The 542,747-nt window shown below is 45.6% G+C and overlaps 1 long non-coding RNA gene across 1 annotated transcript; it reads right to left on the bottom strand.

Moving 5' to 3' along the window:
- Nucleotides 1–94,509: 94,509 nt before the first annotated feature.
- On the bottom strand, nucleotides 94,510–397,710 carry LOC142072376 (uncharacterized). Its single transcript, XR_012668775.1, has 4 exons — nucleotides 397,368–397,710; nucleotides 389,989–390,435; nucleotides 344,446–344,524; nucleotides 94,510–95,573 (listed from the first exon to the last, which is right to left on the bottom strand). It is a non-coding gene; the product is annotated as an uncharacterized LOC142072376 (long non-coding RNA).
- Nucleotides 397,711–542,747: the final 145,037 nt, after the last annotated feature.

Raw genomic sequence — 542,747 nt, 5'->3', positions numbered from 1 at the left:
AAGCTGGATATGAGTCAGCAGTGTGCCCTTGTTGCCAAGAAGGCCAATGGCATTTTGGGATGTATAAGTAGGGGCATAGCGAGCAGATCGAGGGACGTGATCGTTCCCCTCTATTCGACATTGGTGAGGCCTCATCTGGAGTACTGTGTCCAGTTTTGGGCCCCACACTACAAGAAGGATGTGGATAAATTGGAGAGAGTCCAGCGAAGGGCAACAAAAATGATTAGGGGTCTAGAACACATGACTTATGAGGAGAGGCTGAGGGAGCTGGGATTGTTTAGCCTGCAGAAGAGAAGAATGAGGGGGGATTTGATAGCTGCTTTCAACTACCTGAAGGGGGGTTCCAAAGAGGATGGCTCTAGACTGTTCTCAATGGTAGCAGATGACAGAACGAGGAGTAATGGTCTCAAGTTGCAGTGGGGGAGGTTTAGATTGGATATTAGGAAAAACTTTTTCACTAAGAGGGTGGTGAAACACTGGAATGCGTTACCTAGGGAGGTGGTAGAATCTCCTTCCTTAGAGGTTTTTAAGGTCAGGCTTGACAAAGCCCTGGCTGGGATGATTTAACTGGGAATTGGTCCTGCTTCGAGCAGGGGGTTGGACTAGATGACCTTCAGGGGTCCCTTCCAACCCTGATATTCTATGATTCTATGATTCTAAACCCGCTCTGTCGGCGTCAAAACAGAAATCACACTCAGCAGCCTCCTAACGGCACTCGACTCAACAGACCGTTTCTTAGACGCCAGGATAATAAAGCTTGTATTCATCACATCCCAAAACCGCACTCAGACGCACATCGAGTCCTGTCAGGACTGAAGTGGGGGAAAACCAGCTCGATAATTCTCTTGGCAAATAGAGACACTATGGTATTGAGTTTCATTAGGAGACGTCCAAGCTGTATATGCTTTGGGGATACGAGCACAGGGCCGGATCCTCCCCTATAGCCACATGCACAGAACTCGCGACAGGAGCAGCCGGGCAAAGGCAGCCTCAGCCTCTCTTCCACACTGATTCTGGGGCTGAACAGGGCAGGGCCTCTGACTCCTTTCCCCTCCCTTTGCTGTAGGTTAGTGGTTGTGTCCGATATGGCAGCATCCGGCACTGTCTGTGGGAGACCTCCCCGTACTGAGTTGATGTATCATTGTGGGCCCGGGATCGTCTGTAATTCCATGGCGGGAGGGGGAGGGGAGATCACATCTCTTTAGGAACAGTGGGGGGTGATTAGGCCCCTTCTCCCGGGTGGTAACACCTCCAGAGAAGTACCGCTACCTGCAGAGGCTCAAACTGGAGGATCCACAGGCCAACAGCCAAAGAAAGGACTTTTGGATAACTAGCCCGAGTCGAAGCTGGCTCGGGGCAGATCTAGTGTGATGTCCCAGGCCTGCGAGTTCCTAGACAGCCACCACATCCTGGCCTCCCCCCAGTGTCCACTGAAACCTGGTGGGCTGAGAAGCTAGGAGGACTGTCGGCTCAGCCCAGGCACCGCCCACGGGAGCCCTGATTGGAGGATCACTCAGCTCTGCTGATTGGTCCAACCAGGCTATTTAAACCCAGGAGGAGGCACTGGAAGTTGTCTGAGCAACTAGGGGATTTCCTGTGGTACCTGTGGTGGACTCTGCTTGTGCCTGCCTCCTGCACCCCCCCCCCCGTTCCTGATTCCTGCTCCCCTCCTGCCTCACCCCTGCCTTTGCTCTTGTTCCCACCAGGCTTCTGCTCCAGGCCTGATCCTTCCTCGCCTCCACTTCCTGCTCTTCAAACTTCCTCGCCTTCAAACACCAGTTACCAGCCCTGGCTCCAACCCTGGCCTGTGACTTCTGACTCTGGCTTGACCCCTGGAACTGGCAGTTGACTCTGGTGTTGATGCTTGGCTCTGTTCTGCAAACGAGATGCCTGTTCCACCCACTCAACCTGACTCCTGCTCTGACTACTAGTCCAGACTGCTTATGTCCCAGGCCATGACATCCAGCAAACAGACAGGACCGTCTGTCCGAGGGGGCTTCCTATCCTTCCTGGGAAGGGTGGGAAAGACTTTAGCCTACTGAGACCCCAAAAGAACGATGAGTGACCTCTGGTAAGCTTTTAGCATGTGCATGGGAATTTTAATGGGTTTTAATATGTTTTCTTTGTAATGCTTTCTCTTTAAGAATCAACGTGCTTGCTCATGTACCCCACACACCTCCTGGGTGCGGTGGTCTGTCCCATCGAGTGGCACCAAGGCCACTTAGAGAAAAAGAGATTAATGAGTCTGCTCTACAGCCTGGGCTAACAGCCAGTTGGCTTTTAGCTCATGCGGTAGAGGCTCATGCCCTAAGCTCCAGAAGTCCCAGGCTCGATCCCGACGACTGGCATCTGTCGGTGTTACACTTAGGAAGAGGTGTGCAGTAACTTGTGCCTGCTAGTAAGTGCACTGTTCAGAGCCTTTGGTAGGAAGGCAGAGCGCAGATGCTGGCCTTGTTAGGCAATCTGGCTTGCTGGGGATATCACAGTGTAGACAGGGAACTGTGGAGCCTGGAAAAACCCCAGCCAGGAGGGAGAGAGATGCGGGTCTGGGCCCAAGGGAGGTGATGGCTGAGCAGCTGGGAGACTAGAGCGAGTGCCTTCAAGGGACGACGGCGGGGGAATGCAGGTGTAGTTGCCCGTGACAGTGGTACTGGAAAAAACCCTGACATTTCACTCTGCTGATATTAATAATAGAGCTGGGCTTGTTTTTTCTGTGAGTGCTGGTGTATTTAGTACAGTTCAATCCGAGAAGAAGCTGCAACGCTGCCCAGCTGTCGGAAACGGGGATGGGAAAGAGATTTTACAGTAGCACAGCTACTAATTTTACTCCCGGAATTAGGTAGCTTAAAATATAAGGAACTGTTGCGGCATGTAAAGCTACTGAAAGATACCAATTCCTCTCCCTGACCCTATTTCATTTTAGTTCATTGCATGCTTAACTGTGCGGAAATTAGCACATATTACTCCATTTTGTCCACTGCGTGTGATCCTGCCTGGCTCCTGCTCTCAGCCAAGCTACAAGGAGTCAGGGATTCGGAGCTGTATTCTACAAGCTGGATTCTTCTCAGCCAAAAGCTGAACAGCCGTGCATCACTTAAGCCACAAAACTTCCACAGCTGAAGTTAAATCAAAGGATGGGTTCACTTGAAATGTGTTGCCATTTCATAGCCTTGCAGTAGCAGATGCGTACATGAAAGCAAGTCCCGTGGAGTAGCTAGGTAATAAGCAAACAGGATACAGCGATAAAAGATGTGTTCAGGCATTAAGGCTCCTTGCAACCCAACAATGGAAACAGTTCCTCTCCTCATCTTCCATCTCTAACTTTTACTTCATTTGCCACTGTAACAAGAAACACAGTAGGACGTATTGAAAGCTGAAGACAATAGAAATGATGAGGGGTATGGAACAGCTTCTATATGAGGAGAGATTTAAAAGACTGGGGCTGTTTGGCTTAGAAAAGAGATGACTGAGGAGGGATGAGAGGTCTATAAAATCATGCATGGTGTGGAGAAAGTAAATAAGGAAGTGTTATTTACCCCTTCACATAACACACAATCCAGGGGTCACCCAATGAAATTAACAGGTAGCAGGTTTAAAACAAACATAAGGAAGTACTCACACAGCAACCTTCGGAACTCATTGCCAAAGGATATTGTGAAGGCCAAAAGTATAACTTGGTTCAAAAAAGAGCTAGATAAGTTAATGGAGGGTAGGTCCATCAATGGCTATTAGCCAAGATGGTCAGGGATGCAACCCTGTGCTCTGGGTGTCCCTAAACCTCTGAGTGCCAGAAGCTGGGACTGGACAACAGGGGATGGGTCACTTGATAAGTTGCCCACTTCTGCTCATTCCCTCTGAAGCATCTAGCACCACTGTTGGAAGACAGGATACTAAGCTTGCTGGACCATTGGTCTAACCCAGTCTGGCTGATCGTGTTATTAAGACAAGCAAACTGAAGTTTCTTTTCAAAAGTGGCTGCTCAGGTTCTGAAGAATTAGAAGTAAAACCTTGAGGCCTAGAATTTTTTCAGGTTTTGTTTTTAGCTAATGAGTCTCTCTAGTGGACTTTAATGCAGATAGGTCTTGAATGATTTAGTCAGAGCTTTTCACCTCCAGCTAAGTGGTAGTTGTCAGCCCACCAGCAAAGTACAGTACTTGTAAATATTTTCACACCTCGTGCAATGAATAAAATATATCTCCATTACGAAATAAGTCAATATTCAAACAGCTGGGAGTTGCCGTATCGCCCATCTGAACTATGAAAGAAGTTATTTCGAATCACACATCACCATTGTTTGGAAAATATATTAAAATCACATGGAAAACGATTTCTCACTCCCATCTCCCTGGTCACATAAGAGTTTATTTACGTAGAATATGCCGGAGTACAAGGAAGGATGGTTGAGTCATGTAGCCAAATGTAATGAAAAATTATGGTCAGAGGCCGATTACCGCATGGGTCAATATAGGGGCCACAGAAAAATCTCCCCCTCAGGGCCTTAGCGGGCGGGGGCTGGAAAGGAGTGAGGGGGGAGCAAGGCCACAGGGGAAGGGGTGGCATGGGGAGGGGCCGTCGGCACAACAGGGGCAGGGCCGCAGGGAAAGGGGCAGAATGGGGAGAGGCCATGGGTGGAATTGGAGCGGGGCGGCGGGGAAGGGATGGAATGGGATGGGGCTGTGGGCAGGGCCGCAGGCAGTAGGGGCAGAACAGAGGCAGGACCGCAGTTCTGGTGCCGGGGTCCCCCCATTTGCTCTGGCCGAGGACCCCTGGAGACCTTAATCCGGCTCTGATTACAGTAGCTTTGCTCTGAAAAGTGTAGTCTTCTTAAATGGGTAGTTTTGAAAACAGAATGAGTCTTGTCTCTGAGTAGCCTCATGACCAAGGATGTCAAGCAAGGGCCAGCACGTTGTTAAGTGCTAGAGCTGGATGAAGGAGTTGATATGAATATTACTTGGTACTAGCGCTGGTTGAGAAATCCTGAAAATCATTCATGGGAAATTATTATTATTATTTTATTATTTGTATGGGAGCCTTCGTCATGGACCAGGAGCCATTGTGTTATGTGCTGTACAGACAGAGAACAGAAGACAGCCCCTGCCCCAAATTGCTAATCATCTAAAACTAGAGACAGATACAGACAGGCCATCCGGGAGGCACAAGGAAACAATGGGACCACAGGGGGCAGCATGTCAGGCATGCACTCAGCACACAAGGAGACTTAACCATGTGTAGGCATCCTGGCAAAGGAGAGTTTTAAAGAGGGTTTTAAAGGAGGCAATGAATTAGTCTTGCAGAGGTTTACAGGGAGGTCCTCCCAAGCATGAGAGGCAGCAGCAGAGAAAGCTCAAAGGGGCTTGCTTAGAAATCTTGTGCTGTCCAAACAAAGGACACACAAGACCGTCCCTGCTCCAATGAGCACTGACAATCAAACTATAAGACAAGAGACAACAGCTAAATACAGAGAGATAGGGGGGAGTACAAGGAACCAATGAGACAACACTGGTCAGCATGACAGGTAGGGGGGGGTCAGCGCACCAAATATGTTCCTTCTTTCTTTCCTTTGCGTTTCTTTTCTTTAACAAACTATAGAATGAAAATATTATTGAGATGGGTTTTGAAAAAAAGGGTTTGCCAAAAATCCATTTTATAACCTCCCCTCCTCACCCCCCGCCAAAAAGCCAAAATGTTCAGCAAACAACTACTGAAAAAAGCTGGGGAAAACGCTGATTTCAATGCACTATATTTGTTTTTGGACTGATTGTGATACTTTTACCCATGTCGGGTAGTCATGTAATCCACTGGTGAGCATGTCACAGGCCTGCTCTGTGCTGACCTACAGAAGAGATGAGTTGTTGCAGCCCCTACTTACGGAGGTTTGCCCCTTTTAATTCAGATTGTGGGTCTGGAGGTCCCCAGTTCAATCCCCCAAGCGCTGGCAAAAAAGGCAGCTGTCACACTTGCTTTAAAAGTAGGGCCACTCCTAGAGAAAGTGCTATTCAGTATGAATGAGAATCACAGTCTAGTCCTCTGCATGCACCCCCCTTCTAAGGATAGTAAAGAATTCACTGACTGATCCTGATGCCCTTTGAATGAATTCATCATTTGAAAGCATTTGCCAAATAGTTTGGACGAATAATTTCCATCCCATGGGTTGTTCCCAGACTGTTCGCTTGATCTGTTCTCTACGCATTGTTTGTGATGTATAAGTGGCCACCAGCTCACATGGTTTTGTTTCTGCTCCTTGATTGTATCACTTGAACTTTTTAAACAGGAGAATAATGAATCTCAAATAGTGATTAGTGAACAATACAGAACAGTTTTAAAAAAATAATCTTTTATGTTAAAATGTAAGGATTCACGAGCATGAGTGTGAATCGCCGGCGACTGTCAGAACACCCACAAATAACAGATAATAATAGCAAACCTGAATGCAGGGTTTTTATTCATGAAAATATTTAATCCATCCATTTGTACATTATTCACACAGCTCTGCTAAGTACAATGGCAGCTTGAAGTAGTTGGTGCAATCCAACAATATTACACAAACTAAGACATTGAAGAACCAGCCCTTCTCTTTTCTCCTATTTCCTTGCTTTAAAATTTCACATGCTGCTGCAAGGCTAGCTGGGAGGTCCTGAGCCTCCTCCCCGCTGCATGAAATCAGTGGGAGGAGAGATCACTCAGCACCTTGCTGGATTGGGCCCAGAGCTGCGGGTGTGAACAGTAAATTGTCCTATTCGTTAGCCTTGATGAAAAAATATCTTAATAGCCCTTTCAGTTATAATTGGAGCATGGTTACAAGTGAATAGCTGTTAAGCCCATTTAAAAAGACTCTGAATTTTTATTGTGCATGAAGATAAATAATAATCCCTGTAGTTTAGCTCACTCAGGGCATGTCTACACTTAAAACATTACAATGGCACAGCTGCAGTGCTTCAATGTAGACTCTACCTAGGTTAATCCACCTCCCCAAGAGGCGGTAACTACATCTTCAGAATTTTTCTGTTGACCTAGCGCTATCTACACAAGGCTTAGCTGGACTTAACTACGCCACGCAAGGGTGTGGATTTTTCACACCCCTGAGCAATGTAGTTATGCTGATTTAATGTTCTAGTGTAGACCAGGCGTCAGACACCCCTCCCTTTCTTTTAGCCTTTTAGCCTTCCGTCTCTCTCTGTGCCTACAAACAATAGACTATTTTCCTTGGTGGCGGCTGTTCTGCCATTACCCTTGAGTGTCTATCTCCCTTAACTGGTAGGCAAGGTCCAAGCTTTTGTACCATCTAGGCCACCAGCAGGACATGGACCAGGGATCACCAGAGCAGAAACCATGAGCATCTTGAGCCAAAGAGCCAGCCTCTCAAGCTGGGAGCTGTAAACTTCAATCCATCGGTGATCTTCCTGATAACACCATCCTGGCCACTATGGATGTAGAAGCCCTCTACACCAACATTCCACACAAAGATGGACTACAAGCCGTCAAGAACACTATCCCCGATAATGTCACGGCTAACCTGGTGGCTGAACTTTGTGACTTTGTCCTTACCCATAACTATTTTACATTTGGGGACAATGTATACCTTCAGATCAGCGGCATTGCTATGGGTACCCGCATGGCCCCACAGTATGCCAACATTTTTATGGCTGACTTAGAACAACACTTCCTCAGCTCTCGTCCCCTAAAGCCCCTACTCTACTTGCGCTATATTGATGACATCTTCATCATCTGGACCCATGGAAAAGAAGCCCTTGAGGAATTCCACCATGATTTCAACAATTTCCATCCCACCATCAACCTCAGCCTGGTCCAGTCCACACAAGAGATCCACTTCCTGGACACTACAGTGCTAATAAACAATGGTCACATAAACACCACCCTATACCGGAAACCTACTGACCACTATTCCTACCTGCATGCCTCCAGCTTTCACCCTGACCACACCACACGATCCATCGTCTACAGCCAAGCTCTGCGATACAACCACATTTGCTCCAACCCCTCAGACAGAGACAAACACCTACAAGATCTCTGTCAAGCTTTCTTACAACTACAATACCCACCTGCGGAAGTAAAGAAACAGATTGATAGAGCCAGAAGAGTTCCCAGAAGTTACCTACTACAGGACAGGCCTAACAAAGAAAATAACAGAACACCACTAGCCGTCACCTTCAGCCCCCAACTAAAACCCCTCCAACGCATTATTAAGGATCTACAACCTATCCTGAAGGACGACCCAACACTCTCACAAATCTTGGGAGACAGGCCAGTCCTTGCCTACAGACAGCCCCCCAACCTGAAGCAAATACTCACCAACAACCACATACCACACAACAGAACCACTAACCCAGGAACTTATCCTTGCAACAAAGCCCGTTGCCAACTGTGCCCACATATCTATTCAGGGGACACCATCACAGGGCCTAATAACATCAGCCACACTATCAGAGGCTCGTTCACCTGCACATCCACCAATGTGATATATGCCATCATGTGCCAGCAATGCCCCTCTGCCATGTACATTGGTCAAACTGGACAGTCTCTATGTAAAAGAACAAATGGACACAAATCAGATGTCAAGAATTATAACATTCATAAACCAGTCGGAGAACACTTCAATCTCTCTGGTCACGCAATCACAGACATGAAGGTCGCTATCTTAAAACAAAAAAACTTCAAATCCAGACTCCAGCGAGAAACTGCTGAATTGGAATTCATTTGCAAATTGGATACTATTAATTTAGGCTTAAATAGAGACTGGGAGTGGCTAAGTCATTATGCAAGGTAGCCTATTTCCCCTTGTTTTTTCCTACCCCCCCCCCGGATGTTCTTGTTTAACTTGGATTTAAACTTTGAGAGTGGTCAGTTTGGATGAGCTATTGCCAGCAGGAAAGTGAGTTTGTGTGTGTATGGAGATGGGGGGGGGGTGAGAAGGCCTGGATTTGTGCTGGGGGTGGCCCACCTTGATTATCATGCGCATTGTGCGGAGAGTGGTCACTTTGGATGAGCTATTGCCAGTGGGATAGTGAGTTTGTGTGTGTGGTTTTTGGGAGGGGGGTGAGGGGGTGAGAGAACCTGGATCTGTGCAGGAAATGGCCCAACTTGATTATCATGCACATTGTGTAAAGAGTTGTCACTTTGGATGGGCTATCACCAGCAGGAGAGTGAATTTGTGTGGGGGGGTGGAGGGCGAGAAAACCTGGATTTGTGCTGGAAATGGCCCAACTTGATGATCACTTTAGATAAGCTATTACCAGCAGGACAGTGGGGTGGGAGGAGGTATTGTTTCATATTCTCTGTGTGTATATAAAGTCTGCTGCAGTTTCCATGGTATGCATCCGATGAAGTGAGCTGTAGCTCACGAAAGCTCATGCTCAAATAAATTGGTTAGTCTCTAAGGTGCCACAAGTACTCCTTTTCTTTTTGCGAATACAGACTAACACGGCTGTTACTCTGAAACCTCTCATATCCTCTGTGGCTCTGGCATGGGAAAGCATGACACACGCTGACCAGTGGGTTACACATTCCTTTCACATACAGACGGACATCCTTCGGCCATCTTCCCTGTTGAAGGAAAAGGCTTGGGCAGGGACCCTCAAATCATGGAAGTCAAATGCATGGGTCAGCAGGTGGTGTTGGCAAGAGGGCTTTGGCTTATTCGACAATGAGCTGATGTTCCAGGAAAGAGGATTAATGTGCTGGGATGGGCTCCCTTTATCAAATACTGGGGAAATCATCCTTGATCATTGTCTGGCTAACCTGCTAAGGACAGCTTTAAACTAGGTCCTGTGGGGGGAAGGTGACAAAAATCTGGCCAATGCACTTATAGGCTCAAGTAATGAAGACAAGTGGAAGGCCTTAATTTCTGGAGAAGAGATTAGAAATCACAAGTGCTTTCTTCTCCTTCATGTGGCTGATGTAAATGTAGAACAACAACTATAATTTCACACTGAGGTGGCTAAGCTAGATAATTGTGTATGAAGTAGCAAAGTGTATTGCTGTGATGCATCCTTCATATTTGTAGAATGGGCGTTGAGCTGTTGTATGGTATCCATGGTCTGTTCTGGGTGACCACAGTCACACACTGGAGAGTCTTCACTTTTCCATTTGCACAGCAAATATCTGCGTCTTCCATGGTTTGTGCAGGATGCGGTCTCGGGCTGCCCAGGAGCTTTGTGAGCGATCGAAGCCAGGGATCTTCTGTGTTGGGTCTTTCATTAAGTGTTTCTTTGTGACTTCTTGTGAACAAGTGCAAACAAAGAGCAACTATTAATGAAATGATGTCAGACTGGAGGGAGGTCTCAAGTGGGGTTCCACGGCGATCTGTTCTGGCTCCAGTGTTGTTTAACATTTTTATTAATGACATGGATGTAGGAATAGAGAGCATACCAATTTGCAGATTTCACAAAGCTATACTTGCAAACACTTTGGAGGGTAGAGTTAAAATTCAGACAAATCTTGATAAATTGAAGAACTGGGCTATAGGCAACAAAATGAAATTCAACAAAGACAAATGTGAGGTGCTACACTTAGGGAAGAAAAACCAAATGCACAAATACAGAATGGGGGATAGCTGGCTTGGCAGCAGCACTGCTCAGAAGGATCCGGGAGTTGTGGTGGATCATAACCGCAACACGAGTCAGCAGCGCGATGCTGTTGCAAAAAGAGCAAATGCAATTTTAGGTTGCATTAACAGAGGCATAGCGTGGCAGTCATGGGAGGTGACAGTAGCATTCTACTTGGAGCTGGTTAGGCTTCAGCTGGAGTCCTGTGTCCAGCTTTGGTCACCAATGTACTGAAAGGATGCAGAGAAACTGGAAAGGATCCAGAGACGAGTGACAAAGATGATGAAAGGGATGGAATGCAAGCCGTAGGAGCAAAGGCTGAAGGAACTGGGTATCTTAGTTAGGAAAAGGGGACATGATAGCAGTATCCATGTACTTGAAAGGCTGCCATAAAAAAGATGGAGAAAAGTTGTTCTCTCTTGCCGCAGAGTGCAGGAAAAGAGGCGATGGGGTCAAACTACAGCATAGCAGATTTAGATTAAATCTCAGGAAAATCTTTTCCTAACTGTAAGAACAGCAGGACAATGGCAGAGACACCTCGGGGGGTTGTAGAAGTTCCTGTATTGTAGGTTTTCAAGAGGAGGCTGGGTACCCACCAGTCTTGGATGGTTTAGACACAACAAATCCTGCCTCTTGGCAGGGGGTTAGACGAGCTGACCCTTGTGGTCCCTTCTAACCCTGTGGTTCTATGATTCTATACTTGCACCCAGATTGTGTCCCATCACATGTACCCACAGGTGAAAGCAGCAGGGGTATTGTAGATAGCATGAAACCTTTGCTACATCATGTCCCCTAGATCCCTGCACATACAGGCCTCACCGTGGGGATCCCAAACACTGCTCCCCACAGAAGAGATGTACCCCTGCTGCACTGTTCAACCCTTTACAGGTCCCCTGTACACAGCTCCCTGTAGCAGAAGGGGGCCAAAGAATGGCTGAGCCAAAGCCAGGGCAGTGGGCTGCATTGTTTCACGCGCTAACTCCAAGTGGACTACGTGGAAAAGGCCTAAGTTGGGAATGGAATAGCAGTTCACTCCTCCCCTACCCCACATGCACTGTGGGTAAGCTTCTAATACCCTTATCCACAGTAAATAGTACCTTACCCACATGGAAATGAACAGGGCTCCTCAAGGAGTAAGGCTCCATGGGTGTAAGGGTATCTGAATCGAGCCCGGACTATCTTGGATTTCCTTCTCCAATGGACCCTCTCCAGGAGATAGGAGCAGGTGGCCATTTCTCTGTCAGCCAGGTCCAGAGTCTGCCATTAAATCTACTGAACCCATCACCTCTCTCTGGTGAACTTTTCCAGCATGCCGGCTTAGAGATGGACTGTATTTTTCTTCAGTGAAAGTGACAGAAATTAATGTGCCTGCTGCGGAGGGTCAATAATTATAGCAATCTTGCAAGGCTGACTGTATACTAGGGAGTGAATGGCTGCTGCTCCTCGGACTTGATTGCAGGTTGGATTTGTTTATGTAAAAGCCTTTTGGCCTCCCCAGTCACGCATGACTGCAGCTTCAGTTGTTTAGGCCTCGATTTTTGTTGTTGTTGCTAAATGACACTCTGGATTGACAGTGGTTATTAGTTACAGCGTGAAGGCCAATGCATGACTGGCTCTTCCAAAGGGCTCTGCACCCCCAGCAGGGTCCAGCTTTTCTGAGGTGCACCACACCCACGAGCATCCATTGTTCTCGTTACTCCCACTGGAAGATGAAAATCAAGCTGCTTCCTTTGGGTGCCTAAACAGGATGTGTGGATGCTGTATATTTTGAAAATCCGGCAAATAAATTTCAGTGTTGCTTCATAAAGTGGGAAAGAATCTGGACATTTCTACATTGTTTTGTTGGGACAAGAGCCATTCCAGAAAGGGAAGTAAATAGCCAGCTTTTCCTGCCTTCTCTCCAAGAATCGTGGTTTTCAGACAATGTTGGTTTTGACGACTTGGCATTCTCCACCCAAAAAAAGTTTCATCGAAAAATTCCCAAGCAGCTCTAGCGGTAACCCAAAGATTGCTCCACTCCAGCTGATGAGATGGCATATGAGGGAATAATAATAAATGTTCTAAAATTGGAAATTCACTCATTATCATTTTTAGTCTACATACTTGACATTGGTAGCATGAACTGGCTAAGAAAATGAAAACAACACATAGTACTGACTCTTCTGGCTGCAGTGAAGAGAGATCTTTGTGATAAATGCTTTCTGACCCCCCAAATGAGCTTCCCCTAATGTAAACTAATGAACGGTTTTAGCCAACAAAGACACAAATCTGCTGCTTTCCTTTGATCTGAAATTCATTACTAAAAATGTAAGGAAATACATTCATCTCTTTGTAGTTCAATCCTTTGGGAGGCATAAAACTGTCATAAAGCCTGTGTGGGTTTTAAATGACACTTTAATGACTATAGGAGAAGATCAGAATTGGTCCACTTGAAAAGGCTTCCAACATTAAAAGAAAGATGGGACTGAATTATTCAGCCTGCCTGCAGTGTTATTGGATAACTGATTGCCAGTTATTGAGCTTAAAAATGCAGGTGTTGCAATAATCATAATATATTGTTGTATATAACTCTTCAGTTTCAGCTCCAAAGGGTATTAAATCAGCTTATTACAAGGCACGAATAATTTTTTTGTTTTGTTTGGCAGCTGTTTCTTTTTAAGCTAATATGAACACCATTGTCGATTTTAGCAGGCTGCCAAAAATGACTTGACTTTGCCTTTGCATGGTGGAGTATTTGGTAATGTGCTCCTGTATTTTCAACTCCTGTTGCTCCCACCAGACAAATAAATGAAAGTAAAGATGCTGTAACTAGTGTTTTAATCGTCAAAAGGGTGAGTTTCCTGGGAGCCTAACTAGAAAGCCAGTTTTATTTTGAAAAGCATTTACTGTTTAAGATAAAACCGTTATCAGGCAATGCAATGAAACGGAGGTACAAGTCTGTGGCGGGGGGCCTGCCAACACCCCTGCAACAAAGCCATGATGGGGTGACACAGCAAAGGCCTCCCCACACAGTGCTCACCATTGGTGGGGGAGCAGGACGGGGGATGGCTGGTGTGTTTCTCCTCATTCCGGCATGGAAAGCTGGTGTTTAACAACTATTGTTTTTATTTAAGCATTCTATAGCTCTGATGCATTGGCAACCAGTGTGTGGTGTGGGCTGCCCTCCCTGCCTTCCAGAATAAACCTTTGCTCTCTACAGCCATGCCCTTACACAACAATGACACCAGCTAGGGCTCTCAATTGCCCTAACCTTACCCCTGTGCCAGATCTCTAGATCCCTGCAAATCTGCCACCCAATAAGTGGGGACCTTTCCATTTTAATCTTTTGACCAGGCTGTGGCAAAGACAGTCCTGGCTTCAAAAGAAACAGCTCTGTTCTGCTAGTCAGCTGCTTGTGCACACATCCTGTTCAGGGGCTTTGCATTCCCTGATATCTTTTCGCTGGTCACATCTGGAGATGTCTGCAAGGTATCCACCTTTTCAGCTGTGGTTGCTCTATCCTGGGCAGCAATTGTTGGACAGGGGGAGAGAAAACCTTTTGTAGTGGTAAACACCCATTTTTTTCATGCTTTGTGTGTATAAAAAGATCTTCTATACTTTCCACAGTATGCATCCGATGAAGTGAGCTGTAGCTCACGAAAGCTCATGCTCAAATAAATTGGTTAGTCTCTAAGGTGCCACAAGTACTCCTTTTCTTTTTGCAAATACAGACTAACACGGCTGTTACTCTGACACCAGGGATGGTTTTTGAAGGCTGACTTTGGGCATCATCAGGGCATCAGCTTCTGTAACATGCGTCGTTATTCCCTGCTGTCCTTTAATCCAATTGGCAGGGGAGGAAGTGAAAGGGGAGATCATGTGAAACCTCACTGCTTTGCATTCTGAGACTGGTTTGTTATTGCACAAAACGCTTCTTTTGAACCTCTCGACAGGAAGATGTCAGGCCTTCAAATGGTGCAATTAATGCCAGTGTCTACTGCAGACAAAATACATTGGGTATAATTGACTTTCCAAGAGGAGAGATTACATTATTTTATATCCCACTTCACAGGCTTTGTTCTTAACAGTAAAAGAGGAGAGATGAATTTGCACAGATTGTTTGTGACTCTGTAGCTTGGTCTGGGTCCCTCAGCAAATCAGCGCTTAAATCTGGACTATTTATTTCAAATTTTTCAATCCACTCTCAAAAATGTTTTCCCTACAACTCCTAATTATTGACCTCCACGTTGTAAAAGCTTCTTCTTCCTTCCAGGACATCTCAGGCTGGCTCCTGGATAGGCTCTTCCACGGTGAACTCCAGAAAGAGTGCACCTTCATTTTTATCTGCTGCTCTGTGTCATGTGGGAGCAGTGCTGGGGACAGTCATTTTGAAGCCGTAGGTGTGGTGAAGGTGTAGCCCATTGGTGAGCATGTATTACAGATCCCCCTCACTGCTGGCCCACAGAGAATGAGTTGTCATAGCCCCCGGCTAGCCAGCCTTGGCTCCTCATGCTATTAGTTTGGGAGGTCCCTGGTTCAATCCCTCATGTGTTGGTCATCACAGAAGGGGATGTCTTTAAGGGGACAAAAAGTGATTCAGTCTGGGTAGAGTATAGGACAAGGATAAACTAGATTAAAACACTCCTAGGGCAAACTAATCTATAGTTTTGTATAGTGCCTACATTCTTCCATGTAGTGAGCTTGATTCTCAGCTGTTGTAAATTAATTGACTTCGAGGGAGCTTCCCCAAGTGACACAGGTTGAGGAGCAGAGCCCATTGGATGCTCCTACTCTATGGTGGGACTGTGCGGATCTCCAAATCAATTCCATTTAGATCAACTATTTTCCAACGCGAGATTGGCAAAATAAGATTTATTTAATGATTTGAGTCAAATGACATGGCTGGGTCTTTATTTAGCTTGTTCTGAGAGCTTTTATACTGAACATCCATGGAAGACGGTAGCTCTGGTTGCTGAAAATGTCAATCACCATGCTTAGTCACTTCAGTAGTGTGTTAGCTCGTCAGCCAGCTAAACAGTAGTGATGGCAGTAACTAAGAGGCTTAACGTGCTAGAACATGCTCTTTTATTACTGCTAGCTATTGTTGGTGAAAGTTAGTTGTGCTGGAAGAGTTACACTCAGGGTAACAATGCCGTTCGCATGCCATCATTCATGCTGCTACAGCTCTCTTTGATTTATCTTCGTATGGAGATAAATATTTCTAAAGCAAATTGACAGGCAGTTTACATGTGGGGTAAATTTTTCCTTCAGTTCTCAAGTCTCCAAGTTTTTCTGGGCAGAAATTGACCTAGTATTTACTGATGAAAAATTCTGTGGTCCGGATCCTCAGCTGGGGTGACTGGTGTAGCTCCATTAGTATCCAAGGAGCTGGGCTAGTTTACACCTGCTGAGTAACCCACCTAAGACACTAATAGCAGGCAGCAAAACTACCCCAGTTACCCACAGACACATCTGAATATCCCTGTGTTTGCCCTAACCCGTTACGGGCCTAGAATCTAACGTAGCAGGAAACTTCAGCTCTGTCTGTCTAGGCATCTGCCTGCCGGGGCCATCTCTAAAAACTGTTCCCTTGCTTTACCTCACTAATATTATCTCAGTGTTTGCAGTATTCCCCATATGCCAAATACTGAGACAGCATTAACCGGTAATCTGGAAAGGTTTTAAGGCGACTCTCTCTCCGTATATGTATATATACGGAGAGAGAGAGAGAATCTACTGAATTTAGGCTTAAGGATCAGGCATGAAATTCAGGCCTCATTGGACAAATTGGGAGTTTTCCCCTTGGCCTCAGCTGAGCCAGGATTTCACCCCAAGAAGTTGGTGGGTTTGCGTTCTTTTTGTTTTAAGCCCACCAAAATTGCAACTTCATATCTTTGGAGCGGGAGAATTTGTGAATTCCAGTTATAGGGCTCGAGTCTTTGCTTGCCCAGCCTGGTGTGACTTGATGAACTTGCTCCTGGTGTAATTCCATTGAGCAAGGGGGAAGAGTCGGGTCTAGAATGTAAAAGCTAGTCACACAGCTCGACTGAGCATGAATTACACAGTAATGTGAAACGCATTTTACATGTCTTTACAAAAGCAATAAGAGTTCCCATCACAGCAGGAGATCTCACATTTCTTCTCTCCAGCTAAGCATCTTCATAAAAATAGTAACAGCAAGGATTTCAGCAAATCTTCACTTCCTTTTCAGTGATGGCCCGTTTCTTTCCTTTTTCTCCTCTGGACTTTATGCTTTTAGCGCTTCGTATTCATTCTGTGACTTTCATCAGCATGGGCCAAACCTCCAAACAGCTTTCATTTTGGTGCATGTAAAGCTGCACTGGCATAGAACTATTTGCATCCAATCCATATGTGCAAGTGTGTTTTCTGCATGTTAATTCTACCAGGTTTTCATTCAAGCGAACAACGCAACACATGAAAATGACTTGCATGGTAACTTTCCATTGTCTGTGATAGGCATAGGTTGAGGGCCACAGAGAGGCCATCTTATTTGTTCCAGTCCAGTTGGAGATAAGCATAGGGATGCCCAGGTTCCAGGTATCAGCTTGCCATCAAAATATCTAAGCAAGTAACTCCTCTTAGTAAAAACCATATAGGAAGGGGCTAATATCACATCTATTGTGGAGGCATCGGCTGGGTGATGGTACGTGTATTGATATTAAGAATCCCACGGTTATCTACCACACTTATTCTGGATACATTCAGATAGTGAAATAATCATTGAAATGTTGGGTTTATGCATGTGGTGGAATCCATATTCAGTCTGACCCTGATACAGCAAAGCACATGCCTAACTTTAAGCAGGTGAGTTTTTGCTTGCTGGCTTGTTTTCAGTTTGCAAAGGCTATGTGGGAAGTCTTTTGTGAGAGGAGCATAGCCTTTGATCTCAGTGGAGCTCATATTAAGGGATGGGGCTTATAAAGGCAGCCAAGTGGCACAGAAGCAAGCAAATAGAGCTGAAAGCAGAGGAGTTTGAGTGGAAATTTGTAAGAGGAGTTTGGAGGAAGTAGTGGGTGGTGGTGTTGGTGTGTATGTGTGTGTGTTTCTTGACAGGAGCTTAGGAGGGAAGGCTATGATCGCTACAGAGACAGCAGTGGTAGTGACCCATGGAGACAATGAAGACCCAAGAAGAGACAATGAAGATGACAGGATGTGGAAGCTGCAGGATGTACATGATCCTGGAGCGGGCACCTGAAAGATGCTTCAGGTCTACATGACTGGGGGCATCCTACTAAGAACGGACAGGCCTGCCACCAGAGCTGATCTGGAAAACAGAAGGGTGTGCTGTCCTCTGGGAGCTAAGATATGGGATGTGGATCTGAGGCAGAAGAGGATCTAATGGGAGCAAGAAAGAAACCACTGAATATCCTTCATGTGGGAATAAATGACACTGCTAGATTCTCATTAGAATGCATCAAGGGGGAGACTATGCCAGGCTTGGGAAGATGCTTAAAGAAATGGAGGCTGTGATGTGATGTGGCTGTGAAAATGGCTAATGCAATCCTAGGATGCATCAGGCGAGTTTTTTCCAGTAGAGATAGAGAATTTTAGTACCATTACACAAGGCGCTGGTGAGACCTCATCTGGAATACTGTGTGCAATTCCGGTCTTCCATGTCTACGATGAATTCAAACTGAAGCAGGTGCAGAGTAGGACTTCTAAGATGAGTAGAGGAATGGGGAACCTATCTTATGTGAGGAGACTTAAGGAGCTTGGGTTGCTTAGCCTACCCAAACAAAGGCTGAGGGGGGATATGAATGCTCTCTATAAATACATCAGACAGATAAACACCAGAGAGGGAGAGAAATTATTTAAGTTAAGAGTCAGAGTTGGCTCAAGAACAAATGAATATAAACTGGCCATCAACAATCTTAGGCTTGAAATTAGAGAAAGGTTTCTAACCAGTAGAGGAGTGAAGTTCTGGAATAGCTCCCAAGAAGAGCAGTGGGGGCAAAAAACAGACCTGGTTTCAAGACTGAGCTTGATACATTTATGGAGGGGGTGTTATGATGAGATTGCCTCGAAGGCATGTGGCCCACCTGCAACTGCTAGTAGCAGATATCTCCAGCAGCCAAAGATGGAACACTAAATGGGGAGGGACTACAGAGAAATCTTTCCCAAGTGTCTGGCTGGTGGATCTTTCTGATGTTCTCAGGGTTGGGAAGGAATTTTCCCACAGGTCATATTGGCAGAGACCCTTGGAGGTTTTCACCTTCCTCTGCAGCATGGGGACGGGGTTACTTGCTAGTTTAAAGTAGAGTAAATGGTGGATTCTCCATAGCTTGAAGTCTTTAAATCATGATTTGAGGACTTCAGTAACTCAGCCAGAGGTTCTGGATCTATTACAGGAGTGGATGGGCAAGGTACTGTGGCCTGTGAAGTGCAGGAGGTCAGACTAGATGATCACAATGGTCCCTTCTGGCCTTAAAATCTGTGATTCTATGAGTAGTCCCATCAAAGTCATATGATTAAAGTTAGGAAAGTTAAAGGTATTTAAGCGCCCATATCTCATTTTCAAAAAGGGATTTAGGCACTTAGGAGTAACAGTCCCATTGACAGCTCATGGAAATTAGAATCCTAAGTGCCTAAATCACTGTTGAAAATGAGATCTAGGCTCCTGAATCAGTTAGGCACTGCATTGCTGATCATAGCAATGCCTACAGACCTACAAATGGAAATGCTTTTCTAGATCAGGGCTTATGCGTACAAGGCTCCAAGCCCCACACAGCTGATAATTCACCATACTGGCGTAGATCCTAATTCATTCGGGTGCTTAACCACAAAGGTTAACACATAGGCCTAACTTAAGTACAGGAGTAGTCCTTTTGGAATCGGGGCCTTAGGTGTTTTCTAACCATCACAATATCAAATTTTTTTTACCATAAAGTTTCAAATATTGTGGCTGTGTCATGGAATTAGATATAGTCCCCTGGAATCTTTTATGTGTATTTGTTTCTGTCTCTGCCTTTCCCGTAGCCAAGGAGACAGTGTGGTACCAACTGTGGGTTTAACAAATATAAAGGTGCTGATGTAAGGCAAACTGCAACGGGGCTCATTCTTTCTTCCCATCACCGGATGGATTAATACTTCCATCAGATTTTGACAGCGTTAGAAACAGCAAAGCCATCACTCTTTTGTGAATGCATCTCAGAGGCAGATCCTGAGAGGCCGCGAAAAGGCTGTACCTTTACTTTGGAACCAGGTGTTGTGGCTGAAATTAATGGCAGTGGAATCCAGGCAGTGTCTACGAGATGAAGTCATTAATCACCAATGGACAAGTCTTCTGGGATTTCATAGAATGGCACAACCGTGATTCATTCAGTTCTCTGACCCACGTGGGTCCAGAGTGAAAGAAATTTGAAGTCTTTAATAGTCCAATTTCCAGTGGAATTTCTCCCGAGTCTGAAGGTAAAGTCCCTTCTTTGACATGTGTCCTATTTTTTATGGGCATGAATAATGCTTGCTGACTCTGTTTCTCGTACTCTGAACAAGTTTAACAGTGCTGCTGAATGAGAAATAAAAGATGTATATGTTCAGAAAGCATTTTACCAAACGGTTTCTTTTATTGAGCAGTAAGGTGAGGGAACATGATTCTTTGGAGTGAAACAAGATACTAAAAACAGCGTGGGCAAGTGATGAGGTAACTGAGGCAAATTGGGGGCATTGCTTCCAGCAAATGTCCTGACGTTCCCACTCTGATCCAGGTCTTCTTCTGAGCCCCTTGGAAACTGGGCCCGAAGTCGTGTGAGATCTAACTTTCCCAAGAGATTTCCGGTGCTTCCAGGTCTCTGCCCAACTAGAAATAAGCCAAGAAGAGCCATGAAAGTGCCAGTTGAAGTCAAACCCAGGTTGTGCTGAAAATTAAACCTCGAATGGAGTCTGGGTTTGGTTCAAGTTCTGGGTGAAGATATAGGGTAGTGCTCCTTCTGGACTAGACTGCAGGTTAACACTTCCCCAGCAGGAGCATTGGAAGGTATTCCTTGGGACTACGGGTCGACCCATAGCATGTGGCTGCACCTTGCTGCATGTGCACGGGGGCTGTCGCAAATTAGAGCAGTGTTTGGCTTCTGCCATTTCCATCAGTGGCCCTTTGGCCCCAGGGCCCCCAGTCCCAGGAGTGGAAAGGGAGCTTGAGGTCCCCTTTGCCTACCCTCCTCCTGGAGGTCTCTACCAGGACATTTAAGAAAGCTAGTGCTTATATGAACATGTATGTGCTCTGAACCTCTGCAGAAGGCGCACCCCTGCTGTGCCACCCCATCAGAGGGCAGCGGGTCCATGGCACATCTACCTCTCTACCCTTCCCTGCCACCAGGGGGAAGTCCCAGTGCTTGGGGAAGTGCAGCCAGCTAAATGTGAGTAGCTTCTGTCGCAGCTAAATTCTGACCCTTCACTCAAACCATTTCATCTCTCCCTCATGTCAGAGCGGAGTCGTCCTTTTTATCACCGGGACCAGGGTGCAGTGCAGGGCCGTGCAGGCTGTTGGTCCCACAGGGTCAGGAATCGGGTTGTCATGCATTTGTACATCTCCTTGCTGGAGGCTTTAGGGATTGCGGCAAACAATGAATAACAATAACACCGTGAGAATGTCCATGGCCACCCAGGATGAACCCAGAATCCGCTTTGAGGAATAACCTGTAAAATACAGTTCAGGTCTCTCTTTCTCCCTCTTCCAAAGTAGCAGAGTTTATGAGCTTTCTGCAGTTCCCACTGTGGGGCAATCCTGGAACTCATTAGCAATTCTGGTTTGAGGTCTGGAACCCTCACGGGAATGGACTATGTTATGAGAGTCTGGAAAGACTGTGAGGATTACTTCCAGGAACTGTTTGTCTGGATGGGGACGCCAGCACGGACTAAGGAATCTCCTGCCTGAGATATGCAAATTAGTGAAATTACAAATGGATCCCAAAGTTCCCAAAAGAGAAGTACTCTGCTAAACCAGATTTAATGATTTCAGATAATGGCTCGTGTCATTCTGCCATCCTCACTACTGCCCAAAATAGTCACATGTGCCTAGCTGGTGTAGCCAGCATAGATCCATCGAAGTCAACAGAGCTAGGGTGATTTACACCAGCTGTGTACCTGGCTTGTGACATACTATAACTATATAACCCAATATAACTGTACTGTGCAGGACACTTCTGCCAAACTGTATTCCAGCTGCCTGCACAGAACGATAGAATACAAGTAGAGGTTCAAAGGGAGGGAGTGAAAGGAGATTGGAGTGCAGAGGTAGCATCAAGGGAGAAATGATGCATTTTCAGCTGAGATGTGAAATTTGCCATGGCAGAGACCCCCGGGCACTGTGTGCCAAGTGATGGGAGCTGTGAAGAAGACGCTGTGAAAGGATTATGGGACGGGGCAGTGGACAAGTCTGGGGAGGATGAGCAAACAGAGCAGGGAGGGGAGCAAAGGAAGACAAGGTCTGTGAGGTAGGCCAGAGCGAGTCTAAGGGGCAACATGTAGCAGAAGTTCCAGAGGTTGGCTGCTGAAACATTTCTTTTCCTAGCACTCTCTGAGGATAGCAGGGCTGCTCTGGGTCACTTCCAGCTGACAGAGAGGTGCCGTCTGTTGTGTATAAACTGGAGGACAGGAATAGAAGAATGCAGGGTCAGGCAACAGCATCCGATCTCTTTTCATAATGCAACTTGGGTCCTTTAGACAAAGACAAAGCAAGAGCAAGTTCTGTTCTAGTAACGTTATTGTCCTCCCTGAATTTAGACCTGTCACAGTCTTCAACACCTCAGCTGGGTAAGCCTGGGCACTTTTTTCCAAGGACTGTAGCCATCTCTCCTTCAGTCATTTGCTAAGCCCAAGGAGCCTGCAGTTAAATATGCCACTTGCGATTAGAGGACTAGATGGAGCTTTTTCCTGGTGACACTCCCGCAGCTCATTGTTTTTCTTTTCCTGTCAGTGAGTCGCTGGTTCCCCTCCAGAGGCAGAAGCAACAGAAACATGAATCCCTGAAATACCTTGTCTGGGGAGGCTGCCCTAACTAGGGCAGACTGAACATACGAAGCCTTTTGGCAAAGCGTGGGCCTGCTCCAACTGATTAGCTTTCCTAGCATGATGATCTGCATAATATGCCCCACAATGCTTTGCAGTAGCCTTTTGCTTCCAATGCCTTTTTTCCTCAAGTGAGTATGCTTCTGAATCTGACATTTCAAGCTTCTTTCATTTACAACATCTACCTTGCAGAAAGAATCCCCTCAGACTTGGCAGTGAAGTTGCTAGAAACTCACTAAATCTGTTTAGCTCGGAAGTACCAAGTGCTTAAGAATCCATTTCTCCTTGTGCCAGGAAAAACTAAGCAACACCAAGCATGTAATAGGTTCAAGAGGGCCCTGTGGACTTTCAGCGTGCTTTTGAAAGAGCTTTGGTTTTGTTGATTAATTATTTTTGCTTTATCACTGGGAAAAAACCCTCTATATTTTTAAAAGTTGTGCAAACCGTTCTTACAAAAGAAATACCCTAGTGGTTGAAGTCTTGATGACAGAGCAATAAAAATGCAGAACAGCTGCAGATATAGATTTCAACATTCAGGAGGAAAACATGCATCAACACAGCCTGCAGAGACTAATTGTACTGCTCCTGCTGGGTTCAAAGCCTGCACAGTGGCTACCTTCCCATCTTCCAGTGCTGACGACCTGCACAACCAGACTTGTAGCTATTTGTCTCAGTTCTTGTATGGCGTCCATCACCGTAGTATCGGAGCATCTCCTAAGAAATAGCAATGACACTCTCTCCATCTCTTCCTTCTGAGTCGGTAGGAGCGGTGGGGCACATGGGGCTGGATTGCCACGGCCCTTACTGGGCAGAGCAGGATGATAAGAGGGAGTAACCACCTTTCCTACACCATTTACTCCTCTGCTCATCCCTGGTCAGATTATGACTCTAGCTGAGGGGGGCGGGCAGGAGACATAGGACCATTACTCCCCACTGCAAGCAAGTGGTAGAGGTGAGTTGAGGGACAGGGAAGATCCCTCGCTTTGCCCCTTACTCACCAGCCTGAGTAGGTGGATGGGAACCCAACAGGGAGCCAGCTGCTGCATGAAAAGGGGATGGAGCGCAAGTAGGGAGCAGAGGACGAATCGCGACTGAGTCACTGTAGGATCTCCAGTCTGCGACAGCCGCTCCAGCTCCGGGCAGACTGTGGCATTACATTCTAGTTCCTCGTTACTGGCTGGGAGTTTTCCTTGGTTTTGTGGTCGGAGGATGCTTCTTCTGGAGCTGAAGAGATGAATGGGGCAAGGTTAGAGATCTTTCCAATCTCTTCTACCCATTTCGGCATATAAACTCCATAACAGCCTGGACATCTTGTGTATCTTGAGTGCTAGGGATCAGAAGACAGCATATGCCAACACTTAACACATTATAGTATCCAAAATATCCAATTTCCCCCCATACATACAGCAGGAAACATCTCAGATAGCTCATGTGCATAGACTGCAGCCTATCAAGGTAAGCTGACCAATGTTGTCTCATTCTTTCCTTGCAGTCCCCCTCAGTCTGTCTGTATGCATCTGTTGTCGCTCGTCTTTCACTTAGATTGTAAGATTCTTGGGGCATGGGCCATCTTTTAGTTCTGTTCGTACAGTGCCTAGCACAACGGGGTCATGGCCTGTGCCTGGGGCTCCTAGCTGCTGTGGAAATGCTACGACTAATGATTATTATTATCAGCATTAGAGTGGAGACCACCGTAAGCGATGCTGAATTTGTTTGCTGCCTTCTTTCCTATTGAGATATCTAACGTTAGGTGGGCTCTTTAATGGCTCAGTCCAGGAAAACCATTAAGCATGTGCGTAACTATAAGCGTGCAAGTAGTTGTGAAGATTTCTCAGGGTGTCCAGAATGGTAAGTCACCATGTTACCCACCTGCCTAGTGAGAGAGATTTGCTGGTGTTATATTGCATGATGGCTTCCTACCACCCCATCCATGGGGTCCTTGTTGTGTGGCTGCAGTCTCAGAGTCTAGAGTCCTCTAGCCAGCCCAGCAAATGCCACAGGACTCTGCCAGTCCAAACTTTGCCTTGCAGGTTAACCCTTGGTGCTCTTCAGATCCCAACCCGCCTGGAAGAGAGGTCCTATGCAGCAGCCAGCCCAACACTGGATGCCCACAGCAATACCAAGTCCGCTGGCTCCATATAGATGGAATCCACACCAGCCTGATGGCTTAGCTGAGGATGCCCACCTCCCTTTAGTATAACAGCACAGAGATGAATTTATAAGAAAACAAGACTGTTGATTAAGAAAGAACAGTGATTTAAGTGCTACTCGGCGGAAAGAATAGAAACAGAAAATGGTTACAAGGAAAACAAAAGAATATCATGCTTCTGAGAGTCTACATGCCACCTTTGCAGGCTCCGAGCTTTGTCTATGGCAGTTTTCACACCTACAGCTACTTTTCAATGTCACCTACCCACATACTTGGGGGTCCAGCATTCCTGGGTGCAAAGAGCGCTGGGTTCTCTCTTTCTTCAGTGATGTAAAATGCCCTTTTGCTTCTCTTTCAAATTCCCCAAAGTTCCTTGCCTTTGGCTGAAGAGTCAGGATGCCCCCCTGTGGGTCAGACTGTGGTGTCCTCCAGTGCACCGAAGCCAAGCTGTTTCATCAACTTCCTGATAACTTGTCTCTGGCATTCCCATGCCCTAATTCCCATTAGAAACACAGGAAGATCACTCCTTTGTCTAGGACAAACTTGTTTATCAAGTCTGCCCCCAAAACATATTTTGGGAACATATTTCCAGTGCACATACATAACTCTTTGCACACCATCCATCCATCATGCAGTGATATTCACTGGTGTGTCACCACAGTCCATTTGATACTACACAGGACTCTATTTACAGAATAATATGATGACTGTCATGTGTCAGATGTAGCGAGTGTGTCGGGCCCGGTAGGAGTTCAGAGAACAGTGGGCTATCTGCAAGTTGACACTGAGTGGCTTCTGTTGTCACATTGATTCCAAAGGCAACATTTATATGGTTAATGTTAGAATTATGCTTAAGTGCTTTGCTTGATGGGGTCAGAGTGTTCAGCACCTTGCGTGGCCATGCCCTAAGCCAGCAGACAAGGGCATAACCAGATCCAAAGGCTGGAAACTGAAGTTAGAAATATTTAAATTGGAAATAAAACATAACTTTTTTTAACAGAGAAGGTAATTTAACCACTGGAACAGCTCCCCAAGGGGAAGCATGAATCCATCATCGCTTGGACTCGATAAATCTAGAGCAGCTGCCTTTCTAAAAGAACACTCCAGTTCAACCACAAGTTACTGGAGTAGATGATGAATCACCAGGAGAAATTATCCAGCCTGTGTCACACAGGAGGCCACACTAGATTATCACAAGGGTCCCTTCTTACCTTGAAAGCCCTGACTCTATAGTAATAGCAATGTATTATTATTGTCAGCCGCGAACGCCTTGACACGGTTCTCTACACTGCAAATGTGATGGGGTGCTGGTTCCTGCCATGTTTTGCATCCTGGGGCACTTGACGTCCCATACACATTCCCCAACAGCTGCCATCTTAACCTTGCTCCTTAGCCAAAGGGCATGCTTCCCATATGGTCTGGAGGGGTTTAAAGCTTCCTTTGATTGCTGAAAATGTTCCCATAGAGGCTAGGAGGGAAAAACAGAAAAGAAAAAAGTGAATAATTAGAATAAAACACATTTGAAAAATCCCTGCATGAAAGTCCCAATAGAGGACCTTAAAGGAAACAAAAAAGTGGAAACTTACAGCCAAGTGAGCAAAGACGTTGAGATTATGATTAAGTAGGAGACTGGGAGTTTGGAAGACCTAGTTTTCTTCCCATTTTGGGTATGTACTTGTTTTGCAACTTCATGCAATTCACTTAGTTTCTTGGTTCCTCAATTTCCTCATCTGTACGTGAGATATAATCAAACCTAACCTCGCCGGAGTGTTGTGAGGCTGAATGTGTCTGAGATCCTGACGTGGAAGGTGTAGTTCTGAACAGCTACAAACTATCGTCATGGATTATAGTTTGCTAATAAAGACAACTATCTCTAAGCAGATTGTGCTAAAGAGGTCATCTCCCCTCCAGAGCTACTAAATTGAACTCTTTAGATCTATGTGTGCAATTGTAATGGGAAGACTTATGTGTTCCAATGACCCTGCAAGCTATGCTGGCAGGAGCTTCAGCTGCTCCAAGGGCTCATCAAAGGGTAGCGACCAGACCAGCAGTCCAGTGGGCTTCCAGGATGGGGGTTTAGCATTGAGTTACAGAACCACAAGGGAACCATGCAGGCAAACAGCCTGACAGATAGTGCTGGTGAAGCCTTATTCGAGTCTTCAGCAAAGTCTGATGATGTGGGAGGGATTCAGAGTAAATGAGTGAGTTGGTGAGAGGAGGAAAATACATATTCCAGGCCAGGGCTTTATGACCTCTGAAAACATCACCCATAGGGTGAAGTCTTGGCTGTAGTTGTACCATATCGCTATCGTGACTGTCGTGAATAGTGATTTCTGACTCTTCCATCGCATGGAAAGACATAGCACACGGCACATGCCCTGCAATGGTATTTGTGACTGCGTTTATTCCATTTCTGTGAATGTTCATAGGAGTGGATTTTTCTTTGCATTCATGTTCGCTGAGGGTTTGGTCCTGACCCCACTTGACTTGAATCGTGCAGAATCAAGCCCTGAAAGAGGAAATGTTGTCAACAGATGTGTAATTTTCAGTGAATAGAGTCCAGCTTGTAAGAGTATTTGCTCTTGTATCCGTGCCAGAAATACCCACATGGCTACTGTGGAAGCAGAAAAAGAGAAAAAGGAGGATCTGGAGGTAGATGTCTTAGTCAATTTAAGGACAGAGTGAAAGGAAACCCTAACCCTAACCCTAACAACGCAAGAGTTGTAAGAGATGCTGTTTTCCACTTGCTTTTAGTTTTTAAGGATGGAATGCTGACTTAAGCAGAAACCTTGAGATAAGGTAGCATCTGGAGGGAATTTGCATAAACAAAGGATGACCGTTAGCTGTTGATGTATGTAACAGGAAAGTATAAATACTTGTCTTACACTACTGTAGGGGGAAGCTCTGCCTCAGGTCAGGGGACCCACTGTCCAACCGCAGTCTTCCCTTGCAATTGCTCATAATAAACTGTCTCTGACTTGTTGCTAACAAACGCAGAGTGAGGACTTGTTTTCTTCCACACTACCTTGAAAGCTCTTTCTGGGTAGAGTCGTTCACACAGGGAGCAGAGACAAGTGCCATGTGTTTTAGCTGATCAATCACAACTAGAATTACAGATAGCAAGTACTTGAAGCGGTAGTGGCTGTGAACAATTTAAGACACAAAGAATCCTTAGGATGAAATCACTCACGGAGTAACTTTCAGCAACAAAATATTCTTACATGCTGGACTCTATTCATGGAAAATTTGCAAACAGAAAATGGAGAACTGTTGCAATATTTGTTCGACGCAGATAGTGCATTCTGTGCTAATTTACAATAAGGACATGTCATTCTTATACTCCGCTTTACTGCAATCTGTTGTAAATGCTGGGGAGGAAGGGGATTAATTAATCCCCAAGCATTGTCAGAATGATGAGTTACAAGTTAAACGGTTGTTGTGACTTGCCAAGTGTTCTGGTAGAGTTGTTCAGATGGCATGTGTGTGATGGGGTCTACAGGGCTGGGAGTGGAGCGATACTGGGCTAGAGACACCCCCCCACCACCCCCTTCCACAGCTGCAGGGTATGTTCCCAAGGGAGGAGGCGTTTCAAAGGACACTGGTAGCCCAGGAGATGGGGGAATGAGCGGCCCATGGTGCCTGGAAATAAGGCTGATGATGAGAACTGAGCAAGGAGTAGCAGCAGCTGTGTGAAGGCTGCTCGAGCTTTGTATCTCCACCCCCACTTTGGGAATTGAATCATTCTCTCATTCTTAGAGAGAATGATTCAACAGGACATTAAGAGACTGATATATATATAGAGAGAGAGCGTGCTAAGCCAATGACCAGGCCCCAAACTGAGGCGCTTCCAAACTGGTAAGAAGTGATCCAGGGAGAACATAATTTGAGGTGGCTCAGTAACTGGGCTGGACGCTTTGATAAGCCCCTAGGGCCCTGGGTCAGGAGCTGGTGGAGTAGGTGGGCCTGCGCCCCCTACCTTGCCCTTTCCCACTCTTCTGTAGTCACCGAACCTCTGGGGAAGCAATTGGAGCATGTGGGAACTCCAGGGCCAGGGCCTCCTCTGGATGACCCTCAGAAACCAAGTCTGCACCCTAACCATTAGAAAAGCTGGTCATTGGCCTTTCCTGCTGCAGTCAGCTAACAAGGAGCATCTGAGATCATCCTACGTAATGTGTATATTTTTATACCCACATCTAGGAGTACACATGGAGCCATATTTCTACCTTGTAGTGGACTAAGACAGAATCATTATTCACAGGACTATGAGGAAGCTTTTAAATATGTTTTTTTCTTTTAAATGTCACTAGATGCTGCTGTTTGTTCAAAGCATCCGGAGAATGCTGTGGAAAGGAGGCAATAACAACATCCAGCCACCTCATTCCTTACCATGAAACCAGTCCAGCACCTGTTGAAGTCAGTGCCAAAACTCCCCTTGACTTCAGTGCCTGGTGCACGACAAGATGTCACATTTCCCAGCGCGCTGGGACTCAGACCTGTCAACAGACACACCAAAAAAGTGTGAAAAAATTCCACCATAGACGCGTGTATTTGTCCTCCACAACGGCACGTTCCTTTTGAGCTGCGCTTCTTGGTGAGGATTTAGGCTGTTTTTCTTATCTGCGTCTCTCACGCTTGGTTCAAGATTCAATCCGTTTGAAATAGAAAGTATCATTTCCTGGGGGCTGGGGGAGACTTTTTTTTTTTTGCATGTTCTGGCCTCTCGATCAATGACACGTACAAACAGGAAAGAACAAGGGAAACACGCTACCAGGGTCTAATCTCTTTGCCCGGGTTATTAACATTCTCATTCACTTTCAAAGCCATAATAAAGCTGTACAAGAGCAGCCCATTTAGGAAAAAAAAAAGAAAGAAAGAAAGACTAATGTGACCGGATGGTTTTTCAGGAGCTTTTAAACATGAGTCAGGCTGCATATTGTGTAGGGACAAATAGAGCATTAGAGTTATGCCTACTAGAGCGTACATTTGTGCACGTAACTCAAAGACAGGCCCTTTGAAGCTGTTCGCATGGGAAATTCTCTGCAGAGTGACCCCTTCAGGCACTGATCAGGAGAGTACGCACAAATATATGAAAGGGATTGGGATTCAGGTGGGGCAACATGAGGTATCGTCAACGCCCTTCCTAATTCTGATCCAGCCTATCACCAGCTTCTGGCTCTCATAGCACAGTCTCCTCTGCTCTGCCAATGCTAACTGGCTTTGGTAGCTGTGCCTTGGCGCAGCCCAGTCCCTGCCTTTACCACCCACCTGGTTTTTGCCAGGCCGGGGGTGGGAGGAGGAAAGAAGCAGCCGCTATGCGGAGCCTGCTTCCCTTCCCACCCTGAGACCCATGGTATGGGTACTCCCCCCGCCCCCCCACCAGAGACCCCTTACTCCCTTGCAAGGCCAGTGACAGTCCGGGCCACTCTTTGTAAGTGATCTGGTTCAGAACCAGAACAAATGATCCATGGAGAAGAAACCTCTGACTGCAAGACCTTTCATGTCAGTTTGAGCATTAGCCTGCTAAACCCAGGGTTGTGAGTTCAATCCTTGAGGGGGCCATTTAGGGATCTGGGGGAAAAAATGGGGATTGGTCCTGCTTTGAGCAGGGCGTTGGACTAGATGACCTCCTGAGGTCCCTTCCAACCCTGATATTCTATGATTCTATGTCTTTGCAAACCAGCCTAATTACTCAGCACCGTCACCAATAATAGCGGTAATTAATAACGGCTCAGGATTAGGGATGGGAAAAAGAAAGGTTCTGCCCTTGAGCCTAGGAATTGTAGTATGAGTCTTGTGAAGAGACAGCGAGTAGTGAAATGAATTCTGATGCATCTAAGAGAAGACCACAGTAACTGAAAGCTACAACTCAAACAGACTCACCAGACTATGATTTCATTTCTGAAAATTCAGAAAATAATTCCTGTCAACACTGCTACTGCCTTGAATATATGCTGTCAACTGGTCTACAGGCACAGTGGTTCATTTGTGACACGCAGTGCTGGATTTCTGATGCAGTTTGATGCATGGAATACACACCATGCAGCAGTGTCAAGAAATAGATTTCTATCTGAAAAGGGAAGGAGGAAGACCCAATAACTTTGGGGAAAGCAGATAATTTGCTGCTTCCTGCAAGTTGGAATAAGAAAGAATCTTTCTTCCACTAGTCTTTACTAGTCCACTTTCAGTGCATCGCACTGATACGATACGTTGTTGATTGGTCTTGCTGTGGCATCTAGGAGCCCTAGTCCTAGATCAGGGCCCTATTGTGCTAGGTGCTGTATAAAAGATGGTCCCTTCCCCAGAGAGCTGCCAATCTTAGTATAGGATGGGAGATAACAGATGGGTACAGGCAGAGGCGGGGCCACAGGGAAACAGTATTGGTCAGCATGGTAGGCTGTGGTCTGAACACACCAGGAGCCTAAATGTGATTAAGCTTTCTGTAGGCTTCACCTTGCAGGGGAGTTCTAGGGAAGCAGCTTTGCAGATGTTCACAGGGAGCTCTTCCCCAGCACGAGGGGCATCCTGGGAGAAAAACACAAAGGTGCTTGTTTGAAAATGTAACAAATGGCTGATGGGGGTTGGAATCATGGGCCCCACAAAGGTGGGGGTCAACCTTGAAATAGTGTAAGGTGGGACCCAGTCCTGAAGGGCCTTGGAACATGAAGGCAAATAGCTTATGTTTGCTATTTATGTCCGTGTTGGCTTAACTTCACATTTCATAAGGATGTAACTAAAATATATATTTATGGTCAGATTTCCTGCTACTAACGTGTCATTGGCTGGATCGGCACAACGTTTACATGGTTATACAGCCCAATCTGGGTATACCATTATGCATTGGCAGCCAGAGAAGCAGATTTATAGGTATGGGGTAGTTTTGAAAATGTGGCCCTAAAAGTCCATATTTAAACAAATAACTTAATCTGTGCCCAAAGTAATCATACATTTCAAGCCTTTCATGAGACTCTTAAGCTGGTTCTTTAAGCAAAACACTCAAGCATGTGCTTCAGTGGGAATTAAAAATGTTCTTACAAAGCCCATGTTTAAGAGTTGTGCTGAATCTAGGCTTAATTCACGTTGAACCCCACCTACCCTACAGCATAAAGAAGAGAACCCACATAAGGAAATATCCTGGTGATTTTTAATTGCTGTACACAGCTATAAACACTGATTTGTGCATCTCCTCAGGACCACAGGCTACCGGGTACACATCAGACCTGTCCTCCGTTCTCTACACTGGTGTCTCGTAGAATGTTGAGTCAAGTTGACTTTATCTTCCAGGTGCTCAATGGCCTACACCCAGGATATGTAAAAGACTGTCTAAACCTCCAGGATGTAGCCCCTTAGGCCCAATGGAACTCTCAACAAGATGAGTAAAACTCATCTGTGTGGAAGACAGAGCTGTTTTGAGGGCCGATCTGAGCCCATGGAATGAACTTCTCCAGGAACTAAGAACCGCAACAGACCTCACCACTTCCCACTCCAAGTTCAAGGTGCATTTCTTTGTCCTTGTCTTGTCTAACAAAGGAACACGTGTATTTAAAAAACCCCACCACCACCTGGCAAAACAAGATACTCCACAGGCTGCTCCTCACTGGGAAGAGGATGAGAGAACATATGACAGATGTTAATCGCATTACTTAATGCACAACTGGAAGGTGCTTAGGTCCTGCAGTGATGAGTGTAATATAAGAAGGCTCTAGAATGGGATAGAAGGAGAAAAGTTTTCACAAGCCATTTGTCAACGTCTCCATTTCCAGCCAGCATTGCAGGGCTTTTGCATGGCATATTTTAAACTGAGCTGCTAAGTAATCATAATAAAAGCAAAGAAAAACCAGTCCTCCCCCATCCTTTCCAGCTGTAACCAGAGATTGCTCCTGTTCTTCTGTTTATTGCCAAGACAAAATTAGAAAAATATCTTCGCAGCTTTTTTTGAAAAATTGAATAGAGACCTCCCCAGTAATTAAGTCTAGCTGGTACACGCATTTTAAAGTGATTGATACAGGCCAGCCAGGAAAAAAACAACTAATCTCCAGTGATCCAAATCCTTAATTATAAATTGACAGTTTTTAAGTACAACCACTGTGTGTGAGAATCCCCTGACAGTGGCTCCGAAAAGAACTCCCCTCCATAAGATTTACCATTTTTTCACAGTCAATAATCTTGTAACTAAAGTGCCCAGATCTTTTTCTTGTGTCTAAGGAGAAGAAAGATGGGCTCCTACTTGAACCACTGGGCCTGGGATTGAAGAGATCTGGGTCCAGCTCCTGGCCATGTGTTTGTGTGCGCACGAGAAAGAGAGAGAGAGACTCAGTGTTGTGTGTTTGAGACTCGGTGTTGTGTGTTTGAGTCCCTCTCTGTGCCTGATCCAGAGAGACTAGGTGGCTGTTTCCATTCTCCAGCTAAGAGCCTGGCTCTTTGAGTTCAAGCTGTTCCCCAGTTCAGTCCCTGATTGTGGCTATCGCATAGATACAGTACCTAGCATCCTCTGGCCCTGATCTTCGCTGGGACCTGTTAGTGCTACTGTATTACAAATAATAATAATTCAGCCCCCTTAGCACAATCTCGTAGAATGGCTTAACAGACCCTTACCTGGGCTAGTATCAGTGTCCCTGAGAATGACACCCTGGCTGCTTGTATTATCTTTTCCATTACAAGATAACCTGTTCCCTAGCTGCTTGTTGGTTCCTAAGTGACTACGTTCGTCATGACTACCATAGCTGATTATACTTTGCCCAGAGCACTTAGCAGCCCCTTTGCAGGCTCTTCTGCTAAGTGCATATGTTGATGAGACAAGAAATAGTCACAAACTGTTCCTGGGCCTACTCACAACATGTGGCTGCCTGTTGCAACACGCCATCGCAAGACCCAGTCACAGCACGCAGCTGCACACCCCTCCTCCGATCAACACAGTCATCTCACCGCAACAGCAGCAGCCGCGGCTCAGCCATTCAAACACCGGGCCTCTCTTCAGTCACCAAGAAACGGGCCAGATCCTGCAAGTCCTTACTCAGGCTTCTTATGCATCCACTCGGAGGGCTGGAATAATGGCAGTCATTTCATTTAACAGCATGCCGCAAAGCCCAGAGGCATACGAGTCACTCGGCACCCAGGCAGGAGTGCGGAGGAGGTGAAACCAGGGCAAGCCGCAGAAGGGAGTAAACCCTGAAAGTCACAACAGCGCCCAGTGTAAGGACCGCAGGATCTGGCCCGTTTAATCAATGTACTGCTTTGAATGAATGTACTGATCAGGGGCCTGATCAGTCAATGGGAGATTCCTTGGACAGGCGTGCGGGGCTGGACATCAGTGTAAAGAAACATGTTCTTCCCCAACACTCGGAGGGAAGAGTATGTGCGTGTGCACACGCACACGCACACACACACACACACACACACAGCCTCTGCTTTTTATCTGAGGCCCAGATCTTGCCATCAGATCCACACAGGTTCGCCCATGCAAATCAAACTGCAGGATCCGGGGCCTTGAACACATGGCGAATTGTAGACGACTCAGAGGTCCCACTATAAAGTGCCTCGCAGCCTCAGCTGACAGTATATTAGAGCATGCATTCTTGCTTTGGCCGTGTATGGACAGGCAAAGTGACTCATATATAGCCTAGAGTCTCTCCCCTTTCTCAGGCATCATATAAGACAATATTTCTGGGAACTGTTGCAGAGCTGCCTCCCAAGTGCGTGATCTGAATCTCTTCTATGTGGGCACATGTTGGGATATGCCTTAGGAAACTGGCTGCTCCGTATGAAGTGGGTGATTTTAGTATCTGTGTGTGAGCCTGAGGTCCAGCCCAAGTTCTCCTCCCCCGTCTGCTGCCCAGAGACAAGGCTGGTTGGATTTAGTGTACAAGCAGCTGTGTTTGAGTTTGCTTTGGGTCAGGACAGCAGTGGAGACATGTTAGGGCATTTTCTTTTTGTTCCTGATACATTCATCCTCTTGTGAAAGCTCAGAGGAGCCTTGCAAAGCCGCAGTTAATGATTTTCATTTTAATCACAAAGGTTAACCAGAAAGGAGCTTTAATCATCACAAATAATCTCATACAGAGACTCCTACTTTGAAAGGCACTGCACCATTAGGCAATCGCATAAACACAAAGTATGGGCTTGCTTCTGCAACCCATATGCTTGGATACTACAGCAATTTATCTATGTATTTGAAGTCCACAGAAAGCTAGCCAGCACTGGAGGAAGAAGGCATTAGTTGGAATCATATGGCTAAGCAAGGGATGTAGCTACCAGCTGCAGAAAAAACAATCTAAGATTCTAAGACCAGAAGGAGCCATTATAACTAGACTGACTTCTTGCATAACACGCTGGCCATAGAGTTTCACCCAGCGATTCCTGCATCAAGCCCAATAACTGTGGTTATGAAACCCATGGTAAAATTACAAGCTATCACTTTAAATTATAAGGAGTTTCCTGGACCTACTGGAGGGCTCGGGGTGCTGAGGGAAGCTGCCATCTAGGTCTTGTTGGGCACCCTGCAAAACAGACAGTCTGGAGCCAGTTGGGTTGAGCACTGGTCTTTTGCCTTAGGGAGCAGCCTGCTTTTGTCTCCCTCTGAATTCGGCTGTTGTGTGTCAGATTTCTGGATTCTAAGATATAAGGTTCTGTTATGTGGCAACCTTCCAGGAAGAGTATTTCTGTATGGTTTGTTTCTAATTCTGTGTATGCCATGAGCATAGCAATAATGTGTGACTCAGCCTGGGCTCATCTTGTGGAAAGACAGCCAGCTCTGATTTCAGAACTCCAAGTGATGGCCAATGTACCACATCCCTGGGGAAGCTCTTCCATGGCAGGTTACCCACCATGTTAAATATTGGCATCATTTTCCAGCTTGAACATGGCTGACTTCAGCTGCCATCCCCTGGAACTTGTTAGGCCTTTGTTTGCAAGTTTAAAGAGCCCTCTAGTAGCAGATAGCTTTTCCTGTGTTGGTAATTGTAGACCAAGAGCAAATCATCTCTTTATCTTCTCTTCGATACATTGAATACATGTTGCATCTGATAAAGTGAGCTGTAGCTCACGAAAGCTTATGCTCAAATAAATGTGTTAGTCTCTAAGGTGCCGCAAGTCCTCCTTTTCTTTTTGCGAATACATGGAGTTCCTTTAATCTCTCTCTCACCGTAAGGCATGTTCACCAGATTGCATATCATTCTTCTAGCTCTTTTTTGAACCCCTACACATTTTTCGACATCCTTTTTGAAGCGTGGACCCCAGAACTGCACACGGCATTCCAGAAGTGCTCTCACGGATGTTGTATACAGAAGTAACATCACCTTCCTATTTCTGCCCAAATATTTCTCAGCTAATACATGCAAAGTTACAAAAAAAAAATACGTGTTAGCCCTTTTCGCCACAGCATCCCACTGGGAGCTCATATCCAATTGGTTAGCCAGCATAATGACGAGGTCCTTTGCAGCGACACTGCATTCCAGGATACAGTCCCCCATCTTGTAAATGTGACCTACAGTCTTTGGTCCCAGATGCACAACCTTACATTTGGCTGTATTAAAATACATGTTGTTTGAATGTGGTAGCTTATTAAAAGACCCAGATCCCTCTTTATCAGTGACCTGACCTTAGTGTTATTTACTACTTACCCCAACTTTGTGTCAGCTGCAGCATTTATCACTAAAGACACATTTTCTTCCAGGTCATTGATAATTTTTTCCAGTTGAAAAATGGGGTTTTGTCAAAAGTGAAACTTTTTCTGGAAAAAATGACATTTTGAATGAAATGTATTAATTGTTTTGTCAGGAGATGTAAAAACAAATGAAATTAAATCTTTTTGTTTCATTTCTCAGGGTATATTTTGTTTCAGTTGGAGTTGTTTCATTTATTTGATGTGTCCCCCTCCCACCATCACTCACTCTTTTCCCCCACTGGCAAAAAAGGGGGAAAGGTTTACAAAAATTAAGAAAAAATGAAGAGAAATCCACTTTTCCTCACTTGTTTCCCCCTGGAAAAACTTGAAGAAAATAAGGTTTAAAATGTGAAAAAATGGGATTAAAAAAATAAAACTTCTCACACTTTTAACCTTTTTCCCAAATGGAAAAATGTGGAAAAGTTGGAAAACGGAGAATCAGTTTGTCAGTAAAACCAACAAAGAGTCCGGCGGCACCTTAGAGACTAACAGATTTATTTGAGCATAAGCTTTCATGGGTAAAAACCCCACTTCTTCAGCTGCAACAGATGTTTTTGTAGATACAGACTAACACGGCTCTCCCCTGATTCTAGTTTGTCAGTGAATTTCCAAGCACGCACCTTTGGCTTCATCCCTCCGAGCTCCACCTTCCGGGGTGTATTATTCAGACACTGCCAAAAATCTAACCGTACAGCGCCCATACGGCTTTGTTTACCGTTCGGTATTCTGACTATATTCCTTCCCGAATCACTGTGTGCCATCATCCTGCATCACACCCGTAGTAGATCAATGGGAGTGCTTTTTCTGGGGTCAGCATTAGAGCCTATGACACTGGGCAGAGTGATGGAGGTCGTGATTGCACTGCCAGAGGGACAACCCTTAAACAGAGTTCTCCGGGGGAGACGTGATTGGCCTACACACCCCACTGCGTTCAGACCAGTACAACAAAACTCCAGAGCAACGTGAAATCTTAACCTCCAAAGCAGGGTCACACTGTGAGAACTCACTCGCCTGCTGGTAATAGCCCATCCAAAGTGACCACTCTCTTTAAAATGTGCATGATAATCAAGGTGGGCCATTTCCAGCACAAATCCAGGTTTTCTCACCCCCCCCCCCCACACACACACACAAACTCACTCTCCTGCTGGTAATGGCTCATCCAAAGCGAGATGGCAGGAGAGTGAGTTTGTGGGTGGGGGGGGGGGGGGTGAGAAAACCTGGATTTGTGCTGGAAATGGCCCACCTTGATTATCATGCACATTTTAAAGAGAGTGGTCGCTTTGGATGAGCCATTACCAGCAGGAGAGTGAGTTTGTGTGTGTGGTTTTTGGAGGGCGGTGGGTGGGTGAGAAAACCTGGATTTGTGCTGGAAATGGCCCACCTTGATTATCATACACATTTTAAAGAGAGTGGTCACTTTGGATGGGCTATTACCAGCAGGAGAGTGAGTTGGGGGGGGGGGGGGCGGAGGGTGAGAAAACCTGGATTTGTGCTGGAAATGGCCCAACTTGATGATCACTTTAGATAAGCTATTACCAGCAGGAGAGTGGGGTGGGAGGAGGTATTGTTTCATGGTCTCTGTGTATATATAATGTCTTCTGCAGTCTCCACGGTATGCATCCGATGAAGTGAGCTGTAGCTCACGAAAGCTCATGCTCAAATAAATTGGTTAGTCTCTAAAGTGCCACAAGTACTCCTTTTCTTTTTGCGAATACAGACTAACACGGCTGTTACTCTGAAAACTGTGAGAACTGGACAGGGAATTGCTGCAGTGAAATCACTTGACCAAAGGCTGATCCGGCTGCAGCTCACATGTAAAGAGTCCATCAGTGATATTGATCTACCAGTTTATATTCTTGTGCAATGGAACAACCCCAGTTCTTAATCCCTGCAAGGCTTTCGAGGCTTCATGATAGCTGGGTGAAACTCCAGGGCTCAGGGTGCTGTTGCAGAGCCACTGGCAAACATCGGCTGGGATGTCTATTTGCGCATCTCAGCCATTCTGATTTTCACTGTGGGTTTGGACTCAACTAAAATGCTCATCCCAGGACTCGGCTGCACCCATAAATCACTGGGGCACGCTCACAACTCGTCCGACTGTCACCCAAACCTGGGCCTGATTCTGGGTTTTTAACAACACCCTTAAACAAGTGAATTTGGCCTGGGTTTAAATTTCATTTTGAAAATTTTCCCCATGAAATATTGCATCGTAATGCTTGACAGGGGCTATGGGCAGCATTTAGATGTCTCATCGTTGGCTGAGATCCTTCGCTCTTGTCAGTCGGCACAGCTGCATTGGAATCAAGGGAACCACACCACTAGACACCATCACTGATTACTGCTGCCACTGTGATAATACCTACAGACCCCAAGCAGGAGTCAGAGCTCATCTTTGCGAGGCACAGTACAAATTGCACGGAGGCCCGCAGGTGATCTGTGGTTTCTGCAATGCACAACAGGTAACTAGACAGACAAAGGACAGGGTGTGAGGATGGAAGGACAAGGTAATAGTGGAAATAGATGAGCTGGCATTAGTAAGCAGGATTTGTGGACTCATGAGTTGCAGATGGTTCCAGATGTAGCCAATGGCAGGCAGTAACGGTTTGTAGGCATCATGGCAGAGGGAGACTTCAAGATGGGATATCAAAGAAGCTAAGGTTTTTGACAGAGAGCCTGGTTAGGCTGCACAGGGAGGAGTTTCTGAGCGTGGGGGCTGCCCCGGCCATACAGCCCCTGACCACCTAGCAGGAGAGAGCAGGTGCGTGGCTACCGCCCATGCCCGCAGGAAGTGGGGACCTAGGGCTAGCCCGCTGGCTCTGTAGGGGCGGCCAGGAGCTCCCCCCATGGGTTCGCCTGCCCTCACCCCCACTCGGCAGCCCAGGCCCGCCAGCTTGCAGCATTCGGATGCTGCTCTTCTGACCACAGGGCTCTGGGCGGTCACCCACATTGCCCACCTGTTAGGCCAGCCCTGTGCATTTGGGAAGACATGAGAGAAAGTGCAGAGTTGCCTGTGGGTAAAGCAGGCAATCAAGGCCAGCCTCCTTCATTTTCATACTAATTAATGAGTGATCACACGTCAAAGGGAGGGCGGGGCTAAATGATGGCTTGACAAAGCCCTGGCTGGGATGATTTAGTTGGGGATTGGTCCTGCTTTGAGCAGGGGGTTGGACTAGGTGACCTCCTGAGGTCCCTTCCAACCCTGATATTTTATGATTCTATGATGGCGTTTTCTTAAAGAAACTTGTGCCTGCCATTGTGCAGAAGAGGACGCCGATGGTGGGGACCAGAATGGCAGGCTGGTCAGATGAGCCGAGGGGCAGCCTTTGGAACTGATGTGAGGGGAACAAGGTTGGCGGGATTAGTCTATTTCTCTGGGGAGATATAATCAAAAGCTCCTCATCTGGGCATGCCCATAGACCAATACAGCTACATGAGTTAGGGCTGAAACTTATAAGCTACGGGTATAGCTAAGCTGGGTCTGGGCTGTTTGCACGCACCTCTCATCTGCTAGAAGTGTTTGCAAATCACGTCACCGGTTGTGCCCACAATGAACCTCTGCTGCAGTTATTTAGGGGTGAAAAATTGCCTCCACTGATTCAGAGGCCACTCTGGGAAATCAGGCATTTAATGTGCACCGCCATGGAGCAGCTACGGAACCGTCCACCTACCAACTTCTCCAAGGACTTGCTGCAGCCAGAAATCTCACTGAAGTGATGTGGGTGGAGTTCCTCCTGATTTTCACCAGTGGGAATCAGACCTAGGCTCGGGGTGTTGATAACTGAGCTCCACCCTCCTGAATGCATCTGTAAACTCAGCACTATTGATCAGTTCCTAAAAATAGCAGCTTCTTCAGCTCACCATGCCCTCCTGCTCGGGGTTATCGTCAGGATGCGGCTGGTACAATGTCTAGAGGTAGTCAACTACTTGAAAATGCCCTGGCTTCTTCTATGTCCTCATGATGGGGTGTCCACCCCACATAGGACTGGAAGGGGCTAAGGTGCTCAGGCTGGCCAATTAACTCCCCCGGCTGCACCTGGAGGAGAAGCCAGGGAGCAGAGAACTAATTGATTGCACGCAGGCTTACCTGTGCAGGAACAGGAGGGGCCTATAAAGCCAGGAAGCTGGCCCCAGATAGGGGGTTGCAGTCACTCTGTGAGTGGAGGGAGTTGGGGGGCTGGCAAACCCAGAGAGGGGGGATGCCGGATAAGTATGAAGAAAGTAGGAAGAAGCCCAGGGAAACCGCAACCAGGGGTAGGACTGTGCAGAGACCTTGGCTGCTTGTTATAGGGTCCCTGGGCTTGAACCCAGTGTACAGAGTGGGCCTGGGTTCCCCTACCAGCCCCTGGGTAGTAGTGCAGGGTGTTGGAGACACCAGCCAGACAGTTGGTTTGGAAGGACTTTGAATTCCCTGGAAGGGGAGGACTTTAGTGACCTGGCCGGAGTGCCAAGCCACGCAGAGGAGACTGCAGTCCCTGGAGTGAGAGGGGCCACCAGGCCAGACAGCACAGGGGAGAACGACACTGGAGGGAGAACGCAAAGCCTGGCAGAGCTCATTCCCAGGACGGCCATCAGGAGGCACTGCTAGCGGTGAGTGACAGTCCTGTTTTTGTGTTTATTACACCTCCGTCTTCTCGGCAGCAGTTCTGCAGAAAAGGACCTAGGGGTGACAGTGGACGAGAAGCTGGATATGAGTCAGCAGTGTGCCCTTGTTGCCAAGAAGGCCAATGGCATTTTGGGATGTATACGTAGGGGCATTGCCAGCAGATCGAGGGACGTGATCGTTCCCCTCTATTCGACATTGGTGAGGCCTCATCTGGAGTACTGTTTCCAGTTTTTGGCCCCACACTACAAGAAGGATGTGGATAAATTGGAGAGAGTCCAGCGAAGGGCAACAAAAACTATTAGGGGTCTGGAACACATGACTTATGAGGAGAGGCTGAGGGAGCTGGGATTGTTTAGTCTGCGGAAGAGAAGAATGAGGGGGGATTTGATAGCTGCTTTCAACTACCTGAAAGGGGGTTCCAAAGAGGCTGGATCTAGACTGTTCTCAGTGATAGCTGATGACAGAACAAGGAGTAATGGTCTCAAGTTGCAGTGGGGGAGGTTTAGGTTGGATATTAGGAAAAACTTTTTCACTAGGAGGGTGGTGAAACACTGGAATGCGTTACCTAGGGAGGTGGTGGAATCTCCTTCCTTAGATATTTTTAAGGTCCGGCTTGACAAAGTCCTGGCTGGGATGATTTAGTTGGGGATCGGTCCTGCTTTGAGCAGGGGGTTGGACTAGATGACCTCCTGAGGTCCCTTCCAACCCTATGATTCTCTTGCTGGCAGTTCCACAGTGGCATGCAGGGTCCGAATGTTAACAGTGTGCCACTTTCTCCGCCATCTGTGACTTACAGATCCAGCCAGCACTTTACTTCAGCTTTCACCTGCCCCTTGGCTGAGTGTGATGAGTGGCTCTGCTGGAGTTGCAACATGTCGACCCTGATTCTGTTAGCAGTTTGCATGCCAGCTCTGGGTGAATCATTTCATTTGCAAGGCTGATCGCAAATGAGTTCATCTTCGTTTAGCTCACACATTCGTAATATTCTCTCAGCTCCAGTAAGCTGTTGTCCAGAATTCCTGTTTTGCAGATATTATTTCACGTTGCATGCATGTCTGATGACAGCAGCATTCCTACGTCTGCACAACGTCGTCTGGCACAAAAGGATGTACACCAATCCAGCTCCCTGCTTTCCCCCTTTCTAGCTCGCTGCCCTCGCTAGTCAAAGCCAGAGATAATAATCGCCCCCCATGAGCACATGCAGGTCGTGTTGTGATTGCAGCCTTACCGGCCGCGCCGCTCAGACTGGGGAAATCTGTGAAATCTTCCTTTCTGACCTGCCGCAAGAATGGTTGATTAAAATCCATTGAAGATTCTCCATAGGGTTAAGTCCTGGCATGCTGCCTAAATTCAGTAATGTGCTCCAACCCAGAGACTTTTCTTCTTTCCTGACATATCATACCACTGAGCATAGACATCTCCCGGCTTGTTATTTCGGAAGGGCTGGGACTGAAACATCTATCCTGCTCGGTGCCCAGGAGTACCCAATAAATTAAATACCAGACGTGCCTGCTTGTACGCTGAACACTGGGGAACCATCCTCATTTTATATCGCTTCTTGAAATATTGCTTTTCTTCACTTGTTGAAGTAAGAGCACAGAGTCCAACGACTATATTAGAGGCAGTACGGTTACTTCAAAGAGAGACTGCAGCACGAGCAGATCACGGTGTGGAAGCAAACACATGTGATTGCAGGCGGGTAGGACCACAGGCTGAGGAATGCCCTGCGTGTGCCCACGGGACTGCACGTCTGAACGCCCTTACATTCTAGCCGTGCAATGTTATACCACTAGGGCTGGACAAATGGGGCATTCTGACCAGTTCCCAAAAGATCAGACACGTCATGTTTTCTGCTAGAAGCCGGAAAATGCAGATCCAAGCCCTCCGGCAGGCCCAACCAATATTCCCCTGAACAGTTTATTCTGCTGTGACTGGAGGGTGATTGTCTTTTACCAGCCTCGGGAGACCATGTTAGTCATGGTGCATGACAACAGCATATTGATGTCAAAGTACATCAGCACCTGCTCCCCATGAGCCTTCATAGATGGATTCCCACAAAACCCGTTCCTATCGCTTCCTCTCCTCCTCAGCCAGGACAGCGTGGGGGAGCTGCGAGACACTAGCGTTGCTACTGGCATGGGTGCAGACACCCAGCTCTACACCCCTGCCTTGGCAGACTCTGTCAAAACAATCACCAGGGTGCCCCATTGCCTGAGAGAGAGAAGCAGAAGGATGGAGAGTTGATGGTTTGAGCTTAATCTATCTAAGACAGAAGAGATGGTGGTTGGATGAGATAATTCTTCAAGAAGTAGGTAGAAAACACCCCTGGAGTGACGGAATCAGCCTTCTGATTGTCGCATAGCCTCAGGGTCTCTTCTCTCACACATTGCTGGTCCTGGTCAAACAGACAGCAAGAAAGGCCTTCTCCCTCTGGCCACCGTCCAGGAGATGGTCCCTGTTCCTTAGTACTGGGATCTATCACCTCAGGAACAGGTGATTGCAACCTACTGCATCTGGGTCTGAAAGCGAAGGCCATGCAGAAACTCCAACATGAGCAGCATGCAGTAGTTCACCTGTAAAGCACCGATGTTCTGCCCACTTTACTTGCTCCTCACTTCATTTCAGGTACAGCTCCAGGTCCTGCCCCTTGTGAACAAGATGCTTATTGGGTTAGGGTGTGTCTATCTTAGGGACTGCCTCTCCTTCCATGACCCTGCAAGACAGCTGAGCTGAGCAGGGATGCTCTGCTTGGCAGACCCCATGCCCAAAAGCTTTGGGTGCTGGGACCTGAGCATTCTCACTGGAGGACCTTTCTCTGTGGAACTCTCCACCACAGGAGATCGGAATGAATGCAACGGAGACAGTTATCAGCTTGCCGCGCAAACCCTATTCTTTCACCTACGCTTACAGAGGTCGACAACAGCCCAACTTTGCTCCGCAAAGGGGACAGGTGAGGTCATCATGAAAACAAAGAAAACCTTATGAGCTAAGGTACTGGTAATAATGTTGCTATCAAGTGCCGCTCGCTTCAGGTGTCCCACCCCGCAATGCCGCGCTGCTCCTGTTCTCTGCCTTGGAGCCCCTGGCCAGATGCTCCCGGGAGCCTCCTGCTTGCTGTGCAGAGTGTGTGTGGGGAGAGGCGCTGATGTCAGGCTGTCCTCCTCCCCCCACCCCTGTACCCCCTCTCCACAGAGCGGGGCTGGAGGGGACATGACAGGGCGACAGGGCTCAGGACAGGGCTCAGGACGGATGGAGCTTGCTGCCAGCTGGTGCTGTGTCTGAACAAACAGGCTTCAGACTGCTGAGTGCCGATCTACTTCAAAGGGCAGCGAACTTAAAGGGGCAGCGCATGTCTCTCTCTGTCACACACACACTGTGTGTCTGTCTCACACACACACTGTCTTTCACACTCACCTCCCAACACATACTTGTATTATTGTTGTTACTTGATACTTCTTTCAAAGTGTGTTGGTTTAGTGTTTCGACTGGTCTATGCATTTCATAATTTTTATTTCTCTCTGACACTTAAATTTAATCCTTTGAGTAGTGAGTTCTGAAATGCCTACCCTGTCCTGGCTGGAGTAATTATCCCTATGGTAACTTTTAAAAATATATATTATATCTAGGTTTTTGGTTTCTACTGGTGGCACAGTTCCACACATTACCTCGATATGGTGCACATAACAAAATTCATTCCATACATGGATGGAAAAAATTAGAGGGAACACTGTCCTGCACGTTTGTGGATCCATGGCTACCTACTCCCCACTTCCAGAGAGCTCAGGGAAACACCTTCGCCCCACCGCCCAGTGGGGCCCTTCGTGGTTTGGACTGGGTGGGCTAGGGAGCAGCATGCAGGACCTCAGTGGCTGTCCATGCCTGAGTTAATGCCTCTCTTGTCCAGGGTTTGCTCCTGCTCCTCCCAGTGGCTGGGCAGAGGAGTAGTAGAACCATAGAATCTCAGGGTTGGAAGGGACCTCAGGAGGTCACCTAGTCCAACCACCTGCTCAAAGCAGGACCAACCCCCAACTAAATCATCCCAGCCACGGCTTTGTCAAGCCGGGCCTTAAAAACCTCTAAGGAAGGAGATTCCAGCACCTCCCTAGGCTCCTAGTCAATGGAAGCATGGCTCCTAAATCAGCCGTGCTGCTAGGAGGAGGCAGAGGTCAGGTGACGTGATGGGGAAGCTGCTCCTCTGTGGAGATAGCAGCTGTGTTTTCTCAAGGAGCTGTGCTCCTGGCCTTCTCTGCAGTTGTATGGCCCTCCAGCCCTTCCTCTCTGCCAGAGCATGAGTAGTGACTCCTGCAAGCTGAACCTCACTGCGTTTCCTTGGCATCTGGGGCCATTCACTTGGCTTTGCTTCAGGCCCTCGACTGGCTCCTGGGTTAAAGGAGGGAGAGGAGCAAATATTCTGAAGTTTGGATCTGCTGTAAGACCTTTCGCAAAGAGAAGACGCAAAAAAGACCCTGGCACCCTGAGCAGGGCACAGTCCTGGGACTCAGACTTCTGCCACTGACCTGCTGTGTGACCTGGGGCAAGTCACATGCCTGCTCTGTGCCTCAGTTTCCCCTCCCATCCTTGTCTGTCTTGTCTGTCCACCTAGGGAGGTGGTGGAATCTCCTTCCTTAGAAGTTTTTAAGGTCAGGCTTGACAAAGCCCTGGCTGGGATGATTTAATTGGGGATCGGTCCTGCTTTGAGCAGGGGGTTGGACTAGATGACCTCCTGAGGTCCTTTCCAACCCTGATATTCTATGATTCTATGATTCTCTTGAGGCTGGAAGTTTTTGGGGGCAGGGATTGTCTTGTACTATGTGTCTGAGCAGCCTCCAGGACAAAGGGGCCCCAGTTTCAATTAGGGGCGCTAGACACAATAGACCTACAAATTATCTGAAGTAACCGTGGTGAGGTTGCTCCACAGAAGGGACCCTATTTTGACTCTTCCTTTACATTTTAAAGAACTCCCAAGAACGTGGCTCGTTTGGTCTATTGGAAATGTTATCCCTGTGCCTTTCAAATTATGTTAACAGCCCCTAGAGCTTTGCGTTCTTCTCTTTGTGTTATAAATCTATTTATTGAGATTATTTTTGATTATTTATCAATAATTTCATATATTGTGAATGCATACATATAAAAATAGACCATGTAACATGTGTGTGGCCAGTTTTGTTTATTTTGGAAAATTATTTGTTCGGTTTTGCATTTTTTCCATCAATCCCTTTCAATCGATAATTTCAATAATCTCATCCTTTGAAAGCTCACAGAGGCAGCAAGTCTCCCGCATTTCTTCATTAGAGACACATCAGAGCTCCCGGCAGGGTCAGTCATTTGGCCTCTGAAATTGGCTTTTCTATTCAGCCACCCTCAGCGGGATGTGGGAAACGTTTCCTGTGTCAATGGAAAGCGATTCCATTTAAAGCCCACATCCACGCCCTCCAGATTCATTATTGTTCTTGTTGTGATGAATAGCAAATGAATTAGTAATCACTGGCCTCTTGTTTTAAAGTCTTGCCCGTATTTCTTTCTTCTTCTTTGCTCCTCTGGAAAACTGCTTACAAGTAAAAAAAATATATATAGTATTTAATGAGGCTTCTTCTGTTGCAGCATCCATCACGGACAGTTATTAAAAGGGATTGGATAGCTCACAGGATTGCGAATGAAATACGGGAGGTGGCTCCAGTCGGCAGCCAATGAAACTCATTAGCATCCGAGGTCTGGCCAAAGCAAGAGAGGGTGGGGGGTGCGAATTGAAATCCATCTGTGGTGCAGGGCAGCACGTACAGCCAATGCCCACACATTACCTGATGAAATGCGAGACACGGGCAGCCATTGATGTCAGCCCGGACTCTTTCACAAGCACTAAAAAGCCACTTTATAAAACACAAATCACAGACAGAGTCCAGACTGAAATCAAGGTTGTATTTTTTGGAGGTGAAAAACAGTCAGCTTGGGAATGGAATAAAAACAGGGCTCTCAACCTTTCCAGACTACTGTACCCCTTTCAGGAGTCTGATTTGACTCGTGTACCTCCAAAATAAATCTGCAGCTAGGGTTTTTGATTTCAAAAGGGCTGACTCAAAAATTAAGGAAATTAGTTAGGGAAGTGGATTGGACTGAAGAATTTATGGATCTAAAGGTAGAGGAAGCCTGGGATTATTTTAAATCAAAGCTGCAGAAGCTATCGGAAGCCTGCATCCCAAGAAAGGGGAAAAAATTCATAGGCAGGAGTTGTAGACCAAGCTGGATGAGCAAACATCTTAGAGAGGTGATTAAGAAAAAGCAGAAAGCATATAGGGAGTGGAAGAAGGGAGGGATCAGCAAGGAAAGCTACCTTATTGAGGTCCGAACATGTAGGGATAAAGTGAGACAGGCTAAAAGTCAAGTAGAGTTGGACCTTGCAAAGGGAATTAAAACCAATAGTAAAAGGTTCTATAGTCATATAAATAAGAAGAAAACAAAGAAAGAAGAAGTGGGACCGCTAAACACTGAGGATGGAGTGGAGGTCAAGGATAATCTAGGCATGGCCCAATATCTAAACAAATACTTTGCCTCAGTCTTTAATAAGACTAAAGAGGATCTTAGGGATAATGGTAGCATGACAAATGGGAATGAGGATATGGAGGTAGACATTACCGTATTTGAGGTAGAAGCGAAACTCAAACAGCTTAATGGGACTAAATCGGGGGGCCCAGATAATCTTTATCCAAGAATATTAAAGGAATTGGCACAAGAAATAGCAAGTCCATTAGCAAGAATGTTTAAAGAATCTGTAAACTCAGGGGTTGTACCGTATGATTGGAGAATTGCTAACATAGTTCCTATTTTTAAGAAAGGAAAAAAAAGTAATCTGGGTAATTATAGGCCTGTTAGTTTGACATCTGTAGTATGCAAGATCTTGGAAAAAAATTTTGAAGGAGAAGGTAGTTAAGAACATTGAAGTCAATGGTAAATGGGACAAAATACAACATGGTTTTACAAAAGGTAGATCGTGCCAAACCAACCTGATCTCCTTCTTTGAGAAAGTAACAGATTTTTTAGACAAAGGAAACGCAGTGGATCTAATTTACCTAGATTTTAGTAAGGCATTTGATACCATGCCACATCGGGAATTATTAGTTAAATTGGATAAGATGGGGATCAATAGGAAAATTGAAAGGTGGATAAGGAATTGGTTAAAGGGGAGACTACAACGGGTCCTACTGAAAGGTGAACTGTCAGGCTGGAGGGAGGTTACCAGTGGAGTTCCTCAAGGATCGGTTTTGGGACCAATCTTATTTAATCTTTTTATTACTGACCTGGGCACAAAAAGTGGGAGTGTGCTAATAAAGTCTGCGGATGATACAAAGCTGGGAGGTATTGCTAATTTAGAGAAGGACAGGGATACCCTACAGGAGGATCTGGATGACCTTGTAAACTGGAGTAATAGTAATAGGATGAAATTTAATAGTGAGAAGTGTAAGGTCATGCATTTAGGGATTAATAACAAGAATTTTAGTTATAAGCTAGGGACGCATCAACTAGAAGTAACGGAGGAGGAAAAGGACCTTGGAGTATTGGTTGATCATAGGATGACTATGAGCTGCCAATGTGATATGGCTGTGAAAAAAGCTAATGTCATCTTGGGATGCATCAGGAGAGGTATTTCCAGTAGGGATAAGGAGGTTTTAGTACCGTTATACAAGTCACTGGTGAGACCTCACCTGGAATACTGTGTGCAGTTCTGGTTTCCCATGTTTAAGAAGGATGAATTCAAACTGGAACAGGTACAGAGAAGGGCTACTAGGAGATCCGAGGAATGGAAAACTTGTCTTATGAAAGGAGACTCAGGGAGCTTGGCTTGTTTAGCCTAACCAAAAGAAGGTTGAGGGGAGATATGATTGCTCTCTATAAATATATCAGAGGGATAAATACCAGAGAGGGAGAGGAATTATTTAAACTCAGTACCAATGTGGACACAAGAACAAATGGATATAAACTGGCCACTAGGAAATTTAGACTAGAAATTAGATGAAGGTTTTTAACCATCAGAGGAGTGAAGTTTTGGAATAGCCTTCCAAGGGAAGCGGGGGGGGGGGCAAAAGATCTATCTGGCTTTAAGATTAAACTCAATAAGTTTATGGAGGAGATGGTATTATGGGATAACATGGTTTTGGTAATTAAATATTCATGGTAAATAGGCCCAATGGCCTGTGATGGGCTATTAGATGGGGTAAGATCCGAGCTACCCGGGAAAGAATTTTCTGTAGTATCTGACTGATGAATCTTGCCCATATGCTCAGGGTTTAGCTGATCGCCATATTTGGGGTTGGGAAGGAATTTTCCTCCAGGGCAGATTGGTAGAGGCCCTGGAGGTTTTTCGCCTTCTTCTGTAGCATGGGGCACGGGTCACTTGCTGGAGGATTCTCTGCTCCTTGAAGTCTTTAAACTACGATTTGAGGACTTCAATAGCACAGATATAGGTGTGAGGGTTTTTTTTGTAGGAGTGGGTGGGTGAAATTCTGTGGCCTACGTTGTGCAGGAGGTCAGACTAGATGATCATAATGGTCCCTTCTGACCTAAATATCTATGAATCTAAGTTTCACCTCACTTTAAAACGACTTGCTTACAAAATGAGACGTAAGAATACAAAAGTGTCTCAGTCACGCTATTACTGAAAAATGGCAGACATTCTCTTTTCACCATATAATTATACAATAAATCAATTGGGATATAAATATTGTACCTACATGTCAGTGTATGGAATATAGAGCAGTATAAACAAGTAATTGTAGGATATTTTAGTTGTGCACTGACTTCTCTAGCACTTTTTATGTCACCTGCTGTAAAACTAGGCAAATCTCTAGATGAGTTGACGTACCCCTTAGAAGAAGTATCCCCAGGAGTCTGTGTGCCCCTGGTTGAGAACCACTGAATAAACCACCTTGCTGTGCAATGACCACACAATTTCCCACGGAGCAGAACTGGGATGTAATCACAATATGCTGATGCTCATTTTTAAAACGGCTTGGAATGCGGGGGCAATTCCCGAGGACCGGGTGAGTGTCAGTATTCAAGAAGGGGAAGCGGGATGACCCAGAGAAACATAGGATGAAAAGCCTGACATAAGCCCAGGCAAAAGAGTGGAAAAGCCAATATGAGCTTCAACCAACAAAGAATTAAGAGATGGGAATGTAGTTAACGCTAGGTAACACGGTTTTACTGAAAATAGATCTTATGAAACAAACCTGATTACAGTTTTTGAGTTCGTTAACCGGGTTTGGTTGATAAAGGCAACTGCGTAAGCCCTGTGGCCTGAAGCCCTGGAGAGTAGAGAGCTGGCTAGCGATACCTGTTGACGAACAGGGAGGTGTGATGGGTTGTACAAACCCCACACTGGGCAACAAGGGGTTAAGGAGTTATTTGCTGGAGGAATTAATAGGCAGGGAATTAGCTCGTTTGGGTGGCACAGCTGGAGGTGAGCAGACCTTCAGCCCACAGCTCCAGCAGCAGAAAGCCTAAAGGGGCCCTCCCTGAGGGAGGGAGGAAGGAAGGACCGACGCACCCCAGAGATAACCAGAGAGGGAAGTATCCTGTGGACCTTGGACGTTGGTAACCTTCTCTCTCTTATTGTGGTTTGGATTTCCCCACCAGGGGAAACTTTGGACTAAGCTGACCCTGGAGGTGAGGGGAGACAAGAGGAAGAGGCCCAGGGAGGAAAGCCTTAAGCAGCCTTGGTTGCCAGACCACTGGTAGCCCAAAGGGCCCTGAGTCAAAGCCTGGTGGAGTGGGAGGGCCCAGGCTCCCCTCCCCACAACCCCATTGGCAGTCAAGTGTTGGGGCCATGGCCACGTGCCCAACCAGACCCCAGGTGAGGACCATTACAGGAGGAGAGTGGCCTGGAGCAGCTTGAGAACTCCAGCTGGACAGACGCCCCATGGAGGAGGGAATTCTTTGCCACCATCTGTTGGTGAGCAAGGGGAAATGACTGAATGGACCAGGCCTCATTTGCATTTCTTTTTGGTGACCATTTTGGGTATTTTGGCCCAAATTCAATTAAGCTGTAATTCTGGGGGTAATAAAATGTCACTATCCCTGCTGGGTAATGGAAGGACAAGAGATGGGCTCCCATTATGCCAGGCCATCGCCCTCATCGAAACTACAGTTTGGCATGGTTGGGTAGTGGAGCCTGGCTGAGGCCTAATGGAGAAGGCAAAAGAGGTGCTTTTGGGACTTGGTGGGAGTGCAAAGTCAGAGTTCAGTACAACAGTGATTCCTCTCTGAGGATTTTGGGTAGATACAACAATAGTACAGAGGTGGCTTTTGCCTAAGCTGCGAAGGGTAGCAGCAGAGATGATGCTAACCAGAGTTCTTCCCCCTACCCAGCAACCAAATCAGTGGTGCAATTGCTAATCCTGGGTTAGAGGAGCAAGCCTGGCAGCTTCCCACAGGGCTAGAGATGGATCTGCCCAAGTTCTGAACTCCACCAACCCTGGACCACAAACCCTGAGTGGGGGCTGCAGTGGAGGAGGGGGATGAGAAAAGAAGCTATTGCAGGAATGCATTGATTGGTTGGGAACTCACACTGAGTGGAGGATAGTTTCAGACAATTGCCAAGACACCCAAGGGAGGGCAAGTCTTACTAGATACATACAGATATTATTTTGTTATTACTGGTTTTTTTCAAGTGTATTCTCTGTCTCCTTCCCTTTTCCCTCCCTTCCCTGCACCCCATAAAGTTTACTTTGTTTTGTAAAATGGATTCATTGCTTGCATGGGGGAAGTTGTACCTTTCAAGGAAACCCATAGGCTATATAGCTTTCCAATATTTCTGGGTGGGGTCATGTAGCAAGGCGAGACTCACCTCTGTGGCACCTCCCGCCAGTCATCCAGGGAATTAGATCACCAGCCTCTGGAGCACCCCCTGCCGGCCGGTGTCTTGCCTGTTCCTGGACACCGGCTGGTGCCTCCAGGACCCCGGTGCCCCTTTCCTGTGGGTTCCCCCAGGGAACCCACAAACCCTCAGCTTGCCTCAGCCTATGATTGCCAGTCACCATCTAGCTCCCTTTCACTGGGGCCAACTGCAGCCTGTATAAGCCAGTCATCATAGGGAAGGGGGGTAGGACCTACTGCCTCTACCCAGCCCCAGGCTGCCCCTTTGAAGCCCCAGAACTTGTTTAGGCCCCGCACAAGGCCCTGCAGCCTGCGGGGTTTCCAGCTGGGAGCTTCCCAGCTCCTCTTGCCTTCCCCCAGCGCTGCCCCACTTCAGGTTCCTGTTTAGCTCCCAGGCAGCCAGGTCCTTCCCTCTCTGCAGTCAGAAAGAGACTGCCTGCTCTTGGCCCACTGCCCTCTTATAAGGGCCAGCTGGGCCCTGATTGAGCTGGCCACAGCTGCAGCTGCTCCCTTAATCAGTCTGGGCTTTTCACCTAGCCCTCGCCCAGGGCTGGCTTTAACCCTGTCAGGGCTGGAGCAGGTGATCACAGGTCATTTGTTACCCTTTCATTCTGTTTACTTTTTCAAAAAGAAGACTAGAAAGTTATCAGGGTGGTTTGTAGCATCCGTACATGAGCCTGTCTGGGTTTTCCAGCATTTGAGTTTGGGGTTTGACAGTCATACATGCCAGAAGGGAGAAGAGAGCAGCACTCAAGTCCACCCTAACTGATGTGTTCCCCTTTACTCGAATGGACACTGAACAGCTTCCTGTTGTGCATTCTGAATGTTACGTTCTCTAACTCCGTATAGAAAGCATCAGGCCAGGGAGTGTGCTATATAGGTTTGATCCCATGCAGGGCCTACTTTCTTCAGAGCCGTATTTCCTCTATAAAAGCCTGGATTTTTTTTCATTCCACCAATGCTATTCAAATCTAACTCATGTTGTGCTGAAGGCCACAGGGTGCTCCAGTGATTGCCTCTTCTGAGACATTAAGGCCTCAATTGGAGGATTGTGTCCAGTTCTGGGCCCCACATTTCAGAAAAGATGGGGACACACTGGAGAAAGCCCAGAGGAGGGCAACAAAAATTATTCGGTCTAGAAAGCATGATCTTCAAGGAAAGGTTGAAAAAACTGGGTCTTTTTAGTCTGGAGAAAAGAAGACTGAGAGGAGACATAAAAGTTGTGACAAGGAGGAGGGTGAAAAATTGTTCTCCTTAACCTCTGAGTAGAGGACAAGAAGCAATGGACTTAAATTGCAGCAAGGGAGGTTTAGGTTGGACATTAGGAAAAACTTAACTATCAGGGTAGTTAAGCACTGGAACTAATTGCCTAGGGAGGTTGTGGAGTCTCTGTCCTTGGAAGTTTTTACGAACAGGTTAAATAAACACCTGTCAGGAATGGTCTAGTTATTACTTAGCCCTGCCTTGAGTGCAGGGGACAGGACTAGAGGACCTATTGAGGTCCCTTCCAATCCTACATGTCTATGATTCTGTGATTCTATGATTATGTAGCAAGGTGTGACCTGACACAATACGTCACAGAGCAATGTGTCTGCCAAAAGCACAATGTTCCAGTTGCAATAGTAACAACATTAAGATTTATATACTAAATGTGGTATGCCGTCCTCCGTTTTCACAACATTTTAGGAGGTGCCTCGCTGAATGTAAGATCCTTACCTTGAGTCTGGTTTACGGCTTATACCCCCATATACTGGCAATGGGGTGAGACAAAGAATAGATATATGGTGCAACATACCCCCCTCAGTTTAAATGAGAAGTCATTGCCATCTGGAGTAATTACTTGCTTTGGTGAGCTCGTCTAGATTTTGTACATCTTTTTAAATAGTAAATTCATAGGTCTGTTTTTGTATAACCATTGTGCAAAATCCACATCTCATTCCCAATCCAGCATTACTCCTTTCAAGTTAGTGGGGTCATTCTGGATTGACATTCTGGTGTAAATGTGGGCAGAATTCAGCTCCAACTCTTTGCGATGCAGTATTGATGCGATAGTGTGTTAGGGTACAATGCAGAGTAGTGGATTTGAATCCCACTTACGCTACTGTAAATCAGACATACCACCACTGAAGTCTGTGGAGTTACATTGCTGGAAAGCTGGTATGGGGAGAGGAGAATCCGTTCCAAGAAGAGGCAGGTGTGGAGAAGTGACAATGATACTGCAGTGTCTTTGTCTGTCAAGCATGCTGCTCTGTTAACAGCATGATGCATTCACTGATTGAAAGACAGCTTTCTGCTGACAGTACCAAGCAAAACTGGTTTATTTTCAGCAAGCAGCTGCTGCTTTTTCAGAGAGCAAATTTCCAGCTGAAATAATGCAGCAGGCTGACACTGCAATGAACAACCTCACGTCTGAAGTTTGTGGACTGGCTAACACAGACCTAGTCTGCTATTATTTTGCATCCCCAATAAACCAAATGGTCCATCTCCAGCTTTACGAGAATTGAAAATTATGTCGGCCTGGGAAAGAGTTGGAGAAATGGGTTTTTCTCCATTTTCTCACACTTTCATTTCAATGAAAGATCACCTGAAGATGTTAGATTGAACTATCAATCTAATCTAATCCAGTCCTTCAGTTCTAAGCTTTCTTTCAAAAGAGAGAGATGCATGGCTTGTCTGGAATCAATGTGAAGAACACTATATGAACCAACCTGCACTAGAAATGGAAACCAAAGATTGTAGACAATACTTAAGGCCAGATCCTTTGCTGGGACAAATTGACAAAGCTCCATTGAATTCTCCATCTGCCACATTTCATTTTAGGAGAGTATGATTTGTATTTTTTTTAATAATTTCAATGGACAATACTGATTGTTTTGAAGCACTTTTTCAATTGTCGATTTAAATTTTCACAGTTGTTGGAAATGATGCGGGGTCAGGTAATAATTATTTAATGACAGTAGATGTTGACATGCATAAAGTTAAAGCTTTAATGAGTGCTGCATAATTACCTGCAGCTCCAGTTGCGCGAACACCAGAGCTGGCTGCATTGGCAAAGCCGTAAATACAGACTTTATGGAACATTCATTACAACACATTTTATATACGTTAAGGTGAGACTCTAATACGTTCGGCAAGCAGCATTTTTCTTTCTTTGCCTACCTGTAAATTTTGATTATCATCAATGGAAATTGTGTGTGTGTGTACGGTGAAATTGACGTATACCAACAATTGCCGATTAAAAAGCTAATTATTCCAAGCCTACCCATATTGCATTGACTTCAATTTTAGTAAACCTTCTGAGGATTCTGGGATTTCGGCCCTCAGCTTACACTCAAGCAGGCCCATCACCACATGGTTTTTGTTCTTGTTGACGAGGTTAATCAAGAAGCACAAGAGATCCAATATCTAAGATGTCTGTAAAATCCAATTTGCTGTGCTTGATAAATACACCAATCTGCTCCATACCTCTCCAGAGAAACAAAATAACATGATAAAGACACATAAAAAACAATCTTCTCTAAATCCCAGATACAAGACACCAAATAAAGCATAGACTTAGCATTCTAGCAGACAAGAGAAAACAAAGAACAGAAAAACACACAGATAAGAGAGAAGTAGAGAAAGAACTGGAAATGCTGTTCTCAGTATTACCACATTTATGGATCCGAAACACTCATTAAATGTTTTCCCCCGAAAATGGGAATGTGGTGAACCTTCAGTTATACACGTCCCTCACGCACCATTGCAGGCTATATCATCTAAACCCATCATTACAGTATTTCCCAAATCCGATTGCTTCATGGTTTTTCATGGGCCCCTGTGGGTTTGTTTACAGCAGGTGGCAGATGGCAATCTCTATTAATGCATTCCCTGTGTGGCTGGCAAGACTTTCCTAACTCCCCCAGGCACCTTTTATAGAGGAAGTCTGAAATGTGGGAGTTATAATATTGTCCCCTAATGTGTCCTGAACCCAGATGCTGAAGGTTGGAAGGATCAAGCTCCCCTGCAGACCCAGGAGCCAGATAGCTGGTTCTTTGACAAAAACCCAGCTTATCCTGGAGCTTGTTGGACCATGAATGTTGGGGGGTGGAGGTGGTTGGTTTGTTTTTTTGTTTCTTTGTTTGTTTTTCTTCTTCTATGCGTTAAGGACCACTGGGGGAATGCCAGGAGGCTGGAAGAAAGTGAATGTTGTGCCAGTATTTTAAAAGAGTAATCAGGATGACCCAAGCAATTACAGACTTGTCAGCCTGACACTGATCCCAAGTAAAATAATGGAACGGCTGAAATGGATCTTGATTAATTACATTACCCTCCTTTCCTTCTTTTTAAGGCCAATGAACATGGGTTGATGGAAAATTGATCCTGTAAAACTAACTTGGTATAATTTTTTTTTTGATAACTTTAGAAGTTTGGTTGATGAAGTTAATAGTGTTGATGTGATGGACTTGGACTTCTGTAAGGCATTTTACTTGGTACTGTGATGCCTCTGAGCCTGAGCTTGTGTAAGCCTGATGGGTCCCCTCTGATCCAGAGAGTGTGATGACTATCAGAGGCAATTACCTACAGGTCTTGTGTTAGGCCCCACACCATTCAGTCAGGGTGCAGCCAATCCGCAGACATGCAATAGATTAGGAAATTGATTTGAGGGGAAGCTAGATGTGGTGTTCAGTGTCTATTTCTCTGTCCCAGGAATTTAGTTGCTAGAGTTTGAATCAAGCAAACAATTCATTGAAGGTCAATCATATGTCAAGCCTTGCATGACAAAATGCACCCAAGACTTTGGGGACTGGTTATCTTTGATACTATACTTTGATATCTGTCTTGATGCAACATATAATGCAACTTTATGGCTTGTTTTTAAGATGTATTTTGCTAAGCAGTTACCTGATAGGAATGCCATTACCTGAGATCATCACTGTAACCTTTTTTGGACAAATTGGACAAATGTTGAGACTATTTTGTTCTGCTTCTCAGTTTCTGATTAAGCAGCTCAGGAAATAATGGAAGACAATAGTATTTAATATTTTTTTATTTTAAAATTTACAAGTAATTAGTACATTTGGCCTGTATCTTTTAAAGACTTATGCATGTTACTAGTTGCATTGAATTCAGTAAGGCTACTCACGTGCATAAAGTTACTCATGTGCATAACTCTCTGCAACTCATTCTTCCTTCTCTATAACCTGGGAAATAATGAGAAAAACATCGGGCAAAGAATTTATTTGCAAAACATCATGAAATTTGTTGAATAAATTATCAGATGAATACTATTTAAGCCACTTTAAGAGTGATTTAATCCATTTATGTACCACACTTGAGGAGTTTACTGAAGAAATTAGCTGTAGACTCAGGAAAATTCAGATAGTACAAATCCATAAAGGCTTGTTCCAGAAAGGATTTCAAGTCTCTTTGCTGTTTTATGAAAAAATAAGAGTGTTGGGCTGGATTTATTTATTCTAAAAGATTCGGAAAGTTGTTTTAATACCTTACCAGGAACTAAGCATCAGAAATAAAAAAGACAAATGAAATACTATAGTAGGGTTGCTTGCTCCGGGTGCTATCTCAAATCAAGCATTTACCCTGAATGCTGCAGGTGATTTGCATGTAATTTAAGTTGAAATATTAGTGCTTCAAAATGAAACTAAGAAGATTTTAAACCTCACTGTCTTGCTATATGAAGTTTAAACCCAAACCTGCAAAGAAATGCCAAGAAGGAGACTTGGAACCCCGTTAACTTCAGCAAGGCTCTGGCAGAGCATTCATCTCTTTACCAGATCAGGACCTTAATGTTCACAGCAAATCATCAAAACCAATCCCAGCCCTCCTGCTCCAATGACCCAGAAAGAAGAATTGTTTGGGGATGGAGCCTACACAGATATGCTCTAGTGAAGTTACAAAGTGCTTTAATCTCTGGAAAAATAAACGAACATATTTTTAAAAATATTTGGATTAGGCCAAAGAGAATAAAAATGGTGAACTTTACCAGCCTGAACCAGTGTTCTCTAACAAGTCTCTTTCCAAGGAATCCTGGTATTTTCCGTCACATTTTGAGGCACACGAAGCAATTTCTGCCAAGAGTTCTCTGACGAGGAAATAGTGACCCCATACATCACAAATGAAATCCAAATGCTGTGATGCTAAAAATGCTATCACTCTCTGTGACATTCTATACCTTGGGGGAGTGTGCTGTAACCCACTCCCCATATTCCTCATTTTCAAATAATCATGATCTTACGTATAAAGCATGCCTTGTAAGGTATCAGGGGAAAGGTTATGATCTGCTGCAAGTCATATCTCTATCCATAGATGTGTATCATTAATGCATATGAAGTTATGAGAATTGTGTTGTATGGTTGTCACTAAAACCTGCTGTAAATTGAAGGAATCTGCCAGATATTCGCTCCCCAGAGGCAACAGCAAGGAAAGTAACCAACGCCCGGGCGGGGTGTCAATCAACCCATCAACAGCCACTGTCCAGCAAGGGAGCTATGATGCGATGACTCACCTGCATGAGGCCACACCAGGGGAACTGCTCAACCGTGCTTGGAGAGACTCAGTAATGTCCCCCAGACATGCCTGGACTTGTGCTCTCCAAGCACATGGACTGAGAGTATAAAACAGACCGAGCTGACACATACTGGGCCCTTCTTCTGCCCCCAACTTTCATGCTGCTAGCAACCAAGACACTGAGAAGAAGACAAGACTCCAACGTAGCAGATTGGCCCTGGTTTAAAGGGCAAACCTGTATATTAAGGACTGCAATATCCAGTAGGGTGAAAAACTGCTTAATCTATTTGCTGCCCTGTCTCCTAGGGTTGAGAGTTTAGACTGCATGCTTAGAATTTTATTTTATTTTGGTAACCACTCTGACTTGTTATGCTTTGACTTATCACTTAAAATCTATCTTTATAGTTAATAAATTTGTTTTGTTCTACCTGAAGCAGTGTGTTTGGTTTGAAGTGTGTCGGAGGCTCCCCTTGGGATAAAAAGCCTGGTACAATTCCATATCTTTGTTAAATAGATGAACTCCTATAAGCTTGCAGTGTCCAGCGGGCATAACTGGACACTGCAAGATGGAGGTTCCCAGGGTTATTTCTGGGACCGGAGATATTGGCTAGTGTCATTCGGCTGCAAGTAGCTGGGAGCAGCTTACATGCCAAAGGCTGTGCGTGAACAGCCCCGGAGTTGGGGTTCTCACAGCAGAGCAGGGTAAGGCTGGCTCCCAGAGTCAAGGGATTGGAGTGGCCTAGCAGATCACCGGTCCAGATAACACCAGAGGGGAACGTCACACTCTCCTGGTGGATCTCAATAGTGACAGGCATGAGTTCTCGATGTGGAAGCTACTAAGCCATAATAGAAGGCACAGATTCCATTCCACAAGATGGTAGCAGCAGAAGATATTGTAGTTGAGGTGAGATATCCAGTCTCCAATATGAATAAGTTTAGGGTGAATTAATGCAGAACATGCATCTCGTTCAAACCTGCAAGCTGTGGTGTGAACTAACAGGAAGAGGGTAAGATTTTACTGTGGGAGGAGAAATGGGAAGCTAAAATAACTAAATAACTAGAATCCCGTTTATTATGTGTATCACTGCCTTCTAGATCTAAGATCTCCTTTGGCCCCCATGCTCAGACAGAAATGGGTAAGAATAGGGCATGTCCAGTGTTTGGATGTTGGGAGGCCCTCGCACACTGTGTAGGAAATTATTTTTAAATAGAAGATGGAAAATATGGGAATTAAATGTCTTAACCAAGAGATTTTGATGGCCCCCTTCCTTCTGCTCTGTTGGCGGTGCTGCCCTGATACAACAGAACCACAATGAATTCATGTTAGATTGTGAATGGCACAAATACAGTTCTTTAAAATGCCATATGAAAATGACTACACTTGTAGGTTTTGACAGGTATAAATGGCTAGTCCAATCTGTTAGCCTTTCAGTGAAACATTAGGCCCTATGTTCCTTTGGCGCTTTACCCAATATCTCTATAGTTCTTTACGTGACCTGACACAGATTTAATTTGCTAATCATCTTGACATGCTCTGCAGTTAATACCAAACCGGCCAATATCTACCCTGAGCCTCTGGGTGGGCAGAGGGGAGTGCTACCCTAGCACAATAATGGCTACTAGAGCTCTCTGACAGCATTTCCCAGCATGCTTGGAGTCAGGAGTGGGAACAGAATGGACTAGAAACTCCTGCTGAGGCCAATACAGAGGGAGCTGGGGGCTGGGAAGAAAGTGTTTGGGGGTGAGGAATTTGTTGAGGTGTTAAGTGTTTGTTGGTTACCCTAACCCTTTCCTGCCCCAGATCCCATGTTCCTGCTCCCAGTAAAAGTCCCCCTTTGTTATACTGTTTTGGGTGGGTCATTTCCTTGCTGCGGTTTGTGCTGATGTCCTGTATGTTTCTTGTGTACCAGGGTTTATACTCCTGGCAGCATAAGCTACTTTCCCAAAGGATAGGACTCCATATGGCCCAGGGACAGTGAGGAGTCACCTGATGTGGAGGCTCCAGACGTCACAAAAAATAACCCAGGATCCAGTCCTCGTGAGGAATGGGGAGAAGCTGCTTCAAGTAGCAAGCTCGAGGGAGGGGCTTGGGCCACCCCTTGGAGGAGGGTCTACAGTTTCCTATAATATTCCATCTGTGAAAGACACCAGGAAATACGGGTTATGCAAGTGAAAGAAAGAAAACAAACTGTTACATAGTTATTTAAAATGGGTCCATTACTATTGTCCCTCAAACCCTAGAAAAAGGTCCAACTTCAGCTTAGTTTCAGGTCGGGGTGACGAGTCCAGATGATTCTTATCTTAACCGCATTTCCTGTCACCAGGACATCATCATTTTAATACAGGCAAGGGTTGTGCTACAAAAAATGCAGCTTCGCTCTGGATGGCTAGACGGCCTTACCTTAGCCCCCGCAGCACTTCTTCCACGACCTGATGTTTTGTACAAGGAATGCCTGTGGAATATGACAAGAGTGAGGCCACATTATTTAGTTATCAAAGGCAAGTGAGAACTTAAGAGCACTCTGTATTATGAGTGGTTAGACTTCATGCAATTCTAATGAAAATAGTAGCAACTCTTAGAAGGTGCACGTGGACGTCTTTCATAAAGTACAACACAGAAACCGTCAAACCCAGAAAGCTTTGTATCATGATTAGCATATCTGCGAATAGCACCAGAACAACTGCTTGACATACAAAAAGCGCCTTTGTTTTATGATTCCTCTTCTCATTCAAATGCATCATTTTAGACTGACTTAGAGTTGCCCCCCTCTCTGAGAGGCCAGCATGCAAACGTATCTACACAGCACCTCTCAGAGATACTTTAGCCGGAGCTGCAGTCTCACTCGTCGTTATACTGGAATTTAGCCCCCACCCCATATTAAGAATTACTTCTAAAATGGATACACTACAGCCAATTGCTTTTTCCCTTGGTCACCAGCGATTGCTTAAGTCATCCATCAATCTCTCTCTCCTCCCACCTCTCGCCCGCAGATTGAATGCATCACCTCTGCAATGCACCAGCACCCCACGAGCCCGAGCAGGAAGCAAGCACCATTTCCTTGGAAGCGAGCTCAGATCTGGGACATGCTAGCATACTGCCTCAGAACTCAGCTTCCAGTTTCCCAGCCAGTGATTTGCCTTGCAGATTTTGTGCCGGATTCAGAGCTGGTGAGAGTTATAGAGACCTCCAAATGAACGTTTGACTGCTCGTGAGCAGCTGATGCCTTGCATATATGTATAAGGCAATTATTTTACTTGCCTCAGCATTAGTGGCACCCAAAACAGCTTCTGAAGTAATGTCAGGAGTCTTTCCCCACCATAGCCACATTTCCACAAATGCCTTCCGACGCTGTGGGTTTGCAGATGGGCCATTTAAGGAGCTAGCCATTGGCAGAATACATTTTTCTACACCTAGTTAACAAGTTGGTGCCAAAATACTCCCTGCTAAGACTTAATCCTTTCTGGGTCAAATTGAAGGCAAGGATGCATGCAGAAAGGTACTACTTAACTCAGTAGTAACTAAATGGTTAATGCGTTAGGTGCCTCACTCCCAGTGGTGTTCAGTGAGAGTTGGACATCTAATTGCCCTTTGCGCCTTTTGAATATTTCTGAACAAGGGCAGAACATTGTGCGGCTGTACATTTTTTAAAAGCAATATATTTACAAGTATTTCTGCGTACATACCGCCCGCCAGAAACCAGGGTAACTACTAAGAAAAAACCAAGAGAAACAGAATTGTATTTTTATCTGAATTTTTGCTTTTGTTTATTAGGCATATCAGCCCATCATGACTGTTGGAGCGTTATGAACAATTAAGTTGCAGCTGCACAGTAAATAAATAAAATAGGAATGTTTTGGCTTGTCTACAACAGCTCATTCTTTCTCAACCTCATGATCACACCAAGAAACATCTTTTGTTCATTCGTTGTGCCGTCGACACATTTGCTTGTGATTGATTAATATCTAAGATTTTTTTAAAAAATCTATCAGACAATATTGGTGAGGACAATATTTAAAACAATATCAGGGCTTTATCAATATCATCAAATAGCTTTCTCACCATCTGTCTCCTCTACAAATATTTTTAGTCTTTTTTCTTTTTATTGTTAGGTGAATCCCTGATTGAATTCTACGATCTTGTGCATCTATTAGCATATTTTGAATATAAATGCAGGCTCTGTTATGGGATTCAATTTCTCCCTGAATTTTAATTCCAAAGCTGTTCCTTTCTGCATTGTTCATATAAGTAATCAGAATTTTAATCATTTTCATGCAACCATGGATGGATTGTGAGGTGGGAAGGCAGCAAGTAAAGCCAAAGGAAGTGAAATGCTATTAAAATCCAAGCCTTATTCTAGGACCATGTTAATTCCATAGTGCACATGTTGTACATATGTTTCTACTATAAAGCAAACTGATTTTCTAATGACTACAGGGCAGAATACAATGCAATGAGATTCATAAACAAACTTTGAATAATGCTGGTGATTAAGCCTGATTCTTCCCAGTTTACAAACAGTTATTCAGCATGAAATGTAACTAATTAACTCCCCCCCCCAAAAAAGTAAAACCCCATTAGCACTGGAAGCTGTAGCTCTTGACTTAAATGATCCATACTGTCATCAATGGACTGGTCAAAGTGTAGTTACTGAGGCAGAGAAGTGTCTCATCAGTTCAGTGGGGATAGAAATAACTCTGAGACACACAACAGGGATCCAGAGTGGAGATTAAAGCTGTCGACTCTGTACAGGCCAGGCAGTAAAGAAACTACCACCCACATTGCCTCCTGCCACCTTCTTCCATCGCCTCTGTGAAAGGAAGGATGATGGATGGGATCAGAAGAGGGTGACTGTGGCAGAAGGACAGGAGTCCAAATATGGATGACGTCAGTTGGGGGGAACGCGGTGTGGGGGCAAAAAGGAGTTAAGACAAAAGGAGGGGGCAAAAATGATTGGTGAGGACAAGGGAAGTCCAGGAGAGAATGAACATGGCACTGAGGAAGGAGAATAGGGATGGAAGGGGTTCTGAGGAGAGCGAGAGGGTAATGGGGCAGAGGAGAATTACTAAGTAATGGGTCAGGAGCAAATGGATGTTGTGGAAAATTGGTGCGGGGAGTGAAAGAGTAATTGTTGTTATGTTTAGGGTAGCAAGGCAGTCTGCCCCTTTAAGGCCCGGCAAAGCCAGGGAACAAGCAAGCCCTGGCCTAAAGAAATGCCCAGTAGGCAGGTGTTGGGAACCAGCTGATCCAGCTAAGCAGCAGCTGTTGATCGTCTTTACTTCTATCTTCCAGCTGGGAATAAAAGACCCAGTTCTGTAATGGTGGGGGAGACAATCATTTTCCTAAGCAGCAGTGGGCAGCTCCCGATGTCGCCCTGAGGTGAAGGGAGCCCCATGATCCTTGAGCCACTGGGGGGTCGAGGACCCTGAAGTACCAGGCCCGGTGGGGCCTATCACTTTTGTTCCTTTTTAGTATTCCTTGGGTTTGTGTGACGGAGCAATAGAAGAGCCTGCACTACAGGCTGGCACAGAGTTGGGTGTGGCTGACTGTTTGTTTGTCCCCAAGCTGGGGACAGGGCCTACCAGATCACACCTGCACAGAATCTGCGGGGTTGCTCTCCAAAAAGGACCTGATCCAAAGCCTATTCCATTGACTTCAGTAGGCGTTGGATGGGGCGCTATGTTCTCAGGCTGGTATTTCCAAAGGAGTAAGGTATTCCAATCCAGCTTGAAATCCATGAGAGTTGGGCAACTAACTTCTTCAGGTTCTTTTGGAAATCACAGCCTCTGTCTCTTGGAGGAGAAACAATTGCCTAGTGTGACCCTGCCATTTCTTAGCAGCAGCCAAACCCATTGTACCAGAGCGGAAAAAGAGAAGGACAAAGTCCTTTAGTTGTCCTCTGCTGGCTAGCATCTGCTGACTTGCCATGAGCCAGGCTTTCCATCTGGTTACACAGTATTTTGCCAAGAATAAAATGCTTTCTAAGGAAGGCCCTGGCGCTTCTCTGTCCTCACTGGAATTTGGCCACTTCAAAACCGTAATTTTCAACATCTCCACAGAAGCCTACTGACATATTAGACTTCAAGGACAGGGAACCCTTGTGTCCAATCTCTACCATTTTTTGCAACACTAAGGCCTCATCTACACGACAAAGTTTTGACGTCAAAAGCTGCTTTTTTTCCCCTACAAAACAGGGGAGGTGTCCACACAACAAAGCTACTTTTGGCGGCAAAACGCTGCTGTTTTGCCACCAATATAAAACCACCTCGCCGAGAGGCATAGAGATTATTGCGGGAAAGTTAAAGTGCTAAAAAGCATCAGTGTAGACGCTGGTCTTTGTTCTGTCGACAGACCTGGCTTCCGCCAGTATCCCACAATGCTTGCCGTGACCGCTCTGCTCTCGGTTTTCCACTCGGCTGCCCTGCAGGCACGCGCCCCCTCCCCTTTCAAAGCTCCAGGGAAGTAGCTGACAGCTAAGCGGGCCGCTCCCTTGGGGAACAAAGAGCAAATCCTTAGCAGGGAATGGTCCTGTTCTGCCCAGGCAGCCTGATCCTGCAGGGAATGGGGGGGACTGCAGTGCTGCACTGACGTTCCTCAGCACGGAGAGCTCACAGCGTGGCTCGGGCTGCTGCGGTTGTGGGAGAACTCGAAGGGAATCTCATAACCACAGGCAGGCAGGGCAGGCTGCTCCGGGAGAGCGCTGTGCAGAGCAGAGCTGGGGGCTGATGTGGGGGAGTGGTGACCCGCTCCCCCTACCTCAGGAGAAGTTAGTCAGCCTGTTGTCTCCCCTGTCCCACACACACCACTCTCTTCTCCCTCCCCCACACAGTTCAGTTGAAAAGCAGCTGACAATCTACTAGGATGCCCTTGGAACAATGGGATTGAGAAACCTGCATCACGTGACGCTGTCCCTGCCCCAGGAGGCATCGCAAACCTTTCCCAAAGCACCCTGCGGCCAGCTGCACAGAGAGCGATCTACCCCCAGTGCACTGCTCTCTGTGGCGATGCAAGAGCTGCTTGTGTGGATGCGCTCCGCCAACACAAGGAGCATCGTGTGGACACACAACTTTGGTTTAATTAAAGCGCTTTAATTAAAGCAGCGTAACTTTTGCTGACAAAACTTTGTGGTGTAGGCAAGGCCTTTGAAGGAGATGAAGATCCTTCCCAGGGCCTTTGCACATTCCGGAGGTCCCAGTGCAGCACCTGAGCAGGGTTTTAACTGCTGGGCACCTTAAGGTATTGGTTGGATCCGTGTCCAAGATCATTACACAGTTTGTGACAAGACTGCAAGATTTTAAGATATAAGAATCAACAGTTAAATTAAGTTTTGACCCTACCTGGATCTCATTCCCCAATTTGGAATGCTAAGCGGCCGTTTGCTCAGTGGTAAGGCTTAGGTGCTAGGCTGTACAGCTCAGGGGCGGGGGGCGCAAATCAGGTGCTGACAGGCCTTTACATCCCTCCCCTTTCAATCCTGAAACTGACCGTTCACAGGGCCATCCCTCAATATAAATTAGAGCAGCCCCAGGGCTGCTATACTTTGTGTTCATTGCCAACTGCATCTAAGGGAGACACCATACTTCCTTGTCATGCTACATATGCCTGTGAACTGGAGCTGTTCACATTGAAAGGATTCCCTATGCAGGAGGGGTCATCACATGGCTGGATCACAGCCAGAGAAGTGCACCACGGTGGGAGTGGGCGTAAGCCTAATTCAGCAAACTTATTATTACTGTCTTCTATTGCATTCACACCCAAGGACTCCCATGAGGGACCAGAGCGCTATTATAACAGACAGCAAAGGAGTAACCCAAAGACCATCCTGCTCCAGAGATCTCACAAACTAGGATTTAGATGAATAAACAGACAAAGAAGAGGCAGAAATGGGAGGCCATTACAAGGTAATAGGAAAGACAAGTGTATTTGCATAAGCACAAGAATGGAGAATGTCTGAACTAGTTTCAGAGTAACAGCCGTGTTAGTCTGTATTCGCAAAAAGAAAAGGAGTACTTGTGGCATCTTAGAGACTAACCAATTTATTTGAGCATGAGCTTTCGTGAGCTACAGCTCACTTCATCGGATGCATACTGTGGAAACTGCAGAAGACATTATATACACAGAGACCATGAAACAATACCTCCTCCCACCCCACTCTCCTGCTGGTAATAGCTTATCTAAAGTGATCATCAAGTTGGGCCATTTCCAGCACAAATCCAGGTTTTTGTGCTGGAAATGGCCCAACTTGATGATCACTTTTGATAAGCTATTACCAGCAGGAGAGTGAGTTTGTGTGTGTATGGGGGGGGGGGTGAGAAAACCGGGATTTGTGCTGGAAATGGCCCACCTTGATTATCATGCACATTGTAGGGAGAGTGGTCACTTTGGATAAGCTATTACCAGCAGGAGAGTGAGTTTGTGTGTGTGGTTTTTGGAGGGGGGTGAGGGAGTGAGAGAACCTGGATTTGTGCAGGAAATGGCCCACCTTGATTATCATACACATTGTGAAGAGAGTTGTCACTTTGGATGGGCTATTACCAGCAGGAGAGTGAGTTTGTGGGGGGAGGGGGGCAGAGGGTGAGAAAACCTGGATTTGTGCTGGAAATGGCCCAACTTGATGATCACTTTAGATAAGCTATTACCAGCAGGACAGTGGGGTGGGAGGAGGTATTGTTTCATGGTCTCTGTGTATATAATGTCTTCTGCAGTTTCCACAGTATGCATCCGATGAAGTGAGCTGTAGCTCACGAAAGCTCATGCTCAAATAAATTGGTTAGTCTCTAAGGTGCCACAAGTACTCCTTTTCTTTTTGTCTGAACTAGATGCAACATATGTGTGGCCATATAGATTACATGAAGTGCTGTCTGCCATGTGTGCATCCAACTTCCAAAAATGTAGACTCTGTTTTGGGAGGCCGTCCATGTCTGGCTCCACAGAGCGGCTTGAACAGGTGTCCGCATAAAAAGCGAATATTATTCACAGCTCCGTAACGTCTCACGGGGTGTTTGCACACAGCAGAAATGGATGGGATGGGAGCCCAGCATAAAAATCAAAAACAAACAGAGACAAAAAGTGTTACCAATTGGAGAACACCCGGCTCTGCTGAAACACAGCCTTGCCAGGATGAAGTGTTGGACCAACTTTTCTCTCCACCATCTGCCCCACCAATGTCATTTCATACGGGAGATCAATGGACGGAAATCCAAGAGAAGAAAAAAAATAATATCCTGAAGAGAAATTTCTCCGGGCTACAAGGTATCATGAGTATCAGATGCTGAGTAGTGCAGATGGATCTGGGTCTTATTTTTCTCTCCAGGAAACTGGCTAGGAACTGGAAATTGTTTTTGCTGGCACCGAATGGGCTCAAGGGAAGCAGTAATTGTCCGCACCTCAGACTGTTACAGCTGGTTCAAGTTCTTAAAATGTGTTAGCCTTAAAATTGCTTCTAGGCCTGGAATAGTTCAGTGAGAGAAGGAGGTGACTAGGGAAGCAGATGCTCGGTGGTGGTCAACACGCACTGCCTGGCAATCAGCATTGACTCTAAGCTGTACAGTGGGCCATAAGGGCTGCTCTTTTAAAACTAGCATCACCAGCAATGCAAGGTCCTAATTGGTCGTGGGCTGATATGATAGAAACGTATGGCCTATCAGAATGAAAGATGGCCCTAAACCAAAACCAGATCAGAACACGCCCGAACTTTGGATCCAGGTTTTGCAACCTGCATCCACTTCTAATAGGAATCAGATCTATAATACACTTACACTCTCTGGCTTTTATCAATTCCCTAATACTTGATGTGTGAGACTGAGTTTTGTTCTGCAGTAGTAGGTTACAGCGGGGAACTGGAAAGATGACACTTCAGTGTCATGTGTGGAGCTGGGCAAAGAATCGTGTGGGGTTTTTTTGGTTCATTGGTATTTCTGAAAAACAAAATCATTTGGGTCAAACTGAATCCGAATGTTCTGAAAAATCTTGACAAAGAGAAAACGTCCATTTTTGGGTTGAATGGAACATATAATTAGTGTTAGGATATAGATAGTCAGGTCTGTCTGCAAAGGCCTATGCTTTAAGAATTTAGGTGTATTCTTATCACTTAACTAGTGTGACAAAGTTCCTGCTCTACCTTGGTGGGTCTTGCGCTTATTGGCGGATTTGCTCGCCTTGGAGCTTCACGGCAGCCCTCAGCTTGGCCGTTTTTCTGAATTCACAGTCCAGGTCGACTCCTCCTGTGTCTGACCAGGAGTTGGGAGGATTTGGGAGGAACCCGGGCCCGCCCTCTGCTCCGGGTTCCTGCCCAGGGCCCTGTGGAATGCAGCTGTCTAGACTGCCTCCTGGAACAGCTGTGCGACAGCTAAACTCCCTGGACTACTTCCCCATGGCCTCCTCCCAGCACCTTCTTTATCCTCCCCATAAGACCTTCCTCCTGGTGTCTGATAATGCTTGTACTCCTCAGTCCGCGTTCTCACTCTCTGCTCCTAGTGCCTCTTGCTCCCAGCTCCTCACAGCACACTACAAACTGAAGTGAGCTCCTTTTTAAAACCCAGATGCCCTGATTAGCCTGCCTTAATTGATTCTAGCAGCTTCTTGATTGGCTGCAGGTGCTCTAATCAGCCTGCCTTAATTGTCTCCAGAAGGCTCCTGATTGTTCTGGAACCTTCCCTGTTACCTTACCCAGGGAAAAGGGACCTACTGAGCCTGGGGCTAATATATCTGCCTTCTATTACTCTCCTGTAGCCATCTGGCCTGACCCTGTCACACTAGTTATAGAGGTATAAAAGAAAGAATCAAAATCACTGTCTGCCTGTGTAAGGGCCTTCTCTTACTGTGACAGGCTCAGGCCCTGTTCTTAGGCTAAGGCCTTTGGCTAAGCAGCAGAGGCAGCCATAAGCTGGGAAGTGGCCGGTCACATCCTCACATCCCAAACCAGCCACATTGAAAGAAGGTGCTATTGGGCTGTTAGGATACAATCCTGTCCTGATAATGCCTGTCACCTCCAGAGACAGGGAAGAGCCTAGAAAAAGTGAAAGGAAACTTAGTTTGATAGCATCCTGTCTGGCAAGAACTCACTTATCAATAGCTGGGATGTGAAATCCTCACTTCTGTATTGTTCTATCACTGTGGTCCCCATTTCCCTATTGTTTGTTTGTATAATCTCTGTCTGGCTCTGTGATTGTTTCTGTCTGCTGTATAATTAATTTTGCTGGGTGTAAACTAATTAAGGTGGTGAGATATAATTGGTTAGATAATCATGTTACAATACGTTAGGATTGGTTAGTTAAATTTCAGTAAAATGATTGGTTAAGATATAGCTAAGCAGAACTCAAGTTTTACTATATAGTCTGCAGTCAATCAGGAAGTAAAGGGGTGGAATGGGAACAGGGAATGGGAACAGGGACACAAGCAAGGGTCTGTGGTGTCAGAACTGTGGAGGGGGACACTGAGGAAGGAAATTGAAATCATTGCTTGCTGGAAGTTCATCCCAATAAACAGCGAATTGTTTGCACCTTCGGACTTCGGGTATTGTTGCTCTCTGTTCATGCGAGAAGGACCAGGGAAGTAACCGGGTGAAGGAATAAGCCCCCTAACAATTAGTCCTGAAATGTTTTTGTTTCCAGGAGTTTTCAAAGAGCTAGTAACAAAACAGACAGTGGAAGAAGTGCTAACTCCCCCTCCTGTTCCCCTCAACCAACTTTTAACCCAGTGGTTTGGGCACATACCTGGGACGTGGGAGACCCGGGTTTGGATCCCCACCCTGCAGCAGGGAAGAACCTTCAGGGCTGCTGGAGGACAGGGAGGTGCAAGTTTCTTGTCTCTCAGATCTTTTGGCTGATACAACACAACTGCTGTGAATGATATGGAGCGGCAAGAAACATTACTGATGGCATGAGTCAGAAGCATCACATTGTTCCTTCCCACATGCCTATTAATGGCAAAAATAAGACTAAATAAAAGTATCCTCCTTTTCTATTGCACATAGCTAGCCACCCATTATGTGACTTTCAGAATTTGCTCCCTGCTGCTGCAGTATACTGCTCTGTCCTTCTGGCGTGGGATGGGCAGGTTTCATTGGTTGTTTCCCCTCCATGCCTTTGCTTTAACCTTGTCCCTGGTGCCTGAATGCCACGGTGGTGTGCAGAAGTAGTATACTTGAGGCCAAGAAATGTCTCCTGTCCTCAGCCATGAACCCACAATGGACCATCAGCTCAATACTTTTGAGTCTTCCTCTAGTCCAGGGGTGCTCAATTTTTATCTTTCTGAGCCCCCCGTCGCCCCCCACATATGCTATAAAAACTCCATGGCCCACCAGTGCGACAAGAACTGGTTTTCTGCATATAAAAGCCAGGGCCAGCAGTGGGGGGTAGCAAGCAGGGCAATTTCCTGCGGCCTCATGCCACAGGGAGCCCCCGTGAAGCTACATTGCTCAGGCTTCAGCTGCAGCCCCAGGGGTTTCAGCCCCATACAGTGGGGCTTCAGCGTTCTGCCCTGGACCCCAGTGAGTCTAACACTGGCCCTGCTTGGCGGCCCTCCTAAAACCTGCTCATGCCCCACTGACCCCTGGTTAAGAACCACTGCTCTAGTCTGTCTATCCATACAAGTAGCTTCTTGAGTCCTTTGCAGTTGACACCTCTTTCAGCTCCATGCCATGTAATCCTTCAGGAAGCAAGCCTGGCTCCCACAGCGCTGAAAGCAGTCTTCTCAGCTGGTAGACTGTGCATGCTAGGGCTCCTAGTCCTGATATTGCTAAAAGTGGGTTAGCTGAACCCATTTTACCATGTGTGGCCTATTTTGCCAAGATGTCCTGAGAGCATAGGAGAAGTCACCCAGCATCATGGTGCACCATAATTAAGGTTGTGTTAGATGGTTCAGTTTCATGAGGGGCTTTAAGCCTTTATTTTGTGTGTGTTTAAAAAATTATTGAATATTTTTGAATTGAATATAAATATTCATTGAATATCTTCACCATTGAATATAAACTCTGACCACTCTTTAAATGTTTCCTTTTTTATTTCTGTGTTTTTCAGGTTTGGGGAGGAGGATGGCGTGTGTCCTGCAGAAACCTTATCTGCCGCTAAACATAGTTTTTGTTTGCTAATAACAATTACACATCATGCATTTTCCTTTGTCCGTCATTAACAGGAGTTGGGGAGAGAGCAAATGGGCCACATGTGACTCATTTTGTATTTCAGAAACCCAGTTGTTTGATGGAACATTAGCCCTTCAAGTTCAACCAATCAGCCTTCTGCAGGGCTGCTCTGCCGACGCAAAAGCGTGCATATGGCAGCTAGACATCACCCGTTTGGAAAGGGGTCGATTCCAGTCTCAGCTGGGTCTGGCTGCAGTTTAATTCTGAGACATGGGGCAACACATGTGGTACCTCTGAAATTAGAATCTGAGACCATAACAGTTGCTAGAATATCAAAAAGAACTCAAGCAACAAAGGAAGTGGTTTTTTTAGCAAGCCAACTCATTTAGTGCAGAAGAGACTCCCACTTTGTGATATATCTTCCATGGCTGCTAGAGACTAATAACTAGGGTTATTGCACAATGCTGGAGTTCCAGGAGAGGCTTCAGGGTCACTTTCATTATAATTTGCTTGGAATCAGGTGTGCAGCTGCCCTTCATAATGCAGGAATCATGTGTTTAATTTCCTGCCGATTGAGTTAAAAGCTGTCTTCTGATTTTATAGGATGATATCTTAGAAGGCTTTATTTCGTTTAAACACATTCTCCTTCACTGCTATGTATTTTCACTGCAGTCGCTATTAATTTTCTCCAAACTTCTGCATTAACATCATGTTTGCCAGATGGAATTTAAGCAATAATTAAATCTGGCTTGGATTCCAGCAAGGATTTATGGTCTGTGGTTGGGGGTCTTCTGAGTCCTGAGAAATTGATTTCTTTGCTAGCAATAGGCATTAAACGCTCTAGATACGCCACTGAACAATTTTGCATAAGATATGAATGGCTCGTATCTCAGCAGGTGCAATCTGTCTGATAGAGCTGAACAGTATGGGCATTTGGACAGGAATCAACAAGTCAGGTGATTGATAGATTTTCCGAGCTAGGCCTGTGTAGCCTTAATGAATGGTCAGAATGCATTTCAATAGTTTTCTTGTATCCAGAGTGCAGAAAACACCCAGCCTATGGGATGAGTCTACCATATGGATGTTGCAGAATTGATGCCTTACCTGTCGGCATGCAGATCCCCAGTGTTTTAAAGGTACTCAGACTTTTCCAAATGGAGTTCAGGCCATCTTTAAAGTGGAGTTTGCCTTTGAATATTTTGACTGTAAATATATGAAGACAATTGTGTTTCATGGATTAATGTCCTGAGCTGCTAGATAAACTGACAGTAATGTTTACTGGGCTAAGCTTGAATGATGTTGTAACGATGCTGCCTTTGGTGGGACACTTCTGAGAGTATCAATTCAGGACAAATTGTTTAGAGCAGGACAGTTACAGCCCAAGGCTGGGGTTCCTTTGCACACCAAGGCAAACCAAACCAGCCAAACAGGGAAGACTTCGGTTTTACCCCACTGGCTATCCAGAAGTCATACAAGCAACTCCCTTAGGCACTCCAGTTTCCCAGTATCACCACCAGTGCCGCTCGTTATGGGGACAAGTGGTTAGGAAAACCAATACCCCAGTAAAAGAAAAAGGTTCTCCCGATCCCAAAGGACCAAGCCCCAGACCCAGGTCAATATACAAATCAGATCTTACCCACAAATCATGTTGTTACCAATCCTTTAGAATCTAAAATCTAAAGGTTTATTCATAAAAAGTAAGAAATATATATGAGAGCTAAAATTGATTAAATGGAATCAATAACATACAGTCATGGCAAAGTTCTTGGTTCAGGCTTGCAGCAGTGATGGAATAAACTGAAGGTTCAAATCAAGTCTCTGGAGAACATCCACAGCTGGGATGGGTCATTCAGTCCTTTGTTCAGAGCTTAACATGGCTGTTACTCTGAAACCAGTTTGTAGCAAGGTTCCTCCAGAGATAAGAAGCAGAACTGAAGACAAAATGGAGGAGATGCAGCAGCCTTTTATATCCTCTGTTGTGAGGAACACATCCCTCTGTTCTTTCTGTGGAAATTACAGCAGCAAGATGGAGCCTGGAGTCACATGGGCAAGTTTTTTACAAGCTGACACCATTGTTTACATGTTAGTTTGAACGTTCCTGGGAAAGCTCCATTGTCAGTTAAGTGTTTCTTGTTTGGGCACTTCCTGAGAATTGTCCTTTCTCAAAAAGCTGGCCAAATGCTTCACTGAGGCTACTTAGAATCAAAACACATGGAGATACAAGTACATAGCCAATAATCATAACTTCAACTACAAAATGATACACACATACAGACAGCATAATCTCACCCAGTAAATCAAAACCTTTCCATAGACATCTTACATGACAGCCTTTATACAATATTTGCTGCAAATATATAACAGTGATTGCAACAATGATCTATACGGTCGCAGGTTGTTAGTAACGTCACAGATGTATTAACCATTACCCTGGTCTTCAGAACATTAAAAATGTTCTTATTACAACAAAGCCAGTTTGTGCCACTAGGTCTGAGTTTGTGTCATTATTTCCAAGAGAAACCCATTTTAAGCAATTTATAAATCAGCTATAAACATTCACTCCAGACAACCATGGTGTTCAGGGTCTGAGCTTCAGAGATACTGTTAAATTTTGAACATGTAAAATCAAATTATCAGTTTACTCACCACATCTGAGACATCACAGAAAAGGCTTTGCCTTCACGAAATTAAGTTACTGCCAAGATCTACTAAATAACTATTGCTAGCAATAAACAAAATAATTGATAGTCCATCCCAATAGTTGGCAGTGGCTTAGGCACCTGTGTTTTTGTTAAAATACCCCTCTACAGTATGACTCTGAGAGGATCAGCAAGGACTACCGGACTCTGGGAGTGAGGGTGAAGGGGCTTGGGGTGTGAGTTGTGTTCTCGTCCGTCCTCCCAGTTGAGGGTAAGGGCCCAGGCAGGGACACATGCATCTTGGTGCTGAATGTATGACTACATATATGGTGTCAATGGGAGGGCTTTGGCTTCTTCGACCCAGGGATGCTGTTCCGGGAACACAGTCTGATGAGAAGAGATGGGGTCTGCCTGACCAAGAAGGGGAAGAGCAAATTCATTCACCAACTCATCAGCCTACTGAGGAGGGCTTAAAACTAGGTTTAAAAGGGGCAGGTGACAAAAGCCACAGGTAAGCATTAAAAAAGTTGAACTTAACAGAGAGCTAAATATTGGGAGGGACATGGAAAATTACAATAGGATCATCAGAGCAACATGAGAGAAATCAGTGAGGAAATCTGTTCAACATCTTAAATGTCTACACACAAAGCAAGGAATATGGTGAACAAACAAGAAGAAGAGTATTAGAACATGAGCTAAACTATGACTTAATTGGTATTACTGAGACTTGGTAAGATAAGTCTCATGACTGGAATATTAGTAGAGGGGTTTAGCTTGTTCAGGAAGTACAGGCAGAGGGAAAAGGGAGGAGGTGTTGCATTATACATCAAGGATATATATATTCTTGTTCTGAGGGTCAGAAGGAGGTGAAAGATAGACTAGTTGAAAGTCTCTGGATGAAGATACCAGGGGGGAAATCGAAGGTAGTGTCACGGTAGACCACCAGGTCAGGAGGAGGAGATGAATGAGGTATTTCTAGGACAAGTAACAGAAATATCCAAAACACAAGCTCTGGTAGTAATAGGGGACTTTAACTACCGAGACATCTGTTGGAAAAGTCATATGGCAGCACAGGGAATGTTCAATAAGTTCTTCGAATGTATTGGGGACAACTGTTTGTTTCACCACATGGAGGAAGTAGTCAGGGGGGAAGCCATTTTAAACTAGATTCTGACCAACAGGGACGAATTGGTTGAGAATCTGAACAAGAGAAAGATGAAGGAAACTGTAGGTTCTCTACTTAGTGGGGAAGGAGAGCTTTTTTACATGGCAGTTAGACAAACATTTCATAACCATATTAATGACCAGTGTGATCCTGGCTTTCATTTAAGAGCATACATGATGCGCTTTATGGATAAATACTATGAAAGCAGTGTGTTAGGTGTAGTGAGTTTGTCAGGCCCGCCAGGAGTTACTGTTACAAAATAGTGAATCCTTTGCCAGTTGAGTCACACCTGTTCTCTTGCAATGATGCAGTACGGTCAGCGACTGTATGATCCACAGGCACTGGGTCATAACTCTTATGCATAGACGGGGTGTCTCCTCCAATATTTGATCTTTCCTTAATATGCACAATTTCCATGGTCATATTCTTGGAGAGTGATACTCTAGTGTAGCAGTTTGGAACGCGTACCTTTGTTTCAATATACCCACATCAAAGGAGAATGGTCTGTCAGGACCCTAAATTGTCTGTTAAATAGATAGGGCCATAACTGTTTGACTGCATGTACAATTGCATAACATACTTTTTCTATAACAGAATAATTGTGTTCGGTGGGTGTCAGTTTCTTAAGAAAGCAATGGGGTGCTTTTTGTTACATTCCCCTGTTTGAATCAGAACTGCATCTAAACACATGCTTGAGGCATCAGTACCCAGGTCAAACATATTGTCCAAAACTTTAGCAGCTCCTATTTTACATTTTGACACCTTTATAGTAGACCTGCATCTCTGAGTTTTGTTAACACAATTCCCAAGTGTGTTTTACAATCTGACCAAGAACTGCTAAATATTGCAGTGTCATCAATATAAGCCCATGCAAAATCTTGTAGACCATGTAACACTTGATTAATGAGCCTCTGAAAGGTGGCTCCTGCATTAATTAACCCAAAAGGTAACACTGTAAACTCATAAACTCTCATATCCATATCAGCTCCCTCTTGTGGGGTGGCAGGGTTTTATCCCAAACAGCTGCTCTGTGCAAAGGAATGTTATTTATTCCTTCTCTCAATAACAAAAGTGATACCTAGTCTACCTCCTAACTGCGTGGACCCTGCATCTAAGACCACTGAAGGATGAATGAAAATGGCTGACAGAAATGTATAACCTATTCCTTTTGTTTAGGCTCAGTTGTAATCCAGCTTCTTGGATTTTCTGTTTTAAGCTAGTTTGCTTTGCTAGGGTGTATTATGATAATACTTTGTTGAATCTGTGAGAATAAATCTGAAATCAGCTAAAACCTTTTCACACAATCACATAGAATAATTTACTGCCACTGGTTTGTATCTCACAAGCCCAACCAGTGTGTAAATCAGGCACAGTATAGCGATCTCAAGATACTATTTACCTTTTCTATGTTAGGTGTCTTGTATCTGAGCACCTCCCGATCTTTAATGTAGTTATCTTCACAAACCTCCAGTGAGATATGGAAGTGTTGTCATTCCCAATTTACTGATAGGGAATAGAGTTAAAGAGAGGCGAAGTGACTTGCCTGATATCTCACTAAATCAGTAGCAATATCAGGAATTGAACATAGATCTCCTAATTTTCAGGTTAGCACCTAACCACTGGACAATCCCTATGTTGGAGCAGCACTCAACACATCTGGGGAGTGAAGGGTTTGTTCCACCTTTATGTTCTCCTTCACTGCCATGACCCTGGGGGCAATTCATTCTGCAAAGGAAATTAGAGCAGCCTTAAGGCTATTCTAAACTGTGCACAGGATATATCTCACGGCCCTTTCTCTGCCGGTATTTCCCTGATGCACTCTCTATGCTGCTGCTAGCATAGCGGGTGGTTTAGGGATGACTGTGTCATCAACATACCACTCAGGAATCTCCTTGCACTAGACAACTCCCTATATAGCTGGTTAAACTGGTTTGCAACTGGAGCAGTTGATGGGATCTGACCCCATGATATCTGGACATTACACTGTAATAAAAATCTTTAGCTCACCTAAAAAAAAAAAATTATTAACAAAGAAGAGGTTTCTTCGCAGAAGTTGACCAACATGGTCTTGAAGGTGATTTCTAAACATCTCAGTGGCACTGAGACTTGATCTCTTCTGGCCTACTGTGCTTATGTTGTTTAAAGACAAATGAGGGGCCCAGATAATCTTCATCCAAGAATATTAAAGGAACTGGCACATGAAATTGCAAGCCAATTAGCAAAAAAATCTAATGAATCTGTAAACTCAGGGGTTGTACCATATGACTGGAGAATTGCTAACATAGTTCCTATTTTTAAGAAAGGGGAAAAAAGTGATCCAGGTAACTACAAGCCTGTTAGTTTGACATCTATAGTATGCAAGGTCTTGGGAAAAATTTTGAAGGAGAAAGTAGTTAAGGACATCGAGGTCAATGGTAATTCGGACAAAATACAACATGGTTTTACAAAAGGTAGATCATGCCAAAGCAACCTGATCTCCTTCTGTGAGAAAGTAACAGAGTTTTTAGACAAAAGAAACACAGTGGATCTAATTTCCCTTGATTTCAGTAAGGCGTTTGATACGGTGCCACATGGGGAATTATTAGTTAAATTGTAAAAGCTGGGGATCAATATGAAAATTGAAAGGTGGATAAGGAACTGGTTAAAGGGGAGACTACAGCGGGTCCTAATGAAAGGTGAACTGTCAGGCTGGAGGGAGGTTACCAGTGGAGTTCCTCAGGGATTGGTTTTGGGACCAATCTTTTTATTACTGACCTCGGCACAAAAAGTGGGAGTGTGCGGATGACACAAATTCAGAGAAGGACCAGGATATCATACAGGAAGATCTGGATGACCTTGTAAACTGGAGTAATAATAATAGGATGAAATTTAATAGTGAGAAGTGTAAGGTCATGCATTTAGGGATTAATAACAAGAATTTTAGTTATAAGCTGGAAGTAACGGAGGAGGAGAAGGACCTTGGAGTATTGGTTGACCACAGTATGACTATGAGCCGCCAATGTGATGAGGCCATGAAAAAAGCTAATGTGGTCTTGGGATGCATCAGGCGAGGTATTTCCAGTAGAGATAAGGAGGTGTTAGTACCATTATACAAGGCACTGGTGAGACCTCACCTGGAATACTGTGTGCAGTTCTGGTCTCCCATGTTTAAGAAGGATGAATTCAAACTGGAACAGGTACAGAGAAGGGCTACTAGGATGATCCAAGGAATGGAAAACCTGTCTTATGAAAGGAGACTCAAGGAGCTTGGCTTGTTTAGCCTAACCAAAAGAAGGTTGAGGGGAGATATGATTGCTCTCTATAAATATATCAGAGGGATAAATACCAGGGAGTGAGAGGAATTATTTAAGCTCACTACCAATGTGGACACAAGAACAAATGGATATAAACTGGCCATCAGGAAGTTTAGACTTGAAATTAGACAAAGGTTTCTAACCATCGGAGGAGTGAAGTTCTGGAACAGCCTTCCAAGGGAAGCAGTGGAGGCAAAAGACCTATCTGGCTTCAAGATTAAACTAGATAAGTTTATGGAGGAGATGGTATGATGGAATAACATGATTTTGGCAATTAATTGATCTTTGACTATTAGTGGTAAATAGGCCCAATGGCCTGTGATGGGATGTTAGATGGGGTGGGATCTGAGTTACTACAGAGAATTCTTTCCTGGATATCTGGCTGGTGAGTCTTGCCCACATGCTCAGGGTTCAGCTGATCGCCATATTTGGGGTCAGGAAGGAATTTTCCTCCAGAGCAGATTGGCAGAGTCCCTGGGGGTTTTTTGCCTTCCTTTGCAGCGTGGGGCACGGATCACTTGCTGGAGGATTCTCTGCACCTTGAAGTCTTTAAACCATGATTTGAGGACTTCAATAGCTCAGACATAGGTGGGAGATTTATTGCAGGAGTGGGTGGGTGAGATTCTGTGGCCTGCATTGTGCAGGAGGTCAGACTAGATGATCATAATGGTCCCTTCTGACCTTAAAGTCTATGAGTCTATGAAGACATATGAACAAGTTTGAAGATTCAAAACATGAGCACATACCATATCTATAAGAAAGCTTTTAGCAGGTACTATAAGTTGATTGCACTTGCAATATTTTAAACTTATCTACATGCATTTTCATTTAAGAAACTAGCTCTCTCCTAAAGCAGAAGGGTGACCTGAAGCATTTCATATGAGCTGAGGTTCTGGAGACAACAGTTGCTAATACATTTTATTAAGGAAAAAAAAGCAGCAGCCATTTATATGTTTGTGACAGTTACACAGACATCTCCGTTAGCTTCTAAACCAACAACTGCAAAAGAGATTTGGACTGATGGATCAAACCTGATATGAATTTGAAAGTGCTTCATGGGGACTAGGCCAGAAAGGCAACCATGTGAAAGATTTAAATAACCTGCTTTGATTTCAGCTCCTTTTATGAAAGCAGGTTAGTGAGAGTTTCTCTCTCTAAAACACAGCTGACACATGGAATGATTTAACTTGCTAATGAAATTACTCCTGTGGATTGATTTTTTTTTATCATGTACATTTTTGGTTGCATAACTAATAACTAATTTAGATGTGCACAGACAAGATTTGCTTGAATGATGTGCACATGGACAATATTAAGAGCGAAGTCGTGCTTCACACTTGTGCAGGACATGTGCAGAATAAAGGATAAACTTTTACGGAGAATGATCCAGTATAAATAAACCTCCATGATGAGAAATGGACGAAATCCAGAGCCCCCTTGAGAGTCAGAGCTTCAGGTCATGTGAGACCTTACAGCACCAAAACTTGACTGATGAGGTTTGGCAAAATTAAAACCATTTCTTCTCTTGTACATTTCTACCCATATCCCACAATCACTGATACACACAACCAAAAACCTGTTCTCACTACATCCAGTTAGGCATTTTCAAATCCCGTATTATGGATAAACAATAAGCATTAGAAAATGAGGGGCACACTTTATATTACAAGACGATAAGGCTACATTTATGAATAGTCTATACAATATTAATATACAAAGAATAGATGTTTTAATCAATAGTTCAGCAGTTGTTATACATTGAGTGGTAATAGGTGTCACAGTCAGGGCAACTGCACCTGTATTCCCCATCTACAGTCCAACAAAGGTACCCACTCTGCCATCATGTCTCTCGGGCAGAGACCCGCTTCTCTCTCCCTCCTGAACAGCGTATTTCCAGGCTGCACAGCTCCCTACCTATACGGTGAATTCCCCAACAAGTCAGATGGCCAAAATAGGCCAGCATCTCTGCTTTGTTTTCCCTTCAAAGGCTATGAACAGGGTAATTGCCCATGGTTTTAAGTTATCACACACTTGTTTCTAAGCAAGCACCTTTATTCTTAAGGTAGAAGCATTACAGAGAAAGCATATTAAAACAATAAAAATACTACACGAACACTAATACGCTTACCATAAAGCAGCATCCCTTTCCCCCGCCCCCATCTCCACAATGACTCTGGTCAGACTCAGGCCTTCCAACCCTTCCCTAAGGGATTACAACCTGAGTGTATTTTCCAAATCATCCCCCACTGTTCTTAGTTCCTGTAGGAGCCGGAGTTACCTTCCCCCATGGAATTACATACCATCCCTGGACCACAATGATACATAGACTTAACATAGTGAGACCTCCCAGAGATATTGCAGGAAATTGCTGCAACATTATCTAATAAGTATTTTTTAAAATGTACAGACCCTATTGTGACAGATATGGCAATCTATCAATGACTAGACAGATTTCTGTGCTAATCTTCTTGCCAGTAAAACTCACTTATTCCCTTTGCAAGCTCCATAATATGCTTAGTCACAAACATTCAGATAAGAACATTTGCAGAAACCAAAAGCATTGCAAATACCAGCCTGAATCCATGCTTGGGAGAGTATCTGTGCTGGAAGCTCTACCCTGGCCACTTTTGAAAATCTATGTTTATTATTCACACTGTAGTTTTGTTGGGCAGTTATGTATGTTCACTGATAATTCACAATTAGTTAGTCCAGGGATCAGAAACTGTCCCATATGAACTATAAATGGACACAAATCTAACATCAGGAATCATAACATCAAAAGCCAGTAGGAGGACACTTCAAACTCTCTGGCCACTCAGTAACAGATTTAAAGGTGGCAATTTTGCAACAGAAAAGCTTCAAAAACAGACTCCAACGAGAAACTGCTGAGCTTGAATTAATATGCAAACTAGATACCATTAACTTGGGTTTGAATAGAGACTGGGCGTGGCTGGGTCATTACACATATTGAATCTATTTCCCCATGTTAAGTATCCTCACACCTTCTTGTCAACTGCCTAAATGGACCATCTTGATTATCATGACAAAAGTTTTTTTCTCCTGCTGGTATTAACTCATCTTAATTAATTAGTCTCTTACTCCACCTTTTCATGTTCTCTGTATGTATGTTGTGATGGAGCAAGGCCAGATGGCTATAGAAAAGTGGTGGGAGACAGATATATTAGCTCCAGGCTAAACAAATCCCTGGTACCAGGATAAGTGAAATGGCAGCTGCTCCAGGTCAGTTAAGACACTGGGGCCAATTAAGAACTTTCCAGAAGGCAGGGAGAAGGCTAGGTTGATTAGGACACCTGAAGCCAATCAGGGACTGGCTGAAACTAGTTAAAAGCCTCCCAGGTAGTCAGGTGGGGGGGCATGTCAGGAGCCATGGGAGGAAGTTGTGCTGTTGGAGAGGCTGAGTAGTACACACCATATCAGGCACAAGGAAGGAGGCCCTGAGGTAAGGGTGAAGTGGAGCTTGAGGAAGTGAGGGCTGCTGTAGGGGAAGTAGCCCAGGGAATTGTACATGTCATGTTTCTAAAAGGTCAGCTACCATAGCTGATACTATTAGGGTCCCTGGGCTGGAGCCCGGAGTAGAGAGTGGGCCTGGGTTCCCCCCACACACACACACACCTTTGCCCCCTGATTAATCACTGAAACTGGGAGACAACAGAGACTGTGCAAGGAAGGTAACTTCTCCCCACCTCCCTCGCTGGCTTATGATGAAAATGGCTCAGTAGACTGTGACCCTTGTCTCTAGAGAGAGAAGGGCTATGTGGAGGGTCACAGTGAGCCTCTGAGGCTAGCGAAATCTGCCAGGAAACGCGGGACCCACGGAGGCAAGGACAGAGCTTTGTCACAATGTGTATGTATATATCTTCTTACTATATGTTCCATTCTATGCATCCGATGAAGTGGGCTGTAGCCCACAAAAGCTTATGCTCAAATAAATTTGTTCCTCTATAAAGTGCCACAAGTCCTCCTGTTCTTTTTCCATATGAACTAGGTGAGCCATAAATAATGAATATTAACACTATCCATTTTGCAAGCAAACCATAGGTTAGACAGTGTTTACTCATTAAAAAATTGAAAATTCATAAAAACACCTGCCTGTTCCTGGATAATTCAAAACAGAAAAAAAAAAAAGCCAAATTCACTGAATAAATTGTTCAGTGCAAGCACACCGCTCAGGTTCAACCCAGTCTCAAAAAAGGCATCTTCAAACCCATGCAATGAGCTTTGACAGTTTATGTGACCCTACAGTATGTGTATGTAACACAAATAGATGTTCATGATTATTTTTTATTTGTGTACTGTAGCTCCCACCATGGGCTGGGCCCTTGAATGTATCAAAGTAGTCCCTGCCCAAGAGGGAACATCAAATGGGGACTTTTATACAAATCAGCATGATTCACTGGAGACAGCATAGCAGACGTGGGATTCATTTATGTTTATTTATTTATAGGCTGCTAAAAATTCACCCATCATTATTATCTCTGGGTCCATGCACAATGTGCCACCAAAATAACTCACTGTCAAGTGTAATTTCCAATTAACAGTTCAAATATTAATGTAAGTCCATAATGCATGCACATATCATTTGAAACTTGGAGAAAGAGGCATGTATAATTGAACATCATCTTAAGTAATTTTCCAAAGAATCCAATATCTGTACATTATGGGACCTCTCTTGTTGGGAAGTGCAACCAATCGGTTGAGTAAGTGGTAAGAACTATAACAGTTTAGTGGGTCATTTTTTGAAGTTGTAACGGACTTGCCTGAGGGTGCAAGAAATGCAGAGAATCAGAGGTTGGACCTTTGATCCTGAGCCAGTTGCAGAACAGAGAGCAGTGCTGCAGACTACGGGAAAGACCAAAGGGATAATTAAGTGATGGTGACATTCCTGCACAGCTCTTGAAGTTTAAAGCTGAGGCATGTACCTTTCCATTGCCCATCAGCAGGGAGGGGGGATCCTTTATTTTGGACCTGAATGTTATTCTTTCCCAAAGAGATTTGCTGTTAAACCATGTTTTTTCACTCTGACAAGTAATCCTAGCCCCTGGCTTCCCCATACAAGGCCCCAGATGCAAGGAACCTCAGCATAGTGAGGGGCAGGACAGGGGATTCTCAAAAGGTGTGGATACCTTCTGTATGCCCCACTGGGTATTACTGACATTCTCCTGAAGGATGGCTTGGGAAGATGACGGTGGCTCCCTTCCAATGCAGGTCCACCAGCCAGGCCTCTCTGCCAAGTGTGGGAGAAGGAGTGTGGATGCTACTGAAGCGTCAGTACCATGGTGGTAGCCGCACATCAAAATTGCCATTCAAAGTGCTGGGGGAACAATTCCTTCCTCTACCCACCATGCAGATTTGGACCCCCATCCAATGGCCACTGAAGTCAATGGAAGGACTCGTAATGAATTTCGTGAATGGCATTGAATCAGGGCCTTGAGGAAGTTTTTGCCTTTAGGTGAATAAATAGTAAGAAGATCCAGGTAATATTAGAGAAAAATGTAAAACACAATATTCTTGTAGTCCCAGAGGACCCAATCAGAAGCAGGCCCCATTGAGTGAGGTGCTGTACAAAGAAACAGTCTCAGATTAACAATCTAATTCCTAGTATTATTTATTTTGCCTCTTTATTCCCCATTTGAAACTATTCTGGGCTATTATTAATGCATCAGTCACTTTGCATCCTTCTTGCAAACACATTTAGGTCAGCGTTTCCTACCTAATTATTTTCACAGCTGGCAGGTTTCATGCAAACAGCCAGCTCTAGGCAAGAGTCAATAAGTGGCCAATATTAAAAGGAGAGTACCTGCAATTCTACCAAACTTTTTGGCACATCCTCACTGGAACACTTCATGCTGTCCATCCACAGCACCTAAGAAATCACCTCGGTTTCAATCATGCATCTTTAATTAGGAAAAAAATCTGTGACACTTTCAAGTTCGTAACAACTCTGGACACTGTCAAATTAACATCTGCCATTAGGAGCAGGCTAAGGGATCCTATAGCTTCAAACCCAAATTCTTTCTGCAAGACTAGTACAATTCACAATCTCTCCTTTTTAAATGTTATTGATTAGGCATTGGTATTTCCATGCTGATTTAAAGCAGATACAAAGAGGCCCGTGCCTGTTCCATCCTCAGGATATGGCGCACCTTGATTATCATACACATTGTAAGGAGAGTGATCACTTTAGATAAGCTATTACCAGCAGGAGAGTGGGGTGGGGGGAGAGAAAACCTTTTGTAGTGATAAACACCCATTTTTTCATGGTCTGTGTGTATAAAAACATCTTCTGTATTTTCCACAGTATGCATCCGATGAAGTGAGCTGTAGCTCACGAAAGCTTATGCTCAAATAAATTGGTTAGTCTCTAAGGTGCCACAAGTCCTCCTTTTCTTTTTGCGAATACAGACTAACACGGCTGCTCCTCTGAAACCATCCTCAGGATGACATTCTTCCATTTCAATTGAAATGGCTACTTTTAATGGATTAAACCATTTAAATGCATATTAAAACAGCTAGCCCTCAAAATGTGGCAGTTAATTACATTTTCGGTGCTGTCTTTTAATGCAATATGGACTAAACACTGCATTAAATTAAGCAAATAAAACAGTGATTAGGCTGTCCTCCCTTCATAGTGAACACAGATTTTTTTCTCCATCTTGACTAATTGGTCGTTACGAAGGCCATTTCTTACTTACAGACGCTTTTAAAGGTTGCAGGAGGGCTCCAGGTTTTATAGTCGCTGCAGTAATTTATTGCACTGGGAATTTGATCAGTTCCCTATGTAACCCTTCTGCCCGTCAGAGTTGTCAGCAACAAGGGCCAGGTTCAATATCTAGGGGATCCATTCCAATAACACAATGCAAACCGGCTCGAGCCCCCACCCAGTGACCTGGGACAAATATATACCACCCCCGCTGGGCGCCTCCAAGAGGCAATACTTCCCCTCTCGCAAGCACATAGTCTGAGTGTAGCAAAAGCCTTTTAATAACAGAGAGAAACAATGTGGCCTTATGTTGGGGAAACACCACCAACAGGATTCATAACACAACCCATGAGCAAAAAAAACCCACCCCAAGCAAATTGGGGCATGCCCTTTCCCTTTGGTTCTGGAGTCCAGCAACCCCAAATCACCCAAAGTCCCAAAAGTCCAATGCCCCAAAAGTCTCTGTCCCTGGTCAGGGCAGCCCCAGAGTTCGAAAGTTTATCTGAGGAGCTTTACCTCCCAACCTGGGTGGAAATGGGATGGGGGTAAGAGGCACCTTACATGATCTGAAGCTGACCACCCCACAAACTCCTTCACTCAGCTGCGCTCCGCTCCGCCAGCCGTCCCACCAACTCCTTCGCTCCGCTCCACTCCGTGGCCCACAAGCAGCTCCTGCCATCCACAAACTGCTCCGCATCGAACTGCTTCACCAGCCTGTCCACAAGGCACTCCAGCCATCCCGCAAACTGCTCCACAATATATCTTCAGGCTCCCCCACTACTTAACACAACACTCAGTGATTTCAGCTTGTAGTAGGGGAGCCCCAGTGCTGGTGCACTGTTAGCCCAAAGTGAGCTCAGCAGCCTATAACTAGACTTCTAATGAAATCAAAATTAGCTCTGATATTCTACAGTGGAGAGAGGAGGAAGTGCAATTAGTATGTAAGGCCCTCACCAAGAGGCCCATGCCACCAACTATTAATACTTGTCCCCAGCCTCTCTCCATTCACAGAGTTTTGGAACCCATGACCCTTGCCTAGCGAGTGCTACTTAGTTGATGGTGAATCCCTCCATCATAACAAAAGGCCACGTACAGTTCCAAGCACAGTTCCCATAATCAGGGTAATAACAATTTATTCTTCCTGCCCCAATAACAGAGACACTCGGGATCCCACAGCAGCCAAAGTGACCATTTGGGCAGCTATGGTCTCATTCTAGGCGGGGTGGGTGTGCCTATGCAAATGAGATCAGCCCCTGAAGTTCTTTTCCACAACTTGCCACACCTCACCACCAGATGTCAGGGTGGAGCTCATCCTGACACTGCTTACACCTAGAATTATCATTACAGTATAGCCATGGAAAGCTGAAGAGGAGGTAGCTGACAGAAGCTGACTGAAGGGGAAAACTGAAGAAATCTAGGAGGTCTTCAAAGAATTGAATATCACAGCCCTTTCTTGACTCCATAATAAAAACAAGAACAACAATAATGCGTGAAATTCCTCTCTCTACAGCTGAGTGCTTAAATATTGAAACTCGCCCTCTGCAGAGTGGTGGAGTCCTTTCTCATGTTCAAAATGCCATACACACATTGGGGGAAAAATTGACTCAAAGCAATGTAACGCCATTGCCCAGGATTAAACTAGCCCTCACAGCAACACTTGAAGTAGGTGTTTATCATCCTCAATTTAAAAAAAAAAAGGGAAGCCAGGGCCCTCATTTTCCAAGGCGCTGAGTATGATGGATGGGTCTTTGTCTGTTTGTCTATCAAATTGTGTCCTTCATTTGATAATGACTTTGTAACCACCATTTTGAAGACTGAGCTGATTTATGAGTATGTGACTATAACTGACCACAAATGAAGCTTACTGTAATGCTTGACACCTCCCTGAAGGGACTAACACGTTGTCATCAAAGGTGACTGTTTTCCAATCAAAGGATCCATCCTAGGACAACGGTTCTCCTACAGCAAGTGTGACAAGAGGGGCCTGGCAGTCAAGCTTAATGATCAGGGCCAATGCCAGAGTCCAAAGGCCTAGGATGAGGGTCAGAACCAGGATTAGAGTCTAAGAGTAGTAACCTAAGTTCGGGATGGGGGGGTCAGGGTCTTCATACCAATACCAGGAACAGAGTCGGGGTTCAAGGGGCAAACCCAGGATCTGTAGCCAGGGTCAGAGTGCAACCACCAAAGCCAAGGGTCAAAGTCAGACCCTCTGAAGCCAGGGGTCAGGACTGGAGTGAGAGATCAAAGGCAGAAGCCAAGGGTCCAAGCTGGGGTCAGGAGTCCAAGAGTGAGCCAGGAAGCAGGTCCATCTCTACAGTTGGTAAGAGAGTCCACCTCAATTCACAGACACTTCCTGGAATTCCTTCTGTGTTTAAATGGGGCTCCTGGACCAATCAGGGGCCACAAGGGAATCTGTCAGTTCAGTCTTTTGAGGTGGGACTGCCTGTGGTATTTACCTCCACAGAGTCTTTGTGGCCTGGCATGTGGCCCTACCATGGCTGCCAGGTAGTGGCCTGGAGGCACTGGGCACCCAGGAGAACCAAGTCCTAATCATGTTCCCACTGAACCTTCCTGGGTTGAAGGAAACTGGTCTTCCTAGTTTGGGGCTCCTGAGGTCTTCTGCACTAACCACCTTACTGGCTTTCTGCAGCTGGACAGTACTCACATGACAGAGGGGACGGAAACCTTCAGACTCCCCCTCTCACAGCAGCTGACAGAAGGCAGGAGGGGCTACCCACCTGACATATGGACTGGGCTCATGGATTCACAATAAGTGGTGAGCACACGGACTCAAGGGGGTCCTGGGAGTGGTTTTGCCTAAAGATCAGTAACTTACGTGAGCTTTGACAGTAAACGTTACTGTGGCTTTCAAAACCCCTGTGCAGAGCCTGTGGCCCAGACAACAAAGAGACTTTCAGGCCCCTTAAATTCACTGGAATTCACAAAGCTTAGGGTGCCTAGGTACCAAATTCTATAAATGGGGAGAGACAAGTGCCTCAGAACTAATAGTTATGGGCTGCTTCGGTACAAATGATCATGACCTGCTCACATTTATAATGTGCAGACAGAATAAAGTCCAGAGCAATGACATATGTGTTTGGTGCTTTAAAAAGGCCAAGTTTATAAGCTGAAAACTATTATGAGCCAAATCACCTGTGAGGAAGAATTTAATTAGAAAATATGAATTATGATTGGTAAGTGTTTAAGAACACTTTACTGGATGCCCAAAAGCCACTATTGCGGAAGAAGTCCATATTGGTCCAAAAAAAAAATGGTTTAGAGGGGAAGTGAAGGCATCTATAAAATCTATAAAATAAAAAATAGTATATAACAAATGGAAGCGAAGGGAAGTTGATATTAATTAATATAACTAGTTAGTCATTGTAGAAAATTGATAAGGGAAGCAAAGGGACACAAGGCGAAATCTGTGGCCCACAAAATTAAGGACAACAAGAAGCAATATTTTAATTATATTAGGAACAAAAAGAATCCTGAAAATGCTATTGGTCCATTACTAGTGATTTGACTTGATACCACACAATGTTTTGATTAATAACTAGAATGATATAACATTAACATGGCACACATTAAATGGATTAAAAACTGGCTAACTGATAGGTCTCAAAATGTAACTGTAAATGAGGAATCATCACTGATGGGGGTGTTTCTCGTAGGGTCTATCTTGGCGCTATGCTATTTACTATTTTTATCAATGACCTGGAAGAAATCATAAAATCATCACAGATAAAGTTTGTAGGAGAGGTAAATAACAAAGTGGACAGGTCACTGATACACAGCAATCTGGATAGCTTCAGGAACTAGGTGCAAGCAAAGTCGATGCTGTCATAAATATAAAGGGAAGGGTAAACCTCTTTAAAATCCCTCCTGGCCAGAGGAAAACTCCTCTCACCTGTAAAGGGTTAAGAAGCTAAAGGTAACCTCGCTGGCACCTGACCCAAATGACCAATGAGGAGACAAGATACTTTCAAAAGCTGGGAGGAGGGAGAGAAACAAAGGGTCTCTGTCTGTCTATATGCTGCTTTTGTCGGGGATAGAACAGGAATGGAGTCTTAGAACTTTTAGTAAGTAATCTAGCTAGGTATGCGTTAGATTATGATTTCTTTAAATGGCTGAGAAAAGAATTGTGCTGAATAGAATAACTATTTCTGTCTGTGTATCTTTTTTGTAACTTAAGGTTTTGCCTAGAGGGATTCTCTATGTTTTGAATCTAATTACCCTGTAAGGTATCTACCATCCTGATTTTACAGAGGGGATTTCTTTACTTCTATTTACTCCTATTTCTATTAAAAGTCTTCTTGTAAGAAAACTGAATGCTTTTTCATTGTTCTCAGATCCAAGGGTTTGGGTCTGTGGTCACCTATGCAAATTGGTGAGGCTTTTTACCAAACCTTGTCCAGGAAGTGGGGTGCAAGGTTTTGGGAAGTATTTGGGGGGAAAGATGTTTCCAAACAGCTCTTCCCCAGTAACCAGTATTTGTTTGGTGGTGGTAGCGGCCAATCCAAGGACAAAGGGTGGAATATTTTGTACCTTGGGGAAGTTTTGATCGAAGCTGGTAAAGATAAGCTTAGGAGGTTTTCATGCAGGTCCCCACATCTGTACCCTAGAGTTCAGAGTGGGGAAGGAACCTTGACAGATGCATTTTAATATGGCTAAATATAAAGCTATACATCTAGAAACAAAGAGTGTAGGCCATACATATGTCATGGGGGACCCCAGTCAGGGAAGCAGTGACTTTGAAAGCAATTTGGGGGTAGTGAGGGATAATCAGCTGAACATGAGCTCCCGGTAGCCAAAAGAGCTCATGTGATCCGTGGATTCATAAAAAGGGGAAACTTGAGTAGGTGTAGCGAGGTTATTTGACATCTGTATTTGGCACTGGTGTGACGACTGCTGGAATGCTGTGTCCAGGTCTGGTGTGCACAATTCAAGAAAATTGTTAAAAAATTGGAGAGGGTTCAGAGAAGAGCCATGAAAAGGAATAAAAGAGTAAAAAAACATGCCTGATAGTGATAGACTCAAGGAACCCAATCTATTTAGCTTAACAAAGAGACAGTTAAAGGATTACTTGATTACAGTCTATAAGTACCTACATGGGGAACAAATACTTAATAATGGGCTCTTCAAGCTAGCAGAGAAGGGTGGTGATCCTATGGCTGGAAGTTGAAGCTAGACAAATACAGACTGGAAATAAGGTATAAATGTTTAATGGTGAGATGAATTAACCATTGGAACAATTTACCAAGGATCATGGTGGGTTCTCCATCACCAACATTAACTAAATCCAGGTTGGATGCTTTTCTAAAAGATCTGCTTTAGGAAATTACTTCGGCGATGTTCTCTGGCCTGTATTAGCCAGGTGGTCAGTCTAGATGATCACAATGGTCCCTTCTGGCCTTGGAATATATGGGAATGGGATTCACAATAGCCTGTACACTAAGTGGGGAGCTGCATAAACTAGCCAACAGGAGATACCGAGAAGAGGGGTGTGTCCTAAGTCCCTTCGTCCCCCCCACCCCCCGATTTCAGCGCATCTGAAATCTTGTCCTCATCTGAGCGATGTGTTAAGTCACTTTGTGGATCTGGACCTGTGTTTCTTACTTTACTTGCCATATGTCCCCAAAGAGAGTGGGGGGAGTGTGCATAAGCAACTGGGAGAGGGGGCTGAGAACTGGTTCCTCAGTCTAAGGTGGCTGGAACGCATGGTCCCGCTGCCCAAGAAGGATGCAGCCAAGAGGTCAGCACCTGAGAGTGTGCCTTAGTGATCCAAAGCTAGGAACACTGTCCACACTAAGGGGGACACAGCAGCACATGGACCCAGGAGTTGGGTCCAAATCCAACAGACAGGTAACTGTTGTGATGGGCACTAAGCCAGATCTGTAACACTGAGCACATCTGCAAATCAGCACCTAAGGGCTTTGCCCAAGGTGACAGAGAGGATCCTTGTCAGTGCTTGGGAGCCAGGGGGCCCCCAGATTTTTTCTCCCCATGTCAGTCCCTGTGGAGCCGTCCCACTGGGGCCACTGGCTCCAGCACCTTGCCTGCCTACTCCATGCCATCTTCCAGCACAGCCCTCCCAGATGGAGTGTCAGACCCCATCCCTGAGAGGGGACGCAAGCTGCTGGAAGCCTAGTAGGCCAGGCGGGCCCCTTGTGGGGAGCCCTGGTGCAGGAGCCAACCCCCCATGGCAGCAGCAAAGGAGGAGCAGTACTGGCTGCCCCATCACCCACTCAGGTTTGGCGCTGTCCATGAGTGGCCCATGAGTCCTGCATGGGGGTGAGGGGATGCAACGCCAATCAGGAGGAGCCATGGGGGCCGAACCTGAGTGGGAAGTGGGATGGCCAGCAACGCTTCTCCTGTGTAACATGCCTAACCTGCATAGGGCTGTGCAAGCACCACTGCTCAGGGGTCCCAGAGTCCCGATTTCACACCATTAGACCATGGCCTCTCCCTTAAATAAAGTCTTTCCAAGTCTGAGGCCACCTTCTGCCTTCAGCTTGCCTAGTGCCTTACTGGACTAGCAGATCCATTGAAATCAATGGGTCTAATCTCAGAGTAAGGTACGTTGTAACAGGCACAAAGAGGCAGAATCCAGTAGTGTTATCGTGAGCTGGATTGAGTTAAAAGCCATTTCAAATTGGGTGTGAACACACATTTCAATGAACATACTTCTCAGGATGAGTTGAGTGGACGCCCGCCACCTGAGGGAAGCGGGGGTTGTGAACCCACCCAGGAGTTCGGATGGAGTAGGCAAAGGGGTTTTTCTGAGGAATGTGTGTGTCAGTGTGTTAGGGAAGGCAGAACACATGGAAACAGAACAGACAAGAAGAGAGAGAGAGGCAGAGGAAAAAAACAAGAAAGCCCAGGAGCACTCTCTGAGGAGCACAGTTTGACCCTGAAAACAGCTGCCGAGTGAGCTTTTGGGTCTGTTGCCTAACGAGGTTTGGGGCTGTACACTAACACACTGCTCTTTTGGTTTTGGTTTTGGTTTCTTCTGAGTTCAGAGAAGCAGGACTCTGTACATGCCTTGTAATAAACAAGATTGCATCAAAGAAAATACCAGAATCCATCAATTTCTACTTCCAACTGGAACTCTTCCAGGGCCCGAACTATGACTAGTTGGTCGGGTCAAAAGGGGGCAAGAGTATTATATTATTAATGGCCTGATCTATTCTAATTCCATCCTACGCTATCTTTAGTCTTAGTGATACTACAAGCCTATACATTTCCGCATTTATTGTGCCCTGTGAATTCCTTGAAATCTTTACATCGAGAGAAAACTGTGATAAATGGCCTAGAAGTCAAGAGATTCATTCTTGTCAATGCACCACTTTGCAGTAACACATCTGTTTCAACATAAATGTATCCAAGTCAGACAACAAACAGTGTCTTTTTGGAAATTTCTTACCTACCTTTTCCACGATAAGCCAATAAAAATATTTTTAAAAATATACCCAGTGGGATTAAACTCTGTCTTTACTATCACTTCATTTTCTCAATATAAAGAGACAACACAAGAAAAAGACTTTAATGCCTCATTTTGTTGATTTCAAACAAAATTATTTATGTTGAACTACCTTGGGGTTGATGGCATAATGTCCTTGATGCTTTTCACTGCTCTCCCCCAGCTTAATAGCACAGAATATCACCTCTGTCACAATGCAATTGTACCAACAGATGCGCTACTGTTATGCTTGAGAACAATCACTATCTGAAGAACCCATGCTTCCCAAGGAAATCAATATTTTTAATCTGAGTAAAGGAAGAATGGAAGAAAATTGTTTCATAGAAACAACATGGCACTTCCTAAAGCGAATGGTGTTGACAGAACAATAATCACCTCCTCTAAACCAGTTCCCAGAAGTGTATTAACTATCTAGCATATGACAGAGAATCCATTATGCCATGTTTCCTGCCTAGTGCTAAGAGAAATATGTGATAAATAGCTAGTCCATTCAAGTGTGCTAGGCAACAATTATTCTCTTGTGTATTTCTTTGTACCTATTTGTCTTTTGCTAAGGGGCCAGATGAGCACCTACAACGAAGACACTGGGCCTGAGCCTCTGGTATAACTCCTTTGTATCACACCAGAAGTGGATTGTGGATCAAAAACTGGCATAAGTCAGCCATGGGGAGACTACCCCAGGTAGCAGAATCTTCCCGTGTTACAAAGCTGGCACAGCAGCCTATAAAAGGGGTGTGACCCTGGATAGAGAGCATGGCCAGGGTGGATCTATGCCTTGCTGATCTCTGGCTGCCATATCGGCCTCATGGGGCTCTCTACAGCCACCTGCACTCACTGTGGAACTGGACCAACACAGAGCAAGCTCAGGATTTGGTGAGGAAAAGGCCAATTTTGCATGCAGAGTCCAGCTTATTTGGCTGTAATTAAAGATCTGGACCTCAGCTTAACAACTTGCGTAATGCTGCATACCGCTCCAATAAAACATACACTTCCCTTAGCTTTTCAGAACTTCAGCTGATAGCAGCAATGGCTTCTTCCTGGAGTGTTGAAAGAAGCTTATAGGAGCTGTAAAGGCTATTTCTAGCAAGCGGAGCGTTGGGGAACATGGCTATTGACATCAGTTCACTGGGCAGCCCACCAAATGAGTGACACTGTTCTCAAAACAGCTAGTTGTTGCTTCATTACTCAAGGTCTGAGGGGGCCTGAATACTTCTGCTAACGTTAGATCTCTTCACTTTTTTTCTCTTTAGCTTTCGTGTACCTCCACCTACTTTATAGCTGTGAGAAATAGCCAGGCACAGTGGTAAATCATGAAAGTTATGGGTCTATCAAAATCTGGTTGATGTTCGTGTAAAGATGGGAGCAGAGATGATTAAAACAAACATTCCCCAGGGAGGTTCAGCCAAGATGATGAAGTTTGCAGAAGACATTGGATCTCACTATCAATTCTCCAATCCAATACAGTAATAACACACTGATGCACAAACAAGCTGTCAGTTACAAATCATTATAGCCCAATGTTTTCTTGTGTGTAATGCTGATGACCAAACCCAGATTACACATCTCCTCTGTTACATATTGATATCCACCCCAGTTGCTTTGGAGACTTTGGGAGTCCATTTAGAAAACTGCATTTATTTTGTTGCTGTGAGTTCTAACCATCTATATTTAGAATTATTTAAATCTTTAGGGCTCACTTTGCTATCACAATAGAAAAAGCATTTTTCCAGATCTCCCACCTTTCATAATAATCCATGTTAGTTCCAATCAAGGGATACAGTTGTGAAACAGACATTTTCATTTGGTTTAGAAAAAAGGGTTATCATAATTTGAGTTTAAGGGTGACAGGTATATTGATAAGACATATTCTGATCATAGTGTACATTAATACAATATAATGGGAGGGATCTAAGCTATATTGCTTTGAAAAATATCCAATAATGAAGTGAAAAATGTTTTTTAGTTATAAAATTTGTATCTTTAGCAAAGTTTCTTTGGGAGAACCCATTTTGGTTTCCAGTGACTCTACGTTAATTTGCTTACATCAACCTTATTAATATGCTTATGAACTTCTTTATATGTTTGTTTGCTGTCAGCACAGCCACTTAAATGCCAGGCCTTTTGCTGAAATGGATTGAGTTGTAGATAAACAAAAGTCCACATTATGAGATTGGGGAAATAATGAAAAATGAGTTTTATGGGTTGGAAGCCATGTATACATCCTCAGATTCGTTTTATTCTTGAAATGCTGCAGGAAAGCGGGGATTGAAGCTGTTAACATAAATGCAATTTTTAATTTAAGGACTGTTTTATAGAGGCTCCTGTTACTCTTCTAAAGTGGTCTGCAGAGGGTAAAAATATGAACAGTACAGAGGAGTCTTTATAGTATCAGCGATAAAACATTCTTATGTGAGTTTTGCAGATACTGTTCCATTGGAATTTAGTATATCCTGGTTCTTATAATTAGAGTAAATGTGACTATTATGTAGTAAACTAGAAAATATTCAGTAGAACAAACAAAGCAGTCATTCCATCAATCGAAGCCCTGGGGAAAACCAATGTTTTCATCTTCACAGACAACACTAAAGTCCCTATTGACACCGTATGTCAAGTTTTCAAAAGTAGCTTCCTAAACTATCTGCATAGCCCTATGTTTGCACTTACGTGCAGTTCCTTGCGTATGTGTAAGCAGGCACTTCAGTGCAAAACATTTGCACCTGAAAAGGTACATGTATGCACTCGCATGCACAAATGTGGAATTTTCATTTGCAGTTTATAGAGCGGTGTTCGAATTTTGATCCTCCGTGTTCAATCCCATCATCCCTTTTCCATGAGTTCTTCACCCTGAAAGTGATAGCAATGAAAAGTCTGAAAAATCAGTGGCATAGGAATTTCAAAGCTGCAGGAGGCAAAATAGATACTTTTCTTTTTTATTTAAATACGTTTGCTTTGCTTGATCTTCCTTTATCCTGTTGTATATTAGCAATTACGAACTTGGCTTTGGAGTAGACTCACAACAAACAACTTCTGTGGTTATGTCTCAGCTTTCCCAGATGCTTAAGACCCCACAAAAGTCATTTATTGCATTGCATGAACATTCTCTCTTAAATAACTTCAGGGATCTGACTTAATCCACAAAACCAAGTAGATTCAGAGTAAAGGTGGAACTTCATCCTTACCTTATGCCATGGTCTTAACTGGTATTAGAGAGGTTTCAGAAAGATGAGGTGTTCCAATCATCTTCCATATCTTATTTTGAGGGCTACTGAGTGTAAAATCAAATTTCAGACTCTACTGTGAATTCTAATGCTTATGAGAGTGAAAGACACCGAAGGATATTAGCTGGACAAAAGAAAGACCAGGCCAAACAAAAAGGAAGGGAGGGCATCTTCCATCAATGTAGTACAAGGTTATAAATGCATTCCTCTAGTTCCAAGCTTCTATAAAGGCATGCTGCTTGCCTTTTACTTGGAAACACATTGAATAAGCACGAAGAAATTTCCTTCCCAGACTTCAATGATTTTTAGAATGTTCTTTTATGGGTATAATAGGCAATATAAAAGAAAACTTTAAAGTGCTTTCATCTTTTCTTTCCATCTACCAATGAATGCTTCTACACACCAAAGGTGGGAATAGTGGCTTTGACCGTAAAGTTTCTCTTTCCTGCCACCGTGAGCTAGCCCTGCTGCAAACTGTTCCTTGCTTTCACACCAGTGACACCCACTACTATTGACATCAACTGACTTCCGTTATGAAGGTGCTTCACAGCTATCTCACAGCCACCTGCAGGTACCAAATGAGAGAATGAAGAATTAAATGAGCACATGAGGGATCTTGCAGAGTAACCAAAGCCATCTATGGACTTAGACTCTACTCTGCACCTGAAGAAAGATTCTCCCACCTTCACTCACTCTGAGTAGTCCCTTGCTTCATGCATAGCACCATTGACTGATGGGACTGTTCAGGAAGTCAGATACGGAGAAAGTTTAATAGAATTTGGTCCCTTGCTATTTACACTTTACAAAGGGCCAGATTCTGCCACCATTCATGAGCTTGAGTAACATGTTACCGGGCCAGTGGTCCCGTTGGTTTCAATGGGAGTATTCATGGAGTCAGGACTCCATGAGAGTAAGGGTGGCAGAATCTGGACCATGGAGCTTGAGTCTGCCAGTCTTACTCTGGAGGGGCCAGATTCTCAGCTGCTACAAATCACGGTGGCTCCATTGACTTCAGTTGGGCTAGGCTGATTTACACCTGCTCGGAATCTGAGGCAGAGCTCACAGCCAGATTCTGATACCCTCACTCACACCTAGTCGTTCCTTGCGGAGTCTACGAGAGTGCCGTGGGTCGGCTGGAGGAGTAAGGCACTCACTCAATGTGAATGAGGGTGGCAGAATTGGCCCCCAAGCGAGCTCTGGGTTACACGGACAGCTTCGGAGGGAAAGTTTCAAGAGCTCCAGGGAATTCCTCAGAACCAATACTCCCGCTTCAGGGCTCATTCACCCTTGTCTTCTCTCTGGGGTGGGAAGGGGTGCCCTGTATTGGGTGAGGGTTGCTCATTAGTTTAACTCATTGCCTGTTGGGATGTATTATAGCACTGGGCACAAGGGTTAAGTTGGCTCTAAAGAGCCTGTAATACAGCCGTGATAGAAAGATATTGCAGGAGGATGGCTGCTGTGTGGGTTGGTTTGACCCAGGATTGTTCCACTATAGAATTGTAATGGGTGTGTGGCAATTAATTATTTTTATTATTATTAATTTGAGTGACGGTAGCACCTAGAGACCCCAGTTGAGCTCAGGGCCCATGGAGCTGAGCCTGTACATACACATAGTAGGAGACATAATCCCTGCCTCCAAAAACAATCTAAACAGACAAAGGGGTGGGTGGAGAAACAGAGGCACAGAGAAGGGGAAGTAACTTGGTCGTGTTCTCTCAAACAGAAGCCAGTGAAGCTATGTCAAATTATACCAGCTGAGGATATGACCCTACCTCTTTACACCTCTTCACAGCAAGGGGAGTAGTACCTCAGACATTCCTCTAAATGGCTGGGAAGTCAACAGAGACCTGCCTCTGATAATTCCCAGACATACAATGCTACAAATACAGGCCTATCTTTCCTCAGGCCTTGCCAAACCAAAAGGAGACAGGACGGAATAGCCAAAATGACTACACGCCCATCACAAGCATGTGTGCTTGATGTATCGCACTTATCCAGGGGGGAAATAAGGAAAGAGTTAATCTGACTCAAATGTGTAATTGAATTATGTACTATTATCCAGAGCTCTGTCAACTCTTCTCCTGAATCATCAGCATTCTGCCGCTGCTTGGAGAGAATCGGGAATTAGAACAATTTGTGAATCATAATTATGGGCACAGTCTCTGGAATGAAAAATCTCGGGAACTGTAACAACAGTGAGTCTTTCCACCAATTCAGTGGAAACAAAATGCAACAATGGAAGGAAATTTCAGAGACAAACATTTACGCTGTGTAGACAACACGCCACCTCTGAATCAAATCTTTCTGTCCGGCTCACTTTAAACAGCAACTCACTGGCAAACTGCCAAGACATAGTAATTCTTAAAGGTACAGCAGACAGTAGGGTTGCCATGAAACAGAAATAGCCTGTGTAGCTGTTAAATTAGTCACAGTCCAATTTCAGCCAGCAAACACTTTTCTCTCTGTTGAAAGCAGCAAATTAAAGCCGCAGTGAACACCTGTGGGTCTAAACCCAGGCTGTCGGTCTTTGAGTTCTGCGGGTACAGGAACCTCAGGCTTACGGCTGAAGAACTTGGCAAACAGAGACCAAGTTGGAGATGATTTTGTTGGCCGAACTAAAGTAAAAATGTATGGGACTCTGTTTGCAAACATTACATTACAGTGGCTGCATATCAAGCGTTTCTTCCATTTTGAAAGTTTCTATCTGCCGGAGGTATTCCCTGTACCTAAAGTAGGAGATGCCATTGGACCACTAATCTCTCTTAAAGGGATAGAAAGTTGGTAAATGCACCACCTGTAAGTGTAAATGCAGCATTGTGTATTGCGAATGGATCATCACACATACAGACATAGTAACTGAGTGCTGTTGTAATCTATGTATTGTTTTCACCAGGCCAAATTCTGCTCTTGAGGAGACCGATCTACCTCTAATCAACTCACGCGCAGTTATAACTGGTATAGAATTTGGTCTCTTTGCTAAATAAAAGTGTGTGTGAGTCCCTGCCACAGAGAGCTCACAATCAAAGTATACAACAGGAGACAACAGATGGATCCAGACAGAAAGGGGAGTGCAAGGCAACAAGAAGGGCAGATCTACACTTAAAATGCTATTTATGTGAAGACACTCCTGCGCCGACGGGAGAGTTCCTCCCATCGACATAGCTGATCCACCTCTGTGAGAGGATGTAGCTTTGTCAACGGAAGGCGGTCTACCACCGACATAGCGCTGTCTACACTGGGGGTTAGGTCAGTAAAGCTACGTAGCTCCAGGGCATGGATTTTTCACACCCTAGGTGATTACCAATATAAGTCTATAGCGTAGACCTGGCCTGAGACAATGTTGGTCAGCGCAACTGGTAGTGTTTGCAGCACACCAGCTCCCTAACTGCTGTCAAGTTTTCCTAGAAATCACAACAAAAGAGCTTTAAGGAAGGATTTGAAGGATGACAAGAGTTGTAGGAGGGGAAGTGGGAAGGGAAGGTGACCCGGGGAAAGTCATTTGTCGGTTTTCTCCTTGGAGAAATCAGCGAGATCCTGGGCAGGGAGTGAGGTGGAAGCTGGAGAGGGGGAAGGTTTGAGAAGGACGTCCAAGGTGATGCTTGCTGTCATGGTATGATGTGCTAGGGAGACTATGCTCTGATGAGGCAATGTGTTTAAAATGCATTTGTTTGGGCCAGCCCATTGTCAACTGGTGCCCTGGTGAAGAGTTTCTTGGTGGAGCAAGGAATTTTCTCTCCAGTTCATGCCGTTCAGTTAAGCTCTTATGAATTCAGTTGCTGGGTTTTTTTCTAACTCCCCTATGAACTCCTACCTACTATTATTCCAAGCACAACCCTGGTAAGATGGTAGCTATAGACCAATGGCCAGATACTCAGCTGATGTATATCAGTGAAGCACCAATGAATGCAGCATCTGGCCCTGATTACGGACCTAAGGGTCAGATGACTAGTTCAACTTCTTTGCAAAACATCTCTCTGTCTCAAACTTTAGCTGGCTAAACAGAAAAAAAGAGACTCTGGAAAGAATGAAGACGAGAAGATGGTTTAAGTGGAAGAAGGCTGTTTTGCTAATGTGTGCACTAAAAGCTCATGTTTTCTGTGGAAGGGAAGTCCCAGGCTGGACTTGCTCAGGAACATTCAGAAGCTAGTTAGCAAAAATAGGGGGGCTGCTAGAATTGCTTTGTATGGTTAGGTGTAGAGATGGGGCAAGATTCCCTGAGACATCAGTCCACTCTGTGATAGCTTCACAATTATATGCAGCCAAAAAACCTAAAAAGGAACCAGTGTGAAAGAAATGACCTGACCTGACCAGAAATGTCCTATCCTCCAGTCACACTAAACAAATCAAAAGTTGTGTCTCCTGAGCTGGAACCGTTACTTTCTAAGAGCAAGGCAGCCTCTCTTGAATTCCAGACAGTCCTTGGCAACCACCCAAAGCTGTTGAGTAAGATCGAGTAGCTATAGATGACACTGGAGTAAAAGAATGAGTGAGCTGCAAGGGGGATCTGAGGGCTGAGACAAGAAGAGAAAGAGATAACGGGAAATCATTTTCTCAGAGTCAGAGAAATCTGGGAACCCATACAAAAGAGGGATTTGAATCCAGAGACAGATTGATATGTTCACACAAGCAGCACAGAAGGAGTTAAAGAACAACTCTGAGGCTCTCAGGCACACCATTCGTTTTTTTAAGTTGAAATATTCCATGCAACAAATTCAGCCGTAAAATGTGACTGACTCTCAAAGGACATAAGTTAAATTTAAAAAGTGAAAAGCCTTTTTTACCTGCTGTTCCCAACCTTCTATCCAGGTTTAATGGATGTCATTGAAACTGCAGTGCAATTCAGCCAGTCTGCATCAAGTGAATAACTTTTACAAGTAGCAGAATTTCTGTTTTGTGCCGGGGCAGGAGATATCGCTCTGCAGATGTGTCACCCTTACATATTTGTATTGTTCCTATTTAAAGCAACAGACAGGATGATACTCTGTGAACCTGAGGGAAATGCTGTATTTGACTTAAGGATGCATTCCTCATGCTAGACCTTGTCCCTCTTCATGTTTAAGGCCATTGTAGATCTGGCCATTCCTTTCCTCGGTGGCTGTGCTGTTTGACTTTGGATGGCAATCTTGCAAGGAGTCAAAGTCTCTTTTAGTTTTACACAAATGCATAAACTATAGAAACACTATCAATCGTAACGTGAATCCTCTCCGGCATTTCTATTAGACGTTGAGGGCCAAATTTTCCAAAGGTCTTGAGAAAATACACTAACAATATTTATGGGGGCATGCATTTACCAGTGCAAGACTCCACCTAGAGCAGGGGTGGCCAACCTGTGTCTCCGGAGTCCCATGCAGCTCTTCAGAAGTTACTAGGCGGCTCCTTGTCTAGGCACCGACTCCGGGGCTGGAGCTACAGGCGCCAACTTTCCATTGTGCCGGGGGGCGCTCACGGCTCAACCCCTGGCTCTGCCACAGGCCCTGCCCCCACTCCACCCCTTCCCGCCCCCTCCCCTGAGCCTGCCGTGCTCTCCCTCTTCTCTCCCCTACCCCGAGCCTCCTGCACGCCATGAAACAGCTGGTTGGGAGGTGCGGGGAGGGAGGGGGAGGTGCTGATCGGCGGGGCTGCTGGTGGGCGGGAGGCGCTGGGAGTGGGGCGGGGGAGCTGATGGGGGGCTGCTGACTTATTACTGTGGCTCTTTGGCAATGTACATTGGTAAATTCTGGCTCCTTCTCAGGCTCAGGTTGGCCACCCCTGAGCTAGAGGGTGCAAATTCCTATTCTCATGTGCAGGTGTAGCTTTCTGCATCTGCATTTTCATTGACCTCCTTACAATGTGGCTCATAAATTTCCTTCTTATATAAATCCTATTGAGGCTGCTCTGTGGAATCCCAGCTGTGGTATTCTTACCCCAGCCATGCATACTCCCCATTCGAGGGTGCTAGCTACAATCAAGTGAGCCTTTGGGCACTTCGGAAGATGAGAGATGATCATATGCACATTGTAAAAGCAATCCATGCTCAGTGTTCTTTCTGCACTGAAATATTTTGAATTCAATTACTCCTTAGTCTTCATTTTTTACTTTAATTAAACATAACTAGGCCTTATTCTCACTTAATATCATTTCTAAAGAGAGAGGTTTTCTATAAAAGAAGCTATTAGCAATTGGAATCACCCAAATCCCCAATTATATTACTCTGCACCTGGGTAAATTTGAACTTGATTAAAGCCTGTAAACTCAGGATAATCATTTTCTTCCTGTGTTTACCTTTGGCTTCACGGGATTGGTGATATTTTTTTCTCCTGAACGCATCCTGAATTTCAGCAAGTAGAATTCTGAAACTAAAGAGCACTTTGAATTTCAATCTGGATTTTGCCTTTCAGTGTTTTTCAATCACACTAGTGTCTTGATGCTGTAATCATTTCAGCCAGCCCTGTACTTCCATTCCACTTACTGATGCAAAATTCTCCTTCAGTCATTTCACTGTGTAAAATGCCCTGTTAGCCAGAAGATTTTTTTAAATAAAAGCAAACCAGAGGCGCTGACTAGCAGGATTGAAGATGATGGCTTCAGAAAATCCTGGCATATGAAAGCATCTAAGAGGGCTAATTATCTATTATAAAATGAACTAGTGCACTGATCCCTGAAAATTAAACTAATCACTAATTTTTGACCCCTCACAACTGATACCGGTAATCAAGAAACAAATAGATGTCAGGCCAGGATCTTTCAGTACGTCAGTCTCTTCTTATTTTCTTTGGTATTAGCTCAGAGATTATTATTACAGTGGAACCCCACTTATCCAATCCAATTAGGTCCGGGGCCAGATTGGATAATCAAAAATTCACATTCAGGAGAATGGGCAAAGAGCTTTCTATCCATTATTTTAACATGCAAAGTTGCTTTTAAACTAGCTGTCCCGCTCCCGGAAAAGCATTAAAACATACCCCCCTTCTTATCTGCTCAACAAAATATACAAACCGTTTGTTCTCGCAAACCATATTTTGTTCATTGATTAACAGGAACACCCACATGAGTTTTTTTAAAGTTGGCTTGATCATTTTTACACTCTTTACTCTTTAACTGTGAACATTACAGGGACTGGTAGAGGGCTTTCCCTTCACCCCCATGCATGCAGTTCTTGTCATGCAGAGAGAAAGCAGAAGACCAGAAGTCCGAAGTGCAGACAATGCGATGTTTATTGGGGTTAGTTTCCAGCAAGCGTGCACATAACTCTGATGCCGCAGAGCCTTGTTTCCCAGTGTCCCATTCCCCCCTCCTTAGCAGGCATAATTATACCTGAAATGCACGCCCACAGTCCCTCCCCTTACAACTTTTGGTCATGTTCTGTTTTGGGGGGGTCATGAGTCTGGGGTCTTTGTCCCACCTCTTTTGTATCCCAGAGGAGGGGTAAGGAGCGAGGTTTTGCTACAGTCAGGGACAGGCATTTTTTTGCCATTTTAGCGTTTTATACTTTCCCCCCCCCCCATTCCTCCTTGCCCCTCTTGACTGGTTGCTTGACTTTGCCTTGAGATAGGAGTAGAGGCAGTCTTCAAGTGTGCGCCCATACTCCCACCATGCCCAATAACGCTAACTGCTCTTATCTGTTCCCATTATACTAACAAACCCATCTGGCTATGCAGAAGCAACATACACAGTGTCTTTGTCCTTTGTTCACACATATTAGTAAGACTATAAGTGTATCAAGAATCAAACGGGCAAACAAGACCTGAAATTCTATCTCAGGCAAAAAGAACAGACCTGAATCCTCCGCTGTGTCTAGCACTCCTAACAGGGACCTTCTACAAAGTCTGTTTAGTGTTACACAAGGCACCAGCTCTATTTAGCTGGTTTTCACATCACGTCACAAACAGAACAATTTCTACAAAAATGCAAAAATGATCATCATTACAAAGCACGAATGCTGGAATTCATGGTCATTTTACAAGGCTGAAAAGATGCAATGGTTACAGTATTGTTGCCATGGAGGTGATGTCAATTTCCCACATTCATGTGTGTGCGCTGGTTGTTTGGTTGATATGGAGAGCTGGATGGTGGAGGCTCAGATAAATGGGGTTCTACTGTATTTTCATTTGTTATTTGTATTTCAGTAGTGCCTACAGGTCATAGTCAAGATCAGGGATCTATTGTGCTAGACACCTGTCAGGGATGGTCTAGGTTTACATGGTCCTGCCGCAGTGCTGGGGGCTGGACTTCATGACTCTTCAAGGTCCATTCCAGCCCCACACTTCTACACTGAAGTACAGAGAATGAGACTATCCCGGACTCAAACCCATGGCACCCTGAATAGGCTAGACAGACACAGGAATGATTATCATCCCATTTTACAGATGTTCAAAGGTCCCATTAAGGCACACATAACATGCTGATTTGGTAGTTTAGGGCTTTGTGGAATTTCAGTACAGATCAGGTCCTCTTAGGTCTAGATTGTGCACCCATTATGTATGTTGGCCAGCACTCATTCCTATGAACAGTCCAAAGAAGGCAATATCACTCCTTTGCATAAGAATATAAGAATGCCCATACTGGGTAAGACCAAAGGTCCATCTAGCCCACTATCCTCTCTTCTGACAGTGGCCAGTGCCAGGTGCCCCAGAGGGAATGAACAGAACAGGTCATCATCAAGTGATCCCTCCCCTGTCGCCCATTCCCAGCTTCTGGCAAACAGGGGCTAGAGACACCATCCCTGCCCATCCTGGCTAATAGCCATTGATGGACCTATCCTCCATGAACTTACCTAGTTCTTTTTTGAACCCTGTTGTAGTCTTGGCCTTCACAACATCCTCTGGCAAAGAGTTCCACAGGTTGACTGTGTGTTGTGTGAAGAAATACTTCCTTTTGTTTGTATTAAACCTGCTGCCTATTAATTTCATTTGGTGACCCCTAGTTTTTGTGTTATGAGAAGGAGTAAATAACACTTCCCTATTTACTTTCTCCAGTCATGATTTTATAGACCTCTATCATATCCCCCTTAGACGTCTCTTTTCCAAGCTGAAAAGTCCCAGTCTTATTAATCTCTCCTCATACGGAAGCTGTTTTATACCCCTAATAGTTTTTGTTGTCCTTTTCTGAATACACATTCAAGCTGTGGGCGTACCATGGATTTATATAGAGGCAATATGATATTTTCTGTCGTTATTATCTGTCCCTTTCTTAATGTTTCTCAACATGAGTGGGGGCTCACCTACTGTCAGGGATCAGGCCCTGCAGCTGCGATTGCTCAGTCTCCCGACATCCTAAGGAGCCAGCAAGGCTGCCTGATGGACCACCCTGCCTGATCCCGTTCCAGCCTTGCTCCTGCTTCGGAACAAACCCTACTCCTGCCTTCTGGTAATCTGGTTCTGACCCTCAGCTCTGACCAGACAGCCGGCACAGCAGACCTCAAGCGAACCACACAGTGGGGAGGAGAGAATATTCTTTACAAAAACATCTTGTTCTCTTGATTGAAATTGTCCATGAAAATTCTGTGAGACTCAGAAAAATTCCACGAGCTGGTAGGTTTTAAAAATAGTACCGGGGTATCAGAAAGATGATTTGAAAGTACACTTTGATGTGGTGGGTTAATATTCCTTGTGGCTGAGGAGAGTTTCTGCATCCTGACTGCAGACACATTTTAATATCTGTCAAGCTTGCCTTCAAAGCTTGATGATCCAGAGGCCTGTGAAAGAAAATTGGAAGAAAGGAGATAGAAATGTCACTCTGAATTCAAAAGGTCTGATCCAGGGTTGAACACAGGGCGGGGAAGGGCAATCCTCTCACATCCTGGTAAAAGGTTTGAGAAGCTGGCTGAAAGCAGACTGGGCATGAAGACAACAAGAGCAGCACCAGAAAGGAAGGTTACCAGCAGACAGTGTTTGTCTGAGCATATTTAGCAATTAAAACTCAAAGGCTTAGAGGCCATTACAGCATTACTTTAAATTGCTTCTAACCACGTATTAGCATTTACATACTCATTTGAAATATCATCTGTGCCTTTTGTAAGGATTGAAGACATTATCAGCGTCAGCCTGGCTTGGCTCTGAAAGCCTCTTCAGCTTGTCTGACTCTTCAATTTTTTTCTTCTTTCTACCCTTTTTAATCTCCTCCTCCTATTTCTAGGGACCACTGCGACCACCAGCCGGAGTTCTCTGAGGACTCTGCATGCATACTGAGTACCAGGGCCTGAGATTCAAACCCCACTAAAGTCACGGGACGCACTCTCATTGACTTCAATGCATTTTGGATCAGGCCTCGGATGAGCTAGTGTTGACATGTACATACCAGGGGCCAGATTTTAAGAGGTACTTAAAAGACCTATCTGCATCAAGACTGATCTGTGCAGACAGTATGTCCGGCAATAGGTGGTCCTGTGTCTTTATCTTAACATTAAGTCATCTTGTTTTGGTATGATGTTATTTATTTAGTTGGGGAAGGTAGGAAGGATTTAAATTCTGCATGGATATGCTGGAGTTGTTACTTGGGAATGCACCAATAAATCCTTCTAAATTTCTAAAAGTGAGTATTACAATACAACTGAATTGGTTTTAGGAGAGAGCTTGACAAATTTATGAGTGGGATCGTATGCCAGGGTTACTTGTGGGTTAGCAGCCCAAAGGATCCCTTTTGTTTTCTCTTTCTAAAATATCATGCTTCAGGGCTTGAGCTGGTCACCAGCAGGGGTGAGGAATGGATTTTTTCCCCCAGTGTATTTCTCTGTAGCATTAGAGATGGCCACAGCTGGAAATGGGACACTGGACAGGAGGGGCCGATACTCTGAGCTGGTACAAAGAATTCTTGCTCTCAGATGCCTGACTGGCTGGTTCTTGCTTACACTCTCAGTGTCTACCTCATCGCCATACAGACTCATTGACTTTAAGGCCAGCAGGGACCATCGTGATCACCTAGTTTGACCTGCTGCACATTGCAGGCCAAAGAACCTCACCCACCCCCTCCTGAAATAAACCCTTAACCTCTGGCTGAGTTACTGAAATCCTCACATCATGGCTTAAAGACTTCAAGTTACAGAAAATGCACCATGTACTCCACTTTAAACCAGCAAGTTACCCGTCCTCCATGCAAAAAGGAAGACAAACAAACCAACCCAGGATCTCTGCCAATCTGACCCGGGTGAAAATGCCTTCCCAGATATGGTGATCAGTTAAACCCTAAGCATATGAGCAAGACCTTCCAGCCAGACACCTGGGAAAGAATTCTCTATAGTAACTCAGAGCCCTTCCCCATCTGATGGTCCCTTCTGGTCTTATGCCCCTAAGATTTTATGGATATTTTTGAAAACCTGGCCCAAAGACAATACCATGCTTTCCTAAAGGATGGAAGGTGGAAGACCCACCTGGAACTCTCTCAGCCCAGGCCGTCAAAGGTATTTGGGTGCCCAGCTTCCATTAAAATCAATGGGATTAGGTGTCTCACTAACTTGGAGACTCTGGGCCAAGATGTCTAGGCAAGACTCTCTGAAATGACCCTGAGTTAACCAAGAAAGTGGTCAATTTGATTTCCTTCACAGTAAAATATATGTGCTAGTTTCACAGGTCTCCCTGACATACAGCTACAGCCTGACTGTGCCTCCATAGGTGAAAGACTAAAATGTTCGTGATTTGAAATCAAAGTTTCTTGTGAATTCTGATGCCCATGCCAGCAGTGGGGGAGGCATCGTATACATTCATCCTCTTGTGCAGAGAGAGCCTATTCATCAGGCAGTCCATGCTTAATCAGATTTAGGCCTCTACCTTTTGATATTCTAAGAAATCAGGCCTAGGATATTTCCCCTGGGATATTCCAAACCTGTAATTACTTTCTTTTCCCTACTACTTGCAAACATAGCTGAAGGAGCTATTAGGTATTCCAAAAGGGGGGTTTGACAGAGCCAGAAGGATTATTACCATTTCCACAGGTTTATTACACGGTGCACGTGGATGGCATGTGCCACCAGGTTCTACTGCAGCAGAGGGCTCCTGGGGGGGCACTGCTGATGAGCAATGCTCCTGTTTATTGAGCCCTCAAGAACCCTCACCACAAAGAACAGCTCCTGACCAGCGTTGAGACATAGAGCCTCTTTTGCAGACCCCAAGCTCCCCCAAAGGGTATCTACTCTGGCCACATGATGCAATTGCTTTTAAAGAAGCATGCATCTCTCCACCTGCCCCCAACTCCACTGACAAAGAATCGGCAAACTCTCCCTTGCCTCCCTCCCCTTCCCCTAGCAAGGAATTAATTTGACATTAACTAGTTTACACATAAGGCAAAAGTATGCATTGTCTGTGAGTTCAAAAGCAATTTGGATTCTGTTTTCTGGTGACTCACTAAGGAAGAAATACCCTGCCTTTTGGCGCATTTCATTTTTGGGCTGGGGGGCTTATTTGTTTAGGTTTAAGGAAGGCAATATTCATAAGGAAGAAGAACGTCAAGAAAAAAGACAGTGTTCCATTTCCCAGGATGCAAATACTGAGCTTGTCACAATACAGCTCTTCCGCTATCACTCATCAAAGTCAGACTCCTCGCTCTCTTTGCTGGGCTTTGGATCAGGTCCACAGGGTAGGTCTAAAAATGAAACCATGGAGTTAAAATGTCCTCATAACAGTCCAGGCTGCCTCTGTCTAGAAGTTCTCAAAGCGCAGGCATGAGCAATCACAGGTCACGGAGCTCTGATTTGCTGGCTGCAGCTTTAAAAGGGGTTCTTGCTGTGCAGTAAAAAGTAGAAATCATCATATTCACTAGTTAGTGGAAGGAAGGAAATCTAACCCTTCGATCTAAGACCTGTAATGAGGTAAGGTGATCTAAGTTATGCTAGTTAAGTTATGTAAGATGCACAACTTACGTCGATGTAGCTTAGCTTGAGGTACAGCGGTGTCTACAGATGCGCTCCCATTCACGTCGCTTCCGTCTCTCGGGGAGGTGGCGTACAGAAGTCGACAGGAGAACGCTCTTCCATCGACTTATCGCATCTTCACCAGACCCACTAAATTGATGCCTGCTGCATCAATCGCAGCGTGCCAATTTAGCCCTTTCCTAACCTTTCAAACAGGGTTTTCGACACTGGCACCTTCATAGCTGCGAATGGTCATTTTTAAGTCCCATTGTACACTCAGAAAGAAACGTCTATTTTCAGCCACTGGTGATGATTTCCCCTGACTGCACTGTAATGACTCTATGGGAAGCCATCGCTGCAAGTCAGCAGCGGAGGATGGGACACAGAGCAAACTACTCTCAAAACCAACTGTTTTCCCCGAGTGTCATTGCTTGTCCAGTACAAATTATGTAGCTCTGGGGAAGTGTGACTGAAATTGTTGACTAAACTACAGAACAACATGCATGATGTCTCCATAAAAATTGGTACAGCCACTCCATTATCCTCCTTCAAATCCCTCTTTAGGATGCACTTCTGCCCTGATGCCCACAAAACACTTGGCAACTTGGTGTGCTGAAACTGAGACTTAACTTGATCGTTACAGTGGGTTGAAACTGTTCCTCTGAAGTGTGTTTTCAACCCAAAATGGCTTTTTTATGGGAAGCTTTCCATTTTTTCCAGAAATGTTCAGGTTTTCATGGTGAGCAGGACAACCAAAAAGTTTGGATTTTGGCTTTTTGACAAGCAAGCCAAGAAATTTGTGAAAAAATGAAAAAAAAAGAAAGAAAAAAGTTGTCACCAGACTTTTTTCACAGTAAATAAAGCCCTTTCCCAACACCATGGATCATCCCCACCTCCTGGGTCTCTGTTACAGCTACCTTGTCTCTTATCATATACTGAAACAATGAACCCTTTAAAGCAAGACACTGTCCATTTACTATGTGGCCATACAGCATATGGGCCTTTGATTCCCAGTTGGAGCCTTTGGGTGCTCCGATAATGTATATAAATAACGAAGAAAAAAAGGATTATAAGCTTCCTGGGGGAAGGACCACCTTTTTGTTCTGTGTTTGTACTGCGCCTAGCACAGTGGGGGCCTGATCTCTGACTGGGGCTCCTGGGCCTCAACACAAGTAATAAATAACAAGAGAGCACAATGCTTCCTCAAGACTGGTACAGCAGTCAGCACCTGATGCTTCAGAAGAAAGTATAAAACTGCAATGGAGTGTCTGGGATGTGGATTTAGAGGCATTTGGAGCTGCATTTAGACCCCCGACTCATTTCATACGAGCTGTCAAAGAGCTACCAAAGGATAATGATCTTTGGTTCCTGTCAACCTGGATGGGCTTCAGACTAGGAATCTGCATTCTCTGCTGTATTATCAAGGCGGTGAGCTATCAAGCCTACATCACTAGGAATAGCTACAGTTTTCAGGGGCAAGGAGCTCTTGTCTGGTCACCCCGGTTCCCCCCTTATGTCCTCCAGAGCTTAAAGATCTTTCCTCTTGCAAAAATGGCATCCTCCAGCACCACTCTTACTGCTCTTTAAGAGCCTGATCCAGCTTCAGTTTCAGTCAGTGGGAATCCTTCTGTTGGTTTAATGGGAATTGGAGGGGCCCTCAGCCCCAGTCAGCAGCAGGCATGGCCTTGCTGGAGAGTGACAAAAAGGGTTCCTCTCCTGCTCAGTGACAGAGCAGGCTGTCTTCTCCATCCCTCAGACCCTGCCAGCTAAAAGGATCAAAGCTCTGAACTTAGATTCAGACTTGTTATGTTCTGGGGCTGCTAAACCACTCAGCCATCCCCACCGACAGGGATGGTAAAGCAGCAGGGACACTGGGACTATCACAGGCTGCAGATCTGTGAGTTAATAACTCTGTAATAACTCCTCAGGCCGTGTGCGAACAATTGGTAGTGAAGCCAGTACAACCTGCCTGGCTCAGGCTTTCACAGCGAATCTCAAGCTCCCCTCCAGGAAGACTTCGGCTAGCAGTGCATTATGGGGCTGTTCACACCACACGGTGAGGAGAGCATAAATAGCAGCAGCAAAGTTTCTTGCCAAGCCCTTGCTGAAAGGAAGCCAGCAGACTGCCTTCCCCCTGGAATACCTCAGTGGGAAAGGGTAACCAACAGGACCTCCTTATGGTCCCCACAAAAAGGCTTTAGAAGAGCAGGAGGTGTTGAAGGTCAATGCAGAGAGCAAGGGTTCTCTGTGGAGGATCTTGTGTTGGCAAGAGAAACCAGAACCCTGTGGAGAGGAGGGGAGAAAGCCTGGAGGCTGGAGAGATGTGAAGCTTTAACTGGGATTTTCAAGTGTGTGGCAACTTGAAATGTCAAGTAAGCCCTTCCTAAGGGACAAAATCTGCTGTTAACTTTAATAGACAGGTTACAATATATTAAAAGATTTGCTACAACTGAAACAGACAGGTCATAGCATAATAGTCTCCCCTGACAGCTAGAGATGCAGTTATTCTGATCGTATCTAACAATGGTTAATCTGTAACAAAATTTTCTCAATATTTTACCTTCCATACATGTGTATAAATACATTTGTTTGAACTGTTTGTTATCTGGCTCTGCTCTGCAGGACAGAGTACTCCATAAGCAGTGCAGTAACTGCCCTACAAAACACATCCCGAACCTTGTTTGCTTAGATACTCGAGCAAATGCGTAATCACCTTTGATTTGAAGCACCTAAACCCCATCTCATCAGCTGTCAGTTTAACTAGTGATGTATGTGCTTGTTAAGAAAGGATTAAATATGTTCTTTGGCTGAGAATGGCCACTGCATATCAACAAGGGTTTGCAAAGGCAGCCTCTATCCTGGAATTAAAATAGTAAAATACTTTATGGGTGGAAAAAAAGCGAGCTAGTCTTTTGCTTCATCTTTTTCCTACCAAGCGGCTATCAAGTCTCTATTTAGTATTTTTCTTTTGGGGATTCAAAATAAGAATAATAGTTTTTAAAATGACAAAATAGCTTCTGGCTGGGTCTTGGCGGCAACATGACATACAAAAACCGGAAGCATTGTATAATATCGCTTCCCTTTCTGGAATACCAGAGAAGATTTTCCCATTCGCCTCACATTAGAGAGCTTCAGGCTATAGCTCTATGAAAGATTTCAGACATATACCATAGTGAAGTTAGCACAGTCTGCCCTTTTGCCCCCTGTCAATCCATTGCATGGAGTTGTTGCAGTGGTAATATATAATCTGGAATCATTATGATGAAACGTTGTAAGAATGTCACCATATATCAGCTAATTTCCTGTGGGTGTCCTGATTTATAAAGAAAACCTGCCTTAGGTTGCATCAGGACCCAAGCCTTGAAATAAGTTACGGGAAAAGTCTCATGCATTCCTTGATATATTCATATTGGCTCCAACACTCCTTAAGGCTTTCACTTCCATCACCAGCAGATACCAAAGGCCAGCAAGGACCCCTCCTCCCCCAACTTCATCAAGCTTACATTCTCATGCAAAACCTTAACAGTAAACTGAGCAAGGTTAGGGAAGAATAAATTCCCATATGCACATACTGTGTGACGTGCAGATGTGCTCGTTTCGATACAAATTCTTATGTAGTTGCCGTTAATGTTAAGGTTTTGTGTTAATTGAAAATTGGATGAAGTTAAGTTATCCATCGGTGTTTTGGAATATTTAGGAAATGGAAGTGAAAGTTGTCTGGAGTGTGGGCACCATAAAGGTGGCAGAAAATGGGGGTGACTTTTCACTTAATTTCTTATATCTAGAGCTAGCTGTGTGTGTGGGGGGAGAAGATAGTTGGGATAAAACAAAGTTTCTCATCCTTTTTCACTTCTTCCCACTTGAGGTTTAAAGAGAGAGTAGCACTTCCTTTTGCTTTTTAAAACTTTGTATTTATACTTTTGAAGTGGAAAGAAGTAAAGCGAGATGAAGCGGGGGACTTATTTTTTAAACTTTCTTCTGATTTTTGCACTGGAAACAGTGGAAAAACTAAAAATGGGAGAGAAAGCAGCAAACCGTAGTCCTTTTTTACTTTTTCCGTCTTTGGAAAAATCACTTGTTTTAGGGTCCCCCCTACCCCCAACCCACACACACACTTTCTTTTCCATTTGCCCTACCTTTCAGAAAAGTAAAAAAAAAAAGTGAGAGAAAGCAGGAACCCCACCCTCGCCCCCCTCAGTCCTGGTTTTCCCACTGGCTTTATTTTACTTTTTTCTCTCCCCTCCCCCCAACCCTTTTCCAGTGAAAAGGGGGCAGATGGGGAGTAAATAAGTGAGACAGGGAGGACGGTCCAGCAGTTAGGGCACTAGCCTAGGACTTTGGAAACTAGGGTTCAGTTCTTCCTCAAGCCATGTCCCTGCGGGTGCTCCACTTTAGGTGGTTATGTGCCCTGCACCTCTAATCGGAAAATTTTGACAGCAGTGCCCGGTCAGGCCCTGCCCGCGCTCTCCCCGTCTCACACCTGTGTCGGCAGCTGATTAGCACTGTGCAGCCACTTCCCCTCTCAATTCCTTCTCTCCCGCCCTTAGTCTGCGTCGGAGCTCCCGCAGCGTGTTCGCTCGCTTACCTCAGAATTAGTTTTGTTAGATTAGTCACATCGTTTAGAGTAGTTCGGTTAATTGATTAAGACCCCTTTACTTCTTTTTCTTTTTCTCCCCATTAAAAAAAAAATCCTCCTTTAGTTCATCCCCTGAAGGGATGGTTGTTTTTCCCTCAGAATGCCAGGGTTTCCTGGCTTAAAATGCTGCATTTCCTGCCGTGAGGCAATTCTGATTTCTGATGGACACTCGCAATGTGTCCAGTGCCTGGGGGGGAATGCATTAGCCCCAAAATGCACATATTTTTAGAGTCTTCCAGCCAGGACAAGGAAAGCGAGGGACTTTAGGCTGAAACTCATCTTAATGGAGAAGTCCCTCCGTCCCGCCTCAGACCCGGGCTCGCAAACTTCTCTGGCTACCCTATCACCACATGTGGCTTCTGATAGACCTGCCCCTTCCCCATCCTGCAGGGAAGGGACCTGTCTTCTAAAGGATGCAGAAAGAGGAGAGCTAACATTCCTCCTCCCAAGACCGGTCCAAAGAGGAAGCATTCCCTGACTCCATCTACCACTTTGGTACTGATTGTGCCATGGCGTAGTACCTTTGAGTTGGCAGGGACCTATAGTACCAACGGTGCCATGCAAGCCACAGCCCCAACGTGGGCAGGCTCTAAGGAGGAGGGCAGGGGGAAGACCACCTCCTCTACCTTGGCACCAACACCACAGAAAAAGACTCTGTACAACAGGCAACAATGCCACCTCCTGGCCTTGTGGTACATTGCACAGAGGCCGCACTGCAGATCTCCACGCCATCCTTGGCACGATCATAGAATCACAGAATCATAGAATATCAGGGTTGGAAGGGACTCAGGAGGTCATCTAGTCCAACCCCCTGCTCAAAGCAGGACCAACCCCAACTAAATCATCCCAGCCAGGGCTTTGTCAAGCCTGACCTTAAAAACATCTAAGGAAGGTGTCATAAATATAAAGGGAAGGGTAAACCCCTTTGAAATCCCTCCTGGCCAGGGGAAAGCTCCTCTCACCTGTAAAGGGTTAAGAAGCTAAAGGTAACCTCGCTGGCACCTGACCAAAATGACCAATGAGGAGACAAGATATTTTCAAAAGCTGGGAGGAGGGAGAGAAACAAAGGGTCTGTGTCTGTCTGTATGCTGGGTCTTTGCCGGGGATAGACCAGGAATGGAATCTTAGAACTTTTAATAAGTAATCTAGCTAGGTATGTGTTAGATTATGATTTCTTTAAATGGCTGAGAAAAGAATTGTGCTGAATAGAATAACTATTTATGTCTGTGTATCTTTTTTGTAACTTAAGGTTTTGCCTAGAGGGGTTCTCTATGTTTTTGAATCTAATTACCCTGTAAGATATCTACCATCCTGATTTTACAGGGGGGATTTCTTTATTTCTATTTACTTCTATTTTTTATTAAAAGTCTTCTTGTAAAAAACTGAATGCTTTTTCATTGTTCTCAGATCCAAGGGTTCGGGTCTGTGGTCACCTATGCAAATTGGTGAGGCTTTTTATCCAACATTTCCCAGGAAAGGGGGGGTGCAAGTGTTGGGAGGATTGTTCATTGTTCTTAAGATCCAAGGGGCTGGGTCTGTAGTCACCTAGGCAAATTGGTGAGGCTTTTTACCAAACCTTGTCCAGGAAGTGGGGTGCAAGGTTTTGGGAAGTATTTTGGGGGGAAGGACGCGTCCAAACAGCTCTTCCCCAGTAACCAGTATTAGTTTGGTGGTGGTAGCGGCCAGTCCAAGGACAACGGGTGGAATATTTTGTACCTTGGGGAAGTTTTGACCTAAGCTGGTAAAGATAAGCTTAGGAGGTTTTTCATGCAGGTCCCCACATCTGTACCCTAGAGTTCAGAGTGGGGGAGGAACCTTGACAGAAGGAGATTCCACCACCTCCCTAGGATATTTTCCTAATATCCAACCTAAACCTCCCCCACTGCAACTTGAGACCATTACTCCTTGTTCTGTCATCTGCTACCACTGAAAACAGTCTAGATCCATCCTCTTTGGAACCCCCTTTTAGGTGGTTGAAAGCAGCTATCAAATCCCCTCTCATTGATCGATGCTGGCTCCATTCCTACCAGCCCTGCAAGGTCCCACACGCCACAAGATCTGCAACCACATCAGTTGCCTTCTTGTACAACGTGCCTATTCCTGACATATGCAACGTGGCTATTTGGACATCGCCCCCACCATGGCCAATAAACATTGTATCCGACACGTCTGATAAAATACAGTAATGAAGTAGTGTGTATATGATGCCCAGAAAGCAGATCTTTCCATTAAATATGGCTGATTCCCTTAAATATATTGTTTTAAGAGATTTTTGCAATATTTGTATTGTTTTTTTAAGTCAGTAAGAAATACTACACGTTTTCACTGCGCTCTCAGAAAATAAATGGATTATTATTTTTAAATCTTTTAAATGAAACATAATTAAAAAGTTGTAATGTTCCTAGGCGACAAAAAAACATTTCAATTAAAACACAATCTACTTTATTAAATCAAAATTCAATTTCAAGTTTTCATTACATGCAGCTGCATTAAAGCACAGTGCCAATAAGTCACATCCGCTTTGAGATATTTGGGTGAGTATTTTGCTTTAAGACAGGTTTTAGAGTAGCAGCCGTGTTAGTCTGTATCTGCAAAGAGAAAAGGAGAACTTGTGGCACCTTAGAGATTAACAATTTTATTTGAGCATAAGCTTTCATGAGCTACATCCGTTGAAGTAAATTTGTTAGTCTCTAAGGTGCCACAAGTACTCCTATTCTATTTCGCTTTAGTAAATGTAAATTCCACAGTCTTCAGAGGAAAGGAAGGGTAGACTTTGACAATGCAATTTTATTACCTAATCCCCTCTGCATTGTAACCTCTTTCAGCAATTAATGACTTGAAACATAAAAGCAGACGGCTGAACATACAATCAATTATACTTTATAATGACACTTTCATTATGGTGAACATCACGTATATTTACGGCAGACTTTTATGTTGTCGCTAGATGGTATTTCATTAAATTAGATCTAAATTGTACACGGGGCGGTACAGTACATTTCCTTCTTTGTTTTAACTCATTACTTGTTTCTGTGTGCATCTACGGGACAAGTGCAGAATGTATTGTGATGTCTCTCATTCTAGCAGAGTGTGGAATCTAGATCACAAGTCATGTCTGTGAACAATGACATTCCAGGTGGAGATTTTTCTCCTAAAGAGACTGGGCCGCATAGAACTTGTTCTGTTGATGCTTGGGGGTAGATGCAAACTTAATTCTTTTAAGCTCGTGAGTTCATGTTTCCAGTATAAATCCAGTTAATGCCATCCCAGCGTTGAGAATTTGTATATCTAGTCTCTATCAGAAACCAGGAACATATTAAGCCAGATCCTCAGCAGGTGTAAATCACCATAATCCATTGAAGTCAGTAGAGCTACAGTGGTTTGCGCCAGTTGCAATCAGACCCATAGGGTATGTGTACAATAAAACATCTGTGGCTGTCCCATTTCAGCTGATGTGGGGCTCAGGCTGTGGGGCTATAAAATTGCACGGTAGAGACCGGATGTTCTTCTAAAAGATCTGCTCTAGGAATTATTTTGGGGCAGTTCTCTGGCCTGTGTCATGCACAAGGTCACACTAGATGAGCACAATGATCCCTTCTGGCCTTGGAATCTATGAATTTCTGAGAGCATTCAAGCATTGAGCTTTATATTAGCGTCGTAACAGCAAAGGAAGGCGAAGAACATTGCAAAGAAGCTAATTGAAGTTACTTCGCATTGGTCTAAACCCCAGAGGATGCTGGGAGACACCTGCCTTTTCTGGTAGTAAAGTTGAGGAATTGCCATGAACTGAGCAATAAAGACGGGTGGTGCTGTAACAAATTGACATATTAACCAGCAACATACAACCAGGGATAAATCCAGGAGAAGAGCTGGCCTAAAGAGGTGATAAATTTATAAATCCTTCAACTTCAAGGCCAAGGCAATTTCTAAATATTGGGAGTTACGCAGAAGCTTCCACAAGAGCAGATTATCCAAGATCTGTCTACTGCAGGGCTTTCCTTGCCTCTTCCTCTGAAGCATCCGGAGCCAGATATTGACATTATACTGGATGAGATGTGACTCTGGTCTGATCCAGTTTGGCAGTTCCTGTGTATGTAGGTTCCATTTCACAAATCCCGAAAACAGAACACCCAGTGGGGCCGCACAGGTGTAACTGAAGGCAGAGTCCGGACTTTGCTTTCTTTATTGACATTACTGCAGAGCCTGCAAAGAAAACTTTCTACCCAGGAGCTTCCCAAGAAATGGGGCTGCTTCTCTGAAGTTGCATATTTTTTCCTCATTCATTCAAAATGAGACCTTTACAGTCTGATTCAAGGCCCATTGCAGGCAGACCCCCCCCCCCCATTGATGTCAGTGGGCTTTAGATCCAGCCCTTACAGACCACAAGATACAAGTTGATTACAGCGAAGGTTACAGAATGCATGTGAGTCAGGGAGGAGGGTGTGCAGAGAATAGCTACGAAAGGGGCTGCAGGGATCAATCAGTGAGGAAAGAATTAATACGTTAAACATCTAGAGTTTGGCTCAGGAATCGCTAACGGTGGCTCTTGAGATTGAGAGGAGACCCAATAGCTGTCTACACATATTTCAAGGGTAGGCATTATTCTGAGTGACACAAGGAAGAACAGGTACTCCATGTGGTATGAAATGAAGCAATGGAGAGTTTAGGCTGAATATAAGAAAAAATCTTCTGGATAGTGAGATTTATCAGCTTAAGGAATAGGATCCCTAAGGAAGTGGTCGCAGCACCGTGGTTTGGGATATTTAAAGCTGTGCTGGGGAAATAAAAGCCCTAGAAAAATGCAAAGCTGATAAAAAAATATATGCAGGAAACAATCTCTTTCATTAATCCAGTCTCGCTTTCTGCAGCACGCTGTTTTCTCAGAATGATTCATTATTCCAATGCAGTCAGGGAACATACCTTTCAGATCCGTCGGCGTTCGGATTGATCATGAATATTCTAAATGGAAGCTGCAGTGGCCTGGATTCTCAGTCTGGTCCCTGCCATGACACAGAAAGGCTTCAGGGCTGCTTTATTTTGTGCTGCCCTTAGGGGCTGTCCCAGCAACTGGAGCAGAGAGATAGCCTAACCCAGACACTGGGGTGCTGGGGAACGTGTGCCATAGCAGCTGCTTGATGACTTCCCCCAAGCAATAGACCTCCCCAAAGGGGTGGAACCTCTGTGTTTCCAGCTGATTTATGCTGCTAGGGTGGCACAAAGCACCTGCAACAGGTTCAAGATCTAGCCTGTATTTTCTGTTCACTCCCTGGGTGAGTGTGCGAGAACTTCCTTGCACAAAACCTCAGCGTGCATCACAGCTTCTTGTGCAGGGCCCTTTGAGCCAATAAACTGGATTGCTTGAATGTCTATGCAAAGCAAGGACTGAAGGGGGCACTCATGGGATCAAAGTGACTTTATTTCAAAAGCCAATAAACTGGATTGCTTGAATGTCCATGCAAAGCAAGGACCGAAGGGGGCACTCATGGGATTAAAGTGACTTTATTTCAAAAGCTGAGTGAATATCTGTGGGAAATGTTGGGTACTATTCCATTTGTGAGCGAACATGCAGTCTGGATCAGTCCTGGTCCTCCCAAGGAAGTTGTAGATCGCGCCTGGGCCTCTCCCATCTTTAACTTCTGTTGTGGGAATGGCACCATTTGAACCATGTTCATTTACGGGTTTTGCCTTCCCTTCCTTTTAATAGGTCAGTGGAATCAGTGGATTTGAAAACGCACAAGAAATAGCTGCCCCGGAAAATGATCAAAATTGTCTTTCTAATTTTAACAAAAATGGAGGGGGGAAACGAAGACCCGATTTTCTTCATCAAGCTTGCTAACTGCATTCTCCGTCAGCCACTGGAAGACTTCACCAAACCAGAGTGATCCTCCCCACATGCCAGAAGTGGGCTTTGCTTTTCTGAGGTATGTTTTGGCATGTCTCTCTTTGTCAGGATTGTTAAAGGACAAATTTAGAAGAGAAGCATGTGGAGTAAGTTAGACCCTTCCTCTTTACCCTCACTTAGGGAACATCTACAGAGCAATGAGGGGGTGTGGCTGCAGCTCATGTAGACATGCCTGAGCTAGCTTTGATTGAGCTAGCCTGATAAAAATAGCATCGCAGCCATGGCAGCATGGGCAGCAGAATGGGTTGGGGCTTTGAGTACGTACCCTGGGTCCCCGGGGAGCTCAGTCTGAGTCCAGCTACCTGCCAGTCCTGCCACAGCTTTGCTATTTTTAGTGGTCTAGCATGATGACAGCTAGCGCAACTGTGTCTACACATGCTGCAGTCAGGCCTCCCGACTGCAGTGTAGACCCTCTTGACTGATGTGTAACAAAGTCTAGGAGCCAGAAGATGGTGCATTAAGGGATAGATTAAAACAAGGTGAGGGCTACTTTCAGTTAACAGGTTCTTGCCACTCTTAGTCCCTGATCCTGCAAACTGCTCTGCACCGCCAGACCCCACATTATACAGCCCCGCTGACTTAGATGGGGCTGCGCACAGAGGCAGGGGTCTGTCTCTGTGTACTGTGAGCAATTCCCAGCAAGCTAACCCATCCCTCGCTGGCCTCACCCCATGAACTGGGACTTGGAGGGGTACCTAACCCAAAGGAATTCTCCCCCAGATATTTGCAAATTGCTTACGGTCCCTGTCCACTGCTGTGGCGTATATGGTCTGGAGCGTGTGTGAGACTCTCACCCTGGAAATCGAACTTACACCACTTTATGAGAAGATGGCCCTGAATTCTGTACTGTGTTCTTGTGGGCTATTATGCATAATGCAGTTGAACCCTGATCTGGAAGAAACACCCATAGTAGGCTCTCTGCACTAGCTTCATCAGTTACCGGCAATGATCCCTAACTTTGTTTGGAGAGGGCTGTTTTCACTCAGGATGTAACTAACATCACTAGCTGCATTGCATTTCTGACACTGGCCGTATAAGGCATTCATTTGCATTTCTTTCTGTGCTCATTAGGGTGAGAGAATTCTGCTGTAAATTGAATTAAGGCGAGGTTAGCCTTTTAAATAGTAATCCCAAATAAATCATTTAGGTCACACAGGAGTGGGGAAAGATAATGATAAGAAATTGAATTCAGTTTTAATGTGTGTTATGCAAAGGGACGATGGCTTTAGCATCCCTAACTGGGAAAATGTTTTGTGGACTTAATTCCAAGGAAATTAAACCTTTGGTTCACAGTAAACGTTGTGCTAAAGATATAAAAGTTTTTTGCTGTTGATGCAATGTACCATTTAGCCTTCAGTAACAGCGCTGGGAAGACAGGAATATTGCTGTGCAGTGGACTGGAGAGAACTTGAATTAGTTCAGTCAATTAAGTCATGATTAATTTATGTTAGATCTTGTTCTCTTGAGTCTATAAAAACAAAAAGACTTTAGTTAACTGGCAGTGTTTGGTTTAATAAAAGGAAAGTCTTAAAAAGATGACTTAAGGAGGTAAAGAAAACCCACCACTGACAAAATCAATAGACAGCAAGATTCCTGTTTAATTTGTGTCAATGCAAGTTAAAATAACTTTAGAGCCTAACACAAAAGGGATGTTCCCTTCAGATGGATAACAGGATGCTCAAGATCTTGATTAGAACAGCTAATCTGGCAGCTCTACCTGTACGTGTGACAAATCTCAAATACAGAAACCTCCGCCACCTGCTTTCTTTTTTGACGTGAGGTGTTTTTCCCCTCTGTTGGATTGTCTGTGTCCTCATATAGGTGCACAAAGAAGTATCCCATTGCCAACAGAGTCACGTTAAAGCAGCATTACACCTGTGAACAGGTTTTGATTACCCAAATGATCCCTCTATGATAAATGTAAATGTGTACCGTGACTTTAAGTGCCTAGAACAAGAGAGAGAATTAGGTGAGCCAGATTACAGATACTCTCTGCTGCCTGATGGAATCATGCAGATACAGCCAAGGAACACCTGGAGTGTGCAGCCCTCCTCTAGCAAGGATTTGAAGTCAAACTGAGTTGTCAGGGAGAGCCACATCTCTATATGCCATGGACAAATGAATGGATTGTGTTTACATGGGGAGGTTTGCCTGGGTAAAACCACTAAACTTGTCATCTGCTCACTAAGGTGAGACATTGCGAGAGTTGCTTTCCTACACAATTTAGGCTGTGAACATGGCCAGAATTGAAACAGGCACCTTGAACTGACTTCCAAAAGTCTCTCCAAAACTCTACATGTCTCAGTGTGGCTCTGGCATTCACTGATTTCAAGGCCAGAAGGGACCACAGAATGGGACCCATTCCCATTGAAATCAATAGGAGTTAGGAGCCAGGGTACTTTTGAAAACCCTGTTAGGTGCCTATCTGCATCTTTAGGCACCTGAACACCTTTAAAAATTTGGCCCAGTGTGCTCACCTGGTCTGACCAACATAGCACAAGCTATATGACTCTACCCCGTGATTCCTGTCTCAAGTCCTTGGCCTCAGGCTGACCTAGAGCATAGCTTTTAGAATTGGAGGCCACTGCCATGAGACCTGGCATCATTCCCACCCATATAGCTACCCAGTGTGATACTTAGACGGTTTCGGTTTTGCGTCTTCAACACCACACTGCAGTATATGACCAAATAGATGGAAAGCGTAGGGCCATTACTTAATGGGGAAGGAGTGTAAATCACGGATGACACAGAGACGACTGACATGTTTAATGCTTTTTTTGCCTCAGTGTTCACTAAAAACATTAACTATCACCAGATGTTTAACATAAGGAATATTAACAAGCGGGAAGGAACACAGGCCAGAACAGGGTCAAGCATATTTAGGTAAGTTAATTGTGTTCAAGTTGGCAGGGCCTGATGAAATTCACCCTACAGTACTTAAGGAACTAGCTGAGATAATCTCAGAACCATTAGCAATTATCTTTGAGAGCTCATGGAGGATGGGTGAGGTTTCAGGGGACTGGAGAAGGGCAAACATAGTACCTAACTTTAAAAATAGGAATAAAGAATACCCAGGGAATTATAGATCAATCAGCCTAACTTCAATATCTGGAAAGATACTGGAACAAATTATTTAAAAGTCAACTTATAAGCACCTCAAGGATAACAGAGAAATAAATAATAGACAACGTGGATTCATCAAGAACAAATCTTGCCAAACCAAGTTAATCTTCTTTGACAGGGTAACCAAGTTAGTGAATAGAGGAGAAGCAGCAGATGTGATATATCTGATCTTTAGTAAGGCTTTTGACATAGGCCCACATCACATTCTCATCAGTAAATTAAGGCAATATGGTCTCAATGAAATCCCTATCAAGTGGTAACAAATGGTTGGAAGAATGCACTCAAAGAGTAGTTATCAATGTTTCGCTGTCAAGCTGGAAGGACATGTCAAGTGCAGTCCCTCAGAGGTCTGTCCTGGACCCAGTACTATTCAGCATTTTCATTAACAAATTGGATGGTGGAATGTTTATAACATTTGTGGATGACACCAAGCTGGGAGGGGTTGCAAGCACTTTGGAGGACAGGTGCTATTGTGAAAAAGGCCAGCGTCATTCTGGGATGTTTTAACAGGAGAGTCATATGTAAGTCTTAGGAGGTAATTGTTCCACTCCGCACTGGTGAGGCACCGGCTGGAGTATTGTGTCCAGGTTTGGGCACCATACTAAAGAAAGATGTGGACAAACTGGAGAGAACCCAGAGGAGAGCAACCTAAATATGAGGTTTAGAAAACATGAAAAGCTTGAAAGAACTGGACATATTTAGTCTTGGGAAGAGAAAACTGAGGAGGGACATGAAAGCAGTCTTCAAATATGTTAAGGGCTGTTATTAAGAGGATGGTGATCAATTGTTCTCCATGTCCAACAAGTATAGAAGAAGAAGGAATCAGTTTAAGCTGCAGCAAGGGAGATTTAGGTTAGATATGAGAAAAAATATTTCTAACTATAAGGACAGTTACGCACAAGAACAGGTTACCTAAGGAGGTTGAGGTATCCCTGTCATTGGAGGTTTTTAAGAACAGGTTAGACGAACACCAGTCAGGGATGGTCTAGGGATATTTAATCCTGCCTCCGTGCAGGGGAATAAACTAGCTGACTGCTTGAAGTCTCTTCCAGCCCTACCTTTCTATGATTCTGTTATGCTATAATTTCAGGTCATCACTTGCCCCTGAAGTAACCCAGAATTCAGGGGAATGCTAAGGCTGCTTTTTAAACCTAGTAGTGCTCTGTTCTGTGTAAGAGTTCAACATCCCTGCTGAGGGCAGCAGTTCCAGATACAAAGAGGTTGTTCAAAGGGTATTACAGCAAGAGCAACACATTCTCCGTGATTGTTAATGCTTAAGTGCTTGCATTATCCTGCACGCTTCCAGTGGCAGCTAAGCACTGTCATCCCGCGTACTCTCAGGCAAAGCAGCATGAAGAGAGTGGCGCTCCATCTTTGTGACACGTCTTGTTTCAGCTGCTGGCATGACAGATTTCCTTCCTGAGATTCAGCCAGCAGAAAATTATACCGCAGCTGAAAATATGTTATTTTTCAGCAGTAACTACTGTAGTTTCAGTTGGCAGGGCCTGATGAAATTCACCCTACAGTACTTAAGGGACTAGCTGAAGTAATCTCAGAACCATTAGCGATTGCACCTGAAGTAACCCAGGACTGCTCTTGTAATTCACACCCGTGTTTCATCTCCAGAACAGTCTTTGCCATCAGATTAGCACACGCTCTGTGTTTGGAGAGAGAGAGAGAGAGAGAGAACCTGGATTTTCACCGTGTGTCTCTGTTGTTTATGAACTCCATTGCGATCTCACTCTGCCATCAGGGCACTCTAATTTCCCCTTATCTTGTTGCTCCTTTCTTCCATCCCACCTGGACTTTCAGATTCTGCTTCAGAAATTCAACAACGCTTCTTCACAGTGCATTCAAGAGTTAGGCAAATTGTATAGGGACACTGAGCACGTTTTTTAATTGCACTAGAGCTGATGGGATGAGTTCTGTTCTTGGGGCAAATTTTAAGGTGGGGTCATACAGTGGGGCCTGAGGGACAGAGCTTCGTGAAAGCAGCTTTGACTGGGCCAGAAGAATCTGAAAGTCCAGGTACGATGGAAGAAAGGAGCAACAAGATAAGGGGAAATTAGACTGTCCTGATGGCAGAGTGAGATTGCAATGGAGTTCATAAACAACAGAGACACACGGTGAAAATCCAGGTACTCTCTCTCTCTCTCCAAACACAGAGCATGTGCTAATCTGATGGCAAAGACTGTTCTGGAAATGAAATGTGGGTGTAAATTAGAAGAACAGTCCTGCAGTTAAGGTGGTGATGAGCTCAGATTTTGGCTCTGCTGAGGAAAACCCTCTGAAGTGTCAGATTTTCTTGACTAACTCCTCTTCTCTCTCTGCACATTCAGGGTTAAACGTCGCCCTGTTCTGCAAAGGGGGCTTAAGGAACCTTTCCCCTTTATGCAACAAGTAGGACAGGAATTTGCTAGGTGGACCCACACACCAGGTCCCCAAGAAAGTGTGGCTGCAATTTGTTGGGGACGGGGGTGAGACCATTCACCCCCAAGTCTCTTAGTTGGCTCAGCAGCACAGATATTGTGTCAGCAGCCAGCTCCAGCTGGATTCTCACCCGGCTCCTTCTCAAAGGCATGGCAATAAGTCTGCTGCAGGGGACATTCCTTATGCCTGCCTTGAAAATCCCTGCCCTGCTTGTTGGAAATCCTGACGCGGAAGGTTGGAGCGCATCTCTGCTTCCCCTCCTTGTATCAGCGAAGGCAAGATTGGGCTGTTAGTAGTAACGATATTTGCAAATGGTGTCTCTAAGCAACCATCCATCTTTCACTGAAATTCTGCCCTTACCCTCTTCACCTAGGGCTTGCTCTAAAGGAACATTTTCCTGGGCAACAACAGACTCTTTCTGGGTTTCACTTAAATCCAGAATCACCTGTGGCACATTAAGAGAATTTTCACACAATTTCCCTTTATGCAAGCTGCTAGACTCCCGAGTCAAAAAGTTAGAGGCATTCTCCTTTCCTTTGCAACTTTCCTCACTGTTAGCGGGTAGCATAGTTAAATCAACCTTGTGCCCTGGTCATGATATCAACCTGGTCAAACAGAGTTGTTATATCTTTACTCAGCAACACACTAGCAACAGGCAAAATAGAAGCACCAGAATTGCCTGATCTCTGGGATCTAGTAGCATAAACTGAGAAGCACTATCTGTCTGCTCCACAGACAAAGAACTGGAGAAAAACTTTACCTCAGCAGGCACGCTGCTTTCCTCAACAGATAAACAACTGGAGACATCCTTTCTTTTGTCCCAGCATCCATGGTTGATTTCAGACACATACCTGGAAAGTGGGACAGCTTCCTTAACAAGCAAGTTGTCACTCCCAAGTTGTCCTTAACAAGCAAGTTGTCAGATAAACTGCCATTTTCCAGATTATACTGAGCTACTTTAAGCAAATCACTTCTACCCTGTTTAGACTCACTTTCACAAATTTCACTAGCCAACAGTCCATCACCCACAAAAAAATCTACCCTTTTCTTTCTCAGTTAGTGCTTCAACCTTAATCTGCTCTAGAGAAACCTTTTCCTGATCCATGAGTTCTCTCTGTGCTTTATCTAATTCCAGATTCACTTCTGAGATATTAGACAGACATTCAGAAATTTCATTCACATATAAACTGCTTTTTTGCTCAGACAGACAGCCGTCTTCCTGAGACAAACATTTGGAGAAATCCTCCATAGGCAAGTCTTTTCCCCTAATAGACACAGGCTCAGGATCATTTATTTCCTGTGACTGCTTTATGATATTAACTTGACTGCACAAAGCTTTGAAATCATTCCCTATTAAAAGAGCTGAAGGAATTGTGGTGTTTGCTCCCACAATCATGATAACATCAAATCCCTTCCATTTAAGGTGGATTTTAACCAAAGGCACTCTTATAGAATAATCAGATAAGGCTACAACAGTTACACTTTCACCTGGCAAATAATCTTCCTCCCTGACAAGACTTGCTTTAACCAAAGTAATATCTGCATGGTGTCTCTCCATGCCATACACCTTATTCTATTAACTTCTGCACTGCTAATAAACTCTGCATTATTGTTCCCATATTTACCTTTAATATGAGTTTTAAGGTCAAGTCCTTCAGAGACAACAGAAGGAGCATTTGCACACACGGCAGCAGCACTGGGCTCTATTTGGTTTGCCTGTGTGTTTAGAATAACTGGATTAGCATTTACTGGGTTTGATGGTTTTTTACATTGGGACACTCTGGTTTGACGTGTCCAGGTGTACCACACAAATGACATACCACTTGTCTTCCCTTAGAGTATGAGTTCTTCTGTTCTGCGCTTCCATGAGCTTCTTTATCAGAGTTGGGGTTAGGTTTATTTTTAAACCCTTCCTTCCTTTTAAACTGGGGTGAATAGTGATTATTCTTTCCATGGGGTTTACACCCTTCTCAAACCCTACTTTGGGTATACGCACCCGCAATTTCTGCAGCTCGAAGGACTGAATCAGGTTCTCTGTCACAGATAGCTGCTCTAATATTTTCAGGAACAGTGTCTAAAAACTGTTCCAAGGTAATTAAATCCAGCAATTTTTCAAAACTCCCATGCGCCTTTGCTCCCCCAACCCACTTTTTAACAAAACCCATCAGCTTATGAGCACATTCCGCAAAAATACAATCATTAGACATTTTAAACTTTCTAAACTTAACTCTGTAAGATTCAGGAGTGACCTTGAATCGCCTTAACACAGAATCTTTAAACAGCACATCATCTTAGGCTGCTTGTTCCCCTAATTCATTAAATACGTCCCTGGCTTTTCCAGTCAATCTGGTTAGCAGGACAGGCATTCGCTGCTCATCCGGGACCTCATGCAGGATGCATAGGTGTTCAAAGGTGGACAAAAATTCCTCTGTGTCTTCAGTATCTTTGAGAATGGGGTAAATCCTTTCCCAGTGTTTACTGTTGTAGAGGGGAAGTGGAGTTCCAGGCAGCGGTGACTTTCTCTGCTTTTCCAACACTTGGAGCTGAAGTCTAGCAGATTCCTGTTGCATCCGGTGAGCCCTCTCCTCAGCAGCGAACAGTTCCATGTCCCATGCATGGGCTCCTTTCTTTATTTCAGCCATTTTCCGTTCATTTTCAGCTTGCTGCTCGTTTGCTGCCTTCTAATTGCTTCTGCCATATCCGGTGAAGGCAGTGCCTCTGCCTTCTGATCACTGGCCATTAACAGATTTTTCCGTTCTTGCTCTGGGGCTTTTTTCTTAAAAGACAACCCCCTCTGCAAGCACAGCTCTTCAAGGGTTTTTCTGTCAAGATCTTCATTGCAACTGCTCTTTAACCACCAAAATGCTCAATATCAAAATTCAAATTTTGAATAGTGTGGGGATCTGATCCAAAGCCTAATTGACCTGGTTCTGTGGATCCTAGCCAGACTACACCACTGTAACCGTGCCTCTGTGGGTCACAACTTAGAATACCCAAATTCAGGACAAACTGCTGAGAAATAGGGTGGACACACCCCAAAACTGGAGGTTATTCTCCCATGAGATATACCAAACCAGCAACAAAAGTACACTTCTGTTTCACCACACTGGCTAACAAGAAGTCATAAAAGCAGTTTCCTTGGGCATTCCTGTCCTTGTATCACTGCCACAAACACGCACTGTGTTACCCCGTGGTTGAAGGCCCCGATCCTGCAGACACATACATACGTAAGTAACTTGTGCACTTGCATATGCAGTTACAAGATCAAGGGCTAAGCGTTTTTGTGTTACAGTGATGATAATCAATTGACAATTTCATCTCTGTTTATGACTTTGAGTTAGGCCCTAAGTGATGCGGCGCAAAGAATTACATCTGCAAATTCAACCCAAATGTCTAATACAATTCTTTGTTCTTCTGTTTCTGTTTCCTTTTTTTCACTTCAGATTCACAGGGCAATTAGAAAAACTGATCCTGGAACAGAGGAAGGTCATGTTATGATGACAGTTCAGCCCTTCAGTTACATGTTCAGATGAGTGGTGTCTTCATTTTGGAAATAGATTTTTAATTAGATTAATATGTCTCAAAAAGGCTAACGGGAGATCTGATGTGTTCACTGCTTTACTCTAATAAGAATGCAAAAGCCAAACATATATGTGTTTTGCTATGTACTTTAGAGTAATTTAACTCCTGCATCAAGACAAGATAATCTCATTGACCTGGGAAACTGATTAATGGAATAGGCATTATGCAAAACAGAAGTATGCAAGCATTTAAACAAAAGGATTCTTCTGAAATAGGATTATTTCAGCTTCAAAGTGCTGACTTGTTTTTTCTTTCATCCTTACTTAGTATCAAGGTCTTTAAGAGGCAAGGAGCTGTGCATTTTCTGGCACTAAATATCATTTGTGCCAGGGTTTATTTGTGAGTAAAATAATTGTACAGGTACTTTGATTATCTTTCTTCTAGAAATTATCCATCCAGGGGTATTAATGCAAAGTTGACTTCCTGACTTTAGCCACCAAATGGTTAAAAGCAGGAAGACGATTCCAAAAAAGGATGCAGACAGCCTAAAGGTACAAAAATATAGCATAAGACTAAACAAAGAGCCAAGCCTGGGCCCTCTGATATCAACTGGAATTTTATCATTGAGCATAGGAATTGCCAGACTTAATCAGACCCCTTGTCTATCTACTCCAGTATCCTGTCTGTGACAGTGGCCGGCACTGGATGCTTCAAAGGAAGGTATAAGGTCCCTGCAGCAGCAGATGTGGGCTATTCTTCCCTCTGCGTAGGTATCATCCTGGTCTCTTAAAAGTAGGAGCCTGCCTACAAGATATATAATAAACTAGGTAAAAATAAATTTATTCTGAGCTTTAAATTTTCACTGGGAACTCCTCGAAATGAATGTGTATTGCAAGGATGAAATCTAAGGCACATCCATGATACACTAACCTGGAAATAGCACTAAATAATAGGCTGCATGTGTTTGGGTTTTAAATAATTCTTAGGAAGCAAAAAAAGAAAAGTTACTATAAACTTTAACAATGGATTCAGTTGTTCCCATTCCTGATATTTTCCTACCTCCCTGTTATTTCTTAAATCAGCTAATAGACCCGATTTTCTGGGTACTTTGCAAAAATATTTGCTCGATATTAGTTGCAAAGCCCTGAAGTTCTCAGCGAAACCTTTCTATGGCTTAAGACTGTCTACGATATTGTTGATATAGAACATATCACCATCATTCTCTGTAACGATTAATGTTTTGTATCATTACAGTAAGTCACACTATAAACTACAAGGCTGCAAATGCCTGTAATTTATAATGATAGAACTGGTGCTTGCCTATAATAGAAATATTTGTGTTTTGACAGATGATATACAAGGGACCATGATAGAGTGCATCCAAGCATGCAGTTATGGCAATAGCCGTGATAAAGAAAACAAATCCTTCACAATACAGCACGTACTTACGCTGATGTCAGCTGCAGTTACATCACTGAAGGCAACGGTTCTGCTTCTCTCCTTCTGTTCCAGTTGCTTTGCACCACTCAGGCAGCAAAAAGTGGTGGAATCTGGCCCTAAATGGCCAGTTGAAAATTTCTCCGGCACAGAGCAGGGCTCTCAGCTGGCATAGTTGTCTCCTGTGCCTCCCCACACTCCACCACAAGAGGCAGGAAAGGGCATGAGATAAGGAGTCTGTGCTACTCCAATTCACAGCCAGCATGAGATTCCCTTAGGGACGTTAGCCAGTTGACATAAGTAAGAGCAGCCCCAAAGCTGCTCTAATTTATGACAATGAGCCAGGGCTGGCCAAATGCACCGTGAGAATCAGGAAGTGGATCTTGGTAGAGGAAAGAATCTGGGCCAATGGAATTACTTGGGCTTTACACTGGTGACAATGACAATAGAACTGGATCCATCTTACCGGCGTGTGACTGAGCCATTTCTTTGTGCATCTGAAATATGTAGAATGGGATAGAACATTGTCTTACTACTCTTCTATAACAAATAAATAAAACAATCCACACAGTAAGTGTTCTCATGGGGGAAAGCTATTTTATGAAAGGAATGGACTTCATAGATCTCGAAAATGACGCCTACACTCTTAAGTTCTAGAGTTAACCGACTGTAACTAGCAGTCTGAGATTGGTGTCCACTGCTGCAGTAACTGAGCACAGAGCATGTACAGCCCATCCTGCGGCTCATGGTGCAAAGTGTTCATGGCCCTGAAAGAGGCACACGATCCCTCCCTGAGCTCCCCAACGTGAAGGCTGCACCATCCTTCCAGCCGGCTCTGCAGACCGGGATGGAGGGAGGGTGAAGCAATAGCTCCATCTCCGCCCTGCTTATCAAACCCTTTGGGGAGGGTTGTACGTGGGAAGGACAATCCCTGAGCTTCTCCTAGAGCATCCAGTGCAGTGCAGTTCTCCTGTCCTGGGGGCACTGACCTCTCTCCCACCCTCATCCACATCAGAGACAGGGACAACTTGGGTCATTGTGCACCAGTGCTGAGAATTAGAAGGAAAAACAATAAGGGGAAATGGCAGAGATGAAAGACAAAAGGCTAGGAATGCCTAAGAGTGGAGAGCCTTCACTCCCTTGCTCCCAGCTAACCAAACCATCACCCTCTGTGACACTTTCTCAGAGTGCCCAGGACTGTGAGTCACTTTGTTCCCCACCACAACCTCCTCCAGAAAGGAAGATTTGCTTGTGTTTAACCAGCCTATTAGCCACCCAAACAATCTCCTCAGTGCTCTGCCAGCCCTCATTTTGTGTAGCAGCTTAACAACAGATGCACCCCAATCTCCTAGCCCCCTTGAAGCATTCCCCTGCAGTGTCCAGCCCTTAACTATGGGGCACTGTGATGCTCTGTACCTCAGGGGAACACCCTGCACCCCCATGTTCATCCTTATAATATTATTATATGGTATCCAACGCAAAGTCTGTCATGTCAGGTGCCTTCGGAAGGCTCATGATGCACTCAGCATTGTTGTTATAGTAATGTTATAGGTTGTAATTTCATCTATATAGTTATGATGCTGAAAATGTGTCCTCGTGACTTAAAACAAGCCCAGGCAAAACTCTCCAGGAGCAGAGGGGCAGTTCACACCTCATCAGGGCAGGTATGGGACAAACCCAGCCCAGCTTCACAGGAACAAAGGACACTGGCCTAGGCAGCAACAAAGGATCTGTTGGACTCTCGAGTGAGTCACCCCACTTCCCTTGGTCAGTCAGGGACTATGATGAGGTAATGCTCACCTGACTCTGAAGCAGGAGGACCAAAGCCAAGAGGGAAGAAAGAACATGATAAAAAGGGAGAGACGTTTGCCATGCTCTTCCTCTTTCGTCCACCTCCATCTATAGACATCACCACCAAGCAACTGAAGCGCTGATCAAAGGGGAGAGCCTGGCTGAAGGGCAACCAGCCAGCCTGTGGTGAAAAACATCTAAGTTTGTAAGGGCACTGAAAGTGTTAAGATCAGCTTAGAATGCGTTTTGCTTTTATTTCATTTGATTAAATCTGACTTGTTGTGCTTTGACTTATAATCACTTAAAATCTATATTTTGTAGTTAATAAATTTGTTTGTTTATTCTACCTGCAGCAGTGCGTTTGGTTTGAAGCATGTCAGAGACTCCCCTTGGGATAACAAGCCTGGTACATATCCATTTCTTTGTTAAATTGACAAACTCATAAAAGCTTGCAGCGTCCACCAGGCATAACTGGACACTGCAAGATGGAGGTTCCTAGGGTTGTGTCTGGGACCAGAGATATTGGCTAGTGTCATTCAGTTGCACAATCCAAGCAGCAGCTGTCCAAAAGGGCTACTCACATAGCTGGGAGCAGCTTACATGCCAGACGCTATGCATGAACAGCCTGGGAGTGGGGGTTCTCACAGCAGAGCAGGGTAAGGCTGCCTTCCAGAGTCGAGGATTGGAGTGACCAAGCAGATCACCGGTCCAGATAACACCAGGGGGACATCACAGACACTCACAGAAATTACCAGATAAGCTGTCCCCAAAGGAACAGTGCACACACCAGCTTGTTTGATTCAACCCAGGTTAAGCTCCAAAAAACATCACAACACTGAGATATCCTTATAGATATTGATGAAACCAGAAATGGTTACATATCAAACAAACATTCTCATATTGACATCATACGTGAACAGGCTTCCATTGGGCTAGCTTACAATGCTTGTTTGACATGTGAACCGAGGCAGACAGGTGAATATACATATTTTGTCTGGCAAAAACCTGTTTGTCAGCCCTGATTTGGACCCAGACTTTAGAACACATTTCCACCATATATGCACAGCTTCATAAATATCATTCGTACATGTATCGCAAAACGATTATGAAAATCAGATGACATAAGCTTTTATTGGAGACCTCATTTGACCTTCTTTGGATAAATATTATGAAAGTGATGTGTTGGGTGTAGTGAGTTTGTCGGGCCTGTCTGGCATTACTGTTATAGAACAGTGACCCCTTGGCCAGTTGGCATTGAAGGATTCTTAGGGTAACACCCTCCCCCACCCATCCACTGCCCACTTCACCAGGGCAGACATCCAGTTTTTCACTTTGCAAATCTGGTGAGCATGTGCACATGGACCATCTGCCTCATCAAGGCCAATGGCCCCCTGAAGGATTGGGACTTCAGTACAAGATGGCAAAGGAATTCAAGGTCATTCCCGCTCCCACTTCTTTTGTTACAATGGTTTGGCGCTTGCCCGTCCTCTAGTCAAATCATCTCAGCCTTGTTGTACAGATTATGATATGCACTGTCTAGTTCATAATAAAAAATCTCTGTGCTCAGGCACAAAGTAGTGAAAATTAGACTCAGAGCTGTATGTTCTAGTTTCCTTCTTGAGCAAAAAGACTCATTTCAAGGTTTCCATTAGAAATTATTGTTTTCGGTGGAGCTAGCCTCTCCTGTAAAGCTAATAAATCAACGCAATGATAATTTCCCAGCTATCTCGCATCTTTGTCAAGACTTCCTAGAAATTAAAATCTATTCAGCTGGAGGAGAAAATTAAGCTAGTGACCCTCACTCCAAAACGGGAGGGAGGATTTCAGATATTCATTCTTTTCTATACTTTCTAGTTTTCTTTTCGTTTCTTTTCCTATTGTTCCTCATTCACTTTCATTTACTCTTGAACCTCACTGTTAGGAGTTGACTTTTGTGTGTGTGCGAGCACGCGTGCGTAAAAGGGTGTACACATACATACATGTTTAACAACCATGGAAATTTGAGGGATTTTTTAAAATAACTCATTTTATAATTACTAGGAATAAGTAATATAAAAGTAAATATGAAATCTATGGAATTCAGGCAAAGCCTGGTGCCTAGAACATATCAAGATGCTGTGGAAAAACTCAATGCAAATCAGATCTAATGTACTGTATGGTTTTGCTTCTTCAATAAAAAGTTTAAAAGAAAACATGATTGTTTCTCCATTGGGGCTATGAACTGGGCTCCTACTATGGTGATTTGTTGCATGTGATAGTTGACTGTTTCCATGCAGACAAAACTAAGGGATGAATCCAGCTGAAAAGGATACAGGCTAAGAACAAGTAAAGGAGGACATTGGGAAAATTATCTGTCGGGGGGTCAGGACTGTGCCTGGGTGCTGAAACAACGGTCTTGAAAGGCACAGGAGGACGAGGAGGGAATCCGGTGCGAAAGAATGGACACCTCTGCAAAGTCATGAATGGCAAACTCTCCCAGGCTGAACCACAAGGTTTACAAGGTTCTTTTCCTCCGGTGTTCTGCCAAGACTCCAGAGCAAATGCTATTGGGTCTGCATAGTACCAGAACCTCCCACTCCGGGTTCCGCCACCTGTTTCTGTTCTGCAGTCATGAAAGGGGATAATCCATGCAGAGGAGATTAGGCAGCTCCTGCTCCCATCTCCCTAGCTTTGGCTAACATCTATCACCAAGTGATGTAAACAGAGAGAAGATATTTTAGAACTTCAGTATTATCCATGGTGGATTAAATAACAATGGGCTCTGCTCTTTGCCTCACCCAGGTTCCAGGGGCTCTTGTCTGTTACTGTAATGTTCTTTTCTAAGGCAGTTTCCTTGTCTTCTGCTAATATCTGGAAGGCTTTCATAGATTCCAAGGCCAGAAGGAACCATTGTGATTGTGACACATGGCCAGAAAGGGTTAAGCAAATAGAATGCTAACTGACCAAAATTCAACCTTTAGAGATATGTTAGAAAATATGCTGGTATCAAGTGGAGTGCCCCAAGGGTCGGTCCTGGGGTCGGTTTTGTTCAATATCTTCATAAATGATCTGGAGGATGGTGTGGATTGCACCCTCAGCAAGTTTGCAGATGACACTAAACTGGGAGGAGAGGTAGATATGCTGGAGCGTAGAGATAGGATACAGAGGGACCTAGACAAATTGGAGGATTGGGCCAAAAGAAATCTGATGAGGTTCAACAAGGACAAGTGCAGAGTCCTGTACTTAGGATGGAAGAATCCAATGCACTGCTACAGACTAGGGACTGAATAGCTTGGCAGCAGTTCTGCAGAAAAGGACCTAGGGGTTACAGTGAACGAGAAGCTGGATATGAGTCAACAGTGTGCCCTTGTTGCCAAGAAGGCCAATGGCATTTTGGGATGTATAAGTAGGGGCATTGCCAGCAGATCGAGGGACGTGATCATTCCCCTCTATTCGACACTGGTGAGGCCTCATCTGGAGTATTGTGTCCAGTTTTTGGCCCCACACTACAAGAAGGATGTGGAAAAATTGGAAAGAGTCCAGCGGAGGGCAACAAAAATGATTAGGGGACTGGAACACATGAGTTATGAGGAGAGGCTGAGGGAACTGGGGATGTTTAGTCTATGGAAGAGAAGAATGAGGGGGAATTTGATAGCTGCTTTCAACTACCTGAACGGGGGTTCCAAAGAGGATGGCTCTAGACTATTCTCAGTGGTAGAAGAGGACAGGACAAGGAATAATGGTCTCAAGTTGCAGTGGGGGAGGTTTAGGTTGGATATTAGGAAAAATATTTTTCCTAGGAGGGTGGTGAAACACTGGAATGCGTTCCCTAGGGAGGTGGTGGAATCTCCTTCCTTAGAAGTTTTTAAGGTCAGGCTTGACAAAGCCCTGGCTGGGATGATTTAGTTTGGGATCGGTCCTGCTTTGAGCAGGGGGTTGCACTAGATGACCTCCCGAGATCCCTTCCAACCCTGACATTCTATGATTCTATGCAAATGGCAATTAAGTATTCCTAAGGAATAGACCTAACACAGCCATGTTAAATAGGCTGGAACTTTGAAATGTAAACTGGTATTGTTAAAGAATAGGAAGAAGATAGTGTTTGTAGTAGTCTATGTTTACCTATATCTTGTAAGAGGTTAACCATGTAACCGAATGATTCCTGTCTATGCTGTATTCTGTTAATTCAGAGATCAAAAGGAGATCTTAATATTTAAATGAACTGTAAATATAGTAGTATCACTGTATTGATTTCTCTTTGAAGTATACAGCAGATCACCTGCATATGGTGGAAGATAGGCAATTGCTTTATGTTAATCCATGTAGCTAATTACCGGTGATGCTTAGGAAATAGGTCTACTTCAAAGCCGGGAGGATTGCCTATTGTTCAGCTGAGGACTCTGTGCTGGCAAGAGAAGGCCTAGAACTCTATAAAGGATTCTTGGGTACTGATCCTTTTCATCTCAGATCTGCTTATGTTTTACCAGGGAAGCATAAAGCTACAAGATTGAGGTCTCCAAATTTATTTGGATCACCCTGGTATGGACATTGGATTGAATTTATGGACTAATTCTAAGAACTCTTTGCAACTTCAAAACACACCATCTCTGCTATCAGAGTGGTAGCCATGTTAGACTCTACCAGCAAAAACAATAAGGAGTCCTTGTGGCACCTTAGAGACTAACCTCTGCTATGAAACTGATCTCAGAACTATACTCATGTTTGTATGTATAGCCATCTTTTAACCAATACTCTCTCTTTTCTTTTTTTAATAAATTTTAATTTAGTTAATAAGAATTTGCTGTAAGTGTGTATTTGGGTAAGATCTGAAATATTAACCTGGGATGTTAATCCTTTGGGATTGGTAGAACTTTCATATTTGACTTGGGTGTCTGGGAGGGAGCCCAAAGGCTGGGTTGCTTTGAGGGACCTGTGTTTTGGCTTCTGTGTAACCAGTAAGCTATTGTGGAAGCTGTTTTGTTGCTAGTTTGGTGGATCTAATTTTTGGAAAAAACACCAGCTTTGGGGTTTTTCTGCCTCATTCTTTGCAGTTTGCCCTGATTGAGTAACCTCAGTGTGGCCCCCCTGTGACTGCAGTCACAGTGATCATCTAGTCTGACCTTGTGTATAACACAGACCAAAGAACTTCCCCCAAATTTCCCGTATTTGTTTTAGAAGATCGGTGGGTCCTGTAAAATGTTGTGAATCTGACCACGCTTATGCTTAGTATCATCTTCTCTGGTAGCTCGTGTCAAAGTCAAGCACCCTTGACAGAGAAAATTATTTCTGTGGCTCTTTGTGCTAGGCCTTGTTAGCTGCACTGGCCTGGAAGAGCCCAACTGTGTCATAAGGTCATGGATGGAGAGGCAGTTAATCTTCCCTGCTAGCAGCATGGACCAGGAGGAACACGGGGAAAATGTTCTTCGTAATTACCTTGGTTTACAGCCGGTCTCTTTTGTGGAGGGATAGGGGAGCACTTCAACCGAATACACCTGAGCTTCAGCACTTGGTGTTACTGACTGTCTTACTGTGGTTAGTATATTTGGTTACTCACTACCCATCAAGAATCACTCGGTATGTGGGCACTATACAAAGGTTAAAAATAGCAATATTAAATTATAGCTGAGCCCAATGACTCAGAGCAAAGTAGCCACTCTGTCTTAGCAGGTCAATAGCCCGTCAGATTTGGTCCAGCATAGATAATGACAGCTCTGTTCTCTACTTTGTCTCTCGCTATCACCACTTCCAGTACATCTACCTGGGTATTTATAAGGCCTTGATCTCTGTAGCATCTGAGCACCGCACAATCATGAATGGATCTTTATTCTCAAATAGACAAACTCACCGCCTTTTCATGTAGAAATGTATTGCAATCCCCTAGAGTTGTACGTGTTCAGAGCCACAGATGTCTGTCAGATGAAAGCATGCTAGGATATTGCCATTTGTGACTAGTCTAAATTGGTCCATCTGAGTTCTGAAGGTTCACAGACTTACAGGGAAGGGACGGTTTCCAGCATGAACAGGATTCCCATCGTTAGGTTGAGGGCCAGATTTCCTAAAGCGTGCAGCACCAGAGATGATTGAAATTCAGACTTTCCATCCTGCAGGAAATACCGAGATTTCAAAATGTGGGTTTGTCCCAAATCAGGGCCTGAATTCAAAATCTCAGAACTTTTTGTGAAATGAAACATTCTGAAAATATTTCAAATATGACATTATGGTAAAGTTTCATTTCAATAATATTTAATTTTGATAAGATTGAAACACTTTGTTTTGGACTTTATTATTTTGACTTTGATAGGATGTAACATATAATAACAGAATAGAACATAAAACAAAATGTTTCAATAATCTCCCATGGAAATGTTGACAATATCAATACGCTCCCACACAGAGAGAGATTAGGGATTTGTGGCATCCTGGGCCAGAGCAAGTGGGGGGTCCCTCCCCACCCCTTCCACCTGCAGTCCCTCCCCCCAATGCTCCTGCTGGGGAAATGAGGTTGAGGCATGAGGGCTTTCCCCACCCCACCACCCACCTGGCACTCCTGCTGGGGAAATGGGGCAGGGCACAGAGACAACGGAGTGGGACAGGGTATGGGGGGTACCCACTTTTTGGGGCCCCCAATTGGCCAGGGGGCTTGGCCACAGGCCCCGTTGGCCCAGTGACTAATCCGCCAATGCTCCCTGTAACGGGGCTGGGACTCACTATCACAGCGCCTCCCGCTGACACATCTGGGAATTAGCTCTGTCCTCTGCAGGGCGCCCTCTTCCGGTTGTGTCCTATTCGTTGTCTGCTCCCCTGTTGGTATCCGGACCCGTGTTGCTCCCTGCTCAGCAACATCCACTTCTGGTCACTGCCCTCCAACAGTGCCCCTTAGTCCATCTCACCCCCTCCCAAGGGGGTGTTAAACAGCAGTCTTTGGGACTCACACCTGCCTCAGTGGCCAACCACAACCCAAAGTCTATCCCCTTAGCTCAGGGGCAAGCTTCAGTCTGTATTGGCCACCATCTTCCATAGCCAGGTGCAGTGTAAGAGGGAAAGGGTGGACCCAGGCCTGCCCACTGCTCTGGGTCCCCACCCAGGGACCCTCTAGTGGCAGCCTCTCCACCTTCCTTCTCTCTCCTCCTCTGGCCACCCTCCCTGGGTCACTTCCCCTCTGATCCCTTGCACCCTCTAGGCCCTTCTGATCAGGGCTCACAGTCTGACAGGTATTGGACTGGAGCTTTCCTTTGCTCCCCCAAACCTGCCCAGCACTGTGCTGTCCAAGATGCGGGTCTCCTTAGCTCAGGAGACAGACCTTCCCCCTCTGAAGGCATGAGAGAGACTCACTTCTCCTCGCCTGCGCAGCCTTTTTATAGGGCTGAGCCTGACCCTGATTGGTCGCCTCCTGCTCAGCCCTGATTGGCTCCTCACAGGCCCTTGGTGATTGGCTGCCAGCCTGCGCAGCCTTTCTAGCCTGTTCTAGCCTACTTTCACCTGGGGTGGGGCAGTCGCCCCACTACACTTCCACACAGTGTTTTAATTTGATCAAACCCATTCCATCAGACTACTTGCAACCAGCACTCCTCATTGAGCCAATGGAAACTGCTGTGTGCTGAGCCCTTCTGAATCCCTGGCCATTTCCCTGAGGTTCCTGAATGAACGCTGAGCTCTTTGAAAAACTGGCCTTAAACACACAACACTGAGCCACAACATAACAAGTACAAGTTATTTGTATGTCAGGCATGTCTAAACAAAAGCAATCAATTACTTCCTCTTGTACTTAGTGGCTGAGATGTCACAGAAGTACTAACAACCTCTTAGAACAGGAAAAAAATACACACAATTTTACTTCAGCAGTTCAAAATGCAGCCACAACCCAAGTTATGAATAATAATACCTTGGGCTTTTCATCAGTAGGCCTCAAGGCACTTTACTAAGCAGGTCAGTACCATTATCCCCATTTTACAGATGGGTAAACCAAGGCACAGAGAGGTGAAGTGTTTTGCATAAAGTAATTCCCAAAGCCAGGAGCTGAAGCCAGATCTCCGGAGTGTTGGGCCAGCACTCTATCCACTAAGCCCCATTGTCTCTCTGGCTAAAAAAGGGGATGCCTATAAACAAATATCAAAGAATTTATTAACAACGGAAGTGGATATCTTAAGAAAAATAAACAAACAATGAAATTAGAGAGCCGGTTTTGGCCATGGGCACAAGAACTACAGGGTCTGCACAATATTCAGCTTGCGTATTCCTATAACATACTATCAAAGATTACAAAAAACTCTGGATGAAGACAGTGATCAATGACTCCACTGCTCTGTCAGAAGGGAACTCTCTACAATAAGGGTAAAGCTCATTTGTGCAGGACACAGATTTTTGAGGGGCCAGGTCCCAGAATACGAAGCAAACTCGCATAGGAACTGAGAACCATCACACACCTCACCACCTTCTGCACCCAGGATCAGGTGCTTTTCTTCAAGCTGCCTTCTCTGACATAAACACAGAGCAGCACGGACAATATCTCCATTTGGCCTCTTCCGTGCTCAAACCTCTGGACTGTGGATTTACACTAATGGGAGCATTCTCACCAAGGGTCTGAGGTCCTTCCAATGATTTGGAAGCAAGCGGAGACTTAACAAGGCAGCAGTTTATTCCATCAATGTTACAAGCCTGATCCAAGAACCTTGTAATTATTGTATGTATTTGATTCCTTTAACCAATTTTTAATTCTCACCTTTCTTTCTTTCTCTTTCTTTCTTTCTTTCTTTCTTTCTTTCTTTCTTTCTTTCTTTCTTTCTATAAATAAACCTTTAGATTTTAGATACTAAATGATCGACAACAGCGTGATTTTTCAGTAAGACCTGAGCTGTATATTGACCAGGGTGTGTGGCTGGTCCTTTGGGATCAGAAGGACTTTTTATTTGATGAAATTGGTTTTAAATAACCACTCATCTGTAAGTCTAGTGTTTTTGGTGGTGATACAAGGACTAGAATGCCTAAGGAAACTGCTGATCTGACTTCTTGTTAGCCAGTGTGGTGAAACAGAAGTGTACTTTTGTTGCTGGTTTGGAATCTCTCATGGGAGAATAACCTCCAGTTTTGAGGTGTATCTGCCCTATTTCTCAGCAATTTGTCCTGAATTTGGTATTTTCAGTTGTGGCCCACAAAAGCACAGTTACAAAGTGTATTTTACAGACTGCACCCTGAATAAGCAGGGCATTTTTAATGCATTTTATTATTATTCAGTGAGCTCTAGAAGTGTAAAAGTGAGCTCCTCACATAGAATTAAGCAGAACATAACACATATTTGGGAATGAGCCAGGACTGTGGTGACAAGTGTGAGACTTTGATTTAGAACCAGGATTGAAATCAAAGCCTGAGGGCAGTTTAGGTCTGGTATAATGGGAAGGGACTGCAGCCTTTCGGACAGATATAGTGCCATTAATATCCATTCCACTGGCTGCCACTTCTCCAACCCTTTAGGTTCTATGCTAATGGGCACCAGTAAAATCAAGGGGAAGGAGATAAGTAAAAACAAGGATCTGTCAGAAACTGCCTGCAGGACTGAGAGGCATTTGCAAATTAAAAATGGCTTGACGTGCAAACAAGATTAAATTCCTGATGCAAGGAATCAAAAAATAGTTGAAACAAGATACGTAATGGACAGTTGGGATTATGTATAGCTGGGATTATGTTTTCCAATGTGCATTACTGTGCACTTATCAACATTGAATTTCATCGGCCATATCATTGCCCATTTGTGAGATCCCTTTGTAACTCTTTGCAGTCAGCTTTAGATTTAGTATCGTCTGCAAGTTTTGCCAGCTCACTATTTACCCTTTTCTCCAGATCAATTATGAATATATGAAATATCACTCGTCCCAGTACAGATCCTTGGGGGACACCACTATTTATCTCTTTCCATACCTCTGACCATTTATTCTTACCTTCATTTCCTGTCTTTTAACCAATTACTGATTTATGACAGGATCTTGGAACCTTGTCAAAGGCTTTCTGAAAATCCAAGTACTCTATATCAACTGGATCACCCTTGTTCACATGCTTGATGAGACCCTCACAAATTCTAGTAGATTGATGAGGCATGATTTCCTTTTACAAAAGCCCTGTTGACTCTTTCCCAACATATTGTGTTCATCTATGTATCTGCTAAGTCTGTCCTCTGTAGTTTCAGCCAATTTGCCTGGTACTGAAGTTAGTCTCATCAGCCTGTAATTGCCTCCGGATCCCTTTTAAAAATTCAGTGTCACATTAGCTATCCTCCAGGCATTTGGTTCAGAGGCTAATTTAAGCAATAGGTTACATACCACAGTTACAGGTTTCAGAGTAGCAGCCGTGTTAATCTGTATCCGCAAAAAGAACAGGAGTACTTGTGGCACCTTAGAGACTAGCAAATTTATTTGAGCATGAGCTTTCATGAGCTACAGCTCACTTCATCGGATGCATTCAGTGGAAAATATGTGTTAGTCTCTAAGGTGCCACAAGTCCTGCTTTTCTTTATAACACAGTTAGTAGCCCTGCAGTTTCATATTTGAGTCCTTCAGAGCTCTTGGGTGAATACCATCTGGTCCTGGTTACTAATTACTTTTTAATTTATCAATTTGTTCCAAAACCTTCTCTAATGACACCTCAATCTGGGACAGTTCCTCAGATTTGTCACCCTAAAAAGAATATGAGGTGTGGCAATCTCCCTCACATCCTCTGCAGTGAAACTCAATGCAAAGAATTCATTTAGTTTCTCCGCAATGGCCTTGCCTTCACTGAGTGCTACTTAAGTACCTCAGTCGTCCAGTGGCCCCACTGATTGTTTGGCATGCTTCCAGCTTCTGCTGTCCTTGGAATTTTTATTTTATTTTATTTTATTTTATTTTTGGTTGTTAGTTTTTGTGGCTTTTGTTAGTTGCTCTTCAAATTCTTTTTGGCCTGCATCATTATACTTTTACACTTGACTTCCCAGAGTTTATGTTCCTTTATGTTCTCTTCAGTGAGATATGACTTCCAATTATTAAAAGATGTCTTGTTGTCCCTAAGTGCCTCCTTTAGCCTCTTGTTTAGCCATGGTGGCATTTTTGTTATTTTGGGGGGTATTTTGGTCCTCTTACTGTTTTTGTTGGGTTTTTTTAAAAAAAATTTGGATTATACATTTAGTTTGAGCCTCTATTATGTAGTTCTTTAAAAGTTTCCATGAAGTTTGCAGGTATTTCACTCTTCTGACTGCTCCTTTTAATTTCCATTTAACAAGCGTCCTCATTTTTTAAGTTAAATGCTACTGTGGTGGGTTTCTTTGGTATTTTCCCCGCTACAAGGATGCTAGCTGTTACCAAGCAAGATTAGCTGTGACCACTCAAGAAAGAGATCTTGGAATCATCAAGGATAGTTCTCTGAAAGCATCTGCTCAACGTGCAGTGGCAGTCAAAAAATGAACACAATGTTAGAAACAATTAGGAAATTAGATAGCAAGACAGAAAATATCATAATGCCACTCTATACATCCCAGGTAAGCCCACACCTTGAATAGTGCCTGTAGTTCCGATCGCCCCATCTCAAAAAAGAGATATGAAAATTAGAAAAGGTACAGCGAAGGCCAGCAAAATAATTAGGGGCCTGGAACAGATTCCAGATGAGGGGAAATTAAAAACACTGGGACAGTGAGCATAGAAAAGAGACAACGAAGAGGGGATACGACAGAGGTCTACGAAATCATGACTGGTGTGGAGAAAATGCACAAGCACGTGTTATTTATCCCATCACATAACACAAGAACCAGGGGTCACACAATGAAATGAATAAGCAGTAAGTTTAAAAGAAGTACTTCACACAATGCAGTCAACCTGTGGAACTCGTTCCGAGGGGGTGTTGTGAAGGCCAAAACTATCACTGGGTTCAAAAAAGAATTAAACAAACTCATCGAGGACAGCTCCATCAGTGGCTATTAGCCAAAATGGCCAGGGAAGCAACCCCATGTTCTGGATGTCCCTAAATCTCCAACTGCCGGAAGCTGAGACTGGGCTACAGGGGATGGATCACTCGATAAATTGCCCTGTTCTGTTCATTCCCTCTGAAGCACTTGGCACTGGCCACTGTCAGAAGATAGGATACTGGGCTAGATGGACCCTTGGTCTGACCCAGTACAGCCACTCTTATGTTAAAGTGTAGAGAATTGGGACTTAACCTGTGAGGGGCTCAGCACCTCTGACAAGGTGTCCATTCCCATGAGGCAGTGCACTGCAGATTTTGGCAAATCCCATCAGAGTTTATCATCCTCTCCAGCATAAAAGCCTATGAAAGATGGCAAGTTCTTCCTTACACGAGAGCCAGGATGATAATGAGGTGCACTAAAGATCATCCGGCTGCCTAACGGTCTCCACAAGGTGCTGCAAAGAGTCTGCTGCATGCCTGCTTACACATTATCTATTTTTGTATGACTCGTTTAGCCCTAAAAATGTGACCAATCCAGTACAAAGCACTCAAAGATGGTGGGCCGAATTCTCTGTTGGTGTCTATGGCAGAACTCTATGGAAACAAATGGAGATGCACCTAGTTTTGTCACTAGAGAATTCGGGCCAGTCTCTGACCCAAAGTGTTTACAGCCGGGCTTTCAAAAAGTTCAGTGCCCACAACACGGGCCAGAGTTCAGCTCCTATTTAGGCACCCACATAAGGGCCAGATTTGCAAAAGACCTTAGTACGTCTGGCCCCAACTGTTGATGTTGAGTCCTTGGGAATCTGGCCTTTACCTTCTAAAACAACGAGAGGTCCGGTGGCACCTTGAAGACTAACAGATTTATTTGGGCATAAGCTTTTGTGGGTAAAAAACCCACTTCTTCCTGCCTCTATCCACCAAAACAATGAGGAGTCCGGTGGCACCTTAAAGACTAACAGATTTATTTGGGCATAAGCTTTTTACCCACAAAAGCTTATGCCCCAATAAATCTGTTAGTCTTTTCGGTGCCACCAGACTGCTCGTTGTTTTTGTGGATACAGACTAACATGGCTACCCCTCTGATACTTTACCTCCTAAAAGACACATTTTAGATGCCTTTCAATTTCCACTGAACATTTCTGCTTCCTTTGTCTGTGCTTTACGGTAAACAGCGTGAATATCTGAAACGCTATGGTGCCACAGGAGGAATGTTTAAAAAAATACATAATTGTGAATCTGATTTCCAACAGCTCTTTCTTTTGCTGGGCCATGTCCAGCCATTAGTCTTCATTACTCTTGATTTTGTGCTCAGAATGCCAAGAGTTTCCTCAGTGGAGCAAAATTAAGTAGCCAGTCTCCTTTCAGAATGAAGTTGGGACTGCATAAATTGGGGCATTCCATTATGCAAGTAGTATCAAAAGCACAACCCATTTATTGGCTTCAGACTTTGTTTTTAAAGGAGACCAAGCTATTTATTTCTGTCCTGTGGGCAAACTCTGGAGACAACAAACAAAATGTCAGAGCGAATGAAGAAAAATGGTGACATTCCCCAACAGAATAAATACATTTAAACAAAAAAGAAAAGTTATCGGTGACACTCTGGGCTTCACACTAGCAGGACTGTACGAACAGGAATGAGCTGAGAGAGACATGCAAACATACCTTCCATAAATGGGGAAAGACACAGAAACAAACAGCTTTTGGGAAGGAAAATCTTTCTGATGTGGCCTAATCTTGCAGGTCCACATTGTGATAGTCCCCATGCCTGGGAAGTGTGTGGGCAGTGGGGGGAGGAGAGGTATTTAAAAGAGCCTTCCCCCACCCCGTTAGCCCACCTGCTCTCAAGGAAATTGCAGCCTGGGCCACAAAATGTCCCAAAGCAGGCAGGGGAAGTTGGTAAGGGCAGGACTTTATCATAAAAACGTAGGGCTGGAGGGAACCTCGATATGTCATCAAGCCCAGTCCTGCTGAGACAGGATCAGGTATACTTAGACCCCCCAAAACAGATGCTTGTCCAACCTGTTCTTAATAACCAGTGATGGGGATTCCACAGCCTCGTGGGGAAGCCTGTTCCAGAGCTTGACCACCCTTATAGGAAGAATGTTTTTCCTAATATCTAACCTAATTCTTCCTTGCTGCAGATTGAGCCCATTACTACTTCTTCTGCCTTCAGTGGACAAGGAGAACAATTAATCACTGTCCAATTTATAACAACCCTTAACATATTTGAAGACTGTTATCAGGTCCCACTCAGTCTTCTTTTCTCAAGACTAAACATGCCAGGTTTTTTAACCTTTCCTTCTCGGTCAGGTTTTCTAAACCTTTGATTGTTTTTGTTGCTCTCCTCTGGACTCTCTCCAATTTGTCCACATCTTTCCTCAAGTGTGGCACCCAGAATTGGACACAGTGATCCAGCTGAGGCCTCACCAATGCCAAGGAGAGCAGGACAGACTCCTCCCATGTCTTACATGCAACGCTCCTGTTCACACACACCCAGAATGAGATTAGCCTCTTTCGCAGCTGCATCACATTAACTCATATTCCATTTGTGATCCACTACAACCCCTAGCTCCTTTTCAGCCATACAACCGCCTAGGCCCCTTATTCCTTATTTTGTAGTTGAGCATTTGACTTTTTTCTTCCTAAGGGAAGTACTTTTAATTGTCTTTATTGAATTTCATCTTGCTGAATTCAGACCAATTCTCCAAATTGTTAAGGTCATTTTGAATTCTAATCCTGCCCTCCCAAGTGCATGCAACACCTCCCAGCTTGGGGTCATCTGAAAATTTTATAAGCATGTTCTCCACTCCATCATCCAAGTCACTAATGAAAATGTTGAATAGTACAGGACCCTGGACAGATCCCTATGGGCCCCCACTAAACAAGTCCTCCTATTCTGACAGCAAACCATAACTACTCTTTGAGTCCAGTCTTCCAACCAGTTGGGCATCCACCTTACAGTAATTTCATCAAGACCGCATATCCCTAGTTTGCTTATGACATTGTTATGTGGGACTGTGCCAAAAGCCTTACTAAAATCAAGATATATCATGTCTACTGCTTCCCCACATCCATTAGGCCAGTAACCCTGTCAAAGAAGGAAATTAGGTTGGTCTGGCATTGTTTGTTCTTGACAAATCCATGCTGGATATTCCTCATAGCCTTAAAAACAACAAGTCCGGTGGCACCTTAAAGACTAACAGATTTATTTCAGCATAAGCTTTTGTGGGTAAAAAACCACTTCTTCAGATGCATGGAGTGAAAGTTCAGTAACAGTGACCATGAAATATATTTAGCAGAAGGAGACTCCCTTAAGTCTGTCTCTTGGTGTCAAAAAGACAGATTTTTAAGCTGTCAGGGAAATGGTTAGCAGCAGAAAGAAGAAACAAAACAAAGAATTCATGAACCACAAAACCAGTCAAGACTATTCAAGACTTTCATATTAGAGAGTTTGTGCACCTACTGTAGCTGCAAAACAATATCCCCTTGGACCTCTCAGATGAAGACACTCTATAAGAGCAAAATCCTCCTATTGTTTATTACTAGGAAGCCTGCACAGATTTGAAGCTCCACCCACTATCCCACTAGTTTACAGTGTCATATTTAATCACTCCATGCTGCATGTCTAGATTTTCATTCCCTTTGAAATTTTGTTCCATGTGTAAACCCTTCCACAACTTTTTGAAAATAGACTTGCGAGACAGACAGCTGATTTATAAACCCAAATTGACAATACTTTGAATCTTTATCGATGCTCTGTGACCATGTGCCAGAATTTGCACTTGAAGTTATTGCTGACCATTAGTATCTGAAACTGAAATTTGAAATTGATTCACTCCTTACCTGGCGGCATTGAAGAAAGTCCTCTAAAATGGAAATAGCTTAACCATTTACGTGTATTGGCCTCAGTAATCTTGTCCCTATCTTAACTGGACTTAACTATTTTTATTTCACAGATCATCTAATATTTTCATTAACATTGAGTTGCCCTTTGAAAATCGTCACAAAGAATCTTATTTTCCTCCTTTATGTCAAAAGTTAAACTTAAAAAAAGCAACAGATGTATGACAAAAAGATTCACTTCTTGCATGGCTATAAAGGCTAACTTGAAACCTCTACCTTTTAGTTCTGTGATGTACTAAGGATCATAATTCTGTGCAAGCGCATCTATAGATGAGGATTAAAAGGAGGATCGGGGTGCAAAAGGTTAATTAAAACACTCAGAGAAGAATAGGAAGGACAATTAGAATGCAACTCCAAACATCAGGGCAACCTTGAGCTTTATGGGATATTTTACAGCTGGTCTTTGCTAAATGAAAAACGATTTTTATGTCACCATAAACTACATTTGTCATTTTCGCTGCAGAAGTTAGTTCATTCTTTTCTTTACATGTCAAATTTTGCTCCACTTGTCCCAAATTTCTAGCCTATTCTGGACTTGTTTCCTCCTCTTCACAAGATTTTTTGGAGTCACATCACTACAGAGACCTACCCAGCGGCTCACTTTGTGTCTGTGGCTGTGTAGCCTCCTGCTAGGGACACTCAGCAACTTCGGAGCTCTTTCAGTCAAAGTCCTAAGCAGTGGTCATCTCTACATCTCATTTTCCCTGTTGTTTTCCTTCTCTCACTCCACACTGATGTGTTTTTCAGTCTGCAAGTTCTCTTGTTATAATACTGCTGGTAGCTCCCATCCCTAAGGTAACACAGAGCAGGGGTTTAAAGGCATCTTCTAGGAGGTGTTAATTAGTGTGGGTCTTATTTCATGCTCTCTTTTTCAGGGCCTGATCCTTGTCCCATTAAAGAGCCTAAATCAGAGGATTGCCTGTGGCTTCCATAGCAGTAGAATCGGCCCCTAGTGCCACAATCGCTGAGTAACGTTAGCAATAGCGGGCCATTGTTCTTATATGCAGAGAGCACATAATGAAATAACCTATGGGCTGGAAACGGTGCTCTGAATCAGAAAGGGCTTCATCACCTCCCACTCTTCACGGCCAGCAAGTGCTTCTTTTCTTTGGTGCTTCTTCTCATTCCTATTTAGTGTGTGGTTTTACTTTTGAACTTACGCACCCTGTAGATTACCCCATCAGAGACGACAGCTATGCATTTTGCCTAAAGGAAAGCGGAGTTCAAATCAAGAGGGATTTTTTAAGCCAAAGACAGCAAATCAGCTGCACTTCCCTCCCCGAGCGAGCACGGCAGAGCTCTGCAGCGGGGTGAAAAGAGGCACATTTGAAAGTGGTGGGTGACACATCAAAGGTCACGCAGCAAGTCTGTGGAAGAACCAGCCCTACAACCCTGTCCTGTGCCCTGACCAAAAGACCATTCTAACCACAGCAATAGACTCTTCCACAGGAGAACAGAGACCAGGAAAGGGTCTCTCAGCAAGAGCAGCAGCAACAAAAAGCAAGTAAAGGAGTGAGTGGCTCACTGGGTATGTTTAAAAGCTGGAGGTCCTCGTTATGGGCTTTGAAACCTCCACTTTTCCCCATGAGGCCATTGCATGCGAGGTCACTTGTTGTAGAATGCTCAAACTGGGACTTCCCCTGATTATTTGCCCTTTTTGGTAAAAAAGAGAGAGAGAGACAGAGAGAGAGAGAGAACTATACCCAGATTAAGAAGAAATTGAAAAATCTTAATATTAAGTCATTTTTGCTTTATCCAGCAAGGCGTAGAGTAAACTGGCCTGGTCAGAGAAAAAGTTTTGCTATTTCGGAGGAAGCAAATGTCTTTATAGATGGAGGGGAACCTTTGCGAGTGGCTAAAGACCAGGAGTGCAAACCGGTAGCCTTGGGTTCACTTTCTATCCTATCAGTGACTCAGGACTCAATCCAAATCCCATTGAAGTCAATGGAACGAATCTCATTGACTTCAGTGGACTTTGGCGCAGGCCCCCCTAACAGCATAGCTTGAGGCAAGTGACCGAAGCTAACATTTTCATAAGTGTCCATGAATTTCATGTGCCTCCACGTTCAGGTACTAAACTAGAGACAGGTTGGGTTTGATGTTCAGAGCTGCTGAGCAACCCCCTCTCCCAAATGACGTCACTGGCAGCTGCAGAGAACTTCTGGAAAAGCAAACCCCAAAGCTTGTAAGCTGGACACCCCAAAACCGGGGCGCCCAACGGGCCACCATTGAAAACTCTGTGCCTCAGTTTCCTTATCAGGATAATGGGACAGTAGTGTGTGTCTCACAAGGGATTTGCATCATTAGCATTTAGGAAGTATGTTAAGATCATCTGATGAAAGGTGCTGTATAAAGCACCATATATATATATAAAATGATGGGGTCTAAATTGGTTGTTACCGCTCAAGAAAGAGATCCTGGAGTCATTGTGGATACTTCCCTGAAAACATCCACTCAATGTGCAGCGGCAGTCAAAAAAGTGAACAGAATGTTGGGAATCATTAGGAAAGATAAGACCAAAAATATCATATTGCCTCTATATAAATCCATGGCATGCCCACTTATTGAATACTGTGTGCAGATGTGGTCGCCGCATCTCAAAAAAGATATATTGGAATTGAAAAAGGTTCTGAAAAGGGCAACAAAAATGATTAGGGGTATGGAACAGCTTCTGAATGAGGAGAGATTAATAAGACTGGGACTTTTCAGTTTGGAAAAGAGACGACAAAAGGGGGATATGAGAGAAGTCTATTAATTCATGACTGGTGGGGAGAAAGTAAATAACGAAGTGTTATTTACTCTTTCTCGTAACAGAAGAACTAGGGGTCACCAAATGAAATTAATAGGCAGCAGGTTTTAAACAAACAAAATGAAGTATTTCTTCACACAACTCACAATCAACCTGTGGAACTCCTTACCAGAGGATGTTGTGAAGGCCGAAACTATAAGAGGGTTCAAAAAGGAACTAGATAAGTCAATGGAGGATAGGTCCTGTGATGTGTTCCTCCTGAGGTGCCACCTGGAACTGGGGTACCACTGAGCCCTCTAACCTACCACCCTGGGTTCCCTCTCACACTGTTGAGAAAGAAAGTTGCAACACCCTCAAAGCTTTGTCTTTCACCAGCATTCACACAGGTAGGGACACACCCAGCTGCAGTTACATGCAGGCTGTCTAATCACCAGCCTCCCAGCCTAGGATCCCAGAGCAGTACCGTCCTGCCCTGGTCAAATCTGACTAGTATATGGGTTTAACACTCGGTCCACCTCTCCCTCAATGTGAAGAGGACCATGCACACTTGTGGTAACCAAGCTGATCTTTTCCCCAGACTCCTTAGTCAAACACACACTGTTTGGATTAAAACATAAAGTACGTTTAACAATTACAAAAGGATAGATTTTAAGTGATTATAAGTGATAGCAAACAGATCAAATCAGATTCCCTAGTAAATAAACAAAAACACAAAATGATCTTTACATACTAGATAGGTTGGATATGAATTAACAAATTCTCATCCTGAGTGATAAACAGACTGGCAGATTTTAAGGCACAAGCTGCCTTTGCTTTGTAGCTTGGGTTTCCCAGGTTTACATACACAGGCTAGAAATCCCTTTAGCCTGGGATCACCACATCTCCCAGTTCAGTCTCTGTTCCTCAGGTGTTTCCAGGTGTGGTGTTGTAGGGAGAGTGAGGTACCATCATGATGTCATTTCCCCCTTTTATATCATCTTCCCACTTGTTGGAAAGCTCTTTTGCTGTGACCTGGGTCAGACAGTTCCCATGGCGAAGTGCTGTCTTGGAGAGGTTTCTATTGCACACAGTTCCTGGGGTAATCCTGGTGCTTGTGGCATTTCCTCAAAAAGCCATTCACTGCGTTTGGCCTTTTTGCTGTTGTACCTGAAAGGCTGCGTGTGGGTGTTTCCAACCTCACAACATGTTTCAGTAACACACAGAGCCCAACTTCATAACTTCACATACGATGGTAGCACACACAATCCAACGAGATATTAATGTCTAGCAGATCAAGACTTTCAGGCATATTTTGTGCAAAACATATCCAAATTATATGACAGTGGTGAATAAGCCGTGCCAGGATGTCACAGGTCCATCTACGGCTATTAGCCAGGAGTGCCAGGGAGCGGGGCCTGGGGCTTGCCCCACTCCGGCACTCCAGATGGAGAGTGGGGACGGGGGCTTGCCCTGCTCCACATGTGCCATGGCTCCGTGTGGCTCCCAGAAGCAACAGCATATCCCCCCTCCAGCTCCTATGCATATGGGCAACCAAGGGGCTCCACACGCTGCCCCAGCCTCAAGTGTCGGCTCTGCAGCTCCCATTGGCTGGGAACTGCGGACAATCAGAGCTTCAGGGATGGCGCCTGGGGACAGGGCGGCGCACAGAGCCGCCTGGCTGGTGCCGCGCCTCCACATAAGAGCCAGAGGGAGGACATGCTGCTGCTTCCAGGAGCCGCTTGAGGTAAGCGCTGCCTGAAGCCTGCACCCCTGACCTCTTCCTGTGCCCCTGCCCCAGCCCTGATCCCCCTCCCACCCTCTGAACCCCTCTGCTTCGCCCCCAGCCCCCTCCTACACCCCAAACTCTTCATCCTGGTGCCAACCCCTTGCCCCAGCCTGGAGCCCCCTCCCGCAACCCAACCCCTTGCCCCAGCCTGGAGCCCCCTCCCACAACCTTAACTCCTCATTTCTGGTCCCACCCCAGACCCCGCTCCCCCAGCCAGAGCCCTCACCTGCTCCAGCACTCCAGCCCCCACATTTTGTGAGCATTCATGGCCCGCCATACAATTTCCTCAGGCCAAAAAAGTTGCCCACCCCTGCCCTAGCCTCTGTTTGCTAGAAGCTGGGAATGGGCCACAGGGGATGGATCACTTGACGATTCCCTGTTCTGTTCATTCCCTCTGAAGCACCTGGCATTGGCCATTGTCAGAAGACAGCCATACTGGGCTAGATGGACCTTTGGTCTGACCCACTATGGCCATTTCTATGTTCTTATCTATTATTACTGTTTAGTCATTAAATGAAGTGAGGTTCAAAAACAAAACAAAAGCCCATATACAAACAACTCAGAGAGCAGCAATGCATTTCCCTGAAACTGTTACCTCGATTCGATGTGAGTAATATAAAGAGATGTGGGAAAATACCTTGAAGGGTTCAGCACTATCAAGGTTGGGTCTCTGTGCAGCATACTTCCTACTTTTGCACTAGTGGGACATTTGCTACCTACGTGAGATTGTAAATGGTTTCACTTATTTAGAAATGGGCTGTACTCCAGACAGGTGTCCAACACCACATATGCCATTATTTCTTCCCTGTTGGAGTCTGACTCATGCAGGATTGTGATTATAGTAATGCTACTATGGTATCACATTCAGTGTTATTTGTCTTGACACAAGATAAATCTGACAGCCCAGCAGGTTGGCGTCTTTAGAACTGTCAAGGTTCCTCCCCCACTCTGAACTCTAGGGTACAGATGTGGGGACCTGCATGAAAAACCTCCTAAGCTTATCTTTACCAGCTTAGGTCAAAACTTCCCCAAGGTACAAAATATTCCACCCGTTCTCCTTGGACTGGCCGCTACCACCACCAAACTAATACTGGTTACTGGGGAAGAGCTGTTTGGACGCGTCCTTCCCCCCAAAATACTTCCCAAAACCTTGCACCCCACTTCCTGGACAAGGTTTGGTAAAAAGCCTCACCAATTTGCCTAGGTGACTACAGACCCAGACCCTTGGATCTTAAGAACAATGAACAATCCTCCCAACACTTGCACCCCCCCTTTCCTGGGAAATGTTGGATAAAAAGCCTCACCAATTTGCATAGGTGACCACAGACCTGAACCCTTGGATCTGAGAACAATGAAAAAGCATTCAGTTTTTTACAAGAAGACTTTTAATAAAAAATAGAAGTAAATAGAAATAAAGAAATCCCCCCTGTAAAATCAGGATAGTAGATATCTTACAGGGTAATTAGATTCAAAAACATAGAGAACCCCTCTAGGCAAAACCTTAAGTTACAAAAAAGATGCACAGACAGAAATAGTTATTCTATTCAGCACAATTCTTTTCTCAGCCATTTAAAGAAATCATAATCTAACACATACCTAGCTAGATTACTTATTAAAAGTTCTAAGACTCCATTCCTGGTCTATCCCCGGCAAAGACCCAGCATACAGACAGACACAGACCCTTTGTTTCTCTCCTTCCTCCCAGCTTTTGAAAGTATCTTGTCTCCTCATTGGTCATTTTGGTCAGGTGCCAGCGAGGTTACCTTTAGCTTCTTAACCCTTTACAGGTGAGAGGAGCTTTCCCCTGGCCAGGAGGGACTTCAAAGGGGTTTACCCTTCCCTTTATATTTATGACAAGAACACAATAGAACCAGTTTGATTTCTATTGCACCATTTTCTCCCATCCACGTTGCAGCAGAACTCCCCCCGTGAAATCAATGGAAAGGGAGGCTAAAAAATGGATTGTGCAACACAGTCCATTGGTTGGTGCGCCTGCATTTTCACACAGTGGGGCGAATTCATACCATACCTGGAAAGGGCTGCCTCTATGCCCAAGGAACTAGAATGGGAATTGAGGGCCAGAGCCTCAGAAGGTTTTTAAGGCCTGGCTTGACAAAGCCCTGGCTGGGATGATTTAGTTGGGGTTGGTCCTGCTTTGAGCAGGGGGTTGGACTAGATGACCTCCTGAGGTCCCTTCCAACCCTGATACTCTATGATTCTAAGGTGAAAATCAGTGTAGCTCCATTGACAGCAATGGAAACTGATTTACACCAGCTGAGGATTTGGCCCAGAAGGTAGATTTCTGTGAAGGAGACAAAAAACTCCCCTTCTTCCTTTCTCGGACCCTTCCATCCTGCCTTCAACTACCGTTAGTTTAAAAAGCATCCCTGCTCATGACAAACCTTGCCCAATGTCCATGCAGCACGTGAAATGACTGGCCCACCTACTGCTTTCTAGTCTCTAGTTTTCCATTACAAAAGCTAGCATAGATAGCAAGAGAACTAAAACCTTTTGGCTTTCGTTAATAAACAGTGCGCAGTAGAAGTGATGTGACACAAATGAAACACTAAAGAACAGAGGCAAAAGCCGAGGAGCATCAAAAAAAAGACCATGAAACATAAGCACATAGACATTTTACTGGCTTCAAGATACTGCAATGTCTTAAACTAGGAAGAGCTTGCCATGGAGCTATGCAGATAACACCTGCTGAAAATCTGGCTCAGCATGTACAGTGCTCATGCCACATCACAGAATCATCAGCAGGTCTTCACTTTAATTTAATCTTGCGATCTCTGCGTATTGAGGAACAGAACAATTTGCTTTTCTCTGCCTGTTGTTTTTGGTTGTGTTCCTGTACTTGGCAGTGACTTTAATTATTTTGTTTTCAGTTGTGGAGAATGTGTTCACAACTAGCTGCAAAAAAAGCACCTTCCCATCCCCAATCTTCTTTCTGATATTTTCTGATCAACGTCAAATCCTTCAATAGTTACTTCTTCATTTTCTGTGCCCCCTAGTTTCCAGGTGGGGAAACTACATATCAGAGAGATTAAGTAACTCATCTGAAATCATCTAGAAAACCCATGTAAAAACTGGCATTAGGACTCAGACGTCTTGACTCCAAGAGTAATCCACTAGTGGGTCTCAAACTGTCTGAGGTCCCCAGCACACTTGCTATGCTGGTGGTCAGTGAAGGGCTGGCTAATAAACACATGGTGCTGACCCTCCTCTTCAGATCTAGATGCTATTTTGCACTGAAGGCCAGTGAAGATACGCTTCATACTTAAGTTAATGTTTCTGATGTAAAAGTCACTGGAGTTGACACTAAGGTACGTCATGGTGATTGGAAAGAGAAGGGAAAATGCCCCCCTTGTCCATGGAGAGAATCGGAAAGGAGCTTGTCCCTGAGACTATCTTGTTTTATGGTGAGGTCCACACTATAGCAAGACCACAGTGCTCACCTCTCTAAATCACCTAAGCCAACATCTTCAGAAGTGCCTATCAATTGGTTTTTGGGTTTCCAATATGAGACACTCCGGGCCTGATTTCCAGAGGCGCTGAGCCCCTGCATCTTTCCCTAAGGTCAGCTGCAGTTGTTCTGAGCATCTACATTTAAGGAAATCAGGCCCTAGATGTCTTAAACTGGGCTTCCCAAAACTGGAGAACCCAACATCAATGGACACAGCCAACAACAGAAACCAGGTCTCCAAACTCAGTCCATTGCTTTAACCGAAAGAATATCCTTCAACTCAGAGAGAAGCTGGTGGTGGTTCTGCCTCAAAAGGAGAGTGTTTTGAAGGTTACTCTCCAGTGTAACTGGCAGTGGCTGGGTGGTATTGAGTAAACATGATGGTGTTGAATTCATTCCAATGTCAAGGATATAGAGCATACTAGTGAGAATGTGATATCACTGCCAAATACGGAGGCCCTCAGATGTTTTGTGCTTTTGCCCAAAATGTGCTAGGCACTTTCTAAATATATAGAAAGTCACAGTCCCTGCCCCAAAGAGCTTACAGTGGAATAGTGGACATAATGAAAGAAGTGAGAACAACAACAACAGGTGGGGGAAACAAGAGGTGAAGATGAAGGTCACACACATAAAATCAATAAACTCATACAGATACAGACAGACATCATCTTCCTTTCCAAATGCAAACAGATGGACATCGTACCAAAAGGACTGAAGGTAAAAAATCCATTACAATCTACATACCACACAGACTGTGCTGACAGCTTGTGCCACACGCTCTCAAAGAAACTATGGAACCACCTGATCAACATCCCCTACAGCAAACAGGGAAAGATTAAGAATGAGCTCTCAAAACTGGATACTCTCATAAAAAACCAACCCTCCACACAAACTTCCTCATGGGTGGACTTTACAAAAACTAGACAAGCCATTTACAACACACACTGCTTCTCTACAAAAGAAAAGGGACACTAAACTATCAAAACTACTACATGCCACAAGGGGCCACAACAGTGGTTCCCTTAACCCACCCAGCAATATTGTTAATCTATCCAGCTATACTCTTAGCCCAGCAGAAGAATCTGTCCTATCTTGGGGCCTCTCCTTCTGCTCCTCCACCCCCACGAACATGATACAGTTCTGTGGTGACCTAGAATCCTATTTTCGACGTCTCCGACTCAAGGAATATTTCCAACACACCTCTGAACAACATACTAATCCACAGAGACCTCCCTACCAACACTACAAAAAGAAGGGTTCTAGGTGGACTCCTCTTGAAGGTCGAAACAGCAGACTGGACTTCTACACAGAGTGCTTCTGCGGATGTGCATGGGCTGAAATCGTGGAAAAGCAGCATCACTTGCCCCATAACCTCAGCCGTGCAAAGCACAATGCCATCCACAGCCTCAGAAACAACTCTGACATCATAATCAAAAAGGCTGACAAAGGAGGTGCTGTTGTCATCATGAATAGGTCGGAATATGAACAAGAGGCTGCTTGGCAGCTCTCCAACAATCTACAAGTCACAGACACACCCCTGGAACCCCGAGCAGGGGTATTCTATCAGACAGAGACAAACACATACAAGATCTCTATCAAACATTCTTAAAACTACAATACCCACCTGCTGAAGTGAAGAAATAGACTGACAGAGCCAGAAGAGTACCCAGAAGTTACCTACTACAGGACAGGCCCAACAAAGAAAATAACAGAACACCAGTAGCCATCACCTTCAGCCCCCAACTAAAACCTCTCCAACACATCATCAGGGATCTACAACCTATCCTGCAGGACGACCCATCACTCTCACAGATCTTGGGAGACAGGCCAGTCCTTGCTTACAGACAGCCCCCCAACCTGAAGCAAATACTCACCAGCAACCACACACCACACAACAAAAACACTAACCCAGGAACCTATCCTTGCAACAAAGCCCGTTGCCAACTCTGTCCACATATCTATTCAAGGGACACCATCATAGGGCCTAATCACATCAGCCACACTATCAGAGGCTCGTTCACCTGCACATCTACCAATGTGATATATGCCATCATGTGCCAGCAATGCCCCTCTGCCGTGTACATTGGTCAAACCGGACAGTCTCTATGTAAAAGAATAAATGGACACAAATCAGACGTCAAGAACTATAACATTCAAAAACCAGTCGGAGAACACTTCAATCTCTTTGGTCACTCGATTACAGACCTAAAAGTGGCAATTCTTCAACAAAAAAACTTCAAAAACAGACTCCAACGAGAGACCACTGAATTGGAATTAATTTGCAAACTGGACACCATTACATTAGGCTTGAATAAAGACTGGGAGTGGATGTGTCATTACACAAAGTAAAAATATTTCCCCATGTTTATTCCCCTCGCCCCCCTCCCCCTCCCCCCCCCCCCCCGTTCCTCAGATGTTCTTGTCAACTGCTGGAAATGGCCCATCTTGATTATCACTACAAAAGGTTTTTTTTTCTTTCCTGCTGGTAATAGCTCACCTTACCTGATCACTCTCATTACAGTGTGTATGGTAACACCCATTGTTTCATGTTCTCTGTGTATATAAAATCTCCCCACTGTAATTTCCACTGAATGAATCCGATGAAGTGAGCTGTAGCTCACGAAAGCTTATGCTCAAATAAATTTGTTAGTCTCTAAGGTGCCACAAGTCCTCCTGTTCTTTTTATAAAATCAATTGGTTACTTAGCCAGTTACATATTTAACTCTGGCATAATGATGTCCATTTGCTCAGGAATATTATTTCCGTCTATCCATAGTGGCAAAATCCCTTTTCTCTGCATACCGAGCCCCATCCTACAAGATGCTGAGCACCTTCTGAGTGGTCCAACATGCTCTCAAATCTCACTGAGGTTAATGGGAACTGAAGCTTCTTACCAACTTGCAGGATCATATCACACTTCTACTTTACTATACTAATCTGATGTGCAGTGAGAAAGTATGGCCTTGTGCTTAATAATTATTATTTGTCTGACCATAGCACCTAGGAGCCCAGGACTAGGCACTGTACAAACACAGAACAAAAAGACAGTCCTTGTTCCAGGGGTTTATAGCGTAAGTGTCTGTCTAATGGACCATGACCATGCTGCAAGTCAGAGCGTGAATCTACAGTGCAGCAGCCTGCTTCTCAGTAAAATCCTGTGTGGACACTGGTAGAGCACACCAAGTGTGGTGTGGTTTACTACCCTTTCAAGTTAAGGCACTGGACTGAGATCCGGCTTCAATCCACTGCTCAACCACAGACTTCCTGTGTTACACAGGACAAGAGATGGAACTTCAACGTTCCTGAGTTTCCAACCCTAAAATGGACTCCTTTCTCCTATGCTTGGTTTGTCTTGTCTCTTGAAATTGTAATCTTGTCAGGGTAAATGCTGTCTCTTACTAAGAGTACGCTTAGTACCGTGGGGTCTGATCTTGACTGAGTTTTCTAGGCCCTACTATAATAATAAAAAAACCTTATAAACTTCATATTACTTTCATGTTTTTACTTTCTATTTCCCAGGTATTTTTCTCCTTCTTAAAAATGATGGTGGCATTTTTCAAACTAACCTCAGAGGTCATGAACAATACGACCACACCTGTGGAGTATCCAAACACACTCCTTACTACTTTGTCAGTTTAGTTTTGCTTGTTTCATTTGCACAAAAATGTTCATAATTAGCAACATTTCCATAAATTAGGTGGTACCATGCTAACAAAATGTTATGGCTCTAGCACAAATCAAAGGGTTTATGTCTACAAAGTCTCAATTCATCTTGAAATTTAATTATCAAAATTTATTGTTAACTTTCTATTTGTGATTATTTTTCTCTCTCAGTAGATGCCCCGAGACAAGAAATAATTGCCATAAAATGCAAACATGGCTCCCTAAGGTTACCAGCAACAGGGTTATTTATCGGCTAATAAGGTATCTCACTGTTTGATATCATTCAAATTCCTCATCATTATGGAGATTTAATTTATACCTTTCATTTCTTTTTTGCTTTCCTCAAACCTACTGCAGTTGCTGAGAGTTATCCTTTATCTCAATAATTGTAATTTTGATTTATCCCTTTTTGGACATGCAGCATTGCCTTGAAAATACCTGCCACTTAATGCTATGAAGGACCTAACGCTGTGCAAAGTCTTCCTGCCATTCAAAAGCAATATAAAGTAATTGAGTTTCAATAGCAGTTGTAATAATGTGCAAACACTATAGTTTGCTCCTCAGTGTGTGAGCCAGCTACAGGGATAAATGAGCACAAGTTCTGACACCCCATTCTAAGAGTCTGAAGATTGTTTTTTCCAGTGGATTGCTAACCTCCCATCCTGTGGAGAAGTTGTCCAATGAAGGGCCCCCTCTCACTGGTGGTATTAACGATCCTAAGCAAAATTTTCCCAACCGTAGGCTTGTTAGACTCGATATCCTAAGCAAATTCCATTGTGGATAACTACATTATAACTTAATGTCTCGGCTTTATTTACTGACTGAGGCCACAATCCTGAAAGCCATCACAGAAGTCAGCCCCCATCCCCTGGGGCCAATGAATGAATTATTCTATGTTTGTGCCAGCTGATGACATTTGCACTATTTGTTCCTGGTGAATAAGAATCAGATAAAGATACAGGATTGGATTTTCACTTTGAAAAGAAAGGGGGACTGTCTCCTAAGGCTTCGGTCTGCTGCTCCTGCAATCACTTGACTTGCATCTGTACAAATGATCCCCCAGGATGCAGTGGGATGACTCGTGTGAGTAGGCGCTGTTCATTGTGACTAAGGGTGAAGAATCGGAATCTGGGCCCTTCTGATTCAGGTTCTAATGTGTCTCAGTTTGGGATAATCTTAGTTCGTACAATCCAACTCACAGCTCATACTCTGGTTTAAAAGGTACCTGCTGGGAAGGGAATCTCACTGGGGAAATGAAGGGATCTCTGCCTTAGAATTTAGCTTTGTCTCAAGCCCTCTCCCAGATGTCCTCGCCCACACTACTATCCCCCCCCGGCTGGAATGTCCCTGGGCCTGATGCTGGCTGATATCTCAATACAGTATTGGCGGGTTCTATTAGACAAACATCTACAGGTATCACACACGGTGGAGAGCAATGGGCTGGGTGTTGCATTAATATTCTTTTAACATGAGGTATGTGGGAGGTAAGATATGTGGACCTGAGATAGTGGTTTGAAACCTGGGGACTCTGGGAGGATCCCTGGGATTGGTATGAGTCCCCTCCCAGGACTTCCCAGAATGTGTGTTGGAAAGTCAGAGGTGCACCATTAGGGGGTGGAGTGTGGAGATCAGCCGGCTGGAGGTGGTTTGGTCCGGGATTGCAGAAGTTGCTAAAAAAAGGTCTCTTCAGCCCCCAGAGACTGGTCCATCAGGGATGGCAGTGGGACAGGGTGGGGGTAAGACTAGACAGGGAGAACATCAGTCTCCATGGCTTATGAAAAGGAAGCTTGAATTGGGATATGAAATAAGACTTTCCAAGGCTTGTAGAGGCAAGGGGGCACTGCCAGATGATGCCAGTCTGGAGTAGAGCTGTGGTGAATGGGGATTTCTGCAGCAGCCTTCAAAGAACACCTACCCTACCTCTCAGGGTACCCCTGCTCCTGTGGGCAGGGTCACTGTAACAAGGGAGCAGAGGGAGGGCTAGCCCGAGGTAAAATTTCCATGGGAGAAACTTGGTGGCAACAGCAAGTAACCAAGACCGGATTGTAGATGACACACATCTAGGGAAGGGTCTGAGAGTTGCTGTTACCTGTTACCCCTTTCCACCGGTAAAAGCTGCCAGAGTGGTTTATAAAATTATTTCCAGACACGGACCAGAAGGAGCTGCTGACACAAACTGCACATGCCCGTCGTCAGCCATTTTCTAGCTGCTGCACAGATGCTCAGACCATATTGTTCCTGGTTCAGTTTGCCATTCTGATATTGTATCCTAATGAAGCATATAATGTGCCAATTTACAATGAAAGTGTGTTGACATCTTCATAAAGAGAGGTGCAGTGATTTCTGACACACACACAGTTGTGCGATTCTTGCGCCGACTCTCTTCAAAGAGACTAGTTTCTTTTCCAGCAACCAGTTGCGCCTGAGGTGACCCTTCTTCGGCACAAGAGGAAGGACAATGGCTGTGTTACCCACAGGATGAGAACGTATGTACTGTGCTCCAGTCATGCTGAAGGAGAAAGGCCCTCCGCGGTGATTCAGCTGAGCAAAACACATTCTCAGCAGGGCTTGGAGGGGCTGCCCTGTTTATCTCATGTGCTGGACTGTCCTCTCCTAAACCTCTATGGGCCTCATTCTTCTCTCATTTACACCAGCTGTACAGAGTGACTCCTAAGGGTGATTACACTGGGTTTGCTCCAGGGTATGTGGAGGTGAATCACACCTGAAGAGTTGTATCTGGTCCATTCCATTGATGGCACTTCAATGGTCTTTTTTAGCAAATTGTCCCAGTTATTAACAGAATTCATTATTTTTACAGTTTTCCTATGAACTAGATTAAGTTTGCCTTTCTTTGCCTGAAAGTCATTCTACTGCTGACAGTGAGAGAAAAATGGTCAATTTGTTCACATCAAGAACTGGAGGTCAGGACTCCTGGGTTCTATTTCCAGCTCTGGCAGAAATGTACCATGACTTGCCCTGAACAAGTCGTTTAGACCTGATGTTCTGAAAACCCACATCTCCCATGGATCTCAGAGGGAGTAGCAGGTGTTCAACACTTCTGATAAACATAATCTTGCTCTGTGACTCAATTAATCCATCTGAAAAAGGAGCCACCCCAACAAGAATCCTGGCTTTTTTATAACTTGTAAAGTTGCGATCTCCTTGCAAAAAAGGTGGCATAAAAGTGCAAAGCTTTGTTCAGAATTCTATTCTTACGTGTTATATAAGCTTTGTTATACAGCCTTGTTATGGGTCTTTCATTTACCTGACTATAACTAGCAGACCCTGGCATAGCCATTTACACACAATGGAAAGAGAGACCGCAGCTGAACTTCTCTCTCACACAGGTTAGTAAGTGTTTTCTAATTTTGATTGAATATTCATGTTCCTTGTGGGTGAATACATCAGATTCAGGTGTACAACTCCTCTGAGATGGCAAAGACAATGCAAGGATGATGATTCATTTTAACATGACTGTAAGTATTCTACAGGTCTCTCTCAAGCTTGGCTGTTTCCTAATGCAAAAATGATTCATACTTTTGACATTGCTACCAGATAGGGGAAAATAAACATGTGCTGTGTGAGAATAAACAGCACAAGTCCTCTTCTTTTTTCTTTTAGAGATATTTGTTCCATGCTTTTAACCTAATTGTACCTGTATTTCCACATGGAGAATTCAGAATCAAGTTGGAAGAGTTAGACTCTCTCAGGCCTTACAACGCTGCCTGCAACTCATCCTGTTGTGAACTGAAAATGGCACAAGAGTGAGACTCAAATATTAGATGTTTGTCCGGTTCCTGTGTGTCCGACCACTGTTCACTATTGCTGTCAGAATCTCAGTGATACTTGGAAACAGTTTCACAGACTGAGCATTACTTTTCTAGGGTGGTTGGCAAAGCTCTTCTGAAGTCACAGGGATTTCCATACCAGATACCACCTAATTATCTAGTCCAGTATCTTGTTTCCAGCAGTGGCCAATTCCAGTTGCTTCCAGAGGACGGTGAAAGAAAGACCATAATGGACAATTATAGAGTAATCTGGGCATAGAAGATGTTTCTTCCTAACTCCAGGCCATTGATGGTTTGTTGAAGCTCGAGGTCTCAAGAAAGTCCCCAAAGAGTGACCCTGAGCTATTATTTATGTGAAAAGCTAAAATGCATCTCAAGGAGCAGAATGATAAGAAATATTATGTGCATGGGAGATCCTTGGAGCTACCCTGCTCCATTTTACAGTTACCTAATGAATCTGCGCATTGCACAGTTGATTCAATGCCCACTGGAGTCAATGGAAGGATTCCCATTCATTCCAATAGACCTTTGACTGGGCCCTGAGGAAATATTCTGATGTGTATATACCATCTTGTTGTGGATATTTAAACCTAACTTCACCATTATTATTTCAAATTCCATAAGTGTTTATTCATAGGAACTAATCGCTTGCAAAGTTGATCTGACTGTTTGAGGCACAAAAAGTCTTCAATAAAGAAAGCTTTTTTTTTAATTTGAAAAATTCAAAACTAGCTCAATGATTTCTTTTAAAATAAAACGTTTTCTTAAGGTCTCAAATGTCCGTGAACCCAGCTAATATAAGTCTGTGCCAGCACTTCCATTAACAACGGTATCGTAAAAAAATTTCTGTTTGAGGAAGTTTTCTTTTCGACACTCAGAAGCCGAGCCCTTTAGTCAGCATTTTGTATAGTCACATCCTGCTCTCCACCTTCAAAGTACATTAATTCTCAGACTATCCCAGTGGTGCAAGTCATTAGAGCCTCGTTTTATCGATGAGGAAAAGGAGGCAGGGAGGTTAAGTGTCCTGGCCAAAGCCACAGATATATAGGGCTGGTCTACACTGAAAAGTTAGGTCAACTCAGCTACATCATTCAGGGGCGTGAAAAGTCCACACCCGACTGACAGGGAAGCTGACCTACCCAGTGTAGGACTGCTAGTTTGATGGAAGAATTCTTCCGTCGACCTAGCTACCACCTCCCGAGGAGACGGCTCAGCTCCAGCAATGAGAGAACCCTGCTCGTCTCTGTAGCGAGTGTCTACAGCGATACAGCAGAGCAGCTAACGCCCTGCATTTTAAGTGTAGACCTAGCCCTAGGTAGCTAACTCTGTCGAGATCTAGAGAGGGGTGTTTTCCATTTGTTAGTTTGAACATCTTCTCAGCCCTGCGTGGCTGGGCCAGGATCATTATGGTTTTAGGGGCAATGACATGCAAGATAGGGAAGCCAGACAATTTTAAAAACTGCTGCAAAACACTCCTAAAATCGTTTTCCTCTGACATTTGTCCTATGCACAGAATACAAGATGGGGCCCCGTCAGGACCACCCGTCTCCCCCAGAACCTCCTGGATCCAGCGCTGGGCAGGGTAGACTCCTGCATGCTAATCTGGGGGCATTAAGATAAAAGCTGCCCCCCCCACACACACAGGCCCTTCACCTCACACCTGCCCTCCTACCCTTTCCCTCTCCTTCCCACCCTCATTTCCTTTCCATTCCCCCTCCAGACCAAACCCACAAAAAAAGAACAGAAAACGTGTGAAACTAACACGACAATGGCTGACACCACATGTTCACTGTGCGTGTGCGTTCTACCCTTTCCATCAGCCTGCACCCGTCCTATCCATGTAGACAACATTGTCGCATTGTCTCCTTCTACTCTCCCATGCCCCATCCCTCTGTATCCGCCAGTCTTCTCTTGTCTGACAGTTTGATTGTAAGCTCTTTGAGGCAGGGAGGGCTAGATTCACAAAGAAAACAGCATCACTGCAGCTAGCTTTCGGTACCTAGGATTCACAAAGCCTGGGTTAGAGGCCTAGGTTCCTTGTACAATGAATGGGGAGAGAGAGATGCCTTAGAATGGGATTCACAAAGCGAGGATGCTATAAGGGGAACAGCGGACACTGGCCGATGGGAGAGAGGAGCATGCTAAGCCCTGCCCCTCAGGAGGTTCGCGCCTAAGGCCGGGCTACGGGGAGGCACCTCCCTCTGCTTGGGATTCTCACCTGCAAACCCTCTCTTGAGATTAGGTGCCTACGCGTTTTAGCAAGGGCAGGTGGAGGAGGAGGATGACCTCCCTCATAACTTTTAGCCCAGTGGCTAGGGTACTCACCTTGGAGACAGGAGAACGCCCAGTTCAAGCCCTCCCTCTGACTGAGGGGGAGAAGAGACTGGAAACAGGGATCTGCAACCTCCCGGGTGAGTACCCTAACCACTGGGCTAAAAGATATAAGGGAAGTCCTTCCCCCAGCCTACGCCTATAGGGGCCTGATCCATTGAGTGGACTGCAAGCTCACTTCCTCTGCCCATTCACCTGCAGGACCCGATCTGGGAACACCGATCTTCCCCTAGTTCATGCACCGCTTGGGGAGTCAGGTGTCCGGATGCCTGTCCTGGGGCTGCATGTGCAGAGGTAAAAACATGGGCCCAAGGGAACTCTTACTGCAAAAATTTAGGCATCGAGTGAATTTAGGCACCTACAGGGTTTGGTGGCAGTTGAGCAGGGGATTTTGTAAATCCTGATTCTGGGATTTAGGTGCCTACAGTGGCCGTTAGGTGCCAAGTCCTTTTGGGACTCTTGCCTGAATGGTCTTTTTGTGTGTGTCTGTACAGCACCTAACACAGTGGGGTCCTGCTCTGTGCGTAGGGCTCCTAGGCAGTATGGGAAGACAAAAAACCAAACCAACCAACCAACCAAACAAACAACTAGCCACACTCATTGGGAAACACCTGCATAGCACACCCTTGGCTTTGCCACTGGCAAGGAACGGCCCCAGAGATTCCAAAGCCAGAAGGGACCCACTGTGATCATCTAGTCTGACCTCCTGTATAGCTAGGGCCCTACCAAATTCACCTTCCATTTTGGTCAATTTCATGGTCATAGGATTTTAAAAATCCTCATTTTCATGATTTCAGCTATTGAAATCTGAAATTGCACGGTTGTGTAATTGTCGGGGTCCTGACCCACAAAGGAGTTGTTGGAGGGTCACAAGGTTATTGTGGGGGGGGTTGCAGTACCGCCATGCTTACTTCTGGGCTGCTGTTGATGGTGGTGCTGCCTTCAGAGCTGGGCAGCTGGAGAGCAGAGGCTGGCTGAGTGACCCGGCAGCCGGCCCCGGGGACCACCCGAGCGGCTGGCTGTGCGGTCACTCCAGCAGCCGTCTCATAAAATATCAGACAGCAATAGGGCGGCCCTGGGGTCAGCCACACTGACCACTGCAGAAGTGACAGAGGTCACGGAAGTCACAGAATCCCTGATTTCCGCCAGAGACACGCAGCCTCGCCCATTATTAAATGTTCATTCCTCATGGAGGTACTTAGAGATGGGGATCAAGTCACCCCTTAAACATCTCTTTCTTAAGCTAAATCGCCTCACGCTCTCGTGTCAATAAACCTTAGAGGAACGATTGGCTTGCAGTTAAGGCACTGGCCTAGGGCACAGGAGATCTGGATTCATGCCCTACAGCATCCCTGTGTAATGCTGGGGAAGTCACTTGGGCCTTGTCTACACTATGTCAGCTTTTGTCGACAAAACAGTGGAGGTGCGCACCCTGAAATGCTCCTCCCGCTGACGTAAGTCTCCTGCTATGCCGACATAATAAGACCACCTCGAGAGGCATCGGGCTTATGTCAGAGTAGTTAGTGTCCTTAAAGGGCCCTCAAGAGGGGAAAAACAGACGCAGGGTGCTGTAAGCATGACCTCGGGCAGTAGGGGGCACTCCAGAGGTGGCTGCCCATGTTACAAGTCCCTCCTTGAGGTGTACTGTTCGCCGCATGAACCTCGTTATGGCAAAATAAAGATTTTCCTTTATAATTTAGTATGCGTATGTGTAACCCGGGGGAAGTCCCGGATGACTGGAAAAAGGCTAATGTAGTGCCAATCTTTAAAAAAGGGAAGAAGGAGGATCCTGGGAACTACAGGCCAGTCAGCCTCACCTCAGTCCCTGGAAAAATCATGGAGCAGGTCCTCAAAGAATCAATCCTGAAGCACTTGCATGAGAGGAAAGTGATCAGGAACAGCCAGCATGGATTCACCAAGGGAAGGTCATGCCTGACTAATCTAATCGCCTTTTATGATGAGATTACTGGTTCTGTGGATGAAGGGAAAGCAGTGGATGTATTGTTTCTTGACTTTAGCAAAGCTTTTGACACGGTCTCCCACAGTATTCTTGTCAGCAAGTTAAGGAAGTATGGGCTGGAAGAATGCACTATAAGGTGGGTAGAAAGCTGGCTAGATTGTCGGGCTCAACGGGTAGTGATCAATGGCTCCATGTCTAGTTGGCAGCCGGTATCAAGTGGAGTGCCCCAGGGGTCGGTCCTGGGGCCGGTTTTGTTCAATATCTTCATAAATGATCTGGAGGATGGTGTGGATTGCACTCTCAGCAAATTTGCGGATGATACTAAACTGGGAGGAGTGGTAGATACGCTGGAGGGGAGTGATAGGATACAGAAGGACCTAGACAAATTGGAGGATTGGGCCAAAAGAAATCTGATGAGGTTCAATAAGGATAAGTGCAGGGTCCTGCACTTAGGACGGAAGAACCCAATGCACAGCTACAGACTAGGGACCGAATGGCTAGGCAGCAGTTCTGCGGAAAAGGACCTAGGGGTGACAGTGGACGAGAAGCTGGATATGAGTCAGCAGTGTGCCCTTGTTGCCAAGAAGGCCAATGGCATTTTGGGATGTATAAGTAGGGGCATAGCGAGCAGATCGAGGGACGTGATCGTTCCCCTCTATTCGACATTGGTGAGGCCTCATCTGGAGTACTGTGTCCAGTTTTGGGCCCCACACTTCAAGAAGGATGTGGATAAATTGGAGAGAGTCCAGCGAAGGGCAACAAAAATGATTAGGGGTCTGGAACACATGAGTTATGAGGAGAGGCTGAGGGAACTGGGATTGTTTAGTCTGCAGAAGAGAAGAATGAGGGGGGATTTGATAGCTGCTTTCAACTACCTGAAAGGGGGTTCCAAAGAGGATGGCTCTAGACTGTTCTCAATGGTAGCAGATGACAGAACGAGGAGTAATGGTCTCAAGTTGCAGTGGGGGAGGTTTAGATTGGATATTAGGAAAAACTTTTTCACTAAGAGGGTGGTGAAACACTGGAATGCGTTCCCTAGGGAGGTGGTAGAATCTCCTTCCTTAGAGGTTTTTAAGGTCAGGCTTGACAAAGCCCTGGCTGGGATGATTTAACTGGGAATTGGTCCTGCTTTGAGCAGGGGGTTGGACTAGATGACCTTCTGGGGTCCCTTCCAACCCTGATATTCTATGATTCTATGATTCTATGATTCTAACCCAGGCCTGCTTGGTGTGGCGCTCTGTCCCCCTCTTGTGGCACCAGCCCGGCTACAGATTGAGGGGTCTGCTATCGCCTTGGCGAAGAAGGCTGTGGCTTTTAGCTCAAGCAATAGAGGCGCAGACACTAAGCTTCAGTGGTCCCAGGTCCGATCCTACCCATCACCCACTGGGGTCTGTTGGCGTTACATATGCAGTACTCTGAACTGATGAGGGAAAAATAAAAACTTTCTGATTATCAGGCAATTATGAAGCGATTTCTGCCTTACTATCAAGAGAACCCGGTAGGCCTGTGGTAAACACAAAATGTCAAACAAAGTCAAGCTACTAATAAACTAAAATCAAGCTCCCTCTATGGTTAATTTTCTCCAGCTGCACCCATCTAAGTGAGATCTACCACAGGAAGATTACCCGTTCACTGATAATTCACAAAACAATCCATAAACTTCTAATTAGGCCTTTGAGATCCTTGTAATCTCTGGCAAGTAGTTGAGAAGCGTCTCATTAAATATCAGACAGTAATAGGGCATCATCAATCCAGGCCCTGAGTAGAAAGTCAGAGAATGCACTATGGAGTGACAGATGCTCTGCAGTGCCGTCTACACCCCAAGCTCTGCAAAGGGTGGTATGGCTCAACACCTTACCTCCTCTTACTCCCTTGCACCAGGAGACAGAAATGGCCAAGATCTGTCCCTTAGAACGCACTGAAACACTGAGAAGCAAATCTCTGGCTGGAATACAGTGAAATAAATAGCAAATCTGATTGTCCCATAGGCTGCACAGTGACAGCCAGCCGTCACCCAGAAACAACACGTGGGTGAAAAAAAAATAGACAATCAATATGAAGGAGGTGGAAATATGAGGAATTAAACTCTGGTCCCATAATCCTGTTGATTTTGGGTCCCTCAAAAAGGACATATTAAAATCTCAGGATCTAGCTTGAAAAGAACTCATCTGGATGGGAGCTTGGGGGAAACACAGACATCAAAACTTTTTGTTCATTTTGCTGAACTGTTTCAGTAGTGGGAAAAAATTCCGAAAACAATCACAATGAAATGATTTGACATGTTCTAAACAAAGTGTTTCAGCTTTTTGGTTCCAAAGGACTTATTAAAGAAAATTTTGAAATTATGAAAAAACCCTAAAGATTTAAAAACGGCTGAAAAATGAAACAAAATGTCCTGTTTGACCGACAGTGAGATTTTTTTTAAACCTCTTACATCATTTTAAAAATCTATTTTTCAGGTTGCCCCAAACTGCTTTTAAAAAAAAATGGAATTGCCTCCAAACCAAAAAAATACATTAGCCGCCCAGCTCTAAGAGAGGTGCTCTTGTGCCCTCCTATGATAGCTGGGAATGATCCAATTGTCACATCTAAGTTTAATCACCCACAAAAATCTTTCCTGAAGAGCTAAGGTTGCAAGTGTTGCTTAATGAGTCCAGCCAACAGCCCGACAAAAATGTATGCTTTCTTGACAAAATAACCAACCGGCTCCTGCCGTGCTTGCTTTGCAAACACACGTACTCTAGCTCAGGTTATTTCTCGAACCCTCTCTAGTTATTCCTGCATGAGCAGCATTTGTCAGTCTTGGGTAACCCTGCATAACAAGGATACAGGTTGGAAGTAGAACATCAAAGTATAAAGAGTAGATTTTTGGTTCTCTTTTGCACAGACCGTGGCATGGAATTAATTACTTCTGTCTAGTTAATAATGGATTGCTTGAACCTGATGGTGGCATTTATGCTGCCTCTCCAGGCCTTTTGTGATATTGCGAGCCAGATCAGCAGCTACTGCAAACCAGCGTAGCTCCATTCAAGTCCATCAAAAATCTGATCCTGTACCTGTAGCTGGCCTGCATGATGACATGCTAGTCCCAGGTTCGTAATGAGGTTAGAGAAGAGAGAAATGGAAGGGGAATGTTCTCCCTGGAGTGAAGGTACGCAAGGACATTTCTTGATTCGGTTCCTCTCTGCCATAGTTGCACTGTATAATCTTACCACAGCTAAAGGTTGATAGCTCCATAAAAATAGATTTTTTTTCCCTGTGCCAATGGGCTGTAAACGATACTCTTCTAATTACAGGGATTCTAATGCACTGTCACCTAACATACTGATGCAAGCTCCAAAATAAATTAATTGCATACTCCCTGACCTACAGTCTGTGCTCTGACCACCCCAAGGGCAGTGCTCCCCTGTATTTTGAAGATGTAGTTGTCATCTGATAAGGATGATGCTGTTTCTCCCACTAATTGTCCCTTGTAATGAACTTTCATCAGATTTAATTTCTTTAATGCATTTCTCTGATCCTGCTGATTTGGACAGTGACACTTGGCATCATGTCAGCATTTATTAGAAGGCCACCTCTGCGTAGCTATTGCTTTAAAAAGAAATCAAACACACGTTACAACAATGTACGAATGTAAAGAAACCAGTTTATAAATTATAAAAATTATAATTATAAAAAATTATATATATAAACAGTAGCACATAGGAAACTGTACAAGCTGGATTTCAGTACAAACTCAACACTCCCCTCCCATCACAGGAAAGCATGGAATATTGTAAGTATTTTACACTGTGCCATTCCTTGTTTGTTGCTTGTGCATGCTAATACAAATTTCAGTCAGAGTTTGATAGAGGCAAGGAGAATTCTAGCTGGAAATGAGCTGTAGATCTCCATACATGGCATCTCTCGTCACTGGGTAAATAACCATTGCGAGTTCTCTTTGGGAGGGCCTTTCTGACTTCAGATGTAACTACATGAGCTCTGAAACTCCAAGTTCACGTCTGAGGATAGGTATGTAGATGAGTAGGGAAGCTAATGTTACAAACTGCTTTACAGAATGCCATGAGAGAACAGAGTTAAGCCTGAAACCAATTTGCACTAGAGCTGGGTGAATTTTTTCTGCACAAAACTTTTTTTGGTTCAAAATGCAAATTTGGTGACATAGACATGCTCTGTGAATTTGTGCCAACTTTGCTGATTTGGTACAGTCAAAGAAAAGCTACAAAACTCTTTAAAATGTTCTGGTTTGACATTTTTTAAATCAAATGTCTCAGTTTTTCATTTGAAATATTTTTTGGTTCAAAATTCCCTTTAATTTTTTTTTAATGTTTAAAAAGGCTCAAAAATCAAACCCAGGTTTCATTCCACCTGAAACCATTTTTTTTCAATTCTCTGAAAATTATAAAAATACCCATTTTCACTTCAGCCCAAAACACACACATCTCTCTATATACACACACATATATATATTTAGAATTGCCAGCCACCCAAAAAACCCATGATGCACCCAGTTCTGATGACTAGTTGAGAAGATGGATAAGCAAGACGCACTGGGCTTTTGTTCAGTGCACCAGAGTGGAGAAACAACTGTGTATGTTTGACTACAATCTGCCAGCGCTGCAATGTTATTCAACAACATATTGTGGGTGAAATCGCTCTGCTGGCTGCATTCCGCTGAAGTCAATGGATATATGCCATTGGAGCAGTGACAAGAGGACTGTTTTGTGCCCAAGGAATTCTGAGCAGAAATGAGATAGCTGCCATCTTGGATCTTGTTCTTTCTAGGCAAGGAGAAAGTCCCTTGGGCTGCTGGCTGCTGCTATGACCCCTTCGCCCTCTCTGTTCGTTCCCTAATGCTGCTGCAACGGGCATTCCCACAGGCTATGGCTACACTTACAACCGTGTGTAGCCTACAGGGACGACATGCGCAGCTACACACCACAGTGAAAGGCTCCAGCAGGGGGAGGTAGTGGGGAAAGGCTCCAGAGGAGGGGGGGCAGGAGGACACTACATTGCTAAAGTAGCTGTGTAGACGTGGGGACCGCTGCTCGGGTGTGCAGAGCACCGTGTAGACCAGGGGTCGGCAACCTTTCAGACGCGGTGTGCTGAGTCGTCACTGATTCACTCTAATTCAAGGTTTCGCGTGCCAGTGATACATTTTAACGTTTTGAGAAGGTCTCTCTCTATAAGTCTGTATGATGTAACTAAACGATGGTTGTATGTAAAGTAAACAAGGTTTTTTAAATGTTTAAGAAGCTTCATTTAAAATTAAATTAAAATGCGGATCTTATCAGTTTAGTGCAGTGGTTCTTAAGCTGGGGTGCACGCACCCCCTGGGGGTGCAAGATGTCCTTTCTGGGGGTGCGAGACAGGCCAGATTTTTTTTAGAAGGTAAATCATCGAAAACACAAATTAAGCACAGGCACATAAGTACACTACTTTGTTTCATCAAACCTGTGTGTTTATTAACGTCATACATGTTTTAACGATTACTGTAATATACAAAGGTTTTAAGTTTTCAAGCTAATTGTAGTGTAATTTTTGATAAGGGGTGAGAGAACATATTTTGAGAACTCCAGACCATCAGTGGGGCCAGGTGTCGTGTATTAAATTACTCCCCATAGGAATGTACTACTTATGGTGTACTACTTACGGCTGCCCGTCCTGATGCTGTGAGTGGCACGGTAAGGGGACGGGGAATGGGGGGAGGGGGCTGGATAGGTGTGGGAGTCCCAGGGGGCCTGTCAGGGGTCGGGGGTGTGGATAGGGTCGGGGCAGTCAAGGGGGGCTTGGATGGGGGGAAACCCGGGGGGGGCGGATGGGGTGGGGAGTCCCGGGGGGGCGGTCAGGAGAAAAGGAGCAGGGGGGTTGGATGGGTGGAGGGTTCTGAGGGGGGCAGTCAGGGGGCAGGGGGTCCCGGGAGGTGGTAGTCAGGGGACAAGGAGTGGGAGGGGGGTTGGATGGGTCAGGGGTTATGAGGGGGGCAGTCAGGGGGCGGGAAGTGGGCCGGCTGTTTGGGGAGGCAGAGCCTTCCCTACCCGGTGTAGTGTATTCAATTTCTCTCCGTAGGAATGTGCTACTTACGATGTACTGCTTAGGGCTGCCAGTCCTGGCGCTCCACAAATAGCGGATTCCTGCGGGGAGAAATTGAATGCACTACACCCGTGGCCAGAACCCCAGGCCGGCGGCGGGCTAAGCGAGACCAGCGGCGGGCTGGCTGCCAGTCTGGCGTTCCGTCCCACCGGCTCCTGCCAGCCCGCCGGGGTCCCAGCCGCCGGCCCCGCTCAGACCGCGGCCGGCCCGGGGTTCCGTTCACCCAGGCCAGCAGCGGGCTGAGCGGGGCGGCAGCCGGGACCCCAGCTGGCAGCAGTGTGCCAGTAAAAATCGGCTCGCGCGCCGCAGGTTGCCGACCCCTGGTGTAGAATATGTCCCCTGGGGGTTCAGGTGTGCAGAGCGCTCTCCTCCACCCCCTAAGCCGTGCCCCACTGACTGCTCTGCTATATGTACCCATGCTAACTGGGCACGCGGTGTCTGTACCGTACACACACGCAGACCCACCCAGACTTGCTGTAGCTCATCTCACCACCAGTTCATACGTCCAAAGGTGACCTGCTTTACTCATGCAGCTCTCCAGTTAGCAAATGAGAATGGCAATACATCTATAAAGAGATTTAGGACAGGCTGGTAGGAACCAGGGATTAGCACTGATCGGCAGCAAACGCCCAGAGCAGCAGGATCGAAAGAGAAAGGAGAGTGGGGAAGAGAAAGAGGATGCACAAAACGGCATCTCCAGCAGCAGCTCTTTGGGGCAGGGATTGCCTTTTTTCTTCCGTGTTTGTACAGCACCTAGCACAACAGTCCATAACTGGGGATTCCTGGACACTGCAGCAATATAAATAATACTCAGACGATTGCTCACATTACGCATGGCCACCCAATGCATTCCTGAGAATTTTGACTAGTCAGCTGCACCCAGGTCAGCACTCGACTGACGATCTGTGAAAAGCACAAACTACTCAAGCAGGAGCACCAGCAAAGGTGTAGTGCTCATAACTTTGTCCCCAAGCAGGATCCCTTCCATTAGTGTAGATGCAGTCCTATTTGCGGGCACTGGGTCAGGTGGGTCTAGACCCACCCAAACTAGAGGCCCGCCCCCTCCACCAAGTGGGAGGAGCCATTGGGCCCAGGCCATGAATACCAGGGACAATAAATGAAAAAACAAGAATGGGAGTGAAGGTTAAAGGTTAACAATTAGGAATCCAGAGGGCGACACTGAGCAGAGAACCCCAGATAATGTCCATTGCTCCTCAAAGGTCTCTAAGGAGTCAGAGGACACCGCCCAGAGGAACACTGTCTGGATGGGTACTGGAAATAGGCCCCACTATCAGAGCACCCCCACATCCAGCTTCCTCCTCCTGGTATGACGGATGACCATCTTGGCCAGTGCCAGGAGGAGGTTGATGCGGGGCCCCGGCTGGGGTGTGCATGAATTTGGAGGTGCATCAAGTGAAGCCAGAACCTCAGTAGGAGTCTGAATAGGGGCTGCAACCTGAGGCACCCTACACAGATGTGTGACAGGGTCTCCCTCTGGCTGCAGAACGAACAGGTGTCAGGGGAGCCTGTGAGCCATGCCAGGCACACTCCCATGCTTACTGCGCCATTGTCAAGCAGCGTTGCCAACTCTCATGATTTGATTGTGCATCTCATGACATTTGGTGCTTTTCTTGAAGCCCCAGTTCCAGGAATCATTTCATGGTGGGACAGTCCCAGCTTGTCTTCTGGAAATGTACCATCCTAGTCCTCACGGCTGCTGAGAAACCCTTGGAAATGTGACCTAAGGGCACCCTGAGGTACCTTCAAAGACCAAAAGGAAATGATGGAGACATGATTATTGGTTTTAAATCTCATGATGTTGGGGGCCTGACTCGTGACTTTTGAACTCGGGGGTTGGCAAGGGGGTAAGTGTGCGGCCAAAGCCCTGCTGAATCTGACCTGTGCACGCTGCATGGCTTGAGACTGAAGGACACCTCCGCGGGGCGACCGCCGTGGGCTTTGGGGCCAGCCCTTAGAGAACGAAAAGATTACATGATCTGGGTCATGGAGGCAAAGGTCTGTGATGGGGGGTTGGTACCTGCTGATTTCAATCTTTACTAGTACACATGCAAGGTACGGTGTCTGATTATTCTTCTGACGATTCATACACCACCGCCGCCACTGAGCGGGATGTGTATGGAAATACCATAAGCAATGCACTGGCCCAGGCACAAAGGGCAGCGTTAACCCCTGTAGCGCTCAGTGAGAGAGCAGCCCCGGAGTATCCATGGTCAGACACTCCAAGCCCTGTTCTAATTCAAGGCCAACACTTCAAAGGAGACGTACTGGGTACAAAGGGCACCACTAGAGGTGCATTATGGCCCATATATGTCGCCCATTTGAGCCTAACCCAATCTATGCTTACCCATATGACCCATTGAAGTGAATGAGTCTATTAACCTCACAGCCATAAGGCTTTGCAGGATCAGCTGGGCATTACTTAAGCGCAGAATTTCCTGGTTAATTTTTAGTTCACAGAACCATAGAAGATCAGGGTTGGAAGGGACCTCAGGAGGTCATCTAGTGCAACCCCCTGCTCAAAGCAGGACCAACCCCAACTAAATCATCCCAGCCAGGGCTTTGTCAAGCATTCCATCCTAATATAAAGGAGAATAGGTCCTCTCCATTACAGCCAAAGCAAAGTATTTCTTATTAAATATTGTTAGCAATTATGGATGTTGGATTTATTCTGAGAGGTTTTTCAGCTCCCTAAGTAGGATGTATTGGGGATCCTTTTTATTTTTATTTTTAGGTATTCTTTATGGTGTCTATGATTTCTGCCACGGGATGACTTGGTCTATGTAAATTTTGGGGATTTAGGAATGTTAATTTTTACATTCACTGGAGTACAACAACAGAGAATTTGGCCAAAGGTTTGATTTAGACATTCATTGGGTGAGGACAGAAAAGCAAAAGAAATTTGAAAAGATAGAAAGGTGTTTTTCCAGCCGAAGGGTATTAACCACTGCGAGTCTCTTCAGAACAGGCCCTTTTCTTGCTGTATTCCATTACTCAGCCTGCATGCTGAGACATGTCACATTATATTAAAAACAACAAACCCTGCACTCTTCTTTCAGATCAGACATCAATAACAACAACCGTAACAATCAGCACGCTGGGTATCTGTGAGAAATTGGTAATTTAATACCTCCACGAGTTCTCTTTCCATTACACAGACACTGGAAAAAAATAAAACAAAAGACATCTCCAAGAGCAAAGGCGGCTGAAGTTTTCCCACAAAGAATGTGAACGATCCACATGAAAGAGGATTGGCAAAGAGAATAAAGACTTGATTACGATCTCTCTTTCCCTATGGCAACACCTATGTAAGTCAGTAATGAGGAAACTATTAGAGTTCTATAGATGTTCCTCTAAAACCTTTCTGAATTTGATGGAGAACAAGATCCCCGTTGAACCACCCTATAGAATTCTGTGGCATTCCCACACCCATACAGTCGACACGGGTGTAGATCAGGAGTAACTCCACTGAAATCAGTAGAAGTATATTGGGGTAAATGAAGAAGGAATCAGGTCCACTGAGCATTTTGCTCTACATTATCCATTTGAATTAGGCCATTTGCTGTGACAGAAAGCTGATCCCACACAATGGCTGTACAATGGCCCAGTTGCCAGTGCTCCAGTGTCCACATCACAAAAATCCACCATTACCAAAAGCCATCTCAGTGGGGAGGACAAGGACTGAACCATCTACATGCTATTCCTCCTTCAGCTCAAGCTTTGGGCACATTTGTAGAGCAATGTGGGCAAGCTGGCATTGTCATCCCGTGTGACCAGCGTGTCCATGGATAGAAGACTTTCATTGCCCAGATTTTGCGGTCAAGCCTATAGCCACGGGAAGCCCCTCAGCTCCTGGGGGTCTCCAAAATGGGATGAAATGGCAGTGAAACGTTTACCTCCAGTGCTGCAGTTCCCCCAGTGTGAGGCACAAGTTGCTTTAAACCGGCAGAGCTTAATAGTCTCATGGGTTCTGAACATATTCCCTGATGCCCCTCATCCTGTAGATCCTAAATCTCCCCTTTCTGAGGGGCAGGAGACCAGCCAGTGAATCTTGGGCCCTACACCACTTGTTTAGAAAAATCTGAATAGATGCTTTGTGGTGCCTCAATATGCAACAATGCTGGTTTTTAACAGGCAGCTTTGCAAAGCTTTCCATAAAATGGGTTATAGCTCCCCCCCCCATCACCCTTCATGCAACTTTCACCCCACCTCACTCGCTGGATGAGGCAATCACCAGATGCACTGGGGGGGACCAGACAGGAGCTGCAGATACTGCTCTGTGGAGCAATCCAATGGCTGGAGTCGGCTCCACAAGGCCTATGACAGCCCCCTGCAGAGCACAGGGCGGCAGGTTCCATGCAGCATCAGATCATCCAGTCCTGCTTTTCTCCCTCCCACCCACACACCACCCCGAGCCCTCCTGACCAGCGTAATGCAATGCAGGGAGCTCCTGGGGACCACAGACCCTGTAAGGCCTGCCCTGCATGGCCCCAGCCCTGCCAGACATAGGCGCCAACTTCTTCTGGCACTGGTGCGTGCCCGGCCCAGCCCCAACTCCACCCCTACCCCGCCCACACCCATTCCAACCCCTTCCCCAAAGTCCCCGCCCCAACTCCGCCCCCTTCCTGCCCCATTCGACTCCTTCCCCAAATCCCCGCCCCGGCCCCGCCTCTTCCCCGCCTCCTCCCCTGAGCGCGCCACGGTCCTGCTCCTCTCTCCTCCCTCCCAGAGCTTGCTACAGCTGTTCGGTGGCCGCAAACACTGGGCGGGAGGGAGGAGCGGAGACGCAGCGCACTGGGAGGAGGCGGTGAGAGCTTGGCTGCCGGTGGGTGCCCCACACAGGTTCCAATGCCGAACTGCCCTCTACACCTGTGGAAGTCTGAATTCACCCCTAAGGAGCCACTCCAGGTGCACATCAAGGTAAGCCGGCAGACATCAGCACACCAAAACCCACTCAGCTGTGCACGCTCCTCCATAAATAAAAGGGAGCTGTGGACAGGGCTGGCTGTTGCACCTCCCTTCATTTGGCTAATGTCCCACTCAGCCCTTTTTGGTCACTAATCCAGGCTGCGCTTGTTTAATAGCCCTAACCCCAGCCAGAGGGTTAATTTGTTTAATGATATATTTAGGGCTTCAGGGGCCTCTATAATGAATTTCATTACACAGAAAAAATATTCAAAGCGGTATTTTTTATGATTAATTAACTCTGCATAAAAATGGTAATTATAATTATGCTCCTAATTCCACTCTTCTGTCATTATCATAATAATTGATCAAAATATTGTACCCCACAAGCATTCAGAAAACTTCAGAGCAGGGGAGGGAGTAGAGACGCATTCCTAAATCAAAACCTACAGCTTTCCTGGTCAGTACTCAAGCACTGCACCCATACCCCAGAGCTTTCAACTCATCCTGCTCTAAATCAGCCAGGACATCTTTCCCAAAAATCTGTTCTTTGTAAAAAGAAAAAAATGACAGACCGTTTGTAAAGAAAAAGCTTATTGCTGATCAAATAGAGTCTTAGAACAGCTGGGACATTTGCTTTGAAACTGGCCAGCTGCCATACTCTTCAGCGTTCTGTGCCTGGCTTCTGATCCCAGGAAATGAAGGCTTCATCAAAAGCATCTCTCCCCCGTTTTGGAAGATATTAAAGGCTAGACTAGTGAGCTCAAATAGACTAGAGAGGCCTCCAGATAACTCTCATCCTACCTTTGCACTTCCAGAGCGTGTCCTCAGCGGGATCAGAAAGTGTTTGGGAAAAGGTGGCGGAGCATCATTGTCCTGATATGCTCAGGCACAGAGGTGTTAAGTAACTTGGCTAAGGTCAGACAGCGAGTCACTGGCAGAGTCAGAACGTTCAGCTCTAACCACCGTAATAAATAAGAGTTTTGTAAAGCTCTGCTCTCTCTCTGAAGCTCCCCTAGCCCTCCGCCTATTCTCCAGTGCTTCTTGACCAGCTAACTAACTAAAGGCCTCGGGTTCTTCCTCAGATCAGCTGGTTTCTTCACACACCCCTGCTCGCGTTTTGCTTTGACACGCATAAGGCTTTCCTCTCTGATGCTCTCTTACTTTTGCTCAGGACCACAGTGGAGATGGGTCAGCCTAAACTCTACCAAAGCTTTAGTTAGAGGAATATGGGTGAGACTTATTCCTGATACAGAAATTTGGATAATCTGAGGTGGCCAATAGGCCACTGTAGAATCCCACAGACAGCTAGCCAGCTCAGGTATTACACAAGAAAATAGGTATTTGATGGTTTATTTTGCCACACCCTATCTTGTGTATATTAGACACATATGTGTATGATTGGATTTAGCTATACAGGCCCTGAGCTGGCTGAATAGTTAGGTACATGCATAACTTGAAGCACGTGCATTGAAGCCAATGTCATCATTCCTGTACTTAAAGTCATACGTATCTTGCTGAATCAGGGCCAGATTGAAGTACGTGGGGTACTAGGCCTGAACAACATCTGAAAGACCACGTGTGCCAAAGAATGGCAGAGAATTAATCAGGAGAGGCCTAGGACAACGGAAGGAGGAGGTGGCAAGGTCTAAGAGATCAGAATGTCAGGATGTTGATGCCCTTTGAGTCTGAGAGCCCCTGGAGGGCAGAGACACAGCATACCAGACAGTGCTCCCGCTCTGCGTGTGAATTTGCCTTAGTGAGATTTGCCGGGCTTTCCCCCCATGCATTTGATTCTGGGGAGCTGCAGGGATCTTCCCTCCACGTTTTCATCTAGGGGTAGCAAGATGGGGGAGAGGGAAAATACAGTGTGATGGGGCAGGTTTTCTTCCTCTTCCTTCTCACTCTCTTCTTTTCTGGTGTTTGTCTCTCTTGTCCTTGGGTTTTGTACCTTCCCCCACTCCCACAGACTCCTCATCACACCCGCTAGTCTCGCTCTTCCTCCCACGTCTGTCTCGGTCTCTGTGCTCCCTTAGCGGGGACTCCTTCAGGATCACCCCAGCACCACCGTTAGATTCTGGAACCTCGATATTATTGGACAGCGGGCCACCCTCTGTCTAACATCACTGTTAACTAGACGCCAGAGCGTTTGCAGTCCCCATCTGCCCTACCCCAAATGCCCTGCCACACTTATTTCCTGTGCCAGAGGAGGAAAAAGCCTGAAGTCCCTCCCTTTGTATTTCTCAGCTAACTTCCCTCCGGCCTTATTTTACTGCCGCTGGATCTTTTAATCTCTTGTCAGACAAATGCAATTGATACCTGCCCCCCAACCACCACCAAAGTGCAGCATTCCCTTAACGAACAGCTTCTATCATCTTCTACACCCGGCTGAGTCTTTGGGTGGGTAAATGTACCCTGAAGGGCCTCCAGCTGCTGGATTCTCCGCTTGGAGTTCATTATTTAAATTGATAGCACTAGGCACGACATAGAAAAATATTTTTTCATCTCCCTAATCAATTACGCTGTCGCCCTCTCTTTTCCAACCAGGTTTTCGTTAAACCAATGGTCAGTGATGCATTTGTGCCACTCCTGCCGCGTAAAGTACGGCCGCCTGACTTCGCAACTGAAGAGGTCTCGTTTCCAGCATGAAAATGATTGATGAGCCCTCTTTATAGAGCCCCGCTCTGCATGGGTGAGGCCGAACTTATGTTTACCTTCCGCTCAGCTTTGGCAGGGAGATAGTAGCCCTGCCTCTGGGATATCGCGCCTCAGGCCCTGCCCACGCTCAGCGTGGCGGAGTCCGGACTGCATTCACCGGAACAGCTTTTCAAGCGTGAGCCCAAAGGCTCCGGGTAGCAGGTGACAAGAAGAGCACGTTTCGCAGCCCCAGGCCATGACGTCTCAAGGCTTCCCTAACCGCTGAGTAGTTCTGGGCTGGTCGCCTCTCTGCGTACCTCTGAGTTCCCCTCACCCCGGGAACTTCGGCCAACGTCTCAAACGGGGCTGCCTAGCGTTAGCCCTTCCCAGCCCCTCATTTGTATTTGGGCTCCTAACTTCAAGCGGCTTGGTTGTCAGAATCGCTGAGGCACTCTTCTCCCCCCCCCCAGCCAGTGAGTGCTTAGCTGCACTATTGAAAACGAAGTCGCCGACACTTAGGTGCCTAATTACAGATTTAGGAGCATCACTTTGGCTTGAAAATCTTGGTCTTAGACAGGAATACTTTCCAGCAGGCAGAGCACCCCTTCTCTTGCAGAGACAAGGGCAAAAGCCCTGACCTCACCCCACCAAGCAAGCCAAAGCTCCATGTCCCCCCTCCTTACCATACCCCGGCCTCTGCCCCACAGGGGTGCTGGTGGGGGGGGACTGAGGTCCCTTGGTGTTGCCCATCACTGTTGGCAGGCATGACACATCCTGCTCGGTCCTGGGCCTGCCACAGCATGAGCTCAGCCGGCAGGGCCCGGTTCTCCCACAGCAGGTGGGAGAGCGCCCCCTCCAGCTGGGGAGAGCGGGGGGCAGAGAAAGGAAACAGAACCTGTTACCCCAGTCAGAGCAGGGGTGCAGCCCCAGAGAGCCCCAGCCTGGCCCTAAGGGGTGAGGGTTGCCAACTTTCTAATCGCAGAAAACCAAACACCCTAGCCCCACCCCTTCCCCAAGGCCCCACCCCCCACTCACTCCATTCCCCCTCCCTCGCTGGCTCGCTCTCCCCCATCCTCACTCACTTTCACTGGGCTGGGGCGGGAATTGGGGTGTAGGAGGGGGTGAGGGCTCCGGCTGGCGGTGAGGGCTCTGGGGTACAGGAGGGGGTTCCAGACTGGGGGGGGGGTGGGGTTGAGGGATTCTGAATGTGGGAGGAGGCTGCGGGTTGAGGCAGGGGGTTGGGGTATGGGAGGGGGTGCGGGCTCTGAGCCGGGGCCGGGGATTGGGGCTGGGGCACGGGCTTACATCTGGGGGCTCCCGGTCAGGGCACTGCAGGGCTAAGGCAGGCTGCCTGCCCTGGCACCGTGCTGTGCCCTGGAAGTAGCCGACAGGTCCGGCTCCTAGATGAGGGGGCCAGGAGGCTCAGCGTGTTGCTCTTTCCTGCAGACACCACCACCCCGCCCAGCTCCTGTTGGCCGGTTCCCGGCCAATGGGAGCGTGGAGCCGGTGCTCAGAGCCGGGGCAGTGTGTGGAGCCCCGTGGTCCCCCCGCCGAGGAGCCGGACCTGCTGGTTGCTTCCAGGGCACAGGTAGGGCCTAGCCTGCCTTAGCCCCGGAGCACTGTCAACTGGACTTTTAACAGCCCGGTCAGCGGTGTGACCAGAGCCACCAGGATCCCTTTTCGACTGGGCATTCCAGTGAAAAACCAGATGCCTGGCAACCCTAGGTGAGGGGAGTGTCACCGAGACCAGTTTGGTCCAAGGTGGAGGGCGCTGATGACAGATGGCTCATGGGGAGGTGAGGTGTGCTGTGGTGTATGAAGAGTTAAGGGTGTCTCTGAAGGGGTGGAGCAGCGACATTGTGTGTGAGGGGAATGGAGCAGGGGAGCCCGCACTCGTCGAAACAGCTGAGCTAGCCCGGCTGCCGGGGACAGGCTGAAGATGCTCCCATTGGCAACTTTGTGCTCCACCCTGGCAAGGGGTGGCTGGCTGGGGACGGCACCATGTGCAGCCTGCAACGAAGGGGAGGGAGGGTGGCTCATGGCACAGACAGCAGAGTGGAAAGGGGACAGGTCATTGCCTCCTAGCCCTTCCCTCCTGCCCCACACACACACACACACACACAAAACAGCACACCCACACCCCATTGGCAGCAATTCAGATGGAGGGGATAGCTCAGTGCAAGAGGTGGGGGGGATCCTCTATACTCCTCACTGCAAAACAGAAACACCCTCCCCAGCCTGCTACCTGCAAGCCAGAAGCTGAGGAAGGGAGGAGGAAAACTTCCAGTTGTATGTCTGCTGCTCTCTTGACCCCAGGTTCTCCATCCTAAAAATCCCTTTCTTCCAGACCCTCCCCACACACTCCCCCCTACACATGCTCTCCACACAGGCTCTGTCAGGCAGGGCTGCGTGCCCTGGAGCTGCACTGAAGGGCCAAGCTCGGCCGGGGAGTGAAAAGATGCAGTTGGGGGGGCAACACTCCTACATGCACCCCCCAATCTCCCACCCCTGCACATACAGTACTGATGATTCTGTTAGATGGACCCCACATTATGGACATTCTTAGCTGAAATTATAGCTAACTGTGCATGGACCTGCATGGGAGAGCAAGGTCAGAAGGAGAGTATAAGCAGGTTGTGTGGGGCTAGTTCTAGGATAGGGCCATCAGCAGGCCTTCTCTGGTAGCACCATGATCAGTGTTGGCTTCCCCCCAGGAGAGGAGGAAAGAGGAGTTTGGGAGACAGTGGAGCTAGTGGGGTACAAGAGAGAACACGCTGGCTTATTGTGTGTGATTGTGACTCCTCTCCAATGGCCAGATAAAACAGAGGATAAGAGCCTGCTACTGCTACCAGCTAATGGAGATTCTCCTTTAGCTCAAGGGGGGGATCTCTGTAGCTTAGTGTTGGAGGTCCTGCCCTGTTGATGAGCCATGAGGAGGGCTGAGACAGTCAAAATTCCTCCTCTCATCCGCACTTATAACAATAATGTGGAGCTGGACACCTGTTAGTTCATTTCTCTTTAGGTGGTTGGGCCCCATGTTCCCCAAGGAGCGACATGAAGCCAACACCTGAGGTTTGCTGCATGAAATGAGGTACAAATTACACATTTGGGGGAGCTGGAATGTTTGTCAATTGGATTGTAAGTGAATAAAGCTTGTCAGATGGATCACTTGGTAAAGGGGATAGACACTGTAGCTGTGTTTTCTGAGTGCATCTGGCTATCATCATCCTACAGGAGCTGTCAGGTTTCGAGAAACACACTGCAAAAATTATTACAGCTGCCATTCAGTTACAGTCAGCAATTTGCTAATATTTCACAGGGCAAAGGCCCCTGCCCTGCACATTTATTGCCAATCTTGAAGAATGAGTCTGAAACACAGGGTGCATTGTACTGCCCTTCCCAAGCACACAGCCAGTGCTATTTAATCTGGGTGAGATGCAATGTGGTGACTTACAAGGGTGGAATGGTTTTGCTTAAGTGAAAAGTACTAAGCTCATTCTCTGTGGTACAGATGTGCAGCTCAACAGGAATGCAGCTCATGAAACAAGCAGAGAAAATGCCCCATCATGGTTTTGCAGATGCTGGTCCCTCCTAAATCCCCAATCCCATAAGCAATTACATACATGTAACTTTATACACGTGACTTGTCCCCTTCAACTATGATTGGGTCACATCCAGGTTTCATTTCAGCTACATCAACATTGAAGATGGTTCAGATCAAAGGCTCTGATGCGATAATAGACACTTCTGTGTTAAAAGGCTTCTCCCTCTATTTCATGCTGCCACAGAGTCTCAGCTTGCCACACGGCCCAGCACTAATGAGACACAGAAGGTCGGTGGACTGGCTGCCGGTTGGCTCCAGCACACCCAGTCTACGCAGTAATAGAGACCTTTTGTCCTCTTCTGATGCGCATGGCATTTGAACGAGTGATCTAATGGTGACGGCTCCCCAGGCCAGCCCCAGTTCCAAAAGCTGCTCCCCGCAAGGGAAATACACATTTTAGAGGTAAGTATCAAAGACACAAATGGCAGCTAGGGACTGATTTTTGTTATTATTTTAAAATGTAGATTTCCTCTCTGAGCTTAAACTTCACTCTCTCCGGCTGCTGCAGACCCTCTTGCTCAACACCCAGGATTCAACAGTGCAATACCTGGAGCTTAACTTCTACCTCTAATTAGAAACCTTCAACTGGAACAGAGCAAGACCAATATGAGGTTCTCCTGAAAATTCCATCTGGACAGCAGTGCAGAGCCGGGTGAACCAACAAGGTTTTCCCTTGGGTGAAGGCAGCAACATGTCCTTCCCCAGCTCTGGCTTACTGTTGATTCTCTCACTCCAGTTGGCTACTCTGATGTCTTTGGGGACGTTCAGGAAGACTTAACTGAAAATATGGATCCATGTAATGCGAGCTCAGAACATTGCAACAAACTAGTGTTTATTTCCCCTCCTGTGTTCCAGGCTTCAGTTTCCCAGTGTTATGAGTCTAAACAACTAAGTAGTTTTAAACCTTGCAGAAAGGCTGATTATTTACTGAGGACAGTTAATGATTCCATTCAATCAGCTGCACTTTATCTCCCCTTGTAACAAGGGTCACTCAGCTCTCATGAGTGCCTCATGTCGGCTGGGCGTGGTGCTGCAATCTTTTTTCCCCTGGCAACTTGTGTAGGTTGTTAACCTCCTTAAGCAGGTCTTCTCTGGCTCAGCCCTCCAGCCAAATCACACAGTCAATATGGATGAACCCCTTGCAGAGCATCCAAGTCCAGAACAAACCCAAACAAAAGTCTTCCAATCCCTGGCTCAAGCTGGACTCAGCCCCTCCTTCCTGAGGGGGCCTTCTCTCTTCCCAGCCCCTCTTGGGCTCCCAGCCCTCTGCTAGGGCTTCAAAAGGAAACTGATCCCCTTTTTGTGGTTTACAAAAGAGTCCTGCCAGAACTGTTTGTCTACCTCCCTGTAGACCTTTTAAATCTAGCCCCATTTCTTGGGGTTTTAAGCTAGCCATGTCCCCTTTCCAGGGCTTGGGCCACTCCAGCACTGGTTGGTGGGGAGACCTCAGTCCTCCCACTACTGCAGATCCCAACCCAGGGACCCTACACACAGCAGCCACCCGCTGCTTCCTTTACTTGGTTGTTGCTACATTCCTTGGGCCTCTTCACCTGTGTTCATTTCCTTAGGCCTAGAGCTCTCAGGTCCTTTAGCTCCCAGAGCTACCTAATGCAGCCCGCTGAGCTGAGCTGAGCTGAGCTGCCCCGCCCCTCAGACCCCAGCCAGGAACTGATCAGCTCAAGGCCTGCAGGTCCTTTTATCTCAGCCTGCTGGGCTCTGGTTGGCTGCTTTTATGCAGCCTCTCTAGGCAGGCATGGAGGACCCACCTTCACTGCTCCTTTCCTGGGACAGGGTGTGGTAGGACCAGCACGTCTCCAGCAGGAGGCCTTGAAGAGTCAGGCACACCCCATCACTCATACTCCTCCACCTGTTTTAAAATCACATCTGTAAATGGATGTGTCTCCACTGGCTGCAGCTCCCAACTTCTCTGCCGCTCTTTTAGGCTGGAATAGTCTAAGGCGCCTAAAATGCCCATCTCCGATGAAGATTTGGGAGATCCAGGTTCAATTCTCTGGTCTGCCACAGACATCCTGTGTGACTTTGGGCAAGTCACTTGGACCCAGATCCTCAAAGATATTTAGGCACCTAATTCCCATTGGAGCTGGGCTTTAGTATCCAGGTCTCAGCTGCGGGTAACAGCACTGTCCTACCTCACGGGAGAGTTGTTAGTAAGTAATTAAAGAAATTATATAACCTAGCGTGTAATGCAGAATCTTATATTTGGTCGGAAAACCTTATTAATTGTTATCATGTGACGAATCAGAGGAGGGGGTTGTTGCTAAAAGCAGGGTGTCATCTTGGCTACAGAAGAGTGTACTGAGACTTTAGCCTCTGCCTTTGTTTGCATACAGCCTTGTCTGTATATACTCAGCCAGATCATTGGCCGGTGACCCTCGACTGATCACTGGGGTGTGCCATTCTGTGCCTGTGCTGAAATAAACCTGTTCCTCGGCTCTGAACTCTGGAGTTAGCAGTGGGTTGTGTCTGCAACTGCAAGCGGTGGTTGTCTGCTTTGGTAGGTTCATAAGATAACCTGTGCACCTGAACACATCCCTGTACCCTCCTGTCAGGTTACATTTTGACCCACCGCTTCTGGAAGAAACAAAGAATCTAATAAACTAAACACAAACATACCTTTTCGCCCGTACCCAGGCTCACTGCTCCACAGACCCTGCACCCCGTCCCACGTCTGCAGGGTTGTTCTCCTGCTCTTGTGTGGAGCAACGCCTCCCAGGGCTTTCTCCCTGGAGGCCTGGTTCCAAATGCAATAGTCTTTCTCCTCCTTGTGTCAGGGTGTTTCTCCACCACCTTTTCCAGTGGCTGCTCAGGGAACCCAGGCTCTCCTCTGGGTTCCAGTCCAGTGGTGAGCAGGTAACCTCTGCTCCCTGAGCCTCCTCACTGCCTCCCTGGACTCCTTCCTACCTTGGCCTTCCTCCAGGCCCTTTCCCACAGCCATCCCTGGGCTGACTGCACATCTGCCCCCCACTAGGCCTTTCCTCCACTCTATAGCAACCAGAGAGGGACAACAGAGTTCTTCCCCTCTCCCTGCAGCCCCTTCTTCTCTAGGCTTCCTCCCTTTCTGCTCCCACCCAGCTCCTCCCTAGACTTCCTCTTTAACTGGACCTGGCCCACCCTCCAGATGCAGCCAGGTGCCCCAATTTATCTCAGTTTCCACATAACTCTTTCATCACTTGTGTAGGGTACCATCACAAACATAGATATTCCAGTGGTGGGGAAATATGAGTACCTTAGATACATAGATAGATCCCACTGAAAGTCAATAGACTCCTTTAGGCCCCTTTTGTTGCCGGCACAGAGTGCCTGAGGCAAGCAACAGCAAGGTTCGTTGCCCGGTGTGCGTCACCCAATAATCACAACGGGGTGGAGAAGCAGAAAAGTTTATTTGAAGCTTCAATATGGTACAGGGAGATATTCACCTCAAATCCTGTACACAGAGCAGGAAGTTACACAGACTTTTATACATCCTTTCTTCAGCATACTTATCCAAAAGCAAGGTGCCCTAAGTATCCATGTAGCCAGCCAATCCAGACACCAGCTAGTTCCCTTTTTCTTTGTACCATCTGTTAAACCATATATATAAAGCTGCTTTGTTCAGCAGTGTTTTACCATATCTGCCCTGTCTGGCCTTGTTTAGTTTCAGGCAGTCTGACTTTGCAACATATTGTTGCAGATCCTCAGCATAACTGCTGCGAGTGCCTCCAGGCAGGGAGGGCCAAGGTCACTTGGGCCTAGTGCGAGGGGGCTTCATCGACACTCGTGGTCTTCCATCCCCTCGAGTTACCTAGTGGCCATGCCCAATGTCCCCAACCCTTTGACACCTACATTTGTGTTTTGTAACGATTATGGTCCCTAGAAAGGATTCAGGGCCAAAAATTGTCCCTCCTGAAGTCAACGGTAGCTCTTTTGATCGTCTTCAGTGAGAATGGTATCAGCAGGTTGTAGCCAAAAATGCTCTGCAAGATGATTATGTATTGTATATAGTATCAATACTATTATACAATGAGACTCAAACCTTGTGTCATAATAATTCAAACGGCGAATGTTGCTGACTGCGTGACTATCGTTAAAATCTTTAAGACAGCGACGTGCTCCACTGTGAAGCAACTCCCAACACACAGCAAACATTCAGCAAGTGCCAATCACAGTCAGCTCGCAATAAATTCATACTGATATATTGGGAGCCACAAGGAACTCAGTTCTGAAAGCTTCAAAAGTTGCTTCAGCGAGATCAGAAAGCTTCCTTCTCTGAAGACGGTCCTCTCCAATTAAACAGTGACGCGTTGACCGGTAGAGGAGAGACAATGCGTAAAGCCAAAAAAGTGTGGTACTGCACAGCATACGAAATGTCAAGACACTGAAGAACTTGCACAGATAAGGCTGAATGGAACATACCATCATGTTCCATTTCTGCAGCAGGTGGAGAGACATCTAAGGACATGTACCTCCTTTCTGCAAATTGAGTTAGTTACGTTTGGTTTGTGTCCCAAAGAATTATCTCACTGACACCTCCCCAAACACACCCACACACAAGAACATAAGAACGGCCATTGTGGGTCAGCTCTATGGTCCATCTAGCCCAGTATCCTGTCTTCCAACAGTGGCCCAATGCCAAGTGCTTCAGAGGGAATGAACAGAACAGGGAATCATCAAGTGATCCATTGCCTCTCGCCCATTCCCATCTTCTGGCCAACAGAGGCTAGGGACACCGTCTCTGCTGGCTAATAGCCATTGATTTACCTATCCTCCACATAGCCACACTTACAGTATCCTTTGACTGTAATTGGTTGAGGGGGGGTTGCCTTGCTGTTTGGGGAGGCACAGACTCCCCTAACCGGCCCTTCATACAATTTCTGAAACCCGATGCAGCCCTCAGGCCAAAAAGTTTGCCCGCCCCTGCCCTAATAGGTCTAAATCTAATCTAAACTATGCCTTATTCAAAGTACAAAACCAAACCCAGCTCCCTCTTGCTCCCTCCCTCTATGCGGTGTTCTTGTGGGGCAAATATTTTGTTGGGTACGTTTGCGTGTGATGGCATTTGAGAGGCCTGGGATCCAAAGGGATTGATTTTTCTCAGGGAGCTTCAGATTAGTGACCTGTACAATGAAGGAACAGCGGAGTTGTGGGCCTTTCATTCTTGATGACAAAAGTTTGGCTTTTTCCACTTTCTCCTCTCGGAAAATGAACTCTCAGGAACTCCAGCCCCAAAGCTTGGCCTAGCTGGCAGGGTAGGGGCTTCTGCTCATTACCACTCACTGTGGAGCAACAGGGCACTGAATACACTTGAGATGGAGTAGTCTAGACAGTCTGAAAATTCTCCCCAGAGTGCTATGCAAACGAGAAAGGCCACAGCCACTCTGATATTCTAGATGAAATGTTTACTGTTGACAAAGCCCCACCATATACAAATTGGACGCAAATCTCCACCACCTCACCCTCCGATTCTGCAAAGCACATCAGTAATCCCAGCCATAAATAGCAAGGCATTTAAATCAAGCACTCAGGATCAAGCCACGTATTTAGCTGGCCAAATATAGATTTAAGTGCTGAATTTCAAACATCCATATTTGCAAATGTTGGCCACTTCACATCTCATCCCAGAGTCAAGCCATTATGGTTATGGGTGGTCTAGGTTCACTTCACCCTTTCTTAGTGCAGGGGGTGGGAAAGAGGTGGACCAGATAGCCTTTTGAGGTCCCTTTCAGCCCTACATTTCTGTGATTGCTAGTTGAAAAGCCAAGCACAGCACATGGTTAAAGTGAAGGTCCATGATCTGCCAGCCAGTCATTTAGAGCTCTTTCATTGGGACCTTATATGAATGTATTCCTGTCTTTAGAGTACAAAGGAGGTGTGTGTTTCCTGAAATCCTCTCAACTAACATTAGCTATATCTTCTCTCAGCCACTTATAGTCACCGGGATTGGTGCTGCCTTTTTGGCTCTTTTCCAGATTGGGAGGGTTTGCAGACGCCAACCTCCAGCAGAGACATTCGGGGCTGCCCAGGGAAAAGCCCTGAGAAGGGCACTCAAGAGTTTTTACAGGGGAGGACAAAGAATTTTCCCCAAATTATTCCATCGGGGCCCACTCTTCGCCCCTCTCCCCATGGGATGTGCAGCAGTTCAGCCCCAAGCCCTATGAAACCAGCAAGATGGGAGTGGATCCCGCCCACTATCTACCAAAGGCACAAAGGCCATCGGCAACAGGGCCCTCTATCTCTGCTCCAGCACTGGGGTCCCTTATTCCCCTCCACCCAGCACTCAAGCAGCCTGGCTCCAACAGCTTTCCACCCCACCAGCAAATCTCCCTAGGACCTCCCCTTCCATGGACAATTGACAGTCCACAGAAGACCCTGCACAAAAATCGAAGTATCCTCAGAGTACCTTAGCTTTCAGGTGAATTTACCGCTGGAGTCTAGTTTTGGTCCCATCCCAAATGTCTCACCAAGCACAAAATTCTGGACCCACAGGAGACCTCCACCCTGAGCCCCATGTTGCTTGCACCAACTCCTGCTCACCTCACCCATGCAACAGGCTCGGTGACGTCAAAGGGATCATTGCATGAGTGGGCATGGCAGGGTTTACCCTGTGTGTTTCTAGACCCTCTTTTACGAGCACAATGTTTAGCCAAAGTATATCGCTCCTACCATGGGGCTCTGAGCTCTTACTCAGCTAAGCACAAGGAAAGTTCCAGGCACTGGCTTCTAGGAATTTATATCAAGCCGTTATGTATATGGTTTTTATAGGAAGGCATCAAAGCCAGCCTAGCATATTAAAGCAAATGTGCTGTTCGACCACTCATAAAATATAAGCGGCTCATGCTCAGCCATTCTGAAGATCACACTGCCGGCCCCACTGAGTGCATCCATCGTGCGGGCACAGTCCTGAGACCTTCGCGATAGTGAGTGACGCGTCACACTCGGTGCACATGGCTGGGCAGGGCAGCTCGTGTGTGCGGGAGAAATATCCAGCTTTTACCTGAATTGTCCTAAAGTCTCCCTTCCTCCCAGCATGGCCAGGCATATTGCTTCCAACCCGCCCCACCTGTCTGTCATCAGCCCGCCCTTTTCGAGCAACAAATTCACGCAGGCCCCGCCATTGCTACTTCATTTTGGAGAAGCGGTGTTTGCTAGTGGATTCAGCACTGAATTGGGAGTCAGGAGACCCGTGTTCTATTCCTGGCTGTGCCATTGACCTTGGGCAAGTCTCTGTACCTCTATTTCCCCTCCCCCACTTTGTCTTCTCTACTTAGACTCTCTCTTACTCTGTACAGTGCCTAGCACAGTGGGAACACAATTGTAGCTGGGACCTCTGGTTCTACGGTAACAAATAAATACAGTTTTCCTCACCCCAGCTCCCCCTTCCTGTCCAATATGCATCCTGGGGCAGATCTGCTGAGACCCTACAATCTACCCTAGACAAGACAGGAGGCCTGTTAGGGTACATATATTTTGCACACTAAGGACCCAGACTTGTGGACTCATGTTTCCCAAGTCCCTGCTGGGGCTGGGGACCAGGGAGTGTTGTTCTTATCTGAATTTTGATTTAACTTAAAGCAAAGGTTTGGTTAAAGTTTGGACAGAGGTTTGGGCAGTCATTAGGCCTTCTTCTATTTACTGAACTGGTTCCTGGAGGAATTTCAGATGCTTTGGCCTATGGCACTGCATTTGATAATGAGTCTTTGCAACCTCTTAAAGTTGATGTTTGGGCTTGTGTTTCTCATGGCAGCACAGAGCCTTTAATCTTCATGTGCATTTAAAGCTGTTTAAAGTTTGATTTCATGACAGCATCTCTCTGCAGATACTCTGTTGTCCATTACGAGTTTGTCCTTGATACTTTTGTAACTCCAAACACCTTGTTAAAAGTCAAAATCCATGGATCTCATGAAGGATGCCAAATTGAATTCCTTAAGTATCTGCTTCATCTACCTCACTACAGTTTTGGTCATTAAGATGCAAGCTGATGTGTTGGTGTAAATTTGTCCAAGGACAGTGGACAATTTCAGTTGTAGTTAAAGTGGTGAAGGTTAAATTCCAGCAGCCATTGTCCTTGATGCTTCATGGGGGAGCCCAATGGGACTCCATTGAGGGTGGGGTTCACAAGCAGATCCCCATGCGGGATCAGAACCTAACATCGCTGGATGTTCCAGTTTTATAAACTTTTATGTGCAAAGTCAGTTCTGTTCACAAGTGCTGATTTTCAGTTACTCCATTGATGCACTTGGAGTCGTGACTGGGTGGGGAAGGTTAAGGTGCTTTAAGCTAACTGCAGTCCACCTATTCAGAGGCAACTTACTGAGTAAGCACAGCCCAAAGTCTATTCTATCTTACCCAACCCCTATAAAGAAGACACGTAGTACCGTGCTCTCCATCCTCCCTGACATCTCCCTCACTGAGGCCTGGTCTACACCACACGGTTAGGTCGATGTAAGCTGCCTTGCATCGACTTAGCTGCGGAAGTGTCTTCACTTAAATTTGGTTCCTGCTGACATACGTGCCCCTCTATGCAGATTTAGTAACACCACCTCCCCAAGAGGTGTAGATGTAATTAGGTCAATGTAGAGTCAGTGTAGACACAGCGTTGCTTACATCGATTGTTACTGGCCTTCAGAAACCATCCCACAATACCTCACACTGACAATACCATTGATACACGCACTCCTGGTGAGGACGTGCACTACCAACACTAGAAGCCAGGTGTGCACCCACACAAGCGATTTAATGGCTGTACACCGACGTACGACATACACATGCTAGCTTTGGTTGAGTTCAGTGACTGCAGCTCAAGTGGTGGGAGGGGCTAGGCACCCAAAGTCCATATCCATCCAAGATACTAGGCACTTGGAGCACTTAGCCAACCCGGCTGCTCACAGAACCACGGCTACACTTCTATTTTTTGCGCACTTGTTTGATGAGAGCTGGCACGGACATGTCTCCTTGAGCAGGAACGTACCCATCCAGCTTGAAATGTAGATGTCCTCCTGCAGGAGAGAGAAGTGTCGTCACAGCTCAGTTCTGGGAGAAAGTTCCATGCATAAGGCACGGCATGAAGGAAAGGATGGAGATGTTGGTGAGAGAAACAGACAAATAAGCAGTGAAGGTTGACATTACCTGTGGAGAGAAGGGGGAAAGGATGAGTGAGGGGCACCATGATAAGACACAAGACAAGGTAAGTAGAGAGGGCAAAGCTGTGAGGGGTCCAAAGGTAAGGGCAAGAAGCTTGAACATGTGGAGGAAAAAGGGAGCCAGTGGAGGGGTTTATTGTTATGGTCTGAGGGTTTGGCCCTTTGGGTGCAATGGGTCAGACACATCTCAGAGGAGGAGGCTACAGAAATCAAGGTGTGAAACAGTGAAGCCCTGAGTTAGACCCTTATCAGGGTGGACAGAGAGAAAAGGTCAGATTTTGAAAGAAGCAGAAGGCTTTGCGTGTGGTCTAGATGTGTGTGGCAATGATGAGTGAGGAGTCAAAAATGATCATCTCCAAGTTGTGGATGGTCAGCAGTGAGATAATGAGGGGAGGGGAGGGGAGGGGATTTATGAGGAAAATGAAGGAGTTCAGTTTGTACATCTTCAGGTGTACATTTCTGCTGATCCCTCTAAGAGAAACTGTCAGGGATGAAGCCTGTGATGCAGATGGGAGAGAGATGGATCACTTGTGAAAAGGCAGATCTGCGCGCCATCAGCATAAAGGTGATAGCTAAACCTGGGGAGCGGATGAAATCACCCCAAGGAGGGTGAAGAGGGAGAAAAGGAGCAGGACTCCCACAGAATGTGAGAGGGCAGGAAGAGAGCCCAGCGAGACAGATGCTAAAGGGATAGCCAGAGAGGTTCATAATACATATGCACCCAGTGCTCATTGCAAGATTCTAGGCCAAACCCTAGAAGTGAAATTCTGGCCCCATTAAAGTTAATTGGACTTTTGCCTTTGACTTCGGTGGCTCCAGAATTTCACCCTCAATATTCAAGAACCAAGTTCCCTCACTTGACTAAAGCATTATGTTGTTCATTCTTCAATGCTAGTACAGCAGAACCTCAGAGGTACAAACCCCAGAGTTACAAACTGACCAGTGAACCAGACAACTCATTATGAACCGGAAGTACGCAATCAAGCAGCAGAAGAGGCCAAAAAAACCACCAAATACAGCACAGTGCTGTGTTACACATGAACTACTAAAAAATAAAGGGAAAGCAGCATTTTTCCTCTGCATAGCAAAGTTTCAAAGCTGTATGAAGTCAATGTTCAGTTGCAAGCTTTTGAAAGAACAACCAGAACGTTTTGTTCAGAGTTACAAACATTTCAGAGTTACGAACAACCTCCATTCCCGAGGTGTTCGTAACTGAACTTCTACTGTACCGCTACCAGGGAACTACCATTTAATAGCACTTCTTCAAAAGCAAAAGCCCCAGCAAAAGCCACTCCCCAATTATCTTCAAAGCACAGCTTTGTCCTCAGAACATGTACACACAAACACACACATCTGCTAACCACTGTTCACAACATCACAGTTAGAACTAACCCTTCCTACTTAGCTATTGACTCATGGTTGATGATGGCTAGAGGCTTTCGAGCCATTCAGAGCTGGTTTATCGGTCCATACAATGCCCTTTGTAACTCTGATCACACTGTCTTCAAGGTCAGCACAGTCATGAGCTGCTATGATCTTCTTACACTTTATTAGCTCTCTAAATAACCTTGGACTTAAAAAATTCTTGTGCCCAATGTTACGTCTCTTGACGCACCATGAACACACCCTATGCCAGTGTCCATAAAGCACCATTGCCCGGGAGGAGGTGCCAGTGGCTTCTGTTTCTCCTGTGGTGCTCTTCATTTAATTTTATTAGCAATGCTGGTACCTGAGCACATTTTGCAATGCAGGTGTTCCCAGTCCAGAAACTCCTGTAGCTACAGATAAAGATCATGGAGCTTTCAGCAGTAATCAAGAGCAGCTACCAAGATGATGGCACTGCACATTTAGGGCAGGCTTGGTTTGTAAGATTGTGTTACAGAATCTGACCTCAGAAAGGGCACCAGGTCATCTCTTTTCAACTTTCTTGCAGGGAAGCGGTGACTTTGTGTGACATCCTTGGTACGAACTAATGCCATCAGCAACTGACTCATTCAGGGTAGCCAGTAGGTTTAGCAGTATTTATCACTAAGATCTATTGCCATTAGTTTGAACAACTGTGTTAGTATTTATCAATGCGTGAGACCCTTTAAGTAGATAGTAACATCTGAGAATAGATAATGGATGTCTGCTACAGTCTGGAAACCATACAACAGAGATTACTTTTCTTTACAGGAGTCATCCAGAACCTTCTGCTCTGCTCTGCTACTAAGAAAAGTTCCCAAGGTTTCTGTTTTAGCTTGTCATTGCTACCAGGACTAGAGAAACAGACGACCAGTGTCACGTGACTGGGACGTGGGTGGTTGTGCCTCGTGGTTGGGGTGGGAGTCATGCCTACTGGTTAGACAAGGAATCGGGCATGGGACCCTGGGGTGAGAACCAGAGTCAGCCGTCACATGCCAGAGCCAAAGGTCCAAGCTGAAGTCAGGAATCAGAGCTGAGGATCAAGTTTCAAAGTAGCAGCCGTGTTAGTCTGTATTCTCACAAAGAAGAGGAGTACTTGTGGCACCTTAGAGACTAACCAATTTATTTGAGATTAAGCTTTCGTGAGCCACAGCTCACTTCATCGGAGGCATAAAGTGGAAAATACAGTGAGGAGTTTTATATACACACAGACCATGAAAAAATGGGTGTTTAGCATACACATTGTAAGGAGAGTGATCACTTAAGATGAGCTGTTACCAGCAGGAGAGTGGGGTGGGGGGAGAGAAAACCTTTTGAAGTGATAATCAAGGTGGGCCATTTCCAGCACATTTCCAGGCGTTAACAAGAATGTCTGAGGAACAGTGGGGGGGGGGGTGAGGAATAAACAAGGGGAAATAGTTTTACTTTGTATAATGACTCAACCACTCCCAGTCTCTATTCAAGCCTAAATTAATTGTATCCAATTTGCAAATTAATTTGAGTTCAGCAGTCTCTCTTTGGAGTCTGTTTTTGAAGGTTTTTTGTTGAAGAATAGTTACTTTTAGGTCAGAAATCGAGTGACCAGAGAGATTGAAGTGTTCTCCGACTGGTTTATGAATGTTATAATTCTTCACATCTGATTTGTGTCCATTTATTCTTTTGCATAGAGACTGTCCAGTTTGACCAATGTACATGGCAGAGGGGCATTGCTGGCACATGATGGCATAGATCACATTGGTAGATGTGCAGGTGAACGAGCCTAGAGACTGGGAGTGGTTGAGTCATTATACAAAGTAAAACTATTTCCCCTTGTTTGTTCCTCCCCCCTTCCCCCCACTGTTCCTCAGACGTTCTTGTTAACTCCTGGAAATGTGCTGGAAATGGCCCACCTTGATTATCACTTCAAAAGGTTTTCTCTCCCCCCACTCCACTCTCCTGCTGGTATTAGCTCATCTTAAGTAATCGCTCTCCTTACAGTGTGTACGATAACACCCATTGTTTCATGGTCTGTGTGTATATAAATTTCCTCCCTGTATTTTCCACTTTATGCCTCCGATGAAGTGAGCTGTAGCTCACGAAAGCTCATGCTCAAATAAATTGGTTAGTCTCTAAGGTGCCACAAGTCCTCCTTTTCTTCTAGCTGAGGATCAGAATCAGTGGAGTGAGGCTAGATGGGGGCAAGACTGGGGCCAAAGCAGGAACAGGGCTGGGTCCTAGGCTGGAAACAAGCAGGCACAGGCGTTGTTACAGCTATAGGTGCCGACTCTGTGGGTGCTCCGGGGCTGGCGTATGTTCGGCAGCATAACAAGCTCCAGGAGGGAGCGGGGATGAGGAGGCGGGGAAGAGGCGAGGCCGGGGTGGGGATTTGGGGAAGGAGTCGGAATAGGGTCAGGGAGGGGGCAGAATGGGGGCAGGCTGGGGCAGGAGGGGGCGGGGCAGGGGTGGAGTCAGGGCAGGGCCGGGGCAGAGAGGGATCGAGCACCCACCGGCACAAGCAGAAGTAGGCGCCTATGATTGCAGCCATGGGCAAAGGCTTTGAGCAGCCGCTGCCGGCCTGGATTCCTGACAACCAGTCTTAGCACTTAAAAAACACCAGAGAACCATTCTGAATGTCAAAATGTCATTAACCGATCATTCAGGTCTCTTTTGTGGATTGATATTCTTAATAAGCCATGCCACTTGTCATCGTTTAATATAAAAGTTAAGTCTCCAAAGGGCATGCAAGCATGATACGATTAGGTAATATTTAAAAGCCAGGCTGGAAATTAATGCCCTCTTGTGGAAATTATACCCATCTGGATGTAACATAGTTCTCTGGGAGCTTTCCTGGCACCTGTAAGGGCATTCAAAAGCCAGATTGTGTTGGTATGTACGGTGTGTCACGCACAGTACTACACAAATAATAGCTCAGTATAGAAAACGTGTATTTAACACGAGTCAATGAATAAAGCTGTCAGCTCCTGGAGAGTCACTGTATTTTATTTGCATCGGGTGCCTTTGAATGATAATGTAACGTTATAATGTATGAAAACACTTGGCGACTTTATTCTTCCTTGAGGCTGTTTTGCACACTCGGTAAGTGATGGAATGAGAAGTCTGATGGTACCAGTGACACAGCTTAACAGTAACTGCATAAAATCTCCCATTGTAATTAACACTGATCGCCACTCTCAGCAGAGAGCGGCATCCCTTCTGGCGGTAGACTCCCAGCTTAGAGGAAAGAGACGCAGTTGGGGCAGTGCGGAGAAGGGCTTGCCCTGGTTACAGTGTATCTGCTCGGTTTTCTGTGCTATCAATCTGATACCTCCCACCAAGCTTTGCATTCACTGTGCAGCCTTTTAGGATAGAGGGAAACTGTTATGGCCCATCTGGATCCACCCAGTTGCCCAGTCCCCTGTAGTCTTTCCTCTCGCTGATAGTGCAGAATTTCCACTGAGGTCCAGGGGAGTTTTCCCAGTCATGCTGTTTGCATGCAGGCATCCGATTATTCCGAATAACAGCTGCTATTTCTGCCTCTTGTACTCCAGTCCAAAGATTACTCTCTGCACAAAGAACTTTCTCCAAACTTCTTACAGGCCCCGATTCGGCAAAGCACTTAAATCAGTGCTTGCCTGTAAGCATGTATTTAAGTCCTATTGACTTCAGTGCTTTGCTGAATTGGGAATTTAGGGTCCGATTCATTGCCCCTTGAAGCCAATGGAAATGTTCACATCTACTCCAATGGGCTTTGAATCAGGCCCCGGGGCCTAGTTTTATTTGAGCTATAATTTGAACCCTCTGGATTTTGAGCCTTTAACTGTCTTCACCTGGTTTGCATCATCTAATTTCTCGGTGCCTCTCACAGTCACATACCTCTAAGTCATGTCCCTTTTTAATCTCCTTTTTTCTAATGACAAACCCCTTATTTCCCAGGGACCCGGAGGCTAGTGATCATCCTCATTATCCCTTTCTGTACCTTTTCCAGTTGTACAGCATCTCACCTTTGACACTGCACAATACCTAGCCCTGCACTCACCAGCCTTTTGTGCAGACTGAAGGATGATCTTTTCTGATTTGGGCATCAGGTCTGTGCTGTTTGATTGCCTGACAATGACTAGATTCCACAAAATGACACAACGCACAAAAGGGGTCTTGTATTCTGATTCACTATGGGCCTGACCCACAGCTCCCTGAGATCAAAGGGAATCTTTCCACTCATATCAATGGGCTTTGGCTCTTGCCCTGTAATTGGCGCAAAGCACAGGGGTGACAGAGTATGAATCATTTCCCTGTCTCATCTGCTAAATTCCTAGTATACATAAACTCCCAGGATTATCCAGTGTTCACAACAGAGCGAAAACTCCTAGTTAAAGATAAAACAATAATAGCCCAATTTTTACATAATGTTGAAGTCACACCTGACACGGAGGCCTATCTGCCGCAGACAATTGACTTGCACCATCTCCCGACATTTCCCCCAAACTCATTAGAGTACAAACCTATATAGAGAAAGACATCTTGACAGAGCAAGTGTGATAACAGGCAGAGAAACTCACAGCACTCCATTTCAACTGCTGAATTTCAACTTTGCAAATATAGGAGAATGGAAAATAAGATTCCAAGGAGGTTGTCAACATTATCTCTTCATGTGCAGCAAATAATACATCATTTCATAGGATCGTAACATATTTAAATGTTTGACTTTAAACAGACATTAGTATTGTTTATATGAATAACAACTTTGCTTTGATTCCTAATGATCCTGTTTCTTTGGCCTTGTCCTTGACAGCTGCCAGCTGTTTCTTTTGAGCAGTTCAAGGAGGCCTCACTTTTCTCTACAGGCTCAGCTTAGTGAAGCATGAGTGAAGATATTTCCAAGCATTAAGCACCATCTTCACGCTTCTGCTGCTGCATATTTAGTCAAGCTTAGCCAGTGCTCTTCACTCTAAATTAAGAGCACAATAATTTCAATTAGAGACTTATTCTACTTTTCCTTCCACTGGAACAATGTGGTTGTCCTAATTTCTGGGATTTTTCATAAAAGGTGATGTCCTCCATGGCTGTATTTTACAGAAAACCGGCACTGCCCTATTTCACATCATTATTCTAAAGATCTTTGCACACAGAGGAGCTGGAGGGTCAGTTCTTAGCGGTCTGGAATCCTTAAAGGAACAAATCTGCATATATCGAACTTTATTGAAATGCAACAAGGATCCTTTCAAGAACACCTATCGCAAAAAAATCTTCCGACTCTCAGGATCTGCTGTTGATTCTTTGAACAAGATACAGTACATGGACTCATGAACACGAGCCCCAGTCCTAAATCCTGTGAAGATCCAAAAGTGTCCATTGCAATTGTAAGGGGACTGTTCCCCCTTACTAACAGTCAGTGGGGGTGTTTTGGTTGGCTAGCTCCCAGTACTAGAAGGGGAAGGGTCTATGGGAAATCAGGACCCTGAGACTGACAGTCCCCAGGAACAATGGGGAGAGGCCAATGCTCCAGGTCAGCCTCAATGACAGGGCAGGCAGGCTAATCAGAGAGTCAGGAGGCCAGGGAGGTTCTGTCCTCCATGTGAGCTGGATTTGCCTGGGTCAGACAGAGTGGGGGTGAGCTAAGGAGAAAGCGGGGGCCCAAACTGAGCTGGGGAGCCGAGCTGGGCCAGATCCAGAGGGACCAGAAAAGCAGCCCAGAGAGAGCAGACCCTGTCCTGGGAGCAGAGCTGCAGTCCCAAAGCCAGAGGCACAGCCCAGAGAGAGCAGACTTGCCCTGGGAGCAGAGCTGCAGCAACCAGAGCCAGAGGGGCCAGAGAAGCAGCCCAGGGCGCTGGAGGCAGAGCAGCAGAGACTGAGTGGTGGAGCTGGGACTGGAGCAGTCCGGAGCTGGGTGCGGTGAGCAGCTGGGGAGAGCGAGAGGGACCCTGGGCAGCGGGCCCAGCACAGGGAGACGCCTCAGCCAAGAGGCTCTGCAGGCCAGGCTTGGATCGTAACCCCAACAGGGCGGGGGCAACACTGGGAAGAAGGGTCCTACCACTTAGAGCCTGAGAGCGTGTGGCCACCACCAGAGCAAGTGTCCAACCCACCGCATCCCTACAGCACGGCCAGGGCCTGAGAAGGGGCCTGGGACTTACACGGAACAGACTGTGAACTGCCCGGACGTTCCAGAGACACTGTTTGTGGATCTAGACTGTTCTCAGTGGTAGCTGATGACAGGACAAGGAGTAATGGTCTCAAGTTGCAGTGGGGGAGGTTTAGGTTGGATATTAGGAAAAACTTTTTCACTAGGAGGGTGGTGAAACACTGGAATGCGTTACCTAGGCAGGTGGTGGAATCTCCTTCCTTAGAAGTTTTTAAGGTCAGGCTTGACAAAGCCCTGGCTGGGATGATTTAGTTGGGATTGGTCCTACTCTGGGCAGGGGGTAGGACTAGATGGCCTCCAGAGGTCCCTTCCAACCCTGATATTCTATGATTCTGTGTGATGTTCCCTGCCACAGAGTGGGGTGATGTGTTTCCTTTAACCTTTCCCATTATTCCTTATTCTTTTTAAAATTAATTGTTGATTAAATAACTTGCATTTGTTTTAAATTGAATGTAATGGTCAGTGGGTCAGAGAAGTGCCCAGTGCAGAGAGAGTACCCCGGAGTGGGGATATCCTAGCCCCTGTCCTAGGTGACCACAGCAGGGTTGGGGGTCGAGCCCCCCAGGAATCCTGGGCCCAGCCTTGCTGGGGTTACGAGGACTCTGCCAGGCAGGAGAGTGGAAGGGGAGTCCTCAAGGGCAGGGAGGCCACTGGGTAAAGGAAGTGGGAGCGAAAACTCGGATCCTTTCGCTAGCCCACTTCACCGGGGTAGTGCAGAAGCCAGGAAAGTTCCCCACAAGAGCGGGACTATTGCCCCGCTTACATAATGAGAAATTGACAATGCAAGAGTTCATCTTACTATCCTGTTCATATGGAGGACCTTATATGAAATTCCATACACAGAGCCAAATCTTCAGATGGTATAAATCAGCATAGGTCTTTTCAGGTAAGTGTAGCTACACTGGTTTACACCAGCCATGGGTCTGGCCTCCACTCTCTTTCTTTTGTTTTCAAATAGGGTGCTTTCCTTTTTGCAGTCCATACGTATGTAATTGTTTTGCATGCACATGTGCTTTGTTTTGCAATTTCTAGATACATTCAACTATTCCGGTTTTTATTTCTCAATCGGAATTTGCATGCTAGGGGGGAAAAACTTTTTTTATTAACCAAATTTTGATTTTCATATACTCAATGAATTGTTGAATTTAATGATTAATTCTGATGCTGATGCTGATGAATTGCTTGTGTGATGACAGCACCCAAAGACAACTGTTAGACTCAGGACCCCTTTGTGCTGCTCTGCTGTACACTGGTAGACACAGGCAGTGCCCCAAAGAACTTACAATCTAAAGCTCACATTCAGGAAAGCCTCCCTATTCAGGAGGGTGCTTAAGTGCTTTCCTGAGCAGGGCTGGACTTAAGTGTGTGCTTAAGTTCCTGATTCTGAAAACAGCTACACACTGTTTATTTAGGCCCCAAGTCTGCAAACATGTACCCACTTGCTTAACTTTAAGCACATACATAATCCCATTGAAGTCAATGGGGCTATTCATGGGCTTAAAGTTAAGCGGGTGAGTAAGTGTTTCCAGATTCAGACCCTAAATACACAAGACCCAAAAAGAGACCGTGACAATCGAAAGGAGAGAAGCAGGGAATAGAGGACGAAGGGAACTAATAACGATCTGAATATTAACTTAGAACTACCATAGGTAACGGGGATTTTAATAGACATATGTGTATACCCAACCCCTCCCCAGTCCTGCAGATGGCCCCATGGGGAGGCCCACTGAAATCAAAGAGATTCTATACAGATGCAAGGGATCACCTAGGCAAATCAGCTGCAGGATCCTGACCTTATGTCCTGCTTGCAAGAGCAACCATCGCTGGGGGGCTATTTTTCTAGATCTGTGCTGTGTGAACCCATGCTTAGCTTCAGGAGTTAAGCTGTAGTGTAGCCATAGCCTACGTCGACAGGTGTGAATTATCCACCTCGCCCCCCCCCCCCCGAAGTGTTGACACCCCCCCAACCTAAGCGCCGGCATGGACAGTGCTATGCTGGCGGAAGAGCTTCTCCCGCCAACAAAGCTACCACTGCTTATGGGCCTGCAGTAATTAAGCCAACGGGAGATCTCTCTCCCATCAGCTTCGGGCACCTACACAGGAAAGCTTCCAACCATGGCACAGCTGCACCTATGCAGCTGTGAGGCTCCAGTGTAGCCATCCTGTGGCTGAAGATGTCTTCTGTGAGCATGTTCTTGGTCTTGCACTTCTTTATCACGAAAAGCTGTGTGAGACTCAGGCACACAATTAGTCATGGTCACAACAAACTAGTCCTGAAGATATGGCAGGGTTTGGAACATATGTATATACAATTAATTAAAAAACAGCCACTATAATACATCCACCTCCCAGCTGGATGTCACCAATTATGGGGTTTTGGTAAATATCACTTGGTTTTAAGATATATTCCTTTCGTTAGTGATTTCATTGTGCGGTATATTTGCTACGTTGTTACTGACGAAAATGTGATGGTAGTTGCTCATTAATCTTCAAGAATGGGATACATTTTATACAGTCTGGCATAACTGGGAGCATTAATTAAAGAAAGCCCTGTTATGAATGTATTGTATGCTTCCTTTTCTGCTGCCTTCTCGAAAATTATTCACCTCTTAACTCTCTCTATGTTTATATGTTGATGCTAAAAACCTTGGGTCAGATCCTCAGCTGCTGCAAACTGGAGTAACTCTAATTTACACCAGCTGAGGACCTGACCTGCTACCTTTCCTCTGACAACCATCTGGGAGGAGATGGCGCTCATTCTTGGGGACAGAAGAGAGATCTTGTTCTGTATTCACAAGAGGAAGGAAGTATAACGAATCACAAGAATATCCATTCCAGCGGGTAAAAGTTCACGTCACACATGTATGCCTTGAAGGGTGACAAGCTAAAGGTTTCAATGTGTGCATTTTCAAATCTCATTGCAGCGGTCACCAAGAGCACAAACAACGGGTGCGACATACTCAGTATTAATATTTAAGGTGGTTACAAGAAAACATTATCTTCAGTAATGAGCTCGATTTTCATATCACTGCAACTATAATCTTATTTAAAAACACTTTCAAAATAAGAGAGATTAAACGATGCTGCCATTAAGACACATGGAATCATGGTTTTAAAAAACAATCACAGATAGAGCCAGATTGTCACCTGGTGTGAACTGACATTACTCTGTTATAAACTGATACTGACTCCTCTAACTCCAATGGAGCTAAACCAGTGTACACCAGCTGAGCATCCTGCCTGTGCGTGGCACAGTAAAACTCCTAGGTGCGCGCTCTTGTGGGTTTAGGTCTTTCCTCCATTTTGACTTGAGCAGCTGAGATACAATTGTTGTTTATTGTTCAGATTAAAGGAAGGCAGTACAATGCACTTCCAAATACAAGCTGTGTTCATGTCACCTTCCATTTACATTTCAGAAGCCTGCCCCTATCTCTGTGACTGCTCAAGAAAAGCAATTCACCTCACCACAGCTTTATAAGAACAGCCACACTGGGTCAGACCAATGGTCCATCTAGCCCAGTTTCCTGTTTTCTGACAGTGAACAATGCCAGGTGCCCCAGAGGGAATGAACAGAACAGGGCAATTCTCGAGTGATCCATCCCCTGTCATCCACTCCCAGTTTCTGGCAATCAGAGGCTAAGGACACTCGAAGCACGGGGTTGCATCCCTGACCATCTTGGCTAATAGCCATTGATTCCAGAAATATTTTGTGCTCCAACTCCAACTGCAGCAAATATTCCTTACATCTAAGAATCCTGGATAACAGCCCATCTCCAAAGAATTTTAGAAAGATCGCCTATCTGAATTCTTTCAAGAAGTCTCATTAATAATTTGTGGGGTATTATGTCCGCAACTTACAATGGCATCAAATGAGCAGTGAAAGCTGAATCTTCCAGAGATGATGATTGCATCATAAAAGTGTTCAGTGAAAATTAGCATTAGCCCATAAAAATTCCAGCTCAGAATGGTTCAGGTGTTTTAAGTTCTGTTTGGTTAACGGGTAGTATTTCATTGCTGTAAATGCATAACAGAAATGCATTTTCAATTGGCCCTTTTCACTGAGACTTTAAATCTTCACGACATTTAGGTGACATTGAGTCTGATAAGAAGCAGCAGGGTTACTGAAGCAGGTTCAGGGCTGTCCTGAGCTCCATTCCCAATCATTACCAATGACACAACACCTAGAAACATTGACATAGTATTTATGCAGCTTCCTTTTCAAATGCTGTATTTGTGTCAAATTTGTTTATTCCCAGGAGATTTTCTCTATTCACAATTTAGATGCGTCATTTTCTTGTCCATCAAGTCCACAGTGATTAAGACGTTTTATGTGTGACAGCTACTTTTGTAACTTACATTTTCTTGGAGCGGGAATGCATATCACAAGGAAGCACATCAAAACCACAAGCAAACATTAGTGCTTGTGCTATTAAATATTTTCTTTATGACCAAGTGTTCTTTTCAATTGTTAATTACTACTCTTACACTATCGAAAATCTACTTGTGTCTGCTTGGGATGTCATGACGATTGTAACACAAGGCAAATTTCTACACGGGATTTAAAGATCATTTTGCTGTTTATAATGAAACTTGAGATTTGATCTTTATAGGTGAAATCCACCCTTGTGCAGATGGCCAGCCCAAGGCCTACATACTTAAATCCTACTTAAGCTCTATTTTGAGCATTTAAATAGGACCTAAGTGGTGTAGAGGCCACTGCATGTAGGGTAAATTTCACATGAGGATTGTTGTTCTCCTCAGACACCTGGGAATAGAAGCAAAATTCTTCATCATCATTACCATGTTCACTTGGTGGCACAATGGGGTCACAATCCTGAATAGACCTTGTGGGAGCTACTGTAATAGAAATATTTAATCATCATCAACAACACAAACGACTCCAGGTGTACTCCACAATGCTCTCTCAACAGATGCAGTGCATTCTGGGGAAACATTTAAGAAACATTCCCCAGTGCGTTCTGGGGAAACATTTAAGAAGCAATCAAGAGGGACGAGATCAATCACTTCTCTAGCTCCCACTCAGCAGTGAAGGAGTGCATGCCTGGAATTCACTTACAACTTCATTCAGCTTCAAATCTTGCCTGGTTTTCAATCATGTTCCAAATGAGACCTGCAGAATCCAGTTGACATGGGGCTCACAAACTGAATTCATGGGGCTAAATGACAAACAAGCCCTTTGAAGGAAACACCAACCCAATATCACCTACCACCTTCACCCACCTTACTCCTCCAGACCACCATCACCACAACCTTACCTTAGAGGTCCTGTGCATGATGTGGTAGCCTGAAACCCTTCTCTGTTCACTCTTGAAGCCAGCTGGACCCTTTGCATTCTTTTTTTTTTTTTTTTTTGGGGGGGGTCCTCATTTATGGGTATTTTGTTGATTCGACCTATCACTGAATAATGGCTATCACAATCCTTGATGCTGTCATTTTCTGCAGTACTACCCAAAAAGTACTTCCCAAATTTACATGAGGATCAGCTGACACTGTGACATCATCTCCCGGATGGAATGTTCTGCTGCTTCTGTGAGAAGTATAATCACACAGAGGTCTCCACCTGTTTGGCAGGTATGTTGCTTAGTCACATTGCTGGAGGCTACTCCCAACTCCTGGGCATTGTGGTCCTTACTACTTTTTTCCCAGCTTTCCCGCGTTTTGTCAGGATCAATTCCAATGTATTCAATGCTCCTGTGATTGGCAGAAGCTCCTTGTCAACAGAGCTCAGCAGAGCACCCACACTGCAACCTGAAGTCACTACAGCCTGTTTTCATTTTACTTTGATGCGTCCTCAATCTGCCTTTAAGGATCAACCTGCCTTCTTCCCCTGAAAACATTACTGTAAGGCTACAGCTCTGCTATCAAGCAGGAACTGCTTCGGAATGGGCACTCCTAAGTTAGCAACCAACCTGTTATTTCTTATACAACTCATCAGGATCAGAGCAAATGGGGCTCAAGGAAGCCATCTGACTGGCTAGTTTACAGCCATTCCCCCAACCTTTGCCCACTCTAGTTTCAAGCTACCTATGTAATGGGCCTTCGTGCACTGCTGACCATTGTATATGACTGTTCTGTGTCATTTGCCATAGAACAAATAGTCCATTTGCCAGTACAAACTTCCCCCCTTCCGCCCCCCACGTTCTTCCAGCTCATCCCAGACTAGAGAGAGCTCAGTGGCGATAATCATGCACAGCTATCCACTGCCCATCCTGGGAGATGTGAGGAATGACAAATGAGAAATGCGATGGCTCCCAAACTAGGTTATTTACAGCATGCGATGGGAGGCAGGGCATGAACTCCCCAGAAATTCTGAAACATAGCTCTGACTCCAGGCATTGTGGTGCCTTACCAACAGAGCACTCAATCAGAATCAAATAAGAAAGATTTCACACTGCTGCTTCTGTTGCTCCTGCGTTACAGTGTATTTACTGCCTGGCTGGCTGCCTTCATACCCTGCCCCCACCCCCTGCTAGTTAGCTCCCATGTAGTGAATAGTTAAGCTAATGAACCCTAAAAAGAAAAGCTTCCCTGAAGATTTAAAGTGGTTGGGGGGAAATCCCTGTTTATGAGAGGTCTTTTTCCCCCCAGAGCTACTTTCCAAATGGAAATTCTGGGATGCGAGATGGCTGAATATGGGGAACCCTCATTCCAGTTTCAAAAACAAAAGAACCCAGACTGGCTCGAGGTATCAGTGTTCAATGGTCTGAACATACAAACGTTTTCAGTGGCCATGTCAGGTGACCAGACACTGTCAATTCCTCTGCTTCTTTGAATAGTGCAACTCCAACCAGATATAGTAAAACTGTACTCCAGTATATCCACATACCACATTCCTCATCCCATTGGGATGGAGCTATTACCGCCTACAGGTAGGTGTTAAATACTAAAAGAATTATCACCTTGTGTAGTCTGCAGAGGTGAAAGTAAGCCAGTACGCCCCAGTACGGAGTACCGGCAAGAGTACCAGCCCTGGGAGCCCCCAGCCCTTTAAATTGCCCCCAGAGCCCCGCTGCTGGAGCCCTGGGGTAGCGGCTGCAGGGCTCCGGTGGCTATTTAAAGGGCCGGGCAGTAGAAGAGGGGAGTCCCAGGCCCTTTAAATAGCCCCTGGAACCACGGGCTGCTGCTGCTACCCGGGGGGGGGGAGGGGGGCACTTACCTTACAGGGTGGGCTGGGGCTGTCTCTGACCCCCTCAATCCCACCCCTTCTGGGGGCCAGAGCTGGCCCCAGTGTACCAGTAAATCACTCGACTTACTTTCACCCCTGGTAGTCTGTAACATCTGAGCAGGTCACCCAGCACAACCCATACATCGTAAGAGCTAACTCTGGTTCATCCTATCTACCAAAACCTGAGGTGACTTGCCCAGAAGCCCAGGTGTGGTTTTGAATACGATGGTGAGAGGCACCATTCAAGAACCTGAACAGAATACAATAGGGCAGAATGATCCAGTTCTGACACATTTCCTCTCAAGACACTGACTGCACTATCCTTTACATCATCCACCAGTAATTGAGGGAGGTTTCCTGGATCCTCAGCAATGCATGTAACATCCTGGTCCGATGGCAGGATCTTAGCATCTCAGAATTGCAATTTGAGGGGAAATCCATCTCCTATTTTACCAAGACTAAGACTCCTAGAAACCACCAAGCACAGAACATTTCTAGATGCAGCCACCGTCCAGCGAGTAATCCATTTCTGGTGTCAGCATTCCTTTGATAGACACTCCTATTCAGTAACCGAAGGGGTGTGAGCTGACAGAAGGGCCTTCAAGCTTCGCTATAGGTGTCCCAAAATGCATCATTTGTTGACAACACTGAAACCAACAATTTTGTCCAACCAACTCTTGTCAGAGAATGACGCATGCTGGAAGATCTTTGGGGAATTGTTACTATTATTTAACATTGATATTCTGGTTGCACCAACATCCCCCATTGGGACCATGTCCCCATTTTGCTGGGAGCTGTAGAAACAAATGAAACATTTGCCGTAACCTCAGTGGCTTAAAATCAGGAACTATCAGTAGATTTTACACCGAGGAGAAACACTTTTAAACAATCAGCTGACAGTGAACGTTTGCACTGAACACCTGGCTAGAGGGGCATTCAGCACATAAATACAGGATTAACTGAGTTCTCTTTGCTGTTTTTCAGTCTACCTTTACGCCTCTCAACAAGTTTTATTCCCGTCTTCCTTATCCATCACCAGTCAACAAAATAGAATACAGGTGAAGCCATCATCTCATTTCAGTTGGCAAAGGCCCAAAAATCGCCTCTGGGGCAAGAAATAGTCTTATGTGCTTTGGAATCTTTGCTGTCACCGTTCGCCCCCTTCAACCACTGTAGGGAAATACAGTAACCCAGACTGCTGCTTCTGCCTTCAAACCATTTTCAGAAGTCCAGCATCTTTGCTCAACCTCATGAACTCTTGCCAAGCAGGGCTGGGTATGTTATTAAGTAATACATCATCAGAGGGATGCCCTTTTGATTAGAGTTTACACAAATACATCATCAAAGCTCCAGCGATCAGCAAGCTGCGTTTCGGATGATGCATTCATGTAATATATCAATGGGGTGTCATAGCGGGATGATGGATTAGTGAAGTATATCATCAGAATGCCATTGTCAGAGGGATGTATTGCTCCCCAGCAGGGGCTGGTGTGGCAGGAACACATCCTAAGCATTACAAATATTATTTTAAAAGATCTTCTTTAAAAAATCATTATAAGGTGGGAGGTAATAACAGCAAAGGATGGCTGCAGATGCTGACATGCCTGAAGGTCCTAACTGCATTCTTCTCTGTGTTAAATGCTGGCATGTTCCGATACTGGCATAATGCAAAGCTGACATGATTCTACAACAATCTGATCCACTGCTGTTATTCTACAGCCTGGCCTTGCTGCTGGAATGGTCTGCGCGCATTGGTCCAAAAATATCAGAATGCCACTTCGCCCCCCCCCCCTTGTTTCAAGAACGGAGCCAGCAACGAACCTCTCGGCTCGGTTAACATCTTTGTGTTATTGCTTATATTTATTTGCCTGTTTATGCCTTCCCTCCCCCAGTGCTACAGGGCAGGTCAGTGACAAAGACCACGAAAGAAGTCAACTGCCTCAGGTGGCAGCAGCCTCCTCTAATACATCAGCCCGTAGAAAAGAAGGCAACGCACATTCTGCCAGCATGTTACATCTGCACTGCCAGTCGCTGGCTCGGATTGAAACTGGAAAGGCTGAAACCGGAAAGAGCCTGGATGGATTTTGTCATATTTTTGCCCCAAGCTGAAGCAACAAGCATTGGCAAGTCTCTTCTTGCAAGAGCTCAAGGCCTAACTTCCAGGCTCAAGAGTCTTCACTAATCATCCAAACTTCTGCATGTTTATCTGGACTGACCCCCTAATTTGATAGTCACATATCACTAGCTGCTGTCAGACTGCGCAGCAGGAACTTATGCTGGAGCAGTCTTTCGGGGATAAAAGGCCAACATGATGTGATGTCAGGCTCAGTACAGAGCAGCTGTCTTGACTGATGGAATGATCCAGTGTGGACCGGAATCACATAGTGTTACACCACTGTGACACATCTGATGAAGTGAGCTGTGGCTCACGAAAGCTCATGCTCAAATAAATTGGTTAGTCTCTAAGGTGCCACAAGTCCTCCTTTTCTTTTTGCGAATACAGACTAACACGGCTGTTCCTCTGAAACCTGTTACACCACCGTCCATCTGTGACGGGCAGGCTGTCCCTTAGAAGAACACAAACTGTAATGAGCTTATGTTACCCAGCCATAAAATGACTTTTCTAGAAAAGGAAAACAAAGAATGAACACAAACCATATCTCCAAGGAACAGAAAGAAATCCTCTCTCTTGAATCCCCTCAAGCCCTCCCCTCATTTGCACTGAGGCTTTTTACACCACTCGGCAGTGTAAATGGGACAAAGGGTGGGTGTCAAGGTACTCCCACTTTAAGGGCCCGCTGCATTGCCAGAGGAGTGTAATGGGCCCTTACTGGCAATGAGAATCACACCTCCTATATTTAAAGGCACAGCACAGATAAAACAGGATCAGAGTGAGAAGCTCCACACCAAAGCAGCGAGGGCCAGATCCCCATCTGATGTAAATCAGCATAGATCTATAGATGTCAACAGAGTTACGGCAATTTGCAACAGTGGAGGAGCTGGCCCTTAAAGAGTTTCTGCTCAACCCGTTGCCAGTTTCCCCCAGTTCTCAGTTCCAGTGAATGCTTACGGACTTCAGAAACCTTCAAGGCACCAGTACCGCTCCAGCTGCTTCATGCCTGATTGAAACACACTTTTCAGAATTGCATGGGAACGGCTATGCCGGCTCCTGAAGAGTAATGAGTTCAGGCGAAACAATTTGTCCATTTTCAAAACACAGATCATTTTCATGGCATTTCTCTCTCAGTCCACGCCCAGCTCTGTTTCGTTGATTGCATACTTGGTCATTATTATTAGAGCCGATAATCACAATTCCATGTTAAATGAGTTAACAAAAGTGCAGATCATATTATGTATCTGCCAAGACTGAGCTGGTTTTTCGGAGTTTTTAGTCCTCCTTAGATGTGTGTGAAATTGAAGTTGATTCCCAAGCTCTGATTTTTATAATAGGTTAACGTTTATATTACTCAATGGCGTAATGCACGGACAGAGAATAGGGGAAGTGGCTTGCATCAGAGACATGGCAAAGTTGCTTCCCTAATAATCTCCTATTGTCATGTAGCAAGTGCTGGCACGAGTGAGCACAACGTTTGTGGCTCAGTAATTACATTCCTTCACCAACGGAACAAAGCGAAACACCCATTTGTACAGCTGCAGATGGCAATAGTTAGAGATTCTTGCCACAAGGCTAAGTGCAAAATACTGTCTGATGCTCCAGCCGTATTGCGTGGCGCATACAGGATCTATTCCATATATATATATATATAACAATTAGTGTGACAGTACATTTATTAGCAAGTAAAATGGCATAAGGAACTGGTTGAAACAATCCTCTCCCCGTAGCAAAGTAGCACACTATAGGGTGATCTTACAGAGCCAATTAAATGTGTAAAAGACACTTATGCCTTCAGTCCAAGTCAATATATCCTCATCCTAGTTCATGGAAAGTACATTGGTTTGAAATCAAGGAACTCAGCAGTCAGCATCACTATATTGCTATCAACTCCGATGAGAATTAGCAGCGGAATAGTGCATGACCACTGTGGCAGTATACTGCTATAATTTATCGGCTGCTCTTTTATCAGTGTGCGCCCTCTGCTGTCTGAAAAGTAGTTCAGGCTTCCTGTCTACCCCAGACAGGTTAGCCCGTGTACTAAATGGATTAAAAACTGCTGATGATTACATATCGTCAATACAATTGATTAGGCACTAATATATTCAGGGAGCATGATCCCTAATTATGTTGCCATCAAGTAATTTTTTTTTTCTTTTTGAAGCTTGCAGCCTGGATTGGGTGTTGCATAAAAGCAAGAAGTAACTCAAGAAGCTGTGTTTCTTTTGTTTGACCTTCGGAAGCTGAGGCCTGTGCCAAACCAAAGAATCTGTTTGCGAATCGCCAGGGACATTGTGCTGAGTGACCTTTCTCTTGGCAGTAACTAAATTCATCCATGACAGCATCTTCATTTTCCACTTCTTCACTGAAACTGACACAAATCAGCATTGCTCCATTGATCTCAGTTTACACCAGCTGAAGATTTAGCCCTTTGTATAACCGATACTTTATGCATCGTTAATGTCATTCTTAACCGAACAAATATTTTGGAATAAGTGAAGCTCAAACGAGACTTGTGATGGGCTATGGACTAGATTAAGCACAGTGAGGGATATCAATGTGTCTGGCTGCTCTTATTGTACAGTTACAGTACATCAGTACTGGAGAAGCCAAGTGATGGACTCCTAAGGCATGACTCCTAGGGCATTGGAGAAGCCAAGTGATGGACTCCAGCTCCCAGTGGAGTCAATGTGACCTTTGCCGTCAACGTCAATGTGAGAAAGATCAGATCCTTTAAAATCACAGTTCTATTGTGAAAGGCGACTTTGTGAAAACAGCATTGTGGGGCTCTGCATGTGTTCTCCAGCAATGATCTCAGATCAAGTCCACTCAGTTTGCAAGTGAAAAGATTCTTTTCCCTAGCCTCCATCCCCCAAATCCCTCCTGGGATCTGAATGCCAAGCTGGGATCTTCCTTTCTCACCCATCATCACCAGTAACAAAAATCCTGCAAGCCAAATCCTGCTATCAGTTACCTGTGTGAAAACGTTGTTTTTTAAAATTCTGCAGGTTGGAATCTTTACTTTTCCCCTTGTCCTCCCTTAAATCATGGTTCACTTCCTTAGCCCCCTAGTTGAATGTTCCGCTGTGAGATTACGTATAAGGAACCCAATTCTCCCTGCCTTAGGATATGATTTCATTTCTATTAAACCCCAGTAAGAGTTACCCACATTCAGTGGCAGGAAACCTGGGCCCATGGAGTCGATTGGCCTAAGAATGCTACTTTTGGTCAAGACTTTGTCTTTTTGGGAATATCAACATTTGAAAGGTGGTTGCTCCGGAAAACTGGAATAAACACAATTTGTAGAAGATGGCCTTGTGACGATACTGAGATATCTACATACTCCATAGTGCCTTTTAATTCATTAGTCATTTCCCCTGTTAATTCCTGTGTTGTGTTGATTTTAAGTGTTTCAGCATGTGACACAAACAGCTAAGAAGGTGTAGATGTGCAATGGCGGATTGAAGTGGAATATACTGGCCCTTTAAGAGCAGAAAGGGCAAGAGGACCCCCTCCCTCCCCCCCTTCCAGGAAACTGGAACAAACAAAGGCCCGGGAAGGCCTGCTAGCAGAAGAGAGGAAGCAGCTCTAGGGAATCTGTAGTTGGATGTGGGGAAAAACCCAGGACACTGTCCCTTTATGTGCCTGACACCCAGAGCCCAGTAGCGTAAGGTACAGTGGGGCAGGGCTCCCCTCTCTTCCAGCCAGTTGGGAGGAGCTCTCTGGAGAAGTTTCATACACAGACAGCCTTCTCCTGCAGACCAGGGGAGATGCTGGCAGGTGAAGGAAGCTAGAACCAGCTCCAGACAAAGCCCCAGACGCCAGCAGGAGAAGAGCTCCTGGGTGGGGGCAGAAGACCCACAGACAAGTGTGAACTCTTGGGTTGCGATGCTGAATAACTTTGTTCTGAGGCATCAAGGACTATTTGGAAACATTTGTGGTCCTTGAAATCAGCCCCACCTGGCAGGTGCATTATTCATAAGAGAAACTCCGCAGAGCTCATAAAGGGCCCTGAAGAGGTAGAACAGAGGGAATGTACTGCAGGGGGACCTCTGGCCACCAGGGAGCGCTCAGTACATGGCACCCCTGGTACCAGGCTAAATACAAAACCCTATGATCAGGGGTAAATTGTTATTACATGATTTATTTGCATTCAGTCATGGTTCTGGGCTCTACTGTGCGATGTGCTGCCTAGACAGCTGTTGGCTATCACTGATTTAAGACAAATATTGGTACAATAACTAGTAACTGCCATTTTCTGAAACTGACTCCTTTAAGTTGGTTAAACTGTGGACTTTCTACAGATTCTGTTCCATTATTATTATTTTCACATGTGAGAATTTTTTTATGTTCTTTCCATTTATGTATTTTATAATAGGAAGAGACTGTCCATAAAAAACATTAATATTTATCAGGAGTTATCACACTCGTATTTGGAACAGGAGATAATTCTGATATCTCAGATTTATAAAAATTAACCGCTCCAGCCTAATAAAACAAGCCCAGAATCCTCCCAGAGGTGCTGGCAACTGGAGGCACTGTTTGGCCATCATGTATTTAACAAGCTTGGAGATGGCCCTAATCAAAGTAACAAAAAGTTATATGCATTTTCTTATCCCAATCAATTGTTCAATAAAAAGGACACTTACCCAGAAATCTCACATTCTTCCTTTAAAATTGAATGTAGGCATTACGGTAACGTAGTGATTAGCTCAGTATAAATGCCTAGGTGGATTAGATTAGACAGAAAGATGTATAGAATATGTCAGCCACACTTTAAATTGGTCCAATAGGCCTTGCATGCTTATGAATAACAATTCCAAGACTGCAACGCCTTCGACAATATCCAATGCAGCCACTAGATACCAACCCGTCTCATGTGACAGGAGTATCTGTCTCCGGAATGTTGACCCAGATCATGGAACTCTGGCTGGGAAATTAAGTTTCAGTTTCTTGGCAATGCTTCTGGGCGTCAGACCTTCTTACAACGTCCACTCATTTTCAGTCGATTCAGCAACAACAGTGGCCCTCCTTGCCTGATTTGCACCATCTCTAATAATGCTTGTGAGGATTATTCGTTAATTAGTTGTTGTAAAAACAGCTGGTCTTTTCATGAATCATGAAAAAATTTCAAAAGGTTGAAGTTGTTTCCATTTCACAGGGTTGGAAAATAGATCCATGTGATCATAGAATCATAGAATATCAGGGTTGGAAGGGACCTCAGGAGTCCAACCCCTGCTCAAAGCAGGACCAATCCCCAACTAATGATGGGTTGGACTCCCTCTCCTCCCTCCCCCTGCCGTCCAGGATGCCACCTGATGGACTGGGATTTCACTGAGCCTGACTGCTCCACTAGCCTGGGCTCCCTCGCCCTATTTTGCTGAATCAGGCTCCCCAGCCTCTGGCAGCATACACACACACACACACACCAGGTGTCAAACCACACAGAGTCTGCAAACAGCTCTCTATGAGAAGATCAGCTAGGAAATTGCCCAGCACTCAAGAGTACACCTCCTTTGGATGTAAACCCAAAATAATATTGTCTTGCGCTGTAGAGAAATCTATACAACATAAGCTCATATATTCGCCCCTCCCTCAATGTGGAGGGAGATATGTGCAACTTCTTGCCCCTCCCCCAGTTATAAATTGCACAAAACTGGCTTATGTTACAAACAAGAAATAAGTTTATTAACTATAAAAGGTAAATTTTAAGTGATTATAAGGGATAGCAAACAGAACAAAGCAGATTACTAAGAAAATAAAACAAAACACGCAAACTAAGCTTAAGATCTTAAAGAGTGGTTTCAAGAAGTAATTTCTCACCCTAAATGTTGCTTTTGGGCAGGATGCTGAAATACTTGAAGGTTAGTTACCCTGCTTGCAGCTTAAATCTTCAGACACCATATTCACAGACCAGATCCCTTTTCCAGCCTGGACTCAACTCTTCTCCCACCCCCACCCCTACGGGTCTTTGTTTCTCAGATATTTCCAGCTGTCATTTAGGGTGGGGATTCAGTGAAAAGTGAACCAAGTTCAACTTAATCCCCAGCCTTAAATAAGATTTACATAAGGTGGGAATCTTTTGTTTCCCAGTCTTGACCTCCCCCTCCTTTTAGTGGAAAATCACAAGAAATCCAAGATGGTGTTTAGTACCAGGTGACAGGACCACCTGACCTAGCAGTGTCACAGCTACGTCCCAGGACACCTCTCAAGAAGGAGAGACATTCGTATCTTCAAAATCTTATTGTTTCTTCTGAGTGGCCCATCAAGACTGATGGCCTGTTGTCTGGTGGGTATCACTGAAATACATACACAGCTGTAATGGTTACACAGTCCATATTCATAACTTCAGATACAGAAATGATACACGCTTACAAATTGGATAATCACATTTAGTAAATTATAACCTTTCCAATGATACCTTACAAGTCCCATCTTGCATAAAATATATCTCAGGTATATCATATCCATATCTTAAGCATATTTCCATCTGTCATTTTTCCAAAAATTATTTTGTTTTAAAATCAGACCCAGTTTTGGTAAATGACACAGTTTGATAACATTTCTGATAAAAAGTTTCCATAAAATTTTTGCAAAAAAATTCACAAAAAATGAAAAAATTCCAAAAAGCCACAGTTTTGGCAACATTTTTCTTTCTTTTTTTCTTTTTTTTTTTAAAGAGGTTACTTTTTGACCTAAACCTTTCATTTTTTTCTCCATTTCAACCAGCTCTAGTCCCAAAGGGCTCTAAAACAGAAGCACCCGTTTCCATGGTGAAGGAAGTAATTTTTCGAAGCAAACTTTCACCACAAAGCTCATATTTATACGCTCACACTATTTTTACACCAGTGACACTTGATAATACGCAGTTAAGTAGCAACAGTTCCTTAAGAGGCTGCTCGGAGGAAGCGCTTGATCGAAGCATCCCCTGGCCATGGTGGGGATGCCTTCCTTTCCAGTAAATGCCACTTTCTGCACTTTGCTGGCTTTCTAGATGGAGAGGGAAGTTTTAGTCCCTTAGAGAAGGTGTAAGTGCTCTGTCCCAAAGCACTACTGAGGGCCGCTGCTGATCGTCCACATTTCCCTCAACCTCTTGATCATGTGGCCAGCGCCTGCCCTGCACAAACAGAATGTTTCAGTCCTAATCTCTGTTCAGCTGCTACATTTCGACCTCTTTCATAGCATACCTCAGACATGTGATGCCACAACCTCACCCTAGAAGTATATACTAACGTTTGCTCCTTCTAATCACATCCCCTCGAGTACAATTCATTACAGTTAAAGGTAATGAGATTTCTTTGAAGGAAGAAAATGACTTGTCATTGTGGACCTGACAATATCTGTTTAGCTCCAGAGTGAAAATAAGTCACTTCAGTCACATCAGCAAGAAAGTCATTTTCTGACAACGTACACTAAGAACAATCATTTCAATTACTGAAGGAAAGGCTGCTGCAATGGAAGAACAGATGTCAATCTACCAGGGTACAAATTGGCTTTTGTTGACACTATAATTATGATTGGCTCAATAATGTTTCAACATAGGCTGGCAAATGATGCTTACTATGCAGGGGAATGCTGGCTTTCTTTTGCATAATTTTGTTTAAAATGTCTGTAGTGATTTTGCAGTTCCATAAGACAGTTGGTAAGGAGCAGATGTAGATGGCCATTTGAAAGGACCATAGCCCCTGAGTAAGTAGCCATTAAAAGTAGATGAAGTAGAAAGGAGGTAGTAACAGTGGAATCGAAGTCTATATGGCGGTAGCATTTGATATATTCCATTGTGCTAGGAGCTGTACGCACACATAACACAAAGACTGGCCCTGTCCCGAAAGAGTGTACAATCTAAGTATAGATTTGTCTAAGGATCTGGCTGGACTGCAAATTCAGGATGTGGCTGCAGCTCAAACTGACATACCTATACTAGCTTTAATCTCTCAGGTACCGAATCAGTGAAGCCACTGCAGTGCAAGTGTAACCCAGGCCTGCTTGGTCTGGCGCTCCGTCCCCCTCTAGCGGTCCCTAGACCATCTAGAGATTGATGAGTCTGCTACAGCCCTGGCTAAGAGCCACATAGCTTTTAGCTCATGCATTTCGCTCCAGGTGTTCCAGGTTCGATCCTGCCCACCAACAACCATGGTCTGTCAGCGTTACACGAGCTTCAACAGGGGCTTGAAAAGCCTGACTGGAACTCAGGGGAATTACTCATTGAGCTAGTCCATGCTGAAACTTGCAACTTCCATGGCTTCTTCCAGGACCCAAGCTAGCTAGATTAAAGCACGCTCAGATCTGTCTCCTCAAGCTGCAATCATAGCCTATGATTGCAGTATAGATGTGCCTCTGGTCGTGTCTTTGTCACTTCCTCACCCAAACAATACTGAGCAAGACGCCCAGGGTCTTCTGTGGGCTTTGGCGCAGGCCCCAACAGAGTTACTGAACGCATTTTGTAAAGTTAGAGGTATAAGAATCCCGACTCACTTGTCCCTCACGTTTGACAACTGCATGGCTGGTTTCAGAGGAACAGCCGTGTTAGTCTGTATTCGCAAAAAGAAAAGGAGTACTTGTGGCACCTTAGAGACTAACCAATTTATTTGAGCATGAGCTTTCGTGAGCTACAGCTCACTTCATCAGATGTATACCGTGGAAACTGCAGCAGACTTTATATACACACAGAGAATATGAAACAATACCTCCTCCCACCCCACTGTCCTGCTGGTAATAGCTTATCTAAAGTGATCAACAGGTGGGCCATTTCCAGCACAAATCCAGGTTTTCTCACCCTCCACCCCCCCACACAAATTCACTCTCCTGCTGGTGCTAGCCCATCCAAAGTGACAACTCTTTACATAATCAAGTCGGGCTATTTCCTGCATAGATCCAGGTTTTCTCACATCCCCCCCACCCCCATACACACACAAACTCACTCTCCTGCTGGTAATAGCTCATCTAAACTGACCACTCTCCAAGTTTAAATCCAAGTTAAACCAGAACATCTGGGGGGGGGGGGGTAGGAAAAAACAAGAGGAAACAGGCTACCTTGCATAATGACTTAGCCACTCCCAGTCTCTATTTAAGCCTAAATTAATAGTATCCAATTTGCAAATGAATTCCAATTCAGCAGTTTCTCGCTGGAGTCTGGATTTGAAGTTTTTTTGTTTTAAGATAGCGACCTTCATGTCTGTGATTGCGTGACCAGAGAGATTGAAGTGTTCTCCGACTGGTTTATGAATGTTATAATTCTTGACATCTGATTTGTGTCCATTTATTCTTTTACGTAGAGACTGTCCAGTTTGACCAATGTACATGGCAGAGGGGCATTGCTGGCACATGATGGCATATATCACATTGGTGGATGTGCAGGTGAACGAGCCTCTGATAGTGTGGCTGATGTTATTAGGCCCTGTGATGGTGTCCCCTGAATAGATATGTGGGCACAATTGGCAACGGGCTTTGTTGCAAGGATAAGTTCCTGGGTTAGTGGTTCTGTTGTGTGGTATGTGGTTGTTGGTGAGTATTTGCTTCAGGTTGCGGGGCTGTCTGTAGGCAAGGACTGGCCTGTCTCCCAAGACTTGTGAGAGTGTTGGGTCATCCTTTAGGATAGGTTGTAGATCCTTAATAATGCGTTGGAGGGGTTTTAGTTGGGGGCTGAAGGTGACCGCTAGTGGCGTTCTGTTATTTTCTTTGTTAGGCCTGTCCTGTAGTAGGTAACTTCTGGGAACTATTCTGGCTCTATCAATCTGTTTCTTTACTTCTGCAGGTGGGTATTGTAGTTGTAAGAAAGCTTGACAGAGATCTTGTAGGTGTTTGTCTCTGTCTGAGGGGTTGGAGCAAATGCGGTTGTATCGCAGAGCTTGGCTGTAGACGATGGATCGTGTGGTGTGGTCAGGGTGAAAGCTGGAGGCATGCAGGTAGGAATAGCGGTCAGTAGGTTTCCGGTATAGGGTGGTGTTTATGTGGCCATTGTTTATTAGCACTGTAGTGTCCAGGAAGTGGATCTCTTGTGTGGACTGGACCAGGCTGAGGTTGGTGGTGGGATGGAAATTGTTGAAATCATGGTGGAATTCCTCAAGGGCTTCTTTTCCATGGGTCCAGATGATGAAGATGTCATCAATATAGCGCAAGTAGAGTAGGGGCTTTAGGGGACGAGAGCTGAGGAAGCGTTGTTCTAAATCAGCCATAAAAATGTTGGCATACTGTGGGGCCATGCGGGTACCCATAGCAGTGCCGCTGATCTGAAGGTATACATTGTCCCCAAATGTGAAATAGTTATGGGTAAGGACAAAGTCACAAAGTTCAGCCACCAGGTTAGCCGTGACATTATCGGGGATAGTGTTCTTGACGGCTTGTAGTCCATCTTTGTGTGGAATGTTGGTGTAGAGGGCTTCTACATCCATAGTAGCCAGGATGGTGTTATCAGGAAGAACCAACCTTCCACACAAACTTCCTCGTGGCTGGATTTTACTAAAACTAGACAAGCCATTTACAACGCACACTTTGCTTCTCTACAAAAGAAAAAGGACACTAAACTTTCTAAACTACTACATGCTACAAGGGGCCACAGCAATGGTTCCCTCACCCCACCTAGCAATATTGTTAACCTATCCAACTATACTCTCAGCCCAGCAGAAGCAGCTGTTCTGTCTCGGGGCCTCTCCTTCTGCCCCTCCACCCCCACGAACATGATACAGTTCTGTGGTGACCTAGAATCCTATTTTCGACGTCTCCGTCTCAAGGAATATTTTCAAAATACCTCTGAACAACATACTAATCCACAGAGGTCTCCCTGCCAACACTACAGAAAGAGGGATTCTAGATGGACTCCTCCTGAAGGTCGAAACAGCAGACTGGACTTCTACATAGAGTGCTTCCGCCGACGTGCACGGGCTGAAATTGTGGAAAAGCAGCATCACTTGCCCCATAACCTCAGCCATGCGGAACGCAATGCCATCCACAGCCTCAGAAACAACTCTGACATCATAATCAAAAAGGCTGACAAAGGAGGTGCTGTTGTCATCATGAATAGGTCGGAATATGAACAAGAGGCTGCTCGGCAGCTCTCCAACACGAGTTTCTACAAGCCATTACCCTATGATCCCACTGAGAGTTACCAAAAGCAACTACAGCATTTGCTCAAGAAACTTCCTGAAAAAGCACAAGATCAAATCCGCACAGACACACCCCTGGAACCCCGACCTGGGATATTCTATCTACTACCCAAGATCCATAAACCTGGAAATCCTGGGCGCCCCATCATCTCAGGTATTGGCACCCTGACAGCAGGATTGTCTGGCTATGTAGACTCCCTCCTCAGGCCCTACGCTACCAGCACTCCCAGCTACCTTCGAGACACCACTGACTTCCTGAGGAAACTTCAATCCATCGGTGATCTTCCTGATAACACCATCCTGGCTACTATGGATGTAGAAGCCCTCTACACCAACATTCCACACAAAGATGGACTACAAGCCGTCAAGAACACTATCCCCGATAATGTCACGGCTAACCTGGTGGCTGAACTTTGTGACTTTGTCCTTACCCATAACTATTTCACATTTGGGGACAATGTATACCTTCAGATCAGCGGCACTGCTATGGGTACCCGCATGGCCCCACAGTATGCCAACATTTTTATGGCTGATTTAGAACAACGCTTCCTCAGCTCTCGTCCCCTAAAGCCCCTACTCTACTTGCGCTATATTGATGACATCTTCATCATCTGGACCCATGGAAAAGAAGCCCTTGAGGAATTCCACCATGATTTCAACAATTTCCATCCCACCACCAACCTCAGCCTGGTCCAGTCCACACAAGAGATCCACTTCCTGGACACTACAGTGCTAATAAACAATGGCCACATAAACACCACCCTATACCGGAAACCTACTGACCGCTATTCCTACCTGCATGCCTCCAGCTTTCACCCTGACCACACCACACGATCCATCGTCTACAGCCAAGCTCTGCGATACAACCGCATTTGCTCCAACCCCTCAGACAGAGACAAACACCTACAAGATCTCTGTCAAGCTTTCTTACAACTACAATACCCACCTGCAGAAGTAAAGAAACAGATTGATAGAGCCAGAATAGTTCCCAGAAGTTACCTACTACAGGACAGGCCTAACAAAGAAAATAACAGAACGCCACTAGCGGTCACCTTCAGCCCCCAACTAAAACCCCTCCAACGCATTATTAAGGATCTACAACCTATCCTAAAGGATGACCCAACACTCTCACAAGTCTTGGGAGACAGGCCAGTCCTTGCCTACAGACAGCCCCGCAACCTGAAGCAAATACTCACCAACAACCACATACCACACAACAGAACCACTAACCCAGGAACTTATCCTTGCAACAAAGCCCGTTGCCAATTGTGCCCACATATCTATTCAGGGGACACCATCACAGGGCCTAATAACATCAGCCACACTATCAGAGGCTCGTTCACCTGCACATCCACCAATGTGATATATGCCATCATGTGCCAGCAATGCCCCTCTGCCATGTACATTGGTCAAACTGGACAGTCTCTACGTAAAAGAATAAATGGACACAAATCAGATGTCAAGAATTATAACATTCATAAACCAGTCGGAGAACACTTCAATCTCTCTGGTCACGCAATCACAGACATGAAGGTCGCTATCTTAAAACAAAAAAACTTCAAATCCAGACTCCAGCGAGAAACTGCTGAATTGGAATTCATTTGCAAATTGGATACTATTAATTTAGGCTTAAATAGAGACTGGGAGTGGCTAAGTCATTATGCAAGGTAGCCTGTTTCCTCTTGTTTTTTCCTACCCCCCCCCCCCAGATGTTCTGGTTTAACTTGGATTTAAACTTGGAGAGTGGTCAGTTTAGATGAGCTATTACCAGCAGGAGAGTGAGTTTGTGTGTGTATGGGGGTGGGGGGGATGTGAGAAAACCTGGATCTATGCAGGAAATAGCCCGACTTGATTATGTAAAGAGTTGTCACTTTGGATGGGCTAGCACCAGCAGGAGAGTGAATTTGTGTGGGGGGGTGGAGGGTGAGAAAACCTGGATTTGTGCTGGAAATGGCCCACCTGTTGATCACTTTAGATAAGCTATTACCAGCAGGACAGTGGGGTGGGAGGAGGTATTGTTTCATATTCTCTGTGTGTATATAAAGTCTGCTGCAGTTTCCACGGTATACATCTGATGAAGTGAGCTGTCGCTCACGAAAGCTCATGCTCAAATAAATTGGTTAGTCTCTAAGGTGCCACAAGTACTCCTTTTCTAACTGCATGGCTGTTATTCTCATGTGCACACAGTGAGATACTCACATGCACCTCAACTCCAAAATTTGAGCAGTTATTTCTGATTATCTACCAAAAAAAAACCCCAAACTCCACATACAACTATGAGGAAAGAGCCATAAATCATCACAAACTAAATATATCTGATGCTTAAATTTTCTGATCAACACCATGTACACTTTCATGAGTCAGAGTGTACTATGGAAAAGACCTCTGGCAGCAGGTAATAAGTCCTGTACTCCTAGTGACTGTAAATCCACATCAAATTTGTTGTAAAATAATAGAAAATTAGCCTTTTTAGGGCTAGCTTGTGACTGTAGGCCTTGCTCTGAACAAAGCATGGTGGACAAGCTGGACCACCCTTGAAGTACCTTCTAGGCACAATTGTCTCAGACATACCCCAGAGTCACAATTCATCCCATTTGCCCTTCTTGCTGCTGGGAAGTAGCAGCTGACTACTGGCCTGTAGCGTCTGTAAATTACAATTCCCCGGCCACGTCAGCTACTCTGCCTAGCAAGCAGAGGGGTGGAGTCAGGGCCAACCCTACTTCCCACCTGCCTATTCCAAGGAGGAAGTAGATAGGGAAGAGACCTACTTACTCCCGTGTATCTGGATGTACTTAGGGGCTCAAGGGAGAGTTCTTACCCCTCTGCAGGGGGTGCACGATTTGAATTATAATCTAGCCTACAATGGGGTTTAGAGTCCAGGTTTGGCTCATAACTGGATTTTTAAAGCACTTCTTGTTTTGATCAGCCCAGTTTGCAGTGCTTTAATATGCCTCCCTCAGCCCCCCATCACGGTTTTCTACTGTATCCATTCGTTACACCAAGACAAAGATATAAATCGCTGCTGTGGCATACCCAGCTTTCACAGTCAAATCTTTTTACATAAAGAAGTTTCCCTCTCCCAGATGGATTTGCTTTGAAGATATTATCCTGTTCCTCATGCAGCTCTTTATGGAAAGCCAGGAGATGAGGATCTTTGCAATACACTTTGAGAACCGGACTCATTATTTTTCAAAACAACACTCTTTTTTCGTGAAAGAACAATTTATTTGGATGACTAAAATTCCAATATGACTTGACAAAGGATTGACTCCTGGTGTCTCTAAAACCATGACAACCCTGACATTCTATAAGAGTTTTGCTCTAGGCATAAGATAATTCACATTCAAATTTTAATATTTTTGAGAAATGAAAGCCCTTGAGGCTTTCCCGTTCAGTTGTTTTGTTCAAAGGAGCCGGGGGGGGGGAAATCCTCAGTGGACCATGAGCACATTTCTTTCGGAAGATCTGGTTTTAACTGGTTTTAAAGAAATGAAGGGGAGATTTATTCTGGGTTCCCTGAGCAATTTCCTCCCCATGTAATGAATGGTGGATGCAGTTTGATATCCTACCCGTGTTTACCTGGCTCTGTATGTCGGAAGTTACACTGCTACAAAACTCCTTTGTTATCATAAAGTAGATCTTTATGGTTTCTGGTCTGAAGCTGCTGAGTTATTTCAATGGGTCTACTTGTGCTCAAAGTTAAGCACATGCATTAATGTTTTGCAGGATCGGGCCACCAATTGTAACTCTCCTGAGGCACTGGGATGTCCTCTACATGTGTACCTAGTACAATAGGGCCCCTGATCCTGATCGGGGTCTCTTGGCACCATAATGCATATAATAATAATTAACAATGAAGGTAGATTCTGATGACTCCATATGCACCCTGTACTATAACTTTCTTGTTTCCCTTTCTCCCTTGACATTAGCCAGGCGCTGATCTGTACAGTTGTAAAGCTATAGTGTATCTGGATGGTAGGATTCATTGCACTCTCAGCAAGTTTGCAGATGACACTAAGCTGGGGTGGGGGAGATACGCTGGAGGGTAGGTGAAGGACCAAAATGGACACCGTGTAGAATCAAGCATGTGGGTTTATTACGCACAGCATTGGCGGAGTGTCACCTTGCTTATTAGGCTCAGAGACACTGCCAAACAATTGGTTACAATGGATTATATGGATTTTCCATGGGCGGAGGGAAATGACAGGGTAGGCAGTCCCAAACCCCTGGATAGGTCTAGCAGCAAGACAAGATAAGCACAGTAGCCAATAGTCAAAGATTACCTAATGTCTCTGCCCATGGTTTCAGGTTAACACACGATACATAATTAGTACACAGGTGTTTTCCTTTAAACACTGTATAGAGTGTGTTAGTATAATATATAAGTTGAATTCCAATTTGGGGTCCACCGGAATGAAGTAGCTCCTCTGATTGTCCAACAGGTACATGCCTGGGGGTTAAAGCAAAGAAACACTGAAAAGTACCTGGCAATAGAAATTGTCTTTCAAGTTGCTCATTTGTGTTTCTAAAGGCAAATACTGGCATTGGGGAGGGGAGGAGGATGCCATATCTCATACTGACATGTTTGAACCTCTTCCATAAACTCAAGGTTGGTGTGTGGGAAGAGCATGGCTACCGCAGAGGAGTATACACACAGATCCAGGCATAGGGTCTCTTTCATTCCTTTTGTCTGTTTGCAGCTCTTAGATAAAGCCTCCAATTATGATTCCCACCTGGCATCTTGCTGACCAAGCTTATATTAGCAAAAAGCAAGATTGTCTTTTGTTTGTTCTGCTCTCTTAGCTAATATTGTCCACTATTTGCTAGGCCTCTGGCCTCTTGACCAAACTCTGGACTTTGGGCCTGTAAAAAGAACTGACATGGTCTGTATATCCGGTTGTTACATAAATAGCATATGGATTTTAGCCCTTCAGAAGGGATAGGGTCCAGAGTGACCTAGACAAATTGAAGGATTGGGCCAAAAGAAATCTGATGAAGTTCAACAAGGACAAGTGCAGAGTCCTGCACTTAGGATGGAAGAATCCCATGCACAAGAAGCTGGATATGAGTCAGCAGTGTGCCCTTGTTGCCAAGAAGACTAACAGCATATTGGGCTGCATTAGTAGGAGCATTGCCAGCAGATCGAGGGAAGTGATTATTCCCCTCTGTTCGGCACTGGTCAGGCCACATATGGAGTATTGCATCCAGTTTTGGGGTCCCCACTACAGAAAGGATGTGGACAAATTGGAGAGAGTCCAGCAGAGGGCAGTGAAAATGATCAGGGGGCTGGGGCACATGACTTATGAGGAGAGGCTGAGGGAACTGGGCTTGTTTAGTCTGCAGAAGAGAAGAGTGAGCGGGGATTTGATAGCAGCCTTCAACTACCTGAAGGGGGGTTCCAAAGGGGATGGAGCTCGGCTGTTCTCAGTGGTGGCAGATGACAGAACAAGGAGCAATGGTCTCAAGTTGCAGTGGGGGAGGTCTTGGCTGGATATTAGGAAACACTATTTCACTAGGAGCGTGGTGAAGCACTGGAATGGGTTTCCTAGGGAGGTGGTGGAATCTCCCTTCTTAGAGTTTTTTAAGGCCCAGATTGACAAAGCCCTGGCTGGGATGATTTAGTTGGGGATTGGTCCTGCTTTGAGCAGGGGGTTGGACTAGATACTTCCTGAGGTCTCTTCCAACCCTAATCTTCTGTGATTCTATGAACAAAAATGTGCTTGTTCCACTCTTATTCATTTGATAAAGTTGGAAGACGTTGCATAAATCGGATGCGTAATAAGAGGTGGGTTGCACTTCCTGGAGAGCTTCAGTCAAGGCACGAAAACTGGCTAGTGAGGTATGAGCTGTAGTGACTATTCCTGGACTGTACAAGTATTCACCCTGCACTGGCTAAACTCACAAAGTCCTGAACCAAAATGCACTGGGCTCACTGCAAATACTAGGATGGGCAAAGTCCCTGTAGTCCTGTAAACACTTAATTACATGAGTAACTTTATGCATGGGTGTAGTCCCATTGAGTTCAAAAGGCTATTTAGGTGCGTGTTTGCAGGGTTACAGCTTCTGGAACAATGAACGTCTGGGTCAGTACCGTGGAGAGGATTCCTGCATGATATCACACAGTATATTTTTAGTGTAAATCTAATATAAAAGGCCAATTTTAAATTTCATTCTTGTGAGTTACAGATCAGTGAACCAGTGCAGCTACAGTAACAATAGGCCTAAAACTCTGCCCACTCTGTTATAAACCCACAGGGGCTGTCCGTATTTTTGGGGTGGAGGGACATTATGTCCTTTTATTAAGGCGGAGGCCATGTCTACCCTTACTGGGGATCGATGCTGCGGCCATCAGTGCAGCAGAGGTCAATTTAGCGTGGCTAGTGAAGACCTGCTAAATCGACCACAGTGTGCTCTCTGGTCGACTCCAGTACTCCACCAGAATGAGAGGAGTTAGGTAAGTCAATGGGAGAGCATCTCCAATTGACGCAGCACGGTGTAGACACCACAGTAAATCGACCTAGGCTACGTCGACTCCAGTTACATTATTCACGTACAGGGCCGGATAATGGAGGGGCTTTCAGGGCTGCAGCCCAGGGCCCCAGGCCAAGGGGGATCCTGGCGCAGCAGGGCTCAGGCAGGCTGCCTGCATGCCATGGCCCCACACCACTCCCGGAAGCAGCTGGCTGCTGGCACGTCTCTGCGGCCCCTGGTGGGGGAGGGAGGTGGCTCCATGCACTGCCCCCACCCCCAGCACCATCCCCGCAACTCCCATTGGCTGGAGCTGCGGGGGCGGTGCTTGCGGGTGCAGGCAGGGCACGGAGACACACTGTCCCCCTCCCCCCAGGGACCGCAGAGATGTGCCAGCAGCCAGCCGCTTCTGGGAGCAGTGTGGGGCCACAGCCTGCAGGCAGCCTGCCTGAGCCCTGCTGCGCCCTCGGCCGAGAGCCACCTGTGGTAAACACCTCCCTGCTGAAGCCTGCACCTTGCACCCCCTTCTGCACCCCGACCCCCTGCTGCAGAGTAGAATACCCCTCCTGCACTCAAATTCCCTCCCAGAAAGAAACTAATAATAACAGCTATTCTAAGGTAAGAAGTAGGCTATTTTGAATTAATGTAACTATATTCTACAAGTTTTAAGACTGAAATGTAACCACAGAATGGCTTTATATTAATTAAAAGGCAAGTTCAGAAGAGGGTTAATAGCCTCGATGCCATAATTGTAATCATTTTGTTTTAAATTAGGAAAAAGACTTGTATACAGGGGCCCCACAAAATCTAATAGCCCCGGGCCCACAGGAGAGTTAATCCAGCCCTGTTCACGTAGCTGGCGTAGCGTAACTTTGGTCGACACCTGGGTAGCGTAGACAAGGCTGGAGAAGAGAATACACTGAACCATTTGGTTTGAAAATTAAACCCATATTGAAAAGTTCCATTGACTGTGTGAAAAGATGCAAGAAAATCAAGCTAGGTCAAATGTTAGCCCAGCCAACCTTTAGAGAATCCCATGAACTATATCTATTGAGTTACCTGTGACACAATCCCTGCAGAGCCTGTGGTCTTGTTGGTTGTTTATTAAGATGTGAAAGGAGACAGACCTGTACTGTACTGTTCCTCCCAGAAACATGAACTCCCACAGATCCATTTCACAGGCCCTACTGCAGTCAAAAGTCAGGGAAACTGACATCTCCCAAGAAAGGGATACCTTCAGTGTACATTTGAAAGCAATAATGATACAGCAGCTGACACAAAGCGGCAAACCCTTATCTGACATTTCCTAAAAGCCCACTTAGTGGAGAAGAGATTCCTACTGGAAAGTGGCCAATGTAATGCCATTATTTCAAAAGGGGCCTAGAGACACACTAGGAAGTTACAGATCACTTAGCTTATCTTCTGTTTAGGAAAAGTATAAAACACTCAGAAGGGATGGAGTGTGTGTGGCGGGAAGGAGGGCGATATATGTAAAGTACAACTCGATAGCTAGCCAACATGGATCAGAGAGAGAATCATAGAATATCAGGGTTGGAAGGGACCTCAGGAGGTCAACTAGTCCAATCCCTGCTCAAAGCAGGACCAACCCCAACTAAATCATCCCAGCCAGGGCTTTGTCAAGCCGGGCCTTAAAAACCTCTCAGGATGAAGATTCCACCACCTCCCTAGGGAACCCATTCCAGTGCTTCACCACCCTCCTCGTGAAATAGTGTTTCCTAATATCCAACCTAGACCTCCCCCACTGCAACTTGAGACCATTGATCCTTGTTCTGTCAAGAAGGGCCTGGCTTTTCACATGTGGACATGTTCTTAAACTGCGGGTTCAGATTTTGCAGGGGCGATGAATAAAGAGCGCAGATTAAGACCACACATGTAGGTCAGGTTCCAGGAGGAAAATGCAAGTTGTATCTCTAGCACAGGTTGTCGAAACAAGGGGGCAGATCCTGCAGCTGGATGCATGTGGGCAGGTCCTAGCACCCACGCCGGACAAGGGGATAGGTTCTGCAAGAGTCCGTCATGGGGCTCACTGTGGGCATAGTGGCTGGCCTGTGCAGATCCATTGCAGAATCTGGACGGAAGCCTGCGACAGTGTGTGGCTGGTCCTGCACAATACTGGTGTTGCACAAGGGAGTAGGAAAGCTGCTCCCTAAGGGTGAAGAAAAGACTCTGATTGCCTTTGGACAAGGCCCTGAGTGCTAGCACTTGGGACAGGCAGGCAGCTCAATCCTGAAGAAACGGGGTAGAAAGAGGAAGAGCATCCATTGCAACTGCTCTGACCACTACAGAAAGGAAACCATGCGAGAGTCACGCACAGTCTGACAGCACCATTGTTCGCTCTGCATGGAAGAAATATCCTATTACTCGGTTGAGAAAATAGATCTACTGGTGTCTGCATTGAAAATGTAGTTTCAAAGCTGGTAAAACTGGGACCTTTTAATTATATTAATATACAGAATGAACTAGAATTCTGCTGTCAGTTCAATCCATGCAACTCCAGTGAAGATGCTTATCAGCTCTTGTATGCAAAGGGAAAAGAAGAACTACTGACTGACCTGACGCTTAAAAGCTACTCCTGCAATTTTTGAAAATTTAAGAGATTCCGCAATCCACAATCAGATTATTATGGGATGTGACGATGCCAAGGTAACAGAGGCTGCTCAGAGACACAGAACTTATGCAACACAAAGCAATATGAATTCATCCAATGGCATGTGTATTTGTGCAACTGCAGCAAGTATCTGGAAGAGACTAATGTACATTGGCAATCAATGGAGTTGGCAAAAATAAAAGCCAGATTAGCAGAAAATAAAATAACCTGTTAAGGAAGGAAAAGGTAAAGCTGTAGAAAAGAGCAAGATTAGAAAGGAATGTCCCAGTTATGGCCAAATGTATTTAACAATGCAATAATGAAAATGACTTTGCAGACGTGTGCTGTGTGGGAAAGAAAGCAGGTGACTCCGATGCTACCAATGTCTAAAAGAGAAGAGATTGTGACACGCCAAAGAAAAGGGCAAAATGCACAAAACGTTAGAGTTTGATACAAAACACACGCAAGGTGCAGTGAATAGGAGATGGAGTCAGGACACCTGGGTTCAGTTCCCAAAAGTGCCTTTGACTGGCTGAGGGACCTCAGCCAACTATTCAACTGCTGTCAATCTCAGTTTCCCCATCTGTCAAAGTTGTATAGGGTTGGGAGAATTAATACATAACTACCTTAGTAAAGCACTTCGAATCTTTTGATCAAAAAGTGTTATCATAGAATCATAGAGTATCAGGGTTCGAAGGGACCTCAGAAGGTCATCTAGTCCAACCCCCTGCTCAAAGCAGGACCAATCCCCAACTAAATCATCCCACCCAGGGCTTTGTCAAGCCGGACCTTAAAAACCTCTAAGGAAGGAGATTCCACCACCTCCCTAGGTAATCCATTCCAGTGTTTCACCACCCTCCTAGTGAAAAAGTTTTTCCTAATATCCAACCTAAACCTCCCTCACTGCAACTTGAGACCATTACTCCTTGTTCTGTCATCAGCTACCACTGAGAACAATCTAGAGCCATCCTCTTTGGAACCCCCTTTCAGGTAGTTGAAAGCAGCTATCAAATCCCCCCTCATTCTTCTCTTCCGCAGACTAAACAATGCCAGTTCCCTCAGCCTCTCCTCATAAGCCATGTGTTCCAGTCCCCTAATCATTTTTGTTGCCCTCCGCTGGATGTTTTCCAATTTTTCCATATCCTTCTTGTAGTGTGGGGCCCAAAACTGGACACAGTACTCCAGATGAGGCCTCACCAATGTTGAATAGATGGGAACAATCACGTCCCTCCATCTGCTGGCAATGCCCCTACCTATACATCCCAAAATGCCATTGGCCTTCTTGGCAACAACGGCACACTGTTGACTCATATCCAGCTTCTCGTCCACTGTAATCCCGAGGTCCTTTTCTGCAGAACTGCTGCCAAGCCATTCGGTCCCTAGTCTGCAGCGGTGCATGGCATTCTTCCATCCTAAGTGCAGGACTCTGCACTTGTCCTTGTTGAACCTCATCAGATTTCATTTGGCCCAATCCTCTAATTTGTCTAGGGCCCTCTGTATCCTATCCCTACCCTCCAGCGTATCTACCTCTCCTCCCAGTTTAGTGTCATCTGCAAACTTGCTGAGGGTGCAATCCACACCATCCTCCAGATCATTTATGAAGATATTGAACAAAACCAGCCCGAGGACCGACCCTTGGGGCACTTCACTTCATACCGGCTGCCAACTAGACATGGAGCCGTTGATCACTACCCGTTGAGCCCAACAATCTAGCCAACTTTCTGTCCACCTTATAGTCCATTCATCCAGCCCATACTTCCTTAACTTGCTGGCAAGAATACTGTGGGAGACTGTGTCAAAAGCTTTGCTAAAGTCAAGGAACAATATGTCCACCACTTTCCCCTCATCCACAGAGCCAGTTATCTCATCATAGAAGGCAATTAGATTAGTCAGGCATGACTTGCCCTTGGTGAATCCATGCTGACTGTTCCTGATCACTTTCCTCTACTCTAAGTGCTTCAGAATTGATTCTTTGAGGACCTGCTCCATGATTTTTCCAGGGACTGAGGTGAGGCTGACTGGCCTATAGTTCCCCAGATCCTCCTTCTTGCTAACATACCTGAATAAACCCTTCTTGTTATTCTTAACATCTCTTGCTAGCTGCAACTCCAGCTGTGATTTGGCCTTCCTACACTCCTGCATCCCCGAGCAATTTTTTTATACTCTTCCCTGGTCATTTGTCCAATCTTCCACTTCTTGTAAGCTTCTTTTTTGTGTTCAAGATCAGCAAGGATTTCACTGTTAAGCCAAGCTGGTCGCCTGCCATATTTACTATTCTTTCTACACATCGGGATAGTTTGTCCCTGTAACCTCAATAAAGATTCTTTAAAATACAGCCAGCTCTCCTGGACTCCTTTCCCCCTCATGTTATTCTCCCAGGGGATCCTGCCCATCAGTTCCCTGAGGGAGTCAAAGTCTGCTTTTCTGAAGTCCAGGGTCCGTATTCTGCTGCTCTCCTTTCTTCCCTGTGTCAGGATCCTGAACTCAACCATCTCATGGTCACTGCCTCCCAGGTTCCCATCCACTTGAGCTTCCCCTACTAATTCTTATGTGTAGTTATTGTTACATGCAGACTGAAGACTGGACCTCAAGCTAAGGTGCATAAGAACAAAAGAATGTCTATACTGGATCAGAGCAATGGTCGATCTAGCCCAGTATCCTGTATTCAAATAGTAGCCAATGCCTGATGCTTCAGAAGGAATTTGTGCCTTGGTATTACCATTACCATTAATAATCATCATTCCACCAAGTTTCTGTGATGCCTGTTATATCAATATCCTGATTTAATACCAGGCATTCACGTTCACCCATCCTAGTATTTACACTATGCATTTGTAGTTTGTCAGCAACGAGCTTGCAAAATGATATTTGGAGAGTTTGAAAACAAAACAATTTATAATTTAAAAGACACTACACTACATAATTTAAAATGAAACTACACACTATCCAATGAGGAGACAAACAGGAAGTGGAGGTGAGACACTTTGCCAGCAAACACTCCTAATCTATGTCTGGAGCAACCTAACCGAGACCAAAGAGTTCGAGTGGAGCATCTCGGCCCCCTCTTACTGTCAGAGCTCAGAGCATACTGCCCACAAGCCTTGCTGGGCCTCCAGTCCCATACAGTGCATGTGTGCCTGATCCAGACGGGAATGGGTTTGTTGCCCCAGCACAGAGAGAGGCTGGTTCTTTAGTTCACGCTGTGGAGACTCCTGCTTTCAACTCTGGAGGTCCCTGGTTCACTCCCTCTGGCTGGCCAAGATGTGACAGGTGCTGGGGCGGGTGGGGGAAGGTGTTATCACAGGGAGCTGGGGCTGTGTGGAGAGGAGAAGCAGTGATAGCAGGATGGGGGCTGGAGCCACTCTTAGGCTGACCTGAGGAGATCCGTCCCTCTGGGAATTTCAGCTCTGCAATGTCCAGCCTGGGAAAGAGCAGATGCAGGGAGCTGATTGCTGCCTGAAAAGGGAGAAAGGGACCCTGCTGCAACCCCCCACTCCCTGCCTGGGACAGGGGGTAAACAGCTCCTGGTGGGGCAGAACTGATGGGTGAGCACATGTGGGGGTGAATACGTTTGGGAGCATTGGCCCACACACGCGGGATGGGCAGGGCAGACCAAACACACAACACAATCTTGTTTTTCTAAATTTCACGATTTCTTGGGGCCTAACCCACAACTGCTGAACCTTCGGAGGTGGCAATTCTGCCTGTCTGATCCCAGTTCTCAGGGAGCCTGAAACACGCCCCCGAGAGATAGAAATCGGGTCCCTTCTGAAGGAACCAGGAACCTGTGCTGCCCAGGGCTCCTGTGTCATTTGTAACATTATTGATGGAGCGAAGACAGTGCATCTCCCCCTCCTTTCACTGCAGTATATTGGCTCCTCATTCCTCCTCGCTTCTTTGCTGCTGCAGTTCCTGGTACCAGCTTGGCCCAAATACTTCTCTTAAAATGTTTGCCCCCTCGTGCTTTGCTTCAGCTCGTATTTATTGCTTCAATTTCACTAGGACTAAAAGACACCTAAATGTCAAGTAAAATTATTTCATTTGATGCCTTTTCTAGATGGCCTTTCACTGTAGCAGAACAACCCCTGCAGTGAGGAGGGAGCGGGAGCAGAACATGAAAACAGTTTGTCATTAAAAATAAAGAGACAGTTCATGCAAATGAGGCAATACATATTCATCATATGTGCAAATTAAGGCAATGCGTCATTTGCAAGATACCTCCTCATCTGAGGGCTTTCACCCTTACTCAGGTGTGCTGTTGGGAAGGAAACTCTATCCACCCAGCGCCACCCCATTGAGAGTCCAGCACTGGGAGAGAAGGTAAAAGCCAATTTTCTGCTAGTGGCAGGAGGTGGTCAAGGCAATTGCATCCAAAGCTCACCTCGTGGCCTTCCCTTTCCCAGCACAAGACTCTCCACCCACACCCCATAGAAGGAGAGTCCCCTGTGTCCTACTAACACTGGGTGAAATCCCCATTAAAGAGAAAGGGCTCACTAAACAAAACACCAACTACCAAAACTGAATAGAGCAGTAGCTCTTTGTATTTTGATTCAGCTCCTAGTCCGTCTGCTTCTGTAGCAACCCTCCTTTGTCTATAACAATCCTCCTCAGGCTGGTGCGGAAAGAGAGGTGTCAGGTTCACGGTTCCAAATAAACAGATGAGTCCTTCCATCATTGACAAGGGTCCAAGCAGCTCTGAAAACACCCAGGGCCTGCTTTTTCCTCCACCTTGTGCCATCAAGTTACATTAGTGCAAAGTGGTGACACTCACTGTGCACTCACTTGACAAAGGACATTACTGCTTTCCGCCTTGCAACCCACCGAGCATTCACCTTTAAGGGTCAGCAACCTATAATATACCCTGGCATGCCCGGTTTGTGTTGGCTGGCCAGGAGAGCATTATCCCACATGGCATCACATTGATCTGCAGCTTGGCTTCCCTCTCTTTGAGATTCAGGGATGGCTGCTTCCTCTGGCATCGAACCCTCTTCTGTCACCTTCAGGAGACCCAGATCTGGGACGCAATCCCAGAGCGAGTCTCAGGAGGGTCAACAAGACCATGAAAGCAGCCTATAATGCTGCTGGTCCTTTGATACAAGTTGAGGGAGGTTGTGACAAAGAGGATCTTTGTCATGACCAGATTCAGGCTAATCTCTGAGGGATGGGGGGGCTCATGTACTTCAGACTCAGCCATGGTTGTCAGAAGCACACTGGGGGACTCCCACAGTCTAATGGGAGGATCTCTCTTCTGTATCTCACAAGTGATTGACAGGCATTTGGCAACTTTGTTGATGGGAAACTGTGGGCACATTTCTGAGTCAGCTTCGTAACAGAAGGAGCATTCAGCAAAGTTCACGCAGCCAAAGTCTTTGGATCTGGGTTCTACAAACATACCGGGGTGCACACTGCTATGGCACGCTCACTGAGTTTGGGGGCCTGCTGTGTGTGCTCACTCTGGTAGACACTGCACAGAGGCATGTTAGACTGAGGAATCAACTCTGCACCCCCATTTCCCCAGGCAGGGAAAGCCCACTGCACTATACCTTGCCATGAGCAGTGTGCAACCCTCTCTGTGTCTTTCCAGCTGTTGTATAAAGACAGGTGACACCATCACCATGTCTGCTCCCCTCCCTACTCCTTTTGGGGTGGGCTTCCACCCTCAGGAACACTAGGGGGAGCAGGCCCTAAGCTCAGGGGAGCCATCACATCCCTCCTCTTCTGCAGGACAGGTGTGTTCCCTTCCTGCAGGACAGATGGGATGCTCAGACACTGATTCATTCAGATAATGTGTCCGTGGTTTCCTTGGACAATGGCCTCCATTCTCTTCTCACTTGGACTGACCTGACCAATGGTGAAATGGAGGAGAATTTGTTGTATTGTGTTTGGATCATCCCCCGCCCTAGGCGAGCACCATGGTACCCATCACACGTTTACAACCCTTCAAGTCAGGGTTAAAAAGAAAAGGGTAACTTCAGGAGGTGGCTGAGAAATTATCTGAGCTGTCGCATTGTAGAACTGCCGCCGCTGCTGAAAGTCTCATTGTTAACGGAGTTCCTCTGGGCTCTGTTCAAAGCCCCTTTTCATTTTCAATACAAATGAGCTAGGCCTACATTTCCAGAGTTCATTTGCATTTTTATGGGGATGAAGCCATTCTGTTTGCCAGTAGGCCTGCTGCAGATAGTGCACTGGTTACTTTTTAAAAAGCATTTACCATAATGAAGGCTAGATTGCTGGCTATTAAGCCACACAGCTAAGTGGGAAAATACCTGAAAATGTGTTTCATCTAGATCCATTAAACTGGGAAATATTGTCGCAGCCCGTTTCTCATCAACCAAAATATATGCAACTTATATTTCGGTTCTATAGCTGGGTGTGTCTCTTTAAGGCTTTGCAGCAATTGGGGCAGAAGCCTTCAGAAGGAGCAGTCTCTCTGCTGGATTTCATGTTTCAGCTCAGAAAGGAGCAGCAGTCTATTTGGATAAGAAGAAAACAAAACTAATGAGGACAAGGACACTTACAACATAAGACAGTGTGAGGACATGGCCCAATTCTGTGGCCACTCTAAGCAGTAGTTTTGTGGCTGAGGCTGACTTCAGTGGAAGTATGATAGCTCATCTACGCTTTCACCGACCTACTGTCCTCAAGCACAAATTACTACCCCTCAAAGGAAGCACCAACCTGTGGTGTACTAGGGACTATATAGGAATTTCAAGCTCTCACTTTAAGAGTGAGAGGGGCAGGAGGATTCTTGATCCTGCTTGCCGGCTAGGGAGCTCTGTAGCGAAGTGTGGATCTGGGAACAGCCAGTTTGGTAAAACAGCCTACAAAATGGTGGAGTGAATTGTGCCTTCCTGCCTTAGGGAGCAGCCTGTTTTATTTCTTTCTATTTGGGGATTCTTGTGCGTTATCGTTCTGAATTCTCAGAAATACAGCCAGGTTACTTCGCAACCTTCCACCGAGAGTGTTTACATTTTTGTCTAACATCTCTGGGTGTAGGCTGTGAACATAACAAAACCCTTCATCAACTCCTACAACCCTGTCCTTAGATATGACAGTCATCCATACACACAAATAGCAACCCTTCCTTATGCATCGCATTGGACCTGCTCACATGCCTAAGGGTTTACAGTGGCAGGTCTTGGGCTAATAACCCAGTTGCCCCCTTTTAAAGTAATTCTTAGCTTGAATATATTTCTTTCTATTTTCACTGCTCTACAATAAAAGACCCAATGCTCTGGGCATCCTTAAAAAACTTTTAGAAACTGTGACAAAGCTCTGTCCTTGCCTCCGTAGGTCCCGCGTTTCCTGGCGGATTTTGCTAGCCTCAGAGGCTCACTGTGACCCTCCATGTAACCCTTCTTTCTCTAGAGACAAGGGTCACAGTCTACTGAGCCATTTTCATCATAAGCCAGCGAGGGAGGTGAGGAGAACTTATCCTTCCTTGCACAGTCTCTGTTGTCTCCCAGTTTCAGTGATTAATCAGGGGGCAAAGGTGGGAGGCGGGGAGCCCGGGCCAACCCTCTACTCGGGCTCCAGCCCAGGGACACTAATAGTATCAGCTATGGTAGCTGACCTTTTAGAAACATGACATGTACAATTTCCTGGGCTACTTCCCCCACAGCAGCCCTCACTTCCTCAAGCTCCACTTCAACCTTACCTCAGGACCTCCTTCCTTGTGCCTGATATGGTGTGTACTACTCAGCCTCTCCAACAGCACAACTTCCTCCCACAGCTCCTGACATGCACACCCACCTGACTGACTGGGAGGCTTTTAACTAGTTTCAGCCAGCCCCTGATTGGCTTCAGGTGTCCCAATCAACTTAGCATTCTCCCTGCCTTCTGGAAAGTTCTTAATTGGCCCCCGGTGTCTTAACTGACCTGGAGCAGCTTCCATTTCACTTAATCTGGTACCAGGGATTTGTTTAGCCTGGAGCTAATACATCTATCTCCCACTACTTTTCTATAGCCATCTGGCCTTGCCCCATCACAAAACATACATACCCAGAAGTTATCCCATAGCAAAGCAGAAAACTCAGTGACAACAGAAATTTAACTACCCTCTCCACACAGGTTTCAGAGTAACAGCCGTGTTAGTCTGTATTCGCAAAAAGAAAAAGAGTACTTGTGGCACCTTAGAGACTAACCAATTTATTTGAGCATAAGCTTTCGTGAGCTACAGCTCACTTCATCCCAACGCCCTTCTCCTCATGGCCAAGGGAGAGAAGGTGAGCCACTCAGTGCATGCCATATTAAACTTGGGCTGTTATGGACCACTAGAGAAAACATGTTCCAAAGGGCCAGCACTACACCAAAGAATGCCCATTCACCCTAGTAACCACTCCCTCTTCCTTATACTAAAGAGACTGCAACTTAGACCCTCTGCTGGCCCCAACTGTGGCAGTATGTCCCCGGGTGGGAGGCGGTCTCTCAGGTTGGCCCCAGGCCATTTATGTACAATAATCTGACTATCAAAGTGGAGTCTAGTGTAGGGTTTTATACCCTAATATTCGTATGTACTCATATGCTTGAGTTCTCATTAATAACATAAGCATAATTTAACAAAGCCTCTTCAAAGCCTCCAAAGGAAAAGCAATACCCAAAATCCGCAAAGTCCCCTCAAATTCAAATCGGCGGGCAAACATCTTCTCAAGGGATAAATTTTCAGCAGTCTGGCCAGTCTGAAGCCTTTGCAGAGCATCTAAAATAAAGTTTCAACCTGGAGGGGCTAAACTAAAGAAATACTTCCCAGCGTGAAACACCTAGAAAGAGCCAGACAGCAATGAAAACCTGGAGGCAAAAAAGAGAGGAAAAGAATTCCACAGCAAAGAAAAAATAATCAGGCAAGTATCCATATAAATGCAAATATAATGATCCACCCTCCCCACAAGAGGTCAGCAGGATTTGAACCTGAGAACTTCAGCATGAACCTCAACCACTTGAGCTAAAGGAGTAACTCCATAAGCTGGTACTAGTAGTAGGCTATTATCCCCTACTGAACCAACCTCTAGAAAGGGACAAAACACCATTTTTGCCAATTGTGTTATACAAACATACTATATTCACACTTACTGGAGCTTGACTGAAATCTCTCTCCTTTATATCATCTAGCACACTAGCAGAAGGAAAAGGATAACTCCTTGCCCCACAAATAGCTCACAAGAGAAATGGAAAAGGAAAATGGAGGAGGGGGATACCTCAGCACAGACTTCTAGATATACACCAACATGTTGCAAATTCTCTATTACTTCCACACAGATAGCAATTTAGATGCTATAATGAAGTTCTGAATCCCTAACCTGCTTTCTGGTTGCATTGATGAGGCACTGTGCATCCAGAGCCGTTTGGAGGAGGCTGGGTATTTCGTATACTTGATGTGCATGGGTTATTTTCGATTGTCCTCCAAGAATCCCCCTTTGGTTGGATTTAAATTGGCTAAGTGCTGGTACCATAACCATGTTAGTATTGCCCAAGTGCCAAGGTACTGAAGGGAGTCCCGGGATATTAAAACAGCTTATGACTCTGAATCGTGACCAGATGTTCCGCTGCTTAACAATCACATATTGGTGGCTAAACCCATGGGCTCTTCGGCTGATAACGTTTATGTTTGTTGACTCTGGAATAAATTTTCTGGGCCCCTCAGCTCCACCGCTTTATCTGAATTACTCTTGTATTAAAGAGATTGTACAGGATTGTTTGCTGGGTTCTTCTTCAACGACTTAGTCTCCTCTCATTCACTCCAGTGTTACTCCGCTGAGTTACTCCTCATTTACACCAGTGAGAGTGAGATGTGCATCAGGCCTGTATTCCTCCATTCCTGCCGTGTAGCTCAGCAACATTTTTAATTCTGTGACTATAAATGGAGATTTTTTTTGTCCTGCTTTTTCCAGATAGTAATTTTAGTGCTGCCAGTCAAGGCCCACGAAGGCCCCCATCCTGAAATAGGGCAATGCAGGGCTCCAACGCCATGGATCCGACTGCAGGATGGGGTCCAAATGTTTTACTCAAATCAATATTTCACGTGTTCAGCAGTTCGTATAAGACTGTTGAACTTCAAACACACGAGCATTAAGGAGGGCGGTAAGCCTTTTAGCAGGGTAGGTTCCAAGTCAATGACAAGGAGTATGAAGAATTGAGAGACTGGCAAAAACTGGATAGCATTGTTAGCAAGTGTTACTGTCATATAAATATTGGTTAGATTTTGATTATTAGTGGCTCAGTTTTAGCCAGTAATAATAAATGGTGAGGCAGGAGTAGTCAAGCTTCATTGCCTTTATTATTAACGTTTCCTTTATTATTTAAGAATAGCGCATAACAATAGATATCTAATACCCAGGCTTATGGAACCAAAGCTGGCAGCCAATGAAAGCCTGATCCCAGTCCTGCCTGGTTTGACAAATAACTGAGCCTTGCCATCTTTTGTAGATAGGTTGTTGATATACCACGACCTCCTCTTTTCACACACAACAGTTACACATATCCCCTTTTTCTGTTCCATGTTGCAAATATTCCAAACACATACCGCAATGCCCAGACTTTCCATACTAATGCGACGAATGCATTTTGCAGTTAAAAAACACTTGTCCTGATAAACAGGCCACTATACTAAACGTTAAACTACTAAACTTGTCACTCTTACTAAAGCTCAAACAACTTTATATCATTATTGCAAGTTATTCCTTAAAGCTTGCTAGCGGTTTGGTTCACGCAACAATAAGCCCCTTTGCTTTAATGGTCAACACAAGAACATAGTCAAATTTAAACCGGCCGGCTGACTGCATAACACAGGAGTGTGGCACAACCCACTGGCAGAATCATGTAACAGATATATTGTTTTAATATGCACACTTACCTAATTTACTGTACAAGTGGATAGGTTTGTATGACCCTGGTCTGCTAAGTTACTAGGACTGTCTATTAAGTGGCATGGGTATTGTTAGACACTATGCTTTATAAGCAACAGGCCAGGTATTCTGAGTCTCTGGGAGTTAGCTGGTAGATGCAGCAGAGGTAATAAAAGGACAGATGGGAGAACTATTCATAGGTAATGCTGCAGAGTTCTAGTCACCCAGAGATGGAGAAGTTCAAATGCCCCCTAGAAAGATACATGTAAATAACTGTATAAAACAGCATTTAAATTAACATTGGAAATTATCTTGAGTGTAGCTATACTATGGAATGCCTGCTAAAAACAACAAATATTGAAGGAACAAATATTGTTGGTCTCCTGGGGTAAAATTCAATCTGTGCAGAGGGCCAGTCCAAGGTCTATGTACCCTGTGGGCTTAACTGGGATTTAAGCACTATTCAGACCTTCTGCTTGCTCATTGCACAGGGGTGAATTTCATCCTTTCAGCATGCAATTCTTACTGAATTCAGGCTCTTATAAAATATCAATGAATTTCTTCTGCGGTCTTATTTACCCTGTTATGTAAGAATCCCTTGATCTATTACTCAATTCCAAGTTTGAAGGGAAAAACACTAGATTCGATTTTGGAGTGAATTCCCCCAACTGTCTGAACTATAGCATCAGAGGTAACACACACCATGTGGCTCTTTACCATGCAGAGGTGAGATCTTGATATAGGGCCCCTACTTTGCACCTTTGCTCATGCCAGGAAGGTAGGCGTTGGGTGGCAGAACCAGGACCTTAAAGCACCCTGGGTGAACTGCACAGGAATGCTTTGAAGAGCAAATGAGTTGGTTTTCCTGCCCATTTTGTGTTCCAGGTTTTGGATTCAGTAGGGCGGCTCCAAGGCATTGCCAGCAAAGTGTGCAGACCTGGGAACTGCCATGCACTGCCATTTCCAGCTAAGTAGCAAATGCACTGAGGTTTGATAGTGAGGTGCAAATCAATGTTCTTGGACCTTTTGGAGGGGAAAAGCACACTCAGTAGAATCTGCTGTGTTCTGCACTGAGGTTTGGAGTCAACAGGGCAATCCTGTGATCAGATCTGTCAAAGCTGAGCCTAATGCCCCGGTCCTGCACCATAGACAGGACCTTTGCCACTGACTTCAATCAGCTCAGGCTCTCAGTTCTACTTGTACTGCTGTATCACTGACCGTGCTGGTTCAGAAAGCAGCCAAGACAGAGCAGATACAGCGCTTGCCTACGGAAGGGCGATTTCATCAGGGAGAGAGCAGTGTGCATTGATGGTCTCATGCAAAGCCCACTAATGGAAAAACTTTGGGTGATACCCCTCCACGCCGCTCGAGCACTGTGAAGGAAGGGAACACACAGAGAAAATTAAATTGCATCCCAATCTGATGGACAAAAACCCTCCAGGGCCAACTGTCAGGCTCTGGGTTCTAGACAGTCAGGCCTGGTGGTTGCAGCAGTGGTCAAAAACATGTTCCAAGGGTCAGAGCCGGACATAGAGTGGGGACCAGGATGAGGGCAGAACTGAAACCAGAGACCAGGGACAGGCCGCGGGTTGGAACCGGGGTCAGAATCCGTAGACAAGCCAAATCAGAATTAGTGTCTGAGTCCGGATGCAGACCAAAGGTCAAAGCTGGATCGAAGTCAATCCAAGGGCGTGGGGGTCGGGATGCAGGATGGAGCAGGACAGGAACAGGGCTGGAGAAAGGCTGCAACGAGGCTCAGGAAAGGCTGGGACAGGAACAGGGCCAGGACTGTGGACAGGCTGGAAGCCTTGGGAGTCTGTAACACCACGAGGCAGCAGGGGGAGAAAAGGGGGAGCTCCTGGCTGAGGGGTGCTGTTGCCCAGACTAAGCTGCGGCTCTGGTGGCGAGAGTGAAATACCTGTGCCCAGTGCCTGCCCAGGGATAGGGTGCTGCAGCATCCTGGAACGATGAGGCACCGCAGGCTCTGCTGGAGGGGTGGATCGGTGCAGATGAGTGAGCAGCCCTGGTCAGTTTGGCACACAACAAAAGTCTACAACATTGTGTGTGGACATTTGGACTATGGCATTAAAGTTTGCTCCCATGGGGGTTAAGTGAGGAGTTGGTGTCCAAGGTTAATAGGTAAGTTATAGGGCAGCAGGACCCAGAGCAGCAAAGAATGGGACATGTGGACATTATGTAAGGACTGGTAACAATGAGCTTACGCCGTTCAAAGCAGAGGGCCCAATTCTTCACTGTCTTTCCCCTTGCCTAGCTAGCTAGGACAGCACAGAATGGGTTGCATTTAACACCTGTGGTGTGATGCGCACGCGACAAGCCACCACACCCACATCCCAAGAAATTTATACTCAAAGGGGTGGGGAATTTCAAAGGCACCAAGGGGAGTTAGGCACTCAATGCCACTGACAACCACTGAGATTTGGCCATGCAACTGCCCTTTGTGCTTTTGAAAATCTCCCCGTGAACAGACAGGCAATGCAACAGACACATCCAACCAGTGCAAAAACTGAAGGGCTTTGCTCGATTTGTTTGTAAACCCTGTTCATTGGTGGGTGGGCATTGCTAAGCTTTGCAGAATGCTTTAAGGTGGGATGTGAAAGGAGAGAGGTCAGTCACTTGACATGCCAGGGGAAGGAGAGAGTTTGAGGAGTTCATAGTGGCATGAAGGATTAAGACTAGGGGTTGGAAACCCAAATACCATTGAAAGTTACTGGAAGTTGGATCCCTGCTTGGACCCCTTTGGAAAATTCCCACCCTAAGAGTGGAAGAAGGATACAAAAGGCACGTCTACAATTTCTCCCCTAAAAAGCCCTGCTGTTGTTGTCATTGGTGGTAACAACGGTAGGAGTACTATCGTAGACAAGGCAGAACTGGCATCATTAGCACCAGGCCATCAAACCCTGCTCAGAGCAGGGCTATGGGACAGGGTAGTAAAAATGCTGACAGCCACTGATGTCTCATCTGCATTAGAGGAGCTGAATCAGTGGTGGCAACAGTGGGACACATCTGAGGCAGATCTTCCGCGTGCGGAAACTGGCCTGGTAAACACCAGCAGAGCTGTGCGGAAGGGAAAGCTAAGGCAGGAGGCTTAAGGGAAGGGAGCAAGAGCACTACAAAGAAAATGAGAAGAGACGCAGAGAGGAACAGACTTATTTAGGACCAGAAGGTCAGGGGAAGCCAGCGAAATGGTCCAGAGAGGGTGTGACATCCTCCAAGCAGTGGGCAAGGGGAGTTGATTTTAGCCCCACTGTTTTTGGATAGAGGGGAGGGACATGAAATGTAAAACAGGGAGGCCAATGAGGAGGAGATTGCAGTAATCGAGGTCGCTGACATGTGGAGCCACAGATTAGAATATATTTCCAAGATTTTCCGGCTCCATAGGGCCACACAGAACCTATTGCTTACTCTTGGACTATACTGTTATAATGTATTTACAGCAGATGTGGTTATGACCAGATGTATCCCTGTTCTGTAGCTGTAATTACATGATAATCTGCCATTCCTTCTCCTCACCCTCACATAGGCAGATGCTCATTTGAATCCACACTCTGCACAAATTGTACACTGGTTCTGGGGTTTTGTTTACTGTAGAGCATTATGACTTAGGCACACATGTGCCGGATAGCTGGTGTAACAGGAACCGCGGAGTGGGATAAAGCCATCATGCCCAGCCCTACCTCATCCCTCCCAGCTGTCCACACAGGAGGCGTTCCAAGGACAGGAAGAGGCATGGCCAGAGTACAACTGGCTGGTTGACAACCCTTTGCAGCCAAAACATAGATTAGAGCAACCCAAAATCAGCTCCCAAAATTATGCCATGCACTGAACCAACCCATGGCTGATCCAGGGAGATGCTAGTGTCTCCCTTGCAGTGCACTTTTTGCTGTACCGAGGAGACTGGGCCCAGCAGAAGAATGAGTCAGCTATACTGGCATGAAGGCACGTAACATAGGGACCAGTGTGTCATCCCCGTTCTTGAAAAAGAAGTCACACATCTTGGCAGGGCTGGGTGGTTTATAACAAAGGATTCGTGCAGTTCCCCATATTAACATAAGTCAAGAAGCATTTTTAAAAAAAAACTTTTAAAGTGTTGATTTGTACAAAATGGGCAAACACCAGACTCGGGCCTTAGCTTATCCCACTGAACAGTAGAAGGAACAAGAACAAAACAGGAAGCTTCTAAGGGCCCAAAGCTTGTTTGTTTATCTTTCAACTTTGTGCCAAAACAACAAAACATAATTATCCTAATTTTGTACGCAATTTCCAGCATTGTAAATCCTTTATTTAAGGATACATCATAAACCTACGGGCTGCCAGTCCTCTCGGTTGCTTAGGAACAGGCAGTCGGAAACCCTGGGCTGAGAGCCTTGAAAGTCCTCATTAAAAGGCTTTTGTGCATCACTATCAGTGAAATGCTAATTTAGTGAGGCTGATTGATACCTTCGTGTTATCGAGTTCCGATGATGAGAATGCCGCTCTGGCAGGTCTGGCTCACCTTCACTCACTGTTATGAACTTAAAAAAAAAAAAAAGTCTGTATCTTAAGCAACTGGAGCCGTTCTAATCCTGAAAAATCCGGCAAGGCTCTCACGGTCTGCATACCTCATTCCTGTCTGACACACACAAGGCATTGGGAAATTATTTACATGCATTTTAAATTCACTTAGCAACTCAAGCTGCACCACTTAATTACAATATTTCCAGTTGTATAATCATAGGACATCCTTTTCCGTATCCTCCAAGCCTGATTAGATCTGAGTCAGAAAGCCGCTGGTGTGGACAGAAAGCATCCTGCTAATAGAGCGTTCCCCCCCGACCCTGGCATGGCTCTCTGAACCTCGATAGACATCTAGTGCTCTTGGTTTGTTATGATTCTCATTTCACTATTACATCTTGGTAGAGGCTTATGGAGCACAGCTCTGATCTTGCACACACAAGTATTACTTCACTGAGCTCAAGGGATCAATATTTTAGCCTTATTAAGAAACAAAGTTAAGCCTTAGTTGGCACCATGAACCTCAATCTCATCTACACCAGTGAAAGATCGGAGAAACTCCAGGCAGCTCAATGGCATTACACCGAGAAAAATCCATGTATGTGAGAGCAGGATCAAGCCTCTCATTTGTACCCGGGTTGAGGACATGACGTCTTGATACCAATCAGATCAAAGGGCTGTTGACTTCAATGGGAGCAGAATCAGATCCCATATTACTGCTGCACTTTAATGTTCTTCCTGTAAAGGGCTTCCTAAATGGACCATCCGCCTTAAAAAAAGAAAACCATTTTTGATGTGGGAACACAGGAAATGGTGGAGAAACCCAAGCGTATCCAGCTTGAAAGCAAGGAACTCGCTGCCCAAAGAGCATGCAGGAGCAGCCAATAGATCAGCCATTTTCTTTGATAAAGAACATGAATTGGGTGGAGAGAGAGTATTAAAGTTAAATTTGGCTGCCTAGCCTATTCCCATTCTTTGAGCTGAAGAGTAATATCCAAAGTCGCTTAGATCCATAGCACACAGACTGGACTCTGCTCAGGATTCAGGGTCGACACTCCAACTCTCAGAACTGCTTCGCAATGGCAGGGTTGTTGGTGTGGTTAGTTGGGAGGGATGGGTGATTTGGGGTTTTGTTTTGGTTCAGGCACTGGATGGGCATTCAGGAGACCTGGGGTCAGTTCCTAACTCTAACACAGACTCCCTGTGTGACTTTAGGCAAGTCCCTTCATCTCTCTGGGCCTCTGGGTCTTGTTTACTTAGACTATAAGCTCTTTGAGCCTGGTCTTGTCTCCTAATAGGTCCTGTCTCCTAATAGGAGTATATCCAGTGCCTACCATAGCGAGACCCTGATCTTGGAAGGGCACCATAAGCATTACTGCAATATTAATATAAAGTCGATGACTACCAATACCAGTGTCCCAAATACCACGGGGGCAGTGGCCATAACTATGGACTTGCATGAGGTAACTTAGCGGGGGACTAGAGAAACTGGCAGTAACCCATTCACTGTTTGGAGTTACATCGAGTTAGATTCTATTTCTTCCTCAATAAGAAACGCAGCTGAGTGTCCAATTTCTTTCGTGCAGGTCTGCCTTCTAGACATTGTCAAATAAAGAAGGTAAAGTTCTATGCATAAAAATTCAACAAATGCTTCCTAATTCACTTCCAAAGTGAACTAGGCTAAACTCAATTTCAGCCACTTTAAACATCATTAAATCCCTGTGTGGATGCCTTTAGTCAGAATTAAACAATGCACTTTATATTCACCCCTTTAGTTAATTCAGATTAATTTTTCTGAGTTTCCCATTTAGACAAGCCCGTAGGTTATTTGTAGAAGTAAGCAAAAGAAATAGGAACCAAAGAATGTTTTAAAAGATTGATCAAGTCTGTAAAATCTTTTGCACCCTCCCTCAGCTCCCTTTGAGAATTGAATTATTAACCTGTACCTCCTCCCAGGACACGATAGAACAAGAAAACGATGCTAAAATACACAAAGTCATTTTCCTTTGATCAAAATTAAGGGGACACAGCCATTTAATCAATGCTGAAATAACCAGACTAATGCATTTCAAGGCTAGAAATGACTGGCCCATAAATGAATTTCCAACAGAACGTGCAGTCACAGTTTCATATTAAGATGGAAAGTTTGGAAGAGGAGACCAAATGGGGACTGTTTAATAAGAGTTTGGAGCCATTCTTAAACTTTCTAGGTAGGGAAAATCACGGAAATGTAGCCAAACATAATCTACCATTCCATCATGCTTAGTGTAGGTTGGCCATAGGGGACAATCATGAGAGGAGTCATTTTTATCTTTGCCCTACAGTGAGATTGGAGAAAATGGAATTATTGGATTTGGATTTTAGCAAAACCATTGTGTTTTTACTTTACAAGGCCAACTTTTCCAACTGTCCACGCTTGTTCCATTTTGGAGTCATAAACCCAGGTCTCCCAGTATGTCCATGCTCACTCAGCTCAGACTGGAGGTGGCGGGGGCAATGGTGGATTTAACCCACCTTTGCACACGCCAATCCTGGGGCCTTGAAATTGCTTTAGTTTACAGCTGGCTACCTATGGTCCCAAGGGTCTATTCTGGCAGCCAAGGATCAATGAGCTATACAGACATGCCCCAAGGAGCAGTGAGGGTTTGGCATAACAGCTGAAATATAGTGGCCTTACACCACAGGATTCCTCCACGCAGGATTTAAGACAAGTTCTACCACCATTTTGCTTCAGAATAATTCAGGTCCTCACACTGCACCATCACTGTGGTATCTGAGCAAGTTCCAGTAGTGCAGTGACATCTATCTTGTGTTGTTCTTTCCCTCTCTCTCTCTTCGTTTCCAACAGGAATATTATGTGTGGATTGCTTTTTAAATTATATCTGCTGCGCTGTGCCTTTATGAATGAAGAAATGAACCTTGAACTAGGAACAGAAAGTGGCAGCATTGGAACTGGTTCTTAGATCCCGTGGGAGTTCATTCCCTAGCCTTGGACTGGCTTCTCCGGCTCCTGCAGAACTAACCTACAACCGTGCAATAGGCAGATACGTTGTACCAGAGAAGTGGAGTTGCCGACTACAATCCTCAACTCAGAGTTTTAGATGATCTTTTAAGCATCCCAAGCCCAAACCGTAGGAACATAGGACTAGAAGGGACCTCCTGGCTCATCAAGTCCAGTCCACTGCTCTCACCAGCAACCCCAACATATCATCCCATTCATAAACTTAACAAGCTCCATCTTAAAATGAATTAGGTTTCCTGCCCCCATCACTCCTATTGGGAGGCTGTTAAGAACCTCACTCCTCTGATGGTTAGAAACCTTCCTCATTTCGTTCACTGATGATAAGAATTGAAATTTTGCAGTATTCTATGGGCAGCCAGTGTAGTGAGGCGAGGACAGGTTTGACACATTTGCAGTAACGCTTTTCCTGAGAAGAAGCACTGCTCCATTTTGTAGTAGCTGCAGTATCCCAAGGGCTGACATTGTCGCACCCAGATAGATTTCATTACTACAGCCCACTCGGGTGGCAATGGAGGTGTGCATTACTGTAGCCAGCTGATAATCAGCTGGGATGGAATGGAGTCTCCTTGGCAGCCATATATAGTAGAAAACATTAGAGGGGTAGTCGTGTTAGTCTGTATCCACAAAAACAACGAGGAGTCTGGTGGCACCTTAAAGACCAACAGATTTATTCGGGCATAAGCTTTCGTGGGTAAAAAACCCACTTCTTCAGATGCATGAAGTGAAAATTACAGATGCAGGCATAAAATGTAATTTGTTTATGGATGATGCTATGCAAGAGCTTAGTACCAGTGAGGAATCCAAGAGCACTTCTAAACTGTTGACTGACCTGACCCAGTTGTGGGTGTCTGCTTTCAGCCAAAGGAGACCAAATCATGGCTGCAAACTGTAACGTGTTTCCCTCTGGAGGCATGACCTCCCTCTTGCTCAGGTTCGTCTTCTATCAGCCGGTCTTCATCCGTGAGCTGAACTTGGCCAAGCACCAGGTTAGCTTGGTGACAGGCACAGAGTGCGTTCTGCAGAACAGACAGAACTCTGCGCCATCTGCACACACGTCAGCCCATGATATCTTCCCAGCTCGTTCTCCCAGTGGTTGCATGTAAATCTTGAAAAAGACTAGAGGTCTTTGTGGGACTCTGCAAGTTAGAGGTCTGGCGGGGCAGTCACTTTTTTAGAAAAGTTGTTGCAATCTAGTCTGCCCAGTCACAGATGATGGGGCGATGAGCCTTTTAATTTACCTTTGCTTAGTTTTCACCACTTTGCCTCCAGAATTACTGAAGTAAATATGTAGCTCCCACTGGAGTATGAATAATTGTTGGACACACATCTGACTGCTTTCAGTTTTTTGCTTCATGCAGAGAGGAGTACAAAGTGAATTATGAGCCAAAGAATCATCATAGGGCAGGATTTGCTTTGTTATCATATGAAAGGCTTTTTGGAGATAACTCTCTGAGTTCTGTCATAGCATGACCAACGGATGGGATAAGATATCCCTTGGTAGATCATTATAGCCACCCATGTTTTTCCTGTGGGCCAATCTGAAAGCCATTTTAGGACAGTTATATACATTTTTAGTATGGACTGGTTTGTATTATGGTTATACAGGGAAATTTTATGATGTATTCACTGTTCCCTACAACATCTCTATGCAGCATTCTCTCTAGCTCCATGTGGAATAAAATAGCACCGTAATTAGACATTCGCCAAGAGGATATGACCTGGCAAACCAGTGATAGCAGAACTATGAGTGGTTGGGGCAGACTTTGGCAATGATCTATCCAACATTAGAACCAAACTGCATTGTGTCTATTTGTAACGCCACAGGCTGTTTGTGGGTGTAGCTGTCACTAAAACACCTTTGTTACCAGGACAATCCAATCTTTGTGGGCATTTCAGGTTGATGGTGTCTCTACTTTCCAGCCACTAAAGAAAAAGTGGGTAAAAGAGAAAGTCTTGCAGACTTGATAAGCTCCAGTGGCTTCGAGTCACCAGCAGAGCAGTAGACATCTGGCCCCAGAGCTAGTCAAATTATTAATTCAACTAACTGCACCTGTAAGCACACAGCTAATAGCTGGGTCCTCCATCCTGCAGTCAGAGTCACTAGTGTGGAGCAAAGTCAAATGGGCTCTGCCTACACAGGGGCCAGTGCGAGCAGATCAGATTGCAGGACGGAGGCCTTGATGCTCTACTTCTGATGCTGAATGCAAGAACTTTTAATTTAGAACCTGTGATCGCCGGCAAATGGGATCTCTGAGCGATATGAAACAGATGCAACATGTTCATTTAATCCTGAAGAAACAAACTCAGTTGAAAACGAGGAGGGGACAGACTCTGCTCTCAGTTACAGCAGTTTAAATCCAGAGTAACTCCACTGAAGTTAATGGCAGGACTCTAAATTCAGAGTAGTGTGAGAGCAGAAGTAGGCCCAGTATAGATGAGACTCTATTATTTGCAATGCTCCAGAACTGTAAAGGTATATTAATATTGATATTTACTCCAGGCTTTTACATCGCTACTTCATGCAAACAGATTAATATTTACCTTTCTGTAAAGCCTAGAAAGCTGTTTACACAGCACTTAATGCATGGCAATAGTTTCAGCTGGGGATTTCGATCTCAGACGCTGTCTATATATAGTAGAACCTCGGAGTTTACAAACACCGCGGGAATGGAGGCTGTTCATAACTCTGATATGTTCATAACTCTAAACAAAACGTTCTGGTGGTTCTTTCAAAAGTTTACAACTGAACATGACTTAATACAGCTCTGAAATTTTACTATGCAGAAGAAAAATGCTGCTTTTAACCATCTTAATTTAAATGAAACAAGCACAGAAACAGTTTCCTTACCTTGTCAAATCTTTTTTTGAAACTCCCTTTATTTTTTTACAGGTTTCAGAGTAGCAGTCATGTTAGTCTGTATTCGCAAAAAGAAAAGGAGGACTTGTGGCACCGTAGAGACTAACCAATTTATTTGAGCATAAGCTTTCATGAGCTACAGCTCACTTCATCGGATGCATTCAGTGGAAAATACAGTGAAGAGATTTATATACACACATACTCCTGAAGGTCAAAACAACAGACTGGACTTCTACATAGAGTGCTTCCGCCAACGTGCATGGACTGAAATTGTGGAAAAGCAGCTTCACTTACCCCATAACCTCAGCCGTCCAGAACACAATGCCATCCACAGCCTCAGAAACAACTCTGACATCATAATCAAAACGGCTGACAAAGGAGGTGCTGTCATCATCATGAATAGAAATCAGGAATATGAACAAGAGGCTGCTCGGCAGCTCTCCAACACCACTTTCTACAAGCCATTACCCGCTGATCCCACTGAGAGTTACCAAAAGCAACTACAGCATTTGCTCAAGAAACTCCCTGAAAAAGCATAAGAACAAATCCGCACAGACACACCCCTGGAACCCCGACCTGGGATATTCTATCTACTACCCAAGATCCATAAACCTGGAAATCCTGGGCGCCCCATCATCTCAGGCATTGGCACCCTGACAGCAGGATTGTCTGGCTATGTAGACTCCCTCCTCAGGCCCTACGCTACCAGCACTCCCAGCTATCTTCGAGACACAACTGACTTCCTGAGGAAACTACAATCCATCGGTGATCTTCCTGAAAACACCATCCTGGCCACTATGGATGTAGAAGCCCTCTACACCAACATTCCACATAAAGATGGACTACAAGCCGTCAGGAACAGTATCCCCGATAATGTCACGGCTAACCTGGTGGCTGAACTTTGTGACTTTGTCCTCACCCATAACTATTTCACATTTGGGTACAATGTATACCTTCAGACCAGCGGCACTGCTATGGGTACCCGCATGGCCCCACAGTATGCCAACATTTTTATGGCTGATTTAGAACGCTTCCTCAGCTCTCGTCCCCTAACGACCCTACTCTACTTGCGCTATATTGATGACATCTTCATCATCTGGACCCATGGAAAAGAAGCCCTTGAGGAATTCCACCACGATTTCAACAATTTCCATCCCACCATCAACCTCAACCTGGACCAGTCCACACAAGAGATCCACTTCCTGGACACTATGGTGCTAATAAGCGATGGTCACATAAACACCACCCTATACCGGAAACCTACTGACCGCTATTCCTACCTGCATGCCTCCAGCTTTCACCCTGACCACACCACACGATCCATCGTCTACAGCCAAGCTCTGCGATACAACCGCATTTGCTCCAACCCCTCAGACAGAGACAAACACCTACAAGATCTCTGTCACGCTTTCTTACAACTACAATACCCACCTGCTGAAGTGAAGAAACAGATTGACAGAGCCAAAAGAGTACCCATAAGTCACCTACTACAGGATATGCCCAACAAAGAAAGTAACAGAACGCCACTAGCCATCACCTTCAGCCCCCAACTAAAACCTCTCCAACGCATCATCAAGGATCTGCAACCTATCCTGAAGGACGACCCATCACTCTCACAAATCTTGGGAGACAGGCCAGTCCTTGCTTACAGACAGCCCCCCAACCTGAAGCAAATACTCACCAGCAACCACACACCACACAACAGAACCACTAACCCAGGAACCTATCCTTGCAACAAAGCCCGTTGCCAACTGTGCCCACATATCTATTCAGGGGACACCATCATAGGGCCTAATCACATCAGCCACACTATCAGAGGCTCATTCACCTGCACATCCACCAATGTGATCTATGCCATCATGTGCCAGCAATGCCCCTCTGCCATGTACATTGGTCAAACTAGACAGTCTCTATGTAAAAGAATAAATGGACACAAATCAAATATCAAGAATGATAACATTCATAAACCAGTTGGAGAACACTTTAATCTCTCTGGTCACTCGATCTCTGACCTAAAAGTCGCAATATTACAACAAAAAGACTTCAAAAACAGACTCCAATGAGAGACTGCTGAACTCGAATTAATTTGCAAACTGAATACAATTAACTCAGGCTTGAATAGAGACTGGGAATGGATGAGTCATTACACAAAGTAAAACTATTTCCCCATGTTTATCCCCCGCCCCCACACACACACACCTTTCCTCAGACGTTCTTGTTAACTGCTGGAAATGGCCCACCTTGATTAACACTAATAAAGGTTTTCCTTTCTCTCCCCCTACCCCCCGCTCTCCTGCTGGTAACAGTTCATCTTAAGTGATCACTCTCCTTACAGTGTGTATGATAACACCCATTTTTCATGTTCTGTTTGTATATAAATCTCCTCACTGTATTTTCCACTGAATGCATCTGATGAAGTGAGCTGTAGCTCACGAAAGCTCATGCTCAAATAAATTGGTTAGTCTCTAAGGTGCCACAAGTCCTCCTTTTCTTTTTATTTTTTTAGTAGTTTATGTTTAACACAGTACTGTACTGTATTTGTTTTCGGTTTCTTTGTCCCTACTGCTGCTTGATTGTGTAATTCTGGTTCCAAATGAGGTATGTGTGATTGACTGGTCAGTTCGTAACTCTGGTGGTCATAACTCTGAGGTTCTACTGTATCTATATCTGAGGCTCCCTCTATAAATAGTGACAGTAGTTTGAGAGGAACAATAATAAAAAAAACAAAACAAAAAACCACGTATTTCTAGCCAACGGCTTCCTGAACCCCTCTGCTTCAGCCTTTTTTCCCCCACAAAGCAAATAGCTTATTACCAATAGCTCCAAAAGGGGGTTGTATTTGAGGAAATTAAATAACAAAAATATGCAACTGAGGGCTTCAAAATACATTTAATTAAATATTCCATGAAGGGAAAAATCAGGTCAGGTTGATATGGGAATAATTTAGGTTGACTATCAGCCTTTGGATGTTTGTAGAGTAAGCAGAGTCTGAATGAGCTCTCTGCTGACATCTAGTGATGAGCTGTGGAAGAGGACTTCAGGAGCTGATCTTATTTGCATGGGCACACCCAACGTTCCTCCGTGCTCAGCATGACGGGATTGCTTGCCCAAATGATCACTTTTGGCTGGTGTTGGATCCCCAGTCTCCTTGTTATTGGAGCAGGAGTAATAAAGTGTTGCTATCCTTGTTGGGTGAATCGAGGACAGCAGAACTGTACTTGGAATAGTCCTATGGAGAGACACCCTCACTTAAATGGCACTCGCGAGGCAGGGGACAGGGGTTCCAAAGCCCAGTGAGTTGAGTGATGGTGGGGATAGGTAGTTGTACCTAGTGGTGTGAGTGCCCCCAAGGGCCCCAGATGCCATCTGATCCTTTCTCTCTTCACTATAAGAAAAGGAGTACTTGTGGCACCTTAGAGACTAACCAATTTATTTGAGCATAAGCTTTCGTGAGCTACAGCTCACTTCATCGGATGCATACTGTGGAAAGTGTAGAAGATCTTTTTATACACACAAAGCATGAAAAAATACCTCCCCCCACCCCACTCTCCTGCTGGTAATAGCTTATCTAAAGTGACCACTCTCCTTACAATGTGTATGATAATCAAGGTGGGCCATTTCCAGCACAAATACAAGGTTTAACAAGAATGTCAGGGTGGGGGGTGGTTTAGGAAAAAACAAGGGGAAATAGATTACCTTGCATAATGACTTAGCCACTCCCAGTCTCTATTCAAGCCTAAGTTAATTGTATCCACTTTGCAAATGAATTCTGTTGTATGGTATGTGGTTGCTGGTGAGTATTTGCTTCAGGTTGGGGGGCTGTCTGTAGGCAAGGACTGGCCTGTCTCCCAAGATTTGTGAGAGCGTTGGGTCATCCTTCAGGATAGGTTGTAGATCCTTAATAATGCGTTGGAGGGGTTTTAGTTGGGGGCTGAAGGTGACGGCTAGTGGCTCACCAGCAACCACGTACCACACAACAGAACCACTAACCCAGGAACCTATCCTTGCAACAAAGCCCAATGCCAACTGTGCCCACATATCTATTCAGGGGACATCATCACAGGGCCTAATAACATCAGCCACACTATCAGAGGCTCGTTCACCTGCACATCCACCAATGTGATCTATGCCATCATGTGCCAGCAATGCCCCTCTGCCATGTACATTGTCAAACTGGACAGTCTCTACATAAAAGAATAAATGGACACAAATCAGATGTCAAGAATTATAACATTCATAAACCAGTCGGAGAACACTTCAAGCTCTCTGGTCACGCGATTACAGACATGAAAGTTGCTATATTACAACAAAAGAACTTCAAATCCAGACGCCAGCAAGAGACTGTTGAATTGGAATTCATTTGCAAATTGGATACAATTAACTTAGGCTTGAATAGAGACTGGGAGTGGCTAAGTCATTATGCAAGGTAACTTATTTCCCCTTGTTTTTTCCTCCCCCCCCCCCCCCCAGACGTTCTTGTTAAATCCTGGATTTGTGCTGGAAATGGCCCAACTTGATTATCATACACATTGTAAGGAGAAAAGGAGTACTTGTAGCACCTTAGAGACTAACCAATTTATTTGAGCATGAGCTTTCGTGAGCTACAGCTCACTTCATCAGATGTATACCGTGGAAACTGCAGCAGACTTTATATATACACAGAGAATATGAAACAATACCTCCTCCCACCCCACTGTCCTGCTGGTAATAGCTTATCTAAAGTGATCATCAGGTGGGCCATTTCCAGCACAAATCCAGGTTTTCTCACCCTCCACCCCCCCCACACAAATTCACTCTCCTGCTGGTGCTAGCCCATCCAAAGTGACAACTCTTTACATAATCAAGTCGGGCTATTTCCTGCATAAATCCAGGTTTTCTCACATCCCCCCCACCCCCATACACACACAAACTCACTCTCCTGCTGGTAATAGCTCATCTAAACTGACCACTCTCCAAGTTTAAATCCAAGTTAAACCAGAACATCTGGGGGGGGGGGGGGTAGGAAAAAACAAGAGGAAACAGGCTACCTTGCATAATGACTTAGCCACTCCCAGTCTCTATTTAAGCCTAAATTAATAGTATCCAATTTGCAAATGAATTCCAATTCAGCAGTTTCTCGCTGGAGTCCGGATTTGAAGTTTTTTTGTTTTAAGATAGCGACCTTCATGTCTGTGATTGCGTGACCAGAGAGATTGAAGTGTTCTCCGACTGGTTTATGAATGTTATAATTCTTGACATCTGATTTGTGTCCATTTATTCTTTTACGTAGAGACTGTCCAGTTTGACCAATGTACATGGCAGAGGGGCATTGCTGGCACATGATGGCATATATCACATTGGTGGATGTGCAGGTGAACGAGCCTCTGATAGTGTGGCTGATGTTATTAGGCCCTGTGATGGTGTCCCCTGAATAGATATGTGGGCACAATTGGCAACGGGCTTTGTTGCAAGGATAAGTTCCTGGGTTAGTGGTTCTGTTGTGTGGTTTGTGGTTGTTGGTGAGTATTTGCTTCAGGTTGCGGGGCTCTCTGTAGGCAAGGACTGGCCTGTCTCCCAAGACTTGTGAGAGTGTTGGGTCATCCTTTAGGATAGGTTGTAGATCCTTAATAATGCGTTGGAGGGGTTTTAGTTGGGGGCTGAAGGTGACCGCTAGTGGCGTTCTGTTATTTTCTTTGTTAGGCCTGTCCTGTAGTAGGTAACTTCTGGGAACTCTTCTGGCTCTATCAATCTGTTTCTTTACTTCTGCAGGTGGGTATTGTAGTTGTAAGAAAGCTTGACAGAGATCTTGTAGGTGTTTGTCTCTGTCTGAGGGGTTGGAGCAAATGCGGTTGTATCGCAGAGCTTGGCTGTAGACGATGGATCGTGTGGTGTGGTCAGGGTGAAAGCTGGAGGCATGCAGATAGGAATAGCGGTCAGTAGGTTTCCGGTATAGGGTGGTGTTTATGTGGCCATTGTTTATTAGCACTGTAGTGTCCAGGAAGTGGATCTCTTGTGTGGACTGGACCAGGCTGAGGTTGGTGGTGGGATGGAAATTGTTGAAATCATGGTGGAATTCCTCAAGGGCTTCTTTTCCATGGGTCCAGATGATGAAGATGTCATCAATATAGCGCAAGTAGAGTAGGGGCTTTAGGGGACGAGAGCTGAGGAAGCGTTGTTCTAAATCAGCCATAAAAATGTTGGCATACTGTGGGGCCATGCGGGTACCCATAGCAGTGCCGCTGATCTGAAGGTATACATTGTCCCCAAATGTGAAATAGTTATGGGTAAGGACAAAGTCACAAAGTTCAGCCACCAGGTTAGCCGTGACATTATCGGGGATAGTGTTCCTGACGGCCTGTAGTCCATCTTTGTGTGGAATGTTGGTGTACAGGGCTTCTACATCCATAGTAGCCAGGATGGTGTTATCAGGAAGATCACCGATGGATTGAAGTTTCCTCAGGAAGTCAGTGGTGTCTCGAAGGTAGCTGGGAGTGCTGGTAGCGTAGGGCCTGAGAAGGGAGTCTACATAGCCAGACAATCCTGCTGTCAGGGTGCCAATGCCTGAGATGATGGGGCGCCCAGGATTTCCAGGTTTATGGATCTTGGGTAGTAGATAGAATATCCCAGGTCGGGGTTCCAGGGGTGTGTCTGTGCGGATTTGATCTTGTGCTTTTTCAGGAAGTTTCTTGAGCAAATGCTGTAGTTGCTTTTGGTAACTCTCAGTGGGATCATAGGTAATGGCAAGGTAGCCTGTTTCCTCTTGTTTTTTCCTACCCCCCCCCCCAGATGTTCTGGTTTAACTTGGATTTAAACTTGGAGAGTGGTCAGTTTAGATGAGCTATTACCAGCAGGAGAGTGAGTTTGTGCGTGTATGGGGGTGGGGGGGGATGTGAGAAAACCTGGATTTATGCAGGAAATAGCCCGACTTGATTATGTAAAGAGTTGTCACTTTGGATGGGCTAGCACCAGCAGGAGAGTGAATTTGTGTGGGGGGGTGGAGGGTGAGAAAACCTGGATTTGTGCTGGAAATGGCCCACCTGATGATCACTTTAGATAAGCTATTACCAGCAGGACAGTGGGGTGGGAGGAGATATTGTTTCATATTCTCTGTGTATATATAAAGTCTGCTGCAGTTTCCACGGTATACATCTGATGAAGTGAGCTGTAGCTCACGAAAGCTCATGCTCAAATAAATTGGTTAGTCTCTAAGGTGCTACAAGTACTCCTTTTCTTTTTGCGAATACAGACTAACACGGCTGTTCCTCTGAAACATCTCTTCACTATGTAATATCAGAGTTCATTTAGACTCAATTGAGAACCGTGTTACATACTGCAGAACTGAAATCACTGGTATCTAAGTCTAGAGTGCTTTGGGACAGTCTCTCTGATGCAAGAGATTACCCAGCATGCACCAACAGTGAGGGTCCCCCATTAACAGCTGAAATCACTGAGAGCTGTGTTTAGTCGTGTGCCCTGATGACATCTTGGTCAGCAAAGTTGTCGGTGGAGAGGCCCAGTGAATGGCCACAGGGCCCCACAGAGAAGGGTGGCAAGTGAGTTCCTGAACAGCGGAGCAAGTAAGGTGCATCCTGACCCACCCCCCTCCAGCCAGGGTGGGAGGCGAACTCTGCAGATGCACCTCTGAACTCTGGGTCTGCACTGACCAAGGACAGCACCTGTGAGTGGAGTGCAGAGAAGGGACAGGCACATTAAAGGGACTTTTGGGTTGCTGGACTTAAGAACCTGAGGGGAAAAGAACACTGCCCCACTTACTTAGGGGTGGGTCTTTTGCTCATGGTTTAAGTGACATTCTATACCTTGGATGAGCACCCTGTAACCCTCTTATTCCTCATTTATATATCATTGTGATCTTGCATATAAAGCCTGCCATGTGAGGTATCAGGGGAAAGGTGAAATGCTGAAATGACAGGTTTCAGAGTAGCAGCCAAGTTAGTCTGTATCCACAAAAAGAAAAGGAAGACTTGTGGACCTTAGAGACTAACAAATTTAGTCCCATTCTCTCCCCCCCCCCCCCCCCACCGTTCCTCAGACGTTCTTGTCAACTGCTGGAAATGGCCCACCTTGATTATCACTACAAAAGGTTTTCCCCCTGCTCTCCTGCTGGTAATAGCTCACCTTACCTGATCACTCTCATTACAGTGTGTATGGTAACACCCATTGTTTCTTGTTCTCTGTGAATATAAATCTCCCCACTGTATTTTCCACTGAATGTATCCAATGAAGTGAGCTGTAGCTCATGAAAGCTTATGCTCAAATAAATTTGTTAGTCTCTAAGGTGCCACAAGTCCTCCTTTTCGATCTGCTGAAAGTCACTGTTCTATCAAAATATGTAGATCATTAATGCATATGAAGTTTTGAGAATTGTGTGGTATGGTTGTCACTAAAATATGCTGTGGGTTTGGGAAGTGCCCAGATACTAGCTCTCCAGAGACAATGCCAAGGAAAGTAACCAACACCCAGGTGGGTGTCAAACAACCATTAACAGCCATTGTCCAGCAAGGGAGCTACAATTCAATCACTCGCCTGGATAAGGCCACACCAGAGGAATTGCTCAACTTTGCCTGGGGACTCAGCAATGCCCACCAGACAAGCCTGGACTTGCGTTCTCCAAGCACATGGGTCTTAGAGTATAAAACAGAACATAGGGGCCCAATGCTTGGCCTTTCTCCTGCCCCCACCTATGCTGCAAGCAACCAGGATGCTCAGAAGATGACTGAAGACTCCAACAGAGAAGACTGGCCCAGGTTTAAGGGACACACCTGTATATTGAGGACTGCAATATCCAGTGGGATGAGGAAAAACTACTTACTCAAGATGTTGCCCAGTCTAATAGGGATGAGAGTTTAGACTGTGTGCTTATATATTTTATTTTATTTTGGTAGCTAACTCCGACTTTTTGCCTATCACTTATGGTCACTTAATCTTTTGTAGTCTATAAATATGTTTAACTGTTTATCTTTATCAGTGAGTTTATGTGAAATGTGTGGCAAATCTTCTCAGGTTTTTGCAAAGGCTGTTGTATATCCACTTTCCATCAATGAAGTGGTGAACCAATTAATAAATTTGCACTGCTCCTCTCGAGCAGTGCAAGATGGTATATTCCTGAGGTACAGAGCTGGGGGCTTTGGCTGGTGCCTTTCTCCGTGTGATTCATGAGTGGCTCTGGGAGCATTCAAGCAATCCTCAGCTGGTGTAAATTAACATTCTGTTGTGCTGAGTGATAACAGCGCCTGGAGAGGTTTGCTGCTTGTCACTAGAAAAGCATTTTGAGGGAGAGCCCAGGCTGGAGAGTTAAGGGGGCACAGCAGTCCCACAGTCCCAGGCTACACCCCGGGGATCCCATCACAGTGTGTTTATGAACCCTGTTTGATTTACTTCCTTTCTTGTATTAAAAGTTTTTTGCTACTCTCAGACTCTGTGCTTGAGAGAGGGGAAGTATTGCCTCTCAGAGGCACCCAGGGGGTGGTGTATAATTGTCCCAGGTCACTGGGTGGGGGCTCAAGGTGGTTTTATATTGTATTGTTGAAAAGGAACCCCTAGATACTGAACCCAGCCCTCATTGCTGCCAGCTCTGACTGGCAGAAGGGTTACATTAGTGACTCACTTGTTCTAAGCCTGGACCTGTGTCAGGTTTTTGTGGTTTTTAAAATTGTTTTCTCTAAGACTAATCTCTATCATTTTGGGATCTCTGTCGCAGCAAAAGGGTTTTATGGACTTTCAAGAAGTACTCAACAAAATCTAGCCTGCAATGCACACTGTATATATATTGATAGATTAAGACTGAAAGGGTGCGCATTGTGATCATTTAGTTTGACCTCCTGCATAAGACATGCCACACATTTCACTCAGAAATTCTAGGTCCGGAAGCAACAACTCTTCCCTATACAGCAAAACCTTTGTTATCCGGCATGCTGGAGGAATGGGGGGGTGCCAGTTAGTCAAAAATTCTGGTTAACTAAGAGTTATTCTTACCAATGGAAGGAGGGAGTTTGGGTATGGGAGGGGGCTCAGGGCTGGAGGTTGGGGCATGAGAGGAGTTTCAGGGTGCCAGATCAGGGTGGCGCTCACCTTGGGCAGATCCATGCAAGCAGCAACAAGTCCCTGCTGCTCCTAGGCCAATGGGAGCTGTGGAGCCAGCACTTGGGGCAGGGCAGGGGCAGTGTGCAGAGCCTCCTGGCTGCACCTCCGCTTAGGAGCAGCAGAGACATGTCCCAGCTTGCGGGGAGCCACCCAAGGTCAGCGCCACCTGGATCCAGACACCTAGCAACCCTATTGAAGATTTGTATTGGGAGTTATTAGAAATGCCAGTTGTTGGAGCTTTCAGTTGGTAAAGTGCCAGATAACACAGCTTTTACTGTATAAGGGAATATAATTGAGCCCAGTGACTTGTGGTTTAACCAAAGCAGCTCTTAGATGAATAGCATATCTCTAACTTTGATTTAAAGATTCCAAATGCTGATGAATTTTTCACTTCCCTTGGTAAGTTGTTTCACTGATTAATTACTATCCCATTTTTTAAAGAGTTGCATCTTCTTTCCAGTTTGAATTTATTTAACTCCAACTTCTATCTTCTGGGTCTTGCTGTGACTAGATTAAGGAACGTCATCTTTATACATACAGCTATTTTAAAATATCACCAAGTGTCTAACTTATTGATCCCACATCTTATTTTGTCTAGGAGCGTCAAGGAACCTATTTAATTACCTTCTCACCTCAGTAGTGTTCCCTCACCAGTCAGAACAGAGGATTCGTGGTGGAATGGTATAGCAATGCTTGTATTAGGGTTGCTGCCACCCTTGTATGTTCTCAGGATAAAGGACAGTCTCTCTGAAGTAGCATGCCCATCAGTCTGTCACTACAATAATGACTAGCCGTGACACACATATAGACAGAAAATAAAATAAAGCCAAATTAAAACAAGACCAATATTGCCTAATAAAAAAAATATAATTATATGCCCACTCCTGAACTCACTCAGATGAGAGTCACACTTACTAAGCTGTGTTCATAGAGAACTTGCCTTCAGCTGTTGGACTCTGGAAAGCTGTGAATCCAGCCTCCAATCTAACTTCACTGGCATTATTCCATATTTACATTGGTGCAGCTGAGCAGAATTTAGCCCAGAAAATGACTGGTGTAATCTATAAAACCAGAGCCTCAGCTGGTGTAAATTAACTTTGAAGTCAATAGACCTATATTAAGTTATCCCAGCTGAGGATCTGGTCAATAGTGACCTGTGAACATGCAACTGCTGATCCATGTCTCAGATAAGAGTACCTCTATTTGTATGTAACGCTAGTCCCTATGGTTTAGGAACGATTTTTTAAAAGTTACAGGGAGTCAAAAAGAGGGCAACAAAAACTGCTTAAGTATGGGATGCTAAAATGTGCGTTGAGAGGCCAGACTGAGGTGCAAAGAAATTCATATCTGAGTAATCCAAACTGCAATGAAGTCAATAGGAGTTTATCCACCAACATTAACAGGCTTTGGATCGGGTCCGTAAGAGATAGCTCAGGAAGAGCATCCTCACAGTGGATCTCTCACAGGAGTTTTCTGCCCATGAGGAAGAAATCATCAAAACCAAGCAGGTTCAGCTACCTTCTAGAGAACATTAGTAATAGCATCCCCAGAAAATGCAGATTGATGTTCATTTGCAATAGGAAAGTTTGCTTAACATCTAGGATGAAGACAAGGAATATGGCATCTGTCCTTCAGACCTTCCCCCGCCGCCAAATATTTGAACACTTTAACAACTCATCTAAGATCTTGATGGTGCTATAGTTCTGTTCCCAGGACGTGAGTTAAGACAGAATTAGGGGTGAAAATAATTTAAAGGACTTACCAGCACTCCAGAGTCCTGAGCAGGGGGAGGGGCTTCAACCAGAAGAGGCAGGGCCTTAAGAGACCTGGGCCCTTTAAATTGCCGTCTGGGGAAGCGTACCGGGGTATACCGGCATGTACCGGCTTACTTTCACCTCTGGACAGAATGCTAAGTTTCATGTCTCCACTGATCAAAATGCACTTGAGTTGCATTCTTCTAAGTTGAGTTTGGAGTTAGCATGAATAATAGGTAAGGCTATGATCTGGTCACTGAGGTCGCGGAAGTTAGCGACCTCCGTGCCTTCAGCCTGTAGTGGCTGGAAGCTGCAGGGTACCCCCAGTGCCTCTGGGGGCCCCCAAAGCTCAAAGCCGCCACAGGCGGCGGGGCACCCCACAGCTGCCAGCTGGCACAGCCATGGGGGAGTGTCCGAGCTCTTGGTCTCTGGATCTGTGGGCAGCAGGGGTACCTCACAGCTCCCAGCTGACACAGGAGGCGGGGACACCCCACAGCTCCCAGCCACCGCAGCCGTGGGGGAGCCCCTGAGCTCCCAGCCCCTGCAGGCTCCTGGAGCAGTGGGCAGCGGGGGGTACCCCACAGATCCTGGCTGACACAGGAGGGGGGACACCCCACAACTCCTGGCCCCCACGGGCAGCAGGGGACCCTGCAGCCGCCAGCTGCTGTGAACAGCTCCTGGCCCCTGCACAGCTGCCCCGCTTCAGGTGGTGTGGGGACCCGCAGATCCCCATTTTGTCAAGGATATTTTTAGTGATACACGGAGAGGTAATGGCTTCTGCAAATTTTTCTTTTTTGCCCTTGACCTGTCAGTGACTTTTACTGAAAATGCCCGTGACAAAATCTTAGCCTTACTAATAGGCCCAAAACATGGGACCATAAAGAAAGAGAACATGAGAAAGAAGGGTTGTGTGTGTTACATCTGTAGTGCCCCAGTGCTATCTTATGGAGGGTTTGGGTTGAGGCAACACAAATAAAGTAAATATGGTTAACTGGGTACCAGGCACAGTAAATAATATTGCTCCTACAGGTTTGTTTAATTTATTATAAAGAACTGCTTAGTCCAGTAGTTAGGAAGAAATATGGCAAATAGGACAAGAAGAAAGCGTTAGAGAGGAGTCCAGACACTAATCTTGTCTTAACTGGGCCAGAGGTCCTGTTTCTACATTGCCAGCTGTTTTGCTGGGGTCCTTAGAAGCTGGCATGCGATTTTCAAAAGTGCTCAGTGTTCACATTCAGATCACTACCGCTGACTTCAGTGGGAGCAGATTTAGGCCAGCACCCAATTTGGAAATTCCACCCCTGGGGACCGAGGAAAGTGAGGTTTTTGGCTAAACTATTAATTCTGTTGCAAAGTCCAATTTGATCTAGGACCCAACCATCTGAAGTGGTCTTCCCAATTCCACTGGAAAAAGTTTCAGAGTAACAGCCATGTTAGTCTGTATTCGCAAAAAGAAAAGGAGTACTTGTGGCACCTTAGAGACTAACCAATTTATTTGAGCATAAGCTTTCGTGAGCTACAGCTCACTTCATCAGATGCATACTGTGGAAACTGCAGAAGACATTATATACACAGAGACCATGAAACAATACCTCCTCCCACCCCACTCTCCTGCTGGTAATAGCTCATCCAAACTGACCACTCTCCTTACAATGTGTATGATAATCAAGGTGGGCCATTTCCAGCATAAATCCAAGTTTAACCAGAACGTCTGGGGGGGGGGGGGGGAGAGTAGGAAAAAACAAGGGGAAATAGGCTACCTTGCATAATGACTTAGCCACTCCCAGTCTCTATTTAAGCCTAAATTAATAGTATCCAATTTGCAAATGAATTCCAATTCAGCAGCTTCTCGCTGGAGTCTGGATTTGAAGTTTTTTTTGTTTTAAGATAAAAGAAAAGGAGTACTTGTGGACTAACACGGCTGTTCCTCTGAAACCTGTTTTAAGATAGCGACCTTCATGTCTGTGATTGCGTGACCAGAGAGATTGAAGTGTTCTCTGACTGGTTTATGAATGTTATAATTCTTGACATCTGATCTGTGTCCATTTATTCTTTTACGTAGAGACTGTCCAGTTTGACCAATGTACATGGCAGAGGGGCATTGCTGGCACATGATGGCATATATCACATTGGTGGATGTGCAGGTGAACGAGCCTCTGATAGTGTGGCTGATGTTATTAGGCCCTGTGATGGTGTCCCCTGAATAGATATGTGGGCACAATTGGCAACGGGCTTTGTTGCAAGGATAGGTTCCTGGGTTAGTGGTTCTGTTGTGTGGTTTGTGGTTGTTGGTGAGTATTTGCTTCAGGTTGGGGGGCTGTCTGTAGGCAAGGACTGGCCTGTCTCCTAAGATTTGTGAGAGTGTTGGTCATCCTTCAGGATAGGTTGTAGATCCTTAATAATGCGTTGGAGAGGTTTTAGTTGGGGGCTGAAGGTGACGGCTAGTGGCGTTCTGTTATTTTCTTTGTTAGGCCTGTCCTGTAGTAGGTTTATGCTCAAATAAATTGGTTAGTCTCTAAGGTGCCACAAGTACTCCTTTTCTTTTTACTGGAAAAAGTGTTCACTTATCTGGCAGCTGTATTCAAAGGGAAGAAGCCTGAAGTCAAACTGGCTCAGCTGTTAGAGCACAACCTGAATCTGATTTGAACTTCCCTTCCTTCCATCATCTCACCCTGGTACTTAAGAATAAAGAAAAAGAAAACCTCAGTAAGAGGCACAACTAGATAAAAAGAGCTAGATAGCTTCAATCAGAGGAAAATGTCTGATCCTTCTTCCCCACCTCACCCCTATGCAGTTGTAGCCTCAGATGGAGCCGCTGGAGCATCAACTGGGTGCAAGCTCTGACAATGAGCCTTCTCTAAGATTGGGATGGATTAAAATTCTGGCCCCGATTCTCTTCTCCTCTGTTTTACTCTGGAGTTACTCCTGATTTACACTAGCATCAGTGAGATCAGAAACAGGCCCTTTTCTCTTTCTTTAAAAAACGTTTGACTGTTAGCCCCTAATGATCTTACAACACTTCTGTTCAGAGAGTCTACTTTCTGCTACCCATTCCCAGCACTAGCTATTATCCCCAGCATTGTCTCAACTCCCATTTTACCCAAGGCCCGCATACACTGGACATTTGATAGCAAACATGAAGCCACTCTTAATATGCCCTCTATGTAAGTTCTTGATGTCCTTCCAATAACTTACCTTCCAGGCTGGGATTTTCAGGACAGCGCAGGGAGTTAAGTGCCCAAATGCCATTGTAATGTAACAGGGGATGTGTACCTCATTCCCTTAGCCTCCTTTGATCATCCCAGCCTAAGTATTGAAAACACATAACGTTGTCTGAGAATGTAGGTGGGAATATTAATCCAGCCATTGTAAAGTCAGGAGACACATGCAGATGAAAGATATTCACGGTGTTTGTTACATCAAAGTAGAAAAGGGCTCTGATGTTTTTCAAGTCACCCTGACACTCTGTGCTTATTAGAAGTTACGGCAACAGGAGCCAGTGTTTTCCATGCTGCATTTGATACCATCTGAGACTGCAAATTAATATTTTTGCCACTCTTTACAAAATTCAGCCTTCTGCCATATTCAGTCTTGATTTGACTAGAAAGATGACACAGACTTTCATTTTGTTCTATTTTAAAATCTCTCTCAGTTTTGCAACTTGAATAGTTAAGTATCTCAATAGTAAAAACCAAGGGATTTATGGTTTATTTTAAGCACCCATGTAGAATAAGAAAAGAGCCAGAAATACACTTTATTTCCTGGCTATTAAGGAATTATTCATTGCACACCTACTCTTAGCATTATTCTGAAGTATAGATTTTTCACTAACCTATATGCATGGCAGCAAAGTCCCAGGATCAGTTAAGAAAACAGAATCCAAAAGAAGTCAAGGCAATGAAAAAGGCCACTTACCATAGAGGCGGTAGTGGCTACCCACTAAGAAATGCCCTAGTATCATGTGCAGCCTCCAAAGCAGCCATTTTGTAGCTTCCTCCACATAGCAGTGTGGAGAGGAGATTTAGCAGGCTGGCTTCTGCCTTACTGAGATGTTTACGCCAGCTGAAGACGGGAGACTACCACTTGTATGGCTTATTACAGGGATCGGCAACCTTTGGCACTCGGCCCACCAGGGAAAGCCGCGGGTGGGCCGGGCCGGTTTGTTTACCTGCAGCATCAACAGGTTCAGCCGATTGCAGCTCGCACTGGCCGCAGTCAGGGCTGGCCTTACCCTGAGGCAAACTGAGGCAGCCGCCTCAGGTGCCAGACTGTGGCCGGTCGCGAGGGGGGGGGGCGCCACTAAGACCCAGAGTGTAGAAAATTGTGTCTGCTGCTGGTGCATCTGGATTCTCTCTGATCTAGATGCATAGAGACGGTGGAGAGCTGTGCTGGAGGAAGGAGAGCACAGGAGGAGACATAACAGGCAGGCAGGAGAAAAAGGGAGAGGGAATAACAGAAAGCAGCAGGAGCTGCAGGGAGAGAGAGGAGGAGAAGCTTCTTATGTACCTCTCTAGCACCCCCAGGGCCGGGACTGATAACACCAGCTTCTCAGGGAGCTTCCTGTTTCCTGCTGCTTTCCTGAACCCACTTGAGGGGAACAGGCAGTCAACTGAAGTAGTAGGAGCCAGTTAGGCCCTTAAGATGCTGATCTCTTCCCTCACTCAGGCCCTGCTACCAGCCTGCTTATTTGTCCCCTTCAACTCAGTGTTGAGAGCCACTGCAGCTGGCCCAGAACAGCAGTCACGAGTGGAAGAAGAAAACGGCCCTCTGGGGCAGCATTCAGAAAAAGAAAGCAAGCAAAGGAAGCTTTTCTATCTAAGCAGGAAGGAGCTCTCCAGAGATACATAGACACAAATGGTCACGGTGAGCCTTCCAGCCCCAGTGAGGATGTGAGTGGTGAGGAGATGCCTGATCTTCCAGTTAGTCAGAGGGCTCGTGACCTGGCAGCCACTGCAGCATCCATATCTCCATCTCAAATGGATGTAACCATGCACATTCCTGAAGAAAAGTGTAGATCAGAGAAGCATGTGGTGGAGGTGCAAGAAACAGCTGCTGCTGAGTTTAGTTCCTTACGTGTAGATGATCCAGGACTGTGGACCCACTTGAGCAGTAGCCTGAGGGACTTCCTTGTACTGCACGGGCCATAGCAAGTGAAAAACTTAATATTCCCCAAAGACAATGAAAATAGCAGTTTCCATCCAACACATTACTGGTGTGAAATCCCCAATGGTGACAAAGTGGAGAGGCCTGGCTTATGTACTCAAAAACCCAGAATGCTGCATACTGTTTTTGTTGCAAACTCTTCCAGTCTAATGTTCCAGCCACATTGGGTTCTACAGGAACAAAGGACTGGAAAAATCTGGCTAGAAATCTGGCATGCCATGAGAAGGCAGCAAATCACCAGAGAGCATTCCATAGGTGGAAGGAGCTTGAGACGAGACCAAGGTTAAAGATGATCAGTATCAAGAGAAGATTGCATCCGAGTCTTTTTACTGGCAAAATGTTCTGAAAAGGCTCGCTGCCATTGTGAGAATGCTTGCTAACCAAATCCTAGCAGTGCACGGCACTTCAGATCAGCTGTATGTGCCAAACAATGGAAACTTCCTTAAAACTGTGGAGCTGATGGCCGAGTTTGATGCTGTACTCCAGGAGCATCTAAGAAGAATCAGGACCCAAGAAATGTACACACACCACTACCTTGGAAAAACAATTCAAAATGAGATCATACAGTTACTGGCAAGAAAAGTCAAACAGAAGATTGTGGCAGATCTGAAGTCAGCAAGATATTACTCTCTTATTCCGGACTGCATACCTGACATCAGCCATACGGAACAAATTACTTGAATGGTGCGTTTTGTAACAACAGAACCGAGTGAAAATGTCCCTGCAATGGTGACTGTCAGAGAGCATTTTCTAGAATTTATTGACATTGATGATACCACAGGAGCTGGTATGACAAATGTGCTTCTTAAAAAGCTGGAAGATATGGGAATTGCGATAGCTGACACGAGAGGTCAGGGCTACGATAATGGTGCCAATATGAGAGGAAAGAACAGAGTAATGCAGACACGGATCCGAGAGTTAAATCCTCGAGCTTTTTGTCCCATGCAGTTCTCATTCATTGAACTTGGTGGTCCGTGATGCAGCATCAGCTTCTAGTGAGGCTGCTGAATTTTATAATTTAATTCATCTATGTATTTTTCTCCGCATCAACTCATTGATGGCAAATTTTGAAGCAACATCTGGGAACATCCTCTCTGACACTGAAACCACTGAGAGAAATACGATGGGAAAGTTGAGTGGAGGTGATAAAGCCTATCAAACAGCAAATTGGGAAGACAGATGATGCCATAGTTGCCATTATGGAGGATAATGCTTTGACAGGAACTATTTGTGGGAGAACAGTGGCAGAGGGAAATGGAATCACCAGAAACATACATAACTTCAAATTTCTGTGTGGCTTAGTGTTGTGGCATGACATACTGTTTGAAATAAATGTTGTAAGGAAGAGGCTCCAAGGTATATCTGGAGCAGAGGAACAACTGGACAAAGCAAAGTCATACCTACAGTCTTACCAGTCAGATGAGGGATTTCAAAATGTTCTGAAGAGTGCACAGAAGCTGGCAAAGGAACTTCACACTGAAGCTATTTTCCCACCCATTCAAGAATACAAGAGTCACCGAAGAAGACGACATTTTGATTACGAGGCACAGGATAATCCCGTAAGAGACCCCAAACAACAATTCAAAGTTGAATTCTTTAACCAGGTGCTAGATTGTGCAATACAGTCAGCTGAAGAACGTTTCATGCAGCTCAAGGAACACAGCAGTATATTTGGGATGTTGTAGGATATTCCAAAACTCCTCACTATACCTGAAGAAGACCTACACCAGCAATGCAGGGCACTAGAGACAGTGTTGACACATGATGACATGTGCGATATTGAGGCACGTGATTTAGGTGATGAACTGAAAGCCCTTTCGAGATACATTTCAGCAGGATCAACTCCAAAGGCTGTTCTGGAATATATGCGCACAAATAAGATGACCACCCTCTTTCCAAATGCTTTTGTTGCTCTGAGCATACTTCTAACACTTCCTGTAACAGTTGGCAGTGGAGAACGCAGCTTGTCCAAGCTGAAGTTAATAAAAACACATCTACGCTCCACAATGACACAGGAGAGGCTGGTCAGCCTTGCAACCATCTCAGTAAAGCATGAGCTGGCCCAGACTGTGGACCTTCAGCAGGAAACCGTTCAAATCTTTGCAACCAAGAAGGCACGGAAAGCACCGCTTTGATTATTCAAACAGATAAAAGTGCCATTGTTTACTATGCAGACAAGAAAAGTTACATTTGCTGTTCAGGCATTTGAAAGTTAAGTTTTACTTAAAATTTTTGAACAAGGCATTTTAAGTTGTTAGTTTTCCTTTATTGGGGTAGGTAGCAGAGCAGTACCATGAGAGGAGTAGAACAGGAAGAAGGCAGAATTGAGACCTTTCAAATTTTTGGCCCAAGCGAGGGCGTTTGGGGGCATCATTTGAGCTCCCCGCCTCAGGTGCCAAAGTGTTGTGGGCTGGTCCCGGCCGCGGTTCACCCTTCCAGGCCAATGGGGGCTGCAGGAAAGGGCGGCCAGAACATCCCTTGGCCCATGCCGCTTCCCGCGGCCCCCATTGGCCTGGAACGGTGAACCGTGGCCAGTGGGAGCTGCAATTGGTGGAACCTGAGGGCGCTGCATGTAAACAAACCAGCCCGGCCTGCCAGGGGCTTTCCCTGGTGGGTCCCATGCCAAAGGTTGCCAATCCCTGGCTTATTATGAGAAATGGTGAGGAAAAGCAGGAGGATCTTTCTATTCTGTTTATTTTCCATTACCTTTCAGAAGGCCTGATCCAAAGCCTAACGAAGGCAAGGGAAAGACTCCCATTTTCGAAACCCAAAATAAGCACTGGAGCATAATAAAGTAGTTGATTAGCCAAAACCACCCAGGCCTCTACTTGCTTTGGGATGGTCTATGTCTATTTTAGCTTTAGTCACATCCCTGTGCATAAGAAATGTTTACGCCAGCCAAGGCCCTCAATGACACGTGGACAATCCCATTCATCTCAAAATCTCCCTCAGTCACACAAGGGCAAAGCACAACTCTTATCTTTGCCTGCACTTCATTTTGCACATCACCAAAATGGATTCTGGGCCTCACCTCTCCTAACGATGTGTCCTTGAAGAATTGTGTAGAAGGGTTGTCTGCCCTTATAAGGACCAGCCACCTCTGTTCAATCATCTGACCCAGCTGGGAAAGGGTCAGGTGATTCCATTAAAGGGCTGAAAGAGACCAGCAGGGGGAACTGCAGGAAGGAGGTTGATTCCTGTGGCACACCTTAAAGCAGTGGGGATTTGGGGGCCCCTACAACCTGCTTTGGCCAGGGGAATAGTTTTGTGTTACTTTGAGTTGTGTATCTGAAGGAAGGGCCCAATCAGCCTTTGGAGGCGACATTTGTCCTTCCAGGCTGGGGAGAGAGACCAGCAGCCTACAGATCACAGAACCATTCAGGAGACAGACACAAACAGTGCTGTTGAGTCAATATTTGCTATTTGTTAGCAGGGATGCTGGGTGGCACAATGAGCTAACACAGGAGAATGAACCATAAATCTGGTTTAGGTCACAGTTAAAAAGCCTTTGCAGATATATTTCTAGTCCTCAGCAGACATTTATCTGTATCCCAGGAAACATCATTCAAGGACTAACACTGGAAAGATCATGTCAGGATTAGGATACACCATGAAGAGGACATTGCACTGGACCATAATCATCGTACTGAGATACAAACGGGCGTATTTAATCAGAGCTAAAGTACATCTAACTTGAGATATACACTAGGCAACGTTACATACAGCGAACAAACCGACTAAGTGAGCATAGGAAAATGCAGCCCTTGTGCTAAAAATCCAGAGTTCTGTAGTTTGATGCAGCAGGTGTGAGGGGAAAAAAAGTAAACCATATTTTCTAAGAAGAGTGTTCATTATTTACATTTAATAATAAAAGCAGGACTCGTCGGTAACCTCGGAGACTGGCTTTCAGGGTGGCTAGTTACTACACTATGAGATGTTTTTTACAGCCTGTGGAGGATCTACCAAAAGCATGAGGACGGTTACCCCCATAAAAGACGAGCGCCTCGTCTTAGACAGATTTTCATATGCCATCAAAAGTGTTAGCAAGGAAGTGTAGTTTCATTTAAAGTCATCTCGACCCGCATATTTCTCATCTGACGATCCCAACAGCACATTTCCACCTTAAAACTTTCATCCTAGGTCCCAAAGAATGCAGCAATGTACCAAGCGCAAAGCCCGAGAGCCCAGCTGAACTAATGCATTTGTCGCCTGAAATCTGGCATGAAAATGGATCATTGAAGTACGAGGGAGAGACAGAAAAATTACAGGTTTTCAGTGACACATTTCACAATGGCATTCTAATCCACCATGAAGCCTTTTCAGTCTGAACACTGTAAAGTCCATTTAACTGGAAAGGAAGCATTAAATCCTTAATTTCACAGGAAAGCTGTGATGAGATCAAAATATCATGTTTGAACAGAACTTTTGAATGATATACTTGAACTGGTACGTTTGTTTAATAAAGGTCACCCACTGCTGAGAATGCAGGTTTCTAGGTTTGACAAAGGTGAATTAATCTGTCATCGATTCAAAATGGAGTGCTACTGAGAATCCCAGAAGTCAGAGGCTGAAAGAAATCTACGGTCCGTAGCATGGCTGAACTGACACAGTCATTATCTATGGACGTCTGAACAGTAAGCACCAGGTCTGCATGGCTGGTACCGGAAACCTGTGCTACAAAATTCTGGCACAAACCAACTGGAATGCCGTCATAATCTTAGGGGATTCCCCCTTCTGAAAGGGGGATCCGTCCAGGTGACATACACCCCGTTTAGCAAGAGTATGCTACCTTCTTAGTCCTTAATACAGGAGGCAAAGAGGGAGTAACCTTGCTGCCTCTGGCTATCCCTGGCTGCTGGAACAGCCTCTTGGTCATGTAGGCCACCAGGCATAAATTCGAGCAACCTCTGCTGGGGACTGATTTAGTCCCATCTGGCCCTCGCTTCCAGAAGCCTATTAAGTTCATAGGAAGCCACTTTTGCCAGCTCCCAGGGCCTACGTCAAGCACAGCTTTGTCAACCTGGAGAATCTAGCCTCACATCTCCAACACTGACACAGCCTCAAAGGAATGCCCATGCTAGAGAAGAGCACTGGTCCATCCCGGGCTATATGGGTTGTAAGGTGCTATTTGTTATGGGTTAGGGGCAGTGATGAGCTAGCAAAAGCTGAAGAACTTGTTCCTTCAGTCGCTCCGGGTCTTCGGCAGCACTGAAGGCCCTGCCACTGAAGTGTCACCGAAGACCCAGAGCACCGCCGGGTGAGTACAAATTAAAAAGGGATTCTCAGGGGAGCCTCCCCAGCCGAGAGCTCAGGCAGGCCGGACAGGATGGTCCCGCGGGCCAGATGTGGCCCGCGGGCCGGAGTTTGCCCACACCTTTAACAACCTGTTCTAAACCGGCTTCAAAATTTAACAACTGGTTTGCATGAACCGGTGCCAACCGGCTCCAGCTCACCACTGGTTAGGGGTTCACTCACCTCAAGAGCGCATCCTCCTCCCCAGGCATGGTGTAGCAGTTTTCTTCCAATATGGTGCCCCCTGCTGATGATCACTCTGTTGCTGTGGTGTGCTCTCTTCTCATAATTCACAGTGCTCCCTCCTTGCAACTCAGCCCTCTGGCTAGGTCATTATTTGGTCTCCCCTTCCAGGGTATCAAAGTCTCACTGGACCAGCTGTCCAGATGGAAACACTTCCTCATGGCTGGTAGGGGAACCCAGGCCCTCCCTCTACACTCGGTTCCAGCCCAGGGATCCTACAACCAGCAGCCAAGGTCTACACAGTGCCACTCCTTGCTACTGTTTCCCTGGACTTCTTCCTGCCCTGCCTTCTTTCCCCTTCTGGTCCCAGCCAGCACCTGACCTGCTCAGGCCCTGCATCTCCTTTTAACTGAGCTTCCCTGCAGCAATCCTAGGTAGGCCTGGAAGACCCATCTTCACTGCTCCTCTTCTAGGGCAGGGTGTGTGAGTCCTCCAGCCAGGGGTCTCAAAGGGCCTAGTATACCCCATCACAATTCCTTACCCAGCTTCTCCCCCAGCTGGGCTTCATCAGCAATTAGTAATTTATAAATCCCTGGGCCTCCCTCCACGTGCAACTGTGAAGGTTAATCGTCCTCTTCTGGGCCCTCTGTACCCTACAGGGCTGGTGTGTGGTAAACACCCCATCACATACCTTCCTCCTCAAGACTGCAACCTCAGGCACATGGATGCCTTCTACCTTGGCTTTGCCAGAGCTGGGCCTGCTCCTGTTCTAGGTCACTCACCATGAGAAGTGTCGCTGGTCACGTGGGGAAGGACATTAGCTGACAGAGGAGACTAAAGACTATAAACAAAGGAAGGAGCTGACTCATCTGGGTCTTTGGCCATTTTGGTGCCAGCTCAAGAAAGCAAAAAGGAGAAAAGAAGCTGGGGAAAAAGCCTCCATGAGGGAGACACAACCCAGCAACCTCATGAGGCAAGGAGTTATTTCCTGAGCCCAGATAATCCCCAAGGACTGCCAAAGGAAGGGTGAGATAGTGAGGCGCATTGCGGCTAGGATGTTTATTGTTTTCTAAATGATCTGTTCTCTCTTGGGCTTTATATGATTAAGGCAAAGAGCAAGTGTGTGAGACTTCTGTGCAGTGTGTGTGTGTGTGTGCCCATGTGCACTTGTTATAAACTTCAGGAGTACCACAAGCCTCCAGAGAGTAAAAACAGTAACCCAGAGGGCTCAAACCTTTCTGTGGGATTCTGGGAGAGGGTGTGTTTAAGTATGAGGGATCTCACAGGTCACCACTGCACCCAGAGGGGCTAGGCAGCTGGACAGAGGGTTCCAGTTCTCAGAGTGTCCGAGCCCTGAGACTGTGCTGAGGGACCCCAAGATTGGGGCAGTGACTGGACTCTGTTCAGGCTCCAAGAGGCTTAACACACTCAGGGATCTTGGGGCTCAGATGCTTAGACTCCCCTCATAGCAGTCAGGTGGGTGCCTGGAAGAGGCACCTGACAAGGTCTGTGAAAGTGATAGGGCTGCTTGGGCAGAAGCATGTGGATGACTTCTATTTTAGGAGAGGGGACTTTTGAGATCCAGTATAGAGGCTGGGGTGCCAGGGTTGGACTGAAGGCCCATGAGTGTATTCAGTTTGGTTTCCCCTAAAACCAGTTCACTCAGCTCCCATCAGTAGGTACGGGTGGTGGATTCTCCTTCTCTGCTTACAGGCATTAAGAAAATGGCAAATACCTTGCTGCTTCGAATACATCTCCAGACACATCTTCGACATCTCTAGAGTTCCAGTTTCCGTGAAGGAGGTCGTACAGCTACCTGACCCCAGCATCAACCCAGTTTCTCCCTGCCACCTGGTTTAGCTTGCTTGGCACACAAAAGTTTTATGGGTTACATGGGATTAGCTGTTGCAAATAGTTTATGTGCTTCTAGTTTTAAAAGTGTGCTCAGATATGGTACATTACCCAAGACTGATTAAAGATGTTCCCAGTCCTGTGTATGTTGATGGCCCAATATGTCACACTAGTTCCTCTTTGCTGGGCAGGCTAGTTGACATTTCCTCATCAACGCTGACTCATCCATAATGACACCGTTTTGCTGGAAAAGTCATCAGAAGGAGACTTTTTAAGGTCAGGGGTATTTTACAGGCACTAGAAATCAGAAGTCATTTTTCACTGTAACAAACAGAAGGGCTGTCCTCCCAGAGTTTACAGGTATGTGCATGAACACAAAGAGAGCCAAAACAAAATGATAAACTATTTGTATGACAATCCATACTTACTGGGATTTGTGGCTCTACCCACTATTCATAGTTCACAGAAATGCGCCAATATTTAAAAAGAGTAAATGGGATGACCCAGGTAATTATAGGCCTCTCAGTCTGACATTGGTCCCAGGCCAAAAAAATGGAGCTGCTGATATCGAACTAGATTAATAAAGAATTAAAGGAGGGTAATGTAATTAATGCCAATCCACATGGGATTGTGGAAAATAGATCCTGTCAAACCTACTTGATATTTTGGTGGGATTACAAGTTTGGTTGATAGAGGTAATAGTGTTGAAGTAATATAGCTAGACTTGTGTAAGGCATTTGACTTGGTATTGCATGGCATTTTGATTAAAAAAAACTAGGAAGATATAAAATTAACAGAGTCAGCGATCCCTCGGAGTTCAAGGATGAAAGTCTTCCATTAAATGATAGCCAGTTATTGCTGGTGGCTCCTCAGGTGGCTAATAAGACCAGTCTTGGACTCACAGATCTTATCACAGTAGAGGCAAACGTTTCCTGGTGGAAGAGGCCGATCTGGATTGTAGAACTGGAGTGCATCACATTCTTTCCTCCTTTCCCATTTCTCCATTTCCTGTTGTCTTCGTTGGGCCTCGGAATGCTGGGATCCTTGGCACAAAATTAACATGGCACACATTAAGTGGACTAAAGGCTGGCTAACCGAAAGGTCTCCAAATGTAATTGTAAATGGAAAGTCATCATCCAATGGGTGTTTATAGTGGGGAACCAGAAGGATCAGGTCTTGGCCCTACACTATTTAACATCTTTATCAATGACCTGGAAGAAAACAAACTCATCACTGATAAAGTTTTGAAATGACACAAAAATTGGGGGAGTAATAAATATAAAGAAGATAGGTCACTGATTCAGAGCAATCTGGATCACTTGGTAAGCTGGGACCAAACAAACAATACGCATTTTAACATGGCTAAATGTATAGGTATACATTTAGAAATAAAGAAAGTAGGCCATCCTTATAGGATGGGGGACTCTATCCTGGGAAGCAGTTACTCTGAAAAGACAGGTGGGGTTTATGGTGGATAATCAGCTGACCATGAGCTCCCTGTTCAATGCTGGGGCCAAACGGGCTAATGCAATCCTTGGATTCATAAACAGGGGGATCTCAAGTAGAATTAGAGAGGTTACTTTACCTCTATTTGGCACTGGTGTGACCACTGCTGGAATCTTGTGTCCAGTTCTGGTGTCCACATTTCAAGAAGGATACTGATAAATTGGAGATGGTTCAGAGAAGAGCCACAAGAATGATTAAAGGATGAGGAAACTATAAGATATGTGACAGACTCAGTGAGCTCAATCTGTTTAGTTTACAACTGGGAAGGTTAATGTACTTATAGACTTGATTACAGTCTATAAGTACCTACATGGGGAATAAATATTTAATAATGGGCTCTTCAGTATATCAGAGAAAGGTCTAACACCATCCAATGTCTGGAAGTTGAAGCTAGACAAATTCAGACAGGAAATAAGGTGTACTTTTTTTTTAAACACTAAGAGTAATTAACCACTGGAATAATTTACCAAGGATTGTGATAGATTCTCCATCACTGAAAAGTTTTTAAATCAGGATTGATATTTTTCTAAAAGTTCTGCTCTAGGAATTATTTTGAAGAAGTTCTGTGGCCTGTGTTGTACAGGAGGTCAGACTAGATGATCACAATGGTCCTTTCTGGCCTGGGAATCTGAATATTATAGTAAGAAGCACAGCATGGAAAGAACTGCATAGCAAGCCTTCCCAGTTATTGCCGGCATGTTCTTAGAAGAAACTGTTTATATTTCATTCATCATTTCTGATTCATTGTAATCATGTCATGAGGAGCTGTATGTTTGTTATTAATCTCCTAATGGTTTCTATAGCTGTACCAAAACAGCACAGAGTGTGTTCTGTCCCCCTCTAGTGGCTGGTCCACTGCAGGACAACAGCCTACTATTGCTAACAACTAATGGATTTATTCCTTTAGCTCAAATGGTGGAGATCTGTGCTGGGAAGCTGAAGTAGCACTTGCTGACAACCTGTGTAGGGAGTTGTTACTGAGACACCTTTGACAGCTTTTATTACACTTCTGCTTTGCAAACTGAATTTTAAACACAAGGAATCAAACATACCCAACACAGATACCACATAAATTACATAGGACATTTTAGAATACAATAAACCATTACAAGTGTTTAGGTTTAGAAATGTTGAGGAAATTATACAAAAATTTGAGTAAACAAGTTTCCATATCACACACAATTTTACTGCAAAAATATTTTCTATACAAGTCTTAGAACTTTGGGTAAAAATGTTGCTAAAGAATGGATTCGTACATTGGAAGCTCTACGGGGCAGGGAGTGTTATTTGCTATATATTTGTACACCACTTAACACAATGGGGCTCTGATTTAGTTGAGGCCTCTGGGTACTACCAGACTAATATTAATACTAATTAGCATTTATAACAATGGAGGAAGTTCATATATTGATTTCTGATATGTTTCATAGCAAATGAAGCCAGAGGAAAGCTTAAGGGAGAAATTCAGATTTGGGGGTAAGGAGACAATACTCTGAAGTTAGTGGAGCTGAACCCTTTTACACCAGATCTGAATTTGGCCCCCAAGTTTCATTGTTTGCAAAAGAAGTGGGGAAGGTGGAAGTGGGGGATGGTTTTGTTAACAATCATGTTTAAGACCGAGGTTGACAAAAAGTAACCTGGATACAGCACTACAGAAATTGGATGAGTACTGCAGAATTGCTTATAAAAAGGCATCAACCCTACACTTTGAACCACCAGTTTCCAGAGCCTCATTACAGAAAAAGACTGTCTGGGCTATTAATGACTCCCTCCCAGTCTGACGGAGTCATTATTCAGAGACCAGGCCTACCATTTTTAATTAAAAGAATTAATTAATCCTCAGCTGGTGTCAATCCATACAGACCGACTGGATTCAATGTACAACACCTAGCACAATGTAGCCCTGATCGCATCTTGGGCCTCTATACAACTAACGACAACATCTCCTAGAAAGAGTGTATTTCATAAGAATTAGCAGAACCAGTAAGGTGTGAACTAAAGCAACCAAGGTTCTCAGATAGGCTTGGGAACAGAGTAAAATAGGGCAAAGACTGGACTACTGGTGAAGTGGGGTGGCGGGGCGGCAACTCACCGGCGTGGCGCCGCCTGCTGGTTGTCCAGGGAATTAACTCTTTCCAGCCCTGGAGCGCCCTTTGCCAGAGGATGTCTCACCTGCCACTGGGCCCCGTGTCCCTCCTGGACCCTGGTGCCCTTTACCCTGGGGTTCTGCCTACTGCAGCAACCCACAATCTGGGTCTCCCCATTCAGGGGAACCCCCAACCTTCTATCCCCACCTTACCTCAGTGGCTACTGCCAGTCATCATCTAGCCCCCGCTCCCTGGGGCAGACTGCAGTTTGTAAACCACTCATCATTGGCAAGGGGGGTTGGACCAGCTGCCTCTGCCTATATCTGCAGCCCAGGTACCTTTAGTAGGCCTTTAATTAGACCTGCAGCCTGGGATTTTACTAGGCTAGAGCTCCTCAGCTCCCTCTGCCCTTCCCCAGCACTGCTTCCTTAGATACCCTCCCAGGTAGCTAGGTCCTTCTGTCTCTGGAGTCAGAGAAAGACTGCATCAGCTTCTGGCCCACTGCCCTCTTATAAAGGCCAGCTGGGCCCTGATTAAGCTGACCACAGCTCTGGCTGCTTTCCTAATCAGCCTAGCTTCCCTCGCTGCAGCCCTCTCTGGGGCTGCTTTATCCCATTCTGGCAGGAGCAGGGTGACCACCCCGCTACAGGTGGGAATGAACAATCCAGAAACCAGTGACAGCAGGAGCCATAGCAGAACTGGCCCTTGTGTAGAACTTTGCAGAGACACTGACTATGCAAATGTAGCACCAGATGAACTGTTCATTGGAACAAACAGAAAGGCACTTTGGAATGGAATGGAGAGCCTTACACCATCACACCGGTCCAACGAGCCCAAACCAAGGTACTGCTAGAAAATTCAAGGATAATTGGAGGCACAAAGAGCAATGAGATCACGAGCGGTCTAAGGCAGAGAGAATGTACCGGTACCTGGGATATCAGCTTTGACATGTTTGTCTAAAGGCACTAGGAGGTCGCCAGTGTGTCGGGGTCGGGGGTGGGTGGGTGGGTTGGGGATTAAAGAGTCTGGAGAATGAAAGGCCAAGGGGCAAAGGGTCCAGAAAGCAACTGGATCTCATCAGTTAACAATTCCTTACGGTGGGCAAAATCTCAGCCAACACACTGTGTTCAGCCCCCATGTCACCTTCTCCTGCTCAGCCCCAGCGCAGGGGATATGACCAAAGGGCACTGTGCTCCAGCTGGTATCGGGATCCTTAGTGACGCTTGCATGACGACATAAATTAGAACAGCCACTAGGCTCCTCTAATCTATATGTGTCAGAAGAAGCAGAGAGTAACCCTTAGCTCCCTGACCATGCTCTTCCTCTCCCCACCCAGCACTGACTATTCTACAGGAATCTGAATCCAAGAGCAGAATAACATACAAGAATAATTCAATTATTGGATGTGTTACAAACTAACACTGGGCCTCAGAAGACCATAAGAATGGCCACACTGGGTCAGACCAATGGTCCATCTAGTCCAGTATCCTGTCTTCCAACAGTGGCCTGTGCCAGATGCTTCAGACAGAGAGAACAGAACAAGGCAATTTATCAAGTGATCCACCCCCTGTCATCCAGCCCCAGCTCCTAGCAGAGGTTTAGGGAAACCGAGGGCATGGGGTAGCGTCCATGACCCTCTTGGCTAATAGCCATTGATGGACCTATCTGCCATGAACTTAAATTGTTCTTTTTTGAACCCACTTGTACTTTTGGCCTTTACAACATCCCCTGGCAACAAGGTCTTCACGTTGACTGTGTGTTGTGTGAAGAAGTATTTCATATGTTCTTTTTAAACCTGCTGCTTGTTAATTTCATTGGGTGACCCCTGGTTCTTGTGTTATGTGAAGGGTTAAATAAAAACTTCCTTATTCACATTCTCCACACCATTCGTGATTTTATAGACCTCTATCACATCCCCCCTTAGTCGCCAGCTTTTTAATCTCTCCTCAAATGAAAGCTGTTCCATACCCTTAATTATCTTTGTTGCCCTTCTCTGTACTTTTTCCAATTCGAATACATCTTTTGTGGGATGGGCAACCAGAACTGCATACATAATTCAAGGTGTGGGCATACAATGGATTTATACAGTGGCATTATGATATTTTCTGTCTTATTATCTAACCCTTTCCTAATATTCTGTTTGCTTTTTTGACTGCCACTGCACATTGAGCAGATGTTTTCAGGGAACTCTCCACAGTGACTCAAAGGTTTCTATCTTGAGTGATAATAGCTCATTTAGACCCATTCATTTTGTATGTATATTGGGGAGCATGTTTTCAAATGTGCATTACTTCACATTTATCAACATTAAATTTCATCTGCCATTTTCTTGCCCCATCATCCAGTTTTGTGAGATCCCTTTGTAACTCTCCACAGGCAGCTTTGGACTTAACTATTTTGATTGATTTTGTATCGTATGTAAACTTTGCCAACTCACTGTTACCCCTTTTTCCAGATCATTTATGAATATGTTAAACAGCATTGGTCGCTGTACAGATTCTTGTGGGATTCTGCTCTTTACCTCTCTCCACTGTGAAAACTGACAGTTATTCCGACCCTTTGTTTCCTGTCTTTTAACCAGTTACTGAACCATGAAAGGACCTTCCCTCTTATCCCATGACTGCCTACTTTGCTTAAAAGCCTTTGGTGAGGGACCTTGTCAAATGCTTCTGAAAGTCCAGCTACACTTTATCCACAGGATCACACTTGTCCACCTGGTTGTTGACGCCCTCAGAGAATTGTAATAGATGGATGAGGCATCAGTTCCCTTTACCAAAGCTCTGTTGCCTCTTTCCCAACATACTGTGTTCATCTATGTGTCTGATAATTCTGTTCTGTTTCAACCAATTTGCCGGATACCTTACCAGCCTGTAATTGCCAGAATAGCCTCTGGAGCCTTTTTTTAAAAAAACGGTGTCACATTAGCTATCCTCCAGTCATCTGGTACAGAGGTTGATTTAAGCGATAGGTTACATACCACGGTTAGTAGTTCTGCAATTTCATATTTCAGTTCCTTCAGGACTCTTGGGTGAATACCATCTGGTCCTTGTGACTTATTACTGTTTAGTTTATCCATTTGCTCCAAAATCTCCTCTTTTGACACCTCAATCTGGGACAGTTCCTCAGATCTGCCACCTAAAAAGAATGGCTCAGGTGTAGAAATCTCCTTTCCATTCTCTGCAGTGAAGACTGATGCAAATAATTAATGTAGCTTCTCTGCAACGGCCCTGTCTTCCTTGAGCACTCCTCTAGCACGCTGATCGTCCAGTGGCCCCACCGATTGCTTGGCAGGCCTCCTGCTTCCGATGTATTTAAAAAACATTTTGCTGTTAGTTGTTGTGTCTTCTGCTAGTTGCTCTTCAAATTCTTTTTTGGCCTGCCTGATTACACTTTTACACTTGAATGGCCAGAGGTTATGCTCCTTTCTGTTTTTCTCAGTAGGGTTTGACTTCCAATTTTTAAAAGACGTCTTTGCCTCAAACCTCTTTTTTTACTATGTCATTTGGCCGTGGTGATTTTTTTTTTTTTTTTTGGTCTTCTTACTGGTTTTTGTTTTTATTTGGAGTATACATTTAGTTTCTGCTTTATGGGGTTTTTTATTATTTGATTATTTCCATGCAACTTAAAGGCATTTCACTCTTGTGACTGTTCCTTTGAATTTCCATTTAACTAGCTTCCTCTGTTTGTGGAGTTCCCCTTTTTGAAGTTAAATGACACTGTGGTGGGTTTCTTTGGTATTTTCTCCCCTACAAGGATGTTAAATTTAATTACATTATGGTCGCTATTACTGAGCAGTTCAGCTATATTCACCTTGGACCAGATCCTGTGTGCCACTGAAGACTAAATCAAGAATTGCCCCTCCCCTTGTGGGTTCCAAGACTAGTTGCTCCAAGAAGCAGTCATTAATGGTGTCTAGAAATATTATCTCTGCATCCTGTCTTGAGGTGACATGTACCCAGTCACTATGGGGAGACTTGAACTCCCCCATTATTATTGGGTTTTCTGTTTTTGTAGCCTCTAATCTTGCTGAGCATTTCACAATCACTGTCACAATCCTGCTCAGGTGGTCAGTAGTATATTCCCATTGCTATATGCTTATTGTTCAAGCATGGAATTTCTATCCATAGAGATTCGATGGTACAGTTTGAGTCATTTAAAATTTTTACTATGTAACCCTTCTGCCAGTCGGAGTGAGCAGCAAGAAGGGTGGGGTTCAATATCTAGGGGGTTCCTTTTCAACAATATAACCAAAACCAGCTCGAGCCCCCACCCAGTGACCTGGGGAAATTTCACTCTACCAGCTGGGCGTCTCTAAGAGGCAATTCTTCCCTTCTCGCAAGCACAGAGTCTGAGATAGAAAGAAAAAACGAGGAGTCCTTGTGGCACCTTAGAGACTAACAAATGTATTTGGGCATAAGCTTTCGTGGGCTAGAACCCACTTCATCAGATGTATGAAGTAAAAGATGCAGGAGCAGGTATAAATACATGAAAGGATGGGGGTTGCTTTACCATGTGTTAGGTCAGTCTAATGAGATAAATCAATTAACAGCAGGATACCAAGGGAGGAGAAATAACTTTTGAACTGGTACGAAAGTGGCCCATTACAGACAGCTGACAAGAAGGTGTGAGTAACCATAGGGAGACATTAGTATGGGGGAAATTAAGTTTAGGTTTTGTAATGACCCAACCAGTCTTTATTCAGGCCTAATCTGATGGTATCTAATTTGCAAGGAGTCCAGAATCTGGTCTCCATTCTAGGGTATTCAATGGTAGTGTTGTCCTCTGCAGACTCGCTCTCAGGTGTGCTAGATAAAGGTGGATTAGCCCCACCGGGCCCACTGCGCAGGCTGGGTGGTGGATTTGGTCCAGGTCCCATGTCATGGTCCATTCCATAAGGGGTGCCTACCAATTCCCCCACAGATAGTAGGAGGTTTCTATGTACCGCCTTTATTTGCCCCGACCCCCTCTCAGGTTAAATCTTGTAGACCGACAGATCTCCCAGCTTTTCCATCACTCGGTAAGGTATTGCCTTCCATCTTTCAGCAATCTTGTGTTTGCCAGCAACACCCAAATTTCGCAGCAGGACTCTGCTTACAACTATGTTTGCTTTGCTTATGTTTTCTTTCACATATAGTGCCATTCCCCCACCAGAGCGACCTTCTCTGTCATTCCTGTATATTTTGTACCCTGGTATTACCGTGTCCAATTGATTATCATCATTCCACCAAGTTTCTGTGCTGCCTATTATGTCAATTTCCTCATTTAATACCAGGCCCTCAAGTTCACTCATCTTAGTATTTAGACTTCTTGCATTTGTATAAAAGCACTTATAAAATGTGCCAATGTTTAGTTGTCTGCCTTCATGTGATGTAATTGAATGGGACTCTTTCACTTGAGTATTTCTCTTCAGTTCCTACCAGTACTTTATCAACTTCTATCCTCTCCTCTGTACTAGGATTTAGAGTGTCCCCTTTAATAAATCCTCGCCTAAAGGATGTCTCTGTCCAAACCATGTGCTACTCTGCACCTGTTGGCTTTCCCCCATCCCTTACTTTAAAAACTCCTCTATGACCTTCTTAATTTTACATGCCAGCAATCTAGTTCCATTTTGGTTTAGGTGGAGCCCATCCTTCCTGTACAGGCTCCTCCTTTCCCAAAAGGTTCCCCAATTCCTAATAAACCTAAAACCCCTCCTCTCTATACCAATATGTCATCCACGCAATGAGACCCTGTTATTCTGCCTTTCTAACTGGCTTTGCATATGGAACTGGAATCATTTCAGGGAATGCTACTATGGAGATCATGGACTTTAATCTCTTCCTGGCAGCCTAAATTTGGCCCCCAGGACCTCTCTCCTACCTTTCCCTGTGTCATTGGTACCTACATGTACCACAACCACTGGCTCCTCTCCAGAACTGCACATAAGCCTGCCTAGATATCTCGAGAGGTCCACAATCTTAGAACCCGGCAGGCAATTCACCAGGCAGTTCTCTTGGTCATCACAAACCCAACTATCTATATTTCCAAAAATCAAATCCCCCATTACTATTACCTGTCTCTTCCTAATAACTGTGGTCCACTCCCCTGAAGAAGTATTTTCAGTGTGAGAGGATACCATTAGATCATCTGGAAGGAGGGTCCCAACTCTGAGATCATTTCCCTCTACTCCAATTTGATGTTCTTCTCCCACGAGACTTTCATCCTCCTCAACAACACATTATGCGAGACGCTGTGCACACAGAAAGAGGCAGTCCCTGTCCTGAAGAGCTTTCAGTCTAGACAAGGCAGACAGAAGATGGGAGGAGAACAGAGCCCAGAGATGGGAAGTACTTGCCCCAGGTCACACAATGATGTGTTTTGATAAAATCAGGATCATTAAGGACATGCATCACTTTTGTTTAAACTCTGTTGAAATCCAAGTTACAAGAGCAGGAGTAAGAAGCTTGTGAAAATACAGAACTACCCCTTTACAAAGAACAAACTGAAGGGCTGGCCAGTGGCAAAGAGAAAAGTCTCATCCGTCGTTTGTCATTATTGGTGGTAAGCTGACGGCTGTTGGTAATATGATGCTTAAAGGGGAAAATAAAAACAGATTCCAAGCAACATAAGGAGAGAAATGCTACATCACATTCCCATGTTATTCTGCAAAAGGAGAGCCACAGAAACCATTTCCTGGGCTGGGGTGAACACCCAGATTGCTGATATTATTTTGAAATATTCAGTGTTTCAAATGCATTGATCACAGTAACCTGATGAACCAGTAACTACTGCAATGATATTTGCAAAATGTATCAGCCAACTTCTTTTAATCTGAAGGCAAGGACTGTTCAGTGGTGGTCAACTCAATTGCACCACTGAGTTGAACACAAGCGAGAAGTGAAACAGGAAATAGTCAGGTGACATCTCTCTTTGCAAGGCACAGAGTGTCTGAGCTAGTCCTCAGAATTCCCATTGGTTTGAGTGGAAATCCTGGGTGCGCAAGAAATATAAATCAAGCCCCGATCAGACATTTTCATTGTTTTATGGGAATGCATTTAAATCTGGAAAATAAGGTTTTTCACATTTGTCAAAGCCACTGTCACTATTGGATTAGATCACAGGTGGGCAAACTACGGCCCGTGGGCCACATCCGACCCGTGGGACCATCCTGCCTGGCTGTTGAGCTCCCGGCCGGGAGGCTAGTCCCCGGCCCCTCCCCTGCTGTCTTCCCTCCCCCACAGCCTCAGCTCATCGTGCCACCAGCACTCTGCTCTGGCCGGGCACCGCAGTGGCGGCGTGGCTGGCTCCAGCCGGGCAGTGCTGCTGAGAGGCATGGTAAGGGGTTGGGGAGCGGGGGGGTTGGATAAGGGGCATGGGGTCCCAGGGAGCAGTCAGGGAGCAGGGGGTGGTTGGATGGGGTGGAGGTTCTGGGGGGGGGGGGCGGTCGGGAGGGGGAAAGGGGGGGTTGGATAGGGGTCGGGGCAATCAGGGGACAGGGAGCAGCGGGGGTTGGATGGGTTGGGGGTTCTGAGGGGGGCAGCCAGGGGGCGGGAAGTGGGAGGGGGCGGATAGGGGATGGGGGCCAGGCTGTTTGGGGAGGCACAGCCTTCCCTACCCAGCCCTCCATACAATTTTGGGACCCCGATGTGGCCCTTGGGCCAAAAAGTTTGCCCACCCCTAGATTAGATGGTGCCTTCAGAGAAAGCCCTCCACAAGGGGAGTAGCCATGGGAGGTAGGACAGCCCAGAGACAGCTCTGAGTAACAATCCCTCCCTGCTCCTGGCAGCTGGGAAGGTGGAAGGGTGATTAGTAATTTACTCCTGGCCTATACAAGCAGAAAATTATGGCACCGCACACCGTGGCTCAGCTGTGCTATCCTGTGCGGGGAGCGGTCAATCAGGGCCTTCACAGGTACGCACTCGGCATTTTGTTACCCCCGCCCATTTAATCCCAGCCGAAAGAAGCTCCCCTCACTCACTTATGAAAAAGCTGTACAGGCCGTGTCCGACCAAGGTGAGTTAAAAGCAGATGGCAGGCGATCAACAATGGTTTACTCCAAGGCAGTCAGGACAGACCCCTCTGTGGAACACTACACACAGCCTCTCCGACTTACCTTTTCACTGCACCTCAGTCCCATGCTGGCTGCTGACCCAGCAATGAATGGCATCGTGTCTATTAAAAATGCCTCCGACATGTGAGCCAAGACTCCCCAATGATTTCAGTGGGCATCTTTCCGTCCGTTTTGGGTAATGCCTTCTTTGCATATTAGTGTTGTCTTTTATTAAGTTAGACGCATCTTATGAATGATAGTTTCTGAATGAAGGGATATTTTTAAGCTGTTACTCATCTATTCTGAGATCTCCAAGATAACGTCATCCTTTGTTAATACGTATGTACTGGAACAAGGTCTATTACGTTTTGCTTGCTTTTCCTAATTCTAATGAATTCCAGCAAAGAATTAGGGTTCGCCTTTGAAAAAGTGCTGGTCACCTAAAACTCCAATTGATGTCAATGGGAGCTGTGGGTACTCAGTGCCTTTGAAAAAAGATCAGACCCTTAATTATTAACAATATGCCGCTTTTTCCATAGAAGCCAAGAGGTCACTGATATAGATCAATCTGTATCACTTGGTAAGCTGGGCACAAGCAAATAACATGTTTTAATACAGCCAAATGTAGGATTGTACATCTAGGAACAGAGACTTTCTGCGACCCTTACAGGATGGAGGACTCTCACCTGGGAATCAGCGACTCAGGGCTCATGGTAGAAATCAGCAGAACATGGGCTCAGAGGTGTCACTGTAGCCAAAGGGCAAATGCAATCCTTGGAAGTATAAGCAGGAATACCGAGTAGAAATAGGGAGCTTACATTATCTCTGTATTTGGCATGGGTGTGACTGCCACTGGAATAGTATGTCCAAGTCAAGTGCCCACAATTCAAGAAGGATGTTGATTAATTGGAGAAGCTTCAGAACAGCACTACGAGAATGATTAAAGGACTGGAAAACATGCTTTATACTGGTGGACTCAAGGAGTTCAATCTGTTTAGTTCATCAAAGAAAGAAGGTTAAGACGTGACTTGATCGCATTTTATAAGTATCAAACCTGGGAAAAATAGATTTGATAGAGGGCTCGTCAGTCTAGCAGACAAAGGTGTGACAAGTTCCAATGGCGATAAGTTGAAGCTAAACAAATTCAGACTGGAAATAAGGCATAATTTTTTTTAACAGTGAGAATAATTAATCGCTGGAACAATTTACCCAGGGTTGTGGTAGATTCTTTATCACTGGCAATTTTTAAATCAAGTTTGGATGTTTTTTCTAAAAGATCTGCTCTTGTTCAATCAAGAATTAATTCAGGGAAGTTCTTTGGCCTGTGTTATGCAGGAGGTCAGACTAGCTGATCTCAATGGTCTCTTCTGGTCTCATAATCTAGGAAAGATTTACAAAAAAGAGTAGAGGAATGATAGTGACTTAAGTCAAGGTGGTAACGAGATTAGTTGCTTAGAGTAATTTAGTGTAGAGCTTGCTCTCACCCCCTGAAAAAACATGGCAGATACTAAATATCAAATACTCCCTTTGTATGGTACTGACAACCATACAGAGCCTCTGGGGGAGAACCTATGCCTGGCACAAAGGAAGCAGGCACTTCTACTGGTGGCGGCATTCACAAATCTGTTCTCCACCTGGCCTGGGAGGACACACTTGGCTCAACACAGAATCAATACTGACCCTCATAAAATAATACAGGAGGCACCATGACTGATGCCAAATAAATTAAGAAGTGCAGTGGAAAAGGAACTCCAAGCCATGCTGGAGCTCAGGATCATAGAAGAAACACAAAGCAACTGCAGGAGTCCTATTGGCCTAGCCCCAAAGCCAGACAGGTCCATGCATTTTTGCGCAGATCTCAGGAAAGCGAATGCAAGTTCAAAATTTCATGTCTATCCTATGCAATGGACGGATTAACTCTTAGATTGATTGGGAGAGGACAGTACATCACAACCCTAGATTTAATGAAGAGATACTCGCGGATCCCTTTGACACCCGAGTCCCAGGAGAAGATGGCCTTTGAATGCCATTGGGGCTGCTTCAGTTTAAGACAATGCTATTTGGACTCCATGGAGCAGCTGCTACTTTCCAGCATCCAATGGACTGTTTACTCCAAATGCATTATGCCACTGCTTACCTAGGCGATGTAATCATTTATAGTAAAGATTGGGACTCACAGCTCAACAAAGTGGCCACAGTCCTACAGTCCCAGAGGGAAGCATGGGTAATGACCAATCTAACCCCACCAATTGCACAAAATAGGTAAGCAAGAGACCCGTTACTTGCGGTATCTCACAGATGGCAGACAAATCTGGCCTCTAGTGGGCTAGGTCCTCGCCTAGCAGGTTTATCAAGTCCGTACCATGATGAAACAAGTCCAGGCCTTCCTAGCGATATCTCACTTTGCCACCATAGCAGCACCACGAACCAACTTAACAAAAGACACTGCCCCAAGACACATTATATGGAAAGCCTTCCAAGACCTCCTGTGTAGATACATGGTATTATATGGTCCCAGTTTTGAAAAGGTATTTGTATTACAAACAGATGCCTCTGAGATGAGCATGGGGCAATTCCTTCCCAAGAGGCAGATAGAGAAGAGCACCCATACATACACCTATACATCAGTAGAATATTGTTTCCATGAGAACAGGTAACAGAGAGAGGCCAGGACCAGCCCACAACACTTTGGCACCTGAGGCGGGGAGCTCAAATGATGCCCCCAAACACCCTCGCTTGGGCCAAAAATTTGAAAGGTCTCAGTTCTGCCTTCTTCCTGTTCTACTCCTCTCATGGTACTGCTCTGCTACCTACCCCAATAAAGGAAAACTAACAACTTAAAATGCCTTGTTCAAAAATTTTAAGTAAAACTTAACTTTCAAATGCCTGAACAGCAAATGTAACTTTTCTTGTCTGCATAGTAAACAATGGCACTTTTATCTGTTTGAATAATCAAAGCGGTGCTTTCCGTGCCTTCTTGGTTGCAAAGATTTGAACTGCTTCCTGCTGAAGGTCCACAGTCTGGGCCAGCTCATGCTTTACTGAGATGGTTGCAAGGCTGACCAGCCTCTCCTGTGTCATTGTGGAGCGTAGATGTGTTTTTATTAACTTCAGCTTGGAAAAGCTGTGTTCTCCACTGCCAACTGTTACAGGAAGTGTTAGAAGTATGCGCAGAGCAACAAAAGCATTTGGAAAGAGGGTGATCATCTTATTTGTGCACATAAATTCCAGAACAGCCTTTGGAGTTGATCCTGCTGAAATGTATCTCGAAAGGGCTTTCGGTTCATCACCTAAATCACGTGCCTCAATATCGCACATGTCATCATGTGTCAACACTGTCTCTAGTGCCCTGCATTGCTGGTGTAGGTCTTCTTCAGGTATAGTGAGGAGTTTTGGAATATCCTACAACATCCCAAATATACTGCTGTGTTCCTTGAGCTGCATGAAACGTTCTTCAACTGACTGTATTGCACAATCTAGCACCTGGTTAAAGAATTCAACTTTGAATTGTTGTTTGGGGTCTCTTATGGGATTATCCCAGGCCTCATAATCAAAATGTCTTCTTCTTCGGTGACTCTTGTGTTCTTGAATGGGTGGGAAAATAGCTTCAGTATGAAGTTCCTCTGCCAACTTCTGTGCACTCTTCAGAGTGTTTTGAAATCCCTTATCTGACTGGTAAGACTGTAGGTATGACTTTGGTTTGTCCAGTTTTCCATTGCTCCAGACATATCACAGTCAACACCTTGGAGCCTCTTCCTTACAACATTAATTTCAAAAAGTATGTCATGCCACAACACTAAGCCACACAGAAATTTGAAGTTATGTATGTTTCTGGTGATTCCATTTCCCTCTGCCACTGTTCTCCCACGAATAGTTCCTGTCAAAGCATTATCCTCCATAATGGCAACAGTGGCATCATCTGTCTTCCCAGTTTTGTGTTTGGTAGGCTTTATCACCTCCACTTGACTTTCCCATCAAGTCTCTATTCATGCCTAAGGGAGTGGCTAAGTCATTATGCAAGGTAACCTATTTCCCCTTGTTTTTTCCTAACCCCCCCCCCCCCCAGACTTCTTGTTAAACCCTGGATTTGTGCTGGAAATGGCCCACCTTGATTATCATACACATTGTAAGGAGAGTTATCACTTTAGATAAGCTATTACCAGCAGAAGAGTGGGGTGGGGGGAGAGAAAACATTTTGTAGTGGTAAACACCCATTTTTTCATGTTTTGTGTGTATAAAAAGATCTTGATCTTGCTGTGGCCCATGCAGTACAAGGAAGTCCCCCAGGCTACTGCTCAAGTGGGTCCACAGTCCTGTGGTATCTACTCAGGATAGTTAGGCAATCAGTACCCATCGATCTGCAAGTGCAATAAATGCATATTAAGCAGTACATGTCTGGGTGGCAATTCTTTCCTAATGAAACCTGTGTTTCTGAGTGACCATGAAACAGGCCTAGTCACCAGTCTGGCTGACACAAGCCAGTTTTTTTTAAGCTCTAGGGTTTGTCCATTTTTCAGGCAGGACCATTTTACTGATGGAAGCTCACAAATGACAAAAGGAGGATTCAGATTCAAGATTAGAGGCCAGGTCTTGCTGGCATTACAGGAAGTGAGGAGTGGCTACATACAGTTCTGGAAGCTGGACACAGTAGTGCAGACTTACACTTATGAGCTGATTGATGGTACTGAACGGGGCACTACATGATTTATGAGGCTCTGCTGATGACGCACAGCAGGGGTTATTGCATTGCCTTTTTAGCATTTCGCTCATAACCGTGGGTGAAGGCAAGCATGGTTTGTGCGCACATATTAATCTGGGCCAGCTGAGAATTCAGGAGGAGCTATGATGATTTCTGAAGTGTCAGAGAGAGTGAAGTCCCTGTGAAGATTAAGTCAAGTAGAGGCCAGAGGTTAAAATCATTACTTCCTTTAGGTAAAGTGACTCCAATAAAGATTAGGGCCCAGTTGTGCTAGGCACTGTACATACACACAGAGAACCTCTGTGCCAAGAGCATGCAATCTAAATAGACAAGTATTATTATCCCCACTTTACAGACAGGGATCTGAGGCACACAGAGTAAGTGACTTGTCCCAGGTCAAAGGGATAGCTGGGAATTGATCAAAGTTCTCCTGATTCTAACCCTGTGCTTTCGCCACAAGACCTTCTATCTGCTCCAAGAGCAAACTTGCACTCCTTGGAGTTCCTTCAAACCTGCACACCACTAGCTGAAGCCCTGTAACAAACTGCCAGCTAAACATACTAACAAATGGTAGAAGTGATTGACTGTTGTTGCAACTTATTTTCAGATAAACTAAATACACCTCATTATATGCAGCTGGGTTAGAAGAAGAGCGCAAATGTGTTTGTTTGTTTTAAACAGCTGTAAAGGCCAAGCATTAATTTCTCTGCAGCTCATGATTTCTGTGTTTGGCTCAAAGTTTGCATGAGGTCATTCTCTCCATCTCTTCTGCTACCTTTCAAGCAACGACAGGAGTCTGAGCCACAGAAGAACAGCATCTTCCCACAATGTCAGGGAGTTGTGTTTTATTTTTGCGAATTATTCACTATAAATACAATTCAGCTTTATAGTGCCTTTCATCCAAAAGTAGCACAGGATTTCACAGGCATTTGTTGCTTACGTATCCAAAGCGTGGTGCAGAGAGTTATACCTATAGTTGTGGTAAGATAAAGGCAAATAAGGCACAAGAACTATAAGGACAATCATTAAGGATGGATAATAAATCCAAGAGGCTCCAGGGAGTAGGATTTGATTATTTTAATAGAGGTGGGGTTGGGTTCACAGCAGCGAGAGATGAGCCATCTGAGACTCAAATATATTTACAGAAGGCATGTGGCATAGAAAGCCAGGGCTAGTGCAAGCAATGATGGGTGAAGCTACCACTTGCCGTGGAGAAATTGGGAATGCAGCTCTCCTTGTATTTGCTTTAGCAGATTGAAAGACACATCGAACCTTGCAGACTGTTTCTTTTCCTCTAGTTCTTTATCATTAACACATCCTGTTTTGATACAACCCTTGCTAGAATCCCTGTGATTTTAGACAGGTTGGCAATTTCAAGCAGGCCATCCCAGACAGTTGAATAAACCTTAGATCTCTAACAAGAGGAAGAGAATAACAGACTTCTGGAGCCTACACCACTTGGGATTCTGGACAAGGTTCTCTCTCCCATGAAGCACGAAGCCATCAGAGATGCAAGCCTCTAAATGGACTGGAAGTAATGACCACTGATCAGAACTATGTCAAGAGGCTATAAGGTGACAAAAGTTACATGGATGGATGTGCTGTGTAATGTTAACTTCTTTAGCTATATCAGTTTTGTTTGGGGATTTAGGATCTTATCAATAGGCCATCGGAGTCAAAGGCAGGGCTTTAAATCAAGCCCATGAGAAACAAGTATTGAAGTGCAAGTTATTTAGCCATATCCATGGAAGCCCAAATACCAAGGTGAGGGGCCAGAACAATCAAGTGTATACCATACAGTGACCCCTTCATCTCCAGTAACGAATGCCCTTCCTATGAACACCCATTTCCCATGATTGCTGAAGTTAAGCAGTTTAGTTCTAACTGGCCATTTTTCTTTGTGTATTAGGAAGAAACTATAAGGAGCAGCTTGAGCAAATCTGCTAGTAATTATACCATCACAGTGTACTGATTCTGTGTACCCATAGGAGAAGCTTTAAAAAGCTACAGTAGCTCTGTGTATGAGACACTGCTTAGGTCTTAAGAGAACAGCTGGCTAGTTTTTTTCCCCTCACATCCTCTCTCCTTGACCCCAGAAAATTATGCAGCAGAACTGAGTGAAACACTGTTGTAAGATAATAACAGTGTCTTCAACCCACCCCAGCACAACCATTTCATTCCGCTCAATAAAGAGAAAGGAACAGCGAAGATAAGGATAAAACGGCAGCTGTCAGATGTTCCCAAGGCCCCATAATTTTGAAAATATTATTTCATGTTTTGCAATAGTATTTTCCACTGGAGGTTCACTTGCTCAGAGCCTGCAAATCTCATCATATTACAAGAACTGGTGATCGTGATGCACTCCAGGAGGTAGATGAATAAATACAACCCTCCATAACTATACGTCTTAAATATCTCTCTCAGCTTCTCTTTTATGTAGCTATGGAACATTAAAATGGGAGCATCATTACCCACAAAGAGCACCTACACAACGTGGCCATTTATACTGTACACGTCCTTCTTGCCATTTTTCTTTAGTGACATCTCAAGATGTCTGTTAGGGACAGAAAACAATATTCTCCATTACCCACCAAATGAAATACCTATGACTGCTAAATTACAAGTGCATCACAGGGAAGAGTCAGAAAGAGCCTATTTGGGCCAGCTGACAGCACATCTGTCTTCTATCAGACCTGCCACATTTTCTTGCCTGCTATGCAGGGAACACGTGATGAATTAATGAAACCTGACACACACTCGTTTAACTGTTGTGTGCCAAGGATTTAGTGTATGTAAGTAGAGTTGGATGACGATTGAAATATTCACTGTATCAGATTACACCAAAATACCAGGCACCCAACCATTAGAACAGTGCTGTCTGTCTAGCGATTGATACTGTTCTCATCACCATGGTGTCCAAATGGCCGAGTAGTTCAACGTGAGCGGAAACTCACCCCTCACATTATAAGTCTCATTGAGTGAGCTCTGTCCCGGGGACTCTGCAAGGGATGGAGGGAGATGAGATTCAAGGCAGCACACCCAGCTCCACAAATTGCAACTCCAGCCCATAGGCTAGATCAGTTAGTGAACTCCAACCCACAGCTCTCGGTTGAACAGTAACCCACATTTTCCAAGGTCATCACTCCTAAAGGGACCAGAGAGTCAGAGTGTACGGTCAGAACGGACCACCAGATTGTCTAGTCGGATCTCCTGTATACCACAGGCCACCAGCACCACCCAGCGCCTAAACTCTAAACCCATCAACTGAAATTAGGCCAAAAATATTACAGCTCACAGGAGACTAGATTATTATGTGTCACAGACAGGGAATAGGAGGGACCAAGGTGAACCAATGCCTGGGGCCCGCACAATGGCAAGAAAGTAAACAAACTAGGAAAATCCAACCTAGATGGAGCTACTATAAGGTGGGTGCATAACTGGTTGGAAACCCATTCCCAGAGAGTAGCCATCAGTGGGTCACAGTGAAGCTGGAACGGCATATCGAGTGGGGTCCTGCAGGGATCAGTTCTGGATCCAGTTCTATTCAATATCTTCATCAGTGATTTAGATAATGGCATAGACTGAACATTTAAAAAGTTTGTGGATGATACCAAGCTGGGAGAGGTTGCAAGAGCTTTGGAGGACAGGATTAAAATTCAAAATGATCTGGACAAACTGGAGAAATGGTCTGAAGTAAATAGGATGAAATTTAATAAGGACAAATGCAAAGAACTCCACTTAGGAAGGAACAGTCAGTTGCACACATACAAAATGGGAAATGACTGCCTAGAAAGGAATACTGCAGAAAGGGATCTGGGAGTCACAGGGGATCACAAGATAAATATGAGTGAACAGTGTAACACTGTTGCAAAAAGCAATAAGTAAAAGTGAAGATGCAAAACACCATTGAGTTAATTTAGAGATGTCTGAGAAATTAAAAACCAGTCACACTTCAGAGTTCAATTTTGTAGACATGTATTAGACACTTGTATTTGTATCAGTGTAGCCCACTGGTCAGGTGGGTTACTTGCTATCCTCTGTGCCCAATACACAGAGATTGTGACTCTACCCGGACAGAGCCTGGCTCTTTAGCTCAAGCTGTGCACATTCATACTTGCAGTTCTGGAGATCACTGGTGTGTCAGCCAAGATGGTGGCCATTGACTTCCTGTGCCGTGTCACTAATGTTTGTATCAACATACATTTGCCCAAACCAACAAAGAGACTTAGTCAAGTTCTCCTCCTTCCTGAGAGTGTCTCAGACATCTGCTCTGAGAGCAGATACAATGTCATGTGTCTTTAGCTGTCTAATCACAAAGAACAATTCTTCACGATCAGTGGCTGCAGCATGAATTTCTTGGCACCTCTGTCTCCATAACAGTTTAGTAGAATAATTTCAAATACAAACACATTGTTACAAATATCAAAGTCTCTCCCTGGATAATTCACAGAAGGAAAGGTGGACTAAATGGATCAAATAAATTGTTTTCAGTGAGCGGTTTGGCCAGGTCTGGGCAAAGAATAGAAAAACTTGGTAGAAATGGAGAACAAGATGTCAGCATTTTGCTTTGAGATGGGAAAGCAGATTTGACAATGCTGTGATTTATGAAGAACGAAAGCTTATTTGAAGAGAATGTGTTTTCCAATACCCATGCTAGCAGAGGCAAAGAATATGGGTCTCATCGCTTCCAATCATCAAATTGCTAGGGTTAATAGTTTGTAAATGTAAGAGATAGGCAATGACCTACCCCTTGACAGTCTAAAGATGCTCCTGGGTTGACTCATTTTAAAACAAAAAAAGTTTACTTTTGACCAAGTAAAATATGAATCAGATCCTATCTATAGCCCAGTAATTCACTGGAACCAAACTCAGGCAGAAAGATTTAAGAGCACTGTCCACAGCATATGAGCCTGTACTTACAAATGTTCATTTAGCAACTCACAGTTCACCTTGACCTAGAATATATGTCAGTGATAACAAAAAATTAAACAGAAAACCACTCCAGCATACTACTTACTAAACGTTCACTTTGGATAAATCTGTTGCATAAAAAGATGTCAAACCATTTCACATGTGCATGTTAACTGCTATATATTCCAGAAAATTATAAGCAATTCTTGCCCACACTTTGGCAAGGAATTTGCTTGCTTCCTCTCCATTTTATGGATTTGCTATGCAACTGGCTCCCATGAAGGCCACCAGCCAGCGGCCCTGTCCTTCAACCCTTAGTCAACAGAACTACTCACCTGAGTAAGGCCTGAAGGTTGAGGCACCAATCACCTAACATACCTGTGGCCGAAGGTCATGCAATTGGCACAGGAACTCAAGGAATCACGGCCGCCTTAAGGCCCCACTCAAGCCAGATTGGTTAAGACAATTTGACTAAAATCAAATCATATCAAATTGTCTTAACCAGTCTGGCTCACCAACTCGTCAATGGGGTTATTTCATTTACATGCTGAACACTGACTGGTCGGTTAATTAGCTAGTTGAGTAGCTAATGGAGTGATTCCACAGTTCAGCAGAGGAGGAGACAGTCTGTGTGCGTCCGGTTGGAGGTTTCTGCAAGCGGGAGGAGGGAAGATTTTGTTGCAGTGTTTGGGACGCAGCGGACTGTACAGAGATGATGAACAAAGGCGAACCAGCTCCAGTGAACTCAACCTAAGCTTTTGGAACTCTTGACTTTCTTCTCACCGTGTGGTCACGGGGACTGACCTGTTTAGATTTAATCTGTTTATATTTATGTATAACTGTGAAAATAATGCATGTGGGTTATGAAGTAGTCTTGTTATTGAGTAGAAATTAAGTTAATATTAGGTGGCTTTGTTATTATAACATTTTATAAAGTTGGTACTTTAGAATTCAGTTCATGTCTCTTGTTCTTTTTGGACTTGATTGTGAGGAGATTGACTCTGTGCAATCCTTGCTGAAAATCTTCAGATGAGTGCGTGCTGGCTCTCCATGTGCTTTTCTATAGGAGTTGTGTTGAAGCACTAGGAGAGGGATGGTAAAGTAACTCTAGTCCTCCCAAAGGTTACATTATATCTATCTGTAGTCTCCTGTCTTGTACCTAGAGTGCAAGTGATTTAAGGTAGGGATTGTGTCCTTGAAATGTGTGTGTCCAGTGCCTGGCATAATGTGGCCGTAGTCCAGGATTCAGGTCCCTAATACTACTGCAATACAAAATAAAATTATAACAGAGAAAAATAGAAAAGGAGATGGGTAATTTAGGAGGGAGGATTCTAAAATGGCGATGGCAGATCAGTACTGTTCCTCTTTCCAAATTTTGGGAGAAGCCAGGATTTCCCATTTAGCTTATGAATTTAACAAATAGTTCGAATAGCAATTGCTGGATACCTGTATTTATGGAAAACCAGGTCATATGCAAACAGGATAATTGGATAGTTTTAAAGTATTTATTTTCTGCCAGGTTATAAATCTGAACATGAACTGTATCCTCCAGTGTGTTTCTAAGATACAGCTCAGACAGTAAGAGGTGGCATGTAACTATTCCACCCCAGAAGCACCCTTCTTCTCTCATCTCAAGGTACTGTGCAACATGATGAAGGGTAATATTCTAGCCCTTAACTATTGAGGAATGAGCTTAATGACAAGAAGCAAAAATAGACTGCTCTACTCACGCCTGTAATTAAGGAAGAATACACTTTGATACTTCCTTGGCCTAACAATTTTGCAATAAAATAAGATAATTATGTATTACACCTAGCAGCCCTAACCAAGATCTGGGCCCTGCCCTGCTAGGAGCTGTACAGACACACTGAGACAGTCCTTGTCCCAAGGCACTTACCATTTAAAGAGGCACACGGTGGGAGAAGGGCAGTATTCTAATCCCCACTGAGGCACAGGAAGATGAAGTGACTTCCCCAAAGGAAGTCTGGAGTGAGTGACTCACACAGTGAGTCTGGAGTGAAGCCAGAAACTGAATATAGATCTCCTGAGTCCCAGTGCAGTGCCTTAGCCACAAGGCCTGCCTCGCTCTCGGTTGAAAAAATTATTTTCTTGAACACTTTTATAGAAGAAATTTCTCATTCTTCCTATTTACTTTTCCAACCCTGACTCAGCCAGTCAGAAATATGAAGTATGAAACATGGAACTACAGAGAAAAATTGTATCAGCAACTACTCTGGCAGAAAACATTTGATTCCCCCACCCACCCCCACACACAAATACTGGTAGACAAAAACTGTATTTGTCTGTTTACTTCCCAGCTGGTTTCCTGAGTTATTAGATTCTGCCTTCTCAGACGTTACCATAAATAATTGGGGAGGCATGTCACAAAAAGTGACTTCTTAATTCATATCTCTCATGGAGTTGCACAGAAAATGGCACATCAAGGAACATTTGCTTGGAAACCTGCTGGGATCATTAACTCTTGTCACTACTTAGTGATTAAGGAACCAGAAACACATTGGTACTTTATTCCTATTGGTGTGTGTATATTGTAGCATCAGAGCTCTGCTTTTGCCTCTTATTGAGTTCAAAGGAAGGAGGACCAGGCCTGAAGACATGAAAAGGTGGGGAAATTGCTGTGCCATGCCTCAGGGGCATTTATCAAGACTATCCCCTTACAAAGAGTGCACTTGTGGGACAACCTGCCCGCCCCCGAAGTGAGAAGCATTGCGCCAATAAATTGGATTACTGCACGTACACTGAGCCCTATTCTGCAGTCACTGAATATGTGTGGGTTGCATACAAAACTATGCCTCCACAGTATTCTGCAGCATTGCCAACTCTTGTGATTTCGTGACTGTATCTGGTCATCTTCTTAACGCCCCAGATGCTGGAATCAAGAGATTGGAGGGGAACCCCAGCTCTGAATATATTTTTTTAAAGAAATGAGTGGATTTTTTAATCCCTCATAACTGAGAAGAAAAGCTAGATAACATGACCTGAGTGTAGCCCAAGAAACCAGAAGGCAAATAAAGAGAACCCAATTTAAAAAAAATAATTATTTTTGGGGATTCACTCGTGATTCATAGATTCCAAGACCAGAAGAGGCCATTGTGATTGTCTAGGCTGACCTCCTGCATAGCACAGATCATAGAACTTTACCAAAATAATTCCTAGGGCATCTCTTTTGTAAAACTGTTCCATTTTGATTTTAAAATTCCAGTGATGGAGAATCCAACATGACCTTTTGTAAAATGTCCCAATAATGAATTGCCCTTACTGTTAAAAATGTACATCTTATTTCCAGGCTGAATTTGTCTAGCTTCAACTTCCAGGCATTAGATTGTCTTATCCCTTTCTCTGCGATATTGAAGAGCCCATCATCACATATTTGTTCCCCATGTAGTGCAATGAGGCAAGGCCAGATGGCTATAGAAAAGTAGTGGGAGACAGATATATTAGCTCCAGGCTAAACAAATCCATGTTACCAGGATAAGTAAATGGCAGCTGCTCCAGGTCAATTAAGACACTTGGGGCCAATTAAGATCTTTCCAAAAGGCAGGGAAGATAGCTAGGTTGATTGGGACGCCTGAAGCCAACTAGTTAAAAGCCTCCCAGTTAGTCAGTTGGGTGTGCGTGTCAGGAGCTGTAGGAGGAAGCTGCACTGTTGGAGGAACTGTCCATATCAGGCGCAAGGAAGGGGGCCGTGAAGTAGATATTGAGGAAGTGGGGGCTGCTGTGGGGAAGTGGCCCAGGGAATTGTACATGTCCTATTCCCAAAAAGTCAGCTACCATAGCTGCTACTATTAGGGTCCCTGGGCTGGAGCCCGGAGTAGAGGGTGGGCTCGGGCTCCCCCCTCCCCTCCCCGATTAATCACTGAGACTGGGAGACAACAGAGACTGTGCGAGGGAGGGTGGCTTCTCCTCACCTCCCTTGCTGGCTGATGATGAAAATGGCTCAGTAGGCTGTGACCCTTGCCTCTAGAGAGAGAAGGGCTACATGGAGGGTCACAGTGAGCCTCTGAGGCTAGTGAAATCCGCCAGGAAGCACAGGACCCACTGAGACAAGGACAGAGCTTTGTCACAGTAGGTACTTATAGACTGTAATAAAGTCACCCCTTTCCCTTCTCTTTGTTAAGCTAAATAGATTGAGCTCTTTGAGTCCATCACTATAAGGCATGTTTTTTAATCCTTTAATCATTGGCATGACTCTTCTCTGAAGTCTCTCCAATTTAGCAACATCCTTCTTGAACCGTGGACACCGTAGCTGGATGGTTGGATGGCTAGCACTAGCAATAATAATTTTATAATAAATTGTTTTGGGGGGGACTCTTATAACCATCTTGGTTTCTCAACCACCAAGGAAGCTGATGTATGCCGGGACCGACATCACACTTTCTGCTGCCATGTGGAATCTGGGATTCGATAGCACAATTAAGATAGAAATCTCCTGTCGTCTGCGTGTCGGAAGCGGGGAGTACTGTGTGGGTGGTACGTTACCCTCTGTACCAGATCCGCAGCAGGTTTCAGACTGTTTAGCCCCAGCTAAACAGGTTCTTTAGCTTCAGCTACAGAGACTCATGCGTTTGCTATGGAGGCCGCCAGTTCAATCCCTAGCATGTTTGACGAGACAGCAGCTGTCATAAAAGCAGCAAAGATTTAGAACCCTGACAGTTGCCATGGAAAAGACATTTTCCATGTCACCACTGGCCTTGGGGGAGAGAGCAAGATGGCTGTGATAAAGCCATGTCCCGGCGGGTCCATGTCACCCCAGGTGGAAGGGGAGCATAAGGTTCTGTGCCCTGCGCACCCTGTCCTCCCAACTCTGTGGGAGATCACATCAGACTGTGCTTGGTGTCTGGGGCCAAAGAAGATTCCAGCTCTGGCTCAGAGGTGGACAATATCTTAAAATGTCAGCTTTTAAACACAATGAGCCTAGGACTTTGGCTTCATCATGCTCACTCTCAGGGTCAGTGGCAGAAGCTTTTCTGTGCATCTCACACATTCTGCCAGATTGCATGGAAAAGTGTATTTGGGCAAGACTGTTAAAGATCTTTCGGTGCCTAAATTTGCAGATAGGCCCGTACTGGGATTTTCAAAAGCACCTAGGTTCCTAACCGTTTGTATATAGGTCTGTTTATTAGCCTGGGATCGAATTTTGGGTTTGACTTTTTGATACTCATACTAAAAGTGTAAACAAGGGACAAAGACACTGTGATGTTGCTTCTGCCTAATCAGTTGGATTTGTTAGTACAATGGGAACAGATAAGAGCAGTTAAAGTGTTACTCAGAGCACACTTTAAGATTGCATCAACCCCTATCTCAAGGCAAAGTCAAGACAGCCAGTCGGGAGGGGCAAAGAAGCTTGGTGGGGCGAGGCATAAAACACTAAAAGACCAAAGAAATTCCCATCCCTGACCGGAGCACAACCTCACTCCTTACCCCTCCCGTGGGGTACAAAAGGGGTGGGATGAAGACCCCAGACCCAAAATGGAACGTGACCCTAAGTTGTAAGGAGTGGGACTGTAGGCGTGCATTGCAGGTGTATTTGGACCTGCTAAGGAGGAGGAGGGGGAAAAAGGGAATAGGGAAAATGGGGAATGGGAAAGGGGAACAGGGACACAGGCAAGGCTCTGTGGTGTGAGAGCTGGGAACGGAACACTGGGGAACAGACTCCGCCGGCGTGGACAGCTATGGACATGTTTGCTTGGAACTAACCCCAATAAACATCGCATTGTCTACACTTTGGACTTCTGGTCTTCTGCTCTCTGTCTGCGTGACAGGAACCAGGGGAGCGGGTGAAGGGAAAGCCCTCTAACACTAACTCCCATTGGTTACTAGGCCCCTAACTGCATCTTTAGGCCTTTAAAAACTTAGACCTAAAGACCTTTAAAAAGTCTGGTTCTCTGTGTTAATAGGGAGGGGTCAAGCTCGGGGGCCCATCCCCCTTGCCCCTGACTTAAATGTGGTATTTTAAATACCATATATTTCCCTTCCCATTCATTCTGCAGTGGGGCCACCCAATGTAGAGTGTTGATTCACCTTTGCAACCCACTCTCATGGCCTTTTGCTTTGTAAGGATACCTGCACATGCTCCTCAGAAAAAGGGATAGGGGTACACACAGCTCTTTTCCCTATTTCCCCCCGGTAACAGACCTTCCATCGTATTGCAGCATTCAGAAGGATCACCAACTGATGCACTCTGAATACGGCGGATATGAAATCTGAAGCATGACAGAAAGTCACCGGTATTCTGCAAAGGACACCTTGGTGCTTTGCCCAAGGCTGTCTCCACCTTGCTTTCCCATGCCCACTTCGAGCACAGGGACAGTAGCACTGCATGTAAAATGGCTAATCCAAAGCATGTGGTGAAGATATGTCTCCCCAACTGTTCCACCATGTAGCGCTCTTTGAAAACTGGAGGAGTGGATGACATATTGTCAGAACACAAATACACCCTTCTACTTTCAACGCTTAATAATAGGAAGCTTCTTTACTGGGGTTCATTCTTAAATATTTGTATTGGGGATTTTCAGTGTGAAATCCAACAATTATCCCAAGAGCTGAGCCAACAGGTTCCTTGGGCAGACAAATGACATATGAAGTGGTGCAGTAAAATCCATAGACTTGCTCAGGGTGAGATTTCAGGGCCAGCACAATGCTAACATCACCCATTGTCCCAGGGGGACATGGAGCTGGATGCAGGGGAGTAGGAATCTGCCCTCACACCCTAAGCCTCCTGATGGGGAATGGGCAGAGCCTTGACAGAAAGTTGGATTCCACATTGCCTGGTTTAGGGTTTTCTACAGCACCCCATTTCTGCAGTGCTAAGCACTTCCCGGGTTAAACTAGACCACAGCAAGCTCCCCGGTGGGATTTCATGGAATCTTTTGCTCCCCTTGGCTACCCCAGTTAGAGGCAAGCCTGTTTCAGGAGGCAGTGGAGCCCAGTGGCTAGAGCCCCATACTGGGACTCAGAAGAATTGGGTTCTATTCTCAGGGCAGCCACTGCTCTGCTGGGTGACCTTGGGCAAGTTGCTGCTCTGTGCCTCATTTTCCCCAATTGTACTGGGGGATAATGAAACTGGCTTCCTTTGTAAAACTCTTTGAGATCAAAGATTACAAGAGCTTGGTATTATTTTATATATTCACATTTAAATATTGTTCTGGTTATGATGGGAAAAACCTTATCAAAGAAGTCCCTGTAAGCATGCCCTAAAGTGGCCAAACTCCAAGTTTATTTAGTCTCCGGAAGTTCATTCCACGGCCAAGTCCCCTTTTTCTCCAGCCCTTTGTCCTGCGCTATGCAAAGGAAACAGACTTAAATGCAATATCCTTAAAGGCAGTTCTAAACAGCCCAGTGGTGAGGGGAGCTTTGGGACATGGCGAAGGAGGGACAGGGCAGGGGAGCTGGGATCTGTTCCTTTATAGTGCAAAGGAGGTGTGGAAGGGTAGGTCACAGCAGCAGGAAGCCAGTGGCACTTCCCTTCCTCCTGATGCCCCAACCATCCCCACCACACCCGCTGATTTGGAGCTAGAATGAAGCCTACTGCCACGGCATGGACTCTGCCCCTAATCCCTTCCTCCATAAGGATTTGACAGCTGCAGAGGGCACAGAGCAGGCCATTTGCAAGGGGATTTCACACACCCTTCACAAGCACAAGTGGAGGGAAAGATTGCAGGGGTAGCCTAGCGCCCACCCTGAGAGCAGGGGTGTGATGCGATGCCGCTTGGAGTTTGTGGGCAGTTGGCTGTTCCCAGCACACGCATGGGAGTGCAAACCTAGGGTTTTTAGCCAAACAAACCAACCCAAAATCTTGGATGCAGGTTTAAAAACATGCACAGCCATAAAAATCAAACTTGTCAATATTGATATTCACCACCCAAACTGAAATCAGAGCAAAGTCCAGCTCTGCCAAGCCCTGGGCGTAGCCAATTCATTAATGACAGAATTTTGATTCACAAGCTACTTTGCAATTAGAGAGCAGAAAAGGATGCCAAGGGCTCAGTCAAGATGATGCATATATTGGAACAGCCTATTATCCCAAGAGACGGCCCGCTAGAAGAGATCCCTCATCACAGACACACACGCAGAAAAGATGGGCCTGAACCATGACCCCCAGTCCAAACCTCCCCACGCTTCAGGGAGTAGAGCAGATTCAGATCTGAATCCAGCTCCCAACCTAGCAGCTCTATTCTCTTCCTTGTAGACTCTTATATGGCAGTATCTGAGCCCCTTCCCGTAGCAAATTAAGTGATGTGACCAACATATGGCATGGGTGGGTTGTTTTCTCTTTCCTCCTCTGCCCAGAGGGAGAAGTAACTGTGTTGTGGAGTGTTTTGTTTTGGCAAGGTTTTGGGTTTGTTTTGTGTTTATATGTGAGTTGATGCTCAGCGACTTTTATGAAGGCAGGATCTGACCTTTTCTCAAAGACATTTTGAAGCTGAACCAATGTAGCACAAGCTGGGAGTCAAATGACTAGATGATCATGATGGTCCCTGTGACCTGAAAGTCTATGATAGGATGGTGCCCAGCCCATGGAGGAGAACCGGGGCAAGAGGTACTCAAACTACACCCAACTTGGGCTGTGCACCTCACAACTAGAGCAGGTTGAAAAAACCTCTTCTCTCTCCCTCTCCCTTCCCCCAAAAAATCTTCTAACACATTTTCCATTTAAAAGGTTTATTTTGCATAGGAAGCTTTGAAGTTCATATAAACTTTTGATTTGAATCAGAAAGTTTTTTGTTTTTTTAGTTGTTTTCAAAAACCAAAATTCATTTCTATTTCTAGTTTCTGGATTTGCCTTCCCCCTTTTCTCTGGAAGGGGAGGGAAATCCTGCCTACCACCCCCACCCCTCCTCTCCCCCCCAAAAAAGTTAAATGGAATGGAAATGCAGCTTGAAATAAAATGAAATTTTCTGTTTTTCAACTTCCCGTAGAAAAAAAACCATCAAACAAAATCCCCCGCCCCCCAAAAAATATTTTGCTTTGGACCAAACCCCACTTTTTGGCGGGAAAATGTTTCAGTGGAAAATAGAACTCGCCGTTGCTGTTCTGCTGCTAGCTAGGCAGGTCGTGTGCTCCTCCATCCTCATGGAAGGGGGGTCCCAGCACCTCTGGGGGCCTTCTGCAAAGCCATTGAGTCAGGGCCCCTCTGCTGCCCTGCCCAGGACTGGGAACGTGAAGGAGTGCAATCTGCCAACGGAAGGGCTGAGGGGAAAATAGGGAACTGGCCTGAGTCTGAGCTCTCTTAGACCTGGTTTACACTGGTGTACCGTAAATGAGATCTGAATTAGAGCCACTGAGTCTGTGGAGGGTGTTAGAGGGATAGTGAACGCAGGCTTCCTGAAGGCAAGGGGGAAGCTGCACTGTGACCCACCCAGTGTGGGGATAAAAGGGGAGGCTCCTATATTCTCCAGGGAGAGCAAGTGATCACTTACTGAGCTCTGTCAGCAAGCAGCAGCTACACCCCACCTGGCACTGGAGCTGTGAACATCACACCAGCATTAGTGGGTCTGCCCCTGTGGCTTCAGGGTAGGCAGCTTTTGCTGTACCGGCCTCGCCCACGTGGGCTGAGTATGCTAACAGCACACCCAGGCCACGTTGGCCTGGAAAGTGAGAATCAGGATCCAGGAGCTCTCCCCAGGAGCCAAATTCTGCTCTCTGGTAACTCTGGATTTACAGGGATGCATCTCCATTGAAGGATCTGAACTCATTCTGGATGGACACTGCTGGAAGTGAGATCTGAACCTGTTCTGGAGTCTTCAGCATGGCTGTGAGGAGCTGTTTTAGTTCCAGGAACCCTAGATCAGCCCCAGTGCTGCAATTTTTAAAGAAAATATTTGGAGGGTGTTTTTTTTAAAAAAGCGAAATAACAAAGCCCTCCACAATGACTCGGAAAAGGACTTCAATGGCCTGGTCTCAGCAGATGTAGAGCCTTTAGACCTAGGACTTGGAAAAAGTTGCCTTTTTATGCAAAAGGGAATTTACTTAAATATTGTTTTATACTCATTTCATAAGAGAAATATTTTATCTTTTGTTATGATGATTTATAGACATTGGAGTAAAACAGACAAACAGAGGAGCCCAGGGGGAAAAAGCAATTAACAAATTAAGGGAAATGCACAAATACTGCAGGGTAAAAAAACCAACTCTTCTAAAAGCTGAAGTAAGGAGAATAATTGATGGTTCCATTTTAGCCTAATGTTATTTCTGGATCTCTTTTATAATATGTTATTTACTGCATAGTTTAGAGCTGACAAAGAATAAACAGCATTTGCAATATAATGTCTTTAGCACCGCACTGCACTTGCTCATCCTACTTGGCTGTCACGTTGGAACTCCAACCAACATCAGTCAACGTCTTCTGTGATGGAGTCTGTTTTTAATAAGCACAACACTATAATTACCTGACTGCAAAGTTAAAGCCAAATGACACTTATGATGAAGGTTTCATGGCTAAACAGTAAAGCCAGTGAAGCATTCGCATACCAACTGTCAGACAGGGAAATAGCTGGTTGAGTATTTGTTTCTTTATTGCTTGACTAGGGTCACTTCATTTGTACTTGGAAACTTTGTCACAGACACAACAGGTGGGAAGATGGGGCAAAAGTGTTACTCTGAGAAAAAACAAAAATTTCTGTCTTCACAAGCCGATTAGAATCTCTACTGTAGGGAAGGTATGATTAATAATAACAATCTAATCGACTGAAAAGCTCCGTGGTACTAGGGTAGAGCAGATAAGGCTGCATTAAGGACCTTGATTTCTGTCTTTCAGCTCCTGCTTTCTTCAAAGCCGTTGCAAGTCTTACAACATTCTGTCTTCTAGCAAAAGCACCTTCACGCTAGAGCTCCTCCCACTCCGATTCTGCGTGACTGGATTTCTTTGGTTGGGGTTTACTGCATTAAAGAAGTTAAGTGTATTTTTAGTGAAATTAACACTTTCCAACTCATAATTTTTATCGCAAGTCTCATGATATCTGATTTTTTTCTTTGAGTCCCAGCTCCTGGAGTCTTGGGATTACAGAAGACTCACAGCTTTCACTAAAAATAAAAGTTTCCAGCTCTTGTGGTTGCAGAGAAAAGCTTGGAAACATGAATCCTAAAGGTTCAGAAATAGAGAGACAAATAAAAAGAAGCCAAAATTAATTTTTAAAATCTCATGATTTGTATCGCTTAGTGTTGGCAGTTCTGCATTAATTCTGTACTCAAATGCCAAACTTTGTTGAAAGCAACAAAAACACCCTTTATACCAACAGGACATACAGCCGAATGACTGCGTAAGCCTCAATCTGTATCTCATGTCCTACCTTGCTGATGCCCTTTCTAGGTGTATATCATGTCTCACCTGTCATTTGCGCCCATGATTTAGACTCTGTGAGGTCTATGGGACTGGAACATAGTGTCCGTTATGGAGCACCCAGCACACTTACATGTACTACAAAATAATAAAAATACTTAACTGCAGTGATTGTAAGCAAGACACGAGAAGTAATTCTTCTGCTCTACTCTGCACTGATTAGGCCTCAACTGGAGTATTGTGTCCAGTTCTGCATGCCACATTTCAGGAAAGATGTGGACAAATTGAAGAAAGTCCAGAAGAGAGCAACAAAAATGATTAAAGGTCTAGAAAATGTGACTATGAGGGAAGATTGAAAAAACTGGGTTTGTTTAGTCTGGAGAAGAGAAGGCCGAGAGGGAATAGGATAACAATTTTTGAGTATATAAAAGGTTGTTACAAAGAGGAGAGAGAAACATTTTTCTTCTCAATCTCTGAGGATGGGACAAGAAGAAATGGGCTTAAATTGCAGCAAAGGGATTCAACATTAGGAAAAACTACCTAATTGTCAGGGTGATTAAGCACTGGAATAAATTGCTGAGGGAGGTTGTGGAATCTCCATCATTGGGGATTTTTAAGAGCAGGTTAGACAAACACCTGTCAGGGATGGTCTAGATAATATGTGGTTCTGCTGTGAGTGCAGGGGACTGGACTAGATGATCTCTCGAGGTCCCTTCCAGTCCTATGATTCTATGATTCTCAGCCAGTAAAGTCTTTTTCAGAAGTTATGCACTGAACATTTACCATGAAACCTGTGGTTAGAGCTGGTCAAAACTCAGAATTTCCATCCTGTGCAAAATTCTGATAATATGTCCAAAAAAAAATTCCCCAAAGTCTAAATATCAAATTTTTTATGGGACAAAATGATCAATTTTTCCTGAAATGGAAATTTCTGGGAAACTTCAGTTGGGACATAGCAAAACCAGCCCAAAATGTGATTTTGCCAAAAACTAAATATTTGGCATGAGAATGTTGTTTAATGGATTTTTTTCTATGGGAAGCTGGAAGAGTAGAAATTTGTATTTTATTTCTTGTTGCATTTTCTTTTCTTTTTTTTAAACTTTTGAGGCAATTCCCTTCCCTATTTTACTTTTTCCCTCCCTCTGGGAAAAAAATGGGGGAAAAGCCAATCTGGAAACCGAAATTAGAAACTCTGTTTGGTTTTTGAAAACCAAAAAACTAAACAAACTTTTTTCATTCAAATCAATGGGGGGTGGGCAGCTAACATCAAATCATCCTACAAAAGAAACATTTGAAGGGAAAACTTTGTTTGAAGCTTTTTTGGGAGGGGGGGATTGGGGGAAGGAGGAAAGAGATTTTCGACCTGCTCTAATTCTGAAGTTTCCCTGTTGCAGGGCCCAAGCTGGACGGTGATGGCAACTCAGGAGAAAGCCATAGAGATGCTGAAGACTTAAAGAGGTGCCCATCCATCCCAGGGAAAAACACTCTACAATCTTTGTCTGGATTGTAAGGTCTTTCAGACAGGGACCATCTTTTATTTTGTGTGTGTACAGCACCTAGCACCATGGGGATCTGATCCCCAACTTGAGGGCTTGGCACCACTGTAATAATACATGGATGAAAATTTAAACAGGAAATCCTCAGGCTTCCAGACTGAAGCCCTCCTGCACGACTTGTGCATAGAACGTTGCTGAGATCTTGGGCCATACTCATTTTTATGGCTCTAGATAGGGCTGGTAGCATGGCCTAGTATATGACACACTGCCCTAGGACCTGGGTTCTAGTCCCAGCTCAGACACTAGCTGCTGTGTGACAACTGGTGAGTCATTTTGCTATCTGTAAAACGGGAACAACAATGACTCGCTCTGTCATGGATTGTCTATGTATACTTAAGCCTGCCTCAGCACAGGCGGGACTGCTTGAGGGCCCTTCCATACCTACCCTTCTATGAGTCTAGGGCTTTGAGATCTACTGGGGAAGCATGCTATGTAAGAGCTAGGTATTCTATTTTTCAGAACAGCTAGGAACACTGGGATATAAACAGTTTGCTCTAAAAATAATGCCCCTTAACTAATGGCCCTATTCGTTATTTCAGAAACGGAACACATCCTATGTCTGCATATTTACAAAGAGAAAATAAGGACTGATGTAGCTTTTCCATAAAGTCTAGCAGCTGGAGTGGGTTTGAATGTACCACAGTCACATAATGGAAGGGGGAACCTAACCTAGTGACAGCTCCCTAATAGAAACCAGGGTATTCAATACCTCAACCACTCAACTCAGTTCGAATGAAAGAATTCAAACAGCCTTGCAAACAACAACAAAAAACGCACAAGGCACGTAACTGCTGACCGGTTATACTTCTATCTACCATGCACGTGACCCATGTTGTCCTCTTAAAGATTTCCTGTTCCTAGTTCAATTATTATTCGCTTGCTCAGTGCAGCACAGGACAATAAGCTAAGGTGTTGCAGGTGAATGAGTGGGAGGGTTGGGTAGCTGAAATATGAGTAAGTTCTTTACCCACTCAACAGCCTCACGGGGAACTTAATTGTGTGATTCCAATAGGCACAAATCTGCACCATTGATGTCACAGGGAGTTTTGTAACTGAATGTCATGGACTTTGACTAGCTCGCCTTTAAACAATACTTTTGTCTAACTGCACTTGGATGGCATGTCTTACTTTCTAAGTGTTTGTCCTACTGCAGGAGCAGAAAGTAACATTTTTTTACAATACACCCCTTTTCACAGGTGCCAGAAAGCTTCACCGTCAGCATTGGCACAAGTAACCCTATGGAGACTTTCCATTCAGTTGCGGGTAAGCGAAATGCTGCCGATTGTAATGTTACATACATTTTTGTCATTCTTCACAGCTATGCAGAGATGCACAGAACTTCCTCCCATTAAAAGTTTTGATAACTATCTCGGCCACGGGGCAAGAATATTAATTATTAAGAGGGTTTATTCATTCAGGAAATTTAAACTGGTATATTTTTAACATCACCTGGCAGCTTCTTCTGAATAAAATGATTGGTTACCAAAAAAAAATTATTTTCTATTAACAGTATGGTGCAGAAAGGTCAAGATATTCAGCCACATATTACCTAATCTGAGAAATATTCCTTCTTCAAGTACCCATTGCTACTAATGGCTCACTGTACTCCTCCTCCCAGTGAAACCTGCTTTGTCATTTTGTTATTTAATATGAATCCTGCAGGAGCTATAGGGCAAACCCCCGACCTCTGAGGTACAGAAGATGGGGAGTAGTTAGGTTGACATTTGACAGGCAGTCAGCACTAATCAGAATAAATTACTACTTCTTGTCTGAAGTGTTCCTTTGACAGCTTCTAAGGGTCACTTGCTATTTTAGCGCAGTTTATGCTGCCACGAACAGAATCTCAGATGAGATGCATATCAGTTCATCTAGAAATTCAGTGCTCTGAACTAATGCGGTTGGTTGTGTCCATTAATCATACGATACACAGCAATGATGTCCAAAATGAAAGTTGCCACTGGATAAACGTTTCCTTACCGTGCAGTTCTGCTCGGCAAAGTGACTATAGAAATGGCACCTTTGCAAGTCAGCAACAGCTCTGTTCTTTGTGTAGATATGGAGACATAGTCATGGTGATCCAAGTAGGTTTTTACTTCTTGACCATCACACAACAAAGCATGAGCTGGATTCTCTTCCTCCTTGGGCATGACCAGAGTGTTTTTCCCTCCTGCCTTAGTATAGGAGGTGAGGCTCAGAAGCTACAATTGCATAATTAGTTGCAGAAATCACAGAGACACAAATATGAAAACTATGATGCCAGTTTCTCCTTCCTCCCATCCCCCAACGTCACTTATCAGAGATCTTACCCCACTTTCGATGTTTATTATCTCCTGAACAGGATTATGGAGAATGTAGGACTAGATGAAACTTGCAAATATTATGGGGCTTACTAATCTTACTAATGTAAAAGGGAAAGAGACACTTAAAATATTCATCCAGGTTAATGGAAATTCATCAGGGTGCTTTGAAAATATATAAACAATTTTACTATTGTATATTTTTATTTATTTGAAGGAACTGATCTGGCTGTCCGACAGTGCTTTGTAAAAAGTTAAAGTTGACATTTCACTTTTGGAGAATAAAGCTTTTAAGAAAAGAGCATTAATGTGTGTGCCTAATTCTGGAGCTGCACTGATACAGTATACAGCCCCGGGCCAGGAAAGCTAATGATCCAACCAGCGGACCCAATTAGGAGATGAATCCTGGTCACGTGCCACCTGAGGCACGTTGCACACACATGCTAAGACTTATAAAGAGGAGAATCTCTTTCACATTTATTATTTGTATTATGGGGTCCAGGATCAGGGCCCCATGGATACATCTCTCTCACAGACACCTTTTCAATGCTGCTATGAAAGTTACCAGCTCAGGACAAAATCCACTAGCACCCTTGTGCAAACGGTTTATGTCTCATACCAACCATTTAGTTTCTGTATATTTAACTTGAAAATCATCCATCATTTGGAACCAATTTAGTTAATTAAAATCTCATTTCACTTCCAAAAGTGCCAAAAAGATTCTGTCAGTGGAGACCTGGGATTCTGCTACTACAACCCATTATAATCAGCAATATAATATCTAGTATTTCATTGTGTAGACCTTTACAACTACTTGCAAATCCTTCTTGCATCCATTAGCAGGGTAAACTATGAAATCTGTACATGACTGACTCGGATTTAAAATATGGAAACAGCTAAGAATGTTTTCAAAGAGCTACTTGAAATATTTCCAAGTAGTAATCATTAATCGTATCTCTACCCTGTGCTGAAGTTGGTTTAGTGCTATCTGGGGAATATGCTTGGTCCTCAGTACGTCACAGAAGGAGTTTTTCTATATAATTAACTTTTGTCTTCTGCTCTTGCTCATCTAAGGAACAGATAACAGCAAGTTGAGAAAATGTTTTTGCCTTTTTGTTGACTCTGGCCTTAAAGAATCTTTTGAAATACCTTTTTTCAACAGGTAATAGTCCGTACCTGTAATTTCCCATTGTCCCATATTATCTCTCTGCTTTACACTGTGATTAACACTATGACCATAATAAAAATGTTTTATTTAGTAGATAATTGTGAGTACCGGGTATCCGCTGTTTCCAAATGTCTTACTTTATTATCCTTGTTCAAGGAGGTCTTAATATTTAAGTGATTTACTGATCACTTAAAATGCCAGCCTAGCCATTAGGAGGTACATTTCATTATGCATTGCCTAATTTTATAGCACATTATTTCTTTATAAACAGACCCATTACTGTGAGACATTAATTAAATCTCTTTGCCCATTATGAACTACATTTGGAAGACAACCACCATAACCAAAACGTTTGCCCTGATGGATGTTCCTGCAACTCCAGTCCTTGGCTTGCAGAGAAGTGGTTCTAGTGGGACTTGGTCACATTACACCATTGAGAACTGTGATCTGTGAAGAAAAGGTCTACTGAATGATACATGGCATTTGCACTTCAGCCTAATTTGCTGAACTGTTTAGCATCAATAACCTGGTCGTAAAAGACTCTCTGGGTTATGAGCCTATCTTTAGTGGAATGACATCACCCATGTTTATTTGACCTAACGGTTAAAGCAAACAGCACCCTGTTACATTACTGAAGAGACAGCCTTATCCCTGTGAACTTTCTCTTAACACTTATGCTCAGAGGGCATGTATCTCAACACTTGCTCCAGGAGATTTCCACATTCCTACCACCACCATGCCAGACCATTCAGCAGAATGCGAGAGAGGTTCTCAAGAGTCAAAACACTGCTGGACTGTGGTGATACAAGCAGATAATTTGGCCCACTATTTCCAGAGGTGGAAATTTCAGAGTATAGTCCTGAAGCAAAATGCCACACAACATGCTTCCTGACCTTTCAGCTTGCACCAATAGCTCCTGTGAAAGTACTGAATGGATAGCCTTAGAAATCAGAGTGTTCTGTTTGTCCATCAAACAGGGACAAGTGGGGCATACTTCCTTGTGCTACCCCAGCAATACACTTCAGTTATCCTTTGACAGGACCACTTAACGGAGATAAGGTGGTGATTCAGTCTCCATACCCAGTCAGCCCTCTGCCTCTTTGCTGATACGATTGACACCAATGGTGAAGATGAGTTTTTCTGATGTGGCTGCCTGTCCCATAGGAACTACATTGGGATCAACTACCTTATTTCACAGATGCATGGATTTTCAGGCCAGAAGAGTCCATAATGATCATCTAGCCTGGCTCCAATTCAATGGCTGTAGCATGTTGTCCTGAACTCCTCTGCAATTCTGATTTTCATTCCAATGTGGGCTGGATTTTAATAGGTGACCTAAATAGGTAAAAAGCTCTGTACCCTGTTACGAACCCCGAAGTCCTGTTCTTATCCAGCTTCATAAGACTGAAGAAATATCTTTAAGCTGACTATTCCTAGGGCACATGTTACCATGTTATTATGGTCCTAAAAGAAAATCTTTCAATTACACATGGTGCCAAAGTAGCACATATTCCCAGCACAGATGCCTAGAAAGGCCATTTTGCACATGTTCGCTCCTCCATGACATTAGCTCCAATTAATTATGCATTTTGAATATATTAGCACAGGACAATTTTTGTCCTTGGCAACCAAGGGTTAAGCTAAGCTAATGAACAGAAGTGGGACCAGCAGCTAAGCTACAGAACGTGTCATTGGGGCTCACATAGAAAACAGGACAGACTTTGTGATTAAACCTTAAGCACTAGGTTTTGCAAAGAGCTCATGCCCCGTTTAGGCCCCAAAATAAGTGGCCAGATTTTCAGTTTAGCTCAGCACCCAACGTGCTGAGCACTTCTGAAAATCAGGTCCTGATCTAGGTGCCTCAATGGGAGCCAAGCTCCTCCGACAATCTGAGCCCCAGCGGTGGGTGCAAAGCACTTGACAATACGGTCCGAAGCTGTGCAGATTCTGCCTCCCCAGGGACCACCATCTACACTGGAGCTCTGGACCCACTCAGCCACTGAGGTCTACAGGATGGGACAGTGGTAACTCCGCCAGGCTCAGCTCCTGCTTTGTGTGCAATACCCGTAAAGTCTTACATTGTTGCGTTAGGGAGTGGGGTCAATCGTGCAGCAGCTACACCCAGCCAGATTCACAAGGCTGCACAAAGATGCACAGGGGAAAAAGCACAAACACTCCCCACTCTACCCCTCCCACACACACACACGAACCTCTCTTACAAGTCTGGGCACAGACCCCCTTGTGGTCATTGTATGAAAGAAGACGGAGAAGGGCAGAGTGAGGGCAGGCCTTGGTGCCATCCCCTTTCCAGAGCAACTAGCATAGCGAAGCAGGAATTAAGCGCTGCACCCTCTCAAATGCCTCCTCCTGGAGCTGCTTCTCAGGTGTGTGCAGCCTGATTATCGTGTGCGGCGGGTGACATCCAGATCCCTTGCTTGGGCTCCAGATCCTACAGTGCCTGTCTTCAATGCTTTCCACCACTGCAACGTGAAGGGCAGAATCCGGCCTCTGCTGTCTCTTAACATACCCCTTGACACTCAATATTTACTGGCAGCTCCCGGGCACAGGTAACCCCAGGTGTGGCTGGCACGCTGGACCAGGAAATAGCTATGGTTTCTCAGCAACTCTTGGCAAAATGTTTTAATGGCCACCATTGTAACTGAGAGAGCAAATCAGCAATTCAAGATTGTACAGAAACACTGTCACAGCTGGAAGAATCTTGGCTGAGCTGAACCAAGCGCCACCCTGAGGGGATTCTATTTATGAGAAGCACAAATAATTCCTGAGACAGCAGAACATATGCCAGCCAGTGGAGATCCGTGCTGGGCATCCGAGACAAAGCAGCACATCCCGACATCTGCTCTTCGGAAAGCAACAGCCGCTCAGGGCCGCTGCCTCCTCTGTGCGTTTTGTGGAAACCAGTGTGGATGGATCCTTGCAGCTCCACGTATCAGAAAACTGCCTCTCCCACCACCAAAAAAACTCTACACTCACTTGGAAGGAAAGCAAACCTTCCTGAAAAATAAACAGACCACCTCAGTAGGAGTGCTGGCAGCCCACACTGCTTTTCAGCTCTCTCTGCACTCCAGGCGAAACAAATGCTTGACAGAGGAGAAGAAGAAGAAGAAGAAGAAGAAGGTGGTGTGTTGGCAACATTGCTTGGTCCAGATTTTCAAGGAGAAAATTGAACCTACTCTTCCATCATGCGTGGACACTGAGCACTGAACGGTGTTCTGGAAGAACACAAAGCAAGGCACACTGTGTCATTCTGCCTCCTTCTCTTCTGCCCCCAGGCGCCTAGGACAGGACCATGCTGTACATCCCTGAAAGAACCCTTTCAGCTCAGAATCCAGCCCAGACAAAAAGCTTATGACTTGGACTTAGGTCGGGTAGCTAAGGAAACTGCAACTGAGACCACAGCTTCAAAGTGAAAGTTCTGTCTTACGAGAAGAAGGTTGGAAATTTGGAATATAGAGATAATATTCCAGGGGACATTCATCTTCTGGGGATGGCAGAAAACTGTGAAGGCAGAGAGACAAACTTTGCAACCAATAATCAGCGGAGCAGCTTTGGTATACTTGAGAGTATCATTCTGCCGATAAGCCATGCCAGAGTCCGGACTCTGGTCCTTTGCTCTGAATTACACTAATGCAAGCCCACTAGCTTCCTTTCATGTTTGCAGCATGATACTGGTGGTTTTGGGTGCCCAGCTGGAGACACCTCAAAGTGCTGAGCACCTGCCCCTGAAAGAGCAGGTCCTTTTAAGGGGGCTCAAGTTGGACACCCCAAAATTGAGGCTCCTAAAGTCACTGGTCCCCTGGGGAAGGGGGTTGCAGTGCGGGGGACTATGGGTTCTGGGCTAGGGGTGCAGGCTCCAGGTGGGGCCAGAAATGAGGGGTTCAGAGTGCAGGAGAGGGCTTCAGGCTGGGGCAGGAGGTTGGGATGCGGGCACAGGGGTGAGGACTCCAGCTGGGGGTGCAGGCTCTGGGGTGGGGCTGGGGATGAAGGGTTTGGAGTGCACAAGGGGGTGTGGGCTCTGGCTGGGGTGTGGGATCTGGGCTGGGGCCAGGGATGACGTGCAGGAGGGGGTGCAGAAAGGGGCTCAGGGCTGGGGCAGGGTGTTGGAGTGATGGGGCGGTGCAGGCTCTGGGAGGGAGGTTGGGGTGCGGGAGGGTGTTCAGAATGCGGGGTCCTGGCATGCTTAACGCGGCAGCTGTTTCCTGGGAGCCAAGTCCCTGCAGCCCCTAGGCACATGGGCGACCTGGGAGGCTCTGCACACTGCCCTTGCGTATGCAGGCGCCATCCCTGCAGCTCCCATTGGTCGCAGTTCCCGGCCACTCGGCGCTGCGGAGCCAGCACCGGGGTCAGGGGCAGCACGCGGAGCCTCCCCGGCTGCCCAAGCGCCATGGGACCGCAAGGACCTACCAGCCGCTTCCAGGCGCTGCGCGGAGCTAGGGCAGGCAGGAGCTCGCCTTAGCCCCGGGCCCCTGCTGCGCCACCGACTGGAATTTTAACAGCCCGCTTGGCGGTGCTGACCAGAGGTGCCGGGTCCCTTTTCAACCGGACGTTCCCTCAGTGCATTGCTCCCTTGAGTCAGGGACAAAGGGAGCAGCACCTGCCTGGGAATCAGGGGAGAAATTGCCCAACTGACTATGTTGACCCCTCTGAGGCGTGTGAGAGTCCATAGCATGGGCCAGTAACTTCTGTGAGTCTAACATTAAAAGACAGGTTTCAGAGTAGCAGCCATGTTAGTCTCTATTTGCAAAGAGAAAAGGAGAACTTGTGGCACCTTAGAGGCCAACACATTTATTTGAGCATAAGCTTTCGTGAGCTACAGCTCACTTCATCGGATGCATTCAGTGGAAAATACAGTGGGGAGATTTATATACACAGAGAACATGAAACAATGGGTGTTACCATACACTCTGTAATGAGAGTGATCACTTAAGATGAGCTAATACCAGCAGGAGAACGGGGGCGGGGGGGGAGAAAACCTTTTGTAGTGATAATCAAGGTGGGCCATTTTCAGCAGTTGACAAGAACGTCTGAGGAACAGTTGGGGGGAGAGGGGGAATAAACATGGGGAAATAGTTTTACTTTGCATAATGACCCATCCACTCCCAGTCTCTATTCAAGCCTAAATTAATTGTATCCAGTTTGCAAATTAAATTCCAATTCAGCAGTCTCTCCTTGGCGTCTGTTTTTGTGTTTTTGCCCCATAACCTCAGCCGTGCAGAACACAATGCCATCCACAGCCTCAGAAACAACTCTGACATCATAATCAAAAAGGCTGACAAAGGAGGTGCTGTTGTCATCATGAATAGGTCGGAATATGAACAAGAGGCTGCTCGGCAGCTCTCCAACACCACTTTCTACAAGCCATTACTCTCTGATCCCACTGAGGGTTACCAAAAGAAACTACAGTATTTGCTCAAGAAACTCCCTGAAAAAGCATAAGAACAAATCCGCACAGACACACCCCTGGAGCCCCGACCTGGGATATTCTATCTACTACCCAAGATCCATAAACCTGGAAATCCTGGACGCCCCATCATCTCAGGCATTGGCACCCTGACAGCAGGATTGTCTCGCTATGTAGACTCCCTCCTCAGGCCCTACGCTACCAGCACTCCCAGCTACCTTCGAGACACCACTGACTTCCTGAGGAAACTACAATCCATTGGTGATCTTCCTGATAACACCATCCTGGCCACTATGGATGTAGAAGCCCTCTACGCCAACATTCCACACATAGATAGACTACAAGCCGTCAGGAACAGTATCCCCGATAATGTCACGGCTAACCTGGTGGCTGAACTTTGTGACTTTGTCCTCACCCATAACTATTTCACATTTGGGGACAATGTATACCTTCAGACCAGCGACACTGCTATGGGTACCCACATTGCCCCCACAGTATGCCAACATTTTTATGGCTGATTTAGAACAACGCTTCCTCAGCTCTCGTCCCCTAACGCCCCTACTATACTTGCGCTATATTGATGACATCTTCATCATCTGGACCCATGGAAAAGAAGCCCTTGAGGAATTCCACCATGATTTCAATAATTTCCATCCCACCATCAACCTCAGCCTGGACCAGTCCACACAAGAGATCCACTTCCTGGACACTATGGTGCTAATAAGCGATGGTCACATAAACACCACCCTATACCAGAAACCTGCTGACCGTAATGCTTACCTAAATGCCTCCAGCTTTCATCCAGACCACACCACACAATCCATTGTCTACAGCCAAGCTCTACAATACAATCGCATTTGCTCCAACCCCTCAGACAGAGACAAACACCTACAAGATCTCTATCAAGCGTTCTTACAACTACAATACCCACCTGCTGAAGTGAAGAAACAGATTGACAGAGCCAGTCACTCGATTACAGACCTAAAAGTGGCAATTCTTCAACAAAAAAACTTCAAAAACAGACTCCAATGAGGGACTGCTGAATTGGAATTAATTTGCAAACTGGGTACAATTAACTTAGGCTTGAATAAAGACTGGGAGTGAATGGGTCATTACACAAAGTAAAACTATTTCCCCACGTTTATTCTCCCTCCCTCCCCACCCCCGTTCCTCAGACGTTCTTATCAACTGCTGGAAGTGGCCCACCTTGATTATCACTACAAAAGGTTCCCCCCTCCCCCCGCTGCTCTCCTGCTGGTAATAGCTCACCTTAAGTAATCACTCTCGTTACAGTGTGTATGGTAACACCCACTGTTTCATGTTCTCTGTGTATATAAGTCTCCCCACTGTATTTTCCACTGAATGCATCCGATGAAGTGAGCTGTAGCTCATGAAAGCTTACGCTCAAATAAATTTGTTAGTCTCTAAGGTGCCACAAGTCCTCCTTTTCTTTTTGCAGATACAGACTAACACGGCTGCTACTATGAAACCTATCATATGATATCACAGCATCATCTGTTTTTCCCCCAACTACGGAACAGAAATATTTATTGAACACTGCTGGCTTTTCTTCATTATTATTTATAATTCTACCATTTCCATCTACTAATGGACCAATACCATTTGTGTTCCCATTATATTTAAAAATCTTATTGTCCATAATTCCACTAGCCATAGATTTCTCCTTGTGTCCCTTTGCTTCCCTTCTCAATTTTCTACCAATTCCTAGCTTCTGATTTCTATTCATTACTATCAACTTCCCCTTTCTTCCATTTGTTATATTTTTCATAGCTACCTTCACTTCCCCTCCAAACCAGGTCAGTTTTTTAACCAATACAACTTTCTTCCTTGATTGTGACTTTTTGACATCTAGTGAAGTGTTCTAAAACAATTCCCAATTATTATTCACATACTTACTAATCAGTAATAGAGTATGGGTGACTGTAATCCTAAATTTTTTCCTAGTTCTGAGAGAGGACTGTGATTTACAGTGGTTAGAAATAGGAGACCCTAAACTGCTTTAGCCAGCCCCAAAAGCAGTAGTGTGCTGTGGCTAAGGGTGGGCTTTGCATGTTAGAGACTCTGGGTTCTGGGCCTGCAGTGACCTTCCTGTTAGCAGTGACCTCAGCTAACTCATTTAAAATCTGTCTTCTAGGTTGGAGGTTTGTGGGTATTGTCAATAATAAGGGCAATGAAGTGCATGGGAATTTCAATAATTGTTATATAAGGTGACATATGAACTGCTCACCTCTTTCCCAGCTCAAGGAAGGCTATAGGGCTGTTAGATAAGAGAAGCTCTCATTCTCCTGCTTGGTAGCCTCCAAAGGACGGCAGTAAAAGTGTTCACATCACAGCAGATTTGTCACGGAGTGAGAATTCAGCAGGTTCACACTGGCACATTTTCCATGATGTCTAAAAAGTTATAAAATGCTCCATAGAGAAGCCCTTCCAATGTACACATGCTATACTAGGAATCAGTACATGAGCTGCAAAAATGAGCAGCCCAAGAACAGGTCCCTGAAGGTTGGAGATTTCTTGCAAGAAGGGTACAGAGAAAAGTGAGACAATCCAGAGGAAACATTGCCCAGTAGGGTGATTTTTGAACTCTTATTTTTTGGTGTCAATTCGTTTTTCATGGAGCCACTAAATGCACTGAGAGTTTAGTCAGTGTTTTGGTTTTTTGCCATTTCAATGAGATTTTTTACAAAACAAAGGCTTAAAGCTCCTGTTAAAACTGAACTCTAAAACACAACCGCAAGTACGGTGCTTTAAAAGCTACTGCTGTACTGAAATGGAACAGATCATTCCATTTAACAGTTATGGCACCTTCCTGCACAGCAAAATAGCCAAGCAAGAGAAAACACGTGAAAAGCAATTAAATCGGTCAAATCAAATCTTGCAAGGGATGCAAATATAGGGCACAGAACTGCTATAACAAACGAATAAATAACGCTTATGTTGCAAGCTGGGAGGAAGGCAGCTGCCAGTGCATTGGCTGCAAGTATCTTCCCCAGCATTCCTAAAAATGACATCATGATTTAAGGATTGTTTGACAACAGCAACTAACCTTCTATGATTTTACACGATCAGAAAATGAGGTGAGAAATATAACGCTGGTAATTGCTTTCTACTGGCCTGGAGAATTTTGAAAGGAGAAATATCTGCAAATACAAGGCCAGATTCTGCTCCCTTTACCTCACCTCCATTAGTACCTTTCTGTGTGACTAGCCATGTTGAAATCAATGGGACTACCTGCAGACTACTTAATGACAGTAAGGGGGGCAGAATCTGGCCTGCAGTGAACAAATAGCTGCCTTCACAACACAGGTAATTCTGAGTGAATGCTGCTACAATGTCCATCCTGATGCCCAAATTCACTTCTGGACTGTCAATAGGCATGCCTGCCCTGTAGCGCCCCTTTCTGGTCAAACGCAGTTCTGCTGAGACCTGCCTCAGTTTCCCCTTCATGGACCCCGTTTGGGGTCCAATTTATTAAGTCCTACACAAAGCCTTTCAAAATAGAACTCAAACTTACAATGTCTTCATCCCAGTTTCAGCTAGGCCCAGCCCGTCCTCCTTCAAAGTCCGTCCTCTTTCTAAAGGTCATTTCTTTTGCCCCAGTTCCAAGGTAGACCCAGTCCCTCTTCCCTGAGGCTCTTTCTTCCTTCCCACACATCCTGTCTGGAGTTTGACCTTCTCCATTGGTGTCTTCGCCCTGTTAACTCAGGAGTCTTCTTACTCCCTGACGTGTCTGCAGGTATCTACCACCCCACGTGCAGCTATTTCCCCCACCTTAGTAACACCCAGATAACTTCCCGTAAGCCCAACTGTGCAGCAGTAACATCCTAGAATACTGACAACAAAAACACACTTAAAAAAAGCAGTTTTCATTTTCCATTTAATTTCAAACCCTAAGATTTGTGGCCTCCTTTATTGTGAGGGAGACAAGAAATTTGCTTTTTTCTTTCCCCATCCTCTTATTCTTCTCTGCTGTTTTAACTCCCTTCCTTTTTACCTTGCTGGTATTACCATCTAAGTCTCTCTTCCTGTCTTTCCGCTTCTCAAAGCTAACTGTCCAAAATGGCCCAAGCTCCTTCTTAAAGCTAGTCAGTCCACTGCAACAGAGCAGAACTGGCTCCCCATCTCTGCATAAGCCAAGTTTCTGATTTCAGAGTAACAGCCGTGTTAGTCTGTATTCGCAAAAAGAAAAGGAGTACTTGTGGCACCTTAGAGACTAACCAATTTATTTGAGCATGAGCTTTCGTGAGCTACAGCTCACTTCATCGGATGCATACCGTGGAAACTGCAGCAGACTTTATATACACACAGAGAATATGAAACAATACCTCCTCCCACCCCACTGTCCTGCTGGTAATAGCTTATCTAAAGTGATCATCAGGTTGGGCCATTTCCAGCACAAATCCAGGTTTTCTCACCCTCCACCCCCCCCCACACACACAAATTCACTCTCCTGCTGGTGATAGCCCATCCAAAGTGACAACTCTTTACACAATGTGCATGATAATCAAGTTGGGCCATTTCCTGCACAAATCCAGGTTCTCTCACCCCCTCACCCCGCTCCCAAAAACCACACACACAAACTCACTATCCTGCTGCTAATAGCTCATCCAAAGTGACCATTCTCCCTACAATGTTTCTGAGAGGCTCTTCCTCTGTAGAAGCAGCAGAGTTGCCTGTCCAATATCCAACTAAACAATGGCCTTCCCAAGCTAAATCCAGCTGTCATATTTTTACCATGTCAATAATTTCTAGCACCCTACATTACAGAGTCAGGGAGCTCTTCTTGCTACCGGCAGCCGTCGGTTTTCTAAATCTGAGCCAACCACATTACCCCTTTTTACATGAATAAAATGCATTCCCCCCAAGCAAAATAAGTTTTCAAATGATAAGCCAAAATCCTCATGTAATTACCTTACTAACAAACACTAATTAGCAAGTGACCATAAGCACAGACTTGTATCCCAGAAGACATCAGCTATTTACAGCATGGCTAAAAATTCAGGTCAGGTAAAATACCACCATATTGTCTGGTATCAGAGGGGTAGCCGTGTTAGTCTGGATCTGTAAAAGCAGCAGAGTGTCCTGTGGCACCTTATAGGCTAACAGACGTATTGGAGCATAAGCTTTCGTGGGTGAGTACCCACTTCATCGGATGACATGTCATGCACACAACGAAGTGGGTATTCACTCACGAAAGCTTATGCTCTGCTACGTCTGTTAGTCTATAAGGTGCCACAGGACTCTCTACCACCATATAGTCCGGTGTGTTTAATAAACCCAAGGGGCAGGGTAGGTAAACACTGAGTGAAACTTCAGTCTGATACATAAAGGCTTACTTGGGCTAAATAATGACAAATTCTCCTTAAGGCTGACGCACTCTGAGTGAGGCTTTCAGAAACACTATGTAGAGGAAAATATCCGATGCATGAAAAAGTGCCATAAACAGAACAGAAAGAGTTGGGAGTTATTGTAAAAAATGTCCCTAAAAGTTTTCAGCCCAAATGCAGCTGAAGTAACGAAAGCAGAGGGGATAGTGTTCTCTTTCAAATGAACATCAGATTTAGCTCCTTTCACAAAGGTATCTGAACTTCTTTGGTCTAGAAATCAAGCTGGAAGTCTTAGGAGAACAGGCTCTTGTATATACTTCCTGGTTCCATCCGGGTCTAACTAGCTGCCAAATGGGAGGAGGCAGGGGGGAAATGGTGGAAGCTTATGAATTTTCTCTCCCTTTTTTATTGTTAAAAATTTATCAGAATTTCAAACTTTGAAACACTTTGATCAGTATTATAAGAATACTGAGGGGGAACAGCCCAAGGCATTTCAGTATTTCATCAACACAGTGTCTTCTTCATGTTCATTCAACTCCTGATCAGAGTTTACTTATTATATTGTACTGATCAGCTCTTGCTAAGAAAGCTATGATCAGATCCTACCTAGAGATGGCCCAAACCAAAGCTTTATGGGGTTCAGACTCCAACTCACCATCCTATCCTACACTATTCTACATAGGTTTTTATACTGTGCTCATCACCGTAACATCTGAGCGCCTTTCAGTAATGCAGTGTGACTACACAACCGTCATGTGTTGTTTGTTCTCTCATCCAGGTCATGGAGTGCTTTGAAGATAAGGACTGAGACCTTAAACTTGATTTGAAATTTTATGTAGAGAGCGGAGGACAGGTCTAATGTGCTCATGGTAGCCTGTGGCTGCAGTTTTCTATATTAGCTGGAGTTTCCCCGAATACTGAATGTTTCATGTCCAGGTATATCGCATTGCTGCAGTCTAGCCAAGAGCTGTCAAAGGCATGACTAACTGGGGCCAGGTCTTCATCTGCCAGGATGGGACCATTTCCTAGCCAGCCGGAGATGGAAGAAAGCATTACTTGTTGTTGTGCTGTGAGAGCTCAATATCAGCAAGGAATCCAGGAGGACTTCTAAACTACAGAATGAACCGACCCGTTGTGGGTGTGAACCTTCCATAAAAGAAGATTGCACCACAGTTGCAAACTCCTCAAAAAAACTTCCTTTGGTCCACCAGCATCACCTCTGCCTTGCTCAGATTCAGCTTCAGCCAGCTGTTCTACATCCATGAGCTAATCTCATCCAAGCACTCGGCCATCTTGGTGGTAGTGGTGTGGGATAGGTAGAGCTGTGTGTGATCTGCATATTGGTGTCCTTTGAGTCCATGTCTGACCAATTCACCTAGTGGTTGCATGTAGATATTGAAAAGGACTAAAGAGAGAATTGATCCTTGTGGGACTCCACAAATGAGGGATCTAGTGGTGGAGGGGCAGTTTCCCATCACTATTCTTTCGGTCAGTCTCTCCAGGAAGGACTCAAATCATTTTAGCACATTATCCTGGACTTCTGTCGCCTCTCTCAGACGAAATACCAGTATCACATGAATCAACAGTGTCGAATACTGCAGAGAGGTCCAGGAAGATAAGAATGGATGTCTGTCCTCTGTGCATTGACAGGAGGAGATCATCCATCAATGCCACTAAAGCAGTTTCACCTCCATGTCCCAGCCTGAATCCAGATTGTGCCAGATCTAGAATGTTGGCTTCAGTTAGATGAACCCAGACCACAAACTCCATTGTCAGCTAAATCAGAGCCTCAGAACTGAGCACCTCCCAATGCTCCAGAGCTTAAGAACCAGATCTGTATGTTGTTACTCTGGTCATGTATGATCGAGTTAGAGCTCCTGGCAATTACACATGGAGACCAAGTTCTGGACTAACGAGCACCTGACTTGCAAAAGGCAGTTTCCAAATGCCAGGCGCTGCTCTCCTGATTCCCAGACTCCCCGGTGAGGACAGCCGTGCTACTAACAGACAAGCCCCCACTTGTGAATTCATGATTCTGACCCCACACAGGGCACCTAGCTCCTCACTATGCCCTTCTGCAAAATCCTGGGAAACCTAATCCCACAGAGCTCTAATGGAGGCAGTCTGAGGGCTCTCCAGACGGGAGGAGATGATGCCACAGAGCCACAGCCAGGCTGAAGTGACCGCATGGATCCCAGTCCTCGCTGTTCATGGAAATGGAGGAGCTGCACGAGCTAGCCCGAAGTGACCAATAATCGTGTCAGTGATGCATGGATCATCAATAAGCTAAAAAGTTGGCTGCATGGAAGTGTGTATCAAATACGGCGTCTGCTTCTGATCTGCTACACCAGTGTAAATCTGGAGTAACTCCACTGACTGCAGTGGTGTTACTCCAGATTTACACCAGGGTAACTAAATCCAGAATCTGGCCCAAATGAGTTACCTATAGACAGTCTGTGGGTGTGGACTAGGGAGACAAAGGAAGGAGGGCCTTTTGGTTCAGACAGCAACTGGGACTCCTGAAGGCTGGGTTCAAGCCTGGTTCTGCCATAGACTCTGACTGACCTTGGGCCAGCAACTTTATTCCTCTGTGACTAAAGTTCCCTGTCGGAATACTACTTCCCTGCTTCAAAGGTGTTGTGAGCATAAATTCTTTAGTGTTGGATACTATGAGCATGGAGGCCCTATGTACCTAGATCGGGAATTGAGGTGAGCACAGGTACAGCCATGGAGAATGAATGGAGTAGGAGAGGGTGGAAAACAGCCAGATGATTTTTTATGTCTTTATACCTTGTTAGTTTTCATCCGACACAGAATCTCATAAAAACCCATGCGGCTTCCCAAAGCACAAACTCCACTCAGCGCACCGGAAAGGGCTTGGTTCTATGAAGCATGCCACAAACATCTGCCAAGGTAACACTCGGCCACGGGGAACTTGTTTCACACCGAATGACAGATATTAAGAGGGTTCTTTTCACTGAGCCAAAGCAGTGACCCCTCAAGCCAAGCTCACGATGCTGTGCACAGGATGGACAGTTGTAAAAGGCAATTAACGGGGGTGAGCAACTGGGGATTTCAGTATAAATCGAATATTTCAATCACAAGTGCATAACCCAAACATTCCCAGCCAGAATGTTCCATGCAATGTTCAGCCTGTCGGAAAGGAAGTGTGTGGCATCTGGCTGCATAGCAAGCAAAAGGAGGTGTTAATACAGCACCATTCAGAAAGAATCGCACCATTAGTGATGCTTCGGTCTGCCAATAGCATCAAACTATTTATAGTTTCTTTGGCCCTGATTCAGCAAGCTACATAAGCATGAGCCTCGCTATAAGCATGTGAGTAATCCCTCCAAAGTTGCTTTTCACTTGCGAAGAGGTAGGCACCATAAGCACCGTGCTGCACAGAGATCTGCTGTTTTTAAATCAATCCTGAAGCAGGGAGGCCAGGAATTTCAGCACCATCGACAACAGCTGCTTGGCTTTTTCTTTGTTTAAAGATGATCTGTAAACACGACGGTCTTAATTCCAGTGCCAGAGGAAGGCTGTTTGCACCGCTGAGCTTAGTGTCGCTTTCCTACAGTTTAGAGAAGTCATTACGATTTGTAAACCTGTTGTTAAAGAATCGTCTTGAAGAAGAATCAATCTGGGCTTCATCAGCTGTAACTGGACCCCATGCAATGCCAAAGCCTGGATACTGAACCCTGCCAAATTTCATGAATTCCCTATGTGACTTTAAAGCCTTCCCCCCTCCCCCGCCACCCCGGTAGAAAGGCTTGCCCTAGATTTTCACTCCAAAGTAGATTTCTAGGCCAGGCAGTTTCACTAAAACAGATTTTAAAGTTGTGCAGGGAGTTATTAATGAGATAGGATGTGTAAACTTTATCTGCAGCTAATGGTAATTACCTGAGAAATTTGCATCAGACTAATAAAAAATATTTTTTTAAAAAAAGCTTCCTGTTAGAATCCAAATTTTCACCCCTTCTGATCTAAATTGGACTTGGATAATGAGAAAAACAGTCAATCGATAATTAGTTACCACTCCTTAATGGAACTCTCTTCCTGACAATCACCCATGGGCTAAGTGAAGCAATCCAACAAACAGTGGATGAGAAGATCCCATCACCTTTGCTTTCTTTCATTTGGGTCCAATGTCAAAAAGCAGAACAACCAGTAGAAGGAAGAAACCAAACTGTAATAACAAGGGACATCCCCTCAAACACTGCCTGGCCCTACAGACAGATGGCAACTTTTCCTGAGGAGTAGCCAATCACAAGCCCTCTTGGCCAAAACAATGGTGCTACATGTGCCAGGAGACTCCAAAACATCAGGCAAGTCATAATCAGTAGCTCCAAAGCTTTAGCCTCTGCTTCCCCCATACACCTGTCAGTGCACCAAAATCATTGGTATCATTTTACAGACATTGCAAATTCATAGACCATTGTGAAAATCTAACGGGAGCAGTTTGCGACAGTGTTGGAGAGTGGGGTTCATGCAACAAGAAGGAGGCAGCCAAAACATAGGATCTTTTCTTTTAAGTATGATATACTTGGAGGAAGGGAAGGTGATCAGGAACAGTCAACATGGATTCACCAAGGGCTAGTCATGCCTGACAAACCTGGCTGCCTTCTATGATGAAATAACTGGCTCTGTGGATATAGGGAAAGCAGTAGACATGATATATCTTGACTTTAGCAAAGATTTTGATATGGTCTCCCACAGTATTCTTGCCAGTAAGTTAAAATATGGACTGGATGAATGGACTTAAGGTGGACAGAAAGCTGGCTAGATAGTCTGGCTCAAGGGCTAGTGATCAACGGCTCAATGTCTAGTTGGTAGCCAGTATCAAGCAGAGTGCCACAGGGGTTGGTCCTGGGGCTGGTTTTGTTCAACATCTGCATTAATGACCTGGATGATGGGCTGGATTGCACCCTCAGCAAGTTCGCAGATGACACGAAGGGGGAGAGATAGATATTCTGGAGACTAGGTATATGGTCCAGAGTGACCTAGACAAACTGGAGGATTGGGCCAAAAGAAATCTGATGAGGTTCAACAAGGACAAGTGCAGAGTCCTGCACTTAGGATGGAAGAAACCCATGCACAAGAAGCTGGATATGAGTCAGCAGTGTGCCCTTGTTGCCAAGAAGGCTAATGGCATATTGGGCTGCATTAGTAGGAGCATTGCCAGCAGATCAAGGGAAGTGATTACTCCCCTCTATTTGGCACTGGTGAGGCCACATCTGGAGTATTGAGTCCAGTTTTGGGGCCCCCACTACAGAAAGGATGTGGACAAATTGGAGAGAGTCTAGTGGAGAGCAACGAAAATGATCAGGGGACTGGGGCACATGACTTATGAGGAGAGGCTGAGGGAACTTGGCTTGTTTAGTCTGCAGAAGAGAAGAGTGAGGGGGGATTTGATAGCAGCCTTCAACTACCTGAAGGAGTTTGAAAGAGGATGGAGCTCGGCTGTTCTCAGTGGTGGCAGATGACTGAACAAGGAGCAATGGTCTCAAGTTGCAGAGGAGGTGGTCTAGGTTGGATATTAGGAAAAACAATTTCACTAGGAGGGTGGTGAAGCAGTGGAATGGGTTACCTAGGGAGATGGTGGAATGTCCATCCTTAGAGGTGTTTAAGGCCCGGTTTGATAAAGCCCTGGCTGGGATGATTTAGTTGAGACTGGTCCTACTTTGAGCAAGGGGTTTGACTAGATACCTCCTGAGGTCTCTTCCAACCCTAATCTTCTGTGATTCTATGATAACTTTTAAGGGACTGACACTTTCTCAGACCTTCCAGTTAGGGCCTCTCTCTCCTTGGCAAGTAAATTAAACCAATTTAGACCTAGCACTCTAAATTCAGAGGCAGTGCAACAGTAAGTTACATACTGGTAAGTGAGTTTGAGTAAGTGTGAGGTCTGGTCTAAGCACAAAGTGGCACCAGTTAACAAAAGCTGTAATGTTGCACTGATTTTGCTAAACAGGTGCCGTTTGTGCATGGACACTCTTACGTTGGTTTAAACTTGGCTGATACCAGCTTAGCCTGACATTTATAACTCTCATATTCCATTTAAATACCCTCCAATATCCTCGGGTGCCCTCAGCAGCAACATCATTGGCAAGTGATCTCAGGGAATTAGTCAGTATTTACAATTCATCATTCCCAGAAGCATAATTTTTGAAGTCCATGTTTTTGGGAAGGGCAGCAACTCCATGGCATGAATACCAAACACTAGCCCCATCCTCCTCCTCTCCACTCCCAGGCATTGGCCATGCAAAGAAGGTAGATTACATAGGAGTACAGATAGTGGAAATTTCTGCCTGCAGCACTTATTGTTTACCCAAACCATGCTGAAAGTGATTAACGAAACAAGCCCGCAGCTTGCAATATATTCCTTGCTCAGCAGACGTATGATCAGAAGATTGAGTTCTACGAGTTGGTTGTAAACCTCTCAGGTCAAAATGAAACATACTGAAATATAAATAAAAAATATATTTACTCTTCTCTTTAAGAATTCAATCCCTAGAAATAGGCCCAGCTAAACATCTCCCACAGCAAAAATCCCTGTCTATATTTAAACTAATTATTTGTATCTTTTAACTGCTTTGCAAGTCTACAGAAAGAGGCAAGTCAAAATTTCTCATCTCTGGGGTTTTCGTATACTGATGAAATTGCCAACAGAAGAATCACAAATATTTATTTTAATGATTCAGCTCCCAACTTTACACAGCACAGTCACGGGAAAGTCATGTGGATCAGCAAATCAACCTCCCTAGCTAGTACACACAACATGCACGCACGCCACTTACTGGGTGATTTGCTGATCCGCACGATATTTAAATGACTGCGCTAGATAAATATGGAAGCTGAATCGCTGAAATAAATATCTGTGATTCTTCTGTCGGCACTGCCGTAGGCCTGCATGGACACATCATTCTAGAGAAACCGTCACGATAGCAACCAGCCACTCAGCAGCATAAATAAATTCCTCTTACATTGACCAATTGGACCAAATTGTCATACAGAGGTGCCTAAACACCGGAAACATTTGCATGCACCGTTGCACAGCCCCTTAGTTGCACACATGAACAGGCCTGTATCCATTTGTACATGCATAACCTTGGACACCACTGGTGTGGGGCAGACTTAGCTGAAAGACTTTAGGTACCTGTTTTAGAACATGTGGCTCACCATTTGGTCTTGCTTTTCCTCATGCTCCTCCTTATGGCTAGGATATCCTTCTATCCTCCTTTGCAACCTTGCTGTCCTCCATCACAGCTCTCACGTCTTCCAGATGGCCCCCACTCCCTCCCTCCCACACACACACTTCCCTTGTCCGCACAATGGCATCTTGTTCCCCAAGCTTATACCATAGGCCACAGGTTTTGCAATGAGCTCTTTATGGGCAGACCCGGGAGCCAAGCAAATCCACCACAGACTTCCCATTGGCACGCAATAGGAGATAAAATAGGTGGAGACACTAACAAAAAACTGCACCCTCAACAAGGCAGCTGACGTGTCTGTAAACAGAGTGGCTTGAAAAGGTTTCAAAAGGGAAAAATAGATTCTAGAGAAAGCAAATAACCAGGTTCCGATCCATTTAGGGATCTGGGTCTGATCTTGCCAAGCACTGAGCGCCCTCAGCCCTCCTGAAAGCAATGGGAGGCCAGGGCACTCAGCCTCCCTTGGAAACGCTCAGCGCTTTCCACAGTCGAGTCCTTAGTCTCCACGGACAGGCTGAAAGCAGCAGTGGGGGTTCAGCTGTTCTAGTCTATATCAGTTCTACCAAGCTCATCACCAGAGCCTCTGAGCACCTGCCGGTTGTGCATAAAGCACGGTGACTACCTGGTCTGTTCGCGGCCCGCACGCTGAGAAGTTATACTGTATAAGCAACACGGGGGTCTGGATTTTAAGAAGTGAAGTCACGCTCCAGTGCAAAAACAGCATCAAAGGCGGCTGCTGCAGCAAAGAGACACAGCTCAACTCTGCTGGTTCTAGGCCGGCTCTTTGCAGACTGACCGCTGAAGACCCAAATTGCACACTTCCCTCCAGAGCCACCAAGCTAGACCAGGAAACCCTGCTCTCACGGTGACAGCTTGTAATTGTAACACATGGTTTTCAATGCACCACACTAACATGGGTGCACAGTTAGCTCAATTGTAACGTTTGAAGGATGTTGTTAACATCTTCTTGGTGGGCCTCCTAATATCCCACTCCTGGGGCCCACATAAATCATAGATGGATGTCTGGGAGGGCCCTCAAGAAGTCCTCTAGTCCATTCCCCCTGCACTGAGGCAGGACTAAGCATACCTCAGCCACCCCTGACAGAGAGAGGCGCCCATTTTACTGATGGGGAAACTGAGGCAGAGAGCAGGGCTGTCACTTGCCCAAAGTAACCCAGCAGGCTGGTGGCACAGCTGGGACTAGAACCCAGGTCTCCTCAATGCCAGTCCAGTGTACTAGCCACTAGGCAACACTGCATCCCATGTTGAGGTGCTGAGGGTGAAAACACAAAGGAGATTTAAAAAAAAACTCTGTTCTTTTAAGTAACAGGGGAAAAAAATGTACCCCTTCTGTGCCTAGCAGTTCCTCCTCTGCTTCCAGTTTGGTCTATTTTCTGAGTTTCTAAACAAACAAACAGAGGAGAAAAACTCCTATTATAAATGTAATGCATTTAAACTTCACAACCATATTACAACCCCACCAAAACACTCCAGGGTGTGTTTTATTCCATCATTTATTCAAGGTTGATAGAGCTGACAGCACAAGCCCACAGGGCTGATGCCGTGCACCAGCTACGTGTTGTGGGCCAGCAAATCATCCCCCACTGTGAATTAATGACAACTGTATTTGCTATGATGCTGCCACATGTGGGGGAAATCCTGCTCATGCTGTGGGGGGAGTCACCCCTGTGCAGAGGGCCACCAGAGCAGCAGCAGTCCCAGGGGCGGCCCCAGAGGCTGTTGAAACAGTGGTCCCCGGAGGCCTCAGAGCAGCGGGTGTCCATTGGCCCCTGGGACCTCCCAGGAGCTGCTGTGCCCCAGGGCTCTCCAGAGCAGCTAAGATTTAGTCAGGGGTATTTATAGTAAAAGTCATGGACAGGTCACGTGCCATGAATTTTTGTTTATTGCCCGTGAGCTGTCCATGACTTTTACTAGAAGTCCCATGACTAAATCCTAGCCTTAGTTATGTTCACACGCACACACACACGCACAGTTAGATAAAAACATAAATACTCTTGCGGAAGATTGCAGTGGACCTGTCACCATCTCAGGGTAACTGCACCTCCATCCCCCTCCCTGTATTCCCTCCAGGAGCACCCTCTCAGGTCCCACGTCTCCAGCCGTCACCTGTCTCTGCACAGCTCCCTGCCTTACGCTGGGATATCCCCAGCATGCCACTCCGCCTACAGATACCACCTGTGCTTTGCTTTCTCCATGGGCTACGACCAGCACATTGCCAGCAGTTACATGTTACTACAAAGCTCTTCTTAAGCAAGCATATTTATTTGTAAGGCAAAAGCATTACAGAGCAAACATTTACATAAAGGTCCTGGGCCACGCTTACCAGAGGTCACCCACCAGTCTTATGGGACCCTAGCCTTTACAATCCTACCCCAAGGGTTGGGGGCCTACTGGGACAGAAGGTCCTGTCCATTTTCTGGATCACAAAGGAGGCCCAGAGTCAGTTTAAATCCAGTATTTTTATATCAAAAGCCCTTTGTTGTCTGTTGGTCTGTGGAAAACTCAGTTGGAGCCAGTATATGCAAGTCTCCCCAGAGGCAGTACCTTTCTGGAGGTGTTTACAACCTAAGGCCTGGTCTACACTAAAAAGTTAGGTTGACCCAGCTACATTGCTCAGGGGTATGAAAATCCACTCCACTGAGCAGCGTAGTGAAGACAACCTAATCCCCAGTGTTGACAGCACTAGGTGACAGAAAAATCCTCCTGTCGACCTAGCTGCCGCCTCTCGTAGAGATGGGTTACCTGAGCAGAGGGGAGAACCCCGCCCTTTCTCAAAGGTAGCGTCTACACTGAAGCGGTACAAGGGCACACTGTAGTGTTCCAAGTGTAGACAAGCCTTAAGTGATTCACCTTAATCACCCCCACACACAGTTTTTGGTTTGGGGGTGGGGAGGGGGAATACCCCTCGTCCGTGGAGTTGCACCACAATCCCTGGCCCACAGTGACATAAACCATTCAAGCAATTAATACAATATAGTCCTCAAAGATCCCGCAGCCGCTTGTAGTATCTGTCTCAGTAACGCAACTTCATGCCTTTGACTTCAGAATGATAACACACGAGAACCCCTAAAGAGACAGAGAAAGCAGGCTGCTCCCTAAAACAGAGAGACCCAGCTCACTGCATTTTACTCTAGGCTGGCTGGTTGCAGACTGACTGCTGTTAAACTTGGATCACCCCCAGCAAATGGGGGCAGGAAAACCACTGAGCATTTAAAGTGATAGCTTATAATTTTAATACTGTTTGCAATACACCACAGCATTCCTCACGTGGGTCTGGGCCGGAACCCCCAGCACTGTACAAGTATGTCAGTTATGCAACTATATGGGTACTTACAGAGTTTATAGGTACTAGAACAGAGCCAAAAAACACATTAGATTTAAGAGATGGAGCCTGATTCTCACAGGACTTACATCCATTTATGCCTATGCAGCACCATTGACTTAAATGGAGTCTCTGCAAGTTATCATAGAATCACAGAAGATTAGGGTTGGAAGAGACAGATCATCTAGTGCAACCCCCTGCTCAAAGCAGGACCAACCCCAACTAAATCAGCCCAGCCAGGGCTTTCTCAAGCCTTAAAAAGTGCTAAGGAAGGAAATTCCACCACCTCCCTAGGTAACCCATTCCAGTGCTTCACCACCCTCCTAGTGAAATAGTGTCTCCTAATATCCAACCTAGACCTCCCGCACTGCAACTTGAGACCACTGCTCCTTGTTCGGTCATCTGCCACCACTGAACTCCATCCTCTTTGGAACCCCCCTTCAGGTAACTGAAGGCTGCTATTAAATCCCCCCTCACTCTTCTCTTTTGCAGACTAAATAACCCCAGTTCCCTCAGCCTCTCCTCGTAAGTCATGTGCCCCAGTCCCCTGATCATTTTCGTTGCCCTCCACTAGACTCTCTCCAATTTGTCCACATCCTTTCTGTAGTGGGGGGCCCAAACCTGGACGCAGTACTCCAGCTGTGGCCTCACCAGTGCCGAATAGAGGGGAATAATCACTTCCCTCAATCTGCTGGCAATGCTCCTACTAATGCAGCCCAATATGCTGTTAGCCTTCTAGAAGGAAAGAGATATCAATGTAAGCAGCATTGCCAACCCCAAACATTCATAAATCAGCAGTCAGGCCCCAAAAGATTATTAATTTAAAAAATAATAAAATTGGGGTTCTTTTTCTTTGCCTTGTGAGCACTCAGGACTCATTTCAGACTTTTCCCTGCAACCATAAGGTCTAGAAGCTCCCGTTTTTTAAATTAGGCTGAAATTCTAACAATCACTTGAGTCCAGTAGCTGGAGCTTTACCTAAATCAAAGATCACAAGTTGCGATAAGCATCAAAACAGGTGGCAACTCTTTGCAAGCAGGATTTGGTGTGGACTTGCTTCCTTCAGCTTCAAGATGTGGGTGTTTGCAGAAACTATGCCTCTGACTAGTGTGCTGAACAAGAACTCAATTTACGTTGTAAGGAAGACTTAGTATTCTAGGCTGTGTGAGCCCTTGACTTGGCAAGTTTTCCTCTCAGCCTGCTGACCACCTGCCAGGTTAAAAAAAAAACCTCACTGTTTTACTGTAGTTCTGATTTTTAAATAGATCCATTAACAATGCAATAGTCTGACTCACCACACCAGTGCAGCCAATAAAACTGACTCCTCATTAATGGGTTTTTTTCACCACCATCCTAGAAAGTTTGGCAGCGAGTTTAGTCATTGTAGTCATCACAGAAACAATCTCTATACAGTGCCTTCAAATTGCTTCTCCTCGATAAACTGTGACCCAATAAAGTGGCAACGTTTGGCCAAGGTTACACTTCAAATGCTTCCACCTGGCAGGCACCCAGTACAAACCAGATGGATAAATACTGGTGCAGGATGCTTAACACAGACTTCTTATAAAGTAGCTATTCTTTGCATGCTGATGATATTTAAGTAGGATTACTGTAAGCAGGGAAATAGTCCCGCTCTTGTGGGGAACTTTCCTGGCTTCTGCACTACCCCAGTGAAGTGGGCTAGCGAAAGGATCCGAGTCCTCGCTCCCACTTCCTTCACCCAGTGGCCTCCCTGCCCTTGAGGACTCCCCTTCCACTCTCCTGCCTGGCAGAGTCCTCGTAACCCCAACAAGGCTGGGCCCAGGATTCCTGGGGGGGCTCAACCCCCAACCCTGCTGTGGTCACACAGATCAGAGGCTAGGTTTTCCCCACTCCGGGGTACTCTCCCTGCACTGGGCACTTCTCTGACCCACTGACCATTACATACAAGTTAAAGCAAATGCAAGTTATTTTATCAACAATTAATTTTAAAAAGAATAAGGAAAAATGGGAAAGGTTAAAGGAAACACATCACCCCGCTCTGTGGCAGGGAACATCACAAACAGTGTCTCTGGTGTCCGGGCAGTTCACAGTCGATTCCTTGTAGGTCCCAGGCCCCTTCTCAGGCCCTGGCCGTGCTGTAGGGATGCGGTGGGTTGGACACTTGCTCTGGTGGTGGCCACACGCTCTCAGGCTCTCAGTGGTAGGACCCTTCTTCCCAGTGTCGCCCCCGCTCTGTTGGGGTTACGATCCAAGCCTGGCCTGCAGAGCCTCTTGGCTGAGGCATCTCCCTGTGCTGGGCCCGCTGCCCAGGGTCCCTCTCGCTCTCCCCAGCTGCTCACCGCACCCAGCTCCGGACTGCTCCAGCCCCAGCTCCACCACTCGGTCTCTGCACGGCTGCTGCTGCTGCCTCCAGCTCCCTGGGCTGCTTCTCTGGCCTCTCTGGCTCTGGTTGCTGCAGCTCTGCTCCCAGGACAGGTCTGCTCTGCAGGCTGCTTCTGTGACTCTGCTCCCAGCACGGACCTGCTTCCTGGGCTGCTTCTCTGGCCCCTCTGGCTCTGGTTGCTGCAGCTCTGCTCCCAGGGCAAGTCTGCTCTCTCTGGGCTGTGCCTCTGGCTTTGGGGCTGCAGCTCTGCTCCCAGGACAGGGTCTGCTCTCTCTGGGCTGCTTTTCTGGTCCCTCTGGATCTGGCCCAGCTCAGCTCCCCAACTCAGCTCGGGCCCCTGCTTTCTCCTTAGCTCAGCCCCACTCTGTCTGACCCAAGCAAATCCAGCTCACACAGAGGATGGGACCCCCCTGACTCTCTGATTAGCCTGCCTGCCCTGTCATTGAGGCTGACCCGGAGCATTGGCCTCTCCCCATTGTTCCTGGGGACTGTCAGTCTCCGGGTCCTGATTTCCCATCGACCCTTCCCCTTTTAGTACTGGGAGCTAGCAACTAAAACACCCCCTCCGAATGTTAGTAAGGGGGCAACAGTCCCCTTACGTTACTGTACACATCCTTTAATATTTGATAGGGAGAATAGAAGGAAAGCGATCACTGTCAGCTCTCTCAAGCCCAGGTTAGAACACAAATTACCACTGAGCCACAAGTGCCTTAAGCTTCACTGAACATCCTAGCAAAGGAGATTAAAAGATTAAATCTGTAAACGACTCATCCTAACTCTGCTTTGTGAGATCTTATAGGGTGAATTTAGCCACTCCCATCCCCCTCTGCACAAAGTCTCAGTAAATCACAGGTGAACTAATGGGGAGGTTGTACAACTCTACGACCACTGCTAGGACAATACTCCTCACTGGAGCGGCACCGAAAACAATTGTACTTCTCCTGGGGAAAATGGTGAGATTTCAAAAAATTTTCCCATCCCCAATGAGGTCAAAAAGACAACCACCAAAATTTCAAAAATGTTCAGAAACCAAAAGAGAAAATCAGTTCAAGTCAATTAAAACACATTGTTTAGATCATTTCATAACTTTTAATTTTGATTTCAACCTTTTTCAAATTGACTTCCATTTTGAAAAACTCATTTCTAGCCAAAAGAAGTTCTTCACAGCCTGATAATTTTGAAACGCTTTTTCATTCCCCCCCCCCCCATGGGAAATTTGTCAAAACTGACCCTTTCCTGTGAAAAATTTCAATTTTGACAAATTGGGGTTTTTCTAGAGAAAAATGTTTTGTTAAAAATTCCTGACCAGCTCTACCCCTGTCCCGAAGCTGGAATAGGGACCATTACCCTTGTGCACTCACCAATACTAGGGCTTATTGCAACTGGATCCACATGAACTCTTCCCCCACAAACCTTCCACTGTACACTTATGTAGAGCCCATCTGCACTGAGCCCACCAAATGCAGAACTCCCCTGCATGCCACCTCCACAGCCAGCTACCCCACCTGCAGAGCCAAGGTGGTTCTCCACTGCCGAGAGGCAGGAACCTTTCCCATGCTGCTATGCTTCTACTGGACTGGGCACTGGACTGGGACCCAGGAGATTTGGATTCTGTCGCCAGCTCTGCCAGAATGCACGTGTGATTTTGGAGAAGTCAGGTCATCTGTGACTCAATTTCTCATCTGTAAAATAGAGGTAGCTCTTCCTGTGTGTGTCTTGTGTATTTAGACTGTAAACTCTTTCAGTTAGGGACGGTCTCTTACTATATGTTTTATATGTTTACACCACAGCTAATACCATGGGATTCTAGGAACTACCAGTCAGTGTGAGATAACTCATCCTGTACCAGTGGCCATCTTGAACTAACTCACAGGTAGTGTCCCTGCCAAGACTAGAGGATCCACCTTTCCTCTTAAAGACACAATGCGCAGAAAACAAACAAATAGTTGCACACATTGTAGATACGTACATGACAGTCATGTCACCTGCATATTAGCCACCGCTGCTTTGGGATGGACACTATAAATTTAACACAGAATTGACACTGAAATGAACCAGTTGTTCAGAAACAGGAAATACAACATCAGCCTCTGTAGGAAAGGTCCTGCACCACTATATACTCTGCAGTTTTGCTCACAGGAAATGCAACCGACAACCTCTAGGGTCAGCTCTATGGCCCTCTCCAGCATGCGCTTGGTTACCTGTAACATCTTATCCGTTTCATTAGCTGCAAAGAACAGACTGAGCGTGCCACCACCACAATAAGACAAAAATCGAATTCTAAAATAAGAGGCCGATGTGCCAACTACAATAGGGATACAGGTGCCTTAGATACGGCTATGCTGCTGTAGATCATCATAGGATCAACACCTTCCACGCATCCCTTCATGTCCTCTGTGTGGTCCTATAAACAGCCCTCTGCAGTCCTATAAACGGCCCTCTGCCTCAGTTTCCCCCTTCAAGGGGCTTCTTCAGTAAATTACAAACCCTTTTATCCATGCACAGCCCTTCTCGGGTTCCAGCTGATTAAACAACAAGCATTCAAAGTCAAGTTCTCAAGTCCATCCATCTACCTCTACCAGGTCACTCCCAAGCCTTTCCTGCCTGCCATCCCACTCCCCAAGGTTCTCTGCTGGAACCCGCTCACTCCCAGCAGCCTCTGTACTCTGCTCTGGTCTCCCTGAGAACACTCTCTCTGCAGCTGCATGCTGCTCTTTAGAGACGCCTGTTCAGATGTCATCTACTTAGTAAGTAGGGTTGGCTGGCCCCAGGCCTCTAGCCCCTAAGGAACAAGCCACCCATCCTGTATTCTAATAAATGTTTGCTGCCTTTCACCCCACAGGGGGTTAATCCTACATACAGTACATAGGTATCAACCATGATGTTCTTACTCTGTCCATACTTAGGAAAAAGGGTCAATGGGAGTTTGGCCTAACTCAGGGTTTAGCCTATAGTATGTACAGCCAGCTGGCAAAGTTTGATAACTACTTTGGGATTCCACCATGGCAAGTGCTATATAGAAATGTAGGATCCTCATCATAAAGGCAACCTACAAAACAATCAAGAGCGCTCATTGCATGGCCTCCAATGCGCTTTTAAGATGGCTAACCCACAAACACGCAGGCACCTTGGCAAAATCATATCACAAGGAGTACAGAGAGTGGCTTCCATGGAAAAAGAAAAATATCTATTAGCAACATAAAAGAGACAAAAAGAAGAGACATAGAGGAGACAGTGCTCTCTGCAAGCAAACTGCAAACAAAACTAAATCAGATCTAGGGGGCATTATTATTATTATTAGTGTTCAAGCCCAAAACATGAAACTGCATAATTGTCTTCACCGTATTGCTTTTGATAACAGTTCCTCTGTAATGTCGTCGTATTGTGCCAGCAACAGAACACCAAATGAGGCTTTCCGGATTATCTGATCACTTTGTAATCTGTGTCGAAGCAGAATATCAAAATATGAAAATGAAAGATGTTTTTCTTCCCTTGTCCTCATCCCAAGTCTGAAACCAACAGTCTGGATGTGTGATGCTAAAATAAATCTAAAAGGCGCACCCATGTCCCAGCTCATCTTTGCTCAGAAATGCAATCTGATGTCATCAGGGCTGTGGAGTTCTGCACTGCGAAGAGAATCCATTGTTTCCCTTCCTTACCACATCACTGCCTTAGTAATAGCTGAACTGTTATGCAGTGGGCCTTGACCGATTCCTCTGTGTCAGATTTAAAACCAGCTTCCTCACGCACGCATGAAGGAGGAAGTAAATTAGAGCAATGGAGCTGTGGGAAAGGAGAAGGAACAGTGCAAATCCAGCAGCTTTCTCTTGCAGCATTTTGGCTACTCCGTGGTTGTAGCTGTGTGCATCACGAGGGGCCTGCTCCGAACCCCACTGAAGTCAATGGGAGCCTTCCCATAGACGCCAAAGGGGCATTAAAGGCCTTAACGTCTTTGCGCCCATTTTAAAGCAAGCCTCAGTGGACGCAGCAGCCATATAATCTGCTGTGTGTCCCTGCTGTGAAATGCACCAGGCCATTTAGTTTAATAACTGATGCAATGATAATTATATCTATTAAACATGACTGCCCCGCGTATAGTGAACTCCACAACACCATGGTTTGGAAAAGGTGTTGTCAGCGTAGGCTGACCCTGACGAATTAACTAGACACGCCGATTATGCCTAACGAGAGCCACAGGCCTGCCACGTCCAAATGTCCAACTCTATTAATTCAGTCCGTTTGCTGAATGTGTGCTTGGATTTTTGTGCAGCCTTAATGCTGGAAAAGAAAAGGGAATTCTCTAAAGGGAAGTCACTGAGCAAAGTACACAGATGCTTTCCGAAGCGAACATACGCTCGTAAACTATATTACTAATGATGAGTACTGGGAAGTCTCCTCCTCGAGTTCAACTATCACTTCACTTGATTTTCATTAGCTTACTAACCAGTGAGGGATACAAATCCTTACTCTTTGTGATTATACTTTGGCCTCTGTAAATGAAAAATACATTAGAGTGGGCTAGGTATCCCATGCATAACCCAGTCACCGCATGCATGGTCACTTTTTTTGGGGGGGGGGGGTGAATTATATGGGATTTTCTTTTTTAAATGGCAAAATCCCCAAATGCAAATGCACCAATTTTCTCCCATAAAAGGTGAGGGAAAAAAAGCATTTGCAACATCCACCTTGTGATTTCTTCACTTTGTTCAGTGAAGAAACCTTGTTCTAACAAACCAGAAGCGTCTGCTGAGCTAATGAACTCACATATTTCAGGAGGTTCTCTGGTAGTCATGGGGAACGCCTCCCTTAAGTCCATGAACGGTATGTGCCCGTAAAAATATGCCCCATGGCTACACTTCATGCACTGTTTCTGTAAAAAGCTTTTCTCCACAAATTAATTAGGGAGGTAAGCAGCTCTGAAAGCATGTCTGTTTCTGGTTGGGAGAACATCAGTGTTTGTGTGAAAGGGAGAAAGCAAATCCATTTTAAGTTTGTTTTTACTACTGTTGTCAGGTTTCATAAATTAGTTAAAATAACCATTATCTGATTTTAGTCAAATTATCCATTAGGAGTAAATTACCTGACTAATTCAAATTTTTTTCTCATCACAAATCCTTCATAAGCAGATTGACTCTTTATAATTGTTCAGTTTTGGGCCTGATCAAAAGCCCTTTGAAGGTCTTGGTCCTGATCTCCAAAGCCCTGAACGGCCCGGGCCCAGGGTGTCTAAAAATCCCCAAGCTCCAGGATGAAGACCGATGGATAACTCGCTCTTCAGCACAATGGGACTTTCTAAGATAGTCTTTGCCGAGACAAAATTTTCTCGGGGGCTGGTTCTCAACCATGGAAATAATTCCCCTTGGACTTAAGGATCATCACATGCCTCACCACCTCCCCCACTTCATGTCCTGGCACACTTCTCCCATTGGCCTTGTGTAATACCAAGAGAGGAAAGCCCACGCTGGCGCATAGGTGTAATTTGTCAAGGCATGTGTGTCAAGAAGCCAAAAATGGGGGCTTTGTCCATGCGCTGTGTTATAGTGCTGTTGGTACACGTCCCCCAAAGTTTTGAGCTGCCCCCGATGCAATCTCCTCTTTGATACCCCACATTGCTGTTTCTCCCACCTTCTCTGATCAGCTGGCACATTCCACCTGCCCAGAGCCTCTGGACTCCAGCCTTCCATCTGGTTCTGCCCGGGGCCCAGTGATGGCTGAACCTGGTGATATTCTGAACACAAAGAGCCCTCGGCCACGCTCGGCACTGTTTCCATCACTTCAAACTGACTCGACAGATGTTCTAGGCTACAGAGTGACCGTCCTGGAATCTTATTAGATAGGTCAACACAGAGCAGCACAGATATGTAAAAATAACCCCTGAACAAAACCAAGCCTTACACTGCAAGCATAGTTCAGCCACCAGGCAGAGGATGAGAAAAATGACCCACATGTGACATGTTAGTCATGTCTCAATGTACTACTGAAAGGTGCAAAGACACTGTAGTAAATAAGGGCTGTATAAGAACTAGTTTAGAACAGAAGTCTTTCAACAGAGTTCAGCGGTCTTTGGATCAGGCTCTTGGACCAATTTCAGCCTCTGGGTTCCTAGAAAATATTTCTGACTTTGATTTTTGTTATCCAGGTTGCGGACTGGTCCCCTAACTCACACAGTGTTGTTTCCGTTGCCTGGTTCAATGACTTAACCATTTCTAAAAATGGACAGCAAACAATGCATACTCTTGTTCATATGTGAACATACTTGTTTGCCCAGGAACATGGATTTTCCTGTGCACAACTATTCTCCAAACACGCAAGCAAACAAAAATTCTTGGTTTTGTGAGAGTGTTTGTGAATAGCAAATTAAAAGGGGACATGGATGGTCTCTACAGCTGCTTCATATTCAAACAAACAATTGCAAACAGTGAGCTAGATTCAATGGTAAATGCCAGCTGCTCATTGCTGACTGTTTACATTGCAGAAGTGGCAAACTGGATTTAACCAGCCAGTTCAACTGGGTTCACAGTTGCTTTTGCACCACCAGAGCAGCATAAAACAGCCAGAAAGTCCTAGTGAATCTGTCCCACTCTTTTTGCAGTATCCAGCCATGCAGATGCAGAAATATATCCTGTCCCAAATCTTTCCTTGGAAAGGATTGCATGAATTGTGTACTGCTTGCACACACACACACAGTATAATGCAACAAATGACTGATTGTGTGATTCTAAATGCTAATAGTATCGATGGTACATTTACTGTTCCCTAAAAATAATAATAAAATGTTGACAGCTTTTGTTGTTCCATTTGGTTTTGCTTTGCACTCCATCTGTGTCCCTTTCATATCTTGCTGCTCCCAGGTGGCAGGATGTCAGCATGTTATATTTAGAAAAAAGCAAGCAGTCTCTCTGGAATTCTCTTTCATCTGCCATATTATTATTATTGGGACCACCTACTTCCAGATGGAAATGCAGGCTGGCACACACTGTAAGCCTGCTCCATTACCTTCTGTTCACCACTGCTTTGCCAGTAAAGATTATGTCCATGGACAAACTGCAACTTCACTCCAATGGCAGATAGTCTAATTGAATTAGTGCTTTCCAGGTTCATTTTATGAATTTGTATTACCTTTTGCCCTTTGTTTACCATAACTCACGGTCTTGTGGATGTCAGATAATGAGTTGTACCATCTTGCGCTCATATGTTTCTAGAAATAAAGTTTAAAAAAGGAGAAATAAGCTCATGTGGAGATTCATTTTTAAACAACAGCCTTGACAAATATTGTCCAATGACTTTTTCCTGCCAGGAACTTTTAGCGTGTCATCTTTTCTTAAAGACCTGGAACAAATGAACACTTTAAAAAGAGCTGTGAACTTTTACTCTCAACCAGACCCTTTCAAGATTTCAGTGCAGCATTATCTCCCCATATTTCTCGGTCCTCTGATGGGTCACGCAAGTTGAAAAACGTATTTCCAGGTTCCAGCACCCCGGACTCTGTGCTAATAGCCAATTGTGGGGAAACATTACAACACAGCAGCTGATCTGAATGTGTATGCGACTCTTGTGACATGGTGTGCAAAAGTGAAGACTCGACCTCGATTTTAAAAAGACTCGACTGAAAAAGCTCACATCTAAAAAAAAGGGAAAACAGACAGAAAAGTATATCCAGTTGCCATGGCTACTGCGGGACATGAAAGGAAGAGCTGATGGAACCTTTACACTTATTTAAATGCTTATTATAGCATTATGCAAAACAGGGGAATGAAAGAAGCAAAGAGGTTAACATTCTTATAAGAAAAACAGTCATTCCAGTATGAGCAAGGTAACAATTAAGACGACAAAAACTAAGGCCTTGTTTAAAGTGCGTCATTTGAAATAATGATATAAGTTAATTATGCCCTCTTAAATTAATGAGTAACTGAAAAAACACAAAGAGAAAAGGAGAGAAATCTAGCTGGGCTACAGCATTCAGCTGGAAATCACATTTTAACCTGACAACTGCACTGGTTTAGCTAATACCGTAGCAAACCGCCTCCGTTAGTATCTCTTCTTTGTGAGAGCTCTGCCAGAGTTTGCTGAGCCTGACAAAGTCTCTCTGGCAGTTTTCAGGGCCAGATCTTACTCACCTACCTCAGTGGGAGGTGTCTGCCTTGCCAACCTCAGGTGACTGCTCATGTCAGCATGGGGAACTGGATTTGGCCCTAGGCAGCTCCCCCCAGAATGTCTTTCGATAGCCCCTGCCACAAGCACAGCGTGTTCGTGCTTTGCTGGTGTTTTCGTTTGTTCCTTTGTTTTTCATTTCCAATTATCCTTAAAACTGAGTCATGGAACGGGAGGGGGACAAACAGGAGTGGAAATGAGAGTGGGGAAAATTAGATCTATGTGCAAAGAAGGGGGCCCTCAAGCAAAGCACAGAGCTCCTGTTATCTCAATATACCCAATTTAGCTCTTGGCTATCATGGTGTGCCGGGTGCATACGTAGCTAATGTAACTCACTGGTTAAGACTCCTCTAACATCTAGCCACCAACTCTGTAATAGCCTGGGGGACGACACAGCTACCCCTAGACCGCATGGCCACCCCTGACAGACACAGCAGCTGTGGGTTAGAAGAAAGGAGCAGAAGGGAGGGATCCCCCAGTCTATGAAGTGGTAATGGGGATGGTAGAACATGCTAAGGATGTGTCTGTCTGACGCCTCTCCCATTCCTTGCTTTCCCATTATCCTTCCTTGTGTCTTTGCCTCTCCTCTTGGCCCCTCCCTTACTTTTCCCCACAGTTTCCTGACCTTCTCCTCTGCTGGACAGAGGCAAATTAAGACTAAATGGGTCCTGAATCTGCCAAAAGTTTTGCCTCACTCAAAAAATTTAGCCCTCCAGCCCCCCATCAAAACCCTTCCTCCCAGGTCAAACTCCTCTCCTCCAGGATCAACTTCCCCACCCAGTTCACAAAGGACGCATCTGCCTCCTAAATGAGGCGGCTCAGCCAGCAGCGATCAGCCAGGCCATGGCCCATTGCCTGCTGACTTTGTCCCACGGCCTGCTAATGCTGTCCCAGGCTCACTGCTCCAACTGGGCCACTCTATGGGGCCACCAAAGGAGGGCTCTGCCTTCCTCTATCCCTGCAGGACGAGAAGGAAGGGAATTAGCTGTTCTCTCTCTCATATCCTTGGGAAGGAAGGAAAAGATTTTAAGAGATGCCCCCCACCCTTCCTTGTAATCCCAGCGGGAGCCGGAAGCAGGACTACCCCACCACGTATTTTTCTCATGAGAGGTTGATCAGAGCGGAGTAGAGCAAATTCCATTACATTCGCACTCAGGCCTTTGCGCTCAGCGGGTTCCTGTAGCCATTTGTCAAGTGCTTTTCATCTGAAACATGATTCTTGGATTCAATTACTTTATAAAGTCAATATTTTAGGTCACAGCTTCTGCATCAACAAAGGCATCTCCGGGGACTTGAGTTTAGCACGGCGGAGCTTTAAGTAATGTTCCCTGCACCGCTCTAGCTAAAAAGTCAATAAGGTATGCATGTTTCCCCTCACATTTCATCCTCAGAGGCTGCAAAATTATTGTTTGCTCTTCTACATTTAAGCCATTGAGAAGAGGTGAACGTTCCTGACTGCATTATTTCCAAAGAGCTCAAACGGGTTAACTCTGCATTTTTCCCCATACACTCTTCCTGCTGAAGTCATAAACATTCAGGGGTCAGGCAGTTCACTCCAGCTGAAATTGGTCTCTGTACAGAGGACCAGTACAAAGCCTTGCACACCACTTAACCCTTTGGGTTGATGCCCTACACAGAGATTAATTTCAGCAGCAGAGACTTGTTTGCCCTTTCTCTGCTTATTTTTTTTAAACTTACAGACTAGGCAGTGATCCCACTGCATAGATAATGTTTGAGGTATGTAGGTCCACAGACCCAGTGACCCGACATAAGCTTCCACCCACTTTAGCATGGGCCAATGCATTTTTTAATAGATTTCCTAATTAGCTACTATCATCCATAGGGTGTATAAAAGGGGTCACAGGCACACAGCAATCAGAAGAACTAGTTGGAAATTGCATGCTTGGAACCAGTAATCTGCAATACAGGGACAGTCCAAGTAAGAGTGAAAGAATCTCCCTCTATGGGACTTGTCCTAGGGACAAATCTCCGAGTCTATTTGCTGTTCTTGTTTTTCTGCCTTACCCCTTTCTGATCTGTGCTGAGGTTCCCCAAGCGTGCAGTATGAAGACAAGAGTTAGGATGGGAGGTGGGAAATATAAAACAAGTTAAAAGCTTTGGCCATGGACAAAAAAAGGAGGGAGGAGGGGAGAAAGTTAAGAACATTTTGCCCAACATAATTTGAATTTTTTCATCAAAAAAATCTAAATTCTAACCATTTCACTCAACTCTAATCAAGGAGGTAGGACAGTTATTGTAAAATTAGCAAACCAATTATTTTTAAGTGCAGCTCTAGTAATCAGCTGACATAACATACCTTGGGAAATCCACAAGAAATATGAAATAGAAACCATTCTTTCATTGGTAGTTCTGATTTGTTTGCCATTCATATGCCTTCGATACCACTGTTTTCCTGTTCCCATGTATACCCCAAAACCCAAGTCATCAAAAAAATAAAGATTAATAAAAGACCCAAAAGAGATTGTATTTTGTACACAGAAAAGGAAGAAATCTTGATATTTCAAACTGAGTTGTCATAAGGCTTTTCATCTTAGTAGTTATTTGGAAAGAATCCAAAGGTCCAGAATGAAATGGAGTTATTATTTAGCACTTTTTAATTGAACCACCTTCAGAGTAACCAAGGTAACTCAACCAGCTGTTGAAAAATATTAACTTTGCTCGAGTAAATTTGCAGGTGCCACTGTTTGGGCACACAAGAGTCCCTATTTGCGTGGCTGGTCGCTGCACACCTACACAGTTCGTAAATGCCTGGGGAAGGGTTGTCTTTGATGGGTCTCATAGGTATAATGCGAAGAAAATACAGGGGTGAACAAAAAAACACTTCTTCTCTGGGGTCTTGTCTCCTCTTTCCAGATCCTTGACCTTGTAGAGGCTCAAGAATCCCTGGTGAACGAATGGATTTTCTTGTAGCTAGTGATCTGCCCAGAGGAGAACCATACTATACTGCCCGTGCTTCAGAGCACATTTGATATGATTCATCCCTCGTGTTCCCCGAGTTTAACAGGACGGAGCCACTTCCCTAACTACAGTGGTCGTCTTTAGAAGTGTAGGTCATGCCTGATTAGTGTCGTACTCTGTCCCCCTCTAGTGGTGGCTAGACCAACTAGAGCTTGAGAGCCAGCTACAGCCACAGATAAGAAAGGAAGGTCTGAGAGCAGGCAGTAGAGGCTCATGTGTTAAAATTCAGAGCTCCTGGGTTCAATCCCCAATGCTGACAACCCACCAGGGGTGTCAGTGTTACAGAAGTAAACATTTACTATCAAATGCCTCATACGGAAATTTCCTCTCCTAAATGTAGGGAGAAACTGGTTTCTCAGACACCATGGACTAATACAGGTGGCTTCTGCTGATTTTTGATGCTCAGTATACATAGGCTCTGTGGCTAGCAATGAGATTGTTTCCTTTCTTTTAGTGATCAGCTTCCAGGAAGAGACAGCAGGGGCTGGGGCATTGGCTGAGGAATTCGGAGGTTTCTGTTTCTGGCTGTGGCACTGACCTACTGTGTGGCCTTGGGCACCTCACTGCCTCTGTTTCTCTTCCCACCCTTCATCCGTTTAGACAGTAATCTTCCTGGTGCAGGGGCTGTCCCTTGTTGTTTGTACAGCACTTAGCACAATCGGGCCTTTAGGCCCTCTATAAGCACTGCGGTGATATAAAGTATAACAACGCCCATTAGATGGAATCTAATTTTGAGGCGCAAACTGTATTACATAAACACACCCATAGTCTCTTCCCCTCCCAGCTAGCTGTCAGGGAAGTATTTATTCAGACCCTGCTTACATCCTCCCCCAAGCCGAGAATGTGTCATCCTGGCAAATCACGCTCCAGATTATACCAACTACATGAGTTCTCCTCAAAGGGTCTGAGGAAACTCACTATGGCTGCCACAAGCCTGTGAGCTAAGTGTATCACTTCCTCACTAACCACTCCAGGAGCATCGTACATTAGCCTGTTTACTGGCCTTATAATCCTGTCATGTCTATTGAGAGTGGGCATGGCAGGGACAGTGGGGACTTCTTCTGGGGCTAGGGATGGTGCAGTTTCCCTTGAGGGTACCCCCTCTATGGGCACATGCCCCTGCATCTCTTGCTTGGGTACTGGGATGTCCAGGGCGTCAGGGACACCTTCCACTTGTATGTCCCCTCTGTCCACCAACGTAGGTGCGTCATCATAGGCCTGTTTTTCTTCCAGGAGGCCTCGGAATGTGGGTGGGACAAGCTCATTATCCCAGACTGGTCTCATCATTGACGAGGGGTTGCCAGCAACAGGCCTAAATGCTTCTGCTCTGGGATTTATAGCTGAAGAAGTGGAGCTCTCCCCATGTTCAGCTGATGGAGTCCGGAATCTGGTCTCCATTCTAGGATATTCCATGGTAGTGTCATCCTCTTCAGACTCACTCAGATGTGCTAGATAAAGGGTGGATTAGCCCCCACAGGGCCCACTGCGCATGCTGGGTGGTGGATTTGGTCCAGCACCCCTTTTTCGCCCAGGTCCCATGTCATCATCTATTCCATAAAGCAACATGCTGGCTCCAGGTTGCTTTCTAACCTGGACATAAAGTCCCCAACAGAGTCCGATTAAATCGCTCTGGCTGAGGGTCACCTTGCAGGTGGTAAGATATTGTTCTGGACTTCTTAATTCCTGCCATCCTTAGCACCTCCTTCAGGAGGTTACTCTCAAAGTCCCATCCCTGGTCAGAGTGTATCCAAGCTGGGAATCATAGAATATTAGGGTTAGAAGGGACCTCAGGAAGTCATCTAGTCCCCTCAAAGCAGGACCAATCCCCAACTAAATCATCCCAGCCAGGGCTTTGTCAAACCGGGCCTTAAATCCATACACTGAAAAATATTTCTCCTACAACACTCAAGCAACAGTGATGGCCCTCTGGTCACGTGTGGGATATGCCTACGCATACTGTGTGAAATGGTCAGTCACTACTAAAATGTTCCCAACATCCCTCCTGTCCACTTCTAAACAAAAAGAAATCAATGCATACCAACTCCAAAGGTTTGCTGCTGGTGATATTCTTCAGATATGCTGCTCTAGTGGATATGGTGTGTTCAAAGGAAAACTGAGCGCATGTCTTGCATTTCATGCATACATCCTTGGCCATCCAGGACCAGTAGAACCTACTACGAATAAGTTACAGGGTTCTCTCCATTCCCAAATGTCCAAAGTCATCATGCAGGGCCCTCTTGGCCAGGGCTCTGTACTCTTTTGGTAGCACTAGTTGTGTTCATTGATTTTGTAAGGGACCTACCTTGATCGGGTGCGGCACTCCCTGTATCAGTTTTAATTTGCTCCATTCCCTCAATAGTAGTCTACCCTCAGGGGTAGATGGAATAATTGCAGCAAGGTTTTGCCCCTCTCTTTTAGCAAGTAGTGTGTCCAGAATGTCAGTATCTTGCACTTGGGCTTTTTGCCAGTCAGCAGCATTGAGCATAGGCAACGGAGATTGGTCTAACACAATATAATTCACCGAGGCAGACGGCACACTCTCAGGGGGCAGGCCCAGAGTTTCTGCAACACAACCATGAAGACTCTCACAGGTCTCTGACTCTTGATAACTTCCATTGCAAATAGCTCTCACTCCATCCATAGAAATCACAGCAATTCCCGATGGCTGCAGATGTTCTGTCACAGCATCTGCATCTACATTGCTTCTCCCTGATCGGTATTGAATGTTGAACTCATAGCTAGCCAAGGTGGCCACCCATCTCTGCCCTGTAGCATCCAGCTTAGCACTTGTCAACACATAAGTCAGCGGATCGTTGTCTGTCTACACTTGAAACCTAGCACCATACAAGTAGTCATGAAACTTTTCAGTGATGGCCCATATCAAGGCCAAAAACTCCAGCTTTTGGATGGGGTAGCGAGTTTCACTATCAGACAGCCCTTGGCTGGCAAAGGCCACAGGTTTACATTTGGCTTCAACATCCTGGCATAGGACCACTCGTAAACCCTCCAAATTGGCATCTGTATGTAGGATAAATGGCTTGCTTGGAGTTAGCAAAGACTAGGAGCATGAGTTAGGCAGTTAATGATTTCTCGAAAAGCCCTTTCACATCTCTCATCCCATCATGGTACAAAGGGTTCTAAGAGGCCATAGTGTCTCTGCTCAGGAGGCCTTGGGGACCTCTCCTTACTCTTGGTCTTAGACTTGTTCTTGCTGGATGGGTATCCCCTGGTAAGATCATTCAGAGGCTTTACGATGGTAGCATAATTCTTCACAAACCTGCGATAGTAACCACTAAATCCGAGAAAAGTCTTAAGCTCTCTGTAATTACTTGGGCATGGCCATGTAGTGAGAGCTTCTATTTTATCTGGATCAGTACTCACACCTTCCTGGGACACGATGTGACCCATACTTCACTGATGTTCTGCAAAACTGGCATTTGTCAATTGAAAGCTTCAGACCATAGGCCTCCAAACTGTCAAGCACTTTAAGAAGTCTTTCTTCATGCTCCTCTAAGGTTCTTCCAAATACAATCAGGTCATCCAAATAAACCAAGACTTTCAGTAAGTTCATGTCTCCAACAACTTTCTCCATAAGATGTTGAAATGTGGCAGGTGGCCCAGAGGCATGCATTCAAACTGATAAAACCCTAATGGGCAGATGAAGGCTGTCTTCTCCTTGTCTTCTGCTCCCAGAAGGATCTGGTAGTATCCACTTTGAAGATCCAAGACTGAGAACCACTGGTTTCCCAGCAAACAGTCTAAGGTATCTTGTTCTCGAGGCATGGTGTACTGGTCAGCCACAGTATGGCTCTTTAGGGTGTGGTAGTCGATACACATCAGGATTTTCCCATTCTTTTTACAGACAACCACCAGGGTGAGGCATACGGGCTGCGGGACTCGGTAATGATGCCATTTGCAATCAGCTCCTGAAAATGATGTCATACATCTTCCATCTCTGAGAGAGCAATCTTCCTTTAAGGGTTGAGAGTCGTGAAGTCTGATGTTGTACTCTACCCCTTTTGCACATCCCACTCATGTAGTGAGAATACCCTGGATCTTTCACAAAGTTTCTTCCACAGGCGATGCTTCCACTTCTCAGACAATGGCAAATCTCCAAAGTGAAACTTCGCAGGATCTATTGCCGGAATTTGAGTTTCACACTGGGGTCTTAGGTGGCTGAGTAAATCAATGCAGAGTCACCAAAGCTCTCAAGTACAACTTACCAAAGGAAATGAGAGAGCCCAGAGCAATTAGATTGTCTTGTTACTGCGTCTGCTGGGATCAATGGTTATCTGTAGCTGGATCTCGCCTGACATCAATAGTCTCATGCCGCGCTGCTGGAGCCATCTCACCAGCTATAACCCTGACCACAACATACAGCTCCAAATGTGCTGAGCAGCTTTGCAAAAGGACTTCCGAAAAACGTAGGGACCACTTACTGCACCTCACATGCTCCAGAAGGGACCACCTCAGACAAGAAATCACCACATGCTCCCACAAACTGGGGGGGAGTGGGGGGGGGCAGAAAAATCAGGAAACTGACCTGGAAATCATGCAAAAAAACCAGAACAACTGTAAGCAGGATCTGAATGAATGCTCCCGACAGCTAACTAGGATGGAAAGAGACTATGGGCGTGTTTGTGCTTGCTCTGTTTACATATTCATCAGATACAGCTGTGTCAAAGGATCAACTTCAGCTGGTGCTGGGTACAAATGATCTTAGTACTGAATGCAGGGGTAGTGAAATGCTGTTATCAATGTTGTGATTATTGTGGGAATGCAGGGAAGCAGGACTGTGCTTAACCTGTCCGAAATGTGGGGATCACTCTCAGTTAAAAGAGCCTCATTAAGCAGGGGCTTGAATGTCAGAGCCCTGTGAAAGTAGGAGTGCTGGGGGTAGGAATACCAGCCAAGAGACTGTACCCTTTCAAGGGTTCCTTCCCTCCCACCCCCCACACACACACTGTTCAACAAACAGAGCTAAATAGGCTTACTTAGGAGCATCTTTGGTTATTTTAATTGCTCCATCTGAGCTGAAATCACTTGTGGTGGGCCTGTGTTTAATGTCCAGAGCTGACCATCACTGAGAGCTGAAATCACTTGAGGTGGGGCAGTGTTTCTACCCAGCCTGCGAAGAGCTGAAAATTACTAACAGACTGATGTGCAGAGATCACAGCAGAGAGGCAGGAGGTAGCAGAAGGCAACGGACAGTCGGTGGTGAATGAGTGGCTAATGCGGTGGAGAGGCATGATGAGTGGCCAGCAGGTGGCTGGTGGAGAGGGGTGGTGAGCAGGTGGCCAGCAGGGGGGGCTGGTGGAGAGGGGCAGCGAGCAAGTGCCCAAGCAGTGGAGCGAGAAAGGTACCTCTTTACCCCACCCAGAGGAGAGGTGAACTCTGCAGATGAACCTCTGAACTCTGGGTCTGCACTGACCGAGGACAGCACCTGTGAGTGGGGTGCAGAGAAGGGTCAGGCATGTGAAAGGGACTTTTGAGTTGCTGGACTTAAGAACCTGAGGGGAAAAGGACACTGCCAACCTACTTGGGGGTGGGTCTTTTACTCACCGTTTATGTTTATGAATCCTGTTTGCGGTGTTTTCCCAAATTAACACCCAGTTACTGTCCTCCTTTTAATAAAAAATTTCCTTTCTACACTCGGACTCTGTGCTTACAAGTGGGGAAGTATTGCCTCTCAGAGGCGCCCAGGGGTGGTGTGTAAATTTCCCAGGTTACTGGGTTGGGAGCTTGAGCCAGTTCTGTGTTGTATCAATGGAAAGAAACCTCTAGATAGTGAACCTGGCCCTGGTTGCTGCTGGCTTCACCTGGCAGAAGGGTTACACAACTGTCAAAAAATCATGATGTCAGCCATCCGACAGAAAAACAAAAAGACAAACCAGGAGCAACAGAAGCTTCCTAAAAGGGGGGGGGGCACAACTGGTGCCCAAACCATGGCCCCACCCGAAATCCTGCCCCCGCACCGCCCTCACACTGCCCCTTCCCCCAAGATCCTGCTTCTGCAACGCCTCTTCCCCCTAAGGCTCCGCTTCCTACTCACTCTCTCTGCCCCTTCCCCGCCCCATCGCTCACCCTTACAGCTGGTAAAAGGATATAGGGTCATGGCTCCATGGCCCGCCCTGTTCCAGAGCGCCTGAGTGGAACTGACTACAACGCCACCCCCAGGATCTGCAGATGTGTAAGCTCAAAAGCTTGTCTCTCTCACCAACAGCAATTGGTCCAATAAAAGATGTGACCTCATCCACCTTGTCTCATGAATAGCCTCAGGATTTTAAACACTGCAGAAATGCTCCAGTCTCCTGTCTAGCATATCGCTAGTACAGTGACTAGGAGGGGTGAAATTGTGACTGTACCTTCTGCTGTTTCAGAGCAACACTGCCCCATGAGACATCATCAGGTACATTTAATCTAGTCTCATTATCAAGGGAAGAAGAGTCCTGTCACTTAGCTCAGCAGCTAATCAGGATAATGTATTGTGGTCTGCAGGTATCTTAATGGGATTGCTTAAACCGTGGTTAGCTTTAAATCAGCTTCTCAAAGAATCTGATTACTGCAGACCTCTGTGGGTTTGACAGAGGGAAAAAAAGCCAGTTTGGGCCCCCATTACCATTCCAGGAGTGCTGCCACACGAGACGACCGTGTTAAAATTTGATGGCTTTTGAACACATGCAGGATGTGAGTTGGTATAATACCAACCACACTCTCAGTTATACCCGTGCCAGGTCAGAACACGGGGTGTGGAGGGGGAAGCAAGGTGGAGGGTGACAACCATCTCCGTGCTCCCTTTCCTCCTTAGGGCTGCGTCAGCACCATAATAAAGGGTAAAATACCCACAGGGCTGCTGGAGAGAGATGCAGCATTAGCTCCTGTCCCCAGTCATAGGTCAGGGTTACGAAAGGCTTCCTGCCCTTCCACGTGGCAGCGTCTCCAATTAGAAGCAGGAGTCAGTACAGCCCTACAGTTTACCCGCGTTTAGGGGGACCAGACAGCACATGTGAAAAATCGGGACAGGGGTGGGGGTGGGGGTAATAGGAGCCTATATAAAAAAAAGACCCAAAAATCAGGAAAGTCCCTATAAAATCGGGACATCTGGTCTCCCTACCCGTGTTTCACACTGCCTGATGATTTCACTGATGTGTATGAGGGACCTTTTCGTTCATGCCAGCTGGGGCTACACACGGCAGTTAGAGTACTCCACCAATGCTGCTTCAACGGTGATCTCCGATTGTAGCCACACAAATATTGCTCTAATAGGGGGTCACAGGAGGATGAAATTAAATTAAAACCTGCAAAGCTGAGCAAGAAAGTAAGGTGGAGCCACCTGCTGAACAAACTGACATTAAGTTTACTTGCTAGAATCCTTTCTGTTCCTCACATATAGGAAATATGGGCCTTTGCTTGGTACCTTACGGCATCCGCACAAAGTGGGCGTAAAATGCTCCCAAATGACACTGGTGGTATTTTGCACCCGTTGTCCCTGAGGGTACCCAGGGCTGGAGTCTCCTCTGCCTTGCACCTTATCTATCGTAAGTGTTTTGACGGTATTAGGACAGAGTAGCATCCTCATGCAGTCGGATGCAACTCGCAGTACCACATTCACAAGCATGTGGCCAGACCCACACACTGTTGTCCAGCCCTAATCCACACAGCTCAATGAGACACTGCAACAAACCAGTCACCTGAATGTCCACTCTAGGGACATGTTGGAATTGACTGAGGGAAAAAAGACAGCTAGCTCCAGAGCAAAGTTTAAAAGAACTATAGTGGCCAAGCCAACAGCCAAGATATAACGTGAGGACCTGCAGGAGAACAGCTGCATCCATCGCTGTTCCATCCAACATCCATCCATCCAACAGTTGCTTGTCGCTCTCCAGAGTCTGGATGACTTGCTGGAAGTTGGACAGCTGATTGACAGCATTGTTCATGCATCCACCCAAGCCGAGTCTAGCAAAGTAAGCCAGTCATTTGGCTTCCCGCTGAGTCCCCTTCACATCTGCAATTACATTGAAACTTTCCCCTGTGCCCTGGAACACGGGGCTGAAATCCACTGATGCCTCCATTTGTCAGATGTCATTTTTAAAACAGGGCCCATTAATGAACGTGCCCAACCGCAGAATTATGAAGTCCTAAAACTCACATTGTAACAAACTGCAACATTCTGCCTTCCCAGTGCGCTCTCATCAGATCTGCACAAAATAAGCAAGGGTGAGAATCAAAGAAAAAACCAAGTGGCTGAAAACTGATTTCTCATCCCATGTTTTTCAGTTCTTTTCTCGTTCCCCTGCTGTCTTTCCTTCCCTGTCCCCACTTCTCTTCACCTCCTTCAGTATCTTTTCTTCCCCCTTTTATTGGTTCTCTGTCTCCTTGTAAGACCTGGTCTAGTCTTAAGTTAGGATGACATATGGGTACAGTGCTCAGGGCCGTGTGAAAAATCCACACTCCTGAGCATCAGAGCTATGCGAGCCTAACCCCCTGTGTAGACACAGCTAGGTTGATGGAAAAATTATTCCATAGACCAACAGATGAAACATCTTCTCTGGGGAGCATTGATTAAGTGAAAGCTAAAATACACAAGTCCCAGGAAAGGAAAGCTTTAATGCTTGATAAGGGATTTTCCTACTATTCTTAGTTTCTCAAACTGAAGACTGCTATTTACTTAGGGATGAGACTTCCATCTCCGTGGCTCTAGCCAAAGATAACCCCTGCCAGCTGACAGACAAGAGTAACTGTCCTGTGTAGCGTGCCCTATTCTCTCCTATATGTTAAGAACCGGGGAGAGAAAAAAAATAAATTGTACGTTTAGACTAGTGGTTCCCAAACTTGTTCCGCCATTTGTTCCAGAAAAGCCCCTGATGGGCCGGGCCGGTTTGTTTACCTACCGCATCAGCAGGTTCGGCCGATCACGGCTCACAGTGGCCGCGGTTCGCTGCTCCAGGTCAGTGGGGGCTTCAGGAAGCAGCGTGGGCCGAGGGACATACTGGCCGCCGCTTCCTGCAGGGATCCCTTCTGGCAAGGGATCCAACTGGAGAAGCAGGGCAAGGCCGACAGACGGAAGTAAGCATGAAAGGGGGTTAGTTTTATAAAGTTGCTAACGTGCCAGGTAGAATTTTTAAACATTTGAAATGTAACCAACTAGATTTGCCAACTGGATAAGTGTTGTAGCCAGCGTGAGAATGGAATCTACCCTTTCTGTTGAGTCCAGGGAGCGTTAGCTTACGAAATGAACACTACGTTCTCTTCAGGTCAGCTGTTACCTTGAACAGTCCTGCTGAGCTCAGGAGACTTGGTTACTCCTAACCAATCAACAGTATTAATTCACCCAGAATCACATCAGTAGACAATCAACTGTTCATTGATCAAGCATAGTCATAACTGATGTTCAAGGCATGCACTGAACACAAATAGTCTTACAAACAAATGCCACAGGCTATGGTTGAGGCTCAGGAGCTACACCAAGGAATGATGCAAGTCACCAAGGTTTCTTATTACATTTACTTATGATTCTCACTCATTAGTTCTTTAGTACCCAGCCCATTTATCACCCTTCTAATATTTCTCCAAGGAGTATGACACATTTGTCTTTAAGGCACTTTTAAGAGCATGGTCTCTTTGATAAGAATGGATTGATCAAAAAATGGACAAGTTTAGAATATCAAAACCAAGTGCTAAAAATTAATGTTTTAAATCTCGTAGGCCAATTTGCTTGGACTAGAAAGGAAGGAGGGCATGCCGATAGCACCAGTTAAAATCTGAAATATGTCTCACTAGGGCCTGTAAGCTCAACAAGATCACCGTCAGTTGTTTATGTTAAAGAATGGAAGGGGAAGCACAAACTCTGAAATGAAATCTCTCAGCTGCTGCTTACTCTATTAGTCCTGGAATAAGGGAGAGCCCTTTCCATGTGGCTGGTCTGGGCATTGGTCATGCTGGGGATTGATTCTACATCATCTTTGTGGGTTCAGTCAACTCTTGGTTCTGTGATCCTGGGCAAGGGATCCCACTGGAAGGAGCATTCTTGTGTCCCTGGCTCAGCTCTCCTCTCTTCTCCGTCGCTCCCTGCCCAAGCGAGCATTTCCCACCAGAGCTGCATCTTTTCAGTAGCAGCCCCCAGCTGCTCTGCTGCTCATGCCAGCCCCCGGGTCTGATCCCGTGAGCGCTTTAATGTGTACTTAGCTTTACATGCATGAATGCTCTCTTTGGCTTCATCAGAGTCCTCAGGTCAGAAGTTAATGGGGGAGGTTTAGATTGGATATTAGGAAAAACTTTTTCACTATGAGGGTGGTGAAACACTGGAATGCGTTACCTAGGGAGGTGGTGGAATCTCCTTCCTTAGAGGTTTTTAAGGTCAGGCTTGACAAAGTCCTGGCTGGGATGATTTAACTGGGAATTGGTCCTGCTTCGAGCAGGGGGTTGGACTAGATGACCTTCTGGGGTCCCTTCCAACCCTGATATTCTATGATTCTATGATTCTAATCAGGGCCGGATTCTGGTCCCTCAGCACACCCCACCTGGGAGTCCCATTGGCCCCACCCCCATGCCATGGTCACAGCCCTGTTCTGTCTGCCAGGTTCGTGGGTGGCTTGTCCAGACCTCCATTCTGGTATCAGACAGGCGGGGATCTGACCTGTAGATGGAGGCCTCAGCCCTTACTTACCTCTCTGTGTGGAGTTGCCCCTTTTGACACCACTGCAGCAGATGGCAGCCGGGAAGGCCCACACCCAAAGTCCCCTGTGGAGGTGGTGTTGGTAGGGCCCGCAGTGTGGCAGCTGTCTGGGTTAACTCCTCATTGGAACACATGGGGCAGTTCACCCTTCTTGTTCAGGCTGTCTGCAGACTCAGGAAGACATCGCTGCATCAGTTACACTCGCACCACATTCTCAAGGTTTCCTTTGCAGATTCGGAAGTTATCACGTGACTCCAGGAGCTGGGGCCCTCAACATGGGCCTGCAGTGCCTGTACCTTAATTCACCCCCACCGGGCATAAGTGTTTGCAGGATCTAGGCCTTTGTGAGCTTTACAGGGACATTGCCAGCAACACCCCGCTTTGCTATACTGGTTGTCAAAAAGTCCCATCTTTACGGCGACATTGACAATGAGGGTTTTTGGAGGGCCTCTAGCTGCGTTTCCTGTTCATGTGCCTGGACCATCTCATGAGGACACCTGCATTCGAGGACTGAAGCAGAATGGCACAGAATATGACCCGCGAAAGCTGTGGAAAAGGGAAATTGAGAAAAGATGCTGGAGAAAAGAAGAAAAGGCCTTTTGACTTTCACGATTACAGAATCTGCGTGTCATGAACGCTCTGTAAAATCATCTCCATATAACTGACATTGGTACTAGCATCATTGCTTTGTAGTTCACAGCACGACGCGCCTAAGTAATAAAGGTCCGATTCGTCCCTTCACTTCCATCGGGGTAAAACAGAAGCAACTCACATGAGTTGCACCAGAGGAAAATTGGTGTAAAAAGACAACTGAACTGCTTGCTGTTTTCAGAAGTAACTTTAGCTAGTTATCATCACGCACATAATGAAGAACTTTCAATTAATAGAAGATAATAAAATTATAAGATTCAGCAACAGCAGCAGGAATATTTGACACCAAATAAAAAAGTTCCTCTCTTGACACTCTTACACATTGATAACATTTGATAAAGTCATTAGCTTCACAGGCATTCTCTGGCAAATGAGCCATATAATAGCTTCACGTAAGTGTTATCCTTAAGTGGTAAACCTTCCAATTACGCTTGAAGAGAAATTACTATATGCTGCCAGTTATAGAATCCACAGTTTGGATTTGGTTGAAGCGAGGACGCTCACTTCTCTTAAAATAAAAACCCAACATTGAAGCCAGGTTGGGGGTGGTGGTGGAAAAAAAACAAGTAAAGAAAGAACATATTATGAGACCCGACATTTTTATATTAAAGACTGTCGCGGTCTGTGTATGTCACAGATATCCCACCGCTGTGTATGTATTATACACACACACACACACACACCCCTCAGAAATGCACACCCAGAGAAAAAAAATACAAGATAAAGTGGTATAAAAAAAAAGTAGCCCTCACCCTACTTCTCACCCCAATCCTCCCACTAAAAAGGAAGATTAGGGAGTAATTGCAACAGGTTCCCAGAAGAGGAAGTAATGTCTTGTGGTTAAAGCATTAGAATAGGACTCAGGAGAGCGGAGTTTAAATTGCCAGCTCTACCACCAATTTCCTGTGTGAGCCACAGCAAGCCAATTTCCCTGCGCCTCAGTCCCGTGCCTAAAATGTGGGCAATAGTACTCCTGTTTCTCCCATCCTGTGTCTGTTTAGGCTCTGATCCTGGGAAAGTTTATGCACACGTTAGACTGTAAGCACATGAGGTAGTCCCAGTGACATCAGCGGAAACCCTCAGACATTTAAAGTTGAGCATTTGAGTCTTTGCAATATCCCAACCTTAGGCTGTAAGCCCTTCGGGGCAGGGATTGTCTCTCGCTATGTGTATCCATAGTGCCTAGCAGAATGGGGACCTGGGCTCATCTGGGGACAATCGACCCTTGTACAGTACAAATGATAAACATTCCCAAGCTGGAGTTCTAATAACAATTCTGAGAAACAGACCCTTACACGGACAATTTCTCCGTGATCAACAGCCAGATAATGGGAACTCTCAGATAACCGTGCAATCTGTTGGAACCTATCCATCACTCACAACTCTACTTTTAAAGGTCATGTCCTCCCCAAGGGATCATCAAGAGGCTTGGGAAGAGACAGGAGATCTTCATATCCAACAAGTTGGATGTACCTGTTGCTACCTTTATTCCTCCTTTATCCTTCTGTAATACAAGGTACCAGCTAAAAAGCCAGAGGGCTAGATCAAAACAAGTCTTTTAATGGAATGTTGGTTTCAGTGTGGAGTAAAACTATCACTTCCATAATATACATGAGTATGTATACACACATGAACACACAAACCTTGGTGTTAGAAATCAGAGTGAAATACATTCGCCTGCCCCTTAGCCTGGGGGTGGGGAAACACCAGGCATTTTGGACTTGGAGTTCTGTACCATTGGGGTTTACCTGCAGACCCCCCGTTTTGCTCTTTGTAACATGCAAAACTTTCCGAGCCATGACCCATTGCATTTTCCAGCAGGGGTTTAGTCTCCATCAGGAATAGCAATGGAAAGGAAAAAAGAGATGTAGCCATAGGAGCGAGACCAGTAAACAGATCCCCCAATACCACCCCCCAGCAATAAGCTGATTGCTGGGTGACAGCACAGGGAGTACAATGGTACTGGGCAGGGCCACCTCAGGACAAGGTTCAAGAGCATCAGCTGCAGCTGTCCGTTTTCCACATGAAGCACAAATCCTGATTGTGGCATCAGAACAGGACCCCATGGAAAGAACTGAGTCACAAGCAAAAGGGAATATGAAGTAAGAACAGATGAACTCCTAAGAAACAAAATTTGATTTATTGCACCTGTCCTTTGTTCTTTATTAATAACCCATGAAGGAACAGAATTAAAGACATATTTTATGGAAGCAGAATGCCTTTCAAAGAACAGGTTTTATGTAGATAGACCCTGCCAATCGCCGATATTCCCATAATTGATGCAACAACAGTGCTATGGGAACCCACTGGGAGAGATAATCTCTTCTTCCCTGCATTTATTAAATATAACTTCACCAATTTCCTATGAATCTACTCTTAATAATTCAAAAACTCTCTCTATTTTGGGGAACTGTTTTCCAATATAATAACGAGTCCAGCCTCTGATATAGAAACACTCCTGGAAAGAAATCACATGTATTACTATCTAGCCTTCCATATGGCATGCCAGAAACTTCAGAAAGATTGTTCTCCGCAACACTTGTGCCATTTGGATTATTCAGTTTAGTGTTGCACAACAAGTGATCTTCCTCAATGTTTGTCCCTCTATCTACAGCTCAGTAAAATTGGCTTCTCTTTTAATGACCAAGTCAGGACTGAAAAGCAAACCTGGGCCCGGTGAGTTTTTGGACAGGTTAATCTGCACTGCCTTTAAGGCACACGGAGCAGCAGATTCACCTGGTTTGTGCACAGTGTAAGGTCACAGCCCTGGCAGGGCTAGTTTTTGCCATCGGCGACGCAGGGCATCCCCACGGCTAACACATATTAGGGGGCACCACAGCAGACAATAGACATTTGATGGCTGGAGGATGGACCAGACCTCAGCCTCCTGTTCTCTATACTCATTGGTGGAGAAAAGGTCTGAAACGTGGTCCATCTCTGTCCCGGATGGCAGGCCTGCTCTCCCCTCTTTAATACCCTCCAGCCTGGGGACCCAGACTGCAAATTCTTCTATGCTGGTTATAGGGAGGGATCCCACTTTTTTGTGTGGCCTATGCCATCAATGCACAGCCACCCCAGGTATGGCAGTCTCCGTAGCCCCTGCTTCCTTCATGCTTGTGCTCCCTGAGAAGGGAAATCTGCAAAGTAGCCCAGATGTCTCCCTGTAGGAGAAGAGTCCCTTTGGTCTGAAAGAAAAGCTGCACCCTCAGGAAGAGGCAGCTGATGCTGAAGACCACATTGTGCCTTTCAGACCGCAAGGGGAAGGAGCAGGACTCTGGCACTATCAGGCCTGATGTTTCCAGCCTGCTTTTCTGAATACAGAGGATGGCCTTGCGCATTGAGTGCTCTGTAGCTGTATATATATATATATATATGTAAATAGTTAATAGATAAGGTGCCAGTAGATGGCGCTTAAGAATACACCGCATGGTTCTCTCGCTTTGTAGGACCCTAGAAAAATTGTTTTTCTTGCATGCTGCAAATAGCTTCTCGGGTACAGCTCTTTCCATGGAGCAGTTACCACTGGAGGAGAGACTCCCGTAGAAGAGGGGTTGCGGGGCCAGACTTGGATGTGGTCGAGACTAGCAATGCTCTGCAGATCAGAGGGAGGAAGAGCAAAGGCAGAGTCTTAGGGCAGTGAAGGGATCACATGTTGGCCACATGTAAGCACACCAGGCCTCTCAGGTTTCTTGCAGCTTGTCCATGAAGCTATACAGCATCATTTTGCAGCCTCTCTGAGACCTCAGATTTGCCCAGTATGACAGCTTCACTACAAGAGAGGATCTGTAATGCATACTGCATGCCGTGGGAGCCAGAATACAGATCGCCTCAGTGCTGGCTCCAGACTAGCCTTGTAATACACAGTATTGCATTAAGGGTGTATTCAATTTTTAATCCTCACATTTCCCCTTCCCCTTCCAATAGATTTATGTAGTATAATGTTAGGATATAGATATTCAGGTCGGTGTGTAAAGGCCTATACTCTAAGAATTTAGGTGTATTCTCATCAGTTAGCTAGTTATAGAGGTATAAAAGAATCAAAATCACTGTCTGCTGGTGTAAAAGCCTTCTCTCACTGTGACAGTTTGAGGCCCTGTGCTTAGGCTAAGGCCTTTGGCTAAGCAGCAGAGGCAGCCATAAGCTGGGAAGCGACCGGTCACATCCTCACATTCCAGACTAGTCACACTGAAATAAGGCAATCTCGGGCTGTTGGAAAGGTGATCTGATCTATCACCTCCAGAGAAAGGGAAGAGCCTAGAGGATGTAAAAGGAAGTTTATAGTTTGATAGTTTGATAGTTTTCCGTTCAGTAAGAACTCACTTATCAATAGACACAGCTGGGAAACCCTTATGTCTTTATAGAGGTAGTTGTGAAATCCTCACTTGTGTATTGTTTTGTCATTATAGTTCCCACTTTGCTATTGTTTATTTGCATGGTCTCTGTCTGGTTCTGTGATTGTTTCTGTCTGCTGTATAATTAATTTTGCTGGATGTAAACTAATTAAGGTGGTGGGATATAACTGGTTACAAAATCATGTTACAATATGTTAGGATTGATTAGTTAAATTTCAGGAAAATGATTGGTTAAGCTATAGCTAAGCAGAACTCAAGTTTTACTATATAGTCTGCAGTCAATCAGGAAGTAAGGGGGGAAATGGGAACAAGGAATGGGGGTGGGGAAATTGGAATCATGTTTTGCTAAGGGGGGGAAATGGGAACAGGGACACAGGTAAGGCTCTGTGGTGTCAGAGCTGGGAAGGCGGACACTAAGGAAGGAAACTGGAATCATGCTTGCTGGAAGTTCACCCCAATAGACATAGAATTGTTTGCACCTTTGGACTTCGGGTATTGTTGCTCTCTGTTCATGCGAGAAGGACCAGGGAAGTAAGTGGGTGAAGGAACATACAAATTATAGCATCTCATTAGAGACAAGGTGGGTGAGGTAATATCTCTTACCGAACCAACTTTTGTTGGTGAGAGAGAGACGCTTTCAAGCTGACACAGAGCTCTTCTTTAGGTCTGTGTAAGATCAAAAGCTTGTCTCTCTCATCAACAGAAGCTGGTCCAATAAAAGATCACCTCACCCCCCTTGTCTCTCTAATATCCTGGGACCAAAATGGCTACAGCAACACTGTGTATAACATCTCGTTGTCCATCCTGTTGGAGCTAGACAGGTGAGGCCTCCATTTTCAAAAGTGACTGGTAATTTGGGGCACATGGTCTGCACTTTCTGAAAATCAGGACCCTTTAAGGTGTCTCAGGTTAAGCACCTGAAAATTGAGGCCCAGAAAATCACTATTCACTTTTAAAAACTTTGGCTCAGAAAGTCTAATTTTGTTTATGAGTAGAGCAGCTCAGAAAGTTTTTATGTGAAAAGTCAGTAATTTCAAAATAAATTCAATTCCACAGGTTTGTATTTTTTAATTCAAAGTTCTCCGTTTCAAAAATTTTCAGTTTTTCAATTTGGAGCAGTGTTGGTTTTTCAGTCTTCACCCCCTTTCCCCCCCTCTTTATCACTGAAAAGGAGGAGAGGACATGGGGGGAGGGGAAGATCAGTAAACTGAATAAACAAAAAACAAAACATGAAATAAAAAACTCACAATTTTCAATTTTCAGCTCTTATTTAAAAAAAACACACATTTCTGTTTGCAAGAAGAAGCCATTTTGTTAATAAAAATGAGCTAAAAAAATTGACCATCTCTATTTATGAATGTTAATACTGGCATCTTTACAAAAAAGTCAAAAATAATGGAGCAATCTAATTAACTGACGAAGATTCATCTCATGCTGATATGGGACAATACATCTATGGGTTGTAGCTTATTAGCCTGCTGTCTCACCTGAGAGATACATCAGGACTTACCCTGGACCCCTGCTAAGTGGGGAAGTGGGATACTGGGAGGAAGCACGAGCAGGAGCATGTGAGAGGGGAGGGCTCCTGCCTCATACTGAGAAAGAGGGGCGATCAGCGGGTTATACACAAATGCACAAAGCCTGGGAAACAAGCAGGGAGAACTGGAAGTCCTGGCAAAGTCAAGGAATTATGATGTGATTGGAATAACAGAGACTTGGTGGGATAACTCGCATGACTGGAGTACTGTCATGGTTGGATATAAGCTGTTCAGGAAGGACAGGCACGGCTGAAAAGGTGGGGGAGTTGCACTGTATGTAAGGGAGCAGTATGACTGCTCAGACGTCCGGTATGAAACTGCAGAAAAACCTGAGAGTCTCTGGATTAAGTTTAGAAGTGTGAGCACCAACGGTGATGTCGTGGTGGGAGTCTGCTATAGACCACCGGATCAGGGGGATGAGGTGGACAAGGCTTTCTTCTGGCAACTCACAGACGTTACTAGATCACACGCCCTGGTTCTCATGGGAGACTTCAATCACCCTGATATCTGCTGGGAGAGCAATACAGCGGTGCACAGACAATCCAGGAAGTTTTTGGAAAATGTAGGGGACAATTTCCTGGTGCAAGTGCTGGAGGAACCAACTGGGGCAGAGCTCTTCTTTACCTGCTGCTTACAAACACGGAAGAATTAGTAGGGGAAGCTAAAGTGGATGGGAACCTGGGAGGCAGTGACCATGAGATGGTCGAGTTCAGAATCCTGACACAAGGAAGAAAGGAGAGCAGCAGAATACGGACCCTGGACTTCAGAAAAGCAGACTTTGACTCCCTCCGGGAACTGATGGGCAGGATCCCCTGGGAGAATAACATGAGGGGGAAAGGAGTCCAGGAGAGCTGGCTTTATTTTAAAGAATCCTTATTGGAGGTTACAGGGACAAAGCATCCCAATGTGTAGAAATAGTAAATATGGCAGGAGACCAGCTTGGCTTAACAGTGAAATCCTTGCTGATCTTAAACACAAAAAAGAAGCTTACAAGAAGTGGAAGATTGGACAAATGACCGGGATGAGTATAAAAATATTGCTCAGGCATGCAGGAGTGAAATCCGGAAGGCCAAATCACGGCTGGAGTTGCAGCTAGCAAGAGATGTTAAGAGTAACAAGAAGGGTTTCTTCAGGTATGTTAGCAAGAAGAAGAAAGTCAAGGAAAGTCTGGGCCCCTTAGTGAATGAGGGAGGCAACCTAGTGACAGAGGATGTGGAAAAAGCTAATGTACACGATACTTTTTTTGCCTCTGTCTTCACAAACAAAGTCAGCTCCCAGACTACTGCACTGGGCAGCACAGCATGGGGAGGAGGTGGCCAGCTCTCTGTGGAGAAAGAAGTGGTTCGGGACTATTTAGAAAAGCTGGACATGCACAAGTCCATGGGCCTGGATGCGTTGCATCCGAGAATGCTAAAGGAGTTGGCGGATGTGACTGCGGAGCCATTGTCCATTATCTTTGAAAACTCATGGAGATCCGGGGAAGTCCCGGACGACTGGAAAAAGGCTAATGTAGTGCCCATCTTTAAGAAAGGGAAGAAGGAGGATCCTGGGAACTACAGGCCGGTCAGCCTCACCTCAGTCCCAGGAAAAATCATGGAGCATGTCCTCAAGGAATGAATTCTGAAGCACTTGAGGAGAGGAAAGTGATCAGGAACAGTCAGCATGGATTCACCAAGGGCAAGTCATGCCTGACTAATCTAATTGCCTTCTATGACGAGATAACTGGCTCTGTGGATGAAGAGAAAACAGTGGACATGTTGTTCCTTGACTTTAGCAAAGCTTTTGACACTGTCTCCCACAGTATTCTTGCCAGCATGTTAAAGAAGTATGGGCTGGATGAATACACTATAAGGTGGGTAGAAAGTTGGCTAGATTGTCAGGCTCAACAGGTAGTGATCAATGGCTCCATGTCTAGTTGGCAGCCGGTATCAAGTGGAGTGCCCCAAGGGTCGGTCCTGGGGCCGCTTTTGTTCAATATCTTCATAAATGATCTGGAGGATGGTGTGGATTGCACCCTCAGCAAGTTTGCAGATGACACTAAACTGGGAGAAGTGGTAGATACGCTGGAGTGTAGGGATAGGATACAGAGGGACCTAGACAAATTGGAGGATTGGGCCAAAAGAAATCTGATGAGGTTGAACAAGGACAAGTGCAGAGTCCTGCACTTAGGACAGAAGAATCCCATGCACCGCTACAGACTAGGACCGAATGACCAGGCAGCAGTTCTGCAGAAAAGGACCTAGGGGTTACAGTGGACGAGAAGCTGGATATGAGTCAGCAGTGTGCCCTTGTTGCCAAGAAGGCCAATGGCATTTTGGGATGTATAAGTAGGGGCATTGCCAGCAGATCAAGGGACGTGATCATTCCCCTCTATTCGACATTGGTGAGGCCTCATCTGGAGTACTGTGTCCAGTTTTGGGCCCCACACTACAAGAAGGATGTGGATAAATTGGAGAGAGTCCAGCGGAAGGCAACAAAAATGATTAGTTTCAGAGGAACAGCCGTGTTAGTCTGTATTCGCAAAAAGAAAAGGAGGACTTGTGGCACCTTAGAGACTAACCAATTTATTTGAGCATGAGCTTTCCTGAGCTGTAGCTGTAGCTCACGAAAGCTCATGCTCAAATAAATTGGTTAGTCTCTAAGGTGCCACAAGTCCTCCTTTTTTTTTAAAAATGATTAGGGGTCTGGAACACATGACTTACGAGGAGAGGCTGAGGGAGCTGGGATTGTTTAGCCTGCAGAAGAGAAGAATGAGGGGGGATTTGATAGCTGCTTTCAACTACCTGTGAGATCGTTCCAGAGAGGATGGTTCTAGACTATTCTCAGTGGTGGAAGAGGACAGGACAAGGAGTAATGGTCTCAAGTTGCAGTGGGGGAGGTTTAGATTGGATATTAGGAAAAACTTTTTCACTAGGAGGGTGGTGAAACACTGGAATGCATTGCCTAGGGAGGTGGTGGAATTTCCTTCCTTAGAAGTTTTTAAGGTCAGGCTTGACAAAGCCCTGGCTGGGATGATTTAATTGGGGATCGGTCCTGCTTTGAGCAGGGGGTTGGACTAGATGACCTCCTGAGATCCCTTCCAACCCTGAAATTCTATGATTCAGGGTAGTGCATTAAACAGGTAGTTCACCAACAAGTAGTAATAGGAAACTGCAACTCCACTGCTAGATCCCTCACTTATGGAATCTCACAAGAATTAATTCACTCTCTGGACCTCTTCAATATCTGCCTGCAATGATGAGGTGAGCTGGTCACGCGACCTGGACTCAAGGGTCAGCAATATGCTGATCGCACTCTGCTCTACCTATCCTGCACCCCATATGAGTGCACCACTACCACCAAGATGGCCCAGTGCTTGGACGTGATCAGCTCTTGGATGTAGAACAGCTGGCTGAAGCTGAACCCAAGCAAGGCAGAAGAGAGGCTGGTGGGCTGAGGAAAGCATTGTAACGAGTCATGGTGCACTCTCCCTTGATTGAAGTTTCACACCCACAACTAGTCAATTCAGTCTATAGTTTAGAAGTCCTCTTGGATTTTTCGTTCACACTAAGCTCTCACATAGCAACATCCATGCATAACACTTTCTACCATCTCCAGTTGGGTAGGAGACTCCATCGCAATCTGGCAGATGATGACCTGGCCTGACTTATTCATGCCTTTATCTCCTCTTGGCTGGACTACAGCAATGCAATATACCCAGGCACGAAGCCTCCACCATGCAGGAAACTCCTGCTAGAAAAGAATGCTGCAGCACCTCTCCTCAGCAACACAGGTCACTGGAAACATATCAAACCTGTCCTCTGCTCCCTACACTGGCTTCCCATAGAGTATCAAGTCAAGGTCATGGCCCTTATCTTCCAAGTACTCCATGGCTTGGGCCCAGAGTATCTAAAGAGCCTAAAGTTCTGGGATGAAGACAATGTCTCACCTCTGGCAAAATGGAATGCTCTACAATAAGGGTAAAACTCATCTGTGCAGGAGACTGAGCTTTCTTGAGTGCCAATGTGAGACTGTGGAAAGAACTCAACTAAGAACTAAGGACCATCACAAACCTCACCACTTTCCATTCTAACTCCAAAGTGTAATTCTTTGACGCTGCCTTTTCTAACATAAACACAGAGCAATGGATATAATTTTGAAATAAGTAAATAAACCTTACCAAAACAAGCCACTCCACTGCTCACAAGGCTGAGAGAACAAACACATGACAGAAGTTAATCACATTGTTTAATGCACTTCTGAATGGCACTCAGATACTATGGGTGATATGCACAGGGTAAGAACCTATACAGAACACAATCAAATAAAATAGAATAGCCTCTTAAGATCAATATGTTGGAGGCCTTGGGAATTTCTATGACACTTGAGTGAAAGAACAAATATATTAGGTTTCAGAGGAACAGCCGTGTTAGTCTGTATTCGCAAAAAGAAAAGGAGTACTTGTGGCACCTTAGAGACTAACCAATTTATTTGAGCATGAGCTTTCGTGAGCCACAGCTCACTTCATCAGATGTGATCACATCTGATGAAGTGAGCTGTGGCTCACGAAAGCTCATGCTCAAATAAATTGGTTAGTCTCTAAGGTGCCACAAGTACTCCTTTTCTTTTTGCAAATATATTAGAAGACTCTTGTTGCCCTGAAGTGAGGAACAAAAGCATTTTTCTGTGTTGACACTGTATACTCTGTTTAATCAGAGACCCAGCTGATCCCAATGATAGTGAACAGACTGCTGGTTAAATGGGACTGTTTTTACATAAATCTCACTAAAAGGTCAGGGATTGCCTTTGGGTGGTACCAAGTGGCGAAAGATTGTTCTACTGAGTTTAGAAAGATGTAAAACTCAGCACTCAATCTTTCACTCAGAAATTGCCCCATAAAAAGTTTAAAACAGGAAGAAACAAAGATTAAGTAAGGAGGAAATGGAGTGAGGTAGTACCTGGAATCCAAATCAGAGATGGGAGGCCCATTGTGGTACCTGTTGTACAAACGTAACAAAGATGATTCCTGCCCTGAAGTGCCTACAAATATATATGAGACAACAGATGGATACAACAAGTAGACACAGGGAACACAAGGAAACAATGAGAGATTATGATCTCTGGAGAATGAATGGCCGTCACAGCACGTCAGCTGCCTAACAATGTGGTATTTTATTTCAAGTCTTTCTGGATGGTAGCTTTTGTTTTTGTCTTACAATCAGGACAGTCACTTATTCAGTAACAGCACTGGTATTTCCTAGGGCTGTCAAGTGATTAAAAAAAATGTTATCATGATTAATCATGCAATTAAAAAAATTAATTGTGAATAATTGCCTGATTAATTGCACTGTTAAACAATAATAGAATACCATTTATTTAAATATTTTGGATGTTTTCTACATTTTCAAATATATTGATTCAATTACAACACAGAATACAAAGTGTACAGTGCTCACTTTGTATTTATTTTTTATTAAAAGTATTTGCACTGTAAAAGTGAGAAAAGAAACCGTATTTTTCAATTCACCTAATACAAGTACTGTAGTGCAATCTCTTTATCATGAAAGTTAAATTTACAAATGTAGAATTATGTACAAAAAAGCCCTGCATTCAAAAATAAAATAATGTAAAATTTTAGAGTCTGCAAGTTCACTCAGTCCTACTTCTTGCTCAGCCACTCACTCAGACAAGTTTATTTACATTTGCAGGAGATAATGCTGCCCATTTCTTGTTTACAATGTCACTGGACAGTGAGAAAACATGAATGTTTAGCAAATCTGGCATGTAAATACCTTGCAATGCTGGCTACAAAAGGGCCATGCAAATGCCTGTTCTTACTTTCTGGTGACATTGTAACTAAGAAGAGGGCAGCATGATCGCCTGTAAATGTAAACAAACTTGTTTGTCTGAGTGATTGGCTGAACAAGAAGTAGGACTGAATGGACTTGTAGGCGCTAAAGTTTTATATTGTTTTGTTTTTGAGTGCAGTTATGTAACAAAAAAAATCTATATTTGTAAATTGCACATTCACAGCAAAGAGATTACTCTACAGTACTTGTATGAGGTGAATTGGAAATTACTATTTTATCATTTTTACAGTCCAAATATTTGTAATCAAAAATATACACTTCATATTCTGTGTTATAACTGAAATCAATATAAGAAAATGTAGAAAAAAATCCAAAAGATTTATTAAATTTTAATTGGTATTCTATTATTTAACAATGTGATTAAAACTGTAATTAATTGTGATTAATTTTTTTAATTGCGATTACTTTTTTTTTTAGTTAGTCCCGTGAATTAACTGCAATTAAAATCGACAGCCCTAGTATTTACTAAGCAGATTCTACCACAAAGCTGTTCAGATGGAAGCGTTTGCAGGATTGACATCTCAGCAGTAAGGAACACTAATGCAATCCACATCCTCTTCCAGTGACAGCTCTTAGGGCAAGCTTGCTTTCTTTCTTTCTGCCATGTTTCCTGGTGAAGGTCATGGCAGCAGCATGGAGAGTAGGGAGGACCAGACTTCTTTTTCCTCTGCAACAGGTTCCAACACTTCCTGGGGGATTCCCCAGCGTCCCCAGGCCAGCCAGGAGATATAATCTCTCCAGTGTGTCCTGGGTCAGCCTCAGGGCTTCCGCCCAGAGGGATGTGTCTGGTAGAGTTTCAAAGGAAGCCCTGCGGGGGGCATCTTGATCAGGTGCCCAAACCACCTCAACTGGCTCCTCTCGATCCAGAGGAGTAGCAGCTCTACTCCAAGGCCCTCCCGAATAGCCGAGCTCCTCATCCTATCTCGAAGAGTAAGCCCAGTCATCCTGCAGAGAAACTTCATTTCCACTGCTTGTACCCACGATCATGTCCTTTCGGTCATTACCCAAAGTTCATGGCCAAAGCTGAGGATGGAGATGTACAGTGATCTGTAAACCAAGAGCTTTGTCCGAGAACTCAGCTCCTGCTTCATCACCATGGATTGGTACAGCGTCCGCATCACTGCCGCCCCCATACCAATCCGCCGGTAGATCTCACGCTGCCGCTTGCCAGCATCATTTGTGAACAAGACCCCTAGATACTTGAACTCTTCCACTAAGGGCATCTGCTCCCCCCTCACCTGGGGAGAGCAGTCTGCTTTCTTCCGAGAGAGGACCGTGACCTCGGATTTGGAGGTGCTGATTCTCATCCCAGCCTCTTCACACCGGGCAGCAAAACATGTGAGTGCATGTCAGAGATTACAGTCTGAAGAAGCAAGAATGACAATGTCATCTGCAAACAGCAGAGATGCCACTTCTGAGTCCCTGTACTGGATGCACTCCACAGCTCGGCCATGGCTTGATAGCCTGTCCATAGAAATCACAAACAGGAGTGGGGACAAGACGCAGCCTTGGCAGAGTGCAGTGCCCACGTTGAACGAACTCTACTTAATGCCAAGAATACGAACACAACTCTCATGTTAGGCAAGCTGTGGGATGTAAATAGTCTTGACTGTGAACATAAAATTTTCTTTCTGCAAACATTCTAAGATATTTGCTCAAAATGCTCTGTTTCAGCAAACAATGCTGCCCATCAACTCATTCGCTCATATTCACCAGAAACAAACACAAAAGGTGTGCGACTGCAGCCAGCGTGAAATCATTTCAAAACCGGAATGGCTCTCCATAGAACCTTTTCACTAGCATTTAATCTATCTTTAGAAACAGACCTTTCTAGCATGCCAAGTCCAGAGCTCAAAAAAGCAATGGCAAAAAAGAAGGAGAAATGTATTCAGCATAATGGACAGTAATTAAGTATGCAAATATAGGACACCCTGTTCCGTAATGTCATAAGGAAGCAGGAGAACTCAAAGTCAACCCACTGATTAAATGATTGCTTCCTGACTAGTTTGAAAAGACTGCCTGAGAGTTACGAATTGGGCAGCTTCTGCTGGTCAGCCTACAAGCTTTGCATTAGTGCCTCCCACCTGGCCTATGGGGAAAAGGCCGCTGCATACTATCAGTGTCATTGCAGCGTGTTACTGGGCGTGAGGAAAGTCAAATAGAAAAAAGGAGAGCAGCAATTTCTTTAGTTACGTAACAAAAACTGCATCCCGCTAAGGAAGAAAGAAACAAACAATGAATCAAAGATACATATTTCCTTATGGCACAGGAATGTGTAAGGATTTCCCAGCCACTATGTAAAAGTCGTGGAAATCTTGGATATGTTATCAAAGAATGACTGTATTTCTCTACATTTTCTCAGGTCAAACTCTGATAATGTGGGTTGTGAGTTGTTGTTTTTTTAACCATCCTCTACAGGACAGTAATGGGGGAAGGTGGTGGGCAAAGAGGTGAGTTTTGTATCACACTGTGAAGGTGGCGAGAACTGTGGCGAGTCTGGTAGAGGAGAATCGTACAACCATGGGTCCCCTGCCATAGCAACCCAGTGCCTCGCACTTGCAAGTCTCTCTCTCTAGCCCCAGTCAGCTCCGGTTTCTCCGATGAATGAACTGGTGTGGTAGATCATGGTCACTCACAGATGAGAAATGGTTTGGGGTCAGTCCCCTGAGGGACTTGAAGATCAGGTTCCAGACTTTAAACTGAACCAAGTATTTGACAGCGAGCTTGGGCTGTGAATAGAGCGCCTGGTTAATGCATCTTCATCACCCCATTTTGCTCATAAGATGACCATCTGAGGTCTGTAACATCAGGAGCTTCATGTTATTCATAGAATATTAGGGTTGGAAGAGACCTCAGGAGGTTATCTAGTCCAACCCCCGATCAAAGCAGGGCCAACACCAACTAAAGCATCCCAACCAAGGCTTTGTCAAGCCGGGCCTTAAAAACCTCTAAGGATGGAGATTCCACCACCTCCCTAGGTAACCCATTCCAGTGCTTCACCACCCTCTTAGTGAAATAATGTTTCCTAATATCCAACCTAAACCTCCCCACTGCAACTTGAGACCATTGCTTCTTGTTCTGTCATCTGCCACCACTGAGAACAGCCTAGCTCCATCCTCTTTGGAACCCCCCCTTCAGGTAACTGAAGGCTGCTATCAAATCCCCGCTCACTCTTCTCTTCTGCAGACTAAATAAGCCCAGTTCCCTCAGCCTCCCCTTGTAAGACATGTGCCCCAGCCCCCTAATCATTTTCATTGCCCTCCACTGGACTCTCTCCAATTTGTTCACATCCCTTCTGTAGTGGGGGGGACCAAAACTGGACGCAATACTCGAGGTGTGGCCTCACCAGTGCCGAATAGAGGGGAAGAATCACTTCCCTCCATCTGCTGGCCATGCTCCTACTAAACAGCAATTTTTAAATATGTTTTAAATTCAGTAACTCCTCACTTAACGTTGTAGTTATGTTCCTGAAAAATGCGACTTTAAGAGAAACAATGTTAAGCGAATCCAATTTCCCCATAAGAATTAGTGTAAATAGTGGGGGTTAGGTTCCAGGGAAATTTTTTTCACCAGACAAAAGACTACGTACACACACACACACACACACACACAGTATAAGTTTTAAACAAATAATTTAATACTGGTACACAGCGATGATGATTGTGAAGCTTGGTTGAGGTGGTGAAGTCAGAGGGTGGGATATTTCCCAAGGAATGACTTACCGCTAATGATGAATTAGCAATCGGCTGAGCCCTCAAGGGTTAACACGTTGTTAATGTAGCCTCACGCTCTACAAGGCAGCACAAATGGAGGGAGGGGAGACAGCATGGCAGAGAGACACCCTGTGTGAGAGAGATGCGCACTCCCCTTTAAGTACGTTGACCCCACAGCTTAAGTACTCTGCCTTTTTAAGTTAATCAGCAAGCTGAGATGCAGCTGCTGCCAAGAAGCTCCCTCCGTCCTCAGCCCTGTCGTTTGTCCCCCAGCTCTGTGGAAGATGGGATAAGCAGGGTGCAGGAGCAGGGGGGAGGGGGACACCCTGATATTAGTTCCCTCTTCCCCCCACCCCACACAGCAAGCAGGAGGCTCCCAGGAGCAGCTCCAAGGTAGAGGGCAGGAGCAGCACATGGCAGTTGGGGGAGGGAGAGCTGAACTGCTGGCAACTGATAGCTGCTGGGTGGCTGCTGCACAGGGAACTTAGGGGAGTGAGGAGCTGATGGGGGGCTCCCAGCCCCCCCAGTTCCAAGCCCCCACCTGCTAGCTCCAACAGGCTGCTCTTCCTGCAAGCAGTGGACAAAGCAGGCAGCTGTCAAACGACGTTATAAAGGAGCATTGCACGATTTTAAACGAGCATGTTCCCTAACTGATCAGCAACGTAGCAACGAAACAATGTTCACCGGGACGATTAAGTGAGGAGTTCCTGTACATTTATTCATGTGCATCCCCAAGTATTAACACATTGGGGCAGTCAAGCTTGGAGGTGACAAAACACAAGTCGTACCAAGGTCTGGATGGAGAGTCTGGGTCCAACAGCATGGATGCAAGCTCCTCACCAGCCAAAGATGGCAAAAGATATTTCTGGCTCTTACTACATTTTGAGTGCCCAGAGTCCCGGATGTACCTGAGCCCTTGCACCATCTTAACAACTGCAAACAGATGCAGTTGAGTCATATGATCATTCTGGCCAATTCTCCAAGACCATTTCTTCCCACCACAATTGCCTCAGTCTTGCCCGGGTTTAGTTTAAGCCAGTTACGCCCCATCCAGGTGCCTCTCTTTTGGGCATGCAGAAAGCAGGTTACTGTCTTTGTTTGATGAGCAGGAGGTAAAAGGTCGATGCCATCTCCACACCGATTGCACTGAAATTACTGGAGTATCGTTAACATCCCTCTGACCTGATTTTTTTTTAATTGGATTGTTAATCTGTATGACCAGGCTTCTTCTTCACATCACAGTGGGTTTTGGAGGGTTTGTTTTGTTTTTTTGCTCATATTCCACGTTCCACACTTTCTACCAACAATACCACGGTACCACAGACACGTTGCATGAAAAGCCAGGAGTCCCCATGCTGACTGCCACTAGTGTAATGTGTAAAATAGACAAACATTCGACCATTTGATGGATATGTCTTCAACTGACTACCTCCACCTGATACATTTAGAATTATGTAGTCATTAGTAACTATTCTGCTCTGATTATGTAGAAAAGGCCCAAAAAGGCCCCTAATGCTATTGCATCTACTTTGTCTCTTTCAATCTGGCGTGATTAGCAGTCTCTCCTCAATGGAGATGTAGCACTGGCATGAAAAGAATGTTGCAAATTCCAAAAATATGCTCCACTTCTGCCTATTTTGATCTTGCATTACCATAATACCTATAAGCCCAAGTCTTTGACCAGGACCTCACTGTGCTCAGCTCTGTACAAAACACAAAGACAGTCCCTGTCCCATACAATCTAAGGTATGTCTACACTACCCACCGGATTGGCGGGCAGCAATCAATCCAGCGGGGGTCGATTTATCATGTCTAGTCTAGACGCGATAAATCGACCTCCGAGCGCTCTCCCATCGACTCCTGTACTCCAACGCCATGAAAGGCACAGGTGGAGTCAACGGGGGAGGGCAGCAGTCAACTCACCGTGGTGAAGACAACGCGGTAAGTCGACTTCAGCTACGTTATTCACGGAGCTGAAGTTGCGTAACTTAGATTGATCCCCTCACCCTAGCGTAGACCAGGCCTAAGTATACGGCAAGACACAACAGATGGATACAGACAGGCAGATAGGGGAGTACAAGGAAACAATGAGATGACACTGGTTAACATGAGACCCTCTGGTCTCCGCACACAAGCGCTTGCCGCCACCACTGCTCTCACTAACTAAACAACAAACCAAATTTGGCAGTAGGCACTTTGAGAACACTCTGGAGATGCTAAAGATACAGGACTTGCCTGTTGCAGGTATGTTTTTAAATTTCTACTTCTTCATCAAGAACTCAGCCCTGCCATGGAACAAGTTAGAAATAGCAATTGTGTAAAACCTCTGGCTGTGGGATGTCATTTCAGAAGTGCCAGGGGACGCGAAAGGTATGCACTGTTTTCAGAAGGAATCCTGTGTCATGCTGTATTATCCCGGTGTTAGCGAACTGAAACCAGTTGAAAGTTTCCTACTTTGGCCTCTTCATCCTTGTGCTCTGGTTCTAAGAGAAGCAACGTGTGTATGCTACTCTCTTAAGGAGTTACGGCAGATCACACCACTTCACCAGATTATTCTGACGCTCCCCCACAGCATCTTCAGAGACAGAAGCTCAGCTGCCTTTTTCAAAAGCAAACGATATGCTCATATGGAGACATCTGGACCAACGCTAAAGTGTTTTCGTGTGAAAAGTCTCAGCTGCTACTGCTAGACAATTTCCTGAGAATTGCTGCCAACATTCTCGGGGTCAGAGTTTAGGGAGAGCAAGTTGATTCTCCATTTTAAAGGAGTTTCTGAATTCACACTTAGAAACAAAAGAATCACAGAAGAGGCAAAGAGGAGAGCAGTGGAAATATGGAGAGCCTGCCTTTGCCAAAAGGGTTGTTTCTTCTTCTGGTTGGAGCACTAACTACACTGCTGGACAAATCCCAAATTCAACCTTAGAGACACATGGTGGGTGAGGTAATATCTTCTACCGGCCCAACTTCTGTTGGGGAGAGAGAGAGAGAGAGACTAGCTTTCAAGCTTACCCAGAGCTCTTCAGGTCTGGGAAACTTAGGCCTGGTCTACACTACAGATTTAAGTTGATTTAAGGCAGCTTACGTCAACCTAACCGTCAGTGTCTACACTAAAGGCTTGTCTTCACTACCAGGGTAAGTCAACCTAAGTGACGCTACTCCAGCTACATGAACAATATAGCTGGAGTCTACGTAGCTTAGGTCAACTTACCCCGGTGTCTTCACTGTGCTACATCGACAGGAGATGCTCTCTGGTCAACTTCCCTTACTCTTCTTGGAGAGCTAGAGTACCATGGTTGACTGGAGAACGCTCTGCCATCTATTTAGAGGTTGTCAATCTCCCCGTAGTGAAGACCAGCCCTAAAATGCAGCTCCCACCGATGTAACTCATCCACTACACCATCTCCGCAAGAGGCGCAGGGCTTAAGTAGGTGTCAGTGTAGACCCTGCATTCCTTACATCAGCTGTTGCTGCTTTTCAGAAGCCATTCCACAATGCCCCACACTGACCGTTAAATTGGTGTGTAGTGTGGACATGCAAAAACTGTTTAAGAACTGGCTGTATGTCAACGTAATTTAGGTCAACTTAATTTTGTAGTGTAGCCTTGCCCTCGGAGTGCCCCAGCTAAATACAAGGTGGAGCAGATCGTTCAGCGTAAGTAGTTAACACACATTTCAAGGGACCCCACTCAAGGTGAAGTGGCCCATTAACACCACTCCAGTCATAGGGAGGAAAGGAAGTGGGGGGGGAGGGGGATGGTTAGTGGATTATAGATTGTTGTAATAGCCATAAATCCAGTGACACTATTCAGTCCATGATTTTTAGTGTCCAGCAATGTTGTGGTTTTTTCTTATGATTGTCGGTGGGGATGTGGTAACTGAGTGATGTCATTGTTGTGAAGGAATTCTTTGAGGTGGATTTGGCAGAAGAAGAATACAACAACACTAAATTCAACCTTATGAGATAAGCTTCCTCACGTAGCTTGGAGTTGCAAGGGCAGGTAGAAGCTGAAGGGTAGCAGGCAAGATCCATGGGGCAGGAGCCTGTCTGAGCTGTGAAGTGCTAAGCACATCTATTGCACTGTATAAACCACCAAAGAATTGCAAATAAAACTCTGCCCTGGACTTGTGAGTGCAGATGGAAGATGAGAGACAGCTGTGTGGAGAAATAGCTGGATTTCTCTTGCATGTCTGCAATGCAGGGCTTTTTCTGGCCAGTCACATTCTAGAGCAAGACTTTCTTGGGGTGACATCACAATGTTCAGTTCTGCCATGCTCAATCCCACAATAACCTGCATTCTGCTCAATGAACCTGAGTGGATCTCATTCACGTGGGTTTACAGGTTTGTCCTTTATCTCCCGTTCCCCCGATAATTCACCTCAGGGAAAAGCAACGTGCATCCTGAGCTGACTCACCAAGGATGTTTAGTTTAATTCAACTCAGGAGGATAAATCACTGAGCAGCAGCTGGCTTGGGTAGCTGGTAATAAAGTTCTTCAAAGTAAACCTCTTCCCTCTTGGGATGATGATTGTGAGCATCACTCTTCTTTCCTATCTTGAAAGCTACTTTTTCCTCTTCTTCAGTGTTCTGAGACCGCACTGGTTTTCCATGATTTGTCATTCTTAAATTCTCCCAGGCACCGTGAGCTTGTAAACTAGCTCCCTGAATAACCTAGCATGTATGTAATGTGGACCTGCTTATTTCTATGTGGGTTCCATGTTTTCCTTGTCTGCACTTTAATAATTTCGGACTCATTCACTTCTTTGTGCCTCATGAGCCGGTTTTACATGTCTAGGCCCTTCACCGAGATGTTTTCCATTATTTTTGTTGTCACAAGCTACAAGTCAAGTAGTAGCAGGTTGCGCTGTGTGATCAAACCAGCAAAACTCCTCATGGTTGGAAAGGCAAAGGAATGCTATTTATACTTTCAAGGCTCTATTGCAGTGATCCCCAAGCTTTTAGTACTGGTGGCTCTCCTTTCACACAGCAAGCCTTCAAGTGCAACCCCCCTTATAATTAACAATGGGGGTGTAATTTAATTTAACAGGGGTGCAGGCTGTCAGCTCACAACCCACAGGTAATAAACTCGTGACCCTCTCAGGGGGTTGCAACCCCCAGTTTGAGAACCCCTGCTCTATAGCTATTTTTGGTAAAGGCCTACTAGATAGTGTGATACCTTAACCCCGCCCCCCACTCCTTCCCAACACTTCAGCTACAAAAAGCACTTCACTCTATTTGTACAAGTGAAAACACTGTCCAGCAGCCATAATGTGCTGATAGATTTCATCACTCAAAGAGGGGAACAGAATTCCATGTCACTGAGACACATGAGCAGGTTTCCCCTCAAATTATTGTTGTCCAGGAGATGACAATGATGGCTTAGTATTCCATTGGAGATCAGCTAAAATACAGCCCACATACAGTCACGTGCTCCTCTGCTATTTCATCTTTCCTACACATGCAGAGTGTGGCGGATGCACGGCTGAAGCCAAATGGAATGTTCATAATTCTAGACGGATGTCCTAATTTTGACATGGATACAACTTGGGAGGGGGGGGGAGAAGGGGACAATTTACCACTGAAAGCCAGAATTTCCTGTGTAGTCATCAGAAACCACCATGGCATCTAACACAGAAAGTCTAATCCCTACAGTAATTTTCAAATGTGATTAACTAAACAGCATGTGTAAATCCCTCATTTGGATGCTTAATTAGCTGTTGGGCACGTAAATGCCAGTTTTATGTGCCTGCCTGGTGACTGGAGCATACAAATGGGGGATTTGGATGGCCTATTAAGGAAGGCAGGTTCAAAAACTGGGCTCATTAAGTCAAAGAATTAATGGGGAATAAACAACACACAAACGGAAGCTATATTATTAACTTAGCTTTTAAGGCCAAATTCTGGGCCTATCAATGTCAAAGGCAGTTTTGTCATAGACTTCACAGGCCTCAGGGTTTGGCCCTTAGTTCCCAGAAAGAGATCATTATTAACCGGTGTTCAAACAGGTTCCAATCACAACACAAAGTATTAGGATACGCCGGGTCTTCAATTTGCATCTGCCAGTCTCCCTAAAACTCAGTCTGTTGACACTTCCACAGCAACCCATCTCGGTTTAACACCTTTTGTAAATACTCACTTCAGCAGGATTTTGGCATACAGTTTGTCAATACATCCCTATTTGAGTTACTTATCAGCAAAGATCCCTCGTGCTGTAGTGGTTTACAGCAGCTTTTAGCACTCATCAACGCAAAAAAAAATCGGAACGATCTTAGCATGCAATGGTGCAGCTAAATACATTAGGTAATGGGTTTCTTTTAATTGACTATGCCAAACACAGCAAAATATTACAGAGGATGCAGCCACTGGATGACCTCACATACACAGATTTCCTCAGCTGCTGAAGAACACTGCTTCAGGAGATTGCCTCTGTACTTCACAGTAAACATTAAGGGCACATCTACACTGGTGCCTGTTCACATGTCCATGAACAGGTTTGCGTCATAACCAACCTGTTGTTCCACACCTAAAACCCCAGAAGCACAGGTGTAAGGACAAGTAAGCTAGCATGCCAGAGGGATGCAGGTAAGTACATGCCTTAGGCTGTACCTGTGCCAGTTTGCAGCATGGACAGAATAAGGGGCGTGCACCCCCATTCCCACAATGCACTGAACTCTTACCTGACCTAAAAAGGTCTCTGTCCCCCCATTTGTGACAGGCCAATTCAGCTGACAACACATCCTGCTCCAAGAGCAGCCCCCTGGCTCGCTGACCACTCATGGGTGCTGATCCATGTGTGGTTGGAGTACACCAGCCTCCACGGCTTCTCCCAGAGCAGCAGGAACATCCACCTGTACCGGGAAATTTCATAGGGGCTGGAGCAAGTGGGCTGTAACGATGCTGATTCTGGCAGGACCCAACTGAGAGTGCAAATTCAGGACAAATTGCTTAAAGCAGGGCAGTTACAGTCCAAGGCTGGGGTTTCTATGCACACCAAGGCAAACTAAACCAGCCAAACAGAGAAGACTTTGGTTTTACTCCACTGGCTAACCACACAAGCAATTCCCTTAGACACTCCAGTTTCCCAGCATCACCACCAGCGCCACTTGGTATGGGGACAAATGGTTATGAAAACCGATACCCCAGTAAAAGAAAAAAGGTTCTCTCGATCCCAAAGGACCAAGCCCAAGACCCAGGTCAATATACAAATCAATTCTTACCCACAAATCACGCTGTTGTCAATCCTTTAGAATCTAAAATCTAAAGGTTTATTCATAAAAGGAAAAAGATATAGATGAGAGCTAGAATTGCTTAAATGGAATCAGTTACATACAGTTGTGGCAAAGTTCTTGGTTCAGGCTTGCAGCAGTGATGGAATAAACTGCAGGTTCAAGTCAAGTCTCTGGAGAACATCCACAGCTGGGGTGAGTCTTTCAGTCCTTGGTTCAAAGCTTCAGAGTAGCAAAGTTCCTCCAGAGGTCAGAAGCAGGATCTAAGACAAGATGGAGGAGTTGCAGCAGCTATTTATAGTCTCTTGCCAGGTAGTCTCTGCTTTTTGTCCCAAAGACAAGCTGCCCATCACATGGCCTGGAAACACCTCAGAGTTCTGTCCACAGGCATGTCCCTGCATACCTTGCTGAGTCACAAGGCGTATCTGCCTTCTCTCAATGGCTCAACTGTGTAGCTGATGGTCCTTAATGGCCATCAAGCAGGCTAGGCAGAGGGGACACCAACTTGTCTGGGGTGTCATCCAGAAGCATATCACAAGTTTGAAACACAGACAGTATCGAGCCAATACTTACATCTTTAAATACAAAAATGATTGTATGCATACAGATAGCATAATCATAACCAGCAAACCATAACCTTGTCTTACACACCTTATTTGACCCCCTTTATATAAGATTTGGGGCCACTACAGGACAGTGGTTGCAACAATGTTCTATACGGTCCCAGTTCATGTAAATAACATCACATGGGCATTCAGCAGACTCCAGCCCAGTGCCAGGAAAGCATCGAGCACATGAGGCTCCTGTACAGGAAGGCAAAAGACTTGAGCTCTCCTTGAGCCACTGTTCGTCGTTCAGGCCCCTTTGACGAGGAGCTTGATTGCGTGGTGTCAAAGGCTCCCATTACAGAGCTTGACATGGCTCGTGCTCTCTTCCTCAGCCTTACCAACCTCATTGTCCGACAGCACACTGAGGAGGGCCATGGCGAGGGGTATGCCCACAAAGACCAGGACCGTGAGATCCTGCACCTGGAGCCAGGTGAGGAAGCCCCCACATTTATGAACCCAAGGAATCCAAGACATGCCAGGAAGCAGAACCAGAGGCTGGTCAGTTACAGTGAACCCTACCAAACATGCACTCCAGGACCATTCTGCAGATCTGGAGATTACAATTAAGTTCCCTTTTTTCCAGAGTCACTGATGTCAGGGTACAGTTTCATGAGCCCCATTAGGAGCAGGTACATGGCATCCCCTAAAATAACAGCTGGCACAAACACCACAGAGAACCATATCATTTATGGGGAATAAAGTCCCTTCTTCCCCCTTCAAGTACAATCCCAAGTGCCTCAGCATCCTGGCATCAGGAGCCTTTGCAGTGTTTGCAACATGGATTTTCATGAATCTGCCTCTGTGATCCACTAAGCCTTGCACAATGGGGAACGGTAACCTTTTTGGTTCATGTACTCGCTTGCCCCTTGTGGCGAGTAAAATACTGAGACATGGGCACCACTGGGGGGCCCTGCACAGTTCAGAATCCCCATCCTCTGAAATCCAGCTATTACATCTGGAACTTTTCTTATGTCAGCCACCCGAAGGTAAATCAGTGTTAATTACCTCACAGGCCTGCACAGCTACAATGCTGACAAAGGACATTCCAACCCCAGCGTGGTTTGCAATGGAGCTAGAGCTGTCTGGTGGTGCCAACTTCCACAGGGAAACAGCAACTGTCTTTTGGGCTGGTACGGCTTCTCTGAATCAAGTGTTCTGGTGCTGGAGGTTTGGTGCAAGCTCTTCATCCAGCTCCCTGAAGGGCTGGTTCCTTGTTCGGAAGCCACTGCTTGTCATCCCAGGTTTGCAAAACGACATGATCCCATTGGTTCTCCTGCACCAGAAGCAACGGTACACCCAAGGGCAAACCATGGCAATACCGGCATTTACCACCTCAGTACCACGCAAGCTGAATGGATTGTCATGGACTCTGAAGGTCAGCTGTCTTCGACGCCTCAAAAAATTTTGCCCACATCTCACTGATTGCCTACTCCACTGTACCACCGTTCATCCTGCAAGGCAGCGCAGGAGTAAAACCAGGTCACTGTCCCATTGCTCCATGTCTTCCACCCAGTTTGGCAGGAAATAACAGCAAGGTGATCGGGGACTGCCATTGCAAACACGTGAAGAGAGGGAACAGTACCAACACACAGCCAAACAGTTCCTAGAGTGTTCCCTGTCCTCACAGAACCCTGGGATACTGCCCCAAATGGTAGCGTTCATGTTGCATAACAGCAACAGCATGGTCGTGGCTACATGCGTGTACACAGCTTTATACCAGTGTCCAGCCCAGCATAATGTGGACACTTGGCGTGGGGGTGGGGAACACATGTGAGCATGTATGTGGCCCAGTACTCATGTATGCATGCCAGTGTAGACACAGCCTAAGAAGCACCTTTAAAGGCAGTTAAGTGCCAGGTGTTTCCAGTTTATTCCCAAGCATTTACAGAGAGCTTAGCATGGGCGTTGACTCAACGAGAGGGAAAGCCGACATTGCTTCTTCCCATCGTAGTTAGAAAGGGCTCCATATATTTTCATATCTACCCTACCCCGACCCATCAGGAATCAGGGCCTGCAGCTGTACCTGGGACCAGCTAGTTGACCTACAGCTGAACACCCTGATTGACCAGACCCCCGACAGGCATCACTAGGCCCGTTCTTATGCCCAGCAGCAGCATTACCAGGCTAGTGGCTGCTCAATGCTTATGCCTGCAGCTGCAATCGCTCTTGTGCCAGCCCCATTCCTGCTCTGCCCAAGTCTGCTTCAGCCCTCCTCCCCTGCTTGGTTCCTGACTCCGGCTCCGACCCTTGGCAGCGTCCCTGGCCTTTTCCTCCAGCTCTGACTGCTAGGCCTGCCCATCCACACCCTGGTCTGTGACAATGCAGGAGTGAGAGACCTTCTGCACATCGCTATCACACCACAGACAGAGATCTCACTCGTTTTATTTCTAACGTCTTTCCAAGACTCTTTGCACCAAAAATGTGACAAGTAGTCCAGCTATTTGTCAACCCACTGAAACTGTGAACAGATGCGTAAAACATTACAAGACACATTGTATTTTATGACAGGTTTCAGAGGAACAGCCGTGTTAGTCTGTATTCGCAAAAAGAAAAGGAGTACTTGTGGCACCTTAGAGACTAACCAATTTATTTGAGCATGAGCTTTCGTGAGCCACAGCTCACTTCATCAGATGTGTACCGTGGAAACTGCAGCAGACTTTATATACACACAGAGAATATGAAACAATACCTCCTCCCACCCCACTGTCCTGCTGGTAATAGCTTATCTAAAGTGATCAGCAGGTGGGCCATTTCCAGCACAAATCCAGGTTTTCTCACCCTCCACCCCCCCACACAAATTCACTCTCCTGCTGGTGCTAGCCCATCCAAAGTGACAACTCTTTACATAATCAAGTCGGGCTATTTCCTGCATAGATCCAGGTTTTCTCACTTTCCCCCCACCCCCAAACACACACAAACTCACTCTCCTGCTGGTAATAGCTCCTCTAAACTGACCACTCTCCAAGTTTAAATCCAAGTTAAACCAGAATATCTGGGGGGGGGGGTAGGAAAAAACAAGAGGAAACAGGCTACCTTGCATAATGACTTAGCCACTCCCAGTCTCTATTTAAGCCTAAATTAATAGTATCCAATTTGCAAATGAATTCCAATTCAGCAGTTTCTCGCTGGAGTCTGGATTTGAAGTTTTTTTGTTTTAAGATAGCGACCTTCATGTCTGTGATTGCGTGACCAGAGAGATTGAAGTGTTCTCCGACTGGTTTATGAATGTTATAATTCTTGACATCTGATTTGTGTCCATTTATTCTTTTACGTAGAGACTGTCCAGTTTGACCAAAGTACATGGCAGAGGGGCATTGCTGGCACATGATGGCATATATCACATTGGTGGATGTGCAGGTGAATGAGCCTCTGATAGTGTGGCTGATGTTATTAGGCCCTGTGATGGTGTCCCCTGAATAGATATGTGGGCACAATTGGCAACGGGCTTTGTTGCAAGGATAAGTTCCTGGGTTAGTGGTTCTGTTGTGTGGTATGTGGTTGTTGGTGAGTATTTGCTTCAGGTTGCGGGGCTGTCTGTAGGCAAGGACTGGCCTGTCTCCCAAGACTTGTGAGAGTGTTGGGTCATCCTTTAGGATAGGTTGTAGATCCTTAATAATGCGTTGGAGGGGTTTTAGTTGGGGGCTGAAGGTGACCGCTAGTGGCGTTCTGTTATTTTCTTTGTTAGGCCTGTCCTGTAGTAGGTAACTTCTGGGAACTCTTCTGGCTCTATCAATCTGTTTCTTTACTTCTGCAGGTGGGTATTGTAGTTGTAAGAAAGCGTGATAGAGATCTTGTAGGTGTTTGTCTCTGTCTGAGGGGTTGGAGCAAATGCGGTTGTATCGCAGAGCTTGGCTGTAGACGATGGATCGTGTGGTGTGGTCAGGGTGAAAGCTGGAGGCATGCAGGTAGGAATAGCGGTCAGTAGGTTTCCGGTATAGGGTGGTGTTTATGTGGCCATTGTTTATTAGCACTGTAGTGTCCAGGAAGTGGATCTCTTGTGTGGACTGGACCAGGCTGAGGTTGGTGGTGGGATGGAAATTGTTGAAATCATGGTGGAATTCCTCAAGGGCTTCTTTTCCATGGGTCCAGATGATGAAGATGTCATCAATATAGCGCAAGTAGAGTAGGGGCTTTAGGGGACGAGAGCTGAGGAAGCGTTGTTCTAAATCAGCCATAAAAATGTTGGCATACTAATAAACAATGGCCACATAAACTCCACCCTATACCGGAAACCTACTGACCGCTATTCCTACCTGCATGCCTCCAGCTTTCACCCTGACCACACCACACGATCCATCGTCTACAGCCAAGCTCTGCGATACAACCGCATTTGCTCCAACCCCTCAGACAGAGACAAACACCTACAAGATCTCTGTCAAGCTTTCTTACAACTACAATACCCACCTGCAGAAGTAAAGAAACAGATTGATAGAGCCAGAAGAGTTCCCAGAAGTTACCTACTACAGGACAGGCCTAACAAAGAAAATAACAGAACGCCACTAGCGGTCACCTTCAGCCCCCAACTAAAACCCCTCCAACGCATTATTAAGGATCTACAACCTATCCTAAAGGATGACCCAACACTCTCACAAGTCTTGGGAGACAGGCCAGTCCTTGCCTACAGACAGCCCCGCAACCTGAAGCAAATACTCACCAACAACCACATACCACACAACAGAACCACTAACCCAGGAACTTATCCTTGCAACAAAGCCCGTTGCCAATTGTGCCCACATATCTATTCAGGGGACACCATCACAGGGCCTAATAACATCAGCCACACTATCAGAGGCTCATTCACCTGCACATCCACCAATGTGATATATGCCATCATGTGCCAGCAATGCCCCTCTGCCATGTACATTGGTCAAACTGGACAGTCTCTACGTAAAAGAATAAATGGACACAAATCAGATGTCAAGAATTATAACATTCATAAACCAGTCGGAGAACACTTCAATCTCTCTGGTCACGCAATCACAGACATGAAGGTCGCTATCTTAAAACAAAAAAACTTCAAATCCAGACTCCAGCGAGAAACTGCTGAATTGGAATTCATTTGCAAATTGGATACTATTAATTTAGGCTTAAATAGAGACTGGGAGTGGCTAAGTCATTATGCAAGGTAGCCTGTTTCCTCTTGTTTTTTCCTACCCCCCCCCCCAGATATTCTGGTTTAACTTGGATTTAAACTTGGAGAGTGGTCAGTTTAGAGGAGCTATTACCAGCAGGAGAGTGAGTTTGTGTGTGTTTGGGGGTGGGGGGGAAGTGAGAAAACCTGGATCTATGCAGGAAATAGCCCGACTTGATTATGTAAAGAGTTGTCACTTTGGATGGGCTAGCACCAGCAGGAGAGTGAATTTGTGTGGGGGGGTGGAGGGTGAGAAAACCTGGATTTGTGCTGGAAATGGCCCACCTGCTGATCACTTTAGATAAGCTATTACCAGCAGGACAGTGGGGTGGGAGGAGGTATTGTTTCATATTCTCTGTGTGTATATAAAGTCTGCTGCAGTTTCCACGGTACACATCTGATGAAGTGAGCTGTGGCTCACGAAAGCTCATGCTCAAATAAATTGGTTAGTCTCTAAGGTGCCACAAGTACTCCTTTTCTATTGTATTTTATGGCTCACCTATCAGGATTCTTATCGGTATCAATGATTTCAATGGAATGGTAAGTAACAGCATCATTAATTCACACAAGTTCATAACTATCTCATCATACGGGGTTAGCTGAATTCTGCCTTCTCCAAAGGTGCTCTTATGGTATGTCATCAAAAAAGTAAAGAACACCATGCACAGGAGTAATATGAAGTTTGGAGAATATTTGCAATAGTCTGCTATTAAGTTTAGGTACCAAAGATTCAATAAAATGTCAACAGAAGATGGAAGTTGGTCTTATATGCTTCAATATCAGCACTGCCTGGAAAGAGAGCTCCATAAAATACATTGAGGGCCTAATTATATAGTCTAAACGCTTGTCTACATGGAGAGAGAGAGTAACCATGCACCCAGCCAGGGTGGGAATCTACAGTGTATTAGTGCGTTGAAAACTAACTGGCCACATGAACCCTGGTACTACACATTAGAAGTTCCATAGCACAGTGGCTCTCAACCTTTCCAGACTATTGTACCCCTTTCAGGAGTCCAGTTTGTCTTGTGCACCCCCAAGTTCCACCTCACTTAAAAACTACTTGCTTACAAAAATCAGACATAAAAATACAAAAGGTCACGGCACACTATTACTGAAAAATGGCTGACTTTCTCATTTTCACCACATCATTATAAAATAAATCAATTGGAATATAAATATTGTACCTACATTTCAGTGTATAGTACATAGAGCAGTATAAACAAGTCACTGCCTGTATGAAATTTTAGTTTGTACTGACTTCGCTCATGCTTTTTATGTAGCCCGTTGTAAAACTAGACAAATATCTAGATGAGTTGATGTACCCCTTGGAAGATTTCTGAGTACCCCCTGGTTGAGAATGACTGCCGTAGCACACTTTGGCGTCAAAGTGCACTGTTGAAATTCAAGTGGCGGTAGCAGAGTGCACACAGCAACTTACTTCACACTAAATTCACACCCTAGCTTGCCATGGACTAAATTCCTGTGTAGACAAGCCCTAACTAAAGTGAGGGAATAGAGTAAATTCTGCTATTTAGTGCATCCTCAGCTCACTCCACTGAACCTCTGTAGTGCAGGTACCTCAAAGAGTGTGTAGTTTGTTTCCACATCGTATGTTCAACCTAAGCACAACTGCTGGAGATGATTTAAAAGACAAGGGATCAGATCCCTTGTGTAAATCGGCACAGCTCCATGGTAACCCAAAGTGTCTGCCTGACTGGAAAAGGTTGTTTCCATAAATTGTCAGACCCTTATGCTTTTCCTCCTCATATCAATGCTTGTAACTGTAACTTACGTGGCATGGAATCATCTCACACCTGTATTCTACGACATGCTAGTTCCCAGAAAAAGGACTTTATACTGGAAACATTCCAGTTCCAAGCACCAAGGAGTTAATTCGTTTCCTGTTTATGCAGCTCTCTGGAGTTTAATTCCGAAGATAGGTTTCTCATTTCCAGCAAAGTAAGATAAGGATCTTCCTTGCACTCTCCACTCAGTGTTAGGATGGTCAGCAAAGGAATCATTTGATCTTGAGCTTGCTTTTGATGAAAGTACAGAGTCCTTAATGGATCAGTAGTGAGACAGGACTGTAAACAACGGAAAATTGAAATATTCAATGTGTTGTGATGGTGAACTTTTTCGTCTGCTTAGTCACTTTCATACTGGGGATGCATTAAATCGGTCTTCAAATGTTGAATGTAGAGGAGCTTTTCCCTTTATGGAGACCTTCACAACCTGTTGACTAAGTAAATCAGTAGAGATTGTAATTTTAACTGATAATACTTTGAATATAGAAGTCAGTTTCCACATCAGAACACTATTTCCCTTTGCTTGCACATCCCAGATGGACAAAACTAAAGAGTTGCCAACAGCTTTTGCACAATTCAATTAATTCTGATAAACAGGCCTCAAACCTCTTAGAATCACATTCGTTATGCAACATTATTCGGCTAGGCGCTGCAAAACCCTCACAATTCTCATTATTTCTTTATTGAGCATCTCAGCCACTAACAGTGAAGCGTTCAGGAGGAATTAAACAAAGGAGATAATGAACATGGAATTTAGAACCTGGTTTAGGAGATGGGGTGAAAGATGATTTCCAACATCCAAAAACCAGCAGTTCAAATCCTGATTGGTAGTGATCAGCCATTACTAAGAGAGCTGGTTGAAAAATTAGTTTCTTGAAAATTTTTGAAGATGTTTTCATTTTTAAAGGTTCAAAAAAAGAACCCACTTTTGGGGGAGGAGGGGTAATTTTGAAGATTTTTTCCCCTAAAATATTTCCAAAAAAAACATTGAAAATGTTATAAAAATGGTTTTCAAAAGCAGGGATGGTGTCCCTAGCCTCTGTTTGCCAGAAGCTGAAAATGGGTGACAGGGGATGGATCATTTGATGATGACCTGTTCTGTTCATTCCCTCTGGGGTACCTGGCATTGGCCACTGTCGGCAGACAGGATACTGGGCTAGATGGACCTTTGGTCTGACCCAGTATGGCTGTTCTTATGTTATGTTCTTTTGTTTGATAAAGAAAAAGCGTTGAAATCCATTTAAAAAAAATACAGAAAAAGGCAACAAAATGTTTCACACACGCACAAAAGGGTTTTTACAATATTGACAATTTTTCATATAAAAAATGACCTTTCAAAACTGTATTGCTTGACAAAAACCTTTTTGTTCAAAATATTTCAACTAGTTCTAATGATTATGTTCTAATGAACTATGTTCAATGGCCTGTGTGAACTGCACTGATTATCACAATTCAGTTCCTCATGAACAAGCATCCATGACCATGACCATCACCACCAGCTAGGCTCAGTGCAACTCCCCCCTTAATTAATTTTTCCTGGGAAAGCTGGGGTCTAAAAAATAAGGTCAATTTTCTTGGCTGAGTTTCTCTCATGCTCGAGAAAGATCAAAACTGCCCTTTTACTATTTAATTTTGCGGAAAGCTACTGAAATTTTTCTTTCACTGTAGAATTTCAGAGAATGTTAACTCAAAAATGCAATGCAGAACCGTATATGGGTACAGCAACATTCCAAACAGAACAGGCCTTTGGCCCAAATTGCGCTGCCATGGATCTGTTTAGACAAACTATAGCTTGCAACAGGAAATTCCCTTTTATTGAACCCACCACTCACTTCCCCCATATACTTACGCAGCAATACTGCAGCTGTTTCATGTACCCTGTGAAACGACTCCGTTCTCGTTAAACTAAACTGGCTCTTTAATAATGCAGCGTTTTTTGTGTTGAGGCAGACTTAGCTGAGCATTCTAGCTGTGTGCACACAGACTGACTTCCTGGGTATCTTTTCCAAACTCGTCCCCTCCTACAAACTGTGCTCCTCTCTCCAAGTTCCCTGCAGATTGCTACAGTTCTGTTTGGGCTCACCCAAACCAAACACACAACTTCTAGGCCTGAAGCTGCTCCACACAAATACCTCTTCACAGTCACCTTCTCAGACATACTACCAGATGGATGGAAGGCGAAGCCAAAGGCTTCATTTTACCTCAAGTGCACAGCACCTCATGGAAGAGCGTACGAGTAGGTAGCCGTGTAACCCTTCTACCAGGTGGCTAAGGGGAGCAGGAAGGGTCAGGTTTGATGTATCTAGGAATCTTCTCAAAATAACTGAACCAGCTAGCATCCCCACCAGAAACATGGGAGAACTAAATGCCCCACCTCTCTGGGTCCCCTTACCAGGCACTACATCCCCACTCACCAGGATAAAATGTTGGCAAACACTTAATCATGAACTTGCCTTTGCAACAAATTGACGTATATGAGAATAGGTCAAGCAGAGCCAGCACTCGGCATAAGCAGACTAAGCATTTGCGTAGGGCCCCGAGCAGCTCAAGGTGGCTCCCTATTCACTTTTCATTATAAGAAATTGCCTGTTTTAGTATTGAGGGGGGCAAAAATATCCCCGCTTAGGGCCCCCAATGGGCTAGCACCGGTTCTGAGGTCAAGATCATTAATATACTAACCTCCAGGATAAGGAAAACCTCAACATTATTAGGGTGAGGAAGTTAGATATGGACAAAGAAGGCTGGGTATTTGTGTGAATATTCATGACAGTACCTAGTTCTATATTAGGCCAGACCACCAGGTAAAAGGGGGTTCTGGACTATTGGACTCATTTGGCATGCCGGGGTTGGAGCAGGACCTTTGTGTCTCACCACCACATCCCCAAGAACGGGGTAAGTATATGCAAGGAATGGTACAAGAAATTATATTAATTTTGTATTACTGTGATAGCTTTGTGTGGTTCTGTTGTATTACTGTAATAGCTTTGTTTTGTGTCTTTACTAATTGTGCTAATAAAAGTGATTAAAGCTTTGCTTTTCCCTCAGCATGGGTGTCGTTGTGCACACCCAGGTCACCAGCCAGATACTGAACTTGATAATCTTGATTCTGTTGTGCCTGATTCTGGGACTAGATCTCTACAATCCCCAGCTCTTTAAATAAGTATTAATTGGAAACCAATAATAATCAATAACCACCAAAGAATAAGGCAACGCTTGGGAAAACACAGCAACAGAATATATATGCAAATAAAGAGTAAAATACCCCATGACAATCAGGAGCCAGACAACCCAGGGGTAGAACAATTGGTCCAAGCCCCAAAGAATAAGCAATTGAGTCAAATAATTGTATAGAGTGTTACTGAACTATAAAGGTGTATCAAGTAAGGTCTTATGACAGCTGGGGACACGCTGGTGATTAGTAATATTGTGAAATGTCTGAGGACCTATGGATACACACTGATATTATGCTTTAAAGTCTGTGACCAAACAAAGGGAGAAACAGGTTCTCCCTCAGATAGGAGGGAAGGCAGTTACCTACCAGTCTCTAACATAAATTAAGCATTATGAAATCAAAACAATGGAAGCTCCCAGCAGGGGGGTGGAAAGTCAACAGGAAGGAAATAACTGTAGGAAGGCAGCCTGATGCTAGGCACAAACAATGAGTTTTGGTTAATGTAAAGGGGGCAAAGACGTTTTATTTATCTTACACCTGAAGAGACAAAGAAATCAAGGGTTTTTTGCTCTGTGTTGTATCCTGGCTAAGAACTGGCCAGCCATGCTGGAAAAACAACTGTGGTGAGAAAACTACTTTAAACAAAAGGCTTTGGTTTGTTAAAGTACTTTTTAGTCTTAGATGCATATTTTTACTTTGGTTTGTAACCATTTCTATCCCAATTCCTTCTCCTTGGTGTCTCCCTTAACTTTTTCTTCTGTGTTAATAAACTTTAACCCTGTTTTGTTACCCAACCATCTCAGTGCAGTGTTTCAAACTGAAGAGTAAAATCCTCAGGCAAACTAGTAGGCTGGGGCTGCGTATGGTCTCTTTAAAGGAGCAGTGAACCCGATATGGTTTTGTGAGTGCTACAGTGAGGGGCTAAGCAGAGGAGAGACTCAGGGGAGTCTCAGGGCAGAGGGAAGCCAGGGTGAGGCCATTGTGCCGTACACAGGCGAATGATATTTGGTCTCTGTGCCATAGCTGCACAGCACAGAAGCACCAGGGTTACAGAGCAGATGATGACACAATTGTCACATTCTGGAGTGCAAACCAGACCAGTGAGGGGTCATGTCACTGCCTGCCCTGTAACCCTGGGGGTCTTAAAATGCTCGGCTGCTGTGCCTCATAGCCTGGGCGCTGATGGCCAGCCAGCAAGAATGCACTGAGTGTCTGTGTTAAGCAGCTCCGGCTCAGCAGCTCCGACTCCATATAGGCTTGGTATAGCCCAGCCACATTCTGGCATACACCAGCTGTGGTCAAGATGACCCTAGCACCTCCCCCAGTCCTGAATTTTCCCAAAACCACAGGCTCTGCAATATCCCAGCCCTTTCCTGGCCCATTCAGAGGAACAAGAAGATTCATTTGCTCCTCTACAGAGGCAAAATGCACAGCTTGTCCTTTTAACTGGAGTTAACAATCACTTTCAGTCAAACACAGCACTGGCTTAGCTTAAAAGTAAAACCAGCTTATTAACAAAGGTGAATAGGATTTTAAGTGAGTTCATGTATAAAGGATAGAGTTAGAAACAGTTTCAAACAAATTAAAGGGAAAAACACTTTCCAGAAGCTAAGACTTAACAAAATAAGCTACAGCTTTTCTTCATGGTAGTTTCCTTACTGATCTACCTTTCAGCAAGATGGCTGACCACCCTCTCTGGTCAAGCTTTCCCACAAAGTCCAAAGTGCTCAGTTCCTTTGTCTTTTTAGATAACATGAAAGATAACACGGGATTCTTTGCCCCTCTCTTTTATAGTCTAGTGAAATGGATTTTTCTGAAGGCTACCCCCCCAAAATAAAGTTCATTCAGTCCATTAGGACATGGAGTTTAAAAGTTCCATGCTGGTTTCTTCCCCCACTGGTGTTTGCTAAAAGGGAAATTGATCTGTTTCCTCCCCTGGCCATGACGCTGAGTGATTATCTCCTCCCCTTGTTGGCTTGATAGTTCTGTTTACCATCTCTGTAAATTGCATTCCCATTAGTGTACCTTGGGAATCACATTCCTTTGTGCAGGGCGGGGTGACCTCAGCCCTGCCTGGCAGGCCCACTTTAAGAACATAATTCCCAGCATGTTTGTAGTTTTGAATTCGTCCTCCAGACATACACCGCACAACAATATTAGTGATCAGTATGTTATTAGCTGCTCTCATGATATCTTACCTGACACCTTTCAGATACAGGTTATGACATTATTGAGCTGGGGCACACTGAATTGGACAGGCCAGCTGAAACTGACTACCGCATACCCATGAGCCCCGTGCCCTCTTGCATTGGGATGCTGTTAGGGTTACAACCCCTTACTGCTCTGAGTGAACCACCAAAGCATCACAACCCCCAACCCTAGTAACTTTAGCAGTAGTCCACCTAACTCCCTTCCCACCTGCCAGTGTGAGTGCCCCACTGGGAATAGTCCCTTGACCACACTCTCTCAGCCATCTACCAAACACCACTCTCGGTTTGGATAGGCCTGTCTCCAGTCCCAAGGGAGGTGCTTGGCTGACCCTGCCAGGAGGCACTAACACCTAACCCACATAGTGATCGGTTATTACTATGGTGTGGGGTAGGCAGGACCTCACTGAGTCCACTCAACTCTGCTATTTTCCTCTGTCAGCCCACCCTGGGGACTTTACTGCAAGAGACAGTCTGCATCACCTCTCCCTGGAAAGCTCCCACAGGAAGGAAGACAAGAACGCTTAGGATACTTCAGGAGAACCCTGGCTGCTTGGAAACAAGTTGTTTGCCATAAAGTAAGAACTTTCCCCTCTTTGAGCCTCTCTGCGAGCCCAATACCCCCCAACATCCAAGTTCGTGTATAGTTATAATGACTCCCCAAGTGTCACTAGAAGAATTGTGGGTAGGCAATCTATGTAAATGAGGCTCTCTGTGGAGACACTCTTCCCTTTTCACCAAGGGAACAGAATTCTTTCCCCTCTAGGGCTTCTGGCCATAGGACTTAAAACTGTAACACAATCCAAGTGATTTTGATAGAGGTTATATTAGCACAGAGGTCACAGGTTGAATGGACTTGGCCCTACAGATCAGGGCAAAGGTACACAATTAGGGTAAGGGAGGATGCATTTCCTTCTTGAAGCTAAACAGAACTTCATTCTCCAGCGTTGTCTGTCAACCAAGTAAATTCCAACATCAATAAATTCACTACAGGGAACATAGCACACATATATAACAACCACCTTTTTGGGTCATCAGGTCCTTCAGCACTAAAAATGAACCACTACAGCTTGAGCCAAAGGAGCAACTTGTTCCAGCTAGTAGCAGTAGTAGACTCATTCTCTGTAGACCAGCCCCTAGAAGGGAATACTGAACACACACTGAACAATGGGTTACACCTGCACATCAGCAGTAAGTGGGTATTAGAATGACTGGCTAGTCATCTTCCTACACTACTCTCCAAGTACCTTGTCTGAAGTCAACTCTTTTTCAGAGGGTATAAATCAGAGATTTTCGTTAGTTGAAAATTACAAGTCATTTGGTAAATCGGGTTTTGGAAAGGGTGTGTTGTGGCTATCAGTGAAAGTCAGCCATCAAGTTTCAACAACATTAATTGTAAAAAGTAAATATGTTTTAAAAGGACTTTGAGAAACACCAACAAGTTGGGCCTAAACCTGGTCTCCCCTAGGGTTACAGCAGCGTAAAGTTAGTGTGAGTAAGAGCAGAATCAGGCCCTCTAATCTTACCACAGGATTGGGCCCAGTAACAGCTGAGCTTTGCCGGTGAAAGTTAACTCTGCATATCCCAAAGGACCCTAGTACTACTTCTCCACTTTCCTGGGGCGAGATCCCCACTCTGGCTCCTTTATGCCACAGGAAGGGGCTGGAACAACACGAAGGGGCTGGAAGACCCAAAGGGGCTGTAAAAGTCCTGGTTCTGGCCCGCCTCACAAGCCCAGGCGTAGGGCTGGGGCGAGTCAGAGGCGGCACCGCAGCACACACGGGTGCAGAGATTCTGAGCAGCGCTGCCATTGAGAAGGCAGCCTGCAGTCAACCCTAATTCCTCTGGGATGTCTCACTTATGCCAAGGGGTGAGGCCTCACCACTTCTTAGGGCAGCCCAGGATTGGGAGGACACAAACACTTAAATCCACTTTAGCCCCCACACCGAATGCTGTGAGCTCTCAGAGTTTGAGCACAGAATCTCACCTGGATAGAAAGCTATTTTCCCTCGGCATGACTTTCTTATATCTCTCTGCTCGTGCCTCAGATGTTATTCTGGTTGTCTTCCAGAGAGCAGGTTCCTGTTCTACACTCCTGGAAGCTGAAGAATGCCGCTGTGCTCAGGGATTTGGGGAAGTGAAGCACAATTGTTCCCACTGGCTTTCTTTATCTTCTGTACAAGTCCACAAGCTGTCCACAGAAGTGCCAAACTCCTGATAAACAGGATTTGTATGTGTCACATTTTTCTCCTCTAAATGCAGAGTAAACTACATTGCCTCTCTCCGGTGCACGGAAAAATGAAACCACAACTAGCTATCCCTTGAAGGATTTCTTTCCCAGCACAGTCTGGGGGGGGGGGGTTCTGTAATGGCTAAACAAGTCCTCAAAAAAAAAAAAAAAGTATGGAGCATTCCATTTTATCTCCCAGAAGATTACTTAGTTGCCACAACAACCTAATACGTTACCCTCTACTTCTTGCTGTGCCACTCCTGCAACTGGAATCCCACTTTTCAATACACTAGGCAGACACAGGAAGAGCATCCTTCTGCAGCAGCTAGACCCTTTGCTTCTCATTAACAGTACCAGGACAACGAAAGGGGATTCGGTGCGAGGGGACTGAGTGCTACATGGTGATCGGAACACACAAGTAGGGCAAAAGCCTGCTCACTTGATTCACACACATTGTCTTAATTGCGAGCAGGATTCGACCTTTAAAGGATTTTCTTCCCTCTCATAGAATCATAGAATAACAGAGTTGGAAGGGACCTCTGGAGGTCATCTAGTCCAACCCCCTGCCCAGAGCAGGACCAATCCCAACTAAATCATCCCACCCAGGGCTTTGTCAAGCCTGACCTTAAAAACTTCTAAGGAAGGAGATTCCACCACCTCCCTAGGTAACGCATTCCAGTGTTTCACCACCCTCCTAGTGAAAATGTTTTTCCTAATATCCAACCTAAACCTCCCCCACTGCAACTTGAGACCATTACTCCTTGTCCTGTCATCTGCTATCACTGAGAATAGTCTAGATCCATCCTCTTTGGATCCTTTCAGGTAGTTAAAAGCAGCCATCAAATCCCCCCTCATTCTTCTCTTCCGTAGACTAAACAATCCCAGTTCCCTCAGCCTCTCCTCACAACTCATGTGTTCCAGTCCCCTAATCATTTTTGTTGCCCTTCGCTGGACTCTCTCCAATTTCTCCACATCCTTCTTGTAGTGTGGGGCCCAAAACTGGACATAGTACTCCAGATGAGGCCTCACCAATGTCGAATAGAGGGGAACGATCACGTCCCTCGATCTGCTGGCAATGCCCCTACTTATACATCCCAAAATGCCACTGGCCTTCTTGGCAACAAGGACACACTGTTGACTCATATCCAGCTTCTCGTCCACTGTCACCCCTAGATCCTTCACTGCAGAACTGCTGCCTAGCCATTCGGTCCCTAGTCTGTAGCGGTGCATTGGATTCTTCCGTCCTAAGTGCAGGACTCTGCACTTGTCCTTGTTGAACCTCGACAGATTTCTTTTGGCCCAATCCTCCAATTTGTCTAGGTCCCTCTGTATCCTATCCCTACCCTCCAACGTATCTACCACTCCTCCCAGTTTAGTGTCATCTGCAAACTTGCTGAGGGTGCAATCCACACCATCCTCCAGATCATTAATGAAGATATTGAACAAAACCAGCCCCAGGACCGACCCTTGGGGCACTCCGCTAGACACCGGCTGCCCACTAGACATGGAGCCATTGATCACTACTCATTGAGCCCGACAATCTAGCCAACTTTCTACCCACCTTGTAGTGCATCCATCCAGCTCATACTTCTTTAACTTGCTGACAAGAATACTGTGGGAGACAGTGTCAAAAGCTTTGCTAAAGTCGAGGACTAACACGTCCACTGCTTTCCCTTCATCCACAGAACCAGATATCTCATCATAGAAAGCAATTAGATTAGTCAGGCATGACTTGCCCTTGGTGAATCCATGCTGACTGTTCCTAATCACTTTCCTCTCCTCTAAGTGCTTCAGAATTGATTCCTTGAGGACATGCTTCATGATTTTTCTGGGGACTGAGGTGAGGCTGACCGGCCTGTAGTTCCCAGGATCCTCCTTCTTCCCTTTTTTAAAGATGGGCACTACATTAGCCTTATTCCAGTCTTCCGGGACTTCCCCCGATCGCCATGAGTTTTCAAAGATAATGGCCAATGGCTCTGCAATCACATCCGCCAATTCCTTTAGCACTCTCGGATGCAGCGCATCCGGCCCCATGGACTTGTGCACGTCCAGCTTTTCTAAATAGTCCCGAACCACTTCTTCCTTCACAGAGGGCTGGCCACCTCCTCCCCATGCTGTGCTGCCCAGTGCAGTAGTCTGGGAGCTGACCTTGTTCGTGAAGACAGAGGCAACAAAAGCATTGAGTGCATTAGCTTTTCCACATCCTCTGTCACTAGGTTGCCTCGTGTTCCACTAGTGTCACAGAGGGTGCATAAAGAATACCACTGGTGTCTGTGGGCAGCCTCAGGCCCATGTCTGTCATGTCAATGATTTTATATTAATTCTTCAATGCACAGATTATTTGATTGCTATGCATCTGCATCAAGAGCCTGATCCTCCTTCTCCTAAGATCACAGGCTAAACTCCCACTGACTTCAACGGCACAAGATCCGGTCTTAAATCCCTTGTGGTCACACTTTGTCTTAAGGTTCCATTTATAAATCAATTACCAACCCTTTATGAATAGGCTTGGCAGAATTCAATTTTTAATAATGTCTATGGATAATATCAATGTTTAAAACTAAACTTATTTTTATCAATTTAATTTTCCCATTTGTGAGAAATTCTGCAGGGGGAATCATACAATAATTATTTAATGACAGGAGACACTGAGATTCAAAAAGTTAAAAGCTTTATAACCATCAAAACACAAGGTGTCTACATCATGTCAAAGTATGCAATGTACATATCCTAAAATCAAACAAAGTTCTTAAGAAGCACTTTTCTTACCTTGCCGATCTGTAAATTTCAATTATTGATTCAAATTTTTTTGTCTGTGTGAAATGGACATTTACTGACACTAATGACAATCTAATCCTTCCAAGCCTATTTATAAACTATTAGTAGGCATTTTAATAAATGACTAATCAATTGTTAAAGTGCAACAGGTTGCTCACGACCATGGCTAACGATCAGCCACGACACTGATTTATATATAACCATCTATGCAGTGAAGCTGTAGCTGTGTCGGTCCCAGGATATTCAAGAGCTAAGGTGGGTGAGGAAATAGCTTTTATTGGATCAACTTCTGTCCAAGCTTTCGAGCCACACAGAGCTCTTTTCTAGGTCTGACAAAGGTACTCCCAGAGACACAGAAAAATGCAAGGTGGAATAGATTGTTTAGTGTAAGTAAAAAGAAAAGGAGGACTTGTGGCACCTTAGAGACTAACCAATTTATTTGAGCATAAGCTTTCCTGAGCTACAGCCCACTTCATCGGATGCAGACTGTGGAAACTGCAGAAGACATATATATAATACTATATATAATATTATAATATAATATAATAACAACATAATAAGACATATAATGTCTTCTGCAGTTTCCACAGTATGCATCCGATGAAGTGAGCTGTAGCTCACGAAAGCTCATGCTCAAATAAATTGGTTAGTCTCTAAGGTGCCACAAGTCCTCCTTTTCTTTTTGCGAATACAGACTAACACGGCTGCTACTCTGAAACCTGTCGTTAGTGTAAGTAGTTAGCACACATTTTAAGAGACCATTCAAGGTAAAGTAGCCCATTAACACCTCTGCAGTCATAGGACAAATTAGTGGGTTACAGACTGTTCATGTCTGTGACATGCTTATAACATCTATTAATCATTTATTAACCCTTTATAAATGGAACCTTTGGAAGGAACATGAGTGTTCTTGTGCAGTGAAAGTATGGCCTAAATCTTCAAAAGTATCCATGAACCACAACTCAGGGCTTGTCTTCACTATGGGGGTAAATCGACCTAAGTTACACTACTCCAGCTATGTGAATAATGTAGCTGGAGTCAATGTATCTTAGGTCGACTTACCCCTGTGTCTTCACCGCGCTGCTTCGATGGCAGACGCTCTCCAGTCGACTTCCCTTACTCTTCTTGGAGAGCTAGAGTACGGGGGTCGACCAGAGAGTGCTCTGCCATCAATTTAGCGGGTCTTCACTAGAACCGCTAAATTTATCCCTGCTGCATCAATTGCAGCAGCATCGATCTCCCCGGAGTGAAGACAAGCCCTAACTTGGGCACAGAGCTGGGAGGAAGCTGACCCCTCTCCAAGGTGAATCTTCTGGATGTCACAAACAGAATTCATGCTGCTGGCTCCAGAAACAATTCAGCTTCTCTATAGTACATCGCGCAGAACCACTCCACAAAGGATCCTCATCCTCTCTTTTAGTCCCTGTCAGTGGGGTTTTGTTCATGGGCTGTGTGCTCGGTAATAATATGAGAGGACTCTCTCTAAAATTAAAAAAGAAAAGGAGTACTTGTGGCACCTTAGAGACTAACCAATTTATTTGAGCATGAGCTTTGAAGTGAGCTGTGGCTCACGAAAGCTCATGCTCAAATAAATTGGTTAGTCTCTAAGGTGCCACAAGTACTCCTTTTCTTTTTGCGAATACAGACTAACACGGCTGTTCCTCTGAAACCTGTCATTATGCAAGGCACTGCATTTAGCCGTATGGAGTGTTCTGATGAAGTGAGCTGTGGCTCACGAAAGCTCATGCTCAAATAAATTGGTTAGTCTCTAAGGTGCCACAAGTACTCCTTTTCTTTTTGCGAATACAGACTAACACGGCTGTTCCTCTGAAATCTAAAATTAAACTGACTGTTTGTTCAAAGAACTATTTACAGAAGCACTGCAACCACAGCTCGCACGCAGATCGACTTCCTAGAACCTGCTCCAACCTCTTCTCCCGCAGCCTGTCCCATGCAAGTTGCTACAGCTGTTTCTGTAGTAGCAGGCAACCCAGTGTAATCAAAAGTGCACTTACACACCCTCCCCTTCCATCCACAAAGAATACAAGTCTGTTAACAGCCTCCAGCCTCAAGAGCCTGGCTCTTTAGCTCAAGCATAGAGACTGTTAAGGACGGAGTTTTAGCATTGACTTCAGTAGGCCAGGATTTCATCCTTAGAGTCTAAGAAGTGCATAAGGGGGCAGGACTACCTGCTACCACTCTAGTTCATGAAATACATGATTTCATAGAACCATAGGGTTAGAAGGGACCGCCAGGTCACTTCGTCTAACCCCAGCCAAGATGTAGGATTTGTTTTGTCTAAACCATCCAAGACAGATGGCTCCAGCCTCTCTTTGGAAACCTCCAGTGAAGGAGATTCCATGACTTCCCTAGGCAGGTTGTTCCATTTAAGTGAGATTATTCATGTGCTTAAGTGTTTTTCTTGATCTGGGCTATGTTCATGTATACTATGATGGAACTGCTCATATGCTTTAAATTAAACATGAGCTTAAGTCCTTTGCTGGATTGGGGCCTAAAGAAACAATTTATATGATCATACTAGAAATAAGGGGCCTATTTCATGTCATTTTACTGCTTGTTCCTCCCCTCCCCCAAACACACACAGTTTTCTATCATTATTTTTAAAGGAAAAAATGCTTTATCTTAGTGAACCCTCAATTACATGTTAGAAGGGGAGGGGGAAATGTATCCTCTCAGTAGTACAGGAATTTTATTTATAGCTTCCTCTGTTTGGAGCTTTCTTGGTCATATCTTAATATATCTCCTACATGTATATATGACTAACAAGGGAATTTTCAAACAGCTTGGAAACCAAAGATAAAATTAATGTATTGCCAGATAACACCTGGGAGGCTGCTGTGGGTATCACTGAAAATAATAATTTTCAACAGTTCATGGCTCATTTCTTTAAAATAAAAATTAGTGTTGTGGCAGCCAGGGGTAATTTCCCAGCTGTCTCTATGGAGAAGAACTGTAGACTTGGAGAATGTAACGAATGAGACTTTCCTGCCATTCAGAGAAAAAGTCCATAGGTTTGAATGGAGATCTGCTCCAGATGTTGTATCTCGCCACTGGGTCTTTCTTAACCTGGCCATTGGAGTGGCTCCCTGAATACACACAAGGACTGAAGCAGTCTACCTACAATCTGGGAGCAGAAGCCTGCCCCTACTGCTCAGATGTACTTATGAGAAATAATGGTAAACGCCTGGCTGCACAGAGGGTGTCGCCAGGAGGGGCTTTGCTTCCTTGACCATGGGATCTAGTTCCAAGGAGGAGGACTGCAGAGGAGAGATCGGGCCCACCTATCAAGGAAGGGGAAGAATATCTTTGGATACAGACTGGCTAACCTAGTCAAGCGAGCTTTCGACTAGGTTCGATGGGGACAGGAGACAAAAGCCCACAGGTAAGTCCAAAACAGAGACCTGGGTAAAGGGTCAAAATCTGGGGGGGACATAGACAATCACAGCAGGAATAAAGGAGAGAGAAGAGGGAATACAGAGGGGAAAATCAAACAAAAAACAAGCCTCTTCGATATCTGTATACTGATGCAAGAAATATGGGGAGTAAACAGGAAGAACAAGAAATACTAGTGAATAATCACAATTATGACATAATTGGCACCACCAAAACTTGGTGGGATAGTTTCCATGACTGAAATATATACCAGAAGGGTACAGCTTGTTCAGGAAGGACAGGCAGGGGTGGGGTGGGAGGAGGTATTGCCTGATATAATTTGCACCGAAGTTGAATTAGAAGTGGGAGGCAGACTTGTTGAAAGTCTCCCAGTAAGCATGAAAAAAGTAAAACACAAGGGTGATGTGATGGTAGGTGTCTACTATGAACCACCTAACCAGGAAGAAGATGTGGACAAGGCTTTTTTTTCTTAAAGAATGAACAAAATCATCCAAAACATACTCACTTGGTAGTGATGGGGGACTTCGAGTATTCAGACACCTGCTTGGAAAACAACACAGCAGGACACGGATTATCCAAAAAGTTATTGAAATGCATTGGAGACAACTTTTATTACAGATGGTGGCGAAAGCGACAAGGGAGAGTCTATTCTAGACTTGATTCTGACAAAGAGGGAGGAGCCGGTTGAGAATTTGAAGGTGGAAGGTACCTTGGTGAAACTGATTTTGTCACAGAGGTTGCAGAAGTCACAGAATCTGTCACTTCCAAAGACCTCTGTGACTTCAGACAGCGGCAGCTGGAAGCTGTGGAGTACCCCCTTGCAGCTCCCCGCCAACACGGACAGTTCGGAGCTGCAGGCGGACGGGAACCATGGAGCTCCAAGCCCCCGGGATGGTGGGAGCCCCCACAGCTGCCCAGCAGCTCCCCATTTTGTCACAGATATTTTTAGTAAGAGTCAGGGACAGGGCATGGCTTCTGTGAATTTTTCTTTATTGCCCATGACCTGTCCGTTACTTTTACTAAAAATATCTGTGACAAAATCTAAGCCTTAATCATGCAATGATAGAGTTCATGATTCTAAGGAATGGTAGAAGGGAAAACAGCAGAATACAGACAATGGACTTCAAGAAGATAGGCATTAGCAAACTCAGAGAAGTGGTAGGTAAGATCCCGTGGGAAGCAAGTCTAAGGGGAAAAACAGAGTTCAGGAGAGTTGGCAGTTTTTTAAAGAACCATTAAAGGCACAGGAATAAGCTATCCCAGTGCATGGGAAAGATAGGAAGTATGGCTTAACTCTGACTTAACCAGGAGATCTTCAGTAACCTGACACACAAAAAAGGGTGGAATTAGGCCAACAAAAGTGGAAATTAGGCCAAATCATGAAGGATGAATATAAAAAACAACACAAGCACATAGGAACAAAATGAGAAAGGCCAAGGCAAAAAATGAAATTAAACTAGCAAGGGACATAAAAGGTAACAAGAAAACATTTTGCAAATACCTGGGAAGCAAGAGGAAAACCAAAGATGGGTAGGCCCAGAGGAGACACGTCGGGGTGGACGGACACACGGGGTAACGTGCTCCCCCCATATTTCTGCTCAGTCACATGGTGTGGCCAGGCCCCCTCCCTGTGCAGCAGCTGCTGGAGCAGGCCAGCTGCGAGCTGCACCCCATGGGGAGAGGCAGGAATAAGAGCTGGGAGCTGCAGGAGCTGCTGCTTTCCAGGAGGGGAGAATGACGGTAAAAGGGGGACCCTGCTTGGGGGAGGGGGACATGACTCAAGCTGTTCTGGGAGCAGCTAAACCTTTCAATTGTGCCTCCCAGCCCTACACTACCAGCAGGTATGGGCCCTTTCTGGGTAGGCCCATTACTCAAAGAGGAAGGAAAAACAACACCAGAAAACACACAATGGCTGAAGTGTTAAATGCCTTTTTTGTTTCAGTTTTCACCAAAAAAGTTAGCAGTGATTGGACAACTAACATGGTGACCATCCGTGTAAATGGGGTAGAATCTGAGGCTAAAATAAGAAAAGAACAACTTAACAATGACTTAGACAAGTTAGATGTCTTTAAAGTCAGCAGGGCCTGATGAAATACATCCTAGAATACTTAAAGAACTGACTGAAGAGATCTCTGGGCCATTCGCGATTACCTTTGAGATCTCATGGAAGACGGAGAGATACCAGAGGACTAGAAAAGGGCAAATATAGTACCTATATCTAAAAAAGGGAATAAGGACCACCCAGGGCATTATAGACCAGTCAGTTTAACTTCAGTACCGGTAAAGATAATGGAGCAAATAAACAATCAATTCGTAAGCACCTAGAAGAAAATAAAGTGATAAGTAACAGTCAACATGGACTTGTCAAGAACAAATCATGTCAAAGCAACCTAATAGCTTTCTTTGACAGGGTAACAAGGCTCATGGAGGGGGGAAAGCAGTAGATGTGATGCATCAACTTTAGTAAGGCTTCTGATACCAACTCACGTGATCTTCTCACAAACAAACTTGAGAAGTATACTATAAAGTGGGTGCACAACTGGTTGAAAAACTGTACTTAGAGTAGTTATCAATGGTTCACAATCACGTTGGAAGGGCATAGAATGGGATCCAGCAGGGATCTGTCCTGGGTCTGGGTCTATTCAATAACTTCATCAATGACTTGGATAATGGCACAGAGAGTACACTTACAAAGTTTGCAGATGACACCAAGTTGGGAGGTTGCAAGCCCTTTAGAGGACAGGATTAGAATTTAAAATGATATTGAGAAACAGTCTGAAATAAATGGGATGAAATTCACTATGGACAAATGCACAATACTATACTTAGGAAGGAAAAATCAATTCCACAAATAAAAAATGGGCAATGACTGCCTAGGAAGGAGTACTGCCGAACAGGGGGTCACAGTGAATCACAAACTCAATATGAGTCAACAGTGTAACACTGTTGCGGGGGGGGGAAGTGAACATCATTCAGCAATGTATTAGCAGGAGTGTTGTAAACAAGACACAAGTAGTAATTCTTCTGCTTTACTCAGCACTGATAAGGCCTCAAGTGGACTATTGTGTCTAATTCTGGGCATCACACTTTGGGAAAGATGTGGACAAATTGGAGAAAGTCCAGAGGAGAGCAACAAAAATGATTAAAGGTCTAGAAAACATGGCCTATGAGGAAAGACTAAAAAAAATGGTTTGTTTAGTCTGGAGAAGAGAAGACTGAGGGGGGACATGATAACAGTCTTCAAGTATGTAAAAGATTGCTATAAAGAGAAGGGTGATAAATTGTTCTCCTTAACCACTGAGGACAGGACAAGAAGCAGTGGGCTTAAATTGGAGGAGAGGGGGTTTAGTTTGGATATTAGGAAAAATCCCTAACTGTCAGGGTGGATAAGCAATGGAACAAATTACCTAGGGAGGTCATGGAATTTCCATCATTTTAAGAACAAGTTAGACAAACACCTGTCAGGGATGGTCTAGATAATACTTTGCCCTGCCATGAGTGCAGGGGACTGGACTAGGTGACCTACTGAGGTATCTTCCAGTCCTACCTTTCTAGGATTCTGCCCCCCACAGCCAGCCGGCATCAAGGCAGGACTGCAGAGAGCACTAGGCCCAAAGACCAACTGCCCACACGGATGGACCCCAAGACAGGGAAACATCCCTGTTCATATTCAAAATGGTGCTTCAGCGTGTCCTGACGTCCCACTGAAGCCAATGAAACTTAAACGTGTGCTTATCGTTGAGCACTTTAAAAAACACAGTGGAATCACAGCAATATGCTAAAAACCTGCCCCATACGCTGCACTATATTAAGCCAAGGTGTAAATTTACGATGGGAAACAATAGCTCATTGTACCCAGGTTAATATTGTCGTAAAGTTTTGACAATTCCCACTGCAAGCTAGCATGACAACCTGCCTCTTGGCCAACACACCAGGGACTGAGCCAGCCACCTCCAAAGCAGAAAGCGTAGCCCAGGCTTTAGCAACTCAAAGAGACACGGCCCTGTGGCTGTGGACGCACACCTCGTCTCCTCTGTGGATCAGCTCAGAGAAGGATTTGTAACACATTCAGCGGGTTAAACTCACCCTTCCACTATTAGCTTTTGCGTTTAACTTCCCAAGCATTATAAAAATAAAGGAGAAGAGAAAACATCGCTGCTAAAGCACATCAGAGACCCCACCCGGCTAAATCTCCATGGGCATCGCCCCCTGAAAGGAAGACAAGCGTAATAAACTATCTCCCTCTGAAATACAAACATAGGTTTACATTGAGGGTCCTATTATAAAAGGCAAAGGAGTACTGGAAGGAAATGTAACAAATATATGGCCAATAGTTATTCTAAAAGGGGCCAATTAAAGAACAAGCAGGAAGGGTTTGCTTAAAAAAAAAGGTACATGACAAATGCACATACATGCTAAAAACTTGCTGCAAAAAAGGGCCCATTTTAGAGTTCATAATACAGTGCAAAAAGCCTTGAATTTGTCATATTTTTCATTATGAGCCTTTTGAACATGACTAGTAAAGGCTCCTTGTACCAGACACACTGCTCAGCTCCCGAGGATGGGCTTAGCAAAAGGGTGTAAGGCAACCGTCTAAAATTTCACAGGAAAACTCCCGGCTTTGATCCCTCTGTACAGTATTTTATTTATCTGTTTGGATGTATTTAATGTGGTAAATAATCATTCCTAATGGTGGAATCCACTGCCCCATAAGAGCCCAAGGATTCTGGTCCCATGGGGCTACAGTGTGAAGGGATTAGAGAGGTGAAAGCCACCCAAATAAGCCATAAGTGCAGACCAGGGCTGCTGCACAGACCCTGCACTCACCCCCCCCCGCTCCTGTGGCTGCTATTCCACGCAATAGCTGGAAGAGTAGCTACAGCAAGACATGCTGGGTGTTTCGTCACCTGCAAAAACAAGGATCCTGTACCCCGACAGCCCCAGTGCAGAGACCCTTCCCATGGTGCACAGTGGTGAGTTTCACTCTTACAAAAATTAACACTGCACTAGATCCTTAACTGGTGCAAATCAGCATACCTCCATTAGAAACAATGGGACTGCACCCATTTACACTCATCATAGGGCATCCTTCACCTGCTCTGAGAGTACCACTGCCTAGCTTCTCCTTGTGGTCTAACCACAGACACACACAGGTTGTTTTCCTTCATTCACATGTGCATTTATTCCTCAGTTCTGAAGCAAAACAGAACATGCCACAGGTTTGCAGCAGGTGGAGACTTATGCAGCTTTCTCTCCTCTCCCCAGCTCACACTCTGAGCTCCCCTTTGCCTCTTGCTCCCAAATTGCTCTCCCAGCAATTGCCACCCGAGCGCCAGTAATTCCCCACAGAAAACAGAGATGACTTCAATTAACCCTGCAATCTTCCTGTGCTGCAGCAACCTCCCTGGTACTACAGATAGCGCCTTGCACAACACCAGCTAGAGGTCTGGTGGTGAAATAATTACTTAAAATGTACATACCAACATGATGCATAAAATCTACCTTCACTCCCCCCAAAAAATCCTTCGACACTCCCAGGGAAAAGCATTAGGAAGCAGAATGCCTCAAATGGCACCAAGTCCAGACAGTGGTGGAACAAAGAACCAGAGTCACAGCACCCAGTAAGATCAAAGCCTAAATTCTATATGCCCTCAACGTCCACTGTGTTCAAGAATTGTTGAAGGTACTCAGCACCTCAAAAGACTGAGCCCCCAATTCAGCACACCACCTCAATGGGATTTAAGCATTCATTTAAGCACTTTGATGAATACAGATGGACTTATGCCTGTGCCCAAGTGCTTTGCTAATCAGCCTCAACAAGAAAGTATGCATTAAAAAAAATGTTTCCCTAGCAGATGTTCAGAATTCCAAGGGGCTCACTTTTACATTTCCACATACGGGGGTGAAACAATTATGGGGAGAAATGCATCTTAACTGAGCTGCAACTAAATGTGGAACAGAGATCTAAATGTGCAGAATATTCTTGGTCACGCCCTTGTCAAGTGGAGTAAGTCGGCTGAAGTCAAGAGAGGTACTCTGGATTTTTACTTGTGTAACTAAGAAGAGAATCTGCCCTACAAAAGCAAAGCGAAATGAGGTATGAAATTAAAAGAGTAGTTCACTGTGGTGTTACGGCTCTGTGCCTCATTAGAGGATTTGCACTGAAAAGTGTCTGTTACTGAAAAACTAGGAAAGGGAAAGTGGAGCTCTGGATATGCATAGCAGCATCGAAGTGTTGAAGCACGACAAACATTTTGAGAGGTGCTACAGGAAACTCTGCTAGCAACTTCACACAGTCCATCATTTGGAAACTCTCTCTGTTACAAGAATCCAGAAACTTTCTAAATGATCTTTCAAACTTTAAAAATATGACATCTTCCGATAATTTTTATTCGCAGGAGCAATGCAAAGCAATGGGATGCCCACTCAGCTTCAAATCCTACTAGGACACTAGGCTCCATGTCTAGTTGGCAGCCGGTATCAAGTGGAGTGCCCCAAGGGTCGGTCCTCGGGCCGGTTTTGTTCAATATCTTCATAAATGATCTGGAGGATGGTGTGGATTGCACCCTCAGCAAGTTTGCAGATGACACTAAACTGGGAGGAGAGGTAGATACGCTGGAGGGGAGGGATAGGATACAGAGGGACCTAGACAAATTAGAGGATTGGGCCAAAAGAAATCTGATGAGGTTCAACAAGGGCAAGTGCAGAGTCCTGCACTTAGGATGGAAGAATCTAATGCACAGCTACACACTAGGGACTAAATGGCTCGGCAGCAGTTCTGCAGAAAAGAACCTAGGGGTTACAGTGGACGAGAAGCTGGATGAGTCAACAGTGTGCCCTTGTTGCCAAGAAGGCCAATGGCATTTTGGGATGTATATATAAGGGCATTGCCAGCAGATCAAGGGATGTGATCATTCCCCTCTATTTGACATTGGTGAGGCCTCATCTGGAGTACTGTGTCCAGTTTTGGGCCCCACACTACAAGAAGGATGTGGAAAAATTGGAAAACGTCCAGCCGAGGGCAACAAAAATGATTAGGGGACTGGAACACATGACTTATGAGGAGAGGCTGAGGGAACTGGGATTGTTTAGTCTGCGGAAGAGAAGAATGAGGGGGGATTTGATAGCTGCTTTCAACTACCTGAAAGGGGGTTCCAAAGAGGATGGATCTAGACTGTTCTCAGTGGTAGCTGATGACAGAACAAGGAGTAATGGTCTCAAGTTGCAGTGGGGAAGGTTTAGGTTGGATATTAGGAAAAACTTTTTCACTAGGAGTGTGGTGAAACACTGGAATGCGTTACCTAGGGAGGTGGTGGAATCTCCTTCCTTAGATATTTTTAAGGTCAGGCTTGACAAAGCCCTGGGTGGGATGATTTAGTTGGGGATTGGTCCTGCTTTGAGCAGGGGGTGGACTAGATGACCTCCTGAGGTCCCTTCCAACCCTGATATTCTATGATTCTATGAAAAGCTCTTTTGTAATTGTTAAGTCAACGTCAAACTATGGGGGCCTGGACTTTTCCTGAGGACAGCATTTTAAACAGACAGCAAGTCAATAACTTTTCTAGTTCAGTGCTTCAGAAACACAGCAAACAGGCACAAGAGCAGAAGTTATCCCAAAGCACAGCCCAGGAAGGCAGTGCCACCTACAAAGGCCACTTAGTTATCAACAATAAGCCAGGTGAAAGGAACAAGGAAAATGCAGCAAAGCTCTCCTCTGACATCATAGCCGAGGAGAGCATTAGATCCGTTAAAACTATTCTCCTCTTTCACATCAATGCAAATCAGGAGTAACCTCACTGAAATCTCTTGAGATACATCAGTGTGAAACCGGGATTAAAGAGGAGGAGAATCAGAACCACAGTTAACAATCTAGTATGTAACCTGATGAATCTGCGGTTCTCATACACTCTTCAGCTGGTTATCTGCAGGAGTCAGGAAGACACACACACACACACACACACACATTTAGTTTGCGGGGAGTGGGTTGTCTTTTGTCTGAAGCATCAGGGAGGGCCACAGCTGGAGATGGGACATTGGAGGACTGCCAGGGCTCTGAGGTGGCACCAAGCATTCTCTCTTCTGAGCTGCTTGGTTCTTGCTCACATGCTCAGGATCTAACTGATCACCCTGGGTGGGGTGAGGAGGAATTTTCCCCCAGCTCAGACTGGCAGTGACCATGTGGGATTTTTTGCCTTCCTCTGCAGCATGTGCGTGCAGGTCATTTGCTGGAATTATCAGGGTATAGCTCACAATCATTTCCCTGCCATTACAGGGGTCTTGAGCACTGGTGCACCTCGGTCTCTCCTATTTGCTGCCTGTTGCACCTAGTAGCCTAGCTGGCAGTTGTAAGAACCTGCAGATCTAGAACTTGGGACCATGGGAGTTCTGGGCTGCTGAAACCTCTGCATTGCCACTAAAGGCTTAGGCTGGATGTCTACAGGAGGACACTGTGAAGGTAGGCTCAGCAGGAAGTACTGCCCTGGAGGGCCTGAGTGGCTGCCTTTCCAGCCCAGTGATTGGCTGATACAGGTATATAAACCAGGAAGCCATAATAGGAAGCTGACAGAGCAACACCACAGACTGTCTATCTGCTTCCACTCCAGATCCTGCTTGCTATAGACCCTAAACGCTGACTTCTGATCCTAGCTCATCCTCAACTTCGCTGTTCATTTGCTGTCTGTAACCTGGCACCTGACCCCAATCTCCTGGTAACCTGACCCTGCCTGCCTCCTGAAGCCTGACTCTTGGTCTGCCCTCTGGCCTGTCTCAGACTCTGACTTTCTGGTACCTGACCTGGCCTGACTCCTGCTCTGACCACTAGGTCAGACCGCCCACGTCCCAGTCGTGACATCTGTGGGCTAAAATACTTCAGTCAAGTATTTGGTTGTTGGGTTTAGTGTTCGGGGATTGGGTGGTGTTGGTGGCCTGTGACATACAGGAAGTCAGACTAGATCAGTGGTTCTCAAACTTTTGTACTGGTGACCCCTTTCACATAGCAAGCCTCTGAGTGCGACACACACCCCCCCTTTTAAATTAAAAACACCTTTTTATATATTTAACACCATTATAAATGCTGGAGGCAAAGCAGGGTTCAGGGTGGAGGCTGACAGCTTGCGACCCTCCCATGTAATAGCCTCGTGACTCCCTGAGGGGTCCCGACCCCCAGTTTGAGAACCCCTGGACTAGATGATCTAGTGGTCCCTCCTGTCTCTAAACTCTGACTCTAACTACAATGGGGCTAGGGATTCAACACCCACTGAAATCAATGGGTAATTTTTCCGTTGACTTTGTTGTGCTTTGAATCAGCACCTCGATTAATTAGTGGCAAGCAAATAGACTAAGGAAGGCAGATGAAGCTCTCCTCCTTAATCTCTAAACATACCGGGATTAAGTCCCTACATTCAAATACTACACTGGAAGAATTAAAGTACCGTGGCAAATGACACACCCCTTGTGGAGTGGTACCAAGATGACTGGTGCTAAAATACCGAGACAGACACGTGACTTGGACAGTTCCATCAGTTGGCTCGCACAGAGGTGTAGGATGAGATGCAGCAGCTGCTTTGCGACTGTTTGTTTCCCCCTATAACTGAAGTCTGACAACGGCCTGACTCTGCAGTTTCACATTTTCTGAAGATCTCGTTGCTGACGCCCCTTTATACTCCTTTCCGTTTGCTTTACAGCTATGAAGCGTGCAGTACAATGCACGCACCACGGCAGTTGCAGCTTAGGCAGCAGCAGAGAGCTGCGTCCTGGACCGTATACAGTTGGTAAGGCTGTGCCAGGGCTTCCATTAGAGAGGCAGATTTTCAAGGGCTTTAAAATTCATGGCATAAGAACTCCCTGTGGGCCAAAGAAACAAGGTGTGTTAAACTATTTTCCCAGCCTATGCATACGGTTTCCTGTAATGCACGGTGAAACGTCAGTTAAGATCGGTGAGAAAGCAAAAGGGTAGTGGTAGTAGTAGGATAAACTACTCAGTGGTTCCCATTTATTACGTTACAGTGTAACGCCGACAGACCCCGGTTGTCAGCAAGCAGAATCGAACCTGCGACCTCCAGGGCTTAGTGCATGAGCCTCTACCACGTGAGCTAAAAGCCAGCTGGCTGTTCGCTAAGGCTGTAGAGCAGACTCATTTTATCTCTCTCTTGCTATTTCTTGGTGCCACTAGATGGGACAGAACACCACACCCAGAAGGTGTGTGGGTTACTAAGTAGCATTGAGTAACATTTTGAAAAAAGATACTTGGGTAACAATTGCCATCTTGGCCGATGTCAGGATGGTGGTTGGGGGCCGCAGGCCTAGCCACGTGAGCTTGTAGGAAAAGAATAGGTCACACACATCTGAGTGCAACCTATTCCACAGACCAGCTGGAATACCCCAAGTATGTGAGCTTCCTCAAATGCAGTTAATTGGGAGTTGCCTGCAATATACGCTTTCTCCACTAACTCCAAGACCTACCCGTTCAACCCAGTAAGCATGGGCAGCATGTGGGGGTTCGAAATGCTCTTCTGGAGATTTGTAGTCTGTAACCCAATGCATTACTCCACCCTACCTGTAGGGGGCTTTCCTTTTTACCTGTGACAGATAGGAGAGGAAACAGCAATTGCCACATTGGGTCAGGTCAGTGGCTAGTACTAGAAACACTGCAGTAGATAGTTATGGACTAAACTCTTGTCTAGAGAATATATCCTCCTAATCTGCAGTTAGAGGCTGGCCCATGACCTGGAATGTAATGACTGCATAATATTCTTCATCCAATAAGTGATCCAAGCACGGTTCAATACAAACGAGCAGTGTTCTTCCTGGGTGAGGGACAACAGATTGTAAATTACCGACCCACAAAGTGAGACAGGAGTGCAACCTTTTGAGGCATGGGGAGACTCTCTAATTTTAGGGAAAGGCACAGTGTTTTCAGCTGTGGTCTGCAATAGGCCAGACTGTGACTCCCAGTTGAACAGCAGGTTGTGATATGCCTCGCACATCACCACGTGGCATGCCACGTATGCCACAAAATGTTGCAAGTCAAACAGAAAAGCGTTACAATACGTATTGGTCAGGAATAGGTTTGCAGAGTTTATAGGTAATTTGTGCACAAACAGGCTATGAGAACCCACGAGGGTGGGTGTGAATATTATACCTGTTGTGTTGCCATCTCATAATGGTCTTGGAGAGGTTGTTTGGACTGTGCATCTCCAGCCAAACAATCCTTACAAAAGGTCTGATCCTAGTTGTGTCAGGATCAAAGACAAACCTTCAACTGACTTCAGTGGGAGCAGGACCAATCTTAGAGTACTGCTCTCAGGAACAAAGAAAATCTATGTTGTTATATTCTTTTCAGGTTCTCATAGCACTCACTGTACTAACTATGTCCACTGAAGACATGACTGGGAAGTTCTTTTTGGAATGGGCAACCAAAATGAGGTGGACAGTAGTGCAGTAGCAACATGTCTGTATCTATGAATTTTAGTTATTTGCGATATTGCATAGGTAAGGTACTGAGAACCTACATGTTCATTTCACTTGTAGTACTGGTGATCACAGGCCAGCTGTCTTTTCCAGTTAAATATTCAAATGTTAACTAACTGGAGGAATAATCCTAGAGTTATGAAGGCATTACCTGCAATCTTTAGCAGCAGGCTTGGAAGGATTCAATTTTTATCAGTAAATGTCGATAAATCTCGATTTCACCGTACACACACAAACCGGTGACAAAATATTTCCATCGATCATTGAAATTTACAGAAAGGCAAAGAAAGATAAATGCTGCTTGAGAACTTAAATCAAACTCTAAGGCTATTTACTTTGTATGTTTTGACATGTGATATTGGCAATCTGTGTTTTAATAAATATAAAGCTTTAGCTTTTTGAATCTCAACATCGACTGCCATTAATTGTCTGACCAACCAACAAAGAATTCCTGCAACTGTGAAAATTTAAAAATTGACTAAAAAATGCCTAAAAACAGAGGATATCCTCAAAATTATTTAAAAAAAAATAAAATAAAAAAAAACCCACATTCTGCCAAGCCTAAGTACCTCATTTCCTGTTTGCCAGAGAAGACTGGGGAAACTGATCAAACTTACAGTTTCGGTGTCTGAAATTCTGTTCTATTCAGATTTTTATGCCACACCCCACCCTTGTGGTACCTCACCCTCCTTAGGTACTTATACCCCTCCACTACTGTAGCATCTGAGCACCTCACAATCTTTAACATATTTGTCCTTGAACAACCCTGTGAGACAGCACTGCCCTATTAGCCCCATTGGGCAGTGGGAAACTGAGGCACGGAGGCTCATATAGGGCATCCGTGGCAAAGCAGGGACTTGCATCCTAGTCTCCCAAGTGCTAGATGAGTACCCAACCACGGACCCATCCTTCTTTTTACATACCTACAGTGACAAATGGAGAGTTTCTTTATATCTAGCAAGTTCAGGCTATGTGCAAGTAAACATCTCTCAAACAATGTCTCAGTTACATTGGATCAGAGACCCATGTCTGAAATGGACATGAATTATTAATAAACATCTGACAAATGGAGCAATACCATATATCATTTAAGGAAGTGAACTACCAAGGAAGACACATTTTAATGGATAGTCAAACTGTAAATCAAGAGAAGTTAAATTATATCTTTGGGTTGCAACAATTAAAGATCAAAAAGCAACTGACCTATATATTTTCAAGGCCTGAGTTAAGAGGAGATTATTTACAAATCTAGAGTCTGAAAGGTTCCTCCAACAGGCTGGAGACAGCATCTTCAGCAAGGAGCTATAGCATAGGATTTCTGCTTTTGGATTTGCTCTTTTATGTCCCTAAGTTTGCAAACTAGCATCCCAGACCTTTCCAAGAACTTAAGCAGGGCATTTAAGATTTAAAATCTTATTTGCTGTAACCAGATATTAAAAGCCCATTGATTCGGGAACTCTAAAGTGACGGCTGTAGTTAGTTCATCTGGGGGAATCTTGTGTCTGGCTCTTTTTGGAAAGAATGTTCTGCACCTGGCAGGACGACAGAAGATAACCCTGCCTGATGTGAGTGACAGTCTGATTACTGGCCAGGGGCTAGGAGAGAGATGCAGGCTCTGATCTATTCAGATGAGCCTGGAGATAGAGCATGGACACAGAGATGGAGAAGTGACCTGAAGGAACGGGCCCCAAAGTGACTGAGAAGCCAGCTCCCATAGAAAGTCACTATGACCGAGATGCCTAAGGCACTAAGTGCTTTTGAAAGTTTTACCCATGATCGAACGTGTTAAGCAGGAATCTATATATGGGTGTGGGTTAAATCCTGACAAAGCATGGCAGACACACAGCCACAGCAGACCCTTCTGCTACCAGACTGCAATGCACAGACGCACCTGACTTACCATCCACGTTCCGTGTAACAGTCCATCAGCAGGCTGCAGTCAGGGGCAGCCACGGCTCTTTCCCCTGGAGCACAGTGACAGCGGGCTGCTAACAGGTACCTCACGCACACAGCCCTAGGCTACAAAGGCTAAAACCAGGGATGTGCTGCCAAAATTTAACAAGGGTTCCTTCAGACGTGTTCTGCTTCAGTCGGAGAGATACACAGGACGTTCTCTGAGTAAAATACCCTCCCCTTCCCAGCAAATTAATTCCCCATTCCAAATTAATGCCCCCACTAGCCATTAATTCCATGCTCTCATCACCCCATAATCTGTTCATTCCATACTCTCTCCCATCCAATCCATTAATCCTTTCACCCCTACCCCAGTCTTCACTGCCCCCCATTTTCCCTGCTCTCAGGCCCTCATGGAGTCTCCTCTAGCTCTCTCTCTCTCAGCTGCCAACCCTTGGAGTGGCCCATGGCTTGTGCCGTGATGTCCGGCTGAGGGGTGGCAGGTCAGGTGAGGAGAGGGTTCCTTCAGGTGGTCAACAAGGTGACTAGCTGGGGAATGGGTCTTCTGCCATTGTGGAGATGAGTAGATCTCCCCAGGTGTTGGTTGTCTCCCATGCTCGGAGGAGGTGGGGGCTAGATGGAGCATGTGGTGGAGTGTCTGGAACACAGGGAGGCTACAGCAGCTCCCTTCATTTCCAGTGTGGGCAAGCAGGCACCAACGGGGCAGGGGGTGTCCACTGAAAGCAGCTTTTATAGCTGTAGCAACAGTGGGCACAACTCTGGGCCCAACGGCCGCCTGCCAAGCCGCTTCTGGGGCAGGCCCCGTCTCAGAGAGGGTAACGAGGAGAGAGAGCCTTAGCATTTGTATATGGGTCTGTCCCCCTACTCTGTACCCCTCACAGGGCCCTGTCTGCCACAGCCATACCAGAACGTACAGGCCCGGCCTAAGGGTGTTGAGGGGCACACCCCAGACTTAACACTGGGTGTGAGTGTGAGAGAGGGGACATTACACGCCTCCCAGCCAGCCTTCTCCTGCAGTGGTGGAGCCAGTCACACGCTCCATTCACCCCGCGCAGTCGGCCATTAGGGAAAGGGCTGAAAACTTACTCGGCGGAATTATATTTTAAAATTTGCAATGAAAACAGGTTGAAGCCGCTGACGACTTTCAGTCGCTAGTTTAAGTCCATGTCACTGAAATTAAACACCCATGGCTGGCCCACATCATCTGCCGCGGGCTTGCAAGACTCGGCTGTGGGGCTCTAAACTGAACGTGGGGGGGGGCAGGGTGCCAGACCATCTACACTGCGGTTTTACAGCCCCAGTAGCCCGAGTCAGCTGCCACGGGCCGGCCACTGGTGTTTAAGTGCAGTGTAGACGTACCCTCAGACTATGAAAAGGCAGCAGCACGGCCCCAGCTCTGACACGTCTCTTCATTCACAGCTTCTGGGACAACCACACGGCCTTCCGCATTGCCATTTCCAATGCAGCCTCGGCAGAGCCCTGTGTCCAGTGGACAGGGCACAGGCTGGGCATCAGGAGACCTGGGTTCTACCCCCAGCTTGATCACACGGTCACGCAGCAGACCTGAGATAGTCACTTCTCTCTGTGCCTGTCTCCTTTCCCATCATCTTGCCTGTTTAGATTATAGTAGCTTCAAAGCAGGGACTGTCTCTCACTATACTGGTGTAGAGCACCTAGCCCAGTGCGGCCCCTGGATGCTGCCTTAATATAAATAAGACTCCTCCACAGTGACCCACAACTAGCCCCAATTTGAGATCTCACGCCTCCCATGTAGCTCGGGTTTTAACAAGGTACTTCTCAGAGCTATCCGTGAAGCTGGCTCAGGGTCACAGCCACCCGTCCACCAAAAGTCCCAAAACTTCTAGAGTCAGACTCTCGACAAAACAACTCTCAGAAGTTATGACCTCCACGAGAACAGCCGGGGAGAAAAATGCAGCCTTATTTATGGCCAGTTTCAGCTCAGCCTCTACAGACGCAGCATCCCTTGACAAGGGCTGCCTTTTCTTGTTGCTTCCCGCGCACCATTTTTGAACGACAAACACATCCACACACCTGATGCTCTCAGGGCTGCATCCTGGGCAAACATGGCTGCCTACCAGGCATATTTCAGGCCAGCATTCAGCTGCACCATGCTGCTGTGCTTCAACCCCGAGATTGCTGGTACAGAGCTGGATGCTAGGCCTCAGCTGCGCGTTTTAAATGCTATGAGCAGAGAGTCACAGACAAAGCATGTGGCTAAACAAGCAAAGGATCAGCAGCAAACTCCAGGGTTCACCCACGGAAGAGATCCGATAATGTCTTTAATAATGGTCCATTGACCTTCGTTTAACTTGTCTACTGTTAAAGATTCTACAGGATGCAAGTTTCCCCAAGCTCTGTGGAGTAGAAAGTGGCCTGGAGTTCAATAAATTCTCAAGAGTAAATTATCCACCCACTGTTCCATTCAGCTGCTCCGAGGAAAGCGAATTTACAAGAAAATGCAGAAACTAGGCTGTGCTAATTCTGGAACCTGTTGAATTGGAGATTAACTTATGACTAGGCCATTGTCAGACGAATGCAAGGTAAAAAAAAAGGGGGGGAAAAGAAAAGAACTGTATGGCTCAGTCCCCTACTGAGAAGCAGTAAATCCTGGACAAAGATTAATGCAGAGCTCCACCTACTGGAATCCATTTCTCCGAAATTCTGAGGGAAAACTGCAAAAACAAGTCAGGGATTTTTAGCTCAAACAGTGCAACAAAGCTGGTCTGTTCGAGGTAATGAAGTGCATCGTTTCACCTCTGTATTCTGCGCATCCGCTGCTGTAGTTCACTCTCAAAGACTCGTAATAGGAACACTCCCATCTACTGGCAGTATTCCCCAGGCCATTGCCCCACCATTGGCTTTTATTCCAGCCGTAGAAGGGATGGCTGTACTAATTATGTTCAGGGCTCTTTCAAAGGCTACATTTGATAGCTGTAACAAATGGCACCCCTCCCTCGTTCACGCCAGCTCAGTCTGAAGCTATCAGGTGGCAATGAAAACCAGTCACAGGTAGTGTATTCCCCCACCCCTAAGCCTGCATTTTCTGCATTTTCTTGCCCATTTTATGTGATCTCCTTTATAACAGGAGAGGCACAATTGCTGCATGTCATTCTGACTCTTGACTGCATGCTGGTGTTGGGTTAAGGGTCTGTTATTTGTAGGAGATTGGTCAATACAGGAACAAGGACTTTGCGCTGGCCCTATCAAAATAAAAATCTAAGACACGTTTTTACACTCAATCTGTGTTTTATATCACATGGTGCTGCTAAGAGACAGGCTGCACCGTTTGTGCTCAGCAATTGCATGGGGAAATGAACGGCAGAACTGTCTCGGGACAACCTAATCATTTTGATCTTGATTATGCCACTTCTGATGGCTGGCCAGCTGTGGTGGGTGCTAATGGAGGCTCTTGGGAGACGAGGGAGAGGGCCCGTGCTCTGGATTGTCACATGACAGAAATTAGATTAATCAATTTCAAGTCCCATGAAAAGTGGACTGCTGTAAGAGAAAGCAGGAGAGCAACTAGCAATACTGATGTCTGGAAGGGTACTGCTCCAAAAGGAGCTTGCACTCCACTGTTACCTCAAGGTACGCTGGGATAGCAACTCGCATTATGTAAATATCACTGTCACTTGTTCCCTGCCTCTTTACTGGACAGATATAACTGATACTTCACTGGCAGCAAATGACTCTCTCAGCCCAGCACTTGGGAAGACAGGCGATCACAACAATTTTCTTCCACACACAGAACCTGGGGCATGTCAGCTTGTCACTTACAACCAAGAGAGTCTTTTCAAAAGGACTTTGAATAGTTTACATCACCTGCACAGAGCAATGAGAATCAGAGGCAGGCATCTGAAAAGGGCAAACAGACCGGAAAAGTTCAAGTGAAGAGCAGTCAATTTAAGATCAACTGCTAACGTCTGGGATGAGAGTGTCTCCGTTTGTCAGGTTAATGCTGACACATATAAATAAGCAGTTGATTCACCATTCTGGACTAGCCAACACTCCAAATGCATGGACGTCATCTCTGCGGCATGCAGTGCTGGCCAATGCCATGTTGTCAACAAACAGCCCTTTTTTGCAACATCCTGGCTTTATAATCTATTTCACCAAGAGCAAGACTCATTGCGACCATCCCACAATGGCAATAAATCAAAGTGCCAATCACCACTGCACTTACTCCAGTTGTACATCAGTGTGACTCCATTGATATCCATCAAGTTGCAGTGGCATAAAATTAGAGTAACGCAGGGTGAAACAGATCCAAAAGTCTGAAGGCTCGTCTACACTTACCGGGGGTTCGACATACGGCGATGGATGCACAGGCGGGCAATTTAGTGGGTCTAGTGAAGACCCGCTAAATCGACCGCCAATCACTCTCCCATCAACTCCTGTACTTCACCTGAATGAGAAGCGCAAGAGGAGTCGACGGGAAAGCGTCTCCCATCAACACAGCATAGCGTGGACCCTGTGGAAAGTAGATCTAATTACGTCAACTTCAGCTACATTATTCACGTAGCTGAAGTTGCGTAACTTAGATCGATCTTCCCCCCATAGTGTAGACGAGGCCTAAGACTGATACAGCCAGTAGGAACATAAGAATCACCAATCTGGATCAGATCCGTAGTCCATCTAGACCAATATCCTTTCTCAGACAATGGAGAGTATCAGATACTTTCAGAGGACAATGCAAGAACCCCTGCAGCAGGCAGTTATGGATAATCTTCCCACAAGGAAAGTTTCTTCCTCACCCTTAACAGCTAGGGGTTGACATAAGTCCTGAAGCTTGAGGGTTTAGATCCCTGTAATAATTGTTGATTTCTTTAATATTTAGGATAACAATTCTGAATATTCTTGTTGTCCATATAAATGCCCAGTCCTTTCCAGGATCCTTCTGAACCTTTGGCTTCAGTGAAAGAATATTTGTGGCCCCTATAAAAATACTTTTTAATCAATTTCATTGGCCAAGCCACTGCTATGAGAGTAACAGGCCTCTCAAATCAGGACTGTATATGCACTTGGAGGGTATCAAGTTACATGTAAAAAAAAAAATACATATGAAACACATTTAAAGTGCATACAGTTTTGAAAATTAATCTTTCCTTAACAAAAATGTCTGCAGTGAAGCAAATCTCCCAAAGCAACTCAGTGTCTCATTCTGTGCAAGCTTTATTAGAATTACCTTTGAATTTCAATTAATTGAAATTCATTAAATCCTTTTTCATGTCTGAGTGAAATGTAATGCCTTTTAATATTATACTGTGTTCAAGGAGATGAATATAACTTTAATTAAAAAATGCAAACAGGAAACAAATTTACAAGAACTACTTCTGAGAACAGGCAGCTTCATTACACCTACTGAGTTGGGGCTTGGGAGACAAAATATTGTAGCATCAGGTGAATGCCAGACTTGGAAAACAGAATTGATTAGAAGCTGATGAGGAGTGAAATCAAAGTGTATCCATTGATCAAATGGAGTGAAATGCAAAACTAATAAACAGCATAAATGGTGAAAAGTCATTTCCAACTCTGAAATTCTGTCTTGTTCCGATAAACTCAGGTGACATCAGTAATACAGGAAAGGAAATATACTTCCTTTGCTGCCCTATATGCAATGAGTTAGACATTTCAGACCAGTTCCAAGTAGATAGTCAAAAGCCATAATCACCATTGACATTAATCACCATTTTTGACAGCAGCCCCAGTAGATACCCCATGGAAAGTCCCAGGATAAAATAATAATAGCATAAAACCTAGATCTTCTCTAGCACTTTTAATGTATAGATCTCAAAGCATGTGACAAAGGAGGTCAGTCTTAGGATCTCATTTAACAGATTGGGAAACTGAGGCAAAAAAAGGGGCAGTGACTTAGAATCATAGAATATCAGGGTTGGAAGGGACTTCAGGAGGTCATCTAGTCCAACCCCCTGCTCAAAGCAGGACCAATCCCCAGCTAAATCATCCCAGCCAGGGCTTTGTCAAGCCTGACCTTAAAAACTTCTAAGGAAGGAGATTCTACCACCTCCCTAGGTAACGCATTCCAGTGTTTCACCACCCTCCTAGTGAAAAAGTTTTTCCTAATATCCAACCTAAACCTCCCCCACTGCAACTTGAGACCATTACTCCTTGTCCTGTCCTCTTCTACCACTGAGAATAGTCTAGAACCATCCTCTTTGGAACCACCTCTCAGGTAGTTGAAAGCAGCTATCAAATCCCCCCTCATTCTTGTCTTCTGCAGACTAAACTATCCCAGTTCCCTCAGCCTCTCCTCATAAGTCATGTGTTCCAGACCCCTAATCATTTTTATTGCCCTTCACTGGACTCTCTCCAATTTATCCACATCCTTCTTGTAGTGTGGGGCCCAAAACTGGACACAGTATTCCAGATGAGGCCTCACCAATGTCGAATAGAGGGGAACGATCACGTCCCTCGATCTGCTCGCTATGCCCCTACTTATACAAGGTCAAGCCAGTGGCAGAGACAGGAATTGTACCCAGGTCTTGTGAATCCCAGTCAAGTGTCATAACACTAGGCCACACTAACTCCCATAAGGAACAGATACTGAACTTGCCCGGGAGGAGGCCTCCAGCTCAGAACTTGCTTCAGGCATGACACTAATTTCAGCTAAGTTTATCAGAACTGACAGTCGTTTTTTCAATGTGATTCTTTTCACCATTTATAGGTTTATCAGGCCTGGCAGGGGTTCATTTCGCTCAGTTTAATCAGTAGACCAACTAGTGAGTTAAACAAATGTCTAACAGTCAGATTCTTACAGCTAGCATTTCAAAGAAACAGTACACAAATCCTCCTCACAAAAAGAACTTGAGTACACAGAAGCTGTGTTTAATTTGAGCCAGGGCTGAGCCCCAGCACCTCTGGGCTTGCCACATCAGTTATGAATGTAAAAAAATTGTTTGAGCCCCAGCACCTAATTGCTGGAGCCCCGGGACCTCTTCAATTGTAAATTAAGCACTGCTCAGAAGCTCCTGGATTCTGCAATTGCACACATCTGTGCTGTTCTTCTGGGCAGGATACAGACTTCTGAAACACATTTCCAAGGTAATCGATTTTACACAAGCCCTTTCCACCCCACCTCACCCACCCCATCAAATAATGCAAACAAATGGCAGATGGAAAGACTTGTTCTGAACGCATTTCATGTCACTGCAAAGCACACTCAGCCTTGGTGCAAGGAACAAATGCTGCCTATCGCTTTACCAAACAGTTAGAAGGGTTGGGGGGAAACAGCAAATGTAACAGAGTCAGGGCTGGATTTAGCTTATTAATTCAGCCATGTAAAATAGGATCAGCACTGGCTGCATTAGAAAAGAGGGGTTTGATCATTCACCATCACGCATTGTGGACTCCCCCTCAGTGAAACTTTAAAAGTAGCTGATCCATGCTGGTTCTTATTGCTGCACAAAATGTTCATCTAGACCTGAAATCAGGGTGGGGCCCTGTTCTACTCCAGGTTCCAGCCCAAGGACCCTATCAGCAGCAACCAAGGTCCACCTAGTCTTAACTCTCACTGCTCTTTCCCTTGGCCTCTTCCTCACACTTCCTCTGGGTAACCCCCTTCTGTCAGGGACAGGATCCCAGGCAGGACCAGTGGAAGCTCCCTAAAGAGGAGGGGCCACCAGCCCCTGAACCATGGCCACACCCCTGTGCCAACCCTTCCCCCTGAGGGCCTGTCCCTGTGCCACCCTCTTTCCCCAAGCTCCCCCACCCCTGCTCGCTCCTTTCCGCACCTTCCCCCTGCTTCCCCTGTCACTCACATTTATGGCTGGTAAAAGGTGGGATGGTATAACCCTCCGACTTTTAAAAGTGATGTGGCCACGGGCCCCCACCCCAGCCTTCCCTATTCCAACACCCCTGATCGAAGAGTTTTTGCTCCCCCCAGGTTTCCTCGTGCCCAGAGTGGGATGGCAGACTCTCTCCCGGCAGCGCCCTTCTTTTCTTTTCCTGTCATTTTATGGCGCAGCAGCCTCAGCACTCTAGGCTATGACCGCCATCTATCACAAGTTTTGCATATGTTAAAAAAAACCTTATATCCTCTCACCCAGTCCTGTGTCCTTTAAAAACAAAAAAAAGCACAGTAATGCTTTTTCTAATGCTACCCCACTTTCCCAGTACTCTCACCAGTCCTTTCAGACTAGGCTTAATAAATATAACTTACTATTCAGGTCACAGTGACTTGTTAGCACTCTAACAATAGTTACTTCGCTGCTTCTATCATAACTATTAAGTATAACACTATCCTCACATTTGGGACATATTTCATAGAACTGTCGTCCTTTATTCTCTTTCGTCCGTAGTTCTTGCCTTTCCTTCTTAAGTTCTCTCTTAACCAAACTTTTGAAATCCTGTTTACTCAGAGGGATCTTTTATATCAACCTCCTCATTTTTAAGGCATTTTTCACTGCTTTATCTGCCATTTCATTGCCTGGTATCCCGACACCAAAAGGGAAGGAGGAGAATCCTGGGAACTACAGGCCAGTCAGCCTGACCTCAGTCCCTGGAAAAATCATGGAGCAGGTCCTCAAGGAATCAATTCTGAAGCACTTAGAGGAGAGGAAAGTGATCAGGAACAGTCAACATGGATTCACCAAGGGCAAGTCATGCCTGACTAATCTAATTGCCTTCTATGACGAGATAACTGGCTCTGTGGATGAGGGGAAAGCAGTGGACACATTATTCCTTGACTTTAGCAAAGCTGTTGACACAGTCTCCCACAGTATTCTTGCCAGCAAGTTAAAGAAGTATGGGCTGGATGAATGGACTATAAGGTGGTTAGAAAGCTGGCTAGATCGTCGGGTTCAACAGGTAGTGATCAATGGCTCCATGTCTAGTTGGCAGCCGGTATCAAGTGGAGTGCCCCAAGGGTCGGTCCTCGGGCCGGTTTTGTTCAATATCTTCATAAATGATCTGGAGGATGGTGTGGATTGCACCCTCAGCAAGTTTGCAGATGACACTAAACTGGGAGGAGAGGTAGATACGCTGGAGGGTAGGGATAGGATACAGAGGGACCTAGACAAATTAGAGGATTGGGCCAAAAGAAATCTGATGAGGTTCAACAAGGACAAGTGCAGAGTCCTGCACTTAGGACAGAAGAATCCCATGCACCGCTACAGACTAGGGACCGAATGGCTCAGCAGCAGTTCTGCAGAAAAGGACCTAGGGGTGACAGTGGATGAGAAGCTGGATATGAGTCAACAGTGTGACCTTGTTGCCAAGAAGGCTAATGGGATTTTGGGATGTATACATAGGGGTATTGCCAGCAGATCAAGGGACGTGATCGTTCCCTTCTATTTGACATTGGTGAGGCCTCATCTGGAGTACTGTGTCCAGTTTTGGGCTCCACACTTCAAGAAGGATGTGGAAAAATTGGAAAGCATCCAGCGGAGGGCAACAAAAATGATTAGGGGACTGGAACACATGAGTTATGAGGAGAGGCTGAGGGAACTGGGATTGTTCAGTCTGCAGAAGAGAAGATTGAGGGGGGATTTGATTGCTGCGTTCAACTACCTGAAAGGGGGTTCCAAAGAGGATGGATCTAAACTGTTCTCAGTGGTAGCAGAGGACAGGACGAGGAGTAATGGTCTCAAGTTGCGGTGCGGGAGGTTTAGGTTGGATATTAGGAAAAACTTTTTCACAAGGAGGGTGGTGAAGCACTGGAATGCGTTACCTAGGGAGGTGGGGGAATCTCTTTCCTTAGAAATTTTTAAGGTCAGGCTTGACAAAGCCCTGGGTGGGATAATTTAGTTGGGGATTGGTCCTGCTTTGAGCAGGGGTTGGACTAGATGACCTCCTAAGGTCCCTTCCAACCCTGATATTCTATGATTCTATGACACGCGCCAGAAGCCACACAATTACTATATGTACGCCTCGTTGTACTATCTCGGTAATCAGGAATAATATTTCATTGATTTAGTTATTCCTGGTTTCCAAGGCTACCTTTCTAATTGCCATTACTGATAAAGAGTCCAATAGGCTAGCAGTCATAGTTGGACTCATATTCTTTACCCAAGTCAGTGCCAACAGCATGCACATCAATTCGGCCAACATAACAGCCATAAAATTGGATAATTTCATAAATACCTTCATTCCAAATTCAGAGATACAAAAGGCCATTCCCACTCTACCCATGGTGCCATCTCTTGAGCTGTCAGTATAGATTTGGCAATGCTGACCCCATTTGCCATGTATAAATTCACACATCGTAGTCATCATATTTGACAGTCCTGCTCTTTCCTTTGTTTTATTACATCATTCCAAATCCACAAGTGGCAAGACAACAGTCCAGTTATAGTTTGAGTTCCCAGGGCTAAAGATGTTAATTTCATTCAGTCCCTCCTTTTCACCCAAGGCTTTTACCCACCTTTTGACCCTGTTAGCGTGTGAGAGTTTGTGGTGCCCAATTTCTTCTTGTCTGCTTCATTTCCAGCAGTCTTTGGTACATTTGCTTAGTACTTTTATCTTCACTCTTTCCATTAACCTTCACCCAAAAGATTAAATCTAACAATTTAATCTTTAAATTTATAGGCATTTCCCCAGTTGGTACCTGCAGCACATACAACAGCGTCATAATACTCACACCACATTCAATTTGCAGTGCTTGGGCTTGGATCAGTTCTAATTTAAGTGTTGATTTAGAACAGTCGTTCCCAAACTGGGGTTCGTGAACCCCTGGGGGTTTGCGAAATGTTACAGAGAGTTCTTGCTGTTTTTAAAATTAAATAGGCAGCTGGTATTGTTTTTAAAATTATTATGAAGAACAAGTTTAAGCCTTGTTTTAATATGCGTCATTTGCCTGGACTGCTCAAGACCTGAATGCGTGTGTAGGAGGAACTCTTTGAGCTGGCTTCTTAAATCCCTTCATGCTGTTTCACATCTGATACTCCTTGATGAACCATAGGAGCCTTGTCTTATAAAGGCTTATTCAAAGTGATACAAGCCACAAAAGCGAGATCTTGGAAGAGTGTTGCTATTTTCATAATGTAATAAAAATATTGTAATGATAAATAATAATTAATAATAAATAGTGTGCAGTAAGTATGTCATAAAAACAAATGTTATATTTCCAAGGTCACTGCTCTTATAATTTATTCTAAGGTAAAGGAGAAAATCCAGGAAATATTCATTTTTAGGGGAGAGTTCGCGAGACTTGACATTTTAGTGAAAGGGGTTCACTGGTTGTTAAAGTTTGGGAACCACCGATTCAGAAGTAGGATTAAAGGCTTGGCATATGTAATCACTAACAGGTTTTATTAGTGCCCCATAAAGCATCAATAGCATGTTCTTATCTGCACCCCAACTGTTCCAAGCAATACTTTTAAGCAGATTCATCCTACCTTTATATTTAGTCTCGATGTTATCTATAGGACCCTTCCAAGGGAGGAGTTATGATCAATAAACTAAGAATGTAAAATTTTGCACCACCTGTATGTCTTCTGTATAGACATATAGGTTCCAACCTTCCCCAAGCTTCCTTTTTTGAAAATCATTCCCTTTGTTTTAGCAAGTGAGAACTTAAATCCCTAAGTATCTCTCCATTCTGAAATCTTCCTGAGCATCTCATTGGTTCTCTCCACAGCTCTCTTACATCTTTAATGTTTGGCCCATAAAGCGCAGTCATCTGCAAATAGAGCAATATCTACTTCTGCCCATAGACTCTCCGGGAGATCATTAATCATACTGTTAAACAGGGCTGGGCTGATAACACTCCCCTGTGGAGAGCCACAGTATGTTTATAAATATTCAACAGACTTGTACAGTTCTGACTTGTACAGTTCTATCACTTAAGAAGTCTCTTATCCACCAGAACATTCTTCCTCTTATTCCAATAACAGCTAGTTTATACAGCAAGTCTTCCCTCCACGTACTGTCAGACACTTTCTCAGTGTCCAAGAAGACGGCTATCAAACTCTGTTCATGGTTTTTTGTATTGATTTCCAGTCTTATCATATGATCAGTTGTGCATCTTCCTTTCCTGAAACCACTATGTACAGTTTATAATTTCATTTTCTCTAAGTACAATAGAACCTCAGATTTACAAACCGAACGGTCAACTACACATCGCATTTGGAACCAGGAGTATACAATCAGGCAGCCACAGAGACCAAAAAAAAAAAAAAAAAAAGCAAATACGGACTATACAATACTGTGCTAATGTAAACTACTAAAAAAATAAAATGAAAGTTTAAAAAATAAGATTTGACAAAGTAAGGAAACTGTTTCTGTGCTTGTTTCATTTAAATAAAAATGGTTAAAAGCAGCATTTTTCTTCTGCATAGTAACGTTTCAAAGCTGTATTAAGTCAATTCTCAATTGTCAACTTTTTGAAAGAACAACCACAATGTTTAGTTCAGGGTTATGAAGTTTCAGAGTTACGAACAACCTCCATCCCCGAGGTGTGTGTAACTGAGGTTTTACGGTATGTTACTAATCTCTCATTTATCGTTCTTTCCGTAATTTTGCCCACACATAGCGTGAGGGCAATAGGTCTATATGCATCAGGTCTTGTCCATAATTTCATAGAATCATAGAATCATAGAATATCAGGGTTGGAAGGGACCTCAGAAGGTCATCTAGTCCAACCCCCTGCTCGAAGCAGGACCAATTCCCAGTTAAATCATCCCAGCCAGGGCTTTGTCAAGCCTGACCTTAAAAACCTCTAAGGAAGGAGATTCTACCACCTCCCTAGGTAACGCATTCCAGTGTTTCACCACCCTCTTAGTGAAAAAGTTTTTCCTAATATCCAATCTAAACCTCCCCCACTGCAACTTGAGACCATTACTCCTCGTTCTGTCATCTGCTACCATTGAGAACAGTCTAGAGCCATCCTCTCTGGAACCCCCTTTCAGGTAGTTGAAAGCAGCTATCAAATCCCCCCTCATTCTTCTCTTCTGCAGGCTAAACAATCCCAGCTCCCTCAGCCTCTCCTCATAAGTCATGTGTTCCAGACCCCTAATCATTTTTGTTGCCCTTCGCTGGACTCTCTCCAATTTATCCACATCCTTCTTGAAGTGTGGGGCCCAAAACTGGACACAGTACTCCAGATGAGGCCTCACCAATGTCGAATAGAGGGGAACGATCATGTCCCTCGATCTGCTCGCTATGCCCCTACTTATACATCCCAAAATGCCATTGGCCTTCTTGGCAACAAGGGCACACTGCTGACTCATATCCAGCTTCTCGTCCACTGTCACCCCTAGGCCCTTTTCTGCAGAACTGCTGCCTAGCCATTCGGTCCCTAGTCTGTAGCTGTGCATTGGGTTCTTCCGTCCTAAGTGCAGGACCCTGCACTTATCCTTATTGAACCTCATCAGATTTCTTTTGGCCCAATCCTCCAATTTGTCTAGGTCCTTCTGTATCCTATCCCTCCCCTCCAGCGTATCTACCACTCCTCCCAGTTTAGTATCATCCACAAATTTGCTGAGAGTGCAATCCACACCATCCTCCAGATCATTTATGAAGATATTGAACAAAACCGGCCCGAGGACCGACCCTTGGGGCACTCCACTTGATACCGGCTGCCAACTAGACATGGAGCCATTGATCACTTGACAGGTTTTCCTATCGGTTTAACCATCACTTGCTTCCCTTCTGCCAGCAGCATTCCTTTTCCCCATATATTGTATAATTTCAATAAATTCTTAAACTCCCTTCCGGTAGGTGCTTAACCATTGCATTACATATGCTGTTTGCCTGGGACTGTATATCTACTCTTGTCTAGGCAGTGTTGTTGTAGGCATGTCAGTCCCAGGATATTAGAGAGAGAAGGTGGGTGAGGTCATATCTTTTATTGGACCAACTTCTGTTGGTAAGAGAGGAGCTTTCGACCTACACAGAGCTCTTCTTCAGGTCTGGGAAAGATACTGAGAGTGTCACAGCTAAATACAAAGTCAAGCAGGTAGTTTAGCATAAGTAGTTCATATGCTAAGAGCCCTGTGAAGGAGCAGAGAAACTGCTGCCTCGCACAGCAGGGGTTAAAGAAAACCTGTGGGTTCAGCTAGCCCCGCCCCACTATACTTGCAGCCAGTGCCAGGCCTGGAGGGGGAGAAAAGAAGGGAGCTTGGCGCAGTCAGGCGCTGATTGACGAGGAGGCAGGAGTTTTCTGTTTACCTGCCTGAAGGGATGGAGCAGCAACCTGCCACCCAGTGCAGCCACTGGAGGCAAGTAAGCCTGCCCCTTGCCCAGGGGAACCTGCAGATAAGCCCCAACTGTGGGGTAACTAGATTAGAGGGGCCACGCCCCAAACTAATGAGACTTGAGTAGGAAGTAGCCCAGGGAAAGCAATTTGGACCCTCCCCCCATCAACGAGTTAGCCACTAGGCCACCTGGCCACTGAAGGCTCTGTCACAGGCCCATTGAAGGTGATGTAGTTCTTAACACCCCTCTAGTCATAAAACAAAAAAGGGAGTTAAGGGGTTACAGATTGTTGTAATAAATCAAATCCAGTGTCTTTGTTAAGACCATGAATTTTATTGCCCAGCAAAGTTATGAATTTAATCTCCCAGGCTCATCTTTTGAAAGTGTTGTGTCAGTTTCCTTTGAGGATGAGGACTGATAGCAATCACTCTACATCTGACTATGGGAAACGTCTACACCCAAGGTGAAATGGTGGTTTTGAATTATTTTCCTGTGTGACTTCATGTGAGAGAGTGTAGTGGTTATCTAGTTTCACCCACATAGCAGTTGTTGAGGCATTTAGTGACTGGATGAGGTGTTGTGATAGGCATCCGTAGAACTCATTGATCTTGAAAGGTGTGTTGTGGAGAGTGTTGATCATTGTAGTAGTGAAAATATGTCTACAGATTTTGCATCTGTTGTTCTGGCAGGGTCCGGTGCTGCTTTGAGTTGGTGTATCCTGGTCTATGGGGGATCTTGCTTCTGATGATGAAGAGCTTGGAGAGATTGGGGGGTTGTTTGAAGGCCAGAAAAGGGGTTCAGGAAAGATTTCTTTCAGGATGGGGTCCCCACTGAGTATGGGTTATATTTGTTTGATGATACCCCACATGGATTCCAGTGTGGGATGGTTAGTGACAACTAGGGGGGGTTATTTCTGTGTTGAAGCAGGTTCTCTGAGGGTATTTGGGTGGCTTGTTCCATGATGCAATCTGTTTGAAATCTGAAATCTAACCACTAGCTAGTGATCAAACTAGCAGACAAAGGGATGCCATTGTAGTCCTCAACCATGACAACTACATACACAAGGCCAACAGTCAACTCTCCAGCACCACCTACTATAAGGAAATCAAAGACAACCCCACACCACAATTTACCCAGGAACTTAAGGATATCATCAAATCCTTCCCCAAACAACTCCAAGACAAACTCATCCTCCATAAACCCATCCCAGGGAGCTTCTACATGCTTCCCAAGATACACAAACAAGGGAACCCAGGCAGACCCATCATATCTGGCCTCAACACTCTTATTGAAGGAATATCAGGACTCATAAAAATATCCTCAAACAATTCACCACACAAAGGACCAGCTTTGTCCAGAACACAACCAACTTCCTCAACAAACTCCTCAGTGGTAACAACCTTCCTCAGAACACCATCTTTGCCACTATGGCTGTCAGGTCCCTATACACCAAGATCCCTCACAATGACAGCATAGCTGCCTGCCTCCAATATTTACAAGACAATGGAAAACCCTCAGATATACACCCCGAACTCATCCATTTCATCCTCACCCATAATAATTTTATAGTCCAGGTTTCAGAGTAACAGCCGTGTTAGTCTGTATTTGCAAAAAGAAAAGGAGTACTTGTGGCACCTTAGAGACTAACCAATTTATTTGAGCATAAGCTTTTGTGAGCTACAGCTCACTTCATCGGAGGCATACTGTGGAAAATTTTATATTCATCAACAAACAAGCACTTTGTCCATACCATAAGAACAGCCATAAGTACTAGGATGGCTCCCCAATATGTCAACTTCTTCATGGGCCTCCTTGAAGAAGAATTTCTGGACAAATGAATCACAAAACCAGTGATGTACCTGAGATACATTGATGATATTTTCATCCTCTGGACAGATGACTTAAACTCCCTCAAATTTCCACTGCAACTCCAACCACAACCAGCTGTTCATTAGACTGTCTCTGTAAAACTTCCACACTAGCACCAACTTCCTGGACACCATGATCAGCTTCAACAAAAGAATCCTAGTAACCACCCCAAACACACCAAGAAATCAGTTATCTACAGCCAGGCACTCCAATACCACAGAATATGCTCTGAGGAGAAAGTTAGGGATATATACCTTACACTCAAAACTGGCTTCACCAAACAAAGACACTCCACCAGAGAAGTTGATTGCATCACGGAACAGGACACCCAAATACCCATTCCACCAGCTAGATTTCTTAGTCTGTAGCAATTCAATGTCTTACGTACATCTAGGCTGGTGGCGGCTACAACTTCCTTTCTTATATTATCATGAAATTCCTCTAGATTATCACTTATATAATTGATACTTAAATACTCAGTACACTTACCCTTTAAGCTTCCACAATTTGCTTTTCTATGACTCCAGGTAGGAATTCCTTCAGTGTTTTCAACATTACCTTGGCCTTGATATGTAATTACCATAGGGAAGTGATCATTCCATCTTCTTTATAGATTTCCCAGCTGCATTTGCTTGCCATATTACTTGTTGCAATTCCCAGATCTAAACATGAGAAGGTTCCATCCACCAAATTAAACCTAATAGGTGCTCCACTATTGAGCAATACCTGGTTGTGCATATCAGTTCCAGGTGTTTGCCACTAACATCAGTTTTCCTGCTTCCTCATAATTCATTATGGCTATTGAGGTCTCCACAAATAATATATGGGCCTTTGACCCCCTTAACTAACTCTTCTAATTCTAGATTGTCTAGTTTTTTACATGGGTTGTAAACATTATCGATGAAAGTATGATTATTCTCAACCGTGTTGTACTCAAAACAGAAGTTCTGGACATCTATTTCAATGTAACTAAGACCTTCCTTTATAAATATACAGACCCCTCCTCCTCTTGTTATTTCTCTGTCACATCTGATTATATCATACCCTGGAAGTCTAAACATAAGTTCTTACTAACCATGTTACTCGCACACATATCACGTCAGGTTTGTTTTCCATTTCAAAAACAGCTTTTTCTTTAATTCCTGACCAGGTCTTATTAAACTGTGTGTTCCAGCAAAAAACTATTAGAACCATGTTGTTTAAATGATATTATTACTTTTGCTTAAAATTGCATGAATGCCATCTATCGAGAGATTGCAAATACTTCTCCGCCACTTTCGTTATATTTTTTCTTCAATCTTCTTCCCTGTCTCTAAAGTGCACGTAATCACTCCTAACATAAATGCTATCCATCTCCCTTTGCCTGCAAGCTGTACATCTTCATCTATTCCTCTTATATTACCTTTCCTAGCCTAAGCTGCATATTGTTGTACCAGCAGCTCTTGTCCCTCACTGGCATTTACCTTCTTCTCCACATTCCCCTATGAATCTCTCTCAGCCGCTCCCAGCCTAAATAGCCAGCCTGGCCTGCTCAGTCAGCCAGCTTCAGCCCTACTACACCAGCCCCCTTCTGCCCGCAACTTCCTGGCTTTACACAAGCTCAGCCTGCTCCTGTCCAGCTGGGCTTCACCTTCAGTTAGTGCTAATCCAGCCCTGGCTCTCCACCAGGGACAGCCTATAAGGTTAATTGGCCCTTTTTAGCCCGCTCAGGATTTGTGCAGGGTGGACACCCCAACACACAGACATTGACCCAAATCAAACCCCATAGATCCCAACTCTTCAGAAGGGTCTAGGTCGAGACCTGGGGAAGAGATCTGTGAAGCTCGAAAGCTTGTCCTTTCCACCAACAGCAGTTGGTCCAAGATGTTACCTGTCCTACCTCATCCATCTTAGATCCAGGTGCAAAGTCTAGCTCCAGATGGAAACTTTATCAGCACGTAGCCAGGCCCAGCCAAATCCCCAGTTCTAAACATGCCCCCTTCCCCACAAACTTTGGAAATGCTCATATTCTAGCTGCATGCCTCAGCCCCAATTCTGTTGAACATAAGTTACTTTCTTTCACAAAGTCACCTCTGAAAGCACAGAGCACCACGAGCATTTCAATTGTTCAGACATTTTATTCCTCTCTAATCACATCGGATGAGATTTTAATTCATTCTTTCAGTTTTCAGGCTGGTTGAGCAATCAGACTGGCTCTTATCCCTTGTCTGATAGGATCCCAAATTTAATTAGTCCACAAAGTCCATGTCCACAGGTTTCTATCTTAAATTTAAATATATATATATATATATATATCAGTGTATTCCCTATTGATCAGGTGGCTTAGTGGGGATCATGTCGGACAGGCTGAGAAAGGAAAGTTAGTCTGTCCTCAGGATTCTATTCAAATACATCTGTGCTCACTTGACATGCCTCAGAGCTGGCCCTCAGGAACATTCAGCTCCCAAGAGACACCAAATCAGATACATCCATAGTAGTTTGTCTTGTGCTTTCAACGGTCTTTCTGAACTCCTTTTGTTTGGGACAAAGCTGCCAAAAAGATGTGATGCATCCTTCTCCCAATGCTCTTTTGCTCAGAGGCAACAGCAGCTAAGGAGAGCCCTGGCAGCATTGAATCGAAGGGCTGGAAGGGACCTTGAGAGGTCTTCTAGTCCAGTCCCCTGCACTCAAGGCAGGATTAAGTATTTTCTAGACCATCCCTGACAGGTGCATGGCTCCAGTGGAGCCTGCAATGCAGAGAGGAGTTGGCACACAGTTTCTATGCAAGTTTCCCCACCCTCCTGCAGACCCAGGGCCGGGAATCCATGGATTCAGAGGGGTGGAATCATCCAGTTTTGCAAACATAGCACCACAGGGTCTGTTTAAGCAAGTTGCTGTCCCTCCGCTCTCCCTCCTCCTCCACAGTCCCTCGCTAGCAGTTCTGAATGGACCAATGTTCTCTTTACATTCCGTCAACAGCCAGCGCATCTGAAGGAGCCTGCACCGTTAGCAGAAATTCTTTCTGTGGATCAGCATTTGCTACCGTATTTCTTTTTGCCCCGCAAATTAACCTTTCGCTGGATTCTGCTTATGTTTCTGTAGCTGTCCCGGCTCTTCCCCTCGCCAGACTGTTCATATTTTCCTTAAGCCGTCTGTTTCTTGCTTTACATCTCTTCTCAAACCACATTGTCCCCTTGCTCTTTTTGTTGATATTTAGACACGATGGGTTTGACATTCAATTATAGTCTCTCCTGCTGGTCCTTAGAGGGACACTGCCATTACAAACCTACTGTATTAAAAATATTCCTTACCTTGGTCACTAACAATGCCTTCTCCTATTAAAACTGAAATCATGATAAAAATCATTAGACAGGAAGAATGGGTTGTGGTCAAGGCAGCCAGTTGGGATTCAGGAGACCTGGATCCAAATTCCAGCTCGGGCATAGATTCTGTGGGTATGTCCACACTACAGAGAAAAACCTGCAGCACTAAGTCTCAGAGCCCAGGTCAGCTGACTCAGGCTCCCAGGGCTAAAAATAGAAGTGTAGCTATTCCCGTTCAGGCTGGAGCCCAGCTGTGAGACCCAGCCACAGGGAAGGGTCTCAGAGTCTGAGCTGCAACCTGAATGGCAATGTCTACACTGCTATTTTCTTTGCAGTGTAGACATAGCCTTTGTGACCTTGGGCAAGTCACTTAGTCCCTCTATGCCTCAGTGACCTGCCCAATCTGTGAAATGCAGATAGCAATCTTTTCTCCCACCTATTGTATGTGTTATCAAGGGCAGAGACAGTCTGACAGGGTGTTTGCACAACATCTAAACAAGGAGGGCTCTACCTGTCACTAATACAAATAAAAACTCCATATAAAACACGACTAAAATGCAGATATAAAGGGAAGGACACTGATTCAACTAAGCAGGCCATTCGTCCAGTTTTAAGCCATGGTTTGTCCCCCATCCAGTACCGAGACCAAACAGGATGTGGTTTTGTCGGGTATCGGATAGGGGACGCCATTTTGAAGAGAGCACCACTCCACCCTGAAAGCATGACTTCACAAACAGTGCGTGCAAGGTCACGAAAGCACACTCTACAAAATGGCATCCTCCGAGCAGCGTGAGCTGCTGGGCAGCATGTATGCGAGGTCATGCCAGCAGGGCCGGGCCCTGGCCATTCCGCAAAATACCAGAATGTCCCTGGCCACCCTCAGTTCAATCCAAACTAAAATCTTGGGCCCCATTACTGTTGTTGGACCCATGTCAGGGAACCACAGCGGACCCTTCCAACTAAAACTTTTTTTCTTATAACTGAAATTATAACAGAGATGGCCTCCCACACCACACGGCACCGCACCCCTCCCGACAGTGCCACGCATTCTTCAATTGCTCAGCTGTGCAATTATTGTGGCTGCCCCGTTCCAGAGCAGAGAGAGAGAGTAACAGCTGTTCTTGTTTAGCTCCCTGGGGCAGTCCAGGCAAGGGTCAGGGCTCTTCCGGCCTAGTGTCTGGGGTGCCCTCTCCAGTCCAGTCTCTAATCCAGCAAATTGGCGCTTGAAGGTTTCCAGGCCAGGCTCAGTTACTGTCTCTCTTTGGAGCCCTGCTGCCTGGCTCCGTGCCCACCCTCTGCTGCTCCCCCATAAGTCCCACACTGACCTGCACCCAGCTGTCATGTCCGGCACTCACAGCCGGTTCCATATGCGGCTCTGTCCACAGTTCCTGGGGCTCCTCTCCAGCTCCTTGCTGCCATATGGCTCCCACTCCCAAACACAGCCCGGCCACCTCCTGGGTCAGGGCCCTTCCCCTTGCCTGGCCAGGGGACCAGAGTGCCGTGAAGAAGGGGCTGAGGAGACTTGTAGTCCCTGCTTTGCAGATCCTTCACGACAGCTTCATCTCTTCTTCTCCCCCATTTCCGTGTACTTCACAATCTAACATCTGAGTTACCCATACCTAGCTCCACGCAGACCAGTTACATCAAGCAACCTTTCAGCCAGGTCTGCCCTCTCCTGTAGTGCCTCTCCTTACAGTCATCCAGCCATTAGCTCCTCCTCTCCCATGTGCCACCCCTCACCGGCAATTAACAAAGCTGTGTCTCTTCCTCCCCCATCAGAAGCCAGCACTGTTCTGTCACTGAGGGCCAAACCAGCCCTTATCTGGGAGAATCTGCAGAAAGGACAGGAAACTCCGCAAATCAACTTGGACTTCTCTCTGGAAGCAGACAAGATGGGAGCCTCCAAAGCCACAAGCGTCCCAAGACAGATACACAGGACACCGGCAGAGGGGGAGGCATTTCTATGGAGGCCCAGAGCTGTGCCCCACCACTGCTCTTTGGTCCCTGGCAGCAGATCACCGGAGCTGTACTGATCTGTTTCCACCTGTCCTTCATGGGTGGCGGGGGTGGTGTCAGGCTCAGCATCACTATACTGGAGAATCCCTGTGGGTTTGAGATGTGGGAACGAATGGTGTTAAAGTGACCCAGAGCCCACACTTACAGAAGGGGCCTCTGAGCAATGGAAAGGGGCAGGAGATTCCATCTAGGCCCATCCCCCTGTCGTTAGCTGTTGGCTGCGTGTTTGTTTTCTGTGTGCTGTGTGAGGGGACGTTGGGACTGGAGTGGACAAGGGGATCAATAAGGCTGGCGTTACCAGTAGGGCAAAGGAGGCAACAGCAAGGCAATAAGACACAAGATCAACCAAAAGGCTGAAGTAGCACAGAGTTGTTAAGGGCTCTGCAGGTGAGGACAAGAGGTTTGACTTCTACAGGGTGAAAAGGGAGAGCCAGTAAAGGGATTCAAAGAAGGGGAGTGACAGTCAGGAAGACAAGCCAGGACGTCCGTCTTAGCAACTGCATTTTGAGTGGACAAAAGGGGGTGAATTGGGTGTCAGGGGACTCAAATAAGGAAGTACAAAGTGTTCTTTGCTCTTCCAGTCTTCTGCTTAGCCAAAAAAAAAACAACCTGCAAGTAAGAGCCCAGTTCTGGTGCTGTGAAAGTCAATGGCAAAGCTTTCATTGCCTTCAGTGGGGGAGGTTTGGGCCTCAGTGTAGGAGTATCTGGGAACCACAATCTTCACAGGCCTTGTCATTTACAATTTATTGTAACAGAAGTCAAGACCGCGATGTCCATTTTGCGGGACAGGGAATGAGTTAATGGTGTAGAAAACTGACCATTTTTTATTAAAAGTCTTCACATCCATTTTCACCGACTGGTCCCAATAGAAGCATAATTAAAGGCCATTTGTAGGAAGACTATCCTGTCAAAGCAATTGCAACTGGCAAGGAAATGGTTCTGTTTTCATGTATTGGACCATCTAGGTCCTCAACCCAGATTTCACACACCAGTCTAAGCAGATGACACACTGGGCATCCTTGGTTTATATGGAGAGGGTGCATTGGCTAATTTAACATTTGCCTATACCCAATGGGCAGGTTAGGTCAGATACAAACTCACTGGGAAGCTGAACTGAGATCTTTATTCCAATAAGACTGAAACTGTCTGAAACTGTCTCTTACAAAAAGAAAAGGAGGACTTGTGGCACCTTAGAGACTAACAAATTTATTTGAGCATAAACTTTCATCTGAATGCATCCGATGAAGTGAGCTGTAGCTCACAAAAGCTTATGCTCAAATAAATTTGTTAGTCTCTAAGGTGCCACAAGTCCTCCTTTTCTTTTTGCGGATACAGACTAACACAGCTGCTACTCTGAAACCTGTCCCTTACAGTAACTTCTCCATGTGCTCAACTCCCTTGGGCAAGGAGCTATTCACCTTAGAGAGCTCTTCCCAGCCTGGATTTTCCCTCAAACCCCTTTGGACTGGCCTTCACTGAATGTCCGACACTTTACCCAATAAAGGGGAAAGGAGCCCTCATTGTGTTTAAGTGCCCATTCATCTCCCTCACTCTCACTAGACACAGCATCTCACTTACTCTTACTTCCCAGAGTGGCACTGCTTGTCTGACACAATGAACAGCTCTCCCCGTGGTCCAGGGTGGAATTACACCTTCCTTTTTCAACCCAACACTCAATTTAAACATTTGTTTTAAACTTTCTTCTGGGATACGAATATCAATATACTCTACATAAGCAAAACTAATACCAAAAATACAGCCTCTTTCTTCCATGACCCTACACTTCCAATTACCAAGTGGTAATTACAAGACACTTATTAAATGTGTGGGCGTAATGAGGCTGCATTATGTACTATTCTTTTATGGAAAAAACATTATTTATAGTTAACAGCTAGTTTAAAGTTTCGATCTGTTTTTAAATTTGAACAAAGTGGCTTTAGCTCTGAGAACTCAAGTACGCAGAAGCCTATTAAATAAAGGAGAGAGAGTGAGAGGAGATAACTCAAAAGTCATTTTTACTAAGAAGCTTCAAAGGGGATCACCAGCAGTAAATGCTTCCTGAAGCTGTGAATTAATCATCTAAGAACAAACAATGTTGGACTAAAATCTGAAAGTTGGAGGGTATGATTTAGACCAAGCTCTCAAAACTATTGTCCTTGTCTACTCATTTCCAAGATTATTGACAAAAGGGCCACCAATGAAAATTACATTAAAGATAAATAGCAAGACTATGTTGTTGCAACCACTACTGGAATACTGTGTCCAGTTCTGATGTCCACCATTCAAGAAGTATGTTAATAAATTGGAGAGGGCTCAGAGAAGATCCACAAAAATGACTAAAGGATTAGAAACCTGTCTTATAATGATGACTCAAAGGGCTCCATCTATTTAGCTTAACAAAAAGAAGGTTAAGGGGTGATATGGGGAACAAATCTTTAATAAAGGACTTTTCAATCTAGCAGAGAAAGGTATAACATGACCCAATGGCTAGAAGCTGAAGCTAGGCAAATTCAGACTAGAAATAAGACATAGATTTTTAATAGTGAGAGTGATTAACCACTGAAACAATTTACCAAGGGTCATGGTGGATTCTCCATCACTGACAACTTTTAAATCAAAATTGAGTGTTCTTCTAAAAAATCTGCTCTACAAATTATTTGTGGGAAGTTTTAGGGCTTGTATTACAGAGAATGTCAGACTAGGTGATCACAATAGTCCCTTGTACCCTTGGAATCTATGAACATACATTGGGGCTCAATCCAACTACCGAAGAAGTCAGTGGGAGTCTTTCTATAGTCAGAGTTCATACATTCATAGACAAAGCTTCAGTGTGAAAAGTCATTACACATTGCATCTTGGGCAGTGCACAGTAGTTGAGGCAGGTCTGAAAGAGAGACCAAGCCTCACTCACTGAACACTTTGCATCTAAATGACTCTCATGAACCCTGGCATACACAATATAGAGCACAGCACTACAAGATGCTATATATTCATGTGAGACAGATATGGCATTTTCCTGCAATATCCTTGAAAAACCTTATTGAATTAAATTGTAGCATCTTTGGAGCCCATTGTATTAAATAAAAGATGTTATATTACTGTGGGCATGGAGGATAAGAGGACTATTGAACAACAGGGCAAGTGACGGTGTTGGGAGTGGGTGGGTCCGGGGACTGGTGCAGCTTCCTGGTCCCATGCTGGAAGCCCAATTCCTGCTCGGCGTAGCCAGCGGGAGAGAGGAGACCCCGTCTGGGAGCAGTGGGGAGGCGCTGGCAGATTATCGAGGACTGACACCTGTGCGTTACTGGGCATACAAAGCAAGGAAGTGGTTCCCAGATATGCTGGAAGTCGTAGGAGGTGGCAGGTCCTTGTGCCCCTTAAGGACTGCACCTCGCTACCCCAACACAAGGACACCCCCCACACCTCCTACTGCCTCCAGCACTCCTGGCCTTTGTAAAAGAAAATCATGCCTCACCAATCTATTAAAATTCTTTGAGGGGGTCACAAACATATGGACACGGGTGATCCAATATCAGATACTTGAACTTTCAGAACACCTTTTACAAGGCCCCTCACCAAAGGCTCTTAAGCAAAGTAAGTCATGATGGAATAAAAGAGAAGATCTTCTTATGGATTGGTAAAAATCTATGGTTTTAAAATCTATGGTTAAAATATAGGAAACAAAGGGTAGGACTAAATGGTTAGTTTTCAGAATGGATCTGTACTGCGACCAGTCCTATTCAACATATTCATAAATGATCTGGAAAAAGGGGTAAACAGTGAGGTGGCAAAATTTGCAGATGATACAAAACTACTCAAGATAGTTAAGTCCCAAGCAGACTGCAAAGAGCTACAAAAGATCTCACAAAACTGGGTGACTGGGCAACAAAATGGTAGTGAAATTCAATGTTGATAAATGCAAAGTAATGCACATTGGAAAACATAATCCCAACTATACATACAAAATGATGGGGTCTAAATTAGCTGTTACATCTCAAGAAAGATCTTGGAGTCCTTGTGGATACTTCTCTGAAAACAGCTGCTTAATGTGCAGCGGCAGTCAAAAAAGCCAGTAGAATGTTAGGAACCATTAAGAAAAGGATGGATAGTAAATTAGAAAATATCATAATGCCACTATATAAATCCATGGTCTGCCCACATCTTGAATACTGCGTACAGTTCTGGTTGCCCCATCTCAAAAAACATATATTAGAACTGGAAAAAGTACAGGAGAAGGATCACTCAAAGTTACTGTTTTGTTCATTCCCTCTGAAACATCTGGCACTGGCCACCGTCAGAGACAGGACACTGGGCTAGATGGACCATTGATCTGACCCAGTATGGCTGTTCTTATTGTACTTCTGGATAATCCTTATTTTCAATCTTATAGTATCAGTTTCCCGGATAACAGTTTAGTTGCTTTGAATGCTTATTTGCCTCCTCCCCCATTATAATAAACCCTTACTGGCAGAGCTAGAATCTCTTATTGAGATGTTGATTGATACTTGTCCAATGGCAAATTTTATTCTTTTAGGTGATTTCAATGCTCAACTGGATGCGGAAGATAAGGAAATGTGAAATTTATCATATGGTGCATTCAGTGACAGGTTGTTTGCTTTCCCTCAAGAAATACTAAAATAAAATAATAAATTCCACAGGCCAGAAATATTCAGTGATTTTGGATAGATTCAGGAAAGGAGGTTTTATTGGTAGCGGTGGTGAGGAAACAGTGGGGAACTTTACCTCCACCCGTTAGAGGGGGGAGTGTGATTGACTATATTGCAGTCCCAATTTTAGCATGGCTTTGTTTTTCTAATTTTCCAGTGGCCCTTAAGTCCAAAAGTGACCACCAAATTAACTTATAGGTTAATTTTTGCCTTCCAGCCCTAGGTCTTTGGTCAATCCCTGTTGGATAGTATTCCACTTCTAATTCTGAAGCCTTAAATATGAGGCCAATTAAGTGGAATCCACTGGTTAAATCTAAAACTGAAGTAAAACCTCTCCTCTAGTTATCTGCTAAGGTTAAAAAAAATAAGTTTTTAGGTCAGTCTATCCCCTGAGGTCTTTAAATATTATACAAAAATTACAGGTTGATCTGAGCACCCAAAACTTTGAGTTTTACCCTTTGAAAGATAAAGAGAAATTTGTATGATGCAGATTGTTTTCGTCAGAAAAAACAGCTACACATTAGGGCCAGGAAGATAAGGAAAGGAAGGATAGTTCACAAGATTCCATACAAGAGCTAGGTAATTTTAGAAAGCTGTTAAAAATATTGCTAGAAAAGGAAAAGTTGGAGCATTGTATAGCGCTGAGAAAGAATTTGAATCTGCTGCCAAAATGGAAAATTTGATATATTTTTGGAAACTGGTAGCACTGGGCTCCGAGAAGATTAGGAGTAATATTGAACCTCTGATCCCCAAGCATGCATGGCAAAATTATTATTCTGCACTTTAGGAGGATACGCTATGTATTATCTTTTCATCATGATCAGCCTGGTAGACTTCATCCCTTGTTCTCTTCCAGAATGGCCCGCAATATCCAGTAAGGAAGTTGAGTTTTTATATTGATCAACAATGTTGTAATAAAGCTCCCAGGGAGGATTTTACACAAGTACTTAAGGAGAATATTAACTGGTGGGCACCTCTTTCAGCTAAACATTTCTCCAATATAAATAATACAGGGATTTTCCCACTCAGGGTGATTTACCAGTATTATTATCCCACTGTATTGAAAAAGGGGATAAAGATCCAGGGAATTATCACCCAGTCAGCTTATTGGACATTGTCTTAAAAATATATACTAGATATCTTTTGGGGAGACTAGAGGATTGGGCAGAAAAATAGAAAATTATTTGCTGAAGAAGAAGCTGTATTAACTTTTTCTTTTCACAGCTCATCACAGGCAAACTGAGGCCAAGATTAGCACAGGCTTGAAGGGGAATGAACTGATTGCATCCCAATTACAAAGGGGGTTCATCAGAGCGGTCTGTTAGCCCCTTTTCTTTTTAACATGTATATTAATGTTGTTGGTTTAGTATTGAAAGGAGATCAGTATTTTCCCCCTAAAACTACTAATGACCCTATGGCTGTCTTATTATATGCAGATAATCTTGTTCTATTACCACAAACAGTAGGACTGATGCATTTATTAAATGCATTTGGTTTATACTGTCAGTGGGAGGGCTTGTGATAAATTACTCCAAAACAAAAGGAACTGATTTTAGTCAAAGACGGAGATTGCATATACGGAGGATTGATGGACAATATATTGAACAAGTTAGTTCTTCCCTGACCTGGATATCTGATTCTCACAAAATAGGTTGTGGGATAAACATTCAGGTAACAAAAGAGAAGGTCTCAAGTTCAACGCAAGCTATGTTACGTTTCACTTTGACCCATGGGGGCAACTTAATTTCACCAGACCTTGGCCTCAAACACTAAGTGCTCAAATTTGGTATGTCACAGGGAAATGGGGATAAAATGATCCCATGGGACTAGAAGTGATTCAAAACAAATTTCTTAGGAAGATTCTTGGTCTCACAAGTAATACCCCATCTTCGTCTTCAAATCAAGACAAGCATGAATTCTGTTGTGTCCAAAGTCCAATACCATAACATCAGTTTTTGGTTTTGCATTCATACCATGCACCCACAATGTTTGCGATGGCTATGCTTAGAGGAAAAGTTCAGTAAGGCTTTTTCATGTAAACTGGTTAGAGTATATTCAAAATTCTTTCCATTCTCTAGGATTCTCGGAACTGGAAATGATTACATTTAAGTTTAAAAATGTGAAATCCCTAATCACATTGAGATAAGAGGATATTAATAAGCAACTAGACATGCCAGTTGTTTCCATAACAAATACGTCACCTTGGTTCCTCCTTGTGAAAAAGACTTATGGGTATGCCAGCTATTTGGACAGTTTTCCTAACAAGTTAAGGAGGGCCTTTACAGCTCTCCACTTTCAATCTATGCAGACAGCTTACTTAGAAAGCTGATATGTAATGGCATTGAGAAATGTAACCACCTCTGTCCATGGGACTCTGAACAGGTGGAAGACCTACCTCGTTGTTTATTACATTGTAATTTGTAGGGCTGTCGAATGATTAAAAAAATAATCACAATTAATCGCCATTTTAATCGCACTGTTAAACAATAATACCATTTATTTAAATATTTTTGATGTTTTCTACATTTTCAAATATATTGATTTCAGTTACAACACAGAATACAAAGTGTGCAGTGCTCAGTTCAAAAATAATAATATAAAGTGAGCACTGCACACTTTGTATTCTATGTTGTACCTGAAATCAATATATTTGAAAATGTAGAAAACATCCAAAATAATTTAAATAAATGGTATTCTATTATTGTTTAACAGTGCGATTAAAACGGCAATTAATCGTGATTATTTTTTAATTGAGTTGATGTTTTGAGTTAAATCGCTTGAGTTAACTGTGATTAATTGACAGCCCTAGTAATTTATATTGCCAGTTTAGTCCAAAAATGGCTTTTCGTGATTCTGACCCAATGGCTTTCTCTACGACCTCTCAGAAAATAGAATATTTATTAGGAACTGACACTATCTGTGATCTGAGCAGTTGCCCTATTTGCATGGTCAGCTCATAAAATCAGGAAAAGGCAAAGTGGCATGGCGATTATATATGCTTTAATTGGTTTATGTTCTTTTTAATTTCTATTTATATATATTATCATAGAATCATAGATGAGTAGGGTTGGAAGAGACCTCAGGAGGTATCGACTCCAATCCCCTCCTCAAAGCAGGACCAACCCCAACTAAATCATCCCAGCCAGGGCTTTGTCAAGCTGGGCCTTAAAAACCCCTAAGGAAGGAGATTCCACCACCTCCCTAGGTAACCCATTCTAGTTCTTTACCACCCTCCTAGTGAAAGAGCGTTTCCTAATATCCAACCTAGACCTCCCCCACTGCAACTTGAGACCATTGCTCCTTGTTCTGTCATCCTGCCATCACTGAGAACAGCTGAGCTCCAGCCTCTTTGGAACCCCCCTTCAGGTAGTTGAAGGCTGCTATCAAATCCCCCCTCACGCTTCTCTTCTGCAGACTAAATAAGCCCAGTTCCCTCAGCCTCTCCTCGTAAGCCATATGCCCCAACCCCCTGATCATTTTCATATACAATTCTGGGTTTAGTTTTACATTTTATTGGAATATTTTGGTTTTGGCACATTAGTCCATGGCTCAGTCGCTATTAATAAACTTGACTTGACCACTGAACAATGTGGCAGACAAAAATTATCTTTAATACATGTAAAGTGGATTTCCTTGGAAATGTCTAGGAGGAGGTGCATGCAAAAACCCAGCCTATTGAAGCTATGGCCTGAGGAGGGGTCCATTGTCCACTGATTGCCTGTTCCCAGAATCATAAGATCAAAGGCCCAAATTGTATACAGGAAAGACTGAACTATTCATGGGGGTGTTTGTTCTGAGCTAAGGCTATTATGAATTTGCAAACATAGAAAAACCCCATGGTGACTGGCACACTGAGCGCCTGCCAGACCCTTTGTTGGAGTTGGAGGTGATCCTCTTAAGCTTAGTAGCATGTGTGTAGGTTTTGTTTATTGTTTTACTATGTTTTCTCTGTAATGCTGTTGCCTTAAGAATAAATATGCTTGCTTATAAAGGGCTGTGTGGTAACTTATAACTGTTGGCAGTTACACTGTTCATAAGCCTTCAGAGAGAAAGCAAAGCACAGAGGCTGGCCTGGTTAGGCAATCTGGCTTGCAGGGAATGGCACTGTGTAGGCAGGGAACCGTTCAGCCTGGAAAAACCCCACGGAGGAGGAAGCGAGATGCGGATCTCTGCTCAAGGGAGGTGCCAGCTGAGGAGCTGGGAACCTAACGTGGGTGCCCTCAAGGGACCCCTGAAGGGGAAATGTCCCAAACCATGACAACGTGTATCTAAGATTGCAGAAGAAAAAGTGTGATATTTATGTTATTATGACTCCATGCTGTGCTCGAACATCAAAATGCCTGCCCTTTACTTGGAGCATTTTATTCACCCTGACTGCAAAACGGGCCCCCAAATTAAATCCCGTACAATTATTTTGCTCAGTTGTGCATAGTGCGTTTATCTTCCAGATTCCAGAAGCAGCAGCTGACCTGTAATTTCAGCCTCAACCCCACTGGCCCTTACTTATGCTTATCAAGAAGATTAAAACTGAATTGTAAAAGACATGAAATAAAAATGGTTTTACTGTTTACTGATAGCTCCCCATCGGGACTATATCTGGAAAAGTTCTGATAGCACAGTGCAATCTTAGCTGCAGAAGACTCCCCACAGAAGTTCCAGGCTTGTGCAGTTGCTTGGGAAGCCCTGAGATTTCTGACCAAAGAGATGCTGTCATTGTCTACAAAAAGAACAGGAGGACTTGTGGCACCTTAGAAACTAACAAATTTATTTAAATTATTTATTTAAATGGGTTAGTCTCGAAGGTGCCACAAGCCCTCCTGTTCTTTTTGCGAGTACAGACTAACACGGCTGCCGCTCTGAAACCTGTCCTTATCTAGATCATTTATCTTTGCTGTTAAAATATATTCCTCATAAAGCCACAGTAGTTGGGTTTTCCCTTCCCCGTTCCAAACTCAGGTTTATAGACAGGGTGCAGTGGCGTATTATCGCCTCGGCCAACAAGGCTGAGGCCTAGGCCGGCAAATTTGCAGGGGCGGCAAATTTATAATAGCAGCCAGAGGTGCCAACTTCCCCTGGCGCCAGTGGGTGCTCGCACCCCCGCCGGCCCCGCCCCAACTCCACCCCTTCCCTGCCCCCATTCCAACCCCTTCCCCAAAGTCCCCGCCCCAACTCCGCCCCCTCTCTGCCCCTATTGGTCCCCTTCCCCAAATCCCCGCCCCGGCCCTGCCTCCTCCCCTTAGCACGCAGCATTCCCCCTCTTCCCACCTCCCCCCACCCCGCCACGCAAAGCTGTTTCATGCACAAGTTCTGGCAGGGAGCGGGGAGAAGCAGGACCCAGTGGCGCACTCAGGGGAGGAGGCGGAGGTGAGCTGGGGCCAGGGGGGTGGAGGGAGCTGCCGGTGGGGGCTCTGCCCCAGAGCACCCACGGAGTCAGCGCCTCTGGACGCCGCAATTCTGCCAATCACCGCGCATACTGCAACCACCAATGACGGCGCGAATTTGTAAAAACAAAACTAAAAACAAGTTCATATGGGGGCGGCAATTATTTCCGGGCCTAGGGGCGGCAAAATCATTAATCCGCCACGGACAGGGTGTACAGACTACATGCTGCAGATCACATTTGGAGGACGTTGAGCCCGAGAAGACCAATCTGAAAAAAAAAAAAACAAGGATCCTGTTATTATTATATCTTCTTCTGTGATTGTGATGAATTCCATGAGTTCCCCCTTCCCTGTACTGGACCATGGCGCCTCCCAGATGCAAAGCATGCCAGCTGTAGCAGGTACTTTCCTCCCAGAGAACAGGAAGTCTGCATTTCAGGCTCCATTTGACCCTGGAACGCATTCCCATTATCAGTTCAGACTCTGGCAGTCTGGACCATCTGGGTAGCCAGGCGTAGGCCCCACTCTTGTAATTTCCCCTGAATCGTGACATCACGAGGTCTCGGTCTCTCTCACCCACAAGTGCCCCGTGAATGTTGATGGCATTATTGATCGAGTCACAACAAAAAGCTCCTGCAGCTGCATCACCTTTTCATGTAACCCTTTCGATGGCAACAATTCAGCCCCATTAGGGGAGACCAGCTGCAGAGGACATTTCAGGATTATTCATTCCATCCACTCTTGTACCTAGCTGTGGGCATCTCTCCGAATCCGCCAAGTGTGGAACAAAGAGATCCCTAGAGAAACTGCCGGGCAGGAAGTGCAGAGTGAGACAGGATTTATTACTTTAGAACAACACCGCCTTTCTGTACCCGCCTTCTCCTGATTCAACATTTTAAAAGGGAGATAAGAGCAGAGTTAGGTGACAGGTAAATGCAGGCCTGATGAGGGAGAGTTGAGAAGTGCAGTCTGAGCTTTATGACCAGCTTGTCCCTTAGTGTATGGCTACCCTGCAGTCAGACTCACTTGCGTTAGCTGAGCTAGCTTTGATCGAAGCGAACCTTAGCCGTGAAGCCATGGCAGCATGGGATGCACAGCCCCGTCCAAGAGCCTAGGTACGTACCCAAGCGGCTAGCCCATGATGTCAGAGCTTCACCGCTATTGTTATTCAAGCTAGCCAGGGTATATCTGCATGCGCTGCGTCTGAGTGCCGTGGAGACACACCTACGAGAGAATAGCCCTCTTGCAGAGCAGTGTTGCAAGCCGTCCCGCGGGAGTGCTCTGCAGCTGCCTTGATGTCACCTAAACATTGAAGATGCCAGTGTGCGGACGTATTCCAAAAACGAACAACTAGATGGTGCCATTGACCTGACATTTACACCTCTCAGCATATGTAATTGCAATGATATATCTTACCGGATACTGAGACATTTGAAGATAGGTACCAAGTGGCCTAAATTACTGATGATATGTCAGTGATATATGTGAACCTACAATCCGAAATGTGTGTTAATTCAAAGGTGGAGTCTTCCTACAGAGTCAGCTGGCTGTGGCCAGGCAATGGTCTAGAAACATCCATCCCATAAGTGCTTTTTTTCTCCACAGGGGATTCTTCTAAAAAATTGGTGTCATGGGTCCCAGCTATTAGGGAGGAGGCACTGCCTATTCAAATGGCTGAGATTAAAAACTGCACTGGGGCCTAGAGCCATTGATCAGCCAAGCTACATCTCCCCAGGACCTGGAAATTTAGGGGGTTAGTGTTCTTTTAAGAGCTCAGGAATGCAAATCCAATTTCCAGAGGATAGTTCTTGCATTAGTACTTTGGAACCTTTTAAAGCTGGTAACCCTAAGGCCATGTCTACATTACTTTGTTCAATATCTTCATTAATGATTTGGAGGATGGTGTGGATTGCACCCTCAGCAAGTTTGCAGATGACACTAAACTGGGAGGAAAGGTAGATACGCTGGAGGGAAAGGGTGGAGTGGGGGCGGGGTCTGGGGCTGAGCGGGGGTTGAGCACCCTGTGGGGAAAGAAGGAAGTCGGCGCCTGTGGGTGCAATGCCATTAGGCTGGGAACAACCGTAAGTGCTATTTTGTCATTGGAAACAGATTCAGGAAGTGAGAGGGAGATGGAGGATACAAAGACCACAGGTTACTTGAGTACGGTGTATAAGGACCTTCCCAGAGACAAAAATACTAGGATACTAAAGGGCTCTTCAGTTTAGCAGAGGAAGGCATGAGAACCAATGGCTGGAAGTTAAAGCTGCACAAATTCAAAATTAGAAATAAAGGTACCCATTGTTAACTAGGCGGGTAATTAACCACTGGAACAAACTAGTAAGGTTAGTGGTGGATTATCCATCTCTTGCCATTTTCAGATCCAGACTGGATGCCTAACTAAAGCAGATCATCCAGAGAAACCCAGGCTGTTAGGCTTGATACAGGAGTAACTGGAGTAAATGCTGTGGCTTGGTGTTATACAGGAGGTCAGACTAGGTGATCTAATGGTCCCTTCTGGCCTGGAACTCTATGAGTCTTCTAATAGGCCAAGCCAGAAGAGACTGGTGTCTCAGGCTTCTTCTAAAAATAATCAGACTGGCCCCATTTAGATATGGTCTGAAGTTTTCCAGGATGCTCACTGCTCCTTGGCTTTCCACATTCAGCGATGGGCTCGTGCTTCACTTTTTAATATTAGATCATGCTCTGCAAAAAGTTGAGCCTTAGCCTACTTGCCATAATTACTGGGAGTCTACATTAGCCCTGCTAAATTTGAACCTCAACTCTGAACCTCTTACTCACACATGTAAATTCCATTAACTTCAATGAGGTGAGTAAAACAAAGTTGACCTTTTAATCTCTCATCCAATCTATGAGAGCGTCCTATCATTATGACTTTATAGCTGGTTCCATGTTCTGATGGCCATGCCAGCTGCAGAAAAGATGTCAAACATTTCAGGTCCCCGCGGTCTCTGAAGAGCTGTGTTAAAGCCATGCCCAGTGCTTTAATGCTTATCGGAAGTGCTCAACACAGCAAGTATTAGCGAGTGCAGGGGAACGGTCCTGTTTTGCTTGTCATGAATATTGCCAGTGGCAACTACAATCCTAGTCAAAACATGGTCTCCACTTTGGCTACGTATAATGAGATACGAGACAACGTGTTAGGACTGTGTGAAAATCCCGGCAGAAGCCTTTTGAACTAAATGTTAACAGTGACTAAGCCCTGCCGAAAGAACTTCCATTGCAACAACACTGGCAAGATTGAGAAGAAGAAAAAAAAAGCAGAGATAAGCAATTGAGTATCCTAAGACAGGCAGCATTACAGTCTTGTAACGTTGGAGATGTTAGAGTGCTGTGGCTTACAGGTGAGGGGGCAGGGTGCATAATGGGGCAGACATATACATTTGCTTTGGTAAACTTATCTTTAAGACATTTGGACCCAGGCAGGTATTTCAAGTTGGGCACCTAAGAAATGAGGCACTCAACATCGCTAGTCATTTTGGAAAATATTGGCCCAAAGTAAATACTTCAGTTCCTAAATAAATGGCCTAATTTTCAAGGTTACCCAGCAGCTGCAGTAGGAATTGCTGGGCACTTGGCACAACTGAAAAGCAGGCCTCTTCTTTAGGCATTTAAGTTAGGACTTTGAAAAAATTTTGGTCCTAAGAGATGAGCCTCAGGTTAGGTTCCTCTTTTTGTGAAGAGCGCTGTCTGCCCCTGAGTTCAGCATTCTGGACCCGATCATCTCCCTATGGCAAGGAGTGTCTGAAAGGAACAGCAGTCCCATCAGAAAGCCTGCAAAAGCTGCAGCTGGCACGAAGAGGAGCCAACCTGACATTGATTCCCACAACCGTTGAGCTCCCCCAAGATAGCAGAGATGGGCCCAAACCAAAACTCTGAACCCAAAGACTCCTAAACTTCAATGCAGGCCAGATTTGGACCTGAAGTGCCCAGTTGGCCCCTTAATCTATCATAGACTGACCCAGACGTCCAGTTCTGAATGCCCTAAAGTGTAATGAAGATCTAAGTTTTGCAACTTGTACTCAACTGTAGTAAGCATAATTAATCAGCCTTGAAGTGTGGCCCTTCAGGGGTTTTTTAAGCATGTAAGAACCCCAGTTATGGATCAGGGCCCCATTGTGTCAGGCGCTGCACAAACAAAGAAAATAGTCGCAGACCTAGAGAGCTTACAATCTAGGTGTCAGACAGGACATAACAGGTAGACAAAACCAACAGAGGGTGAGAAGGAGGATAAGAGAGTGAGGTAATAAAACACAGAATGTTTAGCAGAAAAATGGAAGTCTCTGGTCATCATTTGCCTAATCAAGTCCATACCAGGAGTGATTTTTAGACACCAAAGCAATCAGAGTTCTGCAGGTTATTTTCCCAAACATCTTCACCAGGTCAAAGAACTCTACAGAAACAAGGCCACTTACTACATTCTTTACCATTCATCTTGGTTATTAGCTCAGATGATGAACCTTGAAGGTAAACTGACCAAACCAGATACTAGACCTTTTTTTGCAGTTATATAATCTCAAAGACTCTCTGATGTTGTTTCAAGAGGTTGTACAAATGATCCCTCTAGAATACAGTTGAGCAATGCGCACAAATTCTGAGGCACATGGGGAGCAATTTCACTGGATACTACCATCGAGGTCAACAGCTGCAGAAAAACCCTCCGACGCTGTAAAACTGCAAGCCAGCACAAGAAATAGCTGGGGATTTGAAGATGGGTTATAGAAATGTGTATATCGGTAAATCAGGGAGACATAATAAACTTAAGCAGGAGCAAACAGAACTTTTCCTATTCAGTTTTTCCCAGCTTTGCTTTTTATTTCATCCCTATCTCTTACACAGCATTTATATAGTGCTTAACTCCAGTGGGACTGAATCTGCTCTCCTGTTGTTGAGAATTACAAGTAACATGAAGACAGGTTTCAGAGTAGCAGCCGTGTTAGTCAGCATCCGCAAAAAGAAAAGGAGGACTTGTGGCTCTTTTTGAACTAACATGAAGATACCCCAATGTAAAACTAGCCCATTGGCTTCAGAGTGACTCCGAATTTACATCAGTATACACAGATCAAAATCAGACCCCAGGTGGTTTTGAAGATACTATGTCAGGCTTCAACCTAGATTTTGAAACAACAAAAATTGAAACCATGTAGGTTTCTAAAACAGATCAATACAAAGCAACCTTTAAAGATCCATGGCATCATAACATGTACTTGGTCTGATTTCCACTTTTCTCTGGACATTGTAAAGAAAGGCTATTGTAATAAATACCAAAATTCATTGCCAAGTTGAGTTTTTAATCAAACAGCCACCTCCTCATACACTCCCACTGCGAACACTCTGTGAGAGACACCCGCAGTGATGCCAACTTAATAAAATTTTCCTTCAATAGCTATCATTATGACCTAGCTTTCAACAGCTAGAAAAAAAACCAAAAACAACCTTTCATACTGTTTTCCTAACAGATCTCCATAGGCACTGGCTGTAAGGGCTTTTTAGGGTTTATTATGCCCCTAAGAGTTTGTATGGGTTGTTTGTGACAATCCAGATCCTGCAACACTCACGCATATGAGCAGTCTTTACTCACGTGAGTAACCCCATTGATGTCAACAGACCTAGTGACCCAAGTAGATTATGTAGACTGGGGGCTCGTGTGTCTAGAACTAGGACTATACTGAAAAGGTGAGAAATGTCAATGAAGCAAGTTGCTTTACAAATGTAGCACTTTATCTGGCCACTCATACTCATACCCAGAGGCATCAACGGGACTACTAAGGTCTGGAGTGCCCGTAATTACATCTTTACTTCCCTTGACAGCCATCGTATTCCAACGTTGCCCGTTACCTACACCGCACCCACGAGCCCCTTCAAACAGCACACAGCTGAAAAGCTCATCTCCGTGCCCTTCACTCGGAACACATTGACCCCACCCCAGAGTCCTCCACTGCTTTCCTCACTCTCCACCCCATCATGTTTTTCTCCTCACCATCACAGCCCCTCACAATTGTGCCCATCCCTACTTCACATCTCACCTGCTGTTGTCTATCACATTATCCCCCGATGCCAACCCTGGATCACCCATGCACTCACTTCTCCCACTGCAGGCATCATGCTTTCCTGTATCACAGTCCTTATACACAGAGGGCCCCATTCAACAAAGCACTTAAGTATGTGCTTAAAGTTAAGCATGTGCTTAGCTGCTTTCCTGAGTAGGGATCAAAATGTCCACCTTACAAACCCTTTCTGCTATGATCCCTACAAGCAATTAGCCAACTATTGATGGCTACGGAGAGCACAAGGCAGTGCCCTGAGTTCCTATACATCTGTACCACACTTAGTGCAAAACATCCACGATCCTGAATGGGGCCTTTCATCGCTAATGCTAAACAAATTAGGAGGTACATTAAATCAATTCATACTGTCCTTCGATACATTTGCTCATCAAAATGTTATTGTTCAACTGCATTAAGTTTTAGGGTTGGCATTATAACTGGAAACAGTCTTAATATTTAGTGCAGGGGTCTCAAACACACGGCCCGCGGGGTTATTTTCTGCGGCCTGCCAGCTCTCCGCAGCCCCTCCAGCGTCTACCTAGAGCAGCTCTGGCTGGCCCAGCAATACACCGGGAACAGGGCAGGCTCCCCGCCTGCCTGCCCTGCCCCTGTGCCACTCCGGGAAGCAGCTGGGACCTGGGGAAGGGGGAGTCACAGGGGTCTGTGTGTTGCCCTGGCCGCTCCTCCAGGTACCTCCCCCAAAGCTTCCATTGGCCAGGGGGCAGGGAGGGGATGGAGTTGGGGTGGGGATTTTGGGGCAGGGGTTGGAATGGGGGCAGGGAAGGGGTGGGAAGAGGTGGGGCAGGGGAAGGGCCTCATGGAAGTGGTGGAGTGGGGGCGGGACCGTGGCAGCAGGGGTGGGGGGGTCAGTGATGCGTCCCTTGGGCCAGTGTACTAGTCCTCATGTGGCCCTCGTGGTCATTGGAGTTTGAGACCCCTGATTTAGTGCTTACTAGTTATATCTGAGATAATTCAGGCAATGGAAATCCATCAGTGTACACAGATGCTTAAGCTGTCTCTTAACAATATTGAAACTGAGTCATTATTGATGTATCAGCACTTCACTCCCATACCATAAGAAGTCAGCACTTCACTCCCATACCATAAGAAGTCATCACACTCACGTCTCTTTAAATTCCTCTAAGAGTCTTCAAGTGATATTCTGACTGGGGAGCACCTTTATTTGGAAGGTTTAATAATTACTGTGCAAAGTTAGTTCAGACAGCCTGGGACCATTTCAGGCCTGCGGTAAGTAGACAGAAGAGCTCCACCAGCTTACCCTCGCTGAAACGAATTCACAGGGACCAATTCTCTACCCACACATGGCTCCAACCCCACGTGGGTTGGACCTGCGTAAGCTAAGTCAGAACTGATCCCAAGCTGCCTGCCACTCACCCTTTCGTGCTTAGAAGTGAGGCTTCCCAGGCAATCTGACAACCAAGTCCTCTGAAGAACGAGTGCAGTGAGAGAACGCTTCTGAGCAGGTTTTCGTGCTCAGGGGCAACCAAAAGTTTGAGGTTAAAAAGTGATGTCGGGTTTATGAGAGTTAAAATATAAACAAAGAGGCAAGAAGGGGATATGGGCCCAAGCAATTCTGAAGAGCTTGTGAATCTCCTACAGACACAAATTTAGGGGCTGATAAACACATTTATTCTTAGAGGGTTTTGCAGTAGAATATAGACCGTAGGGGAAAGTATTTGCCCGCCGTGATGTTTTATTAAATTTTCATTTCATCTCAAGCCCAGTTTTCATGTATTTTTTAAAGTTTCATCTGCTCCTGAAAGAAAACCCTGCCAACATTGTGTTAACTCTCTTCTCAGTTCATCTTTCATTTTTGATTTGCATTTCCATTCTTTGCATTTTCATCTGCTTTTATCTGCTTTCACTTAATGATATCATGGAAAATTTAGAGGCAGAAGGAAGAAACTCACATTCTGTAGGAAATTCTAATATAGCAAATTAATCTTCCAGGGAATAGTAGCACTAGAGGACGTCTCCTTGCTCTACATGGAATTTAGGTGTAATCAAATAATTGGGATATTGTAAATTATTAAGGTCATGGATTAAAGTGCACAACAACATTCCAATTTATTCTGTTTGGGCAATTGGATCCATATGACGGGACTCCTCTGACCATATGCAGTCTCACTGATTTCCAAAGGCCTTTGCACAAACGCTTGTGCCCAACTGGGACCTCCCCCAGCGGGATCAGCACCATAGTTAATAAGCTTCCGTATATTTCTAATAATCTATTGGTTTTTCACCTAGTACGACGTAAAACACTGATTCTCTGAGACCATTTTGGAAGTGTGGTCGCATTGTTCTAACCCACTCAGCTGATTTTCCTTTAGACATTGTTTTCTCTTCTACGTCTGCAGTGGGGATGCTCTCTCACAATCTGCACATTAATAATCCTCTTCTTGTGTTTAATGGCTGAAAAATATTCTCTGCTCTCCCGAGCCACGGCTCAGATGAGAAGAACTTCACAAGGAAGTTGTTCTCTCTCCAAAATGTCCAGTCTCTCAGATCACACAGCGTATTTAGGGAAAGCTATGTATGCAGTGCTGTCTGATGAAGTGCTTAGGAAAGCCCCAAAGGGTTTGTATGTGAAAGAAAATGGGGAGCTTCTTTGTTTACTGTAGCAAGTGAACAGGTTACACTGAGGAGGTGCAGCGTGTAGTGGATAAGCCACTGACTTTCAGAATGCAGCCAAGAGTGATTTAAGACTCAGCTATTTCTGAAACAGAGGGCCCAACCCTGCAAAATCTCAGGCACATGAGCAGCCCTTGTTAACCTCAGCTGTACTGAGCCAGGCTTTGCAGGACTGGACCCATTACTTTGGCAAAGAGCCTCCAGTTAGCATTCGGTCTAGCAAGGTCAGCTTTTGGATGGTGTCATGTGACTTTTGTTATGAAGATAGCTGGCAATGCCCATCATCTTTTTGCAGACAGGGCTTTGGAGCGGAGCACGGAGCTGGAGCACGGAGCAGTGGAGCTGTGGGTTTTTGCCTGGAGCTGGAGCGGAGCCGGAGCACAGCTCCAAAGCCCTGTTTGCAGACATGACTAACTGGATCTAATGTCTACTCTGGGAGATTTGTCCCAACGTCTGCCATCAGCACAGCCGTACCAAGGCAAACCCCTAGTATAGGTAGGCAAAGCAGTTACAAGGTGTGATTTTCACCTGTTTCAAGCAGGGATAAATTGCACAGAGGCAAATTATGGCTACGAGGAGTTTACCCTGTCTACACTAGGGGTTGGCACCATGATTTTAGCTATTCTGATGGCTGAAATCCCTAGCCAGGACAAGGTCTTAGTCATACCTGAGTAGGTTAATAGTTTCCTATCCAGTCTGCACATACAACTAACCCATTTGTTCCGCAATACCAATCTGGACCCCAATCCTACAAACACCCAGGTGCTTAAACTCTACCCAGGTGAATCTGTGACCCTCGTTTCTTCCTTATTTCATGGTGTTCCACCATAAACACTTACTGCAGCCATTGCGGCTGCTGTGGCTACTTGCTCCCAGAGTGACGGCAAAGAAGCAGCTGTTCTTTCAGCACACTGGAGGGAGTGCAGGAAGCTGTTACCCATGCTCAGTAGCTGTTTTGAAGCTGGAGTGGAAGGCTTCATAAAGAGCAGACTGGAAGCTCCTGGCCAATCAGTATGAGTTCTGGCCCCCATTGTGAGCACCAGTCAAATCCAGCCCAGCCCCGGAGGGAATAAATAGAGCTGCTAAGTAACCCAGACTGAGCTGTGGGTGGGATCTCAATGCGGTTTCCTGTAATTTTACAGAAGTCAGGTGGGATTGAGAGTGGGGAAAACACAGACTGGAAGCCAAATGTCTTCAAGTGTCCAGTGTCCCTGAACCAGAGGCAGTGTGGGAGCTTAACAGCTCCAGCAATTGTCGAGTTTTATTTGAAGTGGTGTATTTGCTCAGTAGTTTGGATGCTGAAACAATTGGTTATGTGGTACAACTAAATGTTTTATCTGCTTCTCAATATAATACCAGGGTAAGCCTACATAAAAGCAGAAGATCGCTGATTGTCAGAAGTCCCCATTCCTGTATTTATTTTGTAAAATAGGCATGTGTGCACGTCATATTAATATACATGGTTAGGCCCTGTGTTATATTCTTCATTTAAAGGAAAACAAAACTTTGTTTAGTGACGTTAATTAATTGTGTGTGCACGTAACTGTCTTACGGTAGAGACTGGTACTGGATTCCTAAGAAGAGAGTGAATCCTATTATAATTTCCACTTTTAGTATTTGGAAAGGTCCTATAGAAAATCCAGCTGTAGTCTCTTGCAAGGATAGGAATTCATGGTCTGTACAAACACGGTCAGAGAGAGGAACTCTACAGCACAGAAGTGGTAAGTAAACTGACTGACATCCCTTCTACACAGGTTACAAGTAGACCCTCAAAAGCCACTTGGACTTTCAGGCAAGTAAAGTTAAGCTGATGCATAAGTGTTTTCAGGATCGGGCCCCAAGCATCAGGAGAAGGATTTCCCAGGCCTCTCCTGTGCTATGGGCTTGCCTCCCTGTAAAACATGGAATCCTTTTACACCCAGCATCTAAAATATCCTAATCATCCTTGTGGGAGCTCTTACAGCCCAGCCACTGCCCCAGGAGTGAGGAAAGCAGAGAGGCCAGACTCTTAGCAGAAAGCTCTCTGATCTCTCCCACAGAAACCCTGCATGGCAAGACCTATCACTAATGACACATGCAGTTTAATTGAATAGTCCCCTACCACTTGTAAGTCTTTCACGCAGCGTGCTCACGCTTTATGACTTTAGCAGAGCTCTACCATTGATTTATGGCCTGTAGGGACTCTGATCCTTTTGCGTGATGACTATTTATTTTCGCGGCTCCTTGGTAACGCTGCCTAGTTCTTGGCTGCTGCTAGTCACAGCACTGGCTGCATGGCTGAATTTGGAATTTCATTACAAATTGTTCAGTAACAGTAATTAGTTTGAGCACTCACCCATATATGCTGCTTTCTGGGGGGGGGGGGTTAAGCAAAAATTGTTTGTTTCCCTTCACTTCCCCTAAAAGATTAAATTCTTGCATTCATTTCTGCCAAAGTGTTCCGAAAACCTAATATTTTAATACTACAGCACCAGGACTCAGCATTTCCTGCAGTTAAATGCTAAGGCAGATTCCTGAGCTTAAGGTGCACAGTAATTGAGTAGTGTAAGACTATAGAATGAAGCAGCAGTCAATATTTCTAACTCAATGCACTAAGGGCTAACTTGAGCCCTTTAATACCATATCCTCGCTCTTCCACTGAAATCTGTAAGCAGAGATGATCCCTAGCACCAAAGATTGACTCTTGAGCCAAACTTCAGGGGAGCTCAGATACCTTAGTGATGGGGATGTGGTGTAAAGGACCAGAATAAAAATGAACAGAATAATACGGCAAAATATTATTTTGATTAAACTGGAGAGTCCCTTGCTAAGAATGATAAGCGCTCTCCATTTCAGGATGTGGAGGTGGGCAAAGGATTTCTCACAGCCAGAAAAGAAAAATAAATTTAATAAAATTGAGCTTCAGAATACCACATTACTGGGTTTAGTCCTGCCCTGACCTATTGTGCTCCTATTTCACGGTCACCTTCATGGTTCTCAGCGTACTGGGTGCACCAAAGTATGCATGTTTAATTTGCAGAGAAATGCCATTTTTACATAGGGCGCTGCAAGCCTGTTAGTGCTCACTCATTCAGTTCTCACTTCCTAGCTCTCCCTTTCCTTTCTGAGAAGAGGGAGTAGTCTATTTCCAAAATGAAAACAATGACACCTACTGATGCCTGCAAAAAGGCAAAGGAAGACAGTTTACCCACACCAGTTCAGATCTCATGCTGCTTGGAGGATAGGACAGCTGCTGCCTTGAATGAGTACTACCAAGCGCCCAGCAGCAATGAGAGAAAGACTCGAGTTTGTGATGGCACACCAAGAGCTCAGAAAAGAATAACTCAAAGGGAAGGCTGAATTATATTTGCAAATCCTTCTTTTCGGGGCATTGCTCTGGACACCTCTACTCATGCAAGTATTCTCACTGATGGGACTCCCCACATCAATGAGGTCTACCTGCACAATGGTCCTCGGTCAGGGTTTGAGCTTAGCATGTTAGCATGGGCAAGTTAGCATGGGCAACCACTCTAGGCTCCAGGCTGAAAGCCATCGTGGAGCACATAAGAAAACCTCCCTGCAACTGAAGAACAATGTCCCTGAAGTCTGGATGTCAGAGGTTAGTAACATCAAATCTCCAGCGTGCAGAAGTGGACAGAGACCTGGGGAAGGTGATGCACTACAGCTTATATCATCAGCCAATATAGGATTTCAAAGCTAATTCAATCACCATGACCTACAACAGAGCCAGCTGCCCCAGGACAAGGTTAACAGGAGCCCTCTGACAGGAGGATTCACAGTACACGTCAGTCGAGCTGCTTGTGAAAAATTACCTTTTCTTTCCCTGCAAAAAAAAAATAAATAAAAAGAGTTGATTATATTTGCCTTCCCCCTGCCCAAAAAAATACATCTAAATGAAGTGGAAGTATCCCCAGCGGCACACCTACTCAGCTTTGAAGAGTGAACCATGGCTCAACCCCACACACCACCCCCTTCTGGGTGCCATACATCCTGGGGCAATAAGCAAGGAAGCAGTCCATGTGCTTGCTGAGTCCCCGAATGCAGGTACTGCAATCTGGCTGGTCCCTTCTCCCCTGAATGCCCAGCTAAGGGCTATCCCAGAATCTCACCCACTCTGATTAAAATCACATTCTTATCAGCTTTCATTAAGTACAGGAGATTATTCCAGAAGACGCTGGGATGGTGCTGGTCTTATTTCATGGTGCAGCAGCTTAAATGCAGTTAACTGCTTTTGAGACCCAGCTCCAATCCTTGCCCTCTATATTACTCAGACATACCTTTTCCAGCACGCAGCTGTTTTTAATGAAACATTAAAGACTGTAGAAAATGAGACACTTAATATTTACCCTGCCTGTGATCTGAAGTCTGGCGTGTTTGTTCTGGGTTGCTGAAAGGAAGGATTTTGATGGGAGTTAAACAATTCTGCAGCCTCCACGCTGGAGGGAACATATCAGCCAAACAAGCCATTTAGTTTCAGAAGTGCAAATGCTGAGGTAATACCCATTCACAAAATCAATTTGAGGCTTAAAAAATAAACACTACTGGGTGTGGGGTGTTTCGCACTGTACTGTTTCGGGGAAAGTAGCAGATTAGAATGGAGGGCCAGACCTTCAGCTGTGTGCAGTCAGTGTAGCGAGAAGAATGGATCATTCTAAGCCACCTTTCCATCCCCTTGATCTTTGGCCGGCCAAGGGAAAGGAACAGCCCCCAGTGCAACCTAGAACAGCCTAAGTGTTGCTCTTAGTTACACCAGTGGTCCCATAAGGTCCACTAACTGAAGATCGCCTGCTTAAGACATGCCCCTTCATGCTGCCTCTACCAGAAATGAGGAGAAATAGGAGCCATGAGCAGCACAGAGCAGGAGTGCTGCAAGGATTCCCCTCCAGCAGAGGGAATCATCCACAATACAAAGAAGTCCATACTGAGGATCTGGCTCTGAATTAACAGGAATGCCTCAGTGACTCTTCTCTACCACTGGTCTCTTATATCCTGATGATGTGATACCTACCATAGATCAGAGCTTGAAGTCTGCCTAGGAGGGTTGGCCAATTCCAGTCCTTCCCCAAACCCAGCACAGCAGAATTTTCTAAAAGCGAAAAGAGCCCTTATATTCCTGTGACCTAAGAACCCCTCAGTACCAGCTGGCCATGGGTTCATGGTTCTGTAACAGTAACTACTGACAGGCCGGACAAACTCATCACACCTAACACACTGCTTTCATAGTATTTTTCCGAAAGTGTCACGTGAGGTCACTAGGTCCTCAATCATTGCAAGACGTACGTACAGATACGTAAGTACATTCACTGGAAATATGTTTTAAAGTCTGTGTCCAAGGCAGGGTTGACAAAGAGGTTTCTGCTGGACAAAGGACATCTATTCATCTATCTGCCTCGGTTCAGAGATCAAATAAGCATTGTAAGCCAACACAACGGAATCCCCGTTTGCATACCAAGTCATCATGAGAATGTGAAATCAGCACACCTGGGAATAAATCTGAGAGGTGGGGTGTCATCCTGATATTGGGGAACAATGAATTTTGGGGAAGGCAAAAGGACACATCTATCTTGCTCCTGTAATTGAGGAGTGCAATTACATTCATAAAAATGAGATCCAAACCAGCCTGGGTTGGAAATGCAAGATGACTTTGGGTGAGGTTAGACTACTTTAGACAGGAGGTTAGGCTGTGAAGTTTCACTTTAATCTCTAGAAGGCGTGTTACAATTTTGTTTTATATGCAGCTCAGACTCATAGACTTTAAGGCCCGAAGGGATCACCACGATCATCTGCTCTGACCTCCTGCAACAGACCCTCGCCCACCCCTTCCAGTAATAGGCCCATAACCTCTGGCTGAGTGAGTGAAGTCCTCAAAATCATGATTTAAATATTTCAGGTTACAGAGAATCCACCATTGACGCTAGTTTAAACCTGCAAGCCCCATCCTTGCTCAGTCTCTCTTAAACCTCAATCTTTGAGAATAAACTTGACTGTTTTCACTGTAACTAGATCTTGGTTCTGTGATGTTACCTGGGAGCTGATCTTCAGTTCCATCAGACAAGCTAGTCCCTTTGGGGATCGCAAACCTGGTACTTGTGTGAGCAACCAGTGACAGGGGCTGGGTATCACAGGGGAGCTCTTCAAAGGGGTTCATGGACTGGGGTGCACATACTGTTAACCTGCAAAGCAGAATGGAGGGCTAGGAAATTGTTTTGGTGGCTAACAGACTGGTGTGGTCAGGGAGCGCAATACCCACTTAAGCACAAGCCATTCTTTCTCTAGCTGGGGGTGGAGTGGCAGGTAACAAGGTGACGCAGTCCTGGGTACCCCAGAAAGTATCACAATTCCCCCTATGGAACGTATGTATAGGATGTACAGGGGAAACTTTAGAAAGCTACAGATTATGGGGAGAAATGTGAAGAGGCTTAAATTCCACAGGCAGACAACATGCTTCACCGCCCACGATGAGACATGTTCACAGAGCCAAGAGAGCAGAGTCCAAGAAAAGTTGCTTGGTGGATGTAAAAGGGAAAAAAGCAAGACATTTTAAAGCTCTGATAAGATTCCCACTGGTTATATTTAGGGGCCTGTTCAGATGCTCATAGGAAGAAACCTGTCATAGGAAGGTGGAGACATTTAAAGTGTTATATACTATATATAACACATTTTATTGGGGCCTTCCTTCCACAAGGAGATAAATGAAGGAAGCGTTATGGGTGCGAGCAAAGCAAATCATCATCATGGGTGGCAGGCCACATTATTAAATTTCCTAGGTCACATTGGTTTGTGTCACAACAAACCTTAACATCATTGTAATGCAGGGAATTTCTTGACCTAGAAGAATCAGCTTGTTCAATGAAAGCAACAGCAGTGTAGTAGAATTAGCTTTCTTCGCCTCGGGCACTTGATGGATTGACAAATTAGACTTTAAATCCACGGCCTATGTTAAAAAGGAATAGTAAACCTACAATGGCCATAAGCCACAGGGATCTGAACTGCAGAAGGCGCTCACAGCTGAGTGATCACAATTCACTTTTACAACTCTGAGATTGAGCTGTAGCTCACGAAAGCTAATGCTCAAATAAATTGGTTAGTCTCTAAGGTGCCACAAGGCCTCCTTTTCTTCTTAGGTATACAGAAATTCTAAAAAAAGGACACATTATCCCATCAATTTCATTTTAGTATAGACAGATTCAAGCTTACCAACAAAAAAAAACCCACAGCCCTGAATACCCAGAGGGAGAAAGAAAAAAAAATAATGTACTTTGAAGCCATACGAGGTACAGGAGAATTTTCTCAAAGGGTATTCCTACAGCTATTTTGAACATGTGGCATGGCAGAAGAGATAAGAAATCTGTAAAGATAAAGCGTAATGCTAAGAAAACTCGTGTTAATTGGGGAAAGTGAGGTCACACATGCACACAGAGGTATGAAAGTGACATGATATATATATATTACATTTTTCCCTGTATCATATCATTTTACTTTCATGGTATAAAGAAAAGGAGTACTTGTAGCACCTTAGAGGCTAACCAATTTATTTGAGCATAAGCTTTCGTGAGCTACAGCTCACTTCATCGGATGCATACTGTGGAAAATACAGAAGATGTTTTTATACACAGAGACGATGAAAAAATGGGTGTTTATCACTACAAAAGGTTTTCTCTCCCCCCATCCCACTCTCCTGCTGGTAATAGCTTATCTAAAGTGATCACTCTCCTTACAATGTGTATGATAATCAAGCTGGGCCATTTCCAGCATAAATCCAGGAGAGTGATCACTTTAGATAAGCTATTACCAGCAGGAGAGTGGGGTGGGGGGAGAAAAAACCTTTTGTAGTGATAAACACCCATTTTTTCATGGTCTGTGTGTATAAAAACATCTTCTGTATTTTCCACAGTATGCATCCGATGAAGCGAGCTGTAGCTCACGAAAGCTTATGCCCAAATAAATTGGTTAGTCTCGAAGGTGCCACAAGTCCTCCTTTTCTTTTTGCGAATACAGACTAACACGGCTGTTACTCTGAAACCTTTCATGGTATAGTCACTCTCCCCTTATGCCCTGAAGGGTCCGAAGGTATATTAACCCTATTGGAAGTCCATTCCCATACTGCATACAAATGTAACAAATTATGCTGTAGCTGACTATTGCAGAGGATAACCAGGATGTGGCTTTTCCAGAGCTTCCTCACAGGCACAGAGAGAGAGAGAGAGAGATTGTCATTAAGTTTCATAATCACTCACCATACCCTGCCTAAATTCATTTCACCTACTGAAATCTAATTACTGCAAGTCTCTCTTTCAGTCATTAAAGGCTGCAGGGGATCCCAATATGTGGTAAGGTTAGGCTGCTGCCTCTGGGGGGGAAAAATGCCACTGATGCATTCCTTTGTTGCTATGCCCATTAGAATGAGGTTTATTACCTTGCACTCTCTCTACTTTCTTAAACTGTCCCCATTGAAAAGACACAGCCTCGTGCAGTGGATCTTGATTTAAGATTTCATATCAGCCCCGCAGTCCTAAGCCAGACACGTAAAAAGTCTCTGTACAGATGTCTCGGCAGTTCCTAGCGACAGAAACAGAACAACATTTCCCACAAATAGGATCAAATAGAAAGGGGGAGGGAAAGGAGGAATTACGAGATTAAAAAGATGTTTTGAATATTTTTCCATCCAGAAAAAAAAAAGTAGCCCTCCTGAGCTCTCCTCTAGCTTCAACCCAGAGCAAAAATCCAACTTTTCCAGCTACACTGGTTGCATCTCAATCCAAAACAAGGAAACAGAAATGAGATGAGGGGCAGAGAGCTCCAGAAACATGAAACATTGATTCTGTACAAATCAATGCAAGATGCGGACAGGACTCTGCTACAGCAAAAGCTGGCAACCCAGCTGAGTGTCAGGAATTCTGACACACAGAAGATGTTACTATATATACAGTCAAACAACCTAGTCTATATCGAGATTTAAAAAGCCACCCCTTTACCGCAGTGTGCGTGTTGGAAGGAGGTGACTCATGGCGAGAGACCACCTGAAACTATTTGCCAGTTTGGTGGCAGCTATTAAAGAGATTCATTATAATTTGGATCTAAACTCCCTGGCTCTGCCCCTATAATTTGGAGGCCATTTCCCTGTTAGAACAAGAAAGGGATTCAGGATGCCATCCTGCAGTCCGAAACAAGGAGTTCAGGATTAAGTTTCTTACTGACCTAACGCCCTAAAACTACTATTATCCACCTAATGGACAAAGCAAAGCAGGGGCAAGATATCAAGGGTCTGATTCTCCATTTGCCATGCCCCCTGCATAGTTGACTGCATCTGTACAAAAATGGATGTAGAATGCCACCGTTCTGACGAAGTAACACGTTAAGTGCACAGGGCTACGGGACTACACGAAGCACAAGGCAGCAGAGAATCAGACCCCCAAAAGCCCTGAACCACCAGCAAACAACAGACCAACCGGCAAGATATTTTTAAGTCCCAAATCAAGTTGCCTGTGGAATTGCCGATAGCTGTGAAAAGCCACCCTGTATCCAGGGAAGTCCAGCTTTTCCCCTAAGTCATTAACTCCATCAGTTGTCTGTTTTTAAAATAAAGATACACATTATCAGCACCTATTGTTCTACTGCTGAGGTCTAACCCTGAGTGCATATGCCAGCAGCAAGTACAGAGCTCCCGGTCAGACCGGCATTTTCACCCTCAAGGTTTGAAAACTTCTGCCCTTTACTCTGATGGGATAAATAGGCCATAAGGGGCTTAAATATCCCCAAGAAAATATTTCTGGTATGGGTTGGGGAGGGGGCATCGCCAGCCAGTAATGGCATCTTAGTGACTACACCAGCCCACCTCTGTGCCCCCATCTTAGGGGGCATATTGGGATGGTTAAGGACATGGCCAGAGCACACTGTGCTTCAGCTATTCTGTGCCATTACACTCCGGCACAATTCAGAGCAGCCCTTAGGCTGTTCTTAATTGCATCATGAGCTCAGTAGCCCCACAGTGCAGAATTAGGGGGAAGGCACAAAGGTGGCTTTAAAGTCATCCTTAACCCATCCCCATGCTCCGTTCCTGCACTGAGCACAGCAATGGAGGAATGCAGAATCTGGGTTTAAATTTTGTTAGCATCTATGTATCAGGAGTATAACCACAAGCAACAAATTCCATAAATCGAGGAAGACAACCCAAGACCTGGTTTACCCACAGGTTTTGTGCCAGTCTCCTAACCACATCAGTTAGGGGTGCAAGTTTTTACCAATATAGTCATATTGGTACAACCCCTAGTGTGGATGCATTTATATTAAAGGGGGCTTGCACCAGTATACCTTACTTGCCCTCCCATTAGCCTGTTCAGATGCATAAAAACAGGGGTAAGATCCTCAGCTGGTGCAAACTGGCAGAGCATTGAAGTTAATCAATGGAGCACCCAAGTTACACTAGTTGGGGATCTGGCCCAAAAATCTATCTATTTGGAATAATACATTTTAAAAAAAAAAGGAGGAGGAGCATCTCCCACCTTGATCTCTTCCATTTACACGGGGAGGAGATGAGAACTCTTGAACATAAAGGAAGTGCTGTTTATGTGGGTCATGTCGATATGATAGCGTGTCATCATATGCCGGTTACACTTGTTTATTTTGGAGGGTGGCTTAAGCCATCGCTACACCCCAACGTGAACAACTTGAAATGACAAAGCCTTGAAAGGCTGCCGCGTGGCCAAGAAAACAGCATGCACAAACCCTCAGTCTGGAAGAGTGCTACAAGCAAATAAATATTTTCAGCGTCTGTTGAGAAAGTTATAGTTCCCCAGATGATCATCAACAGAGCAAACGCATCCAGCCCACTGAACAGGAAGAAATGCCGGTGTGAACAAAAATGACAAGGCCAATGGATGGCAAAAATGCAGATGATCAAACCAGCTATAAAACAATTCTCGGCATGGAGTCTCTTCCTGTGAAGCAAGCTCTCCCCGTTACTTTGAAAGTAGTAGAAGGTCTTATACCTCTGATCTCTCCATCACATTAAATTATAGATTTAAGTTTAAGAAACATTTATCTGCATTTTTCCACTCTGGCATTTTCAGCTTGGGGTTCTCGCTCTACTGGAGTCCAGCCCATAAAGGATCACCACTTGGGTTTGATTCGGCCATGAAGGTCACTCATTTGCTCTGGGGCACTTGGCACACCAAGACTAAACACTGGCACCTAAAACTATAGGAAACATTGGACTGTAGGTGCATTTAAGAGATAAACAAAAGTGCATGTGTGATGCATCTGAGAGAAGCAGCAGAACCCCAGCTGTGCATTGCTAACGTTTGCTTCTAGCAAAGACACATGTGTAGCACACGGGAATAAAGTCACTGTTCACAGAGGATGTACTATCCCTAACCTCATCAGAACGACGCGGTCCCCAGTTTGCGAATACAGCAGCATACCCTGTCTTGGGGCAGGGGAAGAAGCAATTGTATGCCCCCAAAAAGTTAGGGGGTGACATCCTAGCATCAGTGAAATCGATGACAAAATTCCCATTGACCTCAATGGGCCAGGTTTTCATCCAGGGCATGCTCCAGGTTTACTAGCTGTACCCATGCCTCTACCTTCTTTTTGGTCAGACTGGGACATAACCCCTATGCTGCGCCCTGCATCTGAGCCACAAGCACAGCAACCAGAGTTACCCTGGATTTGCTCTAGTGTAACCAGGAGCAGAGTTTAGCCCTAAATCTATTTAAGAAGCTTGCTATGCACATCTCTGGTTTGCCTAGGAATTCGAGATTTTCCTGCTTTTGCTTCTTCTTTGTTTGGAGGCTTTACAGCTAGATTGCGGCATGTGTGCAAAATGCATTCATACAGATCTACTTTCCACTGCCTGGAAAGCACTCCTCCGGCATGGTAATTAGGAAACTGCTGGGAAGGGTTTGTGGCAGTGACACAGACGGATATGGGTGATGAATTTTGGTTCAACTCTCTAGTTTTTGGCTTAACTTGGCGTCTTTTTCTATTTATCATACTTAAACCGCCCTTCAGCAATACATTGCCTGCCTCTTTTGGCATGCTCATCCTGATACACTTATAAAGAACAGCAGGCAGGGAAACGGGGCTTATAGCAGAAGCACCCCCTCTAGTTAAGGCATGCAAAAGCGCTTTCGTTCTGGTTTTAAATCACTCACAGCTCTCCATTTCCAGGCTGCAAAACCTTCCTCTTTGAAAAAGCCCTTTCCACCGCAGGAGAGACACTCACAGCCCCTTCCAACCAATAAATATATTTCATTTTTAAAAAATGTAAATTAATAAAAGCTAAACACAAAAGCAAAAATCCTATGTAAATAGAATTTTTTCTCCCAAAGAAAGAAAAGTGAGAGAGCCCATGAAGTCCGCTAGGGGCTTGATAATAATCCCTGGCTCTTACGTGGCACCTTTCATCAGTAGCTACAAAGGAGGTCAGTACCCTTGTCCCCATTTTACGGATGGGAAAACCTACGCAAAGTAAACAGTCAGGGTAAGAGGGAAGGTCCTATGATGGATTAGTAACTGGTTAAAAGAAAGAAAATAAAGAGTAGGAATAAATGGTCAGTTTTCATAGTGGAGAAGTGTAACAGGGTCAGGATTCACCACCGCTGGCACCTCCTGCTGGTTGCTCCAGGAGTTAACTCAGTCCACCTCCGGAGCGCCCTCTGCAGGTTGTGTCTTGCCCGTTGTCTGCTCTACTCCGCTGTTTCAGATCCACGCTGCTCCCCAGTTCGGCAATGCCCACTACTTCTTTCCCACCCCCCTTCTGGGGATCACGGCAGTCCTTTGGCTTGCACCCGCCACAGGGGCCAACCACAACTCAAAGTCTAGCCCCTCACTTCAGGGACAAGTTGCAGTCTGTATTGGCCATGCTCCCCCACGGCCAGGTGCGGTGCAATGGGGGGACCCAGGCCCACCCGCTACTCTGAGCCCCGAACCAGGGACCCTCTAGCAGCAGCCTCTCTGCCCTCATTCTCTCCCCTTGCCTGCCTATTGTCCCTGGGCCACTTCCCCTTGGCCCTTGCACCTTCTTGGCCCTTTCTGGCAAGGGCCTGCAGCCTAGCAGGTAACAGGCCAGAGCTCACCCTGCACTCCCCTGAGCCTGCCCAGCACTGCCCTGTCCCCAGTGCTGTCCCTGGGAGCCCATCCTCCTCCCTGATCCTTAGATCTGGGCTGCCCCAGCAGCTGCCTCCTGTCTGGCTCCTAACAAGCCTCGCTGGGGCCTTTTTCCGATCCTCAGTACATTCACGTATCCGGGCGGAGTTCCTCTGGGCGGCGTCCACCGACTCCCTTGACGCTTTCGAGGAGCGGTGGGCGCTGTCCGGGGTTCTCTGCTCGGTGACCCCGTCCGGTTCCCTCCGTCTGACCCTTTGATTGAGGGGAAGAGCGAGAGACGCCAGCCCCCGTTGCCGCTGTGGATACCATCATTCCTGTCATCTAGGAGGGGTCCTATAATACATAGGTGTCTACCCCCCCACCCCTAAACCGCCCACCCCGCAGCCGTGCCCATCTTACCGGGCACTCTCAGGAGAGGGAGGATCGGTGACACTGGGCGCGGTACTAGGTAACTCGAGGGGGTGGAAGACCACGAGTGTCGAGGAAGCCCCCCCGCTCTAGGCCCAGGCTAGCCTGAACACTTCTCCCTCCTGAAAGCTGCTGTGTTATACCTTCTGTTTGCGTTGTTTTGTTGCATAGTTGTTTTGTTTCCTTTGGTAATTTTGTAAGTGTTACCAATAAACTTCTTTTCTGTTTCAAAAAAAAAAAAAAAAAAAACAAGCCTCACCCTAATTAGCTGCAGGTTTCCACAGCCTCCCTGGCTGCTTCTGCCCCACCCCTGCTGGAATGGGCCACCTGCACCACTGCAGAAAGTAAGTAGCAAGGATCTGTCCTGAGGCCTGTGCTGTTCAACATATTCATCAATGAGCTGGAGGAAGGAGTAAACAGCGAGGTGGCAAAGTTTGCAGATGATACAAAATTACTCAAAATAGTCAAGTCCAAAGCAGCCTGTGAAGAGTTGCAAAGGGATCTCACAAAACTGGGTAACAAAATGGCAGATGAAATTCAATGCTCATAAATGCAAAGTGATGCACATTGGAAAACATAATCCCAACCATACATATAAAATTATGAGGTCTAATTAGCTGTTACCACCCAAGAAAAAGATCTTGGAGTAATTGTGGATAGTTCTCTGAAGCCATCTGGTCACTGTGCAGTGGCAGTCAACAAGCTAACAATGTGAGGAACCACTAGGAAAGGGATAGATAATAAGACAGAAAATATCATATTGCCACTATATAAATCCATTGTACACCCACAACTTCAGAACTGTTTGCAGTTCTGGGTCACCCCATCTCAAAAAAGATATTTTAGAATTAGAAAAGGTACAGAGTAGGGCAACAAAAATGATTAGGGGTATGGAAGCTGTTCCATACGAGGCGAGATTAAGCAGACAGACTGTTCAGCTTGAAAAAAAGAGATAATTAAGGGAGGATATGTCGAGGTCTATAAAAATCATGACAGGTGTGGAGAAAGTGAAAAAGAAAGTGTTATTTACCCCTGCACATAACACAAGAACCAGGTGGCAGGCACTGAAATTAATAGGCAGCAGGTTTAAAACAAACAAAAGGAAGTACTTCTTCACAAAATGCATAGTCAGCCTGCGGAACTCATTGCCACTGGATGCTGTGAAGGCCAAAAGTGTAACTAGATTCAAAAAAAGAACTAGATACATTCACTGAGGACAGGTCCATCAATGGCTATTAGCCAAGATGGTCAGTGACGCAACCTCATGCCCCAGTAGTCCCTAAGCCTCTGGCTGTCAGAAGCTGAGACTGGACAACAGGGGATGGATCACTTGATAATTGCCCTGTTCTCTTCATTCCCTCTGAAGTATCTGGCATTGGCTACTACTGGAAGACAGATTCTGAGCTAGATGGATCCATGGTCTGACGCAGTATGGCCGTTCTTATATTAACTGAGGCACAGGAAGGCAAAGTAACTTGCCCAACCAGAAGGCCAGGGCTGGTAATAGAGCACAAGTCTCCAGAGTACCAGCCTAGTGCACTATCAGCTAGATCACACTAGCGCTATTTATTTTACATGGAAGGTGAACAGCCAATATGATGAGTGGCAAGAGAAAATCCCAAAGTAGATAGACTCCAGTTTTGCCAACACGGTAACAGTGTTACAGAACGAGCTACACCTCTGTCCCTCCCTGAGGTCTGGGGCCTTGATACTCACTAAGCATCTTCCATGATAGAAGCTTCACAGCTCCCAGTATCCGCTAGAAAGGGTCTTTCTCGGGGACTTCTTAACATGCCTGTTGATAGAACGAGTCCTCAGAAGGCATGTTACACTGCTATTTTTAGTTCACTTGCTCAATCAGAGCTAGCATAGTACATCTACTCAAGCTGGAAATGACGACACCTGCAGCTCCATTGTTACAGATATACCCCATGTTGTCTTAGGCGTGTGTATACATATGCCAAATAATTTAGCAGAATTTCCAAACAATTATGATAGCCATCTGCTGTCAGTGCTGAAAGTTGAAAACCCGACTTTCTAAAAAACTCTCAAATTGTGGGAAGATGTAACAGTCAGTATGGATTTGTCAAGAACAAATCATGTTAAACAAATCTAATAGCTTTCTTTGACAGGGTAACAAGCCTTGTGGATGGGGGGCGGGGGGAAGTTGTAGATGTGGTATATATATCTTGACTTTAGTAAGTACTTTTGATACTATCTGGCATGATCTTCTCATAAACAAACTAGGGAAACACAGCCGATATGGAGCTACTATAAGATGGGTGCATAACCAGTTGAAAAACCATTCCCAGAGAGTAATCATCAGTGGTTCACAGTCATGCTGGAAGGGCATATCAAGGGGGGTCCTGCAGGAATCAGTTCTGGGTCCGGTTCTGTTCAATATATTCATCAACGATTTAGATAATGGCATAGACAGTACACTTATAAAGTTTGCGGATGATACCAAGCTGGAAGGGATTGCACATGCTTTGGAGGATAGGATTAAAATTCAAAATGATCTGGACAAACTGGAGAAATGGTCTGAAGTAAACAGGATGAAATTCAATAAGGACAAATGCAATGTACTCCACTTAGGAAGGAACAATCAGTTGCACACATACAAAATGGGAAATGACTGCCTAGGAACGAGTGCTGCAGAAAGAGAACTGAGGGTCAGAGTGGATCATAAGCTAAATATGAGTCAACTGTGTAACACTGTTGCAGAAAAAGTGAACATCATTCTGGGATGTATTAGCAGGAGTGGTGTAAGCAAGACACGAGAAGTAATTCTTCCATTTCACTACGCAGTGATTAGGCCTCAACTGGAGTATTATGTCCAGTTCTGGGTGCCACATTTCAGGAAGGATGTGGACAAATTGGAGAAAGTCCAGAAAAGAGCAACAAAACTGATTAAAGGTCTAGAAAACATGACCTATGAAGGAAGACTGAAAATACTGTGTTTGTTTAGTCTGGAGAAGACTGAGAGGGGACATAACAGTTTTCAAGTACATAAAAGGTTGCTACAAAGAGGAGGGAGAGAAATTATTCTCCTTAACCTCTCAGGACAAGAAACAATGGGCTTAAATTGCATCAAGGGCAGTTAAAGTTGGACATTAGGAAGAACTTCCTGGCTGTCAGGGTGATTAAGCACTGGAATAAGTTGCCTAGGGAGGTTGTGGAATCTCCATTATTGGAGATTTTTAAGAGCAGGTTAGACAAACACCTGTCAGGGATGGTCTAGATCATACTTAGTCCTGCCATGAATGGAGGGGACTGGACTAGATGACCTCTTGAGGTCCCTTCTAGTCCTACAGTTCTATGCAATAAGGATCTAGAGAACAGGTAGAGAAAATAGACACCAAGAATACAGTGGCGGATTAATGATTTTGCCGCCCCTAGGCCCAGAAATAATTGCCGCCACCCCCCAGCTCGCCTCCACCTCCTCCCCTGAGTGCACCACTGGCTCCTGCTTCTCCCCACCCCCTGCCAGTCCTTGTGCGCAAAACAGGTTCGCGAAGGAGGGGGGAAGGGGGGGAACGTGGCACGCTCAGGAGAGGAGGCGGGGCTGGGGTGGGGATTTGGGGAAGGGGACCAATAGGGGCAGGGAGGGGGCGGGGAAGGGGTGGAGTTGGGGCGGGGCTGGGGGCAGAGGGCGCAAACCGGCACTGGGGGAAGCAGCCTCTGGCTGCTATTATAAATTTGCCGCCCCTGCAAATTTGTCGGCCTAGGCGTTAATACGCTGCTGGAAGAAGATGCAAAGGAATAGTCAAATTTGATACCAACAACCCTTCCAGTCCTGGGTCTGCCCACATACTTGCTCCCTGAGTTCTTAACGACCAGACATGGACTTTTCCTCTGGTTTGTCACCCCTGAAGGAGTGAAACCTGCCCCTAGTTATCAGTTCACTTTGGCACACACCATACAGTTTGCATACCAGAGACCTGCTTGGGATAGAAATAGACAAGATGTTTATTTAAGGGGTGGGGGGGGAAATCACACATTCAAAGATAAAATAGTAAAGGAAAAAACAAACACACACAAGTGACACAGAAAAAACAAACAAAGATGCAACCTCAGGCTTTACATTGTTATTAGAAAAAGGGATTTTATCAGAGAGTTACTTATTGCCTTAAGAGTTTCCCAGCATACCTCCTAACTAGAGGAGGGCACCAGCATTCACAGACAGCCTCCTCCTTGAGACTGTCCCCCAAGTTCCTGATTCCCTTCACTTCAAACCCCTTCCCTTTTAAGGAAGTTTTTCCTATGCACTACTTGTAGCCATGGCAGTCCCAGGATATTAGAGAGACAAGGTGAGTGAGGGAATATCTGTTATTGGACCAGGTGTTTTCCCTTCTGTCACTCTAGATATTCCAAGTGGGGAAGACGCCCCCATTTCTTAGGACTGGTCTACAGTGGAAGTGCTAGACCAGTGCAGCTGTAGTGCGTCCGATGAAGACACTAGATGCTGATGGGAGAGAGCTCTCCCGTCGGCAGAGTAACTCCACCGCCGCCTGCCGACAGCGCTGTCCACTCTGTTGCTTAGTTTGGTGTAACTTACATCACTCGGGGGTGGGGTGGGTGGCTTATTCCTAGGGATGCCTCTGGTACCTCTCACCCTATTTCCTTCTCTGGTCTGGTTCTAGCTTTCGCCCAGAGACATCAGCAGGCCCATCATACCCCAGCCTTCAGCCCCCACGTCAGAGAGCCGGCAGGCACCTCCCTCTGCTGCTCTCAGCCTTCAGCCCTCTCCAGCTGCAGCTCTCTGACACCCCCCCACACCCCCCACCAACCCAAATGCCTTCTGCTCTCAGCAGCCTGAACTGGCTCCATTGCACATGAGGGAACTTACTGCTCCCTCCTTCCCGAGCATCCCGGCCCTGAAGCTCTCAGCCCAGCTGAGCTCTCCGTACCCCCAGGAGCCTGGAGTTCTGAACTCCCTCCTCTCCAGTCTGAGCCCTCCCTGCCTTTGGGCTGTCTCATTTATAACGCCCAGGGACAACCCCAGCTTCCTCATTACACCAAATCAGGCTAGGGTGAGACAGGAGAACGGGGCCAATTCATTTCAGGGGCCGGGTACCCTATGTCAGGGGCATACACCTCCTTCCCGTCCCTCCCACCCCACCCCCGCCAGCCCCACAGATGCTCTCCAGGAAACTTCATATAGCCTGGGGCTGTGTCTCCTTTCCAGCTGACAGTTCTCCAAAGTGGGCCCCAGGGGAGCCATAGCAAGAGGAATCACGGGTGGCACTCTGCTCTCTCGGAGACGGGCTGCCAGGAGGCAGGGGGTCTAGGAACCACTGCTCTGTCCCTCTCCTCAACAGGGGATCCACACTGGGGTTTGCTGTAGAAGGTGGTGCAGTGGCCCGTGCCATTTAGAAGGGCCAAAGAACCAGCATGAAACATTCGGCACACTACGGTGAAGAGGGGGTTTCAACATAACGCGGAACTCCATCCTGGCTGACGGCTACGTCTCCCATCAATACGTGTGTCCGTTGGTTTGCCATAGACTGCGCGCCGTGAGATACCACCCAGTACATTGTTCTCCCCGACACGTATCCCCCACCTCGTCGCTTATGGTCTTCACTGTGCAATGACTGCATGCCCTGACCCGTTTTCCTCTTCTGGCCATAGCTTAACTGGAGGTTAGGAAATATCAGTGGGGCTTGTTTCATTGGAAATTCAACCCCATTACTGCAAAAAACATTGTTTAAATGGGCTCTTCCACCTGTGTCTTGGACCCCCTCCCTCCCACAGCTGACTGGCTGCAGATGTCAGTAGCTGGAGGGCTAGACTGTATCCCCAGCATGCAGCAAAGAGCAACCCAGGACCATCCCAGGGAAGCAATGCCCTCCCTGCTCCCCCTCGCTTCAGGGGGATAAGGACTTGCTGCTGGCCTATCCCACCTCCTCCACCATGGCTGGCATGTCTGAGGGGGCAAAGCCAAGGCTCCACCCATTCCCCCTCACCCCCCCAACCGCTCCCTGTTCACCTCTGCAGTCAGGGGAAGCAAGCATGCACACAGCCCCCCTTACTCCTGCACGCCCAACCCCCGGGACTGGGTACGCCCCAAAGGGGAAGGGAAGATCCTACGCTCCCTTCTGCCCCTGAATGAGCACACAGCCCAGGCCCCATCACTGCATCGCCAGCAATTCATGGGAACAAGCTTCTGCACCTGCTTTTGATTCGGGAGTATAAATCTGTCTACGCTAAGTGCTACGGGGGGTGATTCCCCTGCTCGTGTGCACACATGGTCCCGCTAGCTCTCATCAAGCATGAGTATAAAGAACAGCATAGCCACAGTATCGCAGGCAACCACAGGCATAGCCATAACAGAATGGCTTATTCCCCTATAGCTGGGCCGGTTAATTTCCTTGTGTATCTTCTCATTAAACGGCCACTCCAAATGTGTCGAGAAGTCACGTACCAGAACAAGCTCCAAGCTTTCCTTTGCAGAGATGTTATTGAAAAGGGCACCATCCTTGTCTGAGCAATTGGCCCGGAAGGTGACTAGAACTTGCCTCTCGGTCTCCTAGCTGCTTCCACAATTCCTTTGGCTCGCTAACTCCTCCTCCTTCTTCTCAGGTTCACTAGTTCCCTAGAACTTTCCTTCATGGGCAAAGCCAGTTTCAATGTCTAGTGACAATGTCAATGGGAAAGCTCCCGTTAGCCCTTCTTTCAGCCCAGTGAAAGACTGAATCTTCCCACCATGTAGCAACTCAGGAATCTCTCTCCTTGGGCATCCCCAGCCCAGAGCTCTTGCTCTTAGCAGATTCTCCAGGTTCTCTGTCTTTTTGCCTGTTGCGGGACAGGATCTGCTTCTAACCTCTCCCACCTGGGCTTTCAGCCTTCCTATAGCCCACGCATTACTTGAGCAATCACAAGGCAATCTGGAAAATCATCTCGTCAAGATTGTAAGCCACGCATCACCTCTCACAGATCAATGCACCACCACACAGAGTCTCATTCTGGGCAGCAGGTTTGAAGCAAAGCCCAAGCATAGGTCTGACCTGATAATTAAATACAAAATTAAGTGCTTGTGTGGCTGAGAGGCAGCATTACTGTTGCACTAGAGGGGAGAGGGGGATACCCAGATTTGCGATTTGCAGTACTGTATTTTCCCTGCTCCCGGCCCCCTTCCGAGAATATTCTGTGGATGTCACATTAATGAGGAAGTGCTCCAAAGATTGACTCCTTTCTTTCATTTGTCTCTCTCTCTCTCCAGTCACTCTTTTTTCCAGGTCACAGGGAAAAAAGAAAAAGGTCTGTATGCTTTGCTACACACGAACATATACATTATGCAGCAAACAGAGAAGGATGTGAAGCACACCCCTGCAGAGCACAGTCACAGAATGACACAAGAGGGCTCATTGATTAACAGCAGTAGTGCAAAGTCCTAAAGCCTCTAAGCCACTGATGAAACTGACATTGCACAAACCAGCACGACAAGTATGTATATCCAGCAGGTGAGCGATACAGGTCATTTTCTCTATTCATTTCAAGAGAGGTTACAAAGGTAACTAAGCTACAGGAGATGATCAGAGAGCACCAGGTAAAGTGTCAGATGAGGCAGTCAGCGAACTTGGTGGTGGCAGATTATTTCTCCGCGAGCTAAAGGTTTTGTTCCCAGACAAAGGAATTAAAGAAGTGCAAGTAGATGGTAGATTTCCGAACAGCTGCAGGCTCAGAGGAGTCCATTAAACAGAAGGGGGCAGGCACTCAGTAGGTGTAAGTGACAACACTTCAGAGCACTGTGTGGGAGAAGGAACTTGACTCCCGTGGAGCTGCTCCTGTGTATGCCAGCTGAGGATCTGGCCCTGTAGTATGCATCCGACATCTCAATGTGCTAGAAATTTCTAACTGCATCAAACTCATGATCAAAAGGGCCCCTGGGGTAAAAACATTTACGTGAGCAGCGTTCTGACCTGCTGTGCGAGATTGCAGCACCACTCAGGTTTGATCTGGTCACAAAATGGTTGGGCCATGGTCCAGGTGGCCACCCCCAGCTCCAGACATTTGGCTAAACATTTTGCAACCCTCAGAGGCGAGGGGACAGATTGTCTTACTTTTTGTTCATTATTTGAGCTCTTTTTGAAGGTGAAACTCCCTAGGAGGCTTATTTGGCTCAGTTCGACTTCATAGCCCAAATGAATGGCTGAGAAGATGGACAGAAAGGGGGTTTCTAGCAGCCAACTTGAGCTGGCCAGCTCTGATGGTGCTGCAGAAAAGAAACCTAGAGTAGGTCTACACAGCAACCTGAGGTGTAACTGTAGCACGGGTAGGCATACCCATGCTAAGGGAGCGTCTACACTGCAGGGTTCTTTCGGTGGGGTGTAGGGATCGTCACACATAACCCTCCTAGCATGGGTATAAATAACCATGTCGATGGGGAGGCCCACAAAAAGCCAAGAGGGTAAAGACCTGCCTGAAGGGTGTGGGTGCATACCCCAGAGCACATACCCTAAGGGTCTTTACTGACCCAAGCTGCGCCTCCGGTCTACATTGCAGCGTCCTGCTGCCTCCCACCGCTGGAGCCCTCTCCTCCACAGGGAAAGGCTCCAGCAGTTCCCCTCCGCCTCCGGGAAAGACTCCGGTGGTGGGGAAAAGGTTCCCCTCTGCCGGAGCCTTTCACTGACACGTGTAGCTATGCACCGCTGCATGGTGCTTTTCATTGCAGTGTGTAGTTGTGTGTACACTACACGCTGCCAAAGTGACGTAAGCTTAGGCTACTGCTGCAGATAAAAGTACAGTGGAGAAAACCCAGAGATCTCCAGCATGGGCGAGCAACCCGAGTATGTCCCCAAAGTCCTTGTCAGGCTTGTACTGGGGCAGCTGGTCCTCACTGGAGCCCGTGCTGCCGTGTCTTCATATTATTGATACCCAGGCTAGCTCGATTAAAGCTAGCACAGGTGTACCTACCTGCACTACAATTGCACCTTAAATTCCAGTCACATGCCCACTGCAGTTATCCAGAACGGATACAGGCCCCTGACATGTGGCTTGGGGCCAGCTGTCCATCTGAGCTGGCCAGGGCACAGCTAAGAGCTGGGGGGCGGGAGGGGAGAACAGGGAAGACCCTACCTGAACTAGCAGAAGACCTACAGAGAGTCCCATGAGTTCCTAACTCATGAAGCCTGGATAGCCAAGATAGTGGATGAACGAATAATCAGTCAGGATTTCATCATGGCTAATAACTGTATAACAAACGCCGGGAAAGATGTCTTGCAAAGGGAATTTCTACAGACTGAATTTGAAGATGTGGCTCAGGCAGAGCAAAGCAATTGCCTATAATTCATTTGCAGTGAACTAGTCATCCTGCGTCCGGGGCAGAAACCATAACAGCAGCTACATGTGGTAGCTTTCCAGGAAAGAAAAGACGTGGAGTGACTGAAGCCTGCTTCGAGACCCAGGGTTTGGGGTTTGTTAGTATAATGAGAAAAGATAAGAAATAGAGCTAAAGCAGTGGTTCCCAAACTTTAACAACCTGTGAACCCCTTTCACTAAAATGTCAAGTCTCGCGAACCCCCTCCTAAAAATGAATATTTCCAGGGATTTTCTTCTTCACCTGAGTATAAACTATAAAAGCAGTGATCTTGGAAATATAACATTTGTTTTTATGACATGCTTATTACACACTATTTATTATTAATTATTATTTATCATTACAGTATTTTTATTACATTATGAAAACGGCAACACACTTCCAAGATCTCACTTTCGTAGCTTGTATCACTTTGAAGAAGCCTGTTATAAGACAAGGCTCCTATGTTTCGTCAAGGAGTATCAGATGTGAAACATCATGACGGTATTTAAGAAGCCAACTCAAAGAGTTCTTTCTACACAAGCATTCAGGTCTTGAGCAGTCCAGGCAAATGATGCACGTTACTTGTTCTTCATAATAATTTTAAAAACAATACTAGCTGCCTATTTAATTTTAAAAAAACAGCAAAAAATATGTCCATTGCTTATAAGGAGTTTTGAAGTTTAAATCTTCTCAGTGTGATAGATATGCTTGCTTTGATCTGCTTAGCTGTTGGAAGTCCAGGGGCTCCGGGCTGCTGGCCCTGTGCTGCCTGGGGTCCCTAGGGACAGCTCTGTCCGCCATTAGAGAATTTTTTCCCGAGAACCCCCTGTAACATTTCGCAACCCCAGTTTGGGAACCACGGAGCTAAAGGGTTGCTGGTTTTGGTGGGCATTTAATATATGACTGCCTTGACTCCTATCTCAAGACAAGGTCAAGCAACCAGTCAGGAGGGGTGAGGGGGACTGGGGAAGAAGGTATAAGAAACCCTAAAAGCCAAAGGAGAGGTGGCCTTGGCCAGTACGCAACCCTCCCATGAGGTGGGACCACAGCCCCCAGACTCACGACCCCCCAAAACAGAATATAACCATAAATTGTAAAGGGTGAGGCCAGGGGCGTTCACCACAGGTATGACTGAGCCTGCTAAGAAAAAGAGGAGGGGGATAGGAAAAGCTCTACCGGTGTTCAGAGCTGTGGATTAGGCTTGCTTGCTAACCCCAATAAATGTCACATTGTCTGCACTTCGGATTCTGGTCCTCTGCTTTCCATCTTCGTGACAAGAACCAAGGGAGGGCAGGGGAAGCCCTAACACGGCTTATAGAACAGCCGTCAATGAGAGTACAAAGTGTATCCCAGCACTCATGTTTGGGCATGAGCCAAGGACCCCAGCAAACCTCTTGTATGGAGTTCCTGAGGATGCGGGGGGGAGGATTTGAACTATGTAGAAATGTTACAATCCAAAATTCTAGACGCTCACACCCTAGGGAAAGTTTGAGTTAGTTTCTGATCAAATGAAGAAGCACGATGATGTAAGGTCATACTGGGAAACTTAAGAGGGGAGTGGGTCTGGTTCCACAATCCTAGGAGAAAGAAAGGCAGGAGCCCTTAGCTGGATAAACCTTGGGAGAAACCCTAAACAGCACTGACCCAAATATATGAAGTGGTGTATAGGGCACAGTTGGGTCTCAAGACTAAACTCAAAGTTATCCATAAGAAATAGCGAGAAGGTGTCAGAGAGACACAATTTCAGCAGGACTACCCCCAGAAACTGAGACTATAGCTGAGGCTGGAAAGGTTGTGACAGATGACCTCTCCATTACAATAGAATGGGCGGGATCTGTCCCAAACAGCAGCTTTCACAGAAACACTCGCCATTGCTCAAGGGCCCATTGAAAGAGGCACTTCCAAGGTGGCTGAAAGGAAGTCAGGAAGGAAGGGAAAACTCCAAGGAGATTTGGATGGAGTACCAGCAGTTTCAGTTGGTGGCATGGAAATATTGTGACCAGAAAATACTATGTAAATAGTTTAGGGTTGCCAGTTTTGGTTGGACATATTCCTGGAGGTTTCACCACATGACAATCTTTAATTAACGATTAATCTTTAATTCCTGGAGAATCTAGGACAATTCCTGAGGGTTGTTAACCCTTAATAGTTATGCTGGTATCGTTCGCCATTGGATAAATTATTTCTTTTCTTTCTGTCTGGAATAGGTCATTGAGGACACCACCATGTTGGCCACCATTGAGATGATGGGTGGGGTTGAGACAAGGGTGTTGTTATGCTGGGAAAAGCCTCTCTGAAGCTGGTGGGCAGAACAGCCACTCTCCATTGCAGCTAAAGGAGGGAACAAGTAAAACACCGCTCTGTGTAGGGATAGCTGAAACAATAGGAGCCACCACCCAAAACACAGACCACAGGTAAGGCTGCCCAGGAATCTGAACTATGTGGGAGTTGACTCAGGGCTGAAGGTAAATGCTGGGGCAGAGAACTTATTTTCATTGCAGCTGAGAGAGAGGGGGGCAGGCAGGCAGGCAAGAAACAACACAGGAGCATACAGAGAAAGAGTAAAAGAAGCTCCGGGAACAGCTAGAGGAGCCCTGAGAGAGTTTCCAGAGAGCTTTTGGGGCTGGCTGAAAGAGGCTTGGAACTAGGAGACAGCTTCTTGGCTCATGTTTGATTCCTACTGTGTTCAGAAAACCAGGACTTTGTACACAAACAATTGTATCCAAGAAATATCTGACTCCATCACCAATTTCTCCCCCTAAACACTCACCCCCAGGACCCTGAAAACTGGCTAACAGCTTGAGCCAAAAAGGGATAACAATATGCTGCAGCCTGTATATTTCTGTTCACCCCATAGCTTCTGGCTGTTATTTTCATGCACTGCACCGATCTCTTGGGAAGATACTGCCCTGTTTTTAAAAAGTGCAACAGATTGTTTACAGTTGTTGCCAGCTTTAGTCTTTGGGATAACTAGCTGGAAATAACTTGATTTACTATTGCAATAAACTGACAGATTGGACGTGTAAACTTGGCTCTTTCCAAACACTGTTAAGAGACTTGATGTTCACATCACACGGAACATGGGAACACTTCCGCGTCACAGGGTTGTTTTTTCGTGACCTGTCCTCTTTCAAGCCCTTCCATTGTTGGACACAGATCTTGTCCTCACAGATGGCAAATCTAGCTTATTACAAATGGATCTGAACAAAACAAGCCTCTGTGTTAAAGTCTGCTGGGTCATGGTGTCGCTGCCTGCTATTCAGAGTGAAGTTTGGCTCTCCCAGGAACCACTTCAAGGGGCTATATCAGAGCCTGTACCTGGCAATTTTAGATTAAACAGCTTAAATGGTTGCCCAAAGTCAGGCTGCCAGTGGACACTGCAGTAAACTGGCTCCTGCTGGACAAGGACTGACTTTCCACTGAATGAATCCGATGCAGTGAGCTGTAGCTCACGAAAGCTTATGCTCAAATAAATTGGCTAGTCTCTAAGGTGCCACAAGTCCTCCTGTTCTTTTTTCCTAGGAGGGTTTGGCAGGTGAGGGATTTAAAAGAGATTATCTTTAAACGATAGTAACCTATTTCCTCCCTGTTTCCTATTGGCAGAGAGGAGTGGTAGGTGGCTTTTTGTTCCTGTTGAATGCAGAGCAATTTTTAGAATTATTTGCACCTGTATGACAAGCCACTAGCTTTTAATGAGGTACTATTGAAAAGCAAATCACAGGATATTCCTTTACTGGCAGCAGTATGGCTGCCTCCCAAGAAAATGGCAAAATAATGACAGAAAAACACCCCACTCTAAATACAGTGAAGCGCAAGAAGATAAAGTCAAGATTAAGCTGGCTCTCATGCTAGGGCTCCAGACTGGGTTCATTGAAATGATGTATTGCGGTTCCCATTCTAGTCAAGGGCACCTGCTGAAGCTATAATGGGCCCCATACAAATCTTTAGAGCAGCCTCCGAGCAGGACATCTATAGTAACTTAGGCTTTTTAGAACTGTAGAGCGCAAAGCTCTGCTGAGAACAAAGGCCTCTATTAGTCAGGAAAGAGCTGCAGAAAGAGGAGACTTGGCCAGGTTGTTTATCCCAAAACCTGGAGGTCAAATAAGCACGTCTAAAGATTTCCATAGGCACTTCCTGCAGAAAGAATCATGGGAGAGGAAGTGAAGAGCTCCCTCTGAGCTACTGATTTCCCAAATTAAAGACACCTAAAAGCAGGCGCTGCACTATGACAAAAGACTGAAGAGGGAACTGTTTCCACATACCCACACTCCAGCCACAACCAACTGGGTGATGGTGCCCAGCTGGCAAAACAAAGGAACTCCTATTTCTCCTGGAATATGGGGCCTTGCTGCAACATAGCTACGTTAGCGGGACGGTCCACATTTCAAAAAGGATATTGAAAAATTCAAAGAAGAGTCACAAGGATTATTTTAGGACTGGAAAATCCACCTTACAGTGACAGATCTAAGGAGCTCCATCTATTTAGACTGCCGAAGAGAAGAAGGATAACAGATGACTTGATCACAGTCTGTAAGTATCTACATGGGGAGAAAACTACAGCTAGGAGAGGGCTCTTTTAATCTAGCAAAGGCAGAAGGAGATCCAATGGCTGGAAGTTGGCAAATTCAAACTGGGGGAAAAGGTACAAATTTTTAAGCAAGAGGGTAATTAACCAGTGGAACCATTTTCTAAGGGATGTGGTGGATTCTCTGTCCCTTGCAGTCTTTAATTCAGGACTGGAGGTCTTCTAAAGAGATCTGCGCTAGTGCAGAAATCCCTGGGAGAGAGTCTGCGGCCTGTTCTACAGGAGGTCAGACTAGAAGATGATCACAAGGGTCTCTTCTGGCCTATATATATATTTTATGAAAAAAAATAGCCCCTTAACCCAGAAAAAGATGGGGCCCCCCAGGCAGAGGATGGAAGATTTTCAGAGGGAGAGTAACCATCTCTTCATTTCTACAAGCTTTAAGAGGCCAGGTCAGGAAGTCATCCCCCAGGACCTTTCTTGTGTAAGATTTGGAAGTACGTTCATGACAGGCCCTCAAAGATGTTCCTGGGGACCCTCCACTGGGTAGCAAGCCTTTACTGAGCCAGGAATCAGGGTGTCGCTCGTGGAATTCTGTGGAGGCCAATGTAAGTGGTAGAAAGTGGTGTATTTTAGAATCAACCTCTTCACAGCTGGAAATAGAAGGAAGCACACACTCAAGAGGTATTTTACCTCCTGTAGATAGGTGGTGCTGGATATAATGTTTGTATTGACAATTCAGCATGCAAGGAGACTTTCCAAGGCCCAATTTTGCAACGTTCACTCACATGGAAGAGCTTAGGTGAGAAGATCCATTGACTTTAATGAGGAGGTTATTTGTTTTGGATTATAGTAACATGCTCCAATCAGGGACCATTATGCCAGGCATTGGGCCAGTGTCTTTTTGCTTACAGAACTTAAGTCAAGATGCAAACAGAAGGGCAAAGAGGTCAGAAGCTTGCCGGCCCGATGTGAGGAACAAGCTTCCTATCACGGGCAGGGCCATTGAGAGATATTTGGGCCCCCAGTACCTCATGTGTGCCGGGGCCCCCACCTCTTCCCATTTCACCCCACTTAGAGATGTTTTGCGGGTGCTCCTGAGCTCAGGGCAATTGTCCCCCTTTAATCATCCCATACCTGGGAATATGGACAGCGAGCCCGCATCTTGGTATCCCAGCCCCCAATAAGTACAGAAGAAAAGAGGAGAGGGGTCTCTGTGAGAGGAAATGCAGCAATTCAGAGCAGCACGCAACCAATTATTGAACCTCATTATATAAAATAGTTTAAGCAAGTTCAATATTATTATTAACATTAACGTTAACTAACTAGAATCCACAACTGCCAGAAGGAGGAGAGAGAAAAAAGACATCCCATTTGCCATCTGGGCACCCAGCTGGCTGACTTTCCTGGCAAGGGCAGGGCAAGCTGCCTTTGACCAGGCTGATGCCAGCCAGCTGGGACTGACTGTCCTCATTTCTATTTCCACCACCCGTTCTGCCCACAATATGTAAATTAGTGGGTTTTCAAGCCTCCCTCTCTATCCCAGCTCAAAACGCCCTGGTGCTGCCGCATGTCATCTTTAACATTCATGTTCCGACACCCACGAGTAATAAGACTTGAATTCCCATGGCTTGTCCTTCCACATATGGAGCTACAGTATGTCTGTCCGGATATCATCATGATTTGTATGACAGTAGAGAGATCAGGCCCCATTGTGGCAGGTGCTGCATATTCACATGATGAGGGACAGTCCCCGCCCCAAAGAGCTTCCATTCTAAACAGACAGGTTGGGAGGGTAAACCAAGGCTCAGAGAGCAAAGTGACTTTCCTATGGTCACACAGTAAATCAGTGGCAGAGCCAGGAAAGGAATCCAGCTCTGCTTGATCCTAATCCAGTGTACCATCCAAGGGACCGCACGACCCCTCTGCACAGCAAATATATCAGAAATGCAGCAAAACTTCAGAACATGCATGAATGAAGTGCAATTCAATAGCATGGAAGCTGTATTTGTCTTTTCTTGCTTTCTTCTTACTCTGTGAAATCCAGAGGTGGGTCTGAGCCAATCTTCCAAACCAAATTACCCTCAAACCGGAAAATTCAGATCAGATCCATAGTCACTTATTTCTTCCCTTCCAACACTTCCTTTTATTCTTTTCATCTATCTCCTTTTTCTTTCTCTTCTTTTCCATCTAGTTTCATCTCCATTCTTTCCACCCTCCATTCCCCTCATTGTCTCTTTTTATTATCTCCTGTCTAGGGGCAGGGTTTTTATGTGCATCTGTGTGGCAGTGGAAAATACACTTTTATTCACTGCCTGCTGCTTTTGAATTCAATAACTGGATGAATTTTTAATGTTCCCTAAAATTAGAAGTACAGCACTTGTAATTGTAAGGGTTTTTACTGGGCAGCCAATTTCATTGTGCACCAGAGGGTAGATTCCACTCCTAGAACTGCTACACAGCTCACCATGAAATTAACAGATGATGATAAACTAGGAGGAGCTGCAGACACTAAGGACAGAAAAATAATACAAAAGGGAGAGATGGATGGAGACCAACCAAATAAGATTACGGTTAGAAAAACGCAGGCTGAGAGATCTGGTGATAAATGATCTGGAGTGCAGAGGATCACCAGGAAGAAGCAGCCTGAAAAGCCAGAATGCTGGCAAAGGATGATACTGGGTAGCTAGGCAGACATGAGTTTCTGGTGAGATAAAATGGTATAAAAGGCCAGTGTAATTTTGTATTGTACAGGCTGAGTCATCATAACACCTAATGGGGGTGGGGAGCAATAATCCCCTTCTAAACCGGTGGGACCACATCTATTCAGTTCTGGATTCCTCACTCCCAGGAAGATACAGACTGGAGAGAAACCAAAGTGATTAGGGGGCTACAGAGAGACTTACAAAGAACATAGGAACTGCCAGACTAGATCTCACACAGTCCACTTGCCCTAAATACTGTTTCCAACAGTGGCTGGGACCAGCTCCTTTAGAGGAAGAAACCCTGCAGTGGGCAGTTACAGGATAACCTGCCCCTTGGGAAAGTATCCTGCTCTCCTCCCAGTTAGAAGTTGGCTTGTTCCCTGAAGCCCAGGGGTTTAGACTCCCTACAAAAGCCCTTCTGTATTTTTAGTATTAAAATTATAACTCTGTTCTCATTTTCCATGAGAATGTCCAGTCCTTCTTAAAGTCTTACTAGCCTCTTAGCCTCCATGATCCTTTGATTCCAAGGCCAGAAGGGACCACTGTGACCCCCCGAGTCTGACCCCTTTATAACACAGGACACAGAAGGATTCCTTGAGGTAATGAGTTCCCCAGGCTCGTCGTGCATTACAAAGGAATTCCTCTGATCAGTTCTGAACTCGCCATCTTCCATTTTCATTGAACATGCCCTGGTTCCTGTGATGTGACAGGTGGGGAACTGAGGTCTTCCTTCTCTAGGCCATTCACTGCCTGGTATACTGTTATCATGCCCCCTTTAGGGAACATTAAATGAGCCGAACTTACTTACTTACTTACACATCCTGGGAAAGCAATGATTCGGGGAGGAACCAGCCTGGAGCAGTAGCACCCAATGTGGATACCCTTTCCTGTGGGAGCCTGCCCCTGTGCTCCATATACCTAGGCCCAGTTGCTGCCTTCTCTCTTTTTTTGTCTTCGTTTGACTCCCCTGTACTCAGTTACGTGGTCATTTATTCTGCACCTTTTCTTAGCTCCCCTGCTCCCTGGCAGCCCCTACACTTTCCAGTTTTCTCACTGAGCCCAGAGGTCCCCCTGCCAGGTCCATATGTTTCCCTTCGCCTCCTCCAGCTGCCAGAGCTTCTGCGGCAGGGCCAGAATCCACACAGCTGCTCATAAATTCAGCAGCAAAGCCCCTTCTGGGGCTTCAGGTTTATTTATAGGCGATTTTTCTAATATAACCAAAAATAACATCCCAGCAGAGTCCCAGGGCCCATTCCCCTCGGGCAACTTCAGGGCTTTGAAATGCCAAAAGCAACAGCATACATATTAATACTATATGCATAAGGCAGCTTCAGAGCTCTCCACCCTGGCTTCTGCAGTCAGCAAATCCCTGGCTGTTTTCCCCAACCCTGAACCCGGATCAGCTGCTTTTGAAGGTGCAGCTACCCCAATTCCCGCCAGTAGAGAGAGGAAGCCTGGGGCCTCCCCACCGAAGGGAAGGCGTGTTCCAGAAGGGAGCCCAGCCAGCTAGTCCAGAGCCAAGGGCAGGCTTTAACTCCCAAGCTCCCACACCATATATGTAGGTCCACCGTCTGGCTCAATGGATCCCCCTTCTATGGGGCCCGGTGCCTTGTGGCTGTGCGGGCCTCCATAGGAATACCACCAAAGACGTATGACACCCACGCCACAGTGCCGCTCCTTGTGGTGAAGGATACTGGGCTGTGCCACCTGGCGGCATGGAGGCGGAGGGCAGAGCTGGTAGCAGGGGATCCCACAGCTCTCAATGACCATTCAGAGATGCCAGCACTCTTCTTGCTTGGAGAAATCCAGTGCCCTCCCTTCCTCTGGCTGGGAATCGTCACTAAAGTCTATCAATATCGGCAGGAGGCAAGCAGAGGAGACTAGAGGACTTATGTAGAGGGGTACCAGGAGGCATAACGAGAGACTATCAAAGCTAGAAAATTCAGGCTGAATATCATGAAGTCATCCTGACGGTGGAATACAGACTGCAAACCAGTCTTTAAGGGGACCGGCAGAAGCCCTGTCAAGTAGGACAAGGAGTCAGACCTGTGTCAGCAGAGAGCTGGGCAGGGTGACCCAACATGGTCTTTTCCAGCTCCAACACCTGCAGTTCGCAAAGTCTAGCCCCATGGAACCACTGGAGCAGGAGACCTCTGCAGCTGGCCAAACATTTTTCTGAGAACTAAAATAAAACATTTCAATGTCTGGTTTTGCTTCCCCTCCTCCCCTTTCTTGTCTGCATATTTACCACTTCGCAACCAGCTAGTGCTTGTCCACATCCCGTGGGCTTTGCGACCTCTCCAGCCACGCAAACACGGGCCCAAATTCTGAACACTGAATGAGCAACTACCACGGACATCAACAGGAGTTACGCACGCGTATCTGAGGACAGAATTAGGCCCTTAGTGATTTTTTCTTATTGGGCTAAGCACAACAGTAGCTACATGCAGAATGTGCATGACCCCCTTGAGAAAGGGAATTTCAGTGAGTTCGAATAAAACCCCACTGTAAAGCATTGGGGCCTAACTTATAGCACCCTGTTTCCAGCTGGACCCAGGCTTGTGGCTACAGAGTCAGCTACCTTCATGGGAAAATCCTGCTGGTGGCCCTGTTGCTGAATCCAGGGGAGATAGTGACCAGAGTAGGTGCCATGGGTTTTATTTCAAGCCTTCTTAACCAAAAAAAAAACAACCAGGCTCAATGATTCACAGCCTCTCCCCACAAAGTCTGTGTAGGGTAAGTCCCTCTCCCCCCAAGTCTGTCCCATGAGGTCATCAACCCAAAAGCTCCTGGCTCTTTCCTCTGAGCCTTTTTTGTGACAACAGGGTTTTCCTCAGACTCCCTTCAGTTGATTAAGTTGCTGGGTTTTTTCCCAGGTGCAGCAGGTGGGGCTAATTAGCCAGCCAGCCCGCTGCAGGCCTCTGCCCCCAGAGGCATACTATCCCTTATACCTTCACACCCATACAGAAAATTACATGCAAATAATACTGTTTGGCAAGGAAGCATTCAAGTGTCTGGTATTCCACACATGCCTACACATTAAAAACTGGCTTCCACCCTGCTTCCTTACGCACCCATGCATAGAGCTGACAGGGAGATTGTTTACTGAATGAGAAGTTTCACTTACCTTCCTTACACATGCATGCATTTACATAGCAGTTGGTCATCTATGGATCTCAGAGCAGCTTGCAAGAAGACGGAGGGGCTCAAAAGCAGTTTCACAGGTAACTTAGTCAAGGAAGAACGTGGATAGGATATAGTTCTTGAAGAAGTACAGTGCCCCAGTTGCTGAGACTTGGGTCTGCTACATCAGGGATCTGGTTACATTCAGATCTGCATGAAAATTCCTGTGTGATCTTGGATGGGTCATACCTGGCCTTAGTTTCTCCATCTGTAACTTGTGTTAAATTATATTTCCCTCCCTCCTAGGAGAATATTATGAGGCTTTTCTAAACAGGGCTTGTGACAGGCAAAGGCTAAACAGTGGAAGAGGTGAGCCTGGATTCACTTAATTGCTAAGTAAGGCCTTGTCTAGTCTGGGCTTTAAAGGTAGCAACTGTAAGGGGACTGTTGCCGCCTTACTAACATTCGGTGGGGGTGTTTTAGTTGCTAGCTCCCAGTACTAAAAAGGGGGAAAGGTCGATGGGGAATCAGGATCCTGAGACGGACAGCCCCCAGAAACAATGGGGAGAGGCCAATGCTCCGGGTCAGCCTCAATGACAGGGCAGGCAGGCTAATCAGAGAGTCAGGGGGGTCCCATCCTCTGTGTGAGCTGGATTTGCTTGGGTCAGACAGAGTGGGGCTGAGCTAAGGAGAAAGCAGGGGCCCGAGCTGAGCTGGGGAGCAGAGCTGGGCCAGATCCAGAGGGACCAGAAAAGCAGCCCAGAGAGAGCAGACCCTGTCCTGGGAGCAGAGCTGCAGCCCCAAAGCCAGAGGCACAGCCCAGAGAGAGCAGACTTGCCCTGGGAGCAGAGCTGCAGCAACCAGAGCCAGAGGGGCCAGAAAAGCAGCCCACAAAGCAGGTCAGTGCTGGGAGCAGAGTCACAGAAGCAGCCTGCAGAGCAGACCTGTCCTGGGAGCAGAGCTGCAGCAACCAGAGCCAGAGGGGCCAGAGAAGCAGCCCAGGGCGCTGGAGGCAGAGCAGCAGAGACCGAGTGGTGGAGCTGGGGCTGGAGCAGTCTGGAGCTGGGTGCGGTGAGCAGCTGGGAAGATCGAGGGGGACCCTGGACAGCGGGCCCAGCACAGGGAGACGCCTCAGCCAAGAGGCTCTGCAGGCCAGGCTTGGATCGTAACCCCAACAGGGCGGGGGCGACACTGGGAAGAAGGGTCCTACCACTGAGAGCCTGAGAGCATGTGGCCACCACCAGAGCAAGTGTCCAACCCACAGCATCCCTACAGCACAGCCAGGGCCTGAGAAGGGGCCTGGGACCTACAAGGAATCGACTGTGAACTGCCCGGACGTTCCAGAGACACTGTTTGTGATGTTCCCTGCCACAGAGTGGGGTGATGTGTTTCCTTTAACCTTTCCCATTTTTCCTTATTCTTTTTAAAATTAATTGTTGATAAAATAACTTGCATTTGCTTTAACTTGTATGTAATAGTCAGTGGGTCAGAGAAGTGCCCAGTGCAGAGAGAGTACCCCGGAGTGGGGACACCCTAACCCCTGTCCTAGGTGACCACAGCAGGGTTGGGGGTCGAGCCCCCCAGGAATCCTGGGCCCAGCCTTGTTGGGGTTACGAGGACTCTGCCAGGCAGGAGAGTGGAAGGGGAGTCCTCAAGGGCAGGGAGGCCACTGGGTAAAGGAAGTGGGAGCGAGGACTCAGATCCTTTCGCTAGCCCACTTCACCGGAGTAGTGCAGAAGCCAGGAAAGTTCCCCACAAGAGCGCGACTATTCCCCCGCTTACACAATGTTAAAATCTGTTAATGTCCATGTTCCAACACATTTGAAAAGTCTAGTGTAGACAAGGCAATGTCAACTTTACCACATGCCAAAGCCTCTCCTCCCCTCTAGACTTCGATAGGTTAGCATGTGTTAATGGCAGCGTGTCTGGTATACACTAAACTTCGGATGTGTTAGAATGTGCTCGCTAGCACGGTCTAACCACACACCCTTTATCTTCGGGTAAGTCTGCGTAGCAGCTGGGAGGGCGATTCCCAGGACAGGTAGACAGCCATGCACTCGCTCTGCTCAAGCCAGCATGCTACGGCGGCAGCGACCTGGGCTAGCTGCCCGAGTACCTACCCAGGGGTCAGGCAGGAGTGTATTTCGGTGGCTACCTGAGCCCCCACCCGTGCTACTGCCACACGGCTGTTTTAATGTGTTCGCTCAATCAAAGCTAGCATGCATCTTCCCTCCCAGCTGGGAGTCACCCTCCCAGCTGCTGTGCAGACGTCCTCTTCGTCTAGACAGGGCCTAGGGTTTGCAGGACTGGGCCTTGTGTATGTGATTCGTGCACTCTGAATACTGGTCGGTTCAGTGTGTCTGTGTGCATCTGTATGTGTGTGTCTGTCTGTCCGTGTGTGTCTGTGAGCGTGTGTGTCCAGCTTCTGTAGTATTTTCAACTGTCCTTTAAGGAAAGTTCCATTTTGTTCGTATCTAATAAACAGCTGACGCAGTGACATTCTTACAAGGCATTATGTAAAATACCTTGGGGTTATTATGTTCGCCCTTTTGGAGGTCTCCCATATTTTCCCGCTAATGCAACAGGAACCTATTACTGTTGTATTACTAATGTAAAAATGAATAATAAGAAATTGAATAGAGGGATGTGCCAGCTCCATGTACAGGCAAAAATTCATTAAACTGAGCCTGAATGCTGTATAGCTTGTTTGCAGAAATCATTGTTTTTATCTTGCTGTTAAAAGGAGATTAGTGTTGTGCAATTGAGGGTAATTTTGGATGATAATTATGCTGGTGGCCCAGAAATACATTTGACATGGAGGGCTAAATGCTGCCCTTCTGTACTCTGATATGCTGTGGGCAGGGAAGGTATCACACGGCTAACCTGGTGGCTGAACTTTGTGACTTTGTCCTTACCCATAACTATTTTACATTTGGGGACAATGTATACCTTCAGATCAGCGGCACTGCTATGGGTACCCGCATGGCCCCACAGTATGCCAACATTTTTATGGCTGATTTAGAACAACGCTTCCTCAGCTCTCGTCCCCTAAAGCCCCTACTCTACTTGCGCTATATTGATGACATCTTCATCATCTGGACCCATGGAAAAGAAGCCCTTGAGGAATTCCACCATGATTTCAACAATTTCCATCCCACCATCAACCTCAGCCTGGTCCAGTCCACACAAGAGATCCACTTCCTGGACACTACAGTGCTAATAAACAATGGTCACATAAACACCACCCTGTACTGGAAACCTACTGACCGCTATTCCTACCTACATGCCTCCAGCTTTCACCCTGACCACACCACACGATCCATCGTCTACAGCCAAGCTCTGCGATACAACCGCATTTGCTCCAACCCTTCAGACAGAGACAAACACCTACAAGATCTCTGTCAAGCTTTCTTACAACTACAGTACCCACCTGCGGAAGTGAAGAAACAGATTGATAGAGCCAGAAGAGTTCCCAGAAGTCACCTAGTACAGGACAGGCCTAACAAAGAAAATAACGGAACGCCACTAGCCGTCACCTTCAGCCCCCAACTAAAACCCCTCCAACGCATTATTAAGGATCTACAACCTATCCTGAAGGACGACCCAACACTCTCACAAGTCTTGGGAGACAGGCCAGTCCTTGCCTACAGACAGCCCCCCAACCTGAAGCAAATACTCACCAACAACCACATACCACACAACAGAACCACTAACCCAGGAACCTATCCTTGCAACAAAGCCCGTTGCCAACTGTGCCCACATATCTATTCAGGGGACACCATCACAGGGCCTAATAACATCAGCCACACTATCAGAGGCTCGTTCACCTGCACATCCACCAATGTGATATATGCCATCATGTGCCAGCAATGCCCCTCTGCCATGTACATTGGTCAAACTGGACAGTCTCTACATAAAAGAATAAATGGACACAAATCAGATGTCAAGAATTATAACATTCATAAACCAGTCGGAGAACACTTCAATCTCTCTGGTCACGCAATCACAGACATGAAGGTCGCTATCTTACAACAACAAAAATTCAAATCCAGACTCCAGTGAGAAACTGCTGAATTGGAATTCATTTGCAAATTGGATACTATTAATTTAGGCTTAAATAGAGACTGGGAGTGGCTAAGTCATTATGCAAGGTAGCCTATTTCCCCTTTTTTTTCCTACCCCCCCCCCCAAACGTTCTGGTTAAACTTGGATTTAAACTTGGAGAGTGGTCAGTTTGGATGAGCTATTGCCAGCAGGAGAGTGAGTTTGTGTGTGTGTGTGTGTGTGTTCCCCGGGGGTGGGGGGGTGAGAGAGCCTGGATTTGTGCTGGACATGGCCCACCTTGATTACCATGCACATTGTAGGGAGAGTGGTCACTTTGGATGAGCTATTACCAGCAGGAGAGTGAGTTTGTGTGTGTATGGGGGTGGGGGGGTGAGAAAACCTGGATTTGTGCAGGAAATGGCCCACCTTGATTATCATACACATTGTGAAGAGAGTGGTCACTTTGGATGGGCTATTACCAGCAGGAGAGTGAGTTTGGGGGGGGGGGGGGCGGAGGGTGAGAAAACCTGGATTTGTGCTGGAAATGGCCCAACTTGATGATCACTTTAGATAAGCTATTACCAGCAGGACAATGGGGTGGGAGGAGGTATTGTTTCATGGTCTCTGTGTGTATATAATGTCTTCTGCAGTTTCCATGGTATGCATCCCATGAAGTGAGCTGTAGCTCACGAAAGCTCATGCTCAAATAAATTGGTTAGTCTCTAAAGTGCCACAAGTACTCCTTTTCTTTTTGCGAATACAGACTAACACGGCTGTTACTCTGAAACCTTTCCTCCTATGCAAGTGTAAGCAGGGTCTGAATGAGCTCTCCCCTGACATCTAGTGACAAGCTGGGGGAAAGACTTCAGGAACAGACTGTGGTTTCATAGACACGCCTACTCTGCATAGGTGCACAGCGTGATGGAGCTGCTTTGACATCTGGTGCTGGGCTACAAATCACTTTAGTAGGAGCCGTCTGCCATGGCAACTGGGACAAGCACCGCAGGAGGTGCGGCTATCCCAACGAGACCCTGCACCACATCCTGTGTGGTCGCCAGCAACACTCAAAACAAGTCCCCGGCCTTCCGTGAGGCCCGAGCGCGGAAGGTTTTGAAATACACCCCCCTGGCCGACACCCTGAGAGCTCACGGCTACGAGGTCCAGATCCACGCCATGGTTATGGGAGCCCTGGGCGTGTGGGACCCCCACAATGAGCCGGTGCTGAGAGTGTGTAGAGTTGGTCGGCGCTACGCTCGGCTCATGAGACAGCTCATGGTGTCCAACACCATCAGGTGGTCCAGAGGCAACTACACGGAGCACATCATGGGACAAAATGTTAAATAGTGTAGGGCCAAGAACCAATCCCCTTGAAACCCCACTGGAAATACACCCTCTCAATGATGATTCCCTGCTTACAATTTCATATTGAGACCTGTCAGTTAGCCAGTTTATAATCTGTTTAATATGTTCCATGTGCATTTTATATCATTCTAGTTTTTTAATTAAAACATTGTGCAATACTAAGGCAAATGCCTTACAGGAATCTAAGAATATTATATCCACACTATTACCTTTATCAACCAAACTTGTAATCTCATCAATAAAAGATATCAAGTTATTTGACGGCATCTATTTTCCATAAACCCACATTGTTTGGCAATAATATTACCCTCCTTTAATTCTTTATTAATGTAGTCCCATATCAGCTGCTCCATTAATTGGTGTTGGTCCTGCTTTGAGCAGGGGGTTGGACTAGATGACCTCCTGAGGTCTCTTCCAACCCTAATCTTCTATGATTCTATGATTATCCTGCCCAGGACTGATGTCAGACTGACAGGCTTATAATTACCCAAGTCATTTACCCTTTTAAAATAGTGGTACTATACTAGCTTTCCTCCAATCTTCAGGAAGTTCCCTAGTGTTCCAAGACTTATTGGAAAATAAACATTAATGATCCAGCAAGCTCCTCAGCCAGGTCTTTTAAAACTCTTGTATGCAAGTTCTCCAAACCTGCTACTTTAAAAATGCCTAATTTTGGTAGCTGCTGTTTATCATCCTTCTCAGATGCTAGTAGAGTGGAAAGAGTATTATCTTTTTCACCTAAATATAGAACAGAAATATTTATTGAAAATTTCTGCCTTTTCTGCATTATTACTAATTCTCCCATTCCCGCCTAGCAAATGGACCAGTGCTGTAACCCAGGGTTTTTAGAACTCAAAGCAGTGGTAACTTAGCTGTTTTATTTATTTTTAAGGTCCAGCTTGACAAAGCCCTGGCTGGGACAATTTAGTTGGGGTTGGTCCTGCTTTGAGCAGAGGGTTGGACTAGATGACCTCCTGAGGTCTCTTCCAACCCTAGTCTTCTATGATTTCAGGTGGTATCAGGAATAAATTAATGGGAGCACATCGCTTTTGGCTGATGACACATTGATGCAGGTAAGCATGCTTTTATTTAAAACTACAATTGATTCGATTTAAGCACACAGAGACATAAGCAATTGTTTTAAAACATTCCAAATAATTACCTAGAATGGGAGATGGTACTGAGTAATTAGGAGCAGGTTAGCGATGCCCGGTTGCTTTCCCCACTGGGGAATATGATGTTAGGAAAGTTTTTAGGACAGCTTTAGAGAACTGCTTCAAAGTACACTTTATGATTTAAATATTTTACAACTAACTTTTAGAAAACACACAGCTTATAGTGACCCCTATTGGGTCATTGCCTTTTTAACTTTAATAAACTACTTATTAACAAAGCATTCTAACTATTGTAGTTATAATCAGCTTTTATATTAAGTTTTTATTTTAGTTAGCAAAAACTGCAAACCTGCAGTTAATATTTAACCTTGCCTTCTGGAGTCCTGCTTGTTTAAATTAACCCTTAACTAGGTGGTGTTTTATTAATTTCTGATGGCTAAATGCACACAATATGTCTGCAATTAGCTTAATTAAATTCTGGGGTAACACACCCTTTCATTCCAGGGCAACAATGCCATTGTTAGGATTCTTTGTGTTCCTAATATACTTTACAAAACACCTTATTGTCCTCAACTTTACTGTCCATATATTCCTCCTTCCAGGCAGTTTATCTAAATCAATTGACTTCAATGCAGTTAGGCCCATGTACACCAACTGAGGATCTGTTCCACAAACTGTATGGTGTTTGAACACATGGCCTTTGAATGATAAAAAGGGGACTTTATTCACTAGTCTCTGGGCTCAGTTTGCCTTGGCTGGTAGGATGAATGATGGGACCACAAATGAGAGGAATGGGGGGATATTAGCTATGCAGAAATGGGGGCTCTTCAGGATTCTGACAGGTATATAAAGCCCCCTACTACATGGGAAAGCCCCAAAACTTCACAACTTGCATTCTCATAACACTAGGGGTCACCAAATGAAATTAATAGGCAGCAGGTTTAAAACAAATGAAAAGAAGTATTTCTTCACACAATGCACAGTCAACCTGTGGAACTCTTTGCCAGAGGATGTTGTGAAGGCCAAGATTATAACAGGGTTCAAGAAAGAACTAGGTAAGTCCATGGAGGATAGGTCCATCAATGGCTATTAGCCAGGATGGGCAGGGATGGTGTCACTAGCCTCTGTTTGCCAGAAGCTGGTAATGGGTGACAGGGGATGGATCACTTGATGATTCCCTGTTCGGTTCATTCCCTCTGGGGCACCTGGCATTGGTCACTGTCACAAAACAGAATACTGGACTAGATGGACCCAGTATGGCCGTTCTTATGTTTTTATGTTATTTGCCACTTACTGATGACCTCTCAAGGTCCCTCCCAGCCCTGCACTTCTATGATTCTACGTTCAACAATAAGGGAGCAAAAAAGGGTTTAGCGAAAGTTTCCCCTTGATGTGCATGCCAACCTGGAGTGACTCAGCTTTTGTCTCCTCTCCCAGAAAGCCTGTGGATTCCAAACTCTTTTTTACAAGACCTATTTTCCTAGCTCAGGTTGGTTGGATGTGGTGAATTGCTCTCATTTGTATGCAAGGACCAACGTGCCTCTCCTCAGCAATGGAGCTGGTGTCAAATGGCTGAGAGATTCTGGCTTTGAAAGCACTTGTGTGCAGGGAAAATGCCTCTCCCTGAGCGGAGCCGGCCTCTCCTTTCCCTGAAAAATTGGGGCTGGAATGAAAAACGTTTTGCTTTGTTGTTCCTCTGCAAAAAAGATGATGCTTTTTGGGGCGAGGGGGGGAGCTAATAGGAACAGTGTGTTCTTCGTTAGTACAGAGGTCCGTTACTAGAAGTCCATTGACCCTTTGCTAGAGGCTCGATTTGAGCCTTCAGAGTCAGCCCAGAGTGAGGAGTGGCACAGAGCGGCGGAGCCCCACAAAGGGTATGTCAACACTACGAAATTAGGTCGAATTTATAGAAGTCGGTTTTTTAGAAATCGATTTTATATATTCGAGTGTGTGTGTCCCCACAGAAAATGCTCTAAGTGCATTAAGTGCATTAACTCGGCGGAGCGCTTCCACAGTACCGAGGCAAGCGTCGACTTCCGGAGCGTTGCACTGTGGGTAGCTATCCCACAGTTCCCGCAGTCTCCGCTGCCCATTGGAATTCTGGGTTGAGATCCCAATGCCTGATGGGGCTAAAACATTGTCGCGGGTGGTTCTGGGTACGTGTCGTCAGGCCCCCGTTCCCTCCCTCCGTCCGTGAAAGCAAGGGCAGACAATTGTTTCGCACCTTTTTTCCTGAGTTACCTGTGCAGACGCCATACCACGGCAAGCATGGAGCCCGCTCAGGTAACCGTCACTCTATGTCTCCTGGGTGCTGGCAGACGCGGTACGGCATTGCTACACAGTAGCAGCAACCCCTTGCCTTGTGGCAGCAGACGGTACAGTACGACTGGTAGCCGTCATCGTCATGTCTGAGGTGCTCCTGGTCACCTCTGTGAGGTCGATCAGGAGCGCCTGGCAGACATGGGCACAGGGACTAAATTTGGAGTGACTTGACCAGGTCATTCTCTTTAGTCCTGCAGTCAGTCCTATTGAACCGTCTTATGGTGAGCGGGCAGGCGATACGGACTGCTAGCAGTCGTACTGTACCATCTTCTGCCAGGCAGGCAAGAGATGAGGATTGCTAGCAGTCGTATTGTACCATCTTCTGCCGAGCAGCCATGAGATGTGGATGGCATGCAGTCCTTCTGCACCGTCTGCTGCCAGCCAAAGATGTAAAAGATAGATGGAGTGGGTCAGAACAAGAAATAGACCAGATTTGTTTTGTACTCATTTGCCTCCTCCCCTGTCTAGATCACACTGCAGTCACTCACAGAGAAGGTGCAGCGAGGTAAATCTAGCCATGTATCAATCAGAGGCCAGGCTAACCTCCTTGTTCCAATAACAACGATAACTTAGGTGCACCATTTCTTATTGGAACCCTCCGTGCAGTCCTGCCTGAAATACTCCTTGATGTACAGGCACCCCCTTTGTTGATTTTAGCTCCCTGAAGCCAACCCTGTAAGCCGTGTCGTCAGTCGCCCCTCCCTCCGTCAGAGCAACGGCAGACAATCGTTCCGCGCCTTTTTTCTGTGCGGACGGCATACCAAGGCAAGCATGGAGGCCGCTCAGCTCACTTTGGCAATTAGGAGCACATTAACCACCACACGCATTATCCAGCAGTATATGCAGCACCAGAACATGGCAACGCGATACCTGGCGAGGAGGCAACGTCAGCGCGGTCCCGTGAGTGATCAGGACATGGACACAGATTTCTCTGAAAGCATGGGCCCTGACAATGCATGCATCATGGTGCTAATGGGGCAGGTTCATGCTGTGGAACGCTGATTCTGGGCTCGGGAAACAAGCACAGACTGGTGGGACCGCATAGTGTTGCAGGTCTGGGACGATTCCCAGTGGCTGCGAAACTTTCGCATGCGTAGGGGCACTTTCATGGAACTTTGTGACTTGCTTTCCCCTGCCCTGAAGCGCATGAATACCAAGATGAGAGCAGCCCTCACAGTTGAGAAGCGAGTGGCGATAGCCCTGTGGAAGCTTGCAACGCCAGACAGCTACCGGTCAGTTGGGAATCAATTTGGAGTGGGCAAATCTACTGTGGGGGCTGCTGTGATGCAAGTAGCCCACGCAATCAAAGATCTGCTGATATCAAGGGTAGTGACCCTGGGAAATGTGCAGGTCATAGTGGATGGCTTTGCTGCAATGGGATTCCCTAACTGTGGTGGGGCTATAGACGGAACCCATATCCCTATCTTGGCACCGGAGCACCAAGCCGCCGAGTACATAAACCGCAAGGGGTACTTTTCGATAGTGCTGCAAGCTCTGGTGGATCACAAGGGACATTTCACCAACATCAACGTGGGATGGCCGGGAAAGGTGCATGATGCTCGCATCTTCAGGAACTCTGGTCTGTTTCAAAAGCTGCAGGAAGGGACTTTATTCCCAGACCAGAAAATAACTGTTGGGGATGTTGAAATGCCTATATGTATCCTTGGGGACCCAGCCTACCCCTTAATGCCATGGCTCATGAAGCCGTACACAGGCAGCCTGGACAGTGGTCAGGAGCTGTTCAACTACAGGCTGAGCAAGTGCAGAATGGTGGTAGAATGTGCATTTGGACGTTTAAAGGCGCGCTGGCGCAGTTTACTGACTCGCTTAGACCTCAGCGAAACCAATATTCCCACTGTTATTACTGCTTGCTGTGTGCTCCACAATATCTGTGAGAGTAAGGGGGAGACGTTTATGGCGGGGTGGGAGGTTGAGGCAAATCGCCTAGCTGCTGGTTACGCGCAGCCAGACACCAGGGCGGTTAGAAGAGCACAGGAGGGCGCGGTACGCATCAGAGAAGCTTTGAAAACCAGTTTCATGACTGGCCAGGCTACGGTGTGAAAGTTCTGTTTGTTTCTCCTTGATGAAACCCCCCGCCCCTTGGTTCACTCTACTTCCCTGTAAGCTAACCACCCTCCCCTCCTCCCTTTAATCATTGCTTGCAGAGGCAATAAAGTCATTGCTGCTTCACAGTCATGCATTCGTTATTCATTCATCACACAAATAGGGGGATGACTACCAAGGTATCCCAGGAGGGGTGGTGGAGGAGGGAAGGAAAATGCCACACAGCACTTTAAGCAAAGCACTTTAAAAGTTTACAACTTTAAAATTTATTGAATGACAGCCTTCTTTTTTTTGGGCAATCCTCTGTGGTGGAGTGGCTGGTTGGCCGGAGGCCCCCCCACCGCGTTCTTGGGCGTCTGGGTGTGGAGACTATGGAACTTGGGGAGGAGGGCGGTTGGTTACAGAGGGGCAGCAGTGGCAGTCTGTGCTCCAGCTGCCTTTGCTGCAGCTCAACCATACACTGGAGCATACTGGTTTGGTCCTGCAGCAGCCTCAGCATTGAATCCTGCCTCCTCTCATCACGCTGCCGCCACATTTGAGCTTCAGCCCTGTCTTCAGCCCGCCACTTACTCTCTTCAGCCCACCACTTACTCTCTTCAGCCCTCCACCCCTCCTCCCGGTCATTTTGTGCTTTCCTGCACTCTGACATTATTTGCCTCCACGCATTCGTCTGTGCTCTGTCAGTGTGGGAGGACAGCATGAGCTCGGAGAACATTTCATCGCGAGTGCGTTTTTTTTTCTTTCTAAGCTTCACTAGCCTCTGGGAAGGAGAAGATCCTGTGATCATTGAAACACATGCAGCTGGTGGAGAAAAAAAAAGGGACAGCGGTATTTAAAAAGACACATTTTATAAAACAGTCGCTACACTCTTTCAGGGTAAATCTTGCTGTTAACATTACATACATAGCACATGTGCTTTCGTTACAAGGTCACATTTTGCCTCCTCCCACCGCGTGACTACCCCCTCAACCTTCTCCCCTCCCTGTGGCTAACAGCGGGGAACATTTCTGTTTAGCCACAGGCAAACAGCCCAGCAGGAATGGGCTCCTCTGAGTGTCCCCTGAAGAAAAGCACTCTATTTCAACCAGGTGACCATGAATTATATCTCACTCTCCTGAGGATAACACAGAGAGATAAAGAACGGATTTTGGTTGAATGCCAGCAAACATACACTGCAATGCTTTGTTCTACAGTGATTCCCGAGTACGTGTTACTGGCCTGGAGTGGTAAAGTGTCCTACCATGAAGGACGAAATAAGGCTGCCCTCCCCAGAAACCTTTTGCAAAGGCTTTAGGACTACATCTAGGAGAACCGCAAATGCCAGGGCAAAGTAATCCTTTCACATGCTTGCTTTTAAACCATGTATAGCATTTTAAAAGGTACACTCACCAGAGGTCCCTTCTCCACCTGCTGGGTCCAGGAGGCAGCCTTGGGTGGGTTCGGGGGGTACTGGCTCCAGGTCTAGGGTGAGAAACAGTTCCTGGCTGTCGGGAAAACCGGTTTCTCCACTTGCTTGCTGTGAGCTATCTACAACCTCCTCATCATCATCTTCTTCGTCCCCAAAACCTACTTCCGTATTGCCTCCATCTCCATTGAAGGAGTCAAACAACACGGCTGGGGTAGTGGTGGCTGAACCCCCTAAAATGGCATGCAGCTCATCATAGAAGCGGCATGTTTGGGGCTCTGACCCAGAGCGGCTGTTCGCCTCTCTGGTTTTCTGGTAGGCTTGCCTCAGCTCCTTCAGTTTCACGCGGCACTGCTTCGGGTCCCTGTTATGGCCTCTGTCCTTCATGCCCTGGGAGATTTTCAGAAAGGTTTTGGCATTTCGAAAACTGGAACGGAGTTCTGATAGCACGGATTCCTCTTCCCAAACAGCGATCAGATCCCGTACCTCCCGTTCGGTCCATGCTGGAGCTCTTTTGCGATTCTGGGACTCCATCATGGTCACCTGTGCTGATGAGCTCTGCATGGTCACCTGCAGCTTGCCACGCTGGCCAAACAGGAAATGAGATTCAAAAGTTCGCGGTTCTTTTCCTGTCTACCTGGCCAGTGCATCTGAGTTGAGAGCGCTGTCCAGAGCGGTCAGAATGGAGCACTCTGGGATAGCTCCCGGAGGCCAATACCATCGAATTGTGTCCACAGTACCCCAAATTCGAGCCGGCAACGTCGATTTAAGCGCTAATCCACTTGTCAGGGGTGGAGTAAGGAAATCGATTTTAAGAGCCCTTTAAGTCGAAATAAAGGGCTTCATTGTGTGGACGGGTGCAGGTTTACATCGATTTAACGCTGCTAAATTCGACCTAAAGTCCAAGTGTAGACAAAGGGAAAGGACCAGTGACTCCGAAAGTTACAATTCTGCTTTGCTCCGAGACTCAGGAGAGAGGGAGGGAATTACTGCACCCCTTCAAAGGGTGATGCTTAGTTTTGCCTTCTCACTTGTCCAGCTACATTGGCCACTCCCCTACCCACTGGCTAGCCAAAGAGCGGGGTGAGGGATCTGCACCAGACCAGGATCCACGTAAGCAAGGGAGTGGGATGGGGGGGGCAGTCTTTGCTCCATCACCTGACTGATTAGGCGAAGGGTATCCGTTCTTTGATGGAGATGTCTTTGGGACTTAGGGGATGTGAGGGGGAGTCACTTGTGTTCTTGTTGCCCTTATTTAGGGTTCTTCTGTTCTGTTCCGAGCTCTGGAGCTAACCCTTCATGTTCCTGAATATAAACAGGCTGAACGGAAGAGGCACAAAAAACACACCACTAAAGCGAACCGCTGACTAGCTCTGTGGAGAGGGCAGATGTGAAGGCAACGCTCCTCGAGGTACTGCTTGGCACTGTCCATAACAAACCTTGAACCTGCTTGGACTGCACCCGGATGTGAGTTTCACTATCTTCCGTGGATCTAGGGAGAGGGCGTTCAGAGAGGGAAGGCAGCAAGGGCTGGTGGACAGGGCACCGGGATGGGAGTCAGGGAGCTGGGTTCTGTTCCGAGCCCTGTGGTGGGACCTGACGCTAGTATCTCCCTCTCTCTGTGCCTCTTGCCCTTCTGCCTTGTCTATTTAGACTGGAAGCACGTCAGGGCAGGGACTGGCTTTTGCTATGTGGGGGTACAATGCCAAGCACACTGGGGGTGGCAGGTGCTACTGAAATACAAATAATGATAGCAGACTCGTTGGAAGTCCCTGCTGGACTCTTTCCCCACCCCCGGGCCTCCAGAATCAACAGTGGTACAAGGAAACAGAGACTTGGTGGGATAACTCACATGACTGGAGTACTGTCATGGATGGTTATAAACTGTTCAGGAAGGACAGGCAGGGCAGAAAAGGTGGGGAAGTAGCACTGTATGTAAGGGAGCAGTATGACTGCTCAGAGCTCCGGTACGAAACTGCAGAAAAACCTGAGTGTCTCTGGATTAAGTTTAAAAGTGTGAGCAACAAGAGTGATGTAGTGGTGGGAGTCTGCTATAGACCACCGGACCAGGGGGATGAGGTGGATGAGGCTTTCTTCCGGCAGCTCGCAGAAGCTACTAGATCACAGGCCCTGGTTCTCATGGGAGACTTCAATCACCCTGATATCTGCTGGGAGAGCAATACAGCGGTGCACAGACAATCCAGGAAGATTTTGGAAAGCGTAGGGGACAATTTCCTGGTGCAAGTGCTAGAGGAGCCAACTAGGGGGGAGCTTTTCTTGACCTGCTGTTCACAAACCGGGAAGAATTAGTAGGGGAAGCAAAAGTGGATGAGAATCTGGGAGGCAGTGACCATGAGATGGTTGAGTTCAGGATCCTGACACAGGGAAGAAAGGTAAGCAGCAGGATACGGATCCTGGACTTCAGGAAAGCAGACTTCGACTCCCTCAGGGAACGGATGGGTAGGATCCCCTGGGGGACTAACATGAAGGGGAAAGGAGTCCAGGAGAGCTGGCTGTATTTCAAGGAATCCCTGTTGAGGTTACAGGGACAAACCATCCCGATGTGTCGAAAGAATAGTAAATATGGCAGGCGACCAGCTTGGCTTAACGGTGAAATCCTAGCAGATCTTAAACATAAAAAAGAAGCTTACAAGAAGTGGAAGGTTGGACATATGACCAGGGAAGAGTATAAAAATATTGCTCGGGCATGTAGGAATGAAATCAGGAGGGCCAAATCGCACCTGGAGCTGCAGCTAGCCAGAGATGTCAAGAGTAACAAGAAGGGTTTCTTCAGGTATGTTGGCAACAAGAAGAAAGCCAAGGAAAGTGTGGGCCCCTTAATGAATGAGGGAGGCAACCTAGTGACAGAGGATGTGGAAAAAGCTAATGTACTCAATGCTTTTTTTGCCTCTGTCTTCACTAACAAGGTCAGCTCCCAGACTGCTGCACTGGGCATCACAACAAGGGGAAGAGATGGCCAGCCCTCTGTGGAGAAAGAGGTAGTTAGGGACTATTTAGAAAAGCTGGACGTGCACAAGTCCATGGGGCCGGACGAGTTGCATCCGAGAGTGCTAAAGGAACTGGCGGCTGTGATTGCAGAGCCATTGGCCATTATCTTTGAAAGCTCGTGGCGAACGGGGGAAGTCCCGGATGACTGGAAAAAGGCTAATGTAGTGCCCATCTTTAAAAAAGGGAAGAAGGAGGATCCTGGGAACTACAGGCCAGTCAGCCTCACTTCAGTCCCCGGAAAAATCATGGAGCAGATCCTCAAAGAATCAATCCTGAAGCACTTACATGAGAGGAAAGTGATCAGGAACAGCCAGCATGGATTCACCAAGGGAAGGTCATGCCTGACTAATCTAATCACCTTCTATGATGAGATTACTGGTTCTGTGGATGAAGGGGAAGCAGTGGATGTATTGTTTCTTGACTTTAGCAAAGCTTTTGACACGGTCTCCCACAGTATTCTTGTCAGCAAGTTAAAGAAGTACGGGCTGGATGAATGCACTATAAGGTGGGTAGAAAGTTGGCTAGATTGTCAGGCTCAACGGGTAGTGATCAATGGCTCCATGTCTAGTTGGCAGCCGGTGTCAAGTGGAGTGCCCCAGGGGTCGGTCCTGGGGCCGGTTTTGTTCAATATCTTCATAAATGATCTGGAGGATGGTGTGGATTGCACTCTCAGCAAATTTGCGGATGATACTAAACTGGGAGGAGTGGTAGATACGCTGGAGGGCAGGGATAGGATACAGAGGGACCTAGACAAATTGGAGGATTGGGCCAAAAGAAATCTGATGAGGTTCAATAAGGATAAGTGCAGGGTCCTGCACTTAGGACGGAAGAACCCAATGCACAGCTACAGACTAGGGATCGAATGGCTAGGCAGCAGTTCTGCGGAAAAGGACCTAGGGGTGACAGTGGACGAGAAGCTGGATATGAGTCAGCAGTGTGCCCTTGTTGCCAAGAAGGCCAATGGCATTTTGGGATGTATAAGTAGGGGCATAGCGAGCAGATCGAGGGACGTGATCGTCCCCCTCTATTCGACATTGGTGAGGCCTCATCTGGAGTACTGTGTCCAGTTTTGGGCCCCACACTACAAGAAGGATGTGGATAAATTGGAAAGAGTCCAGCGAAGGGCAACAAAAATGATTAGGGGTCTGGAACACATGACTTATGAGGAGAGGCTGAGGGAACTGGGATTGTTTAGTCTGCGGAAGAGAAGAATGAGGGGGGATTTGATAGCTGCTTTCAACTACCTGCGAGGTGGTTCCAGAGAGGATGGTTCTAGACTATTCTCAGTGGTAGCGGAAGACAGGACAAGGAGTAATGGTCTCAAGTTGCAGTGGGGGAGGTTTAGGTTGGATATTAGGAAAAACTTTTTCACTAGGAGGGTGGTGAAACACTGGAATGCGTTGCCTAGGGAGGTGGTAGAATCTCCTTCCTTAGAAGTTTTTAAGGTTAGGCTTGACAAAGCTCTGGCTGGGATGATTTAATTGGGGATTGGTCCTGCTTTTGAGCAGGGGGTTGGACTAGATGACTTCCTGAGGTCCCTTCCAACCCTGATATTCTATGATTCTATGATTCTATGAAACCCTTGCAGGCTACCACATGCACAGGAGTGTTGTGATGCAATTGTGACTCAGAGACACAGTTTGGGCCCTGGTTCCCACCTTGCTCTGTGGGGGGGGAATGATCTGGGGCAGCCCACTTCCCAGTGCAGCTTACCTCCCCCTCTGTTATTATTACTTGCTATTTCTCTTACCGTAGCACTGAGGAACATAGCCATAGACCAGGACCCTACTGTGCTACGTGCTGAATGAACACTGAAGATGGTGCCTGCCCCCAGGAGCTCACAGTCTAAGTATAAGACAAGATGGATGAAAATCGCCCCATGGAGGAGTACCAGGAAACAATGTGACACTCCTGGTCAGCTTGACAGGTGGCGGTCACGGTACGCCCGTTTTTTGTAAGCCTCGCGGGAAAGGAGAGTCTTAAGAAGGGCTTTGAAGAAGGACACTGAGGTATCACGAGGCCATGCAGTCAGCCAACGGCAGGCCTTTTCAACTGCTGTGGTCTTCAACGGGCACTGGGCATCTCACAGGAGGCATTCAGCACTTCCCAGGGTTAGAGGTTCAACCAGCATTTTCCTGAGGAAGGGGCCCAGAGCTCTCCCTCTCCCTACCCCACACGCAGCTCTGCACTTTTCCCCAGTCCCAGGGTCTCCCCAGCCCTAAATTCTTTCCCCCACATTGCTTCACACCCAGCCCCATGCTCTCCAGAGCTGGGAGCCCCACACTGCAACCTCCTTCTGCACCTCTGCTTCCTCAGGAAGCACCAAAAGCCGAGATCCAATCATCCCGCACTACTGGGGGCTGGGATTGCCAATGCCCTCCCTTCTGCTTCTCCAAGGGCCTATGGATGCCTGGTGCCCATGGGCATCAGAAGGACTGCCAAGGTTGAGGGGTAGCAAGCAGGTGCACAGGGTCATAACGCCACTCACATTTGGCCCAGCTGCCCCTAACATGCCAGCCAGGAAGACTCTCTGTCGTTGTGCCACCCACCTCTGTTCAGAGACCAAGGGGTCAGGGCGGGGGCTCTCTGGCCCCCACCCAGCCCCTTATTGCACCCCTGCCCAGGATCAGGCCCTGTTTGTAAAGCTTACCGGTGTGAACCAGTGCAGGTTGCAGAAGCAGGATCTTCCTACCTCACAAGGCCGTTGCAATGATTAGTTAATTAAGGCCAAATAAGAAGTACGTTGCTTCCATTGATTTCAGTGAGACTAACTCACAGAATAAAGTACTACCCAAGGCAGGTCACGGTGGCAGACTCTAGCCATAAATAATAATATAGCTCTTTGCAAAAAGCTGGTGGGTGGGGAAGCTTCCATTTCTTTGCCTTCCCTTCTGTTTTACGTATAATCTTTCCATGCAGGTGTAAACTAAGAGTGTACAGTGCTGGCTTTCTGCCACAGCAGTCAACAAACCAGTCGCATTCTAGATGATAGCACTGTGACTGAGATCTGTGAAATTACATCTGGGGGCCACAAACCAGAAACTTCCCTCTGAGTCTCACACTGTCCTTTTTATATAGAGCAGATGGCTCTCTCAGTCAGAAGTCTGGCAGCCTCCTGATAAACAAGTGGAATTAAGTGGTTATGAAGCAATATGGCATTCCACCATTAACGTAAATTGTGAACCCCTAAATAGTTTGCATGCTTAATTTTGGAAACCCAGGATGTAAAAACCACAGCTGCAGTTAAATTTCAGACTCTATAAAGTTTCTGCATAATTGGCTATGTAATAAGGAAAATCCTGGTGGTATTTGTTTTCTCTCAAATGCCAACTGAGCAAACAGAGTGTTGCAGTGGACTCTCTTGTGGATTCAGGATACTGGCAAAAAATGAGACATTTTAAAGAGATTTCAACTCTAGCCATTAGGGAATGCACTGCAGTCGTCCGTTACTTTTTTCATCTCCAGCAAAAGGTCAGATGACAGGGCGCGGGTTGATTATGATGATGGATCTTGCTAATTGCTGCTCAACGCAGATTAAATTCATAACGCTAACCCCCCTTTCCCCAAATAAAAGTAAAACATTCTATTCAAATGAACTAAATTGATGGACTCCTTCCTGGAATAGCCAGTCATACTTAATTGGAAAATACTCTTGAGAAATTAGGCCACATACACATTGGATTTATAGAACAAAAATACTTTTAAATGCATGTTCCTGATTTATTTTGAATTAAAAATGAGGTTTTGGGGGCTATTCTGGTTCAGTTTTTGTTGATTTCCATTACTTAAGGACAGAAAGTAGGTCACATTCACTAGAATCTCACACCCAACTCTACTGTTGCATTTGGAGCAATAGGATTCCAGAGACCAGAGGTAATTAAGAAAACACAATAAAGCGCAAGGAGGTTAATAAGAGAAGAATTGAGCTGCTCCTAGTGGAAAGTCGTTTCTAGGGTCTGATTCTCTCCCCACAGGATCTGAGTAACTCCTGCTGGCTGCAAATAAAGTTAATGGTATCTTGTGGGGGGGGACAATTCATCCCCTGGGTTTCCACCGCACTCCTTCCCCAAAGCTCTCCAGCAAGATGTCAAGTGACAGCACACTCAACTAATGAAAGGCCAACTCAGGAGCATTACATCATCAGTACAAGCTCTAACTGGCCAATCACAGCCAGGGGCAGGATGCAGTTTCTAAAAGAGGACTTTTCTATCTTAGCACAGATGGGCTCCAGCATAAACCATTTTTGGCTTTCGTTTGTTCCGTTATTAAACATGTTTCCTTGCCTGATTTGTGGGGCACGCTGAGGGTGGGCAGAAGACAGGTGCACCCCTCTGCAGAGTGCTCCAGACAACACTGGTCTTTGACCGGGCACACTGACTTCTGCCTGGCTGCTGTATCACCCTGTTAGAGGGGGCAGCCCATGCTCCCCTGTGCCCAGCTCTGCAGAGCAGTGCAGAGACAGCTGATGCAGTGGATCTGCCCCCTTTGATGAGGCAAAATACCACTGTGGGGTGAGCCTCATGCAGCCATTAGCATTGAGAGATGCGCCAGGAAAGCAGCTGTACCAGCTGCTATGCAGGGGTGGAATCCTGGGCAAACGCCGCGATCTGAAATAAATACTGCCGAGAAAATGCCTGGCCAACGAGCGCTGCTGTTGTAGGTGTTCTCTTTAAAACAGATGTCTAACAAAGAGCCCAGTCCTTCAATCCTTCTTCCCGCCAGTCGCCCTAGTGAGGTCATTGCGTGTATTCATTACTGAAAGGCACTCTGCACATTTTCTTACTTATAGATAGACAGATTAGATTAGATAGCTAGATGGATGTAGGCAAGATATTGATGCATTGCTCTCCAGTGGTTTCTTCGCACACTCCCATGATGGCCTGTGGGAACTCAATCTGAATGGAAAGGTACCCCTCATATGAGTATTTTTGATTACTTAGCCCCCAGATTTCCAGAGTTTCTAAGGATCAGATGGGCAAGTGATGAAGATAGGTGTTGTAAAATGTTTTGTATGGAATGGCGAGCTATGAATCGCTGTCCAGAAGGGTGTGAGCATAACTGCCTTCTGCTATAACAGGAACAATCGAAGCCGGACTGACCGTCCTCTGGGCAAATCACTCCAGGGACTAGCAACCTGTTGGTAGCACTTAGTGGAGCGTATCTTCCTGGAAGCACCAGTTCGCTCCTTCACCAGGCTGCTCTGAAGTTTCCTGAATTCCTTCTGACGTGGATGAGCTCGCGGGTGACTTTCCGCAAATCCTCATCTGCTCCACAGTCTCGTTCTGTGTGACCCTCCCCCTCAAGCTGGTAGCAAAAGATGTCATTTCTATAAGTAGTTTCAACAAAGCCTCTTGAACTACAGGTGGCAGTCCCAATCACTGCCCCGTTGGTTCTCACAGGAGCATCCCTCCTTTGGAATTGTGGGGATCTGTCAGGTTTTCCCACTGCATATTCAGCTGAACTAGCTAGTTAACTTGCTTTTCTAGACCCAGCAGGCCCTTCCTGAGGTCAGGTATTTCATCAGGAGGAGCAGCAGAAGTGAGAGTGATACAGAAGCCACAGGTATGCGACCAGCTCCTGAGGGGCCAGTTGGTCCTCCTCTTCCCTGATATCCCACATCAGGCTGGAGAAGGAGGGAGGATTCTGGAGTGGATCTGAAAGCTGCAGCTTCAGGGCTATTAGAGTGCCAGGACAGGCATCCTTCAGTACTTGCTCCATCCTCACCTGATCCATGTTGGTAGCAAGAATCCCCTTCTTTACCTGTACTTTATGAAGCAGTTTGTCGAGACGGCAAAGATACTGTGGACGTTTTTCACCTTCTTCCTGATAAGTGGACCAGAAGCGCAGGTACAAGTCTTCCCTAATCTCCATAGTCCAGCACATATGATCCAGAGCGTTCAGATACTCCATAGGACCAGCAGAGGAATTACCTGTGCATAATAATCTGATGATGTCAGAAGCTGCTCCACTCAGGCTTCCAGCTAGTCATTGCCTTTTGATATTATGCGGACGCTGCCATTCCTCCATCATCTGGGTAGCTCAGTCCATCCAGGATTCAGAATCATCCTCTCCAACAGGGGTAGGTTTTATCCTGGAGAAGAACCTCAGCTTACAGCACCCAGCTCCCTTATTGAGTGACTGAGTACAGTGTTCCACCAATTGTCCTTGTGCAGTTATCAAACCCTCATCTGTAGCAGCCGAGGGCGAAGCTGTCGGGGTGACAATGGCCCTCACATCTTCCAGTGTCTTTCCCTCTTGTTGCAGCAAAGTGTTCCATTCAGCTGCAAAATCAGAGGCCCCAGCGGGTGTAGTCGCTTCCTCTGGGACACTCCCAGGCAGAAACACAGCCCAAGGGCCAATTTCACCCACAATACCAACTTCCATGGGTACACACCATGGGTCCAATCCAGCAGCCACTCTCACCAGGACAGACACAGACTGGATGTTAGGGTCACCTCACCATGGTCTTCCTAAAAATCTTCACAGTTCCCAACACCTGGTACACAGTATCATCATTAAGGCTACGATTTAGTCATGGGTATTTTTCGTAAAAGTCATGGACAAGTCATAGGCAATAAACAAAAATTCACAGCCTGTGAGGTGTCCATCACTTATACTATAAATACCCCTGACTAAATCTTCGGGGGTGGTGCTGCTGTGGGGGCGGGGGCAACACTCCCCTGGAGGTTCCTGATGTTGTTAACAGTAAAGGAGATCCTGAGTTTCCCAGTGGTGCTGTTAGATAGGCAGGAATCCTGTATTCACCCCTCTGCTGCAGTCCTGGGCCTTGCCCATACTCACTGGCCGACCTTGGGAGCCTCCAGGAACACCCCTCAGCTGATCTATGCAATGGGTCTAACTCAGAAGTACCAGTTACAAACCATATACACCCATTATCCTCCTAGAATAGACTTTACTTAACAACTCAGAAAAACATGACGGTCTGTCATTAATTAAAATGTCGCAACCACTTTAAATCAGCAGGAGGCACTTCAAAAATTCAATTAATGACCGCAGTTTACAGTAGTAAATGAAACAGAAACAGCTCACGCTCACATTGTCACCACTGACCCCACCCTTGCGTGTAAACTTCTCTGCATTTCAGAGTATTAGCTGCTTGCGGGGGCAGCTAGGAATGGCACTCTGCTAGTCCAGCCAAACAGGCCAGCCCGGGCAACGAGGGGCAGAGACATGCTAACCTGGGATCATTCCACGCTGCACAAGCCCTCTGAGGACTGGGGTTGTTCTAACCAGAGGTAAATAACCCTGGATCCTGGTTACACAATAAGATCACTCCAGCTCTTCTCAGACCCCTTCCAGTCTCTTTGCTATTCCCCATCCCCTGCAAGCACTTTCCCAAACAACAAATGTGGTGGCTACATAAGAACAGCCATACTGTGTCAGACTGCAGGTCCATCTAGCCCAGGATCCTCTCTTCCGACAGTGGCCAATGCCAAGTGCCCCAGAGGGAATGAACAGAACAGGGAATCATCCAGTGATCCATCCCGTCACCCATTCCCAGCTTCTGGCAAACAGAGGCTAGGGACACCATCCCTGCCCATCCTGACTAATTGCCATTGATGGACCTATCCTCCATGAATGTATCTAGTTCTTTTTTGAACCCTGTTATGGTCTTGGCCTTCACAACATCCTCTGGCAAAGAGTTCCACAGGTTGACTGTGCATTGTGTGAAGAAATACTTCCTTTTGTTTTTTTTAAACCTGTTGCCTATTAATTTCATTTGGTGACCCCTAGTTCTTGTGTTATGAGAAGGAGTAAATAACACTTCCTTATTTACTTTCTCCACACCAGTCATGATTTTATAGACCTCTGTCATATCCCCCCTTAGTCGTCTCTTTTCCAAGTTGAAAAGTCCCAGTTTTATTAATCTCTCCTCATACGGAAGCCGTTCCACACCACTAATCATTTGTGTTGCCCTTTTCTGAAACTTTTCCAATTCCAATATATCTTTTGTGAGATGGGGTGGCTACATCTGCACGCAGTATTCAAGATAGTAGGCGTCCCATGGATTTATAGAGAGGCAAGATGATATTATCTGTCTTATTATCTATCCCTTTCCTAATGATTCCCAGCATTCTGTTCACTTTTCTGACGGCTGCTGCACATTGAGTGGATGTTTACGGAGAACTATCCACAATGACTCCAAGATCTCTTTCTTGAGTGGTCACAGCTAATTTAGACCTCATCATTTTGTACGTATAGCTGGGATTACGTTTTCCAATCCAAGGTGCATTACACATGCTGCCTTCACTGCAGACCAGACTCAGTCAGTTCTGGGCACAGCAACGGTCTCTAACCTCTGAGGCCGTCTGCTTCGTCAGAGCCCCCAGCAGACTCTCAGCTTGGACTTAGCTCCCCAAAGCACTCTCCACTGCCCTGACCAGGATCCCAGTTCCCCACCAAGATGGAGTGCATGGGCAGCAGGTATCATAGGCTGGGGAAGGCTGTGGCTCCCCAAACAGCCAGGCATGGCCCCGCCCATGCTCTGCTCCCAGCAGGCCCCCTCCTGCTTCCCACGCTGTGGCTCCCCTTGTGCCGTGGCTCAGGCTAGGGCCACGCCGCCCGCCCTCCCAGCACTAAAGGCTGTGGGGCCGGGGTCTGGCAACCACAGTGAGGAGCTCTGGGCTCCAGCAGGAGGGGGACATGGAAGGGACAGGGCCTCGGGCAGAAGGGGCAGGGCTGGGGGCTAGCCTCCCCCAGCGGGCGGTTCACGCGCTGCCCATGATGGAGCCCACCGCATGCTCTCCTTGCATCCCCTGGAAGTGGAAACCTGTCTCTTCCTCAAGGCATCATGCAAGTTGTAGTCTCCAAGGCTTGCAGCACTCAGGATCTTCCCGACTGGAAGTTAAATTCAGAGGCCCCTCTAGAAGCGGGGATCTATATATATAACTCTATGGATAGAATCATAGAATATCAGGGTTGGAAGGGACCTCAGGAGGTCATCTAGTCCAATCCCCTGCTCAAAGCAGAACCAATCCCCAACTAAATCATCCCAGCCAGGGCTTTGTCAAGCCTGACCTTAAAAACCTCTAAGGATGGAGATTCCACCACCTCCCTAGGTAACGCATTCCAGTGCTTCACCACCCTCTTAATGAAAGCGTGTTTCCTAATATCCAACCTAGACCTCCCCCACTGCAACTTGAGACCCTTGCTCCTTGTTCTGTCATCTGCCACCACTGAGAACAGCAGAGCTCCATCCTCTTTCAGGTAGTTGAAGGCTGTTATCAAATCCCCCCTCACTCTTCTCTTCTGCAGACTAAATAACCCCAGGTCCCTCAGCCTCTCCCCATAAGTCATGTGCCCCAGCCTCCTAATCATTTTCATTGCCCTCCGCTGGACTCTCTCCAATTTGTCCACATGAGAGCTGGAAATTCACTTCCAATGATCGTTTGAGTGAATAGAATTTGATCACAAAGAGAACATAAAAAGGAATGCAGTCATGGGCAAAACAAATTCGGTTTTAAAATCAAGCAAATGCTCAAGAAGAATTCTTTTGCAGTATTTGCCCAACTCTACTTATTAAAATTAAGTAAAATTAATTATACTATTGGCAAAAATGTATATCAAACTAACCATCTTTATATTCCTGTTTTCTCCCCAGGCCATGAAAGAATTAATGCAGTCTAATAATGAATCAGCCAGCAGCTTTTAATCTTACAATAGATATATGGCCATTCTAATGCTTCATTCACCATAAAATTTAAAAGAGACAGCTGATGAACTGGGCACCAGTTCAGAGCTCATCATATATCTAAGCTGAGCAGTTGCACTCAATAGATGGTCATTTAGAATGTAGGCGAGAGAATTCTCTTTTAATTCCATAGGATACATGCCACTGGAATTTTCCATGTTAGTACACAGTTAGGGCCAAATTCCCAATGCAGGCAGACTTCCCTGGGTGAAATTTTCCACTGTCCAGAGGGCTAGTACATGACCGCTGAACCATCCAAGTTCTATTTAAGCCCCTAGATTGCATAGACCTACTACTGGTCCTCTGCGCAGGGATGAATTGAAGTACATGAGGAAAGAGGGACCATGTGGAAGGAAGTAATTAAAATGATTGTTGATAGAACTTTCATTGTAATGTGTGTCCCTCCTGTAACGCTCTTATGTTGGCCCCAATCTACTCTATCCCCTTATCTTTCATAGTTCTTTTAATACTCGTAAAAGAAAATCGATTGTACCGTCCACAATTCTGTCCACCTCCAATAAAGGGTCAGTCACTGAAGGAAAGAGGTAATCAAGCAACCCTGTACAGTAACATGGGTTTGATTCTTACTGTCATTCCAGACATCCCCATGGAACGGTTTCACTAAGGCTCTGACACCCTGCAGAGTGTGCCTGCGTCTGGGCTCCTGGACACGGGAACCCGGGCTTGCCCAGCCCCCCGGGAGCATCCACACTGCAGAGCCACACACAATTCGCATCCACGTCCACGCTGGCGCTGCAGTTGTGAGATGGTGGAGTTACCACCAGCCCCGAGGAAGGACCAGCATGCGGTTGCATTCCCCCAAGAACAGACCAAGGACCAAACTGTGACTCAGATTCACAGTCCTCTCCCTGCTTCTCCCCTGGCTGCAGGGGGAAAGTCATCTGCACACGCTCTCTTGAGCTGGCGTTGATTACCTCCCCCTTCTGTGCTCAGTCCACAGCCCTGGCCTGTGCAGTAGTGAGTGGCATCAAGGCCCTACGCACCCAGGTGGGAGAAGTGGCACCACACAGGCATCTCCCCTGCATGCACCTTCTGCCCCCTTCCCCCCCGTATGGGCACATACGGCCTTTTCCTTTAAAATATTAACTTCCCTCGTACATTCAGAGCTGCAAGGAGGCGAGATTGCGGCGGAGCTGTTCATGTCGCACAATCTCCTAAGCATACAACAGCTCATAAATTAGTGTGCCAGCCAATGCAGGCGCTGGGATAATCCTTGCCTTATTCCAGAGGCAATTTACAAAGGAAAGGTTTTTGGGAGTGTAAACTCTCTGTTTGGCCCAGCGTGGTCATTCACCTCTACTGTCCTAGAGCAGTAGTTGGCATGTGCGTGCCCACACACCCACACACACACACTCTAATCCCTGTGGATTCCACAGCAGGGATACCCACATCAGCCCTGCCAGCCAGGCGTGTGCATGAATCTTTTAGCAGGCTTCTGCAAGGCAGCAACAAGATGCGTTCTGTCTCATCAAATCCAGCCTCAGGAAGGCCCAGTCGTCAATGCCGGTTTGCATCTCTGTGGACCTGAACTAATACAAATTGAAACCATGTAGGGAGTAAGTGGTCAGGCTCTGAAAGAAAACGACTGTCATGCATGCAGCTCTGCTTCCTTTCCTAGCTTCAGCTGCAAGATCGACAGAGGTTGGGGGCCTTTATATTACATGTAAAGGCTGATCCTGCAGAAGTTTTGCCCGTGCACATAACTGCAGGACCCTACCCAGTCCATATGCAGAACTTCATGAAGCCGTAATTCCCATCTGTCTTTTAAGTGAAGATGGAGCGCTGACCAAAAGAAAGCGGATGCTCTGAGCTGTGTAACAAGACACCGAGCTCTCTCCTTTCCAGCGACTGGGTCAGCAAGGCATCTAAAATGAGAACAGTCATCCAGGACTGGGAAGAAATTCACTCCAGGTGTTGCATTCAGGTTTCTCTGTCATTTCTCCAGCTCAGGTTCAGTATCAATCCTGCAGTCTATTTCTGGGTGAAATTCCCCCCAGCACAGAAGCCCCTTGCCCTTTAGTCCTACAACGGCTTCTGCAATTGTCCAAGTCAGTGGACACAACGGAAACCTCTGGATCCAGGGATAGATTTGGCCCTCACAGGTTTTTTTCAGAATTTGCTTACCATGAACATAATACAAGAACAAGGGGCCACCAAATGAAATTAATAGGTAGCAGGTTTAAAACAAACACAAGAAAGTATTTTTTCATGCAATGCACTGTCAACCTCTGGAACTCCTTGTCAGAGGGTGTTGTGAAGGCCAATACTATAACGGGGTTCAAAAGTAAGCTAGATAGATTCATGGAAGATAGGTCCATCAACAGCTATTAGCCAGGATGGGCAGGAATGGTGTCCGTAGCCTCTGTTTGCTGGGATTGGGTGACTGGGCATGGATCACTGGATGATAACCTGTCTGTTCATTCTCTCTGGGGCACCTGGCATTGGCCACTGTCAGAGGACAGGATACTGGGCTTGATGGACCTCTGGTCTGACCCAGTATGGCCGTTCTTATGTTCTTATGAAGCCCAGTCCTGCTCCCACTGAAGGTTCCTGGGAGTTTTATCCTGGACTCCAGTGAGCCAGCTTGTGCTAGTTACACGCTAGGCAGTTTGGGGCCGCACTTGTCCCCAGGAGAAGCTCCAGGTGTGAAGGAAGAGAGGAAGTTAGCAGGGGGAGTTTCCCTTAGCACAGTGCAGCATGGCTCCCATCCCCCATGAATCCAGCGAGCCACTTCAAAGGCCTGCCAGGGCTACGACCCACTCTCCTATCTGACCCGTGGGGTGATTTGGGCCCCACAGGCACAAGGACTGTGATGATGCCTGATCACTGCACAGAGCAGAGGTCTCTTCATGCACTGCCCTCCCAAACCCTGCAGAGACCAGGGAGGATCTTTCCAACAATGCCCATCTAGACGCTGACTGTTATTCTTTATATTGCGTCCTCATCCTCCCAGTGCTGCAGTCCTTCTCCATGCAAGACTCCCACTACCTCCATGGTAATTCCAAAGACAGCAGGACTGGGCCCACTTCCTCACCTGGCATAGCCTGTATCCCAGGGTACGTGCTCTCCAGCTGAGTTCCACTCTGTGATGGCTGCATTTTCACTTCTAGTAAGTGTATGCACCTCCCTGCTTAAACGTGCTCGTTTTAATCTCTCCTTTTCCTTATCCTTTTTATGATGGAAGGATAAACCACCTGATCCGTAATACAGGACTCTTCAATAGTCTCCAGAATAATTTCAGGGGTGTTTTAAGTCTCTACTTTGCCCTTTAACCTGCTATTAATTATCTTCTTCATTGTTTTAAAATCTGCCCTTTTAAACTCGATCATCACTGCGCTACCCTCGGGGGCGGGGTCACCATCTGTAGTAATATAAAACCTAATTGTGCCAGGATCACCACCCACAGCAGAGCTCTCAGCCACTCGCTTTCTGAATTAATCCTCCTCAGTAACGTGCTAGGAGTCTAGGGGTATGTCTACACTACGAAATTAGGTCGAATTTATAGAAGTCGGTTTTTTAGAAATCGGTTTTATATATTCGAGTGTGTGTGTCCCCACAGAAAATGCTCTAAGTGCATTAAGTGCATTAACTCGGCGGAGCGCTTCCACAGTACCGAGGCAAGCATCGACTTCCGGAGCGTTGCACTGTGGGTAGCTATCCCACAGTTCCCGCAGTCTCCGGGAACTGGGTGGTTCTGGGTACATATCGTCAGCCCCCCGTTCCCTCCCTCCCCCCGTGAAAGCAAGGGCAGACAATCATTTCGCGCCTTTTTTCCTGAGTTACCTGTGCAGACGCCATACCATGGCAAGCATGGAGCCCGCTCAGGTAACCGTCACCCTATGTCTCCTGGGTGCTGGCAGACGCGGTACGGCTTTGCTGCACAGTAGCAGCAACCCCTTGCCTTGTGGCAGCAGATGGTACAGTACGACTGGTAGCCGTCATCGTCATGTCTGAGGTGCTCCTGGTCGCCTCTGTGAGGTCGATCAGGAGCGCCTGGCAGACATGGGCACAGGGACTAAATTTGGAGTGACTTGACCAGGTCATTCTCTTTAGTCCTGCAGTCAGTCCTATTGAACCGTCTTATGGTGAGCGGGCAGGCGATACGGACTGCTTGCAGTCGTACTGTACCATCTTCTGCCGAGCAGCCATGAGATCTGGATGGCATGCAGTCCTTCTGCACCGTCTGCTGCCAGCCAAAGATGTAAAAGATAGATGGAGTGGATCAAAACAAGAAATAGACCAGATTTGTTTTGTACTCATTTGCTTCCCCCCCTCCCCTGTCTAGGGGACTCATTCTTCTAGATCACACTGCAGTCACTTACAGAGAAGGTGCAGCGAGGTAAATCTAGCCATGTATCAATCAGAGGCCAGGCTAACCTTCTTGTTCCAATAAGGACAATAACTTAGGTGCACCATTTCTTATTGGAACCCTCCGTGAAGTCCTGCCTGAAATACTCCTTGATGTAAAGCCACCCCCTTTGTTGATTTTAGCTCCCTGAAGCCAACCCTGTAAGCGCCCCTCCCAGCGTCAGAGCAATGGCAAACAATCGGGCATCTGAGAGTGCTGTCCAGAGCAGTCACAATGGAGCACTCTGATGGGGCTAAAACATTGTCGCGGGTGGTTCTGGGTACGTGTTGTCAGGCCCCGTTCCCTCCCTCCCTCCGTGAAAGCAAGGGCAGACAATCATTTCGCGCCTTTTTTCCTGAGTTACCTGTGCAGACGCCATACCACAGCAAGCATGGAGCCCGCTCAGGTAACCGTCACCCTATGTCTCCTGGGTGCTGGCAGACGCGGTACGGCTTTGCTGCACAGTAGCAGCAACCCATTGCCTTCTGGCAGCAGACGGTGCAATACGATTGGTAGTTGTCCTCGTCGTGTCCGAGGTGCTCCTGGCCACGTCGGCTGGGAGCGCCTGGGCAGACATGGGCGCAGGGACTAAATTTGGAGTGACTTGACCAGGTCATTCTCTTTAGTCCTGCAGTCAGTCCTATTGAACCGTCTTATGGTGAGCGGGCAGGCGATACGGACTGCTAGCAGTCGTACTGTACCATCTTCTGCCAGGCAGGCAAGAGATGAGGATTGCTAGCAGTCGTATTGCACCATCTTCTGCCAGGCAGGCAAGAGATGGGGATGGCTAGCAGTCGTACTGTACCATCTTCTGCCGAGCAGCCATGAGATGTGGATGGCATGCAGTCCTTCTGCACCGTCTGCTGCCAGCCAAAGATGTAAAAGATAGATGGAGTGGGTCAAAACAAGAAATAGACCAGATTTGTTTTGTACTCATTTGCCTCCTCCCCTGTCTAGGGGACTCATTCCTCTAGGTCACACTGCAGTCACTCACAGAGAAGGTGCAGCGAGGTAAATCTAGCCATGTATCAATCAGAGGCCAGGCTAACCTCCTTGTTCCAATAAGAACGATAACTTAGGTGCACCATTTCTTATTGGAACCGTCCGTGCAGTCCTGCCTGAAATACTCCTTGATGTACAGGCACCCCCTTTGTTGATTTTAGCTCCCTGAAGCCAACCCTGTAAGCCGTGTCGTCAGTCGCCCCTCCCTCCATCAGAGCAACGGCAGACAATCGTTCCGCGCCTTTTTTCTGTGCGGACGCCATACCAAGGCAAGCATGGAGGCCGCTCAGCTCACTTTGGCAATTAGGAGCACATTAAACACCACACGCATTATCCAGCAGTATATGCAGCACCAGAACATGGCAACGCGATACCGGGCGAGGAGGCGACGTCAGCGCGGTCCCGTGAGTGATCAGGACATGGACACAGATTTCTCTGAAAGCATGGGCCCTGCCAATACATGCATCATGGTGCTAATGGGGCAGGATCATGCTGTGGAACGCCGATTCTGGGCTCGGGAAACAAGCACAGACTGGTGGGACCGCATAGTGTTGCAGGTCTGGGACGATTCCCAGTGGCTACCAAACTTTCGCATGCGTAAGGGCACTTTCATGGAACTTTGTGACTTGCTTTCCCCTGCCCTGAAGCGCATGAATACCAAGATGAGAGCAGCCCTCACAGTTGAGAAGCGAGTGGCGATAGCCCTGTGGAAGCTTGCAACGCCAGACAGCTACCGGTCAGTTGGGAATCAATTTGGAGTGGGCAAATCTACTGTGGGGGCTGCTGTGATGCAAGTAGCCCACGCAATCAAAGATCTGCTGATATCAAGGGTAGTGACCCTGGGAGATGTGCAGGTCATAGTGGATGGCTTTGCTGCAATGGGATTCCCTAACTGTGGTGGGGCTATAGACGGAACCCATATCCCTATCTTGGCACTGGAGCACCAAGCCGCCGAGTACATAAACCGCAAGGGGTACTTTTCGATAGTGCTGCAAGCTCTGGTGGATCACAAGGGACGTTTCACCAACATCAACGTGGGATGGCCGGGAAAGGTGCATGATGCTCGCATCTTCAGGAACTCTGGTCTGTTTCAAAAGCTGCAGGAAGGGACTTTATTCCCAGACCAGAAAATAACTGTTGGGGATGTTGAAATGCCTATATGTATCCTTGGGGACCCAGCCTACCCCTTAATGCCATGGCTCATGAAGCCGTACACAGGCAGCCTGGACAGTGGTCAGGAGCTGTTCAACTACAGGCTGAGCAAGTGCAGAATGGTGGTAGAATGTGCATTTGGACGTTTAAAGGCGCGCTGGCGCAGTTTACTGACTCGCTTAGACCTCAGCGAAACCAATATTCCCACTGTTATTACTGCTTGCTGTGTGCTCCACAATATCTGTGAGAGTAAGGGGGAGACGTTTATGGCGGGGTGGGAGGTTGAGGCAAATCGCCTGGCTGCTGGTTACGCGCAGCCAGACACCAGGGCGGTTAGAAGAGCACAGGAGGGCGCGGTACGCATCAGAGAAGCTTTGAAAAACAGTTTCATGACTGGCCAGGCTACGGTGTGAAAGTTCTGTTTGTTTCTCCTTGATGAACCCCCCCGCCCCTTGGTTCACTCTACTTCCCTGTAAGCTAACCACCCTCCCCTCCTCCCTTTAATCATTGCTTGCAGAGCCAATAAAGTCATTGTTGCTTCACATTCATGCATTCGTTATTCATTCATCACACAAATAGGGGGATGACTACCAAGGTATCCCAGGAGGGGTGGTGGAGGAGGGAAGGAAAATGCCACACAGCACTTTAAGCACAGCACTTTAAAAGTTTACAACTTTAAAATTTATTGAATGACAGCCTTCTTTTTTTTGGGCAATCCTCTGTGGTGGAGTGGCTGGTTGGCCGGAGGCCCCCCCACCGCGTTCTTGGGCGTCTGGGTGTGGAGGCTATGGAACTTGGGGAGGAGGGCGGTTGGTTACAGAGGGGCTGCAGTGGCAGTCTGTGCTCCAGCTGCCTTTGCTGCAGCTCAACCATACACTGGAGCATACTGGTTTGGTCCTGCAGCAGCCTCAGCATTGAATCCTGCCTCCTCTCATCACGCTGCCGCCACATTTGAGCTTCAGCCCTGTCTTCAGCCCGCCACTTACTCTCTTCAGCCCTCCACCTCTCCTCCCGGTCATTTTGTGCTTTCCTGCACTCTGACATTATTTGCCTCCACGCATTCATCTGTGCTCTGTCAGTGTGGGAGGACAGCATGAGCTCGGAGAACATTTCATCGCAAGTGCGTTTTTTTTTCTTTCTAAGCTTCACTAGCCTCTGGGAAGGAGAAGATCCTGTGATCATTGAAACACATGCAGCTGGTGGAGAAAAAAAAAGGGACAGCGGTATTTAAAAAGACACATTTTATAAAACAGTCGCTACACTCTTTCAGGGTAAACCTTGCTGTTAACATTACATACATAGCACATGTGCTTTCGTTACAAGGTCGCATTTTGCCTCCTCCCACCGCGTGAACGGATTTTGGTTGAATGCCAGCAAACATACACTGCAATGCTTTGTTCTACAGTGATTCCCGAGTATGTGTTACTGGCCTGGAGTGGTAAAGTGTCCTACCATGAAGGACGAAATAAGGCTGCCCTCCCCAGAAACCTTTTGCAAAGGCAGAACCGCAAATGCCAGGGCAAAGTAATCCTTTCACATGCTTGCTTTTAAACCATGTATAGCATTTTAAAAGGTACACTCACCAGAGGTCCCTTCTCCGCCTGCTGAGTCCAGGAGGCAGCCTTGGGTGGGTTCGGGGGGTACTGGCTCCAGGTCTAGGGTGAGAAACAGTTCCTGGCTGTCGGGAAAACCGGTTTCTCCGCTTGCTTGCTGTGAGCTATCTACAACCTCCTCATCATCATCTTCTTCGTCCCCAAAACCTACTTCCGTATTGCCTCCATCTCCATTGAAGGAGTCAAACAACACGGCTGGGGTAGTGGTGGCTGAACCCCCTAAAATGGCATGCAGCTCATCATAGAAGCGGCATGTTTGGGGCTCTGACCCAGAGCGGCTGTTCGCCTCTCTGGTTTTCTGGTAGGCTTGCCTCAGCTCCTTCAGTTTCACGCGGCACTGCTTCGGGTCCCTGTTATGGCCTCTGTCCTTCATGCCCTGGGAGATTTTCAGAAAGGTTTTGGCATTTCGAAAACTGGAACGGAGTTCTGATAGCACGGATTCCTCTCCCCAAACAGCGATCAGATCCCGTACCTCCCGTTCAGTCCATGCTGGAGCTCTTTTGCGATTCTGGGACTCCATCATGGTCACCTGTGCTGATGAGCTCTGCATGGTCACCTGCAGCTTGCCACGCTGGCCAAACAGGAAATGAGATTCAAAAGTTCGCGGTTCTTTTCCTGTCTACCTGGCCAGTGCATCTGAGTTGAGAGTGCTGTCCAGAGCGGTCATAATGGAGCACTCTGGGATAGCTCCCGGAGGCCAATACCATCGAATTGTGTCCACAGTACCCCAAATTCGAGCCGGCAATGTCGATTGAAGCGCTAATCCACTTGTCAGGGGTGGAGTAAGGAAATCGATTTTAAGAGCCCTTTAAGTCGAAATAAAGGGCTTCATTGTGTGGACGGGTGCAGGTTTACATCGATTTAACGCTGCTAAATTCGACCTAAAGTCCTAGTGTAGACCAGGGCTTAAGAGTCACATCCTCTCTTGCAGATGCCAGAACAACTTGCCCTAAGATGATGCTTATAGTATCAATGAACGTCTTCTCCAAACTTCAACCTATGCACCACTCAACCTAACACCTAGGTAATTAAAACCAGGCAGTCTTTATTGCTCTGGGAGGTTTGGCATCTTTCAATCTCTGACATGCTACATTCCATAGCATTATTGTAATCTGAGAGCTTGCTGGTCTATTTCTACAGCCTTTCTAGTATTTCTTTGACCTGTGACTCATAACAGAATCGAATCCACCCCGAAGGATAATTCTGAGTTCTGAATCTTATCAAAGGTGGTTTTGTTTTCCTCTGTCATGCAGGACCCCACCTGCCAATGCCCTTGGGGAGGATGGGCAAGTGACCATCACAATCGACTTTTTCTCTTAAAGGAGTGAACAGATGCACTGTGACGCAATCTCTACCCCACCAGGGGCCTCATGGTCATCTGTTTCAACAAGGCTGAAAGGGCTAAAGTCAGCATGGACCTGCCATCTGTGACCATCACCAGAAGATCATGAACTTAAAAAAACCAGTCGGCCTGCATGCCATAGGCTGGTCTGTAGCCAGACTGATAAGGATCCAGGAAGCTAGATGTAGTTGGAGTTGATTTGCCACGATCTTCCCAAAAGTGTCATTATCCTCATGCTCTGTGTCTCCCCTCGTCTCTTCAGACTGTTAGATCCTCGGGGCAGAGACTGTCACTCCTGTTTTGTAAAGTGCTGAGCTCATTGCTGGCACTTTAGCCATTGTTCTCATCTTCCCCGTAAACAGAAAGTTTGAGACAGGACTAAAAAAAAAAAAGGAAAATCTGTGAAGCCATAAAGAGCCTGTGTCCTGAGCAGATACCAAACCATTGCTCGTTTAAGGTGGTAGATGACTAGCCCTCTTGAAGAGGAGTATTCATCACCCAAGCTTTCACCTCTGGCTTTGCACATACTAACCGGCTGCGTAGGAATAGAAACAGATTGTTGGTCTTTTGTATCAGTGGCTGTTTGATTGTGATGCTGCCACTTCTAGTTCACATCTCTGTGAGAGAGAATAAAAGATTCCCATCCAGAAACAAACACATGCAGCCGATCGGTGGGGGAAAGCCCGGTCACGAACAGAGCACCTTCTGAGCCCCTGGAGGTAGGGGTCAGCTAAACCCAAGCATGTAGCTGACACCACACCAATCGATGGAAGTCCATATCAAAAGTCAGATTTTTGCTTAGGGTCACCAAAGCCCACCTCAGTTAATGAACTTTTTGCAGACTTCAGTGGGCTTTGAATCAGGCTCTAATGAAACTGACACAATTTTTCCCCTGCCAAAGAACTATGGAACAGAACCAGAGGCAGATGATTCCCTCAGTGAACTTAGAAAACAGCTTGGATGCAGAAAGCATCCAACTCACAGCAGGGTTCCTTGTTAAGGATTGCAGGACGGGGGGGGGGGTTAACCTGACGAGTGAGGGCTAATCAAAAGTGTTGGTGGGGTTTTTTTGGAATATCATAGCCTGTATATCCCTATTATAACTGTTGTGTCAACTTTAATATGTAGAGCTGTGTATCTGCAAAGTCTTTCACTTCTAGCCTGAAGGTAACGTTTTATCTCCTTTTCCTTTGTTGATAATATTTTATCCCCCTGCAGGTTATAGCTGTTAAAATGTAATTTGCACTCTCCCCAAATCAGAGGACAAGTTTGGTGACTTATTGTTTCGTGCTATACTCCGAGGAATAGCCTTGTATTGAAACATTGATGTGCATTCCTGTATTTCACCCAGTGAGAACAGCTATCATGCCCTGTATTATTATGTTTGTAAAAACTATAAATAAAGATTCATTGTCCATTAGGACACACAGAAACAGAGCAATCTCAAATGATTATTTTTCAAAGCACTCAGTCTTTAAGATGGCTCAATATGACATATTTAAAACTATTGTTAGAAAAACAAATCAACTCCTGGAGGATGATAAATTTCAGCCCAATGTGAACTGAAATGCCACAAACCCTTGAGAAAACTGGACAGAACAGAAATGGCAAGTGTCTGTTACCTGCAATGGTCACTACCAGTCCACAGTAGGCAGTCAGATCATTTTAGGGACAACGTGCATTTAAGAACTGCTCTGGATACATTCACTTGGCTCTCTCCTCCTCCACCCCTCCCCAATACATTGCTCTTGTGTTTCAGATCTACAGCCCAAGAAAATTAACACGCTAACAGCTGGATTGTGCTTGATGGGCTGAATCCAGGGGTGTCTTTCCATTGACCTCAATGGGCTTTGGATCAAGCCCAGAAGGTATTCCCACATCCTGGAGATGTGGAGAAGCCATACCACATAGCAGGAGCACCAGCAGGCCTTGTGCACCAGTATTTTTTCAGGGGGAGAGGGGGTAGAGTGCTCAGCCCCCTGCCGGACGGCTTGAGCCAGGACTCCTGCGGCCCCACCGATTCTCCAGTACGGAATTATTTCAAAATTGTTCTATTTGAATTTTCGGAAGCTATTTTATACCTTCGGAGTGCGTCCACAGTACCGAGGCTAGCATTGAATGTCGAAGGGATGCACTGTGTAGCTCTCCCACAGTTCTCACAGTCCCCGCCGCCCACTGGAATTCTGGGTTAAGCTCCCAGTGCATGATGGGGCAAAAACATTCTCATGGGTGTTTCTGGGGGGGTGTCGTCAGTCTCTCCTCCCGCCGTGAAAGCTACGGCAGACAATCATTTCGCGCCTTTTTGGCGTGCAGACGCCATACTGCTTTCAGCAGACGGTGCACCGCTGCTCTCCTGCTACTATGAATCCACCTCTCATTTCCTCTCGTCTTCCTATGTAATCTCTACTATCCACTCTTTCTCTTCCTCATCGACCGCTTCCGCTGCCAACTTTGCTCAGCCATCATGAACTGAGCAGCACAGCTTCCGCCGCCAACTCTGCTCTACCGCTCTTGCCGCGCTTCCGAGCTTCTCCGTGTTGTCTGTCCTGGGCTCCTGGCTCCGTGAAAGACAACCATTTCCCGCCTTTCTTTGGCTGCCGTGAACTGAACAGCACCTCTTCCGCTGCCACTCTGCTCTCCTACGTTTCACGCCTTTTCCAGGATTACTCATGCAGGCGCCATAGCCATGGAGCCCGCTCAGATCTCCGCTGCAGTTTTGACCATTGTAAATACCTTGTGCATTATCCAGCAGTATGTGCAGTACCTGCAAAACCGGGCGAGGAAGCGACGACAGTGCGATCACGATAGTGATGAGGACATGGACACAGATGTTCCTAGAAGCACGGCATGTGGCGATTGGGAGATCATGGTGGCGCTGGGCCAGGTTCATGCCATGGAACGCCGATTCTGGGCCCGGGAAACAAGCACAGACTGGTGGGACCGCATAGCGTTTCAGGTATGGGATGATTCCCCATGGCTGAGAAACTTTTGTATGCGTAGGTCCACTTTCATGGAACTTTGTGACTTGCTGTCCCCTGCCCTGAAGCGCAAAGACACTAAAATGAGAGCAGCCCTCACAGTTGAGAAACAAGTGGCCATAGCCCTGTGGAAGCTTGCAACGCCCGACAGCTACCGGTCAGTCGGGAATCAGTTTGGAGTGGGCAAATCTACTGCGGGGGGCTGCTGTGCTGTGAGTAGCCAACGCAGTCATTTACCAGTTACTATCAAGGGTAGTGACTTTGGGAAATGTGCAGACCATTGTGGATGGCTTTAATGCGCTGGGGTTCCCTAACTGCAGCGGGGCGATAGACGGAACGCATATCCCTATCTTGGCCCCGGAACACCCGGTCGGCCAGTACATAAACCGCAAGGATACTTTTTCATGGTGCTGCAAGCACTGGTGGATCACAAGGGATGTTTCACCGACATCAACATGGGATGGCCGAGAAAGGTGCATGATGCTTGCATCTTCAGGAACTCTGGTCTGTTTGAACAACTGTAGGAAGGGACGTACTTCCCAGACCAGAAAATTACTGTTGGGGATGTTGAAATGCCTATAGTTATCCTCAGGGACCCAGCCTACCCCTTAATGCCATGGCTCATGAAGCCATACACAGGCACCCTGGACAGTAGTAAGGAGCAGTTCAACTATAGGCTAAGCAAGTGCAGAATGGTGGTAGAATGTGCTTTTGGATGTTTGAAAGCACGCTGGCGCTGTTTACTGACTCAGTTAGATCTCAGCACAACCAATATTCCAACTGTAATTGCTGCTTGTTGTGTGCTCCACAATATCTGTGAGAGTAAGGGGGAGACGTTTATGGTGGGGTGGGAGGTTGAGGCAACTCGCCTGGTGGCCAGTTTCACACAGCCAGACAACAGGGCGATTAGAAGAGCACAGCAGGGCATGCTGCACATCAGAGAAGCTTTGAAAGCCAGTTTTATGACTGGCCAGGGTACATTGTGACAGTTGTGTTTGTTTCTCTTGAAGTTACCCGCCCCCTATATATATATATATGAAAGGAAATAAAGTCACAATTGTTTAAAAACCATTCTTTATTATTTGTTGCACAAAACATTGAGTGAAATCAGAAGCTAGATGGGGGAGGGGCAGGTATTGGGTTGCGGGGTGGAGGAGGAGGGAAGGACAAGTCCAGAAACCAAATCAAAATTTCAGATATGCCAGCTTTCTGCTGCTTGTGCAGTCCTCTAGAGTTGAGTGTGTGGGTACCTGTAGCCTCCCCCTCCCCTCGTGTTCTTGGGCATCTGGGTGAGGAGGCTATGGAACTTGGGGAGGAGGGAGGGCGGTGTGGAAGTATAACATTGTATAAGTATAGCGTTGTATAAGGGGACATGCTGGATACATTGTATATGAGAGGGCATGCCAAAACATGTTACAAAGTATCTGAGGGAGCACATGTAGGGACAGTTAGCTTTTGAATGGAGAAGCAATTAAGATAGAGCCAGCATGTCTAAGAAGCAGGCATCAGAATGGAAGGTGTGAAGGGCAATTAGTTAAGTTAACTGGAAGCTGTTAAAGGAGATTGTTAAGGGTGGCAGGTAATTGAAGATACGTGACTGGTCTCAGGGATCTCGAAGGGTGGTGACTAAAATCTTTTTTCTTCTTTGGTCTGTAACTTCTCTGTAACTTGTTCTCCAAAAACTGTATAAATTAAGAGACACAAGCCCCACTCGGGGGGGCTCACTTCTAAATGTATTAGCAGAGCAGCTTTGCTAATAAAACAGAGTGGTCTGATAAATTGTGAGTCTGAATCAAACTTTGACAATTTGGAGGTTCCACCGAGATGGCAAGCGGCTTCCCTGAGACTGTGTGATCGCTGACTGCCTTGCAGGACAAGCGGCGCCTGGACGCTTAGTCCAAGCGATCCTCCACAAGACAGAAAGGTACACAGCAGCAGCGCAGTCTACGCCATTGAACTTGTTGGTTCCCACTCTGTTCGGGTAGGGGTCCTTGGATCCAGCTTCTGGAATCAGACGTCTCAGGTAATTATTATTTTTGTGCTTTAACCAGTTTGAGGACTGTCTTGTCTTTGTGTCTATCCGTCTTCCCCGTGGTGTGTGTGTGAATCTGGGACCATCTCTGTCCGGAGACTGGCTGACCAAGGGATCCCCGTCCCCACGGTCTGAATAAGTGGAATCTGCACAGCTGCAGCCACACCACGCCTTGGGTATAACCCCTGGTGTGAAAGCAAGGGCAGTTGAGGCAGTAGCCTGTGGAATACTTTCTGTGTGTTGTACCGGGTACCGCTCTGCTGAGCCCGAATTTCCTTCTTGTGTGAGTGCTGTGTGAAGTCCTCCTGGATGGGTAATCAGAAGTCTAAGGTAGAACAGTTCCCTAAGGGAACTCCAGCTTATTTTATGTATTTTAGGAGGGGTCCGGACTCTTGTAGGTTTCTTGAAAAATGGTCCAAATTAGCTCTAGAGAACCCCAAATTACAGTGGCCACTGTTAGGTTCTTGGGACAAGGATCGAGTGGACGCTTTAAAAAGCAAACTCGTCCTCCCAAAAACCAAATTGGAGAGAGGAGAAGTAGACTGCTTCATGCAGTGGTGGGAAGAGGCAAATCATAGATTGACTGAGTCAAAACTCACCTCTCTTAAAAATTCTATCAAAAAACTAACAGTTCAATTGGATGCAGTCTCTCCCACCACTAGTCCGAGCGCTCCCCTCTGCCCAGTCCTGTGCAATGATCCGGATCAAACCCGACCCCCACCATACTCCTGCACAAATAAGAAATCAGAAAAGGAAAAATCTTCAGTGACTACAGATAATGAAAGTGAAGAAGATACCCTCATTGGCCTCGCAGCTCTGCAAAATATTATGAAGAAGAAATCCAAAGCAGACTGCAAAGATTCTCTTGACATCTCTTCTTGGAAAAGAGAACCTGATGGAAGGTTAATGAGAGACTCTGATCAAACTGTTGTGGCACCCTTACGAGTCCTTAAGATGAGAGAAAGTGAGTCCATATGGGATTATAAGCCCTGGACTCATACGGAACTTTTATCTATAGTTAAAAGTTTTCCCAAACCACAGGAAAACTCTCTCAAATTTGCTGAGGAGTTTCTGTTAATCTGTGAAACCTATGAAACCTCTGAGACAGATCTCCTCCAACTGTGTAAATTGTTAGCTCCTGCCAGTTATTATGAAAAATGGTTGGCTGCCGCAGACTGGCCAGCTGAGGCACGCCACTCAACCATAAAAAGTACTGGCCCAGATTCGGCATGCAGAGACCGGTGTATGACTCTTTGGAAGCGCCTGCATCAAGCCATTCCCAAAGCGTGGTCTCCTAAAACAAACTGGACAGCAATACCTTGCTGTAAGCAAGGGCAAGGAGAAAGCCCAGGCGACTATAGTTCCCGGCTAACTGATATTTTCCTACAACATTCAGGAATACAAGAGCCCGATGTAAATGGGCAGGGGGCCTTGGCACATGCATTTGTTGATGGTCTTCTCCCTGCCACAGGCAGCATGTTCAAACGAATAAGTGTGGGATGGGAGACTGAAACCATGGACAAATTGCTGGCAGTAGCAGAGCATTGCCACCGCACTTTAAAAGGAAAGGAGGAACAGTCCTCCCAAAAGTTAATGGCTCTGCAGATACAGCATTATTCAGGACTAAGCAGACCACACCGGGGACAGGGACGGGGTTGCGGAAGGGGGCGGGGGGCTGGATTAACTGGGGTTTGTAACTACTGTAAACAGCCTGGACACTGGAAAAAAGAGTGTCCAAGACGACCTAATAATTGTATGGGAAATCAAGTGAACCCCCCCGCTGGTTCCTCCAGCTGATCCCCAACCCTATTTTTCACCCCAACAATGACGGGATGCTGGGGAACCTCACAAAGTTTTAGCTCCCTTATTACCTCTGTCTCCTACTGGAGAATGTGTCCTGACTAAATGATCTCTCTCTCCCTTTCCTTGTTGATACTGGAGCTTCTCTTTCTACAATCCGCACCACTGACTTGCCTGAGGTTCCCCGATCTGGAAAATCTGTGTCTGCTGTTGGCATTACAGGGATCCCTACCTCTTTTCCCCTCTCAAAACCTTTGTCTGTTCAGGTCGGTCCCCTCTCTGAGGAGCATGCATTCCTCCTCTCTGATTCCACCCCTGCAAACCTTCTGGGACGGGACTTGCTATGCAAACTTGGCTATTCTATTTACTGCTCACCTCTCCTCTGCTCGCCTCACTAGGTATGAACTTTTGCTGCTTTCAGCCTCACATATCACTATTAAGTGCTGCTCCCGGTTAAAGCCTGCTACCCTCCTTCCTTTACCTAGTGATGGTGAACCCCATGACTGCCTTGCAACTGTCTCCGCTATCACTGTCCCACGCCCCAACCTTTCAGATGTACCTCTCCCTAACTCTGACCTGGTATTATTCACTGATGGGTCCTGTTATAGAAGGCCACCTTCTTGCAGGGTACGCTGTGGTCTCTCTCTCGGAGACCATAGAAGCTGCGCCCTTACCCTCTGTGACCTCTGCCCAGGTGGCTGAACTGATTGCTCTAACCCATGCCTGCTTTCTAGCCGAGGGGCTCTCTACCACTATTTTTACTGATTCTCGGTATGCCTTTGGGTTGTGCATGACTTTGGCACCCTCTGGCAGGCTCGAGGTTTTCTTACCTCTACTGGTACCCCTATCAAGAATGGCCCCTACATTGCCGCCCTCCTGTATGCAGTTTTACTACCGTCTGCCTTGGCAATTGTTAAGTGTACTGGCCACTCAGCGGCAGACACTGAGGTGGCAAAAGGTAATGCACTTGCTGATGCTGCTGCAAAACATGCCGCCACTATAAAACCTTCACCAGAAGCGTTTCTTGGTCCCCTCTCTGTCTCTGTAACGCCACCATCCCTGTCTCATCTCGCTCAGCTCCAGGATTCTGCCCCAGAAACAGAGAAAGACTCCTGGAGTGCTTTGGGTTGCTCTTTGCATTCTGATTCCCTTTGGCGATCGCCCACCGGTACCTTTGTAGCCCCCCTCTCACTCTACCCGTCTCTAGTTGCCCTGCTACATGGTGTTTCGCATGTCGGCAAGGAGGGGATGGTCTCTGCTATGAGTAAGGCAGGGTGGTGGGCTCCCCATTTCAGCTCCTTTGCAACCCGCCACTGTGCTGCTTGTGTTACTTGTCAAAGCCACAATGTCGGCAAATCTGTAAAAGTAACACAAGGGTTCCGGGGTTTGCCTCAAGCACCTTTCCTACACTGGCAACTTGATTTTGTACAAATGCCAAAGTGTCAGAAATATGAATTCATTTTAGTTATAATAGGTCTGTTTTCGGGTTGGAGTGAAGCCTTTCCCTGTCGCAAAGCTGATTCATTGTCCGTTGCAAAATGTCTATTAAACCACATGTCTGCAAAATGTCTGTTATCCCTACCAAGGGAATTCCTGCCACTTTGTCTAGTGACCGGGGAACATATTTTACTGGAAAAATTGTTCAACGTCTAAACCAGGTATTACATGTCACCCACCTGTTGCACTGCCCTTACCATCCACAGAGTGCAGGGGCAGTTGAAAGGCAAAATGGTGTGCTTAAAAATAAGCTGGCAAAAATCTGTAGTTCCACAGGGTCAAACTGGCCAGCTGCTTTACCACTGGCCCTTATGGAAATTCGGTCATTCCCATCCCAGAGACACAAACTGAGTCCATTTGAAATCATCATGGGACACCCTATGCGAACAACGGCTACTATTACCCCAGCCCCAGACCTAAACCTAACTCACAGCACGCTCCTCCAGTACTGCAAAGGGTTAATGCAAGCGGTGAGCTCCTTCCATTCGCAGGTGCGAGCAGCTTGGCCGAGGGAACCCACCTCTGCTGCCTGTCACACTCCTGAGCCTGGTGAGTGGGTCTGCCTGCGGCACCACCTTCGGAAGCACGCCTTGGAACCCCGGTGGAAGGGTCCATGCCAGGTACTGCTCACCACCCAGACAGCAGTGAAATTATCCGGCATCGCTGCACGGATCCACGCCTCACAGTGTAAGCCAGCACCACCTCACGGGGACCAAGCACCTCTGCAAGACCACGCCGAACCAGCTTCAACCCCAGAAGACAAAGAGGAACAGCCTGCAACACCTTACAATCTGCGCTCTCGCAAGGGTTGCCAGAAGCAGAGGGTAAGCAGACAGCAGGACCCAACAAACAAGAAGCAGTAGTGAGCCTAGCGCCTGCTGCCTGGTGGACGTAAAACCGTGACTGCGGTTCCCTCGAAAGGGGTTGTCGGAACCAGAAAGGGTCCTGCTTCCAACATGTGTCCTTTGAGAAGCTTAATCCTCAGCTCCTGTGTCCTGAGGGTCTGGGGAATCCAGAGTGCTAATCTAATGTTGTTAAATGTCACCAGTGAAAGTAATGAAAAAGAACAATTGATGTATGGAATCCAGTAAATCATTGGTCATGGGCGTAGCCTTGACCAAAAGGAGGGATTGTGGAAGTATAACATTGTATAAGTATAGCGTTGTATAAGGGGACATGCTGGATACATTGTATATGAGAGGGCATGCCAAAACATGTTACAAAGTATCTGAGGGAGCACATGTAGGGACAGTTAGCTTTTGAATGGAGAAGCAATTAAGATAGAGCCAGCATGTCTAAGAAGCAGGCATCAGAATGGAAGGTGTGAAGGGCAATTAGTTAAGTTAACTGGAAGCTGTTAAAGGAGATTGTTAAGGGTGGCAGGTAATTGAAGATACGTGACTGGTCTCAGGGATCTCGAAGGGTGGTGACTAAAATCTTTTTTCTTCTTTGGTCTGTAACTTCTCTGTAACTTGTTCTCCAAAAACTGTATAAATTAAGAGACACAAGCCCCACTCGGGGGGGCTCACTTCTAAATGTATTAGCAGAGCAGCTTTGCTAATAAAACAGAGTGGTCTGATAAATTGTGAGTCTGAGTCAAACTTTGACAGCGGTTATACAGGGGCTGCAGCGGCAGTCTGTGGTCTTGCTGCCTTTCCCACATTACAGCGGAGCATGTCCGTTTGCTCCCCCATGAGCTTGACTACAGCATCCTGCCTGCTCTCATCACACACATCCCTCCTCTCTTCGTATTCATGTAACGCTTTACGCGACTCCGTAATTGTCTGCCTCCACGCATTCAGCTGGGCCCTATCAGTGCGGGAGGACTGGTGGCATCACCCCCCATAATTGCATGCAGCTCACAGTAGAAGCGGCACGTATGGGGCTGTGACCCAGAATACCCATTCGCCTCCCTGGCTTTTTGGTATGCTTGCCTGAGCTCCTTGATTTTTGTACAACACTTCTCTGTGTCCCTGGAGTAACCTCTTTCTGTCATGGCCCTGGAGACTTTAGCGTACATTTTTGTGTTTCTTTTTTTGGAACATAGTTCTGCCATAACAGATTCATCTCCCCAACATGCAATGAGATCCAGTACCTCCCGTTCGGACCATTCTGGAGCTCATCTGCGAATCCGGGACTGCGTGGTCTCTTGTGATGGTGGACTCTGCATGGTTGCCTGTGTTGGTGGACTGTGCTGATGGTCACCTGTGCTGATGGTGACTGAACAGGAAATTCAAAAGTTCCTGGGGCTTTTACTGCCTACCTGGCTAGTGCATTGGAGTTGAGAGTGTTGTCCAGAGCGCTCACAAGGGAGCCTTCTGGGATAGCTCCTGGAGGCCAATAACGTCGAATTGCGTCCACAGTACCTGTAACCCGGACCTGCGATCTCGATTTTAATGCTACTCCACTTGCCGAGGTGGACTACAGAAATCGGATTAAAGAGCCCTTTAAATCGAAAAAACTGGTTTGGTCGGGTGGATGGATTCAGTTTTATTTCAAAGTAACTCAGCTAATTCTGAAATAACCGTGTACTGTAGACCAGTAAGGGAGGCGGTGTGGTTCCCTGCCACCCCGGAGAGGGACGAACCCCGATGAACCCTCTCTACACACCCCCTTTGGGATAAGAAATCATAAAGAAGTCACCTTTCCCTGCACAATGTTAATGAAGAGATCTTAATGAGGACCCCTTTGGTTAGTTCCATTTCCCTAGTTTTAAAGAGGCAAGAATAGAAGAAAGCATGAATGAAGCCCCCAGATCCAAACTCTCTTGAATGCCGGAGGTGGAGATGGGGCTGGGGGGGCACACTGGGCTCCAAACTCAGATCTAAATTTCATGGCCTGGCACTATTTCTTTAATGGGCTGAACAAAAACTCCAGACCCGAACACACCCAAACTTGCATTTGTAATCTGAACCTGATTCAGATTTCATAGGGGGGCCCCCCTTGGAGGAGGGGAACCACTTTCACGGACACATCTGATTTTAAACATAGTGGTAGTCAGCACGCAGTCCGAGGGCTGGAATATTGCTGTGGCTCAAATACCACGGGGGGAAAGGGAAGCTCCTTCTGTTTCAAATATACTTGACTTCAACATTTAGCTTCTCCTGAGTGCCGGGTTGGACGTTACCAATATGCCAGCGCTGCAGTGGTTAGTTCTCTTTGTCCTAGGATGGAGTTTGGAGGTCTGGAAAGTGTCACCACTGCATATATTTATCATCATCCCTTTTGATCACGTTTTCTGGACAGCTCCCTAGATGAGATAGAATCATAGAATCATAGAATCATAGAATATAAGGGTTGGAAGGGACCCCAGAAGGTCATCTAGTCCAACCCCCTGCTCGAAGCAGGACCAATTCCCAGTTAAATCATCCCAGCCAGGGCTTTGTCAAGCCTGACCTTAAAAACCTCTAAGGAAGGAGATTCTACCACCTCCCTAGGTAACGCATTCCAGTGTTTCACCACCCTCTTAGTGAAAAAGTTTTTCCTAATATCCAATCTAAACCTCCCCCACTGCAGCTTGAGACCATTACTCCTCGTTCTGTCATCTGCTACCATTGAGAACAGTCTAGAGCCATCCTCTTTGGAACCCCCTTTCAGGTAGTTGAAAGCAGTTATCAAATCCCCCCTCATTCTTCTCTTCTGCAGGCTAAACAATCCCAGCTCCCTCAGCCTCTCCTCATAACTCATGTGTTCCAGACCCCTAATCATTTTTGTTGCCCTTCGCTGGACTCTCTCCAATTTATCCACATCCTTCTTGAAGTGTGGGGCCCAAAACTGGACACAGTACTCCAGATGAGGCCTCACCAATGTTGAATAGAGGGGAACGATCACGTCCCTCGATCTGCTCGCTATGCCCCTACTTATACAATGCTAGGTGCTAGGATGCTATATAAGATGCTAGGTATTAATGAGACAGCAGCTCTCTCCTTTTAGTGCCTATCGAACCGGAGTATCCATCTCAAGTTTTCTGTGCTCCACAGAATGAAAGAGTTGACCGACAGTGCCCCTTTTCCTTCAAGACCCATTTGGCGATAGCACTAAGGGAGTTAGATCAGTTTGCCCTTTCAGAACTTATGTTAATCAAAAGACTGTCAGCTTCAGGGCATACAAAACAACTATCTTGCTATGGAGACAACTAAGTGGGCAGCTTTTAAGATACAAGTTATCACCACATGCCCCACTGTAGTCCTTACAAAAAAATCAATCTTTATAGCTGGAAAAAGACAGTGCCTTATTTAATTCATTACAAAAGCAAAGACAAGAGGAGAATAGCATTGAAGATTACACTTTCCAAGTTCAATGTTCTCTTATAATGTAATGAAATGAGTTATAGAGAAGAGTGAATTAATGCTAGATGCTGACCTCATCTCACTAATCCCGGAGAGCAATAAGAAACGGAGGGTTGCGTTAGCCAACTCGGTTTTTAAGGTCAGATAGAACTGAAGTGGTCAGTCTCTTCTCCCTGTAATTTAGTATTAACAGAGCAGCCAGCTCTGATCCTCCTCATTTATTCTAATCAGGGGAATTACTTTTGTGCCTTTGACAGGTGGTTAACTCTTGCAGGATCCAGGAAAGCATTAGAATTAGGGACTGTGGATATCCTACCAGCTCGCACACCAAAGCAGTTAGTCATTCCGGTGGTAGTTAGTACTTTTGCATTGTGCAGATTAATACGACTACAGTCAAGCAGCTGCTCACCTTGGCACGTCCACACACTGATATACACGGGGTTGAATAGCTTTTGGACCAGTCCTAAAGTTCTCCCATCCTTCCATGCTCAGCTCCCAAAACCTTCAGTGTTTCCCTTCTCTTGTCTTTGGGATGTTCAAAAATTAGGAATGTGTTTAAGGTTTTAACTCTGTTCTGTTTGCCCAGGAAGGAGCTGAGCATGGAAGCAGGTTTTAGATGTTAGAGCAGAGAAAAGGTACTGAAAAATTCCTGTGAAAGGTGCTGCCTACATGAATTATCCTGCACTGGACTGTCATTGGAAATTTTATGGAAATTTTTTTAACTACAGGCCTAGGCATGGCTGATTAGTATAATTCATTTAGCCCTGAGTTTAACCTGAGGCATTCCTGGAGACAAGACCGAATGAGGAGAAAATATGGGCTTGCAGGCTGGAAGATTTAGACTGAGTAAAAGTAGCTGCCTGTGGAGACCAAGACGTGAGAAGGCTGCGCAATGACAGGTTAGTGGCTGGGGAAATATTGCTGGTTTAACCACTATAGAACTGAATGTGCCTAATTACTGGCTCAAGAACGACCATTGCGCCAGGATAGGCCACACAGCGTTTCACCCACACAAGGCTCTGCCAGCTGAACTACTCAGGCATTATGGAGGAGGAGCACAGATGACTGAGCTGGGTTTCCCTGGATACTCATGAGGCCTATAAACCTTAGATATTGTAGGCAAATATTTTCATGGCATCCCTGCAACAGGTTTAAATAAATGACTCCTTATCATCCTGATCCTCATGTATAATACCCATCAATAAGCAGATTGTTCTGCATTTTTCATGGGTGAAATCCACCCCTGCGCAGACACCCAGCACAAGACCTAGAGATGATGTACATCTCTCTTAAATTTTATTTTGAGGATCCCAGTGGGCTTTATGTAGTCTACATGCCTTGTCCTGGCCCCTATAAAGGGACAAATTTAGCTACATGCGAAAGTCTGCATCCCACATGGACCTTGTATCCTGCCTGGTGGAAGTGCTTGTTTGATATCTGGAGAGTTTGTCCATGCACCCTTACTATGTACCTTCTGAGATTGCACTTCAATAAAAGATCTAAACCCAGCTGTATGATATGGGATTTGGTAGGAATTTTTCTGAACAGAATACACGGGTTGCATAATTTGTCATCCCACTTAAATTTTTATCCATCGTGTGAGTCTCTGTAAAGATAGAGCTATCACTGTGTATGAGCATGCAATGCATATTTTGTAACATGTCTATAACTTCCTTACAGCCCAGGCCTGTTCCCACTGAAGTCAATCACAAGACTCCCAAAGCCTTTGTTGGGACCAGGGTCCAACCCAAAATTTCTTGAAAGGAAAGAATGAGATAATAAAACACCTTGGCCTGGATCCACAAAGGGAATTAGGTGTTGCAACGCTGAGCTATGCAGTGCCTAGCTTTTAAGCACGTAAAGAGAAAAAAATCATTGGAATCTACAAACACTGGGTTAGACACCTAGAGGAGTTTTGTAGGCACCAACCGAGGTTTGGTTTTGGTTTAGGCACCTAAATCCCTTTGTGGATTGTCCTTATGGAAAAGGAGACATCAAAGACGAAAGCCAAAGTCCAGGAAATCCAGCAAGAACAGCAAGTCTCTGCTTTACAGGGGGGGAGGGATAGTTCAGTGGTTTGAGCATTGGCCTGCTAAACCCAGGGTTGTGAGTTCAATCCTTGAGGGGGCCATTTAGGGATCTGGGGCAAAAATTGGGGATTCATCCTGCCCTGAGCAAGGGGTTGGACTAGATGACCTCCTGAGGTCCCTTCTAACCCTGATATTCTATGATTCTACTAATCTCTCTGTATGATATGTACATAGGAGCTGATTCTCCTTGTTTACACTGCTGTAACTCCATTGGCTTCAGTGGAGTTACTCCTGACTTACACCAGGCCTAGGGAGAAGACACAGTAGATTCACAGTGGTATAAAGGTTTGCTCAGGAGTGAGAAATATAACCACCACAAGCACGAGGAGAAGCTACAACGCTGCATTTTTAAGCCACAAGTTTAGACTCAATAAATCCATGTGCAGCCTTGAGAGCTGGGGGTTACTAGATTCAAACACACATGCTGCTCATCAGAGCCCAGGGAGCATGGGATCCCAGTAATGAGCGAGTGTTGCGGGAATGCAGAATTGGTCCATGCTGTGCTTGGCTGATCTGGCAACTCATGGTGTCGGACGCCTTCAGGTGGTCAAGGGACATCACCGGAAATCGGCAATACCCGGAGAGAGGAGCTGGAGTGCCTTTGAGAAGTGAAGTTGGGAAAGTAACTGAAATACTTCCCTGATGGATTTTATTTACTGAAGGGCAACCTATCCTAAATTCTCAATTACTGAGGGACAATCTACACTCATTACTGTGTTTGCTTTCCACAAGCTACTTTTAGTCTAAACTTTCTATGACTGATGTACCTGAATATTTGGATGCTAATATTTAAACTGTATCATTACATTTATTAACCTTAAATTTGGGATATTGCAGATTATGTATTTTATGACTTTTAAATCAAACTTTGTACTTTTGGATAATTTAAGTATTATAGCCACCTGTATAGACGCTCTTTCCTTAACCTGTTTGTTAGATAATTTTAACATTGAATGTAGGGGTACTGAAATGTTGATCTCCTTATCATATGAGTAAAGGGCAGCTTAGCAGGCCCTGATGGAGGGGGTCATCCTAAACTGCATCTCACTTGCTAACCAGGGGATAGGGATGCCAAATGCTGGTGAAGATGAGACTGGGTGGGGATTATGCTGAAAGACTCAGACATCATTTGATCCTCCTCTTGCCAGTGTTTAAAGGCAGAGGTGATTAGACTCACTTGAGAGTCCTTGTTTCTATTTAGTGATTGCTAGATGGAAGTCACTGATGAGTAGGTCTAGGAGCTAAGCCTTAAATCTTTCTCCGGAGCAGAGGTGGACCCGTGTAAACACACCTCTGAACTCTGGTCTTCACTGACTAACGACAACCAACTGTGAGTGGGGTACAGTGGAGGGAAAGGGGAGTGGCATGTTGGAGGTACTTTTGTTCATTGGACAGTCACTCTGCAAGGTGGGAAACTGAGGCAAAGGCCACATGAAAACAGTTTACACCTTCAAGTAACAACTGACTTGAAGTCCAAAGAGCCAGAAGAAAGAGCTCCAAGAAATCAGGATCTTCTGTTATGAATATATTAATGTCAGTTCCACTCCCTCCTTCCCCATCACCTTCTAAAGCATTCAACAAAGATCCTGGACACATTTGGGGATTTGTCAGATGTCAATGAGTTTAACCTGAGAATCCAAACATTTGTGTGATCCAATCTCTTTATCTAGCAAAAAACCAAGTCCACCTACCATACGCACTGGGTGAAATTCATCCTACGGATGTCCTACTTAAATCCCAGAGGAATGGGTCTTAGACTACAGCAGTGATCCTGCATTTGGATTCACTTGTGCACACCTGTGCATTGGCACAGATCTATTGGCAGGACTGGAACCTAGTTATGTCAACACTATCTGGGTTCATGACTTTTGTAGAGTTAATTTCTATTAATAAAAGCTTTAAAGGTACTGGCCTGCAAACTTCCATGTTTAAAACAGTAAACAAATGAATCAGGAAACACGAAAACTAAGCTGTCGCTATTGCTCTGGCAGCTTGTACACCATACCCTCCCTCCCCCACGAGGGCTGTTCCAAATGACTATGTTCTCAGCCCTTGAGAAATGGGGCTTAGGAAAAGCTTGGCAGAGTCTTAACTAGAGAGCTCTGCTGCTGGGCAGCTAAAGTATTTTAGTCACTTCACTAAGTTGGACATAAATTTTAGAACATTTTAATCGGAACAATGATTAGAAGCCAGGTAAGTCTAATAAACGCATCTGGTTTCATGGCAAGGGCTGCTAACGTTGCTTTTGATGCATGAAAAGTGTTTTGCAACGTGGAAATTCATCCCCTCTCTCAATTCCTGATGAATAATCCATGTATATAAAGTGGGTGTCCTGGGAAAAATCATTCCTCCCGGGAATGTGAATAACTGCAGCTAACAGAGAAGAAAAGTCAACTGATCCATTTTTAATAAGTCATAAGCAGATTTGGGAATGTGTTGAATGTTCATGGCAAGGCTGTTTAACTGGCAGCAGCTTTACTTCACCACTCTAACATCTGGCTAAGGAATAAATGTCCCTCAAGGGGCAAGGCTCATGTCATTTATCAAGCTGGCTCCCTGACGATAACTGGGCAGAAGAGACATGGCTTTAGCTTCATCCCAGAAAGACTCAGGGCTGGATTGGGCCTTATAGGCACTGGCTATTCTGGGGCCATGGCAGCAGTAAACTACTCCAGTAGGAGCACCAGGAGCTGCCTTGAACTTGCGGATCAATAGAAACTATCACTCTCCAGCACTGTTGAACTGGCAGCTTTCAGCAGCATTTTAAAAAACCCAAAAAGATAGATAGGCAGCTGAGACCTCACTCAGATAGTGAGCACAGAATATCTGCTCTTCTACAAACTGCAATCCAACCCAAACACAGAGCCTGCTCTAGGTGTTCACTCGGGGAACTGGGAGTCAAGACTCCTGGTTTCCATTCCCAGCTACGTCCGCAATTTGTTATGTGAAACTTCTTTATTCCTCAGTGTACGTAAGTGTAAGATGGTTAGAGTCCTTCTCAGAGCATGACTCTCCTCACTCACACCAGCAGAAAAACAATGCCACTCCACCAACTTCAGTGGGCTTACT

Source organism: Caretta caretta, chromosome 6 (assembly GCF_965140235.1).
Source record: "Caretta caretta isolate rCarCar2 chromosome 6, rCarCar1.hap1, whole genome shotgun sequence".
Classification (NCBI taxonomy): Eukaryota; Metazoa; Chordata; order Testudines; family Cheloniidae; genus Caretta; species Caretta caretta.
Note: the sequence above shows the minus strand (reverse complement) of the source record. Positions and strands in the feature narration are given on the sequence as shown.